Source organism: Bos indicus, chromosome 5 (assembly GCF_029378745.1).
Source record: "Bos indicus isolate NIAB-ARS_2022 breed Sahiwal x Tharparkar chromosome 5, NIAB-ARS_B.indTharparkar_mat_pri_1.0, whole genome shotgun sequence".
NCBI classification, from domain to species: Eukaryota; Metazoa; Chordata; class Mammalia; order Artiodactyla; family Bovidae; genus Bos; species Bos indicus.
Genome location: NC_091764.1, coordinates 62,116,761 through 62,689,852, shown reverse-complemented (window position 1 = coordinate 62,689,852; position 573,092 = coordinate 62,116,761). Strand labels below are relative to the sequence as shown.

The 573,092-nt window shown below is 40.9% G+C and overlaps 1 long non-coding RNA gene across 1 annotated transcript; it reads left to right on the top strand.

The window, feature by feature from the left end:
• Nucleotides 1–100,606: 100,606 nt before the first annotated feature.
• LOC139183002 (uncharacterized) lies at nucleotides 100,607–535,721 on the top strand. Its single transcript, XR_011566485.1, has 5 exons — nucleotides 100,607–100,741; nucleotides 140,091–140,181; nucleotides 288,710–288,835; nucleotides 483,692–483,815; nucleotides 535,507–535,721. It is a non-coding gene; the product is annotated as an uncharacterized lncRNA (long non-coding RNA).
• The last annotated feature ends 37,371 nt before the right edge of the window (nucleotides 535,722–573,092 follow it).

The following is a 573,092-nucleotide window of genomic DNA, read 5'->3' as shown; positions in this document are numbered from 1 at the left end:
GTCTGTTCGTATCCTTTGCCCATTTTCAATTGCGTCAGTGGTCTTTTTTCTTATCGATTTGTAGGAAGGCAAATAGTTGTCCCCAGTTTTTCATGTCTTTTGAGTTTGTTTTTGGTGCTTTTTGTTTTCTTGGGCAGAATTGAAAAAATGTATTTTAGACTTAGCTTGTCTTTTATAGCTTCTGTGTTTTACATCATGTTCATCAAGGCTTTCCCTACTTCCAGATTGGAAAATAATGCTCCTGTATTTTCATCTTGTACTTTAAGGTTTTCATTTTTTTTAATATGTAAATCTTGATCCACCTGGAGTTTATTTTGATGTGAGATTTGAGGTATTCCAAAAGAGTTCCCAGATCCAATTTCAGTGTGCGTGTGCGTGTGTGTGTGTGTATGTGTGTGTGTAGAGACTTCCCCACATCAACAAGCAATACTTGGATGCCAGCTGGGTGTCTGAGAATTCAACTCGATTCTGACACTATCTACCTGCAGATGGAACCAGATTCCACGGGTAAAGGGCTCAGGCCCATAAGGTGCAAGCCCAAGTTGTTACCTGTGCTTCTGACCAACCTATATAAATTGGACGTTCCTGTGACTCCCTCCTCAGGTTTAATTAATTTGCTAGAGTGGCTCACAGAACTCAGGAAAATCCATTTACTTACTAGATTACCAGTTTAGTATGAGGAATATTGGAGAAGGCAGTGGCACCCCACTCCAGTACTCTTGCCTGGAAAATCCCATGGATGGAGGAGCCTGGTAGGCTGCAGTCCATGGGGTCACACAGAGTCGGACATGACTGAGTGACTTAGCAGCAGCAGCAGCATAAGGAATATTAAATGATACAAATCAACAGCCAGATGAAGAGATCCGTAGAGCTAGGTATGGGGAAAGGGCCTGTAGCTTCTATGCCCTCTCCAGGGGTGCCTTTCTCCATAATCTCCAGCTGTTCATCAACCCTGAAGTTCTTTGAACCCTGGCTTTCTGTGTTTTTATGGAGGCTTCATTACATAGACACTACTGATTAGATCATTGACCATTGTTGATTGATTCAGTCTCCAGCCAGTAGCTCTTCCCTGGAGGTTGAGGGGTGGGACTGAAAGCTCCAACCCTTTAATCACATGGTTGGATCTCCTGACAACCGGCCCCCATTCTTGGATGGAATCCAGAAACCACCTTCCCTGACCCCTTTTCGAGAACTGAGGACAAGAGATCAAATATCCCAGTGCTCTTACTGCTCAGAAAATTCCAAGGGTTTGGGAAGCTGTGAGCCAGGAATTGTGGATGAAGACCAAATGTATTTGGGAAGTATACTTGAGAAAAGTATAAATCATGTATGAGAAATGTATAAATATATATGAGTATATATATATTTATATATATAAATATGAGTATATATATAAATATGAGAAATGTACAAATCATAACATCACAGGTATGAATCCAATCTAATCCTGTTTATTGAATATTCTACCTTTTTCTCAAAATGGAAACTCTGAAGTGTTCCTGGATTTTAGGGTTTCCATTTCCTAAAGGAATTGATGCTTTTGAGCTGTGGTGCTGGAGAAGACCCTTGAAAGTCCCTTCGACAGAAAGAGATCAAACCATTCAATCCTAAAGGAAATCAACCCTGAATCTTCACTGGAAAGACTCATGCTGAACCTGCCAGTACTTTGGCCACCTGATGCAAAGAGCCGACTCGTTGGAAAAGACCCTGATGCTGGGAAAGATTGAGGGCGGGAGCGGAAGGGGATGATAGAGGATGAGATGATTGGATGGCATCACTGATTCAATGGACATGAGTTTGAGTAAACTCCGGGAGATAGCGGAGGACAGGGAAGCCTGGTGTGCTGCAGTCCATGGGGTTGCAATGAGTCAGACACGGGTGAGTGACTGAACAACCACAACAATTTCCCACAACCAATACTTCTAACATTTTAGTAAATTTTAGGAAAAGGCACTTAAAGCAGTCAGGATGAAAATTTAATCTTTAACTTCATGTCTTTACACCTGTTCATTTTATAATAATGCTACTTTTGTTAAGCACTTATGTAGCAAGTATAATATACACAGAAGGTTATATAAAACATATATGCAGAGTTTAAAGAATAATGACAAAATGATACTTGCATTACCTGAGTTAAGAAATGAAACATTGCAGTGACTTGAAATTCCCTGTGTGTGTTCTTCTTTAATCATATTGTCCATCCTCCTCCTCAGCAGATAACCATTAGTCTGATTTTTTTGGGGTAATTTCCCCTTGATTTGCTTTATATGTTTACCACCTGTATGTATCGTTAGGTAATATATTGTTTAGATTTTTGACAGCTGAGTGGCAAGTGCAGTCATTGTGGCAGGGTCTCAGAAGATAAACTGAACAGATCCCCAGGTCAAGTTTGGTTTCAGCAACTGAGAGAACCCAAGTGCTCCTGGAAAGTGAGGGGTCAGGTCAAGAGTGAGTTCTGGGAACCACAGGATGTGCCACAGTTGGACCATCTGGTGGAGTTGTAAGTAGTTTAGGTAACAGACGTCTGCAGGAACATAGTCAGGTGGTGGGCATCTTCTCATACTTTCCTACCTGTATGGCCCCTCTCCTGCTCTCTAGAGCAATGGTCCCCAACCTTTTTTGGGTCTCATGACCAGTTTTGTAGGAGGGGTGGGTATGGTTTCATGATGATTTAAACACATTACATTTATTGTGCACTTTATTTCTGTTGTTAATACAGTGTAATATGTAATGAAATAATTATACAACTCATCATAATAAAGGATCAGTGGGAGCCATTGATCTGACAGGAGGTGGAGCTCAGGTGGTAATGCTAGTGATGGGGAGCGGCTGTAAATACAGATGATACTTAGCCCACCCTGCAGCCTGGTTCCTAACAGGCCACCGGCTGGTAGCAGTCCATGGCTGGGGGGTTGGGGACCCCTGCTCTGGAGGATATCAAAACTGACCCCTTCTGTAAGGTGAAGGGAATCTCCTCAGCTCATCCAAACTTCAGGCCATGGTTGGTGTGTTCATCTTCTACTGCCATGTAACAAATTCCCATAAATGTAACAGCCTGAAACAGCACACATTTATCATCTGGTGGTTTCCACAGGCAAGGAATTTAACATGTTTTAGCTGGCTCCTCTGCTCGGATATGGTAAGGCTGAAATCGAGGTGTGGATTGATTGTATCCTTATCTGGAGGCTTGGTTGGGGAAAGCTCTGTTTCCACACACCTTCAGATTGTTCAGTTCAGTTCAGTTTAGTCGCTCAGTTGTGTCCGACTCTTTGTGACCCTGTGAATCGCAGCACGCCAGGCCTCCCTGTCCATCACCAACACTCAGAGTTCATTCAAACTCATGTCCATCGAGTCGGTGATGCCATCCATCCATCTCATCCTCTGTCATCCCCTTTTCCTCCTGCCCCCAATCCCTCCCAGCATCAGATTGTTAGCAGAATTCATTTCCTTGCAGCTGTAGAACTAAAATCCCCATTGGCTTGCTGGCTGTCACTGGGGACTGCTCTCAGCTCTTAGAGGTGGCCCTCAGGTCCTTCACCAGTTGGGATTAAAGCCATGGCTTGCAGATGGAGTCCTGTGAAGCACTGCTTCCAGGGGCTTCTCCCCTGATCTTCACACCCAAAACTCTGGTTGTATAAACCTCTGATTCTCTCTATTAAAATGTTTCTATTTGTGTACCTTAGAGTTGCTTCTGTTTTCTTGCCCAAACTCTGATACAGTTGTTTTGCAAGTAATAAGGAAAGAGGGCTGTCAAGTAGACAATCAACATTGTTGGCCATGTTTCTGATATAAGCACACCACATACACCATTGAAGACTTGATTAGTTGACAGTGAGTAGGCAAATCAGATTAAAAGTGTTTTGAATGTCTCAAAATTATGTAACATCATTTAAGGTGCAGTGATCAATCCATCAGTAAAACAGGGGTAGAAGATAAGGATTATATTTTATAAGAATGAAATATCTGACCAGAATCAGCAAAAGTTTCAGAGTTTGGCTTTAGAAATAAAGTTAAGACAATGGAGTAAGAGTTTGATTAAATTCACAGCTGGAATCAGGTATATCACATTAATATTAATAGCAAAAAAGTCAGGAAAGAAAATACTTCCAAAGGGGAAAGTAGGACATTTGAAGTTTTGGGGGGAATTTCTACTTTTGAAAGAAATGGTTCTCAGTTGGTGAAAAAGTCAGTAGACCTCTCTACATAGCTGAGGAGGGTAGCCAGTCCTGCTGCTTTTGATGAATTATTTGAAGACTCATCCACTTAGAAAAAAATCTGTGTGCATTTAAAATAAATCATTAATGATAAAATTGATTGGAGCTTGTGAAAAACCAAACAAACAGGTATGGCAGTTCCTTTTGAAATATTTGTTCTGAAGTTCTGAAGGAATTGTGCCAAGTTGGGTTTTTAGTCCCGTGTAACTGAACTTACTCTAGCCAGTTTCAATAGGAACATAACTTATTAAAGTCTGATTGATAGCTCAGAGAAACTCTGAGGGGGTCAGAGTTAGACTTGGTAGCCTCACAAAGGTCAAAGTCAAAGTGAAGTCGCTCAGTCGTGTCCGACTCTTTGCGGCCCCATGGACTGCAGCCTCCCAGGCTCCTCCATCCATGGGATTTTCCAGGCAAGAGTACTGGAGTGGGTTGCCATTTTCTTTTCCAGGGGATCTTCCTGACTCAGGGATTGAACCCAGGTCTCCCAAATTGCAGGTGGACGCTTTACCCTCTAAGCCACCAGTGGTAGCCTCACAGCCAGAAACAAAAGACTACACGGAAGACTGCTTCACAGCATCAGCCACTGAAGACCCTGCTGGAGCAGCCGCACTGGGACATCTGCAGCCTTCACGCTGGCCACCTCCCCCTCTCCCAGAATAATCCTGTACACTACCTGTTGCCTCCTATTGTTCTGCAAGTTGAATTTACATATGGGTGTATCTGATCAGCAAAGCCTATGTCACACGTAGGCAAGCCTAGCTGCAAGAGAGGGCCAAGAAAGTGAGTTTCTGATTTCTGCCTTTGAGAGTGGTGCTCATAATGTGGATAAAAAGCCAAACCTGCGAAAAATGTAAAATAGATGCCTGGCTGCCCTGAAGAGGGCATATGCCAAGTGGAAAGAGGACAGACAGGGCTAAGAGCCGTGGACTTTGGAATCAGATGGACCTTAGTCCAAGTGGAGTTGCACAGCTTCCCCTAAGTTCACTCTGGGTCAGCTACTCACGGATGTTCCCTCATGTATAAAATACAGATAATAATAATGATGACATCATAATGGTGCTATTAAGGTTAAATGAAGAGAAACTTAAAGCATTTAACCTAATGCTGGTGCAGAGTGAACACTTGCTAATTGCAGGTTCATATAATTGTTGATATAAAGAAATCAAAGCTGAGAATATAAGAGTGAATCTTTAGAGAAACCTTTTGATAGTTTCTGTCCCAGGCATTGGTTTCAGTGTTTGATTCAGATCCCCCTTTCCCAGTTTATAAAAAAACAACCAATGTCCCGCTAAAGTAGAAATGCTTATTATTCTATTTTCTTATATCTCCTCCACCACTATACTGCTCACAAAATGTCAGTTATAAGTCAGCATGTGAAAGTCAAAGTGTTAGTCACTCAGCCATACCAACTGTTTGGGACCCCATGGACTTGTAGCCTGCCAGGCTCCTCTGTATGTGGAATTCTCCAGGCAAGAATACTGGAGTGGGTAGCCATTCCCTTCTCCAGGGGATCTTCCCAACCCAGGGATCAAACCCCCGTCTCCTGCACTGCAGGCAAATTCTTTATGCTCTGAGCCACCAGGGAGGCCCCATAAATTAGCATATGCCCTCTTAAAAATCAAAGTAGAAGAATAGCTCAGAGAAGGCAATGGCACCCCACTTCAGTACTCTTGTCTGGAAAATTCCATGGATGGAGGAGCTTGGTGGGCTGAAGTCCATGGGGTTGCTGAAAGTCAGACACGAATGAGCGACTTCATTTTCACTTTTCACTTTCATGCATTGGAGAAGGAAATGGCAACCCAGTCCAGTGTTCTTGCCTTTAGAATCCCAGGGATGGGGGAGCCTGGTGGGCTGCCATCTATGGGCAGCCAACTCTCAGGGGACTTCCCTGGTGGCTCAGATAGTAAAAGCATCTGCCTACAGTTTGGGAGACCTGGGTTCGATCCCTGGGTTGGGAAGATCACTTAGAGAAGGAAATGGCAACCCACTCCAGATCCCATGGATGGAGGAGCCTGGCAGGCTACAGCCCATGGGGTTGCAAAGAGTCAGACACAACTGAGCGACTTCACTTTCACTAACTCTCTTAGAGGATAGTGGGCAGAGTACATTGTTTTGGGGCCAAAGTTTGGCATGTAAATCTCTGCCATGTAGTAACTGAGTAACTGTTTTGAGCCTCAGATTTGTCATCTGTACATGGAAATGAAGTAGGGTTCTTGTGAATTAAATGAAAGGTTTAAGTGTGTTTGGTGCTTTAGTAAAGTGTCTGACATGTAATGTGCATTAGCCACACATGATGAAGCTATACACTGACAAAAGGGAAAGGTAGGAGAAATTTAAAACATTAAATTGAGACTTGGCTTTCACTGTTCTGCTTTAGCTGTTTATAAAGAATTTGTTTTGTTAATTAATTTTAGGCTGGTAACATTAGGTTTTCCCTATGTCTTAGTCAGTTTGGGCTGCTCTAACAGTATCATAGACTGGGTGGCTTATAAACAATATAGATTTAAGTCTCAGAGTTCTGGAGGCTGGGAAGTCCAAGATCAAGATTGTGGCAGATCCGGTGTATGGTGAGAACTCTCTTCCTGGTGCATAGATGGCTGTGGTCTCCCTGTGTCTTTACATGGTGGAAGGGGCAAGGGAGCTCTCTGTGGTCTTCTCTTTTTTTTTTTTTTTTTGCCGCATCATAAGACATGCAGGGTCTTGGTTAGGGTTAAGACATCTTAATTCTCCAACTGGGGGTTGAACCCATCCCCCCTGCAGTGGAAGCACAGAGTCGTAACCACTGGACCACCAGGGAAAACCCTGGGGTTTCTTTTATAAAAGCACTACCCTCATCATCTAATCACCTCCCAAAGTGTCCACCTCTTCATTCAATTACATTGGGGGTTAGGATTTAACATATGAATTCTGGGGGGAACATAAGCATTTTGTCCATAGCCCCACTGGATACTGTTGGATCTGTGGCCTGGTTTTCTATTGCTGCAGAACAAACCCTTGTAAACTTAGTGGTATAAAATAAAAATCTTATTATGCTCCCAGATTCTGTGGGTCAGGAATCCAGTGAGACTGTAGAGATCGCTTGCCTCTGCTCTACAGTGTCTGGGGCTTCAGGTGGGAAGACTTGAATAGCTAAGGATGACTCAATTGGTGAGGGGCTGGAGACTTTTTACTTACACATCTGGTACCTGACCTGGACTTAATTGAGGTTGTCACCTGGAGCATCTACACTTGGCCTCCGCATGAGACTTAGGCTTGTTGCAGCAGAATGAGTGGGTGCCAAGACAGAGCATCCAGATGGCGAACATGCATGCCAGGGCGAAGCTGTGTGGCTTTTCTTTTTTAAATTTTATTATTTATTTAATTTTTTGGTCTGTAGTGGGTCTTCCTTGCTGCGTGTGGGCTTTCTCTAGTTGCAGTGAGTGGGGGCTATTTTTCACTGAGGTGTGCGGGTTTCTCATTGCAGTGCCTTCTCCCATTGCAGAGCACAGGCTCTAGGGCGCTCGGACTTCAGTAGTTGCTGCACACAGGCTCAGTAGTTGTGGCTCCCGGGCTCTAGAATGCAGGCTCAGTAGTTGTGGCACAGGGGCTTAGTTGCTCTGTGGCATGTGGAATCTTCTCAGACCAGGGTTCAAACTATGTCCCTTGCATTGCAAGGTGGATTCTTAACCACTCGACCACCAGGGAAGCCCTGCATGGTTTTTCTGACATAGTCTCAGAAGTCACAAAACAGTCATTTTTGCCATATCCTATTGGTATAAACAAGTCACTAAGACAGTCAGTTCAGTCACTCAGTCATGTCTGATTCTTTGTGACTCCATGTACTGCAGCATGCCAGGCTTCCCTGTCCGTCACCAACTCCCGGAGCTTGCTCAAACTCATGTCCACTGAGTGGGTGATGCCATCCAACCATCTCATCCTCTGTTGTTCCCTTCTCCTCCTGCCTTCGATCTTTCTCAGCATCAGAGTCTTTTCCAATGAGTCAGTTCTTCCCATCAGGTGGCCAAAGTATTGGAGTTTCAGCTTCAGTATCAGTCCTTCCAGTGAATATTCAGGACTGATTTCCTTTAGGATGGACTGGTTTGATCTCCTGCCAGTCCAAGGGACTCTCAAGAATCTTCTTCAACACCACAGTTCAAAAGCATCAGTTCTTTAGCGCTCAGCTTTTTTTATAGTCCAACTCTCACATCCATACATGACTACTGGAAAAACCATAGTTTTGACTAGACGGACCTTTGTCAGCAAGCTTAAGGACTTTTTATCAATAAGGCTAGCCCAGAATCAAGAGGAAGGGGAATTAGTCTCCAATTCTTGATGGTGGAGTGGCTGGCTCATGTTTCAGAAGAGCTTATGGGATGGGAGATGTTATTTAGGCCTGTTTAGAAAATGGTATCTCCCAGAGATTGAGTATATTTCAATCTGGCATGAAAATTTGGTCCCTGTAAAAATGTTCCAGGTGTTATTAAACCAGAAAAGCAGATTATAAAACAGCATGTACAGTACAGTTCTATTTTTGTTTAAAATATGTAAAACTCAATATATGTGTGTGTGAATACATGTGTCTGTAGTAGGTCTCATATACCAAGGCCACAGAAATTGGGTGTGCTAGAAATATGACTTAATTATTTTCTAAAACTCAATTTTTGACTATTAGCTCCATATTCCCACCCCCAGAGTCCATCTCTGCCCATTCTGCCTGATACAGAAAATGGTTCTTAGTTGCTTCCAGATGAACCCAATTGACTTTAGTGGTTTCTCAGTCACTTCAGCTTTAAAGTTCTTTCAGATTGAGGATTGTTTCCTCTTTGTATTCCTCTTGCCAGCCCTGGAATTGATGCTAACCCTTGGGGAGTGTTAAAAGAAAAACTGAGACATGTTAAACATTTTTAAGAGTTTATTTGAGCAAAAACTGATTCGAATGGGCAGTGCCAAACAGAAAGTGGTTAGGAGTTCTCTGTGGACAGGAGCCAGGGGATAGATGTACAGAGAAGGTGCAGAAGCAAAGGAAGGAAGTTATTTGATTACAGCTTAAAGCCCAGATGGCTGTTTGTGATTGCTTGTCCATAGCGTTTTGATTTTGTAACCACGAGGCATTTACAGGCTTAGATTTTAGTTTGCTTACATTGGCCACCAGGACTTCAGAGCCACATCAGTCTAATGGCCTCTTTGTTTAATTGATTTAACAGAGTTTGTGTGAATGCCACTTTACCAGCAACAGGAAGGGGGTGCCTACTTTTTCATCTTGCCCACGACATCCTGCATCAGATGTTTCTCTGCCCACCTATCAGCCTGAAGACACTGGCTTGGCTCCACCTGGTTTCCTAATGCTGGATCTCTCTGGAGATGGGGCCTCATCTTCAACACGCACCCAAAGCAGCAAGTCTCTCATATCCTTCCACTGTAGTGATCTCTTGTCTGGGCTGAAAGATGATCTTTTCTTCTGGGCTGTTCTTTTCCTCTTTCAGCTTATTTCCAAGCACCATTCAGGCCCTGGTGAGAGTTTGGATGCTCTTGCTTGACAACCTGTGAGCCATGGAGATCCAGGGTGCCGACTGGGCTCCTTTAATACATGGACATGCCCTTCTGTCCCTTCTTCTTTCTGATTGCTGCTCCTCTGTACCTCACCAGCTTGCAGTTAACTTACACATCTTCTCTACTCTGGGTTCCCCAAATTTTAAACGTTTTTAAAAAAACTGCCACCCATTCTAAAATTCTACCTTAAAGGATTCTTACATCTTCCAGGAATGCTTTTGGTTGCAAGAAACAGAGAACCTGACTTACCGCAACTTAAATCAATAAGGCTTTATTTTTCTTAGAAGCAAGAGTTGTGCAATGACTCCATGATGTCCATGTTCCAGGGCAGCACAGTCCAACAGAAATATAGTGAGAGCTGCATATGTAATTTTAAAATTTCTAGTATTTCTAGTAGTAACATTAAAAAGAGCAAAATAAACAGGTTAAAATTGATTTTAATAATATAATTTAATACACATATCCTCAAGCTTTCATTTTACTATGCAATCAGTATAAAAATCACTAAGGAGACAGTTTTATATTTTGGGGGTGTTAATTCTTCAAAATTCACTGTGTATTTTACAATTATAGCACATGTTATGTGAACTCCTGCATTTCAATTCTTTGATAGCCTCATGTAACAAGTGGCTATTTATTGGATGGTGTACATCTTGGGCTTTTATCTTTTTGTTTGATAACCTAGCTTAGCCTGTTAGCTTGTTGCTTCATGGTTACAAACTGGCTGCTGCATGCTAGGTATCAAGTCTGCACTTAAGGAAGGAAGAAGGAGAAGATGAAGTCTATATCACAGAAGTAAAACATTTCCTAGAAATCTCTAGCAGACTTTTGCTTATATCTGATTGGCTAGTACTCTGTCACCTGTGCATGCTTTACTGCAAAGAAGTTTGGGGAAATGGCACCCAGACAGAATTGGGCTTCTGAGAATAAGAAAGAGGAGGGTGGATATCAGGGCACAGCCAGCAGAGTCTGTTGCAGGACCCAGTTGCTCCCCACCACTACACACACTCTGCGCTTGAGCCTCTTGCTTCCTCTCCTGTTGTTGTTCAGTCGCTCAGTTATGTCCAACTCTTTGCAAACCCATGGACTGCAGCATGTCAGGCTTCCCTGTCCTTCACCATCTCCTGGAACTTGTTCAAACTCATGTCCATTGAGTCGCTGATGCCATCCAACCATCTCATCCGCTGTCATCCCCTTCTCCTGCCTTCAATCTTTCCCAGTGTCAGGATCTTTACTAATGAGTCAGCTCTTCGCATCAGATGGCCGAAATATTGGAGCTTCAGCTTCAGTATCAGTCCTTCCAATGAATATTCAGGGTTGATTTCCTTTAGGATTGACTGGTTTGATCTCCTTGTAGTCCAAGGGACTCAAGAGTCTTCTCCAACACCACAATTTGAAAGCATCAATTCTTTGGCACTCCGCCTTCTTAATGGTCCATCTCTCATATGCATACATGACTACTGGAAAAACCATAGCTTTGACTAGATGGACCTTTGTTGGCAAAGTAATATCTCTGCTTTTTAATATGCTGTCTAGGTTGTTTATAGCTTTTCTTAAGGAGCAAGCATCTTTTAATTTCATGGCTGCAGTCACCATCTGCAGTGATTTTGGAGCCCAAGAAAATAAAGTCTTTCACCATTTGCATTGTTTCCCCTTTTATTTCCCATGAAGTGATGGGACTGGATGCCATGATCTTTGGTTTTTGAATTTTGAGTTTTAAACCAGCTTTTTCACACTTCTCTTTCACCTTCATCAAGAGGCTCTTTAGTTCCTCTTCACTTTCTGCCACAAGGGTGGTATCATCTGCATATATGAGGTTATTGATATTTCTTCTGGCAATCTTGATTCCAGCTTGTGCTTGATGCAGCCCAGCATTTCGAATGATGTACTTTGCATATAAGTTAAATAAGCAGGCTGACAACATACAGCCTTGAAGTACTCCTTTTCCAATTTGGAACCAATCTGTTGTTCCATGTCCGGGTCGTTGCTTCTTGACCTGCATACAGGTTTCTCAGGAGGCAGGTAAGGTGGTCTGGTATTCCCATCTCTTTAAATATTTTCCACAGTTTGTTGTGATCCACACAGTCAAAGGCTTTAGCATAGTTAGTGAAGCAGAAGTAGATGTTTTTCTGGAATTCTCTTGCTTTTTCTGTGATCAAACTGTTAAAGCCTAGCTTGGAGGATTTTGAGCATGACCTTGCTGGCATGTGAAATGAGTGCATTTGTGTGGTAGTTTGAACATTTTTTTATTTAACATTGCCCTTCTTTGGGATTAGAATGAAAACTGACCTTTTTCAGTCCTGTGGCCACTACTGAGTTTTCCAAATTTGCTAGCATATTGAGTGTAGCACTTTAATAGCATCATCTTTTAGGATTTGAAATAGCTCAGCTGGAATTCCATGACCTCCACTAGCTTTGTTCATAGTGATGCTTCCTAAGACCCACTTGACTTCACACTCCAGGATATCTGGCTCTAGGTGCGTGATCACACCATTGTGGTTATCCAGGCCATTAAGATCTTTTTTGTATAGTTCTTCTGTGTATTCTTGCTACCTCTTCTTAATATTTCTGCTTCTGTTAGGTCCATACCATTTCTGTCCTTTATTATGCCCATCTTTGCATGACATGTTCCCTTGGTATTTCTGGTTTTCTTGGAGAGATCTCTAGTCTTTCCCATTCTATTGTTTTCCTCTAGTTCTTTGTATTGTTCACTTAGGAAGGCTTTCTTATGTCTCCTTGCTATTTTTTGGAATTCTGCATTCAGATGGGCATATCTTTCCTTTTCTCCTTTGCCTTTAGCTTCCTTCTTTTTTCAGCTTTTTGTAAGCCTCCTCAGACAACCATTTTGCCTTTTTGCATTTCTTTTTCTTAGGGATCATTTTGATCACTGCCTTCTGTACAGTGTCACGAACCTCTGTCCATAGTTCTTCAGGCACTCTATCAGATCTAATCTCTTGAATCTATTTATCACTTCCACTGTATAATCATAAGGGCTTTGATTTGGGTCATACCTGAATGACCTAGTGGTTTTCCCTACTTTCTTCAATTTAAGTCTGAATTCCCCCGCCCTGCCACTGCCCATTTCCCAGCTCCAAGGTCCTTCCCCGGGTGGGGAGTGGGAGGGAGAGTGGGGGGAGTGCCCAGGAAATACTGTTCTCAGCTGTTTACATATCCTTTCCAATCCTTTGTTTTACACTGCAATGTGGCTTTGGTCTTTAAAAAAATGTGGTATGTTCTTTTTAATACCTCTCTTAAAAATCTCTAAAGTAATGGGTGCCCACCCATCTAGCTGGGGGAAGGAGCAACAAACACAGTCTTTGAAAGCAAAGCAGTTAATATTTTATATATCATCCTGCTATATATGCTTAGGAAAGAGAATGATGTACATTTGGATGATGAGAAAATCTTGTTTTTTTTCCCCTGTTCTTTAAAAATTTTTTATTAATTTTAATTGCAGTATAGTTGCTTTACAATGTATGTTAGCTTCTACTGCATGGCAAAATGAATCAGCCATACATCTACATATATCCCTTCCTCTTTGGACTTGCCTCCCATTCAGGTCACCACAGCGCATTAAGTAGAGTTCCCTGTGCTATATGGTAGGTCATCATTAGTTATCCATTTTATACATAGTACCAGTAGTGTAAATATGTCCATCCCAATCTCCCAATTCCTTCCACCCTACCTGTTTCCCCTTTGACATTCTATTTCTTTTGGTTTGTATTTCTAAGCTTTATACTCTGAAGAAGTAAAATGTACTTCTAGGATTAAAATTTCTGATCCATGTAATTCAGGTGTAGCAAATCACAATTTTAAATCAAATAATCCTAGGATGTAACTGCGGAGAAGGCAATGGCACCCCACTCCAGTACTCTTGCCTGGAAAATCCCATGGACGGAGGAGCCTGGAAGGCTGTAGTCCATGGGGTCGCACAGAGTTGGACACGACTGAAGTGACTTAGCAGCAGCAGCAGGATGCAACTGCAATTAGTGTGATACAATTGCACTGAATCAAACATTGGTATATATTGCCAATAGGATATTCAGGGTGTATATTTAAAAAGAATAGAGTTATAACTCATTTCAAAGGCTAATGAAATCACTGGAGGAAGAGTAAGTGCTGGTTTGGTTTCAGAGGCAGCCCTTGGTTTAGGTTAGCTTTTAGGTTGGTGGATTTTTAACTTGCCTGCTCCTGAGTCACTTGTAGGTGGGACGGATCCTAGATGCTTGGCCTGGGGCATTTGGTTTGCCCTCGGCTAGAAGTTTAGATCCTAGCCCAGATTACAGTTCTGGTTCAGGCCCACAGAGGCCCCGAGGAAGTGAGATGGCAGTGCTGTTTTTCTTGGCAGCCTCATGGCAATTTCTTCAGCCCAGAGCAAGTTCTTGCTGCCAGGCTGACATGATTGTCCAACATCATCTATGAGGGAGAGCTTGGCACTCCTGGACAACCCAGCACAGAGGAAAACGGAGGTTCCCTTGGAGATGCCAGGCTTCTTGAGGATAAATGAGATTTTTTAAGGAGAGCTCTGGGAAAGGAGAATGTGTGGTTTTGATTTTGTGTTTTAAACCAAGTTTTAAAACTTGGAAAGTGTAAATAAAGGGAGAGTCAGAGGAAGCTCCCAGGTTGCTGAAATCAGTACAATACCAGGATTAAGTCATGGAAGTCATCCAGAAGGGAACCTTTTAGAGAGGAAAAACAGATATGTGTTTCTTAAGTAAACTGTTGATTTAAGTGAAGTGAAAGTTGCTCAGTTGTGTCTGACTCTTTGAGACCCCATGGACTATACAGTCCATGGAATTCTCCAGGCCAGAATACTGGAATGCATAGCCTTTCCCTTCTCCAGGGGATGCTCCCAACCCAGGGATCAAACCCAGGTCTCCCGGATTGCAGGCAGATTCTTTACCAGCTGAGCCACCAGGGAAGCCCATATACATACACACACATATACATATATACATACACACATATTTACACATGAACATAAACACATGAACGTATGCATATATATGAACATATGAACACATGCACATATATACATATGAACATATATACATGAACATATGAACACACATATATGTATATCTATGTATATATACATACATATACACTTTTTTGTAGGATCTTAAGACCTATGTATCAAAACAAAACCTAAGTAGCATTTTGATTTCCAAAGGTTTATGTTCATTGATTGTTTTTAAAGTTTCAATAATGAGCAGGGTAGAAACATATTTATTATCATAAATACCATTTGCAAGAAAAATTGATTGCAAGAAATTATATTACACTAATTTCCTTACTGTTTGCTAATATTTTCCTCCATCTCAAATCCTTGAAAATGTGGAAACACAATCCAGTTTTTATTGTCTCAATAATAAAGAAATAGTGTTCTAAATAAATCTGCTGAATTTATACAGAGTTCTCAAGTTTTGATAGGACAGTATATAAAATGGTCTAAGAGTAAAATAAATCTAGTAGTTCTGCACGCGTGCATTTTTTAAATGGACAGCATTATGGAAACGTAGAATTTAGTGAGACAAGTGTCCAGTGTCATGTTTATTCTATAGGACCTAAAGGGGAAATTTCACTGAAATTCTTTGTACTGTTAACTGCAAAAGAGCCTCACTGTTTTCTAGGAGGGAACAGACTATCTTTTTTACATTGTGTTGTAGCAGTGGGGTAGCTCTTTTTTTTTAATTAAAAATTTTTTTCTATTGAGGTATAGTTGACATATATTATCATTATATTAGTTTCAGATGTATAACATAATGATTTGATATTTGAATATATTGTGAAATAATCACAATAAGTTGTTAACATCTGTTACATAGTTTAAAAAATTGTTTTCTCTTGTGATGAGACCTTTTAAGACCTACTCTTAGCAACTTTAAAATATGCAATACAGGGTCATTAACTGTAGTCACCATGATGTGCATCACATCCCTGGGACTTAATTATTTTATAACTAGAAGTACATACCTTTTGACCCCCGTCACCCAGTTCTTCCACCCTCCACCCCCTTCCTCTGACAACCACCAATCTGTTCTCTATATCTGTGAGCTTGGTTATTTGCTGCTGTTGTTTATAGATTCTCCATGTAAGAGAGTCTTCCCTTGTGGCTCAGCTGGTAAAGAATCCGTCTGCAGTGTGAGAGACCTGGGTTTGATCCCTGGGTTGGGAAGATCCCCTGGAGAAGGGAAAGGCTACCCACTCCAGTACTCTGGCCTGGAGAATTCTCAAAGAGTTGGACACAACTGAGCAACTTTCACTTTCACATAAGAAAGATCATACAGTTCTTTGTCTTTCTCTATCTGACTTATTTAACTTAACATATGCCCTAAAGGACCATCTATGTTTTTGCAAATGGCAGTTCTTTTTTTAATGGCTGAATAAAATTACATTGTATATATGTACCTACCACATCTTTTTAAAAAATTGAATATAGATGATGCAGTGGAATGAAACATTTTTTAGCTTTGCTAAAAGAGGCTATACAAAACACAACTCTCAGAGAGTAGCTATAAGTCCACCCTTTTAAAACCAGTAGGTTTTTACCCACTCAGGGGCAGGGCTGAGAGAGTATAGAAAACCATCCCCATAGTTCTGTGCAGAGTCTAGCATGTGGCTCCTGCTAGTTAGCCCTTGTGAACTGGTTCATACCTTTTAGGTCTTAAGCAACAGAAAGCTGAACTCAAACTCATCTAACATGTTAGATGTTTATTGGCTTCAGTTCAGTTCAGTTCAGTCGCTCAGTCATGTCCAACTCTTTGCAACCCCATGAATCACAGCATGCCAGGCCTCCCTGTCCATCACCAACTCCCAGAGTTCACTCAGACTCATGTCCATTGAGTCAGTGATGCCATCCAGCCATCTCATCCTCTGTCATCCCCTTCTCCTCCTGCCCCCAATCCCTCCCAGCATCAAGGTCTTTTCCAATGAGTCAACTCTTTGCATGAGGTGGCCCAAAGTATTGGAGTTTCAGCTTCAGCATCAGTCCTTCCAATGAACACCCAGGACTGATCTCCTTTAGGATGGACTGGTTGGATCTCCTTGCAGTCCAAGGGACTCTCAAGAGTCTTTTCCAACACCACAGTTCAAAAGCATCAATTCTTTGGCACTCAGCTTTCTTCACAGTCCAACTCTCACATCCATACATGACCACAGGAAAAACCATAGCCTTGACTAGACGGACCTTTGTTGGCAAAGTAATATCTCTGCTTTTCAATGGCATTGCAAAGTTGAGGTATAATGGCCTTCAGGGTTAGTTTGATCTGGGAGCTCAATTATGTCACTTGGGACTTAGTTCACTTTTCAAGTTCACCTTTCAAGTGCCAGCTTTATCCAAAGTTTTCCTGCCCGTATAGTTGCAAGATGACTGTCAATAGCTCCTGGACCTATGTACTTTTGTGTCAGAGAAAGATAGACTTTCTCCTCCAAATATCAAATAAAATGCTGGGCTTCATTCTGATTAAACCACTTTGGGTCATGTCAATAGTTGCTGTGACCAGAGAAATGCTACATGATGATAGATCACTGAGGTAAAAGGTGACTGGCTCAGGCTAATTAGGTCTGGAGCTGAAGGGGTATCAATTCCCCGTCACTAAGCATAGAGGAGAAGTAGCTCCCCAAAGGAAACTCTGAATACTTTTAGAAAGGGGAAGTTTTAGGTAGTCAGCTCAATAATTGCCCACTACACTTGCTTCTTTATCCTCTGCTAGCCACACCACATGGCATGCAGAATTTCCCTGACTGGGGATCAAACCTGTGCCCCGGGCAGTGGAAACTCAAGAGTCCTAACCACTAGACCACCAGGAAAGTCCCATAGTCGTGATTTCTTAACGCCTCTTCTTGCAGTTGGAAGTTCTTGAACTTGATTAATAATCCTTCTGCTCTGTCCCATTCCCCACCAATTCTTCTCATTCTATACCATACACAAAGTCTGTTTTTAGAAGGATGGTTTTAAAAAAAGGTGGAAGTTTCCTTGGAACTCATTTTTTCGAACCCAAAGCAGTGAGGTCATGATAAAAAGCCTCTTCTGCAGTGTTGGGATGAAGAAGGAAATGGCAACCCACTTCAGTATTCTTGCCTGGAAAATTCCATGGACAGAGAGCCTGGCAGGCTCCAGTCCATGGGGCTGCAAAACAGCTACAGCAACAGTGCTGGGAACAAGGACCAGAAGAGTAACAACATCTGAAGGTGAGAGCCACCTGTAATCATGGCATGCAGGATAGCGCCAGCAATGGCCATGGAAAGCATGTGGTCAGCATGGACAAGGTACGCAGTAAAAGCAAGTGGTGGACTTGTGCCCCTGGGTGTGCAGTCACAGGTCAAGTTTCTTGGATGGTGGGAGGTCTGGAACTTCCAGTTCTAATGTATTTCCTTGATCAAGGATGTGATGTGCTGCCTACAAAGGACTTACTGGTCCCTGTAGCTGATAGCACAAGGGAGAACTAAGGCCAGGACAGAAGACTTCACTACCTGGAAGGCAAGAGAATAAGAGAATTGAGATGTTCCCATCTAGGTGTGAGGAAGAGGATATACCGCTGAGGGCAGTGAGATTCAGTCTTTCATGAAATATTTATCGAGTTCTGACTGTATCCGAGGGGCTGTGCTGGCCTTGGAGATGTAATGATGAACTTGTGAGCTCTCCTGATTGCATGGAGAATTCAGTAATGGGAGCATGCACTAGTCAAGTTTCTTTTGGCTCTGGGGAGCAGAAGTGACCCAGGCACAAGACAGAAGGAGCAGGTTGGGGCACCTTACTGGCTAGAGTTACAGTCTTCTCTGAGAGTGCTGTTGTTGGTGTGAAGGGGTTTCTGTGTCCAGAGACTGTGGGTCTCAGTTCCAAACTCCTAGAAGGAGAATCTGATTGGTCCACCTTGAGTGAATCAACTAGGGTGCAGGGCCCAAAGTGATGAAATACAGACATGGTGGTCAGAGGCCTCCCCTGCAGTTTTCAGGGAAGGGCAGATGCTGTGAACCTGAAGGCACTCTCTGTGGACAGGGAATTAGATAAGCAACAGCAGTTACAGCTCAGTGTCAGCAGTGCTGTGCTAGGGAAAGCATAAAGTTGTGTCGGGGTGTACCAGTCAAGATTCTTTTGGAGGCAAGGTTTAGAAACCCAGCTGAAACCAACTTAGGCAAAAAGGGGAAGTTGCTCGAAGGCTCACATTGAGAAGGGTGAGGGGCAGGTGCTATCAGGGGTCTCTGGAATTAAGAACTTGAATCCTACGAGATATTTTTTCCTTAATCTCTCAACCCTGCTTCTCTCTGTGTTGTCAACTTCTTTTCCTTAGAAATAAACATTTGAAATTTGAAATATTGCCACTGGCAGCTCCTTAGTCCCATATACTTGGCCTCACCACCAGAGATTAAATCTTTTTGTCCAGTGGCAGTTACAGAAATCCTACAGAATGATCCTGATTGGCTTGACTTCAGGTATGAATCCATCCTTTAACCAATTAACTGTGTCTAGAGAGGTAGAGTAGTGTAAAAGCATATTCCACACTACAGCTTCATGGTGGTTACATGACAAACCAAAATGATTAATACTCAGTGTTTTAGGTTAATAGTCATTAAGTCATGTCTGACTCTTTTGCGACCCCATGAACTGTAGCCTGCCAGGTTCCTCCATCCATGGGATTTTCCAGGCAAGAATACTGAAGTGGATTGCTGTTTTCTCCTCCAGGGGATCTTCCTGACTCAGAGATTGAACCCATGTCTCCTGTGTCTCTTGCATTGGCAGGTGAATTCTTTACCACTGAGCAATCTGGGAAGCCCAATATCCCCTGTATGAGTTATCTACTGCATAAGTTACCTCTAAACTAGTGGTTTAAAACCACAATAAATATTTATGATTTCACATAGTTTTTGTGGTTTGAAATTTGATGTCAGCTGGAGCTGAAATCATCTGAAAGCTTGACTGAGGTTGCACAATTCAATTCCATGATAGCTCACTCCCATGGTGCTGAGTCCCTTTACAATGTGGTTCTGTCCACAGGCAGCTTGAGTGTCCTTATGACATGGTGGCTGGCTTTTCCCAGGATGAGCAATCCAAGAGGGTGCAAGGTGAAAGCCATAGTGTCTTTAATGGCTCAGCCTTAGAAGTCACACTGTCTCATTTATGCAGTATCACTTTCTGTGTATTGGTCAGCTCTACTAAATGAGGGAGGGGGCTGTACAGGGGTGTGATTCCTAGGAGGTGAGAATCAGAGGGGCCATTTTGTAGCTAACTTAGGCTAGCACTTTCCTTAAAACACCTCCTGAAGGCTTGGGATGTTAAAAGTTGTTACGTGAGGAAGGGGATTTGCTGTCAAGTCAGTTTGAGAAAGGTTATGTTAAACCAAGTTAAACAGGTGTCTTTCCTGGAGTGTTTCCATAGAGCTTTTAGTACATTGATACCTACTTCGAATTCCTGAAGAGGGGTAGAAGTCAACCACAATTTCTTTCTCATTCTCCAGCTTTTACTCCAGTGGGCCCTTCTGCCCTCCCTCACCCCTAGTTCCTTCCCTCTAAAAACATATCAGAATGCTGCCTGTCCCTTGTTAAAAAAGTGTATTTCTGGCAAAGCAATACAGTCTCATTTGGAATTGCTCATCCTCAACCCTTCAACACCTTCCTGTTCATTTGGGCAATGCATATCATGAGAACCTAGGCATGATTAAAAAGTAAGGGGACACATTTTCTTATGAGGTGAGCAGACAGTTTGAGGAAATTCTGCAGAGAGTTTTACTGAAGCTCTCTCTTGGCAGTGGCACTGGGTAGTACTGAGTCATATGGTGACAAACACTGAAGACCAGCAGTCATTCTTACTTCATTCAATTGGGTGGCTTCTTTAAGATATGTTTGTGGGTCGATCCACAAAATATGATCTTGTACGTTGAGGTTTCGCCAACAAATACTGTACCTTTCATTTTGGGACCTTCTCCACCTCCTCTTATCTAAGTGGGTTGTTTTTTGGTTGTTTCTTTTGCTTAGGTTATTTGTTATGGCAACAATCCAATTTATTTAAAGTGTCTTATCACGTTTCTGGGGCTTCCTGGTTACACCATCTTGAATTATTTAGCTCAGTGTAAACACTAAGGTAGAACGTAAGTGAAAGCTTGCACTGTATGTGGTTATGGAAATGTGGAAATGTGCTTGTTGACATGCTTCCAAGCACAGCATCTGCTCTTATGCATCTTTTATTATATTTTGCCTCAAACCCATATAACAATTGATCTCTACCACCTCATAATTTTTAATTTAAGACAGTTTTCCCTCTTATGTTTTTAATATTTGGGAGCAAAAAAGCATCTAAGTTAAAAAGAAGAATAGTTAGAAAAAATGTCTTTCCTGAGATCTTTAATTTCCTTTGTCCAATGCATAGTTTTTAGGGAGAACTGAAGTCTGTGCATTTAGAAATGTCAGGTCTTCTGAATAGTATCTCAAATGGAAAAACCAAAGTTTATTCAACCTGTGATTCACCTGGAAGTTCACATAAAGGCTGCTGAGAGTAAAATTCCTCTTTCCATCCTTCTCCAGACTGAAAATTTGGACTTCCTCTCAGTTCCTGATTACAGTGCTCTCAGGCATCCTGCCTTTCTGCACAGGATGGAATTTCACGATGTCCAGTGTTGCCTAATGGCTTCTTTTATATTTCAAATCTGCCTTAAGATCCTTTGGTCATCTCTATGGAGAGAAGACGTAATAAATCCCCACATACAACCCCACAGAGACCTGTACATGTATAGCTGTTGATTTCTGAAAATAATGAATCATGTAATAAGCTAGTGTTCATCTACCTTCTTGAAAAAGCACTTTAAACAATCTATTATTAACAATGTTTCCTGAGTTCTCAAAACCAGAGAATCAGCTCTATCTAGAGGACCCAACTCCTTGTTTTTTTCTTTTTGGCTGTGAGCAAAGCATGTGGGATCTTAGTTCCCCAACTAGAGATTGAACCCACACCCCACTGTGTGAAGTCTTAACTGCTAGACCACCAGGGAAGTCTCTAGGGGACAAATTTCTTGATTTACCAAAACGTGCATTGGTTTAAATGAAAGAAGGAATCACAACCACCTAGGCTATAAAGCTTGCTGCTTTTAAAAGTAGGGGAGATGCCCAAGGACCTCCAAATACCAAGTATATCAGTGTATCCCTGGTGTGGCAATCCACTATCAGAATGCAAGATGATTTTCGGTGGTATAAAATTTTTAAAAAACCTGTGGTCATTATTCACTTGTAGTGGGTTGAATTTGTGTCCCTCTCAAAATTCCAGAGCCTCACGAACCACACAATGTGACCTTAAATGGTTGCAGGGTCTTTGTGGATGTAATTAGTTAAGGATCTTGAGATGAAATAATGTTAGACTTACAATAGGCTTTGAATACAATGACTGGTGTTTTTATAAGAGAAAGGAGAGGGAAATTTGGACAGAGACATTAGAGGACAAGCTCATGCAAATATGTAGATAGAGATTGGAATGATGTGCGTACAAGCCAAACAACATCAGGAAGCTAGAAGAGCGGGTGTAGGGCTTCCCAGGGGGCTCAGTGGTAAAAAATCTGCCTGCAGTTCAGGAGACATGAGTTCATTCCTGGGGTTCGGAAGATCCCCTGGAGAAGGAAATGGCAACCCAATGGCAAGATCCAGTATTCTTGCCTGGAAAATTTCATGGACAGAGAAGCATGGCAGGCTGGAGTCCATGGGGTTGCAGAGTCGGACATGACTGAGCATGAGTGCAGGAGAGGTGTGTGGAATAGTTTCTCCTCCAGGAAGAACCAACCCTGTTGACCCCTTTATTTTGAACTTCTGGCCTCGTAAATAGTAAGAGAATAAATTTCTGTTGTTTTAACCCACCCAGTTTACAGTATTTTGTTATGGTAGCCCTAGGAAATGAATACATTTTAAAATTTATTATATAAAATATGCATGGTGTATAGAACTTGTTTTTTTTTTTTTAATGCTTTAAAATTTTATTTTATTTTTAAACTTTACATAATTGTATTAGTTTTGCCAAATATCAAAATGAATCCGCCACAGGTATACATGTGTTATTTCACAGTAATTATTATTTAGACAGAAATTCCCTAATTAATTTAGGTAGCAAAAAAGTGCATTGATTTAAAAAGATCAAGTAAATAATCCCATAGGAGGTAGGAAGATGTTGCAAAAGTGATGCGGGTGCCACATGAATGGAGAACCAGTTCGGGAAGCATTGCTCTTTGTAACTCATAGGCTCCTCCTTCCACCTGGAGTGGCATTATGGAAGATTTGAGTCAGCTCTTATCTCCACCCCTAATCAATGCTGTGAGTTGGATAAAATACAAATAATGGCCATGACAAGCCTATCTTCCTCAGCAGTAAAACAGGGCCAGTAATAAATATCTCACAGAACTTATGTGGGATTTATAAGTTCCTTTTCCTTCAGTCTTGAAACACTGAAAGCTTAGTTATCTGAACCCACTTTTGCTGAGTGCGGGGTGGGATCTCCTGGCAGCTGGGCTATGTACAAAAGAACGTTTTGTAATCAGTACCCTCAAATGTGAGTTGCAGGTGATAAATATACAGGGCTGAGTAATAAGAGAAGTGAGTTGTGGTAATGCAGTAGGAACTGATGCAAATAGCCCTTGATGAGTCATAGCTGAAGCCAACTATCTATTATTTCTGGGCCTCATGCATTTTTTTGAGTTATGATAGCCTTTATTTCTCTCTCTTTTCAACCCTGTCATCTTGAGTTCATAAAAGTGAGCAAAAGAATTCTAGACATAGTCTGATATATCTTAGATATAGTAAAGTGCATATTTTAGAAAGTTCAGAGAAATTTTATAAATTTGAAGTGGATCCCTGGAAATACTTAAAAATGGTTTCCTAAGCAGACTTGGTTGATATCAGCAAGGTGACCTGAAGTGTGAATAACACACTTTACATCTCTTATATCCTACATAGTCGGTAGGCACTGTGTTTAATGCTATCTTATTTAGTCAGCCCTGAAATCTCTGGGGTAGGTAATAAAATACTAAAACTCTTATTTTACACGTGAGGAAACTGAGGCATGAAGAAGTTAAATAACTTGTCCCAGATCATCAAGCAAGGCAGTCTGCTCTGAGAGAGCTTGCCCTCCTAACCCCTTTGTTATGCTCTCGAAAGTCTTAAAAAATGTAGTAATACAGGAAAGGGGAGAATGCCTTTAAATGGTGCAAGAGAAATAACTTGGTCTTTGAAGTCAGAAAGATCTTATTGCAACCCTGGCTCTGCCATTTAGCAGTTATTTGACCTCAGGCAAGCTACTTGAGCTTGATGCAACTCAGATTTTCCGTATGTAAAATGGATGCAATAATATATCCATCATAGCATTCTTATGAGGCTTAAACAAGATGTATTCAGTGCAATGTGAGATGCATGGAAAATAGCCTGCATTGTACCAAATATTTCTCCTGAGGTAACTTGCTTAATCTTTACAAACAACTCTTTGAAGTGGATGTTCTTATCACTCCTACTTTACAGATGAGAAAATTAAGATTTAAAGACATGAAATAACTTTCCGAGTGTTACCTAGTTGGCACATGGCAGAGCTGGAATTTAAACCTAGGAAGTCTGACTCCACAGCACAAGCTCTCATCTAATACTTTCACTATCTTCCTTTCCCATGGACTTGGGAGTTGGGGTTAAATACAAGCTTGAGAAGATTCTACAGGTGTAGCAACCAGTGAAAAAGCCTGTTCGTATTTAGGGCACGTTCAGGCAAAAATAGGGTCCAGTACAGATGTTATCTGTGCTGTTCAGATTGTATCTGGAGTGCTGTGTTGAAGTTTGGATGATTTTTTTTTTGGATGATATATTTTTTTAACAGGTACTAAGAAACTGGACTCGGAGGAGGAAATGACAACCCATTCCAGCATTCTTGCCTGGAGAATCCCATGGACAGAGGAGCCTGACGGATCACAGTCCATTGGGTCGCAAAGAACTGGACATGACTGAAGCATCAAGGCTGTATATTGTCACCCTGCTTATTTAACTTATATGCAGAGTACATCATGAGAAACGCTGAGCTGGAAGAAGCACAAGCTGGAATCAAGATTGCTGGGAGAAATACCAATAACTTCAGATATGTAGATGACACCACCCTTATGGCAGAAAGTGAAGAAGAACTAAAGAGCCTCTTGATGAAAGTGAAAGAGGAGAATGAAAAAGTTGGCTTAAAACTCAATATTCAGAAAACTAAGATCATGTCATCTGGTCCCATCACTTCATGGCAAATAGATGGAGAAACAGTGGAAACAGTGTCAGACTTTATTTTTTTGGGCTCCAAAATCACTGCAGATGGTGATTGCAACCATGAAATTAAAAGACGCTTACTCCTTGGAAGGAAAGTTATGACCAACCTAGATAGCATATTGAAAAGCAGAGACATTACTTTGCCAACAAAGGTCCGTCTAGTCAAGGCTATGGTTTTTCCAGTAGTCATGTATGGATGTGAGAATTGGACTGTGAAGAAAGCTGAGCGCCAAAGAATTGATGCTTTTGAACTGTGGTGTTGGAGAAGACTCTTGAGAGTCCCTTGGACTGCAAAGAGATCCAACCAGTCCATTCTAAAGGACATCAGCCCTGGGATTTCTTTGGAAGGAATGATGCTAAAGCTGAAACTCCAGACCACCTCATGTGAAGAGTTGACTCATTGGAAAAGACTGATGCTGGGAGGGATTGGGGGCAGGAGGAGAAGGGGATGACAGAGGATGAGATGGCTGGATGGCATCACTGACTTGATGGACGTGAGTCTGAGTGAACTCCGGGAGTTGGTGATGGACAGGGAGGCCTGGTGTGCTGCGATTCATGGGGTCACAAAGAGTTGGACATGACTGAGCAACTGAACTGAACTGAACCAAACTTCTAATAGCCAATACATATACCTGAATGCTAGTTACTTAAAATTAGGAACATAAGCACCAAACAGATTTTATACATATATTTGCTGATCAGAGCATCTTGTGTGTGTGTGTGTGTGTGTGTGTGTGTGTGTTGGGGGGGGGGCTTATATTCTTTTGTCAGAATGTATATAACACTGTGGTAAGCTAACTTGTCAGCTTGCAAGTAGGGTAAAATCACAGGCCTTTTACAGTTTCTGGCTTAGAATGATGGTCAAAAATTGTTATGTCATAAATTAAAAAAATATTGATAGCTCATGGACTTTCCTGGTGGCCCAGTGGTTAAGACTCTGTGCTCCCAATCCAGGGGACCTGGTCAGAGAACTAAGTCCCACATACTGCAACTAAGAGTTTGAATGCAGCAACTAAAAATACCATATGCCACAACTAAGACCTGGCTCAGCTAAATAAACGTTTAAAAAATTGATTTCTCATTGTTAACTTGATTTATTAACTTATTTTCATTAACTTTATATCTCATTATTTTATTAACTAAATTTAATCGTATGAACAATAGTTCATATATGGTTTTGAATATTTGTATCTTGTCATCTGCAAGTTGTATGCTTATATTCTTAATTAATATTAAGTTATTTTTAATTAGATGGTTGATTTTTTTAAACAATGTAAGGGTTTTAAAAATTTATTTGTAACATTAGGCAAAATTATTTAAAGTCAGTACATTATTTAAAGAATTTTACATGTGATTGCTTCTACTGTCCATCAAAGTCACTTTAGTTCCTCGAAAGCTTGAGTCAAGGTTTATCTTCAAGACAGCCCTTTTCCCACCCCCAAAGTTTTGCTTTATTTCAATCTCTAAATGATGCCATGCACTGACCCTAGGATTGAGTACAGAGTTCCAAGAGTAGCATGAAGTTTTAGTGTCATTTCCATATTCATGAATGGTGTGAACTTGGAAAAGACCTTTACCTTCTATGAAGATGTAATTAATGGAAAATTGTCTGTGAACCTCAAAGAATCATAAATAAATAATGCACATACATACTTTCATTAGTTTAACTTAAAACAGATAAGTGTAATAGCTCACAAATATTTGTATGTAGGACCAAGGTCTTTGGATGTTGAACACCATGTAATCATTCTCCAACAAATAATCTGTAATTGATCATTTTTAACTTTTAGTCTTAGTGTCTTCAAAAGGGATGATAATTTAAAAAGAAACTTGGGAAGCAACTTTAAGAAGATATCTCTTAAGAAGATATCTCTTTTAAAAATAATCTATGCTTAATCCACAGTTGTCCTGTCAGTCAGCCCATAATTCTTTTAGTTGGACTTCTTTTATCTCCACTTGAATTTGCACACACTGATAATATCAAACATTTCCCCACCTTGGATCTTTGGGACCTAATTCTTCAAGTAATTTACTTTAGGGTGACTTGTAGGGTCAGTGTAGATGGATTTGCCTGGGTTTTCAATTTCAGACACCCTCTAAACCTAATGAGTTCAAATCATATACACTTCAAAGCTATTACACCCAAGAATATTACAGACTGTGGGAATGTATAAAAATGAAATACTAGGTCTCTAATACTTTTAACGGTTCTTATAATTCTTTCCAGAGATCTAGCAAGTAGTTCTGTGAATGGAACAAAACCACACAGTTAACTCCATGAGGCATTTCCAACAATGTGAGCATGCGAGTCTATAGGAAAAACCCCATAGGATACATATCAACTCTTGGGTTGTTTTTTTACTGATCGATAGATTCTTTGTATGAATATATATGTATTTAAAATATTTGTCTGTATTTGGATAACTCAGATAAACTGTGATACATGTATATTTAAAGTAAAATAAAGTATAAAATTTTAGTATATCAATTGCAAATATATTTTGTCATAATTCACTTGCTTTTCGACTTTGTTTATATGTCTTCTGTCATACACATAATGTATGTTGAGTTTTATGTTTTGTCAAGATAGCTTTCTCTTGGGCAATTCCCTGGTAATCCAGTAGTTCAGACTCTGGCCAGGGTTCAATTGCTGGTCGGGGAACTAAGGTCCCACAAGCCTTGTGGCCAAAAAAAGATTGCTTTCTCTCCCCAAGGTATAAATATATTTTTCCATATTTTATTTTATCCTTAAAAAAATTTACATCTTAAATACATGTGGAATTTATGTTTTTTATGTATGGTGTGAGAAAGGCTTTGTGTCCTAACACCAGTTTTTTAATAATATGCCAGTACCTTTCTGATTTTTAAATGCCTCATTTATCACATACTAAGATCATTGACTGTTTTTCACAGTACCACATTATTTCAATTACTGTGACTTTATAATATACATTTTAATACCTGCTGAAGTTAGTCCTGTTTCTTGTTTTAAAAAAACCCTTGGCTTTTTTGGCTCAACTCAAACTTGAAAACTAGCATGCCAATTCTATAAAATGTGTGCTCAATCATGTCTGACTCTTTGCAACCCCAGGCTCCTCTGTCCATGGATTATCACAGCAAGAATACTGGAGTGGGTTATCATTTCCTCCTCCAGGGGATCTTTCTGACCCAGGGATCGAACCTGCGTCTCCTGTGGCTCTGGCATTAACAGGCAGATTCTTTACCTCTGAGCCACCTGGGAAGCCCAGTTCTATAAAATACCCCCAAATTGCATCACATTTTTAATTTAAATTGGGGAGCATTAATATCTGGATAATATTAAACCTTTTAATTAGGAATATCTTTTATGGCTTTCATTAAAATTATATGGTTATCTTCAATAAGTTTCATAATTTTAAGTTTTTCCTAATTCAGAAATTCATTGAAACTGAATTTGGCTTTCTTCTCTATTATGTTTTCAAATTTGTATTGTAGAAAAGCTATAGATTTTTATATGTTAATCTTGTTTCTGTGTCTCTAGAAATATTTAATTAGTCCATATAGATATTATGTGATTGCCTTGAATTTTCCTGGTATCTGTCTACCATGCCAATATTCATATTTATTTTTTTCTGCTTTTTTTGTGTTGACTAGTAACTCCAGGACAAAATTATTGACCGTAGGTATCATTATGTATTGTTCCTGACTTTTATGAAGATGTGGTTTAATTTTTTTTCAGAATGACATTTGAAAATTAGCAAAATGTTAGTAATTGTTAAAGATGAGTGATAGATACATGGAGCTCATTAATCTGTTTTCCCTATATTTGTATATGCTTGAAAACTTTTATAATAAAGAGTTAAAAGAGTTAAATAAATAAAGGAGAACAAGATGTTTTAGGTTTTTGGTAGAAACTACTTTCCAAATTAAGCAAGTATCTTTTCTCCTTATCTTATTGTAAATTTTTATTTGAATATGTTAGTCTCTCAGTCGTGTCCGACTCTTTGAGACCCCATGGACTGTAGCCCACCAGGCTCCTCCGACCATGAAATTCACCAGGCAAGAATACTGGAGTGGGTAGCCATTCCCTTCTCCAGGGGATCTTCCCGATCCAGTGATAGAACCTGGGTCTTCTGCATCGCAGGCAGATTCTTTACCATCTAAGATGGGAATAGAATTAAATGTGTCTTCAAAAAAGTTTTTGAAAGGAAAACTGTGACAGGGTCCACCCATTTGGAAAGACCAAGGAAAAAAGCAGGAGAATCTCAATATAAAAAAATTGAGAACTCATTCATCAAACACTTAAATTGGCTTCTCTCTTTTCATCAAGTGACAGTTTTCAATGAGATAAGTGTCTATGGTACTTAGCACATTGCTGAAAACACAGAAGGGACTAAATAAATGTTTCATAGTTATAAGGTTTTTGTGGGGAAGAAACATGGGATGTGGAAGCTGTATTGCATCACCTAGACTACCCTCTCCAGGACTGAAGGACATCCTCCCACCACCCCGAGCTGTTGGGATCATAGTTGGCTGACGCTCTCCAGCTGCCAGTCGTTTTCCAGGAATTACCTGTGACTGAAGAGAACCACTTTGTTCAAGCTTCCACCCTCTCCTCAGGAGCCTCTGTGTCAGCTGACTAGCCTGAGTGCAACTGTAACATCTCAGCACCCTTGTCCTACTCAGGACAGACTGGAAGGGCTCTCCCAGCTCCAGGGCTCCCTGTCAGCTGGTTGAGGCTGTAGGGTTGCCAGATAAAATAAATACAGCATGTCTAGGTAAATCTGAATTTTAGATAAACAATAAATAATTTTTAAAAATCAGTGTGTCCCACATATTGCATGGAACATATTGCTGCTAAAATTCTTTTTGCTATTTCTCTGAAATTTGAGTTTAACTGTGCACCCTGCACGTTCATTTGCTAAACCTGGCAGCCCCAAGAGACATCACAGCCTAACTTCATCTCCTATTTTCCCGCTTCTCTTCCTCATTCCCCAGCCACCTTCCTGCATGCTGACCTCTGTCACAGAGTCTGCTTCTGAGTAACGAGTCTACAATAGAAACTTAAAACACCTTTCTTTGTCCTGCCTGAATTTTACAACCAGTTGAGAGATTGGCTGCTGCTAAGTCGCTTCAGTCGTGTCCAACTCTGTGCGACCCCATAGCTGGCTCCCCCATCCCTGGGATTCTCCAGGCAAGAACACTGGAGTGGGTTGCCATTTCCTTCTCCAGTGCATGAAAGTAAAAAGTGAAAGTGAAGTCGCTCAGTCGTGTCCGACTGTTCGTGAACCCATGGCCTGCAGCTTACCAGGCTCCTCTGTCCATGGGATTTTCCAGGCAAGAGTACTGGAGTGGGGTGCCATTGCCTTCCCCTGAGAGATTGGCACATGGGTTCAAAAGATTCTCTTAGACTGATTATTGCAGAGCTGAGACTAGAGAACACAGCTGAGAGCCTAATGGGTTCACCCGTATGTCATTCCCAGTTGCATTTACTCAGAGTCTGCCACTAAGCCTATTTCTATTTCCTGTTTACCAATTAGTTAAGTCATTTCTCCTCTCTTGGGGAGGTGTGAATAAGGGGGTAGATGAGAAACCAGGATAGTTTCTCCTGCAATAGTCCCTCTCCATGAAAATATGAAGCCAGGGAAAGAGGTCTCCTACCACAGTGTTTTGTTTAAGATAAAAGCAGCCCTGTTTGAATGGTCAGTGCAAAGGAGTATAGAGGACCCTAATGCAAAACAGGTTGGGCCTGCCAAAAATATGACTTCTGTCTCCTTTACCTCCTCTGTCTCTTCTCCTTCCCTAAGTGAAGGGTTTCCTCAGGACATGCTTATTCCTTTTCTCTGTGTGATCTGCTTTGTAGAGCTTTTCTGGGCATGACCTTCAGATCAACTTTTGCCTTGGACTCTCTCCTGAGCTCCAGTTCTCTCAGTATATTGCCAGAGGTTCTGTCCTCTATATCTCAATTTTCTGAAAGTACTCTTAACTGTGGTATGTCCCTGCTTCAGGCACACTCTTTCGCTTCGGTGTGAACAAATTCTCACTCAAGCTGCCAAGCAATGAGGAGTATGTCTGAGGAGGATGTGGGAACCTGGGGAAAGAAAGCATCAAGATTTCAAGAAGATTAGGGACTGGAGTATGGGACAAGACACAACAGTCTTTGTTTTCAATTCTTAAAGTATCTATTTCTTAAGTGCTGACTGTGTGCAGGTGAGGAAGGAATCCCAAATGCCCTGTGAAGGGACCTCAGCTACAACCGTTGGTAGATTTCTACTTAAGTGCTTCACTATTACAGAGAAGGCAATGGCAAACCACTCCAGTACTCTTGCCTGGAAAATCCCATGGGCGGGGGAGCCTGGTAGGCTGCAGTCCATGGTGTCACTAAGAGTCGGACACGACTGAGCGACTTCACTTTCACGCATTGGAGAAGGAAATGGCTACCCACTCCAGTGCTCTTGCCTGGAGAATCCCAGGGACAGGGGAGCCTGGTGGGCTGCTGTCTATGGGGTCGCACAGAGTCGGACACGATTGAAGTGACTTAGCAGCAGCAGCTTCACTATTAATGGGGCTCACTTTCTTTTGACTGTGCCCAGAGGCATGTGGGATCTTAGTTCTCCAACCAGAGATGGAATCCAAGCCTCCTGCAGTGGAAGCGTGAAGTCTTAACCACTGAACCCCAGGGAAGTCCCTAATGGGACTCACATTCTGCTTGTTTTGCTTCCTTTTGACTTAACTGCTGGATTAGGTTTTCCCTCTTAACAGTTTTTGCCTCTTCATTTTCCTTATGCTTTATGGTACTTTTCAAGTTCATGACCCTTCTTAGTACCCTTCAGGGTCACCTACATTAACAGCCTTATTTTTTTGTGTGTGGTCTTCTTGGATTCCCTGAACAAATCATCTGATCAGCTGTGCTCAGGGTTTTGAGCCAGGACAGCTCATAGGTCCTTGGTCAATCTATTGTCATTTTGTTGTCATGTCTGACTCTTGTGACCTAATGGCCTGTAGCCTGCCAGGCTCCTCTGTCCATGGGATTTCCCAGGCAAGAATACTGGAGTGGGTTGCCGTTTCTGGCTAGTTCACCATATGCATCAAATGACTGGTGATTCTAATTGTTTAAGGCAGTGATTTTCAAGCTGTGCTCTTAAGAGCACTCAGAGGCTCCATAGGAGGTGAGGGGCACGCTGAGTAGATGGACTTCCTAACTTCCCTTTTTCTTCTTTCACTAAAATGATTCCAATTTTATTCGTCTTATATTTTCAGGCTCTAAGATTATATTTGAAAGATGTGTTCTGCTTGAAGCTTTTCTAAGTGTGTCTGTTCTGGTTTTAGTCACACCTTTTCCTTTTCCAGCTTTCAAACTATTTGAGAAGTAGATGCAGTAGTTAGATGGAGAGTTTTAAAATGACAACCCTATATGCAAGACAGCAAAAGAGACACAGATGTAAAGAACAGACTTTTGGACTAAATGGGTCAGGGTGAGGGTGGGATGATTTGAGAGAGTAGTATTGAAACATGTATATTACTATATGTAAAATAGATGTCCAGTACAAGTTTGATGCATGAAGCAGGGCAGTGAAAGCTGGTGCTCTGGAACAACCCAGAGGGGTAGGGTGTGGAGGGAGGTGGGAGAGGGGTTCAGGATGGGGGGACACATGTGCACCTGTGGCTGATTCATGTCGATGTATGGCAAAACCCCCATAATATTGTAAAGTATTTAGCCTCCGATTAAAATAAATGAATAAATTTAAAAAATCAGCTTTATTATGAGTAACACTCAACTGGGGATTGCAGTCTGGTTCCATGGCAACAACTAGGTATCCTAATATTGTTTCTCTAAGCCTTGACTTAGGACTGCTCATCCAAGGGGATAATGACCTTCCCTGAGAATCCCTGGCTTTTTCTTCTTTATTAATTCTTAAAGTTTCCATGCCCAGTGTGATGATTTCCCTTGGCAGAGAAGATGGTCAATTTCTCCTCTTTCTTATTTCTTGAAACCACACTCTTCATACCAACCCCAACTCCTCTGAGTATCCTCCTGTGACTGCAGGTGGGAGCTGTATCTTTTGTTACCAGAAAGCTCTAGAATGGTACAGAAGAGGAGCATGAATTAAACTATCAGCAAGGTTGGTCTGCATTCTTGGCTGAAAATAAGTCCCTATTCTATTTCTCACTTCAGTTTATGCTCAGCTGCTAGTTGATAGAGTAAATCAGAAATCAGGCAGTGAGCCCAAATGACAACATAAAATCCTTCAAGTAATATAGTATCACAAATGTAAACCCCCCCGCCCCACATTGAAAGTCCAAGAACTAAATTCTTTTCCTTTATATAAATTTAAGTGCAAAGAAATTATAGCTCTTACCGACTTACTCTGCTTAATCTCAGAAGGGTTACTCTCAAACTCTGGATAGAAACTGCCATTGGCAGCTCTGGCTTCTTCTGTTGGAATAATACCGTTTTCTGTGAGAATCATCAGCATGGTGAACTCAAGATTTTCTGCTTTGTAGAAACTTTGCCATTGGCAGCTCTGGCTTCTTCTGTTGGAATAATACTGTTTTCTGTGAGAATCATCAGCATGGTGAACTCAAGATTTTCTGCTTTGCACTTTCATCACACAAGCTGGATTTCACTTTTTTGCTATCTTTGAAATTAGCCCTAATATTTGACTCACATTGACCAATGGAATGTGAGTTGAAACAATGTGTTACTTCCTGGTGGAAAATTTATGAGCACTTTGCTTAGTCCTTCTGCCCCAGCACCTGTGGAAATTTTGGCTTGAGATGGAACATCCAGTGGATGGGATCCCTGATTTACTGTGATTAGTAGAATTCCCTAGCAATAGACATGTAGTATAGATGGAGAATCTTGACTTATACAGTATCATCCTGATTGATACACCTTCTCAGGAATACGGAGATTGAATTAAGCCAAACTACAGTCATTCAAAAGCCCCACTTTTTAAGAAGTCTAAAACCTGAATAGGTCCTATATAAATACAGTTATCAAGCAAAAAATTTAAAAAATAGTCATATCCTTTGCCTCTTGAGTAATTATTACAAGCAAGGTGACCTTCCTAGAACCCTTACCTTGGTGTGTTCCTGACCAGACTTTCAGGGGTATTTGAAGGAAGGAGAGAAACAGTGGAAACACATGATGCAAAGAGAAAGTCCTATGAATCTCAGTCTTACCAGGTATCAGTCAGTCTGTGCCAATTGCTTGGAGACCATGATGACCAAACAGAAACTCAGGAGAATCTTCCTTCAGATATCAATTATGGAATAACTATGGCATCAGGCCCTGTGTTTACTGTATCTTGGGGGAAATTCCTCAACGCATAGTGCTTCCTGTCCCAGAGAACAGCTTTTGTAAAACTTAGAAATTTGCCGAAGTGCCATGCCCCGACAATTATTTGAGATGCCCTTCTTTCCTCTTCAGCATATTCAAAGCTTCCTTACTCCCAACTGCCTTTTGAAGCCTGCTTCTCTGCCACACACACCAGCGTAAAACTAAATGTGAGCCCTGTAAGGTATTGCTTCTGATTTGTTCCCACGAGAGGCATTTCTAGTCCTTTACTACACCGGCTGTTACCATGGTCTGTTTTGTGATTGTCCGTTGGCCACCTCATGCGAAGAGTTGACTCACTGGAAAAGACTCTGATGCTGGGAGGGATTGGGGGCAGGAGGAGAAGGGGACGACAGAGGATGAGATGGCTGGATGGCATCACTGACTTGATGGACGTGAGTCTGAGTGAACTCCAGGAGTTGGTGATGGACAGGGAGGCCTGGCGTGCTGCGATTCATGAGGTTGCAAAGAGTCGGACACGACTGAGCAACTGAACTGAACTGAAACTAGGGGGTAGGCTGTTTACAGCCTGGGGGCAGAATCCAATCCTCTATGTATATATGTGTATAAATATGGACTGTAGCCTACCAGGACTCCTCTGTCCTTGGGATTTCCCAGGCAAGACTACTAGAGTGGGTTGCCATTTCCTTCTCCAGGGATTGAACTCATGTCTCCTGCATTGTCAGGTGAATTCTTTACCACTGAGCCACCAGGGAAGCCCAGACTTACATTTACATTTATATAAAACATATCACTAACTTATCACATTTATTGAAAAATATAATGATTTTTGCATTTTAAATGGTTGAAAAATCAAAAGGATAGTAGTTCGTGACATAAAAATAATATGAAACCAAGCTTGATGTCCATATGTCAAGTTTTATTGCAATACAGCTATGCCCATTCATTCCTGCATGGGGTGTGGCTTCTGCCACATCCTGAGACCTAGTTGGAGAGTGGCAACAGATTGTATAGCCTACAAAGGCTAACATACTTATTAAAGCTGGCTCTTTACAGGAAAGGTTTGCTGACTTCTAGCCTAAGTAACGGAGAAGGCAATGGCACCCCACTCCAGTACTCTTGCTTGGAAAATCCCATGGACTGAGGAGCCTGTTAGGCTGCAATCCATGGGGTCACTAAGAGTCGGACACGATTGAGCGACTTCCCTTTCACTTTTCACTTTCATGCATTGGAGAAGGAAATGGCAAACCACTCCAGTGTTCTTGCCTGGAGAATCTCAGGGACAGCAGGGCCTGGTGGGCTGCCATGGGGTCACACAGAGTCGTGCACAACTGAAGTGACTTAGCATAGCATAGCATAGCCTAAGCATATAAATTTTGCTCCGATCCCTGACTTGAAACTGTTGTTACTGTCTCTGATGTGTTCCTAGGAGCCTGGTGAAAATCAACACTTTTATAGTGGGTTCTGTCTTGGACTTCGCCTTTCTTTCTTTTTTTTTCCCTGATTTTGACTAACTTCTGAAACTTCAGAGGAATAAGCACTGCCTTCACTACAGCTTTGCCTGAAATAATGGAATATGACCTCCTGGTCCATATTCCTCCATGGTTCACATAACCTTTCCAGGAAGGCTCAGCTAAGTTTAGAAAACAAAACACAACAGAAACCTAACTTTTTTTTTCTTTCAATTTAAATTTCACAGAAGAGTTTTATATCCTGGTTCATGCTGGTTTTGGGAAGCTTGGCAATTTGGGGGTTAGAGTTGAAGGGTAAATGACCTGAAGAGTGAAAACTCAGACCTTTGATCTGGCTGGCCCTTCCTTTCTGATTTTATATGTGGTTCAGCAAAACTGTGTGAATTGTCCTGATCCAGGGTTCTGATTCTATTATAAACCAAAGATAAGTAGATATTTGGCACAGGGGCGCCAGACAAGCACTGGGAGTAATCTGCGGATGTGCAAACCTCCATCCTCACCAGAGGTCCTGTGACACGGCAGGAAGCTCACAGCAGGAGGAAGAGTTTGCTTTTCCACAATAGGACTTGAGTTCTTCCTCTGGAAAATGGCAAGCGCCACTCTTTTTTCCCTAAAGAGTCTTATGTTGCAATATCCTAAAATAAAGTCCTCTTCCAGCAAACAGAACAGATTTCCTGTCCACCTTTTGTCTCCCAGCAGGAAAGCAAGTCTAATACCTTTACAGTTCCTCAGGCCTCATCTAGTGTCCCCACTGAAAACTTAACTTCTTAATTTATCCCATTCCTTCTCTTCATAAACAGGGCTGATTCTGAAGGATCTGAGTGTCTTTTTACTTTTTCTTTTCGTATTTCTTTACTCCCGCTTCCCCCCACCAGACATCTCTTTCCCTAACATACTCTATTAGAGTTTGATCCCTGGGTGGGGAAGATCCCTAGAGGAGAGCATTCTTGCCTGGAGAATCCCATGGACAGAGGAGCCTGGCAAGCTGTGGTCAATAGGATCGCGAAGGGTTGGACAGTATTTAGCAGAATAGACTTAGCACCCATGCACAGACTACTTCAAAATCTAATTCAAAACGTTTTGTGTTCTCATATAAAAGCCTCAGTTTTAGTACTCCTTTTTGGTATTAAATATTTAAAGAGACTTGTAATGATATTTTTGTTTAACGCTGCTGAGTCTCCCAAGGACATTACCTCTCTTGACTGGTTGAATACATTGCACTGGGATAAAGATGATTTAGTTTTAAATGATGCAGTTTCCTGGAGGAATTCTAAGCGAATTTTGGACCATGATTTACAAAACAAACTGTTGTTTAGTACTTTTGATCCAGGTGTTTAAAAGGTGTTTAAAACCAACACCTTTTAAAGCAGCCACATATATTACCAGACCCATTTAAAAGCTTCTTACTCTGTGTCCTGTTCTTTGGGCTTAGTTCTTAGGTCAGAATGTCAATTACACTCTTAAAAAGTGGTTATTAATTGTCCAAGTAAAATGTTAATGATTCAGGAAAATATCTTTCCTTTTCAAGAAGACTTTCTCTTCATATTTAGAAGTAAAACACAGACAGGCTACTTCAGGGTGATAATATCCTGGAGTAAGATGAAATAATTTGACAGATAATAAAAAAATGATTCTTATTTGGAATAGGAAACTCCGAATTGGCTGATTTGGGAAGTTGAAATCCAAGGACAAAATAATAAATAGCATGTTTTGAAATGTCTTTCTATGGGGCATTTATAATGTAAACTGAGGATTGCTTAATGGTTTATTTGAATTGCCAGTGGTACAGAAAAGAGCAAATAGAGAAGAAAGAAGAAAGGAAAGTTCTTTATTACAGGTATCAGAGTAGCACACTGATTAAGAAAGAAATTAACTATGCAAACATGATTACAGTAACATCAATGGAACTTTAAATAAAAGAAAAAAAATCACTTACATTTCTGCTACTTCCAAATCAATCTGTTCTCCTTTTTTTTTTTAAGGATTCTTTTGTTCTGTTAATTAGGTGGAACATTGTTTGTTGGCCATTTCCAAACTATAAGGCAGACAGCCCAGGGATGTTTTGTTTTGCTTTAGTATTGTAATAATGCTAATCTTTGTGCAAATTTAGGAAAAACTTTTGCATTGTTTTCCTAGAATAAATCCACAGAAATAAGATTTCTGAATAAAAGGACATTACCATTTTAATAGTTCTTTATTATGTTAACTCTAAAAATTATCATATCATTTTATTTTATGCAAGTACACTGCCTCATCTGGATATTTTAATTTGAAATCAAGTTGGTATAAAATGGTGCTGTGTGCTAAGTCGCTTCAGTTGTGTTCAACTCTTTGTGATGCTGGACTGTAGTCCACCAGTCTCTTCTGTCCATGGGGTTCTCCAGGCAAAAATACTGGAGTTGCCATGCCCTCCTCCAGGGGATCTTCCCGACCCAGAGAAGGAACCTGTGTCTCTTAAGTCTCCTGCCTTGGCAGGCAGGTTCTTTACCACTAGTGCCACCTGGAAAGCCCATAAAATGGTGCTTTATTGTTATTTCAATGCTTATTTCTATCAATATTAGATGGATTGAACATTTCCCCATATTTGTATCTACTAATTATAATTTCTATTTTGGGATGCAAACTCTTTGATTATATTATATATTTATTTGTGTCCTGGGAGCCTTAATAGTGTTCTTACCAGATTTTCACAAGTGCATTTTAATGTAGGTATTAACCCTTTGCTTAATTACTCTGAATATTATTTTGTCCATTGTATTGCTTTCCAGTTTTTTTGGTTTATCATGTTTTGAATTTTGAATGATAAAATAATTGGTCCTATCTTTTGTAGTTTCTTCTGTTGCTTCAAAACTTAGAAAATTATGTTAAACTCAAGATCAAATTTCATGAGGTCCTAGTGCATAGGGGGAATTTAATGGTAGTGGGAGCTGAGTAAGGAAATCAAGACAGATAGAGCTAAAGTTATACAATTGTTAGAGTGTGCATATGAAACATTTTCCCATAGAGAAATTGTATTGTCCCTACTGAGAAGTATTAATACTATCAGCATGACTGATACCTATGATGCCCAACTGTGCAATAAGAATGAAGAAGGGAGCATATCACTTTCTGAGAAATTTAGCCTCAAGAAGGTAGCCAACTAGTTTATCCACATTCAGGATAATTTTGTTTTTTTGTTTTGGTTGCTTGAGATGAATGGCTGTAAATAGAAGTCTAACTAACAGCATAGCTTCAGGAAAGAATGAAATCTCACAATGATGCAACTGTTGCTAAATAATTTCCTGCTTGTCCCTAGAGTGGCCAGTTTCAGAAGGATCAGGGAGATCTCATCTTATACCATGTTACACCAAAGATGGAGGGGTCAAGAAATTACACTTCCTCATTGCCACATGCCTGTACTTACAATAAGCAAAGATTTTCTGGGATATCCTCAATTCAGGTACTCTGTTTTGTTAATCTACAGTGCAGCCTACTTGCCAGATCACAGGTCCCAGCTTCTGTTCAAAACAGCCGAGTCAACACAGGAATTTGGCAACAAATTCTGAGCTGTTCTCACCTCAACTCCTCTCTTCTAACCCATTTTACTTATTTTCATGGACTGAACAACACACTTTTATGTTCAATTCTCAGTCTCAGAAAGTCTAATGGTTCTTTATTATACATTGCAATAAGCCCAAACTTCTTTTTTCCATCTTTAAAGACTCTGCCCCACTTAGGTAACCTTATTATTCCTGTTTCCTGGACACTCTTTCGCTCTAGTCAAGTACCTCTGATCTCTTTTCCTTGCAGTTGACCTGTTCATTTCCACCTGTTATGCTGTTGTTTTCCTTTTGTCAATCTGTTCCAGCACCTAAAATAGAATATAATAGACTGGGTGGCTTATAAACAACAAAAATTTATTTGCAACCATTTTGGAGGCTGGTGAGTCCAAGGTCAAGGCAGATTTGGCATCTGGGGAGAGCTTGCTTCCTGATTCATACATGTCTTCACGTGGTGGAAGGACAAGGAGTATTTCTGGGGTCACTTTATAAGGGTACTAATCCCATTCTTGAGAGCTCCACCCTCATGGCCTAATTGGCTCCCAAGGGCCCCACCTCCACACTTCACACTGGGATTAGGTTTCTTTTTTTTTTTTTTTAATTTTTATTTTATTTTATTTTTTAACTTTAAAATATTGTATTGGTTTTGCCATACATCAAAATGAATCCGCCACAGGTATACATGGGATTAGGTTTCAACATATTAATTTTGTGGGGAACACAAACATTTAGTCTATAGCGCTTTCTTTGCCTAATGCTTTCCTCCTGGAATACTTTCCCTCCTTTCCTCACTTAAAACCAAACTCACTCGTCAAGCCCTAACTCAAGTCTGACATTAAACAAAGCAAAGGACAGTATAGAACTCATGCTCCTTGAGAAGTTTAGATGCCACTGCACAGATAAATCTCTGGACAGAATCGATTCATTAAACACTGCTCTAGCCTCTTAGAGATGGATTGATGTTCTCTTTATGTGTCTACTGGTCTTTTTTGACAAGTGCACATCTCTTGGGGAGAAGGCAATGGCACCCCACTCCAGTACTCTTGCCTGGAAAATCCTATGGATGGAGGAGCCTGATAGGCTGCAGTCCATGGGGTCGCTAAGAGTCGGATACGACTGAACGACTTCACTTTCACTTTTCACTTTCATGCACTGGAGAAGGAAATGGCAACCCACTCCAGTGTTCTTGCCAGGAGAATTCCAGGGACGGGGGAGCCTGGTGGGCTGCCGTCTATGGGGTCGCAGAGAGTTGGACACGACTGAAGAGACTTAGCAGCAGCAGTGGCAGCACATCTCTTGGGCAGTATTCAGGTTCTTAAAGGATACTGGAGAGGTACCCCTCCCCCACCCCCAATACTGCTTGCAAATGTGATCAGTATATTGGATGTACTGGCTTTGGATAGTTATGTAGAGTTGGGCCATAGAGCACCAAGAATTGATGCCTTTGAACTGTGGTGCTAGAGAAGACTCTGAGAGTCCCTTGGATTGCACGGAGATCAAGCCAGTCCATCCCAAATGAAATCAACCCTGAATATTCATTGGAAGGGCTGTTGTTGAAGCTGAAGCTCCAATACTTTGGCCACATGATGGGAAGAGCCAACTCATTTGAAAAGACCCTAATGCTGGGAGAGGTTGAAAGCAGGAGGAGAAGGGGATGACAGAGGATGAGATGGTTGGATGGCATCAATGGATTCAATCTACATGGGTTTGAGCAAACTCTGGAAGAGAGTGAAGGATAGGGAAGCCTGGCATTCTGCAGTCCATAGGGTAGCATTTCAGACACCACTGAGTGACTGAACAACAATAAAAACAATTGACTTTGGGTGTTATGCCAGTAGGAAACCACTTTATTTCTTCTTACCGCTGCCTTCAAATCAAACCTTTACATAAACTCCAAACTCCTGATGGTGTCTCAGGTTTTTGTTTCTCTGGATGTGGGGGATTAGAGCAATTTCAGTTATTAAAAATTCCAGCCCAATCTAAATCAAGATTTTAATCACATGTCTAATGAAAAGATTCTCCTTCCATGTGTTCGCAGAGACTTGATGTGGGAAAGGGGGAGGCAAAGTCTGCCTTTGCTTTCTTCCTCTTTCCACCTTTTGAACCTGCCTGCTAGATGCACAGTTAGGGGTGAGGAGGGGCTAGAAGTTGAGGGACATTTTTAAAAAACTTAATTAGTCTAGTCTGCAAATAACCCTCTGCATAGTCAATATGCAAATACTGACCATTTGTAAAATAAGGTGCTTGTGTTGGTTCTTTGGGGACACCCTGTTGGAGCCCTCTGACTCTGAAACATTTCTGAGAGGTACTCTCTTGCTGCTCTCTTGTGACATGTCCTCAGTCCTCCTCCAGCAGTTCATACTGGGTGACCTCTTTTTGATGGAGTGTGGTCCACTGGAGAAGGGAATGGCAAACCACTTCAGTATTCCTGCCTTGAGTACCCCCATGAACAGTATGAAAAGGCAAAAAGATAGGACACTGAAAGATGAACTCCCCAGGTTGGTAGGTGCCAAATATGCTACTTGAGATCACTGGAGAAATAACTCTAGAAAGAATGAAGAGAAGGAACCAAAGCAAAAACAATACCGAGTTGTGGATGTGACTGGTGATGGAAGCAAGGTCCAATGCTGTAAAGAGCAATATTGCATAGGAAGCTGGAATGTTAGGTCCATGAATCAAGGCAAACTGGAAGTGGTCAAACAGGAGATGGCAAGACTGAATGTCGACATTTTAAGAATCAGCGACTAAAATGGACTGGAATGGGTGAATTCAACTCAGATGACCATTATATCCACTACTGTGGGCAAGAATCCCTTAGAAGAAATGGAGTAGCTATCATAGTCAACAAAAGAGTCTGAAATGCAGTAGTTGGATGCAGTCTCAATAACGACAGAATGATCTCTGTTTGTTTCCAAGGCAAACCATTCAATATCACAGTAATCCAAGTCTATGCCCCAACCAGTAATGCTAAGAAGCTGAAGTTGAACGGTTCTATGAAGACCTACAAGACCTTCTAGAATTAACATCCAAAAAAAGATGTCCTTTTCATTACAGGGGACTGGAATGCAAAAGTAGGAAATCAAGAAACACCTGGAGTAACAGGCAAATTTGGCCTTGGAATACGGAATGAAGCAGGGCAAAGGCTAATAGAGTTTTGCCAAGAGAATGCATTGGTCATAGCAAACACCCTCTTCCAACAACACAAGAGAAGACTCTACACATGGACATCACTAGATGGTCAATACAAAAATCAGATTGCTTATATTCCTTGCAGTTAAAGATGGAGATGCTCTATATAGTCAGCAAAAACAGGACCAGGAGCTGACTGTGCTCAGATCTTGAACTTCTTATTGCCAAATTCAGACTTAAATTGAAGAAAGTAGGGAAAACCATTAGACCATTCAGGTGTGACCTAAATCAAATCCCTAATGATTACACAGTGGAAGTGAGAAATAGATTTAAGGGACTAGATCTGATAGAGTGCCTGATGAACTATGGTCAGAGGTTGATGACATTGTACAGGAGACAGGGATCAAGACCATCCCCAAGAAAAAGAAATGCAAAAAAGCAAAATGGCTGTCTGAGCAGGATTTACAAATAGCTGTGAAAAGAAGAGAAGCAAAAAGCAAAGGAGAAAAGGAAAGATATAAACATCTGAATGCAGAGTTCCAAAGAATAGCAAGGAGAGATAAGAAAGCCTTCTTCAGTGATCAGTGCAAAGAAATAGAGGAAAACAACAGAATGTGAAAGACTAGAGATCTCTTCAAGAAAATTAGAGATACCAAGCGGACATTTCATGCAAAGATGGGCTCGATAAAGGACAGAAATGGTATGGACCTAACAGAAGCAGAAGACATTAAGAAGAGGTGGCAAGAATACACAGAAGAACTGTACAAAAAAGATCTTCACGACCCAAATAATCACGATGGTGTGATCACTCACCTAGAGCCAGACATCCTGGAATGTGAAGTCAAGTGGGCCTTAGGAAGCATCACTATGAACAAAGCTAGTGGAGATGATGGAATTCCAATTGAGCTATTTCAAATCCTAAAAGATGATGCTGTGAAAGTGCTACACTTCAGTATGCCAGGAAATTTGGAAAACTCAGCAGTGGCCACAGGACTGGAAAAGATCAGTTTTCATTCCAATCCCAAAGAAGGGCAATGCCAAAGAATGCTCAAATTACCGCACAATTGCACTCATCTCACACGCTAGCAAAGTAATGCTCAAAATCCTCCAAGCCAGTCTTCAACAGTATGTGAACCATGAACTTCCAGATGTTCAATCTGGTTTTAGAAAAGGCAGAGGAACCAGCAATCAAATTGCCAACATCTGCTGGATCACTGAAAAAGCAAGAGAGTTCCAGAAAAACATCTACTTCTGCTTTGTTCACTATGCCAAAGCCTTTGACTGTGTGGATCACAATAAACTGTGGAAAATTCTGACAGAGATGGGAATACCAGATCACCTGACCTGCCTCTTGAGAAACCTGTATGCAGGTCATGAAGCAACAGTTAGAACTGGACATGGAACAACAGACTGGTTCCAAATAGGAAAAGGAATACGTCAAGGCTGTATATTGTCACCCTGCTTATTTAACTTATATGCAGAGTACATCATGAGAAATGCTGGGCTGGAAGAAGCACAAGCTGGAATCAAGATTGCTGAGAGAAATATCAATCACCTCAGATGCCGGGGTCCAGCCCCGGCTGATCCAGGGTATTCGAAGGAGAGACGGCGTAGGCGAGGATCAGGAAACAACTGCTTAATTAAACATTAATTAAGGATATAAAGAGTAATAGAATGAGGATAGCTCAGTGAGGAAATTCAGTGGAGAAACGAGGCTGAGTAGCTTGGTTTACGTGGGAGAGCAATAAAACTTCAAGACAAGAAGTTTGCACCACTTACGTAGGCCGCAGGCATCCTTCTGTTCTCCCAAAGGAGAGGAGATACTGAGGCCTCCCCGGTTGGATCTTAGAAGCCCAGGCATAATTAGCAAGCAAGGCAGGTTCCGCGCTCCAGATGGAGACTCAGCCAGAATTTGAGAGAGAGAGTGACATGGGGAGACCAAGTTTCGGTGAACAAGGCCCGCCCTTTATTTTCCAAAGTAGTTTTTATACCTTAAGTTGTGCATAGAGGATAATGGGGGAAGGGGTAGAGTCATGCAGTAAGCCAGGCTTTCTTCCTGCAAACTTATCATATGCAAAAGTTTAGGTGATTTGCATCATCCTCTGGCCCGGAGACCTGTTAACATTTTAAGAAACTTATTTTTCTCTAAAGGTGATTATTCTAAAGTCAGGCACCAGCCTCTAAAAAGCACTGGACAAAGCTGCATTCCTATAGGGCAAAGGTGAGGTGGGCTCAATCAAGAAAAGAATTAACTCAAGGGTCCAAGATTACAAACATTGAGGCTACTACTTACATTTCTATACACCCATTATATCAATCAATACACTGCCAAGGACACAGTAGGTAAGGAGTATGGAGACTCAGCAGCAAACATTGGCCCAATAAGTGAAAAACCCTTCACCAATACAATTTCTAATCAATCTTTTAACTACTCAAAAGAATCTGTGTTTAGACAGTTTAGAACATCTCCTGCCTCTCACAGTTGGGAGGCTCTGAACAATCACATGTGGCCGGAAAAACCTATTCAGGCAGGCTAGAGGATTTCCAAAGGAGTTTGTAGGTTGAAACACTGTCACACCCAGGAATTATTAACTGAAGCTGTAAGCTAACTCTTTTTTCAGAGAGAGGTAGTGGGGGACAGCCCCCCCCGCCAAAGTCAGAGGTTTAGGTGAAAGCACAAAGCAGAAAGTAGGCAGACTCTGGTTTGGGGGGTAGATGCTCGAGAATTTCCAGGGGGACTCCTGAGGCTCGATCCCGCCTTTGCGTATGCTGAGCCTCCTTCCTCATGACCTTTGCCATGGGAGGAGTTCCTCACGCTGGCTCCTGGCAGTGATAGACTTCCAGTTGAGCTCTTCCAGACCCTGAAAGATGATGCTGTGAAGGTGCTGCACTCAATATGCAATATGCACTCAATATGCAATATGCCGGCTCCCGGCACTCAGATATGCAGATGACACCACTCTTATGGCAGAAAGTGAAGAACTAAAGAGCCTCGTGATGAAAGTGAAAGAGGAGAGTGAAAAAGTTGGCTTAAAGCTCAACATTCAGAAAACTAAGATCATGGCATCGGGTCCCGTCACTTCATGGCAAATAGATGGGGAAAGAGTAGAAACAGTGGCTGACTTTATTTTTTTGGGCTCCAAAATCACTGCAGATGGTGACTGCAGCCATGAACTTAAAAGACGCTTACTCCTTGGAAGGAAAGTTATAGCCAACCTAGACAGCATATTAAAAAGCAGAGATATTACTTTGCCAACAAAGGTCCGTCTAGTCAAGGCTATGGTTTTTCCAGTGGTCATGTATGGATGTGAGAGTTGGACTGTGAAGAAAGCTGAGCACAGAAGAATTGATGCTTTTGAACTGTGGTGTTGGAGAAGACTCTTGAAAGTCCCTTTGACTGCGAGGAGATCCAAGCAGTCCATCCTAAAGGAGATCAGTCCTGGGTGTTCATTGGAAGGACTGATGCTGAAGCTGAAACTCCAATACTTCAGCCACCTGACGCGAAGAGCTGACTCATTTGAAAAGACCCTGATGATGGGAAAGATTGAAGGCAGGAGGAGAAGGGGACAACAGAGGACCAGATGGTTGTATGGCATCACGGACTCAATGGACATGAGCTTGAGTAAACTCCGGGAGTTGGTGATGGACAGGGAGGCCTGGCATGCTGCAGTCCATGGGGTCGCAAAGAATCAGACATGACTCAGTTACTGAACTGAACTGAACTGAACTGAAATTTTTCTGTTGAGGCCATCTAGACCCTGGTGGGCCGAGTTCTTGAATGGGGTCTCCTTAAGGAGGCTCTAACCTGGCTCTCCTCTGCAACATCCATTTAGCCCACAGGTTACCTGGCATGTTACCCCTCTGGATCCTAAAATTACAGTATTCTGTCTTTGGTTTCCATTACAGATAACTCCAGCCGTGCTCTCCTTCTTGGACTTTATGAGGTGAGAATCAGGCACAAGTCTCTGTGTTCCCCAGACTCCAGGGAACACGGATCAAATTCTCTGGGGTAGGCAGAAAATTGCCCCCCACTGTTGTACATGCCTTAAGCCCAGAAACCTGTTAGTATGTTACCTCACATGACAAACTAGACTTTGCAGATGTAATTGAGGTTAGGGACTTTGAGATGGAGAGGGTAATCTGGTAGATCATCCAGGTGGATCTCAGTGCATTGTACTGGTGGATGTTTCAGTGTCAGAGGTCTCCAATAGGGTGTCCCCGAAGAACCAACAAAAGTACCCTGTTTGATAAATCATCGATATTTGGATATTGACTCTGCAAAGGTGTCTTGGTGTGCCCAGTACATTATTTTAGCAACCTTACTCCCTCAGTCACAGTGCAGAGGCAGGAAAAGTCCCATTTAACATTTCTGGACAAGTTTTGTAAATCTTTGTCCCTTGTTCTGTGTTTCAGTACAGGTGCATATAAACCATCTCTAAGTATTTCCATTACTCACTAGCTGCCTGAATTCCTTTGCTGGACTTGGTCTCTTTAATAGAGACTCTGTTACTGAGTGTCCTCATGCATTTTGATAAACACATTCCTTGTGTTGGGGCCTGTACATTTTTGCTTATGTTTCTGTTCTGAAATAAATTTATGCAACCAAGTCAGCTCTTTCATGCTCTCATTCTATTTTATGTAAATTGGTAGAGACATGTCATGTCTTAGGTCTATGGCTTCCAGAACATAAATGGAACTTCAGGTTTGGATGAGTTGAAGGGAATCTAAAGATGAGATCTTTGATTTGCTTCTTTCCTACCACTCCTGAATTTTCAATCATCTCTTCTCACTGTCAAGGGGCTTCCTAGGTAGAGCACTGGTAAAGAATCCATCTGCCAAGGCAGGAGATACAAGAGATGTGGATTTGGTCCCTGGGTTGGGAAGATCTCTTGGAGAAGGGAATGGCAAGCCACTGCAGTATTCTTGCTTGGAAAATCCCATGGACAGAGGAGCCTGGTGAGCTACAGTCCATGGGGTCACAAAGAGTTGGACACAACTGAGCGACTAAGTAGTCCTCACTGTCATCCAGGATATACAAGTGTGGGATCCAGGGGTGTTGTCCTACTTCCTGTGTCAGTTTATTCCATTATGGAGATTTTTTTTTGAGCTCCTTGAAAGCAAGGGCCAAATCTTATTATCATGGCAACACCAGGCCAGCTCAGAGCCTGGAACAAAGCAGGAACTCAGCAAATGAATGAGTGAATGAACAAATATCATCAGGCCCCAAACTGGCTTCCGTAACATCTTCCTTGGGATGATTCAGAAGGATTTAAATCCCTTCTCTGCAGACTGGCCTTTAACTATATGAAGCTACTTTGTGCTAATTAATTAAGTCTTTTCATGTGATATATTTTCAATCCCCCAAAGGATATTCCTGCACACCGGTTATAACCCTTTCTACTTTAATTGTATGATAGCCTCCTAAGGAATGTTCAGTTTTCTGAAATGAATTCAGTAGGAGGGTGGGCCGGAAGTGATTGTGTAACTCTTGCAAAAGGCTGTGGTTTGAATCTTTCCAAAAGTCTTATCTCAGCAGCCCAGACGCAGGACTGTGCCAATAGTCACAGCTTCTCTGTTTACCATTGTGTAGTCTGCAGATAGCCCTGGTGAGGGCTAAGGGCTTATATGGAAGGCGTCACGGTGTGTTTTAAGTGTGACAGGATATCAAATGGAACTTTTCATTGTGTCTTGATATTTCATCTGAAGCTTCAAAGTTGAGAACAAAAATGATAAGTATCCCTAGGTTTCTGAATGGGGTGCTAGTTAGTACTAGACGTATCCATGCAGAAATTGTAAAAAGACAGCAAAAAGTTGACTGTGTATCAACTTTCCATCACACACCTCCAGCTGATGCAGGAGAAGGGGTTTGATTAAAGACTCTCTGGAGGTAGTGGACACTATTGTGGCATTTCCCTTTCTCTTCTTATGGGGAGACCTTTGAGAGAACTGGGGGCTCCAGTGGTACCCTGGGATTGGAATAGAGCAAGATGAGAGAATTCATGGAGAAATGGATATGTGTCCTGTGAAACTTAGGCATATGAATAAATAGAACCTAGGGCTTACCTCCTGCCTTATGAGTCTGGAATGTGGGAGGCTGGTCAGAACTATGACCGATCTCTAAATGAGTGAAGAAGGCTGTAGTGAGCCTGTCTGCACTGCCGGAATTTCCAGTGGTGAGGACATGCGTGTTCTAGGAATTACAAAGGAAGATAACTGACCTTGAACCAGGAGCTCTGCTGATGGTGTGAAGGGACCCAGCAATAAGCTGCCCTATGGTGTATTTCTGAGCAGGAGTTGAGCTGTTTGCAAGAAGCTCCTGGGAGAAGTGGGAGAATGCATCAGGGTTAAATGGGGCTTTCTAGCCAGGCTGTTCCCACCGGGAGCCTTTGAAAGCCCCACAAATGACCCCACTGGAGAGAGCCAACAAGTGGGCTCCTACCTCAAGACCAGGGTCTACTGTGTTGCAATAGTACCAACCATGAAAGAAACTCTCTCCTTTTCCTCTGATCCCTGTGCCCTATGCTTTGACCCTGGAGAAGCCAGAAGCAGCGGGAGGGGAAAGAGAGTGAAGGAGATGCAGGAAGGACAGGTAGTACTTCCTTCCCACGCTCTAGGTCTGCCAATCCAGGAGATGCGGGAGACCCGGGTTCAACTCCTGGGTCAGGAAGGTCCCCTGGAGGAGGAAATGGAAGTCCACTCCAGTATTTTTGCCTGGAAAATCCCACAGACAGAAGAGCCTAGTGGTCTACAGTCCATGGGGTCACAAAGAGTTGGACACAATTTAGTGACTGAACAACAATAACAAGAAGGTTGTAGTCACTGTGTCTCTGGTTGGGGTGGGGCTCCAGGTATGGTGACAGGGGACTCCGATTTGTGTATGTGATTGAAGTTTTAAACAGGACTTTTAAAATGAGTTGTGGGGTTTATTTGGCTGTAGTAAGCAGCCTGTGGGATCTTAGTTCGCAGACCTGGGATCGAACCCATGCCTCCTGCAGTGCAAGCACAGAGTCCTAGACACTGGGAATTCCCTGATGAGTTTGAATTCTTCAAAGTAGCTTTACAAATCTGTCGGGGCAGGCTTGAGATATTTCCTAGAGATGAGAAAGGGTAATTTGTCACAGCATGTTGAGAAGAAGTGATTAGAGAAAAATAAAATTATTAATATTATCTGGGGAACACCAGTGAGGTTAGCCCATTTGATAAACTAAGTGAACGAGGGATAGGTGGATAACAGACAATTCTCGGGAACTTTGGGCAAGGAAAACTGGTCAAGGTAATAACATTTTCAATGCAAATGTGGATTAGCAAGTTTCCAACTGAAAATCATGGTACTGGGCTAGAAATTCCCAGTACTTGTTCTTCAAAAAAGAACAGACAATACCTTTCAAAAACTAGAACACACATGTTTAGTGTATTGGCAGATCTTGGAGAACTTTCATTTACTGAACAGCCAGTGGAAATGGATTGAGAAACACATGTGGCCTGAGATAGAGGAAGTATTTTTGTCTAAAAATAATAAGAGGTACAAACTATGATGTATAGAATAAGCTACAATAATATGTTGTGTAACATGAGGAGTCTAGACAATATTTTATAATTATAAATGGAATATAACCTTTAAAATTGTGGATCACTATACTGTATACTTGTAATTATATAATACTGTACATCAACTATATTTCAGTTTAAAAAATTAAAAAAAATTCTCAAAGCACTTTTTATCAGTCTTCTACTATCTCTACCTGGGTTCAAAATGCAGGGTGTGACTAGAGGAGGGGCCTGGAGCATGCTTCTCCTCACTGTTCCAATGGGTATCTTTCTTTCCTCAAACTCTCACTGTCTGCAGTTTCCAGAGATGAATGGCAGGAAGCATGAAGGGATGGGGTTGGTGCGTTTCACCTTGGGGTGAGCCCTAGAAGCTAGACAGGAACTTCCCTGGTGGTCCTGTGGTTAAAACTCCGAGCTGCCAGTGCAGACGACCTGAATCAATCCTTTCTTGGTCAGGAAATGAAACCCTGCACACTGCAACTAAAAATCCCACATGCCTCAATATAGATGGAGGGTCCTATGTGCCTCAACTAAGACCTGGAGCAGCCAAATAAATGGATAAATAAATATTTTTTTAAAAAGCTAGATCACTTTGCATCTGTTCAGAAAATGAAAGAACCAACAACAGAGATGCAGTGGCACTAGATAAATTTCTGCTTGATCCTGGGAACTGGGCCAAGGAACTGTCAACAGTTTTTCCCCCAACATGGATTATAGAGTGGAATTATACTAGCGGCCAGTGATGCCAAGGAGAGAAGCAGTCCCTAACATTCAGGAATGAGTCCGGGGTGTCATTATAAGCTGGTGTGTGCTTACAGTTACATCTTGATGTGCTCTGGTTGGACGTAGGAAGTTTCACAGGACTTCAACATTAGACAAGGCCATTCCATGACCAGGATGCTTCAAAACCAACACGAGAGCACTCAGTAATCATGTCTGAACACAGACAATACAAGAACATTGTTCAAGTCACAAAATACCAAGCAGCCTCTGCCAGCTAAAATGAGTGACAGCTGCTTCCTTGCCATTCTAACTTCTGCCTTGCTCCATTCTGCCCTCCTGTGAATAAAACTTACCGAGACACCCAATTATAAAATTGCCCTTGCTTTATGACAGTGCCTAATCTGCCAAATCACCCAATCAAAGCCCAGATCCTAAAATAAGTTCTTTCTACATCCTCTCACTGAACTGCCTCGTAGTTCCCCATGGCATAATGCTCTCTAACTCAATTGGTAATACATCAGACTTGTTCAGTGTGATACTGACTGGCCTTTGGTTTGAGGACAATGGACAGAGAATGGGATAATAGGTACTTGGCAAATACCAATTAAGGGTTAATCCCTCTTCTTTCAAAGATAAGCAGGCAATAAAATGAAACATGACATGGGGTCTAGGGGAAAAACTGCTGCTGATAAAGAAAAAAGAACAGCATCCTTGGACTTGGTTGGGGGCCCTAGCTATGCATTTCTATAACTTCCAGTTTTGTACTGTTCATCACAGAATTCTGAGGAAACTAATATTTACTAGTGTGTTTGTTGCTCAGTTGTGTCTGACTCTGTGACCCCATGGACTGTAGCCTGCCAGGTTCCTCTGTCCATGGAATTCTCCAGGCAAGAATACTGGAGTGGGTAGCCATTCCCTTCTCCAGAGGATCTTCCTAACCCAGGGATCGAACTTGGGTCTACTGCATGGACGGCAGATTCTTTACCGTCTGAGCCACAAGGGAAGCCAAAATTAGTAGGAAATTGAAAATCCTAATTAAGGAGCCAAACTAATACTGTAGAAAATGGAAGTGGTAAGATTGAGAGGAAACCTGAGAGGTTTTCCTAGACCAAAGAAAAGAATAATGGGAAAGCACATAGTAGACACAAAGCAATTCAATCCAACAAGGATTTGTGTTCACTATGAAAAAACAAGAGTGATCTTCATGGGCGCAGTGCTAGTTATGCAAATTGGCTCTCTCAAAATGCATTCCGGCCCTCTACAGCATGCAGAGCCAAGTCTCACTCTTCCTAGAATTGCCTGCTGTATTATTGCTTCCCTGAGGGTACAGTGGTAAAGACTGCCTGCCTTTCAAGAGATGTAAGAGACGTGGTTCGATCCCTGGTTTGGGAAGATCCCGGGAGGAGAGCATGGCCATCCACTCCAGTATTCTCTCCTGGAGAATTCCATGGGCAGAGGACCCTTGTGGCTATAGTCCACGGGGTCACAAAGAGTCAGACACGACTGAGCAACTGAGCATGTACGCACCCGTGGGAGAGCAGCAGGCAGGGCTGTCGTGGGGCATCTAGTTTGCTGGTGCTGATTGTGGCAGAGGCAACTCTGGAGACAGCTTTTCAGTTTGGCAATCAGCTTCCTGACAGGGGCAGAGGTGGCTGAGTTCTGGAGCCAGCAGGGGTTGCAATGGCTCTTGTCTTGGCAGGCAGCCTCCTGACTCTGGACTCCCTGACTAGTGCTGGAGCAGCGGCTTTCTTGGTAGCCCAGTTCTCAGATGTGCCTCTTGGAGTCAATCATGGAAGGCCAGTCTAGAGCAGCACCAGCCTATAGAAATGTAACAACACACATATATCATTTAAACTTTTCTAGTATGTATGTGTACTCAATGTGTCTGACTCTTTGTGACCCCATGGACTGTAACCCACAGGTCCATGGGATTATCCCAGCAAGAATACTGGAGTGGGTTGCCATTTCTTGCTCCAGGGGATCCTCCTGACCCAGGGATTGAACCCATGTCTCCTGCATTGGCAGATGGATTCTTTACCACTGCACCACCTGGGAAGCCTACATTTTTCTAGTAGCTGTGGTTAAAGAAGTACAAAGAAATCAGTTCAGTTCAGTCACTCAGTCGTGTCTGACTCTTTGCGACCCCATGAATCGCAGCACGCCAGGCCTCCCTGTCCATCACCAACTCCTGGAGTTCACTCAGACTCATGTCCATCAAGTCGGTGATGCCATCCAGCCATCTCATCCCCTGTTGTCCCCTTCTCCTCCTGCCCCCAATCCCTCCCAGCATCAGAGTCTTTTCCAATGAGTCAACTCTTTGCATGAGGTGGCCAAAGTATTGCAGTTTCAGCTTTAGCATCACTCCTTCCAATGAACACCCAGGACTGATCTCCTTTAGAATGGACTAGTTGGATCTCCTTGCAGTACAAAGAAATAGGTGGCATTAATTTTAGTAATATATTTTAATACAATATATCCCCAAATACTCTTATTCCCACATATCGATATATCACTTTTTCTTGTACTGAGTAGCTATATGTGGCTCCTATATTGCACAGTGAAGGTCTAGAGCCTGTTTTTTCCTTCCTGGAAATTCAGTAGATAACTTAATACCCTGTAATGAATCTCTCTCTGCTTAAACTTGTAGGTTGTGTTTTCCACAATTAAACACTGGCTGATATAGCAGCAATAACCAGATAAGCACGAAAAGGACTCAGTCTATACCAGTAAAATTCATGAAAAGAAGCCGTACTAGACACTGGGACAAATTCTTTGAAATGCAAAGATAAAGACCCTCAGATGCATCCAGATAGTCCCCCTTGCCCCCTTGTAAATCTGTTAAAGAAAAACATACAGATTGGCCTTAGCCTTCTTTTCTGCAAAGATAAATGGCAGAAGGAAGTAGAATGATGACTATGTATTTGGGGGATAGAAGGTATGAGAATTTTATGCTCAGCCAGGTTGTTTTTCAGGTGTAAGCATAGCAGGAGGATAGATGCTTAAAGGCTTATGAAATATACCATTCATATAGCTCTCTTGAAAAAGGAAAAAGGTATTCGCTGGTATTTTCTTTTTCATATCAACCTTCTCCCTGTGACCTTGATCACATCATCTGTGATATTGCAACCTTAGGCACAGCTCAGCCTCTCCACTTGGCTGCCAGGCAAGCTGTCTATGGGCTCAGTGACTGGATCTGTGACTTTTCATTTTGTTTTTAAACAAATATAAAATTAAAAAAATTAAAATTGAGGTATAATTGACACACAACATTATGCCATTGACCCTTGAACAACTCAGGTGTTAGGGGTGCTGAAACTCCACACAATTGAAATTCTGAAAAATCTGTGTATAACTTCCAATTGGCCCTTGATATCTGAGATTCTTTCTGCATCCTCCAAGTCCTTGTACCTACGGTTCTGCACTGACAGGTTCAGCCAGATGTGGAGGGTGTAGTACTGTAGCATTTACTATTGAAAAAAAATCCATTTACAGATGGACACATGCAGTTCAAATCCATGTTTTTCAAGGGTCAACTGTATTAGTTTCAAATGTTCAATGTAATGATTTTTAAAAATAATTTTTCAAGAAATTTATTTTCTTATTTATTGGCTGTGCTGGGTCTCTGTTGCTGCAAAGGCTTTTCTCTGGTTGTGGTACACCGGCTTCTCATTGTGGTGGCTTCTCTCATTGTGGAGTACAGGCTCTAGGCATGTGGGCTTCGGTAATTGCAGCTTCTGGGCTCTAGAGCACAGGTTCAACAGTTGTGGCACGCAGGCTTAGTTGCTCTGCAGCATATGGGATCTTCCTGGACTGGGGATCAAACCTGTGTCTCCTGCATTGGCAGGCAGATTCTTTACCCTGAGTCACCAGGGAAGCCCCCAACATAATGCTTTGATATCTGTATTTGTTTAAAAATGAGCACAATGTCTAGTTAACATGGCCATGGCTGTTATTTTCTTCCATATTTTATGTATTAATAAAGGATCAGAGGAGAGGACCTCAAGATATGTATTAGTGATATCATTCTGGCAAGAAGCTTCTTAAAGATGTGGTTTAGATGACCAAAACATATCTCAAAGTGAAAGTTACAGAATTAAAGTATTACACTATCTTAGTTTTAAAGAGTTGGTGGAGACTGCACACACGCATGCCGAAGTTTATTAAAGTCTAACTGATTGACTAATTCTAGACACTTACAAAACGGAATGTGTTAGCATTCTTTAAAGTGAATATATGTAATTTGAATCCTAAAGTATCAGTTCAGTCACTCAGTCATGTCCAACTCTTTGTGACCTGTGGACTGCAGCACTTCAGGCTTCCCTGGCCATCACAAACTCCCGGAGTTTGCTCAAACACATGCCCATCGAGTAGGTGATGCCATCCAACCATCTCATCCTCTGTCCTCCCCTTCTTCTGCCTTAAATCTTTCCCAGCATCAAGGTCTTTTCAAATGAGTCAGCTCTTCGCATCAGGTGGCCAAAGTATTGGAGTTTCAGCTTCAATATCAGTCCTTGCAATGAATATTCGGGACTGATTTCCTTTAGGATGGACTAGTTGGATCTCCTTGCAGTCCAAGGGACTCTCAAGAGTCTTTTCCATCACCACAGTTCAAAAGCATCAATTCTTCGGAGCTCAGCTTTTTTAGAGTCCAACTCTCACATCCATACATGACTACTAGAAAAACCATACCTTTGACTAGATAGACCTTTGTTGGCAAAGTAATGTCTCTGCTTTTAATATGCTGTCTAGGTTTGTCATAGCTTTTCTTCCAAGGAGCAAGCATTTTTTAATTTCCTGGCTGCAGTCAGCATCTTCAGTGATTTTGGAGCCTCCCCAAAATAAAGTTTCTTACTGTTTCCATAGTTTCCCCATCTATTTGCCATGAAGTGATGGATGCCATGATCTTAGTTTTCTGAAAGTTGAGTTTTAAGCCAACTTTTTCACTCTCCTCTTTCACTTTCATCAAGAGGCTCTTTAACTCTTCCTTGCTTTCTGCCATAAGGGTGGTGTCATCTGCATATCTGAGGTTATTAATATTTCTCCTGGCAATCTTGATTCCAGCTTGTGCTTCATCCAGCCTAGCATTTTGCATGATGTAGTCTGCATATAAGCAGGGTGACAATATACAGCCTTGACATACTCCTTTCTCAATTTGGAACCAGTCTATTGTTCCATGTCTGGTTCTAACTGTTGCTTCTTGACCTGCATAAAGATTTCTCAGGAGGTGGGTCAGGTGGTCTGGTATTCCTGTCTCTTGAAGAATTTTCCACAGTTTGTTGTGATCCACATAGTCAAAGGCTTTGGCGTTGTCAATAAAGCAGAAGTAGATGTTTTTCTGGAACTCTCTGGCTTTTTCGATGATCCAGCGGATGTTGACAATTTGGTCTTTGGTTCCTCTGCCTTTTCTAAAACCAGCTTGAACATCTGGTGTTGGAAGCCACGTTAGGCATTACTGACAAAATGGAGACACAGCCCCAACCTCCTCTCCTCATCCTGAAGGCACGGTCCCAGGATAAAGGAGTTAGGTTTTGTGATTCTGACTTGTTCTTTCCTTTCTTTGGTTGGGTTGGCTGGAAAGAATGTTAAGGTTCTTGAGAGAAGCATGAGAAAGCACAAAGCCTTCTGCAGTTGTGCCCAGAAAATAATATAAAGTAACCATTGACATTTGTTCAAGGATTTTAACAAAGAATGTCCCAGGACAAGTATGTAGGCCACAGTTTGAGGCCATGGGAAGGATTGTTATCTGAGACCTGTTTGTGAGGGAAATGTTTATGGCAAAGGAAGTTTGCTGAGTTTAGGGTTTAGGAATAATTAATAATAGTTAGAAGCCTTTTTAGGAGACAGTGAGCTTAGGATACTAGGGGCAAGCAGGATTTAGAAAGATAAGAAATAAACTGAGGAATGTGGTATGCAGCCCAGACATAAGCATGAGTTACAATGTAATCACAATTAAACACTATTCTGAGAGAATCCCTGAAGCAGGAACTCTGTTTGAAGGGCAACAATGAGACAATAAATCTGGGGGAGGGGGAACTGAAAATGTCAAACCTCTGACCTAATGCTTTTGTCAAAGTATAAAAGAAGACCTGATGCTTGAAATAAACATGTGTACCTCCAGTCAGAGGCTAAGTCATTCTTCGTGGACACAGCTCATCCCTTCAGGCTGATCCCCTGGCTGCTGGAGCTGGACTCTGGCAATCTGGAAGTTCAGGGTTCACATACTGTTGAAGACTGGCTTGCTAGCGTATGAGATGATGCAATTGTGCAGTAGTTTGAACATTCTTTGGCATTGCTTTACTTTGGGATTGGAGTGAAAACTGACCTTTTCCAGTCCTGTGGCCACTGCTGAGTTTTCCAAATTTGCTGGCATATTGAGTGCAGCACTTTCACAATATCATCTTTTAGGATTTGAAACAAGCTCAACTGGAATTCTGTCACTGCACAATCTTTGTTCATAGTGATGCTTCCTAAGGACCACTTGACTTCGCATTCCAGGATGTCTGGCTCTAGGTGAGTGATCATGCCATCGTGGTTATCTGGGTCATGAAGAATCTTTTTTGTATAGTTCTGTGTATTCTTGCCACCTCTTCTTAATATCTTCTGCTTCTGTTAGGTCCATACCATTTCTGTTTTATTGTGCCCATCTTTGCATGAAATGTCCACTTGGTATCTCTAATTTTCTTGAAGAGATCTGTAGTCTTTCCCATTCTGTTGTTTTCCTCTATTTCTTTGCACTGATTGCTGAAGAAGGCTTTCTTATCTCTCCTTGCTATTCTTTGGAACTCTGCATTCAAATGGGTATATCTTTCCTTTTCTCCTTTGCCTTTCACTTCTCTTCTTTTCTCAGCTATTTGTAAGATCTCCTCAGACAACCATTTTGCCTTTTTGCATTTCTTTTTCTTGGAGATGGTCTTGAGCACTGCTTCCTGTACAATGTCACAAACCTCTGTCCATAGTTCTTCAGGCACTGTGTCTATCAGATCTGATCCCTTGAATCCATTTCTCACTTCCACTGTATAATCATAAGGAATTTGATTTATGTCATACCTGAATGGCCTAGTGGTTTTCCCTACTTTCTTCAATTGAAGTCTGAATTTGGCAATAAGAAGTTCAAGATCTGAGCCAGTCAGCTCCCGGTCTTGTTCTTGCTGACTGTATGGAGCTTCTCCATCTTTGACTGCAAAGACCATAATCAATCTGATTTCAGTGTTGACCATCTGGTGATGTCCATGTGTAGAGTCGTCTCTTGTGTTGTTAGAAGAGAGTGTTTGCTATGACCAGTGCATTCTCTTGGCAAAACTCTATTAGTCTTTGCCCTGCTTCATTCTGTACTCCAAGGCCAAATTTGCCTGTTACTCCAGGTGTTTCTTGACTTCCTACTTTTGCATTCCAGTCCTCTATAATGAAAAGGACATCTTTTTTGGGTGCTTGTTCTAGAAGGTCTTGTAGGTCTTCATAGAATTGTTCAACTTCAGCTTCTTCAGCATTACTGGTTGGGGCATAGACTTGGATTACTGTGATACTGAATGGTTTGGCTTAGAAATGAACAGAGATCATTCTGCCATTTTTGAGACTTCACCCAAGTACTGCATTTCAGACTCTTTTGTTGACTATGAGGGGGTACTCCATTTCTTATAAGGGATTCTTGCCCACAGTAGTAGATATAATAGTCATCTGAGTTAAATTCACCCATCCAGTCCATTTTAGTTCACTGATTCCTAAAATCTCGATGTTCACTCTTGCCATCTCCTGTTTGATCACTTCTAGTTTGCCTTGATTCATGGACCTAACATTCCAGGTTCCTATCCAGTTTTAGACATTACTTCCATCACCAGTCACATCCGCAACTGGTGTTATTATAATATGTGACATAACAATGGAGATGGGTGGAAGAAAATGAATGTGATAAAATTAACAAACACATTCTAAACAAAAACTCACATTCACTTAGAAATGAGAAGAAAAGAAGAAACAATTTAAATATTTCACAGTTTGAAGTAGACTTTAAAAACTACAACTACAAATGATTTAGAAAATATTGGAAATGAGTACATCATAAGGAATGAGTCCAAAATTGAGTTCAGCAAGTTAATATTCTCAAGAGAATTCTTATGAAAAAAGCAACATTCAACCTAAGAAAAACTAACTGAATCAACCTAAGGAAAGCAGTGGTAAAAATGAAATATTAAATAACTTATTAACAGAAATCTTTGATTTAGAAAACAAAAAACTGTAGAATTAATACATTAATCTAAGACCCAACACATTGAGAAACCAATATCTTTGTCAAGAAAACCTTGGGAAAATAGAGAAAGAAAGAGAAAAAATGTTTAAACTGAATGAGAAATGAGATAAACTTATAAACACAGAAGAGTTTAAACTTTTAAATAAAAAAGTTCTAAAGGAAGAATTACTGAAGTTTGTATGAATGGAATGATTTAAGGCTGGCACTTGTTTTACAATCCAGTGCTTCTCAGCTATGAGGTAAATAAGCTCTGAGGTTCTAATGTATAACATGGTGACTGTGGTTGTTAACACTGTTTTGTATAATTGAAATTTGATACGATTTTAGATCTTGAAGATTCTCATCAAGGGAAAAAAGATAAATATGTAGTAACGTGGATGTGTTAATTAACTAGATTCGGGTAAATTTTTCAAAATATGTATGTGTGTCAAATCATCATTATGTACACTTTAGATATCTTACAATTTTATTTGTTAATTATGCTTCAGTAAAGCTGAAAAAATATAGGGCTCTATTTTAAAGAGGTGGTTGAGGAATAAGTGAAAGAATATTGGCAAAAATGTTGATTACTTTTAAAGCTGGGTAATGGATATGTGGAGGTCTATTACATATTCTATTCTATTACATATTCTGTCTCATTTTATGTGTGCATAAAAATTTCTTCAATTAACAGTTGAAAAATTTAGAAGAGAATGTTATGTCTGACTCTTTGGTAATATATTTAGGAAGCTTCCTAATGAAGTAGATGGTTTTCTGAGAAAACACATTACTAAAACCAACTCACAAAGTAGAAAATCTGGAAGAAAAGTAACCTTGGAAGAAATTATAAAAGAGTCACCTCCAGAAGAGATTCTAAGATCTGATACTTTTATTCAAGAATACATTTCTTCAAAAAACACCAAATTCTTATGCTCTGTTAGTTATGTAGAAATACATGATAGCATCAAATTCATCCTATAAACTTAGCATAACCTTACCACTAGGGTCTGATAAATGAACAACAAAATTATAGAATAGATTTATGTGCAAGCGTATGGGAAATTTCTAAGTGAAATGACAAGTTAAACAGTTGCATTCACCTGATCAATCTCCACTTAATCAATTTATCAGATTAAGAAAAGTTCATCATTTTCTCTGTAAAAGATACTGATGACCACAGAATGATGAGTGCTCATGATAAGTTTTACCCTGGTAGTTCTGGCAATTTTGCTCAGATAATAATGTGTTTCCAAACCAGTTTATGTCAAGTGTACTTGTTTCTGTATTTATGCAATCTAATCAAGCATGTGTGTACACTGATGAAATATGAGTGTGGAAAAAAAGAATTGTTCCTGTGAAAGCTAAATTGAATATCAATAACCTCAGATATGCAGATGACACCACCCTTATGGCAGAAAGTGAAGAGGAACTAAAAAGCCTCTTGATGAAAGTGAAAGAGGAGAGTGAAAAAGTTGGCTTAAAGCTCAACATTCAGAAAACGAAGATCATGGCATCTGGTCCTATCACTTCATGGCAAATAGATGGGGAAACAGTAGAAACAGTGTCAGACTTTATTTTTTTGGGCTCCAAAATCACTGCAGATGGTGATTGCAGCCATGAAATGAAAAGACGCTTACTCCTTGAAAGGAAAGTTATGACCAACCTAGACAGCATATTCAAAAGCAGAGACATTACTTTGCCAACAAAGGTCCGTCTAGTCAAGGCTATGGTTTTTCCAGTGGTCATGTATGGATGTAAGAGTTGGACTGTGAAGAAGGCTGAGCACTGAAGAATTGATGCTTTTGAACTGTGGTGTTGGAGAAGACTCTTGAGAGTCCCTTGGACTGCAAGGAGATCCAACCAGTCCATTCTAAAGGAGATCAGTCCTGGGTATTCTTTGGAAGGACTGATTTTGAAGCTGAAACTCCAATACTTTGGCCACCTCATGCAAAGAGTTGACTCATTGGAAAAGACTCTGATGCTGGGAGGGATTGGGGGCAGGAGGAAAAGGGGACGACAGAGGATGAGGTGGCTGGATGGCATCACTGACTCGATGGATGTGAGTTTGAGTGAACTCTGGGAGTTGGTGATGGACAGGAAGGCCTGGTGTGCTGTGATTCATGGGATTACAAAGAGTCGGACACGAATGAGCGACTGAACTGAACTGAACTGAAGCTAAATTGAATGTATTGGGAGAACTCAACCCAAGTGAGTCACTAAAAGAAAGAGAGAGAGAGGTTGAGACAAGTGTGAAGTCTGTGGAAAATACACCCTGTTGCTCTCCTCTCTGCTCTGCTGTCTTTGCTTCCACCTTTATCCTAAAAGGACTCATCAGTGTGGTTGACAGTAGCTCCTGAGGTTATGTGCTTCACTGACCTTGTTTAGGAATAGAGGTATCTTTGTGTCAGTATTTAAAGTACTTTGATTGGACCAACTTGGGTCACAGGCCCGCCCTGTACCAATCATAGGGCATGACTTGTGCTGGTTGACTTGGTCAAGGTCTATACCCCACAGGGTTGGGGGTGGAGTCAGCTTTTCTGGAAACACTTGTGTCCCCTGATAGGCATTTGAAGGCTACCAGGAAGGGGATGAGTGTTGACACAGATGAGATAATCCACAAATGCCTTTTATATTAATGCAAATTATGTCAGGTGGCTCAGTGGTAAAGAATCTGCCAGCTTTGCAGGAGACACGGTTCACCCCTGGATTGGGAAGATCCCATGGAGAAGGAAATGGCAACCCATTCCAGTACTCTTGCATGGGAAATAGCATGGACAGAGGAGCCTGGTAGGTTACAGTCCATGGGGTTGCAAAGAGTCAGACACGACTTAACAACTGAGTATGCACACACAAATTATGTCATCAACATATCCAATTAAAAAAACACATGGTAACCATAATGGAGTAAAAGACATTCTCTATAAAAATATTTGGCAGGGAATTCCACGATGGTCCAATGGTTAGGAATCTGCTTTCCAATGCAGGGGACTCAGGTTCTGTCCCTGGTCTGGGAACTGAGATCCCATATGCTATGGGACAACTAAGCTTGTACCCTGAAACTAAGACTCAGTGTAGCCCCCCAATTTGTTTTGACAAATTAAAGAGTGAAACACTAATATCCCCTAAGAAAAATGGACAAAGTGCATAAATAGAACTGGCCAATAGTATGTAGAAGATATATAATTTCATTAGTTAATCAAAGAAATGAAAATAAAAGCTATTATGTCATACCACTTTTTGCTTAATCAGTAGACTAAGTATTATGCAAGGAGCAGGATTGTCCCAAATAGCCCTGTGTGCTTACCTGGTGTTGTAGACAGAATTGCATCCTCCACTAAGATTCAGGGCTGAAGCCGCCTCCCCACTCCGCCCCCACCGCCATGCAACTATATTTGGAGAAAGGCCTTTGAGGAGATGATTCAGGTTAAATGTGGTTATAAACTTTGGTCCCTAACAATAAGACTGGTCCTTAAAGGAAGAGGAAGAGATACCAGGAACATGTGTGCACAGAGAAAGGCCATACGAGGACACAGTGAGAAGGGAACCAAGGAAAGAGGCAACAAAATCTGCCAACACCTTGATCTTGGACTTCCAGTCTCAGAGTTGTTAGAAATACATTTCTGTTGTTTAAGCCACTCCAGACTGTGGCAGCCCTAGTGGGCAATTAAATTGCGTGGGCCAGAGGCTGACTAGGGCTCAGGGCCTTTCTCTTCCTCCAGTTGGAGGGGCAGTGCCCAAGCTCACCTTCTTGAGGAACTTGGGCTTCCTCCCCTTGTGAAGGCAGGGACTGAATTAAAATGTCCTTGGGGCTCCAGAGCCCTGGAGAAGGGAGTGACTATCCACTCCAGTATTCTTGCCTGGGAATACCATGAACAGAGGACCCTGGCAGGCTGCAGTTCATGGGGTTGCAAGAGTTGGTCGCAAAGTGAGCAACTAACACTTAGATTTTTACTTGGGGGCTTGGCAGTCTCCAGGTGCTGGACAGTTGGCATTTCAGGACAATTCCTGTAAATAGCTGGCACCCCCAAGCCAGATTGCTGTAAGGCTGACCTCTCATTCTTGTCATATAAGAAGGTATATGGCATTGGTCCAGCAGACTATGGCATGCCTCAGCATGGGCTGGAGGGGTGACTGTGAGCTCTTGTCATGCTGCCCCTGGCCTTGAAAGCTTCTTTATCCAATTAAGTTTATTCCGAATTCCATGTCATGGAATGTTGTGAAATTTCACCCAAACCCTAGTGCATTATGTAGGGAGACCCAGAAGAGAATATCTTACACAAAAGACAGATTTAAAAAAAGATATATTTTAAGAAAAGATATACTCAGTGGTGATGAGGTGCAGGTATGGACATCCTCATTTTGTCTGTTAGCCTAAAGCTATTTACAGCCCTTTGCAGAACCAATTTATGATGTGTTTAAAGAGTCTTTGGGGCTTCCCTGGTGGCTCAGATGGTAAAGAATCTGCCTATAATGCAGGAGACTGGGATTTGATCCCTGGGTTGGGAAGTTCCCCTGGAGAAGGGAATGGCAACCCACTTCAGTATTCTTGCCTGGAGAATGCTATGGACAGAGAAGTCTGGAGGGCTACAATCCATGGGATTGGAAAGAATTGAACACGACTAAGTGACTAACACACACACAAAGCGTCCTCAGGATATCAGTTTTTAAAAAAGCATGGGAATATACTTATTAATCAGTGAATTCATTTCTCTGTATCAAGATACCAAGGAAATTTAATAAAAGTATATATTGTTGAACAGAAAATTTAGCTGCAACATTAGAGTGAAAAATGTATAAAATTCAATTTTCTTCAGCTGAAGACTCTATACCTATGTTGTTATTGATAATTTTCCAGATAAGTTGATAAGTTTCCGGAGAACAACAGAAAAGCTGCCACTTCTTGATCGTGATTTCGATGGCAATCTTTAAAACACAGCTCTGTGTCGGTCACCCTGCTTTGAGGACTGAAGTTACAACCTGAACACGAACATGGGTCTGAACAGTGAGGCCATCTTGTGGTCACTTTGAAAAGTGTCCCATTTCTGACACGCAGCATTGTCTGCGTTCCTACATTGTTCCCCTTGTGCTGAGGTGTGACCTTGAAAGTGAAGCTGCTGTACGGTGGTGAGAACTTTTGGTATTTCCTGAACGAAATCTTCTGGAGGGGAGTCCAAGATTCAGCTGCCAAATTTAAATTCCAGTGTTTGTGGGCTGGTGAGTGTTGCAGAAGGATTTCATGCTATGTGGTTAGTATGTATGCACATGTCCTGACTGTCACCTGTTCACAGCTAGGCTCCTCTGTCAATCATCCTGATGAAATGGAAAGTTTCTAAAACAAAAAGGTTCTGCTGGAAGCATATAACAATGGGGTACTGTGAACAGAAGCAGGGTCAGATTGGAAGGACAGCACAGAGAGAAATACATTTCTGGATTTTCCTAGTCTTAGTCCTTTGTGAATGATTTATAAATGATATAGCCAGTTCTCAGGAAACATATTAACTCCTGTGTGAATAAAAGAGAAACAGTATTAGTACGTAAAGAACAAATGGGTCATATTTTCTAAAAATCTCTGTTTCCCTGGACGAAGCCTGACTAGAGTTGTGATAAGTAAATTCATCTTTGCTTAGCAAAGATTTGCAAATACCTGGAACATCACTTTGACGATGTTATCTCTCTGTGTTGTAAATTCACATCTTCTCCTTGACTCTACGTTATCAGTAACTGTACGTGATTTATAAATATAATCTCTTTTCAATCATCCTTAAGTGTGAGAGATGTAATTTCGCTTTCTAATTTTCAAGTTCACTTATCTTCCTATTTCTTTTCCCCACTCTGAAACAGAATGTAAAATTTCCTTCAAGATTAGAGAAACAAAATACACAAAGCAAATTTTTAGGGAAAAATATTTTCCCCTCCTTTCAGCCAGACTTTCTTGGGCTATCTTTGTGAGATGGGATATCAGATACTGCCTTGAATAGTTGTGTGAATTAGGAAACAAATGCAGATCTGTTCTTTGGCTAACTTTGACTTTGTGCAGGGAGATCAAAGGAATCCAAAGGGGAAAAAAAAAACAAAGACCAGAGAGAATTGGAATGCTCAGTGAATCTCGTTGGAAAAATATATTGCAAACTTTAGAAAGCCTGCATCGTGATATTAACAGCTGGTGCCTGTCCAGCCATTTTCAGTTTCTAAAGTGGTTTTACGTCTGTTAGCTCAGGACTGCTGTAAAGAGAAGGGCAGTCCAGGCATTGTTGTTTTCTTGTTACAAAGGAGAGCGCATACTCGAAGAGACTGAGTGCATACCATGGGGCCACTCACCTTGTTAACGTGGGAACTGGTGTTTGATCTTGGATCTGCTGACCCCAAACTTAGCTTCCTTCTGCCCCATAACAGATTCCACTGGCTTGGGTTACCCTGGAAGGTAGCCTGTGTTGACACACCTTCTGCTGGTGGGACTCGGAGCTGTAATGGTTCCTGGCTCCCCTCCAGTCCCTCACCCTGCACCCACATACTGCAAATGCTTTTTCTGTGGAAGAGCTCCAGATGGGGAAATATTTTGGAATCAGCCTGAGTTAAATACCAAACCCTATTTGTAATTTCTGCTTAGGCCTAGACACTTAAAGGATTCCAAAGGGGAACAGTCATGAGGCCACTTGGCATCCTTCTTGGGGCATTGGAGCAGGTGATGGCAAGTCAAAGGAAGTTAGAATGATCCATTCCCAGCTGAGCCCAGCTGCCAGGGCCTGAGCAGAATTGATAGTCAGATGAAAATCCAGCAGAGTTCTGAATCAGATTTCAGCAGTTCCATCTGGAGTAGGATTTTCTCATGGGTCTGGCAAGAGCCATGCTGGATTTAAAGTGAAATTAAGTTGTGGACTCTGGGGGATAACACAGGAAATTACAAATGACAGCTGCTTGTCCCAATAACCACATGTACTCAGGAGGCCCCGTCCAGGGCCCCTGCTAGTTGAGGAATGGGATGCATTAGAATCCAGTTTTGAGCCCCTGGGGGAAAGTTGTTTTAGAACAGACTGGAGATTCAGAAGGTTGGTTCTGTTTCTTCACTGGGCATGTCATCATGAATCAGGCGCACAGCTTCTCCAAGGCTCAGTTTGTTAATTCGTAAACAGGAGAGTAATAATATTTGCCTATCAGGTTTTTGTTTTTAATTTTCTGGTGGAAAACATCTTATTAGCTGTAAAGTGTTCTAGAAACGCAGGGTTTGTTATTATTATTGCCTTTACTTATGGGTTTAGGTTTCCTGTGAGAAAAGGCAATAGAGATGCATAAGACACAAGTGGAATACTGAAGAGAAGAGTAGAAACAGTGATAATATAATTAAAATCAATTTTTAAGTGTTTACAGGGATCTGGGACCATACTAAGAGCTCTAAAAATGAGGCTCCCAAAATGTAATCTGTAATCCAAGACCATTGCTTGAAATGGCACAGAGCCTATGGGATAGAGGAGGAAGTTAAGGGAGGAATGAAGTGTGGCATCAATGCAGCATGTATGATGTGTGAGGCATTTTTGAAGAAGTCATTTTTTTAAAGTCATTATCTCATTAAGTATGTCACATGAAGTATGTCATACCTCACACAAAGTATGTCCCAGTCTCATTTCAGAGAGGAGGAGTTGGAGACTCAGAGGTATTGAATACGTTGCTCAAAGCCCTGCGACCAGTGAATGATACAGCTGGGACTTTGCTTCCAAAGCACATTCTCACATGTGGACATGAGTCAATCAATAGGGTATAAACCAGGTAGTCAGCAGGACGTGTTCTCAGAAGTGGTGAGGGCTGAGAAGACAGCGGTCCTGAGAGCTGGGGTGACCAGTGTGTCCTGATTTGCCTGTGATTTTTCATCTTAGTGCTGAAAGTCCTGTGTCCCAGCCCCTCAGTCTGGGGCCTCCTCAGTCCAGGCAAACTGAGACACTTGGTCACCCCACAGCTGACAGCTAGTGGATGTGCCCTTGGTCAGTTCGGTCACTCAGTCATGTCTGACACTTTGTGACCCCGTGGACTGCAGCACGCCAGTCTTCCCTGGCCATCACCAACTCCTGGAACTTGCTCAAACTCATGTCTATCAAGTTGGTGATGCCGTCCAACCATCTCATCCTCTGTTGTCCCCTTCTCCCTCTGCCTTCAATCTTTCCCAGCATCAGGGTCTTTTCCAAAAAGTCAGTTCTTCATGTCAGGTGGCCAAAGTATTGGAGTTTCAGCTTCAGCATCAGTCCTTCCAATGAATATTCAGAACTGATTTCCTTTAGGATGGACTGGTTGGATCTCCTTGCAGTCCAAGAGACTCTCAAGAGTCTTCTCCAACACCACAGTTCAAAAGCATCAATTCTTTGGTGCTCAGCTTTCTTTATAGTCCAACTTTCATATCCAAACGTAACTACTGGAAAAACCATAGCTTTGACTAGATGGACCTTTTTTGGTAAAGTAATGTCTCTGCTTTTTAATATGCTGTCTAGGTTGGTCATAGTTTTTCTTCCAAGGAGCAAGCATCTTTTAATTTCATGGCTGCAGTCACCATCTGTAGTGATTTTGGAGCCCCTCAAAATAGTCTCTCATTGTTTCCATTGTTTCCCCATCTATTTGACATGAAGTGTTGGGACCAGATGCCATAATCTTAGTTTTTTGAATGTTGAGTTTTAAGTCAACCTTTTCACTCTCCTCTTTCACTTTCACCAAGAGGCTCTTTAGTTCTTCTTCACTTTCTACCATAAGGGTAGAGTCATCTGCATATATGAGGTTGTTAATATTTCTCCTGGCAATCTTGATTCCAGCTTGTGCTTCATCAAGTCCAACATTTCGCACGATGTACTCTGCATAATAAGTTAAATGAGCAGGGTGACAATATACAGCCTTGACATACTTCTTTCCCTATTTGAAACCAGTCTGTTGTTCGATGTCCAGTTCTAACTGTTGCTTCTTGACCTGCATACAGATTTCTTAGGAGAATTTTCCACAGTTTGTTGTGATCCGCATTGTCAAAGGCTTTGGCATTGTCAATAAAGCAGAAATAGATGTTTTTCTGGAACTCTCTTGCTTTTTCAATGATCCAGTGGATGTTGGCAATTTGATCTCTGGTTCTTCTGCCTTTTCTAAGTCCAGCCTGAACATCTAGAGGTTCACGGTTCATGTACTGTTGAAGCCTGGCTTGGAGAATTTTGAACATTTCTTTGCTAGTGTGTGAGATGAGTGAAATTGTGTGGCAGTTTGAGCATCCTTTGGCATTGCCTTTCTTTGGGATTGGAATGAAAACTGTCCTTTTGCAGTCCTGTGGCCACTGCTGAGTCTTCCAAATTTGCTGGCATATTGAGTGCAGCACTTTCACAGCATCATCTTCTAGGATTTGAAATATCTCAGCTGGAGTTCCATCCCCTCCACTAGCTTTGTTCGTAGTGATGCTTCCTAAGGCCCACTTGACTTTGCATTCCACAGTGTCTGGCTCTAGGTGACACCAATGTGGTTATCTGGGTCATGAAGATTTTTTTTTATAGTTCTTCTGTGTATTCTTGCAACCTCTGCTTAATATCTCCTGCTTCTGTAAGGTCCATACCATTTCTGTCCTTTATTGTGCCCATCTTTGCATGAAATGTTCCCTTAGTATCTCTAATTTTCTTGACGAGATCTCTAGTCTTTCCCATTCTATTGTTTTCCTCTATTTCTTTGCATTGATCACTGAGGGAGGCTTTCTTATCTCTCCATACTATTCTTTGGAACTCTGCATTCAAATGGGTATATCTTTCCTTTTCTCCTTTGCCTTTCACTTCTCTTCTTTTCTCAGCTATTTGTAAGGCCTCCTCAGACAACCAGTGCCCTTGGTGAACATAAGCAATTTCATGGACTATCGGCATCAGATGGGGGATTTCATGGATGTGATGGAACAAGACAGAAAAAAGACCACTCTGTAATTATGCCCTAACAGGGATAAAAGTAAATACCATGCAACTGCCAAAATGACCAAATGATCCCCTCTACTGCTAACAAGAAGGACTACTGTTTCTTCTTCAATGACAACTCTAGCCTTGCTTCTTTCCTCCTGATTACTAAATCAAAATTAATATAATCACAAAATTTGCCTATGTTCTGATAGCTCCCAATTCACTTCCTTGAGTCCTCCTGCAAATCAGCTAACATGGCTCCAACTCCTAGAACAATCTCTTCCTGATGTCCTCTTTCTGAGACACTTCATGGTTCCTTATGATGTCAGGTGTCCTCATAGCAGGAAGCAGCACCTACTCTATTTGACCTCAGGTGTGTTCCTGGATGGTCTTTGGCTAGGGGACATTGACAGGACTTATACAAATACAAGGGCTGTGTATCAAGAGGGGTTACCTTTCACTTGTGGTATTGTAATTCTCTGTCTCTGGGCCATCTCTATAGCTAGACTAGAAGTTTTTCAAAGCAGAAATACTTACTAAAGATGGTAACTAAAATTTATTGAGGACTTCCACTTGCCAGGCACCATGCTAGCCTCTCATTTAAGGTTCACCCACATTTTTTGAGGGCTTCTCTGGGGCCTCAGATGGTAAAGAATCTTCCTGCAATGCACGAGACCCAGGTTCAATTCCTGGGTCAGGAAGATCCCCTGGAGAAGTAAATGGCTACCCACTCCAGTATTACTGCCTGGAGAATTCCATAGACAGAGGAGCTGGCAGGCTACAGTCCATGGGGTTGCAGAGAGTCGGACACAACTAAGTAACTAACACATACACACACTTCTTGAAGCAATTCCTGTTGTAATTCTCATTTGACAGATGCTGAAGAAGAAGCTGAATGAAACTGTGGACTTTGCCCACAGTTAATAAGTGGCAGAGCAAGTATTCAGAACCATTGAGTTTGACTCTAGAGCCCTAATGGCACCACAGAACATTCAATGTTTGGGGACTAGATCAATAACCAATTCGTCTTCAGATGAGTCAGAGGTCTTGGAATGATAATAATACTAAGGTCTGCTGCCCTGAGCCATACTCTGTTTTGAACGCTTTCTGTGTGTTAACTTACTTGACCCTTACAACAACTCCATTAAGTTGGTATCTCCATTTTACAGTTAAGGAGGCTGGGCTTCTAAGAAGTATACAATACATTCATATAGAGTTTATAATGAATAAAATCTTTTCACACTTGCATTTTTAAGCCCTGTAAAGGACTCTATTTCACTAATTTAAGATGCCATTGATCATAAGATGCACCATTATTTCATGTGCCACTGGGGAAAAAAAGCTGCCAATTACAATTGCAATTTGTCAGAAGCCCCCAAATGTATCCAGTTTTTGGAGATGCTAAAATGCCAGGAAAAAGATACTTTAGAATTGATGGAATGGAGTAGGTGTTATTTACCCCCATTGTTTAGATGCAGAGCCCAGGGCTCAGAAATGAGTACATTTCTCAAGGTCATAAAAGTGGCAAAAGAGGGATTTGAGTCCAAGTCCACAAAATATTTCCTCTCTTCAGCGGTATTCCAACCATTATGGGTATCTTTGACCCCTGGGTTTAAAGGAGGGCCAGTGGTTTAAATGGAGACCTCCTAAATCTGACACAGAAGACTTTTCGGGCAAAGAAACACTTTTTGTGAAGTTCACATCACATCTTGTGGGTGGCCATGTACTGCAGGGTGAACTTTTCTTCTCTTTTTAAACATTTTGTTTGTTTATTTATGCCTGCACTGGGTCTTCATTGCGGCGCTTGGGCTCTACATTGTGGGGCTTCTCTATTGTCGAGCAAGCCCTGCTCTCTGGTTGAGAGGCACAGGGTTCTCATTGCGATGGCTTCTCTCATTGCAGAGAACAGGCTTTAGGGTGCATGGGCTTCAGTAGTTGCAGCACGTGGGCTGAGTATTTAGGGCACATGGGTTTAGTTGCCCTGCAGCATGTGGGAATCTAAGTTCCTGGACCAGGGATTGAACCCATGTCCTCTGTGTTGGTAGGTGAATTCTTAACCACTGGACCACCAAGGAAGTCCCTCTTGTTTGCTTTTTAAGTTGGCTAAGATTTGAAATTCCTGTGAGGACTTTGGCCAAAGAGATGCATGAATGAGCTCACCATGCCTAGGAGATGCTTCTCTTTTCCAAGTCCCAGGGATTCTCTGTAGAACTTTCTCTCCCTCTCTCTCTGGGCTTCCCCAGTCATGGTTTAGGTCTGAGATTGTCAACTTGCTTTAAGTTGTCTTGGATCAGGGTCTTGCAGGGAGTTGGACTCCATATTTGATGTTCTACCGTTGACAGCTTTGAAGCCTCACTTCCTCCTCTCCCTCTTGGCCCCACGTCTGGACAAGCTGATAAGAAAATCAGGGTGCCCTCTCATTTGGTGCCAGTGGAAGATGTAAAGGATGCCAGCCCCTGGCAGCATGTGTGCACCCTCTCTCTGGCCCTACCCCTCACTATACCCTGTAATCCTCCCCAGCTTCCTTTCCTTGGATTCCCAAGTCATTGTGGACCTGATTGGGAGGCCTGTCCTGATCTCCCCAGAAAAGCCTCAGTCATCTAAAATCTATTTAAAATGTTTTAACAGAGAAAAATATTAATCATTTTTTACCTAGGTGTTTTTAAAATGAAGAGAGGTCTGTGTTTAACCAAAGTCTATAGTTGCCTCTCTGCAGCAGTCTGCTAAGGCAGCTAGCAGTAAGGGCTGACTGTGTGCAGTTCAGCCATCATCCTCCATGGGTTGTGTCATGTGATGATTAAGGCAGGTGAAGGAAGACATTCCATGCTGTCAGCCCAAACAGGCAAGACTAAGAGAACCTGGAGGGTTTTTAAAGGTTCTTGTGGAGCAGATAAGAAATGGAATGGGTAAATCGGATTTAAAAAAATGAAGGAGAGAGAGAGCACTTATGAAATTGGAGGAAGAATGAAAACGGGAATCAGAAATAAAATGACTGAAGAATGAAAAACTAAAGCTAACGAATCTCTGAAAAGGCCTGGTGCATTAAGAAATGGGAGGAGAGATGAAAAAAGAATAATTGGACAAAGAGAAGACAGTAAGCAAGATAAACAATAATACAAGAAAACGATGTTCTGATCTTATATAGACTTTTAATCAAGAACCACAAGGTTGTGCCACGTGAGGGTTGAAATACATCCATTTCTGGGGGTGCGGGTTGTGGGGGTATGGACAGGATAAGCCAGTTGCTGTTTGGACACCATCCGCAAAGTAATTACAAGGTCTAACAATGCCCTTCCCAAGACTGAATCATTAATCACCATTTCCGATGATGCTGAAATCGTAATGAGAAAACCCATACCAATGTTTCCCAGGTCAATTTCAAGCTCTGTTATAAGAGGTATGGAGAGAAATCGATGGCATATTATTTTCCTGATTCCAAGTCGACATTTCAAACAGCACAGTGTGAAAATATAAAGACAGTGCCCTTTTAAAGGTCAATAGTGATTTCCATTACAATCCCTGATTTATCATTCAGCCCAGAAGATTTATTCCAGGCTGGGATGTAACAAGAGTTTGCTCTACACAGGGGAGAAGCAAAGCAGAAAAAAAATTACTTAGAAGTTTTAAGGGCCTTTTTCCCCATGTACTTTTCTCCCTTTGAGCTCAAAAGGCAGGCACCAGGCCAAGTCTTCAAACATTTATGTTTGGGGCTTTCTCTCTGTTTTGTAATAAATTTTCTCTGACCCCTCCCCAGAAGCTCTGCTCCCACTAGCCTGATAGGTCTGGGGAATATGCTGTTCAGAGTTTCTCCTTTTTGGCATCTTGAAGAAGTGTTCATGAAGAGTGTTAAGAATCTCTTTCTCACTCTACCACCTGCCTTCCTCTCTGTGGCTTTCCCCGGGGGAAGAGTACTGTTTCCAGAGAATTCCTTAGGCCCTTTCGCCATCCAGGAAAAGAATGACTTCAATATAGGGCATCTCCAGTATTTAAGAAAGGGCTGTCCTAGGTGGCTTCTTCCCTTCACCGGCAGTTCAGTAGCTGGGAGTGTTTTGGATCAGATCAGGGAGCAAACTGGCTGGGAGGCTATAGAACAAGCCATGAAATCAAAGTGGAGGGAAAATAGCTGTTGGTGTTATTTTGTAAGTTTTCCCTCTTAGTTATATTACTGTCCAGTAGTATTATGGATTCCAAAACTGATGGAAAATAAGTCAATTAACTAGGATGCCTGGGCCTCTTGGCTATTTTGTTGACTTGAGAGTGAAGATGTCTGCTATCTCTTCTAAACATCAATATTGACCTGATTGATGTAATGCATGGGGTCAAATTCAGGATCTTGGTAGAGAGCATCTGAGAGCAGGTATATTTAGAGTCTTATTGGAGATGGGAGAGGGGAGATGTCTCCATTTCTAGTGTCTTCCTCCACGGAGGGACCAGGAGCTCTGTTTGCTTACCTGCCTCTCCATTTTCTGCCTGCCTTTCCCCGCAGGAGACAGAGAGCTGCCCCTGAGCTGTGAGTGAATGAAGAAGCTGTGCCTTTGGGGTCCAAACCCTCCCACCCTGCTCTTAGGAATGAATTGTCCATGGGGAACCTGTGTTCTCTTCTGCAATTTTGTACCATAACTTCCCCCATTTTTTATTGTGGTAAAATGTACATAACATAAAATTTACTAGACGACCTGACCTGCCTCCTGAGATATCTGTATGCAGGTCACGAAGCAACAGTTAGAACTGAACACAGAACAACAGACTGGTTCCAAATCAGGAAAGGAGTACGTCAAGGCTGTATTTTGTCACCCTGCTTATTTAACTTATATGCAGAGTACATCATGAGAAATGCCGGGCTGGATAAAACATAAGCTGGAATCAAGATTGCCGGGAGGAATATCAATAGCTTCAGATATGCAGATGACACCACCCTAATGGCAGAAAGTGAAGAACTAAAGAGCCTCTTGATGAAAGTGAAAGAGGAGAATGAAAAAGATGGCTTAAAACTCAACATTCAGAAAACTAAGATCATGGCATCCGGTCCCATCACTTCATGGGAAATAGATGGAAACAGTGAGAGACTTTATTTTTTGGGCTCCAAAATCACTGCAGATAGTGATTGCAGCCATGAAATTAAAAGACACTTGCTCCTTGGAAGAAAAACTATGACCAACCTAGTTTGACCAACAGCATATTAAAAAGCAGAGACGTTACTTTACCAACAAAGGTCCATCTAGTCAAAGCTATGGTTTTTTCCAGTAGTCATGTACGGATATGAGAGTTGGGCTATAAAGAAAGGTGAGCACTGAAGAATTGATGCTTTTGAACTGTGGTGATGGAGAAGACTCTTGAGAGTCCCTTGGACTGCAAGAAGATCCAATTGTCCATCCTAAAGGAAATCAGTTCTGAATATTCATAGGAAGGACTGATGGTGAAGCTGAAACTCCAATACTTTGTCCACCTGATACAAAGAACTGACTCCTTGGAAAAGATCCTGATGCTGGGGAAAGTTTGAAGGCAGGAGGAGAAGGGGACGATAGAGGATGAGATGGTTGGATGGCATCACCAATGCGATGGACATGAATTTGAGTGGGCTCTGGGAGTTGGTGATGGACAGGGGGGCCTAGCGTTCTGCAGTCCATGGGGTCGCAGAGTCGGACATGACTGAGCAACTGAACTGAACTGAACCATCTTAACCATATCTTAAGTGTTCAGGTCAGTGATCTTAAATATATTCATGCACAACCATCACCATCATCCATCTTCAAAGCTCATTCGACTTGTAAGGCTGAAACTCTGCACCTGTTAAACAGTTACTCTTCATTTCCCCTCCTGCTTAGCCTCTGGCAACCACCATTTGACTATCTTTCTCTGTGGTTTTGATTATTCTAGGTACCTCATATAGCTAGAGGACTCGTATGGTATTTGTCATTTAAAAAAATTCCTTTTCCCCCCATCTTATTGAGAAATAGTTGACATACATCACTGTATAGGTTTAAGGCATGTAGCCTGATGGTTTGATTTACATATGTTATAAAATATTTACCACAAGAGATTCAGTTAAACATCTGTCTTCTCACATAGATACAATAAAAAGGAAAGAAAGAAAAAAAGAAAAAAAATTTTCTCCTTGTGATGAGAATTCATAGAATTGACTCTCTTAATAGGGAGGCCAGGCATGCTGCAGTCCGTGACATCACACAGAGTCGGACATGACTTAGCGACTGAAAACAACGACACTCTCTTAACTTTCCTCCATAAAATACAGCAGTGTTAGCTATAGTCATCATGTTCTATGTTACATCCCTAGTACTTACTTACTTATGAATGGGAGTTTGTACCTTTTGGCCACCTTGTTCCAACTTTCCCTCCCTCCCCCACCCTGCCTCTATTATCTACAAATCTGATCTCTTTTTCTATGTGTTTGCTTCTTAGTGTTTTGCTTTTGTTTTTTTTGGTTGTGCCACACAGCACGCGGCATGTTAGTTCCCCCACCAGGGACTGAACTCGTGACCCTTGCAGTGGAAATGTGATATCTTAACCACTGGACCACCAGGGAAGTCCTTGTGTTTTGTTTATAAATTCCACCCATGAGTGAGATCATACAGTATTTTTTTTTTTGCTCTGTCTGACTTATTTCACTCAGCACAATGCCCTCAAAGTCCATCCACATTGTTGCAAGTGGTAGGATTTCCTCATTTTTATCTCATTGTGTATAACAGTACTTGTCTTTTTGTGATGGGCTTATTTCCCTTAGCACAATGTCCTCAAGATTCAGCTGTTATAGCCTATGACATAATTTTGTAAGGGAGGCTCCCCCACCCCTAAGCAGAGCCTGCCTAGAGATTAGGAATTGACTTCGTATGATTCTGAGGTTTAGTACTGTGGGGTCACTTGCCAATTTTTTACATTTTAGCTCTATTGTTAATAAAAGCAAAATTTTGATTCTGTCAGCTCCTTTGTATTAATTCTCAACTGGCTCAGAAAGGGGAAAAGAGGGCTATTACTGGGCCCTCTTTAGGTCCCAACAAAGTTGAAATTATGACTCTCCTTAATCATCTTGAAAACTTCATAACTTGCTGAAAGAATGCAGAGATTCCATATGATAGTTTGTTCCACATTTTCTGGCTTCATTCATTTCCTGAACAAATTAAAAAAAAAAAATCTACTGTGTTTCAGGAGCTATGCCTCAGCAATGGGCAACAGAGACAAATTCCTGCCATCAAGACACTTCTTGTCCAAAAAAAATAGTAACAAAAGGAAATTGTTGTGAATTGTGTAGCCCCTCCCCTACAGAACCCACAACGAGAATCCTCAGCCTCATAAAATGCAAAAATGTCTAAGAATATTTATGTATGTACCATTTTTTATAAATAAAGCTGGTCAAACGCAAAAAAAAAAAAAACCCAGACCTGAACTCGGGAAGAAACAAAGGGCAAGAAAAAATAAAAGAGGCAGAGGGTGGCTTTAGATAGAGTGGATTTGGTTATAGGCAGAGCTCATCCTTGCAAGTTCAATCATTAATTAAAATTGCCCATGATGTTTGAATGGAGACAAAACCAGTAGTTAGGAAACTTGATATATGGTGGGAATAACTTTTAGTCTCCCTATAACTTACATATTTTTGCTAGATTTATTACATATTGTAATAAATTGTTATGCATTCATTTCTTTAGTCAACGCGTTTCCTTTATTTATTGATTGATATTTATGTATTTATATATGAATGTAGTAGGTTGTGTGGGGTCTTAGTTGCGGCATGCAGGATCTTCAATCTTCATTGCAGCATGCGAACACTTTAGTTGCAGTACGTGGGATCTAGTTCCCTCATCAGGGATTGAACCCAGGCCCTCTGCATTGGGAGCACAGAGTCCTAGTCACTGGACCACCAGGGATGTCCTCTAGTCAACGCATTTCTAATGTCAGAAAATCTGAAAGAGGCGAAGGATATATGGATGACTAAGACATTCTTCCTGCCCCAAGGGACAACATGCCTTGTTGAGAGATCCAGGGACATAAATAAGTAATTAAAATAGAGTGTGATAAGCTGGGGGAAGGTCATGAAAACACAGAGTAGGGGGTGAGCACCTCAAGATATGGAAGTTGGGGAAGTTCAGGCAGAGCGGATGTGAGCATTTTCTGAAGCTCAAAGCAATGAAAACCGTGGCTTGTGTTTTCAGGGCAGCAGGACTAAAGTGTGCTAAGGACAGAGAGTGGTTAATGCCCTGAGATTCTGAAATAACCAGAGCATTTCCAGCATACGTTAGAAACACAGGCCTGATAGCTTCACCTTTTGCTTTGAAGCTGTCTTTAAACCTTATCTTAATTATTATTCCCATTTTAAAGGTAAGCTAACCAAACAGGTGAAGTGATTTGTTCAGGTCATGGTTGGTAAGAAGCAGAGCCATATTAGAATGACTGTGAACATAAAGCAGATTTTATTGGTATTGGTTAGAATTTATGAAAAGTAAAGAGTTTAGCTTTTTAAAAGAAAGTCTATTTCCGTGATGGCTCAGAGGTCAAGAATCTTCCTGCAGTGCAGGAGATGCAGGAGATGCGAGTTTGATCCCTGGGGCAGGAAGATCCCTTGGAAGAGGATATGGCAACCCACTCCAGTATCCTTGCCTGGAAAATTCCATAGACAGAAGAGCCTGGCAATCTATAGTCCACAGGGTCACAAAGAGTAGGACACAGCCAAGCACACACACATTCCATAAAGTACACAGTCTTAATCTCCTTAATCTGCAAAATTTCTGCTTTATCCCCAGAAAAGTATATAAAATCCCACAAGAATTTAATGGTGGCTGTGGATCTCTCCATATTCTCTAATGAAATGATAATTTGGGTGGTGATGTTGGGAAAGCAATTCATTTAATTCTCAGCTAAAACATGACAGAATTTTAGCATGAAAAAGAGTGAGACTTAAAAACAAAGAAAAACAAGTCACTTTAATTAATGTTTTGTTTGGCCTGAGTGCAAACAGTTTTCTTGCTTAAGCTCTTGTTGGATAAAGTAAAAAGATATTTTTCCTTAAAATGTCCAAAGATGTGTTCAGTGAATTGGTCTTGGTAGGTATTTAAGACGATAATTACAGAAAAGGATGGGTTTAAAAGTGACTTATGCACTATCTCCACTAATTATTTTTAATAAGGAGTGACTCATGATGCAGAGTGCTATTTTTTTTCTCTTCTCGTTGCGTGTCCAAAGCAGAAGTAATGTTATGTGTGTGCTGAGGCATATCAAAGCTTGGCTGAACCTTTCTTAGCAGGTCTGGTGGTTTGAAGTTAGTTCAAAGGAAACCTCCAATCCCAAAGACTTTTAAATTTCTTCCTGTAAAATAAATTAAACACAAAAAGCCAATATGAACCCCTCTATGCCTCTGTATGTGAGGGATATAACCAAGTTGTTTCTCTCCAAAGTGTTCTTGGGAAATGTGTCTTTTCTTGTGCATAGCATACACATATGTGATAATAAAAATATGATTCAATCTTGAAAAGATGATCAAGAGTCTGGGGGCTGCTGTTGAAGGTGAGCTCTGCCAACTTCCCTGTGGCTGTCCTTGGCAGAGCCCTGGAATGCGAATGCATGAATGTGATGTGATAATTTATCCTTCACACTGAGGTTGTCTGCAGCACACATGTAAGCATGTCACTCTCTCTCCCCAATGTGGGTAAAGAAAAACATCCTTCATTTGCCCTGTAAATCCCATGGGATCTGGATCCTTCCTTCCTTTCCAGCATCTGGTACCATCTTCCTTCTTGTGTTCCTAGCTCCTCTTACCACAAAGACTTTGCCCAGCTGTTCCCTTCCTCACGGAACGTACTTTCTTACACTTTTGCATCGGATAATTCCTATTACTGTTTAGGTCTCAGCTCTCCTTCCTGCTTTAGGCAAACCTTCTCTGACGTCCTTGCATAGTTTAAACCTATTACACGCTTCTATACTACTCTGCATATTATTCGTGCACCTCTGCATGCTATTATGCTGTGATATAACAAGAAAGATATATTTGGTCTTTATCCCTAGGTCCTGATACACAACTCTTACTCCTGAAGCCCTTGGAATTTCTGTGTGATAGAACTAAAAGGGGTGTTTTTTGTTATTCATAGCAAACCTCTTTCACCCATACCTGAGGAGGTGGGGAGGCTGGTTTCCAGAAGGACCCACTGTGTGATTAGAGGTTGGAAACTTTTATCCCCACCCCTGACCTCTGTGGAGGAGAGATGATTTGAGGTAGTGTTCACTCAATGATGACCCATGATTTAATTTATTCTGTGTAGATTCACCTTTCTGAGATGGGCACCCATGAACATAGTCTGCAGAGAGTGATTAATGAAACCAGAAAGACATCCTCTTAATCTCCACCATGAACTATAAGTGTCAAGGGAACTTGCCACTTGACTCTGTGTCCTGACCCAGAATATTATTTCCCTAAAGGCAAAAGGAGTAGAGGGCGGCACAGGATGAGATGGTTGGGTGGCACCACCAACTCAACGGACATGAACTTGAGCAAACTCCAGGAGATAGTGGAGGACAGGGAAGCCTGGTGCGCTGCAGTCCAAGGGGTCTCAAAGAATTGGGCATGACTTGGCAACTGAACAACAACAGAGGCATTACATGGGAAGGCAAATAAGAGTCTGTTTGGTCAACCTGGAATCAGCACTAGGGTGGTGAGTGCTAAATGACATGTGCCTGCTTTGTGCCCTTCCACGTAAGAGAAATATTGCTCTAGGGCCCCCTTGGGTAGTGTCTACATCTGTCTCAGTGGCTCCCCTTATCCACTCTTCTGTGGTTGATCAGTCCCACTGCTGACTAACAGGTTTTGGATGTGTCAATAAATGGATGGCAAGTGTATGCTCTCCTTGCCATCAACCTCCTTCGATGTGCATGGCAGACATTACTAGTTGATCATGGCTCTCTTTTCCAGTGGGCTCAAATGAAGCCTCAAGAATCTTCTACACAGCACTCCAGGGACCACACACAGCCAGTTGACTGGAATGGGCATGTCGCATATACATGATTTCTCTCCCTAGGTCACAAATCAAGTTTGGTCAGAATACATCTTTTCTCACTATCACTTGCATATTTCATTTTCAGAGGGTAATTTCAAATTCTTGGAGAGTGTAGCCTCATGACTGCCTTTCCTGTATGCCTTCTAAATATGCCTTACAAGACATATTTAGATTTTTACAAGGACCTTCAATGTCCTCATTCACTCCTTCCTTCCACAGATAGCTATTGGGAGTTATTTAATGCCAGCCTCTGGGCCCCTCCAGGAACTGTTCTCATGAGATGTTAAAATTAGCTGGCTTAAAATCTGCAAATGGTTCTAAAGTAGACGCCTAGAAGAGTCAAGGCCTGATTCCAGTCTTTCCCTAGGGGCGTGCACCTAGTTCCCTGTAGGTATAGCTTATCCTCTGGAATACCAGTGCCCAAACCAAGACAGCTTGATTCCTTTTAGATTATAGTTTTTATTTTCTCCTTGGATTTGTGTTCCTGTGGTTCCACACTTCTTTACAAATTCATGCAAAGGTGCCTGAGCTTGATGCTTGGGATACCCTGCTTTTAATAAAGGGATGGTCATGTGTCCCTTTGTCTTCCAAAGTTAACTGTGGCAGCAAAGGCATTTAAATATTCTCCTCACACCCCAAGAATTGCCTGTTACGTTGTAATAAGAAAGAAGGCAATGATTCCACTCCAGAAGTAAAAACGCAGTGGGACAAATAAAAAGAATTGCCTTAGGAGGACGCAGATAACCTGCGACGAGGAAGAGAGCTGGGTGGAAGAGAAGGGGCCTGAGTGCCTCGTGACATCTGGGCGAGCGCGTGACTCTGCGCCCCTGCGTCTGCCAGCTCTGAGCGTGCGCCACACCTTTACAAAGTAAAGAGTCAGGAACATTTCTGCCCAGCCAGCTGCCCCTGCCTTTTGCTGGGAGCTCCCACCATTCAGCTCCTGCTTCCTGCATGCGCTCTCATTCTGAGGGGAGGCTTCTGTGCCCTGTGGCGCTTTTCTGGCCACAGGCGCCGCGGGGCTCAGACACTTGCAGCTGGGGGGCTTGTCTGCAGCGTCACTGTTTTCCTCCCTTCACTTCCTCCTAGAAAAGCTATCTCCTTGAAAGGGTGGGTGTTTAGAAGTGTCAAGGAAGAAAGTAAAAGCGAGAGGAGGGAGGAACGAAAGGACAGAAGCGGAGGCCCTAGAGCTTCACGTGGAAGGCGTGGATCACAGGTCAGACCTGGGTTCGCATTCTGACTTTGCCATTTTAAACTATGGGTTGCTAGACAAGTCTCAGCGCCTTCCTCTTTCAGATGGAGGTAATTATTCTAGTGCTCATGTAGGGCTGTTGTAAATTGGTCAAGGTAAATTAAACCCTTGGGAAAGAACCAGGGTAAGGGTGACAGTGACGACCATGGTGCTGATGCTGAAGCTTTTGCTGTTGATGATGGTGATGCTGGCGATCGTCTCTCTGGGCTTCAGCTCTCTTATCTGAGTGACTTGAATCAGGTGGCCTGTGACACCCCTTCTGAGAGTCTTCGTTTTCATGATTAAGAGAAAAGAGAAGTAATAGGCTTAATAATGAAAGATAAGCACGACTGACATTTGTAGAGCTCACGAAGTTTGCAAATAATTTTTAGATAAATTTTCATCAGAACCTCTTAGCATATCTGAATAGGGATAGCTACCCTAATTTACAGATGAAGAAACTGAAGTTCTGAAAGTCAGATGATCCATTCAAGGCTATGAGGTTAGCAAGTGGTAGAATTGAGACTCATCTTTCCAATAGAACGCTGCTGTGCATTTAGTGCTCCCTAAACTGCATTCCTTGGTGGCTCAGATGGTAAAGACTCTGCTTGCAATGCGGGAGACCCAGGTTCGATCCCTGGATCAAGAAGATCCCCTGGAGAAGGGCATGGCAATTCACTCCGGTATTCTTGCCTGGAGAATCCCGTGGACAGAGGAGCCTGGCAGGTTACAGTCCATGGGGTGGCAAAGAGTTGGATATGACTGAAGTGACTTAGCATGAAAACTGCAGTCCAGGTGGCTCAGTGGTAAAGAATCTGCCTACCAATGCAGTAGATGCAGGAGACTCCAGTTGGATCCTTGAGTTGGAAAGATCCTCTGCAGGAGCAAATGGCTACCCACTCCAGTATTCCTGCCTGGAAAACCCCATGGACAGAGGAGCCTGGTGGGCTACAGTCCCTGAGATCACAAAGAGTCAGACATGACTGAGCATGCACACAGATCACATTCACATTTGGATCACTCTGTCTCTACTCTTGCCTTTTCCTCTGCCCAGGATGCTATCCCATCAGTGTCTCCTTCCTGGTTCTGTCAGCCCCTTTTCGGTCCTTCTAGAGCCTGTACTGTGAACAAGCTTCTTTCACATCATTTATCCCCATATGATTGTTTCCTGCCTGCTCTGGGAAGCCCTTTAAGACAGAAGCTAGTTTTTATTGTCTTTGTATTCCTAGATACTATCACATCATCTGACACATAGTAGGTTCTCAATCAGTTTTCAACCAATGAATAAGTATAAGTGATTCCACTAGCCTGGCTGGGGAGAGACACACATTTGAGGCAGTATAAGCTTATTGGAAAATCGATCACTTTTACAATAGCCTACATCAATCATCATTTATTAAAAAAAATAAAACCAAAGTCTTCAGAATTTGTATTAACACCTATTGAAACCAATTAAAAATTACAATATGCTTTCTTGGAAACTTCGATTGATCGGCATTTTCAAGGTGGCCTTCTGAGCCAAAATTACATTTAAAGGGCTCCATTTGATGACTATCACTCAATTCCAGGTATACCGCAAACAGATCAACATAGAGTGATGTGTTGTGAATGATGCTTTCACTAGAGACCTTAGTTCCTTAGGGCCTGCTTTTATTTCTTTCTCATCCTAGGCTCATGGGTCATTTATTTTATCCCCCAAAGGTTCAATCTGATGGTTGTTTTAGACAACTTTGATAGGATTTTAAATGTCATGGCTCTGCGTAGGAGGAGGTGATTCAAGGTTAATGAGAGCCCAGACTGCACTGGATGTAAATCTAGCCCTTTGGATTGACAGCCATGGGTGACAGAGACCGAAGATTCCGGTGCACAGTAGATGCGGTCTGACCTTTACCTGGGGGAGAGGATGAGTTGGCTCATTCTGAGCCAGGTGGAGCGCTGCTGGTGTGAAAGTTTCAGGAAGATCAGTTTGAGAGCTGTAAGGGACCTTGAGGTGGTCTCTTATGCATATATATATGTGTGTGTGTGTGTGTGTGTGTGTTTGTGTGTGTGTGTGTATGGTGGTGGTGATTTAGTCTCTAAGTCATGTCCAACTCTTGAGACAGCATGGACTGTAACCTGTCAGGCTCCTCTGTCCATGGAATTCTCCAGGCAAGAATACTGGGGTGGGTTTCCATTTTCTTCTTTAGGGCATCTTCCTGACCCTGGGTTGGAACCCATGTCTCCTGTATTGCAGGTGGATTCTTTACTGCTGAGCCACCAGGCATTCCCATATGTGTATATGTGTGTGTGTATACAGTATATATACCTATGCATGTACTTGTTTATATACATATGTATGTACATGTGTATGTACTCATTCCTGTCCCCTTCTATGCTTAAGGCATCAGATTTGCAGAGATACATCTGCTATGTTTGTCTCCCCTGCCAAATTCATATGTTGAAGCCCTAAGCCCTCAATGTGATGGTATTTGGGGGTGGAGCCTTTGGGAGGGGATTGCATTTAGATGGGGTTGTGAAGTGGGGCCCCCATGAAGGAATAAGTACCCTTGTAAGAAGAGACACCAGAGAGCTTGCCCTCTCCTTCTCTCTTAGTCATAAAAAAACACAATGAGAAGGAGGCCTTCTGCAAACCTGGAAGCAGCCTCTCACTAGACAGAGTTGGAGTCAGACACTCTCACCAGACACTTGATCTTGGACTTCCCAGACTGCAGAACTGTGAAGAATACATGTCTGTTGTGTAAACCACCCTGTCTATGGTATTTTGCTATAGCAGCCTATGGGGCTGATGCAATACTCAAAGAAGTTTGTGAAGCTCATGAAAGTCTGTGCAAGGGACTTCCCTGGTGGTCCAGTGGTTAAGAACCTGTGCTTCTAATGCAGGGGACGTTGGGTTTGATCTCTGGGTTGGGAAATAAAAGCCCCCGTGCCATGTGGCATACCCACCCTCACCCCTGCTAATAATTTTTAGAATTATTAGAAAAAGAAAGTGTGTGTAAAATGTCAGTGTGCACATACATAACTTTTACCTAGCTCTTTCTCAAAAGAGTTTCCTCACTGGTAGTTTGTTTCTTCCCCACTACTCATTTTCTGTTGAGCAGAAGGAAGGAATTCTCATTCTACTTTCCAGCAGGATAGAGGATAGGAAGACCCGCAGTCGGGTTCACCCCTTCCCTGGAACACCTTCTGTGCTTGAGGAGTCTGATTGCCCCTCTGGAGTCTCCAGGGCCTCTCTCTCATTGGAATCTGCCTGTTGCAGAGGCAGGACTGGCTTCATAGGTGTGTACCTTGATGTAGTTACACAGGCCCTGATGCTCAGAAGGGCCTTGTGCTTGGGTTAATGTTCTGCCTTTGCCATTTTGAAATTAACAATTAAATAATCATTTATTTATTTACTTATGGCTGCACTGGGTCTTCATTGTTGACAGCTGACTTTCTCTAGTTGTGGGGAGCAGGGGGTAGAGCCATGAGGCTGTGACATTCTTGTTAATCTTCTAGAATCATCTTGATTATTCTCTGAACTCCAGAGGAGTGTGATTACTAGTTTTTTCCCATCATTCCTGATCTCCGGAAGCTTATGGGATAGTGAAGCAACCAAAATGTTAGATGCCCAATGACTATGCAGAGTGTGCTGGGGAGTAGAGGGAGGGTCTTATTTAGTGTGGGCTGCTGTTAGAAATGACCGCAGACTCAGTGACTTAAGCAACGATTCATTTTTCACAGTTCTAGAGTCTGAAAATCTCATTAGGCACCAACATGGTTAGGTTCTGGTGAGGACCCTCTTCTAGGTTTGTGGATAGCTGTCTTCTTGCTTTCTCCCCACAGCTTGCTGTCTCCTAGCGAGCACTCTGGCCTCTAAGGGCACTAATTTCATTCGTGAAGGCTCCTCATGATTTAATCATCTCCCAAAGGCCTCACCTACCCCCATCACATTAGGATCAAAGTTTTAGCATAGGAAGTTTGGAGGGATGCAAACATTCAGTCCATTGCAGGAGGGGGAGGGTACTTTGGCCTGACTGCGGGGCCAACTGTGACAACTTCATGGAGAGGGTTAGCTGAGAACTCCCTGAAGTAAGAGTAGTTTTCATCGTAGACAAAGGGGTGTGTGTGTGTGTGAGAGAGAGAGAGATTAATCTTTTAAGAAAAGAAAACTAAATGTAAATATATTGTGCACAGATATAACCTGTTCTCATGGTGGTGATAGTTTCCATTTTGGACTCATTGGTGCTATAAATGAAAATCTTAATTTAAATACTCCTTTCAGCAAAGACTCCCCTGCTCCTCCTTTCTCCTCAGCATGCATTTGTTTCTTTAAAAATCATCCTCATGTGTGAATTCATACCTGGTTTAACAAAATTTCTCCCTGGGAGTTTGTCATTGGTACCTAGTTTTCTAGATGGCCTTGATGGGATAAAGATTTGAAAAGCTTTATGTAGCTTTTGAAAGGCTCTAAGTGTAGATGCCACAGGGAGAAGTGAGGAGAGTTATATTGGAACAGTGGTCAGGGTTTGATGACCTACTCCTGAACCCCTGAAAGCACAGTATATTTTAGACCAAAGGGAAACATCCTACCTGCAATTTGCGTCAAGAAAAAGGAGAGAGTTTTATCAGGAAAGATCTCAAAAAGTCAGGTTTCATTGTGTACCTTGGCTCAAATGGTGATTGTGTGTGGTCTACCAGGACTCCAGTATAAATCCTGTTTCTGATAGTTTACAAATAAATACTCAGCACATAAGTATAGAAATCTTCATATACAAACAAAATGTGAACTCAAACCCTTAATAAACAGGCCGAGATGGAAGTAACAAGATTCCTATCTGCCACCATTAGTCTCTCTTCCCTGAGGTCCAACCACACCTTGAACACTCTACTGTCATTCCAGCTCTTTCCACATTGTGTAGTGATGGTGGGTTTAAAGCCTCTGCCCCTTTCGGGCTGTGAGCTTTCAGAGGTAACTTTGGATCCCATGTGCCTACACCGTACTCATCACATAAGAGATAAGTGGGGGAGGGAGGGAAAGAGGAAAGAAGAAAGGAAGGGAGAAAGGGAGGCATGCTTTCTGTTGAATTGATGCAGGCTTCAAAAAAACATATTTATTCTATTTTAACACAGACATGTGTTCCCTGAACAGAGCTTCTGCCATCATCCTGAGACTCTTGAGACTGAGGGGATAATTTGGTTCAAAACATTTATGAGAACTTGCCAACTGATGCTTTTGAACTGTGGTGTTGGAGAAGACTCTCGAGATTTCCTTGGACTGCAAGGAGATCCAACCAGTCCATCCTAAAGGAAATCAGTCCTGAATGTTCATTGGAAAGACTGATGCTGAAGCTGAAACTCCAATACTTTGGCCACCTGATTTGAAGAACCGACTCCTTGGAAAAGACCCTGATGCTGGGAAAGATTAAAGGCAGGAGGAGAAGGGGAGGACAGAGGATGAGATGGTTGGATGGCATCACCGACTCGACGGACATGAGTTTGAGTAAACTCTGGGAGTTGGTGATGGACAGGGAAGCCTGGTGTGCTGCAGTCCATGGGGTCACAAAGAGTCGGACATGACTGAGTGACTGAACTGAACTGAACTGAACTGCCAGGCCTTAGGAGATCCAAGGACTCCGAAGGCACTGTTGATTTTGTGCTTCCAAGTCTTGACAATTTCCATTTTGGCCACTGGGTGGCAGTGTGTCCCACAAAATGTTATTCACAGGTCTGGTGTGTGTCTCCTCCTCAAGCCTAAGGCTCAGAGATTGTAGCTCCTCACTTGGATTTGTTTAACGCACATTTTCACATTGAATTGACAGCTCGTGTTATAGCCGTGTGTGCATATATGTATTTAATTATACTGTGGAATTAAATTCAAAAGGGTGAGAATGTGGTTACGTGTGTACGTTTCCAAAGCCTGCTTCAGTTTGCAGGTTTTGCCAGGGGCTCAGGCAGGGATGATGCAACTGCAGGGGAAGCTGAGGGAAACCTCAAACCCAACAGCATGTGGCATCTGCTTGGAGCAGAGGCAACGGCAGACTTTGCATCCTGGGCCACTGATAGCCACAGCCCTGAGGTCCCTTCCTTCACCACCTGCTGCCCCAGGTTCAGATGCTCTGCCTGTATTCTTCCTCTTGCTCCCAGCTGGGTTGCCTCATGTGAGCTGGCCTGCAGGGGGCCAGCACCCTGCCCAGACCTTTTTCTTCCCATCTTCCAGCATTACCTACGTATCCCTACCCACACACAGAGCACTGCAGATTTTACTCTGTGCAATATCAAGGACTTTAAATGACATTTACTAGATAAGACTGTATTGTCTAGGGATGCCTATAATGGTGAAGTTTCAGGCACTGGGAAGGTTGATGGCAATGCTCACCATAATGGAAAGGCCTCAAGGTTATCTCCATAGGATCCCATATCTCCATAGCAAGTGGGTGTTCCATTGATGTTGAATACCTCCAGTGATGGGGAACTTACTACTTTATAAGCAGATCCTTTCCTTCCTGATAGCTTTACTTATTAAAAGCTTCTCATTTTCTTTGACCTGAAATCAAATCTGGCCTCCTGTAAGCTGCAACCAGTGGCTCTCATTTCCCTCCTGGGTATATTTAAGCAAGACTTGTGGATTTTTTAAACTTCACATTTTGAGCTGGTGGATGTAAGACAGGGTCAGAGATTCTGGATCTCTAACAAGCTCCCAGGTGATGCCAATCCTGCTTGTTCAAGGGCCATCCTGTGAATAGAAAGGGAGTAAAGGAAGAACCTTGGGCTTTGACATTATCCCTGGGTTCAAAATATGGCATTATTCTCTAGCTCTGAAGCCTTAGAAAAGTGATTCAAGTTTCAGCATGGAAAATGGGGTAATAAAGCCAAAAATGCACAATACCTAGTTCATTTATTGTGAGACTTAAATGAAACTATGAGTTTGTATCAGCTAGGAATGCTTTCAGTTGCAAGCAAAAGAAACCTAATATCGGCTTAAACGATTGGAATTAACTTTCTTGCATAACAAGAAATCTGGTGGTAAGTGGCTGCTGGCATTTGTTTAGTTGTTTAATAATGCAATCAAGAATCCAAACTCTCTGTATCTTCTTCACTTCCACCCTCAGCATATTGACTTTTCATTCTCATGCTTATTGTATGGTCACATGACGGCTGCCAGAAATCCAAGCATTATAATATGTGCCCTCAAGGAAAGATTGAAGGGGCAGTTTTGGTAATGGCCAAGTTTGACTCTTTTATTAGGAAAGTAAAACACTGTCTGGAAGCCCCTGAGCAGAGTTTTGTTGTGACTCATCGGTCAGAGCTGGGTCATGGGGCCACTCTTAGTTTTAGAGGACCCTGGCATCAAATCATTATGGTTCATTACCTTGGCCTGGGTACACTGCTACTCTGAACAAAATTGCAGTTTTGTTGGTAAGTGTCTTGGTCTAGTATGGGCTGCCATAAAAAGTACCATAGACTTGGTGGTTTAGCAACAAATATTTATTTCTTACAGTTCTGGGGGCTGAGATCCAGGAAACGAGATCTGATGACTGATGCGGGCCCACTTCTAGGTTCATAGATGGCTGTCTTTTTTTTTAAACTTTTTTTCATATGGGAGTACAGCCGATTAACAAACAATGTTGTGGTAGTTTCAGGTGGACAGCAAAACTGTCCATACATGTACATGTATCCATTCTCCCCCAAACTCGTCTCCACCCAGACCACCACTGTAATGTTGAGCAGAGTTCGTGCGCTCTTCTGTAGGTCCTTGGCCGGCTGTGCATTTTAAATAATATACATGTGTGTACGTGTCCACCCCAAACCTCCTAACGAGATGGCTGTCTTCTTGCTTTGCCCTCAGATGGCGGAAAGAAGGCAAGAGGGCTCTCTGAGGTCCCTTTTAGGACTAAAGTTATCATTTTCCCCTTCGTTTTAAAGTTGTCAACATTTTAGATCTATTTTTCATTAGAGTTCTCATGCCTCTTGTTTTCCCTTCTGTTCATATTTTTATATGACAATTTTAAGTTCATTCAGTAACCAACTTTAACATTACTTTGACTATGGATAGATTACTGAGCCAATTAGGGTACTAGGGTGCTGTTATGAAAATTGCAAGCAAATGATTAGAGAAAAGAAATACCGTGAATACCCAGATACCTATAATCTCACATAGTTATAACCTAACATTTTGCCATATTTTCTTCAGGCATAAAACAAAACAGTACTATTTACTGAAAACCCTTTAGTAACTTTCTAAGAAATAATGCATAGGAGACACATGCTCTGGACCTTGTTGATGGGAATCAGTCAATATTCTATCCTCTCTTTTGATTCATCATTTGTTTAGTATAGAATGCTAGGCTTCACATAATATCCACTCATGATTTTTAAGGACTTGCTCCACTATTTTTCATTCCCAATGTCTAGAAGTCAAGCCTGTCCTCTGTTGTTGAAAACTGTCCTTCTCTTCTCAAAGGCTCTCTAGGTCTCCTCGTTATCCCTGGCCTTCTGGAATTCCACACCACTGCAGTGTGGAACTGGGCACTCAGAAAGGTCCTTCAGGCAGACTTCTGTCCCGTAGTCCTGAGAAATGTTCTTGTTTTATGCTCTGATAGTTCCCTTTCCTTAGTTTGCTGAATTCTTGGGGTACCTGTTGGTTGCATGGCAGACTTTCTGAATGAATCTCCTTACCATTCTCATAATATTTTTGGCCCACTTTTCCTTGATTTATTTTTTGTTTTCCTTTCTATGAGGCTTCTGAGTTTGATTGTCCAGACTCTTTATTATGTTTTTAAGTTTTCTTGCATAGTTTTAATATCTAAGAACTCATTCTTGTCCTTTAAGAAATTCCCTTTCATAGTATCATGTTTTATGTATAAAATATCACTCTGAGGATACTAATTTTTGAGATTTTCTTCTGTTTCTCTGGATTTTCTGTTGTCTCTAGTTTCCTTTTTTCTGTTTTGCTTTGAGTTTGCTTTAATTTGTCTTATGGTAGAATCTTTGCTTCTATATATAGGGATCACCTGTCTATTTTTCCACATTAGAGAAGCAGACGTGAAAAAGATCAGTTGGAAGCTCTGAGTGCCTGGGCTGGGCTTGTTGATGTGGAAGACTTTATGTAGGATGATTGGAGCATAGGATAACCTTTTGATGGAATATCTTCAAAATCAAAATATGCAAACCTTTATTCTAGGACCATTTCTAACTTGGTCTTGATAGGATCTAATAGTAGGTCTTTGTAACATCAGGTTTCTGCAACATTAACTTATTCATATTTCTCAAGATACCAGACTTCCTTATGCCTCAGTTTCCTTGTTTGTAATCAGATGGAATAGGGGTAGGTGACCTCAAAGGATTCTTTCCACTCTATAGCTTTATAATATAATTCAGGACAGAGTTTAGTTAAGAGATGGAAGCATATTAGAAGGAATCAACTATGCTAAAATATAAAAATCCTTTGAAGCTGTCAGGAGATAGGTTCCTAAAAATCTAATAAAAATTTTGACTCAGTGGGGACATGACTCAATGGGAGATAATTAGAAATAAACTTAGGAAGAAGGATTCAGGAAGGGCTAATATTTAGTGGCAATGCCTTAATTAATTTTGCCCATGCCCTTGAGATGTTAAAGTCACCAGATTTTGCAGTCTACCTTATGGAGCTGAATTGCACACATAAACTGGACGTTGCTGATTGAATGGGGCCTTATAGATCCAAATAGAAGGATGGAGTATTAGATTTTAATTTATAATAACCCATCCAAGACCCTGAGTCTTAGGCCGACAGATCCCTACACAAAGGTCAACATCTTGGAGGATTTCTAAAATTAGATTCTTGTTTACTTCTAAAATGAAGCTGTGTTCCTCTCCCTGATATTGTATGAGATTAAGGGACTCTCAAAAGGTGGTAGGGAAAACATTACTTGGAGATTTCACACTTCTGTGCAGAAACTTTTACTAGGGTCTGATGTGTATGTGTGTATTAAAATTAAAATACTGAGTCTTAGTTTAAACTCTCTTTGCTTACTTAGACTGTAAATTCCTGCAAAATTGGTTCCTCTGTCCCCACGTTTTTATGTATCTCTCATAAAGTGTGAGCAGTTGGTGTTTATCACACATTTGAGTAAATGAATCTATTGACATGAAAACACGCCCTAGAAAACTGCTTCCTTTTCATCCACCTCTAACTCAGGTTGAGAATCTGTAGGTCATCATCCAGGTTAAGGCTCAGAACTGGGGCTTGTTTAAAAGTTAAAGGTACATTTAACTCTATTTGATGGAATTCCAATGTCACAAAATAACTTGAAGAGTAACAGCTCAGCCAATACTCCTTACTTCAGCAGCGTGACTTGTCTTGCAGTCACCTCAATATTACATTGCTGAGCAGAAATATAGCTAACCTGTCATAACGGTATATTTACCCAGCGCGCAGGGAAGAATGATGACGGGAGAGACATTTAGGGGAGATTTCCTGGATTTACGATATTGACTTTTGGTCTTTGTATGAGGAAGAAATTAACATCCCTTCTCTTGGAAATATGTTCTCTGTAATGAGCCTGGTTAACTTCATAAAATACTGCTTACCAAGTTAGTGTTAGCCAAGAGGGGGACTGGGTTGGATTCAGAAGAGTGCAGGCAATCACATCCTGAAATGGGGCTCTGCAGACTGCAGATAAAGAAGGAGGAGATTTAGGCTGTCTTTGGTTTTGGCAAAGCTGATGAAAGGCAAGTTTTAGTTGGGGAAAACTTGTTTAAGGAAGGATGGAGGGGAAAGAGGATTTCCATAGTAGCACAGATTTGCGGGCTAATTTTGATATTTTTATTCTGAAGAAGGCCATTCATTTCATTCATTCAACAAACATTTACCAAAGTGTAGACTCATTACTGGGCTTCCCTGGTGGCTCAGATGATAAAGAATCCATCTGCAGTGGTAGAGACCTGGGATTGACCCTTGGATCAGGAAGATTCCCTGGAGAAGGAAAAGGCAACCTGCTCCAGAATTCCTGCTTGAAGAATTCCATGGAGAGAGGAGCCTGGTGGGCTCCAGTCCTTGGGGTCACAAAGGGTTGGACACAACTGAGTGACTCACACTTCCAGACTCATTACTAAGGATGTAAGGAATTTCCTTAGGGAGCTCAGATACCAGAAGAGAAAACAGCCCAAACCAGTCTCCTAGCAATGGAAAATGGAGACTTTAACTTCTGGGGAAATTCATACCCTCCCTTGGGCATTATACAATGGGGAGTTTTGTTTTGGCAAAGCCTAATGTCTGGGTGTCATCTTTGGTTCTCTAGCACCTAGCACAGTGTCTGACCTGAACTTTGTAATCAGTCTTCCTAAAAGTATGCCTTTCATCTTTGCTCTCCTTCTCAGGGATCTACAGTGACTTCCTATGTTGTTTGCTGAACTCAAGATCAAATGCCTATGTCTGAATTTTAAGGTTTCTCGTAATCTAGTTTATCTTCCAAATATATATATATATATTCCACAAAGGAATAGGCCCCCATTGGGTCTTCTTTATTTCTGAGATTGCTCTCAGGCAGCCGGTGCCCTGATTGAATCTTTGGCTTGTTAAAATATTGGTGGATAGCTGCTGCCCCGAAGGGCACCCGTACAGGCCAGCCCCAGATCACCTATGGGACCTGCCCACTCTTCCACAACCCAGGAGCAAAAGGGTTAACGCAGGCAGGGAGTGCCAGCCTCGAACCATCTGCTTGGTGTGGTCTGAGCCCAGTTGCACAGCTGGTGAAATGCTTTTCATCCACCCTGCACAGCCCCGTGGGACGTACTCTGTACTCTTTCCACCCCTGTGTTTGCTCTTCTTCTTTGCCTCTTCAGATTCTTGCCTTTTTTAAAGACCTGACACATAATGTGCCCAAGTTCATCTATGCATTTAACAGCTATTTAGTGAGAGACTGCCATGGACACAATGGTGCAAGACAGACATTGCTAATCCCCCAGGGAGCTTTGAGTCCAGGGAGGGAGGGAGACATTTATGTAATAATCATCCAGATCAGCACAGATTGTGTGATGGGGCCACGCAGGGGGTGTGTGGTGGGGGGTTGGCATGGTGGAGCCTGTGGGAGCCTGTACCTGGGCACCTGGCTGGGCCTCTGTACCCAGGCTCTGGATCTGACCTGGTTGAAAGGGAAGGGGAAGTCAGGGACATCTTTCCTGTAGTCCTTTGGGCTGAGGTCTGAAATATAAGCGAACATTAACTAGGCATATAGGAGGTAAGGGAGTATATCACAGTAAGAGTGGATGTACAAAGGCCCCAGGGCAGGGGAAATATGGTGTGTTTGAGGAACCGATGGTAGCCGGTGTGGTGGCCTGCAAGTCCCACTTCTTCCATAGGCTCTTCTAGAACTTACCAGAATTACATCCTTATATCCTCTTGTTGATTCATTAGTGAAGAGATTGATGATTTCAACAAATATGCCTTTAGGACCTAGTGTCCACTGCGAAAGGCACTGGGAATACAGAGCCTGCTATAAGCTCAAATACCACTCTTTGACTTTTTCTTTTCTTAGTGCTCAGCCTACCTTTAAGTGTCAGTCATCGCTTGTCCTCACTTCCCTGTGTCTTGTCAGAGGCTGTGAGTTACATCCTGAAGGAATCATCTGTCCTCTTTATTAGAATATCCTCAGTCCTGCAATAGAGTCTGGCATATAGTAGATGCTCAACGTATACTTGTTGAGTCAATGCTTATGTTGAATTAAATCCTGATGAGATGTGGTTGTGACCTTATTGTGTATTGGTTTGCTATCATTTAAGTGAAGTTGTTTTGAACTAAGGGTGAATTTGTTTACTTCGAGGATAACGTCATTGAGATCAGCTATAACTCGGCTATTGAGAGGTGTTGCTTGATTTGAGCTGGAATCAAGCAGCTGATGGACAGAAGGTTGCAGGATAGAATCCATCATGATAAAACAAAGTCCTATGAAATTCCCAGAAAGAAAGTACTTCAAGAAAGTACTTGAAGAGATAATAATAATAGCAACAATAATCAAGCAGCTTAACTAAATTTTCTCAGTGCTTTCCCTGTGAATTCCTAACTTTACAATACAGAGTTCAAAGGCATTTAGCCTACCAGGTAAGCACCATATATATTTGATGTTTTGACATTTGAGAGAAGCAGAGCAGCTGGACCAAATCTCTGGCCACTTCTGGTCTCAGCTTACTGGGTCACTGCCTGAACTGTCACATACAGAGGTGACATGAAAAGCTGGTGATTTATTATTACCTCTCTTTATGGCTTATTGCCTCCATTAAAGAAAAATGGGTCCGAGATGGGCTCCTTCAAGCCGGGTGCTCAAGAGGCTAGCCTGAGCCCCAGGGAAGGGCCAGGGGTCATTCTATACCCCCGTGAGCCCAATGCAGGAAGTTCTTAGGGGAAAAACTCGTTAACCATGGAATGGAATTCTATTTGGCTCTTTCCAGGTCTGTAATAACCTCTCCAGTGACCTCACTCAGACTTACAAGTCCACTGGTTGTGTGCTGGCTGGCTTGGACCTCTCTTCTGTGTTTTAGACAAGGACTTCGAGGAAGACAAGAGCGCGCGGTTTAAGGGAAGAAATGAGCCCCAAGGAGGCTCTGCCAATTACCGCACCTGTCAGTGTTCAACAACAGATCAAATTAATTCAGAAACCCAAACAGTCTGCAGAAAACTGAACACAATTATCTAAGAAATTAAGTTATACCGTTGCCATGACCTTTAATCAATCATCCAACCGTTAATGTTAATTTTGTGATCTAAAAATCATAGTTCTATTTGCATTTTAATGGCTGCTAAATGAGTGTCATCAGGAAGAAATAATGGCAGGGTGGCCTTTTGCTACAAATTCTTGCTTCCTAATGGTGATGCAGAAAGCGAGGAAAACGGTGTTTGGAAAAGGTTTTGTTTCGCCTTCTAACAGATGTATGGAGCTGCCCTTCTCAAATGAAAAAACAAGCAATTCCCCACAAATACCACCACCTGTTGTTATAAATAAATCCAAGCTGTAAAATGGAACACACTCTTAATGGCAAAATCATTACAGGCATCCTACCCCCCTCTTGCCAACCCTTCATTATAGCCTCTTAACAACTTGTTTCTCAGTCATGTACCTTTTTAAGCTTTCGACCGGCCATCAGGCCCCATCCCTAACCAAGAGAGATGGCCTGTGGATTTGTGGCTAAAAATAAAAAGTTACCAACCTCAGGGAGAATGATCACACATCCCTTTGCACAGTTTAAGCGGCTAGAAACTGGCTACGTGCCACTCCATATTTAGGGTTCTCTTAAAATCTTAATCCAGACATCCAGTGGCGTATTTCACAGCTAATGAACCTAACCTTCAAGTAGGAGCATAAAATCCTAATTAAATCAGGACAACGTGAGGTTATTGGCAGGCTGTTTATAATTCGGCAGAGTCTTGTTTCTATGAGTAGTTATAGGAAAATTATAAAGCATTAGAACCAGAATGTTGTATCCTTTAATTACTGTCTCCAAACTCCTTTAGTCTACAGACTGTGTCACTCTGTCTATAAACATTGATTGTTTAGCAGGCCCAGGATATTATACTTACTAAAATATTGTGTTTCTCACCTGAAACTCAGCTTCTTGCCTCCAATCTCCTGGGAGAAGTTTCATATGAATTATTTCTTCTGATGAAAGAGGTCTTGAGCTTATAAATTTGGGGGAAAAGCTTTGAAAACAAAAAGGTTCAGAGATTTTCTGTGTACAGGAAATTCAAATAGGGAAAGGAAGAGAAAATATTAGAGATGAATGCTAACTTATTTTTTTCTTCCAAGGAAAGGTTGGAGGGAGGGGGAATGTTCCTGCAAAGATTGCAAAACTCCATTTCATAAAAGATTTATTAGCAATGACAGAGGGAGATTGCTGAGTGGAACCCTGATAAATGCCTTGCCTTTTTTCACTGCTTTAAAATTATGGGTTCTGTCCATAAAGTACTGATTAATTCATATTCATTCAATGACATACTCTCTTTTTCTCCCCCAAGCAAAGATTGTAAGCATTTTACTTCAACAAATAAAGAACTCTGGGTGGGATGCATACTAATTCATTTAGCTTTGGAATTCGCACTACAATTTATGCAGCTAATCACAGCAAAGCAGGAGAGATTCTTTTCTTTTCCTGTGACAAGTCCTGCCTACCTTTCAGCATTTTTTACCCCCAAAGGTATTATTAATCTCTAAACTTCAAAAAATTGAAGACTTATCTCAGACCCTTTAAAACAGAGTGGCATCATACGTAGCAACTCCCAAAGAGAGAAGTTGCTTTGCCTTTCGAAAAGATTGACTGTAGCAACTGGAGTTTTTTTTCTTGTTTAAAGAATCCAGATAAAGTAATTGGTGTCTGTTCTAAACTTCCAGAGGAAATGGGTTGGATTTTAAACACAGTATTTATTTTGGAATCCTGGGTGGTTCAGACCTAGAAAAATGGCAAAGTCTTTGGAAGGAAGAGAATAGATATTGGGCAGCAGATGAAGAGCCAGCAGTGACTGTTCACTCAGGAGTTTACCTAAAAGAGACACAGCTACTGCAACGGGAAGGTCGGGACTTCCTGCTGCAGAAGGTGGGCTGACAAAGGACTTTCATGCACTTCCTGGAAAGCCAGCCAGTATTTTTCAAATTTAATGAATTTTTAAATGATAAGTGTAATATACTCTTGAAAATACTGGAAAATGTAGGTAGACAAGTACTAACAGAAGAATTATCTCACAAGCATTGTGCTAGACATAATCCTGGATTAATGAGATTTCCATGAAAGACGGTCCCTTGAATCTGGGTGAGGGGGACTTCCCTGGTGGTCCGGTAGCTAAGATTCAACGCTCCCAGTGCAGGGGACCTGGGTTCAATCTCTCGTCAGGGAACTAGATCCCACACGCTGCAACTAAGACCTGGTACAGCCAACTAAATAAACAAATATTTTTAAAAATCTGGTTGGGGACCACCGGGCTGTGACCTCCATGAGGGCAAATTCTTGTTCACATGGCCCAGTCATTGGCACACTCGAGGCTCACAAAGGAATGAAATCATAAACAGTAAAAACAGTGTATATCCAAATTTGATTTTGGACAATTTTGATTGAGAGGCCAGGAAGTATTGGTGTGAGCAGCTGCCTAGACTTTCTAGTAATTTCCAGGTAGTTTTATTAAGGATCTAGTTTAAATAAATAGAAAATGATCAGACATCAAGTTGCAGTAGAGGGGGAGTGCGGCTTTCCATCAAAAATAAGACTGTGGAATGCTTATCTGTGCCAGCTATGGAACCAAGTTTAACCTACCCCTCTTAGAGCAACTCTCAGAAGTATGTATTTTTATCTCCATTTTATAATTTGGTTCAAAAAGAATAAAAAATTACTCAAAACCTTAGTAAGTGGCAGACCTGGGGTTCGAACTCTCCTTTGGGTAACTTCAACGCTATGCTCATAAACCACCCTGCTTTACTACCTGGAGTCTAGGTCAAAAAATGACAGGGACCACAGATAGCAGCATATCCAGGGTTTTCACATAGAGAGGTTTAGAAAATCCACCGTGGGGAGCTAAGTCCAAGGGAAGAATATGTGGGATTCCTAAGCCTTTTAATCCAGGATCTACTGAGGATGCGATTTGCCTGAGACTCAGCTTTGAAAAAGCTGGGTTCTGATCAGATTGGCAGTGAGCACTGGTAAAGCCAGGGATCAGCAGCTAGGGAGCTGGTGACCAGCACCGAGGGACAGGAAACCTAGCCATTGAGGGCTGACACATAAGATTCTGTGTTTAGCTACTGAGAAGGTTGATCTTTGCAATTGAAAACTTGAGAAGCCAAATGGGGGACTCAGCCGCTGGTAGAAACAGAATGAATCATGACTGACTCCATAAGACACCCTGTTCACAGACAGCCCATCCTATTTGTCTTATTTGGAGACAAAATTAGTACCAGTGCCTGGAATAGAGCCAAAAGGGGATCAAGTTGACTCAGTTACCAGGGTTGGACTGTGTGATTCAATGAGAGTGTAGACTATGCCATGGTGTCTGACCTTAGGAATTGTCACATATAATATGTGAGACTCAAGTTCATTTTTTACCAAAATTAATTGATACATTGGACATTTCAAGGTTTCTCCTTTAATAATAATGAGCACTAATAGTTGTTGTGCATCTAATATATGTCAAGAACAGTGCATAGCACTTTGTTTGCATCTCATTTAATCCTTATAGCAATTTTGGGTGGTAAGCATTGTTAACGTCATTGTTTTACAAATAAATGAAGGCTTGGAAGGATTAAATAATTCACGTAAGGCCACATGTCTAAGAAGTGTGGAGCAGGGTTGAATGACTGGACAAGTCATTAAAATACTGAAAAATTTCTATTCTAGTAGTAAGTAGTCATCACAAACTCTTCTGAGGTTCACACATCCCTAGTCTGCTCCATGATCAGCCAACTAAGGAGGGGTTTGTACGGTAGGGGTCTCTGGGGCCAGAATCTGCTCTCATTGGGTGGATCCTCTGCTGCATTGGATGTACATCTGTCGGAGGAGGTAGTTTTCATAGCACACATCCCACCTGGCAGGTTAGGGTTTGTAGCTTAAAAATCCTCTAAGAGAGTGTATGATCTCCCTGAACGTTCAGATGCATACGCTCTCGCTGGTGTTCCTTCATCAACACTTGCTCTAGGGAGGGGCTAATAGTATTTCCTGTCATTAACTCAACGTACTTTTCTCAGGTTTTTTTGGCTTTTCCTTTTGTAAATGTGTTGATGCTGTTAAAACCCACTTACATTTCCCACTATCGCTCACCGTGGTAATGCACTCCAAGAATGCTGAATTATTTCAGTGCAGTTTAATGAAAGGAGCTGGGATCCAAAGGTAGCTGACTTGAGTTCAAATCTTGACTCCATCAATTATTGTCTGTGTGACCTTGCACAGGCTACCAAACCTCTTTTTTCATTTGTAAAATGATGGTAATTCTATCCATCCCTCCTAGAGTCCTACCATCCATTTAAATCTTTTCACCGAAGAGAGACATGAATTAATATCGCAATGGATATAGTCTACTGCACAATGTACTTGTCTAGTCCTTGAGGGGATTGAAAAATTGGCAGACTGGGTTATTAATAGTTTTCAAGATAGAATCCACATCGAATGCCGCACTGTTCTCTGCCTCCAAAGAGCGGATGTGGGTTTTCTGTCTTATTTGTTGTGATGGGTTTGTTTACTGGAGCTCTTCTTTTAGAACTGTCTAGAACTTTTCCAATTTAAGTGATTCTGAAATGACATTTCCGCAACTAGCCTAAGACTTTGCTCTGCTCTCACTAACCTCACCTCACAGTCCCCCATGAAAGCACACCCAGGCTTCATTACATTTGCCAAGATAGGCTCAAGTAAATCCTACTGTAGATAAACAACCCGTAAAATTAACCATGGGTGAGCAGACAGTCTCTTAATGCACTCTTTAAAGGGCATGCTCTTTAAGAGGAGAAAGCAACTAGGGAATGGATTTGGAGATAATTTGTGTGTTGCAGGTGTGACCTGATAAGGCACTGAAAAGCTCAACTTTATGGCTGTAGAAAGGCAGGATGCTCATCATTGTAGCCTACATAAGGAAAGACATTTATTAGAGCAAGATAAATAACTTATTATTTATTGGGAGTAGGAATAAATAGGTACAAAAATAGTAATATGGTAAGATTTGCTGAGTACTTGTATGCATGATTTCTTTTAGTTGTTAAAGCCATCCTGTGTGATAGGTATTACTGGGCCTCTTTTACAAACAAGGAAATTAACCCCCAAAGAGTCTTACTAATTTATTGGTTTCCATAGCCAGGAGGTGGAGTAGTAGTCCTCAATGCTCAGGAGACATCTAGCAATGTCTGGAGACATTTCTGGTTGTCACAACCGAGAGAAAATGCTTCTGATGGTAGAGATGAGGGATGCTGTCAAGTATTACCAAGCACAGGACAACCCCTCACATCAAAGTTTTATAGGCACAGGATGTCAGCAGTGCTGAGGCTGAGAACCCTGAACCGAAGGGAGTGGCAGGGAACCCAGGTTTTTTTTTTTTATTCCCAATGCAACGCTTATTTTTCTACAAGTTTCTAAAGATAATAGTGCAGTAGAACTGTCATTGATCATAAGTTTCTCCAGGCCGATGTGCCTCTGGTATGGTGGTAGTTTCAGCTGATATTATTTTGATTGTTATTGACCAATCCCAAGTTAACCCCCAGCAAGGACCCTTCTGCCCAGTGTCGCTTGTGCCATAGAAGGAGACTGAATTTGGTTCAGAAGCAAAGGAAAGCTGTAATGTGATTAAGGAACAGAGAGGTGTGAGCTCATGTTGTAGAGTACATGCTCTCCCTTACAGACTGCTTTATTGGTTTTTCTTTTTTTCTGAACTACAGGGAATTCGGGATCTTAGTTCCCGGAACCTGTTCCCCCTGCAGTGAAAGCACAGAATTTTAATCACTGGTCCACCAGGGAAGTGTCTTTATGGAATTCTTGTCAGTGGGGAGTGGGCTGATTTCTCCTGGGACAGGCGCAGGGGTGTGGTAGACTGCAACACCAGCGCAGCCCCTCTGCACGCGGCCCGCCACCGCCATCTTGGATTGAATGCTGTGTGCAGGGCTTCTGCGCACGGCCCTGGAGCTGAGGCGTTGGCACAGCTGTTTGGTTCTGGGAATACTGGTCTGAAGGCCCGAGGGCAAGGCCTCTACATGCGTCAGCCTGTGAGCGTGTGAAAAAGAGACTAACCACAAAGGAGAAAAAAAGGTTAGACTCTTTTATTACCAGATTCCATTTTTTTCCAAAAACATTTGTATAGTCCAAGTCTTTATTTTCTTTATACCGGTCAGGTCATGAGTTCACAGGGAACGGGCTCCAACAGTTGAGGCTCCTTTTCACTGACTCTCACGAAGTGCGCTTCTCAGGGTGGAGCAGGCTGGCACTTAAGCTGAACCCAAGCCCCTTTCTCTTTGGCGTCCTTCTTTTTCTGATCATTTTCCTTTGCACGTTTTAGGAAGCTATCTCAGCTCTTAAGAGCACTCAATATGCTCCATAGGCACGTTCATTCTCTTGGCAAGAATCTTGCCCTTGTTTGTTTACAGTGATGCCAAAGCATGCTGGGTAACATTGTAGACTCTCCTAGTTTTGCCATGGTAACATTTGTGGGACGTTCCTTTTTGTACGTACCCAGTCCCTTGATGTCTACAATATCACCTTTCTTGTATATTCACTTGTATGTGGGCAAAGGAACAACTCCATGTTTTCTAAAAGTCCTGGAGAACACATAGTGGGTGTCCCTCCTGTTTCCCTTTGTGTTGGTAATTTTGACAAATTACTGGAAGATGGTGGTTCCAGCCGATACGGTCAGATTCCATTTTTATTTCCCAGGAATTGTTAATGGGTTTTGGTGGTGACAGTGGGTCATTGTATCCATTCTGCTGGGTTCCTGGGGAGCAGGTGGTTAAGTGTTTTGAGTCACACCGCTGGGTGTCACCTGAAGTGTGACAGTATCTAGTCTGCAGGTTGCAGAGAAAGAATCTCCTTATATGTAGCAGAGTTGAGGAGAAAAATGAACTGGGGATTTTTAAAAAAGGCTCTCTTATGGTTTACCCATATAAATAAGAATAATGCCCCATCACATGTATTTACAGCTTTATAATTTTCAGAGCACTTTTATATTCTTTTAACAAATTGAGGAGAAACTAATGCCATGTTCTGTTCTAGTTCTGAGCATACAGAGGAGACCAAATAAAAGTTTCTTGGCCTCTTGAAGCTTATGTATGAGGGGTGGGGGACACAGACCAGAGGAAACAAAAAAGTATGTAATACATTGGAGAAAGATAGGCACTGTGAAACAGTATAAAGCAGAGTTTGCATACTTGAGAATGTGGGCGTCAGGGTGTTGCCATGTCACATAATTGGGGAGGGGAGGTCCATGACTAAGGTGGGTAGTTTTGCAGAGATGTGAAGAGGGGAAGAGAGTGAATCATGTAGATATCAGGGAGAGGAGAGTTCCAGGCAGAGAGAACAGCAGGTGCTCTGGGACTGGTGTGTGCTTGACAAGTTCAAGGAATGGTAAGGAGGCTGGTATGGCTGGAGCTGAGTGAATGGTGGAGAAACAGGGAAGATGAAGTCTCAGAGATAGTAGCCCAGAGACCTTGTAAGCCACTGAAGAAGGACTTTGGGTTTGACTCTGATTGAGAATATGGAATGAAGCAGGGCAAAGGCTAATAGAGTTTTGCCAAGAGAACACACTGGTCATTGCAAACACCCTCTTCCAACAACACAAGAGACGACTCTACACATGGGCATCACCAGATGGTCAATACTGAAATCAGATTGATTATATTCTTTGCAGCCAAAGATGGAGAAGCTGTATACAGTCAGCAAAAACAAGACTGGGAGCTGACTGTGGCTCAAATCATGAACTCCTTATTGCCAAATTCAGACTTAAATTGAAGAAAGTAGGGAAAACTACTAGACCATTCAGGTACGACCTAAATCAAATCCCTAACTATTATACAGTAGGAGTGTACAGAAATAGATTCAAGGGATTAGATCTGATAGACAGAGTGCCTGAAGAACTATGGATGGAGGTTTGTGACATTGTACAGGAGGCAGGAATCAAGACCATCCCCAAGAAAAAGAAATGCAAAAAGACAAAATGGTTGTCTGAGGAGGCCTTATAAATAGCTGAGAAAAGAAGAGAAGTGAAAGGCAAAGGAGAAAAGGAAAGATATACCCATTTGAATGCAGAGTTCCAAATAATAGCAAATAGAGATAAGAAAACCTTCTTCAGTGATCAGTGCAAAGAAATAGAGGAAAACAATAGGATGGGAAAGACTAGAGATCTCTTCAAGAAAATTAGAGAGACCAAGGGAACATTTCATGCAAAGATGGGCTCAATAAAGGACAGAAATGGTATGTACCTAACAGAAGCATTCTTTTTAATAGCTGAGTAATATTCCATTGTATATATGTACCACAGCTTTCCTATCCATTTGTCTGCCGATGGTATGTACCTAACCTTAAGATATTAAGAAGAGGTGGCAAGAATACACGGAAGTATACAAAAATGATCTTCATCAACTGACAAAGAATTAATCTCAAAAATATACAAGCAGCTCCTGCAGCTCAATTCCAGAAAAATAAGCAACCCAGTCAAAAAATAGGCCAAAGAACTAACAAACATTTCTCCAAAGAAGACATACAAATGGCTAACAAACACACGAAAAGATGCTCAACATTACTTATTATCAGAGAAATGCAAATAAAAACCACAGTGAGGTACCATCTCATGCCAGTCAGAATGGCTGCTATCCAAAAGTCTACAAACAATAAATGCTGGAGAGGGTGCGGAGAAAAAGGAACCCTCTTCCATCATTGGTGGGAATGCAAACTAGTACAGCCGCTATGGAGAACAGTGTGGAGATTCCTTAAAAAGCTGGGAATAGAACTGCCATACGACCCAGCAATCCCACTGCTGGGCATACACATGGAGGAAACCAGAATTGAAAGAGACACATGTACCCTAATGTTCATCACAGCACTGTTTACAGTAGCCAGGGCACGGAAGCAACCTAGATGTCCTAGCAGATGAATGGATAGGAAAGCTCTGGTACATATATACAATGCAATATTCAGTTCAGTTCAGTTCAGTCGCTCAGTCGTGTCCGACTCTTTGCGACCCCATGAATCGCAGCACGCCAGGCCTCCCTGTCCATCACCAACTCCTGGAGTTCACCCAGACTCAGGTCCATCGAGTCAGTGATGCCATCCAGCCATCTCATCCTCTGTCGTCCCCTTCTCCTCCTGCCCCCAATCCCTCCGAACATCAGAGTCTTTTCCAATGAGTCAACTCTTCGCATGAGGTGGAATATTACTCACCTATTAAAAAGAATGCATTTGAATCAGTTCTAATGAGGTGGATGAAACTGGAGCCTATTATACACAGTGAAGTAAGTCAGAAAGAAAAACACCAATACAGTATATTAATGCCTATATATGGAATTTAGAAAGATGGTAACGATGACCCTATATGTGGGACAGCAAAATAGACACAGATGTAAAGAACAGACTGTTGGACTCTCTGGGAGAAGGCGAGGATGGGATGATTTGAGAGAGTAGCATTGAAACATGTATATTATCATATGTGAAATAGATCGCCAGTCCAGGTTTGATGCATGAGGCACGGTGCTCAGGGCTGGTGCACTGGGATGACCCTGAGAGATGGGATGGGGAGGGAGGTGGGAGGGAGGGTCAGAATGGGGAACACATGTACACCCATGGCTGATTCATGTGAATGTATGGCAAAAACCACTACAATATTGTAAAGCAATTAGCCTCCAGTTAAAATTAAAAAAATAAAATAAAAAAGTAAACTACCCCAAAGGAAAAAAAAAAAGATTTTCATGACCCAGATAATCATGATGGTATGATCACTCACCTAGAGCCAGACATCCTGGAGTGCAAAGTCAAGTGGACCTTAGGAAGCATCATTATGAACAAAGCTAGTGAAGGTGATGGAATTCTGGTTGAGCTATTTCAAATCCTAAAAGATGATGCTGTGAAAGTGCTGCAGTCAATATGCCAGCAAATTTGGAAAACTCAGTAGTGGGCACAGGACTGGAAAAGGTCAGTCTTCATTCCAATCCCAAAGAAAGGCAATGCCAAAGAATGCTCAAACCACCACACAATTGCACTCATCTCACACACTAGTAAAGCTCAAAATTCTCCAAGCCAGCCTTCAATAGTATGTGAACTGTGAACTTCCAGACATTCAAACTGTATTTAGAAAAAGCAGAGGAACCAGAGATCAAATTGCCAACATCCGTTGGATCATCAAAAAAGAAAGAGAGTTCCAGAAAAAAATCTACTTCTGCTTTATTGACTATGCCAAAGCCTTTGACTGTGTGGATCACAACAAACTCTGGAAAATTCTGAAGGAGATGGGAATACCAGACCACCTGACCTGCCTCTTGAGAAATCTGTATGCAGGTTAGGAAGCAACAGTTAGAACTGGATATGGAACAACAGATGGGTTCCAAACAGGGAAAGGAATATGTCAAGGCTGTGTATTGTCACCTTGCTTATTTAACTTATATGCAGAGTACATCATGCGAAATTCTGGGCTGGATGAAGCACAAGCTGGAATCAAGATTGCTGGAAGAAATAGCAATAACCTCAGATACGGAGATGACACCACCCTTATGGCAGAAAGTGAAAAAGAACCTCTTGATGAGCCTCTTGATGAAAGTGAAAGTGGAGAGTGAAAAAGTTGGCTCAAAGCTCAACATTCAGAAAACGAAGATCATGGCATCTGGTCCCATCATTTCATGGGAAATAGATGGGGAAACAGTGGAAACAGTGGCAGACTTTATTTTTGGGGCTTCAAAATCACTGCAAATGGTGACTGCAGCCATGAAAGTAAAAGATGCTTGCTCCTTGGAAGAAAACCTATGGCCAACTTAGACAGCATATTAAAAAACAGAGACATGACTTAGCCAATAAAGGTCCATCTAGTCAAAGCTATGATTTTTCCAGCAGTCATGTATAGATGTGAGAGTTGGACCATAAAGAAAGCTGAGCACAGAAGAATTGATGCTTTTGAACTGTGGTATTGGAGAGGACTCTTGAGAGTCCCTTGGACTGCAAGGAGATCCAACTAGCCCATCCTAAAGGAGATCAGTCCTGAGTATTCATTGGAAGGACTGATGTTGAAGGTGAAACTCCAATACTTTGGCCACCTTATGTGAAGAGCTGACTCAGTTGAAAAGACCCTGATGCTGGGAATGATTGAAGGCAGGAGGAGAAGGGGATGACAGAGGATGAGATGGTTGGATGGCATCACCGACTCAATGAACATGAGTTTGAGTAGACTCTGGGAGTTGGTGATGGACAGGGAGGCCTGGCGTGCTGCAGTCCATGAGGTCGCAAAGAGTCAGGCACAACTGAGTGACTGAACTAACTGATTGAGATGGGGAATCACTGAAGAATTCTGAGCAGAGAAGTGACATGATCAATATAATTTTAAGAGACCAGTCTGGCTACTGTGTTGAGGCTAATCTGAGGGGCCTAAAGTTTGAGGCCAGTTCTGGGGCTGTTGGAATAATCCAGAAAAGAAACAGTAGTGGTTGGTACCAGAGATGTAGCATTGGATGTGATGAAGTCAGTCTGATTCTGGGTATCTATTGAAGGTTGAGCCACAATCTATTGAAGGATTTGCATCATAAATGGTATGAGAGAAAGAGAAAAGAGGTGGCTCCAAGGATTTTGGACTGAGAAACTTCCACATTTGAAATAGGGTAGGCTTATAGCTCAGTTGGTAAAGAATCTGCCTGCAGCACAGGAGACCCAGGTTTGATTCCTGAGTTGGGAAGATTGCCAGGAGAAGGAAATGGAAAACCCACTGCAGTAGTCTTGCCTGGAGAATCCCGGACAGAGGAGCCTAGCAGGCTACTGTCCATGGCATTGCAAGAGTTGGCACGATTTAGTGACTATATCACCACCATAAGAGAAACAGGATTGAGGTGAAAAAATCAGGAGTGCTGGTTTTAACATGTTAAGTGTAAGGTGCTTATTAGAAACCTGAGTGGAGGTATAGTTATGTCGTATCAGATAACATATAACATATCCAATGTTATATCTCTCTTTAACCAAAGACCAGTGTTTAATTAACATGCCCATGGCTACAGTGTGATGAAACTGGGATGACATCACACTCTATCTGATTCTAAGACCAATGTCCTTCTACTGATGGAGAGTTCTAGATGTAAATCAGCATAGTTCAGTTCAGTTCAGTTGCTCAGTCGTGTCTGACTCTTTGCGACCCCATGAACTGCAGCACGCCAGGCCTCCCTGTCCATCACCAACTCCCGGAGTTCACTCACACTCACGTCCATCGAGTCAGTGATGCCATCCATCCATCTCATCCTCTGTCATCCCCTTCTCCTCCTGCCCCCAATCCCTCCCAGCATCAGAGTCTTTTCCAATGAGTCAACTCTTCATTTGAAGTGGCCAAAGTATTGGAGTTTCAAGACCTTTTAGAACTAACACCCCCAAAAGATATCCTTTTCATTATAGGGGACTGGAATGCAAAAGTATGAAGTCAAGAAACACCTAGAGTGACAGGCAAATTTGGCCTTGGAGTACGGAATGAAGCAGGGCAAAGGCTAATAGAGTTTTTCCAAGAGAATGCACTGGTCATAGCAAACACCCTCTTCCAACAACACAAGAGAAGACTCTGCACATGGACATCACCAGATAGTCAACACCGAAATCAGATTGATTATATTCTTTGCAGCCAAAGATGGAGAAGCTCTATACAGCCAGCAAAAACAAGACCAGGAGCTGACTGTGGCTCAGATCATGAACTCCTTATTGCCAAATTCAGACTTAAATTGAAGAAAGTAGGGAAAACCACTAGACCATTCTGGTATGACCTAAATCAAATCCCTTATGATTATACAGTGGAAGTGAGAAGTAGATTTAAGGGCCTAGATCTGATAGAGTGTCTGATGAACTATGGATGGAGATTCGTGACATTGTACAGGAGACAGGGATCAAGACCATCCCCATGGAAAAGAAATGCAAAAGAGCAAAATGGCTGTCTGGGGAGGCCTTACAAATAGCTATGAAAAGAAGAGAAGCGAAGAGCAAAGGAAAAAAGGAAAGATATAAGCATCTGAATGCAGAGTTCCAAAGAATAGCAAGGAGAGATAAAGCCTTCCTCAGTGATCAATGCAAAGAAATAGAGGAAAACAACAGAATGGGAAAGACTAGAGATCTCAAGAAAATTAGAGATACCAAGGGAACATTTCATGCAAAGATGGGCTCTATAAAGGACAGAAGTGGTATGGACCTAACAGAAACAGAAGATATTAAGAAGAGGTGGCAAGAATACACAGAAGAACTGTACAGAAAATCAGCATAAGGAAGCCTCTAATAACACCATTTCCTAAAAGCTATCTTTAAACTGTGGTTCTTTACGATCCTCCCTAAAAATCAGGGGATGGTCATATTTGGAGAGAAGCACAGAGCACATTAAAGGAAGTTGATTTCCTGGTGTGGGCCTGGGAATTATTATCAAAGCTATAAAAAGAGCAGGGCAAAGAAGCCCAAATAATTCAAATTCTGCCTACTTCAGATATCACTTATTTTAAAAAGCTTTCTTTTTCTTTATGCATCGATAGAATCAACAAAAAATGAAATCTCACTCTTTATACTTTTTTATTTTTGGCCAGTCATTTCCCCCCCTAAGTTTTTAGTATAAAAAAATTCAGACATACAGAATTGTTCGGTAAGCATCTATATATTTACCTCCTGTGCTGTGCTTAGTCACTCAGTCATATCCAACTCTTTTTGACCCCATGGACTGTAGTCCATCAGGCTCCTCTGTCCATGGGATTCTCCAGGCAAAGAATACTGAAGTGGGTTGCCATGCCCTCCTCCAAGGGATCTTCCCAACCAGGGATAGCTTCCACATTTAATATATTCCTATATTTACTTTTTCACATATCTATCCATCCATCCCTCTATGTAAACATCTTTCCATCTTTATTTTTTGATGAACTCCATGGTCAACTGTAGACTTTAGTATGCTTTACCGTTAAAGACTTCAGCATGCCTATCATGAACCAAGTTCCATATTAACCCCTGTATTTTTTACACTTGTGTGCCATTTGGTTTTCAGTGGCTCACAAACAGCATGTAGTAGAATTTTGAACTTTTAGGTCTCACTAAGAGTTCATCTTCGAAGGAGGAGCCTACGACCCCATCACATTGCCTGTACTTGTGGAATGTCAGTTCTTGCTTCTGTCTTCTTATTTTATATTTTTCTTTGTGTATGCCTCCTTGACATTACCCTGTTATGCTGTACTGTCTTTAGTCATTTATTCAAAATTTCTTTGGTCTTTTCTGTCTAGTAAATATGTTCTTTTTTTGCAACTAGTGGTTACCTTTGAATTAAAACAGATATTGAGTCTAAGTTTCTTTATTCATATAAAAAATGAAACAGCATCTGTTGCCTCCTCTGTCATAAGAGGAGATCCTTGAAGCTCCTTTGTCTTCCTCAGCTGCTAAACCATATCAAAGTTTCTGCCCAAGAAATCACAGACTCAGAGCATGTTAGGTTCTTGTTTTGCAAGAGAGGAAAATTGAAACCTGGAGGGGAAAAAGACTTTCTCCTTCTGAAAACCCCCAAGTTCTGAATGGAAGAATCAGAGACCTGGGTTGAACTTAGGACATTTACTCCACCTCTACCTTTAGCTCCGACAACACTCAAACATTTAACAGCTCCCAGACAGATGAGAAAAGACACTAGTTTTAGAAGATTAAAGAAAATGGATTTCTCAATTCATTGTAGAAGTTTAAAAGCCTTCCAGGAAATCCTTCCATGTCTATAATAAAAAATTTTAGCCTACATTCTATTAATCTTTATGTCCAAAATGGAAAAACCTTTTGCTTAATAATATCTCTTCAAATATTTGAAGGCTATTCTTAAGTCTCCCCATAGCCTCTTTTTCTCGAAAATAAATAATCCAAATTCTTTTAAAATTTTCTCATAGATCCTTCTTCCCATTCTTTTATTAATCTTTATAACTTTCCCTGAGCTTCCTTTAAATTTTCTATCTTGCTTCTAGGTTGTGAAGCAAGGAAAGGACAAGGTGCACTGATACTGTTTACTAAGTTCATACCAAACTGTGACTTCCTTGAGGGTAAGGGTTATTTCTTATTGAACTTTGTACCCCTAGATTGGGGGGTTGGCAACCCTCTTTTTCCCTAAAAAGAGACAGATAGCAATACTTTAGCCATTGCAGGCCTATCTTCTTTGAATAGCTGTTGTCTCTGAAAGGCTAATACTGGTTCTTTTGTTTGTTTTGCATTATAGAAATGTGAAAATCATTCTTAGCTCAAGGGCCATGCAAAAACAAATAGTAGGTCAGATTTGACTTGTGGGCTCTGGTTTGTTGAATCTCGCTCTAGATGCTAGCACAATGCATGACACATAGTAGGCATTCACTAAAGTTTGTTGAATAAAAGAATACATGAGTCAATGAAGATTATTTTATAATTGCTGTCTTTTATATTCTTGTTTAACATTTATCTTACATTTCTGGCTCAGTGAACTTGTCCACTAAGACCTGGAGATCTTCGTCTGCCATTCACGCTCACAGCCAGTACTTCCGCATGCTGTTTGTACTTGGGTAGTTTTGCTGTTTTTACCTTAATCTGAGATGCAGTAGAAGCCCTCTATTAACCTTCATTTGCTGGTGGCTTTGGGTCTCACCTTTAATTTAGTAAGGCCGTTTTGAACTTTTGTTTTTCCAGTGTGTTCAGCAGCTGCCCTAGTTGCAAATTACCTGTGAACTTAACAAGCAACTACAGGCAATTGACAAAACCAGAATCCCAGTCTCAGTTCAACCACTTCAGCTGAGGCCTCCAGCTCTATTTCCATTCTTATGGTTCCTACCTGCTCTAAAGGGGTTGAGAAGCTTGTTTCTACTTATTGTCCTGGAATAGATTGGAAGGAATCAGACAGGCTCATAAGAAGGCTGGCACTAATGGCAAAAGGGAAACGATGCTTCCTTTCTTTCTCCTTAGTTTTTGGATCCATAGAGAACACAAGTCACAGCCTGAGGGAGCATGAAGTTCTGTATTAGTTAGAAGAATTTCCATTCTGAACCGAATTTGGATGAAGCAGTTATGAGCAGCACAAATCCAGCATCCAGGGATGGAGCCATAGGATGCCTGGAGGCTGATCCCTGAGACAAAGTACCTTACTCCTGCCATCCCCTTTGTCCCACTCCTAGGTTCAGATGAATTGATCCCTAGCTCCACAGATGTCTTTCTGATGGAATCTCCCAACTTACCTGCCATGACCTTGTTGGGTACTTGCAACCAGGGTTCACCTCTAAACTGCTAGTGGGTTAATGAGGAGCCACGCTTCTTCAGTGCTCTGTGTCCTCCCTTGGGGCACAGATGAGTTTTTAGATTAAGCCAGATGTGAAGTCAAGGCTGATGGAAAGCATAGACAGGCAGTGCTCCTTTTCCTCCAAGCTCCTGGCCACTAAGTGGTTACAGCTTCCAATCAGAGGGAGCTGGGAAAAGCTCTTCTCCAGCTCCCTAGGGGTGATGTGTGTTGCCCATGGACCATTCTCTCCAGTTTTCTTTTTCTCTATCCTCCCTTCCTCTCTGTGTTGCTAAAATTGTTGTGATTGCTACCATTTAAAATGTCCAGAAAAGCTGCATTTATTTACAACGACTTCCTTAACCAGCCGGGAGAAGTTGCAAAATAGCTAACCCAGTGGTGGATCAATCTAACATTTCTTTCAAATGTCGATGTAAAGAAAATGATGACAATTTTAAGACTCTATTTGGTGAAAATGATCTATGCGAGATGGCGGATGGCTGAAGGTCACAAATCAGGCAGCTGCCTCTGGCTCAGTGATTCAGAAGAAGTGTGGAAGGCATTGGAAAGTGTGTTTCTGAGTTTTATGAGAGCCCAAGATTGGGAATTTATCAACATGCCTGGGATTTGCTGTAATGAGCCTCTTTACTCCTCTCATAAAACAAACCAGTGTCTGATTAGAGCTGGCTGGCCTTTCTTAGATACAGAAATTAATTCATGTTGATTTTAGGGGGAAAAGTATCACACTTGTCTGGCTTACCCGATAACAGCCTCATTTGCATGTGGGGATCATGCTTATTCCCCACCTGGTTAAAAGAATAATGTCAATGATGTTGAATTTGCATATTCTCCATCATTAGTATTTGGAGAGCTTCTTTCAAGGTGTTTTACATTCTGGGTATACATTCTCTTCTGCTATTTTTGTTAGATCTGTCATGCTGGGGCAGCAAAACCACCAAAATCTCAGTGGCTTAAAACAATGAGGGTTCATTTCATTCTTGTGCTATGTTGCTACGTGTCAGTCTTGTCCAGCATGAGCTGTGCTCCATGATGTTTTCTTTCAGGGACCCCCCACTGTTGAGAACACAGGTTCGCAAACTTTTTCTGTAAAGGGCCAGATGGTAAATATTTTCAGTTTTGTAGGCCATATGGTCTCTGTGGCAGCTACTCAACTCTGTTGTGTAGCAAGCAAACAGCCATAGACTATATGTAAAAGAATGGGCATGATTGTGTCCCAATAAAGCTTTATTTATAAAAATTGGCAGTGGGCTGGATTTGGGCTGTAGGCTATAGTTTGTCCACCCTATGGTGGAAAAGAGAAGGAAAGGTGGGGAACCTTGCGCAAATTCTTTAAGGCATAACTTTCACTCACACTTGATTGGCTACAGCAAACCACCTGGCCACATCTAAATTCATGGAGGAACAGAAAGTGTAATCCTTATCCTTGTCTAGAAAGAGAATGGGAAATATTGATGAATAGCACCAGTGATCACGAACCCCTTCTCTATTCTTTTTTAGAGAAGCCAGTGTTTCCTCAAGCTCTCAACATCTTCAAAAAGTGTCCTTTAAATGCAGTCCCACTCAGTTGCTTTGGTGAAGTTAAACAAATTTAGTAGATGATTAAGATCTGATTTTCAGGAGTCATCCTAAGCATTAAGTATGTGACTTTTTTTTTTCAAGCCCATCAAGGTTCTGTTTGAGTTCCTGCACCAATCTGAAGTGAGATTAAATTCATCCATCCAACTCATTGTCAGGTGTTTAGACTTCTGGATCCAGACAGTGATCATATCCTCAGGTCCTTGGCTTTTCTTTCTTTTCTTTTTCTTTATAGCCATGCAAGTCCAGGGCTCTCACCTTTCACTGGGACAGAACTGGGCCTGGGTACCATCTCTGCATCCCCAAAAGAGACCAGAAATCCCATATATGGGGGTCTCCAGAGCCTTTCCTGTATTTTAGCATTCATGTCCTTGTCTCTAAGCTTTGCAGATCAGAAAAGCAGGGGTCACTTCATCCAGGAGAGGGCACTGTTTGCAAAGTCTAGAAGATGCAATTCCTTCTGGTGGAGGCACAAATTAAGGATTAATGAAATCCATATTCAGATGCTGAAACTATAGCACCTATCATAAAACATAAACCAAAACACCACACTAGGAATGTACTCTATAAAAAGGTAAGAAATGCAATTTATTAACAACTTGTACATTCCAGAAGGTACAAACTGCCTTGTTAAATCAACCAAACATTTTTAGTGGCTGTTTCTCTTCTTTTCTTAAAATACAGACTCAGTCTCTTTGAACCAAAGCCTGTTCTGGTGTTAGCTGCTAGGAGGAGGTCCTTGGGATCTTGGAGGTCAAGGCTGAGAGAGAAGGGATGTCTAGGTCCTGTTGCAGAAAGAATAATTTGCCTTTTTCAGGCATCTTCTCCCCTGAGGAAAGTGAATAACATTTCCAAGAAACTTAATGCAAAATGTGGGAAGCAAATATAACTAAATACAATAGTTCCATAATGCTGAAATGCAAAATCCTGATATTTCATAATAGGGGGACATTTTGAAGAGACAACTTGGTGATTATAAACTTTTTTGTTCCACATGCTCAGTTCATTTACACCTAAGCCTCTATTTCTGTGCTGTGTTCTTAATGGAACCATCTAGGTCTTTTTTTTTTTCCCTGCAAATTTCTACTTAGCTGCTAAAGTTCCTTTTTGATTATGACTGTGACCATCAGGTTACTAAGTCCTCTCTGCCTTCATCTTCTTGTAGGTAAAATAGGTGTGATAATAGTGTCTACTTCAGGAGATGTCACTATATTCTTATTATCTTGTGTTCTTTTCTTGTTTCTTCTCACAAGTTTGAAAATTGTTTTAACCTCCTCTGTACTTTTTTTCTGTATTGCCACCATGTAACTTTCTCTGGAATCAATTTACTCTCAGGCGGTTTAGTATCAATCATAAGATACTACAGGCAACTCTCTGGTTCTCTGAGCATGGGGGGATTCATATGCCTTTACCAACTAATCTTTTTGTGATCATACAGAGCATCCAATATATTCTTTATATCTTATTAAACCTCTCCATAAGGTTTTTCCTGGAATGGTATCCTTTGCAATTTCATCCTCTTTATCTGGTTAAACCCCTGGATTAGGTTGGGTAAAAAAGGATACTGACAATATTCATAATGTTAATAGCAGCTCACATCAATTGGCTATTCTCCATGTTCCAGGCACTATGCTAAACATGCTAGGTGCCCTACGTCATTCAATGTTCATCAGACTTTTACTATGCCATATCACCACTTTGCAGATGAGGAAACTGAGGGCTAAGGAAGCCAAGCAACTTTGTGCAAGTCATACAACTAGAAAGTAGAGCCGTGGGCCTACTCACAGTATACTGACGTCAGTCCTGTGCTAGGTTATTCTAAAAAGTTTGTTTCCCCAGGGAGAGAGGGAATATCAGTTCAGTTCAGTTCAGTCGCTCAATCTTGTTGGACTCTTTGTGACCCCATGGACTGCAGCATGCCAGGCTTCCCTGTCCATCACCACTTCCTGGAGTTTACCCAAATTCATGTCCATTGAGTCGGTGATGCCTTCTAACCATCTCATTCTCTGTTGTCCCCTTCTCCTCTCACCTTCAATCTTTCCCAGCATCAGGGTCTTTTCAAATGAGTCAGCTCTTCACATCAGGTGGCCAAAGTTTGGAGTTTCAGCTTCAACATCAATCCTTCCAATGAACACTCAGGACTGATCTCCTTTAGGATGGACTGGTTGGATCTCCTTGCTGTCCAAGGGACTCTCAAGAGTCTTCTCCAACACCACAGTTCAAAAGCATCAATTCTTTGGCAGTCAGCTTTCTTTATAGTCCAACTCTCACATCCATACATAACTACTGGAAAAACCATAGCCTTGACTAGACAGACCTTTGTTGTCAAAGTAATGTCTCTGCTTTTTAATATGCTGTCTAGGTTGGTCATAACTTTCCTTCCAAGTAGTAAGCATCTTTTAATTTCATGGCTGCAGTCACCATCTGCAGTGATTTTGGAGCCCCCAGAAATAAAGTCTGCCACTGTTTCCACTGCTTCCCCATCTATTTGCCACGAAGTGATGGGACTAGATGCCATGATCTTAGTTTTCTGAATGTTGAGCTTTAAGCCAACTTTTTTACTCTCCTCTTTCACTTTCATCAAGAGGCTCTTTAGTTCTTCTTTGTTTTCTGCTGTGTCATCTGCATATCTGAGGTTATTGATATTTCTCCCATCAATCTTGATTCCAACTTGTGCTTCAGTCAACCCAGCATTTCTCATGATGTACTCTGCACATAAGTTAAATAAACAGGGTGACATTATACAGCCTGGACGTACTCCTTTTCCTATTACAAACAGACAAAGGTCACACCATATATAAAAACAGAACTCTCACCCACCATGTGCAGCAACTAGCCCAGGAAATGGATCCGTTATCAACCATAAGGAAGGAGTAAGAAGCGAAGTTACTTAGTTGTGTCCAGCTCTTTATCAACCATAACCAGCCCAGGAAACCAGCCTGCTATCAGTCAGATTTGTAGGAAGTCAGATCACTATCTCTAGCAAGTGGTCCCGGAAGCCAAACAATAGCCTTCGGAACAATTGGCCCCAAATGGCCAAACTTAATAACTGATAGCTTCCCTAATTTTTGTCACCATTTCAAACTTAGGACTAATTTGCGTGCACGTGTGCTCAGTCATTTCTGACTCTTTGTGACCCTGTGGACTATAGTCTGCCAGGCTCCTCTGTCCTTGTAATTTCTCAGGCAAGAATACTGGAAGGGGTTGCCATTTCCTTCTCCAGGGATCTTCCCAACCTAGGGGTTGAACGCGTGTCTTCTGAGTCTCCTGCATTGTCAGGCGGATTCACTGAGTCACCTGGGAAGCCCTAGTTAGTGAAAGCCAAATACACACCCATAATCAATCACATAAGATGTTCCTTTTCTGGTTAGCCTGCCTACAGCTTTCCCATGCCAACAACTTCCAATCAGGGCGTGCCTGAAGCCTTCTCTTTTTCCAATTGTAAAGCTTTCCCATGGTTCTGCCTGCCTTTGGCCAAATGTAAGTGATAGAGGTTGACTCCCTTTCTATAGCAAGCTCTGAATAAACAGGTTTGCTTGCCCTCATTTGATTGGTCTTCATTTATTTCCACGCTGGTCACCATGTTTTTTTTCTGGGTTATGCTAATTCTCTTTCATGTTCCACACCAATCTGCTTTCCATGCTGATTTAAATAGGTTCATGGGTTTTTTTTTTTTTTTTTTTTTTGAGTTGACATTGCAAATGCAGAGAATTCTGTTTCTTTGAAACTGCTCATTGTGCAGACTTAAAGTGCTGTGACTCCATCAATTGATCAATTGTATTTCAATCACTTTAGCTATTTCTGTTCCAGTTTGCTGCTGAAGTGACCAGTCCTCCAGATATCTCCAGTGCCCTTCGGTCGTTGCATAATGTCTTCATCTTTGCTGCTGGAGGGAGGATTTTTAGATGACTGACTGGCATTTTTGAAAAAGAAAACAACTTTGGTCCTTAGCATTCCAGGTCTCCCCCAGGTCTCAGAAACCTACTTTGTGACTGCTTCCTCAGTGTCCTTCTTACTCTGCCAGAAGCTGGCCCAGTGATTAGAGACAGCTCAGTTGCTGCTCATGCTGGGATTTTTCTTTCCTACTAGTTCATGTGTCTTCTAATACCACTAGATGAGAAATGAGATTGGTGTAAGTCTATGCTGGTAGCCTTTCAGCTAGAAAGTGTGGATTTAGTCCTAGATTGACTTACATGTCAGGGTACCCACTCTCCATTCTGGCTAATTCTGCTTTCATAGTATGGGCCACTTCATGAATACTTATTTTGTGTCAGGAATTGTATTAGGGACTAAGGAAAGAAAGATGTATGAGACTCTGGTCCCGAAGTAGAGAGATGCTGGAGACAATAGGAGATAGGAGATGATGCAGGGTCTTGCATCCTCAGTGTGGGATTAGCTACACCTGGGTTGGCACCAACAGCAGTGCGTCTTGGGCAGTCCTAGAACTTGTCACAGTGCAGTGAAATTAAAGGCACAGTGCCATTTATCTCATTGGACTGTGATTCCATGAGGACAGGGACTGATTACGGCACAGCTGCTGTGTTTTCAACATCTGAGCAGGTACCCGGTTCCTTGTAGGCAAGTTAAGAGTGTGAGCTATTTGGTCAAAAAGAAGCAAGTTTGAGTCTCAGCTCTCCTACATAATAATTGTGGGAATTGGGGTATGTTCCTAAGCCTTTCTAAGGTCCTGTGTTTTTATCCGCAAAATGGGGATAATAATAATGACAGCAATTCATTCTACTTCATAGATCATTTCCACATCATTGGCACATATGAAACACTCAATAAATATCTTCTGCTACAAATATGAATTCAGTGGCCTTGAAAGTCCCAGTGATATGATGATACATACTCTAGAGTGGACAGAAAGGTGGGATTGCTGAAGCACATCATGAAAGTTGGGAGTTTTTCTGGAGTGGAAGCCAAGTGGTTCCTTTGTGATGTTATGTGGCACTAGAGCCAGAGAAAACATTACATGATACTTCTAAGCAGCACATGGTAAAATAAAACATCCCGTTAATAATGGGGGTATGAAGAATATGAATTTGAGACTTAAAGACTGAAACATTTGAGAATTTCTATTTCTCATTTCAAATGTTGGTAATTACCTTTCTACAGATGCACAGCAGAATCCTGACTTATTTACTGGTGCTTCAGAAAAAGGTTTTGGTCATGGAGAGAGTTGAATAGGGGTCATTGATTAGATTCTAAGGAGGAAAAGAACTTAGCTAAATACGTTTCATAGGGGAGAAAATTAGGAGAGGCTTAAGCTTTAAATACTCCCATTTCTCATATCAGTGCTGTGAATCTTAATTTCCCCGAATGAGGACAATACCTTGTTGTGAGAATTAAAGGAGATAACAAATGTGAAAGCACCAAATACAATGCCCAATATCTCTTGAATACTAGAAATAGTTGAAAACTATTTTGCTTTTTTATTCTCCTTCTGATAGAAAAAGTAACATTTGGAAAATGTACAGTATACCAGAATAGTTATCCCAAGGTGGGAAATAACACATAAAAGTAATTGTTTTATTCAGGAATAGTGTGGCTGAGTTTGCTGATTCTCCTTTAAAATCCATTCTCCTTTTCTCCTGCTCTAACATAATCACTCCGTGATAGATGGCCCCATGGCTGCTTAGAATAATGACTTCCTGTTTCGGCCTCTTTTGTAAAGGGTGTGGCCAAGGACAATGGGTGGTGAGAGGAAGCAGGGTGTGCCATCTACCCTATGTCTTCTTAAAGAGAGACTGTGTGCTCTTTCCTTCCCTTCCTCCTCTGCTTGCTGGAATGTTGATGTTGATGGCTGTATTTGTGTGGAATAGTTATCTGGGTTCTGAGGTATGGGCCTCATTAAAGGATGGAGACTGGATCCTTTATGAATATGGAGCTACCAGCTCAGTGCTGGACTGCTGATGCTTATCAGAAAAAAAATACACTTCTGTTTTTGGGCCATGAATTGTGGCTTCCCTGGTGGCTCATGTGGTAAAGAATTTGCCTACAATGAAGGAGACTCAGGTTTGATCCCTGGGTCAGGAAGATCCTCTAGAGAAGGGAATGGCTGCCCACTCCACCATTTTTGCCTGGAGAATTCCATGGACAGAGACATTGGCAGACTACAGTCCATGGGGTCGCAAAGAGTTGGACACAAGTGAGCAACTATCACTTTCACTCGAGGCATGTGGGATCTTAGTTCCCCAACCAGGGATTGAACCCAGGCACCCTGCAGTGGAAGCATGGACTTTTTAAAAACTTTTCATTTATTATTTATCTTGGCTGCACTGGGTCTTTGCTGTTGCTCATGGGCTTTCTTTAGTTGCAGCAAGTGAAGGCTTTTCTTCATTGTGATGCACAGGCTTCTCATTGCGGTGGCGTCTCTTGTTGCGGAGCACAGGCTGTAGGGTGCACGGGCTCAGTAGTTGTGGTACTTGGGCTTAGTTGTCTGGAGGCATGTGGGATCTTCCCAGACCAGGGAACGAACCTGTCCCCTGCATTGGCAGGCAGATTCTTAACCACCGGACCTCTAGGGGAGTTCTAAATTTCAATCTTTTTAAAGCCACTGTTGTTGGGGCTTTTGGTCACTTGCAGCACAAACTAATCCTAATAATTATTTCATCATTGATATAGTCTTTGAAAGGACATAGCTTTAAAAAGGGACCTGAATATTTTAGGAGATAAAGTCAAGGCCCAAAGGGAATATGAATTCCTCATAAGAACTTATTATAAAAATGCCATCCCATCAAAATAAGGAAGGAAAACAACCAAGCCTATTGGTTTCCAATACAAAGCTGGCCAAGTTAAAGCTTTGATTTCACATTTTCACCAATGAAGAAGACATAGACAGTGTTAGCGTGCACAGGTTACTAATTTCTAAACTTCTGCGTCATTCTGGACCATGTCAGTCTTGAATTGCTAAGAATCCTGATGAGACTAATCATACTATACTAAGACCTCTCTTTAGACTAGATTTTGGGATCATTTGCAGTAGTGCAAGAATCATGCATATGTATATTTGATGTTTGTACTAAAACATGCATTTTAAAAATTAAGACTCTACTCACAGCATAATCCTATCACTTTGCATTTGCATCTTATTACTGAGAATTTAGTAATTATTAATGATTTGATAAGATTCAAAATAAATTGGTGTTAAAAACTCTCCCCTCCCCCAATCTCTGAAATAGGAATTTCCTCCTGTTTATGTGTTGTCCACACTGCATTGCTGGCTCATCTCTTAGGGAATGAGAGCACAGTGCCATTTTAACTGTAGTGCCAGATATCAGGAGGTGTTAGTCCATCTGGAGGCTGAAGTCAGTTGAAGTTACTTTGTCACATGAGTCTTCCCTTTATGTGTAGCTCTTAGCTAATCTGTGGCTTAAGGATCTCTTTTAAAAATTTCATTTATTATTAAAAATTTAAAAAAAGGCATTTTGGCATGTTAGATTTAGGTATACAACATAATGACTTGATATTTGTATGTCTCATGAAAGGATTGCCAGAGTAAGGCTAGTTAATATTCATCACCATACATAGTTACAGTTTTTTTCCGTATGATGAGAACTTTGAAGATTTACATGATTAGAAGGCAATGGCACCCCACTCCAGTACTCTTGCCTGGAAAAACCCATGGACGGAGGAGCCTCTCTGCAGTCCATGGGGTCGCTAGGAGTCAGACATGACTGAGCAACTTCACTTTCACTTTTCACTTTCATGCATTGGAGAAGAAAATGGCAACCCACTCCAGTGTTCTTGCCTGGAGAATCCCAGGGATGGGGGAGCCTGGTGGGCTGCCATCTCTGGGGTTGCATAGAGTTGGACACGACTGATGCGACTTAGCAGCAGCAGCAGCAGCTTTAATATATGCACTATACCATTATTAGCTACAGTCACCATGCTGTATATTATATCCACATGACATTTATTTTGTAACTGAGATCTGTGAACTTTTGACCCCATTAAACTCACCTCTCAGCCCCTGCCTGTGCCAACTACTGATCTGTTCCCTGTATCTATGAGCTCAGTTGTTTTAAGACTCCACATATAACATCATGTAGTGAATGATCTCTGTTTGTTTCCAAGGCAAACCATTCAATATCACGGTATTCCAAGTCTATGCCCCAACCAGTAACGCTGAAGAAGCTGAAGTTGAATGGTTCTATGAAGACCTACAAGACCTTCTAGAACTAACACCCAAAAAAGATGTCCTTTTCATTATAGGGGACTGGAATGTAAAAGTAGGAAGTCAAGAAACACCTGGAGTAACAGGCAAATTTGGCCTTGGAGTACAGAAGGAAGCAGGGCAAAGGCTAATAGAGTTTTGCCAAGAGAATGCAATGATCATAGCAAACACCCTCTTCCAACAACACAGGAGAAGACTCTATGCATGGACATCACCAGGTGGTCAACACTGAAATCAGATTGATTATATTCTTTGCAACCAAAGAAGGAGAAGCTCTATACAGTCAGCAAAAACATGACCAGGAGCTGACTGTGGCTCAGATCATGAACTCCTTATTGCCAAATTCAGACTTAAATTGAATAAAATAGGGAAAACCACTAGACCATTCTGGTATGACCTAAATCAAATCGTTTACAATTATACAGTGGAATGAGAAATAGATTTAAGGGACTAGACCTGATAGATAGAGTGCCTGATGAACTATGGATGGAGATTCATGACATTGTACAGGAGACCGGGATCAAGACCATCCCCAAGAAAAAGAAATGCAAAAAAGCAAAATGGCTGTCTGGGGAGGCTTTACAAATAGCTGTGAAAAGAAGAGAAGCGAAAAGCAAAAAAGAAAAGGAAAGATATACCCATTTGAATGCAGAGTTCCAAAGAATAGCAAGGAGAGCTAAGAAAGCCTTCTTCAGTGATCAGTGCAAAGAAATAGAGGAAAACAATAGAATGGGGAAGAATAGAGATATCTTCAAGAAAATTAGAGATACCAAAGGAATATTTCATGCAAAGATGAGCTCGATAAAGGACAGAAATGGTATGGACCTAACAGAAGCAGAAGATATTAAGAAGAGGTGGGAAGAATACACAGAAGAACTGTACAGAAAAGAGCTTCTCGACCCAGATAACCATGATGGTGTGATCACTCACCTAGAGCCAGACATCCTGGAATGTGAAGTCAAGTGGGCCTTAGGAAGCATCACTATGAGCAAAGCTAGTGGAGGTGATAGAATTCCAGTGGAGCTATTTCAAATCCTAAAAGATGATGCTGTGAAAGTGCTGCACTCAATATGTCAGCAAATTTGGAAAACTCAGCAGTGGCCACAGGACTGGAAAAGGCCAGTTTTCATTCCAATCCCAAAGAAAGGCAATGCCAAAGAATGCTCAAACTACTGCACAATTGCACTCATCTCACAAACTAGTAAAGTAATGCTCAAAATTCTCCAAGCCAGGCTTCAGCAACACGTGAACCATGAACTTCCAGATGTTCAAGCTGGTTTTGGAAAAGGCAGAGGAACCAGAGATCAAATTGCGAACATCTGCTGGATCATTGAAAAAGCAAGAGAGTTCCAGAAAAACATCTGTTTCTGCTTTATTGACTATGCCAAAGCCTTTGTCTGTGTGGATCATAATAAACTGTGGAAAATTCTGAAAAAGATGGGAATACCAGAGCACCCGACTTGCCTCTTGAGAGATCTGTATGCAGGTCAGGAAGCAACAGTTAGAACTGGACATGGAACAACAGACTGTTTGCAAATTGGGAAAGGAGTACATCAAGGCTGTATATTGTCACCCTGCTTATTTAACTTATATGCAGAGTACATCATGAGACACACTGGGCTGGATGAAGCATAAGCTGGAGTCAAGATTGCTGGGAGAAATATCAATCACCTCAGATATGCAGATGACACCACCCTTATGGCAGAAAGTGAAGGGGAACTAAAAAGCCTCTTGATGAAAGTGAAAGAGGAGAGTGAAAAGTTGACTTAAAACTCAACATTCAGAAAACTAAGATCATGGCATCCAGTCCCATCACTTCATGGCAAATAGATGGGGAAACAGTGGGAATAGTGGCTGACTTTATTTTTTTGGGCTCCAAAATCACTGCAGATGGTGACTGCAGCCATGAAATTAAAAGATGCTTACTCCTTAGAAGGAAAGTTATGACCAACCTGGATAGCATATTAAAAAGCAGAGACATTTTTTTGTCAACAAAGGTCCATCTAGTCAAGGCTATGGTTTTTCCAGTGGTCATGTATGGATGTGAGCGTTGAACTGTGAAGAAAGCTGAGTGCCGAAGAATTGATGCTTTTGAACTGTGGTGTTGGAGAAGACTCTTGAGAGTCCCTTGGACTGCAAGGAGATCCAATCAGTCCATTCTAAAGGAGATCTATCCTGGGTGTTCATTGGTAGGACTGATGTTGAAGGTGAAACTCCAATCCTTTGGCCACCTGATGTGAAGAGCTGATTCATTTGAAAAGACCCCGATGCTGGGAAAGATTGAGGGCAGGAGGAGGAGGGAAAACAGAGGATGAGACGGTTGGATGGCATCCCTGGCTTCATGGACATGAGTTTGGATGTACTCCGGGAGTTGGTGATGGACAGGGAGGCCTGGCATGCTGCAGTTCATGGGGTTGCAAAGATTCGGACACGACTGAGTGACTGAACTGAACTGAGTATTTGACTTATTTCACTTAACATAATGTCCTCAAATTTCATCCATGTTGTTGCAAAATGACCAGATTCCCTTCTTTTTTATGGTTGAATAGTATTCCATTGAATGTATCTACTATATTTTCTTTATCCTTTCATCCACCGATGGGCACATAGGTTGTTTCTGAAGCATCTCTTTTTAAGGATATTCATTGGAAGTTATTTAAGCAGTTGATGGGGTTGGCTGTGGTTCCCACTTCTCCTGTGAAGACTTTCTTTTCCTAGTACTTCAGCTAATAGTAGTTTAAAATGCCTTTCAGCAGCTGTAGTTGGTACAGCCCACCTGGCCCTCAAACAGCATTTTATCTTATAAAAGTTTACATTAAGGACTTTCTTTTGCTTTATCATAGCCAATTCAGTGTCCTTCACATAGTAGACACTTAGTAAATGCTTGTTTTTTTATTACCCAATGGCTGTGTTGGCTCAGAATGGGTATTGGGGTTGGTTAGGCTTCAGTTCAGTTCAGTCGCTCAGTCGTGTCCAACTCTTTGCGACCCCATGAATCGCAGCACGCCAGGCCTCCCTCTCCATCACCAACTCCTGGAGTTCACTCAAACTCATGTCCATTGAGTCGGTGATGCCATCCAGCCATCTCATCCTCTGTTGGCCCCTTCTCCTCCTGCCCCCAATCCCTCCCAGCATCAGAGTCTTTTCCAATGAGTCAGCTCTTCGCATGAGGTGGCCAAAGTATTGGAGTTTCAGCCTCAGCATCAGTCCTTCCAAAGAACACCCAGGACTGATCTCCTTTAGAATGGACTGATTGGATCTCCTTGCAGTCCAAGGGACTCTCAAGAGTCTTCTCCAACACCACAGTTCAAAAGCATCAATTCTTCGGCACTCAGCTTTCTTCACAGTCCAACTCTCACATCCATACATGACCACTGGAAAAACCATAGCCTTGACTAGATGGACCTTTGTTGGCAAAGTAATATCTCTGCTTTTGAATATGCTATCTAGGTTGGTCATAACTTTCCTTCCAAGGAGTAAGTGTCTTTTAATTCCATGGCTGCAGTCACCATCTGCAGTGATTTTGGAGCCCCCCAAAATAAAGTCTGACACAGTTTCCATTGTTTCCCCATCTATTTCCCTGTAGTCATATCTCAAGTATATATTGATCCTAATTTCGTAGTGAGTTTTTTGAATTTTGGACAGTTGACTTACCACAAGTGGGACATTCAAATAATCACTTACCAAGTCAATAAGGCAAATGGTTAATAACAAGTTGGTTAGTAAATGCTAGTGTTTTTTTTTGTGGGAGAGGGAGAGGGTGGGATGATTTGGGAGAATGGCATTGAAACATGTATAATATCATATGTGAAACGAGTCGCCAGTCCAGGTTCGATGCACGATACTGGATGCTTTGGGCTGGTGCACTGGGACTACCCAGAGGGATGGTATGGGGAGGGAGGATGGAGGAGGGTTCAGAATGGGGAACGCATGTGTACCTGTGGCAGATTCATTTTGATATATGGCAAAACCAATACAATATTGTAAAATTAAAAAATAAAATAAGATAAAATAAAAAGTAAAAAAAAATAAAAAATAAACCAAAGGTAACCACATTCACAATGAAGTCCTTGTTTCTACCATTTTCTATTCTATTTGGGGGGGGGGGGTTGAAATGTTATATGTATATAACCAGTAATTTTCAAATAAAACTTCTCAAATACTAAAAAAAAATGTAAATTAAAGAGGTTTAAATTAATCATACTTCTGAATACAAGGTAGACTATCATCACTGTTTCATGCAAGGCTCTTGTTTTTTTTCTGAATTTATTCCTTATTATCCTATCCCCATTCCATTCCCTATAGGCAGTAATTTTAAAATGTTTCTTATGTGTTTTCTTCTTTGTATGTGTGTTTAAAAACTGTTACAAGGGTAACACATGTATAGAACTTACTATGTGCTGGGTTCTGTTCTAAGCCCTCTACATGTTACTATTTAATTCTCACAACAGCATTACAAGTTAAAAACCTTTACTGTTCCCATTGAGTAGAAGAAAGAATTGAGGCACAGGGTAAATAACTTGCCTGAGGTCACTCAGCTACTAAGCAAAGAGGTTGGAATTTGAACCTAGGCAGTGCAGGTCTTAAATCATGCTTTTAATTATCAGCCACACCACCAGAATGTGTACTATGTTTTATGTTTATGTATTTTTAATTTATGTAAATGATATTGTATAAATGGCACCGCATAAATCTCAATTTGTTTCTTTTTTCACTCAGCACTTGGCCTTTAAGAAGAATCCATGTTGCTTTGTCCACTTATGATCTATTCTTACAGTGGCTGTACCGCAGGGTGCACATCTATCACATATTGCCTTTCCACTCTCCCAGTGATGATACTCCAATTTCCTCCCTCCACAAATTAAGACTGCAATGAACATCCTCCCTCCAGACTTATCGGAGGATCTCTTAGGGATGTAAACAGTGATTTTCCTTTATGTACTAAATGTGTGCCTCCTATGAAACAGAAGCTGGTAAATTTAGAGCCCTTTTCTTTTTTTAAAAAATAATTTATCTATTTAGGTTATTTTTGGCTGCTCTGAGTCTTTGTAGCTGTGGGCAGGCTTCCAATTGTGGTTAGCAGGGGCTACTCTTAGCTGTGGTGTACAGGCTTCTCATTGTAGTGGCCTCTCGCTGCGGAGCACTGGTTCTAGGCACATGGGCTTCAATAGTTGTAGCAAATAGGATCGGTAGTTGCAGTGAGTGTTTGGGTTGACACCTGTCTCCTCCACCAACTAGGCTGGGAGCTATAAGGACCGGGACAGCAACATGTACAAAGTGGGGTGGGAGCACAGAGAAGAGGACTTTGAAGAAAATATTAATAATTACCATGTCTACCTTGCTTTCCATGCCTACCTTGTTCAAAACACTTCCATATGTTATTTAATTTTATTCTTGTCTTCGAAAGTAGTTATCACTGTTTCCATTTAACAGAAGTAGAAACCAAGGCTCAAGTTCACTTGTCACTCAAAATCACTTGGCCAGTTATAGTGCAGAAAAGATTTGAATACCTCTCTGGCTGACTCCAAAGCCTGTGTCTATCTCAACTACACCGAAGAGTGAAGAGGAGCTGGCATTTGGTTTGGATCATTAAGGATGAGCAGGCATTTCTAGGTGGACAGAATATGCAAACATTTTTCTTGGCACCTTGACTTTCGGGCCTTTCCGAAGGACCATAATTTTTATTCATTCACTGACATCAAATATGTTTACCCAGAATTTTCTCTGGCTGGATGCTAGAAATTCAAACACTAAGAGATAAGGTCCCTGTCTTCCAGGGCTTATAATGCCATCGGACATGTTGGCTATGTACATATATGGTACCCATAATCAGATGGGTAATAATAGTAGGTTGCTAAATTACATTCCAGGAAAATGATACAGGTATCCAGTGAGTCCAGAGGAGGGAGTGATCACTAAGGGTTCTGTGGTCAGAGGCAGCACTGAGGAATAGGTGGGACTCAAATGTACATTGAAACAAAGAGGGTTTTGGGTGGGGCACTTGGATTAGGCACAGCAGTGTCATGTCTTATGCAAAAGTTGCACTTAAAAGAGGGGCATATAAGCATAAATTCATGGAAAGTTAGATTTTTACTCTTACAACTTCTTTAAATAGACAACGAAGTGTAGGCTCTTATACTGACTCTGTGGAATGCATGCACCTTCTGTCTTTAAGCTCAGCACAGTCACTTTTCCCTGCAGAGTTAGCACAGATTGCTACTTCTTTGGACCACAGAGCCTCTTCCACCCCTCAAATTTCTATAGTTGGCTTGTGTTTGGGATGGTGTTGAACAAGAATAGCATCGCTTTAACCACTTTAACCACTATCTGCAAATTGTTGAGGCAAGATGCTTATAATATTGAGAGTGAGGCAGCTGAAGGTTGGTGCATGACAAGGAGATGGTCCTTTGTCTCTGTGGCTGGCTGTTTGATATTGCTAAACTGCATCTCAATTTCAAGGCCAAGTGAGCTCAAGGACAAAGAAGTGATCCCATCTATATTTCTGATGCCCATGCTAAGTTGATACAAGTATTGGGGAGCAAGTTGAGGTACTGATGGTCAGTTTGAGGAGGAGGAATAGTCAGCAGTGGGGTGAACTCCACTCAAAAGGAGACATAATCTGTGTTATCTTGTGTGCCCTACAGTGGAATGGAGGAATGACTAGAGTGGTGGGAAGACTGTATAAGACTGAATTCTCACAAGATTACTTAGGAAAGTTAAGATGTGACATTAGTATAAAAATGGAAAGATGGGAATTCACATGGGTATGTAGGTCTGGGTTTTCTGGAAGAAGGGGATTTGAGGAGAAATATAGATAAATTTGGAAAGGGACTGGATAGTGGAGGACTGTAACGTGTGGGATATGTGAAGGTGTCCTGTTAACCATGATCTGCTCCCCCAAGGGGACTCCGCAGTTCTTCACACACTCTTGGTTGACCTGGATGCTTAAACCTGGCAGGTTAAGGAGCAAATCTTCAGAGTCATAAAGAAAATTATTTTCTTTCTCTTGTTATTATCATTATTTTTTTGTCTTGATCTGTAAATAGGAACTTCCACCTTGTGGAAGAATGGAAAACTTGGGGAGAAAGCCTCTGTCCTTTTTTCTGGTCCCTTGCTTGGCTGGGAAGAGGGTGAGTCAAAGTTCAGCCTTTCCAGACTATGAATTCTGCATGGAGACTCTGCTCTTTGGAGGGAAACCTGGGGTTCTGGTTGACAAGTCAGTTCTGTCAGAGGTCAAGACACTTCTCTAAGGCAGTCTTTTTTGGAAATAAAGTTGATCATTTCAGGTCTGCTTATCTAGGTCTAACTCCTCAGTGGATTCAGAACCCATCAGGGAAAAGATGTGATTAATTAGTGTCATCCCTTAAATTCTAACGTTCATGTCAGAGTGAAAAAAAAATCCTAATTTTGAAATTCTTTGGAATTTTTTTCTTCTTCTCCCCCGTATTCTTCAAAAACATTTACCAGATGGAGTGACCATTGTGAACTTTGCACTTAAGTTAATTGCTTTGTCTTTTCTTTTGAATAACAATTGTTGTCTCCATACACAGTGTATAGGGCCACAGATAGCCCAAATATGTATGTGGCCACAAATATAAGACATTTTCATATTCTTGTGCTCAATATAATGAGTACATGAATCCTAGGGGCTATGAAAGACCCTGCAGATCATATGAACATACACATGGGCATGTGAGTGCACATTCATGTGTTCATATACCTATCACATGCACACAGACTATCACATGTATGCACACATATACACACAAACATACCCACATCACACGCATGAACTCTGAACACACATCCACATCACATGCATGGACACATACCATACACAGCCACATACCACAAACAATGCAGACAAACATGTTCATCATATATGCAGTCCCACATCATACCTCCCACACGTATACATACAACACATGAATACATCCATGTACACACACATGCCACATGCACATACCCTGACAAAATGCACACATACCACACATGTATCATATACATACAAACTACACACACAAATATTTCCCACTCCAACATACATGCATAGACACACACACACACACATATGGAGACAGAGAGAATGAATGTCAGGGAACCTTGGGATTGTATGTTTACACATTGGTGGTATGTGTGCCCGTGCATGTATGTTAGAGTGAGAAATGTTTGTGTGAGTGAGTAGTTTGTATGTATATGGTAAATGTGTGCATTTTGTCAAGGTATGTGTGTGTGGCATGTCTCTCTCTCTCTCTCTCTCTCTCTCTATATATATATATATATATACATATTTTGTCTTAATCCTGGGGTTGATACATATGGGAGCATATATGTAGTCAAAGTATAGTCACAGCTATGGTTTTTCTAGTAGTCATGTACGGATGTGGGAGTTGGACTACAAAGAAGGCTGAACACCCAAGAGTTGATGCTTTCAAATTGTGGTGCTGGAGAAGACTCTTGAGAGTCCCATGGACAGCAAGAAGCTCAAACCAGTCAATCCTAAAGGAAATCAACCCTGAATATTCACTGGAAGGACTGATGCTGAAACTGAAGCTCTAATACTTTGGTCACCTGATGCAAAGAACCAACTTACTGGAAAAGACCCTGATGATGTGAAAGATTGAGGGCAGGAGGAGAAGGGGATGACAGAGGATGACTCAATGGATATAAGTTTGAGCAAACTCCAGGATATAGTGAAGGACAGGGAAGCCTGGCGTGCTGCAGTCCATGCGGTTGCAAAGAGTCAGACATGACTTAGCCACTGAACAACAACAACATACAAAGCGCACACACAGACACAGGCTAAACCTCTGGATTCACTCAAAAACACCCTCCCAGGCTCTGGGCAGCGTAGCCTTTGCGCTTAAGCCCTACTGTGGGCCACTCCCCCACCCCCAGGAAGCACTCCAACAAAGAAGCCCCTGCATCCGAGCCAGGCATCTTTATTTCTCTTTGCCTTTGATTAAGTCTCACAATAAAACAGCACACCAAGGGCATGATATTATAGTGTCATTAAAGTGAACATTTCACAAGGAGTGTTGTCCAAACTGATACGCTTCTAATGTTTTTATTTTCCCTGAATCTTTGAGGCCAGCCGACAGGGAAAACTGACTGTTACCAGGGCTTGAGGAGGCCAGCTTCACCTGAGAGGCAAGCTGGTCAGGTTACCCTAACCTCCTTAAGAACAGGTACGAGAGTTGAAGTGCTGGATGCGTATGCAATAAACAGGGCTCACAGGCTGAAACACAGACACCATACTTGACAGAATAACAAGGAGAAAGTTGATTTTCGAAAGTGCAGGAATACAGTTAAATTTTTTTCCTTCATAATATATCTGCTTTCTATAATGCTGGATTTCCATGGTTTTCCCTTCAGACACCCACACTTGCATTGTGCACATATGCACACACACACACACACCTGTATATTTCTACTTCACTTCTTTTTAAAGTTAAATCTGGTACATATAGTTTGTTCGAAAGGAATCCTTTACATGTGTGTATTTAGTGAATTTGGAGCTTTACAGACCCAAGTGCTTTTGCTCAAAATGGCCACAGCTCATAGATGAGACACGACTCTCCTGTTAATGTCATTAGCGAGCAGAACAGCAGCATCTACAAAGCTCAGAGCGAAGAAATGGTACCCAGGAGAACTACATGAGGCCAAATAAATGTGAGGTAATTGACTGTTTTCCTTACCACCTCCGCAGTGTGTTGGAGGCCATTTGTATGGGGCTGCCTTGTGCCAACGGGGAGGGGGCAGTCAAACAATCCTGCCACAGTTTCCATTGTTCTCAAAGGCACACCATCTGCATGAACAAAGCCCCAGGTCACACTGTTTGTCCCGAAGAAACTCCTGATAAATATTTCTTTTTAAAAAGAACCTCTTTTCTTTGATTCGCTGTAACAGAGCTTTTCCTTCTAAATATACATCCTACACATCAAAAGCCTGAGATGAGAAATTCATTGTCATTTGCAAAGAATAGTGTCTCTTTGCGACACTATTGTGTCGCGACACTATATAATAGTGTCTCTTTGTAATCTGTTGAACTGCATGTTATGAAGTCTTTTTGAGGGTTCTGATAGCAACTAGAATATTCTGCCTCTTGTGGCAAACATGTTTGAAAGCATAATCATGGGGTGTGGGCTGGGGTGACCAGGACATTCTCCCAGACTGACCAGACAGTTGCTGGGTTACACAACACCAGGAAGCTTCCTCTCATTTATCCTGTTTTAATGGAAATGAAAGTGATATCAAGTGACCAGCTGTTCCTAGGGTGGGTTCTAGAAACCTCTGTCCTTGTCATCCAGCCTGGATTTACAAACAGCTGTCTTCAGTTTGACTTTCTAAAATCAGAAGTATGGGTGGGACCATAGAAGTGACAGCATAGCATTAGATGGGGGCAGTCTCGAAACATTTGAAGTGACTAAGTATGTGTTCTTGCATGCTAAGTTGCTTCAGTTGTGTCTGACTCTTTGCGATCCCATGGACTGTATAGCCCACCAGGCTCTTCTGTCCATGGGATTCTCCAGTCAAGAACACTGGAATGGGTTGCCATGCTCTCCTCCAGGAGATCTTCCCAACCCAGGAATTGAACCCTCATCTCTTGCATCTCCTGCATTGGCAGGTGGATTCTTTACCATTGAGCCACCTGTGAAGCCCCTATTATCAATGGTCTTCCCCCCAAACTAGCACAATGCTCAGAACAATGAGGTGCTTAATAATAATGAGAGCTAACATTTATTGAGAGTTTGTCAAGATATGCCTGGCAGAGAGGGCTTTATATAATATCAACTCATTTAATGCTCACAACCCCGTGAAGTAGGTAATATGATTACCACCTCCATTTCACAGATGAAAAAACTGGGCTCTGAGCCCTTAAGTTACATGTTCAAAGTCATGCAGAAATAAATTGTAGAGTCTGGACTGTAACTATGTTATCTGACCTGTACCCTGTCCTAGCCGGTATCCTGTTTCAGTTCCTGATATATTAGAGTAGCTGAAATCTGAATCTTTTTGAATATGGAATTGGAACTGGGGATAAAACACTATTGTAAAAACCCTAACAGTATGTGATCTTGGTTTCCTGGGCAGGTGTTGAGAGTTGAACAGCAGGAATGAAGAGCCTGAAGTCTGGGAAGTTGGTGACCCTTCTTCTGATACATGTGGTAGAATTTTTAGTAAACTGTCGCCTGTGACAACCTTGGAAGCAAGACCACATGTCTCCCAAGCCCGTTCCTCCAGGGGAAGTGGTTGAAAAAGGTCAGAATAGTGAAGTGTGTTGGTTGCTTCTTGACATTTTTAGCAAACTTCTGTAAGAAAGAAATCTTGCCAGTTTGTAAGCAAAGATGAAAGGTAATTAAACTATGTGAAGGGAGGCCTTGCCTTCTCTGCCTGTGGCCTGCAGCCTAAATTGATTGAGGGTCAGATCACGTGAGGCCCTTCAGGCCTGAAACAGCCATTTGCTTCTGTACTCCAAGGAGCAGATAATAAGATGCAGCTCAGGCTCTTTGGAGGAGTCTCCATGGCTCTTGTAGCAGTTGTATATGGAAAGGTCCAGATACATTAATGCTGAGGTTTGGAAAATTATAATCATAGCTGCTACATGCCAACTCCTGGCAGAAGTGCTTTATAAACCTACTTTTTTTTTTTTTTAAACATTTATTTGGTATTTATCACATACCAGATACAGTAGTAAGCATTTAATGTGGATTGTCTCATTTAATATGAAATATCTATATTAAATGAGCATTTAATATCTCATTTAATTATCTCCTGATGACAGTTTTAAAACTAGCACTATTATGATGCCATTTTGAGGATGTGGAACCTGAAACTACAGATAATTAGGCTAGGATATTTGGACTAGAAAGAGGTGTAAATAGGAGAGGAGTCCTTCAGCCTGACCATAGGTCTGGGTTTTAACTCTACACCATAACACTGTGTAAAATCCCAAGCTGATTTATGAAATCATTGAGGTGTAATCGTGTGTTTGCCAGAAATAATGTTTGCATTTATTGTTGTCAGTCGCCCGAGGCACTGTCAGTCCTAATTATTTTGAATTAAATTCTCTGTTTGAGGTTTGTCAGACTTAACTTTATAAAACTACTTAACCTCATTCTTCATGATCACATCTGAGGTAAGTCTTCGTGAAAGTTGAAAGTTAAGTCACTCAGTCGTGTCTGACTCTTTGCGACCCCATGGACGATAGCCTACCAGGATCCTCTGTCCATGGGATTTTCTAGGCAAGAGTACTGAAGTGGATTGCCATTTCCTTCTCCAGGGGATCCTTCTGACCCAGGAATCGAACCCAGGTTTCCTGCATTGTAGGCAGATGCTTTACTGTCTGAGCCACCAGGGAAGTCCAAGGAGTGGCTTACACCAAGGAGTAAGTCTTCTTACTCCTGTTTTATTGATGAGACTGATGCTCAGTAAAGGTAAATAACCTGCCCTGGATCAGGCTGTTTTAAATGGTGGAATTGGGATTTGAACTCAGGTCAGAGTGAGCTCAAAATCTAGGCTTTTCTCCTAATGCTGGAATTGAGGTGTCCCTTCTGGTGCAAGGCTGGGGGGCTACTGGGGCCATGTTCCCATATGAAGCACTGTCTGGGTGGCTGTGGCCTGAGAGGCAGTCCTCTCGGCCCCCTTTCTTTTTTTTCAGACTTCTTTTAAACTTCTTATTTTGTATTGGGGTCTAGCCAATTAACAATGTCGTGGTAGTTTCAGGTGAACAGAGAAGGGACTCCGCCATATATATACATGTATCCGTTCTCCCCCAAAGCCCTCTCCCATCCAGGCTGGCACATAACATTGAGTAGAGTTCCATGTGCTATATAATAGGTCGTTGTTGGTTATCCATTTGGAATATAGCAATGTGTACATAATCTTCCCAAACCACCCTAACTATCCCTTCCCCCAGCAACCACAAGTTCTTTTTCTGGGAGTCTCTTTCTATTTTGTAATTAAGTTCATTTGTATCATTTCTTTTTAGAATCCACATATGAGGGATGTCATGCAGTATTTCTCCTTCTCTGTCTGACTTACTTCACTCAGTGTGACACTCTCTAGGTCTGTCCATGTTGCTTCAAATAGCATTATTTCATTCTTTTTAATAGCTGAGTGATATTCCATTGCATGTATGTACCACATATTCTTTATCCATTCCTCTGTTGATGGGCATTTAGCTTGCTTCCATGTCTTGGCTGTTGTAAACAGTGTTGTAATGAACTTTGGGGTGCATGTATCCTTTTGGTTCATGTTTTTCTCTGGATATATGTTGGGCACCCTTTCTCTAAGGGCTCTGTGGTGAGCTCTATTCTGGGCTGGGACAGTGAGCTGTTTCCACTGCCACCTGCAGAAGGTGCCAGAGCTGTGAGGTACAAACACATCGGGGCTCATTGCAGGAGAAATGTTAGAGTTGGAGAGGTGCCAGCTGGGCTGGGACAAGTGAAATGCAACAAAGGGAATCAGTCCTATTTCCATACTATCTGGTCATCAAGGTAAACGTACTTCATCATCCCTGGGCAAAGCCACACTTGTCTGCAGCCAATGTTTATGGTCAACTACGTGTCAAGTTCTGTTCTAAGCAGGCTTTGTGGATTATCTCATTGAGTCTTCACAGCACTGTGAAACTGGTACTATTGCTACACATTTTATTGACACAGAAGCTGAAGCAGAGCTAGTAATGAGGGCAGTCAGAATAGTTATCCAGGCAGTACTGCTCCCAACTGTTATGCTACAACCTCTTTATGCATTCATTGTGTGACAGAATTCCTCAGTCCCCAGTCATCAGGAGGCAATAATTGTGCATTTATGATTTTCAGGTCTTTTAATGTAATATCCTACTGAACCTCACAACAATACTACTGTTATTGACTCTCCCAAGTTGGTCCCCAACAGAAGTTCTCTTGCTGGAAGTCATCTGAGCCCATAGAATGAGACTGAGTTTGGTTCAGAAGCAAAGTAGAGTTCTACTCTTTGATTAAAAAATGGGAGAAGTGCAAGCTCAAGCTGCAGATTAACTGCTCTTTATAGGGTTCTTGTCAGCCAGGAGTGGGGTAGAGTTCTTGCTGGATGGGCGCAGGTGTGCTGCTCAGGTTCCAGACCGCAAACCTGGCACAGCGCTCCTGCACATGTCTGGCCCCTGCCATCTTGGACTGAGTGTTGTGCGCAGAGCTTCTGCGCATAGTCTGGGAGCTGAGGTGTTGGCACAGCTATTTTACACTGGAAACTCTGGTCTGTACTGCCGGGGGCAAGACCTCTGCATGTGGCAGCCTGTGAGCAAATGGACCTAGACTAAGCACAAAGGGAAAAAAAGGTTAGACTTATTACTTAGATTCTATTTTTATTTCCTAGAAAATAATAGACTTTGCCCAGTGACACTGCTGCTAAGTCACCTCAGTTGTATCCGACTCTATGCGACCCCCTAGACGGCAGCCCACCAGGCTGCCCCGTCCTTGGGATTCTCCAGGCAAGAACACTGGAGTGGGTTGCCATTTCCTTCTCCAATGCATGAAAGTGAAAAGTGAAAGTGAAGTCGCTCAGTCGTGTCCAGCTCTTATCGGCCCCATGGACTGCAGCCCACCAGGCTCCTCCGTCCATGGGATTTTCCAGGCAAGAGTACTGGAGTGGGGTGCCATTGCCTTCTCTGTGTGACACTAGCAGGTAGCTAGTGTTATAATTTCCCATTTCAGAGATGAGGAAACCTAAGTCCAGAGAGGATAAAAGAGTGTTGTTGGAATGCTACGACTGGGTTTCAAATCCACATCTTTTGGGCTTCCAGTCTACTTTAAAGCACAGCCTCTGCCTCAGATTTTCCATGCACTGATCTGTGCCTGAAAAATATTTTAGGCCATTAGTAATAGCTGAAATAATGCAAAATTTAAATATATACATTGATTCATATAGTAAGAACTCCTAATTTTAGTTTGCTGAGGCAATTTGCTGCCTCAGAATATTTACATTTATAACTCTACTTCTCTAGAAACAATAAAATAACCTCTTGATGTGGGTAATTAACGGAACCATAAAACATTCCCACAAATGGCATCTGCAGAAACAAGGTGAAATGAAGAGCTGTCGTTTGAGCCAAACCCATTTGAAACTCATTTCAAAACATTTAACCAAGGGGAGATAAGGGAGGAATGAGTGGCTGTTGGTTGCAGGATCATTTAACTAACAGCAGTGTGCTTCCAAATTAAACCTTCCATTTAGAAATGCTGAATGTGTGTATGTGTGTGGGTGCCTGCACACGTGTCTGAGCAACTCTGGTTATGTGAGCAAGTTGTATTAATTATGTGGCAGTAGTTTTTAAAACTCTTTTAAAGAAGGCAGTTTGTCTTTCCTGATCCTATGAACATTGTTCATTAGGGACTTCTGTGCTGTAAAGAATAATTATAAGTTGTGATCCTAGGTATATCTTTCAGCCTCTCTGAGCCATGGTTTCTTAACTTTTTAGAATGGATTCCTGCACATTTGTGAGGGAGATAGACAAGTACCCAGGTCAAGTATGACAGAGTACTTTTAGATGTATGCCTAGAACCCCACCAGAATGGCTAAAATGAAACAGATAATACCAAGAATTGGTGAGGATGTGGAGCAAAGGAAATTCCCATACACTGCTGGTGGGCATGTAAGTTGGTACAGTCACTAATGAAAAGATGCTTAGCATTGTAGATCATATATGCCTTCTACCACTAGGCATATACCAACAGAAATGTGCATGTATGTCCAACCAAAAGACTTGCACAAGAATGTGTGTAGTAGCACATAGCCCCCAAATGGAAATAAGACAAATATCATCTGTGATAAATTGGAATGATATATCACAGTATATTCACTTAATAGGTTACTATACAGCAATGAGAAAACATGAACTTCAACAATGTGGATAAACCTTACAAAAATAATATTGAACCAAAGAAGCCAGACACAAAAGAATATGTATTATATGAGTCTATTAATAGAAAGTCCCAAAATAGGCAAAACTAATCTCAATATTAGAAGTCAGAATAATAGTGACTATCAGAGACCTCGGTGCTAGAGGTGAGGATGGTCCCTGGAAGGGGAATGAGGGGGCTTCTGACATTTGAATAGCATTTTATTTTTTTGATCTGGGTGCTGGTTACTTAGTCGTGTTCACTTTGTGAAAGTTTATTGAGATGGAATTTTATGCTTTGTGCTCGCCTGTATGGTATGCTCTAATATATAAAAAAGGAAACATTCACAGGATACTATATGGTTACTGAAGACAGACATTTAATCCAGAACTGAGATAACCAGGGGAGGCTCCCTATAAGAGGTGGTTCTCAGTCTTTAATCTTTACCTGTGCCATATGTAATTTTTTTGGGTGTGTATGTATTTATTTATTTATTTATTTATTTATTTATTGAGATATAATTGACACACAGTGCTGTATAAATTTAAGGTACATATAGCTTTGATACTTTGCCATAAATACACAGGAATCTGTTTCAGTGTGAAACTATTTCCACTGATCTGGATTTCAGTTTTTATTTCATATGCTAGTATCACAATTTGAAAATTAGAATTGATGTTAGGTTAAACATCTAATCATCACTCTTCATTTTAAAACTTTCCTCAACTTGTTTCTTCTGTTTATTTATCTGTATGAACTTTAGATAATCTCGTGGTATATAAATCACAGAAATGATATTAGTTGGGTAAGGAACAGATACCTTGACAATAGTTTCATCATCTAGGAGCAGGGCTGGCATCTCCACTGCTCATCCCATTTAAATTACATTTTCTTCTCTACAGGATGCTTTTGATAAATCTACTTCATCCCTTGGGGCTATCTAAGACTGACCAATTGCCTCTGACTGTTGCAAAGGCAAAATATCATGGTGAAAAATGAATGAATTTTTTTATCTTTATAATCAGGAGAGATGGAAATATCAAGACAGGGGACATCTTCAGTTAAGGAGAAAAATCTTGTGAGAAGAATGTCTGGCCTAGGAATAAATCACCCATCAAGAGAACAGTGGAGTGCACTATTCTTCTGCAGACTTCCAAAGTGGAATATGAAAGAAAGATGAGAGACTTCAGAATGGGGGAAGAGGACCCCTTTCCCTGAGCCTGCATTATCTGCCTGCCTGTTTTTTCTACCTCTAGAGTTATTTAGTGATTTTTGCCCTAATATGGCTCAGTATCAATGTCTGGTCAGGATGCTCCTCAGTGAACTTAATCCATGAGACCAGATAGATTTTCAAGGGGTAAATCTACTCTGAGGATCACACTAGTGGCACAAATTGATGCAAAGAAAGTAGGGGGACTCTTGAGTCTAGTGGCTGATACCGTCTCATAAATTATAATCCTTCTTGTGTGAGGAGCACTGTAAACGATGGACAGAGCTAGTCTTTAGCCGTTATCTCATTTCACAGCAGCCCTCTGTCTCCAGCACCCTAATTCTTGGTTAATAATCCTTTGAGGTAGAGAGCAAGAGCCAGGGCAAGGCCTAGTGCATCATTCTGCAATCAGGAAAATGAACTCAGGGAGGTTAAATAACTTGATGGATTCCATTGGTAGTACTTGGCAGAGCAGAGGTTAGAACCCAGCTTTGTCAGAGTCCAAAGCCCATGCCTTTTTCTCCATATTGTAGAGCACATCGGTTTGTCTCTTATTTCAAGACTCCAGGCAGTTTTCTGCTATGAAGAACAACATAACTTAAAAGTGATCATTCTTGTTTGTGTTAGTACCAAAGGCAGCATTAAAAACCATCTGATATATAGTCATTCTAGTTTATAGTCTGAAATTAAAACTGTAAAGTAATTTCCTCTCCCAGCTTTCAGGGCAGTTTCTTGCTGTGACTAATATTAGTGGGCTTTCAATATTATCATTGAAGTAGGGAAACTTGCAAATCAAGCAGTGACTCATTGTAAGTGAGTGAGAGACGACATAATGCTGTGATGTGTCATCGTTGTCAGAGGGCTCGGGAAGTCTAGATTCCAAAATGAGTTGTTTTCCCCATAGATTGAGCTCATTTTCCCCAGGTGGTACATACTGCTTATGTCTGGAACCAGGAAGCCCAGACCCTGGGAAGTGGAAGTGGCTGTGTTGGTCTTGGTCATACCCTACTAACTTGTTCCCAAGAGCAGGGATCAGGAAACCATAGCCCTTATGCTATATATGGGCCACCCTGTTTTTATAAATAAAGTTTCACTGTTACATAAACTAGTCAAGTGTTTACTGTTGTCTATGGCTGCTTCCTCATTACAACACAGAGTTTATAGTTGCCAGAGAGACAGTATGGCAGAAAACACTGATTATCTGGCCCTTTACAGAAGAATTTGCCAACCACGCTCAAGATTCTTTGGCAAATGCAGTCATTAAAACACTTGCTTTAAAAAAGGATTCAAAGGGAAGGGATATATGTATACTTATATCTAATTCGTGTTGTACAGCAGAAACTAACACAATATCATAAGGCAATTATACTCCAATTTAAAAATAAATTAAAAATGAAAAAAAAGTGTTGGTCACATTTATATCAACTTTTGAGAAGAATTGGAGCACAAGCAAATTATCATAAAAGGGTGCATCACAGAATGCATCAGACAGATTGGTGAAAACTCAGACATTGACTACTCCAGGTTTATTTTTTCCTTATGGGCAGTATTTTTTGTTGTTTGTTGCTGTTCTTGGCAGGGCTTTCTCTCAGGATCTGTCCGGACTTAAAACTGCTCAATAAGATTCTTCTCGATATGTTTCAGAACCATTTATCATACACTTTTAAAAGGGTTATTATTGGTTTATCCTAGTTACCAGAGTCATCTACCAAAAAAGGAAATGCATATTTGCTGGTTGTAGCTTTTATGTATATGGAAGTTTCCAGAATCATTAAAAATTTCCCCCTTTTTTTCCTTACAAAGCTGAAGTGAGTGACAGAATGAGATTGGAATTTTTTAATTGATTTAGAAAGCTGATCTTGGGATGAGCTACACAGTCTTTCCAATGGGAAGCTGGCCTCTAGAGGCAGACAGCTCCCTCTAAACACAGCCGTATGGGATTCTGGAAATAGGCAGCAAGTATATCATGTTTATTTTTTCTGCTTTGTAGAAATGTGCTCATCATCAAAAAAGCCTCTGGCTGAATGCATCCAAACATTTATTGTAATGAAGAAAGAACCAATAACTAAATACAGAAATGAGAATAATGGGCCGAAAGTCCATACAAGGCTGTTGGAATTTAAATTTGAGCTCTGGCATAAGTGCCCCCTCTTCTAGGTCTGGCAGGAGGATTATCTCTCTTTCCTTGAAGGGTAATTTAGCTGTCAGCCTTTCCTTCTCACACTTCACTGTTTCTTTTCTATTCGACTTTTTAATTTCTTGCTATGAGTAAATAATCTTTTTTCTTTTAAAACACAATTCGTCTTTGTAGGGTTTAACTGTTTTGCTTTGCTTATATCTCACAGATGCTTAGTTGCTTTGATTGCTGTTTTTCCCGAGCTTAATGAACCCACTTAAGACAAATGTGGACAGTTAAAAGAGAAATCAGAACCCACGGTAAGGTACCCCCTGCCCTTTCTCACCCCATCTCATATAGCCCAATATGGAACATTTCACAAATCTGTGGAGATGAAGAGGCAGTAGAAAAAGCATTTTTGTGATGAAATACGTTCAAGATGCAAGTGACAAATGATCAGAAGAACATAGTGTGATCAGTACGGGACCCTGCCTTCACGGCTTTGTTGAAGGAACAAACTTAAAAAAAAAGCAAACCCCAAGCCTGGGCATGAGTGATGCCACTAAATAAACTGATAGCTGAAGTAATTTAAAGAGGAAGCTTGAGCCAGTGTTCAAATATGAGGGGAAGAACAGTTGCTACATTGGCAGTTGGTGAATGAGGGAAGAGGTGGGGAAGCAGTCAGAGAACTAAATTCTGCAAGCATTAGCAATTTATGAAATACCCACAGAGTATGAGTGCATAACAAATAAAAACAGACAGCTGAGTGAACTGCTGAACATCCTGTCTAGGTATGTGGGCAGAGGGCAGGAACCACCTTACAGACCCAGGCAAAGACAGCTTGCAACTTTTGCAAATTGAGGAGCTGTGGGGCTGGGTGGGGGAAAGGATAGCAACTGAGGCTGGGAGGAAATTCAGAAAGATATTTGGAATTTGTAGAGCTACCTGAGAATATGGAGGCTTGGATGCATGCCTTTTTTTTAATATATAAATTTTATTGATGTATAGTTGACTCACAATGTTACAGATGCCCAGCAAGGTGATTCAATTATACAAATACCCGTATATTGATTTTTTTTAATTTTTATTTTATTTTTTAACTTTACAATATTGTATTGGTTTTGCCATATATCAAAATGAATCCACCACAGGTATACATGTGTTCCCCATCCCGAACCCTCCTCCCTCCTCCCTCCCCATACCATCCCTCTGGGTCGTCCCAGTGCACCAGCCCAAAGCATCCAGTATCGTGCATCGAACCTGGACTGGCGACTTGTTTCATATATGATATTATACATGTTTCAATGCCATTCTCCCAAATCATCCCACCCTCTCTCTCTCCCACAGAGTCCAAAAAACTGTTCTATACATCAGTGTCTCTTTTGCTGTCTCGTATACAGGGTTATTGTTACCATCTTTCTAAATTCCATATATTAATTTTGAAATTATTTTCCATCATAGGTTATTACAAGATATTGACTATGGTTGGTTCCCTATGCTCTACAGTAAACCTTTGTTGCTTGTTTCATATCTAGTTTTTAATTAGAAATTTAGCATTCTATTCATACTAAGTCAAACAAGTGGACCCAAAATGTCATAAATTTTTTATTTAGAAAAAAATTCATAAGTTTTCCAAAATATATATGCATATTATATATATGTATACAAAAGCTTTTCTACTACACTTGATAAAGACTTGAGAGAGAACATCAAAAAAATAAAGAGATGGAGAAACTGGAGAACATAAACTAAATGAAATGGGAGCACCAAATATGAAATAGAAAAGTGAAACAAACAAGATAAAAGGAAAAGATCATTATATAGTCCAGTTGTTTTTAAACATGACTTCTCATTAGAAACATATCTGGAGCTCTGGAGATTAAAAACAATACCTGATCATTTGTATTTTTCAAAAAATTTCAAGATAATTCTGATATGCATCTGGATTTTAAAAAATGATTATAGGTTTTTCTATTAGATCTTAGTTTTGGTGATACAGAGTTCTATTATTTTTCTGTTAACCAATCATGATACAATGATATTAAGTGAGTAATAGTTACATAATCACAATAGTAAAAGATTTCACAATCAATAGCCAGACAACAAATAAAAGATAATTAAATTGCAAGGTAAGATAACTGCAAGCCGTAATGGGAACATGATTAATTTAACAATATAAAATAATTACTACAATTTGGCAGGGGGGGGTCAAGCAGAGTGATGTGGTAAGTGGCAGTGCCTATGTTTTCATCCAGCCAGCCAGTCTTATGTTTTTTGGCTGGTGCATTTAATCCATTTACATTTAAGGTAATGTAATATGTATGGTCCTATTACTGTTTTCTTAATTGTTTTGGGTTTATTTTCTGTAGGTCTTTTCTTTCTCTTATGTTTCCTGCCTGGAGAAGTTCCTTTAGCATTTGTCATAAAGCTGGTTAGGTGGTGCTGAATTCTCTTCAGTTCAATTCAGTCGCTCAGTCATGTCCGACTCTTTGCAACCCCATGGGCTGCAGCACACCAGGCTTCCCTGAACATCACCAACTGCTGGAGCTTACTCAAACTCATTTCCATCCAGTCAGAGATGCCATCCAACCATCTCATCCTCTGTCATCCCCTTCTCCTTCTGCCTTCAATCTTTCCCAGCATCAGGGTCTTTTCTAATGAGTCAGCTCTTTGTATCAGGTGGCCAAAGTATTGGAGCTTCAGCTTCAGCATCAGTCCTTTCAATGAATACCTAGGACTGATCTCCTTTAGGATGGACTGGTTGGATCTCCTTGCAGTCCAAGGGACTCTCAAGAGTCTTCTCCAACACCACAGTTCAAAAGCATCAATTCTTTGGTGCTCAGCTTTCTTTATGGTCCAACTCTCATGTCCATACATGACCACTGGAAAAACCATAGCCTTGACTAGATGGACCTTTGTTGGCAAAATAACGTCTCTGCTTTTGAATATGCTGTCTAGGTTGGTCATAACTTTCCTTCCAAGGAGTAAACGTCTTTTAATTTCATGGCTGCATCACCATCTGCAGTGATTTTGCAGCCCCAAAAAATAAAGTCAGCCACTGTTTCCCCATCTATTTGCCATGAAGTGATGGGCTGGATGCCATGATCTTAGTTTTCTGAATGTTGAGCATTAAGCCAACTTTTTCACTCTCCTCTTTCACTTCATCAATAGGCTCTTTAGTTCCTCTTCACTTTCTGCCATAAGGGTGGTGTCATCTGCATATCTGAGGTTATTGGTATTTCTCCTGGCAATCTTGATTCCAGCTTGTGCTTCTTCCAGCCCAGCGTTTCTCATGATGTACTCTGCATATAAGTTAAATAAGCAGGGTGACAATATACAACCTTGACGTACTCCTTTTCCTATTTGGAACCAGTCTGTTGTTCCATGTCCAGTTATAACTGTTGCTTCCTGACTTGCATACAGGACTATTATGTAGTCTCTATCATCTCATGGTTCTTAGATAAACTTAAATTGAGATAGATTTTAGAGGTTGTATTAATAAGTTTAACAGATCAATGATAGGACTAGAATTGGAATTCTGTCTTCACACCCTCAGAACTAGCACTAGAGGCAAAGGATATTTCATTCCTTGTGCAGTGTTCACATAATTAGCTTAAAAGTGTTAGGGGGAAGATGTAGTATGAGCTAAGAATCCTTTTCTCTTAACTAACTTGCTGCTTTCCAAGACACGCATTACCATTAGATTGATGGAAAAAATATTGCTTCTGCTCTCATGGTCCTCAGGCTCAGAAATTCACTGGAATTCAGTCTTGAGAAAGACAATGCCCCATGGTTTGTATGCCATCACATACAGGAAATAATACAATCATTAAAAAATAATCATCTTGAATTTTTGATGGCTCTCTACTTGTTTGCAATTTTATTATTCATAGGTGTTAGCTTTGCAATTACAAAACATGTTGTTGGTATTTTGGAGCAAATTCTTACATCAAATTTGGTTTGCCAATAGATGGGATGAACACGTCAAGAAAAATAGAGGGCGATGACAAGGGATAAAATCCCATTTGGTTTCTATAGCTAATAATCTTGTTCACAGCACAAGATATTTGAACACCATAATATGATTTCCACATTAAAAGCACGTTCCAGTCTATTCAAAACTTAAGTAAATAGAACAGAGGCATACAGTTCTTCTAATCCACCAATGTCACAAATTTAATGATTTTAGCAGCTTAAGGAAAACAGGGATTGTTGTAAAACTTCACATTTGAATGTGTTATTGCCTCTAACAATGATTGCTTGTCATTTATCTGACACTAAAGGTGTGAACTGCACATTACAGGAGTCAAAGGTTTTGCATAAAACAAAACAAAGCCTCTTTCGCCAAGGCTTACACACTGAGAGTGTGCAAGTGACTCATAGGAATGTGTCAAAAAACCAATGAAAGACAAGGGGATAATATCTCTAGAGCTGGCCTTGAAAAGGATGCATTTTCCATAAAGGCTAATCAGGAATGTGTATCTGTGAACTACTGAAGCTTCTCTAAGATAAAAATTGCAGAAAAATCTGGAATCTTTTTTGTCCACCAATCATTCATGGTACAAAATTGTCTCTGACATCTATTCATTTCTTCACAGTTCCTTCCAGCAGCTTGCAAAGCTTTGGAGGAAAAATGGAAAGGCACACATTTTAATCTCTAATTTACCTGTGGAAAAATTAGGCTTTCAAGCATATTTCTTTATAAGTTAGTAAAGAGTTTGTGATAAATCTTACATTCAGCACTGTAGGATTAGAACTAATAATATGTAATAAAATTTGTTCAGGATATCAAAAAAATAAAACTGTTATTTTGACTGGGTTTGATTACTAATTTGCAACAGCAGTAGAATCAGTACCCTTGATTTCTGGTACTTCTCTCTCTCTTTCTCTTTTTTGTGTATTGTTTGGCTGTACCACATATATATATGTGGTATATGAAGCAGACTTGCAGTCCCTCAGTCAGTAAATTTTTAGTAATGAGATTTAAAGCATGGGGTCTTCATTAGCTGCTTTCTATTAACACTGGTTATATTCCTATTCCTATTGGCTACTGTATTAACACTTGTGATACTAGAAATTTAGTAAATTCCTGTTTTGCAAATATGCCTGCCTTCTATGGCTGTGTGACAATGGAGGAGGACAGTCTTCATACTGAGAGTTGTCTCATACTGGCTTGTCCACTGTGCTGAAATCATTGGCCTCATGTATATTTGTTTTTCAGTTGTTATAGAAATAAAGCATGGTAACAGAAAATGCACAGATCAGAAGAATTGCAAGTCTATATCTGTTACTCACTGCAACAGAATTTAAGTTTCTTCAGTTCTCTCCTACTTAAAATGGGATGGTTAACATTTCATGAGCTGTCATTGGTTTAAATAATGAATGTAAAGCATCTTTACATTCAGCAAAGAGCCGACTCATTGGAAAAGACCCTGATTCTGGGAAAGATTGAAGGCAGGAGGAGAAGGGGATGACAGAGGATGAGATGGTTGGATGGTATCACCGACTCAATGGACATGGGTTTGAGCAAACTCCAGGAGATGTGAAGGACAGTGAAGCCTGGTGTTTTGCAGTCCATGCGGTCGTAAAGAGTCAGACATGACTGAGTGACTGAACAACAAATGCATCTTATTTAGGACTTAGTATTTAGTAGATTTTTAGTAATTGGTTTCACTTTATGTCCATTTCTGTTTGGCCTTCATATAGATACTGAAAAAGTAAAGAAGAGTTCAGAGAAGTGATGTTCTGGGTTCTCCCCTACCCCCATACAAGATTAATCTATATTTTCCAGATAGATTCCAGCTTCATTTAAAATACAGGTGTATATATGACCCAGCCATCCCACTACTGGGCATATACCCTGAGAAAAGCATATTTGAAAAAGATATATGCACCCCAATGTTCATTGTAGCACTATTTACAATAGCCAGGACATGGAAGCAACCTAAATGTCCATCAACAGATGATTGGATAAAGAAGATGTGGTCCATATATGCAATGGAATATTACTCAGCCATAAAAGGGAAGAATTTGAGTCAGATCTGGTGGCTTAGATGATGAAGAGTCTGCCTGCAGTGCAGGAGACCCAGGTTTGATCTGTGGGTCGGGAAGATTCCCTGGGAAGGAAATGGCAACCCACTCCAGTATCCTTGCCTGGAAAATTCCATGTATGGAAGAGCCTGGCAGGCTACAATCAGTCTATGGGGTTGCAAAGAGTCAGACACAACTGAGCGATGTCACTTTTTTCTTTTCTAGTGAAGTGGATGAACCTAGAGCCTGTTATATAGAGTGAAGTAAGTCAGAAAGAGAAAAATAAATAGCATATATTAACACATATATATGGAATTTAGAAAAATGGTCCTGGTGAACCTGTTTGCAGGGCAGAAATAGAGACTCAGACATAGAGAATAGACTTATGGAGACAGTGGGGAAAGGAGAAGGTGGAATGAATTGAGAAGAGTAACATTGGTGTGTATCCATCACCATGTGCAAAATGATAGCTAGTGGGAAGTTACTGTATAGCACAGGGAGCTCAGTCTGGTGCTCTGTGACAACCAAGAGGGGTGGGATGTGAGGTGGGAGGGAGGTTCAAGGGGGAAGGGACACATGCATACCTATGGCTGATTCATGTTGATGTATGGCAGAAACCAACACAACATTGTAAAGCGGTGTGTTGTTCAGTCGCTCAGTCACATCGAGTCTTTGAAACCCCATGGACTGCAGCTTGCCAGGCTTCATTGTCCTTCACTGTCTCTGGTTCAGATTCATGTTCATTGAGTTGGTAATACTATCTAACCATCTCATCTGCTAATTAAAAATAAAGCAATTATCCTTCAATTAAAAATAAATTATAAAATAAAAAACAAAATGGAGGTATATTGGAAGAAAGTTTGTGATAAAATGATAAAGAAATAATTGTTTATGTCAATTATACCTCAATAACACTGGAGAAAAAGGAAATAATTACAAGTGTGAAAAAATGGACACATATATTATTAACTAAAAAGTAAGTGCAATATGTAGTTTTGGCTGTATTGTCTGTTTTTGTGTTGGTCTGACTAATTCCACAGACCATTATGAGAATCATTTGCATTGGACAAGAACATTGGAAACCTCCTTTTCCTCTGGCTCCCAGGGAAAGTTTTCTGGTTCACTTTGAAATGTATGTATTCAGACATCACATCTCAGACTCAGCTGTTAAGAACAATGATTTCCCAACAGTTGTTCTTTTAACTTGCAGGTACTGCCCCCAGTCTTCTTCTTTCTTTTCCCTCTTGAGCCCCTCTCATGGTTGAATTAATAAACAGAAAAACAACAGAAACAAAGAGAGGAAGAGATACAATAATATAGAAAATAGTGCCCATTCCATTAAAGATGATTATTAATTGAAAACATCACAAGCTCCTGATTGCAAAGAGAATTTTTTTAATAGAACTTCAGGTTTTCTTTTTCTTTTTAGTAAAAAATTTAAGAGCATTTGGCCTGGAGATAAAGGCATAGTTTGAAACTCAAGTGTCATTGGTTGAAGCTTCCACAGCCACCTCAGCAAAATGAATATGATGCATGGGCTGCTTTGCTTCAAAAAGCACATGAGTTGAGAATACTTCCATGTTTATATGAATATATTCTACATGAATTTATACCTCTTGAATTCTGTATACATGATACTTTGGAGATAGACTTCAGAGTTTGTGTCTAAAATCATAGCAACAGCTAGAACACCAAGAAAAAACCCTGGTGCTTATTTTTCAGTGATCTTGACACACAGGATTATGAGCAGACATGAAAGCATGGGCCCAGCCATAGACCACCCTTGTCAGCCACTGAGAAACAATCTGGCGGAAGAAGTTTCATTAGTGACTTGGGAGAGTGAGATAGTCAAATTCTCAGTTGGATTGGAGGTTAATGAAAACTGAAATATGTGCCTTTAGTTTCCTTTAAAAGAAAGAAGTGGAAGTGAACATTTGCATACCCCCTACCCACATCACCAACTCAATGGACATGAATTTGAGCAAACTGCGGGAGACAGTGAAGGACAGAGAAAACTGGCATGCTGCAGTCCATGGGGTCGCAGAGTTGGACGTGACTTAGCGACTGAACAGATCACCTACATCCCACTCCCAACTTCTTCAGTCCAATGTGATGCTGTTAGTCTCCCTCCAGAAGGGAGCCCAGGAAAGCAGTGGGTGAGCTGCTGGCACATGGTTTTAAGACTAAGAACTTTAGAGCCAGAGGATCCATGTAGCCACCTGCTGGCTCTGACAAAGTTATTTAACCTGATTTTGTGCCTCAGTTTTCTCATTTCTAAAATGCCGCTTAAAAAATCCCAACTACCTCATAGGGCTCTTGTAGAGGGTTAAATAAATAAAATACATACAAAATGCTTAAGTTAGTGCCTGGGATATAGAAGTGCTATTTAAGTATTAGCATTGCTATTATTAGGAGACTGTGATGAAAGTTTTGTACTAAAAGATAATTGAGCTGAGGGGACTATTAAGGCTTTGTGCTTGAGAGTCAGTCTGATTGGACCAGCTTAGGCCACAGCACATCTCTGAATCACTCAGTTTGTATAGATCTTAGCTCAAATCATGATACCCCTCTAGCTGGGGGTGAAACTGCATTCCCTGGAACCACATGAATAATGAGCTTCAATGAAGAAGGAAGGGAGGAATGGGTGCTAGAGAACCAGTAACAGTGTCTGTAATAGGAGATCTTTGTGCCTGGCCTTAGGCAGCACTTGCTGAAGTTTTTGACTTCGTTCTGAAAGAAGAGGAAGGATCATGATGTATGGTATAGGGACTTTACTGGGACACGTTCTTGCTCAGCTCCACCAACACAAAGATACCCCTCCAGGTGAGCTCCCACCTCTGAAGTAACTGGGGGGGCAGGTGAGGGTGCTAGGAACACCTGTTTACTTGCCTCATTCCTGGTAGCCTGGGTATTTTTTTTTTGGGAATATTCTTTTAATAAATATAAAAACCCTAAAGGAATACATGGAAAAGACAGGAAACATGGGTGGAAATATCTGGGAGTAGAATTCTCAACAAAGATTCTGGAGAGGTAAGAGAAGCAGGAATGAGAGAAGTAGGACCCAGCCTGGAATCCCAGCTCCTTCATGTAGCAATGTGATCCTGGGCCAGCCACTAATGCTTTCTGAGCCTTGTTCTCTTATTTATGAGATAGGAGTAATAGCGGTATCTTCTTAATAGGATTGTTATAAAATTAAATGAGATGATGTAATAGATACCTTGTTGCACAGAATAAATGCTTAGTTAATGTTAACTATTATCATCATTGTAGTTATTATTGTTATTCTGTTGGCAGCAAACACAGTAGGGGCTTTGGGATCCAAGGCAAGGAGATGTCTTGGCCCTCTGGAGATAGGAAGTGAATCCCAGAGACATTGGGTACAGGCTTGAGATGCAGAAATTACTTTGAATTTCTTTATTTTTTCTACTGAGTTAGAATATGTTGCTTGTTTTCTATCAAGGAAACCTCCCCTGCCCCCCATTCTAGGTTGAGTAATTCCACTTGAGTAGGAATTCTTAGAAATCAATCTTAAGAAAGTGATCATAGACTTGCATAGGGATTTAGCATCAGGGATATTCCTTGCGGTATTTTGTTTGGTGGGGTCACCAAAAAGTTGAAAATCACTTAAAAAACTCCCAACAGTCCAGGACTGATTAAATTGAACAATATTTTAAGAACTACCAGTTTCGACACTTTTGGCTACAAATAGAATAATCCTTCCCTCTTCTGCTCCTTTAAAAGGGTATACAAGAATCCTCCTGTCATTTCAGGAGATGCAAGAGATGCAGGTTTGATCCCTGGGTTAGGTAGATCCGCTGGTGTAGGAAAGGCAACTTGCTCCAGTATTCTTGCCTGGAAAAATCCATGGGCAGAGGACCTGGCGGGCTACAGTCCATGGCGTTGCAAAGGGTCAGACACAACTGAGTGACTGAGCATGTGTGCATGTGCGTGCACATGTGTGTGCGCACACACACACACACACACACAAAACCCCTGAAGACATTATCTAAATAACAAGTGCAGAGGTAGGGCTGGTCCCAACTGTGTTATTTCAAGGTGTGGTTTAATTTCTCTTGATTCTTCCTCTTTAAGCTATGCTGTGTTGGCTTCACACTTAGACTGGTAGCTAGATGGCTGTACCATTTCCAGCATCCCTTCTAGGGAGAACAGCTTCCAGGGAAAGGAGAATCCCCTCTTCTTTTTTGGAAGCATCCAGCTGATCCTCCCTCTCCTGTACATGATATACACAATGAAAGGAAAAGCAGATCTAAAACTAAAGGGCAGTTTTCCTTGTCTCTTTTTCAAGAAATATTTGCCCATTCTTTTCTTCCAGATGAATTTTAGAATTAGTTTATCAATTTTCATAAAATATCTTCTTCGATTTTGGCTTGATTATTTTGGATTTACAAATTCATCTGGGGGAGGAATGGCCCTACGTGTTATTTTAATTTAGAAAACACAAAAGTGGTAGCATTATTTATAATCTTGAAAAGTGGGAAAGAGTTTCCTATCTATCAACAGGAAAAAGGATGAATAAAACATGGTATAGTTATACACTAGAATATCATATATCAGTTAAAAGGAATGAGCTGGCAACATAGGAAGCGCTTAAAGATATGATATCATGATGTGAATTACAAAAAGCACACAGTACGAAACTCTCTGTGGTTCACAAATACATGCATATGTATGTAAAAACCATAAAAAGGTGTTAGAAGGATGCATCAAATTCATGATAATGGTTGCCTCTAGGGAGCATTGAAGGAGAATGCAGAAAAGGAGACTTCAGCTGTATCTATAATGTTTTATTTTTTGCATTAAAAAAAATATTCAAAATGTAGTAGCCTCCAGGGGCAGAGAACTGGATATCTGGGCAACAGTGGATAGGAGATGCATACTCTCTTACCTTTTATATTTTGAAGCCATGTGAATGTCTTACCAACTCAGCATAAAAAAATAAATTAATAAAAAGACTCTAAAACACATGACAGTAGGCTAACAATGATATATTTGCACTGGGACTTTTATTCTCTATGTTTTTCATATGTTAAGGATTTCTTTAAAAAGAGAAAAGATAGTAACTTGCACCTAGGTGGTGGTGCTGGCGGTGGTGGTGCTGGAAGAAGTGAAGGTGGCGGCTGGTGGCAGCCGAGGAGGAGGAGGAGGTGGAGGTGTGGAGGGTTGGTGCTATGTGTCCAGTGTGATTTATGTTCTCACATGCCCTCTGCATGAACTTTGCATGTGTAATAAGCTTTCCCCTGTTGTCCCCCAATCCAGACACTTGTGTGTGAGTTTTGAAACTTGAGAAGGAGGGACATATTTTAGAAGCATGCTTTGTACTCTACCGTGTCCGTGGAGTGGTTGATTCTTTGGGATCCAGTCTCACTGGTTTCCTCTCTATATGCTGGCAACATCTCATTCTTGCTAGGATACTTAGTCCTGGGCCATATTGGACAATGATGTGAAAACCACAGTTTATTTCACTTGCTCTCTTGACTTTCCTCCCCTTTTTCTTCCAAAAAAAGATGAGGAACTCTAGGTGTATTCTCAAGAGAAGAACAGAAGCCTAGAAAAAGGACGACTTCCCTGGGGTCTAGTAGGAGACAGAAATGCCAGTAGCTTGTTGCTTTCTTGTATTTTAAAATTTACTTTATTGAAGTATAGTTGATTTACAATATGTTAATTTCTGCTGTGCAGCAAAGTGTTGAATTATACCTTTAAATAGTTCTTTTTCATATTCTTTTCTATTATGGTTTACCACAGGATACTGAATATAGTTCCCCGCAATATGCAGTAGGACCTTGCTGTTTATCCATTCTATATAAGAGTGTTCGTCTGCTAACCCCAAACTTCCAATCCATTCCCCTTCCGTCCCCCACCCCCTTGGTAACCACAAATCTCATCTCTATGCCTGAGTCTATTTCTGTTGTATAGATAAGGTCATATGTGTCATATTTTAGATTCCACATATAAGTGATATTATATTGTATTTATTTTTCTGACTAATCGATACTTCACTTAGTATGATAATGTTTATGTCCACCCATGTTTCTGCAAATGGCATTGTTTCATCTTTTTTAAAATGGCTAAGTAGTATTCCATTGTATATATTGATATGTTGTTGTTTAGTCGCTAAGTCATGTTGGACTCTCTTGTAACCCATGGACTGTAGCACACCAGGCTCCTCTGTCCATAGGATTCCCCAGACAAGAATACTGGAGTGGGTTGCCATTTCCTTCTCCAGGGGATCTTCCTGACCCAGGGATTGAACCCATGTGTCCTGTGTCTCGTGCATTGGCAGGTGGATTCTTTACCACTGTGCCACCAGGGAAGCATACTGATATATACCACATCTTTATCTATTCATCTGGCATTGATTGTTTCTGTGTCTTGTCTATGTGAATAGTGGTGCTATGAGCATAAGGGCACGAGTATCTTTATGAATTATAGTTTTGTCTGGATATATTCTCAAGAGTGGAATGCTGGGTCTTATGCAGCAACTCAGTTTTTAGGTTTTTGAGGAACCTCTGTGCTTATTTCCATAATGGCTACACCAATTTACGTTCCCACTAACAGGGTAGAAGTGTTCCCTTTTCTGCAAGCCCTCTTTAGCATTTGTTATTTGTGGACTTTTTAATGATGGCTATTCTGTGAGGTGGTACCTCATTGGAGTTTTGATTTACATTTTTCTAATAGTTCGTGATGTTGAGCATCTTTTCATGCCTGTTGGTCATCCCAACAGCTTGTTTCTTGAGGCCAAGGAGGAGAGAGTCCACTGAGGCAGCAGGTTGGTAGGAATAGTGATAAAGATGAGAAAGAGAGTCATCTTTTGGGAAAGTGGAACGAGGTATTCACTCCTGGGAGTTTTAATTAGTTCCTTTGGATATCTCTTAATATTTGAATGAGGCAAGGGTGAAGCTTAGAAACTCCTGGGCTTTGCTTCTTTAAACACAATGCAGCTCTGAGGCTGTGATGTAAGGTTTTATATCTCTTATGATAGTAATTGGTTGACTGTATAGAGCAAGAAGTGGCTTTTTTTTTGGATCTCATTACAGATGTAATTTCAGAGTTGTGCAACTCTGAGGATCCTTGTGCCTGGGTTTCAGTTGCACTTCCATATATATTCACAGTATGAGTTATAGCCTCTTCTATCTTCATCTATTCAGAGGTGGCAGTCTCTATAAAACTGTGGGGGTGAGACACGAGCAGGAAGAAACACAGATGTAGCAAGAAGCCATGTTCTTTGTCTCTACACCCTCTCCAGCATTTATTGTTTGTAGATATTTTTGATAATGGCCATTCTGACCAGTATAAGGTGATCCTGCATTGTGGTTTTGATTTGCATTTCTCCAATTATTACTGATGTTGAGCCTCTTCTCATGTGCCTCTTGGCCATCTGTATGTCTTCTTTGGAGAAATGTCTGTTTAGGTCTTCTGCTCATTTTTTGATTGAGCTTTTTTTTTTTTTTAATATTAAGCTGCATGAGCTGTTTGTATATTTTTGAGATTAATACACTGTTTGTGAGAATGTAAATTGATACAGTCACTATGGAGACCAACATGGAGGTTCATTGAAAAACTAAAAATAGAACCATGATATGACCCAACAGTCCCACTCCTGGGCATCTATCTACCCAGAGAAACTAATAATTCGAAAAGATACATGCAGCCTTGCAGCACTATTTACAATAGCCAGGACATGGAAACAACTGAAATGCCCATCAACAGAGGCAAGTATAAAGAAGATTATGGTACATATACACAATGGAATATTACTCAGCATTAAAAAGGAATAATATTGTGCCATCTGCAGAGATGTGGATGGACCCAGGGACTGTCATACAGAGTGAAGTTAAGTCAGAAAGAAAAATATTGTGTATTAGCACATATATGTGGAATCTAGAAAAATGGTAGAGATTAAACTATTTGCAAAGCAGAGATAGAGACACAGATGTGGAAAACAAACATATGAAGATCAAGTGGGGAAAGGGGAGGTGAGGTGAATTGGAATTGACATATATACACTGCACTGTGGAGCTAGTAGTAAAGAACCTGCCTGCCAATGCAGGAGACATAAGAGATGTGGGTTCAGTTCCCAGGTTGGGAAGATCCCCTGGCGCATGGCAATCCACTCCAGTATTCTTGCCTGGATAATCCCACAGACAGAGGAGCATGGTGGGCTACAGTCCATAGGGTTGCAAAGAGTTGGCCACAACTGAAGCTACTTAACACACACTTGTTCAGTCACCAAGTCGTGTCTGACTCTTTGTGACCCCATGTACTGCAGCCCGCCAGGCCTCCCTGTCCCTTACCATCTCATGGAGTTTGCCCAAGTTCACGTCCGTCCAACCATCTCATTCTCTGTTGCCCACTTCTGCTCCTGCCTTCAATTTTTCCCAGCATCAGGGTCTTTTCCAATGAGTCAGCTGTTCGCATGAGGTGGCCAAAGTATTTATACACACATGTATAAAACAGATAACTGAAAACCTCCAAAGAAAAGAAAAGCTATGTCTTTTGTGAAACAAAGAAGATTACTGGTGGACAGCGTGAGGAGGAAAGATGAAAAGGGAGAAAGTGGGTGCTACAGACTAAATGACCCTGATGCTGGGAAAGACTGAAGGCAGGAGGAGAAGGGGACGACAGAGGATGAGATGGTTGTATGGCATCACTGACACAATGGACATGAGTTTGAGTAGGCTCCAGGAGTTGCTAATGGACAGGGAAGCCTGGCGTACTGCAGTCCATGGGGTTACAAAGAGTTGGACATGACTGAGTGACTGAATTGAACTGAACAGAGTAATGTGTCCCCCCAGCCAAGTTCATATGTTGTAACCTAATGCCAAATGTGATGGTATTAAGGGAGTGGTGGTCTGATTAAGGGAGGTGAGTAGGTCATGAGGTTGGAGCCTTCATGAATGGTATTGGTGCCCTTATAAAGGAAGCCCCAGAGAACTCTTTCCCCTCCCATCATGAAAAGATAGCCATCTATGAACCAGGAAATGGGCCCTCAGCAGTCAGGCCCTAAGACCCTGCTGGGGCCTTGATCTTGCACAGCCAACCTCCATTCCTGTGAGCAATAAATTTTGAAGCCAATCAATCTATAATATTTTGTCATAGGACCCTGCACTGACTGAGACAGTGTGTCTCTCTGTTCTTTATTGTTTGTTTTGGCTCTTTTTATAGTACTAGGAAATGTGTTTTTCTGAGGTGCATTCTTTCCACCATAATTCAGATGGACGTTGCTGCCATGTTTGAAAACCACTTGAAATGATAATTGGTGTTGTTCTGCAAACACTTACTAAGAGTGACAAAACTATTTACATGTTGGGGATACTGTGCCAGAAAAATTACTGAATAAATTATATTCTTTCCCTTCCACAAAATCAGAGTTACAGAGAGCAATTTATTAACCATTTTCTTTGGCAAGGAACTTGAGAGACAATGCCCTATTTCTTTAAAATTCAAATTAATGATCTTAGACATTAAGTTTCCAAGGGAAAGACTCTTTGAAATGTCTATATAGTATCTGGGTGTTTTTGTGTTGAATTTACTTTAAGTATAACCTTTAGAATTTGATTTCAATAATGTAAAATGTATAGAGTGGGAAGGCAGTGGGGACAAACACTAAAATGTTTTTCATTAGTTTTCTTTGAACATAGATGTTCTGGTTGATTTTATATTTTCATACTTTTATTTTTTTCAAATATTTTGCAATTTGTATTATAACTTGAAAAATAAAAATAGTTGCTGTTAACAATCACTCTGTAAGCTTTTGTTTGCCATATGATTGCAAAAGTTTAAACTATTTATGAAGCAAAGAGACTGCAAATTGGAAACTCCAAAATGTTAACAATGATTCTTGTTTTTCTTTCTGAAGTAGAAAAGGATAGCTTTATTGCTTTGCCAGGCAAAGGGCTCCCACCTTGAAAAACTATGTGTCCCAACCCAGGAGAGCTTGATGAGTTTTATAACAATACTTCAAGGGTGGGGTGACAGTGGTTCTTTTTGAGATATAAATCTTTCTTTATTTTAATTATTTCATAATGAACTGAAACTACTTTCATAATAGAAAAATTTATTTTAAGAATGAATTTATTAGACTTGATCCAAAGAAATGCCAAAAGGGTCAGGCCAGCTTAGCATTTTCTCTCTCACAGTGGCATTCTAGAATCTTTTTTGAAAGGGCATGTTTTTCCCTGATATCAATCTCAGGAGGTTGAAGGACATACCCTAAACACCTCTAGCTTTCTTTAATAACTGATTTGAATGTATTATCCTCATATTTTTAGAAATTCTTCTTGAATCTTACTGTGACTCAACTTGAAGAAAAAAAAAATGCATTTGTGCCTAATTTTAATAAAAAGTCTTAAGGGAAATATGGCTGAATTAATTTCCAGTTCCTTGTTACTGGACTGCTTTTGTAGGGATACTGGTCATATGTATTTACCCTGAGGTCTAGTCTCAACTGGAATGGAGAAAGTGTCAATTTTCTTGCGGGGCCTGGAGGCTGACCACCACTGGAGGGAGCAAAGAGTGAGAATGCAGATGTTTGCTGAGAAGGGAGGTAAGTTCAGTGTTCAAAAAGCAGTGTTAGTGTCAGCTCCAAGAGAGAAATTAGAAAAGAAGAAATGTTAGAATACAGGGTTTAAACCAGGTAAACCTTGTCCCAAATTTAGTTATGCCATGTGTATAGCTTTGGGCAGGGCACTTAATTTCTTTGACCCTCTGTTTCCCCATCTTTAAAATAGTTGTGACCCAGATGTTAGCTGAGGTTATACTATTTTTTGGCCCTAAATAAGTTTGGCTTCTGGATAAAGTCCAATGCCCTCTCTTAGCAGTTAGAATTAGAGACTTGAAACTATTGGCTCAAAAAACAGAAATTATTTTTTCTTTCCCTATGAAGTCCACTGATGGACAATAAAGAGCTGGCATGCTGTCTCTAACACCTCAGATTCAGGCTGCTTCCAGGTTTTCCCTATATTCTTTGTAGGGTTCCTTGTCCTCATGGCCCCAAATGGAATCCCAGCTGTCACACCAAGCTTCAAGCAGCATAAAGGAGGAAAGGAGGAATAGGAAAATGGGGAAAAGGATGTATACTATCTATCTTTTAGGGGAGTGGCCATTACACAAGGCAGTCCCCTCCAAAAGAGGTCCTGTGATGCCAACTGGCTAAAAGAATCCTTTATTCATTCTTCCACATTGGGATAATAATCATATTCCTCTTACAGTGTGACTGTAGCATATAATTCAGGGCTGTGCACAATATCATGTAGCAGAAAATAAAGATTTTTATTAATAACTATATTCAATTCAGTTCAGTCGCTCAGTCATATCTGACTCTTTGCAACCCCATGGACTGCAGCATGCCAGGCTTCCCTGTCCATCACCAACTCCCGGAGCTTGCTCAAACTCATGTCCATTGAGTCAGTGATGCCATCCACTGTTATCCCCTTCTCCTGCCTTCAATCTTTCCCAGCATCAGGGTCTTTTTCAATGAGTTAGCTCTTCACATCAGGTGGCCAAAGGATTGGAGCTTCAGCTTCAGCATAAGTCCTTCCAATGAATATTCAGGACTGATTTCGTTTAGGATGGATTGGTTGGATCTCCTTGCAGTACAAGGGACTCTCAGGGGTCTTCTCCAACACCACAGTTCAAAAGCATCAATTCTTTGGTGCTAAGCTTTCTTTATGGTTCAACTCTTACATCCATACATGACTACTGGAAAAACCATAGCTTCGAGTAGATGGACCTTTGTTGGCAAAGTAATGCATCTGCTTTTTAATATGCTGTCTAGGTTGGTCTTGGCTTTTCTTCCAAGGAGCAAGCATCTTTTAATTTCATGGCTTCAGTCACCATCTGCAGTCATTTTGGATGTGTTAAGTCACTCAGTCATGTCCAACTCTGTGACCCCATGGACTATAGCCTGCCAGGCTCCTCTGTAAATTCTCCAGATAAGAATACTGGAGTGGGTTGCTGTTCCCATCTCCAGAAGGTCTTCCTGACCCAGGGATCAAACCTGGGTGTCCTGCGTTGCAGGCAGATTCTTTACTGTCTGAGCTACCAAGGAAGCCCCAGTGATTTTGGAGTCCAAGAGAATAAAGTCTGTCACTGTTTCCATTGTTTCCCCATCTATTTGCTATGAAGTGATGGGACTGGGTGCCGTGATCTTAGTTTTTTGAATGTTGAGTTTTAAGTCAGCTTTTTCACTCTCGTCTTTCACTTTCATCAAGAGGCTCTTTAGTTATTTTTTGCTTTCTGCCATAAAGGTGGTGTCATCTACATATCTGAGATTATTGATATTTCTCCTGGCGATTTTAATTCCATCTTGTCCTTCATCTAATCCAGCATTTTGCATGATATACTCTGCATATAAGTAAAGGGACAATATACAGCCTTGACGTACTCCTGTCCCAATTTTGAACCAGTCCTTTGTCCCATGTCCAGTTGTAACTGTTTCTTCTTGACTTGCATGCAGATTTCTCAGGAGGCAGGTAAGGTGGTCTGGTATTCCCATCTCTTTCAGAATTTTCCACAGTTTGTTGTGATCCACACAGTTAAAGGCTTTAGGGTAGTTAATGAAGCAGTAGATATTTTTCTGGAATTCTCTTGCTTTTTCTATTATCCAATGAATGTTGGCAATTTGATCTCTGGTTCCTCTGCCTTTTTAAAATCCAGCTTGTATATCTGGAATTTCTCAGTTCATGAACTGTTGAAGCCTAGCTTGGAGGATTTTGAGCATTACCTTGCTAGCATGTGAAATGAGTGCAGTTGTGTGGCAACTTGAACATTCTTTAGCATTGACCTTCTTTGGGATTGAAATGAAAACTGTCCTTTTTCAGTCTTGTGGCCACTGCTGAATTTTCCAGATTTGCTGGCATATTGAATGCAGCACCTTCACAGCATCATCTTTTAGGATTTGAAATAACTCAGCTGGAATTCCATCACTTCCACTAGCTTTGTTCATAGTAATGCTTCCTCAGGCTTCACATTCTAGGATGTCAGGCTCCAGAATGATCACACCATCATGATTATCTGGGTCATTAAGATCTTTTTTGTATAGTTCTGTGTATTTTTGCCACTTCTTCTTTATATCTTCTGCTTCTGTTAGGTCCATACTGTTTCTTTCCTTTATTGTGCCCATCTTTGCATGAAATGTTCCCTTCATATCTCTAATTTTCTTGAAGAGATCTCTATAATAATATTATATATAATAGCTACATTAGTTGCATTATTATTAAATTCACATTAGTAGATTAATACTAAACTATAACTCTCATTGTTGTAAAATTCAGAACAGGCTGGGAATAATCTCAAACTGCCATAGATGTACTCTTTTTGGGTGCTGGATGCATGACATGGGGGCCAGGCAAGCTGGCCAAATCAAATGTTCAAGTCCAAACCTGGCAAACATGGCTTTAAGTAACTCCCTATTCTTTGTCTCATTTAGTCTATTAAAGGGTTCTAAAATATCATTCATGTAGACAATTCTTTTACGGGCAATTAACAATAATTGCTTAGAAAATCAGATTTGCTGAGAGCTAAATCAGGGCTGGGAACTGAGCTAAGCAGTTTCCAAGCGCTGTCGTATTGAATTCTCACAGTCTTTGGAGAGAAGTGCAGTTAGTCAAGTCTCATAGGCGGAATGGAGGGTTAGAGAGAGGAAGTCATGTTTTCAAGGTCACACAGCTAGAAGGTCATAGAGATCAAGAGCAAATCTTCATCCCTTAACCACTCTACTATATACCCATCTTGTCATTGTCCTCATCAGGGGTCATATCTGGTTTGTGGGTCTAAGGACACCATTAAATGCCATTGTTCCCAAATATAGATTGAGTTTAACCTTGCAAGGCCCAGGTTCTCCTGAGTATTGATGTGCTGGGTGCTCCCAGGCAGGTTCTTAGTACAGACACCAAGTTTAGTCACAACTTGTACTTTTTGTTCATTTGCACCACACTGTCATTTTTGGGTGGTTCAAAAAGTCTTATGTCACTATTATTATTTACTCCAAGTACATTGTTTATTTCCAGTTGTCTATTAGGTCTAGCATATTCTATGCATTTAACACAGTTTCCCCTATTATCCCTTAAGCTACAGTTTTCAAAGAACATCTTGGAGGTGGGAACATCTTTGATGTATTTATTGGTAAAGATGATTCTTTATAATCTGTTTATTTTGAGTCTGCCTACCCGCTCATCTCCTAACCCCCAGCAAGTCACTAATCCTTTAGCTGATATCCTTTCTTTACTAAATATAAAACCAGAAAAAAAAACCCATGAAAAGATTACTAGCAAACAAACATGGTCAGATCAGATCAGATCAGATCAGTCGCTCAGTCGTGTCCGACTCTTTGAGACCCCATGTATCGCAGCACGCCAGGCTTCCCTATCCATCACCAGGTCCCGGAGTTCACTCAGACTCACGTCCATCGAGTCAGTGATGCCATCCAGCCATTTCATCCTCTGTCGTCCCCTTCTCCTCCTGCCCGCAGTCCCTCCCAGCATCAGAATCTTTTCCAATGAGTCAACTCTTCGCATGAGATGGCCAAAGTACTGGAGTTTCAGCTTTAGCGTCATTCCTTCCAAAGAAATCCCAGGGCTGATCTTCAGAATGGACTGGTTGGATCTCCTTGCAGTCCAAGGGACTCTCAAGAGTCTTCTCCAACACCACAGTTCAAAAGCATCAATTCTTCGGCACTCAGCCTTCTTCACAGTCCAACTCTCACATCCATACATGACCACAGGAAAAACCATAGCCTTGACTAGCTGGACCTTTGTTGGCAAGGTAATGTCTCTGCTTTTCAATATGCTATCTAGTTTGGTCATAACTTTCCTTCCAAGGAGTAAGCGTCTTTTAATTTCATGGCTGCATCATCATCTACAGTGATTTTGGAGCCCAGAAAACTAAAGTCTGACACTGTTTCCACTGTTTCCCCATCTATTTCCCATGAAGTGGTGGGACCGGATGCCATGATCTTAGTTTTCTGAATGTTGAGCTTTAAGCCAACTTTTTCACTCTCCACTTTCACTTTCATCAAGAGGCTTTTGAGTTCCTCTTCACTTTCTGCCATAAGGGTGGTGTCATCTGCATATCTGAGGTGATTGATATTTCTCCTGGCAATCTTGATTCCAGCTTGTGTTTCTTCCAGTCCAGCGTTTCTCATGATGTACTCTGCATATAAGTTAAATAAACAGGGTGACAATATACAGCCTTGACAAACTCCTTTTCCTATTTGGAACCAGTCTGTTGTTCCATGTCCAGTTCTAACTGTTGCTTCCTGACCTGCATACAGATTTCTCAAGAGGCAGGTTGGGTGGTCTGGTATTCCCATCTCTTTCAGAATTTTCCACAGTTTATTGTGATCCACACAGTCAAAGGCTTTGGCATAGTCAATAAAGCAGAAATAGATGCTTTTCTGGAACTCTCTTGCTCTTTTGATGATCCAACGTATGTTGGCAATTTGATCTCTGTTTCCTCTGCCTTTTCTAAAACCAGCTTGAACATCAGGAAGTTCACGGTTCACATATTGCTGAAGCCTGGCTTGGAGAATTTTGAGCATTACTTTACTAGCATGTGAATAAACATGGTATAAAACTACAAATACACATGGAAAATAGTCTATCTGCTTATAATCAAATAAACACTGCTTTGAAAATATAAAGAGGTAACTTGCCTATTATATCAGCAAAATGATTTTTAAATGATAATATCTAATACTTGTAACACTAGTGAAATTGGTATTCTTCACTCCAGTGAAAATAGCATAACCTTCTAGAAAACAGCATTTCACTGTATGTGTGCAAGCTCAGTCGCTTAAGTCATGCCTGACTCTTTGTGACCCCATGGACTGTAGCCAGCCAGGCTACTCTGTCCAGGGAATTTTTCAGGCAAGAATACTGGAGTGGGTTGCCATTTCATCCTCTGGGGAATCTTCCTGACCCATGGATAGAACCCAAGTCTCCTGCATCTCCTGCATTGGCAGGCAGATTCTTTACCACTGAGCCTATCTGGGAAGCCCCTTACTATGTACAAAGGGCCCTAAAAGTGTTCACAACTGTTGATCTAATAGTTTCATATCTAGGAATCTTTCACAAGAAATTAGTATAAAAGGGGAAATTTATATGCACTGGTATGTTACTTTCAGTATTATTTATAAAAAAAAAAACAACTAAATATCCCATTGTAAGACAATGACTAAATAAGTGTGATGTCATTAATTGTGAAATATTGAGCAGTTGTTAAATATATGCAGTTATATGCTTACAAACAAATATTATGTTAAAGAAAGGAAAAAAGTTTGTAGGAATACCATAATAATAACTCTGTGTAAAGATTAGGATAAATTGTTAAAGAAACTGACAAGAAAACATTCAGTTATACATAAAGGTTTATCACAAGTTCATTTCCATAAGATGTTCCACTGGGTGCTAAATAAAGATATTTGTGAAATATGGCTTGTCATATTTGTTGATTATGACTCATCTTTGGGCATTAGTGTCATTCCTTGGAATTGGAGGCAAAGAACTGGGACTGTCTGCACAAAAATATGGCCATGGCCTGGAAGAACCACAGTGTGATGGCAGTAAATAAGTGTGTCACAACTTGGACCCCATCCAAATTCTAGATTTTTACTGACGCCAAAAGTTGTTTATCAAGCTGGGATATTGCTTTGTGAAGGAATATAATGCTCTTGATAGACTGAAGCCTGACAACCAGGTCAGTTCAGTTCAGTTGCTCAGTTGTGTCTACTCTTTGCGACCCCATGGACTGCAGCAGGCCATGCTTCCCTGTCTATCCCAACTGCCGGAATTTACTCAAACTCATGTCCATTGAGTCGGTGATACCATCCAACCATCTCCTCTGTCGTCTCCTTCTCCTTCTGTCTTCAATCTTTCCCAGCATCAGGGTCTTTTCCAATGAGTCAGTTCTTCCCATCAGGTGGGCAGAGTATTGGAGTTTCAGCTTTAGCATCAGTCTTTCCAGTGAATATTCAGGGCTGATTTCCTTTAGGATGGACTGGTTGGATCTCCTTGCAGTCCAAGGGACTCTCAAGAGTCTTCTCCAACACCTCAAAAGCATCAATTCTTCTGCACTCAGCTTTCTTTATAGTCCAACCCTCACATCCATACATAACTACTGGAAAAATCATAGCTTTGACTAGATGGATCTTTGTCGGCAAAGTAATGTCTCTGCTTTTTAATATACTGTCTAGGTTGGTCATAGCTTTTCTTCCAAGGAGCATCTTTTATTTTCATGGCTGCAGTCACCATTTGCAGTGATTTTTGAGTCCCCCCAAAATAAAGTCTGTCACTGTTTCCATTGTTTCCCCATCTATTTGCCATGAAGTGATGGGACCAGATGCCATGATCTTAGTTTTCTGAATGTTGATTTTTAAGTCAACTTTTTCACTCTCCTCTTTCACTTTCATCAAGAGGTTCTTTTTGGAATTGGCTTAAAGTAGAGAATGCTTTCATTCCAAGTTTCACCAAATATGCACCATGTCCTTGTGTTGACAGATCTAGTTAAGCCCCCCATTTAGGTTCTTGGTTTTTACACTTCTGAATCATACCTTCTAATTCTTCTATCTCTTGAATTTTCCTGCCACTGTCTTCTTACTCCTTATTTATTTCAGAGGAAGCAGAGAGATATATGAATAACAATTTTATTGGCACACATTTGGAAGCTGCAATTAGCATAAATAAATAAATAAATAAATATATGTATGTATGTATATATATATATAGACTCATGGCCAGAGATATTTTATAAATGATTGCAGTTGATACCAGATATTTATTTTCAGTTCAAGTCTCACATTACAAACTTGTAACAAGAAACATATCTCATCTTGGAAAAGAGCTTTTGTAGAACATTAGAAAAACATATGCATTTGAGGAAAAAAGATATCGAATACACCAGAATGACAATTGAGTTATGGTTGTGAGTTTGATGTAAAATATTTTATTTTAATCATCTAAACTATACTTATGTTATTTTCTCCAGTCTAAGCATTAAAATAATTCTGGTTGATTCTGAAGAAATTAAAATACACCCTAATGTCTTCTAGCTTAAAAAAAAAAAGTATTTTTCAAAGTATGAAGGGTTTCTGTTACTGAGGACAATCCAAAATCTGCTATAGATTTTTATGTGTGTGTGTGTGCTATAGATTAAGAAACCAATTCTTAAAAGCATTTCCCCAAATTTTTTTGGAAGAAGGCAGCACCAAAAGAATGAATGGATCATTTCCAAAGGGGAAAATTTCATGAATCTGACTATTTTCTGTATGTGTGTTTCAAAAGCTATCATGCTTTCTCATAGGCTTATTTATGCATGTAATTATCTGATTTTCTTTTAAAAGAGTGTTCTGGACATGTACATACTACTATTTTAAAAATGGATAACCAAAATGACCTCCTGTAGAGCACAGGGAACTCTGCTCAATGCTCTGTGACAGCCTGGATGGGAGGGGAGTTTGGGGGAGAATGGATACATGTATATGTAAGGCAGAGTCCCTTTGCTGTACACCTGAAACAATCACAACATTGTCAATGGGCTATACACCAATACAAAATAAAAAGTAAAAAAATAGAGTGTTCCAGTTAACTATTGTTACATTGATGCAGCATAAAGTCTCAGTAGCATACAACAGTAAGCTCATGAATGAGTAGATTAGGTGGAGGTCGGCTCACGTGCACTGGTCTCAGCTGAGTGTTACCTGTCAGGCTGCAGTGGCTGGAGTGGCTTTCTTCTCACTGAAGGTCTAGGCTAGATGGGTTTAACCTGCCTCTCATCCTCCTTGGAGCCATCCAGTTCCAGTTCTTCTCGTGGCGACAGCAGAGGAACAAGATGGCCATCAGAAAAATTCATGTCTAGGCTTTGGGCTCTCCCTTCCTCTGCCAGTGAAGAAAGCAAGCCACAAAGTAGAGCCCAACATGAAGGGCAGGAAATATATCAGGCCATTGTGAGGCCTTGGCAAGGGAAGGGTGGAGAATCGGAACCCATCTTTCAGTCTACCTCAAAGAAGGAGAAAGATGAAAGACAGTGCCATGAAAATAGAAAATGATCAAATAGTACACTAGGTACCCACATCACAAAGGGTGATAATTTGAAAAGAAGCAGTCATTCTGCTGACTTTCCTTAGCCTAACTGATAGTGTTAACTCTTTGCCCATTTTTGCTCAATTTAGAAATTTAAGGCAGCAAATTACAGAGAACAGAGTGTATGTCTCATACTGAATCTTTCAGTCATTTTGACCAAAGCAGCAGAAATAAGAAGGCTTCTGAACACTGCCCCAAGTAAAACTTTTAGAAAGAAATATTGATTTCTTTTTTTCTAGTCTAAAGCAAGTCCAGCCTATGCCAGCCTCAGAGTACTTGAAGGATCTCGGTACGCCAACATAAGAATTGCAGACAATTGTCTGCTTTCAGATCAATGCTGGTGAAGGGAAGAGTTTCTGTGCCCTGTAGCTAGGGAATATGAACAAAAGGGCTTCATTGGCCTTCTCCATCACTGGATTTGACATTGATTTCCAATTTTTAAAAAAGGAACCCAAAGTTAGTTGACTCCCCATGGAGTCAAATATGAGAATTGAACAGCTGCTACCATAGCACAGACGGCAATTTTTCAGAGGGTTTAAGAAGGAAGTAGAAGACCTTTCCTCCCTGAGTGAACTGCTCATTTAGGATCTTTTCAGCAGTTTCTACTCAGTCAAGAAGCTGCTAATACTTGAATTGCTTAAAACTCCAGGTTTAACAACAACTTAAATGAAATAAAAAAGGGGATAAATATCCCCAAATGCTAAGACAGATGTACATTTAACAGATATCATAAATCTTCTTATTCTAAGAAAAGTGGATTTCAAGTTCTGGTTGTGGTGCCAGCAGACTCATTGACTTAGGGAAGTATTTTAACTTCTCTTCGCTTCATCCTTAATCTGTTTCCTTATTTGTAAAGTGAGGCAGGGTACAATGTCACCAAAGAAGCTGGCTTCCTCCTGGCAGCATGAGGCTTACCAGCAATCTGGAGCTAGTCCTCTGTTTTGCAAGTAGAGAAACTTTGAAAAGAAAAGCCCACACAAGATTACTTAAAAAACTGGAAATAGAACTGCCGTACGACCCAGCAATCCCACTGCTGGGCATACACATGAAGGAAACCAGAATTGAAAGAGACACATGTACCCCAATGTTCATCGCAGCACTGTTTACAACAGCTAGGACATGGAAGCAACCTAGATGTCCATCCGCAGATGAATGGATAAGAAAGCTGCGGTACATATACACAATGGATGAGTACAATGGCACATATACACAATACACCTCTAATGAGGTGGATGAAACTGGAGCCTATTATACAGAGCGAAATAAGTCAGAAAGAAAAACACCAATACAGTATATTAATGCATATATATGGAATTCAGAAAGATGGTAACGATGACCTTATATGCGAGACAGCAAAAGAGACACATGTAAAGAACAGACTTTTGGACTTGGTGGGAAAAGGCGAGGGTGGGATGATTTGAGTGAACAGCATTGAAACTTGTATATTATCATATGTGAAATAGATTGCCAGTCCAGGTTCAATGCATGAGACAGGGTGCTCAGGGCTGGTGCATTGGAATGACCCTGAGGGATGGGATGGGATGGGATGGGAGGGGAGTTTCAGGATGGGGAACACATGTACACCCATGGCTGATTCATGTGAATGTATGGCAAAAACCACCACAATATTGTGAAGTAATTAGCCTCCAATTAAAATTAATTAATTAAAAAAAATAAAGGCTGCACCTAAAGAAAAAAAAGCACACACATGGTTTAGTTTAGAAGGCAATCTCTGGAGTCTAGCTTGATGAAAATCCAACCCTGTCACTGGTTATATTGTGATCTTGGGCAAGTCGTGTGGACCCTCTGTGCTTCAATTTTTGCACTTGTTACGTGGGCAAAAATACTGCCTGTCTTATTGGTTGTTACATAACATTTGCAAAATGGTTAACCCAGTGGTTTGTAGTAAATAGTCAAGGACTGTTAGCATATATATGTCTTCTTTCCTAGCATTCATTCATCTTCCTTTTCTTTAAAAGTATATTAATGTTACCTGACAAGAAACAGATTTCCTAGCATCTGGAATTTGCTGTTGTATGAGAAAGGAATTTCACTGATTTCTTAAGTCTTCAGTGGATGAGTGAGGAATAATAAAAAGACTATAATGAAAAAAAAAAAAAAAGTATATTAATTTTGGGACTTCTCTGGTGGTCCAGTGGTTAAGAATCTGCCTTGCAATGCAAGGACACGGGTTCAATCCCTGGTCTGGGAACTAAGATCCCACATGCCAAGAAACAGGTGAGCCCTTATGCTACAACTAGAGAAAAGCTGTACACTGCAACAAAGACCCAGCACAGCCAAAGTTAAAAAAGAGAGTATGCTAATTTTGTTCTTGTGTCCACCCTGCCCTCCTCTGTGCAGTCGATGGAAGGGAGGAGACTAATTGACTTCAGCTTTTCAGGTGTTCCTGATTATTTGAACCCAGTAATTTTCAAATTCTTATGCCATCAGAATGACTTTGTTTAAATAGTAACATCGTACTATTTAAACTTCAGAGTAACCCAGTGAAGCAAGTATTCTTGTTATGCCCATTTTGAGGATGAAGAAATGGAGGCCCAGAGGGGGTGGTTAACTTGCCCAAAAGTAACCCAGCACTGAGAGAGTGGGATTTGAGCTCAGGGGTTTCTGGATCCTAATTCAAAGGCCAAATCATAGTGGCTTCATCACACTCTCAATGGCAGAGATCTTCCTTTCCAGTGAGTGCTTTCCAGTCTATCCACAGCGGAGTGTTAGCCTACCAGGGAAGCTAGATTAATTCCAGAGGTGGCTGACTACACATGGTGTTGAGAAAAGAGTTGTTGTTCAGTTGCTCAGTCATGTCTGACTCTTTGTGACCCCATGGACAGCAGCATACCACGCTTCCTTGTCCTTCACCATCTCTCGGAGTTTGCTCAAACTCATGCACATTAAGTTGGTGATGTCATCCAATCATGTCATCCTTTGTCATCCCCTTCTGCTCCTGCCCTTAATCTTTCCCAGCATCAGGGTCTTTTCAAATGAGTTGGCTCTTGACATCAGGTGGCCAAAGTATTGGAGCTTCAGTTTCAGCATCAGTCCTTCCAATGAATATTCAGAGTTGATTTCCTTTAGGATTGACTGGTTTGATCTCCTTGCAAGTCCAAGGGACTCTCAAGAGTCTTCTCCAACACCAGAGTTCAAAAGCATCTATTCTTCAACACTCAGCCTTCTTTATGCTCCAAATTTTACATCCATACATGACTACTGGAAAAATCATAGTTTTGACTATATGGACTTTTGTCCGCAAAGTAATGTCTCTGCTTTTTAATACACTGTCTAGGTTTGTCATAACTTTTCTTCTAAGGAGCAAGCATCTTTTAATTTCTTGGCTGAAGTCACTATCTGCAGTGATTTTGGAGCCCAAGAAAATAAAGTCTATCACTGTTTGCATTGTTCCCCCATCTATTTTCCATGAAGTGATGGGACCAGAAGCTCAAGCTGGAATCAAGATTGACAGGAGAAATATCAACAATGTCAGATATGCACATGATACCACTCTAGTGGCAGAAAGTGAAGAGGAAATAAAGAGACTCTTGATGAAAGTGAGACAGAAGATTGAAAAAGCTGGCTCAAAACAACATTCAAAAAACTAAGATCATGGCATCTGGTCCCGTCACTTCATGGCAAACAGATGGGGAAACAATGGAAACAACGAGAGACTTTATTTTCTTGGGCTCCAAAATCACTCCAGATGGTGACTACAGCCATGAAACTAAAAGATGCTTGCTCTTTGGAAGAAAAGCTATGACAAACCTAGACAGCCTCTTAAAAGGCAGATACTTCACTTTGCCTGCAAAGATCTGTATAGTCAAAGCAGTGGTTTTTCCAATAGTCCTGTACAGATGAGAGAGTTGGACCATAAGCAAGGCTGAGAGCCAAAGAATTGATGCTTTTGAACTGTGGTGCTGGAGAAGACTCTTGAGAGTCCCTTGGACTGCAAGGAGATCCCACCAGTCAATCCTTATATTCAACTTTGAATGTTCATTGGAAGGACTGATGCTGAAACTGAAGCTCCAAAACTTTGGCCACCTGATATCAAGAGCCAACTCATTGGAAAGGACTCTGATGCTAGGAAAGATTGAGGGCAGGAGCAGAAGGGGGTGACAGAGGGTGAGATGGCTGGATGGCATCACCAACTCAATGGACATGAGTTTGAGCAAACTCCAGGAGATAGGGAAGGACAGGGAAGCCTGGTGTGGTGTTGTCCATGGGGTCACAAAAATCGGACATAACTGAGCAACTGAACAACAACATTCTGCGAATAAGTTGAATAAACAGGCTGACAATATCCAGCTTTGTTGTACTCCTTTCCCAATTTTGAACCAGTCATTTGTTTCATGTAAGGTTCTAATTGCTAGTTTTAAGGCCTGTTTCATCACATACTAAGTTCCAATACATAAACCCAGGTCTGTTTCAAGGCTCTTGCTCTGTTCCAATTGTCTACTCTCTCACCTAACCCTGATGGCTCAGCGGGTAAAGAATTCACCTGCAACGCAGCAGATGCAGGAGACATAGGCGACTCGGGTTTGATTCCTGGGTTGGGAAGATCCCCTGGAGGAGGAAATGGCAACCCATTATAGTAGTCTTGCCTGGGAAATCCCATGGACAGAGGAGCCTGGTGGGCTACAGTCCAAAGGATCACAGTCAGTCAGTCATGACTGAGTGACCAAGCACAAACACAGTCACCCTGCCCTGTGATCTGACATTATTATCTCCTACAATGTGAGATATTATATTTCCCCTTTCATTTACTTCCTTCAAAATTTTCCTGGTTCTTCTTTGTCCTTACTTGTTCTACGTGAATTTTAGCATCAGCTTGATGAGGTCTATGAAGAAACTTCTAGGAAGTTTTGACTGGAATGTATTGACTTAATGGATTAATTTGGAGAGAATTGCTATCTTTAAAATAGTGAATCTTCCTTACCCATGAATTTGCTGCATTTTTCACTTCTCTTTCCAGGTTTTAAGAATTTATATCCTTCAATAAAATTTTATACAATTTCTATAATATTAATTAATATATTTTGTTAGTGTTGTGCTTACATACCTTATAAATAGAAGATATTGTTGCTACTGTGACCAATGTGATTTCTATATTTTTAAATTGGATGTTGCTGGTGTATAGAGATATTATTGATTTTGGTATATTATTTTGTATCCACCAAGCTCTTATTGCTTTTAATAGTTTTAAAATATAATCTCATGGATTTTTTTCCATGTAGACAATTATATCATCTGTGAATAATGACAGTTTTGATTCTTCCTGCCCAATCATTACGTCTTTTTTCTCCCCTGGTCTTTTTGCTTTAGCTAGGACCTTCAGGAAAATGCTGAATACAATCAGTCCTAAATGGCATCCTTATTCCTTAAAATGGAACACTTTGAACATTGCACTACTCAGCACAATATTTGTTGACATTTTTGGGGTAGATACCCTTAATCATATAAAGAAAGTTCTCTCCCAGTCCTGGTTGCTAAGAGTTTTTTCTTGAGTCAATATAATTTCATCTGTTCTTTTTCTGCATCTTTGGAGATTATCACATGGGTTGTCTCTTTTTTTCTATTAGGGTTGTTTATTACTTTTATTGATTTTCTAATACTAAATCCTCACTGCATTCTTGAAATAAGCCCTCCTTGGTCATGGGGTATTTGTTTTTAAATACTTCACTGCATTTGATTGCTAAAAAAATTATTTAAGACTTTGACATCTGTGTTCACAAGTGAGCTTGAGCTGTAATTTTCACTTTTTGTGTCATCCTCCTCCATTTTGGGCACTAAGTGTTATAGAGCTTTATATAATGAGTTGGGGAGCTTTTCCTTTCTAAATACTTGGAAACATTTACATAGGTTAGGAAATATTTGTTCTTTGCAAGTTTGATATCTATCTGTACAATCATTGTGGCCCCACTTTTTTTGGAGGAGGGGGAGAGCATAGGTTTTTAAATCACAGATTCAGCTTTAACAATCATAAGTCTGTTTAGGTTTTCCATATTTTTTTATGAGAAAGTTTGGTGATTCAAGCTTTTTTTCTTTTTAAATGCATGCCTTTCTAAGTTTCAAATTTATTGGCATCAAGTTGTTCAAGCATTCTCTTAAGATGCTTTAAATTTTTATTGTATCTGTAATTATATAGGGGCTTCCCTGGTGTCTCAGCTGTTAAAGAATCCGCCTGCAATGCGGGAGACCAGGGTTAGATCCCTGGGTTGGGGAAAATCCCATGGAGAAGGGAATGGCTACTCACTCCAGTATTCTGGCCTGGAGAATTCCATGGACTGTATAATTCATGGGGTCACAAAGAGTTGGACTCAACTTAGAAACTTTCATTTCACTTCAGTTATCAGTCAGTTCAGTTGCTCAGTCGTGTCTGACTCTTTGCCGCCCCATGGACTGCAGCACACCAGGCCTCCCTGTCCATAACCAACTCCCAAACTTGCTTAAACTCACGTCCATTGGGCCGGTGATGCCATCCAACCATCTTATCCTCTGTCGTCCCCTTCTCCTCCTGCCTTCAATCTTGCCCAGCATCAGGGTCTTTTCCAATGAGTCAGTTCTTTGCATCAGGTTGCCAAAGTATTGGAGTGTCAGCATCAGTCCTTCCAATTTCCTTTAGGATTGACTGGATCTGACCTCCTTGCAGTCCAAGGGACTCTCAAGAGTCTTCTCCAACACCACAGTTCAAAAGCACCAATTCTTCAGTGCTCAGCTTTCTCTGTGGTCCAACTCTCACATCTATACATGACCACTGGAAAAACTACAGCTTTGACTAGATGGACCTTTGTTGGCAACGTAATGCATCTGCTTTTTAATATGCTGTCTAGGTTGGTCATAGCTTTTCTTCCAAGGAGCAAGCATCTTTTAATTTCATGGCTGCAGTCACCATCTGGAGTGATTTTGGAGCCCAAGAAAATAAAGTCTCTCATTGTTTCCCCATCTATTTGCCATGAAGTGATGAGACCAGATGCAATTATATATCTTTTTTAATGTCTGAAAGTGAAAGTTGCTCAGTTGTGTCCAACTCTTTGCAACCACCTAGACTATACAGTCCATGGAGTTCTCCGGGCCAGGATACTGGAGTGGGTATCTGTTCCCTTCTCCAGGGGATCTTCCCAACCCAGGAATCAAACCAAGGTCTCCCATATTGTGGGTGGATTCTTTACCACCTTAGCCACCAGGGAAGCCCTTTTTATGTCTCAGTTTAGTCAGTTCAGTTCAGTTGCTCAGTTGTGTCTGACTCTTTGTGACCACATGGACTGCAGCACGCCAGGCCTCCCTGTCCATCACCAACTCCTGGAGTTTACTCAAACTCATGTCCATTGAGTTGGTGATGCCATCTACCCAACTCATCCTCTGTCCTCCTCTTCTCCACCCCCTCCTCCCCCACCACCCGCCTTCAGGCTTTCCTAGCATCAGGGTCTGTTCCAATGAGTCAGTTCGTCGCATCAGGTGGCCAAAGTATTGGGGTTTCAGCTTCAACACCAGTCCTTCCAATGAATATTCAGGACTGATTTCCTTTAGGATGGACTAGTTGGATGGAGTTTTTATGTCTAGTAAGGCTAATTTGTACCTTGCCAGAGGACTGGCTTATTTTCTGTCTTTGCAAAGGTTTTGGTTCTGCTGACCCTCTTTACTTATTTTTTTTTTTTCTACATGATAAATTTCTAGTTTGTGTTTCCTTTCTACTGCTCCTTCATACAGGTTTACTATTTTTCATTTTCTGATTTTTTGACTTAGATGCTAAAGTCGTAACTTTTTGATTTTTTTCTAATATATGCATTTAAGACTTCAGTTGACCCAAAGTACTGAGTATTGCTATTTGCATACATCAGTTTTGATATGTAGTACTTTTATTGCCTCAGGTTTGAATGGTGATAATTTTCTTTCTGATTTATCCCTGGTCTTGTAGATGATTTATGAGATACTTTAGGACTTCCCTGGTGGCTCAGATGGTAAAGCGTCTGCCTACAATGTGGGAGACCTGGGTTTGATCCCTGGGTCAGGAAGATCCCCTGGAGAAGGAAATGGCAACCCACTCCAGTACTCTTGCCTGGAGAATCCCATGGATGGAGGAGCCTGGTGGGCTAAAGTCCATGGGGTCCCAAAGAGTTGGACACGACTGAGCGACCTCACTTTCACTTCACTTTAGGATTTTTGAACTGTTGATTTCTAATATTTTAGTACTTTTGTCACAAAATGTGGTCTATATGCTACAGAAAGTTTTAAATTTATTGAATCTTGCTTTGTAAGCAAGTACTTAGTCAAATTTTGGTAATTCATTCATGTGGAATTGAAAATAAACTTTTTTGTTAAAATAAATTAATTTTTTTGTGTTAAATTATTCTTTAATTTTTGGTGTAGGACATGCATTACAGTGCATTTGAGAAAATTTATTAACTTTTTATACAGCAGTTAGTACAATATATTAAAATCTTTCCCTAATGATTGTGAATTTATTCATTTCTCCCTGTGAGTTTTTTGTTTTGCTTTATATATTTTGAAGCTATGTTATTATACAGATTCAGTATTATTATATATTTCAGAAAAATTATTTACTTTGTTACTACATAATAACATTTTTCATCATATGTTTTCTCCTGTGAATCTATTTTTGTCTGATTTAATATGACCATATTGATTTTATTTTTATTAGGATTTGCCCATTGTATAATTTTGCACCTCTCTTCTTTTCATCTTTTTGGTATTATGTTTAGGTGGAAGCAGTATGTAATTGGAGAGTGCACATGTTTAAAAACCAGTATAACACTGATGAGTGTATTGTATGTATGTTTTTTGTCATTACTGATGTCTCTATTTCCACCATTTTATTTTGTACTTTATGATTACAATATTTCTTTGATTTTTCATTCTCTCACTCATTTGTGTGTGTGTGTATGTGTTTGTGTATTTGCATATGTGTTTGGTTGTGTCTATTAGATTCATTGAGTGTTCTTTAGCTCTGTGTACCTTTCTATAGGACTTCCCTGGTGGCTCAGATGGTAAAGAATCTGTCTGCAATGTAGGAGTCCTGGGTTCGATCTCTGGTCAGGAAGATCCCCTGGAGAAGGGCATGGCTACTTGCTCCAGTATTCTTGCTGGGATAATTCCATGGACAGAGGAGCCTGGTGGGCTATAGTCTATGGGTCACAAAGAGTCGGACATGACTAAGTGACTAACACTTTCACTTTTTTTACTTCAGCTTTCTACATCACCTTCCACTCCACAAGTTGTACATTGTGATACCATTTTAGGTGCCATTATTCCTTTTTGCATGCATACTTGACCTAAAAAGTCTAAATTTAATCATTATTTCTGCTCTTTTCATGAAAAAAGCAGTAGCTCCTGCCTTTCATCTTATTATTGTATAGTGTTTGTGCATGCTAAATCACTTTAGTTATGTCCAACTTTCTATGACCCCATGGACTGTAACCAACCAGGCTCCTCTGTCTGTGGGATTCTCCAGGCAAGAATATTGGAGGGGTTGTCATGCTCTCCTCCAGGGAATCTTCCCGACCTGGAGATTGAACCCATGTCTCTTACGTCTCCTGTGTTGGCAGGCAGGTTCTTTACCACTAGCGCTGCCTGGGTAGCCCTGTATAGTGTTTAATTCTGCCTTTTGAAATACAAACACACAAGATTAGTGAATATTTTTGGCATCTTTTATACAGTTGATGCACCCCCAGTTTCTTTGTTTCTTTGCTCTCATTTTTCATTTCTTCATTAATTTTCTTTCTCATGAGGGACATCTTTTAGTACATTTTTCAAAGAGGGCCTCTGAATGGTAAACTCTGTGTTTGTTAATCTGAAATGTGTTTATTTTGCTTTCACTATGTTGTTCTTAAGTGATAATTAAGATACAGTAAAACAATCACATAGTTCAGTTCAATGAATTTTGGTAAATCACCACCAAAGCAAGATGTAGAACATTTCCATCCCTCCCCAAGTGGCCTCTTCCTGTCAATCCCTCCCCTCCCACCCCGTCACAGAGCCAAACCACTGTTTGGTTTTCTGTCATCATTATATTAGTTTTGTCTCTTCTAGAGCTTCATAAAAATGGAATCATGCGGTGTATACTTCTGTAATTGGCTTTGTTTGACTCATAGTGTTTTTGAGATTTATCTATATATTGTGTGTTTAGTACTTAATTATTTTTTAAATTGTGAGTAGTATCTCATTTTTTACATGAATAGGCCACCCTTTTGTTTATTCATTCTCCTGTTGATAGACAGTAGATGTTCCCATACACCAGCCCTATCCCCAGCCAGGTGTCTGTTCTGAGACCTTAAACAATCATTCAGGAATCCCAAACCCATTCTCTGACACTGTCTAATAATATCAGCTGCTCACTTCCTGGATTCTGTTTCCTCCTTTATTTTTCAAATTTCTTACCATTACTTGGGATAAAAACACAAATGCTACTGGTCATCCAGTTCTTTTAATTTCTTGCTTGATCCTTGAGTATCTCAAAATCTAAGACTTCTTGTGATGGTGCAATTGTTTTCCAAATTTTTCAGTGGTTGGTGCTTTCATACATGATAATTAGTCATGATTTTAAAAACATTTACCATGTGTAGTTTAATCAAATACTTACTTAATGAAGTACTTAATTTGGATGCTATTATTTAATTCTCATCACAATGCTATGGTTACTCCTGCTTTACAGGTAGGGACACTCAGGCTTAGTTAGATTAGCTCAGCAAGATGACACATTTGGTAAAACGGGGAGTCGGGATTTGAACTCAGGCCACCTCTATGTCTCACATTCTTAAACGTTGTTTTGCATTGCTGGACGGTAACTCTACTTTAGCCTTGTGAGGGCGCCTCCATACATTTTGTCAGGGTAGTTACCCAGGATATCCTTCCTTTTCATCCCAAGACACTAGTTACTGACAGATCGTTCTTTCTGTTTCATGATTCATGGGCTGCTGTATCTTTTCCAGGGAATGTGGCTCCCTCTCTTGGGAGAGCCTGATTTTTGGTCAAAGCTCTTCTGTTCAGAGCTCTTTTTCCTTCCCTTTCTTCTTAGGGTAACCAACTTTGCGGTAGACATGAAGGAAGTCAGAAGGGAGGAATTCAATCTCTGTTTCTGTAGGCAGGCCTAAGTGCTATTCTCTTGGCTTCTAGATGACCTTTTGGTTATTTAGTGATTATTTTCACAACAGTTGGGCATTCAGTTAGAGTGTCTTGGATTAATTAAGCAGCGGTAGTTAGCCGAGTCTTTGGCCTCAGTGGAGCAGTTGTAGCTGGTTATTTCCAAGTCACCATGATAATGACTTTACATCTCTCCGGGAATCTCACACAATTTCTTCCTTGTACTTTGGGGGTAGCAGAGCTAATTTCCTGGAGAATTTTGGTGCCGTTTTTATATGAGTAAAGGTAATAAATATGAATGAAGTAGGTAAGCCAATTAGATACTTGTAATTCAAGCTTTCCTAGTTTTTCCATGAACTCATGGACATATGAGAAAAAAGTATAATAGAAAAACAATCCAGAATATAGTGAATGGAGAAATATGTTGAGATTTGGTCTGTAGAGCAAGCGTGACATAGAAGGAAAATGCAGTTGTTGAAATAATTCAGGTCAAATCCAATACCAGAGAGAGACCAAAGAAAAAAGGGAAAATTGGTGAAGGGAGAATGGAGAAAGATAAAGGAGAAAGCATATGAAAAGCTGGTTTGACTTTCGAAAGATGAAAGGTGATGATGAAATACACTAAGATCACATGGAAAGGGTGTGGATGGGGAAGATTTATCCTAGTTTGGAGAGTCAGGACTCGGGGTGACTACTGAAGAGTTTAGATGATCTTAGAGTTTGATTTATGCCTGCAGAGAACAACTCAGAGTTTAAAGAGCTAGAAAGAATGAAAAGTCTCAGGGGGTAGAATTTGGGTCTTTTCTCCTGTCCAAACTCTTGTTCCATGAGGCAGATAAATGGAATCGTGTACAATTTCACCTTATAATACCTATTGGGAATCTTCCTTTCCGGAAGCTTGAAGAAAACCCTGTCTGTATTGAGGTTCAATCATCATGAAGTACGTAGTGGATACAGGCACATGTCCAGAAGTGGCCTACCCATTAGTGCTATGGTCTATCAGATGACAGAGTCTTATTAAAAGGAAAAGCTGTTTCTCCTCAGGAGTAGTCACCAAAAGGAGAGAGAAACACAGGGTCCCCCTGGGTTGGGAGAGGAGCCAAAGTCCCCTTGGCCACTAGGTTTGAGGAAGTGGCAGGGCGAGAAGGCAGGGTTCTCTTGATACCTTAGAAGGTGGGTTAGCCTCAAAACCTGGTCAGAGAAAAGTTACATGATTGGGCTTCACAACTCACACCCTGAAGGTTTAGGTGATCCCTTCGTTGAGGGGATTAGAATCCTGAGTGTTCAAGTCTACCTTTTAAGGAAGGGAAAGCTGCTGGGGAAGTGTATTTGTCAGGGAACTTCGAAGAAGCAGAACCATTTGGAGAAACAGAAACAATAGAAATATATATAAAAACGGACTCATGCAGTCATGGGAGTTGGAAAGTCTAAAATCTTCAGGACAGGCCAGCAGGCTGGAAATCGAGCCAGAGTTGATACTGCAGTCTTGGATCTGAAGGCAGTGTGTAGGCAGAATTCCTTCCTCTTCAGGGGACCTCAGTCTATTCCCCTGAAGGCCTTCAATTGTTTGGATGAGGACCGCCTACATTATGGAGGGCAATCTGCTTTCCTCAAGCTCTACTGATTCAAATGTTAATCTAAATAATACCCTTATAACAACATCTAGACTAGTGTGTGAGCCAACAGCTAGGCACCATGGGCCAGTAAAGTTGATGCATAAAATTAACCATCAAAGGAGCGGGGAAAGATGTTCTCTCAAATTCCTTTTCTTCTTCCTCTCTGCTCTAGTAGCTAAGCAGGATATGAAACTTTATTGGTGATGGTGGTGGCAGGTCAGGGTTATCCCAGGGGATGTTAGTGTTCAAGGCTGGGCATTGGTGGCTGCAACAAAGGAGTGAAATCAGAAACTGTAATAGTGAAACAGGAAGTCATATGGAACCCATGATGAAGGAGAGAATGTCTCCTGCACTACAGAGGAGGGGTAAAGCCAGAGCATGGGTGGGGAACAGGTAAAGACTGGGCAGAATTAGAGTTTCAGAAATAAGCTAGATCCTCTGAGGTGGTGATGTGGGCTTTGATTTTCTCCATGGTGGGCCTGCCTCCAGAGACACAGGTCTTGTGGCAGGCCAGAGGATTTTCATAGGTCTTTTTTAAAGTGTTACAATGAAAAGATTTTGGAAATATCCATGGGCAATGCATTAATTCTACTCCAGGACCTTAGCCTCCTTACTCAGCTGCAATATACTGAAACAGAATTCTGAGCCACAACAATGGGATCAACTGATTTTGTTGTTAAGTAGCTTCTAAGAGCATTTTGAAGTCTCAAAAATGCCACCGAGGAAAAGCTCTTCTAATCCCTTTCTCCCCTTTCCAACTTCCCCTCTCTGTTGGCTGCAGAAATAGATTAACATTTGTTATACCTCCATTGTAAGCAGTCGAGCAAGCAATCGGTATTTTATCTTTGGTATTTGATTGAAGGTAGAAGGCATTTTTCATTTATATTTTTGCCTGAAGGGAAAGGGGAAGCAGATAAAAAGAAGAAAAGGCATTGCTTGATGTACTTCTCCTGTATATAAAAGTTGTAATCTAATGTCGTTCTCTAGCCCTTTTCAATTCGATGAATATTCCTCCATTATCTGACAGAACATTCAGTTCAGGGAAATGGTTGCCTGATACGTAGGGGAACATTGCAGTGGTAATAAAGTTGTGTCAAAAGTCCTCTAAAATATTTATAAATTTGTCTTCGTGCTGTATTTTTTACCTTTAAAGAATATTTAGATTTATGCATTTGCTATTCTAAAATCTGCTTTGAAAAATAACTTGGATTATAAGTAAACAATTAGGAAAGACTGCTATTCATTTATTCCAGGTTAAAAATGTAGATGCAAATCTTTATTATTTCAGTACTAAAGGCAATCAATAACAAATGCATTATTCTGAAGGATGATATTAAAATAAATAGAAGTTGGTGCACAAGTAACAACTTCTAGAAAACTCATGTATATTAAATACAAATGAATATTAGATATAATATAATGTAGTAATAACAACTTGTATTTATTTAGAGCCTTAGTTTTTTTTTGCCTTTTTATGGTTTATTAATATATACAGGGAAGTGATTGACAACCTTGTTAGCCCTTGATATTACAGTACATCAGGATAATTGTTTTAATATCATTTTCACCAAGATTTGCTTGTTATTTATTGCAGAGGACCAGTGGCTTATTGTACAAACACATATTGATACCACAATAAACTACTTTACCTACTCACTAGACTTGCTGTGGAACAATTGACACTCAAGTACTGCTGATGGAAAACTGTCAGTTTCTTCATTAAAAAATTGAAGTATAGTTGATTTGAAAGATATATATTAGTTTCAGGTGTATAACATACTAATTTGATTTTTTATACATTACACTCTAGAAAAAGATCTATGCACCCCTATGTTCATGGCAGCAATCCTTACAATGGCCAAGAAATGGGAGCAACCTAAGTACACATCAACAAGTTAGTGGAGAAAGAAGATGTGGTATATGTACATGGGGGAACATTACTCAACCATAAAAATAATGGAAAATTTGCCATCTGTGACAACCTGGATGGACCTGAAGGATATTATGCCTAGTGAAATAAATCAGACAGAGAAAGACAAATTATTATATGTTTTTATTTATATGTGGAATCTAAATAACAAATGAATGAATAAAACATAAACGGACTCACAGATATGGAGAAGAAACTACTGGTTGTCAGTGGGGAGAAGATGTGGGGGAGGGACATAATAGGTGACAGGAATTAAGAGATTAAAAACTACTAGGTATAAAAGAAATAAGTTACAGGGATGTAGTTTACAGCACAGGTAATATAGCTGATATTTTACAATAACTTTGTATAAAGTCTTAGATTTTATAAGTACCTTCACCCACAATGCTCCGTTAGGGTCTTTTTTTCCAGTAGAGCAATCTTCTCACTCTTGGGTTTTCATAGATGGAGAAAACCTTCTTATGTACTCTGAAGATTAAATTTCAGATCATGGAAATGAGATGAAAAAATGAAAATCAAAGAATTGTCTGCCAAATTTTTAACAATATTCTTCTTCAGACAGTTTATTGGAGGAAGTCAGGGAAAAGTATTTTCCTTGAATGGTTTCTGTATTTCCATTTTTTGACATTAACTAGCCATGGGAGGAATTGAGAGGACATTAATTAGATCTGCCTGAGGCACATTGATCTGGAGGCTGCTATGGTGTTTGGGAAGGGAAACTTACAAGAAAATCTAGATTCCAAGGAGCTTTGCCAGTCAATGCCAAGTAGCATTTCTAAGGCAAAATTAAAGAGAAACTTCTAATGTAAAAGGAAAATTGCCACAGTTGCTGGGAGTGACTGGAAAAGTGATAACCAAATGATTACGTATTCTACCGCCCCCGTCTTAGCGTCAAAATAAGAATTTGCAGGAATTATTCAAGAAAGACACACATGTATATTAAACATGAAAACATTTTTATTTTTATAAAAACAATCAATGTTTATTATGAAAAACCAAGAAATACAAATTAATCAAAAGAAAATTTAAAAATTCCTAAACCTATTACTCAGAAATAATTTTGCTTTTTTCTTTGTATCTGTGTATTATATATATAATAAGTGAGAGCAAATAATTATTTTGAAGCTAGTGGTAGAATTTCTTTTATTGAGAGAATAATTTTTGCTTGAGGAAAGTATATAATGCTTTTGCCAGGTAAGAAAGAGGATGCCCAAGGATTGGGCTTTGATGTGCTCATCAGTATCCTATTTTTGCCTTCTAGAGACCTTAGCAGTTAGGAAGGCCATGTGACTAATTTTGACCTAATTTGACTGTAAGTAAAGTGAACTATGCATGAATAAATTGTGTGTGTGTGAGAGAGAGAGAGAGAGAGAGAGAGAGAGAGACATGTGTCATTTCTAAAATGGTAAATAGAGAGTGAGATCTCCATCTACTTTTTTTTCAGTCATGTGTTGAAGCTGATATGTGTTGTTGTTCCATCGCTAAGTCTGACTCTTTGTGATGCCATGGACTGCAGCATGTCAGGCTCCTCCATCCTACAAATCTCCTGGAGTTTGCTCAAATTCATGTCCATTGAGTCTATGATGCTATCTAACCATCTCATCCTCTGACTTCCCCTTTTGTCTTCAGTCTTTCCCAGCATCAGGGTCTTTTCCAATGAGTTGTCTCTTTGCATCAGGTGGCTAAAGTATTAGAGCTTCAGCTTTAGCATCAGTCCTTCCAATAAATATTCAGGGTTGATTTCCTTTAGGATAGAATGGTTTGATCTCCTTGCAGTTCAAGGGACTCTCAAGAGTCTCTTCCAATACCACGGTTCTAAAGCATCAATTCTTTGGCGCTCAGCCTTCTTTCTGGTCCTACTCTCACAGAGGTGCATGACTACTAGAAAAGCCATAGCTTTGACTAGACAGGCTGTTGTTGGCAAAGTGATGTTTTGCTTTTTAATATACTGTCTGAAAGTGAAAGTGAAGTCTCTCAGTCGTGTCCAACTCTTTGCAACCCCATGGACTGTAGCATACCAGGTTCCTCCATCAATGGGATTTTCCAGGCAAGAAAACTGGAGTGGGTTGCCATTTCCTTCTCCAGGAGATCTTCCCAACCCAGGGATTGAACCCGGGTCTCTCGCATTGTAGGTAGGCACTTTACCATCTGAGCCACCAGGGAAGTCCATATACTGTCTAGGTTTGTCATAACTTTCCTTCCAAGAAGCAAGTGTCTTCTAATTTCATGGCTGCAGTCACCATCTGCAGTGATTTTGGAGCCCCAAAAAAGAAAATCTGTCACTGCTTCCACTTTTTCACCTTCTATTTGCCATGAAGTGATGGAACCAGATGCGATGATCTTACTTTTTGGAATGTTGAGTTTTAAGCCAGCTTTTCCACTCTCCTCTTTCACTGTCATCAAGAGGCTCTTTAGTTCCTCTTTGCTTTCTGCCATTGCGGTGCTGTCATCTGCATATCTGAAGTTATTGATATTTTTCCCAGAAATCTTGATTCCAGCTTGAGCTTCATCCAGCCCAGTATTTCACATGATGTACTTTGCAAAGAAGTTAAATAAGCAGGGTGACAATATACAGCCTTGACATACTCCTTTCCCAGTTTTGAACCAATCCGTTGTTCCATGTCCAGTTCTAACTGTTGCTTCTTGACCAGCATACAGGTTTCTCAGGAGGCAGATAAGGTGGTTTGGTATTCCCATCTCTCTAAGTGTGGAGGTAGAAAAAAGGTATATAACGTGTTTGTGTCTATAAGCTAAAACTATAGTACTTCAAGAATAGCTGCTGAATGATATCACCCGATTTTAAAGCAAATTATCTTTTGTTTCTCTTGACTTTAGTAATGACACCATCTTGGGGGCTAGGGTAAAACTCAGCTCCTTGAAACGGGAAAGAACATAGAAGCATCAACAATTTTTATTCCAGGGCTGTATGTACCGAGTTAGCCTGGTACCTAAAGCTCTCCAAAGGTTCCCCCCTTGCTCGTGGTTCAGTCTTGTCTTCGCCCCAACCTACCGCACACTCTATATTCCACCCATACTGAGTTGTTTGAAGTTCCCCAAAACATGATTTTTCTTTTGAGTCTTGACCTTTGCAGTATGCTCTTCGCTTTGCCTAGAATCTCCTTCCTCTCTGTTTTCACTATTTGTGCTTCTTTCAACTTAGACGTAAACTTCTGTTAAAGCTCCGAGTCCTCTGAGTAAGGTAGCGTTTCCCTCCTATGCTTCTGTCATGTTTGGTGTGTGTCACACGATTTGGGCTTCCCAGCTGTCACTAGTAGATGTGGTTTTGATCCCTGGGACAGGAAGATCTCCTGGAGTTGGAAATAGCAACCTACTCCAGTATTCTTGCCTGGAAAAATTCCATGGACAGAGGAGCCTGGCGGGCTGCAGTCCACTGGGTTGCAAAACATCAAATGTGACTGAGCGTGCACACACACACACTATTAGGATTTCTTGTCTCCTTATTTGTTTCTCACACTGGACTGGGAGCTGCTGCAGGGTGAAGACCGAGCTTGGTTTTTTTCTCTAATCACTTTTGAATGACGTTTGGTGGGCTCTCGGCAAGTCTGAGTGCACATGCAATTTAAAAATAACAAATAAACATAAGAAGTCTTGTGAGTCTTTGGGTTAACCATACAAGTTCATGTCAATTAGAACACACTTTCTGAGGTGCCTGGAACTTCAGTAAGTGTCCTGAAAGATATAAAACTGAATACATTTTAGGTCTTAAGAGGTTTACTTTCCACTGAGAAGTTTATAAGCAATGATTCTGGTGCTAATCCAGTCTCCTAAACAGTTGAACAATTGCAGGAGAGGAAGTGGCAAATATTTGGAAAGTGTTTTTTTTTTTTTTTTCTTCTTTAGATTCCAGGAGCTAAATAAAGGCCACAGAAATAGCAAAAGTTCTAAATCTAAAGTTGTAGGTAAAGAGGGATCTGACCATTTAAAATATAATTATACAAGTCCAAGTAACTGACACATAGATAATTGTGTGGTTTGTCCTTGAGAAGATATCTAGGCTTTTAAATGGTCATAAAATTACAATTTAACTTTCCCAACAAAATCTGTTATCAGTTCCTGTTTCATGTTAGTTTTCTGTGTTTGCAAAATTCAATAGAATCTGTCTTAAATGTTTTCTTCCTTATTAAACAGTTTCTAAAATCCATAATTCAGTGAGGCAGTAAGTAGTTTCATTTATTTCTATACAATTAAGCTCTGCAAAGCTGACTGTGAATTCAGCAGGGCATTCTTGTGCTAGCCAGTTTTTGTTATCAGCTACACAACATGAAAGGAGATTGTTTTTCTCAGCTAATGGAAGAAACTGAAAGAGAATAAAGACCCTAAGTATTTTAAAACACTGGTTTGAATTGCAGCCTTGAGGTCTAAAGGTGAAGAACAGTGCAAGTTCTGTGATAGATGCATCAGTTACTTGTTTGTAGCAAAAGGATCTTGTTTTCCTTTTACAGTGAATGAAATTACTCAATTATTTATGTACCACTCAAAACATTTCGGTCTTAAAGAAAGTTTCTTTCCTTATCAAACTGTATTCTTCTGTTTCTTCACCTCTCACATTTTAAGTACAATAAGGACCACATTTTGAACTTTAATTTCAGACTTTCCAAAATATGTGATTAGGAAGTTCTTTTGTTTCAAGAGAGATCTGAGGATAAAAAGAGACTTTCTATTTCAGAGGGGTCCTCCAATGGCAGGATCTTCAGTGCGGCTCCTCCAAAGACAATGAGTTCGAAATGTATGATTTGATCTGAAGCAGAGATGAAACAAGTCACAGATGCAATATGATTTTCTATGCTATTTTTATGTGTTTTGACATTCTTTAATGTTAGTCTGTAAATGAATTTTGCTAACATAGGGCACTGAAAAACCTTGTACAGGTGATTTTATTTTATGTCTTAAAAAATTGTTTTCTAGAGTCCTATGACTTTTTGATCCAGAGTGCCTTTCATTTGGCAATAAGCATAAACTATAACAGTTGGAAAAGCCCAAACAAACATAGCAAAACTATTCCAGCAAAATCTACCTTTTTTCCACTTTCATGCTTTGGAAGAAGTTGATGGAGGTCAAATCCCATTAAAGTGAATGGAGATTTGAATTGTGATGATATTTGTCAAAACAGAATTTGACATATCTCTCTAACAAATCTGATATCAATGGAATTATTCTCTTTTGACTCAACTGATAGGAAATTAGTTCCAAATGCTTTTCAGCATATTGGATGTTTTTCCCTGGGCTAACTGCATTCTTCAGAAGTTTTTCTTTAATTGCCTTCAAGAATCTCATTTTCAAATTACATGCAAATTCACCTACATAAGGACCATGAGAAATATTCCAAGAAGCAGTATCAGTTAAGCTCATTTCTACAGTATAAGCTGAAACAGTGATGGTGTGGAAGAAATGACCACTATAACTTGACTTTTAATGACAATCCCATCATTATTCATATTTATTTTAGAGGAAATTATATATAATGTTTCAGTGCTTTAAGGTCTCAAATTGTTGAGAAGTGGCTTGATGTATTGGAGTTAGCTAGAGCTGGGTTCAAATTTTAGTCCTAAATGTTGGATGTGTTACCTTGGGCAACTTAATTAAACTCTCGGAACCTTTTTTTTTTCCGTTAGGAGAATGGGTATAATAATAACCGCATCACCTAATTGTCACAAAATTAACTTTGATTGCCTATGGAAAATATCCAGCCCTGTAGCTGGCACATATAGATCAATAAATACTAATTCTCCCTCTTTATCCCCTACCTCCCTCTTCCCTCTTCTGGCCCTTCTTGGTTAAACTGGAACCCTGTCTGTTTTCCAATGTATAGAATGAGAACGCTGAGAGTTAGAGGACTGTTAAAGTCTTCCCTATCCCCAGTACCTGCCTGACATAGTCTCTGAATTTTCTGATTTTAGAAATTAATTTTTGAGGGGAGAGTTAAAGCCTTAGTCCTCTGCTCACATACACAGGAAGGTTAAAATGTTAGCTGGCATGCATAATTGGAAACATTCACCATATGCCCACAGTTCCAGTTTTGTCCTTATCTGATTATTAATAACATTCCTTTTCACCCTCAAAAGTGTCCTCATTTGGCTGATACATTATGCAGTCACCCAAGTTCCATGACAAGAAGTCCATTTATTGTTCACCGCTATATCTGCAGCATTTAGCATAAAGCCAGGTATGTGGTTGACGCTCAATATATTTGTTGTATAAATGATGCTACATTTGTTTTCTTAATACTTAATGCAAAAGTATTGATTATAAAAGTAGGATATATTACTTCTTGGAAATTTGGAAACTTCTGAAAAGAAGAAAATAAAAAAATTACAAAATGATTATTAATATCACAAGATCAATTGCTTTATCACATAATTAATTTTTTCTTAAAAAACAGAGTATTTCAAGGATATTTATGGCATGGAGGGGCTGGCATGGAACATGCTCATCACAGTGTCTTCCAGGCTCAGAGCCCTGTCTAAATGCACAGGTCTAGATTGCTGTGTTTTATACTATGGGATTCTGCCCTAATGGCTGGGGCTGGCTGTATAAGGAGTGGGTTTTGATCTAAGAATAGTCAAACCAGAGACTGGCCAGACCATGAGCTGGTGCAAAAGAATGAGCAGGGCTCATTCTATTCCCTCTTTTGAAGATGTACTAGAAAATGAAATTACTGGTGATGCAGAAGGAACCTATAAAGAGAAGCTGTGAGGTAAGATAGGGCTGTGAAGGGTCCCAGCAGGCTGGAGCAGGCTTTATAAAGCAAAAGCTATGAGGGAGCAGAATCTTTGAAGCAGAGGAAAGTTATGCAGAGTGGAGGGAAAGAGACCAGTTGGTATAGAGAGGAAAATGGAGCAGGACACAGACTGTGAGGGACTCAGAGAGACAGAGAACTTCTGACTCCCAGTCTGTCTTGGTTCTCAGAAGTTTCTGTGGTTCTGGACATGTTCATGGGTATCTTTATGGCAATTCACTGTTTCTTAGGGTGGCCTGAGTGTGTTCTTTGCAATCCAATGAAATCTGTTTGGAGCAAAGCTCCCATTACAACAGTGGGGTGTAGGCTGAATGTGGGGCACCATGCAGGATCAAGGCTTTTGGTTAGATTATGAGGATGCGGGAAATCTGAGAGAACCGGACTGAAGACATTACCTCTAGACTTCTTAGGAGCTGGAAAGTTACTTGAAAGTAGCATAGTCACTTTCCCCATTTCTCTTTCCCTCTAGGATCACATGATCTCTCACCTTTGCTGTTGTCTGCATATCTTTGTTCTTTGCACACCAGCTTCCTTCAAAGGCTCCCCTGAGACTGGCTTGCACGTGACTCTAGGTAGTTGTGGCGTTGATTCTGGCCCCAGTTCTCTATGACGTTAGAGGTTTAGTGCTCAGCACTATCTAACCAGCTGCAATCAGTGTATCTTTTATTTTAAATTCTCAGGAGAGAGAATCAGATGGTTGTTACTCAGCTGCTTGATTGGCTGTGTTTGAGTCTGACGTTCATCTGAGATCCAGTTGTCTGTGGCAAAGGCATATGAGACTGCATAGCTCCCTGCCTCATCAATTGGGTCTATTGGTGTTGACTTTCTGATTATTGGGGAAGGAGCTGGGCAAACTGAGCAACATATGTGCTGCGTCTTGGTTCTGCCCTACCCTTTAACTTGGATCTTTATTCCTAATGCAAATCCACTGTTGGACTGCTCAGTGAGTTTCAGACCCCACATATCACGACTTCTAGTTTCTAGGGACACTTCCTCATTTCTGCCATTGCTTTGACTCACCTCCTTCCAGATGCTTTTTCTGTAAACCCCTGGAGCTGTCCATACTCTCAGTTCTGACAGTCTGTCTTCTTACCAATTTTGCCCCAGGAGTCAGTCCTTGAACCCACACCTCTGGTAGCCAATCTTTGCTTTGCTTAGAACTTGAAGTGCTATAAATACCTACTATGTCAGTGTGGAGAGAAGGCTGTACTCCACAGAGGTTAGAATGAAGAAATAGCTAAAAAAAATTACACAGTCTTGAATACTGACAGATTCAGCACTACTTGCCTGAGGGCGCCAATCGTGTAAATTCTTCCCACAGCAGTGTGACAATCTCTTAGCAACTCTGAGATCCTCTGGTTTCAGTTAAACAGCAACAGGGCAGCTGACCACAGGGGAACTCATTTCATCCCACACAGTGTGTTCACCAAAGCCATCTCGGCTTAGCTGTCTGTCTGAATCAGGATATCCTGATGAAGGGCGATTTGGCCCTCTTTTCAAAAGGTCTCAGTGGGAGTGACGAGAGATGTGTGGATGAACAGCCTTTGGGAATTACCCACATGACCGGTTGAGGCTCTGGGCTACACTCTGTCCACAGAGGCCCATGTCATTTGCTGTAACTGCTCCTTCCCGGTCTGGCATCTTGGTCATTCCTTCTCAGGAAGAGAGGACTTCACATCCATCACCTCTGTGAAGCCTGTGCATTTGCATTCATGCTATTTTTTTTTTTTTTTAAATCTGACATCACAGATTCTGTGGCTGTCATCCTCTCACGACTGTGTGGCCAGAACAGATTATATCTGATAAGTTGGAAGCTCCAGGGAGCCATCTCCATGAAGGAGAAAAAAATTCAGATACAAAATCAAAGGCTTCCTACTTTGTCGTTGTTGTTCGGTCACTAAGTTGTGTCCAACTCTTTGTGACCCCACGGACTGCAGCATGCCAGGCTTCCCTATCCTTTACTATCTCCTAAAGTTTGCTCAGATTCGTGTCCATTGGGTTGGTGATCTAACCATCTCACCCTCTGCTGCGTTTTTTTCCTTTTTCACATCCATCTATTTTACGTATGGTAATGTATATGTTTCAGCGCTCCTCTCTCAGTTCGTCCCACCCTCTCTTTCCCCTGCTGTGTCCAAAGTCTGTTCTCTGTGTTTCCATCTCTCTTCCTGCCCTGCAAATCAGTACCATTCTTTTTATTTCATATATATGCATTAATATATGATAATTGTATTTTGTTTTCTGACTTATTTCACTCTGTACAACAGGCTCTAGGTTCATCTACCTCAGTTCATCTGACTCAAATGTACTCCTTTTTATGGCTGAGGTCTCTGTGAGGAGTGGGATGGGGTAGGGGAGTGGGAGGGAGGTTCAAGAGGGAGGGGACATATGTATACTTACGGTTGATTCACGTTGTTGTCTGGCAGAAGCCAACACAATATTGTAAAGCAATTATCCTCCAATTAAAAATAGATTAAAAAAATCAAAGGCTTATCTTTCTCATAGTGGATGCAGGTTCTATTTTATTTAGAGAACAAAAGATAAGCACTGGAGTGGGACTAGAGGGAAAGGGGAAGGGTATGTATAGTATGTGTTTTTTTCATGGCTCTGTCCCATTTGACTACATACTTGGTCTTTAGAACAAATTGTTGGCATTTATATTTTCCCATTCCTCAAGTAGTATTAGAAAATAATCAGGAACAATAGGAATTCTATAATTCGTTTTTTTGGCTTCCAGATCTTCTTAGTAGATGGGCCACTGCATGAGAGCAAGGCAGGCACTTTCTGAAGCTGCGTAACTTTTTCAGGCAACTGAGGGGCCATTTAATAAATTAGTCCTTGGAATGATGCCCATAGAAGTAGTTGGCTGGGGTGAAATGTACCAAAATCACCCCCTGGTGACCTGAAAGGGCTATTGAGTGCTTAAAGGATTCTTAGAGAATTTCTTAAGTGAAAAACAGATATAGCTCCCCAAACATCAATTCTACAGTACGTATTGTGTAGGAGCAAGAGGCAGGCAGGATTCTCAATTACACAAGGGGGCTTCTGATCCTGGAGCACTGCAGCAAAATGATGATTCCAATGATGGGATTTGACAAGTGTTTCCTCCTACAGAATTCAGCGAAGAATGATTGGAATCACCTATGTAGTCAATCAAACGGAGACCAAATGGTCTGCAAAAGTGAGCTGGAGTCTTGGTGATTAGTGTAGATACCAATGTAAAGATGGTCTTTTAAAAAATGATACTTGCTGTAAACCACCATTTGGAGAGCTAAAGGGAAGGATTTTAATTTCTAGCTTTGTGCGAAAGGAACTGTAAAGTCATTAGCAACCTATGACAGTCATCTTTTAAGATTCCTCTATTTATTGGAGAAATCAAGTATTTTTCTAGACAAGAGACTACTAAATACCTACCATCTCTCCCTTTTGGTGGCTATAAAACCTTGATTTTATCAGCCCAGCATCATGCTTCACTGAAATATGCTAGATTTCTCATCCTACCTGGAAAATGGGAGGGGTTTATGACTGAATTCTAGCTAGTGAGATATAAGAGGAAATTATTGGATGAGTCTTCTGGTAAAACTCCTTAAAAAGGGACAGTGCCTCATCTGATGTGCTCCCTTTGTTCCTTGTCTTTTCCCTTCTTCCTACCTGGAATGAGAAAATGCTGGCTGGAATTCTAGTAGCCACTTTATGAATATGCTGCTGCTGCTGCTGCTGCTGCTGCTAAATCGCTTCAGTTGTGTCTGACTCTGTGCGACCCCATAGACGGCAGCCTACCAGGCTCCTCCATCCCTGGGATTCTCCAGGCAAGAACACTGGAGTGGGTTGCCATTTCCTTCTCCAATGCATGAAAGTGAAAAGTGAAAGTGAAGTCGAGGCAGCCTTATATTGTAACAGGAAGGAAGTCACAGATCAGAGAAGATAAAAGGCAAAGGAGAGAAAAGGTCTATGATTAGGTCATAGAGCCATTGTATCTCTCCTAATTTGTTTAAACTCAGATTTTCTGCTCAGCTCTCTGTTGCTCACAGTTGAACATATTTCCTAACTGATACAATATGCAAGACTGGAATCCCACGTCTTTTCCTCTTAAATAGAAGTTATTCTGTTCACACAACAGGAACATCAGTAGGGAATAAGAGTCTAAAACCCAGCCAACCCATCCATATGGATGGTCACCATATGGCCTTTCCTTTCTGCCAAAGCCAGTCTAGCTAACAGACACAAGGAAGAAATGGCAAGTGCAAAGTCATCCTAATGATATTCTAGAATGCATGAAATGGAGACAATCTGGGCAACCCTGAGACAACATAGAAGTATTGTTTCTGAAGTATTAAAAAGAAAAATAGTTTATAGTGCATATCAACCAGTATGAAGAGAGCAACTTCAAAGTACCATACTGGTCAACTGCTTTCATTTTTATCTGCATTATTCATCAAATCCATTGTGTAGTAGATGACTTTGGTTAATTTATGTCCATTTTTATCCTCAGTGTATGCAAGTTGTACATGTACATACTCAGAGATTGCAGGTGGATTCTTTACCAGCTGAGCTACAAGGAAAGCCCTAATAAATGATAGAATTGGGATTCAACCCAGTCTGTGTAACCAAAATACATTATTTAAGCTACTCTATTCTTTCCACAAACATTTGTAGAACACTATGTGCTAGGAATATTCCAAGCCTTAAGGATAAAAAGTAAAGAGGAATTGCAATAATTCCCTGCTCTTCTGAAGATTCTTTTCTTTTTCAAAAAAAAGTTCTAGTGGGGAATTAAAACAATAAACATGACAAGTAAATTATGTGGTATAAGTGGGGCTTCGCTAATAGGGCAGTTGGTAAAGAATCTGCCTGCAATGCAGGATTCCCTGGTTCGATTCCTGGGTTGGGAAGCTCCCCTGGAGAAGGGAAAGGCTACCCACTCCAGTATTCTGGCCTGGAGAATCCCCATGGATGGAGGAGCCTGGCGGGCTACAGTCCTTGGGGTCGCAAAGAGTCAGACATGACTGAGCGACTAAGCACATGGCAGAAACCAGCACAACATTGTAAAGCAATTATCCTCCAATTTAGAAAGAAAAGAAAAGAAAGAGGGTGGTAGAGCAGGGTAAGAGAGGGCAGCCACATAGTTGGGACAAACAGGGACAAGGTGTCAGTATTTAATACGAAGATCAGAGAAGGCTTCCCTGACAAGGCGGTGCTTGAGCAAAACTTTGAAGAAGGCGATGGTATGAGCCATGAGACTGCTAAGAGGAGAACATTCTTGGCTGAAGGAACAGCTGCTGCAAAGACCCTGGTGTGGGAGCACACTTATTGTGTTTGAAAGACAACGGGGAGGTAAGAGTAGGGACCAGGGGTGGGGAGAGCAATTGGAAATAAGGTCTGAGAGGAAATGCAAAGCCAGACATGCAGTGTTGAAGACTTTGGTTTTTGGTTTGAGGGAAATAGGGGCCATTTTAACTGAGCAGTGTGTGATCTGACTTATGTTTCAAAGGATCATCCTGGCTGCTGTGTCGAGAATAGACTGAGGTGAAAAGGCAGGGACTTCAGTTAAGAGGCTTCTATACTATGTTCTCTTGCTTCGTGAGTTTTCCAGGATATCGTCCGAAGAAAGATTTCCGCTCTTCTTGTCTTTACGTGTGTGTGTGTGTGTGTTTTAGTCACTCAGTCCTGTCCAACTCTTTGTGACCCATGGACTGTAACCAGCCAGGCTCCTCTGTCCATGGAATTCTCCAGGCAAGTACACTGGAGTGAGTTGTGATTTCTTGCTCCGGGGGATCTTCCTGGCTCAGAGATAAAATCCGGGTCTCTTGCATTGCAGGCAGATTCTTTACCATCTGAGCCACCAGGGAAGCCCCCTTGTCTTTATAATCCCTTTCAATTAAAGAGGGTAACTTAACAGGATGGTGAGAGCAGTAGGACAAAGGCCTCAGCACTGGCAAGTGGGCTATCGGTGGGTGGAATTCTAGCTGCCTCCCCCATCTTCTTTTCCCTCCTGAGGGAATGTGCAGACAGAGACAGGCACTGTTGGAATGAATGTCTTTGGAAGTCCTATAAGAGAAACGTCCTAGGACCAAAATTCTCAGAACTTCTTTTCCTCTAATTAACTTCATTAAATCAAAAAGTATTTGTGCAGTCATTGTATAGCTTAAATTAGTGGGGAAAACAGACAATAATTCTTAAGCTTCATAAATATGCAAATTACATGTGTTGGATTATGACAGAAATTATAGAAAAAATGTAGGACAAGGTTAGTGGGAGTTCCAGGGACAGGGTGGGGTTGATGGAGGTGGGGGGCAGCTTTCAGTATTAATGGAGTGGTCAGGGTAGGCATCATTGAGAAAGTATTTGGGTTTGGTGGTCAACAGGCCTTGATAATTTCATAGTATCATTGACTGGAGACAACTGGTGTGCCATCACGTTTCCTATTATGATGTACCTTCCATTGGTAAAGAAGATAAGTCAGCTGACATCAGTTCCTTCTCTCAACCTGAACAAAGAGGGCTACTGGTGCTTTGTTCTTATGTTCTTCACTGTCAGCACCTCAATCCTGTTTACTTCTTTGATCCTTGAAGGAAAATCAAGACAAGCTCCTTCTCAAAAATGTGAGCAACTGCTATTCCAGCCAGATTGATTTTCTGGGAAAACTACTGCTTCCTGGCATTTATTTATGTTGTTTCCATGTCATTGAAGGGACTCCTGAGACTGGGTTTACATTGGCTGGTTCTATATGATAGAATGGTAAAATATGATATATAGAAAATAAAAACATTCACTGATTAATTTGCTCTTCTCCCTTTCCTTTTTATTCATAAATTCCTGATAATGAAGCAATTGATCACATTGTCAAAAGTTCTTTAAATCTGGTCTTAAGATGATGGAAAAAAGGAAATCTGCAGTGTTATGGTTGATTCAGCTGTGTAATGGCTATTACTGTCTAATTAGTCATTTTTTGACTAAATGGAGTGATTTAATAATTTAGTCACAGATGTTGTGACTAAAGCATTAACTCTACATAATATTTACAATAATAGTCTAATGTAGACATCATCTGAGTCTAATTCAGAACTTTAAAAAAATTATATTTATTTATTTTTAATTGATTGATGATTGCTTTACAATATTAGTTTGATTTCTGCCATACAGCAACATGAATTAGCCATAGATGTACAGATGTCCTCTCCCTCTGGAACCTCCCTCCTACCTCCCACCCTTTGCCACCCCCTAGGTTGTTACAAAGCCCTGATTTGCGTTCTCTGAGTCCTACAGCAAATTTCCATTGGTTGTCTATTTTACACACGGTAGTATATATGTGTCCGTGCTACTCTCTCCATTCATCTCATCCTCTCCTTCCTCTTAATTCAGAACATTTGGAAGTATATCCTGTGGAACAGTTGGCCCTACTGTTAATGTCTTCAAAAAAATAAAAAGGGATTCAGTGGTCAAATAATTTTGGGAAGTGCTCTATGCTACCCTTCTTTCTTGGAGATTCTTGGTGTGTATTGGTCTTTTAATAGCTGTGAGAACTTTTCAATAAACAAACATTTTACTTTTGTTTAACTCTGTTTCTCAAACTTATTTGATTATAGAATGTCACATAACTGTCAATTAAATTCTACAGAACTACCAATTTATAGGATATGCTCTGGGAAAAGCTGATGTGGCTGATATTAAATTTCTCAGAAGAATGAACAGAATTGCTTGTTAATGTTTCTTGAGTGGGCTTGAGGGTGCCACATTTGAACTTATTTTAATTACTGATCTTTACTGTGATTATAGTAAAAAGTTTTTATATATTCTTCTAAATCCAAACATTAGGAAGCTCTCCTGGGTTCATGTTGTATGATTTTGGGTTTGGCATGTGGTGATAAAAGAGATGGGATCTCAGTGGTCAGCAAACATATAGAGCTACTTGTGTGTGCTGTGTGCTTAGTTGCTCATTCATGTCTGACTCTTTCCGAACCCATGGACTGTAGCCTGCCAGGGTCCTCTGTCCATGGGGATTCTCCAGGCAAGTACACTGGAGTCAGTTGCCATGCCCTTCTCCAGGGGATCTTCCTGACCCAGGGATCGAACCCAGGTCTCCCACATTGCAGGCAGATTCTTTACCATCTGAGTGACCAGAGAAGCCTGGCAAAGCATTATTGACATTTAAATAAATCAGGAATATGGCTTCATGTGACTTCTAATTTGTGACCTTGTTCTAATAATCACATCAAGTAACTACTGTGATAAAATTTACTTCCTTGAATAAAAGCAAAAAAGTTCAGGCTCAAATACTGACAATTTGTTCTACAGGCTGAAGATTTCTTAAATACTCTCCATAACACCAAAACATTTTTAAGACTTAAAATAAATACACTCAGCTGTCTAAAACCTCTTAAGATTTTTGAAGTACAACTCATAAGGGTGCCTGAGGTGGCATTTGATTTTGGCAGTGTTAAATTGTCAAAATTAGTTTAAACTTCAAATTTTAGCTTCCGCCTCTTAAGCATATTTTTCATCCCTTATATGAAATGCAATTGAAATGTAAGCTTCTTCTGGTGAAATGCCCATAGAAGACTTCTATGAAAAATTTGTTTCCATAAATGATCACACTCTTTAAGGCTTCCTGTTACAGTGGACATGCTCTGTGCCCTTACTCCTTGTTGAAAGTCAGAGGACAATTTAATTCTGTAGTCTTGTACCAAAATTTTTTTTCAGATTCAAGTCAATATGTTTAATTTATCTGGAATTTTCTTAAGTAAGAGTCACTTTTTCTCTTCAGTGAATAAACAGGACCAACTTTACCTTGGAAAGCAAGTAGTATATTGAAGCTGATTCCTCAATTTTATAGAAAATATTGGCATGGTCACTGTGATGTATTGTATGACTGCTTACCATATATTTTGATGCCCTTCCTGTGGTGTCATTCTTTGGGAGGATTACACAGTTTTTTTCTTGTTAAGGGAGGCTTGGTCATGTGACTTGCTCTGGCCAATAAAATAAGAATAGAGGTGATGTGAGGCACTTCTAATAGAAGCTTATGTAACCGTCTCATAGTTTGCCTTGTTTTTTTGTTTTTTCTCTCCACTATGAAGATCTATGTTGCCTCAGGGAGTTTTCCGGTCCTACAGTGAAATTGACATGGAGCAGATCCATGGCCAAGCAGCAATGGATATATAGTACAAAGAAGAAATAAACCCTTGTTTTTGTTGAGATTTTGGACATGTTTGTTATTGCTAATAACCATTATATTTTGACTTATATAAATACCTTGTTGATTGTATTCTTTATTTTAAAAAACTTGATATAAAGGCAGAGAATTCAGCTAACCTATCATCTATTGTTTAATAAACAAATAGAAGAAATTGCCAATGAGTTGATACAAAGCTAAATTTCAACATCAACAATGTAAATGGTAGAATCTTTAACCACTGTAATATATATAATAACTGCTATTTAGTTTTAAGTAATGGAGCAAATAAAAATATAGACCCCATTACAATGCTTCTGTTTAATGGACCAATTACAATGATTCTTGAATGTGAACATGATATTTAATCTAAATAATTTTCCATTCAGACCTTAATAACTGTCTTTGTGAGTTGCAATTTAGTCTCTCAAAAGCACTAAATAAAAAAGCGGTTAAGTTTTTAGCACTTGTGTTCAAGTAAAAATGATTCTTTGAGGCGACAGTGGCTAGTTAGTGCAATAAATCCTTAAAATATCATTTTATAGATGGACTTTTTCCCCTTAAATGAATGTAGACTCTGAGGTTGATTTCCAGGTTGATTCCTTTGTTATAAGGCAGCATGGAGCCTGATAATTATTTATTCATAAATTATGGTTAACATCAATTGTCTATGGATTTTTCTCCCAGGAAGAATGAAGGGATACTTGAGAAGTTTTTTAGGAGAATATAAAAGATACTATTTCTGAGGAGTTTTTAGGACTTTCAGTTCTCATGGAAAATATTTTTATTTTTAATTTGTAAAGTATGTGGAATTACGGAGATAATTTATCTACTTTGATGGGGATTTTAGAGCGCATAGAAACTCAAAGAAACAAATATTAATCTTGGGAACTGAATGTCAACATTAATTCTGCATGAACTGGGTCACAAACAGGTAACTTTTCTCAGTTCTGGATCAAAGTCATTGTCTGAATTTCTAGAAAAATGGTAGTTACTTCTAATTAAAGGAAAGAGTATTTGAAAAACACCTTTAAAGTGATTTATATTAATCTCATTTGAGAAGGATTAAATCTTATTGCTTGAAACTTTATGAAAAGAAAATCTTAATTATCTTTTTCCCACTCATAAAAACACAACTATGGCATAATCCTTTCTCTCTTGTGCTATTGGGTTAATTTCCCCCCTTCATTTTCCTGAAAAAAAAAAAAAAAGCAAGAACCTTAGAATGTTTTAGTTTTCCTCTGAACCCATCCTATCTTCCATTATTATTGTTAGTCTCTTATTTTAGCTCCACTGTGGTTTTAGATCATCCTCAAATTAGTTACTTTATTATTATTTTATACAGTCTATATTTATTTAGATATGAAAGTGAAAACCAAGTTCTATTTTTAAACCACTGTTTCTTATATTCTGTTGTAATTCTATCTTTGCTTTTTGGTCAGGTTTAGCTTTTAGTGGTTCTTTCAGTGGTGGGCAGAGTAGTCTGTAAGTAGCGAACTCCTTTATTCTTTGTATGTCTGAAAATGCCTTTATTTTATTCTCACTGTTTTGAATGTTAGTTTCACTGGGCAGATGATTCAAGGTTGACAGTTATTTTACTTAGAACACTGAGTATGTTTCTCCTTTGATTTCTGGAACCTGTTTTTGTGGATGACAAGGCCTGTTGTCAGTCTGATTGTTGTTTATTTGCAGGTAAACAGTCATTTCTTCCAGCTAGCTTTATTATCTCTATTTTAGATTCTCTAAAGTTTCACTGTGATTTGTGATTTTAAAGAAATTCTGCAAAGGGAATTTCCTGGTGGTACAGTGGTTAGGACTCCGCACTCTCACTGCAAAGGGCCCTGGTTCAGTCTCTGGTTGGGGAACTAAAACCCCACAAGCTTCATAGCATGGCCAAAAAAATTAAAAAATAAAAATTCTGCCAAGAACTCACTATGTTCTTAAAAATCTAATGACTCATGCCTTTTTTCTTTCCTGGAAACATCTTCACTATTATCCCTTTCAGTATTGCTTCTTTTCCATAACCTTTTACTTCTTTCTGAAACTGCTATAATATGTATACTAAAACTTCTTCTTCTCTCTTTTGTGTATCTTAATTTTTTTTCATATTCTGGGTGACTTAGTTCTTTGCCTTCCAGCTCACTAATTTCTTTCTCAGTTATGTCTAGTCTTTTGTTTAAGCCATCAATTGAGTATTTCAATGACTATGGTTTTCATTTCTAGAAAAATTTTTTTCCTTTCTTAATCTGTCTGTTCTTTGTAAAAGCATTTTGGTTTTGTCTTGTTGATACTTTTTTCCTTCCTTTACCTTATAGAACATTATTAACATACTTAATTTTTAAAGACTTAATTTTATTAATGTGTTTTTTGGTCGATTATTATTTTAATAATAATATTAAATAATGTGCCATTAAAAAAAAGACTTTATTTTAGATTGTTCTATTGCCTGAATTCTTCCAGCTGTAAATTCCCCCATTTATTGTGTTTGCTTTCTCTCTAAGGGCTGTGAGTGTCCATATGTTTCACAATTTTGGGTTATGAACTTATCTTCAGTTGGAGTTGTCTTTTGGGGAAGTCTTAATTGAGCTTTGAGTTGAGGAGGCACCTATATGGAGTATTTTACCCCATCTTTGCTAGGGGCCTATGTTTTTCAGTGATTCTAGACTAGTTTGTAGGTCAATTTCTTGACTACAAATTTTTACACCACTTAAATAATTTCTACGGAGAAGGCAATGGCACCCCACTCCAGTACTCTTGTCTGGAAAATTCCATGGATGGAGGAGCCTGGTAGGCTGCAGTCCATGGGGTCGTGAAGAGTCGGACATGACTGAGCGATTTCACTTTCACTTTTCAGTTTCATGCATTGGAGAAGGAAATGGCAACCCACTCCAGTGTTCTTGCCTGGAGAATCCCAGGGACATGGGAGCCTGGTGGGTTGCTGTCTATGGGGTCACATAGAGTTGGACACGACTGAAGTGACTTAGCAGCGGCAGCAGCAAATAATTTCTAAGTTCAGGTCCCACACTCAATACTATAGATAGGAAAAATATGGAATTAAGCCATAGAGTTGCTTTGATAGTCTTTGATACCAATGGGAACATGAAATTTTCTATCTGGAAGGTGATAGAACTTGTTTAGGAATCTATCAATATATTATAGTTGCATTTACAACATGCACAACAAAAATAATATTTCTTTCTTTCTTTCTTTTTTAACTAGATATCCATGTTTATTTGGAGTAGCTTGAGTACAAGTTGATAAAAATTTGACATGGTCTTTATGTTGAACTAAATTTCCTAAAGGAATCAACCCTGAGTATTCATTGGAAGGACAGATGCTGAAAGTGAAGCTCCAATACTTTGGCAACCTGATAGGAAGAGCCAACTCATTGGAAAAGACCCTGATGCTGGGAAAGATTGAAGGCAAGAAGAGAAGGGGGTGACAGAGGATGAGATGGTTGGATGGCATCACTGACTCAATGGACATGAGTCAGAGCAAACTTGGGAGATAGTGAAGGACAGGGAAGCCTAGCATGCTGAGTCCATGGCATTGCAGAGTCAGACATGAATTAGTGATTGAACAACAACAAAATAGTGAGAATAGTGTTTTTACTTATAACATGTGTTTACTTGGGAAAGATTGAGAAGTACTGACAGAGATAATGTGGAAAGAAAATGATCTTAAGCCTCCGCTTGTAGTTAAAGCTAGATATCCCGTCTGGATTTATATAAAGGCCCCTACCAGCCATAATGCCTTTTTGGAGAGGTGGTGGGAGGGAACTCTTCATAAACTTAATAATTAGAACATATGCATTTGGATTAAATTTATTATTATTATTATTTACAATATTGTCTTGGTTCTGCCATACATCAACATGCATCCACCACGGGTGTACCCGTGTCCCCAATCCTGAACCCCACTCCCACCTCCCTCCCCATACCATCCCTCTGGGTCATCCCAGTGTACCAGCCCCAAGCTTCCTGTATCCTGCATCGAACCTGGACTGGCGATTCATTTCTTATATGATATTATACATATTTTAATGCCATTCTCCCAAATCATCCCCCCCTCCCTCTTTCACAGAGTCCAAAAGACTGCTCTATACATCTGTGTCTCTTTTGCTGTCTCGCACACAGGGTTATCGTTACCATCTTTCTAAATTCCATATGCTAAAAATGTTTGAGTTTATTGCAAATTGTAACACAGTTGGCCTAATCAAGTGTGAGGCATTAGATTGCTTCACATTACAGAAAATAAGTAAATCAATTAAAATATTTAAGTCTCCAAATTTAGTTAGATATGACCCTGAGTTTTAGCCTCAGATAAAGCCAACATGAGGAGATTTAAATTGAAAACTAAAGAAGATTTTATTAACTTGGACTGAATGAGTTCTTATTATAGTCTTTCTCTGACCAGTGGTATGTCTAACTGCAAACCTTAGGGACTCCAGAGCTGAGGCAAATTAAGAGAAGAATACTGCTATTCCTGGGATGGTGTCTGGAGAATGTAAAATGATACTAGGTCCTGGAGGGCTTTGTCGTGATGGATGGCCTGAAAGTCAGGGAGATTAAAAATAAAGAAATAAAAAAAAAAATAAAGAAACCATTATAGATGGTTCAGTAATTAGCTTTAGAAGAAACCAAGTGGCCTGGCTTGAGCTTAGGAGAGAGGAGGCACAGCATTTGGTACCACATATGCCTGCCTTTTTGAAAGTAAGGAATTCATCCTAAGGATGTGTGAAGGTATCCCTCATTGATAACCTGACCAAAATGCATGGGCGGGAGATGGAGCACTAGTAACGTGCAATACCCAACCCCTTTAGGGTTTCTGTTTCCATCAGAAATATGGATAGAACAGTTTCTATTCTTTTAAAAATAAAAAGAATATATGATTAAAACAGACAAGTGGGGACAGTATCTCACTGTGGTTATATGTATGAACAAGGTTTTTGGAGGTAGACTGCTTGGTCACTTTCACTTCCTCCTGCTCTGCTACTTCCTGGAGGTGGAAGATGATAAGTTGTCTAATGTCTCTGTGCATCATTTTTCTCATCTATAAAATGGGGAAACTTGAGTTGGTATAGGAAACAGGCTTCACTAGTGTGCTGTCCTGCCCCATAGAAGTCTATGGCATTCCTATGGGAAATTATTGCTGAAAAACGGGGACTGAAAATTATAAGAGGTTCTTTGGAATGCCTCCCTCACATAAAATTAAAATCCCTTCTACGCTTATGTGAATTTTTCTGGGGAGCAGACATGAGCCATAGCTTCCTTTGAATTTTCAAAATTCAAAATTCCTCAAAGGTAAATCACCACTGCCCTAAAATTTCCACAAGGGGACAGGACAGCCCTGATTTGTGTGCTGTATCATGGAGTACAAAGCATGATGGAGCTGAAGACATAGTTTTCAGTTTAGCAAGGAGAGTGTTGGAGCACATTGAAATATAGGAGCAAGCATCAGAACAAGTTGAAGCAGAGGTGTGTTCCCTGGCATCCAGAGTCTTCCCTAAAAGATTCAAAAACACATGCCTATAAGGACTTCTATTGGGACCACATGTGAATTAACCTTTAGAAACTTCCCCTTTTGTAGGAAGTATTTGATTAAAGCCACGGTCTCCCTAATTCTTTGGGTATTTAGTGGTTATTCCAAAGAGGGAACTACTGGCATTTAGTTTCTACGTTAATTTTGCTGTAATTCTGTGTCCATGGTTAAGAATTTAATTATCTACTCCTACGTGTCCTCAACTGGAACATCTGATTCTCAACAAATTCTTAACTTTGTTGTATTACAAAGACTGGTAGTTTACTTCACAAGTGAGATGGTTATTTAGGTTAATCATTATCTCTTAGAATTTGCTATTTGTTTTTTCTTTGTTCTTTGAGAAACTCAAAATCAGTGAGGGGTAGCTGGGCTTTCCTGGTGGCTCAGCGGTAAAGAATCTGCCTGCAATGCAGGAGCCTCAGGAGAAAGGCATTCAGTCTCTGGGTGGGGAAGATCCCCTGAAGGAGGGCATGGCAATCCACTCCAGTATTCTCACCTGGAGAATCCCCATGGACAGAGGAGCCTGGCGGGCTACAGTCCATAGGATTGCAAAGAGTCAGACATGACTGAAGTGATTTAACGCACATACGCCCTCTAGGTAATATCAACATTTTCTACTCAAACTTGAAATGTCAGCTGAGATTTAGAGATTACTCAGAAAAAGAGGGTAAAGAACACTGGGCTCTTTGGCTGTATCATAGGAATTCTGATGCAGTGCAACACACATAATGCAGTCAAACATGTGTTTAAGGTGGCACAATCTGTGGTCCTAGTCAAGGTAGTTTCATACAAGTCTCCTTAGCCAGGCATGTTGTTTTCTACCTTCTGGCATAGACTCTGTACAGTTGTCACATAAGTCCTTTATATTCCTCTGCCAGATGCATGCCTATCTCTACTTCTGATTTTACTTATACTGTATTGTTTTATTTCTTGGAGTGGCTCTTCAGGTTCATCCTCAAATTCTACTCACTTTTAAAGTTTCTCCTTAGAAATTAAAGTCTCTAATATTCTGACTATTACAGTCTCTAATATTTCTCCCTTTTTACAGATGTATATTACTTCATTTGTCTCATTTTGTCTTCTTCTTTGAATTATAGGCAACTTAAGGATGTGATCAGAGAAGGCAATGGCACCCCACTCTAGGACTCTTGCCTGGAAAATCCCATGGACAGAGGAGCCTGGTAGGCTGCAGTCCATGGGGTCGGGAAGAGTCGACTGAGCGACTTCACTTTCACTTTTCACTTTCATGCATTGGAGAAGGAAATGGCAACCCACTCCAGTGTTCTTGCCTGGAGAATCCCAGGGACGGCAGAGCCTGGTGGGCTGCCGTCTGTGGGGTTGCACAGAGTTGGACACGACTGAAGCAACTTAGCAGTAGTAGTAAGGATGTGATGGTGGCAGAGATTGGCTGTTTAACAAATCCATTTCCTTCCTTTTGGTTGTATTGCCAGAATGTATTCTCAGCTTGCCTTGTAGTTAGTTATATGCAGACTGAGATCAAGCCAAAGGGATCTAGGAAGAAGTGATGGGAACTACTTCCAGGTCTGACTTATTAAAACATTGTACACTTGGTCTTCCATGCTCTTTCCATGTATGTTATCTGAATGCAGAGGATTGTAGGATTCTAGGAGAAGGTAATATGGAAGAAGAGTAGATCCCCAAAGTATTATATGGAAACATTTGAGCAACCAGAAATAGCCACACTATACTGTCAGATGGTAAGCAACTAACTTAACTAGTTTATCATATATTAAGCTACTGGTATCTTGGGATTTATCTTTTGCAGCAGCTAGTATTACACTAACAAATATAGGGGTAAATCATGTTCTATTTCTTTGTTTCCTTCACATTACCAAGAATAATGTAGAGAGGGGATCCATCACATATTTTTGCTGACTGCCTCACAAAAATATGGTAATTTACTGCCCAGTGCCTTCCATAGCCAAGAGAAGAAGGATGCTGTCTCTTTACATCTGGAGGGTGCGAAGTAGAAGGGAGACGTTAGCAGTGAGTGGCCCAGTCTGAATGTACATAGGGCGTGTAAAGCACATAGATTTGGTCTTCTTCCTTGATCAATGTCATCAAATAAACAAACAGTATGTTATTGATTATTATATTAAGTAAATATCAGTAAAGGTATTGATATTGATTATTATATTAGATAAATGTACAGAGTGGTGATGTTATTGATTTTTATATTCAACAAATATACGTATGAACAAAACTCATACTCCAACCAACCTATCTCAAAATGACTTAAGGTTTTTGAGCACGATTCTGGGACAGAGAGTTATTTTATGATGAATGTTATAGAAAATCTGAGAACTTTCCTCATCAAATTTCCATTAAAAAGAAAAGCAAGTAGGGACATATATGTGTTTGAGTATAAGCCAGACATAGAGATGGCAACATTGTTGTCAGCAACGAAGACCCATAGGAACATCAAATACCAAATGTTGGACCCAGCATCTTTAAGATATAGGGCTAATTAAAGATATCAAACTGAAAGAAAGAACACCATTGCAAAGAGCAGGAAATTTCTGATGATGTGCAAAATGTAAGTTATAATTGAAGGCCTACAGTTTTGTACTTCTGAGGTTGGATGGACTTACCTTTATTGTTTGAAATTTGGACTAGCCTGTACTTGAAGTCAAACTCCTGGGCTTGTCAGTTAGGCAAATCAAAGAAGTTCCTCGATATTTATTTTTATTTTTTTAATTAAATTTATTTATTTTAATTAGAGGCTAATTACTTTATAATCTTGTATTGGTTTTGCCATACATCAACATGAATCCGCCACGGGTGTACCCGTGTTCCCAATCCTGAACCTCCCTCCCACCTCCCTCCCCATACCATCCCTCTGGGTCATCCCAGTGCACCAGCCCCAAGCTTCCTGTATCCTGCATCGAACCTGGACTGGCAATTCGTTTCTTATATGATATTATAATATAATTTTATTTATTTATTTTTGGCTGTCCTCATCTTCATTGCTGTGTAGGTTTTTCTGCTACTTCCGAGACCGGGGCTACTCTAGCTGTGTGTGGGCTTCTCGTTGTGGTGGCTTCACTTGTGCAGCACGGGCTCTAGAGCACATGGGCTCAGTAGTTGCGGCTCTTGGGCTCTCGAGCAGAAGCTCAATAGCTGTGGCCCACGGGTTTAGTTGCTCCTCAGCATGTGGGATCTTCTAGGATCAGGAATCAAACCTGTGTCTCCTACAATGGCAGGAAAATTCTTTACCACAGAGCCACCAGGGAAGTCCCTGTTTTGAGATTTCTGAGTTGACTTTCAGCTCAGATGGTAAAGAATCTGCCTGAAATACAGGAGACCCAGGTTTGATTCCTGGGTCAGGAAGATCCTCTGGAGTAGGAAATGGCAACCCACTCCAGTATTCTTGCCTGGAGAATTCCATGGACAGAGGAGCCTGGTGGGCTACAGTCCACGGAATCGCAAAGAGTTGGACATGACTGAGTGACTAACACACACAAGTTTCTATTCTTAGCAACAGCAAGCACCCTAGCTGATGTAGAATCCCCTATACCTAATATGGGCTTCCCTGATGGCTCAGATTGTAAAGAATCTGCCTGTAATGTAGGAGACCAGGTTTGATCACTAAGTCAGGAAGATACTTTGGAGAAGGCTACCCACTGTTCTTGCTTGGAGAATCCCATGGAGGGCTACAGTCTATGGGGTTGCAAAGAGCTGGACCCAACTGAGTGTCTAACACTTTTGCTTTCACACCTAAGGTAGTCCTGGAGTATTATACTCAGTATCTGTTGACTGATATACTGAATGCATGAAAATATGAATAACTTTCACCTGCTAAGGTGTATGTTAATTAATGGTTAATCCAGTATGAAAACCCGACATTGGCTGGCACCTAATTTACGACTGGTTTCATGACCTACCTGATCTGTACTCTCGTGTCCCATACCCCACGTGCATACTGCCATCATAGCACTTACTGCGTTATGTTCAAATTTTTTGTCTGTCTTTTCCACTAGACTGAGCCTTTTGAGAACAGAAATGGAAGTTTTTACCTCTATATTCCCGGGCTGTACTGAACAGAGGCTCAGTGAATGGAGGATGGATTGTCTTCCTGTTCCAGCTGGAGTGAACCAGCCTGGGTTCCATTTCCAGCTCAGGCCTTGGCACCTGCTGTTGCCCCCACCTGGATGACTCTTACCCAGATTCTATGTGATCGACTCTTGTCATTTAGATCTCAGCTTTGGTCTCTACTGATACCCACATCTGCTGTTGCTCCATTAGCCACTGGCTTCACTTTGTCATATTGAATTTTCTTCAAAGCCTTCACTGCTTTTGAAGTTTTCTAATGTTAATATATTCATGTGTTTGCTGTTCATTTTCCACAACAATAGAGAACTCATCTGACTGGCTCATTACTATACACCAGCACCCAGAATAGTGCCTGGCACAGAGGAGGCACTCAATAGATTTTGTAGAATAGACAAGTCAGGTACACATTCCTCTTAGAAAAGATGCTTCTGAATCAGAATAAGGTGAAAGAGAAGCTTATAAATGCATCTAAAAACTTTCTGTGACTAAGGAGAGGGCCTTCAGAAAATATTAATTATCTTGCTTCTGCCTTATAAATAGTAACTAACGTCTTCAGACTCTGAAATTCTTGATTGCTTTATTGCTCATTTTATACATTTCCCTTATTAATATTTGTAACAGTAATATTTGTGAGGAAAACACATTTTTTTGGTCACTTGTATAAAGCCCTTTACCATCCCAGGAAATCCTCTGCTTGGGCTAAGGATAAAGTGACCCAAATGAGTGGCAGGTGGTGAATTAATAGTGTGATTTGCATTTTTGAGGTTGTGTGTATGTGTGTGTCTGTGTGAAGAGTTTTGTTTATATTGGTTTAGAGTTCTTTGTGCTAAAATTTGCTTATACTTAAAGAAATATAAAGCCAAGATTTCAGCCTGCTTTTGTCATGGTTGTAGCATAATCCACCATAAAAATCACAATATAATTTCATTTTCCCCTTGGTTTAATGCCACTAAAGGAATCAGCTCTAAGTCTGAGGAAACAAATCTGCTTCTTAGCATACCTGCATGCAAATAGGCTATGGAAGTGGCTTGTCCTTTTACATAATAAATTAGAGAGTTCTCTTTTTCAGTGGAATAGATGTATAGATTAATATACCAAGACGAGGCATATGGATACGTGGAATCAGTGTAAGCTTGGTTAGAGATGACAAAGAGCTTCATGCTCAAGTGCTTTGCAGCCTAATTCAATAAAACAAAATGAAAGGCAAATGCTTGAGGAGCCAAAGAGAGGATCTTTATGAAAATATTAAAACCTTCATACAGTCACACATTCTCCTTTGAGTTCGCTCCTAGCATTGCAATGTAATGAATGGGCCTCATTTGAGGGGAAAGGAGCTTTGTGATTTTTAACAGAGCAACCAAAAGGAACCATTTTGAGTGTAGAAATCTGCTCTTTGGTCTTTAACTGAAAAGTTAAACACACTGAAATAAAACTATTTTTTTTCCGTCAATTTGTAAAACTGAAGTATAATTTGAACTGAAATGGCAACAGCATGAAAAGCTATTCACGGGTCTGCAGCCATCTCTGATTCCATCAATTTGTTTTCCAGTCTTTGTTGTTATTCTGTGTCTCTCATGGATCTCCAGAGACCGTTTTCAGTTTGAGGAGAGAATATCAATAGCCCGCATGTCCTCCAGGAGGCTTCCCTGTGACAACCACAATGTTTCCACAGATCAGATCTTCTGTTTCTTTTAATGGCTGTGGTAGAACAACAAAAAATTATTCATTTTGGGAAATGTGAAAATCAACAAAGCAATAATGTCTGAGTATGGGTATAATTTTGCTCCCATTTTGTGCAGTAAGCTCAAAGGCAAAAAGTAAAAATAAATTGGTGTCTTTTGGGTGTTCCCTAAACCCATAATTGTATCACATACTTTATAAAAATGAGGCAAAGAGCTAAATAAATTGAACAGAAAACTTGTAAAGTAGAGAAGGTGCACCGTAGTGAAATAAGTACTGGACTTTCTTACTGGATCTGGATCGCTTAGTTTCTGACTGAGTCTTATCAGGTGATAGGTAGGTCATGATAGGTAGGTCATCTCTGATAAAGTCCCCCCGCATTTCTAGGGAGGATTATTTTCTATCTCACCTGCTGTACTGTGAGCATCTTGAGAGTGGACTCTGTGTTTAATGACTTTTTAATTCCCAAGGCTCACCACAATGTTTTTACATAGTAAGCACTCAAACTTTGTTGTATTAGTAATTGCAGGTGCTATCAGATACATATGTAAGTACAAATGTTCCTATTCCAATGAAGGATCAGGGGTGAAAATAGATTTATCTATTGCCATAGTAAACTGGGGCTTCCCAGGTGGTGGTAGTGGTAAAGAACTTGCCTGCCAATGCGAGAGACAGATGTGGGTTGGGAAGATCCCCTAGAGGAGGAAATGGCAACCCACTCCAGTATGCTTGCCTGGAGAATCCCATGGACAGAGGAGCCTGCCAGGCTATAGTCCATAGGGTCACAGAGTCGGACACAACTGAAGTGACTTAGCATGCACACCCACATAATAAACTGAGTTTATTTTCTGTAGAAACTGTGGTATGCAGAATGGTTCCTCCAAGATCCGTGTTCCAATCCTAGGATCCTGTGAATACGTCACATAACATGGCAAAAGGGATTTTGCAGATGTATTTAAGGTTACAGACCTTAAAATAGTTGTTCATCCTGGACTATCTGGATGGGCCCAATCTAATCACAAGAGCCCTTAAAAGCAGAGAACTTTCTTGGGCTGGAGATGCAGTGGGAGAAGCCGATGTGATTCTGAGTGTAAGAAGGACTTGATGTGCCATTTCAGGCCTTGAGATGTAGAAGGCTATGTGCACAGAATGAAGGGAGACCTCTAAGAACTGAGAGTGGTTTCTGGCTGACAGTCTATAAGAAAAACCTTGACACTACCTCCACAAGGAACTGAATTCTCCCAACCACGGGAATGTGTCTGGGAGCAGCTTCTCCTTCAGAGCCACCAGAGAAGAGCTCAGGTTAGACTATACCTTGATTACAGCCTCTGAGGCTAGTAGCAGAGAAATCAGTCTAGTCTACCCAGCCTTCCAACTTACAGAACTGTGAGATAATAAACCTGTGTTATTATGTACCATTAAATTAGTAGTAATTGTTACAGAAGCCAAAAGAAAACAAATATAGAATTAATTTACTAGCTTCAACAGATCAGATTTTGGAAACCTGTCATAAAGGTGAAATAGTCTGGGTCTGCAACAAATGATAAAAATTTCCATAGAGGGAGCCATGGAAAAGTTGTCCAGGTTGGAGTCCCTGGAATGGTGACAGCAGCTCTGGTGGGATTATAGTGTTAGCCATGGCTGCCACCTCAATCAAGTACAGTGCAGGCCAGTCCACAGGCCCCTGGGAATTTGCTAAATTTCTTCTGGAGTTGAAGCTGGGGTTGCAAGTTAGATTGGGTAGGGCAGGGTAGAGCAGGATATATTAGTGAGTTAGTCAAAGCTGGTTTAGGAATCTTTCTCTAAGAATTATGAAGATATTTCTCCCTAGTCTACTAACTTCTAGGGTTCCTCTTGAGAAATCTAATGTTGTTCTGATTTCTAATTCTTTGTACATGTTTTCCTTGTCCTCTTCAAAGTTTTTTGGAACTTCTCTTTATCGCTGATATTCTAGAATTACTTGTGTGCTGTAGAGCTGTTTTTGTTGTTCATTGTGTTGAACACACAATATGCCTTTCACTTTTTTCATTTCTGAGAAATTTTCTTGAATCATTTCCTTGGTAATTTCCCCTCCCTTTTCTCTGTTTTTTTTTTTTTTTTTGGCAAAACTCCTATTAATAAGATACTTGAATCATAGATTGATTATATATATAGTTTTCTTATGTATTTTCTAATTTCAACTTCTAATTTTTCTATTTAGGATTTTAATTTAAAAAATTCTTAAAAAAATAACATTCTGTACTTGTTCCTCTGATCAGTATTTTTTTCCTATTTCTCTGAAGACATTTTAGTTTATTTTTTATTTTTCTGAATTCCATTTTCCAATTTTCTTTGGTTCCTCTTTTCCACATTAGAGACTTTCCTCAAATATACAGTGTCCTTGGCTGTCTGTTCTTATGCATTTATAACATTCTAAGGAGTTGAATAAAAGCTTTGGGTCTTTGGTGGATCAGGCTGATGGGTGACTTGAATCTGGCAGGACCTGTAGGTCTTTTCTCTGTGGTTCTTTAAATTCTTTAAAACCTGTTTGATCATCTGTAAAATAAGGGCCCTAGTGATACTTATTTTATAGAATATAGGTTTCCCCTGCTATCCAAAAGTAGAGTGTTCTTAAGAAACATTCCATAAGCTGAAACAGTGTAAAGAGAAGAAGCAATTATCAATACCTTAGGAAAACATCTTGCTAATGAGCACACAAAATAAATGGAGATAAAGCACAGAGGCTCACAGACACAATTCAAAGCTCTGGTGGCTTGTGCTGAGATGCTGAGTGTGGTACCTGGGGAAGGAGCTTGGTGGTGCCAAACTCCCTGCCCAGAGTGCCAGATGCCTCTGTAGTGGTTCACCCCAAGCGGTTTGAGGCAGATAAACACTGTTTCTGCACTTTGTCTTTTTTTGTAAAAGTGAAAATTGTCTTTGAGTTCTTTCAGGTAGTGAAAACGATACTAATTTAGGTCTTTAATAAAATTGAAGTGGTATAAATTGAACTTTTGAAAAGTGGGGGAGACCTGGAGTTTTTGGGATTAGATGAATCAAGGCCTATGAAGTGCCTACAGTGTTTTAAACATCATGCATGTGTGCACACGTGCTTAGTTGTGTCTGATTCTTTGGACCCCATGGACTGTAGCCCTCCAGACTCCTCTGTCCGTGAGATTTCTTAGGCAAGAATATTGGAGTGGGTTGCCATTTCCTCCTCCAGGGGGTCTTACTGACCCAGGGATTGCACCCATGTCTCCTCCATATCCTGAATTGGCAGGTGGATTCTTTACAACTGAGCCATCTGGGAAGCCCTTTAAACATCATGAATGTTAACTAGCAACCCACTCCAGTATTCTTGCTTGGAGAGTTCCATGGGCGGAGGAGCCTGGCGAGCTACAATCCATGGGGTTGCAAAGAGTTGGACATGACTTAGTGCACACACACACACACACACACATAAACACACTTATTTTAACTATTGTCATCATCATCATTATTAATTCAGTATAATTCCCCCATTGTGTCTCATCCTTCCCTCCCTCTGTTGCCTTAGCATGGAGCTTCTCTGGTTCAGTGTCTAGAGTGAAAACCTTCCCACTTTTTGCCAAAATGGATGAACAATCTCTTGGCTAAGTAGATTTGGGAAGGTGACCTAAGATTTACTGGCCCTTATCCTGACTTTCTACCAGTTCTCTGGATCTTTATTTTCATCCTTCAACCATTCAGAGGTACCTGGTGTTACCAATTCCCACGCCTCTCTGCAGTTTAGAGGCAAAAGTAGGTTTTCTCGCCATTGGATTATCTGTCTGGAGTCATTCAGTTTCCAGATTTCTCTGACTTTAGTGTGACCACCACTCATCCACTCCCTGTGGTCTCCTGTCTGCTGTGGATGTCCTCTCCTGTTCTCTTTTGAGCAGTGGGTTTATACCTTTCATATAGTCAAATTGGGATTGCGGAGGAAATGAAAATTAACTTATGCATGCAACTGGCCATGCTAACTACAAGGTCATTGACCTCATTTCTTTATCTATGACATGAGAGGTTGCAGTGATACATTTTTTAGGTCTTTCCCCCAACTAAAAATCTTTGTTTCTATGTATGGTTTAGATTTAATGTAATTCCCAGCTGATCACAGCTAGATTTCCTATCACTTATCTCACTCTCAGAAGAGTAGTGATTATTTTTGCTTTTGTTGTTTTGAATCTCTTTGAGCAAGAGACCTGCAGTGTAGAAAATTATATTTTGTGTACAAATTAGAGTAAACTGAAAAACACAGGTGACTTTTATTCCCTTCTGCATCACAAAGACCTTTTCAATACACCTGATTGATTGTAAAGGGAACTCCACAAGCAGATGTGAGCGACTGGGTTTCTACTGATGGTAATTTTGGGTGCTATAAGATTTATCATGCTGTGCTATTTGGCACCCAAGTAGAAAGCCTTTAAACTTTCTACTCTTTCAAAAAAATCCTAAATGATGATACAAAAGTTTAAATTGGAAAGAAGTTTCCTTTCTATGGAGATTCACAGAGAATGTTCGGATGAGTCAACAAAATTCCTGTTTTGCTTAAGATACTTTAAAAGGTCAGATTTTTGTCACTTGCACCTAGAAGAGTCTTTGATTTATCAAGAACAACGGAGATGAAAATGGTTTGTTGTCTTTCTCTGTGGATCTACACTACATGTCCTGACACTTCGTACTTATAGCTTCGGTGTCTATTATGGTTTGCTATGGTCATTAGTGTTAATGACCAGCTCTTCTGTGTTCTAGCTTGGTATCCAGGAGAGAAACTTCCACAAGGTAATGGAATATTTCTAAGAGGGTGGCTTATATAGCATTTCAAATAAATAACAACTTCCTAGAGTTTGGTGTGATCAATTGTGTATGGTTTTTGTTTGTTTGTGTCATGGCATCAGAATATTCTGAAAAGTTCCAATTAAAACAGGAATCCTAAATAATTGGAAGGAAGACATTGTCAATTTTTATCTTTAGTATTCCCAAAAACTTTGGATTCAGAATACGATCAAAGGTCTGTAGGAAAAAGAGATTAACACACCAACATTGACAATTTTAGGTTAATCCGTGATCCAGTCTTAAAAACATTCCTTTTGATTGGAATTTGTTCCCCATTTGAAATAATTTTAATTGCATTCAGAATGGCTTTTTTTAAAATTATAGTAAGTATGATATATACTGTTGGTTGACTACCCAGCAGACACTCCTTCCTTTATCCTTTCTAATAGAACTTTGGTTTTGTTCAGGCAAGGAGTGATCATATTCTTCAAGGATTTTGGGTTCTTTTGGGATCCTGGTGTCCCAGCTCTAAGAACTGAATCCTGGTTAGTCTTGCACAGTTGTGGTTATTCCATTTCCCTTGCATTGGTTTAGGACTGAGCAGGTAATGTGGTTTTGGCTAGTGAAATGTGAGCTAAAGTCTACAGAGTGGCTTCTGGGAAGGTTATCTTTGTTCCTGATGAAGGACCCAGAGAAGGGCTTTGTTGTGTGGAATATAATGTTTGATGTGGCTACAGCCATTTTGCAGTTATAAAATGTCTTAAGGACCTAACTGAGGATGGCAGAGTAGAAATCTGAAAAGAACCTGAATATTAATATTGTTGCCAAGCTGCAAAATTGGTTAGCCCTAGGACAGCCTCATCTTTGAACTTTGTATTCTGTGAAATAATACATTTCTTTGTCACTTAAGTGATTTTGAGTGGTTCTTCAGTTATTCATAGCTGAAGTAATTCTGATACAGTAATAGGTATATACATTTAATGCTTTAACTCTTTTGACTAAAAGATTTCTTCTACATGTCCTCCAAATGTGAGAGAAGTATGGTAAAAAAAAATAAAAATAGGTTGTTTCTGCTTTCACTCGGTTGTGTCTGACTCTGTGACCTTTCGGACTGTAGCCCACTAGGCTCCTCTCTCCACGAAATTCTTCAGGCAAGAATGCTGGAGTGGGTTGCCATCTTCCTCCTCTAGGGGGTTCTTCCCAACCCAGGATCGAACCTGTGTCTCTTATGTCTCCTGCTTTGCAGGTGGATTCTTTACCCACTGAGCCATCAAGGGAGCTCCAAAAATAGATGAAAGAATTGCAAATATTAAATAATTACAGAATGTCAGTACTGAACAGGATATTAGTAAGTTATTCAAAATATTTGTTGAGATAGCTAGATACTAGATACAGCAGAGAATAAGACAGACACTATCCTTGCTCTTTTGGAACTTATGGTCTAGTGGGTCTTAGCAAGTATTGGTCTAATCTTATTACACAGAAAGGGACAAATTTTATATCTCTCAGCATTGGCATAATTCTTTTTGTCACTTAATAAAGGAGGCTCAATCCTATTAGGGAAAAGACTATAAATATGTCGTTCTTTTTGCTTTTAACATACAACAAGCTCTTTTTCTCCTCTGAGTAGCTGAAATTTTTAGCTATCCAAGGTTGGTTCTAGAGTTGAATTTGGATATAAGGGTTGGAGAGAACTGGATTTCTGTGCATAACAAAGTGAAAGGAATTTGAAATTCCTTGGGCAATTTTTGCATGCGCACACGTGTGTCTGTGTCTATGTGTGTGTGTGCACACACACAGCAGCAGCAAGATGGTCAATGACAAGGTGCTAATTGAAGTAGGTAGACCATTGTGAAATCCCCTGTGTCATGGATGTGGACCATTTCTTAAAATGTCTATTGAATTTGCTGCAATATTTCTTCTGTTTTATGTTTTGGCTGTTTTTTGGGCCACAAGGCTTAGTTGCATGATCTTAGTGGGATCTTAGTTCCATGACCAGGGACCAAACCCCTGCCCCTTGCATTGGAAGGCAAAGTCTTAACTACTGTACCACCAGCAAAGTCTTCAAAGGGACTTTTAAGATGAGGTGACTAATGTGTCATTTTACGTTATTTGCTATGTCACGCAGGAATGTAAGTCTTTGGCGGTGACCTAGAAAACTTCAGCGAAAGTTTGCTACACATCACAGGCTTTGTTCCCTTGTTGCTTGAGTAGGGAATCAGGAGAAAAAGGATTGACCTCCAGGCACAGAACAGAGAGCAAGAATTCAGCAGAGGCAGGAAATGAGGGAGATTTCAGCTGAGACAGGAAAATATATCTCACCCTCCCCATCTTCTTCTCTTTGGGAATTTTGCAACTTCTCAGAGGGCTTCAGACATAATCACTGGATATGGGATGCTCTAATTTACACCCAAGGACATCTGGATTAGAGTCGTACCCTGCTGGTGGCTGTAGGACCCATCCTATTCAATTACTGAGAATTGCTGCCCTCTGTAGACTAAGCTGCTTGAGAGTAGGGACCATATCTGCTTTATCAGTAAGGTTCATACTGAGTAGTGTGTAGCCCATAAAAGAAGTATTCAATTAATATTTGTTAAACAATTCCCTTCAAATAGGGCAGGAATATCATTTAAATGTTCACAGCATTTCCCCTCCTCGGTTTGCTGAGGAGAAGCAGCCTGCAGCCTCTCCTGCCTCCCCGCCCTTGTGTCTTGCCAGGTGGGTTCTTGGGCCAATCACTGACTGACTGTGGGAGAGGTCAGCCAGGTTTCCACTGGAATTATTGGAGTACTGCTGACAAGGGAAAAGTGTTCCCTATGGACACAGGGAAGGCAGACAGAGAAGAAATCTTGTGGGAGTCTGACTTTGAGAGATTTTGGAGAAGAGAGCTTCCAGGGGCAATGCACAGAAATGCACATACCAAATAATATATTTATGTAGATGAAAGTGACAAAAATATGGTTTAAATCAGTTTTGTTGTGTGTTATGAGTGGGATCTCTTTGGAGGAATTTTAATAGATTCCAATATAGATATAAATTGCTTCTTGGTTATTTTTGAGCTCATTTTTTTGATAGATTCCAGGCTAAGGTTGACTTCTAGGTGAGAAAAGGCCAGCTTGGCTTTATGTGGGTTGCAACTCTGTGTAGTAAACTGAGTTTCATACTTTGGTATCCTCCACGGTGACCCCAAGCACTCAGTAGGGACACCAAATATTTGTTGCACAGTATGAAAACAGTGATAGCAATGGCACCCCACTCCAGTACTCTTGCCTGGAAAATCCCATGGATGGAGGAGCCTGGTGGGCTACAGTCCATGGGGTCACTAAGAGTCGGATACGACTGAGCAACTTTCACTTTCACTTTTCACTTTCATGCATTGGAGAAGGAAATGGCAACCCACTCCAGTGTTCTTGCCTGGAGAATCCCAGGGACAGGGGAGCCTGGTGGGCTGCCATCTATGGGGTCACACAGAGACGGACACGACTGAAGTGACTTAGCAGCAGCAAGGATTATATGCCACTAAGTCTGGTAGCTTCTAAATACGTGCAGAATTAGGACTAAGGGCTAAAATGAGGGCCATTCTTATGTTTTGTTCCTTTTTTAGTAGATTGAAAGAATGATGTTATAAAAATGCATTGTGATATAGTAATACTATGTATAAAATAGAAACTAATGAGAAGCTACCGTATAGCCCAGGGAATGCTACTCAGTGCTCTATGGTGACCTAAATGGGAAGGAAATCCAAAAAAGAGGGGATATATGTATATGTAGAGCTGATTTACTTTATTGTACAGTAGAAACTAACACAACATTATAAAGCAACTATACTCCACTAGAAATTAAAACAACAACAATGGTAACTCCTCTCAAAACAATGAAATGCATTGTGAGAAAAGGACATTTCATTTAGAGACTATTCTAGAAATAGGCACGGGGGTCATTTAGACTAATCTTATTTTCCATTCAGTTAATCTGTGGCAAGCAAGTCACCACCCCCTGTTACCAACTAGATCCTCCTAAGGATCTCAAAATATCCGAATTGAATTTTTGACAAATCCCTGAGACTCACAGAAAAGTTACATCCTAGGCCCCACTCTAAGTGAAACATCTCTGTTGAAACTCAGTTAAAGCAATGGCTTTCTTCCTTCTTCAAAACACATCCCTATGGTCTCTGTTGCAGCTGAATTAACTGGGTTTAATATCAGTCCATTCTAAAGGAGATCAGTCCTGGGTGTTCTTTGGAAGGAATGATGCTAAAGCTGAAACTCCAGTACTTTGGCCACCTGATGCGAAGAGTTGACTCATTGGAAAAGACTCTGATGCTGGGAGGGATTGGGGGCAGGAGGAGAAGGGGATGACAGAGGATGAGATAGCTGGATGGCATCACCGACTCGATGGACGTGAGTTTGAGTGAACTCCGGGAGTTGGTGATGGACAGGGAGGCCTGGCGTGCTGCGATTCATGGGGTCGCAAAGAGTCGGACACGACTGAGCGACTGAACTGAACTGAATTGAATTGAATCTAAATGGAATTTTAGATAAAGTTTCATTTCTGAGAGGTTGTTTCATTCCATGGCCAGGAGAGAAGACTTCTATCTCAATCTGATGATAGGTGGGGACTTCCTGAGAGAGGCAGGGGTCCTAGAGTTTGCAGAGGTTGTAAAGTTCAGTGAGGAGTTCAGGGGCAGGGGCCTGCTGTGTTCTTACAGAGCCCCGCAGAGGCTTTCAGAGGACAGCTGCTCCATGAAGAACACAGGGTGAGCACCCCTGTGAGAGGTCCAGCCCTCTTCCTAAGCTGCCCGTTTCTACCTCTCTTACTCTCACACTGCTAGCAGTCCTACATAAAACAATGTCTGTGGCCATGTTAAAGTAGGAGGATGCAACTCTTCCTTTTTGTTCTTGGAGGGATTTTAAAAGTTCTAGGCCTAAGGCTACCCGTCAGGAAGCACACTCTCTGACATGTCTCACAAGTGCAGCTGGGAGGAGGTATTATGCCCACTGGTGACCTGACAGGAGGTGTGAGCCATTTGGAAGCTTCCAAACCCTGCTTTCCTTACAGGGCTGAGGTGCTGAGTGTCAAGCAGATGAGCTTCTTGACAGGGTGTTCATGACTCTGTCAGGTTATTCAGAGGAACAAAACCACAACAAACTGGCTGGAACCCTGTATGTCTGAGAAAAGTTCACTGCGTTTGCATCAGCCAGAGGCTGCCTGCCCACGTTTTGTCTGCCTAAAAGGGAAGAAATGTAGCATTCATGATTCCAAGGGAATGACTTAATGCTGGAGGCTGCTTGGGAGTATGAGACCCCCACACAAAAAACAAGGAACTAAAAAGTGCATGGGTATGTATGTGGAGAAGTGTTGATACTGCCTCAATGTGGAGAGGATCTGCTGAAAGGTTAATGATGTGGTTTGAGGTTGTGTCTTCAGTGTTAAGCTAGACAAAGTTCAAGGGACCCATTCATCACATACAGTCTCCAGCCCTTGCAGCCGTGGGAGTATGGGTGCCTCTGGGGTAGTAGCTTCTGGTCAGTAGCCAGGGTTTGCAGAGTGGGGAGGGGATTATTCCTATAGTGAGGTGGAAGTCGCTCAGTCGTGTCAGACTCTTTGTGACCCCATGGGCTATACAGTCTACGGAATTCTCCAGGCCAGAATACTGGAGTGGGTAGCCATTCCCTTCTCCAGGGGATCTTCCCAACCCAGGGATCAAACCCCGGTCTCCCACACTGCAGGTGGATTCTTTACTAGCTGAGCCACAAGGGGAGCCTTACTCCTGGAAGTGCCTATCATCAGAGAGTCAGAAGTCCTATGAATAGTCTGAAGTTGTTTTTTTTTTTTTTGGTTGTTGTTGTTGTTTGGTTGGTTTTGTTTTTTACAGGTGAAATCATAACTTGTTATTAAAAGACCTGAATAACAACATATGTTGTTATTGCTTTAACTTTTAAATTTTGTATTGGGGTATAGCCAATTAACAATGTTGTGATAGTTCCAGGTGGACAATGAAGGAACCAGAAACCTTTTTGAAACTCAAAAATATTGCATACACATTCACATACACACGCACATACACACTTCCCCCAGGGGCAGTGTGATTTAGTTATTTGCTTTCCTTCTCTCAAGAAGGGGAGAGAATATCATGTAGTTGGGAGAAATTAAATGGGATTATTTTAAAATGCACTCCCCTTCCCCATTCTACAGGGGACTGAGGAGGATTATGTGCAGCTTTCATGAAATGTCTCACGCTCCTCTCTGGGAAGGGAACTGTAAATGTCAAGTCTTCGGTCTCTGTGATAACAGTTCACACAGGTATGGCAGATGCAGGAAGTGGGGAGCATGGCCGGCACACACACCAGCAGCATCTGCAGTTATGGAGGCCAAGGCCCTGGCATCAGTGTAGAAAACGGAGAGGTGAAGGCAGTTAGAGATGGGGAAGGGGTGGGGGGCCTGGAGGCAGCCCAGACGTATGACCCCCATGCAGAGGGTGTGGCACAGCAGAAGCAGCAGGCTTAGCAGGCGCAGCCCCTTGATTCTCCAAGCCAAACCCCAGGTGCTTTTGAATGCACTTTCTGTTAACAGAGCAGCTCAGGCTTTGATGTGCAGGACAGCCACCTGGAAATCTTGTTAAAATGAATTGTCCAACTGGGCAGGTCAGGGGATGGGGCTTGAGATGCTATGTGAAAGTGAACTTAGCTCAGTTGTGTCCAACTCTTTGCAAGCCCACGGACTATACAGTCCATGGAATTCTCCAGACCAGAATACTGGAGTGGGTAGCCTTTCCCTTCTCCAGGGGATCTTCCCAACCCAGGGATCGAACCCAGGTCTCCCACATTGCAGGCTGATTCTTTACCAGCTGAGCCATCAGGAAAGCCCAGTACTGGAGTGAGTTGCCTTGCCATCCTCCAGGGGATCTTCCTGACCCAGGGTTCAAACCCATGTCTCCTGCAGGGCAGGCAGATTCTTTACTACTGAGCCACTGGGGCTATGTATCAGGTGATGCTGATACCTCTGGCAGGGGCACCATGCTCTGACTAGCAAAGTGTTAACAGAATCTCAGGTCACAGATGTGGTGTCAGATAGCAGAGCTTTGATAGAAGGGAGAATTATGTATGAAGATATACAAATGCATTCAACTCATATTTACCCTCATTAGTGTTAGGAGGAAATTACCCCTGCATCTTTTGGATCTGGAATGCCTTGTATAAACAACCAAAAAACTCCCACTTTTTATAGCTGATAACTTATGTGGACCTGTTCAGATCTGTATTATGATGGCTTAGCAATTCCTGAGCATGTATCAGTGGAGGGAAGGACCATGCTGAGTGGGAGGGGGAGGCGAGCTTGGCATGCATATCGGCCAAAGACCATTTGTAAAGTGCATAGTCCACAGTGCATAGTTGAGAGCTGGGTTTTGTAATGGATAGTTCTCTGGTTGAGCTAGAGAAAGGAAGTTAGCACAGGGCTCTTAAAGGTCCCTGCACTGCCTGCTCCTCCACACCCCAACCTTCTGTGCCACGCTGCTGTGCTTAGCCGCCCAGTCATGTCCTACTCTTTGCGACCCTATGGACTATAGCCCACCAGGGTCCTCTGTGCATGGGATTTTCCAGGCAAGAATACCTTCTTCTAGAGTTTCCCAAAAGGAGGGAAATCAAGTAAGTAGGAAGAAATAGAAAATGACAACAGGAGAATGAAAGTCAAGAGACTGTTTGGGTTTCTATTTTTATTTTTGGAAGGAGAGAAAAATAAACTACCTAAGATGAATCAAGGAGAAAAACATTAAAAAATAAAAGAGATGAGTGATGAAGAGAGGAAGGAAATCTCTTTGGTAGATAAAACAGATTTGCCAAATATATTACATTCATTAAGATTTTTCTCTGCTTACAACGTGTGCTTTTCAGAGGCTTTTCTTAGCATTAACGGACGCTCTGGGAGAGAAGAAAGTTGGCAGAGAGAAGCCTAGCAAATATATAAATAAGCTTTGGAGCTTTCAGAAGTTTCATTTCCCATAATAGAACGTTCTCCAGCCTGGGCAAACTTTTTCTTACTTAAACAAATGCTTTGAAAGACAAAGATTTCATATTGTCAGTGGAACATTCAGACTAATAATTGCCTCTGTTCTTTCTGCCTTGAAGTCTCAACAGCCAGCAGATTTATGATTCACTTTTGGCAATAAGCTCCTTCAAATAAATATCACTTTCCCAGGCTGCAAATTGGGTTTCTGAAATACACAGAGATCAACTCCACTAAGATTAGGAGCTAAGTTTTCTTGGTGTGTGTGTGTGTGCATAAATGACTAAAAAACACCGTGTTTGCTCCCCTCCCCCCCCCCCCCCCCCCCCACTTCCTTGGGAAAATTGATCACAAAACTTTATTTTACAAAATAGCCATTTTTAACAGTTGATTTTCTACCTGGTGAGATTCCGTAGACACGTTTGTTGGGGGAGCAGGGAGTGGAGGTAGGAAGGAGAGAGAAGACAGTTTGGCTTTTCTCTTAGGTTTGTGGACCTCAGAAATTTTATGCAATCTAAAGTTGAGGACTTAAAACCAGTTTACTTTGTAGTTGGCCCAAGATAATCCCAAAATTTTTAAAGCAAATAATAATACAAGTGAGTATAGACATGAAGAAATACATTGAGGGCCATAGACCCCAAGTTTTGGAATTGAGACTTGAAGGAGTCTCACCTAGCTGTCTGTCAGCACTGCTAACTCAGTGAATGTTACTGGATTCCTTTACTATGCCAGGCTGTAGGGGCACCAAGGAGATGAGACATGGTGTTGATACCCGCATAAATACTTCTAAACTGAAGACAAGACAGAGGAAACATAATGAGCTGTGGGAGCGCAAAGGATGCCCAACCTTAGGTGTGGGGGAGGCTGTCATGTCCCCATAGTCTTGACTCCTTGGGATATGACAATCACCTAGGTCTGGTTACACATGCACTCAGCAGGGTGGAAGGTAACCAAGCCTCTTTCAGTAGACCTGTGACACCGTTTCCTTGACCCGATCCCATGACACTGCTCCAGGCTATCTGGATTCCACTTTGTCCCTGCCCCTGTTTGAACTCTGTGTGGGGATTCCTGACTTAATGGTAATGATCCTTTATGGAGAACTTAATAGGGGCCAGGCATCATGATGCTACTTTCTTATTTGTTCTTTTCCCAACACGGGTATTATTGCCTCATTATAGATGAGGAAACTGAGGTTTACAAAATTTAACTAATTTGCCCAAGGTCACAAAAACTAATAGGAGCTGCTGCTGCTGCTAAGTCGCTTCAGTCGTGTCCGACTCTGTGCGACCCCAGAGACGGCAGGCCAACAGGCTCCCCCGTCCCTGGGATTCTCCAGGCAAGAACACTGGAGTGGGTTGTCATTTCCTTCTCCAATGCATGAAAGTGAAAAGTGAAAGTGAAGTCGCTCAGTCTGTCCGATTCTTAGCGACCCCATGGACTATAGCCTACCAGGCTCCTCCGTCCATGGGATTTTCCAGGCAAGAGTACTGGAGTGGTGTTTCATTGCCTTCTCCGAATAGGAGCTAGAACACCGATTTCAATTCAATTCTGACTACAAAGCCTATAATTTCAGCCATTACTAACAACAATAATAACAACAATAGCAGCCGTTAACATTTATTAAGCACTTAACTATGTGCTAGGCAAACAGTTCCAATTAGTATTTCATTTAAGCCTCACATGACTCTTAGGAAGGCATCAGGGTATTTGCTTGGCAAATGAGGAAATGGGCTCATCAGTGAGTAACTCTTTGAAGGCCACACAGCTGGTGAGGGATGGAGCCTCCAGCCAAGCTCAGGTAGGGTCCTGGCACCAGAGCCTGCGGCCCTAACCACTATGCCCAGTCACCTGCTTGCCAAGAGCCTGTGTTGATCTGTGCCCTTCTCTAGGTCCTGGACACAAGACTGTGGCTCTCCCGCTTGGATGTTTCAACCTGACTGCTTGCTTTGATGCCAGACCCGTCATCATGTCCACTCTTTTTGTCCAAGTATCCTTTTTGTTTATTCTCTCTTCCCTAAAGATTTACTGAGCACCTATGGGTCCTGGGCACTATCCTGGGCAATTGGGAGGGCCAGATCAGTACTCAGAAGTGCTTATTTAGAGGAATAATGGACCCTGTCCTGAAGCTAGTTAAAATCCAGTAAAGAGGCAGACCAATCAACAGACTATTCCAGTGCCAGGTAACAAGTGGTGTGATGGAGGAGAGCTCAGGTGACTTGAAGAGGAAACCAGCTCTGTGTGAGGCAAGGACACAGAAGAGGCAGTATTTACAAAGTATCTTTAAAAAGCAGGAATGCACAAGACTAAGAAGGGAGAGGAAAACAGATCTCATTTTAGGGCAATTTTTTTTTTTTTTCACCTTCTCACATAGAGTTGGGAAAGTTGATGGGTTGTTTGTACTTCAGGAATCAACCATGCATAAAAGATTGCATCATAATAAGTAATATTTGTGAAGCATCTTCAATAGGTCAAGCCAATCTCTGAATCCTTATGTGCATAATATAGTCTAATCCTCACACTCACACTATGACATAATGTTATTTTTACTCCCAGTTTCCATGTAAGATTCATGAGGGCCTAGGCAAGGAGGAAGTTTCTTTCTTTTTTTAAAATATTTATTTATTTGGCTGTGCTGGGTCTTAGTGGAAGCATGCAGGATCTTTAGTTGGAGCATATGGAATCTGTGTGTGTGTATGTGTGTGTGTTTGTGTGTGTGTATGTGTGAATGCTCAGTCATGTCCAAGACTCTCTCTGTGACCCCATCGACTGTAGCCTGCCAGGCTCCTCTGTCCATGGAGTTTTCCAGGCAAGAATACTGGAGCGGGCTGCCATTTCCTACTGCATGAGATCAGATTCCTGATCCAGGAATCGAACCTGCATCTCCTGCATTGGGAGGGGAATTCTTTACCACTTGCCCCATGTGGGAAGCTCCCTGGTTCCCTGACTAGGGATCAAACCGAGGCCCCTTGCATTAGTGATTTTCTTCAGCTCACACCTGGTGTTGGTGGTTGTAATAAGAGATTGGCATGTTCTAACACAAAGGATACTTTTTTTCCCCACGCCCCTCTCCTATGGGAGGCAGAGCATAAAGACTGTAGATGAGAAGAAAGTATATTTCTCTGTAGTGGAGACAAGTAGGGTTCCTTTCAAACATAGTCAGCTTCTTTTGTCCTACAGGTCCTAGAGGTTAAGGATTTTGAGATCATATAGCAGCAAAGATGGGCTAAATGAGTGTATACAGTTCAATGATATTAAGTACCCTCACACTGTTACCACAATTATTAAAAAATAAGTTAAAAAATGGGCTAAATCAATAAAAGCTCCATTTTCTTATAGTTCATGTGGCTGAGCCTTTGACAATGCCAAACTTTTACAATTATGAACCTTCAATGCAAGTGAAGAGTTGGATGTGATATAAAGGCACAAAGGATTAACAAAAGATTGTAAAATTCTCTGCATCTCTCCCTTTTCCAAAGCACCATGTGGAAACAGGTGCATGAGATGAGTTCTTTGATGACTATTTAAGTGCAATTTTCACCACTATATTCAGGTTTCCAATAACCATTCATGTAAGAACAGGATCTTAATTCCTAACAGATTTTGCATGTATTCAAAGACTGACTTTGAATCTAATTTATACAGGGGAAGAAATTTGGAGGAACATAGACTGTGATGCCGAATGTAAGAATATGCTTTATTTGTTAATGTTCATCCATCTGTTTAGTACTGACTATAAAATTACAATGAGATAAACAATAATAGATGAACAAAATAGGGGCTTGTATTCAATCATTCTGTCTAACATGAGATCAAATAAGCATAATTTACTTTGCAGGATGGTTGTCAGGTTAAAATGGTGTGTCTACCGTGGAAGAGCTTTGAAAAGTGTAGGTGGGCAGTTTTCTGTCTGGGTTACAGAGAGACTAAAGAATGGAAGAGAAACTGTTTTGCAATAATAAGGAATTGATTTTACAACCACTTATTTAATGGGTATCTGTTGCATACCAGTAGACTGTACTAAACTTGAAATAATGTGTTGAGCAAATGGGCATAGCTTCAATCGTACTGGAATTCAGTCCTCAAGAGAGAGGAAATTAATCCAAGGATTATAATGAAGTTTGATAATGGCTATTAGAAAAAATATCATTGCTGTGTAACAAACCACCCTAAATTTAGTGACTTAACTACAGAAATCGTTTGTCATTTCACAGGTACATTTAGGTTGGCTCACCCAGGCTAAACAAGTAGCAGATCTTTTTTTGACTCGTGCATTTGTCCATGCGTCACCTGGGGAACAGCTGATCTGGTCTGGGCTTGGTTGATGAACTTTTTCTGGGTGACTCTGTTCTATACATCCCTCATCTTCCTCTTGGGATCAGCCGGCTAGTCCAAATATGTTCTTCTCATGCTATAGCAGAATCAAAGAAGGCAAGCAGAAATATATGAGACTTCTTAAAGCGTTATGATCATAACTGGCACACTGTTACTTCTGCTTCAATCTATCAGTCAAAGAAAGTCATATGGCTGAACCCAGATTTGAGGAGTGGGAAAATAATCTCTTATTAGTGGGAGAAACTGAAATGGTGGCTCAGTCAGTAAAGAATCCACCTGCAATGCAGGAGACCTGGGTTCCATCCCTGGGTCGGGAAGATCCCTTGGAGAAGGAAATGGCAACCCATCTCACCTTTCTTGCCTGGGAAATGCCAGGGATAGAAGGGTCTGGTGGGTACAGTCCATAGAGTTGCAAGAGCTGGACACAACTTAGAGACTAAATTGTCACCACCATCCATTAGTGGGAGAAACTGAAAAGTCACAGGACAAATGGTGTGAATACACTAAGTTCAGTTTAATTCAGTTCAGTCACTCAGTCATGTCCAACTCTTTGCAACTCCATGGACTGCAGCATGCCAGGCCTCCCTGTCCATCACCAGCTCCTGGAGTTTACTCAAACTCATGTCCATTGAGTTGGTGATTCCATCCAACCATCTTATCCTCTGTCGTCCCCTTCTCCTCCTGCCTTCAATCTTTTCCAGCATCAGGGTCTTTTCCAAAGAGTTAGTTCTTTGCATCAGGTGGCCAAAGTATTGGAGTTACAGCTTCAGCATCAGTCCTTCCAATGAATATTCAGGACTGATTTCTTTTAGGATTGACTGGTTGGATCTCCTTGCAGTCCAAGAGACTCTCAAGAGTCTTTTCCAACACACAGTTCAAAAGCATCAATTCTTCGGTGCTCAGCTTTCTTTATAGTCCAACCCTCACCTCCATACATGACAACTGCAAAAACCATAGCTTTGACTAGACGGACTTTTGTTGGCAAATTAATGTCTCTGCTTTTTAATATGCTGTCTAGGTTGGTCATAACTTTTCTTCCAAGGAGTAAGTGTCTTTTAATTTCATGGCTTCAGTCACCATCTGCAGTGATTTTGGAGCCCCCAAAATAAAGTATGTCACTATTTCCACTGTTACCCCATCTATTTGCCATGAAATGATGGGACCAGATGCCATGATCGTTGTTTTCTGAATGAGTTTTAAGCCAACTTCTTCATTCTCCCCTTTCACTTTCATCAAGAGGCTCTTTAGTTCCTCTTCACTTTCTGCCATAAGGGTGGTGTCATCTGCATATCTCAGGTTATTGGTATTTCTCCTGGCAATCTTGACTCCAGCTTGTGCCTCATCTAGCCCAGTGTTTCTCATGATGTACTCTGCATAGAAGTTAAATAAACAGGGTGACAATATACAGCCTTGACGTACTCCTTTTCCTATTTGGAACCAGTCTGTTGTTCCATGTCCAGTTCTAACTGTTGCTTCATGACCTGCATACAGATTTCTCAGGAGGCAGGTCAGTGGTCTGGTATTCCTATCTCTTTAAGAATTTCCCACAGTTTATTGTGATCCACAGAGTCAGAGGCTTTGGCATACTCAATAAAGCAGAAGTAGGATGTTTTTCTGGAACTCTCTTGCTTTTTTTTGATGATCCAACATGTTGCAATTTGATCTCTGGCTCCTCTGCCTGTTCTAAATCCAGCTTGAACATCTGTAAGTTCATAGATGTTCACATACTGTTGATGCTTGGAGAATTTTGAGCATTACTTTGCTAGCGTGTGAGATGGGTGCAATTGTGCGGTAGTTTGAGCATTCTTTGGCATTACCTTTCTTTGGGATTGGAATGAAAACTGACCTTTTCCAGTCCTGTGGCCACTGCTGAGTTTTCCAAATTTGCTGGCATATTGAGTGCAGCACTTTCACAGCATCATCTTTTAGGATTTGAAATGGTTCAACTGGAATTCCATCACCTCCACTAGCTTTGTTCGTAGTAATGCTTCCTAAGGCCCACTTGACTTCACATTCCAAGCTGTCTGGCTCTAGGGAAGTGATCACACCATTGTGATCATCTGAGCTGTGAAAATCTTCATTGTATAGTTCTTCTTTGTATTCTTGCCACCTCTTCTTAATATCTTCTGCTTCTGTTAGGTCCATACCATTTCTGTCCATTATTGTACCTATCTATGCATTAAATGTTCCCTTGGTATTTCTAATTTTCGTGAAGAGAACTCTAGTCTTTCCTATTCTATTGTCTTCCTCTATTTCTTTGCATTGATCACTGAGGAATGCTTTCTTATCTCTCTTTGTTATTCTCTGGAACTCTGCATTCAAATGGGTATATCTTTCCTTTTCTCATTTTCCTTTTGCTTCTCTTCTTTTCTCAGCTATTTCTAAGGCCTCCTCAGACAACCATTTTGCCTTTTTGCATTTCTTTTTCCTGGGGATGGTCTTGATCCCTGCCTCCTGTACAGTGTCATGAACCTCCGTCCATAGTTCTTTCGGCACTCTGTCTCTCTGATCTAATCCCTTGAATCTACTTGTCACTTCACTGTATAATTGTAAGGAATTTGATTTAGGTCATACCTGAATGGTCTCATGGTTTCCCCTGCTTTCTTCAATTTAAGTCTGAATTTGGCAATAAGGAGCTCATGATCTGAGCCAGAGTCAGCTCCTGGTCTTGTTTTTGCTGACTGTATAGAGCTTTTCCATCTTTGGCTGCAAAGAATATAATCAATCTGATTTCAGTATTGACCATCTGGTGATGTCCATGTGTAGAGTCTTCTAATCAGATCAGATCAGTCGCTCAGTCATGTCCGACTCTTTGCGACCCCATGAATTGCAGCACGCCAGGCCTCCCTGTCCATCACCAACTCCCGGAGTTCACTGAGACTCATGTCCATCGAATCAATGATGCCATCCAGCCATCTCATCCTCTGTTGTCCCCTTCTCCTCCTGCCCCCAATCCCTCCCAGCATCAGAGTCTTTTCCAATGAGTCAACTCTTCGCATGAGGTGGCCAAAGTACTGGAGTTTCAGCTTTAGCATCATTCCTTCCAAAGAAATCCCAGGGCTGATCTCCTTCAGAATGGACTGGTTGGATTTCCTTGCTGTCCAAGGGACTCTCAAGAGTCTTCTCCAACACCACACGTCAAAAGCATCAATTCTTCGGTGCTCAGCCTTCTTCACAGTCCAACTCTCACATCCATACATGACCACGGGAAAAACCATAGCCTTGACTAGACGAACCTTTGTTGGCAAAGTAATGTCTCTGCTTTTGAATATGCTATCTAGGTTGGTCATAACTTTCCTTCCAAGGAGTAAGCATCTTTTAATTTCATGGCTTCAGTCACCATCTGCAGTGATTTTGGAGCCCCCAAAATAAAGTCTGACACTGTTTCCACTGTTTCCCCATCTATTTCCCATGAAGTGATGGCACCAGACGCCATGATCTTCGTTTTCTGAATGTTGAGCTTTAAGCCAACTTTTTTACTCTCCACTTTCACTTTCATCAAGAGGCTTTTGAGTTCCTCTTCACCTTCTGCTATAAGGGTGGTGTCATCTGCATATCTGAGGTTATTGATATTTCTCCCGGCAATCTTGATTCCAGCTTGTGTTTCTTCCAGTCCAGCGTTTCTCATGATGTACTCTGCATATAAGTTAAATAAACAGGGTGACAATATACAGCCTTGACGTACTCCTTTCCTATTTGGAACCAGTCTGTTGTTCCATGTCCAGTTCTAACTGTTGCTTCCTGACCTGCATACAGATTTCTCAAGAGGCAGATCAGGTGGTCTGGTATTCCCATCTCTTTCAGAATTTTCCACAGTTTATTGTGATCCACACAGTCAAAGGTAGGAAGTCAAGAAATACCTAGAGTAACAGGCAAATTTGGCCTTGGAATACAGAATGAAGCAGGGCAAAGACTAATAGAATTTTGCCAAGAAAATGCACTGGTCATAACAAACACCCTTTCCAACAACACAAGAGAAGACTCTATACATGGACATCACCAGATGGTCAACACCGAAATCAGATTGATTATATTCTTTGCAGCCAAAGATGAAGAAGCTGTATACAGTCAGCAAAAACAAGACCAGGAGCTGACTGTGGCTCAGACCATGAACTCCTTATTGCCAAATTCAGACTTAAATTGAATAAAGTAGGGAAAACCACTAGACCATTCAGGTATGACCTAAATCAGATCCCTTATGATTATACAGTGGAAGTGAGAAATAGATTTAAGGGCCTAGATCTGATAGATAGAGTGCCTGATGGACTATGGAATGAGGTTCATGACATTGTACAGGAGACAGGGATCAAGACCATCCCCATGGAAAAGAAATGCAAAAAAGCAAAATGGCTGTCTGGGGAGGCCTTACAAATAGCTGTGAAAAGAAGAGTCTTCTAATACCATGCACTAAATACACTAAAGAGTGAAGAATTGGGGAGAGTGAGGCAACCTTTCTACACAGAGCATGATACCTAATGAGACCTAAAGGATGAGTAGGATTTATTGAGATGAAAGGAAGTGGGTGGGATAGTCAGAGGAGGAAGTGTTCTAGGCAGGAGACACAAGCGGGCAGTTCTAGAGGTGTGGTGACTTGGAGAAAGTGAAAGAAGGCCAGTGTGGATGGATAGAAGAAAACAATAGATGAGCAGGGTGGGATCAGATTAGGAAGAGCCTTACCTCCATGTTAGTAATTGACTTTGTAGTTTCTCTTATGGACATTCTGAGCCATTTAGGGTTTTGATATTATTGTCACTATTGGCAGTTCATCATGAAACTTGTGGTCTAGATTTAAGGGAGAATGTCCTTGCTCCAGTTTGTAATCACATAAGCAAAAAAGTACACTTTCCTCAATATTTTGATCAGAGTTTCACATTATTTGTCCAATGTATTCCCATTCCCTCGGGCCTTCTGATTAATGTCTTTGCACAATCCCATTTTGACCTTTAGTAATTAGTGCAAATATTTTAAGTTCAGCATATTAATTCCTCTTGCAGGAAAAGCATTTTCTTTGAGAATCACCATAAATCATTAAAAAATTAATTGGCCTGTGAAAGAATAAGGCATTTTCCAGCAAATACTGGCAGTCTATCTCATTATGGGCTAAGGCTCTAGATGTTGGAAGCAGTTTCTGACCTTCTCAGACCTTTGACCCTTTCAAAGCAAAGAAATAACTTTCTTTTACTGTCATTCCTCTGGGTCTGTAATTCTTTAAAGTATTTAAGGCGATATCATGGCAGAGCTAGAAGGACCAGATTTTATTCCCTGTCTACCATTGATTGTTTGAGTGACCTCACATGATGCATTTATTCCCACTGGGCTTCACTGTTTTTGTCCATAAAGACTGGTATAAATGCTCCTTCAGAACCTTTCAGCTCTAAAATTCTCTGCTTTTTGGATTATGCTCTGAACATCATGGTAATTTCACAAATGGAGATTTGTAGTTTTCACTTCCAGAAAATGCTTGAAGTACTTTTATTATTGTACAATGTTAAGAGTTGAGAAGATTCTTAAAGATGAGGCAGAGGAAAGTCAGGAAAAGGAATTTTTTTAGCCTTTTTAAAAAATGTCTTGGCCCAATTTATTTATTTAGTTTTATTTTTTGTTTATTTTTTACTTTTTGGCCTCGTGGCATGTGGGATCTTAGTTCCCCGACCAGGAATTGAACCCACACCCCTAGCAGTGGAAGCATGGAGTGTTAACCACCGGACAGCCAGAGAAGTCCCAGGAAAAGCATACTTGTATGTATGCTTCCCAGGTGGCGCTAGTGGTAAAGAACCTCCATGCTGATGCAGGAGACTTAAGAGATGCAGATTCAGTCCCTGGGTTGGGAAAATCCTCTAGAGGAGGGCATGGCTACTTACTCCATTATTCTCGCCTGGAGAATCCCATGGAGCAAGGAGCCCGGTGGACTACAGTCCATAGGGTCACAAAGAGTCAGACACAACTGAAGTAACAGTGTGCAACCAATAAATGAATTAGTTACGAGTTAAGACATCTGCCAAGAGGTATTGGTGGGAACGGCAGTGGCTGTTGGATCACCCATGTGCCAGAGGAAGGGCAATATTATACAGCGAGCTCTGCGCCAGAATTACGTGAAGGATCTTGTGGTTTTTATTTATTTGTTTTTGTTTTACTTTTCTGTATGTATCTTTTACCTTAACTCCTGAGATTCATAACTATATAATTATACTTGAATACTTTCTGTATCCAGTGATTTTTTTTGAATAGCAAGGGAAGTACAGCAAACCTCCCCTGCCCACCCCTCCCCAACCCCCGCTGACTCCACCACCCTTAGCCAAGAGCCATCAGTGTAGAGGCCTATTGTGAGTCAAATTAAATTTCAGAATTTAAATTTGTATTGAAGCTGAACTCATTTGGTCCCCTGGACAGAGGCTGAATCAGGTAGTCTCAGCTCAGTATTTGATGTGTTTGTAATTGCTATTTACTTACCATCTCTTAGGCATAAGAATTTCCTCAGAACAGAGTGTGAAAGGGAAGCAGAGCTCACTTCTCTGTTGTCTTTCCAACATTCCCCAGCACACTGATTGGGGCATCTACAACTCAAATAGTTAGAATTTCCCAGAGCAACACAAGCACTCAATCCCAAAGATAAATCTCCAGCATTCTAAAGGTATCCTAGCACTTCAGAAGCCAAGTTCGTTATTTCCCAGGGAAGGGCTTGGCTGGTGGTGATTATAGAAATAAATCTGCACTTCATTTTTAGCCCAGTGGCCCATTACAGCTCGCTTCAGAGTCTAAGCTCCAAGAATAACGAGAGTCATTTTATGGGAATGAGAGATTATAAATCACTGACTTTGTCAGTTCAGCATTTCCCTCCAGTGTTCTTTTCTCTGCCGAGTTGTACAGACAGCTGTCCCTGAGACCACCCCTGTGAGGAGCTTCACCTGTTCTTTGTTTGCTTTTGACTGAGGCCTCAAGTTGGCTCTGGCTGCATCCCAGGGCCACCTGTTAGACTTAAATGGAGAAGTGATTGAGAAAATATTCATTTTTAATGCATACATAGCTTCAGAAGGTTTGACTCTTGTTTTCTAAGTTTTGCTCCAAACTTATTGAAACAGAATTGCATCAGAATGCAAATCTCAGGGAAACAAGGGATCACACAAAAACTGTGCTGAGTTCACAGAACTCTGACCAAAAGGAGTATGTCCAAGTGTTTATTCACAAGACCTCTTCCAAAGAGATATGTTGGACCACTCGGGATCTGCGAAATGCTCATGAAAGGGATTGGCTTATCTGGGTCTGTTGTCTCCAATATGTGAAAAGGAAAAAAAAAGAAAAATCTGTTCACATTTTATCTCCTTTTGGTGGTTGGTGGGTTCAGTTGCTAAGTTGTGTCCGACTCTTGCAACTCCATGGACTGCAGTCCCCATGGACTACAGCCTGCCAGGCTCCTCTGTCCGTGGGATTCTCCAGGCAAGAATACTGGAGTGGGTTGCCATTTCCTTCTCCAGAGGATCTTCCTGACCCAGGAACTGAACCCAGGTCTCCTGCATTGCAGGCAGATTCTTTACCGACTGAGCTATGTTCAGTTTAAAATGCTTCAGTATAGGGACTTCCGTGTTGTTCCAGTGCTTATGACTCTGCACTCCCAGTGCAGGGGCCCTGGATTCAATCCCTGGTTGGGGAACTAAGATCCTGCATGCTGCATGGCTCTGCCCCCACCAAAAAAGACACCAATTAAAAAAAAATAGCTACAATATATAAAGTCCTATATATATAGAACTTATTTATATATATGATGTGTGCTTTACATTTTTAAATACCCATAGAGTGGGTGATCCCCAGATTTGGAAGCAACTAATTAGTGCTGTGTCATCTTTTTAGTGAGAACTAGTTAACAAGATTCACTCTTAATGCATGTCCTCATTTTAGCCATCTGTTTTATTTCTGTAATCCTAAATATGATTTTACCAGCCAAACAAACCAAAAAGCTTGGAGGGATAGAAAGAAGGTGTGAGGGAGGGAGGCTGAGAGCATGGGAACAGGAGGCAGAGAGAGGTAAAGAGGTGAAGAGGTCAGGGTAGAGTCCAGGACACCTAAGTTCCCTCCCAGCCTCAAGATTTAGTGACCTCAGGTTGCATCTCCTTTCATCAGCCATCAGTAAGTGCAGGTGTGGAAGGGCTAAAATAGCTGGAAGATCATACTCCTTCAAAAGATATAGGCAGAATTAAGTGACAAACTACCATTAGCCTCTGAAAAACGGAAAGTTGGCAGTATAAAGTAAGGCGAGGATGACAATTATTAATGAATAATCACTTAATACAGGCAGATGCGAAAGTGATAAACACATCAATTAGAGACCGTTTTAAAGACAGTTCGCAGGCCTATTCATCAACCTGAACAATTCTCCCCCCTTTACCCTCCCTCCCCACTTGGGTGGGCCATGAGTTGGGGGTGGGTCAGCTGCCGAGGGCATTCTCCCCCTCGATTCACTGAAATATAAACAAAGTCAACATTTTCCATCTCAATTTATCATAGCATATCAGAGAGACATAATGAGTTGAAGTTGTTATTATTACTTTTTTGGCTTCTCTCTTCTGCTATTGATTTACATACCAAACAAATTATACTGGGTGTTGAGGGGTGAAATTAGCATTCTTCTGTGGTTACCAATAGGAGGCAGATGTTGGATCACTCATTTTAAAGATTTGACTGGTGCTGAAATGAACATGTATTAATACGGCAAGAATAGGGGATAAGTGTATTATACCATTGGGACGGCATGACAATTCATTTATCACCATTTATGAACTATGGGTGCATACACTGTCACAAATGAAGATGGATGTTTTATCTCTTGAGGTCTCCTGACACACAGAAGTAATGTGTGTGGGCATATGTGATTTTAATATATATTAACTTGCAAATAACTCTGTGATGCATGCAAGCCATTGCAAGTGACAGGAAAGAGTGCTTATTAGTCAATACAGGATTTAGATGGAAGAGACCTAGCAGGAATTAGATGCTGACTGATCAAGGCTTTTTATCAACCTGTTACCTTCATTCTTCTTTTAAAAATTTTTTCAGGGCTTTCTATTTGGATAAGGAAAAAAAATAACAAATACTTATTTTTTATTTACATTATACATTACTTATACATTATTTACTTAATGTAAAACAAGGCCTTGTGAGTGAAGAAACTTGTTTTGTGATCCTAGCCCTAGAAATGACCCGCTCTTATTGGTTTTAGTTGTTGTTCAGTCTTATTGGTTATTGGTTTTTGTTGTTTAGTCACTAAGTTATGTCCTTTTCTTTTCTAACCCCATGCACTATAGCCTGCCAGGCTGCCCTGTCCGTGGGATTTCCCAGGCAAGAGTTGCCATTTCCTTTTCCAGGGGATCTTCCCGACTCAGGGATCAAACCCGAGTCTCCTGCATTACAGATGGATTCTTTACCACTGGGCCACCAGGGAAGCCCATTATTTTTTGTAACTGTGTTCAAAGAACAAGATGATCTTGACTAAGAGGAATAGCAGAGAGAGGCTGTTCCCTTTATTCCAGTGATGCTGTCTTTGATCATTTGGACCAGTACTTACTTATAATTTGGAATTCCCACATAGAACAAAGCCGTATTGAGACAGCATTCTACAAGGAGGCTACTTCCATGCTTTTACCCATTCTGGGTCCCTGGGTGATGACTGTAATGTATAGATAAGGTCCCCTTACTTTAAATTCTCTATTGATTCCTGAAAGGGTCTTGAGCTAGGAACTTTTAGGAGAAGATCAAAGGACTAACTGAGGATGACTAAGTTACATTAAGTAATGGGAATGATTATACAGTCTAATGTGTGTGATGTTATGATAATAGAATTACTAATTAAAATATACCTGTTTATAATAAAAGGACTTCCCTGTAGCTCAATCGGTAAAGAATCTGCCTGCAGTGCAGGAGACCAGGGTTTGATCCCTGGGTTCGGAAGATCCTCTGGAGAAGGGAATGGCAATCCACTCCAGTATTCTTGCCTGGAGAATCCCATGGACAGAGAAGCCTTGTGGGCTACAGTTGGTGGGGTCGCAAAGAGTTGGATACTACTGAGCGACTAACACGCACACACACACATAATAATAATAGAATGATTAATTAAAATATACCTCTTTATAATAAAAATATCAAGCATTCACTGTGTTCTAAGTCCTCTGGTAAGCACTTGGTCCTTTTATCTCATGTAAACCACAGTTGTCCTGTGAGGAAGCTAAAATTATTATTTTCATTTTATAGATGAAGCTTTATAGAGATAAATTCACTTGGCAAGGTATTATAGCAGAGGTAAGGTTCTGACTCAGAGTGTCTCTGCCTCCAGAACAGAGATCATTCTGATGGTTACCTCTGTCTTGCTCACTAAAGGACTAGCAATAACCCTGAACTTGTGTGGCTTAGCAAACCATCCTAGGGCTGGTCTGATGGGGACTATCTTCTATTATTCCACGTGTCCATGCTGCTCAGGGGATCTCTTGCTACAGAAAATTTGTTGATCCATCCTGGTCTCATCTTTGTTTATGTGCTTTCCTGACATGTAGTCTTGGGGGGCTGGCACCAGGCTTTTTAGCTGAGGATGATTGACAGTGCTTTGTGCTGTGGTCTCTCTGAAGGACCCACAGCCAGCTCCTGAGAGCATCTTCTTTCTCTGAGTGATGTCTATGTGGGAGATTCCTGGCATCTTTGCCTAGCTGTGGCTGTCCCTACTTAGAATCTGAACTGAAAACAGACTTTACCATTATTATAAATGCCCTTCTCCCACAGAATAATCAGACTGTACTTAAGGTCATTCTTGTGTAATCACTTACACATAGTATCATGTGCTGCTGCTGCTGCTAAGTCGCGTCAGTCGTGTCCGACTCTGTGCGACCCAATAGACGGCAGCCCACCAGGCTCCCCCATCCCTGGGATTCTCCAGGCAAGAACACTGGAGTGGATTGCCATTTCCTTCTCCAATGCATGAAAGTGAAAAGTGAAAGTGAAGTCGCTCAGTTGTTTCCGACTCTTCGTGGCCCCATGGACTGCAGCCCACCAGGCTCCTCCGTCCATGGGGTTTTCCAGGCAAGAGTACTGGAGTGGGGTGCCACTGCCTTCTCCACACAATATCATGTAGATTCCCTTATATCATGACTGACTGTATGTTTCCATATTTATTAGGTAGATGTTTATATTTTTATGTTTATAAAACATAGAATGTTGTGGCTATGGAGGCTATTTTCCAAACCAAAAGGCCAGGATGTCACTTGGTCTTGTTTAAAAGTGAAACAGACTATCTGAAATTAAGACTACCCAGAAAATTCAGATTTTATGATCATACAAGAAAAGGAGCACTGGATTTGAGGATCTGTTTTCTAATCCTCGTGGCGTCACTAGCTTACTCTATGATCTTGGTTGAGTCACTTAATGTCCCTGCACTGTATATTCTCTTCTGTAAAGTGAGGATAATACATGCTTAAACTATTCCCTCCAGGTTGTGGTGGCTCAGCTGGGAAGGTGCAGTAAGTCACAAATAGATCAATGACTAAATGAGTATCTTTTCTGTGCCAAATGCTGTGGTAGATTCTGGAGATATAAAGGTAAGTAAGGTATGTTCCCATTTCCTCATCTCATGGATGTCTTCAGTTCATCTTCACAAGAAGCTTGCAGTCTTGGGCACATGAGATTATGTACCTTAGAAAAGCACATTGTGAACTCTAAAACTCTTGATCAAGGTGATCTGGGAAGAAAGAGTTCTGTGGTCCAATAAGCTTATCCTTGGAAAATTTTTGGAAATTCACAATGCAAATCTTTGGAAATTTATCCTTGGGAATTCATGATGAACATTAGCTATTAAAAGCTCTGATAAGTTACACAGCAAAGAAACCTCTTGAACTCAGTTTAACATAGTCTCTCCTAGGACTTAGGAAACACTATTTTTATCACCTGCTGACACCTGGAGTAACACCTTACTTGAGAAACTCCTTTAGTGAATAAAGAGGAGGGCATAAATATGAAGGGCATATACTACCTTGAACATAACTCTGTTATTACACTCATCCACTGGATTGTATTGCTCACATATTGTCTATGTCCTTGACTAATTCGTTAGCTTCTCAAATAGTTGTCCCTGCTGCTGCTGCTAAGTCACTTCAGTCGTGTCTGACTCTGTGCGACCCCATAGACAGCAGCCCACCAGGCTCTCCGGTCCCTGGGATTCTCCAGGCAAGAACACTGGAGTGGGTTGCCATTTCCTGCTCCAATGCATGAAAGTGAAAAGTGAAAGTGAAGTCGCTCAGTTGTGTCCGACCCTTAGCACGGACTGCAGCCTACCAGGCTCCTCCGTCCATGGGATTTTCCAGGCAAGAGTACTTGAGTGGGGTGCCATTGCCTTCTCCAATAGTGTCCCTGCCTGTACGTATTTGTACCTCCAGGACTTTGGTGGAAGGAGTGTCCCTTGACCATTAGTAGGTACTCAACAAATGTTTGTTGAGTGTATGAAATTGTACATTGACACTATGCAAATGTGAGTGATTTGCCTGAAATTGTAAGATCCCAGAATGCAAGGATTAAATTTCTCTAATCTGCTCTGTACAATGTTCAATTTAACTGATTTCTATGACCTTAATCACTTTTTTAAATTGTAAAGATAGAGGTTTAAAATTATATCTTAATTTGGAAATAGGATCGCCTTCAATGACAAAACAATTATTTTCTACATTTAAAAATTGTTTATCAAGCTCTGATATTTAAAACAAATTTACCAAAGGAGAAAAAAAGGCACTCTGCCTTTGAGAACCCCAAATGGATACAGCTAAGAAGTAATATAGATTTGCCCTGGAAATAGGAGCATAGGGTTATGAAAAGATTGTAACCAGTAGATTAAGCATTTATTGGAATGGAAGTCAGGCTAGATGAATGAGTCTTTTGGTGGCAGGGTATTTCTGATAGGGGACCATTGACATAGAAGAGAAGGGCACAGGGGCTCTATGTTGCTTGAATTCTAGTTTTAGCCAGGGAGAAAAGATAGAGGTGTTGGTACTGCTGAAACAGTTGTGAGGTAAAATGAAACAGTAAGTATAACAATTTGAGTGATAAAGGCTTTCCACACTTAGAGGCCAGCTACCAGTATGTCTCTTCCCTAGGGCTCTTGGTGGAGCCAGCAGGTAGAAATGGCAGGGCTATGTCTTCCCTCTTATGTTCCATCAGTGAGGAAATAGAGTGCAATAAACCCAGATTGAGTGAAAGAACAATTGAGCACAGTTGGAGAAGTAGAAGTTAGTCCTTAGAAAGTTTTCTTTTCACTCTTAAAAGATAGCTTTTATCCTTATATATTCAGTGTACAAATTTTAGAGAATATTGACTAATAAAAAGAATTGTTTTTATTAATTACACTACCATTAATCAGAGCATTGGGAGAAGGCAATGGCACCCCACTCCAGTACTGTTGCCTGGAAAATCCCATGGATGGAGGAGCCTGGTAGGCTGCAGTCCATGGGGTCACTAAGAGTCAGACACAACTGAGCGACTTCACTTTCACTTTCCACTTTCATGCATTGGAGAAGGAAATGGCAACCCACTCCAGTGTTCTTGCTTGGAGAATCCCATGGACGGAGAAGCCTGGTAGGCTGCAGTCCATGGGGTCGCACAGAGTTGGACACGACTGAAGCGATACAGCAATAGCAAATCAGAGCGTTGATTGCCACTTTGAGTATATTTTACTTGTAATTATTTCACCCTCTCCCAGAGTTTGCTCAAATTCATGTCTGTTGAGTTGGTGATGCCATCCAACCATCTCATCCTATTTATCTCTGAAAACATTTGCCAATATGATAAAAGTGGTATTTCCTTGTCTTAATTTGCATTCATTGATTATTATTGAGGTTGATTTTCAAGTGTTTAAAATGATTTTTATAATGTATGTTGGTCATTTATATTATTCTCAATTGATTTTGTGTCCTTCGCCCATTTTTCTATTGGAGTGTTCATCTTTTTATTGATTTGTAGGAACTATTTATATATTATCATTGTCACATTATAAGCGATTCCTTAATTCTTTAAAATCTCTTTTGTTCTTAGTTAATTGTAGTTTATTTTAATAGGAAGAGTGACTGTGTACTTCTAGGCCTTCCTCCTTCAGTTTTTCATATTGTTGACAGAAACGAGTGTCCGGCTTGCTAAGAAAGCAGCTTCAGTTGCTTGGTAGCAGCCCAAATTAGCAGAAAGCTTAGAATCTTCAGAGGTTCCCCCTGGTGATTATATGGTATGCTCTTCTGAGTCACCAAATCATTAATCTTTATCTAGGGACAGTGTTTTCAGTGTACCAAAGTCTTCCTTTGTTTATATTTTCAGACGAGGGCATGTTTCAGAGTTCAGATTATCCTTAGGAACTGACATGTTTCTTTTGGAATAAAGGCCAGGATAAATATAAATTTTTAAATATGGTGGTTTGGCTGACTCCATTCAGTGTAGACTTTTGCCAGAAGTAAGAATAATTTACTTAAGCACCAGACAGGTGCTACTGGTTCTCTCCATGTAGAAACTGTAAGAAATATTAGTCAATCCATTCCAACACTGTAATTCAAGCACCCAGTTTTCCACAGGTGCTTTGTTTTCAGAATTTTGACAGTCATAAACATTTGCCAGTGTGTTTTACTAACTTCCTTACATTTCCCCTGGCATTTTAAAGCCATTTAAATTTTTTATTGGACTATAGTTGATTTACAATATTGTGTTACTTTCTATGACATAGCAAAGTGAATCAACTATAGACAGACACTTATCCACTCTTGTCTTAGATTCTTTTCCCATATAGGTCATTACAAGGTAGAGTAGAGTTCCCTAAAGCATTTTTTTCTAAAGTATTTTTTGATGTGGACCATTTTCAAAGGCTTTATTGAATTTGTTACAGCATTGCTTCTGTTTTATGTTTGAGTGTTTTGACCTAGAGGCATGTGGGATCTTAGCTCCCTGACCAGGGATTGAACCCACACCCCTTGCATTGGAAGGCAAAGTCTTAACCACTGGACTGCCAGGGAAGTCCCTCCCTAAAGCATTTTAAAGCAAACCTCTGACCCCATTTTATTTCACCTGTAAATACTTTAGTATGTATCTCTAGGCCTTCCCACATGGCACAGTGGTAAAGAATCTGCCTGTAAAACAAAAGGCAGAGGAGACTGAGGTTTGATCCCTGGGTCAGGAAGAGCCCCTGGAGGAGGAAGTGGCAACCCACTCCAACATTCTTGCCTGGAGAATGCCATGGACAGAGGAGCCTGGTGGGCTACAGTCCATGGGGTCGCAGACACAGACTCGACTGTGCGGGCAGGCCACACGCATCTCTAACTGCTTAGAATCTTTCCAAACACCAGCTAATATTATCAAACTGAACACAAATAATAATTTTGTATCATCTATTTCTCAGTTACATTAAATTTCTTCTGATTTTGTCAAAGATGTTGCTTTACATTGATTTGTTTGATTCAGAATCCAGAAAAGGTCTACTCATTGGATGCGACTGGTATCTCTCTTAAGACTCTTTTATTATAAAGCAGCTCCCCTCCCTGCTTTCTTTCACACTATTGATTTGTGGGAGAATCTGGGTCATTTGTCTTTAAAAGGTCCCAATTTTTGGATTTTGCCTTTTTCAAAGCTACGTCCTCTCTTCCTTGTAGTTAGAACTAGAGGGTTGGTTAGACTGAGGTTCAATCAATATTCCTAGGCAAGACTGTTTCATAGGTGATAGGTGTACTTCCCATTGCATTATATTATGAGGTGCCTCAGGTCTGATTGTCCCATCTTTAATGATGTTTTGATTGATTAGTGAGTTCAGATGTTGTCAACATAGTCTCTCCATTATTAAGTTCCCCACCAACATTTCACCTAATAGTTTTGGCATTCATTGATGTATGTTGTCTAGATCCATCATTTCATTAAGAGTAGAAAAGTGCTGATTTTTAATCTTACTATTTCTTCTGCAGTTACTATCTGGAATCATTTTTAAAAGCATTTTTTAATCAGCAATTTGGTTGTATAGAAATGCAATTCATATAGGAAAGGCAAGACATATGCTTCCTTCTTTCCTATTGTTTATTAAATTTTAGTAGTGAGTTAGTGGCCTTAGCAACTCCTAATAGAGTTCAATTAGTTTTTTTTTTTCCCCAATATCATTATGAGCTCTTGGACTTTTCCATTTTTGATGTATTTCAATCCATTGTCATAATTATTCTTTTTGATGTTCAAATTGTCCCATCTTAGGCCAGACAGAGCCCCTCAGTTTGACTCTTGTATCCTTTAGACATGATTCTGTTAGTCTTTGCTATTGTGTATACACACACACACACACACATATATGTATGAAAGTGAAAGTGTTAGTTACTCAGTTGTGTCCAACTCTTTGTGACCCCAGGGACCTGCCAGGCTCCTCTGTCCATGGGATCCTTCAGGCATTTCCAGCATTGCAGGTGGATTCTTTACCATCTGAGCTAACAAGGAAACCCTATATATATAATATATATAGTATATATATAAAATATACATATATTTTAATTTTATTGAAGTATAGTTGATTTACAATGTCAAGTTCTTCTATACAGCAAAGTGACTCAGTTATACACACACACACACACACACACACACACACACATATATATATATGTTCTTTTACATATTATTTTCTATTATGGTTTATCACAGAATATTGAGTATAATTTCCCAGGCTATACAGTAGGACCTTGCTGTTTATCCATTCTGTATATAGTAGTTTGCATCTGCTAAATCCCAAACTTCCAATCTTTCCTTCCTTACTCCCCCTCCCACTTTGGAATCACAAATCTGTTCTCTGTGTCTGTGAGTTTCATGTATGTGTTCGTTTGTGTTATATTTTAGACTTCACATATAAGTGATATCATTTATCACTTTTCTCTTTCTGACTTGCTTCAGAAAGTATGATAATCTAGACAATCTAGCTAGTATGATAATCTCTAGGTCCATCCATGTTGCTACAAATGGCATTATTTCATCCTTCTTCTCTGTAATTTATTTATTTTTAATTAGCTTCCCTGGTGGCTCAGACAGTGAAGAATCTGCCTTCAATACTGTAGAGCCAGGTTTGATCTCTGGTTCAGGAAGATCCCCTGGAGAAGGGAATGGCAACCCACTCCAGTATTCTTGCCTGGAGAATTCCATTGGCAGAGGAATCTGGTGGGCTACAGTCCATGGGGTTGCAAAGAGTTGGACAAGGTTGAGCAACCAAACTTTCACTTTCAGAGAATTGCTTTACAATATTGTGTTGATTTCTGCTGTACAGCAACATGAATCAGCCGTAAGTATACATACATCTCCTCCCTCTCGCATCTCCATCCCACCCCTCTAGGTTGTCATGATTGAATAATATTCCATGGGGTATATGTAACACATCTTTATCCGTTCATCTGTTGATGAACATTTAGATTGTTTCCATGTCTTGGTTACTGTGAATAGTTCTGCTATGAACACAGGAGTGCATGCATCTTTTTGAATTATAGTTTTGTTTGGGTATATGCCCAGGAGTTGGACTGCTGGATAGCTTGTATATTTTTAGCACAGTAGCCTCACTCCACCCAGCCAACACTCCCTAAAGCAAGAATTGAAGTTCCTCTACCTCACTGAGTCTGGACTCTTTAGAAGGCACATTAAGCTTCACTATCTTTAGAATTTAATTCTTCTCAGACTCAAATGTTACACTGAAAAACAAATTCAGGTACCAAACAGGCACTCAATCAATGTGTATCATTATATTAAATTCTGTTCTGTAGAGCCACATATTTCACATGCTAATGTAAACAATGTGTGGACCCAGGATAATTTAGCTCATTTTCATGAACATCTCTAAGCCCACACATATTGTTGTATCTTTATGAAAGAGCTTAAACACACATCTATCAAGCTTAAAAATATCTTTGTACAGTTGTTTCTGTCATTTGGTTTATTAGCATTCTCCTCACAGTGCTTTGCTTATCTAAATTTTACAAGATGAAAGGTTGATGCTGAGAGAAGCCTTTGGACAGATTCGTTACCTTAGCAACCTTGCCCCAGACTTCCTTGGCCTTGACCCAGCTACAAAGTCGTTCACTGGCTAACAAGATGCTCTTAATGACAGCTGGCTAGAACTTAGGTCCAGTGATAAAAATGACTTCTAATCTGGATAGTAACCTTTGGAGGAATATTATCTTTATCAGATTTCCCAAAGAATCCAAATACTAAATGTAGTTCCACTAATAACTATATTCATAAGGCCATCATGCTTAAGTACTTCTGGGGAGGCATTAGTAACAGGAAATTATTTCAGAATAATTGCTAACCTTGCTGCAGAAAGTAGAACCTGGCTGCCCAGTGATTTTCTGTTGGTCACCATCATTAGATGCCACTGTCCTGCAATATTATAAAATTGTTTGTATAAAGGAAATATTGTCACTGCCCCATTAGTTCCAACATTCAGTCATGTTGGGGGCATCTGAATGCCTTTTGGAGGTTCAAATTACATATACAGATTTGTTAGTTAGGTGGTTTCAGTACTGAAAAAAAATTTAATTTTTACCTCAGCGAAGACCTTAGATGATCATAAGAATGCTTATATAGCTGCTAATTCTAGAAATCTGTGTATGAATAAAATTACAATTAAGTAATTACTAACTTAATTATTCACCACCTATTGAGTACTTTGAGTTTTAAGTCCATCATAACTCACAGATTTCCCGGCACGCACCCAGATGATTACAGCACTTGTTTACAGCTGATACCTCTTATGATTAGTCAGTGTCCATGCTGTGTCATTGGCAAAAATTTGAAAATGGAGTCTTTATACAATGAAACATTGGATTCAAGATTGAGCTTTATTTCTAAGACACTTATTTAGATGCTTTTGCCCTGATTCAACAAATCTTATTTTGTAACTGAACCAAAGATCCATCATTAAAAAAAAGAATCTAGAAGTGTAGGCAGACTTTCATAGTTATAGTGCAAAAAAAGGAAATGTTTTTACATATCTTTAAGAGAAATTATAGATATTATAAGCTTCTCTTCAGTATATATTAAGGAAACTATGTGCTTAGGAGACTTTGGGTGGTTTAGATTTTTATCAGTGGTGCAAGTTAGATCCTGTTATGTACTGTTCAAGTTAGATCCTGCTATGAACTGAATGTTTGTGTCCCCTCAACATTCATGGGTAGAAATGCTAACCCCAGTGTGATGGTATTAGGAGGTGGGGCCTTTGGAAGGTTGTTGGGTTTAGATGAGGTCATGAGGATGGAACCCCTGTGATAGGATTAGTGCCCTTATAGAAAAGGACAAGACACCAGAGCTTTGTCTCTCCATCAGGTGAATTTACAGTGAGAAGGGAGCCAGGAAGAGTGCCATCTGCAAGAACTGAATTTGCGGGCACCTTGAACGTGTACTTCCCAGCCTCTGGTACTGTGAGAAATAAATGTCTGTTGTTTAAGTCACCCAGTCTATGGTATTTTGTTATAGCAACCCAAGCTGACTGAGATCCAGAAATTTACATATCTTTAGTTTAGGTCAGTACCTCTCTCCATCAGAAGTCATTCCACTGCATTACTTACTTCTGGTTAAGCACACATTTGTGAAGCCCTCGCATGTGCCACTGTGCTAAGAACTTGGTTTCTGTAATGAGTCACAGGCCTTATCCTGGCAGAAAACCTAATCCAACAGAAAAGATGAGTACATGAGCATAGCAAAGATGAGTAATAACATAAAAGGTTTTATTAAGAGTTAAAACAAGAAAAAATGGAAACTACATTCTTATTTTTTACAAAACTGTCAGAGGAAATATTGTATCTTATGTTGAACAGTATCCATGGAATAAAGGCAAAAAAAATTATTTCATTAAATTTTTGTTGCTATCTAGAAGAATTGGCACATGTAACTTTTCTTAAAAGATGTGAATCATGTAATTAACTCATATTTCTCATTTTTTGAGTGTTAGGAAGCCCAGAGATAAAAACTCAAAGCTCAGTCTTGGGATAGTGAATAACTCCAGCCTAAGTGTTTATCTTCACCAATTGCAAGATCCACATGCCACCTTTGGAATTGTCCTTTGTCTTCATCGTTTTGGGGTACTGTAACAGAATACTGTAGACTGGGAGGTTTAAACAACAGACATTTATTTCTTGTAGTTCTGCAGGCTATGTGAAAGTCAGAGATCAGGGTGCCAACAGGGTCCAGTTCTTGGTGAAGATCCTTTTCCTGGTTGATAGGTGGCTGCCTTTTTGATGTATCCTCACATGGCAGGGAAAGAGAGAGAGAAAGAGAGAGAGAGAGAGAACAGTAGTCTTTTCCTCTTCTTTGTTGTCGTTTAGTTGCTAAGTTGTGTCTTACATTTTTGTGACCCCATGGACTGTAGTCCACCAGGCTCCTTTGTCCATGGGGTTTCCCAAGCAAGAACACTGGAGTGGGTTACCCTTTCCTACTCCAGTGTATCTTCCTGACCCAGGGGTAGAACCCGTGTCTCCTGCAAGACTCCTGCATTGCAGGCAGATTCTTTAGCACTGAGCCACCATCTCATTATCAGGGTTTTACCCTCATGACCTCATCTAGACCTACTGCTACTGCTACTACTAAGTCACTACAGTTGTGTCCGACTCTGCACGACCCCACCAGGCTCCCCCGTCCCTGGGATTCTCCAGGCAAGAACACTGGAGTGGGTTGCCATTTCCTTCTCCAATGCATGAAAGTGAAAAGTGAAAGCGAAGTTGCTCAGTCGTGTCTGACTCTTAGTGACCCCATGGACTGCAGCCTACCAGGCTCCTCCATCCATGGGATTTTCCAGGCAAGAGTACTGGAGTGGGGTGCCATTGCCTTCCCCCATCTAGACCTAATCACCTCATAAAGTTTCTGCCTTCTAATACTATCTAATATTATATTGTTGATGGTTACACTTTCCATATGTGAATTGGGTTGGGGGACATAAACATCCAGTCCATAAGACACTTCCTTATCCAAAAAGAGGTTCAGAAACCCATCTTTAAAACTCAGTGATTCTGCCCCTCTGGGAACCTTCCTGAGAAATTTCCCTAATTTCTTACCAGGATGCCTTCACCTTCTCTTCTTTCTTTCTACTAACCTGTCTGTATCTGCCCAAGACATTTAAAGCATTTCCCCGTATGTAGCAGCTACAACCCCTAGTCCAGTATTTAGGTGGGCAAGAAATAAGACCCTTATTTTTGTTTGTCCTTATTGTGCCCAGTCCCTATTCTGCCAGGGTGGTACAAACTCAATATCAGTCAATATATTATCACTGCCTAGCTTCCAAGGGACTTCATACAACTCCAGGTTTAGAGAGTATTTGGTCTCTAATTTTATCTGTGCATAGAACAATCCATGGAGAGGTCTGTTGTTCTGTGGGGACATGGGTCTACACCTTTGCTGTTGAGATGTACCTGGTTCTTGTCCATTTAGCTTGTGCAGGCTGGTCACTTTGTTACCTAGGAACTTGTTTTGGCCAGAATAGTTAATTGTACTTTTCCCAAGCTGTGTTAGATATGTGAATCTCTGGAGGATGTCCACAGCCCATGTGCCTGTATTTACTCTGAACCCCTTTTCTCCTTTTAGAAAGATGGGCAAGGAAGAAGGCTGCTAGAAACATCTCCTGATGTCTAGTAACTTCCTTAGGCAAGCCTTTCTTCCTTCAGGAAGCTTTCCTCGTCTCTTCAACTCAAGCTTGTTGACTTGTTTTTCATTTTCCAACAAAACTCTGCAGCATATACCATTTATTTGCTGATCAATGTTCAGTGGTTTTCCCCTAATCTCATGCCAGGAAAAGTTATTTTCCCTTAAAAAGTTTGCTAATGTGGCTATATAGCCCATTAAATGAATTAATAAATTACATGAATCATGATTTGAATGGCTATGTCCATTTTCAAACAGGGTCCTAATTCCAAAATGCTTTACAAGATTGGAAATATTAATATGACTTTTGCAAGAATTAAAAAAATAAAAATTGTCTACTCTTCTGGAGTTTTATTATAAATTTGTTTACTGGCACTGCTTAATCTTATTTGCTTTATTAGATCATTTGTTACTGCTCTATGAGATTTCAATAAACTCTTTAATAAACAGCAAAACTTGAGAGAGTTCATCATTCCCTGTTCTCTCTCCACAAACACTTGTTAACCCCATCCTGCTATCACTTTTGTGCCAAACAGATCACCTAGACATTAGTTTATGATTTGTTTTTTTCTTTATGTAGGCAATAGACATTATGTGAAGAAACCAGTTATAATGCAATTCAACACAGTGCCACTAATCAAATTACTCTTTCCAAAGACAGCAGCTGGGAATATTTACTATAGAAGTATCTGCCTTTAGGATGATTTCTAAAATCAAATTGCTGTAAACATAACCAAGAATTATAAAGACTGTCTCTGTCAAGACCCTCTTGAGGAAGGAAAAGATAATTTTCCAGAAAAGAGAATTCTAGCCCTTTCTTAAGGCTAAATTATTCTTTAACTGTGTGGATGTGATATATTCTGGTCATAAACTATACCTGCCAAATGTGTCACTGGTCAGGTTAGGTATAATTTTGTCAGCCTTAAGCATTCACAAATTCAGTTTGGGAATCCATCTTAAGGCACCCCTGTTTATTACAATAGTGCTTCCCTCATAGCTCAGTTGGTAAAGAATCCACCTGCAATGCAGGAGACCCTGGTTCAATCTCTGGGTCCGGAAGATCTCCTGGAGAAGAGAAAGGCTACCTGTTCCAGTATTCTGGCCTGGAGAATTCCACGGACTATATAGTCCATGGGGTTGCAAAGAGTTGGACGCGACCTTCACTTTCACTTTCCTTTGATTTAGAAAAAGACTGTGGCACTTGGGAACAAATACAAAGGAAAAATGGACATCTTTGATTCCTTTTTTTTTCTTCTACATTTTGTATCCAAATGATCACCAAGTCCTCCTGATTTTACCTCCTAAAATATAGGTCCCGTTGCATCTTCTGTTGTCTTACTTAAGCTGACTTTCATCTTTTACTGGGATAACAGCAATGTAGCTTCCCAACTAGTCACCCTACTTGGAGTTTGTCCCTCTCAAAGCCTGTATATCTCCTGTTCTAGGATGATGAACCTAGAACTCAATTCTGCCCATCTCATTCTCTTGCTTAGAACCTTTAAAGGCACCCCAAGTCTGAGTTCTGTAGTCTATACTACAAAGCTTTCAAAATTGTGTCCCAGCTGATCCTTCTTAGGACATATCCCTGCTGCAGACTTTGTGGCCTTGCAATTGTTCACCATCCACTCCAAGCTGGTTCTCACTTCCAGCTTTGTCTTGATGCATAAAAGCTATCAAGGTGTGATGGATGGTTGGAACCTAAAACAGAGGAATACTATTGGTCCACGACTCTAGTCTCAAGCAGCAGCATGGTGTGGACAGAGCATTGGGTTTTTGCTCTTCACTTATACCTGGCAGCTGCATTTCTTATAGCCATATGGTCTTTTCACTTTGGGCAAGTATTCTGTCTTTTCATTGATTAAAATGAACATGCAGTTTAGCTTGTGTCTGGCACAAAGTAAAAATGTGGGAAATGTTAATTTCCTTTCTTTTCCTAAAATGCCATCAAATTCTTGAGTTTAAGAGAGCAGTCAATTTTGCTTACAAGTGCTGAAGACCAGTTACAGCTGGTTTCTTTTCTGGGGCTGCCTCACATGCCTGCAATTATGACAGAACATAGAAACAAGCATCTTGAAACTCACTCCATAGAAGATGAACAATGAAGTTTTTATTGTCTATGTGTAGTATGTTGATGGATTTTCCTACTGGATTTCTCCTAGAAGTGAGGTAATGCAGACCTGGATGTGTACTTTTTGAAGGAGGGCAGTGAAAGGGAAAAAACCAGAATTGTGTGGTATCTGTTGCAAGAGGATGACAAGCATGAACGAGAAAGTATGAAAGGTATGCGTGGCGGCATTCACATATCTGACCTACTTACAAATTTTCCCTGTGGCTGGCTTTTTCAGGTCGAGAGTCTGAAAGGCTAATGAACTTGTGTCAATGGTTAAAAAACAGAAAATAAAGGGTGTCTGGCCAATGTCCTTAACTTCAAGCCAGGCATACTGATGAGAAAGTAAGAAGGAAGAGAAGCAGATGGAAGAATCAAGAGCAGATGCAAGTTATTTAAAAGTAATACAATAATTCAGCAGGAATGGAGTGGAAATTCAGCAACTTATTGGGTATGACATTTGGATAAATTAAACTGAACAGAACTAGGAAACACCAGATAGGAAAAGTAAAATGAGGGTGAAAGCTAGCAGATAAGGAAAGGAAAAGGAGTAAATGAAAAAAAGAGTTTAAGGCAAAGGCAAAGTCATTCACATTTTCCACATATGTTTAACATCCAGATTTTCATTTTTTTAAACAAAAAATTAATCATACATATTTATAAATAACCAGTCATTTAATGCCAAATAAATAAAAAATGGTCTGATTTACTGATTTTCCTCCTTGTTGCCTCTTTATGGCAAACTCACAGATATACATACACACACTTGCATACTCACACAAGGCATATTTAGGAATACACATGTATATGCGTCCAGTAATAGCCACACACGCACAGACACATGCATCACACGCATTGCTTTCAATGTTTTTGTGAGATGAAATTTTCAGATTTAGTTTAGTTCATTTCAAAGGCGATAAAAACTTTACGAAATACACATATTCCCTTTTAGCAGAGATCTGCCTTTTATTTTAATTGCTCATTTTTGATCTGTAGATTCTCCAGGGGTTATAGGGCAGTAGGGGTAGAATTATAGATGGACTAAAGAGTTAGGCAAAACTGATGGGAAGCCAGGCAGGTGAAAGATAAATCAAGCCAGAATGAGCTCCAAGAAAAGGGGACACATAAACAGCTAAATCCAAAACACAAAAATGTCTATTAAGTAGAGATAGGAACAACTATTTTTCAAAATTTCTAATACTGATTGCTGATCTTTCTGCACGAGAATCATACTGTGGCCATTCTTACTGATTTATTAAATTGATATCTTGCTTTTAGACATTAAGGAGCATGGCTTGCTTCGTCTAAATCAACATTAAGAAACTTCGAGCGGAATTGTGAATTTCACTTACTAGTGAGTTGGTTTCAAGACAGAGACTGAGTTCATTTGTCAACCTTGGCTTTGCAGGGTAATATTCTTGCTCATGCCTTCAAAGTAAATTTGACTCAGCCTATTGGACATGGAAACAAGTTTCTAAATAAAGGAAACTGTTTTCTCTGCAATTCTGTGTTCGGCAAGTCACATTTTTATTTAGATGCCTGTGTAAATGTCATTATTTTTCACCTTCAAAGATATTATACCCTGAAGGCTGAAAAAATAATCAGGTCTTCATCCAGTCTTTCTCTTTCCTTTTTGTTTCTCCCCGTCCTTTGCACCTGTCTGCCTTTACCATTGCAGCGTAGCTATGATACTTTCCCTATTCATTTCCTCACTGTTGGGTCAGGCCTCAGTGTAGAAGCCTAGACAAAAACACAGAGATGACAATAAAAGCTCCCATGGGAATAAAACAAAAGGGGGAAAACATGAAAAGAACTTGAAAATAAAAGGATACAAAAGCATGGTGTATAAAGGATGCAGGAGTTGAGAAGATGATGGACTTAAGAAAAATGTGATAATGTCATTTTTTAAAAAGTGACATGTTTTCAATAAAAGTCATAGGGAATTGGATTCAAAAGGAAAAGCAAAAAGCGGAAAGGAGAATTCTTTTTGGAAAGTTTCATCACCTAAGAGAAGGATTTTCAGGCAAACCTATTACATTTTGCCACAATTGTGTAACAAAATTTATTACCAAAGACAGTGCACCGTAAAAATAAACAATAAGGGAAAGAAAATATAGTTCCTCTTTCGCTTATGAAGTGTGAGTTTGGAACTGGCCACAAACTCAGCTTTAGAGGATGCTGTATTTGTAAAGGATGCCAACCACTTAGAGACCTGAACTTGCTGTCTATTCCACAGAACAGAGCTGTCTATCCAGAGCAGTATAAAAAATGGACATGAATCTGTTTCTATAACAGCTGTGTGGGCTATGCAAAGTGAACCCCATTCTGCATTGTTTGAACTTGGGCAGGTTTTGAATCTATGAATTAGAGATGAGGACATTTTCTCTACGTACCTGGGGTGAGCCACACTGTGCATGTGATAGAATGTGGTTAACTGTAAAGACCTAGATGTATGCAAAGCAGTGCTATGTTACAATGCACCAATGTCCACCAGGAATTCCAATTTTAGGACACTGGATAGTAAAAATGATGGTTATGAAAATCTGACAGTATTTGGTTCTGAGATGATAGCATCAGAACTGGAATGCTAAGATTTTTTGGTCATTGGATTCCATTCTCCCCCCAGATTAAGGGAACATGTATATAGTTCAAAATCCAATGTATACAAAAGGATAATTAGTGAAATATTTATCCCACCCACATACAAACACTTAATATGTCCTTTAAATATTATACATATAAAATAAAATATTCAGCAAGTGTCATGTTAATAAGTGTTTAGAATTTCTTAAGTTTTTTCTACTATATGTAATATTGCATACGGCCCCTCTCATAACATTTGTGGAGCTCAGGGAATTAATTCAAATGGAACCTCCACACAATGTGTCTAAATATTAAAAAGTTATAAATCACAAGCTATTAACTAAAATATATTCTATCCCTATTACTTTGATGAATAACATGAAATAGAAAAACATGAATAAAGTTATATTTCTTATATAACTGAAACTTGGCAAAATATAAAAACTGGAATTATTATTGCACGTGTCACAGTATTCTGGTGATACACTGATATTTGGATTGATAATAAAAATAAAAAATATGATTCATTATCTATGTACTCTATATAATTTATTTTCTTCTTTCATTTTAGCAAAATTACTTAAGATATTTTAATCAAGATTATCAATAATAATATTGGTATTGAACATGTAATTCAAAGAGTAAAAAATTTAAATATGTTTGCATAAAAGTATAAATCAATAATATAAAATATAAATCAATTAGTACAAGTATAAAACATTTATTAAAATTAATTTTTATGTCTTTGAAAAGTTTTCTTTTAAAATAACCACTGAATGCAAAGACAAAAGGAAAATTTGATGACTGAATGTCAAAAATAAAAACTTGAGTATAGATAAATTTATTGTATATTTATTTTTTGAAATTAATTAATCTCACTTAATATTTTAATTATAAATGTAATTAATCAAGTGATAATTTTGTGTTAGTAAAATATTTAAATTTAAATTTAATTTAATTTAATATAAAAGTAAAGCTTTTCAGTTCTGGTGTTCAAAGTCCATCCAGTGGCCAAGTTGTAAGGAATCTGTATCATGCCATGATTAGAAAAATTACTAGTTGTTTACATGGGGTAACGTTGCTCAACCAATTACTATTAGCAACTTCTGTGGATACCATCACAATTCAAATGTTAAACAAAACAAAGCACAGGAAGCAAGAAAATGTATGATCAGCTTCATTGTAAAAAAGAATGCAGGAATCTACCTAAATCAAATCCCTTATGATTATACAGTAGAAGTGACAAATAGAGTCAAAGGATTAGATCTGATAGAGTGCCTGAAGAACTATGGAGAGAGGTTCATAATATTGTACAGGAGGCAGTGATCAAAATTACCCCCAAGAAAAAGATGCAAAAAGGCAAAATGGTTGTCTGAGGAGGCTTTACAAATAGCTGAGAAGGGAAGCAAAAGGCAAAGGAGAAAAGGAAAGATATATCCATCTGAATGCAGTGTACCAAAGAATAACAAGGAGAGATAAGAAAGACTAGAGATCTCTTCAAGAAAATGAGATATCAAGGGAACATTTCATGCAAAGATGGGCACAAAAATGGACAGAAATGGTATGGACCTAACAGACACAGAAGATATTCAGAAGAGGTAGCAAGAATACACTGAAGGATTATTCAAAAAGATCTTAATGACCCAGATAACCATGAAGGTGTGATCACTCACAAAGAGCCAGACATCCTCGAGTCCAAATTCAAGTGGCCCTTAGGTAAAGTCACTACTAACAAAGCTAGTGGAGGTGATGGAATACCAGCTGAGCTGTTTCAAATCCTAAAAGATGATGCTTTTATCATCTTTTGAGTGAAAAGTGCTGCACTCAATATGCCAGCAAATTTGGAAAACTTGGCAGTGGCGACAGGGCTGGAAAATGTCAGTATTCATTCCAATCCCATAAGAAGAGTAATACCAAGAATGTTTAAACTACCACACAATTGCAGTCATTGCATATGCTAGCAAGGTCCTGCTCAAAATCCTCCAAGGTAGGCTTCAAGAGTATGTGAACTGAGAACTTCCAGATATTCAAGCTGGATTTAGAAAAGGAGGGAACCAGAGATCAAACTGTTGGATCACAGAAAAAGCAAGAGTATTCTAGAAAAGCTTCTGCTTCTTGACTACTGTAAAGCCTTTGACTGTGGGGATCACAACAAACTGTGGAAAATTCTTCAAGAGATGGGAATACCAGATCACCTGACCTGCCTCCTGAGAAACCTGTATGCAGGTCAAGATGCAACAGTTAGAACCGGACATGGAAGAGTTCACTGGTTCCAAATTGGGAAAGGAGTACATCAAGGATGTATATTGTCACCCTGCTTATTTAACTTCTATGCAGAGTATATCATGTGAAATGCCAGACTAGAAGTACAAGCTGGAATCAAGATTGCTGGGAGAAATATCAATAACCTCAGATATGCAGACAACACCACCCTTATGGCAGAAAGAGGAACTAAAGAGCCTCTTGATGAAGGTGAAAGAGGAGAGTAAAAAAGCTGGCTTAAAACTCAACATTCAAAAAACGAAGATCATGGCATCTGATCCCATCAGATCAGATCAGATCACTCGATCAGTCATGTCCGACTCTTTGCGACCCCATGAATCGCAGCATGCCAGGCCTCCCTGTCCATCACCAACTCCCCGAGTTCACTGAGACTCACGTCCATCGAGTCAGTGATGCCATCCAGCCATCTCATCCTCTGTTGTCCCCTTCTCCTCCTGCCCCCAATCCCTCCCAGCATCAGAGTCTTTTCCAATGAGTCAACTCTTCGCATGAGGTGGCCAAAGTACTGGAGTTTCAGCTTTAGCATCATTCCTTCCAAAGAAATCCCAGGGCTGATCTTCAGAATGGACTGGTTGGATCTCCTTGCAGTCCAAGGGACTCTCAAGAGTCTTCTCCAACACCACACTTCAAAAGCATCAATTCTTCGGCACTCAGCTTTCTTCACAGTCCAACTCTCACATCCATACATGACCACAGGAAAAACCATAGCCTTGACTAGACGAACCTTTGTTGGCAAGTAATGTCTCTGCTTTTGAATATGCTATCTAGGTTGGTCATAACTTTCCTTCCAAGGAGTAAGCGTCTTTTAATTTCATGGCTGCAGTCACCATCTGTAGTGATTTTGGAGCCCCCCAAAATAAAGTCTGACACTGTTTCCACTGTTTCCCCATCTATTTCCCATGAAGTGATGGGACCGGATGCCATGATCTTCATTTTCTGAATGTTGAGCTTTAAGCCAACTTTTTCACTCTCTACTTTCATTTTCATCAAGAGGCTTTTTAGTTCCTCTTCACTTTCTGCCATAAGGGTGGTGTCATCTGCATATCTGAGGTTATTGCTATTTCTCCTGGCAATCTTGATTCCAGCTTGTGTTTCTTCCAGTCCAGCGTTTCTCATGGTGTACTCTGCATATAAGTTAAATAAACAGGGTGACAATATACAGCCTTGATGAACTCCTTTTCCTATTTGGAACCAGTCTGTTGTTCCATGTCCAGTTCTAACTGTTGCTTCCTGACCTGCATACAAATTTCTCAAGAGGCAGATCAGGTGGTCTGGTATTCCCATCTCTTTCAGAATTTTCCACAGTTTATTGTGATCCACACAGTCAAAGGCTTTGGCATAGTCAATAAAACAGAAATAGATGTTTTTCTGGAACTCTCTTGCTTTTTCTATGATCCAGCAGATGTTAGCAATTCGATCTCTGGTTCCTCTGCCTTTTCTAAAACCAGCTTGAACATCAGGAAGTTCACGGTTCACATATTGCTGAAGCCTGGCTTGGAGAATTTTGAGCATTCCTTTACTAGCGTGTGAGATGAGTGCAATTGTGTGGTAGTTTGAGCATTCTTTGGCATTGCCTTTCTTTGCGATTGGAATGAAAACTGACCTTTTCCAGTCCTGTGGCCACTGCTGAGTTTTCCAAATTTGCTGGCATATTGAGTGCAGCACTTTCACAGCATCATCTTTCAGGATTTGGAATAGCTCAACTGGAATTCCATCACCTCCACTAGCTTTGTTCGTAGTGATGCTTTCTAAGGCCCACTTGACTTCACCTTCCAGAATGTCTGGCTCTAGGTCAGTGATCACACCATCGTGATTATCTGGGTCGTGAAGATCTTTTTTGTACAGTTCTTCTGTGTATTCTTGCCATCTCTTCTTAATATCTTTTGCTTCTGTTAGGTCCATACAATTTCTGTCCTTTATCGAGCCCATCTTTGCATGAAATGTTCCTTTGGTATTTCTGATTTTCTTGAAGAGATCCCTAGCCTTTCCCATTCTGTTGTTTTCCTCTATTTCTTTGCATTGATTGCTGAAGAAGGCTTTCTTATCTCTTCTTGCTATTCTTTGGAACTCTGCATTCAGATGTTTATATCTTTCCTTTTCTCCTTTGCTTTTCGCTTCTCTTCTTTTCACAGCTATTTGTAAGGCCTCCCCAGACAGCCATTTTGCTTTTTTTGCATTTGTTTTCCATGGGGATGGTCTTGATCCCCGTCTCCTGTACAATGTCATGAACCTCATTCCATAGTTCGTCAGGTACTCTATCTATCAGATCTAGGCCCTTAAATCTATTTCTCACTTCCACTGTATAATCATAAGGGATTTGATTTAGGTCATACCTGAATGGTCTAGTGGTTTTCCCTACTTTCTTCAATTTCAGTCTGAATTTGGCAATAAGGAGTTCATGGTCTGAGCCACAGTCAGCTCCTGGTCTTGTTTTTGCTGACTGTATAGAGCTTCTTCATCTTTGGCTGCAAAGAATATAATCAATCTGATTTCGGTGTTGACCATCTGGTGATGTCCATGTATAGAGTCTTCTCTTGTGTTGTTGGAAGAGGGTGTTTGTTATGACCATTGCATTTTCTTGGCAAAACTCTATTAGTCTTTGCCCTGCTTCATTCCATATTCTAAGGCCAAATTTGCCAGTTACTCCAGGTGTTTCTTGACTTGCTACTTTTGCATTCCAGTCCCCTATAATGAAAAGGACATCTTTTTTGGGTGTTAGTTCTAGAAGGTCTTGTAGGTCTTCATAGAACCGTTCAACTTCAGCTTCTTCAGCGTTACTGGTTGGGGTATAGACTTGGATTACTGTGATATTGAATGGTTTGCCTTGGAAATGAACAGAGATCATTCTGTCATTTTTGAGATTGCATCCAAGTACTGCATTTCGGACTCTTTTGTTGACCATGATGGCCACTCCATTTCTTCTGAGGGATTCCTGCCCGCAGATGTAATGGTCATCTGAGTTAAATTCACCCATTCCAGTCCATTTCAATTCGCTGATTCCTAGAATGTTGACATTCACTCTTGCCATCTCTTGTTTGACCACTTCCAATTTGCCTTGATTCATGGACCCGGCATTCCAGGTTCCTATGCAATATTGCTCTTTACAGCATCAGACCTTGCTTCTATCACCAGTCACATCCACAGCTGGGTATTGTTTTTGCTTTGGCTCCATCCCTTCATTCTTTCTGGAGTTATTTCTCCACTGATCTCCAGTAGAATATTGGGCACCTACTGACCTGGGGAGTTCCTCCTTCAGTATCCTATCATTTTGCCTTTTCATACTGTTCATGGGGTTCTCAAGGCAAGAATACTGAAGTGGTTTGCCATTCTCTTCTCCAGTGGACCACATTCTGTCAGATCTCTCCACCATGACCTGCCCATCTTGGGTTGCCCCACAGGCATGGCTTAGTTTCATTGAGTTAGACAAGGCTGTGGTCCTAGTGTGATTAGATCGACTAGTTTTCTGTGAGTATGGTTTCAGTGTGTTTGCCCTCCAATGCCCTCTTGCAACACCGACCGTCTTACTTGGGTTTCTCTTACCTTGGGCTTGGGGTATCTCTTCATGGCTGCTCCAGCAAAGCGCAGCCATTGCTCCTTACCTTGGACGAGGGGTAGCTACTCACCGCTGCCCTTCCTGACGTTCAACGTGAGATAGCTCCTCCAGGCCCTCCTGCACCCGTGCAGCCAGGGCTCCTTGGACGTGGGGTTGGTGCTCCCGGCCACCGCCCCTGGACTTGGGCGTGGGGTTGCTCCTCTGGGCCCGCTGCCCCTGGCCTCGGGCTTAGGGGCGTTGGGTAGCTTATCCTCCCGCCCACTGCCCCTGGCCTCGGGCTTAGGGGTATGGGGTAACCCCTCCCATCGCCGCCCCTGACCTCGGATGTGGATGCGGGGTAACCTCTCATCGCCTCCCCTGACCTCGGACACTGGGTATCTCCTCTCGGCCGCCCCCCTGACCTCAGACACGGGGTAGCTCCTATTGGCCATTCCTGTGCCGTTGCAGTCTGGTACTCTTGGCCGCTGCCCCTGACCTCAGACGTGGGGTAACTCCTCTTGGCCGCCGCCCTTTGGGCATGGGGTCCTCCTGGCTTCTGCCCCTGACCTCGGATGTGGGGTGGCTCCTCTCGCCTGCACTTTAGCGCACCCGCCGCCTGCTCTATCACTTCATGTCAAATAGATGGGAAAACAATGGAAACAGTGAGCAACAACATTTCTTGGGCTCCAAAATCACTGCAGATGGTGACGCAGCCATGGAATTAAAAGATGCTTGCTCCTTGGAAGAAAAGTTATGACAAATCTAGAGAATGAATTAAGAAGCAGAGACATTACTTTGCTGACCAAGGTCCATATAGTCAAGGCTATGGTTTTTCCAGTAGTCATGTATGGATGTGAGAGTTGGACCATAAAAAAGGCTGAATGCCGAACAATTGATGCTTTTGAACTGTGGTGTTGGAGAAGACTCTTGAGAGGCCTTTGGACTGCAGGAAGATCAAACCAATCAATCCTAAAGGAGATCAACCCTGATTATTCATTGGAAGGACAGATGCTGAAGCTGAAGCTCCAATACTTAGGCCACCTGATGCAAAGAGCTGACTCATTAAAAAACCCTGATGCTGGGAAAGACTGAAGGCAGGAGGAGAAGGGGACGACAGAGGATGAGATGGTTGGATGGCATCACTGACTCAATGGACATGAGTTTGAGCAAGCTCTGGGAGATCATCAAGGACAGGGAAGCCTGGCGTCCTGCAGTCAATGGGGTCTCGAAGAGTTGGATACAGCAACAACTGCATTCTTGCCATCTGAGAGGAACATTTAAGTTATTAGTCTTTGCCCTTAGCAAATGCTTCTGTAGCCTATACTTTTCCCATTCCCCAAGGCAGTGGTCATTTATGATGCTGGCAATGGCACAGCCCACAAATTTCTAGCATATTTGGATAGAGTCACCTTTCATTTGAAGACATAGGGCAAAAAACGTGGAGATTTTCCTTGGGAACTGAATTGTATTAAGAACGTGAACAGATGTTTAGAGGGGCAATTTGCATTATCCTGGGCTGAGTGCCAGATGCTGTGTGACAAACGTGTTCCCGTACTCTTTAATAAATCCATTGTGTGGGTGTGATAAATAGAACCTTCTCAAACCATCAAAAGTGGCCTTTTTTGCCCATGTCAAATATTTCATACTGAAGGGACTATCTCTGAATATGTTTTATTTATAGAGTCTGCAGGACGAATTCCTTGGAAATCAATTTTATCAAAGGGTATAGTAGGCATTTTAATTGTTGGCAGATATTGCCAAATTGCTCTTCTCAGTGATTGTGCAATTTGCAGTCTCATCAGAAATATAAAAAATGGCTATTTCCCACATCCTCATTATCAGAGTATTTTAGCAAACTTTAGTGATCTTTGCCAATGTTAGGTGAAAAATAATACCTAGTTGTAGTTTGCATTTCTCTTATTATGGGTCAGTTGAGCAGCTCTTCATGTATTTACATTGCTATTCATATTTTCTATCTAGTAAAAACTCTTCATACCCATTGCGCATATTTCTACTGGGTTATTCATCTTTTGCTTTTTGATTTGTAGATGCTTTTCATATTTGTTTTGTCATGAATTGCAACGTTTCCCCCAGGATTTTTCTTTCTTCTTCTTCTTCTTTTTTTTTTTTTTGCTTTGTTTTTCTGCTATTACATACAAAGATTTAAGACATTCTTATGTAGTCAAATTTATTAATAATTTATGACTGCTGGGATTTAAACAAATAATACTTTAAAGGCCTTTCCCACTTGAAAATAAAAATTAAATACTCCTCATGTCTTCTTTAAAATTTTTAAGGTTTTATTTTCACCTTTAAATCTTTGATCTATTTGGGATTTATTTTTGTGGATATTGTGAGGTGCTGCTGCTAAGTCGCTTCAGTCGTGTCCGACTCTGTGCGACCCCATAGACGGCAGCCCACCAGGCCCCGCCGTCCCTGGGATTCTCCAGGCAAGAACACTGGAGTGGGTTGCCATTTTCTTCTCCAATGCATAAAAGTGAAAAGTGAAAGTGAAGTCGCTCAGTTGTTTCTGACTCTTAGCGACCCCATGGTCTGTAGCCTACCAGGCTCCTCCATCCATGGGATTTTCCAGGCAAGAGCACTGGAGTGGGGTGCCATTGCCTTCTCTGATTGTGAGGTAAGTAGTCAATATTTTTCTCTGATGGATAGTCTGGTGTTCCAATAATATAACAGTATTTTATCTTTAAAGTAAGATTTGAACTATCCAATTTGAAATATTATCTTCAGTGTATTTAAATTTAAATATATATTTGAGTCTTTTTAAGGGGCTTCTAGACTGTTTTATCTATTTGCATATTCATATTATGGCTTGTATCATATTATTTAATTATTGTAACTTTAGTCTACATTTTATTATTTTGTAGGGCTAATCTCACATTGGGATTCCCTGGTGACTCAGTGGTAAAGAATATGTCTGCCAATGCAGGAGACGTGGGAGATCTTCCCTTTGGTTGGGAAGATCCCCTGGAGAAGGAAATGGCAGCCCACTCTGGATTCTTGCTTGGGAAATTCCATGGACAGACAAGCCTGGTCGGCTATAGTCCTTGGGATCGCAAAGAGCTGGACATGATTGAGTGACTAAACAACAACAATGACAATCTCACATTACAAATCTTTTCCACCAAACTTTTGTACTATTCTTGTTTTTTCCTTTTTCTTTTTATGGACCAGAATAAATTATTTTAGTTCCAAAAGTAATCCCTTTGGTAGACTTTGGATTTGTGCGAATTGTTAAACTAACGAAAACTTACAGCTTTAAGATGATAAAACTTTCTGCAAAAATGTGGAATGTCTTTCCATTAGTTTAAAAAAATTTTTGTGGGACTTTACTCAGTCGCTCAGTTGTGTCCAACTCTTTGTGACCCCATGGACTGCAGCATGCCAGGCCTCCATGTCCATCACCAACTCCCAGAGTTTACTCAAACTCATGTCCATTGAGTTGGTGATGCCATCCAACCATCTCATCCTCTGTCATCCCTTTCTCCTTGCTCCTTCAATGTTTCCCAGCATCAAGGTCTTTTCAAATGAGTCAGCTCTTCACATCAGGTGGCCAAAGTATTGGAGTTACAGCTTCAGCATTAGTCCTTCCAATGAATAATCAGGGTTGATTTCCTTTAGGATTGACTGGTTGGATCTCCTTGCAGTCCAAGGGACTCTCAAGAGTCTTCTCCAACAACATAGTTTAAAAGCATCAATTCTTTGGCACTCAGCTTTCTTTATAGTCCAACTCTCACATCCATACATGACTGCTGGAAAAATCATAGCCTTGACTAGATGGACCTTTGTTGGGAAAGTAATGCCTCTGCTTTTTAATACGCTGTCAAGGTTGGTCATAACTTTTCTTCCAAGGAGTAAGCGTCTTTTAATTTCATGGCTGCAGTCACCATCTGCAGTGATTTTGGAGCCCCCCAAAATAGAGTCTGTTATTGTTTTTGCATCTATTTCCCATGAAGTGATGGGACCGGATGCCATGATCTTCGTTTTCTGAATGCTGAGCTTTAAGCCACCTTTTTCACTTTCCTCTTTTACTTTCATCAAGAGGCTCTTTCTTCTTCACTTTCTGCCATAAGGGTGGTGTCATCTGCATATATAAGGTTATTGATATTTCTCCCAGCAATCTTGATTCCAACTTGTGCTTCATCCAGCCCAGCGTTTCTCATGATGTACTCTGCATATAAGTTAAATAAGCATGGTGCCAATATACAGCCTTGAGGTACTCCTTGATGTACTCCTTTTCCTATTTGGAACCAGTCTGTTGTTCCATGTTCAGTTCTAACTGTTGCTTCCTGACCTGCATGCATATTTCTCAGGAGGCAGGTCAGGTGGTCTGGTATTCCCATCTCTTTCAGAATTTTCCACAGTTTATTGTGATCCACACAGTCGAACGCTTTGGCATAGTCAGTAAAGCAGAAATAGATGTTTTCCTGGAACTCTCTTGCTTTTTCCATGATCCAGCAGATGTTGGCAATTTGATCTCTGGTTCCTCTGCTTTTCTAAAACCAGCTTGAACATCAGGAAGTTCACGGTTCACATATTGCTGAAGTCAGGCTTAGAGAATTTTGAGCATTACTTTACTAGCATGTGAGATGAGTGCAATTGTGTGGTAGTTTGAGCATTCTTTGGTGTTGCCTTTCTTTGGGATTGGAATGAAAACTGACTTTTTCCAGTCCCATGGCACTGCTGAGTTTTCCAAATTTGCTGACATATTGAGTGCAGCACTTTCGCAGTATCACCTTTTAGGATTTGAAATAGCTCCACTGGAATTCTGTCACATCCAGTAACTTTGTTCATAGTGGTGCTTCCTAAGGCCCACTTGACTTCACATTCCAGAATGTCTGGCTGTAGGTGAGTGATTACACCATCATGATTATCTGGGTCATGAAGATATTTTTTTATAGTTCTGTGTATTCTTCTGTGTATTCTTGCCATCTCTTCTTAATATCTTCTGCTTCTTTAGGTCCATACCATTTCTGTCTTTTATTGGGCCTATCTTTACATGAAATGTTCCCTTGGTATCTCTAATTTTCTTGAAGAGATCTCTAGTCTTTCCTATTCTATTGTTTTCCTCTATTTCTTTGCACTGATATTAAAGCACTTTAAAATTGTTTTGTATAGCTTCTGCACTTTTCTTGTTAAATTTATTCATATATATTTTGCATTTTTTGGTAGTCATGTAAATTAGGGCCTTTTATTTCTTCTAATTTTTACATGTATACATGAAAATTATTTCTTTCCACATATTGCTTTTTTTGAGCTAATACATTATTTAATTCTTTTTGTTACCAGTACTAAGAACTTAGTTTCTCAGTTGATTTTATTGAGTTTCTAGGCCCTCATCCCTTTTAAAAATTATGAGGCATAACACTTTTACTTTATCCTTACATGATTTTTCTCTCTTTCTTCAGGTACCAAATTTTATTAACTTCCTAGATGCTTCAGGGTAATATGAAGTGTCAGTGACATAAGTGAACTTGTTCCAGACTTTAATGGGACTCTTCTAGTATTTCCCCATTAATTGTGGTAACTTTCAGGTTGCTGCATATATTTGCCATGTTAATGAAGTCTATTCACAGTTTATCATTTTTCTTTAACTCTTAGAAATAGATATTAAATTTCATTAGATGACTTTAGTACCTTTGGAAATGGCGATGTATTTCTCTTTTTGTCCTTTAAGTAATTTTATTATTTCTTCTTAAATTTTACTTTTTATCCTTACTTTAAGTAATTTTATAAATAAATTTCCTGGCATTTAATCCTATAATTCTTTGCAATTGCAGGGTAAACTCCTCTGAATTGTGTTATTTTATTCCTTTATTATGCTTCTGTATTGTTTCCCAATATATTATGGCATTTTTTGCTTTAATATTCATAGGAAAATTTTTGTTTGAATTTAAAAAATTGTGGTATAAATATTATGCTGACTTTTCAAAGTTCTCCTTTTTCTATGATCTGGAAGAACTGTCCTCCTTTGCCATGTGTATGTCCTTTGTCTTGGGCACCATTGGAGTTTTGATTACATAGGTTGGTATTTTGGAGGTTATGTGTGTTAAAGTACTGATTTGTCTAGAATGACTCTGTAAGTCAAGTGTTTTCATATACAAAATTCTTAGCCCTCTAAAAATCCAGTGTCATATCTCAACACACCCCATCTCTGTCAGCCAAAGTGGATGACATCGTGACAAATCTCTACTTGTCCTCCAGGGTCCTGTTCAAATGATACCTTCTTCATAAAGACTTCCTGGTCCCTCCAACTTCAAAATGAGCTCTTTCTTTGAGGATTATTTTAGGTTTTTTTCACTTATTTATTTATTTATTTCCCCAGCATTATGATTTATTTATTTTATTTATTTTTTATATGATATTATACATGTTTTAATGCCATTCTCCCAAATCATGCCCCCCCTCCCTCTCCCACAGAGTCCAAAAGACTGTTCTATACATCTGTGTCTCTTTTGCTGTCTCGCATACAGGGTTATTGTTACCATCTTTCTAAATTCCATATATATACGTTAGTATACTGTATTGGTGTTTTTCTTTCTGGCTTACTTCACTCTGTATAATAGGCAACCTAGATGTCCATCAGCAGATGAATGGATAAAAAAGCTGTGGTACATATACACAATGGAGTATTGCTGCTGCTGCTACTGCTGCTGCTAAGTCGCTTCAGTCGTGTCTGACTCTGTGCGACCCCATAGACGGCAGCCCACCAGGCTCCCCCATCCCTGGTATTCTCCAGGCAAGAACACTGGACTGGGTTGCCATTTCCTTCTCCAATGCATGAAAGTGAAAAGGGAAAGTGAAGTCGCTCAGTCATGTCCGACCCTCAGTGAACCCATGGACTACAGCCTACCAGGCTCCTCCATCCATGGGATATTCCAGGCAAGAGTACTGGAGTGGGGTGCCATTGCCTTCTCTGCAATGGAGTATTACTCAGCCATTAATAGAATACATTTGAATCAGTTCTAATAAGGTGGATGAAACTGGAGCCTATTATTTATTTTTAATTAAAAAATTTTATTGGCATATAGTGGATTTACAATATTCTGTTAGTTTCAGGTGTAGACCATAGTAATTGAGATTCTTGTCTTTAAACGTTAAAAAGAAAAACCTTCTGACACACAGCAGCTTTCTGATGCATGTTATTCTACAGATTCATTAGATGTTTGTAGGCATTAGACAAAATGTTTTCACAATATTGTATTATTTAACCCTCACCACAGCCCTGTGATTTGAACAGTTATAGATAAATGAATGTTAACCTAGAGAAAGAGTCAATACTTCTTTTTTAGGTCACAGAGCTAGTAGGCTACAAACTAGGAATTCAACGTAAGTCTATCTGATTCAAAATTATTTTTTCCACCAGATCATGTTGATGAAACAGCAGATCATTTTTACAGTTATTTTGTAACTCTTCCTCTCCCATATGAGATTCCAAGACACCTCACGATCTGGTTGTGTGCTATTTCTCTTCGAAACCTCTATACCTTCTTGTACATGGGAGAAAGGGAACAAAAGCCAATCAGATTGGTAGAGATAAACAGAATGAGTATCTCAAATTTGATCCCAATAAAATTTCAAAATGAATTATAGAGATTTACTCATGCTTTTAATCTCTATTTATATTTCATTAATCCACACATTTATAAGTTCTTGGCAGAAGAGTTTTTAGAAGGATTTCTGGAGCCATAGGATATGGGGTTTGCTTTCATGGTTATCTGATTATGGAGGCTGCTGGTGGATGTTTTCTGAGGCCAGGTCATTGGCAGAATTTCCAGTGTTAATTGGCTGCAGTTTATCTCGATACTGGAAAACTGTGGGGTGCTGCTTACTCCTTACCTCCTGGGTGTCTGATTGCTTTCTGGGCAAGCCAGATCTTCATCAGAGCTTTATCTAGAAGTGATAGCTTCCTCTTTTTAAACCCTGTAGAACTCTATCTGTACCCCTCTTTTGTCATCTCTCACTTCCCACCTGGCATTACAATGATTTATGTACATAGCTAAAATCCCTTATTACTTGGTGAGCATCTTACGATCAGAGGCTATATTGCATTAATTCCCCACTGTGCTCACATGGTACTTGGCACATAGTAGGAGCTCAATGGATTTAAAAAGTGATTAAAATAGGTTCTAAATTCAGCAAATATTGCTCCCTCTATATGACTAGTGCCATTTCAGCATTTTTGCTTCTGCCCACTTTTCATGTGGGTGGTATGAGCTTAAATTGCTGAAAAGGGATGTAATTTCCCTTGTTAATATAATTACTACCATATATTATCACAGCACTAAAGTCATAACATTCTCATTTTCGGTGGCCTATACACATCACCAAAATTTTCTTTAGAGGAGAAATTTATCATGTTTGTTTTCAGTCTCAGAGTGAAATGTTGCCAAATCTGGTGAATATGTGCTCAGTCCCCTTTGAGTGACAAGTGTGTGAGTAATGGGTGGGGGGAATATTTCGCCTCTTATGGAAAAAAAGTGAGGCTCTTAACCAGATAATTTATCAACTGCTTAGATTCCTAATTCAGAGCAGGGTGGGTAGTGAGCATACGTTTCTCTATGGTTTTTTATAATTTGGGAGAATAATGAATGAGGAACTGAAAATCTGGAGAGGCAGTAGGGGAGGGAATATTTGAATCCTGCATTATAATAACTGCAGGCCCACCTGGGGCAGGTGAATGGCCTTATCAGCTGCACTCAGGGTGGACAAGGACAGAATTTTGAATTGTGTGTGAGCAGCCTGCAACAGTCATCAACAAAGTCTAATATATGTTTATTTTTGCTTTTGGGGAAAGAGATCCTGGTTCTAGGAGTCTTGTCTCAGCCTACGACTTAAAGGGACTGTACTTGAAGCAAGATAGATCTGGTCTTTGTCATGCTTGTGGGGCGGACAGAAGTGGGATACCTGTCCTGCCTGCTAGGGCTGATGCTGGAAGGGCATTGTGGTGGGGAGGTCATGTCATCTGAGGACTGCTTCAACTTCTAACCAAGGCTCCCTGAAGATAGCACCAAGGTCAGGGTCATGTTTCAGTAGTCATCAGGGCCTCATGTCAGGGAGTCTAGGAGGGTGGTCCTTGGGGGCAGAGTCAAGCTCAGGGTCCAGGGCCCAAGTATGGCTAGGATTTTTACAGATAAACCAAGAGACGGCTCCTCTGGAGAGGGAGAGTCTACAATGGAGGAGCTGAAGAACAGATTCTGAACCGGGACATTTGCCACATGGACACTAGAACTTTCAATTTCTAGTTAACTTTTAAACTTCTTGCTCAGTAACATCCATTTCCTTGTTGCTTCAACTCCAAAATGTCATTAGCCCTTTCTAGCAGTTTTCATTTGCAGTGGCTTTTTAAATTTATTTTTGGCTGCGCGGATCTTCGTTGCTGCACTCAGGCTCTCTCTAGCTGCGGAGAGCAGGGGCTGTTCTCTGTTGCGGTGTGGGCTTCTCATTGCGGTGGCTTCTCTAGGCACACGGCTTCAGTAGTTGCGGCATGCGGGCTTAGTTGCCCCACGGTGTGTGAGTCTTCCCAGGTGGTGCTAGTGGCAAAGAGCCTGCCTGCCAGTGTAGGAGACATAAGAGACGTGGGTTCGATCCCTGGGTTGGGAAGATGTCCTAAAGGAGGGAATGGCAACCAACTCCAGTATTCTTGCCTGGAGAATTCCATGGACTGAGGAGCCTGGTGGGTTACATCCCATAGGGTTGCAGAGTCAGACACAATTGAAGTAAATGACTTGGCAGGGTACTCATGTGTGGGATCTTAGTTCCCTGACCAGGGATCGAACCCGCTTGCCCTGCATTGGCAGGTGTATTTTTAACCACCTGACCACCAAGGAAGTCCTTGCTGTGGCTTTTAACCCTGCTGTATATTAGTCACTTGGATGACTCTAAAACACATGTCCAGGCCCTGCCCTTGGACATGTATTTATATATACACACATATATAAGTGTACATATGTATGCAGATGTGCACACATATGTATATCTAAATTAACACGCATATGTATGCGTGTGTGTATTTATACCCTGGAGATGTGAGTGCACAGTCAGGCTGACAACACTGACAACTCCATGACAGGAGAGGCAGGGAGTGGAGGCTTGAGCAACCCCTAGAGGCCAGCAGGAACATTACCAAACACAGAAGCACAGGCAGTAAGTTTGTGCCTTATAGCTGCTATTTACAGAATATTCTGGCCAAACACTTTCTTTGTGAACTCATCGGGTCCTCACTCGATCTCACATGAGATTTTCTTAACTCTCTTTTACAGATAAGAACACTAAGGTTCATGGTTCCTCAGAGGAACTGGACCTTGAATCTAGGTTAGAGTGCAACCATTGCTTCGTAGGTCTGTCTAATAGAGCTGTTGTAGTAATTTCAGCCTAAGTTATGAGGCATTGTAGTAATGAGATTAAGAACTAGGGGTCTGGAGTTGGACTTAAATTAAAATCCTGGCTTTGCTATATAAAGCTAGGTGATTTTAACAAGTTACTTAACTTGTCTGACCCTCCGTTTTCTTACCTGTAGAATAGGAGTATCATGGTTGTGAGGCTTAAGTTAGATACTTCTTGTAAAGCTCTTAGGATACTAGCTGGCACAGATTAAATATCCAGGGAGCATGGCCTGTTATTATTGGAACTGGCTCGGAATAGAAAATGCAGGGTGTTGAGCCCAGAAACCCAGTGATAAGGAATGGGAAAAGGTATTTCAGCAGAGGGGTGGAGTCTTGTATGAATTTTCTGTGCCAGCCTCAAGTGGTTAAGGAATGGGGAAAATGAGGACATTGCAAATAAATCAATGATGCTCTCAGGTGCTTCCTTTCTCTGTGTCTTTATACTGAAACCCTCCCCCCCATTGCTCCACTGTCTTCTACCCAGCATGCTTTCTGCTAACTGTGATCCAATGCTGAGGCTCAGTTGCAGGTGACAATGGCTTAAGAAGGTACGCATCCTAAGGTACTCACTTAACCTTTATTAAGAAACTCAATTAACCTTCAAGATCTGAAGGAATTAATCTTCAATGGTGAAATATAAGGCCCTGTGGGGGGTAATGAGGCCGGGGCTGCTCCTTTGCCACCCAAGGTGGATTGCTGCCACACCTGCTTGAGGCACCATCACCCACTAGATGGCTACCCCAAAGGCCAAAGGGGACCACCTCTACTTTGCTTCTGTGTCCCCCGTAGTCTTGTGTATGGCCCTGGGGGACACAGTGAATTCTCAAAACCCTTTTGTTGAGCAGAATTTGAAGAACATATTTAGTTGTCATCTTAATGTTCCTTCTGTCTAGGTATGTATGAATGCTTAATAAACTTTGTTGGAAGATTTTGAAAAATGTTACTACAGTAACTGATTATTTTATACACAATACAAAATTTAAAAATTTAAATCTAATTTATAAAATTGAAATACATTTAATTTTTTTCCATAAGTTCATTTATTCATTCAGCAAACATATATTGAGTGTCTACTCTGTGGCCTGTTGCTAAAGAACCTTTTTGGGTTGAGGAAATTCTTTCAAGAACCCCTGAGCTACTCTCCTTTACAATCTATGTGATTATGACCCATCTCTTCTTTAGGCAACTTTTCAGTCAAGGAAATGCCTGATCATTTGAATCATGACTCATATTCTTTAGCTTTTGACTCTTTCTCACTCATATTTAAGTGCTTTTTGAATGGGTGTTTAAACTCTATGTATCCCCAGGACTTCCCTGATGGTCCAGTGTTTAAGAATTTTGCTTGCAGTGCTGGGGATGTGGGTTTGATCCCTGGTCAGGAAAATAAGATCTCACATGCTGCAGGGTAACTAAACCTACTTGCTGCAGCTACTGAGTCTTAGTGCTCAGGAGCATGCGTGCCGCATTTAGAGAGCCTGCATGCCATAATTAGATAGTCCCTGTGCGCTGCATTGTGAGACCCCACATGACGCATCAAAGATCCCGCATGCCGCAATGAAGACCTGATGAGGCCAAATAAAGAAGTATGTAAATATGTATTCTAAAAAGGCTGCTGCTGCTGCTGCTAAGTCGCTTCAGTCGTGTCCGACTCTGTACGACCCCATGGACTGCAGCCCACCAGGCTTCTCCGTCCATGGGATTCTCCAGGCAAGAACACTGGAGTGGGTTGCCATTTCCTTCTCCATTCTAAAAAGGCAGTCAATTAAAAAAATAGAATAATCCTTCACCTCTCAGTTAGTGGTCAAGACTGATAGAGATTTCACCAAAAGACTTTGGCGTTCATCTCTCACTTTTATTACTTGAAACTTAGTCTTGTTCCAACTCTGTTGATGACTTTGAAGCTCCCATGTTGAGATTAACATCAGTTACTGCTTTGGATTCCAAGAAAGATTGTTTGCAGAAAGTCTCTGCCCATTTTAGTGTGTGTTGAGGCCAGTACCAAATTTAGAATTAAGGCAAAAACATTTAGTCATAGAATCCTCAATGATAGCAGACTTGGGAACAGTAATTTTGCATTTCTGACTGTTGTCACATGCGGAGTTTTCAGTATTGAATTGTATCCTCATTTTGGTTTATTGTTTCAATTTTGTATCTCAGATGAGTTTGACAGTTTTTGAGAAGGCAGAGACTCTGGGGACTGACTGTGTAAATGTTGAAATATGAAAGGGGGAAGGAACAATTTCATGATAACGAGAGCAGAATGAGAGTGGTGGAGCCAACTCAGGAGGGTGTGGAGGATGGGTCAGGAAGGCAGAAGAGAGAACACAAGGGAAAATGTCCAGCATAAATATAGAGGTCTCTTCTCCTGGGGTCCAGGAAGCCATGTATGAACCTCCATGATGGCCTTTCTCTAGCAACACTATTCAGTCAACATTTATCTATGGTGGTTGGGCTCTAATTGTTCTGTCCACACTACCCTGAGAAGTAGATCCCCTGGAAAGTAGCAACCCCTCTCTTAGCTATTTTCCTAATTCTTCCTTTGGATTGCTTTGTGAAGTGAGGCAGCAGGGTACCCTTTTTGTGCTAAGAATTAGTAGAGGGGATGGCAGAGGCACAGACTATGGAGCTACCCAGACTTGGGTTTGAGTCCCTCACTAGCTGTGCCACTAACTAGCTGTGTGGCTTAGGTTAAGTTACTTCCCCTCTCTTGTTCTTCAGTTCATAATCTGTAAAATGGAACAGTAATAATAATATACATCTTGTAGGGTTGTTGGTGAGGATTAGTATAGACTTATATGAAACACTTGCTCTGATGATTAATTCTGTGTGGCACAGTGGTAAAGAAGCCACCTGCCAGTGCCAGATATGGGTTCAATCCTTGGGTTAGGAAGATCCCCTGGAGGTGGAGATGGCAACCCACTCTAGTATTCTTGCCTGAGAAATCCCATGAACAGAGGAACCTGGCAGGCTGCAGTCCATGGGGTCGCAAAGAGTTGGACATGATTGAGTGACTGAGTACATATGCACAACTTGACTAAATCATAGATGCACAGGTATTTGACACAAATATTACTGGTTGTGCCTATGAGGGTGTTTCTGGATCAGATTGGCATTTGCACTGGGAAAGTAAGTAAGGGAGATGCCTTTCCCAGGTGGTTCTCTTCCAATTTGTTGAGAGCCTGAATAGAACAAGAAAGTGGAGGAAGAGGGAATTCACTCTCCTACTTTCTGACAGCTTGAGCTGGACACTGGTCTTCTCCAGGCTTTGGACTGTGACTTACACCATGGACGCTCCTGGTTCTCAGGACTCCAGGCTTGGACTGGAATTTATACCATTAGTTCTCCAGTTATCAGGCCTTTGGACTCAGACTGGAACTACACCACTTGAGTTCCTGGGTCTCCAGCTTACAGGTACCAGATCGTGGGGCGTCTCAGCCTCCATAACTGCATGAGTCAATTCTTTAAAATAAATCTTTAATTTGAGCAAATTCTGGGAGACGATGAAGGACAGAGGAGTCTGGTGTGCTGCAGTCCATACAGTCACAAAGAGCTGGACACGACTTAGCGACAGAACAACAACAACTTTCTTGGGTCTATTTCTCTGGAGCACCCACACTGGCTAATCTATATGGATGATAATTGATTGATAAACAGTAGCCAGTTTTTGGATGGGAGACATACAGAATAGAAGCAAGTTTAGTTTTCCCTGATCTGGCTCTAGTTATATTTGTATATGACTTGACAAAATTTATGGTCACTTATTTTTACATATCCTGTGCAGGCTCATTTTGAGGATAAATTGCATTCAACAAGAATTTCCTTAGTGCCTGTGGTATTATGAGCACAATGTATATAAAGATGGATTAAAAACCCAGGCTCACTGACTCTAAGCATCACAAAGATGCAAAGGAAACAGATCTGCATGTAATTGACCAATCAACCAGACCAGCAACCAGCCAACATCATGACAAGTCTCAATTGGTGGGTAAAGACAAAAGCTGACGACAGTTTGAAAATGGAGGAGAACAGCTTTGTGTGATTAGAAAAAGGTAAAGAGTAAAGTTTTACTGGGATTAAAAAGGATAGGTTATCTAGCCAGAGATGACAATTTAAGAACGGTTTTGTAGGAGCAGTGGTCAAGTAGATCGATGTGGTGGGATTGCTGAGCATGTCAGAAATGGAAGTGGAAGGTGGGATTAGAGAGACAAGTTGGGGCTGGAGTATGAAGGTAAAGATGGGTTGCAGAGGTGATGGATGCAACACTGGATGGTATCTCCAAAAGCAGAGGTCCCCAACCTCCAGGATCCAATGCCTGATGATCTGATGTGTAACTGATATAATAATAATAATAATAGAAATGAAGTGTTCAATAAGTGTAAAATGCTTGAATCATCCCCAAACCATCTCCCTCCCTGCCCCTGATCTGTGGAAAGATTGTCTTCCATGAAACTGGTCCCTGGTGCCAAAAAGGTTGGGGGTCACTGTCCAAAAGGACAGGACTGATGGAGAGAGTAGGGGGAGATTTAATTGTTCATGTTCATGACACTAGTTGTTCTTCATCTTGGCAGAAAACAGAAGTCCAATCTGAGAACGTATCAACATATAATGAAAACTCTTAAAATTATATTCTGACTATGTGCCCGGGTATCCCTGTGTTTTCTGGAGGAGATTCGGTGGAGGATGCCCTGAGGCAAGTCCCGAAAACATGGTGTCCACAAGTGCCAGCTTGGACTGCTGTAACTGCAGCCTGTCTCATGGGGACTTCAGTGTTGTGGACCAGGATGGGAGGGGAAGCTGCTGGTATTCAGTCTGACTGGGGCTCAGACATGCCTATATTAGCAGCCAGTCCAGGTTGCATGAACTGGGCCATCACAGAAATGTTAGGGGAAAGATGCAGCCCTGGAATAAGCCCACAGTTTATTCCAGGTGTGTCAGCCCTGGGACCCAGGCAGCTTGTCGAACCCTAGAGGTCTTCATGGGCGGAGAGATAGCATTTCTAATGTGGCCCTTTTCTTGACCTGGAATGATTCAGAGGAGGTTAGGATAAGCCTTTCTTTTTGGCAGACAGTCAACCGTCATCTCCTTCCCCCTCTTTAAAATGCCTGTAGAATAGGAACACTGTTATGGAAATTAGTTAGCAGCCGCTGTACACGAATGTTTAGAAAATTAATATTACTCACATTATGCAGTACGGAAGCAGAATTTTAATGAAGCACAGAAACTACAGGCACATTGACCCCTTCCCCTTATCACAGAAATCTCAGAATGCATAACTTTCTTTGAGGAAACTTCTCATTTCCACAAGGCTTCTATAGGCCTATTAGTGACAAAAATAGCACATTCACAACCCAAAGGCACAAATATTTCAGGACATAGTGTATTAAAATATGACAGTGTCAGCTAAACCATTATCTATACTTACTTCTCATTATTAATTCTTAACAATTAGCTGTTCTTTGTTGCATGGTAATGGGATTTGCCCTACTATAAAAATGCTTTGAAGTCGTTAAACATCAGATTTTGTCCATGCTGATTCTGCCAGCACTGATTGTTATTTGCACTGCAGGCTGTTGGGGATGTGGCCTGAATGGGGCAAGAGTATGGCAGCAGGTGGGATTTGGGGTGAGAGGTGGGTGAGGTGGGGAAGGAGGAAATGACTAAGGGGTTCAATTTGGAGACGCCTGTCTATAAAGCTTCTGGAACTGACCTACCAAAGTTGGTGGAAATAGCCTCAGTCAGGTCTGAGTCAGGGAGCTTTAAGTGACGGGACCAGTTGCTTTGTCTTGAGTGTGTGAGGCTCCTGGGAAGAGGTTGCAGAGGGGAATTTGGGTGAAGAAGGTAGAGGACAGTTTGGGGAGGAGCATCGAGCAGGGAGACAAAAAGAATCGGGCTTCAGGTGGCATGATGGCGTGATGAAAGGAAACAGGTAGAATCTTGTCCAGGGCAACTCTGGGAAATGCTTTGAAGGTGAGCAAATGTTTCAGCCAAGAAAGGAAGCTTGAGGAGGAAGAAAAGCAAGCTTCTCAGGGCAGAGTGTCTGTGTTTTTAGTGGTTTATAACCTCAGTTCAGTTCAGTTCAGTTGCTCAGTCGTGTCCAAATCTTTGCAACCCCATGGTCTACAGCACGCCAGGCTTCCTTGTCCATCATCAACTCCTGGAGCTTGCTCAAACTCCTGTCCATTGAGTCAGTGATGCCATCCAACCATCTTATCCTCTGTTGTCCCCTTCTCCTCCTGCCTTCAGTCTTTCCCAGCATCAGGGTCTTTTCCAACAAGTCAGTTCTTCACATCAGGTGGCCAAAGTATTGGAGTTTCAGCTTTAACATCAGTCCTTCCAATGAATATTGAGGACTGATTTCCTTTAGGATGGACTGTTGGATCTCCTTGCAGTCCAGGGGGCTCTCAAGAGTCTTCTCCAACATCACAGTTCAAAAGCATCAATTCTTTGGCACTCAGCTTTCTTTATAGTCCGACTCTCACATCCATACATAACTACCAGAAAAACCATAGCTTTGACTAGATGGACCTTTGTTCGTAAAGTAATGTCTCTGCCTCTAATATCCTGTCTAGGTTGGTCATAGCTTTTTTTCCCAAAGAGCAAGTGTATTTTAATTTATAACCTCAACCCACATGAAATATGGTATTCTCTGGTTTCAGCACATCATGAGTGCTCTTGCCAAAGAGAATCATGGTCAGCAGTACAGGGAGGAGCAGGAGTGGTGAAAAAACAAACAAACAAACAAAGACAAGAGGGACAGAAAGCAAGAGCAGTGGATCAAGGGCTAGAAATTGTACGGAGAAAGGAGTTTAGTTACTTTCTGTGGTGAAGTTTGCTTTACACAAGTGTGTTATATATAGTGTCCCATATTCATTATTCAAATGTTCTGTCATCCACCCTGGGAAGAAAATGTGTGTGCGTATGTGTGAGCAGATGTGTGATGCTGGGTGTGGATGTGGGTGGAAAGGTGCAGATCTCTCTTCTCACCACCACTACTTGTATTTACTGAGCTCTGGTACAGGCAATGGGCTGTGATCCCGAATGTGAGCTGGTCCTAAGGGCCAGTGGTACTTGTCGTCCGCAGTGTAAGCTTGAGCAACTGCAATGCTCTGCTGGAGCTGGCTTGCACCAGCTCACAAGAGCGTACAAAATGACCCCAGTTAGGTGGCTTCAGATCAGCCAGGGTAGGAGTACTTATATCTCAGGAACTGGTAAAATATTGCAAACTGGGGCCTCCCCCTTCTCTCCATCCTCATACAAATAGCTGATTGGTAAAGCAATGGCACCCCACTCCAGTACTCTTGCCTGGAAAATCCCATGGATGGAGGAGCCTGGTAGGCTGCAGTCCATGGGGTCGCTCAGAGTCGGACACGACTGAGCGACTTCACTTTCACTTTTCACTTTCATGCATTGGAGAAGGAAATGGCAACCCACTCCAGTGTTCTTGCCTGGAGAATCCCAGGGACGGGGGAGCCTGATGGGCTTCCGTCTATGGGGTCGCACAGAGTCGGACACGACTGAAGCGACTTAGCAGCAGTAGCAACAGCAAACATTTACCAGCACATCACTGGATCTCTGTCTTTCAGATGCAGAGGAAATAGGGAAGGGAAACAGCTCCCTTCAGAGAAGAGCAGGGCTGCTTACCAACTCCTTGTCCATTCTTCAGTATGAATTTCTTGGCCGAGAGCAGCAAATGTGTCGGTAGTGATGTGAGTGCTGGCATTGAGCAAACTCAGACTAGAATCACTGAAGCAGTGCCTGTGTTGCTGCTTTAGCCGAGATATTCAAGCTCTCTGAGTCTCAGGTTTCTTATCTGTAAAATAGGGATACAGCATCTACATTTCAAGGCTGTTGTCAGGTTTAGAAACAATGTCTGTATTATGATTATGTTTGTTACATATAATTTACTTTGAGATGAATTAGAAAGATGGCTTGATAGATGAGTCAAAGGATAGATGTGTAGAAAAGCAGGTAGAGCAAATATGGTAGAATTCAGGCGGTGAGTACATGGGTGCTCACTGTGACGCATTTCAACCTTTCTGTAATTTTCATACTAAAACGTGGAAACAACAACACATACCTATTAAGCAGTAGTACTAACAACAGATAATTACAATAATGGAAATGACTCATCTCCTACCACTTTCTCCCTTCCTGCCCCTGTTCCAGCTCCAGTGGCCCTGATGTTTCTGCAACATCCCAGGCCTGGCCCCCGCTGTGCCTGTTTCCTCCTGCCTAGGCAAGCTTCTTCTTCCCTGGCTTGTTCTCCACCCGCTCGGGTCTTTGCTCACTTCACTCTCTTGTCTAGCCTTCACTGCCCACATTTTTGCAATCGCACACCTCAGTAGCTGGCACTGCCTATTCCACTCCTTGGCTTTGTTTTCCTCATAGCACTTATCATAATCTATCTTACACAATATTTTTATTTCATTTATTATTTCTCCTACAAGAATGTAAACTCCATGAAAACTGAGATTTTTGTTTATTAGGTCACTGCTGAATCTCCAGTGACAAAAAGTATGCCTGGAACATGGTTCTTGTTCAGTTACTCAGTCGTGTCTGACTCTCTGCGACCCCCTGGACTGTAGCACGCCAGGCTTCCCTGTCTTTCCTTGGAGCATGGTAGATAGTCAACATATATTTTCTGAAGAAGGAAGAATGTATTATTATTATTCCGAAGACCTACATCTAAGCCCCAAATGAAGGCAGCTGTCTTAGACTGAGTTACTCCAGAAGCAGATCCTGTCATAAGGATTCAAATGCAAGTAAATTACTGGAAAGTTGGTCCCAGGTAACAGTGAGTAGGGAATGGAGAAATGAGATAGGAAAAAGAAGGTGCCAATAAAGAACATTTTGTCAGGCAGGTGACCCCTGGAACTTCACTGGGACACACTAGGAGCTAGTGCAGGAAAGGCACCCCAGAGTCATCCTGTGAGGGTGGGGTCTTTGTATACTAAACCCCAGTAATTGAGAGCTGTTCCCAGGGGTATACATTTCTTGATACTCTGGCCTCTGTGCTTGGGTAGAAGAGGCATAGGAGGCCAAAGAATCTTCTGAAGCAAAAGATATGAATGCTGCCATCAGAAATCAGACTGTGTGGAGGAAGTGACATAGCTCAGAAGGCATGGGTGGGGCACCCACAGAATCTGCTCTGTTACTCATGGAGTGAGCTCTCCAAATTAATATTGAGAGTTGTGGGATTAGCATTAACATCACTGATCCTAGAAAAGTTCTAAAAAAAATCAATAAGGGTGTTTCCTCTTTAAAACTTTCCGATTTAATTTTACCACTTAGATTCTAGATACTTTACCCATGTTTTTAAAACTCAGAATTCATTTAGTTTATTGGAGAGAAATTATTTATTGACATATTATACTAAATTTAAGAGAGTCTACTTTCTAGCAATATTCTAAGTAAAATTAATCTCACTCATAAAACAGGAGCATCTAGAACAAAATCATATTTGCAGATCCAAAAGCAAATTTGCTGACATTAAAATTTTTCCAAAATACCAAAGAATGCCACATTGGAATTAACTATCTCATAAAAAACCCTCATGTTCCACTGATTGCTGTTTATGACTACAGCTAATAGTTGGGCAAGAGGGAGAGATACAGTTCCTCAGAGTGAAAATAAAGCAAAGCACCACTCCCAGAAGCAAAGTGTGATTTGCAACTTAATATTGATAAAATCACAAGCTTGAAGGAAATTTAAAGACTTATGACCTCATCCATTATCTTACCCAGGACCACACTTCATTTTTAGGTATACAAAGTTGTTCAGTTCAGTTCAGTTGCTCAGTCATGTCCGACTCTTTGTGACCCCATGGACTGCAGCACGCTAGGCTTCCCTGTCCATCACCAACTCCCGGAGTTTATTCAAACTCATGTCCATTGAGTCGGTGATGCCATCCAACCATCTCATCCTCTGTTGTCCCCTTCTCCTCCCAACTTCAATCTTTCCCAGCATCAGGGTCTTTTCAAATGAGTCAGTTCTTTGCATGAGGTGGCCAAAGTATTAGAGTTTCAGCTTCAACATCAGTCCTTCCGATAAATATTCAGGACTGATTTCCTTTAGGATGGACTGGTTGGATCTCCGTGCAGTCCAAGGGACTCTCAAGAGTCTTCTCCAACACCACAGTTCAAAAGCATCAATTCTTTGGTGCTCAGCTTTCTTTATGGTCCAATTCTCACATCCATACATGACTATTGGAAAAACCATAGCCTTGACCAGATGGACCTTTGTTGGTAAAGTAACGTCTCTGCTTTTTAATATGCTATCTAGGTTGGTCATAACTTTTCTTCCAAGGAGTAAGCATCAACAAAGTTGAAGCATGTTTAATTTAGTAACATTTGTCTAAAATAATAGGTATTAGTAGCAGTAGTAGAAGAAATGCTCAGCAGTTGTTTTTCTGACTCTTTGTGACCCCATGGACTATAGCCCACCAGGCTCCTCTGTCCATGAATTTTTTCAGGGAAGTGAGTTGCCATTTCCTCCTCTAGGGGATCTTCCTGACCTAGGGATTAAACCCACATCTCCTGCATTGGCAGGCAGATTCTTTACCACTGAGCCATCTGGGAAGCCTAATAGGTACTATGGAAACCTAAAGAGGATGGAGCAAGAGACTGAGTGGATATGTAGCTTTTTAGGGCTTCCCAGGTGGCGCTAGTGGTACAGAACCCACTTGCCAATGCAAGAGACATAGAGATGTGGGTTTGATCCCTGGGTCAGGAAGATCCCCTGGAGGAGGGCATGGCAACCCACTCTAGTATTCTTGCCTGGAGAATCCCATGGACAGAGGTGCCTGGCAGGCCCCAGTCCATTGGGTCGCAAAGAGTTGGACACTATTAAAGTGACTTAGCATGAATGCACATAGAGTTTTAATTGGTTGGGCTCCATTCGGAGCAGCAATTGGGCAAAGTGGTTAAAATCCCCCATTTAGCAGGTGGACAGACTTGCATTCAAACCTCCTTCCCCTCCTCTCAGTCATCCAGCTGTTTATTAGAATGTAACCTTTGTGGATTGTTAACCTTCTGGTTTTTCATTTTCTTCACCTGCAGAACAGGAATTATAATACCTTACCCTCTCTTCTGCCCTTTCTGATTTCCCTAGTATTTATGTAAGGATTATATGACATAATGTATGCTAAGTGCTTAGTTTAGTGCTTATAAGAGGATAAGTGCTCAATAAAGCATTTTGTTATGAATATAATTTTATTATATTCATGCATTCATTGGTTCAGGAAATATGTATTGAGCATCTATTACGTGCCAGGTACTGTTCAAGGCTCTTGCAATATATTGGTGAGCAAAACAGACAAAGATTCTTGCTTTTTGGTGTTTATATTCTAGTGGAGAGAGGGATAGGTAGACTGTAAGCAATGATATAGCAGGTAAGTAAATTATGTGGTAAATTAGGAGATAAGTGCTATAGAGGAAAGGAAAATGGGATTAGTAGTGCCAGGGGGTGATACTTTGTTATTTTATATGTGTTGATCAAGATCCCTGGTGGCTCAGACAGTAAAGAATCTGCCTGCAGTGTAGGAGACCTGGATTCAATCCCTGGGTCAGGGAAGATCCCCTGGAGAAGGGAATGGCTACCAACTCCAGTATTCTTGCCTGGAGAATTCCATGGATGGAGGAGCCTGGTATGCTATAGTCCATGGGGTCACAAAGAGTCAGACACGACTGAGTGACTAACATTTTCAAAGTGTGCTTTTTTGAGAAACTGCTTTTTTAACAAAGATTTGAAGAAGGTAAGGGAATGAGGATGTGGGTATCTGGGGAAGAGCTTTCTGACAGAGAGAGCAACCAGTGCAAAGGCCCCAAGGACTCTGCATGATTGAGGAATAGAAAGAAGTAGAGGCTAAAGCAGAGTGGGGGGGTGGGGGTGGGGGTGGCAGATAGAAGAATGGAAGACATAGAAGTAATTGTCGGGGTGGAGGGAATGAGTTGATCAGGAAGAACCTCATTGCCATTGTGAGGACTTTGGCTTTTATGGGGAGTCAAATGGGAAGTCACTGTAAGGTTTTGCTGTTAGGAAGAGACTTGATCTGAATGACACTTGGCGAGATGACTTTCGCTGCCATGTTCATAACAGACTTTTTGGAGAGAAGATAGACGTGAGAGACCTGTTGGAGGTGACTGTGGTCATTTAAATGAGACAGTGGTGGCTTGAATCAGGATGGGTGCGCAGGAGGTTGTGAGAAGTGGTTGGATTCTGGTCATAGTCTAAAATGAGTTCAAGACAACTTCTTGATAGGTTAGATGTGGTGTTAATGGTGCAGCACAAAGAACTTATGAGGTCAGCGTATATGGTAGCTCATTCCTTTTTAGTGACTGCATCATACACCATTATGCAGGTGCGCCAATTTATTTAAGCATTCCTCTTTTAAAGGAAATTTGAAAGTGAAAGTCTCTCAGTCGTGTCCGACTCTTTGTGACCCCATGGGCTATGCAGTCCATGGAATTCTCCAGGCCAGAATACTGGAGTGGGTAGCATTTCCCTTCTCCAGGGGATCTTCCCAACCCAGGGATTGAACCCAGGTCTCCTACACTGCAGGTGGATTCTTTACCAGCTGAGTCACAAGAGACTTAGGTTTACAGTTTTGGATATGGTTGATATTACAGACAGTGCTGTAATGAACAGTCTTTTGTGCCCATGTATAAATAGTTCAGTAGACTAGAACTCTAGAAGTAGAATTGTTGAGTAGAAAGGGGTATATGGTTGAAATCTTGATGGAGTCCCACAGTGCTGGCACCAATATCCTTACCCACCAGGAGGACGTGGCTGTGAGCAGGTCTCCCCTGGAACACAATGCATATCGTGGTTCTATAGCTTTTTGACTATCCAATGTCTCTCATGTGGTAAATTATAATAGGATTATTTTGAAGATTGCTTTTGACAAAGTTGCCTGGTATGGGTCCTTTATACTTCTCTAGATTTGTTACCAGATATTAAGCATTAGCAAACTTTGGAGACATTTCTAAAATGAAGCATTTAGGTATCATTTCTTTCAGAGAGAAGGCTGATGACATGCTAATGACAAAGCTGTGAAGTGTTACAGCATTACTTAAAGGTCACCAGATGTGGGATTAAATTGTCACTGATCTATTTTTTATGCCAATGTGAAATTGATAATTCAAAGGAAGTGGGTGTCTTGATCAGTTAATGTCACAGTGTTCAATGATTATTGTATTTATTCTTTCTCCATCCAAAATTAAAATCCTGATTGGCGAGGAAGCACTTTATGAGTCCAGGGAGCTCTTCTGACATTTCATATAATCTTCCAATAAGTCAAACGGGTAGTTGTTTTGATGAAAGCTGTGGACAAAGTGCTATTAAACCAAATGCAAGGAAGACATTATTTTGTAAATAACTATGATGATTAAAGCTTTGTTTCATATCATTAAAAATGTGTTACTCAGTCCAACATTGCCTCTCCCTAGCACTGTTCAGCAGGAGATGCCTCAGTTTGAAGAAGCAAAGAGGAAGAAAAGATTTATATTTGGAGGAGTCTAAATAGAGCTCAGAAATCTGGTGAACACATCAGCGAAGGCTGAGCTACATCTGCCTGCAGGTCCTTTAACAGTGCTTTCATCTTCTTAGCCTATCATGGTGCTTCTGGAGCTTTCTTATGGAATCTGCTCTAAAGGCCGAAGATTTATGTAAATGCTTCTATCTTTGAACCAGTCAGGTCTTACTGACCAAGACCGAGTTTAGAAACTTGGTACAGTCTCATTTAGGCAACATTCGGCTTCTGCCAAGCCTCCAGCCTCTGTGGTGTCGTACTTATTGCTCATACAATTAGAGGTGCTGCCTGGGAAAGGCTCCCCACAGTAGCCACTCTCCCAAGTTCATCCATTTCCCCTTGCCTAGCACGCGGGTTCCTGCCTCATTTCAGCTTTCATTAGCCCCTGCAGCTTCTGGGTGTGAAGCCACAGCACACCTAATCTCCACCGTTCAGATGCAGAATAAAACACCCCTGTCTTCGAGCCCTCGCTCTTACCGCTGAAGTATTTAACTGGTGGACAAAAACCTTGCTTTCGTAGCTGCAGGTCAGTTCCATCAGGAAGGTATTTCTGTCTCTGAAAGGGGATGGGATCTGCTCCAAACCATCCCCTAAATACTTAGGTATAATGAATAAAGATACTTGCAGTAGCTTGTTTTGGGGTCAATTTGGACTAGTCACTGGGGTGCTTGTCTGGCAGATCTGATTGTGAAAACAGTGGCAGTCCTGGTCTGAGCCAAGTGGTTGTGTTACTGTGGCAGTCACTACTTGCCAATGATTTTTTAAAAAAAAATTTATTTATTTGTTTTTGGCAGTGCTGGGTCTTGGTTGCTGTGCTCAGGCTTTCTCTGGGTGTGGCGAGCTTGGCTACTCTTCGTGCAGGGCATGGGCTTCTCATTCTGGTGGCTTCTGTTGTTGCAGAGCGCAGGCTATAGGTGTGCAGGCTTCAGTAGTTGTGGTGCACAGGCTTAGTGCATGTGGGGTCTTCCCGGACCAGAAAGCAAACTCATGTCCCCTTCATTGGCAGGCGGTTTCTTAAGCCCTTGACCACAAGGGATGTCCCTCCAGTTGATTTAAGTCAATGCTTCAGCCATTGCATCAGACTATTATGGACTTTCTTTGTGGCTCAGATGGTAAGGAATCTACCTACAATGCAGGAGATGAGGGTTTGATCCCTGGGTTGGGACAATCCCTTGGAGAAGGGAATGGCAACCCACTCCAGTATTCTTGCCTGGAGAATTCCATGGACAGAGGAGCCTGGAAGGCTATAGTCCATAGGGTCATGAAGAGTCGGACATGACTGAGTGGCTAACACTTTCACTTTTCAGGCTATTATGAATGTCTCATGTATCATATTGGCTTAAGTGAAAACAAATTGTTTTATGTAACTGCAAATTTCAACTTCTGGCAGAGATGGCTCCAGAAGTCCACATAAGGTGTTCTGGAATCTTTTGCCCCAGCTCTAAGTCTACTTTCTACTGGTGGGATCTTCCTGCATGAAAGCAAAGTGACCATTCAGTAACTTTCAGCTGATGGCCATCCTGTGCAGAGAAGGAATCACTTCTCCGACTCATGGTCTGGGTCTACCTTCCATCCCTCTGACTTTCACAGCATGTCCACACATGGGCAACCACAGACGCTAGGATGTGAACCGTTCAGATTAGTTAGAACTCTGACCCATACCCATCTCTGAAACCAACAGGCTGAGTCAACCCCTTACATATGTTTGGAGAGAGGAGGAAAAGTGGTTTCTCAAAGATAATTGGGGCACCATTTCTAGAAACAAGGGGATGGATGCTGGGTAGGGACAAATGATAGATGTCCACTTCGGTATATAACTAAGTCAGGCCCTGGGCTCCTCAGAGCTTTAGTAACCCTTGTAGCCCAACACTGATGCTGCTGCTGCTAAGTCGCTTCAGTCGTGTCCGACTCTGTGCAACCCCATAGACGGCAGCCCACTAGGCTCCCCTGTCCCTGGGATTCTCAAGGCAAGAACACTGGAGTGGGTTGCTATTTCCTTCTCCAATGCATGAAAGTGGAAAGTGAAAGGGAAGTTGCTCAGTCGTGTCTGACTCTTAGCGACCCCATGGACTACAGCCCACCAGGCTCCCCCATCCCTGGGATTCTCCAGGCAAGAACACTGGAGTGGGTTGCCATTTCCTTCTCCAATGCATGAAAGTGAAAAGTGAAAGGGAAGTTGCTCAGTCGTGTCTGACTCTTAGCGACCCCATGGACTGCAGCCCACCAGGCTCCTCCATCCCTGGGGTTTTCCAGGCAAGAGTACTGGAGTGGGGTGCCATTGCCTTCTCCCAAAAGAAGGTTTGGCACATACTAAATACACAACAAATGGTTGACATTTTAGTGGTTTATCATCATCTGGATGCTTTTTCATATATACATATTTTATCATGTACCTTGTGCTTATGATAAAATTCTGAACATTTTTAGTGCATGGTTTGACTCCATAAACAAATTCCACAATTGCAGTTTGGTCTCCAAGAGTAGATGAACTCACTAAAATAAGAATCGGGAAGGATGGATTAGGAGACTTATGGCTTCAAGGGAAGAAAGCTTTTGGAGTTGAAGGCAGAAGCTGGAATTGAATGAAAAGGTACAAAGAGAAATATATATATTTTTTCCTATGGAAAGGTGTCGGTTGTGTAAGAAATAGTCCTGGGAGACAGAGAGTAAAATCCCACAGAGATTTTAGACCTGCCTGACTCTCTGGAAATCATTTGAGGGAGCAGGAGGAAACAAGCTTTGTAAATTAATAAATTGGGGACCTAAGACTCCTGGGACCTGCTTTCTTTCAGTTCCTTGGTTAGTGTTTTACTAACGGGCAACAGATGTTTCTGGTTGGACTGGAGTTTTGTAATTAATTCTGAAGAGCAATAACTTGATGAAGCTTAGAGGAAGAGCTTTTTTCAGGTAAGATAAACCTGGGACTGCTGCTTTTTAAACATTGGTACTCTGGGAACTTCCTTGGTGGTCCAGTGGTTAAGAACCTGCCTTCCAACGCAGGGGATGTGAGTTTAATTCCTTTTTCAGGAAACTAGGATCCCACGTGTCACAAGGCAACTAAGCCTGTGGACCACAACAAGAGAGCCTTTGCACTTCAAGGAAGATCCCCTGTGCTGCAACCAAGACCTGATGCAGCCAAATAAATAAATACTAAATCAGGTACTTTGTGTTTATTATTGGTACAGCAGATTTCTAAAAACTTTCTTGTATCAAAATCTTTTCTTCCTGTGTGTATCCAGGTCAGCAAACCAGCAGTAGCATCTGGATGCCCAGGGCTGGGGGTTAGGGTTATAGAACAGTTGGGAAATCCTTTTCTTATCATTCATCTATTCATGTCATCTTGATAAACATCTCTTCTAAGCAGAGACAGGACCATGGGGACATAAAGGAGGCTTCTAGGGCACAAAATTTAAGGAAGTGCTAATTCTCAGGGTCGTGAAAGTGTAGAGCTATGCTTGAGAATGATTACAGCCTCAGATTTTACGCCCTGGGAGCCTTCCTTGCTTCACCTTAGTACTGGCCTAGTTTTTATGGGCCAAGTTCTGTGTAAGGTGTTAAGAGATCCAAAGAAAATGGGATGTGATTTCTGATTCCAGTACATTCCCTGCCTGGGAAGTCCGTGAAAGGTGAGGACAAGTCTTGAGAAGTATTAGGTCCTCCTGAAGCTCACAGGGAAAAGATGTCAAACAGAGAAACTTGAAGTTCGGGGGTTCTGAAAGCCTCTAGATTGGAGCTGGAATTGGTAGAGAGAAGCACAAGTGTCTAAAATGGCCTTGGAACTGCTTTCTGATACTTCTCTTGGAGTTGTCCTGGCCAGTCACTGTTTTTAAAGTAAAAAATTAGATGTCATGCTCCTATTGTTATTATTAGCATTAATATTCTTGTCTAATAGAACAAATCATATCATAATAAGGGCAATATTAAGCCTATAACAATAACAGTACTGAAAAACATAGCTGATATTAGCTGAATGCCTAATTAATTCATTATCCCTTTAGTCCTTACTACAACCCTTTGAGACAGGTAGTATCATGATTTCTGTTTTGTAGAGGAACTGAAGTTCAGAGATGTCAATCATCTGCCCAATGTCAGATGGTACAGAGGGTCAACTGAGTGCATGCTTAGTCTCTCAATCCTGTCCTACTCTTTGTGACCCCATGGACTATAACCCGCCAGGCTTCTCTAAAGGTCAGGATTTAAACCAGGCTTGTCCACCACGTTCCCTCAAAGGGTCAAGGTAGGCCAGTGGTGGTGGGAGGTACACTGGCAATTTCTCCAGACTCCTAACTTTGAGTGGACTTAAAAAGAAAAACAACACATAACTTATTTAGACTATGGGCAAACCAAATTTCTTTAAAAAGTTTCTCAGCTTTCTGAGGTGACAACTGAGAAGAGAAGCACAGCCGTCTGTACCCTGCAAGCCCCCTCGTCTCTTTGCCACATCCCGCTTCTCACCCTTCCTTCTCTGCTCTGCTGCTGCACAGCAGAGTCGGGCTGGGATAGAAAATGGAGAGACAGCGGAAATTGCTGTCACTTCTGCACAGCCCTTAGGGGACAGGAGAGCAGTTATTGCCATGCTGGGCCAGCCAGCCAGGCCCCGGTTTTCTGTTCTTCTATGGTAATTAGAAAGCAGAATCTTAAGAGCCAATTTTGACTAAGAACTCTGTGTCCAATTTTCTCCTGGCCCTGATGGAGAATGGCCTGATCAATATTAAATCTAATTTACAATGATGGCCCCTGTGAAGCTGGCAAATGTTATGTCAACACACCGTAATGACTTGGGCTTCCTGAGCACACTTGTTAGCGCGGCCACATCTGCCACGACCACTCTCTTAACCGCTCCCACCTCTAAAGTCACATCTGTGATAACATCCCACAGGCTCTCCTGCCTTCTCTCCATCAACAGAGGGCCTGGGCCTGTCAATCCTCGTTGCCTCATTCCTAGCTGATGAACTCCAGAAAAGAAGGAGAACGCAATTAATTTTCCTCCCACAACTGATGAACCAAAGAAAGAAATAATTGCTGCTCAGTTTTAATAATGGCAAATTTTATGAAATTTCCATAAAGACAATTCGGAAAGGAGCACGGGGAATATTTCTCCACAGGGGGCCCAACTGGTTTGCATTGTTTCATAATGTTTATGTTATTACAATTCCACATCGTCTGCATTTACATCCCCTTGTCTCCAGGGCAAGTTCTTGCAACTAATTTGTGAGGCGCCAAATGAAAGAGCTGTAACAGAATCAAGGCTCCCATTCCAAAGGTTTTCAGTCTATCCTCATCTCAGGGGCAGCTGGGGAGTGACTGTGCTGGAGAGGGGGCTCTGAGGGTCCAGAGGACATTTCTGAAAGCCAGGAGGCCTGTTTCAGTCATGTCACCTGCCCTCCTGCCTAAAGCACATCTTGGACTTGCACTGTTCATGATAGAAAGTCAAAAGTCCTCAACTCTTATCTCTTCGGCTCCTTCAGACAGCACCCGCCTCTCCTCCACAGTCTGCTCCAGCCAGTAAACTTCCCTCTTTCTCTTACATTTGCCACACTTCCTCCAAACACAGGGACTTGACACATACTGTTACCTCTGCCTGGAAGTTTCTTCCCTTTCCTCCTTCCCAAAGAAAGACTTCCTTACCCTTCACATATCAGCTTTCCACACACACACACACACACACACACACACGAGTGTGTGTGTGTGTGTGTGTGTGTGTGTGTGTATGTTTTATTTGGTTGCACTGGGTCTTAGTTGTGGCATGTAAACTCTTGGTTGTGGCATGTGGGATCTGGTTCCCTGACCAGGGATTGAACCTGAGCCCCCTGCATTGGGAACATGGAGTCTTAGCCACTGGACCACCAAGGAAGTCCACCCTCCATGTTTATTTTCCTTAAGGCTTTCCCACCAGGTCACATCTTCCCTCTATTGGCTCTCCTGGCCACCTCTCTTTGGTCTCGCTTGCTTGCAACTTCTTGTTGGTGCGATTATGTGATCAATGCCTTCCTCTTTATTCAAATGTAGACTTTGTGAAGGGAGAGCCATGTCTGTCTTAGTTCATGAATTTATCCCCTATCAGAAGAGCACCCCATGGAAGTTATGAATGATGCTGGAAAGGAGGCTTGTTTCATCTCTGCTGAAGGAGAATCACTCTCTCTGCATTCACTATTGCTTTGGCTGCTGTAACAAAGGGAGAATGTAATAATGAACTTATTAAAATAGTGGTTCTCTCTGAGCTTAAGGTGATAGGTCTGCTCCACAAGGTCGGAGATCTGAGCTCCTTCTGTTCCTCTCCTTTATCCAACAAAGATTCATTAGGCGCCTACTATGTTCTTGGCATCGTTCCAGGCATTAAAGACGCAGCAGTAAACAAAACAAAGGAAATCTCTGTCCTTGTGGATCTGGTGTTCTAGTGTGTGTGGCCAGACAATTCAATGTGATGAAAAGTAACATGTTTAACATGCTGTATAGTGATAAGAGCTATGGGGGAAAAAATCAAGCAAAGATGGGGTTAGGGAAAGTTGAGGAAGTGGACACTGTTGAAATTTTAGAGAAGGTGGTCAGAGAATATCCCACTGCAAAGATGGTATTTGAGTAAAGACCTGGAGAGGGTGAGAGAGTGAACCACGTGGAGATCTGGGGAAAGGATGTCAGTAAGTATAAAAGCCCTGTGGAAAGGGAGTGTCTGTACAGCAAAGCAGCCAGTTTGGCTGATGGATGGGAGAGTGGTGGGAGCTAAGGCCAGATACCTTATGCATGACCAGATCACATAGAACCTTGTAGGTCATTGTAGGGACCTTGGCTTCTTGTTCTTGTAAGCGAGCAAAACTTGCCACCTCAAAATGCATCTCTTTGACATGTGGATTATTTCAGGCTAACAACAAGCCCCAAAAGGCTCAGGAAGAACCTTGGACCTTTCTCTTAATTGCCTTAAAGAGTGAAGTAAGCCATAAAGAAAAACACCAATATAGTATACTAACGCATATATATGGAATTTAGAAAGATGATAACAATAACCCTGTGTACGAGACAGCAAAAGAGACACTGATGTATAGAACAGTCTTATGGACTCTGTGGGAGAGGGAGAGGGTGGGGAGATTTGGGAGAATGGCATTGAAACATGTATAATATGTATGAAACGAGTCGCCAGTCCAGGTTCGATGCACGATACTGGATGCTTGGGGCTGGTGCACTGGGATGACCCAGAGGGAGGGTATGGGGAGGGAGGAGGGAGGAGGGAGGAGGGAGGAGGGTTCAGGATGGGGAACACAGGTATACCTGTGGCGGATTCATTTCGATATTTGGCAAAACTAATACAATATTGTAAAGTTTAAAAAAAAAATAAAATTAAAAAAAAAAAGGAATTTAGGTATACAACCTATTCTAGGAAGGGAGCTATCACCACAATGCTCTTCTTTGTATTTTTTAAACCATTAAAAAAAATTGTATACTTTACAATGTGTTAGTTTCAGGTACATAGCATAGTGATTCAATTTTATACCATGGTTTCTCCTCTACAGTGGTTTTAAACAAAGTGCTTTTGAATCTCCAAATCAAACCACAATTTGGAGCTGTGCTGTATTCTTTGAAAGTTAAGGTTGAATGAGTGAATAAACTCTGAGAGGCTGCCTTGTTTCCTAATCTTTAGAATCTCAAGATTGGAAAGAAACAAAGATTAGGCTGTCAGTTCTTAACCCTTTACATCTATCTGAGCTTGAACATCTTCAGTGATGAGGGGCTTGCCATCTTATGCAATGGTCTGTTCCATTGCCATACAGCGCAGATGATTAGAACAGTTTTTTCTTGAGTCACTTTTTGTTTCTTCCAGTAGATCCAAGTTTTCCTCAGTATAACTAATACAAAGTAAGTTTAATTAGTTTCTCCCATGATTACTTTTCTTCTAGGAAAGGGAAGAGAGGCCCATGTTATTCCATGGTGATCAGAGAGCTCCAGATGGGGAGATTTCTATGTGGGACAACAGATCCGTGCCATTAGGTCAGCTCTGAAAATGAAACCGGGCAAGTGAATGGCTTAGAATTAGATCACTCACTTGCTCTCTGTCTTTGCATGTCACCTAATAATAATAGCTAATAATTTCTACATATTATGGAATGCTAGTATGATAGAAACTGTAATCAGATATTTACATCATTTTCTTATTTAATCCTCATATAATACTAATGGTATTATTGTCTCATTTTATAGATGAAAATAAAGTTCAGAGAAATTAAATAGCCTCCTCAAGGTCCCTGTGATATTATTTTATGTTTTTGAACTCCTACACTGATCTCCCTCACTCAGTCTGCTCATGAAACAATGATAATCCTTATAACCAAGACTTCCCAGGGTAAAATGGCCAGTGTCAGTCCTGAAAATCCAATAGATCTCCAAGGGCAAACAAAGGATGATACAATAGTCATCAGCAGGAAGTAGGAGAAAGCCCCAGCCAAGGTCACTGAAGGCCGCCATGGCCATGATAGAGATAACAGTGAGTGACTCAAGAAACCAGTAGTTTGAGATGCCATGAAGATCTGGTAATAAGCCAAAGACAGAGTTCTTAAGAGGACACAAGTGCTGTAGAGATTAAAATCCCCCCTGCCACATCAGTTCAAAGCGAAAACAAGAGAAACATCAAAAATAAAAGTAAACATTGCAAAGTTCAATAAGGTCTCTTTTTTTTCTGTGCCCCAGAATACACAGGAGAGCACAGGACACCTGATGGATACTCAGCAGAGATAAGGTGCATTGACAGACTTACAGGGGCTGCAGAACAAGCAGGTGGTTGTGGGAGAATGTTGCTAAAGGAAGTGAGACAAGGTAAGAGCCCAGTTACCATTACTGGGATGTAAGGATGTATTTCTCAAGATTTGGGGGATAAGGAGAACTGGATAGGCCACAGAGTCCAATAAAGAGACTGAATTTACAGAGTGATTGAGTGGCTTCATCATAAAACATGTAGGGCTTAAGTATCCTGGGAGATAAGCATACATTTAGGTGTTGATATAGATGGCTGTGATATTACCCAGAGGAAGAATTTGATTTTAGTGTGTTCAGGATGATGTAGATTAATACACTTATTGATTTAGTAATAGCATTTTAGAAAAGAAGGAAATATTATAATCAATGTGCATGTTGATTTTTAGGCATTTCAAGAATTCAGAAATTATAAAATACAAACCAAAAGTTTAGTGAATACTATTGTAAATATAGAATTAGAATTCTAACTCAGTTATACGGTGAAAGATTAAGACCAGAATTTTCAAAAAATGTGAGGCGAGGAGAAGCCTGATTATTGAATACAGTAGGAAAAAGAAGCAGATGGCGTCAACTCTTCCTTTATTGTTGTTCAATTTATGATTCCAATTAGAGCATTCTTCTTAGGGCAGATGTGTCTGATGCTGGACAGGATGGTAGAGCCTTCTCTTGAGCATCATGGTTAATGGTCTTAGATCTTGGGTTGGGTGTCAAGATATCATCGAAACCAGATGGATGTGTCAAAGTTCAGAGGTCTAACTGAGCAGGCTAGGCCCATAGGATTCTGGACTTTCTTCAGAAATGAGGTTATCTCCTCAGCTTCACTCAGAAAACTTCAGGCTCATTGCTTGAGGTTGTTTATGGTGACAAAGTGGAGGTAATGCTTGGACAGCACCTGGATTTTCTACCTGGTGTAATGGGTGAAACTTTCCAAAAAGCTTGGGGCTTACTTAGTGGAAACCACTGACATGGATTCTCCATGTCTTAAGGTGAGAGGGAGGGAGAGCAATGTGAGAAATGCGGACGGAGATGGGAAATAAGAACAGGAGGGCATGACCATTACCGTCACTTCCATTTTAAGATAAACATCCTAAGATAAACAGTCTAATCAAATAGAAAGTATGTCAATGGAAGTACCACTTGAATGCTATCCTGTTGCTAAGGTTACTTCAGAGATAGAAAAATTTCAAGCAGATTATTGGTATGTGGCCCTGAAGACCTTAAATTACAAACAGAAAACTTAACTAGTACAATAATACTGTATTATATTTTCATTTCACACAGTTCAATTTTCTTAATATCAATAGCATAAATTTCAATTATCATAAAATTAATGTCTGAGTGGGCAAGAAACACATCTCTGCAAGAAAATGTTGTTGCAATAATTATTAATATAAGGGGAGTGGTGGTTTCAAGCTCTTCTGTGTGGCTCAAAGTTGCCTTCTTTTCAGTAATGTAAATGCTAAGCAGATTTCCTTCTTCCCTAATGAGAGAAACTTAAATCTAATTAAAATAGGGAAACTTCACTTCGTCTCATATCACAGTTGAGACACTGGGCATGTGTGAGGGGTTCCATGTAGGGGGCAGGCTGCATTTTTTTACAGTAGAGGAGTCAGAGACTTGTGTAATGAAGTTGAGGGTTTTAGTCTATTTTTAGTGTTTTGATGAACAGTCTCATCAAGTGAGTCTCTGAGTGTCTGCAGCAAAGTTGCATCCAAACCAAGATGCCAAGGTAAGAAGATATGGGATTACAGAGAGGGCACTTTGAGGTCCTGGCTTTATAATCATCACAGAAAAACAAGCAAGACAGTCAATAACAAACCAATAATCTTCTGGAAGCTTGAACTTTTTAATTAAGAGAGAGAAGTAAAGGAGCAAAAGGCACTGAGGGAAGGAGAGAGCATGGAAAGAATAGGGACTATGGGTGTGAGTGTGCAAAGAGCAGATAAATAACAATTCTTAGATTTTCCTACTTTTAAGTCAGGAGCAAAATCTATGAAATGACAAAATCTCTTTCTTGTTCTTTTGGGAGTGCAATCAGATGTCTATTTATGCTGATTAACATTATGAGTATCTTATATTTCACAAAGTCTCTAAAAGTCTTCTTTAATTCAAGGTAAGACATAAGAGACCCACAGCTATTCTTGATGAGGGTTCAAAGAAGCTGTGCACCTATTCAAAATACAATGAGGTTAGGCAGAACGCTGTGCTACAATATCAATTATCCTCACTGAATAGGATCTCTGTCCCCCTTTTGTGTGTCTTTTTGGAATAAGAATATACGTTGCCCTTATTAATCCTACAGAATTACTTTTTTCCTGCTTCTTAGGAAATCTAGCAAATGCAGACAGTTTCAGCGAGTTAACAAAGAAATCTAATTTCCACTTGAGCAGCTCTGAGGTTAGGTCAGCAGAAAAAAAAAAAAAACTGCAGTAGCTTGTGTTGATGAATATTTTATAAGCTCTACTATCTAATAAAGGATGTATTTAAAAATGGGCAGGATGCTGGTTAAGAAAATGTCTTATTATTTAATTATTATGTAGATAAAAGTTGAGTATTGGGTACGATGAAAGAATAAACCAGACCACAGATAAGTTTGATTTTGGGTCTTTAGACTTTTCATTTTATTTCACCATAGATCTTCCATCATGGCTGTAAGTGCTGACTTGTACAATCTGTGAGACCACGGGGGTGATTATAGAGCTTGACCCTTGTGGAGATTATTTAGTGGCCTCAATGGACAAGAGAAATCTTTATAAAGCTTCTGATTAGCACACCCAGTCAATGGAATTGCAAACCTTATTATTTGAGTAAGGGCCAGAAAAGTACAGGCCAGTGTAACCCCCAAATGACAGCTTGGCAGTATTTGGAGAATCTTACCACAGAGTTCAGAATTACACACATCATGATCTATAATATTAATAATGACAATGATGGTGACAACAGCAACCCTAGAAATAGCAGCAATCACTTATTGAGCACTTAATATATACCAGGCATCATGCCAAGTGCCTTACATGCATCATTTCTTCCAGCCTTCAGAATAACTCCATGAGATAGGTACTATTATCATGCTCATTTGATGCTTAAGGAAAATGAGACTTATAGATGCTTACCTACCAAGTGATTGAGTTGACTCTAAAGCCAAGAGGCTTTTTCTGGAATGAATGTGCACAATCCCACCTCTTGTCTCAAACCATAGTTTTTTGAAATGTACAGTGAAAAGATAACAAATGCTCATAAAAGAAACTGTTACACTGACTTTGCCATCAGCTACACACTCCTTAGGTCTTTAAGAGGAGCCATACCAGATCTCTCTAGCCAGTGGAATTATGGAAGGAATGTATGGTAGGAAATACCTGATGAGGTGTTAGGTGTCCTGAGTTCTAGCACTAACTCCATCCATAACAAGCTGTGTGACCTCGTCAAATCACTTCACCTCTCTCATTCTTAGTGGTTTATTCTTGAAAGTGATGATTATAATATTCGATCTCCCTCCTAATGGGTTGTGCTGAGGAACAAATGTGATAATGTACCTGAAAGCTCTTGGAAGAGCTTCAAGTGTTATGTAAATGAAAGGTGGTAATTAAAAACCTCCAGAGAAGGGCAGCCTATCTTAGTCATCAATTATCATGTTTTCTTCCTTGTCAAGAAACCTGTATTTTTCATGCTTCTTGAGGGTATAGATAGCTCTGTGCAAAATTTTTGTTTGGGGGATGTGTGAAGAAAAGGATCATTCTGACAGCTCAGAACCTATTTATGATAAGAAATAACCACATATAAATTGATGAAACCAAAGGCAGATGCATTCTAATGTGAAATTGTGAAAATTCATACCTCCATTTATTGGATTTTATATTTAGTTGTAAGAAGATGGAATGTTTAACTGTCATAACACACATAAAACCCAACTCTTTAAATAAGAAAGTGGTATAGGAATTGAATTCTTACCGAGAAAAACAGAAAAAGACTTCGGGGGAAAAATATGAAAACTATGAACACCAGAAAGTTTGGACTGTTCTCAAGCTTTGGAAACTTGGGTGTGGAGATGTATCTGAGAAGTTTGAATCCATTCTTTGCTCATGTTGTATTTTTGATGAAATTCAGTTATATTCCTGAATAGAAACCAAACCTAAACCAGGAAGGAGCATTACTTCCAAGATGGTGGAATGGCACTGTGGAACATCTCAGGCTAAAGCTTCAGGAAGATCTGGGCAGTAATTCCAAGTCTGCTGGATACAAGGTGCTGAATAACCTGTCTAAGTTTCTGTTTCTACACAACTACTGCATGTACCATCCCAATGTCCTAGGCATTATGTTACTAGACAGACCCACAATATAACCTGAGTAATGAAGACTTAGCCAATGTAGACTTCCCTGGTGGCTCAGATGGTAAAGTGTCTGTCTACAATGTGGGAGACCCGGGTTCGATCCCTGGGTTGGGAAGATCCCCTGGAGAAGGAAATGGCAATCTGTTCCAGTACTATTGCCTGGAAAATCCCATGGACAGAGGAGCCTGGTAGGCTACAGTCCATTTGTTCACAAAGGGTCGGACACAACTGAGAGACTTCACTTTCACTTTTTTTTCTTTTCTTTAGCCAATGTAGTATTCATGTCGAAGTGCCATGGAGGTTCTGAAATCTTCCTCCCTAACTTTCTGTCAGCACAGATAAATAGGGACAGGTACTAGTCTGAGCTTTATCTCCTCATGCTTTTCTTTATTTTTCTTGCCAAAAGTATTCAAGGAAAGCAAACTGGATGGTGTGGGTTCTTAAGAATTTGTAATCAGATAAAGGCAAGACAATATCTGAAAAATCAGGATTTGACAGGAAAGGAACTCCAAAATTCACCTCTTTAAATATATTGAGGCATATTGAATGAGTCTCAAATGACTGAGTCAGAGAAGGCAATGGCACCCCACTCCAGTACTCTTGCCTGGAGAATCCCATAGATGGAGGAGCCTGGTGGGCTGCAGTCCATGGGGTCGCTAGGAGTCGGACACGACTGAGTGACTTCACTTTCACTTCTCACTTTCATGCATTGGAGAAGGAAATGGCAACCCACTCCAGTGTTCTTGCCTGGAGAATCCCAGGGATGGGGGAGCCTGGTGGGCTACTGTCTATGGGGTTGCACAGAGTTGGACCCAACTGAAGTGACTCAGCAGCAGCAAATGACTGAGTAGGTTAGACTTTTCACAGATGGCAATGGCATGGCACTGAAGTTAATACGTGTGCATATCCTTAATGAGTTTCAAAGAAACCGTGTGTATCAGGTAAGTGCCAGGGAGCTTGTAACTTTTGATATACAGCTGTCCAAAACTTGCCAAAAAGTTGACTTAAATAATGTTTATGTTATTGAATAGTCTAAATTCTGTAATTTATTCTCAAATTTAAGTTAGGCCATCAGAGAGCCTTAACTTAGACCAGTTGGCCTCCTCATAACGTTTGGTTTTAGTTTTGTGGCTGTTCAGTCGCTAAATTGTGTCCAACTCTTTGCAACCCCATGGACTGCAGCATGCCAGGCTTCCCTGTCCTTCAGTATCTCCTAGAGTTTGCTCAAACTCATGTGCATTGAGTAGGTGATGCCATCCAACCATCCCATTCTCTGTTGCCCCTGCTCTTCCTGCCCTCAGTCTTTCCCAGCATCAGGGTCTTGTCTTTTTTTTTTTTGCTAGATTTTAGTTTAGTGTTATGCTGAAGACCCCAACCGTGGCCTGTTAGGAATGGGGTAACACAGTAGGAGGTGAGTGGTGGGCCAGAGAATGATGATTCATGTGCTGTTCCCCATTGCTCGCATTACTGCCTGAATCATCCTCCCTGCACCCCAGCCCATGAAAAAACTGTCTTCCACAAAACCAGTCCCTGGTGCTAAAATATAATTGGAGACTATGGCTATAGACCTCTAACAGAGAGTGTTAACAGACATGGTCCATGAAGTATACCACTATATTTGTGTTAGGGGTCCTGTCCTTCTTAGAGATAAGCCTGACTATGTTCTTGCAACTCTCAAATCTCTCTTCTGTGCTGTGAGCAGAGAGATTTTTCTAATAATTGTGTATAATCATGCTATTCTCCTACACGATAATCTTAATTGCTTCTAGACTAACTGCAGAACCAAATCCAAGTTTCTTTACAAAGCATTCAAAATCCTTCTTGAAGTGGCTTCATGTTACCTGCTTAGCCTCACTTCTTCCCTTTAGCCTCTTGAGCCCCTGCTCTGGCAATACTGAACCTTCAAACACCATTCCTTCAGCTTGCAGTGTCTTTCCCTTATTTGTCTTCTGAAATACCCATCCTTGAAGCCTCAGCTCAGCATCTTCTGTAGACTGTTGACTCCCCCAAGTTGACTTTAGAGCTTCTTTGCCTGCTTCAGTCCCAATTCAAGCAACACTTATACTGTCTTGTAATTGTGTTTTTGTTTCATTTTGTTGATCTGGATCCCCTCTACAATGTGCTTCTGAAAGGCAGGATCGGTTTCCCATTCACGACCCTAAGACACCAGTGCCCACTGCAGCATTCAAGCCATTGTTATTGCTTGTTTTCTCCTGATTACAAGCAAGCTGTCGTGTTCCCCTCTTTCTTTTCTCTCCTGGTCCTCATCTTAAAAATGGCTTATTAATAATCTTGGTCAAGGGATGGAAGCAGTTGGAAGAGCAGCTTTGACACATTCTGAACTGTTGTTTGGAAGAGAGGGTAGTCCTCTGATGGAAGTACTTGTCCAAAAATTCACCTCTGTTCTGATTTTGTGTGACATTTCCTATCATGTAGAACATGATTAGCTGCCTTTTCAAGTGCTTCTTCAGGCCAAGTCTATTAATGAGATTTTGTTTAGTCCAGTGTGAGTCAGAGCCAAGCATGTTTGCTCACAGACGCGCATTAAAAGAACAGGGTTTGACTGGTAAGTGGCAGCCCAATCTTTAGGGCTGAGGTAATTTTCCAAAGCTGATTTTCTTAGTGTTCAGCAAAGTGGAATGTAATTTTAATTTGCAAGGAGGACTTTGGCTTCCATGAAACATAACTATCAGCTTTTTCTCAAAGAATTTGTTCACATTGATGCCAGGGAGGTCGAATGGAATCGTTAGAGATACAAACAAATTTAATAAAAAGGAGGCCCTGAACAAATTAAAATTTCTGAAATTTCCTTTGACAAAAAAGTTCAGCCAGTATTCTTGTTTAATGATGTCCAAATACTCATTTAGTATGAATGTGAGAGCAGAACATCACAGGCATGTATATTTTAAGATATTACAAAGCCAATTTGAATAAAATTTTAGCTCACCAAGCAATCAAAGGCATCAAAGATGTTTATCTACTTGCTGAAGATACTTTATGTGGAGGGTTCAAATGGGCAAAACTTTTTAATTGGTTCACTTCTGTAGTGGAACACATAAAAAGTTTATGGAGGCAACAATGCAATAGGCACTGCTGCACGAGAGCTTAGCATCAACTATTTATAACTCGGCCTGCCATCCAGACATGCAGCCACGTCAGAATGAGCTATAAAAATTCACCAAGTGAGTAGCTTTTCATTAACCATTCATTTCCTTTTGTAAAATTGAGGGCCATATAACTAATTCTCTCACCTCAGTCTTCCCACACAGCGCCACCTGGGAAGCCCTATATAAAAATTACATGTAAGTAAATGTACTATCAGGGTTTCCCAGATGGCTTGGTGGTAAAGCATCTGCCTGCCAATGCAGAAGACATAGGTTTGATCCCTAATCTGGGAAGATCCCTTGGAGAAGGAAATGGTAACATACTCCAGGATTCTTGCCTGGGAAAATCCCATGGACAGAGGAACCTGGTGGGCTGTAGTCCATGGGGGTGTAAAGAGTTGGACACAACTTAGCAACTGAACAGCAACAATAAAAACACGAGTACTATTTAGGTACCCAGTGTAATAGAAAGCTGATTGATTCCAATGCAAATAAATGTACAATATAATAAACTCATGGATGATATGATTCTCTGTTCCTTGCCCTCTTTTTTCCTTCCTGCAATCCTACGGTTCCTCTGAACTGTCAGTAGGAGGGGTCACAGGGATAGAAGCCAGCACAGTATTCTCATTTCTAATGCTTCCCCAGAACGTTTATTAGTAACTGCAGAATTGGGAGGAATAGTTTAGGGAATACTCAGCCACATATACAAAGATGAGCAAGGGCGAGGTGCGAGGTCTCCTGATGATCTGTGGAACTGAGGGCTTTATTGACACTTCACAAGTGGTGTAGAACTCAGGTCCAGGAAGACATTGTTTTGCTACAGAATAACCTTGGGAACAGGAGTTTGTTGAGTTTTTTCCTACTTTTTTTTTTTTTTTTAAACAGAGAGGGAAAGCAAGGTAATGGAAAGGTTGGCATTATAAAAGTCAACAGACATTAGTATGAACTTGGGAGCAGTATTCCTTTTCACAGTGAAAAGTACCTGATGACAGCTATTGTTGTGTCTCTTTCACCTTGGAGTTTCACCTGTTTAGTGTTGAGACAAAGGTGACTTTGACCTCATGGTACAATTATCCGGAGGGCATTGGAGCTTTGCTGGAGGGAAAGGGGCAAGAGTGGGTCTCAGTACTGTGGATGAAGAATGTCACCTTCCGTATCATAGTATCATCACCTTCCATAGTAAATGGCGTTGCTTGCATCAAACAATCAGCCACTGCAGTCACCCCCTACCGTGCACCCTTAGGGGATGCAGGATGGAGGAAATCAGGATGCGGGCCCTAGATAATTATGGAGCATATCAAAGGAATGAGTTCAGTGAGCCCAGACTCACATATCTTCCCATACAGGAAAAGTGCTAAGTCCATTAACTTCAGCTGTCTAATTTTTCTTTAATTAACAGTAGTCTTTTGATGTTTGAACTACCTGGCTTTTGTTGCAAAGACTCCAATATATCCTGGTTCCTTCCTTACCTCTCAAAACGGTCCCTCAGAGCTGAGAGGCAGTATCTCCTGAACTTAATACTCCAGTACATCTGCTGGATAAAACATAATTTTCAACTTTTACGTTGTTCATTTTTTTCAGTCAACAGTGTTAAAATTAATAGAAATCAGAGTCAGTATCTCCCTTAGATAACATCAATATCCACAGACCCAACAGTCCTTATCCTATGACTCTTTTCTTCTGAGTGTAATAAGGGCTTCTAATGAGTTTATGAGGAGTCGAGATGAGGATTGATTTCTGTTACACGTCCTGCTTGGCTGCTGGGGTTTCTCAGAGAATTGCCTGCTTGTGTCCAGCACACGATGTCATGAAATGTATTGTGTTCGAGAAATGTGCTGGAGAAGTGATGCAGTGGCGATTAACAGACTCCTCCTGGTTCCTGTCCCAAACTATCTGCCGTGGATGGCAGGACTATCCTACTCTTCAAGGAGGGGCTGAGGTTCAGAGGATATTTATTGGGCATTATAGTTAGTAAAGATTATAATCATCACAACCAAAATAACTAGCATTTATTGAGCACCTACTGTATGCTGAGTCCTTTGTGGGCAAATTTTCATACAGTATTGCATCATTATATGGAATCCTTATTATCACCCAGAGAGCTCAGCATCACAAACTTCACTGTATGGAAAAGTGAGGTTCAGAGATCTTAAGTCATGCATCCAAATCACACAGTGAGTAAAGGGGAAGCAGGGATTTGTTGGGGAGGAAGACATTTTTCTCTACTTTTCTAGCTTCTTCTGGCTGGTGACAAGGGAACACAGAGAGGACCTTTTTTTTTTTTTTTTTTAAGATAGTTTACTGATTATTTAACCACTCTCTGTTTTTGAATTTCTTCTTTTTTTTTTTTTTTTAAATTAAAACGTTGTTGTAGTTTAGTCACTAAAGTGAAAGTGAAAGTTGCTTAGTCGTGTCCCACTTTTTGGGACTCCGTGGACTGTCCATGGAATTCTCCAGGCCAGAATACTGGAGTGGGTAGCCATTCCCTTCTCTAGGGGATCTTCCCAACCCAGGGATCAAACCCAGGTCTCCCGCATTGCAGGCAGATTCTTTACCAGCTGAGCCACCAGGCAAGCCCAAGAATACTGGAGTGGGTTGCCATTCCCTTCTCTAGGCGATCTTCCTGACCCAGGAATCAAATCCTCATCTTCTGCATTGGCAGGCAGATTCTTTACCACTGAGATACCATGTAGTTTTTTTTACAATGTTGTGTTAGTTTCAGGTGTATAGCAAAGTGATTCAGTTACACATGTACATATATCGATTATTTTCTAGCTTCTTTTCCCATATAGATTATTACAGAGTATTGAGTAGAGCTCCCTGAGCTATACAGTAGGTCTTTGTTGATTATCTATTTTATATATAGTAATGTGTGTATGTTTGTTCCAAACTCCTAATTTATCCCTACTCCCTACCCCTGTTTCCCCTTTGGTCACCATAAGTTTGTTTTAGGAGTCTGTGAGTCTGTTTCTGTTTAGTAAATAAGTTCATTGGTATTATTTTTTAAGATTTCATATATAAGTTATGTCATATGATATTTATCATTCTCTATCTGACTTATTTCACTTAAGATGACAATCTCTAGGTTCATCCATGTTGCTGCAAATGGCATTATTTCATTCTTTTTATGGCTGAGTAATATTCATTGTATATATCTACCACAGCTTTATCCATTGAGAGGACTTTGATCTTTAGGCCCCATTCCCTTCACCACATCTAGTTCATATTCTCTGCAGGTATTTCTGGGGATAGCTCTATTCCAGGAACAGACCTTTTATGGAGGAAGTCTCCGGGCCCAATGAAGCACATAGAAGCCAGAACTATGGCACAGGCTTTGAGAAAAGAAAGAGATTTATTAAGAGGTTGATGGCCTTAGGAGATACAGCTCAAATCAGTCTTCCCAATTCAGGGTTTAGAGCAGAAATTTAAGGGGTAAGGGATTTTCAAACTTGGAAGCTGATTGGCTAGTCTAGAATCAGTCCATAAGCTACTTGCACTGCTGGAAGCCAGATTTTCCTTACTGAAAGACTTCTTTCTTTGTAATGGAGAAGGAAATGGCAACCCATTCCAGTGTGCTTGCCTGGAAAATTGCATGGACAGAGGAACCTGACAGGCTACAGTCCATGGGGCTGCAAAGAGTTGGACACGACTGAGCGACTAACACTCTCTTTGTAAAAGGTTCTGGTGACAACATTTCTATTCTTTGAGTTCGGTATACTGGAGATTCTTGATTCTGGGGTGATCTGGGAGACAGAGGTTCATGTCTTGCACATGGGCAGTGCTGTCTTTGTAAAATAACTCAAGGTTTGGTTAAACAACAGCCTATTTAAGGAGACAAAACCAGTTTAAGCTGTTTTACATGCAGTTTCAGGTCCTGTGTCTGAATTGTTTTAGGCAGTTATGGGGAAGGTCAAAATTTCTTTCTGAGTCATTTGGGCCTTGATTGTTTTCAGCTAACAATCTGCATGCTAGGGACTAATTGGTATCACTGACTCAATGGACATGAGTTTGAGTAAACGCCAGGAGTTGGTGATGGACAGGGAGGCCTGGTGTGCTGTAGTCCATGGGGTCGCAAAGAGTTAGACACGACTGAGTGACTGAACTGAACTGAACTGAAAGAGACTAATTAGGGTGGCAAGTTTTGCTTTCCTAAGATTCAAGCCGAGCTTGTCAGCATCCTGCCTCACAGCGCCTCTTCCTTTTGTGGGGAGTCCCTGCCCATGTGCCCTTGACTCTCTTGGAGGCACCAGCGTGGAAGTTCCTTTACCTGCTGGTGGCTTCCTGCAGCTCTCTGACCTCAGGTATTCTCTAGTTGCCGAAAATGTGTTTCGTTAGGACGCTGGGTTAGCTGGAAGTCCTGAGGGGTTCATGCTCCAGGAGCAGCCCTCAACCACTGAGGTTTAGAAACCGGAAAGATTTAATGCCTTGTTTCCTTGCCCTTCAGCAATTTTGAGGTCTTAGAAAAGACAACTGCTTAGAGAGTCCCTTGTGGGATACAGTCTGGGTTGCCCACAGAGTAGTCCCTCATTAACCCACCTTTCACAGATCTTCCTTCCTCTTCTTGTTTTCCCCACTAGCTCAAGGTGTTTTCTGGGATCAGCTCCCCAATATTCCCTTCATCCAAGACCCAAATTAAGACAACGAGGTACCCCTCAGGGAGTCTTCTGTCTGCTGGTTAATGACAAAATCATGCATTATTTAGAATGAAAAATTAAGACAGATGAGAAAGAGTCACTGTCGTACACAGACAGAACACTTTTAAAACAGCTCAGATATTCCCCCTGTTCGGTGCAGTGGCTGCGTGAAAAATATTTTCCCAAGTGTTTATGCAGGTCTCTAAGCCAACAGATTTCAGAATTAGGCCTTCAAGTTGACTAATAATGTGGGAGAAGCTTAGAAGTAATAAAATAAAGTTTAAATGTGACCACGTGCCACAGAAATGCTCCCTCAAACCAGAGACTGAATTAGAAATGATATGAAGAAAAATGAGCTTGCTACATCTCATTAGGGAGGTACTGCTAGATTTGCATTTTTGTTTAATACTCAAATGCTGCCACATTATAGCTGAGTCATGACTTCAACTTCCTTTAACAATTTAAAATGAGATTGGGTAAACAGACATCTAGAATACCAGCAAGCATTAACGAGAGTCTGAAAATGGTGCTGGTGATCATAAACCTTGCCTATGGAACAGTGTGCTGTGAGCATCCAATTTCCTTTTGATTCTTTAAATTTGTCATTTTTATTAAGTAACGTAAATTTAAGTGATATTTCATTAGTTGGGATACATGGGGATATATGTAAGGAAGAAAAATTTGTTAAAAAAAGATCACAGGTAATGATACCAATGTCCTACTGATAATGAAAAAGAAATAGCTTCTTCTGTGATTCCTAGTTTCCTTTCATTATCAGAGAAGGAATATTGCCAACACTCAGCATCATATTCCAAATAGAACTTATCTTCTACTGATGGGATAATAGTTCATTTACACCCAAGATTATAATGCAGTTTAGAATCATACTTTCCCTTTCAATTTTCTTTCATCTTCCAATATCATTAGGTTCACAGTTAGTTATAAAGGAGATTTATGGTTTTAAAACATCATCTTGTTTTCTTCTTTTCTGCTAACGAGTTGTATAAAATAAGTATGATTTTCCAAATGTTCGTTCTGAGTGTCAGAACTATGCAATTTAGCAAGGAGCATCAAAGCACTATTAATGCTGCAATTTAGTGACAAAACACCTCTCAGTTTTCAAGTGCCTCTTGCTATATTTCTTCATTTCAAAGGATTTATTGTTTTATTTCCTTGGCTGTAATGGTTGGGTCCTAGCGTAACAGGCTTATTTTGATATTTTCTCCATGGTTTAGTTCAATAAGAGCTGACTCTACCTTTGAATGATGGTCAGCAAACAGGAAAACAGTGGGTGTCCTATTTTGCCTTTTCCTTCTCAGCACCTGCAATGGATCATTTCATCATTGATGACAGCGTGCGGAATCTAAATACTGACTTGGAAGAGAGTCCTTCCTCCCTTGAGGAACACTGGGAGTACCGAGCTATCCACTGTTGTTAAAAAAAATTTTTTTTCTTTTTTTCAAACAATCTCAAAACAAACCACAAAAGCCTGAACTTCTAAGATGTGAATCTCAGTAATGACATGAATTAGAAACAAGTAGTGGACACACAAGCATAACCCTTCAGGTTTAGGCAATTAAGCAGGATCCAGAGCATGGGTTGCTTTCTAATTACTGACTGAACTGGAATTTGGGTATAAATGATGGATAAACACTGCATCCTGTAGCGTGGTGGGCTACAGTCCATGGGGTTGAAAAGAGTTGGACACAACTGAGCAAGTAACACTTTCACTTTCAAATGCTGCATGCTAGAATTCCTACTTCTTCATAGTTTTCCAAGAACACTGCTCCCAGCCCTGCCAATCTCATAGGATTTTACTAGAGTGTGATCACACCGTAGGCAGAGATACAATAAAGGTGATACAGCCATTTGTAACTGGAAAATTATGTAGGGTGTCTATGGAGTAACATGTTTTCTAGGCTTATTTGAAGGTGGGACAGAGATATTAAACTGAAGCATTGGAGGTGGTGTTTCCTGCTACTTGTTTTATGGGCTTCATGCTTATGCCCCGGGGAGTTTCCTTGACCTGTAAATGTCTGTCTTAGGAAGGCCAGTATAAATCTCTCAGTCCCTACTGCAGTTTGCAGACCCCTAAATATACCTTTTATTTTCATACACCCCAAATTTATTGAAGTCATGATTCTACAAGCCAACAAAATTAGGAATTTAAGGATCTTTTCAATAAATTGGCTATGTCCAATTATTTAACTGGATATCCATTCAGATCAGATCAGATCAGTCGCTCAGTCGTGTCTGACTCTTTGCGACCCCATGAATCGCAGCATGCCAGGCCTCCCTGTCCATCACGAACTCCTGGAGTTCACTGAGACTCATGTCCATCGGGTCAGTGATGCCATCCAGCCATCTCATCCTCTGTCATCCCCTTTTCCTCCTGCCCCCAATCCCTCCCAGCATCAGGGTCTTTTCCAATGAATCAACTCTTCGAATGAGGTGGCCAAAGTACTGGAGTTTCAGCTTTAGCATCATTCCTTCCAAAGAAATCCCAGGGCTGATCTCCTTCAGAATGGACTGGTTGGATCTCCTTGCAGTCCAAGGGACTCTCAAGAGTCTTCTCCAACACCACAGTTCAAAAGCATCAATTCTTCGGTGCTCAGTCTTCTTCATAGTCCAACTCTCACGTACATACATGACCACAGGAAAAACCATAGCCTTGACTAGACGAACCTTTGTTGGCAAAGTAATGTCTCTGCTTTTGAATATACTATCTAGGTTGGTCATAACTTTCCTTCCAAGGAGTAAGCATCTTTTAATTTCATGGCTGCAGTCACCATCTGCAGTGATTTTGGAGCCCAGAAAAATAAAGTCTGACACTGTTTCCACTGTTTCCCCATCTATTTCCCATGAAGTGATGGGACTGGATGCCATGATCTTCGTTTTCTGAATGTTGAGCTTTAAGCCAACTTTTTCGCTCTCCACTTTCACCTTTATCAAGAGGCTTTTGAGTTCCTCTTCACTTTCTGCCATAAGGGTGGTGTCATCTGCATATCTGAGGTGATTGATATTTCTCCCGGCAATCTTGATTCCAGCTTGTGTTTCTTCCAGTCCAGCATTTCTCATGATGTACTCTGCATATAAGTTAAATAAACAGGGTGACAATATACAGCCTTGACAAACTCCTTTTCCTATTTGGAACCAGTCTGTTGTTCCATGTTCAGTTCTAACTGTTGCTTCCTGACCTGCATACAAATTTCTCAAGAGGCAGATCAGGTGGTCTGGTATTCCTATCTCTTGAAGAATTTTCCACAGTTTATTGTGATCCACACAGTCAAAGGCTTTGGCATAGTCAATAAAGCAGAAATAGATGTTTTTCTGGAACTCTCTTGCTTTTTCCATGATCCAGCAGATGTTGGCAATTTGATTTCTGGTTCCTCTGCCTTTTCTAAAACCAGCTTGAACATCAGGAAGTTCATGGTTCACATATTGCTGAAGCCTGGCTTGGAGAATTTTGAGCATTATTTTACTAGCGTGTGAGATGAGTGCAATTGTGCAGTAGTTTCAGCATTCTTTGGCATTGCCTTTCTTTGGGATTGGAATGAAAACTGACCTTTTCCAGTCCTGTGGCCACTGCTGAGTTTTCCAGATTTGCTGGCATATTGAGTGCAGCACTTTCACAGCATCATCTTTCAGGATTTGGAATAGCTCAACTGGAATTCAACCACCTCCACTAGCTTTGTTCGTAGTGATGCTTTCTAAGGCCCACTTGACTTCACCTTCCAGGATATCTGGCTCTAGGTCAGTGATCACACCATCGTGATTATCTGGGTCGAAAAGCTCTTTTTTGTACAGTTCTTCTGTGTATTCTTGCCATCTCTTCTTAATATCTTCTGTTTCTGTTAGGTCCATACCATTTCTGTCCTTTATCGAGCTCATCTTTGCATGAAATGTTCCTTTGGTATCTCTGATTTTCTTGAAGAGATCCCTAGTCTTTCCCATTCTGTTGTTTTCCTCAATTTCTTTGCATTGATCACTGAAAAAGGCTTTCTTATCTCTTCTTGCTATTCTTTGGAACTCTGCATTCAGATGTTTATATCTTTCCTTTTCTCCTTTGCTTTTCGCTTCTCTTCTTTTCACAGCTATTTGTAAGGCCTCCCCAGACAGCCATTTTGCTTTTTTGCATTTCTTTTCCATGGGGATGGTCTTGATCCCTGTCTCCTGTACAATGTCACGAACCTCATTCCATAGTTCATCAGGCACTCTATCTATCAGATCTAGGCCCTTAAATCTATTTCTCACTTCCACTGTATAATCATAAGGGATTTGATTTAGGCCATACCTGAATGGTCTAGTGGTTTTCCCTACTTTCTTCAATTTCAGTCTGAATTTGGCAATAAGGAGTTCATGGTCTGAGCCACAGTCAGCTCCTGGTCTTGTTTTTGCTGACTGTATAGAGCTTCTCCATCTTTGGCTGCAAAGAATATAATCAATCTGATTTCGGTGTTGACCATCTGCTGATGTCCATTTGTAGAGTCTTCTCTTGTGTTGTTGGAAGAGGGTGTTTGTTATGATCAGTGCCTTTTCTTGGCAAAACTCTATTAGCCTTTGCCCTGCTTCATTCTGTATTCCAAGGCCAAATTTGCCTGTTACTCCAGGTGTTTCTTGACTTCCTACTTTTGCATTCCAGTCCCCTATAATGAAAAGGACATCTCTTTTGGGTGTTAATTCTAAAAGGTCTTGTAGGTCTTCATAGAATCATTCAACTTCAGCTTCTTCAGTGTTACTGGTTGGGGCATAGACTTAGATTACTGTGATATTGAATGGTATGCCTTGGAAACGAACAGAGATCATTCTGTCGTTTTTGAGATTGCATCCAAGTACTGCCTTTCAGACTCTTTTGTTGACCATCATGGCCACTCCATTTGTTCTGAGGGATTCCTGCCCGCAGTGGTAGATATAATGGTCATCTGAGTTAAATTCACCCATTCCAGTCCATTTCAATTCGCTGATTCCTAAAATGTCAACATTCACTCTTGCCATCTCTTGTTTGACCACTTCCAAGTTGCCTTGATTCATGGACCTGACATTCCAGGTTCCTATGCAATATTGCTCTTTACAGCATCAGACCTTGCTTCTATCACCAGTCACATCTACAGCTGGGTATTGTTTTTGCTTTAGCTCCATCCCTTCATTCTTCCTGGAGTTATTTCTCCACTGATCTCCAGTGGCATATTGGGCACCTACTGACCTGGGGAGTTTTTCTTTCAGTATCCTATCATTTTGCCTTTTCATACTGTTGATGGGGTTCTCAAGGCAAGAATACTGAAGTGGTTTGCCATTCCCTTCTCCAGTGGACCACATTCTGTCAAATCTCTCCACCATACTTTTTAATATATATAAGATCTCAAAAGAAAATTAAAACCATCTGAAAGAAAATGTTAACAAAGAATAAACTGAGTGCTCAGACACAAATAGTTTCTTCACTTTTGATTTGTTTTTGAAATATCATTAGGCAGAAGTAATAATGTTCTCAGAACCCATGGTGGTAACTCTACCTGGCCTGGTTGTTCAGAAACAGTCTTTAGGAGAGTCAGGCATCATCCAGCTGTAGGAGGAGAGTGTTCATTCCACAAATTCACTCTTTGTGATCAGTGGAAATAGCCTCCTAACTTCTTGTCATTCTTCTACCCTTGACCTGCAAACTAATCTCAACACAGCAGCCAGACATGATCATTTAATAACATCAGGTCATGTGATGCTACTCAGTACATCCAAATGGCAGCCCATTTCATTAGAGTGAAAGCCAGGAGGCAAGTGATGAACTGCTTTGTGAGTTACTGTAGAGAAAGATTTGCCAAGTGTTTTGTGGATACTTACCACATGATCTCCAGCTTTTCAACACAAGTTAGTTATTTATTTCTCTTCTATCCAAAATCTAACTATAAATCAATGACTTACTCTAAGTTTTTGATGAAAACATTCAACTTTTATCTTATATTAGTTGGTGTAACAGTAGTTGCTATAAAAGGTAAGTTTGAAACCTCTATGGTTCAACACTGTACAAGCTTACTTTTTATTTTGACCATGCCACGCACCTTGTGGGATCTTAGCTCCCCAACCAGGGATTGAACATGGGACACAGCAGTGAAAGCCCAGAATCCTAACCACTAGGCCTCCAGGGAATTCCTAACACTTACTTCTTATTGCCAGAATCCTTTGGATCTCTTCCTGGTTGGTCAACCTTCCACATGGTCAATTAGGAACCCAGGCTCCCTCACTCTTGTGGCTCCTCCCTACTCTAGGTTCTTGGTGTCTCTCCATTCAGGTGTGAGGAAAGAAAGTTGACATATTTTGCTACAATATTTTGGCCAAAACTCACTGGTTGAAATTCAGATACTTCATTACACTTGACTACAAAGGATGTTTGAAAATGCAGTGTGTGCCCAAGAGGAAGAGGAAATAGATTTGTCAGTCAGCTAGTAGGCTCTGCCATACCTATCTGCCATTTTTTTCTATTAGTTAGTAGACCATATAGCCTATTATTATTATTTCCTGATTGTTTTGGTCTTGCTCATAAATAGCCATCATGATTGGATATTGTGATATATTCTTGGGTAGGCAGCAGAGGAGAAGGAGCAAGTCTCTAGAGTCAGAAATATCTGGGTTTACATAATAGCTGGACACTTAGCTGTGTGCCTTTGGCCAAGTTATTTAACCTTCTGATCATTAAGTACACCTGTCCAAGAAGACATAAAATGCTGGTCTCATGAGAGGGCTGAAAAGGAAACATATCAGAGAGCAAAACAGCATCAGTGAAGAGTACAGATCTTGCAGGCAGCCTGCTTGGGTTTGAATTCTGACCGTGTCCCCTAATTTGTTAGGTGATCTTGAATGAGCTTCAATTTCCTCATCTGTAAAATGGAGATCATAATATTACATACCTTATACAAGTATTGGAGGGAATTAAATGAGTTAATACATGCAAGGCATTCAGAATAGTGCATGAAACATAGAGTGTTAGCTCTCATTTGAGAGTATTTGGTGTGCCTTACAGGCTCTTGTTAAGTGGCCTTCTTTCCTGGTTATTGCTTGACATGGGTTGCTCTTTTTCAGAAACTGTTAAAGACTGAAAACCCCCAAAGATCTCCCAAAAGTGCTCTTCAGGGGTAAGATTTCAAGCACATTAGTGGGATGTCAAGGAGCTGTTTGTGTAGAGAACCTTGCCAAATGGCCACCTGCTTTGATTCCTGCAACATTGGTTCTGGGTCCTGGCGGTAATTGCTCAAGAGAATACATTGACTCAGAGCTCTTCCAGAATGATTTAAAAAAATGTGTGATGCGAAGTTAAATAGCACAGGACTCATTACCAATTTGGGTGGACAATGGCGGGGGGAGGTTATCTGGGGTGTTAGGCTCATCTAAGTAAAAGATTGCAGTCTGAAATATGTTTAAAGAGAAATATAATTAGAATAGTGGGACAACATAATGGGAAATCAATGCTATTAATGTAATTGCTAATTACTACATTAGAACATTTATCCAAATCTCTTCTCCTTAAAGCTAAAAACATGAAATTAAGTCACCACAGTAGACAATTTGTATAGAGGGACTCGGGGATTTTGGATTACTTTGGAAAATCTGCCCAGAACAATTTGTCATTGTACCAAACATCAAGCTGGATTGTCTCAGTTTCAAGAAGAGAATGTGCATGAGAGGACCCATGTATTCACTCTATTCATCTCGGTCATTTTAGGTCTCACAGGCTCTGGGCATTAAGACTTTGCTGTTTGAAATGGACTTTTTCCCTCCTTCCCTTAGAAGTGTTGGTTTATTGAAAGTGGGGTTTTTGGGTCATGTCACAAAGCTAGGATTCTGAGTGTCATGAATATCCCCTTGAGAGGGGTGAAGAGCTTGGACCAATTTGGGATTGTTTGAAGTGAGGTGGACAGTGCAGCATTTCCTGGCAGAGAGACCAGAGGTATCACTTTAAGCTGAAGGAAATGTGACAACCCAAGTAGCCTGGAGAGTGGGGTTAAAGGCCGGATGATTCTATTTGAAGTTTTTGTTGTTGTTTTGTGGCTAAGTCATGTGCAACTCTTTGCAACACCATGGACTGTAGCCTGCCAGGCTCCCCTGTACATGGGATTCTCCAGGCAAGAATACTGGAGTAAGTTGCCATTTCCTTCTCCAGGGTATCTTCTTGACCCAGAGATCGAACCTGTGTCTGCAGCATCTCCTGCATTGCAGGCAGATTTTTTTTTTTTTTTTTTTTTTACCTCTGAGCTACCAGGGAAGCCCTGGTTTATTTTGAAGTATCTGGATACAATGCAGATTCTGTCCCTTCTGTGTCAATGTGAGTTTAGGCTGGAGTCCAGGGAGTGTCCCATTTGGGGGAATGCAAGTAGTTTGGAAGTAATGTGTCAGTCTGGGGACAAAGAGCAGGAGGCTTAGAAATCTCAACTAAATGGTGGGGATGGAGCTTGTTTTCTTTTTAATTGTGGGGAAATACAAATAATGTAAAATTTGCCATTTTTAAAGCGTACAGTTCAGTGGCATTAATCATATACATAATGTTATGAAACTTTACTATTTCCAAAACTTTTCATCATTCCAAACAGAAACTCTGTAATCATTAAGCAATGATTCTCTATTCTCTCCTCCCTCTAGCCCTTGATAACCTCTAATCTAATTTCTATTTCTATGAAAGGTAGTGAAAGTGTTAGTTGCTCAGTCATGTCTGACTCTTTGTGACACCATGAACTATAGCCCGCCAGGCTCCTTTGTCTATGGAATTTTTCAGGCAAGAATACTGGAATGGGTTGCCATGCCCTCCCCCAGGGGATCTTCTCTACCCAGCAATCGAACAAGGTCTACTGCATTGTAGGTGGATTCTTTACCGTCTGAGCCACCAGGGTTAGGGTTAGGGTTAGAGTTAATGTTTGCCTAATTCCAATATTTCATATAAATGGGATCATAAAATATTTCTCCTATTGTCCTTTTTTGTGTCTGAGTTATTTCAAATAGCATAGTATTTTCAGTGTTCATCTATGTTGCAACATGTGTCAGAATCTGTTTTTTTTAGGATGAAATTATATATATATATATAATATATCTATATACATACACAATATGCCATGTGCTGTGTACTGTGCTTAGTCATCAGTCACATCCGACTCCTTGCGACCCTTTGGACTGTGGCCCACAAGATATATATTACATTATATAGCAGTTCAGTTCAGTCGCTCAGTTGTGTCTGACTCTTTGCGACCCCATGGACTGTAGCACACAAGTCCTCCCTGTCCATCACCAACTCTTGGAGCTTACTTAAACTCATGTCCATTGAGTTGGTGATGCCATCCAACCATCTCATCCTCTGTCATCCCCTTCTCCTCTTGCCTTCAATCTTTCCCAGTATTAGGGTCTTTTCCAGTGAGTAAGCTTTTCACATTAGGTGGTCAAAGTATTGGAGTTTCAGCTTCAGCATCAGTCCTTCTAATCAATATTTAGGACTGATCTCCTTTAGGATTGACTAGTTGGATCTCCTTGCTGTCCAAGGGACTCTTAAGAGTCTTCTCCAACACTACAGTTCAAAAGCATCAATTCTTCGGTGTTCAGCTTTCTTTATATTCCAACTCTCACATCCATACATGACTACTGATATGTGTGTGTGTATATATATATACACACACACACACAATAAACTGCTATTTGCTGCATTTTGTTTATCTATTCATCTATCAATGGATAGTCAAGTTGTTTCCTCATTTTGGCTACTGTGAATAATGTTGTATGAACACTGGTATGGAGCTTCCCTCATAGCTTAGTTGGTAAAGAATCTGCCTGCAATGCAGGAGACCTGGGTTCATTTCCTGGGTTGGGAAGATCCTCTGGAGAAGGAAATGGCAACCTTCTCCAGTCTTCTCACCTGGAGAATACCATGGAGAATACCATGTAGCCTGGCAGCCTACAATGCATGGGATTGCAAGAGTCCGACACGACTTAGCGACTAAACCACCACATGAACACTGGTGTACAGGTGTCTGTTTGAGTCTCTGCTTTCAATTCTTTGGAGTATATACCTAGGAGTGAAATTGCTGGGTCATATGGTAATTTGTGTGTGACTTCTTGAGGAATAGCCGAACTGTTTTCTTGGAGTTGTTCTTGACACCTGTGAATGTGGTGACAGGTTGCAGAGATGGGGATGAGGTCTGACACCAGGACATGGAGTGGAAGGGAGGAAACTGGACCCCAAGAGTGCAGCAGAAGCCCCAGGAGGCAGTCTGGCCAAGCACAGCGCTTGCGTTTCTAACACATTCTCAAGCGTGGTGTGTGGACCTGTCTTGGCTTCACCTGGGTACTGACTAGACCTGAAGCATCTCAGGGCCTGACCCAGAAGTATTTGTTTGTGCTTCTGTATCTTAAATGTGTATGGACATATTTCCTGGGCATCTTGTTAATGCGTGTATTCTGAGTGGAGTAGTCTGAGAGTCTGTAGTTCCAACATACTCTCAGGTGATGTTGGGCCTGCTGATCTGGGAACTATACCTTGAAGAATAAATGAGTGTCAATACTATCTGTGTATGGGAATCACTCGTGAACTTTTCAAACATCCCAATGCTCGAGCCCAACCACAGAGGTTCTAATGTAATTGGTTTGGGGTGGGCCCTGGCATTATTTCAGTAATGTTACTCACGAGAGGCTACCATGCAGCCAGGGTTGGAACTCTTCTGGGTTTGCACATTGTCCTATCTCTTGCACAGGTGTCCTCCTTCCCTCCTCTCTTTCCAAACTCTCCTGCTTAAAGCTGAGTCAGACTCCCAGCTGACTGACCTCTCTAACCTCTGCTTATCATTCCCATTGCCTCCAGATGGATCCTTCTCAATCTAGTGCCGAACAGACTGCACCCTTGCAAAAACCTTCAGTGACTCCCCATTGCCCGCCACGAATAAGCAAGATCATGCACCTATCCTGTAAGGCTCTTCTTGGGGTAGCTCCAACCTACTTTACCAGCCATGTTTCCCTCTTTACTGAACCCTGTATCTCAGAAAGACTAATTTCTGTCCTCTGAATAGACCATGGATTTTCCTGTCTCTTTGATTTTGCTTGGGTTGACTCTCCATCTGGTTAACCTTTTCTGCATATCTGTCAATCAAGGACCATCCCTGTTTTTTACTTCCTCTATGAAAGCCTTTATTGATCTTTGCAACTGATGTAATCCTTTTTCCTCTAGCACTTTGTTTCTTATAGCATTTTTCTTTTAAAATTTATTTTACTGGAGGATAATTGCTTTACAACATTGGGTTGTTTTCTGCCATACATCGACATAAATCAGCCATAGATATACACATGTCCCCTCCCTCTTGAACCTCCCTCCTGCCTCCATCCACCCCATCCCTCTAGGTTGTCACAGAGCACTGGGTTTGATCTCTCTGCATCATACAGCAAATTCCCACTGATTATCTATTGTACATATGGTAATATGTAAATAGTATCAATGCTAGTCTCTCAGTTTATCTCACTTTCTCCTTCCCTTGGCTTCCCTGGTGGCTCAGTGGTAAAGAATCCACCTGTTGATGCAGGAGACGAAAAGAAACTCAGGTTCAATCTTTGAGGAAGATGGATGCCCTGTAAGAGGAAATGGTAACCCACTCCAGTATTCTTGCCTGGAAAATTCCATGGACTGAGGAACCTGGTGGGCTACAGTCCATGGGGTCTCAAAGAGTTGGACGTGACTGAGTGACTGAGCACGAGCACTGCTCTCCTCACTGTGTCTGCAAGTCTGTTCTCTGTGTCTGCATCTCTATTGCTGCCCTGCAAACAGGTTCATCAGTACCATCTTTCTAGATCCCATATATATGCACTAATATACCATATTTGTTTTTCTCTTTCTAATTGTCTTATAGCCTTTTCCCCCTTGTATTTCTGGGATTTACATTCTGCTCTCATCCTTCTTATTGGACTGCAAACTCTCTGAGGGCATGTCTTATTTCTTATCTTTGATCCTCTGCTGATCCTACTCAGTGTTAGGCACATAGTAGGTGTCCACAACAATTTGTTAAATTGTATTTGATTGAGTAATTTGTCTGCATGTTGTTAATTCAGTTTTGACCTCTCTGTGGTATACTGATATTTTAATTTCTCTGCCTGACATTTAGTAAATCTAAATTTACTAAAGGGATTTTACTTCAATGCTTTCCTGAAAGCTCTAAATGTTCTTTATAAAACATGGACTATAGCTTACACAGTGTCTTCAGAAGTTTGCAGTGTTCACCGTGTACCAGTTTGTTAGCATTTTGGCTTCATTGTATCTTGAGATGGCATGGGATCTTGTAGGAAGTCGGAGGCGATGCTCATTCCACTCTCAAAGACTCATTATGTTCCCCAAACTTTGGAATGCGATGGTAATGAGCCATGATTCTAGGAAGCCTATCCAGCTCTGACTTGTGCTCACTGTTTGGGTGGGAACTTCTTTGGTAGTTAAGTGGTGATGGGACTTGGGAGGTAAGTCAATCATGTCCCCAGCAGTAGCTGGCAATCCTATAGGAACAATTATAAGGAATCCCCTCTCATTTGGCACAATGAGATGTGAACGTTTTCTAACTGGCTAATTAGCATAGTTATCATTTTTCGCCAAAATGTCAATGTGTAGGACTTAATTAGCCTGCCCTAACATTGTAGGATAACTTCTTAGTCTGTCAGCATTTTCAGATTTTGGAAGAATGCCGGGAACTATCGCCTACATACTTGCATAAACTTTTAAGACTTCTAGAAAAATTACTATGACAAACAGGTAAAGTCTCCAGGAATAACATGTTCTAAGTTAGATGGGTGGAAGAGTTGTGATCAAAGAACTATTTAATCATTGGGAAGTCTGAAAAAAAAGGCCTTTACGTCCATTGTTCTTATTTCTACATTTCATGACTGAGATGGTTCAGATGTTGCAATCTCTGTTTTAGACACCTTAGGTTTCTAGTAGCAGAACTTGATTCCATCTGGTTAAGCTGCATGAGAATTTATTGCCAAGCTGTTGGGTAATGCACAGAGTGAAGGAGACTCTAAATAGCTCAGTCATGCAATGTAGGAGACCAGAGAAGCTTCTAGGACATAGGTAGTAGGAACGAGGGGGCTGTCTCCTCAGGATTCTGCTGGGAAATTGAACATGTTTCAAATAGTTTTATAGTAAGTCTCCTACATATGAAGCTTCAAGTTTCAAACTTTCAAAGATGTGAACATTCCATCAACGTCAGACTGAGTGAAAACGCAACTTGCCCTGCATCTCCTATTGCTGATGGTCCTTCAGCTCTACCATCTCCCACCTCCTCTCCTTCCTCCAGTGAGTAACTCTTCTTGCTTCTTCACTTGAAGCCAGCCCCTGTATGCCATCTGTTGTACTGTACTACTGTACTTTTCAAGGCACTGCACTGTAGTACTGTATGATTAAAAATGTCTTTATTTTTCGTGTTTGTTTTTTATGTGTTATTTGTGTGAAAAGTATTATAAACCTGTTATAGTACAGTACTATATAGCCGATTATGTTAGTTAGGTACCTAGTCTAACTTTGTTGGACTTACCAACAAACTGGACTTACAAACATGGTCTTGGAACAGAACTTCTATGTATGTAGGGGACTTACGGTAGTTCTTTTGGATTTCCAAGGAAAGAGGTTTGGATTGGCCTGTCTTGGGTCATGGAATAGGTCTAATAGCATCCCCTCAAAATTCATGTTCACTCATAGCTTCAAAATGTGTGACCTTATTTAGAGTAAGTGTTTTTACAGATGTAATTGGGCTTCCCAGGTGGTGCTAGTGATAAAGAACCCGCCTGGCATTGCAGCATCGCAGGAGGCATAAGAGACGCAGGGTTCAATCTCTGGGTGGGGAAGATCCCCTGGAGAAAGAAATGGCAACCCACTCCAGTATTTTTGACTGGAGAATTCCATGAACAGAGGAGCCTGGTGGGCTACAGTTCATAGAGTCCCAAAGAGTTGGACATGACTGAAGCGACTTGGCACACACACACAGATGTAATTGAGGAAAGGGTGGAAATGTAGCCATACAACACATCTAACTTGGTTAGAGTGGGCCCTGCATCTGACAAGAGTGTCTTTATGAGAGTCAGAAAAGAAGGAGACACAGAGACATAGAAAAGAAGGTGATGTGAAAATGGAGGCAGAGACAGGAGTGATGTGTCTACAAGCTGAGGAACACCAACATGGGCAACAACCATCTTTAGATGGGAGGGAGACAAGGGGTGGTTGCTCCTCAGAGCCTCCAGAGAGAACCAAGCCCGCTGCAGCCGGATTGTGGACTGGGGTCCTCTGTGAGAAAATTCGTTGTCATTACTTGAGTCATCAAGTTTGTGGTGATTTGTTTCAGGAAACAAATACAGGCCATATGTCCGTTTCTGTCCAGGAGAAGTTGACCCTTTAACTGACACCCTCACTGTAACTGTGTGCAGTGGGTTAGAGGAACTTCCCAAAAGCAGATCCAGTGGTGTCATCAAAGAAAAGAACATGGATCAGGGCAGAAACTGCAGGAATGGCCATTGCATATCATACAGTCCTATTTTCCCTGAGGCCTGGGGGATAAGAATGGGAAATGTGCCGTCTGGCACCTGCCTCAAGTATAATGTAAAGCACATCCTCTGAGTTTGCAAAATTACAGCTAGGAACACTACAGGCCTTTTGAAGGAGGATTAGTGGCATTGTTGGCATTGGTGGGGGTGGGGTGGTGGTGCAGAAGATATAGCAGACAATGTATAGGACAAAACTCTCATTTTTATGGTAGGGAAGAGATGCATGTTCGCATACGATATGGGTGAGAAAGAAAACTGAAATGAATGAAAATTTACTGTTGTATTAATTAAAAGATCATTCACTGGAATCATGATCCCACCTGATTCTTGATTGGGACATTGTGACAAACGTGGGTTGATACTCAAAAAGATAAATTCTAGCCCGTGTGCAGAAAAATCACAATGGGCTGAATGGACATTGTCAATCTTGTTTGAATGACTCTGTATTCCATTCCCCTTGGAGAAGGCGATGGCACCCTACTCCAGAACTCTTGCTTGGAAAATCCCATGGACGGAGGAGCCTGGTAGGCTGCAGTCCATGGGGTCGCGAAGAGTCGGACACGACAGATCGACTTCACTTTCATTTAAGTTATTAAGTATCTGGTGGCCAAAGAGATATCTTTGCATTTCTTTCCTTTGCAATTCCAACAACAACAACAACATCGAGCTAATAGCCAAAACCATGCGGAATGTAGCATATGCAGCATTTTATTTAATCCTCAAACAGCTTGATATTGTTGATATTGCTAGCGGCTCTGATCTTATAGTGTGGAAATGAAGGTCTAGACAGGTTAGGTAACCTGCCTAAGGTCATGTAACTGGGAATGGCTGATGCTAAGATTCAAACTCCAGAGTCTTGACCTCAGACACTAAATTCTTTAACTCTTTAGCTATTATGTATATCCTCACTGTATCTATGTCATTTCATTAAAGAATTAACTACTTTTTTGGTTGTTGCTATGATCTTTTCTTTAAAAACCTATACACCTTGCTCATGGGGCATGTTCCTTGAAAACTTCCAAATGTCAGTGGAATGAGCTAGAACTTTCTTTGCACAACGAAGTGTACTGTCTGCTAAGCTAATCTCTTTCCTACTGGGAAATATGTATAATAATGAACTGGTTTAGCTAGACTGAAAATCAATCATTAAGGCCACTGATGATGCTAAAAGAAAATCAAAAGCAGTTAGCATACAAATTAAAGTGATTCCCTATAACTCTATTTGGGACAAATTTCCTGAATTCCACCAATAAATCAAGGTTGTGGAAGCTCAGTTATAAAGGAAGATAGGTTGAACAATTTTCCTGTTACAAACAAGCTATATGTAACTTTGTATCTATCAGCTAGTTATTCAGGTCTAATTTAGGAATGTGCAAGTAAACATGGCCAAATATATTTAAATACACTTGCATTCAAAATTGCCAAGTAGTGCTCTGCATTGACATAACCAAATTATTTCTGGAATCTTTAAAGTCTGTTTTCTGTAACTATGATTAGAAATTCTTTGCTGTAAGGAAAATAATTTGCAAACATTTTTGTTGCTGTTGTTCAGTTGCTAAGACGTGTCTGACTCTTTGAGACTCCAAGGACTGCAGTACACCAGGCTTCCCTTCCTTCACTGTCTCCCAGAGTTTGCTCAGACTCATGTCCATTGAATTGATGATGCCATCCAACCATTTCATCCTGTGCTGCCTCCTCCTCCTGCCCTTAATCTTTCTCAGCAACATACCCCCATTTTTTCCGTTCTTTGAGGTTAATTTTTGTTGTTTGTTAATGGAGGGCTTTTTGAATTCATGGGACCCACTGTTAGAGTGTACCCTTTCAGTGGTGTTGAGAGACTTCCTTGTTGGGGTTTTGGAGATAGATGAAGCCAGACAGATAAAGCTGCTTCCTGTGTGTTTCTCAAGAAGCTGGCGGTCTGCAGGGCCTTGGGATACTCTGTCAGGTACTGATGTAATTTGTATCAGGACTTTGGGGCTGTAAATCAATAGAGAGGAGGCTTTTCTTGACTGGCCCTACCTTCTTTCTTTTGATCCACTCCAAACCTCTCCTGTGTTGTTCCAAGAGATCTAACCAAGTGTGCTTGCATAGCTTGCATGGGATGGTTCTCTGAGTAAGGGCTAAGAGTGTGAGCTCTGGAACTTGACTTGTCTGGATTTCAGTCTTGGTTTTTTCATGTCCTGGTTTGTGAGTTTGAGCAAGTTACTTAGTTTTCTCTGTACCTAAGTTACTTCATCTATAGATGCATACAATAAAGTATCTAGCTTATAGAATTGTTTTGAAGTTTAAATGGGATATTCCAGATAGAGCCATTAACATGGATCCTGGCACATAAGGACCTCACAAAAAAATGTTATCTGTTGTTATTAACCAAACATGAGTCCTAGAGTTAGTGAACATTATTAATGTTACCTGCCTAGCATAATTCTCCTTCCTGCAAATTTATTTTTTGATTTTTCCATTGGGGAATCATAACTAGACCAAGCTTGGTCCATGTGGTTTGGGTAGATGACTTGCCCTCTCTCTTATCCTCAAGTCCAAACGTGGACTTATGATACAGATTTTTTAAATTCAAATATAGTTGATTTACAATGTTGTATTAATTACTGCTGTACAATAAAGTGATTCAGTTATACATATATCAGTTCAGTTCAACTCATTTGCTTAGTTGTGTCCGACTCTTTGCGACCCCATGAATCACAGCACGCCAGGCCTCCCTGCCCATTACCAGCTGCTGGAGTCTACCCAAACTCATGTCCATTGAGTCGGTAATGCCATCGAACCATCTCATCCTCTGTCATCCCCTTCTCCTCCCGCCCTCAATCTTTCCCAGCATCAGGGTCTTTTCAAATGAGTCAGCTCTTTGCATCAGGTGGCCAAAGTATGTACATATATAGTCTTTTCCATCATGGTTTATCATAGTATATTGAATATAGTTCTCTGTGCTGTATAGTAGGATCTTATTTTTTATCCACATGTATAAAAGCTTACATCTACTAACCCCAAACTCCCACCCATCCTTCCCCCAAACCTCCCCCTTGGCAACCACCAGTCTGTTCTCTATGTCTGTGATTCTGTTTCTGTTTCATAGATAGGTTCATATGTGTCATATTTTAGATTCCCCATATAAATGACATCATGTAGTATTTGTCTTTCTGACTGACTTCATTTAGTATAATTTTTTTTAAATTAATTAATTTATTTTACTTTACAGTATTGTATGGGTTTTGTCATACGTTGACTTGAATCTGCCATGAGTGTACATGTGTTCCCCATCCTGAACCCCCATCCCATCCCTCTGTGTCATCCCAGTGCACCAGCCCCGAGCACCCTGTATCATGCATCCAACCTGGACTGGCGATTCATTTCACATATGATATTATACATGTTTCAATGCTATTCTCCCATATCATCCCACCCTCGCCCTCTCCCACAGAGTCTGAAAGACTGTTTTATACATCTGTGTCTCTTTTGCTGTCTCACATACAGGGTTATTGTTACTATCTTTCTAAATTCCATATATATGTGCCGCTGCTGCTGCTGCTGCTAAGTTGCTATAGTCGTGTCTGACTCTGTGCGACCCCATAGATGGCAGCCCACCAGGCTCCCCCCGTCTCTGGGATTCTCCAGGCAAGAACACTGGAGTGGGTTGCCATTTCCTTCTCCAATGCATGAAAGTGAAAAGTGAGAGCGAAGTCGCTCAGTCGTGTCTGACTCTTAGCGACCCATGGACTGCAGCCTACCAGGCTCCTCCATCCATGGGATTTTCCAAGCAAGAGATATATGCGCTAGTATACTGTATTGGTGTTTTTCTTTCTGGCTTACTTTACTCTGTATAACAGGCTCCAGTTTCATCCACCTCATTAGAACTGATTCAAATGTATTCTTTTTAATGGCTGAGTAATATTCCATTGTGTATATGTACCACAGCTTTCTTATCCATTCATCTGCTGATGGACATCTAGGTTGCCTCCATGTCCTGGCTATTATGAACAGTGCTGCGATGAACATTGGGGTACATGTGTCTCTTTCAATTCTGGTTTCCTCAGTGTGTATGCCCAGCAGTGGGATTGCTGGGTCATAAGGCAGTTCTATTTCCAGGTTTGAAGGAATCTCCACACTGTTCCCCGTAGTGGCTGTACTAGTTTGCATTCCCACCAACAGTGTAAGAGGGTTCCCTTTTCTCCATACCCTCTCCAGCATTTATTGCTTGTAGACTTTTGAATAGCAGCCATTCTGACTGGTGTGAAATGGTACCTCATTGTGGTTTTGATTTGCATTTCTCTGATGAGTGATGTTGAGCATCTTTTCATCTGTTTTTTAGTCATCTGGATGTCTTCTTTGGAGAAATGTCTGTTTAGTTCTTTGGCCCACGTTTTGATGGGTCTTTTATTTTTCTGGAATTGAGCTGTAAGAGTTGCTTGTATATTTTTGAGATTAATTCTTTGTCCATTGCTTCATTTGCTATTATTTTTTCCCATTCTGAAGGCTGTCTTTTCACCTTGCTTATAGTTTCCTTTGTTGTGCAGAAGCTTTTAAGTTTAATTAGGTCCCATTTGTTTAGTTTTGCTTTTATTTCCAATATTCTGGGAGGTGGGTCATAGAGGATCCAGCTGTGGTTTATGATGGAGAATGTTTTGCCTATGTTTTCCTCTAGGAGTTTAATAGTTTCTGGTCTTATGTTTAGATCTTTAATCCATTTTGAGTTTATTTTTGTGTATGGTGTTAGAAAGTGTTCTAGTTTCATTCTTTTACAAGTGGTTGACCAGTTTTCCCAGCACCACTTGTTAAAGAGATTGTCTTTTCTTCATTGTATATTCTTGCCTCCTTTGTCAAAGATAAGATGTCCATAGGTGTGTGGATTTATCTCTGGGCTTTCTACTTTGTTCCATTGATCTATATTTCTGTCTTTGTGCCAGTACCATACTGTCTTGATGACTGTGGCTTTGTAGTAGAGCCTGAGGCAGGCAGGTTGCTTCCTCCAGTTTCATTCTTTTTTCTCAAGATTGCTTTGGCTATTCGAGGTTTTTTGTATTTCCATACAAATTGTGAAATTATTTGTTCTAGCTCTGTGAAGAATACCGTTGGTAGCTTGATAGGGATTGCATTGAATCTATAGATTGCTTTGGGTAGTATACTCATTTTCACTATATTGATTCTTCCAATCCATGAACATGGTATATTTCTCCATCTATTAGTGTCCTCTTTGATTTCTTTCACCAGGGTTTTATAGTTTTCTATATGTAGGTCTTTAGTTTCTTTAGGTAGATATATTCCTAAGTATTTTATTCTTTTCATTGCAATGGTGAATGGAATTGTTTCCTTAATTTCTCTTCCTGTTCTCTCATTGTTAGTGTATAGGAATGCAAGGGATTTCTGTGTGTTGATTTTATATCCTGAAACTTTACTATATTCATTGATTAGCTCTAGTAATTTTCTGGTGGAGTCTTTAGGGTTTTCTATGTAGAGGATCATGTCATCTGCAAACAGTGAGAGTTTTACTTCTTTTCCAATCTGGATTCCTTTTATTTCTTTTTCTGCTCTGATTGCTGTGGCCAAAATTTCCAAAACTATGCTGAATAGTAGTGGTGAGAGTGGGCATCCTTGTCTTATTCCTGACTTTAGGGGAAATGCTTTCAATTTTTCACCATTGAGGATAATGTTTGCTGAGGGTTTGTCATATATAGCTTTTATTATGTTGAGGTATGTTTCTTCTATTCCTGCTTTCTGGAGAGTTTTTATCATAAATGGGATGTTGCATTTTGTCAAAGGCTTTCTCTGCATCTATTGAGATAATCATATGGCTTTTATTTTTCAATTTGTTAATGTGGTGTATTACATTCATTGATTTGTGGATTTGAAGAATCCTTGCATCCCTGGGATAAAGCCCACTTGGTCATGATGTATGATGTTTTTAATATGTTGTTGGATTCTGTTTGCTAGAATTTTGTTAAGGATTTTTGCATCTATGTTCATCAGTGATATTGGTCTGTAGTTTTCTTTTTGTGTGGCATCTTTGTCAGGTTTTGGTATTAGGGTGATGGTGGCCTCTTAGAATGAGTTTGGAAGTTTACCTTCCTCTGCAATTTTCTGGAAGAGTTTGAGTAGGATAGGTGTTAGCTCTTCTCTAAATTTTTGGTAGAATTCAGCTGTGAAGCCGTCTGGTCCTGGGCTTTTGTTTTTTGGAAGATTTCTGATTACAGTTTCAATTTCCGTGCTTGTGATGGGTCTGTTAAGATTTTCTATTTCTTCCTGTTGCTGTTTTGGAAAGTTGTACTTTTTTAAGAATTTGTCCATTTCTTACACGTTGTCCATTTTATTTGCATATAGTTGCTGATAATAGTCTCTTTTGATCCTTTGTATTTCTGTGTTGTCTGTTGTGATCTCTCCATTTTCATTTCTAATTTTGTTGATTTGATTTTTCTGCCTTTGTTTCTTGATGAGTCTGGCTAATGGTTTGTCAGTTTTATTTATCTTCTCAAAGAACCAGCTTTTGGCTTTGTTGATTTTTGCTATAGTCTCTTTTGTTTCTTTTGCATTTATTTCTGCGCTAATTTTAAAGATTTCTTTCCTTCTACTAACCCTGGGGTTCATAATTTCTTCCTTTTCAAGTTGCTTTAGGTGTAGAGTTAGGTTATTTATTTGACTTTTTTCTTGTTTCTTGAGGTAAACCTGTATTGCTATGAACCTTCCCCTTAGTACTGCTTTTACAGTGTCCCATAGGTTTTGGGTTTTTGTGTTTTCATTTTCATTTATTTCTATGCATATTTTGATTTCTTTTTTGATTTCTTCTGTGATTTGTTGGTTATTCAGCAGCGTGTTGTTCAGCCTCCATATGTTGGGATTTTTAATAGTTTTTCTCCTGTAATTGACATCTAATCTTACTGCATTGTGGTCAGAAAAGATGCTTGGAATGGTTTCAATTTTTTTGAATTTACCAAGGCTAGATTTATGGCCCAGGATGTGATCTATCCTAAAGAAGTGTCCGTGTGTGCTTGAGAAAAAGGTGAAATTAATTGTTTTGGGGTGAAATGTCCTATAGATATCAATTAGGTCTAACTGGTCCATTGTATCATTTAAAGTTTGTGTTTCCTTGTTAATTTTCTGTTTAGTTGATCTATCCATAGGTGTGAGTTGGGTATTAAAGTCTCCCACTATTATTGTGTTATTATTAATTTCCCCTTTCATACTTGTTAGCATTTGTCTTACATATTGTGGTTCTCCTATGTTGGGTGCATATATATTTATGATTGTTATATCTTCTTTTTGGATTGATCCTTTGATCATTATGTAGTGTCCATCTTGTCTCTTTTCACAGCCTTTGTTTTAAAGTCTATTTTATCTGATATGAGTATTGCTACTCCTGTTTTCTTTTGGTCTCTATTTGCATGAAATATCCTTTTCCAGCCCTTCACTTTCAGTCTGAATGTGTCCCTTGTTTCAAGTTGGGTTTCTTGTAGACAACATATATAGGGGTCTTGTTTTTGTATCCATTCAGCCAGTCTTTGTCTTTTGGTTGGGGAATTCAACCCATTTACAATTTAAGGTAATTATTGATAAGTATGATCCCATTGCCATTTACTTTATTGTTTGGGGTTCAAGTTTATACACCCTTTCTGTGTTTCCTGTCTAGAGAAGATTATTTAGCATTTGTTGGAGAGCTGGTTTGGTGGTGCTGAATTCTCTCAGCTTTTGCTTGTCTGTAAAGCTTTTGATTTCTCCTTCATATTTGAATGAGATCCTTTCTGGGTACAGTAATCTGGGCTGTAGGTTATTTTCTTTCATCACTTTAAGTATGTCCTGCCATTCCCTCCTGGCCTAAAGAGTTTCTATTGAAAGATCAGCTGTTATCCTTCTGGGAATCCCCTTGTGTGTTATTTGTTGTTTTTCCCTTCTGCTTTTAATATTTGTTCTTTGTGTTTGATCTTTGTTAATTTGATAAATATGTGTCTCGGGGTGTTTCGCCTTGGGTTTATCCTGTTTGGGACTCTCTAGGTTTCTTGGACTTGGGTGATTATTTCCTTCCCCATTTTAGAGAAGTTTTCAACTATTATCTCCTCAAATATTTTCTCATCGTCTTTCTTTTTGTCTTCTTCTTCTGGGACTCCTATGATTTGATTGTTGGGGCATTTAACATTGTCCCAGAGGTCTCTGAGGTTGTTCTCATTTCTTTTAATTATTTTTTCTTTTTTCCTCTCTGTTTCAATTATTTCTACTATTCTATCTTCTACCTCACGTATCTTATCTTCTGCCTCTGTTATTCTACTGTTGGTTCCCTCCAGAGTGTTTTTGATCTCATTTACTGCATTATTTATTATATATTGACTCTTTTTTCTTTCTTCTAGGTCCTTGTTCAACCTTTCTTGCATCTTCTCAATCCTTGTCTCCAGGCTATTTATCTGCAACTCCCAATTTGTTTTCAAGATTTTGGATCATTTTCACTATCATTATTTGGAATTCTTTATCAGGTAGATTCCCTATCTCTTCCTCTTTTGTTTGGTTTGGTGGGCATTTATCCTGTTCCTTTGCCTGCTGGGTATTTCTCTGCCTTTTCATCTTGTTTATATTGCTGTGTTTGGGGTGGCCTTTCTGTATTTTGGCAGTTGGTGGTTCCTCTTTATTGTGGAGGTTCCTCACTGTGGGTGGGGTTGGACTGGTGGCTTGTCAAAGTTTTCTGGTTAGGGAAGCTTGTGTCGGCGTTCTGGTGGGTGGGGCTGGATTTCTTCTTTCTGAAGTGTAATGAAATGTCCAGTAATAAGTTTTGAGATGTCAATGGGTTTGGTGTGACTTTGATCAGCCTCCATATTGAGGCTCAGGGTTATGTTCCTGTGTTGCTGGAGAATTTGCATGGTATGTCTTGCTCTGGAGCTTGTTGGCCCTTGGGTGGTGCTTGGTTTCAGTGTAGGTATGGAGGCGTTTGATGAGTTCCTGTCGATTAATGTTCCCTGGAGTCAGGAGTTCTCTGATGTTCTCAGGATTTAGACTTAATCCTCCTGCTTCTGGTTTTCTGTCTTATTCTTACAGTAGCCTCAAGACTTATCCATCTATACAGCACTGATGATAAAAACATCTAGGTTAATGATGAAAAGTTTCTCCACGGTGAGGGACACCTGGAGAGGTACACAAAGTTACATGGAAAAGAGAAGAGAGAGTAGGGAGATAGAGGTGACCAGGAGGACAAGAGAGGGGGAGTCAAAAGGGGAGACAGCAAACTAGCCAGTAATCACTTCCCAGTGTGCTCTCCACTGTCTGGATCCCTCAGAGATGTTCACAGCATTACACAGAGAAAAGAAGAGGGAGGAAGGAGACAGAGGTGGCCAGAAGATAAAAGGGGAAATCAAAAGGAGAGAGACAGATCCAGCCAGTAATCAGTTCCCTAAGTGTTCTCTACAGCCCGGAACACACAAAGAGATTCACCTAGTTGGGTAGAGAAGAAAAGGGGGAGGGGGGAGATAGAGGCGACCTGGTGGAGAAAAAGGAGAGTCAAAAGAGGGGGAGAGCAATCAGGCCGATGATCTCGCTCCCAGGTAAAAATGGATACTGAAGATTGGGTTCTTAAAGGTACAAAGGTAATGCTGCTGCTGCTGCTAAGTCGCTTTAGTCGTGTCCAACTCTCTGCAACCCCATAGACGGCGGCCCACCAGGCTCCCCCGTCCCTGGGCTTCTCCAGGCAAGAACACTGGAGTGGGTTGCCATTTCCTTCTCCAATGCATGAAAGTGAAAAGTCAAAGTGAAGTCACTCAGTCGTGTCCGACTCTTCGCAGCCCCATGGACTGCAGCCTACCAGGCTCCTCCATCCATGGGATTTTCCAGGCAAGAGTACTGGAGTGGGGTGCCATCGCCTTCTCCAACAAAGGTAATAGCAAATACCAAAAAGCAAAGATTAAAAATCTTGAGTAGAGGTTAGATTCTCAAAAATACAATATTAAAAAAAAAATGAAAACAAAACAAAAAAACAACAAACAAACAAAAAATAACACAAAGTCACAGAAATTATAAAATATATATATATGAAGTTTGGTTTAAAAATAGAGTCTTTCTTTTTTTTCTTTGCAAGGTAATAGTGGGTTATAAGAATGAAAATTAAAGGAGTAATGGGGACTTAAAAATAACAACAAAAAAGTTTTTTTTAATTTAAAAAATGATAATAGTAAAAATATATCTAATACTTTCTCTGGAGCTGTTGAGGACAGTGTGGGGTCAGTTCATTTTCAGATAGTTCCTTGGTCTGGTTTGTACTTCTCACGTTCTATAAGCCCCTCCCTAATAACTTCAGATATGCAGATGACACCACCCTTATGGCAGAAAGTGAAGAGGAACTAAAAAGCCTCTTGATGAAAGTGAAAGAGGAGAGTGAAAAAGTTGGCTTAAAACTCAACTTTCAGAAAACGAAGATCATGGCATCTGGGCCCATCACTTCATGGGAAATAGATGGGGAAACAGTGGAAACAGTGTCAGACTTTACTTTTTGGGCTCCAAAATCACTGCAGATGATGACTGCAGCCATGAAATTAAAAGACACTTACTCCTTGGAAGGAAAGTTATGACCAACCTAGATAGCATATTCAAAAGCAGAGACATTACTTTGCCAACAAACATCCATCTAGTCAAGGCTATGGTTTTTCCTGTGATCATGTATGGATGTGAGAGTTGGACTGTGAAGAAAGCTGAGTGCCAAAGAATTGATGCTTTTGAACTGTGGTGTTGGAGAAGACTCTTGGGAGTCCCTTAGACTGCAAGGAGATCCAACCAGTCCATTCTGAAAGAGATCAGCCCTGGGATTTATTTGGAAGGAATGAAGCTAAAGCTGAAACTCCAGTACTTTGGCCACCTCATGCGATGAGTTGACTCATTAGAAAAGACTGATGCTGGGAGGGATTGAGGGCAGGAGGAGAAGGGGACGACAGAGGATGAGATGGCTGGATGGCATCACTGACTCGATGGAGGTGAGTCTGAGTGAACTCTGGGAGTTGGTGATGGACAGGGAGGCCTGGCATGCTGCAATTCATGGGGTCGCAAAGAGTTGGACACGACTGAGTGACTGAACTGAACTGAACTGAACTGATGTAGTCGGTGCTAACTGCAGGGTTTTAATCTATTGCACCTGTCACTTCCAAAGTGGTTCCCTCTCTTTATGTTAGCTTCTTCTGTTTGCTGGTCTCTTCAGTGTCTAATTTCCACCCTGACACAAGGGGCACAGTAGTGGTCACTTTTTTAAGGCTTGCTTGTTCAGTCATGCTTTGGTTAGGGAAGAACACTCAAACAAATATCACTGGTGTGTGTTCACAGTGATTCAGCCACACTGGGCTTGCCCCCACTCATGGCATGTGTGCTTTCCCAGTATACACTGCTCAGACTCTAGGTTGCTCTGCCGGGAACTGTCGGATGCGGGCCCTGGTTTGCATGCACTCCCCAGGTCTAAACTGCTCAGGTTCAGGTTCTCAGATACTCCACAAAGGCGCAGACTTGGTCGGCCTGCCTTTTGCGTCCATCCCAGGTCTGAGTAGCTCAGGTGAGCAGGTCCTTGGTGCATATAGTCGCCCCCAGTTGAAGGCTGTGACTTATCCCCTCCCCGGTCCCAGCCGCTTGGTTTTCTGGGTGTACAATGGGCGTGTCTTCTCCATTCTGGGAAGCTGATCTCTGGCTGCGACCCTCCTGGCAAATGTTGACCATCCAAAATCCCAAGAAGTCTTGGTTAGCAATGAAGTCTGCTTGTAGTTTGGTATAGGATATCTCTCTGGGGCCGTGATTGCCCCTTCCAGCTCTGGCTGCCCTTGCCTACCTGTCTCTGGTTGGGGGGACAGGCCAGTCCGCAGCTAGCTAGCTCTTCTCAGTCCTTTGTTCTGTGAGCATACCTGGTGGTGGTTAGGGCTTTTCGCAGGATCGCGGTATAGCTATCCCACAGTCTGGGTTGCTATCTCAAGCTAGTTCCCTCAGATTGTCCTCAGGGCATTCAGGCCTGGTCCTTATCCTAAGCAATGCCACCCGCTCCTCCCTGTCCCTCCCCCACTTGCTAGTGGGGGATGCGAGCATCTGGGCTGTTGCACCGCTGAGAGTTGCTGTTGGGCACATAATCTGTAGGTTTTAATTATTTATTTATTTTTCCTCCCAGTTATTTTGCCCTCTGAGATTCCAAGTCTCGCCACAGACCCACCCGAGAGTGTTTCCTGGTGTTTGGAAACTTCTCTTTTTAAGACTCCCTTCCCGGGATGGATCTCCATCCCTAACTCGTTTGTCACTCTTTTTATCTTTTATATTTTGTCCTACTTTCTTTCAAAGACAAGGGGCTGCTTTTCTGGGTGCCTATGTCCTCTGCCAGCATTCAGAAGTTGTTTTGTGGAATTTACTTGGTGCTCAAATGTTCTTTCGATGAATTTTGTGGGGGAGAAAGTGGTCTCCCTGTCCTATTCCTCTGCCATCTTAGAACTGCCTGCCTAGCATAATAATCTTTAGCTGCATTCATGTTGCTACAAATGGCATTATTTTGTTCTTTTTTATGGCTGAGTAGTATTCCACGGCAGGGAAGGCAATGGCACCCCACTCCAGTACTCTTGCATGGAAAATCCCATGGATGGAGGAGCCTGGTAGGCTGCAGTCCATGGGGTAGCTAAGGGTCGGGCATGACTGAGTGACTTCACTTTCACTTTTCACTCTCATGCATTGGAGAAGGAAATGGCAACCCACTCCAGTGTTCTTGCCTGGAGAATCCCAGGGACGGGGCAGCCTGGTGGGCTGCCGTCTATGGGGTCGCACAGAGTTGGACATGACTGAAGGAACTTAGTAATAGCAGTATTCCATTGTATTTATGTACTATGGCTCCTTTACTTATGATACAGATTTGGCCAATCAGCTTGTTCCATTCCCTCATGGCCACAGTGACTGGGTCAAGGATGGGCTTGAGAACCAAGTGGACCAGTGAAACTTTTCTTAGACTTTGGAAGAGTGTTCGGAAAGAGAAGCTGTTGTTGCTTGGATGCAGGATGTAAGCCTGGAGGTGCCAGGGGACAGTAGGGGGACTGGGCATATTTGAGAGAGGGGAAGCAGAACAGAGAGATGGTGTGAGAGAGAGTGAGTCTTGGAGACTGGCATCCTTGAAGTCAGACTTACCACTGGACTTTTCAAACACTGGCACCAATAAATGTTATTTTGCTTAAGCCAGTTTTATTTGACTTCCAACACTTAAAACTAGGGTGAGCATGTGTCTTCATTTTGGGACAGTCCTAGTTTATACTCCTTGTTCCAGCATAGTTATTGCTGCTACTGCTGCTAAGTCACTTCAGTTGTATCCGACTCTGTGCAAATCCCAGCATAGTTATTAATAGTATCTTATTTTACTCTTAGAAGTGTTATGATTGACAGGATAAATTATATTATAAATAAATCTTATTTAAAACCCAAAAGTCCAGGCCAATACAGCCACAGATCAGATCAGATCAGATCAGTCGCTCAGTCGTGTCCGACTCTTTGCGACCCCATGAATCGCAGCACACCAGGCCTCCCTGTCCATCACCAACTCCCGGAGTTCACTGAGACTCACGTCCATCAAGTCAGTGATGCCATCCAGCCATCGCATCCTCTGTTGTCCCCTTCTCCTCCTGCCCCCAATCCCTCCCAGCATCAGAGTCTTTTCCAGTGAGTCAACTCTTCGCATGAGGTGGCCAAAGTACTGGAGTTTCAGCTTTAGCATCATTCCTTCCAAAAAAATCCCAGGGCTGATCTCCTTCAGAATACTCTTATGAAGTTCCCAACAGCTTCTCAAATTATTCAGTGCATACTTTGTTCTGACTGGGAGAAGGCAATGGCACCCCACTCCAGTACTCTTGCCTGGCAAATCCCATGGACGGAGGAGCCTGGTGGGCTGCAGTCCATGGGGTCCCTAAGAGTCAGACACGACTGAGCAACTTCACTTTCACTTTCCACTTTCATGCATTGGAGAAGGAAATGGCAACTCACTCCAGTGTTCTTGCCTGGAGAATCCCATGGACAGAGAAGCCTAGTAGGCTGCAGTCCGTGGGGTCGCACAGAGTCGGACACGACTGAAGCGACTTGGCGGCGGGGGTGTTCTGACTGAAGACAGTTCTGGTGAATACGCTTGTCTCCATCTCTAATGTGGGTCAAGGACTCTTTGTAGATCGGTAACAGCCCCAGTGACCCTCTTATTCCACCTTTGACCTTTAGGATATGGCTACTAACTGCCTAGTATCCTTGTTCTGGTAACAACAAGCTGAACTTTTCTGGTTAAGCAGTTAGCCTCATCAGTCAACCTTTCCCTCTCTCTCTGCTTCCTCGATTACTCCCCTGTGCACCCCTCCCCCACCACACACAAACACATGCAACATTGACCTGGGTAAAGACCACCAGCTCATTCCATCACCATGGTTGCTCACTTTCCAGTTGTGCTAAAGGGGCAGCTCTGTGTTGGGAGTTGGATAGGCAGGCAAACAAGGTCATTAGGATCATTTTACAGGCCTTGAAGACACACTGGAAAAGATCTGCCTTGTAGTATGTGATGTTGGCTTCTTTGAGTCTCTTGTTTTTCCTTGTTGGTAAAACAGAACCCTGATCTTTAGTCTAAGCTTCATCCTTCCCAACTGTATAATCTTAGGCAGGTCACTCATTACCTCTCTGAGACTCCATTTGCTCCTCTGTTAAATGGAGTTGAGTGTCTTCTCTACTTATCCCACAAGGCTGTTTAATGTTGAAATAGGAGAATGCTTTCTTTGTGGTTTATAAGCTGCTATACTGATATGTGGGGAACTGCAAAGTATTGTTCAGTCGTGCTTTGACAGCTTTCCTCAATGGGGTGTCACATGAGGTCTTATTTGTTATCACTAGAGTTTAATAGTTAAGTCAGCAAGGTTCACTTATTCCATTCTGGGTTTCAAGTGTTTTATATATATATTGTGTGTATAAATATATATATATTTATACACACACACACACACACACACACATATATATATATATATATATATATATACGTACATGCATGCTCAGTCACTTAAGTCGTGTCCCACTCTTTGCTACCCTATGGACTGTAGCCTGACAGGCTCATCTGCCCTTGGGATTCTCCAGAGATATAAATATATATATAAATATAAATATAATGTAGACTTTGTGTTTTATTTGGAGGGGAAGTGGGAGACAAAGGTTACTTATATGAACAAAAATTGTTGTTTAAGCAAGATGAGTTAATAATAATATCCATTGTTAATATTTTTTGAGTGTTTATGTTTGCCAGCCTTACAGTTAAGTACTTTCTGTGCATTATATCATGTAATCCTCACAATGACATGCCTAGCCTGTATCATCAGCTTATATTTTTTTAGATGAAGAAATTAAAACAAAGAATTGATAGAATCAGAAATAAGTCCCAGGTCTGTTTTATCCTAAAGCCTTTGCTTCTAAAGCTGATGTATTTCTGCTCATTTCATATATTGGGAAGAACATTCAACCTGAAGTCAGGAGATCTGGTTTCCATTCCCCTCTCTGCCTTTAACCAGCTGACTGACCTTGGGCAAATCAGTTTACCAAACTGGCCTTTATTTTCCCTATCTGACAAACGAGTTGATGACTCCAGAAGTCCCCTGGAACCCGATGATTTTATGATTGTAGGTATTTGGGTTTAGGGTCAGGAGTTCAGTTTTTCTTTAACGTTGTAAGATCTAAATCTTCCCTTTGGTGGGGGATGTGTTTTAGCAGTTACCAAGGCTTCCAGCTGCAAATGCAGAATAAAGGAAGGGGTGGTTTGTGGGTGCGATGAAGATTTTCCTGCTGCCAGATATTTAGAAAATGGTGAAATTTGCATTGAAAGTATATTATTAGTAGTAGAAAATAATGATTAATGCCATTTCATGTTCTTTTCACAAGTCATGATAGATAATGAACAATGATAACACTATGCATGATTGCTGATCCTTATGACATTCAAAGCGGATTCAAAATTCCCATTCCACATACAGGACTCAGTTAGGGCATGATATTAAATTCAAACTTAGGGATCAGATTTAAAATTCAAATGCATATCCTCTTTGCATATCTATTTTGACACAGCATTACAAATTACTCACTGTAATATGAATTAAAGATGGACTTTTGTACAATGGGGGAAATGTTAAAAGAAATTCTATTTAAATTTAAATCCCTTTTTTCTCTTTTCAGATTTTCTCCCCCCTATTTATCCCCCAGTATATCTGCTAATTATCAAAAGTATTGCTGTTTAAACAGTAATTTGTTCATTCACATTTTATTATTTTTTGCTGGTAGCAACTGCCAAGAAACAATGTTGATATCTTGAATCACAATTAGTTCACTGTGGTGTTCCTAAATGAGAAAATTTCAAAAGTACTCTGTCCTATCTATATTTTAGTATTTACCTAATGTGCATAGTGTAGGAAGAACTGATGTCAAAAAAGGACAGAGTGGCAAATGTGCTTCTAAGTATGTTACAATATAGCCAGTGAAATGTCCAAAATGACAAATTAAATTTAATGTTCAGGTACATTGCCAATTTGGGGGTGGGGGGTGGTGAAAAGCAGCACCCTTTGCTAACCTCATAAGAATTAATCAGATTTTAATTACTCACTGTTCAACCTGGACTGTTTAGCACATTTAGGCCAAATAATCACTGGGGCATCTCAAGCCAAATGGCTGAAAATTTTCATCTTCTAAACCGTGGGTTTGGTTTTGTGTTAATCATTTTTGGACCTTCTAATTTTTTTCTTTTTGGAAATCTTATTTCTTCTATGACACTAATAATTTCCTTTGGGTTTTTCTGTCTTAACAGAGGGGAACAATTTGTTATTTTGTGTAAGTGAAAGCGATGCCAGTCTCTGTGTCAGGACCTGAAATTGTTTTCTTTGTTTTTGCAAATATCCTTCCTGTTTTCCTCTACCAGAGAAGCTCCCTGAGGTTAGGGGTGCAGTTTGTCACTACAGAGATGGAGCCTGACATTTTGGCCTCATTAACGTGGTGCTATAACAAAGCGAGTGAACCTCAAACTTAATTTAGCAAAACAACCAAGCCCATAAAAAAGGGCAGGAAAAGAAAATCAGAGGTGCTTCCAGTAAACTTTTATTATTGAACCTAAACATTTTTCTTAAAATTGCCAGAAGCTTCCTAGCTCTGCGCTGGTACTTAGGGAGCTCCACTGACAAATGCTAGCAAAGTTTCCACAGGAGATTCAGTAGATAGAAAGAAATCTTGTATTGCATTCATTTTTGCACTTCTTCAATTCCTGGAGGTCCTTGTTTAGCCTTCAATAAAATCAACCCTGGACTAATCAATGAGAAATTGCAGAGACTATGAATCCTGCAAAATCAATACATTCATATAATAATTATACAAGAACATTAGAGAAGCATGGTAATGCACAGCCAAGCCAACCCCAGGGAACACACTATTGAAATCTTTAAATCTCATCCAGATGTTATGAAGTTTTACATACTTTGCTCTGGTTTAGGATAATCCTGGCATTTAAGGGAAAGAATATTGAAAGTCTTTCCTCCAATTTATGCAAGTTTGAAAAATTAACATATAAAACTCCTTTACAGCCAAGTTATAAGTGAATAGAAAAATTTAAGTGAATTTTGAAAGAACACAGACCAGTTCATCCTGGATGCAGGGTCCTGTCATCTCTTTGAAATGCCAAGTCTATTCTCTTCCCCAATACTGTTGATATAGGCAATTTCAGTAACTACTTATGGCTGCATTCTCATGATCTGCCCCAAGATGAGGACTCCTTCCACCAGCCCAGGTCACTAATCTCGCTGCTCTTCTCAACCAAAAGCATTTGAACTGAATTGAACCACAAGATTGGAGTTCTAGTTCAACTGTACCAGTAGCCCTCTCAGTCTCCCTCAGCCTCAATTTCCTTATCTCTAAAATGTCTATAATAATGTTGATTACATAAGGCGAAGTGTTGGTTAGAGTGCTGTCCAAATGATTACATTCTGTTGTTCCTGGATAATTTCCTGATCTGGAATAACTTTATCTCTGAGTAGAAGAGTCATGGGCTTCCCAGGTGGTGCTAGTGGTAAAGAACCCACCTGCCAATGCAGGAGATATAAAGAGATGTAGATTCGATCCCTGGGTTGGGAAGATCCCTGGAGGAGGGCATGGCAACCCACTCTAGTATTCTTGCCTGGAGAATCCTCTGGACAGTGGAGACTGGTGGGCTACAGTCCATGGGGTCACAAATAGTCAGACATGACTGAAGTGACTTAGCAGGCAGGCAGGCAGAAGAGTCACAGTTGAGGTCTGTGATGTTTAATCAGTCAACTTGACTAAGCTAAAGGATGCCCAATAGCTGGTAAAATTTTATCTCTGGATGTGTTGAGAAACATTTGGATGTCTCACACTCTAATAATTTATACTTGTGTAGTAATGTATGTTTTACAAAGTGAAGCTTTGTTCTAGACCTTAAAGTACTGAGAAATGATATCAAAGGAAAAATTTTTACTATCCTGAGGTTATTCCATTATAACCATGCACAGTTTGAAAAAAAAAATCAACTTTAGGTACTAGGATAATGAAGAGAAGTTTTAAATAAAGCTGTGTCTTGGGTTAGAAGTAGGGAGAAGTCCAAAATTATAACTCAATACTATTTGTTGTTCAGTTGCTAAGCCATACCCAACTCTTTGTGACCTCATGGACTATAGCCCACCAGGCTCCTCTGTCCATGGGATTTCCCATGCAAGAATACTGGAGTGAGGCAATGGTACCCCACTCCAGTACTCTTTCCTGGAAAATCCCATGGATGGAGGAGCCTGGTGGGCTGCAGTCCATGGGGTCGCTAAGAGTTGGAGACGACTGAGCAACTTCACTTTCACTTTTCACTTGCATGCATTGGAGAAGGAAATGGCAACCCACTCCAGTGTTCTTGCCTGGAGAATCCCAGGGACCGGGAAGCCTGGTGGGCTGCCATCTATGGGGTCACGCAGAGTCGGACACGACTGAAGCGACTTAGCAGCAGCAGCAGCCATTTCCTTCTCTAGGGGATCTTCCTGAGGCAGGAGGATCAAACTCATGTCTCCCTCCTTGGCAGGTGATTCTTTACCATTGAGTCATCATTCGCCTATAAAACTTGAGCTTCCTGTATTTTTAAGTAGATGTTTTTAATCATTTGGGAAACTATAAGCCATTATTTCTTAAAAAAATTTTTTCCCTTATCCTATTTGCTCTTTCTTTTTACCTTCTGAGACTCAGCTTACATGTATGCCTAATATTGTCCCACAGGTAACTGAGTCTCTTTCATTTATTTTCCTTTAATCTCTGTCCCTCAGATTGGATAACTTCTATTGATTTGTTTTCAAATTCACTAATCCTTTCTTTTTCTGCCAGCCCCAAATTCCTCTTAAGCCCATGCAGTGAAATTTTCATTTCAGATATTTTACTTTTCAATTCTGTAAGATCTTTAGGCTTTATTATAAATAGTTTACACTTGCCTTCAAGGTTTCTCATTTTCTCGCTTACTATAACTACCTTTTTCTTTAAGTCTTGGAACATATACATTTATAATATCTGGTTTAAAGTTCTTGTCTGCTAATTTTATAATCTGGGTCATTTTGGGGTCTATTTCTGCTGACTGCATTTTTTCCTTTTGATTTTAGGTCATATTTTCCTACTCAGTCACATGTCTAGTAGGTTTTGCTTTTGTATCCGACATTAAAGATGGTACATTTTATGGAAAATAGGTCATAATATTTTCTTTTAGTAGGTGACGAGTTTTATTTTGGCAAGCAGTTAAAGTGCTGGCTAATCCTTTTGGTCCTACTAGACTCAATTTTATTCTTCATTAGGTTGAGTCTGTTTCAGTTTTGTGCTAATCATAGAGTATGGTCCTTATCCTATAGTCAGATGCTTACTCATAATGCATCACGTTTCTAGAGTTTAAACTTAGTGCCCAAGGCACTCAGCAAAATATTTCTATTCTGATTCGGCTAGCCTTGTATGATCTCTGTTATCTCCAGTCAGAGGTCTCCTTAAAATTTTCCTCTAGACTATCGCTTTAAAAATTATGACTCAACCTCTAAGCAGGCAATCTTTTCTAGGCTTCATGCACCACCTATACCTTGGCCAAGAACCTACAATGAATCCTCATCTTAGTTTTGAGCCTCAGTCTTTCTGTGTGACTTCCTCTTCCTATTACCCTGTTTAGCCAATTTCAGTCACTTTGGCCACCTGGAACTCCAATCATTGCTTCCTTTGCTCAGTGAGATTGACAATCTCCATGTTGCCTCACTTTGTATGTTTCCCGTCTCTCCTAGAAAATAGCCCTGTAGAGCCTCTCTGGCGGGCCAGTGGTTAAGACTCTGGGCTTTCAATGCAGGGGGCATGGATTTGATCCCTGGTCAGGGAATTAATATCCCACATGCCACATGGTGCAACCAAAATAAATAAGTAAGTAAATAAATAAATAAAATAGTTTAAAAAAAGAAAATAGCCCTTCCCTGTCTGCTATTCAGTGTCTTCCAACAGTTGCCTTATATATTTTGTCTAGTTTTAGCATTCTTTTAGCAAAAAGCAAATCTGGTACTAGTTATTCTATAATGACTGGAAGCAAAATTATTTATCTAGATTCTTTTGCTTTAAATTGTACATAAATTATTTTATTCTTGACAGTGGTAATACATCAAGATTTTGTCTAATATTACTGCTAGGAACATATCCAACCAAAAAATCAAAAAGTGAATTTGATTACAAAATAAATACTCAGAACAATAAAAGATGTTGATTTCACATTTAAGTTTCACCTACTGTAGAATAGGAACTACACTACTGTAGAATAGGCTGCCCTAATTTAAGAACAGAGAGAAGACAATTAGACAGCATTTATACATAGCAGGATTTTAAGGCATAATTATTAAATTAACCAACATCTCCAAGGTTTTAAATTAAAATTCCCAAATTTAAGCTATGACCTCACAAATGTGGTAACACCTTTGTGATTCTATGTAATATAAATTTATGTACTTTATTTTTAAAGTAAACATTGAATAAAGAGGAAACTCTGTGTCATCTGTCTCTCTGTCATTTGTCTATCACCTACTTCCCTCTTCCTTGTTGTTCTCTTTAACATTTACTGAGCAATTGATATATATCAAGTACTTTACATGCCAGATTGTATTTCCTCTTCACAAAAAACCCCGTGTGGTTAACTAACTTTTCCAAGATTAGTAGTAATCTTGCCTAAATCAAGGGTCAAAATCTAGACAGACAGGCCCCTTGATATTGTCACTGTAAGTACTCCAGGTAATAGGGAAGAGGTAAATGGCACCCCACTCCAGTACTCTTGCCTGGAAAATCCCAGGGACAGAGGAGCCTGGTAGGCTGCAGTCCATGGGGTCGCTGTGAGTCGGACACGACTGAGCGACTTCCCTTTCACTTTTCACTTTCGTGCTTTGGAGAAGGAAATGGCAACCCACTCCAGTGTTCTTGCCTGGAGAATCCCAGGGACGGGGCAGCCTTGGTGGGCTGCCGTCTATGGGGTCGCTCAGAGTTGGACACGACTGAAGTGACTTAGCAGCAGCAGCAGCAGCAGCAGATGCTTTTAGAAAGATGTAGTGAAATCTGAAGAAAGTTTCACAGTTTTGTACATTAGATTCTTTCTTTTTAAATTGAGGTAGGACTGGTTTAGGACATTATAGAAGTTTTATGTATGCAGTATTATACTTCGACTTCTGTATATACCCACTACAGCATAATCCCCAGCAAAAGTTCAGTTTCTGTCACCATACATTTGACCTCCTTTACCAGTTCCCCCTTCTTCCCATTCCCTCTGGTAACCACTAATCTGTTTTCTCTATCTATGTGTTTGTTTTGTTTGGTTATTTAGTTAATTAATTTATTTTTAGATTCCACATATAAGTGAAATCCTATGGTGTTTTTTTTTTTAAGTCATTTTTCAGATTGCTTTTTATTTATTTATTTTTTGCATTGGAGAAGGAAATGGCAACCCACTCCAGTGGTCTTGCCTGGAGAATCCCAGGGACAGGGGAGCCTGGTGGGCTGCCGTCTATGGAGTCTCACAGAGTCGGACATGACTGAGGCGACTTAGCAGCAGCAGCAATAATTAGTGATATTGAACATCTTTATATGTGCCTGTTGGCCATCTATATATCTTTGTCCAAATGTCTATTCAGTTCCTCTGCCCATTTTTAAATTGGTTTTTTTTTGTTGTTGTTGTTGAGTTGCATGAGTTCTTTATATATTTTGGGTATTAAATTATTTTCAGATGTATTATCTATAAAAACCTTTTCCTATTTGATAGATTGTATTTTTATTTTATTGATAATTTCCTTTTCTGTGCAGAAACTTTCATTTGATGTTATCTTATTTATTTTTGCTTTTGTTTCTTTTGCCTGTGGAGACATATCTGGAGCTACATTGCTAAGACTGATGCCAAAGGGTGTATTGCTTATGTTTTCTTCTAAGATTTTTACAGTTTCAAGTCTTACATTTAGGTCTGTAATCCATTTTGAATTATTTTTTGTATGTGGTGTAAAGTGGTGGTCAAGTTTCATTCTTTTGCATATGGCTGTTCCGTTTTCCCAACACCATATATTGAAGAGGCTGATTTTCCTCATTGTTTAGTCTTCGTTCCTTTGTTAAAAAGTAATTGACCACATATGTGTGGATTTATTTCTTGGCTCTCAATTCTCTTGCATCAATCTGTGTGTATACTAGATTATTGCTGTTTCGCTAGTGGTAAAGAACCTGCCTGCCAATGCAGGAGATGTAAGAGGTGAGGGTTTGATCCCTTGGTTGGGAAGGTCCATTGGAGGAGGGCAACCTACTCCAGTATTCTTACCTGGAGAATCCCATGGACAGAGCAGTCTGGGAGGTTACAGTCCATAGGGTCGCAGAGTCAGACATGACTGAAGAGACTTAGCGCACAGCACACACACTACCCTTGAGACAGTTGTGTTTTGTGAATCTGTTAGTAGAGGTGCCCACAAAAGAATCCATTAAATTTATTTTCATATTGTATAAAAATGACAAAATATTGTTTAAGAAGGGAAATTTGCCACATCACATTTGCTTGAAGTTATAATATTCCTTTTCCAAATATGTCTTGCCTCCTAGAAGAATTTTTCATGATTCAAAATATGGTGTAAGAACATCTGATCTTAAGAAATGTGACATATTCTTATTTCTCTTCTCTTTATTTGCTTCTTTATCTTTCCTAGTGCCACAGTCATATCATGGTTCAACTTTGTAATCTATAACATCACTCACTTCTGTACACAACAAACAATACAATACCAATATACAAAACCCATCATACAGTAACTTATTGTCCATTAAATGAGTCAATAAAGATTGGAACATTAATTTATTTAGGGAGTTTTGTGCTAGTATTTTTCTGAGTCAAAAAAGGACCAATTCATGGTTACTGGTGTGTACTGTAGAAAAATTTCCCTTACCCATGTCATAGACCCAAATGGTATACTCAAAAGAGTATTGGATTCATTTTTTAAGAAGCCTCACATTTTCAGCTTATGTTTTTCCTTTGTATTTTCAGATTGTTCACTTCCTTTTGTATTTCTAAAACTCAGTGGCAGAAAGAAAAATAATGTTAGACGATGTCAGAAAAGCAAGCTGAGGAAGTAATAAATAAAGATGAAAACAAGAGTCACAAATAAGAATAATGTAAAGATTGGAGTTGGCTTCCCAGGTGGGTCAGTGGTAAACAATATGCCTACCAATGCAGAAGACTTGGGTTCAATCCCTGGAGAAAGAAATGGAAACCCATTCCAGTATTGTTGCCTGGGAAATCCCATTGGCAGAGGAGCCTGGCAGGGCTACAGTACGTGGAGTTGCAAAAGAGTCACACATGACTTAACGACTAAACAACAGCAAAAGAGACCAGTTACTCTTATTGCTGTTTCTTATCCACACACAAAAGAGACTTCTTGAAACAATTTGCCAGTGAACTTAATAAATAATGTGAAGTATATAGAAATATGAACTGTAAACTGTATGCTATATCTTTTTTCTTACATTAGTTAATGGAACTCTCTGTTCAAAAGGAAGTTGGGATTTGAGATCATGTCAACTGTAACCCTGTTTGTTTACTCATATCTGCCTTGACTGGCTCTTGAGACCTCTGTTAATCTGCTTTCCATTGAGAGTCAAAGATGTGATCTGAAGTTGAGGCAACGTGGAAAGAACTTTGCCATTAGTGACTCTAAGAAGCAGAGGGTAGGTTTTATGCTTCCAGTTGAACCTCTTATTGGGCTGGGAGCATGTCTTCTATTGCTTTTCTTATTTTCCTACAGTTCTCAGAACTAGCCTATGTACCCATCTGGTACTTAACTAAATATCTGTCTATTGACTGATTTTCAGACCTAGAAATGTAGAATACCGTGAGATCAACTAGGGACTATGTACAACGGGAGAATCAGCTCAAAAGAGTGTTTCTCCTTGTTCAGTTTGGTGTCTTCTATTTTTTAGTAAGTTCTTTGTTTCAGAAGAAACTGTTTTAACTTCAATGTAGTCTGATATGTACTTTGAACAGATAGAAGTATGATAAAAGTAGGACTTTGGATATACAATTCTCTTAGTCACTTCCTTTTAAATAATTTTCTACATGTCCTTGGCCCATGAAGGTGTCTAAAGGCATTTAGAGGCTAGCCAAGCTCGTTTTATCGCAGGAGGTGAGATGCTTCTTAGATACATTCCTTTATAAATATGTAGATATCTCTGATAGCGAAAAGATTTTCTGTTAAAAACTAAACTGCAAATAAGTTTCTGAATTTTTCAGTCAGATTTGAATGTTCATCTAAGTATGTATTTTTAATATTCGTTTGGGGACCTTGATGTGGCAAGGAAAGGGGAACTTATTTTTCTTTCAAGAGACATTGAATTACAAAAAATGTCAATTGAGGGTAACATCATTAAAAGCCAACAGAGCATTATATTCCTTAAGTCCACAGACATTAACAAGCATGAACTTTACATAATCAGTATATAGAGAGATACAGGGGGAGGAGGGAATGAAGGTTTGGGTCCTTTCCAGTGTTTTAAATTTTTTTCCTTCCAAGAACCTTCAATAAAAAGATAAAATGAAAAAAAAAAAGAAAAAGAAAAAAAAAGATAAAATGAATGATGGTAGATCCTAGGGTCTGTTATTCCAACTTGAATTTTTCATTATAAATTAAATGTTAATATAATATTTCAGTTCAATTGCTCAGTCATATCCGACTCTTTGAGACCCCATGGACTGCAGCAAGCCAGGCTTTTGTCCATCACTGGTGATAGATATAATATTTATCACCAGTTAAATAATATAGTTTTAGTCCCCAAGTTTTCAAATATAATGGATGTTGCAAGATAATAAAACATGTTTCCACTATGAATTTGGGTTTTCTCTGGCATCATTTCTGGAACTTCTGTAGAATAATAATATTCTAGTTTGAAAAACATGGTGTTGTAACATCTTCAGTTCAGTTTTGTTGCTCAGTCGTGTCCGACTATTTGCAACCCCATGGACTGCAGCATGCCAGGCTTCTGTGTCCATCATCATCTCCCGGTGCTTGCTCAAACTCATGTCCATTGAGTTGGTGATGCCTTCTAACCATCTCATACTCTGTTATCCCCTTCTCCTCCTGCCTTTGATCCTTCCCAGCATTAGGGTCTTTTCCAGTGAGTCAGTTCTTCACATCAGGTGGCCAAAGTATTGAAGCTTCAGCATCAGTCCTTCCAATGAATATTCAGGACTGGCTTCCTTTAGGATTAACTGGTTTGATCTCCTTGCAGTCCAAGGGACTCTCAAGAGTCTTCTGCAACACCACAGTTCAAAAGCATCAATTCTTTGGTGCTCAGCTTTCTTTATGGTCCAACTCTCACATCCATACATGACCACTGGAAAAACCATAGCCTTGACTAGACAGACCTTTGTTGGCAAAGTTATGTCTCTGCTTTTTACTATGCTGCCTAGGTTTGTCATAGCTTTTCTTCCAAGGAGCAAGCCTCTTTTAATTTCATGGCACAGTCAGCATCTGCAGTGATTTTGGAGCCCAAGAAAATAAAGCCTGTCACTGTTTCCATTGTTTCCCCATCTATTTGCCTTGAAGTGATGGGATTAGATGCCATGATCTTCATTTTTTTGAATGTTAAATTTAAGTCAGCTTTTTCACTCTCCTCTTTCACTTTCATCAAGAGGCTCTTTAGTTCTTTTTCACTTTCTGCCATAAAGGTCATGTCATCTGCATATCTGAGGTTATTGATATTTCTCCCAGCAATATTGATTCCAGCTTGTGTTTCATCGAGCCTGGCATTTCCCATGATGTACTCTACATATAAATTAAATAAACAAGGTGACAATACACAGCTTTAATGTACTCCTTTCCCAATTTGGAACCAGTACGTTGTTCCATGTCTGGTTCACGTTGCTTCTTGACCTGCATACAGATTTCTCAGGAGGCAGGTAAGGTGGTCTGGTGGTCTCTTTAAGCATTATCCACAGTTTGTTTTTCTCCACAGAATCAAAGGCTTTGCATAGTCAATAAAGCAGAAGTAGATGTTTTCTTGGAACTCTCCTGCTTTTTTGGTGATCCAACGGATATTGGCAATTTGACCTCTGGTTCCTCTGCCTTTCCTAAATCCAGCTTGAACATCTGGAAGTTCTTGGTTTGTGTACTGTTGAAGCCTGGCTTGGAGAATTTTGAGCATTACTTTGCTAGTGTGTGAGATGAGTGTAATTGTGTGGTAGTTTTGAACATTCTTTGGTGTTGCCTTTCTTTGGGATTAGAATGAAAACTGACCTTTTCCAGACCTATGGCCACTGCTGAGTTTTCCACATTTGCTGGCATATCGAGTGCAGCACTTTCACAGGATCATCTTTTAGGATTTGAAACGGCTCAACTGGAATTCTATCACCTCTACCAGTTTTGTTCATAGTGATGCTTCCTAAGGCCCACTTGACTTTGCACTCCAGGATGCCTGGCTCTAGGTGAGTGATCAAACCATTGTGGCTATCTGGGTCATTAATAACTTTTTGTATAGTTCTTCTGTGTATTCTTGCCACCTCTTCTTAGTATCTTCTGCTTCTGTTAGGTCCATACCATTTCTGTCCTTTATTATGCACATCTTTGTATGAAATGTTCCCTTGGTATCTCTAATTTTCTTGAAGAGATCTCTAGTCTTCCCCATTCTATTGTTTTCCTCTAATTCTTTGCATTGATCACTGAGAAAGGCTGTCTTACCTCTCCTTGCTATTCTTTGGAACTCTGCCTTCAAATGGGCATATCTTTCCTTTTCTCCTTTGCCTTTAGCTTCTTTTCTCAGCTGTTGTAAGTCCTCCTCAGACAACCATTTTGCCTTTCTGCATTTCTTTCTCTTGGGGATGGTTTTGATTACTGCCTCCTTACAATGTTACGAACCTCCGTTCGTAGATCTTTAGGCACTCTGTTTATCTGTCTGTAACACCTTAGATAGATATTATTACAGTGAACTTTAATGATTTTTTCACATTCTCTCCTCCATTACACTCAGAGCTCCTTGTGGTCAGGGGTTAGATTTCATCTTGCTGCATATTATCAGAGGCTAGATTAAGGCACAGCAAACAGTAGCATGTAGTATTTGTTTGTTAAATGGAATTCAGTTCAGTTCAGTCGCTCAGTCATGTCCGACTCTTGGCGACCTCATGGACTGCAGTATGCCAGGCTTCCCTGTCCATCACCAACTCCTGGAGCTTACTCAAACTCATTTAAATGAGTGTATTTTATACTAGGGCTATCAGAGGCTCATCCTGGCTGTGATCATCTTTTTTGTAAAATGACTGTGGTGATAGTTACTAACAATTCATCTTATTTAGTTTATAAGATATGCTATGGTATACGTGAAAGCAGCATTGGAACTGTTGCCAGGAGAAGGTTAGTTCCCCAGTGCATGGTCTGAAACATCTGGAGAACTGTGGGGCCATGGCATAATCAAAAGAGGGTTGTCTTCTCAGCAGTTTTTATTGAAAATGATACACAAATCCCTTAGACTTTGTTTAAAATTTCAGTTCAGTTCAGTCACTCAGTCATGTCCGACTCTGTGACCCCATGAATCACAGCACGCCAGGCCTCCCTGTCCATCACCAACTCCTGGAGTTCACTCAGACTCACGTCCATCGAGTCAGTGATGCCATCCAGCCATCTCATCCTCTGTCATGTCCTTCTCCTCCTGCCCCCAATCCCTCCCAGCATCAGAGTCTTTTCCAATGAGTCAACTCTTCGCATGAGGTGGCCAAAGTACTGGAGTTTCAGCTTTAGCATTATTCCTTCCAAAGAAAGCCCAAGGCTGATCTCTTTCAGAATGGACTGGTTGGATCTCCTTGCAGTCCAAGGGACTCTCAAGAGTCTTCTTCAACACCACAGTTCAAAAGCATCAATTCTTTGGTGCTCAGTCTTCTTCACAGTCCAACTCTCACATCCATACATGACCACAGGAAAAACCATAGCCTTGACTAGACGGACCTTTGTTGGCAAAGTAATGTCTCTGCTTTTGAATACGCTATCTAGGTTGGTCATAACTTTCCTTCCAAGGAGTAAGCATCTTTTAATTTCATGGTTGTAGTCACCATCTGCAGTGATTTTGGAGCTCCCCAAAATAAAGTCTGACACTGTTTCCACTGTTTCCCCATCTATTTCCCATGAAGTGATGGGACCGGATACCATGATCTTCATTTTCTGAATGTTGAGCTTTAAGCCAAGTTTTGCACTCTCCCTTTCACTTTCATCAAGAGGCTTTTGAGTTCCTCTTCACTTTCTGCCATAAGGGTGGTGTCATCTGCATATCTGAGGTGATTGATATTTCTCCCGGCAATCTTGATTCCAGCTTGTGTTTCTTCCAGTCCAGAGTTTCTCATGATGTACTCTGCATAGAAGTTAAATAAGCAGAGTGAGAATATACAGTCTTGACGTACTCCTTTTCCTATTTGGAACCAGTCTGTTGTTCCATGTCCAGTTCTAACTGTTGCTTCCTGACCTGCATACAGATTTCTCAAGAGGCAGGTCAGGTGGTCTGGTATTTCCATCTCTTTCAGAATTTTCCACAGTCTATTGTGATCCACACAGTCCAAGGCTTTGGCATAGTCAATAAAGCAGAAATAGATGTTTTTCTGGAACTCTCTTGCTTTTTCCATGATCCAGCGGATGTTGGCAATTTGATCTCTGGTTCCTCTGCCTTTTCTAAAACTAGCTTGAACATCAGGAAGTTCACAGTTCACGTATTGCTAAAGCCTGGCTTGGAGAATTTTGAGCATTACTTTACTGGCGTGTGAGATGAGTGCAATTGTGCAGTAGTTTGAGCATTCTTTGGCATTGCCTTTCTTTCAAGGGTATGTTAATCTGTAGGGCTACCGTAATAGAGCTCCAGGGGTCAGGCAGTTTAAACAATAGAAATTTATTTCTTACAGTTCTGGAGGCTGGAGTTTCAAGACAGAAGCATTGACTTCGAAGGTTTGGTTTTTCCTCAGGCCTCTCTCCTTGACTCGAAGGGAGCTGTCTTCTCTCTGTGTCCTCACATGACCTTTCCTTTGTGTGTGCTCCCGTTCCTGGTGTCTCTTCCTTTCCTGAGAAGGACACCAGACCTTTTGGATTAGAGCATCACTCTATGACTTCATTTAACCATAATTGCTTCTTTAAAGATCCCATCTCCAAATACAGTCACACGTTGTTGTGGGGGTGGGGGTGGGGTGGGCTGGTGGCATACGGTAGTGGTAGTGGTGGTGGTTGGGGCTTCAACAAATATATTTTGAGGGGGACTCAATTCTGTATTTTTTTTCCTTTGAATTTTTACACTCATTCATAAAAATTTTAAAAAATTTATTGAAGTGTGAAAGTGAAAGTGAACTCGCTCAGTCATGTCCGACTCTTTGAGACCCTGTGGACCGTAGCCCGCCAGGCTCCTCTGTCCATGGGATTCTCCAGGCAAGAATACTGGAGAGGGTTGCCATTTCCTTCTCCAGGGGATCTTCCCGACCCAGGGATCAAACCCAGGTCTCCCGCATTGCAGGCAGACGCTTTACCCTCTGAGCCACCAGGGAAGTCCATTCAATAAGTCCCTATTATTGAAGTATAGTTGATTTATAACATTGTATCAATTTCTGCTATACAGCAAAGTGATTCATATATATATATATATATGTGTGTGTATATATATATATACTTATTCATATTCTTTTCCATTATGGTTTGTCACAGGATATTGAATATAGGTCCCCACGCTATACAGTGGAACCTTGCTATTTGCCTGTCCTCTATATACTAGTTTACATCTGCTAATCCCAAACTCCCAGTCCTTCCCTCCCCCACTCCCCTTCCCCCTTGGCAACCACAAGTCTGTTCTCTTTATGAGTCTGTCTGTTTTGTAAATCTGTTCATTGTGTCATATAAGAGATATCTACATATAAGTGATATTGTATGGTGTTTGCCTTTCTCTTTCTGACTGACTTTGCTTAGTATGATAATCTCTAAGTCCAACCATGTTGCTACAAATATTATTTCATTCTTTTTTAAACTAATATTCCATTGTACAGATGATCCACATCTTCTTTATCCATTCATCTGTTGAAGGACATTGAAGTTGTTTCCATGTCTTGGCTAGACACAATTCAGTTGATAACAAAGAATTACTAAGAGTTGCTTACAAACAAGCTATGCACTGAGTTGTTAAAGGTGATCATGTTACTTGAGAATCCTAAAGAGTCTAGTTTGCATTCTGCTAGAAAGCCTGGTGGAGAAGGCAATGGCACCCCACTCCAGTACTCTTGCCTGGAAAATCCCATGGATGGAGGAGCCTGGTAGGCTGCAGTCCATGGGTCGCTAAGAGTTGGACATGACTGAGTGACTTCACTTTCCCTTTTCACTTTCATGCATTGGAGAAGAAAATGGCAGCCCACTCCAGTGTTCTTGCCTGGAGAATCCCAGGGATGGGGGAGCCCGGTGGGCTGCCATCTATGGGGTCGCACAGAGTCGGACACGACTGAAGCAACTTAGCGGCAGCAGCAGAAAGCCTGGTAGCCATGTATCCCTGTGCAACTGTGGCATCTGTGTTTTTGCCAACATAGCTTCAAATCGCCCTTCTACTTGGTGGTACTGTCAATCACCCTGCCCTCCACTGGCTAAGGGGTAAGCATGTGACCTGAGTTATGCTGGTTGATGATATCTTCCTGAAATTTCACTCATTAGAGTAGTCAGCAAAATGCAAATGGCTACATCTTATTCTCCTCGATGGCCGCTCACTAAACAGACTGCTGCTTATCGTGGACATTGCTGTATATCATTGGCATTGCCCAGTTTCTGCTCTTGCCAAAACACATTGGCGTTTCTTTTGTTCCACTTTCAACAAACTTCCTCCTTCCCTTTGGGAAATTTTTGCTGAAGTTACTTTTTACTTTTGTTGCTTGAAATATCATCATCATCATCATCAACAACAGCAACAACAAAATCTCTAGTAGTTTCATGATGTTTATCATTATTATGAAACTCTAGTTAGTTATTTAGTTCAGTTGCTCAGTCGTGTCCGACTCTTTGCAACCCCATGAATCACAGCATGCCAGGCCTCCCTGTCCATCACCATCTCCAGGAGTGCACTCAGACTCACGTCCATCGAGTCAGTGATGCCATCCAGGCATCTCATCCTCTGTCATCCCCTTTTCCTCCTGCCCCCAATCCCTCCCAGCATCAGAGTCTTTTCCAATGAGTCAACTCTTCACATGAGGTGGCCAAAGTACTGGAGTTTCAGCTTTAGCATCATTCCTTCCAAAGAACATATTTACAAATATTTGGGTGAAATTTATGAGATTGTGGACAAGATACTTTGTTATCGGAGTGTCCCCATTGTGGTCTTGGATGAGCCATGGTATCTGGTTGCTGCTGTTATGTAAATAAATAGACTTTTTAAAGCTTTTACTTGGATTAGTCATTCTGGAAAATCCCTGTATTGTTATCATTTTAAATGTCATTTGGTTCTGCTCTGATTCCTCATTTTAGTTCTTCTTTCATGGAAATGCTAAGGATAGGAGTGTTATAAAGTCTTTTTCTCTGTCGAAGTAGGACCTGGATCATAATTCTGTGCTCCATTGTCCTAGTGGAATGATGTAGCATGTTACTATCCTTTTGAAGTTGATCCTGAAGGTATTTAAGATGGTGCACCATTTTGTATACAAATACTGACAAAGCAAGGAAAACAGAAAAATCAAATGACAGGTATAAAAACCATTTTTCTGCTTAATGAGTAATAAGTCTTTCTGGGGACAATACATAGTCAAAGCACTAGGAGAGGCTGCACAGAAAATCTTTATTTTGACTTAGGAAAAGGCATGGAGAGTGTCACAGCCCCTATGGAGGCTTTGCTTCCACAGCTGTGGAGATGGCTGCGTTCTTAGCCAGTCAGAACCAAATACCATTTGAAAAGAGACACATCCTTTGTGGCTCTGGAAGAAAGGACTGCCATAGGTGTTTGTAATGGTGGGGAATGTCAGCAAGAGCAGAGCTTCAAAGAGAATTGGAAACCACCAGTACATATTGCAAACAAAAATAGAGAAACAGAATGGTTTGGTTCTAGAAGCATGTAAGTTCTAAACTATACTTTATTATAATTAAATTTTTCCCTTCAAATTTAATTTTATATTTAAAGTAACAGAGCAATTCTGCATAAATTTCTTTATGAATGATTTTGTCAAATTCTTGAATGTGAGAAGGTAGACTGTCTATCTAGTGTTGTTATAATGGGTATATTTCTACCTGTGGTCCATAAACAATTACAGATTCCTGGGGTCGCACAGAGTCGGACACGACTGAAGCGACTTAGCAGCAGAAGCAGCAGCAAGGCTTAGTAATGGATAGAGGAGATAGCACAGACCAAAGAATCCTGTGGACAGAGGAGCCTGGCGGGCTACAGTAGTCCATGGGATCACAGAGTCAGACATGACTGAGTGATTAACACACACACAAATGGCAATAAAAGGCAAAAATTGAAATTAATTATTGTAGGATCTTTGATCCTTGGAAGGTTTCTTCCACTTAAAACAGTCCTCTAAATGCTGGATATTAGCTTTATGTCTTCTATTTTCAAATTGCAAATGGTATTTTTGGAGTAAATAGTTATTTTCCATGGAATTTTAAAGACTTTTCTCAAGTACTGAGAAAGGCTTAAATTTTAGAAATTTGCTTTTGAAGCCAGAATTCCTCAAAAAGGCCAAGAGCTTTTGAATAGGCTTTTCAACAGGCAATTTTTGTTTCTTGAGTAACTCAGGGTTACTTTATTCAATATCTTAATCTTCCTCCCCTCACCTCTACAACTGTTTTCTTTGGTGCTCTCACTGGACTCCTTACAGACCATTTCTCAAGCCTCCCTCCAATGACTTTGGCAACATTCAATAGTATGAACTAAACTACAGTCTTCTTGAAACACCTAGAGTGGTTTCCATTTTCCTGAACAAACCGTGATGGATACAGTGAGTATATGAGTATGCAGGCAGATTCTTTACTGTCTGAGCCACCAGAGATGCCCAAAGATGAGGAGCCTGGCTCTCTAAGACGGACTGGTCTTCATTTTCAGTTTTGCCTCAGACCACTGTGTTCACCTTCAATCAAATGGGGAGAAATTAAAACTATGTGTGCAAAACATTTGAGATGGGCGTGATATAGCTAACCAGAACAACATTCTTAAGTAAACCCTTGCAATTTTACATCTGTAGACACAGATAACATTAGTCTTTAGTTTCTGCCCTGCAGAATAATTGAAATTAAGTTTTGCTCTGGAGGACTCTCCAGCTTTATGCGAGAGATCAGCAGAATCCAGACATTTCCAGGCTATTTTAGCAGTTTCTCTGTTGGAATTAGGCTGGTGTGGGTCATCTGTTTATTAAAGAACAGATTGCAAGTCTGGTCAAGGTGAATCACCAGGCCTCAGTAGACAAAACTGGCTGGTAAGGTGCCCACTTCTGTCATACTGTATTCTTCCAGAAGCTGTTAGTTGGTTGAAGAGGATGACCTTAAATGGTATAAATAAGGATTATTTTCAGAGTCAAGAGTATGCTAGTAGCTACAATCTCTTGCCAAAATAAATTATTGTATTTACTTGTTTGCTTTTTCCATCCTTCATCACACAAATGTAGGCTTCCTGATAGGAGGGATCTTATATGCCTCGTGCAGTGCTCTCTCCTTAGTAAATATCCTTAGTAAATAATATGTTTCTGTCTATTCAAATCTTTCAACAACCAAATATTGAATATGCACTATGACCCAGGTCCTGGGTTAGACCCTGAGGGTATAGAAGTAAAATGACTTGACATTGTAGGATTATTGGTAGTAACAGGAGAAAAACATCATTAGGGAGGCATCTTTTCTGAAGTTGGGTTTTGAAAATTTTTAAAAAACCCCATCTTTTTATCGTGTACAATGTGTAATAACACTGTTGGAGACTGATAGGGTGCCAGATATGGCTTTTATTTTACCTGTTAAAGAAGATTTATAGAGAGCTCAGAGAGGTTCAACAGCAAAAAATTTTGATTTCAGTCTAATTGGAAAAGAGAATTTAATTTTACTGATAATTATAGGGGAATAAAGAATGTACTTATATTGAAATTAAAAAGTAAAATAGTAAGCTAGTTTAGTTTATTGTGATATTATAGTTTTTCCTTGATAATTTGCATTACATGATCATATTCATAATCTCATAGAATCCATTTAAGTTCTATGGTTTTTTATAATAAGAATATTATACTATGTAAATTGATAAATAGATCAGCTTAAAAGAAAAACAGGTTTTTTTGGTAAGTGAAAAGATTGAGCTCTTTGTCTTAGAAAGGATTTAAAAATTGGGTCACCTTATCCATTTTCTTCATATTGATGGAATACAGGTCATTGAAGTCTAGTTTTGTTTAGTTTTTCTTGCTCTATTTTTGACAAAGTGATGAAGAACCTAATTATTAACCTACTCAGCTAAAAAGATGGGGGAATTCACCTTCTCAGAAGTGAAAAAGAACCTTTTCACGTGTCTTAAAAACTTAAGGTATTAGTTGCTCAGTCGTGTCCAACTCTTTGTGACCCTATGGACTGTAGCCTGCCAGGCTCCTCTGTTCCTGGCAGGGCCCATTGAATTCTAGACTTGAAATTGATCCTCCTTAGAGCCTGGGTGGGGAAGTGTGTGTTGAGGAGAGCATACTTTATGCTTAGCTTCCCAGCCTGTGCATTGGAAGTTAAAGACCTCTGTGCTGTGCTTGACTTCTCATTTCTCAGAAAATTGCTCCTTGAGAGCAGGGATGATGTCTCTGAAGCACTCATATATTTTCTGAATGAATAAAGAAAGCTTGGCAATATTATCTGGTGTAGGAATCTTTTTCTTTCCGAGCTTGTATTTCTACCTGTCTGTGCCTAAATTTCACATGTGTGTAATTCAGTTCAGTTCAGTTGCTAAGTCATATCCGACTCTTTGCAACCCCATGGACTGCAGCATGCCAGGCTTCCCTGTCCATCACCAACTCCTGGAGCTTGCTCGAACTCATGTCCATCGAGTCAGTGATGACATCCAACCACCTTATCCTCTGTTGTCCCCTTCTCCTCCTGCCTTCAATCTTTCCCAGCATCAGGGTCTTTTCTAATGAGTCAGTTCTTTGCATCAGGTGGCCAAATTATTGGAGCTTCAGCTTTAGCATCAGTCCTTCCAATGAATATTGAGGACTGATTTCCTTTAGGATTGACTAGTTTGATCTGCTTGCAGTCCAAGGGACTCTCAAGAGTCTTCTTCAACACCACAGTTCAAAAGCATCAATTCTTCAGGTGCTCAGCTTTCTTTATAGTCCAACTTTCACATCCATACATAACTAATGGAAAAAACCATAGCTTTGACTAGATGGACCTTTATTGGCAAAGTAATGTCTCTGCTTTTTAATATGCTATCTAGGTTGATCAAATCTTTTCTTCCAAGGAGCAAGCATTTTTTAATTTCATGGCTTCAGTCATCATCTGCAGTGATTTTGGAACCCCCCAAAATAAAGTCTGTCACTGTTTCCATTGTTTCCCCTTCTATTTGCCATGAAGTGATGGGACTGGATACCATGATGTTAGTTTTTTGAATGTTGTGTGATTAGGGGAAATTTACTTAACTTCTCCCATCCTCAGTTCCTCCATTAGTAAAATGGATAGTCTCATATTACCTCCTTCATGGAATTGGAATAAATAGGATTGAATAAATGAGATAATCTGCAGGAAGAATTTAGCCTAGAACCTGGTTACATCAGGTTGATCATTATTATGAATAATGAGTGTCATTCATTATGAAAGTGCTTCTCCACATTCACAGACTTGGAGACTGACATTCAGAGAGACTACATGACTTCATCATGGCTACACAGAGCCAGAGCTAGGACTCACTTCATATGGCTGCTAGCTCAGTTTACTTTCTATTACATATATGCCAATACTTCTGGATGTGTTTTCCTCGAAATCCTAATATCGTTTCTCTTAATACAAGGGAGAGGTCCTAGAAATGTTCTGTCCCAGCACCTAAACCACAAATCTCAGAGTTCTCTATTACCCATAAGGAATAAAAATTCTTCATCAGAATGAGCTAACATTTTGACTCTGTAAACATGGTCCCTTCACTCTTACCCAGCTTCACTTCAGTGAATGCTGAATATATCTCTTAATTACTAGAAGAAAATTCCTTATTCTACTTTTTGTGCTCCCTACCTTGTCCCTGGTGAATTTCTGCATTGGCCATCTTTCTCTATGTCTCTTTAAAATTTGGCATTCCTCGGGCTTCCCTTCTTTTCTTATGATATATCCTCCCCTTGGTTGATCTAGTAGATTTTTCTAGGTTTAACTAGTTGATCATATCCAAATATACATCTCCAGGTCTGACACATTCCCTCTCTCACCCCAGGTTGGATTATTCAGCTGTCTACTTTATTATTCCTTGGATATTTGTGGCAGAAACGGCTAGATGCTTATCCCATCTTGTCCCTCTTTCTGGGCACACAGGATGACTATAATTGCTAGCCCCTCCTGCATTTACTTTGGAAATGAGCCCCAGCTTATGGATTGATGGGAATGGAAATGATATGCACCAATCCCTTATGTTCCTATCCTCCTGGCTGGAAGCTAAGTTCTCCAAGATGGCAGAGTCTCAACGTAGGAGGAGCCTGGATTCCTGAGTCACTCCTTGAAAGGGAGCTTCCTAGGAAAACTGCCCAAATTGCAATGGGCTATAGTATGAGCAAGGAATAAAAGTTTGTGAAGCCACTGAGATTTGGGGGCTATTTGTTGCCACAGTAGAGTTTGATCTTTATTCATAGTGTCCCTTAGGCACCTTGAGTTCTGCAGGTAGTCAATTTTTCATCTCAGTTGTGGCACCAGCCTCTATTCAGTTACCCAATTCATAGCCCCCTAATTTTCAACCAAATCCAATTAATAAACAAGTCCTGTGGATTTTAACTCCCATATTTTTTCTTGGAATTATGTTTTTTTTTTTTTTCTAAAAAAAACCCTTTACCCTAATTGAGGCTCTTGCTATTTCTTACCTGCTTGTTGATTTTAAATTTGAATAAATTTAAAAACAAGCCAAGAATCATCCTATTAGAATAGCTGGTCATTATTAAAAGGCATTCCCTGCAGGGAACATAAGAGAATGTGGTGACAATATAACAGTACAGTACAGTTGATGTCTGAAAATAAGTAAATTTCCACATTACTGATGAAGGAAGTGCAGACCTCCCCGGCCTTTGCTCTGTGCCAACCATACTCATATACAAAGAAAAAAAAAGACCCCGTGTGGTGCACAGATGGACAAGTGAGGCTTAATGCAATTAGCCATGGACACCTGGATACTTCCTGCCTACTGTCTTCTTCTTTATCTTTTCATCCACTCACACATGCTTTTGATAAAGGGTCATGATGCCAGCTGCTTACTGAGTGCAGATCAAAGCTGGAGCGATAGTCTGGCAGGGGTCTTCTTGCTAAGCTTAACCTTACCTGGGGGAGTCAGTTAGCTCAAAACACTTTTAATCACCTGTGATCCCTCCTTACATCTCCTACAGAGTGTGGGACTGTAGTTGACAGCTCCCACGTTCCCCTGTCTGTATAGTGATGCTCTCTTTATAAAAGCAGCTCTTGATTTTATCAACCTATAGTCTCTCTCCCATAAAAAGAAAGCCCCTCTTCACTCATGCCTCTCCTGTTTAGAGGCTCTTCCTATGCTGGCATTAAGCAGTGGTCCCGCATGTTCTAAATTTCTATGACAGCCCTCCCTCTTCCAAACTCAGAGGGATTACCTCTGAATAATGAAAAAAATTAAAATAAGTCAGTGTTTAAAAATGGGATTCTCCTTTAAATAACTGTTCAGCTTTCCGTAGTTTTGGGCTCCCTTACAGAATTAAAATATGCTTTTTGAAACCACCAGTGACAGCAAGGTACTTGGAGCAATTTTGACATCTTCTTCGTGCTGGATTTTATAGGAAAGTTGGTGATTATTAGAGAACTGTACCAAAGCAGTGGCTAGATTTGCCCTGCCCTGCTCAGGAAGGCATTTGGGGAACATCTCTGCACCTACAACTGTTTCCCATATAGGCATGAAGTCAGCCACACTAGTCATTCTTATACCAACCTTCTTCTTCTGGACCTTTTTCGTTCTCTTGTTTCCTCACTCACACCTGGGCCTTCACAAAGCACAGAGCTCCTTGTTTATAGAGCAACTTCCCACTAGTTATCTCTTTTCCACATGATAGTGTACGTATGTCAATGCTACTGTTTCATTTCATCCCTCCCTCTCCTCCCACTGTGTCCACGAGCCCATTCTCTATATTTGCTTTTTCATTCCGGCCCTGCCGATAGGTTCATCAGTACCATTTTTCTAAATTCTGTTTATACATGTTTATATAAAATGTTTGTCTTTCTCTTTCTTACTTCACTCTGTATGACCTATAGAGGTGGGATAGGGGAGTGGGAGGGAGGTTCAAGAGAGATGGGATCTATGCGTACATACAGCTGATTCACACTGTTATACAGCAGAAAGTAACGCAACATTGTAAAGCAATTATACTTCAATTAAAATAAAACTTTTTGTTAAAATAAAAAATAACCCCCTCAACCTGCAAACAAGCAAGCAAACAAAAACCCTGGACCATAACCTGGTCCCTGTTTCAAGTTCACAGTTTCATTATGTTGTCCCCTTCTTCTTTCTCCAGCTATCCCACCCACACACAACAGACAATAATGTCATCTGTACTTGCATGTGAATTACAGCTAATCTGTTGCCTTTTCTGAGTATTTACCTTTAACACACTGCTGCCAATTGTAAAATGAAAGATTTTGCTCCCATTAGAGAAATTTAAGGTGAGTTTAAGTATAAGGGTGTGTTGTTCTTGTTCAGTTGCTCAGTCATGTACGACTCTTTGTGACACCATGGACTGCAGCATGCCAGGCTTCTCTTGTCCTTAACCATCTCCTGGATCTTGCTCAAACTCATGTCCATCGAGTTGATGATGCCATCCAACCATGTTATCCTCTGTCATCCCCTTCTCCTTCTGCCTCAACCTTTCTCAGCATCAGGGTCTTTTCTAATGAGTTGACTCTTGACATCAGGTGGCCAAAGTATTGGAGCTTCAGCTTCACCATCAGTCCTTCCAGTGAATATTCAAGGTTCATTTCCTTTAGGATTGACTGGTTTGATCTCCTTGCAGTCCAAGGAATTCTCAAGAGTCTTCTCCAACACCACATTGAGGAGGTGTGAAGACATTTTAAAGAAGAATTTTTCTCTCTGAAATCCTTCCATAACTCATAACTGTGCTGGTAGACTTTCTCTATCTAGTATGAGGCTGGCTTCATTAGCATCTCATTACCTGTCATAGGGAAATAGATACTGTGGAATCTTTCATCTCCTATGAAAGTATTCCCTCTATGTAAAAAGAGCAAAGACTTAAAAATGAGGACATAAATAGTGAAGTATTTCTCTATTTTCTTCTTTTCTACAGTGCATACAGCCAGGTAATATCCTACCTCCATAGCTTTGCACATGCCATTCCCATGTCAGAAATGCTTCTCTTCCTACCTTCCCATCCTCCTTTAAGAGGTACTCCCCACATGAGGTTCTCCTTGGTTCCTCCAACTGTAGTTGCTTGTTTTCTTTGTTTATATCTTGGCTACAGCATTTGGCAAAACTATGCACTTTTGTAACTTATAGCACACTTAGGCACAAGGAAGTCTTGACTGTCTGCAGATATAATGCAATGTGTTACTTGTGTGGTTTTTACAAACTCTGAGCATTGAAGTCTTGATCTCTGTTGTCAGGTGAGATACACCCAGTTTAGAATTCCACATGGATGAAAAAATCTAAATGGTGCTCTTTATCTTAGGGATTTATGATGATAATACAATGTTGGCTGCTTTGAAACAATATGGGGTGTAAATAAGTAAAAAATAACCAAACCTTAGAACCTACACATAGTTCTAAGTAATGAGAACTATGTGCAGCAAGCAAGCGAATTGTTGGTACAGAAGGAATTATACATTATATATGGGGGGATTCTGATGTTGACCTGTTTTCTCCTCACTAAGGAACTAATAAACCACTCAGCAGTGTGGCCAACAGAAAGTTTTCTATTCTGTGCTGGATATATTTTTTTTTCTTCTTTGTATCATCTAAGTTCTACAAGCTCATGAATTCTTTCTGTGTGTCCCTTGCCATTTGATTCCACATCTGCAATAAAATATTGCTTTCATCTGTCTATCTGCTATTTGCAGAAAACACATAATACTTGATTTTTAATTTGCTCTTATTTTCTGCAAAATTACCCTACTCTTCCCTTTCTGTACTTTGTGTTTCTGCAGAGATGGGAAGTCCTCCTGCCATGTCCTTGTGTTGCAAGAGTAACTTCTTAAGTCAACTGTCCTTCAATTTAAAAAGTAATTTCTTGAATGGGAGCTGAGCTGAAACCAGATTCTCTGCTGGGACACTGACATGGTCGTGACACCACCACGTCTCATCATTCCTCAGGAATGTTGCTCCTTAGTCACTCCACACCCTACCAACCTCCTGTGGAGCCTTTCTCATGACGGTATTCATGTCCCTGCCTTATCTAGTCTACTAGATCTACTCTTGATGTCAACAGTATCTCATTCAATGTGAACCCTCCAAGGCTCCTAACTCACAAGGGGTAGGTGCTCATGAAATGTTTAATGGATTGAATTGAATTAGCTGTTACTCTAAGTGCACAAAAAGGGGTTCTGGGGCTGTGAAGAGCCTTAATTCACCTCATGGGGTTACAAGGAGATACTGTCAGACTTAGTTTATACAACCCAGCTCTCCCCAGGTAAAGTCAATGCTGATTAACGATGAGCTTCTGCATATGAGCGAAAACACATTTTTATACCTAAAGGCTGATTGGTTTCTTTTCTGCTGTATACATCAATGATCATAAAGCAAGAAGACCCCTGGGACTCTATTCTGTTTAGGCAAAGGCAGGTGTGCTGGGGAGCTTTATATTTGCACACAAACACAGAAAGCAGGGCTTATTTTTGCAATTACTTGTGAAGGCTGCCCATGTTTTCCAGCATGTAAATTAGAACTTGAAGGAAAACATCTAATTGCATTTCGTTCCAACTAATTGCCAACTCAAAATTTTAGATTAGTGTGCACACCATACTTAATTTTTTTGTTGTCATTAATAACACACTTAGCTCAGTAGAATGAAAAATAATGAGCCAAAATTAAAAAGGCTGGAGGACTGCCCCATTAAGAAAATGCTTTGGGTAGGGTGTTAAGGAAACTTCTAGGAATGTGGCAAACCCATAGCTAAAATTCCAGGCCAAGATTGCTGGGGGTTCATACTCCTCTGTTAGTTTGCTGATAAAGGTTAGATGGAGGGAAAAAAATAGAGATGGCATTTGGAGTCATTGCATGTGTTTTGCCACAAGGAGGGGCCATGGTTACAACCATGGATGTGTCCTTGACTTGTATTAAACTAGTAGCCTTTCCTGCATGAAAAGCAAAACCTACTTAAAAGAGCTTTTCAAAAATGTGCTACACATCCAGAAAGAATGGTGTGGTCTTTTGTGAGTAATATAAACATACTGTGATATCCTTATGTTATTAAATGAACATTACAAAGCATGACAGAATCACAGCCACACAAAAAAATAAGGACAAGTTACAACGTTGATGGGAAATAAAAAGGGAGAAGCTTTTTCACATGTTTGTCATGAAAAGGTAACTGGTTGCCTTAGAATTCTCCTGTTTTCTCAGCAAGAGTTATTCTCCAAAGGACACAATAAACTTTTTGTCCTTCTAAATACAGAAGTCAAAAATGTATCCTTGAAGCTCAAGTTAGGAACAACGGGTTTGCACATCTATTTACCATTGGGGGTACTTTATTCAGAGATTGTTAATTCCTACGTTTCTAAATGAAGGATCAGAAGGGAGGGTGGATGGATCTTAGAAAAACACATGAATTAAATAATATGCTCCCATCATAGCATCCCTCTGTACACACCCTCTGCCTATTCTTTGATGAGCAGTTCAATGCTGGGCACAGTGTTAGATGCAACAGCTACCCCAGAGATGACACTCAGCAATATACCGACTGTTGAGTTTCTAGACAGGTGAGGAGCAGATATTTTTAAAATAGAATTGTAAGTAAATATATACCTATAAACTATGTGAAGTGCCAAGAAGGAAAAAGAACAGGGATTGATCAAGACCCCGAATGTTGCATCTCATTGAAAGCTCAGCAAACTCTCTCTCCTTAAAAATGACATTCAAACCGAAACCTAGAAGGTGAATAGGATTTCACCAAAGCAGGGGGCATAGATATTTTCAGACAGTTGGAAGGACAGGTATGAAGGCTTGACACATGAGAGGGATGTGTAGGGCAGTGCTTAGGGTTGGGGGTGGTGACTAAGAAGAGAGTGGCTTGAAATTCAGCTGAGAAGACTGGCAGAGGCAGGACCACAGAGAGGCCTGTAGCCCATGTTTGCACTGCTCAGATACTCAATTGTGTCTGATTCTTTGCAGTTCCGTGGACTGTAGCCCTCCAGGCTCCTCAGCCCATGGAATTTTCCAGGCAAGAATACTGGAGTGGGTTGCCTCCGTGGTAAGGGATTTAGATGTGATCCTGGAAGCTACTGAAGGTTAGATGTGATAAAAACCAATTTATAGAGCTTTCCACATAGAGAAAGGATGTTGCTGTTCAGTCACTTAGTCGTGTCTGACTCCTTGTGACCCTACGGACTGCAGCATGCCAGGCATCCCTGTCTTTCGCCATCTCCCGGCAAAGAGCTGACTCATTTAAAAAGACCCTGATGCTGGGAAAGATTGAGGGCAGGTGGAGAAGGGGATGACAAAGGATGAAATGGTTGGATGGCAAAACCGACTCAATGGACATGGGTTTGGGTGGACTCCAGGAGTTGATGATGGACAGGGAGGCCTGGTGTGCTGCGGTTCATGGGGTCACAAAGAGCTGGACAGTACTGAGTGACTGAACTGAACTGAACTGAAGGTTGGTCATAGCTTTTCTTCCAAGGAGCAAGTGTCTTTTAATTTCATGGCTGCAGTCACCATCTGCAGTGATTTTGAAGCCCAAGAAAATAAAGTCTGTTACTGTTTCCATTGTTTCCCCAGAAAAAGGATGAAAGAGAAGCAAAAGTAAAAGCCAGGAGACCAGTTAGGAGGAAATTTCCATGAGGTTACCGATTTACTTGTTCATCATTTGCCTGTTGATTCTCAAATCCATTCTCCAGCCTTCTCATGAAAAAGAAAAGTCTATTTCCCAAACTCTTTGGCAAACTCCCTTTTGCATGGTTCAGCCTTTTGGGTGGTCCAGTCTATCCAAAAGAAAGTTGGAAGGAAATGACAGAGCTAGAGGAAGGGAGAATACAGGACAGTCCCTCTTGTCCCTTCTTTGTGGTGCATCCCTAGCAGTGTTAGTCATTTTGGTACCAGCTGTCCCCTGGCAGCCCCCTGGACAGACCCACTGGGCAGTCCCATTGTTTGTGGGCTCTGATTCTGCTGGATGCTGTTCTTCATGGTTCTCATTTCTAACCAGTGTCTCTCGTTCTCAGACAGTAGCGGTGCTATCTCTTCCTCAGCATGTCCAATCCCGGAGGCAATAGTAGCTCCCCACTGTAGTTGCTGATCTCTGGGTTGCCTCATCACACCCTGTTTGGCTTTTCAGCTCTTCCAAAACCTTACTAACTAGCCCCTATATTAAATTCCTTCCAATCAGAGCTGGACTTCATTTTTCTCACTGGGTTCTGGTTGATGCAATGAGCAACAATGGTAGCTTGGACCCTGGGTGACAGCAGTGTGGAAGATGACCTAACATATGGACTTGAGAAAGTTTTTGGAGTCCTCTGTGAACTGAGGGAAGGTAGTGGAGAAATGAGACAGATCTGTGAGCTTTATGTAGTTTCCCAGCACCTTGAACAGGATTCATTAATCTCTGGCTAAATTTAGCTGGTGTAGACTTGACTGTGGAAAACAAATGATTATTGAATCACCTCCTACACGGTATGGTCATGCTCTGAAGCCCTCATCTGTGGTGGTGAAGTGGTCAACAATTGGATCCAAGCTAATCCCTCCACCCACAAGCTCCCAGCTTTACATTCCAATTTCTAAGACCCAAGGTCTGGATAATTTTCCTGGGACTATGGAACAAGGTCTGACTACAGCCTATGCAAGTCTATATCCCTTAAAATAGGGAGGAGATGGTTTTCTTTTGTTAAGATATTATTTTCCCCTAATTATTTCCTAGCTTATCCTTCCTTTTTCTTAGAAGATTGATAGCCTTTCTTGTTTCTTTTGCTCTTTAAAAGCAGCCTGTTCTAATGGCTGCCATCTGTTCCTCTGACCTGCCTCCCCACCCCCTGGGGCTCTGCTCCAGCACCCCCTGACTGGAGAAGCTCTTGTCTGTGTTGACACACTCCTCCATCTCCCTTTTCCCTCTGGTCCAGTTGAACCACTGCAGGACTCAGGACTCTGTGAAGCCACAGGCGGTGTGAGTAACAAAGTGGGACAGAGCAGAGCATCAGCTACATTCCTGCTCTGGCCTTGGCAGGCTGTGCAACTCAGGGCAGTGACAAACCATGCCGCTTCTGCAGGCCTGCCTTTGGCTACTCCAGGCTGCAGAGTAAACCTTTCAGGGGTATTTGGGAGTTTTTGTTAGGACAGATTTCTGGGGCCCCAGAAGTCTAGAAATAACTACTAGGAGATTAATGTGTGTGGAATGATATAGGTGTAGGTAAATCACTGCAGATGGTGACTGCAGCCATGAAATTAAAAGATGCTTACTCCTTAGAAGGAAAGTTATGACCAACCTAGATAGCATATTCAAAAGCAGAGACATTACTTAACCAACAAAGGTTCATCTAGTCAAGGCTATGGTTTTTCCTGTGGTCATGTATGGATGTGAGAGTTGGACTGTGAAGAAAGCTGAGTGCCGAAGAATTGATGCTTTTGAACTGTGGTGTTGGAGAAGACTCTTGAGAGTCCCTTGGACTGCAAGGAGATCCAACCAGTCTATTCTGAAGGAGATCAACCCTGGGATTTCTTTGGAAGGACTGATGCTAAAGCTGAAACTCCAGTACTTTGGCCACCTCATGCGAAGAGTTGACTCATTGGAAAAGACTCTGATGCTGGGAGGATTGGGGGCAAGAGGAGAAGGGGACGACAGAGGATGAGATGGCTGGATGGCATCACTGACTCGATGGACGTGAGTCTGAGTGAACTCTGGGAGTTGGTGATGGACAGGGAGGCCTGGCGTGCTGTGATTCATGGGGTCACATAGAGTCAGACACGCTGAGCGACTGATCTGATCTGATCTGATTGTTGGAAGACAGCAGTGGTTTCAAGGCCTGTGGGTCTGCAAAAGCCCCCTCCCTTCCTCCCTCCCCTTCCTCTCTTCTTCCCTCCCTCCCTCCCTCCTCTTCCTTCCTCCCTTCCTTCCTTTCTGTATCCATTTGTCCAACAGGAATTTGCAGAACCTATCGTATGATTATTAGGAGTGTGTGTTAGATGCTCTGAAGTTCATGAGAGAAGTTAAAGACAGGCTTGATCTCAAAAGTTGGCTACAACTTAGACACCCATCTGAAAAACAAAGTAGCAACAGTAGGGTAGACATAGGATTAGAAAGCAGGAGTTCAGTATTTCATCTCAGTGGGGCCTTATATTGACTGTGGTCTTGGGCAAGTCACACAGCCTCCCAAAGTCTTTCTTCATGTATATCATGAAGAGATTGATCTGACAGATCTCAGAGTCACACCATTGTTCTGTGATTAATGGGCACAGTTAGGAGAGATCCAGAGCAATGGTTCTTGAACCCTTTGATCTCAGAATCCCTCTATGCTCTTAAAAATTTTTGAGGACCTCAAAGGGCTTTTGTTTATATGTGGGTTATATCTATAAACATTAACAATATATAACATTTAGTATAAAAATAAGGTATCTAAACATATTTATATATTAATTTCAAAATAATAAACCTATTAGAAGTAAACATAAAATTATTTCATGAAAAATAACCATACTTTTTAATCAAAGGCTCATAATCACCTGTTACTTATCCACTGAATATTGGCTTGACCAAATTTTAATCAGGCCTCTCTCATACCCCCACAGGCCCTTAAATTTTGGCTTGCCTCCAAATTTGAGCGTACACCAAAGCACTAAGGTGTGGGCCATTCCTGCCTCCCCCTTAAGAGGTCATTCTGAGAACTGGCAGGCTACAAAAAAAAAGCATTTCTTGTTGAAGTGCTGACTCCATCGACTTGTCCTCCTCTCCCACAACGTCTCTACTGGCCCTGCTAACCCCTCCCTATAGAAGAGGAGCCTTTGTCTGTCTGAGATTGAGACACTTGCTGGTCCCTCATTGCTATAGCTATAGTCTTATCTAAGCCCGGTTTTGCTTTTATTTGGCATTTTCAAAACAAACAAAATAATGAGAAAAGTGACATTGTTTTATATATTTTTTTACCAATCTCATTAATGCCTGGCTTACTGTCTGCTTCTGCAGTCTATCTGTTGTGATATGTTGCTTTGCTTGAAGTACATGGAGAAAATCTGGCCTCACCGGGCTATAGTCAGGAAAGGAGGAATTCAAAGATGCTTAAGCAGGATGTCAGACTCCCAGGAGTACGCTTTGAAAACTGCTGTAGATACTGAGAGAGGAAAGAGCTGGATGTTGAGCTGGATTCTACAGAATAGATTTTAGACTTGTAAAGACGGGGCATCCAAAGAAAGCAACAATGTGAGAAAAGCCAAGAAGGAGAATGGGAACAAGCTGTGTTTGGGAGAGAGAAGAAGAGGGAGTGGGCTTCCCTGGCAGCTCAGATGGTAAAGAATCTGCCTGCAGTGCAGGAGACCCAGATTCAATCCCTGGGTCAGGAAGATCCCCTGGAGAAGGAAATGGCAACCCACTCCAGTATACTTGCCTGGAAAATTCCATGAACAGAGGAACCTGGTGGGTTACAGTCCATAGGGTCGCAGAGTCAGACACGACTGAGTGACTAACACTTTCACCTAACCTTCACTTTCAAGAAGAGGGAGTATGGAGAGGGAAGGTCTCTCCTTCACATCAAGTTCAAGTTATGCAGGGGCTTAACTTATCCCCTATCAAGGATTTGGTATTGATCTTTTGAGTCAGATATCCACTGGAAGGTTGTAAACAGGGGAGTAACTTTATCAATATGAAGATTTAAGACAATAATCATGGTAATCCTGTTTGATGGATTGATACAAGGAGAAATGAAAGTAAGAGGACCAGATAGGGTGCTACTGCAATAGTCCAGGCATGAGGTGGGGAAGATCTGCAAAGAATGATCATGTGGGACTGTAAAAGGATGAGGGGGTGAAAGGAGCAGGGGGGAATTGATACATCTGATAGACTATGAAAGGTGAAGTGACATAAGAAGTCAAGTTAAAGCTTAAATTTTGAGCCAGGTGATAGGAAGAATGGAAGTAAAATATGTTTGACAGAGATGGGAAATTTAACAAGAATAGTTTGGGGAAAGATGATGCATGAAGTAATTTTGATATAATTTAGGATCTAAAATTCAAGATCTCCCTAAAACCTATAAAAGATCCATCGTGAGCTAGCCTGTGCTCAGCTCTGTAATTTCCTCACTTCCTTTGCCTCATATACTGTGCTACAGCCATAGGGATTGCCTTCTTTTCTTCCATTGTCAAGTTCACTGCAACCCTCTCTTATCTCTGCTGGGAACACTCTCCTATGCCCCATCCTTCTCCTCTTTACCAGCTCTCCCCAAGCCGGATACTTGTCAGGATTTAGATTTTTAGTTCAAATGTCATCTCCTCCAAGAGCGCTTCTCTCTCCCACTCCACAGGATCTTTTGACCCTGTTTTAATTTCTTTCTAGTGTTATTGTCTAAATTGATCTTGCTTTTATCATACTGTTTATTTTTCATCTCTCTCCACTAGGTTGTAGACCCCGTAAGAGCAGAGCATTTTATATATTGTTCCCTTTTTATTTTATTGTCTTAAAATTAATTTTTATTGGAGTATAGCTTGCTAACTTTTGTATTTACAGCTAGTATATAGTAAGTCCTCAATAATAATTGTAGACTATGGAAATATACAACAGACTATAGAAATTTCAGGGTTTATTCTCAGGGGTGACACCTGGCTGTGTGATTTTGGAAGTCATGTCAGAGAAATTGGACTTGTGGTATGGCTGGAGTTAGAGGATGTCTGCTCTTTCTGACCATGGGGGCAGGATAAAGTGACAGCCAGGATGCCCAAGCCCTGTGGAGTTGGTGTTCCCTGGATACTGAGATAGGAGAGTGGTCATCAAACATTGCCCACTGGGATGAAATCACAAAGATGAGATAGACAGTATGTCCATCCCATAGTCTCCTCTCACTCTGCAGAAGTTCAGTTTCAATTTTGATATTTTTGATGGTGAGGCTGCGAAAAAGCTGGCTAGTCAATATAAGTACATCTTCTGGCTCCTTACCTCACATGTCCTATTCCAGATCACCCTCCATAAATGTTTTTCTGGACCCTCTAGTTCATCTTTGGTCACCTTTTCCTATCTCAAGTTTCCTTCTTAGATTTTCTAAAGTACTCCTTGGTGAGCTAATGGTTGTCTATATGTTTGCCCCTCAGGTTAGCCAATCTAGCCTAGAGCAGATAGGAAGGATTGTCCCTTTTACAGGGAGATGTGTTCTTGCTGCTTTATTGAAGGACAAACAAAAGTTAGAGAGCAGTACTCTCTAGAAAGTGCTTCCCCAGTGACTCAGTGATAAAGAATCCACCTGCCAATGCAGGGAATGTGGGTTCGATCCCTGGGTCAAGAAGATCCCCTGGAAGAGAAAATGACAACTAACTCCAGTAATCTTGCCTGGAAAAATCCCATGCACAGAGGAGCCTGGAGTCTCAAAGAGTCTGATTCGACTGAGCACACGCTCTCTAGAAAGGAAGCCAAGTTAGAAGAAGTTGAAGTATAGAATACAATTGTATTGTATACAGTGTACTTATACTGTATAAGTATAGTATAGAAGTATAAGCAGTATGAAAGACAATTGAAATGGACTGAAAGAGCCATTATGGACCAGTTGAGAAGCTGAAATTTTACAAGCATGGGTGTTTTAAACAGATTCATTTTTCAAGCATGTATATTGCCTTTTTTTCTATTTTAACCTTTGTGATTTTCAACAGATTATCTTGTGAAGAATTGCATGACAAGAGATTTTGGTCATGGGAAACCTTTATACAAGGTTCAAGGATTTGGTGATATTCTGCGGTCAACAGGGTAGGATGCTGCCTGGGAACCTTTGCCCTTATACAATTCCTTCCCACTGAGTGTGGGTGAAAGTTGTGACTATTATGAAATATTGCTCGGGGGTTTATGTTGTATTATATGGATTACATGGACCAAGGAACCTGGTGGGCTACAGTCCATGGGGTCGCAAAAACTTGGACATGACTGAGCGACTTCACTTTCACTTTCATATGGCAAAAAGAGCTTTGCAGATGTAATCAAGGTCACTCATAAGTTAATCAATGGGGAGATTAGCAGGTGGGCCTGATCTAATTTGGGGAGCCCTTAAAAGAAAGGCCAAAAGCAGCTTGTAGGAGATGAAAAGTGTACCCCAGCTGTTAATCAGCAATAAACATGGGCCTCAGTCATGCAGCCACAAGGAACGGGATTCTGCCAACAACTACGTGAGTCTGAATGAGCTGAGGTCTAGACAGGAACCCGGCTCAGCCGACAACTTGATTTCAGCCTCAGGAGACTCTGAGCAGGAGACCCACTGAGCTAGATGTCTGGGCTTCTGAGCTACATAAATGGTGAAATAACAAATGGGTATTGTTTTAAGCTGCTAATTTTGTGGAAATTTGTTACGTAGCGATAGGAACCTAATACATATTCTAATAAACATTTGTATATTTAATTGCCTATCATAACTGAACCTTGCAACCTTCTTGAATTTCCCCATAACTATGAATCACAATGATAATACAAGAAAGCAGGCTAATGATCAAAACAATTCTGCAGCATTACCATGTGGGGACCTACGCAGGTTGTCTCTCTCTTTAAATGATACTGTTTTTAAAAAGTCATTTAAAAGTGTATGATTCGTTACTTCCTGCTCGAATTTTCCTTCTTAATATACCAGATCTTATTCATTTTCTCCAAATATTAGGCAATTTTGTTTTTAATATCTGATTACCCAATTCTTTCTCACTTTTTATTCTTTGCAACACCACCACCACCACCTTGGTCTAAGTCATGTTTTCTCTCGTCAGTACTCCTGGTCCCTCTGCTTCTTCTCTTTTTCCTCATGAGCCACACTCTATACAGTAGTCAAAGTGACATTTAAAAAATGAAATTAGATTATCAAATGATGTTATTTCCCTGTTTTAAATCATTACAGGCTGACCGTCTCTCTTACAAATGCATACATTAAAGCCCTAACTCCCCAGAATGACTGTATTTGGAGATGGGGGTCTTCGTGGGGGAATAAGGTTAAATGGGGTCAGAAGGGTAGGTTTCCATCTGGTTCTAAGGATTAGTGTCCTTGTAAGAAAGGAGATCAGAGAGCTTGTTCTCTCTCCACACACACACCACAGAAAGGCCATGTGAGCATACAATGAGAAAGTTGTGGTCTACAAGTCAGAGAGAAGGCTCTCAGCAGGAACCAAACCAACTCATTTTTGGACTTTTAGTTTCCAGAACTGGGAGAAACACATTGTTTAAACTACCCAGGCTATGATACGTTGTTATGGCCTGAGTTGACTCATATAAAGCCCTATAATGGCTTCCCGTTGCTCCCAGAATGGGACTCTTACCATGGGCCCCATCTCTGGCCTCATCAACTCCCTTTCTTATCTGCTTTGCTCACTTCAAACTGAGCATTCTTCACATCCCGCTCTTTCCCAGTCTTCTCAGAAAGTTTGGTCCTTTAGATCTTAGCTCAAATGTTAGTTCCTCAGACAGGCTGTCCCTGTAACTCTTTTTGGGTCGAATTCTGCCTCCTCCATTCTCCTCTATCACTAAAAAGGATATATTTATCTGATTGTTCACTTTCTTTCCTACTTGGTTGTAAAATTCATGATGGTACAGATATATCTCTTGCATCTCTTTTATACATGGTTGTATCTCCAGAGCCTACCTAATTGCCTGGTACCTAGTAGGTGTTCAGTGAATATTTACTGAATGAACAATGAGCTGGTATCTGAGGGGCATTGGTTTTCGTGTATTCAACACAGTCCAGGAAGCCAGAGTTCCACATCCTGGGCCCAAGTCTTCCCTTCACTTGCTGAGTGCCTCGGGAGTATATCCTTTGCTGGTAACATGTGTGCCTGTTTGCTAAAAGAGGGAAAGCATTATTAATCCAGCTTCCAGGAAGCTGACAATGAATGAAATGTCTGTTTCTTTAAGCATGCATGCTGTTTTGAAGACAATGGATGGTATGGTTTGTTTTCAAATAGTTTAGTCACTAAACCAGTAATATGTTTATGGTATAAAACCATCTTGATAACATTTACAGTGAACAGCTTCTTATTCCATAGTGATCACATTGGAAATAATTCTAACAATATAATACACAAAGATGTACGGAAGTGTTTTTCATTCATTCCAATTTCTCTTCAGCTTCCCAAAGCCAGTTTTATGGACCTGAGTAATGTTACTATCCGGAGAAGGAAATGGCAACCTACCCCAGTATTCTTGCCTAGAGAATCCTGTGGACAGGGGAGCCTGGTGGGCTGCTGTCCATGGGGTCGTACAGAGTCGGACACGACTGAAGCGACTTAGCATGCATGCATGCATTGGAGAAGGAAATGACAACCCACTCCAGTATTCTTGCCTGGAGAATCCCAGGGGCAGAGGAGCCTGGTGGAATGCTGTCTGTGGGGTCACACAGAGTTGAACAGGACTGAAGCGACTTAGCAGCAGCAGCAGCAGCAATGTTACTATCTTTAAAAAAACCTTCATTTTTATGTTCCCTAATTAATGTTTTTTAGGGCTTTTAAAAGTCCTCCCCCAAATAGCCTTTTCTTTGAAAGCACTGAAAAAACAATATACTGTGAGTATTCAGTTCAGCTCAGTCACTCAGTCGTGTCCGACTCTTTGCGACCCCATGAATTGCAGCACGCCAGGCCTCCCTGTCCATCACCAACTCCCAGAGTTCACTCAGACTCACGTCCATCGAGTCAGTGATGCCATCCAGCCGTCTCATCCTCTGTTGTCCCCTTCTCCTCCTGCCCCCAATCCCTCCCAGCATCAGAGTCTTTTCCAATGAGTCAACTCTTCGCATGAGGTGGCCAAAGTACTGGAGTTTCAGCTTCAGCATCATTCTCTCCAAAGAAATCCCAGGGCTGATCTCCTTCAGAATGGACTGGTTGGATCTCCTGCCAGTTTCTTCAATACAAGTTAGTGGGGCTGGGGTGGGGGTTAGGGGAAAAAGAAAATCCAAAATTGTTATAGGATAAGATTTCCAAATTCAGGTGCATGGGGAATCGTGTTTTAAGTATTTCACTTAAGCCACTTAAAAGTTGAGTCTGGATGCAGAAAAGATTGCTTTATTCATGGTGGTAACCCCACTAGAATAAGGAAATGCTGTAGCCATAATATGGGCTTCCTTGGTGGCTCAGACTGTAAAGAATCTGCCTGTAATACAGGAGGCCTGGATTCAATCCTTGGGTTGGGGAGTAAATCCCCGGGAGAAGCGAATGGCTACCCACTCAAGTATTCTTGCCTGGAGAATCACATGGACAGAGGAGCCTGGCAGGTTATAATCCATGGGGTCACAGAGAGAGTAGGACATGACTGAGCAACTAACACTTTCACTTTCACGGCCGTAATATATATATATATATATATATATATATATATTAGCATCATTAGCCATAATATATAGCATGTATTTTCCCTCTCTGTCATAATGAGAAGGGATATGTGGGCTTCTTCTGCATCCTCTTTTCTTTAGGAAAAGATGCATTCTATCCCCTAAACGGCAGTTGAGACCCATCTCATCTATTCCTTTCTCCTTAGAGATTTCTCCCCTACAAAGAAACAGAGGCGCATCTCCTGAGTGCTCAGCGAGGCTGAATCAGGGATTCCCCTTGAACTGTATCACAGGTAACATGGATATTCTCTCAGAAGTCTGGGGGTATATGCTGAGGATGCTGTCTCACTCAGACTTTAGAGCTCAATTCAGATTCCATCCTTTCCACAAAGTCTTTTCACTTGCATGTGTCTGCCTATGTGCTTGAAACCCAAATGCCTCCAGATGCCAAAGAGAAATATAATTTTGTGATTTGGGCAGATGAGAGACAATAGAGAGCAGTGGGCCTGTCCAGAGAGAGTACTTGACTCACATAACGATATTCAGTTATTTTCAAAATCTCAGATTGCTGTCTGGGTTTACCCCTCAGTGATGAATCATGATTTCTGTTCTTCTGTAGTTATTAGTCTTAACTCATTTCCCACTTAGTATTAATTCTGGCATTGTAAATTCTGGGAGCCTAGGCCTAAAGGGTAGTTTTCTCAGCTACACTGTAATTACTCCAAGGAAAGGAATTTTGCCTGATGTTTGTTGTGTTGACTGGGATTGGCCTGTGGAGCTGCCCCCGTACCCATCATAGTGCCCACAGCAGAGGCTTGCTGATTTTATTTTTATCAGTTGCCTAACTGACACCTGTGTGTGTGTGTGTGCATGTGTGTGCGTGTGTGTATGCTGCATTATGGCTGCCACCAGCTTGCTTCAGTGCTGTTTCCCCAAGAGTGTTCTGCTTAATGGAGGGCTGCTGCATAGAGTTCCATGGTCAAATAATTTTGGGGAAAAGCTGAATTTAACAAGGTTAAAGTTTAATACTTTCCTCTACTGCTGGATTTTTTAAATAGCCTTAAAATGTTAATGAGCACCATGCATTTTTAAAGAGGGTATGACTGAGATGCGAGGGGTGTTCTCAACTCCATTCTAAAAACTACATGTCCCAGACTCCCTTGCAATGAAAATTCTGGTTGAGAATTCATTTCTGCCAATCACCTGCATTCCTAGAAGCTTTGAGAAGTAAAAGTGAAATGCAGGCAATTTTCCTGCTGTTGTTGATGCTGGCAAGTGAGGTCAGAGGGACATTATTATTTATAGGCAGTTTTGGCCTTGTCGTGTGATAGTAGCAGCTTCCAGACTTTGGTATTGTGGGCACAGTGATGGGTTCTTGAGCTGAATAGCCTGGGGCAGCCCCTGACTTCTGTTCCTTCAGCCTTTCCAAAAATTTTGTAATCACTGGATTTCTCATGTTAAATTTCTTTTCTTCTTGAAACACTTAGAGGGGTTTCTGTCTCCTGTACTGAGTCTCAGCTGATAAAAGGGATATATATATATATATATATATATATATATATATATGTGTGTGTATGTGTGTGTGTGTGTGTGTGTGTGTGTATAGTGTGTATGTGGTGTGTTTATAAACACATACACACATCTTATTTGCTTGGAAGTGCTTTTGTTTTCATGACATAGCTCTCCAAACTATGGTCCTTTAGGAAAAATCTGGAAATTTGTCCATGGAGAGAACACTGAAATCAATATCAGATCTATGTTAGAGTCATGACTTCATTATTTACTAGGTTGGGGAGGGGACATCGCTTTTGAGCCTTGAGTTCTTCTTCCTCATTTGAAATATAAGAACAATAATTCCTGCCCTCCAGACCTCACAGGGTTGTCATGAGAATCAAATGAGATGATGAATGTGAAAGTGGTCTGGAAACTGTAAATTGTTATAGAAATGTGAAGCCTCATCATTAGTCATGCTGCCATCTATGGAAATGAGTGTTAGATTCATGATGCAGGAACATCACCCTTATAAGGGTTGCCTGCATAGTCTATGGTTGCTTGAAAACATTAGGGGTTTGATAGAGTAATCAGTTGGGAACAAAAACACCACCAGCCTTGCTGAAAAGACAATAAACCAAAGGGAACATTCCCCAGCTCCCAAGGTGGCCTCTTTAACCATGGTTGAACACAGACTTCTCTCTCTCCTCCCTGTTTCTTCCAAATTAAAGCCTTTAGGGGGAACATTCTTAGCAGAATCCTTTTACATCTTCAAAACAGACCAAAGGAAGTACAGCAAAAATATTTCCTTCATTTGATTTTCTGTTGGTGAGATGGGTCCTTTCATTAGCAGATTGAGTACAAACAGGCCCCTCAGTCTGCTTCAGTAATTTCCAAAACATGATTTACATAAATTTAACTTTGTAATCTTGTGGTTATATTACTGCAGTAAAATGACAAATAATGCGACACATGAAGCAGTTTCGTGTGTTGAGATGGTAGCTGACTGTGTACCAGCAGCTGCTCAATTGAAGGTGTCTCTCACTTCTCATCCTTTCCTTTATCAGGAATTGGATAGTCATGAATTCCCAATTCTGGTCTTTTTTAGAAATAAGAGAGAAGGATATGCCTTTGCTTCACAAACAGAGGATCTGAAGTTAGTGAGTGGCTACAAATCACCTGCTTCATTTAGGGTTCTTGGAAAAAGCTCAGCTTAATGTAAGCAGTTCAACCCAACAGGCATCTGTGTAGGACTAATGCCTGTAGGACCCTGTTAGAGTTAATGGCTAAGGTCCAGGGTTTTAGAGAAGTAGCAAGAGATTCTAGAAGCCACCAAGTTCAAAAACTTCCCTTTGTTTCCACCCATAAGCTAAAATCTTATTCAGTTATATGTCTCCCCTGTAAGAAATGGAAAATAACTCCACCTGAGTACCTCACATACAGTAGGGTAGTTAATAAATACTTATTACATGAATGAGTGAATGGAACCTTTTTTTTTAAGTTCGCAGATTTTATTTGTAAATATTTATACCACCAATGCAGAGAAGGCAATGGCACCCCACTCCAGAACTCTTGCCTGGGAAATCCCATGGGCGGAGGAGCCTGGTAGGCTGTAGTCCATGGGGTCGCTAAGAGTCGGACATGACTGAGCGACTTCCCTTTCACTTTTCACTTTCATGCATTGGAGAAAGAAATGGCAAACCCACTCCAGTGTTCTTGCCTGGAGAATCCCAGGGACGGGGGAGCCAGGTGGGCTTCCGTCTGTGGGGTCGCACAGAGTTGGACACGACTGAAGCGACTTAGCAGCAGCAGCAGCTGCATAGCACTAATGTGAGGGTAAAAAGGAACACATTTGAGTCAGTTCTAATGAGGTGGATGAGCCTAGAGCCTATTATACAGAGTGAAGTAAGGCAGAAAGAGAAAAACAAATATCGCATATTAATACATGTATATGGGATCTAGAAGGATGGTACCAATGAGTCTGTTGGCAGGGCATCAGTGGAGACACAGACACAGAGGACAGACTTGTGGGTACAGTCGGGGAAGGAGAGGGTGGGATGAAATCGGAGACTAGCATTGAAACAGTTTATAGCTTGGAAAATGGATAGCCAGTGGGAATTAGCTGTATGATGCAGGGAGCTCAGACCTGGTGTCCTGTGACAACCTAGGGGGGTGGGATTCGGTAGGAGGTGGGAGGGAAGTTGAAGTGGGAGGGGACATGTGTGTACCTATGGCTGATTCATGTCGATGTATGGCAGACACTAATACAGCATTGTAAAGCAATTATCCTCCAATTTAAACAAAAAGTGAAAAAATAATTTGAGACATTCAAATTTTTAATTAATGTCCCTTCTCCTTTCTCCTTCCCTGACCTCCCTTTCTCTTCCACATCTTTTCAGACAGGGAGTGCCTGCTGTGCAACAGGCTGTGATCAAGCCACCAGAAATGTATCGGATATGATGGTCTCTTATAGTACTCTTTTCTTTTTCTTCCACATGTCACATTTGAAATTACATGTCTGCTATTCTGAACTGAAAGCTCCATGAAGGCAGAAACCTGTTCTGTTCAGAAACCTGCTGTATCTTTCATATCTAGGGCAATGCCCTGTTCATAGTAGTTGCTCAACAAATGTTTGAATGCTTAGGTCCTCCTAGGATTGTGTGTTTCCCTTTGCTGTCTTATGACCTATTTGGCTTCCTCTGCTCCCTAGTCTGGAGAAGGCAATGGCACCCCACTCCAGTACTCTTGCCTGGAAATCCCAAGGATGGAGGAGCCTGGTGGGCTGCAGTCCATGGGGTCGCTAAGAGTCGGACACGACTGAGCAGCAGCAGCTCCCTAGTCCACCTGTCAGTTAGTCTCAAAAGGTCACCAATGACCTTCACAGCCTTTGCCAATGCTCACAAAACCACTTTGTTGCAGCTGTGCCTATTACAAGGGCCCAACAGTGAAAGCTAAGGATTCTCCAGATGTTGGAGTGGTAAAGTCCTTCATGTGTCTACATCAGATTGTACACAAGAATGTGTACATAAATGGGCGAATAGTTATGCAAGTCAGCAAAAACGAAGAACCATATATTCATGCCCTTGGTGGCTCTATACAGGGAGTAACTGCTGTGAACTGAGGTAATCAGGGAGAGCTAAGAGGAAGCTGAACTTGAACTAGGTCTTAAGAAATAGAGTTTATAAACAATCAGAGAGATGAGGCAGAGGTGAGGAGAGGCTCCTGGCATTGTTTTGAGTAGGACTTGTGGGATATAATATGGGAGAAAGGAAATCAGACTTTGAGGACATCATTTAAATGCAAGGCTGAGAATTAAATTTTAACCTGAGTTCAATAAAGAATTACTGAAATCAGGGGAAGTGAAGTGGATAAAGTGCATGCAAAGCCATGGTTTTGATAAAACCCGACAGAGTGGTTGGAAATTTTTCGGCCGTTGTATCACTCCTCCATTTCTAATTCCATACGGCTCTTCTTCCTTTAATAAACAGCCTCAACTTTCTCCCAATTTAAAAGCTGCTATCAGCAATACTTCAGATAGAAGTGTTAGAGTAATGCAGGAAGAATCTTTAAGAACCAACAAAGACTCAAAATTATTCTTCATGGCACACCAATATCACACATGCTTTTAAGAACCTGATCCAACATGATGCCATAGGGAGGGAAGCAGAAGGAAAGGGCAAGAAAGAGGACTGTGCGTATGACAATATTTGCAGACACCAATACAAGTCTCTCCTGGGAAAAGGGGAAGAGCATTTTCTGCAGGACCAGTGGCTGCTTCATGGAGGGCTCCGGGTGAGACTTAAATTGTTAAGGGAACCAGTGACTGAAACCACTCCCCCTGGTCAGGCACTGTAGTAACCACATGTAAGAATTATCTTACAACCAGAGGTCCTAGGAAGGAAGGTGGAACTAACAAACTACCGCCAACCAGAAGAATCCAGGAAAGGTCAAAAGCAGAGAAGAGACTCTAGTCCAAAAGTCCTTCCAATCTCCCAGAATCCTTCTCACTAGAATCCATCTTGGCTGAGTGATAAGCCACCAGGAAGGACTCTGAGTCCAAATGATTGGCCAGAGACAATTTGGAAACTAACCCGATTACCATAAAACCCAAGACTTCCAGCCACATGGCAGAACTGTCCTCCTGGGTCCCTTTACCTTGCTTCTCTCTTCTCCCAGGCACTTCTTCCCAATAAAGTCTTTGTCAGCCTGTGTGTCTCTTCAGACAATTCAGTCAGAGGATTAAACAAGAGCCCACTCTCAGGTCCTGGAAGGGGTCCCCTTCCCGCAATAAAATCATTCCAAAATCTCCATGCTAAGCCCAGCCCCAATCACCCACCAAATTTAATTTAAAAGCATGTATTTTCAGTCCTGCGAGGAATCACAAGTATTTGTTAATGGATTGAACTGACAGCAACGCAATAGTAGAACCCATTAACAGGATGATTTGAAGAGAAATCTTTGAGAAGGCAAGTCATGATTATTCCTGAAGTCAGTCCACTGTTTTAGCTGTGACTGATGTAACCAATCCGCATTTGAGTTGTCAGGCATCTAAATTCGCCCACTACCAGTCATTTTCTCTTGCTGCTTAATCATCAGGATTCCTGAAGTCATTTATTTCCCTGGCGGCTTCAGGGCTTTGGGGAAAGGGAGAATAACTACAGGACAATCATCTTTTTTATTTGCATATTCTAGATATTCTCTCTTTATAAAATAAAAACAATATAGCAAACAGTGAAAAAAAATAAAAAAAATAAAAACTGCTACCCACTCAACCAACCCGGAAAAACAAGCAGTCCCTAAACCCTCATCTGCATTTGACTGTTTTGCTAAGTCGCTTCAGTCATGTCCGACTCTGTGCGACCCCATAGAGGGCAGCCCACCAGGCTCCTCTGCCCATGGGATTTTCCAGGCAAGAGTACTGGAGTGGATTGCCATTGCCTTCTCCATTGCTTTTTACCCTTAGTCAGGTTCTTAAAAGAATGACTCATGTTCTCTATATGTGCTTTTCTAATTATTTACTTCTTTGTTTAAGTGAGATCTTTAATTACTTGCTTACCTAATTTTTTGTGGTTATATTCATTTCTAAAGTTCATTTGAAATCAAAATAATAATGCACATGAAGGAAAAAAAATATGGATGGGCTTATAATCCACAGGAGTCTAGCTTCTGCCCTAACCTCTGAAATGTCTCTTGTCCAAATCACTAACACAAGATGCTAACTCTGAATTTAGGGGGATGGTCTTCAGTCCTCATGTCACTTGATCTTGTATATAATACTTTTGTGCCGTCTTTTCTTTTTTTTTTTCCCCCCAAAATCCTCTCTTGTTTTGGCTGTTAGGATATCACTCACTCCTGGATTTTTGTCTCTGAGCCCTCAGTGTTCTTCTTCCTCCATATATCTGTTAGATATTGCTGTTTTCCAGGCATCTTTCTTCTTTTTTTTAATAGTCTATGCAAGCATGGGCCAGTCTAGTGGAGAGGTGTCCAGGAGCAGTTTGATATAGATGGAGGTCTGGGCTTGAAATATAAAATTTGGGGGCTATCAGCATTTTAGGTTAAAGTGAAGACACAGGATTAGGGGACATGATGTAGAGTAAGGGAAATCATATTTAGGAGATAGATGGAGAAAAATGTGGTGTGAGGGAGACTGAAATGAAGCATGCAAAGAAGTAGAAAATTAGGAGAGATTGGTGCAATGGAAATCGAGGAAAGAGTTTCCAGAAGAGAGAATGTTATAGACACATTAAATAAAGTAAGAGTACAAAAGGTTCTATTGGACTTGGATAAAGCTCATTAATGAGGGCAGTTCCTATGTGTTAGAGACAGAAATCAGGTTTTCATGATATTTGTGTGAATGGGTGCAGGGGTGAGAAAGTAGAAACAACCAGTATAGACTGCCTCTTCTAGAACTGTCGCTGTGAAGAAAGGGAGAAAAGGGGTGGAAGAAAGAAAAAATACTGTATTTAAGATGGGAGAGGCCTGCTTTATCAAGTTCTTTATGCAAAGTGAAAGGTAAAAAGCTATTAATTTTATATATCACCAAGTTTGGAAATAGTCAATAGAAACAGACAAGAAAGCACAGAGATCCATATTAAGGAAAGCAGAGTGTGTGAGATTCCAAATTTTCTTGTGTTGTGGGTTCATTTCTATTCTTTAAGTTTAATATATGTCTGGTGTTTCATTTCATTTCTTCACAGCAGTATATCATAATTTAATTTTTTCCTTGATGTAGGTATAAATGGAGATGCTAAGGTGTATTTATGCATATGGGGTCATTTCTAGGTGCATGCACTAAATATTAATATTTCAATATTCTCTTCCCAGCTCATGAGCCAAGCAAGAAATGCATTTTTCATAGCAATGAATTTTTTTTTTTTTGAAAAGCAGAGGGCTATTTGAGTGGGCTCTCTGTGCTCAGAGAAAACAGTATTGTTTTAATTATTACATTTTCTTGCAGAATAAACATTATTTAGAAAACATGAGTAGCACAGGGACTGAGTTCTATACTCTCTTTCTGTTCTACCCAGAGACATGATACCCAAATGTAACTGATCTAAAGCAACAAATACTAACTGAACCTCTGTACTGGTGGAGTTAGTTTGCTTTTGTCATTTTGTATTCCCCCTTCTCACTAGAGTCTTCTGGGTTCCTCTGGAACATCAGCCTTCTCTCCTTTAGTATCTGTAGATCAATTGGGCTGACTTTATCTCCGGATGGCATGTGAACCAAACCAAGCAAATCAGAGCAGTAAATTGCCTTGTCCCTTTGTTGTTGTTCAGTGCTAAATTGTGTCTGACTCTTTGTGACCCCATGGACTGCAGCACACCAGGCTTCCCTGTCCTTCACTGTCTCCCAGAGTGTGCCCAAACTCACGTCCGTTGAAATGATGATGCCTTCCATCCATCTTATTCTTTGTCTCCCTCTTCTCCTCCTGCCCTCAACTTTCCCAGCAAATGGGTCTTTTCCAGTGAGTTGGCACTTCGCATTAGGTGGCGGAAGTATTGGAGCTTCAGCTCCAAATATTGAAGCGTCAGTCCTTCCAATGAATATTGGGGGGCTGATTTCTTCATCTCTAATGATTAGCTTGTCCCTAATCATTAGGGACAGTGACTCCTTGTCCCTAATGAAGTAGCCCCATAGTCCAACCAGGGCCAGTTATGGGTTTGAGTAGAATTATGGAGAATAATTTTGTAACTGGGAAGAATTGAGTGTAGAGCTGCCAGTCGCCATTTTGTTCCCTCAAGAAAGTGCCAAGTTAAGGATAAATTAGCACAAATGAGAGCATAGCCAAGAGATGGGCTCCTGATGACAATACTCTTGAGTTCTTGCCTCTAGACATGCCTAAAGCCCCAGCACTGCATTTTATTCATGCAAGCCAATAAATAACCTTTGGAGTTATATTTCAGTCCCCTGCAGTTGTAAGAGCTCAGACAAAACTTCTCACCTAGGTGCCACATTTATATGTTTGACATTATGCAATCCCAAGCCTGCTGGGTAAGGATTATTAATTTCATTTTACAGTTAAAGGTCACAAAACTGGTAAATGACAGAGTCAGGATTGGAAAGTCTTACGTCTTGTGCTTGGTCCATTACACCACATCTCTTTCATGCAATGTCTGTCTTTAAGATTTTTCAAAAGAAATTTATAGTGACTAATGCTATAGCCTAACTTTAAGTTAACAGGCATACTCTCTGATTTAACACTTAATTCTGCCCTTGGTTTTAAATTTAGTTTATTACACTTCCTGTGTCCTTTATTTCTACGTCTTCATATATTCAGTTCAGTTCAGTCGCTCAGTCGTGTCCGACTCTTTGCGACCCCATGAATCGCAGCACGCCAGGCCTCCCTGTCCATTACCAACTCCCGGAGTTCACTCAGACTCACGTCCATCGAGTCAGTGATGCCATCCAGCCACCCCGTCCTCTGTCATCCCCTTCTCCTCCTGCCCCCAATCCCTCCCAGCATCAGAGTCTTTTCCAATGAGTCAACTCTTCACATGAGGTGGCCAAAGTACTGGAGTTTCAGCTTTAGCATCATTCCTTCCAAAGAAATCCCAGGGCTGATCTCCTTCAGAATGGACTGGTTGGATCTCCTTGCAGTCCAAGGGACTCTCAAGAGTCTTCTCCAACACCACAGTTCAAAAGCATCAATTCTTCGGCGCTCAGCTTTCTTCACAGTCCAACTCTCACATCCATACATGACCACAGGAAAAACCATAGCCTTGACTAGACGGACCTTAGTTGACAAAGTAATGTCTCTGCTTTTGAATATGCTATCTAGGTTGGTCATAACTTTCCTTCCAAGGAGTAAGCGTCTTTTAATTTCATGGCTGCAGTCACCATCTGCAGTGATTTTGGAGCCCAGAAAAATAAAGTCTGACACTGTTTCCACTGTTTCCCCATCTATTTCCCATGAAGTGATGGGACCAGATGCCATGATCTTCGTTTTCTGAATGTTGAGCTTTAAGCCAACTTTTTCACTCTCCACTTTCACTTTCATCAAGATGCTTTTTAGTAACTTCATATATTAGTAACTTTTTTTCCTTGACCCTTCTTAAAGTTAATATACCCATAAAACATTTATGCCTCAGTCTGACATGTATATTGTTAAATCTAAAGTATCTTATATGCAGATGATAACTCTTAGCACCTAGCACATAATAGACACTCAAGAAACATTTGTTGAATGATTGTTTGAGCAGCCATAATACCCACTAAGACAGTTTATCTATTGCTCTCATGAATGATTCTTTTGCCATTTTATTTAAGATATTCTCTCCTCCACTTGTCCCAGTATTCATACCTTTAGTTTTTCTTTGGGGAATCAAACAATGGAAGTGACCATATGTACAAAAGTCCGAGCAACTTGGTTTCAGAGAACGTAGGATCAAGATTCCTATTTGCTAGTTAATAGCAATTTGAACTGAACCAAGTGATTCACTTTTCTGAAGCTTGTAGAGGATTAAAAGAAATAATGGTTATGAAGGTTCCATTCAAATATTAGTTATTACTTACACATTGCACATCTTAAAGGGAAAGCAAGAGAAAAAGGAAAAGAATTTGCTTTCTCCCAGCAGCAAATCAAGCAGAATCAGTGTATCAGAACAGCTGAAAGTTTAAGGAAAACAGAAAGAACACAGGAAAGTTTTGGTTCAACCCTCTGGCACTTTCACATCCCCTTCACCTTGTTTATTTTTCTCCATAGCACTCAGTGCCTTCTAACATACTTCATTTGCATATATATTATGTTAATTATCTGTTTTGCCCGGCTTGAATTTAAGCTTCATGGGGCCAGGGAGTAATTGGGTACTATAAACCATTTGTCAAATGAATGAAAAATTGGAGAAATTTATGGAAAAAAAATCAGGCTTAGGAGACTACAAAGTAGGGAAAGGAGTAAGATTTGAGGGCACGGGTATTACTGAGAAGGAGACTAAGCACCACACGGAGAGACTGTTTGAAAGTATCCATGGTCTGGAGTAGGGGACATCCTTCCCATATTTATCTTCCAAATAAACATATTTTTTTTGCCCTCAACAAAGCTTATAAAAGACACATTAAAAAAACCTTTACAATTCAACATTCCTTCCAAGAAACAATGCATTCCCAGCACAAAAGGAAGGAAATCTAATCACTATACTATTCTGTGCATTAGGACACCTCAAATCTTGTGCCTCTTCTACTGGGCTCTGTCTTCCCTTCACACTGAGCACACCATGACACCGCTGTCATATCATCTCATCATTTCTTTTTAAAACCATAAGACCTGATAGAGTACAAGTTCAGCAGTTTAAATAGCTTTTTGCTGGCAAGTACACAAATACTTTAATTTCATAACAGATGCACAAGTCCGCTTTGGGAGAGGTACGTTATGGGCTCAGGAACGTCCTGAGAGTTCTTATAATCACATTTGTTCATCTGTTCCTGCGGTGTACACCTGTACAAATTTGGCACGGGCCTGGGTACAGTGCAGGAGAGTCTCAGGTTCAATGCAAACTTCTGATCTCTTTTCACTTCCCTCAGCTTTGCAGACTGTTTTCCTCTCATCTCATAAAAAGATAGGATTCTCAACATATCTGGAAGCTGCCTTTGCCCTTTGGTGAAAGTATTAAATACACACAAAGAAATCAACACGGATCAAAGAGCATAGATTTAATTTGCAAGTACTTTAAAGGAGGCAGCAAAAAGATAGATAAAGGTCTTCAGAGTTTTGTGTTAAAAAAGAACAACAGAGAGATTTCACAGACAGGGGATAATCTGAGGAGGAGGACTGTCTTGTATACATTATATTAGTCTCTTTAGGAGGATTGTATTAAGATGTTTTGACTTGCAGATCTCCCAAAACTTTAATACTGGATTTTTCTATAAAAAACATATTTTAAAATATTTCAGAGACAAGTATATGAAAGAAAGAAAATACTGAAAAATCAAAGACTATTTCAAGGCTAAAGACTATTTCTTGACTTTTCAAAATGTTTGCATGCTAAGTCATTCGGTCAGGTCTAACTCTTTGTGACCCTATGGGGACTGTAGCCTGCTAGGCTTCTCTGTCTGTGGGATTCTTCGGGCAAGAATACTGGAGTGGGTTGGCCATGCCCACTTCCACAGGATCTTCCCAACCCAGGGACTGAACCCCCATCTCTTATATCTCCTGCATTGGCAGGCTGCTTCTTTACCACTAGTGCCACCTAGCAAGTGAGTTAATTAGCAGAGAAAATGTTGAAGGATTTGAGTTTTCATTCTTATACACTGTGCTCTTCTGTTGTATGTGGGATTGCAAAGTATTGTGCTTTATAGATCTAAAACCAAGACTTCAAAGATACGTCTGATCAGACTTCAGTTTGGGCTTTTGCTGTAAAGATAAGGAATGGGGGGCCCCAGAGCAGCACTTCTTTCCCTTCATGGAAAGACAAGTGGGCAGGCCTGAGAGTACATCCCAGTGGCTCCGCTTCGGTGGTACAGAAGTGTGATTCAGCAGGCCTGGAAAGAACAAACCCTGCACGTTCCATCTCTCTTGACTGGGTCCCGAGAGATAACCTCTGAGACCTTGGAACAGGATACTTAACAGAAGTATCATTGTTTTCTTGTGGCCTTGAACCACACCGGATGGTTTATACTTGCGGTGTGATTTACGGTGGGGACCTGGGACAGTGTGCTACCCTCTGGAAGTCCTGGAGGCTGAGAAACAAAGGTCAGTCACAAGAGTGCTCCATGCCTATGTGGCTGACCCCCAATAAAGCCTTGAACAGTAAGGCTTCCCTGGTTGATGACGCTGTCTATGTGTTCTCGCACATTGTTTCTGGGAGAATTAAGTTGTCGCTGTTATTCAGCCAGTCATGTCCGACTCTTTGCGATTCCATGAGTGGAAGCACACCAGGTTTCCCTGGCCCTCACTATCTCCTGAGAGTTTGCTCAAATTCATGTCCATTGAATGTCATCCAGCCATCTCATCCTTTGTTGTCCCCTTCTCCTCTTGCCCTCAATCGTTCAGAGCATCAAGGTCTTTTGCAATGAGTCAGCTCTTCACATCAGGTGGACAAAGTTTTGGAGCTTCAGCTTCAAGTACTATCCATGTAACTCCACTGGGAAAGGATAGCTGCAAGTTTGTGCCTGGTCTCTCTGCTGATTTAAATCTGTATCCTTTCTCTGTAGTTAAACGTGACCCTGAGTATAACAGCTCTTCTGAGTTTTGTGAGTCCTAGGAATCTGTGAACCTGAGGATGTAGTGGGGAACCTTCCACAACACCCCCCTCCAGTGGAGGGGCTGTCCTTGCAGCTCGTGTTCACAACAACTCCTATAAACACCTTGCACCTACAGGTAGACTATCTGGCAACCAAACTTGGGTTGTTTTCTCCTGCTTACAAGACCTTCTCATTCTAGACCTTTTAAAAGAACAACAGGAGCTGAAAGTCTCCTTTGTGAACGTCACTGACTTACAGACCAAGCTGGCCTATCTGCAGGATGCTGAAAGATTGGGAGAGAACCACTGACTTTTACTCTTTGTTGGTCTCTTGCTATGATACTTCTCTCAGCCTCTTGAAGATAGTAGCTTTCAAAAAGTCATTCATTTGCCACCAGGACCAATGTGTGTCTCTCTTTGTGACCTAGGTATTGTGTTTCTGTAGGGAGGTGTCAATCAATATCACACTCATTAAAATCACCCTCAGAACAAATGTTGACTTTCTTCACCATTGTCTCCACAAACTTGCATTAGACCTAGACTCTGACACTGAGGAATTTAATATATCTGTCCTTCTTTTGGAGAGGAAAGATGGATATGTTAAAAACAAATAGCAAGTCTGACAAAACTTCACAAGTGACGCTAATACATAGCCAGTGATGAGAACCATCCTCTTGATCTGGGCTGATAGTTCTGAAGTGTAGCGAGCTGATAGGATTCTGCGGCGGACCCATCTAACTGGAGTTGAGAAGCTTTGAGAGGCACTGGGGAAGGTCTAGGAAGGCCATAAAGGCCAAACAAGTGTTTCTGATCTTCATATATAGTTCAGGGGGCTTTCAATGGTTTCAGGATTCTGCCCTCAACTCACATCTTTATTCCAGTTGCAAAGGCTTGCTAATTATACCACACATAATGGACACTCGTCCATGCCAGTTCTGCATTGTCTTCTCTCTCATTCAGCCTACATCTCTCTGCTCCTTCAGGAATATGACTGGCCTGACTAGACTTGGTTATTCCAAAGACTTCTTAGTCATTTTGTGCTCTCTTCACTCCAGAGTGAAAGTGAAAGTGTTAGTCACTCAGTCACGTCCTGACTCTTTGCGACTTCATGGGAATGTAGCCCACCAGGTTCCTCTGTCCATGGAATTCTCCAGGCAAGAATACTGGAATGGTTTGCCATTTCTTTCTCCAGGGGATCTTCTAAACCCAGGGGTTGAACCTGGGTCTCCTGCATTGCAGGTAGATTCTTTACTGTCTGAGCCACCAGGGAAGACCCCTCTAGAGTTAACTTGAAATTTTGCAGTAGATACACTTCTAAAGTTGGTCTGTAGAGTCAGTTTTGGTATAATAACCCTCTGCTTTTCCATACACTTTCAACATAAAATTGTACATATATTTCACTGGTAAACTTTTTAGCATCCAAATACAATCAAATCATGTTTACAAAAACAGTAACCCTTTGGAAATCATATCTAAAAGTTTTTCCTGATGAAATAATAATAATGCAAAAATAAGTCAATATAAATGCAAAACAGCTAAGGTTATTTTTTAAATTACAGTAAGTTAAAGTTTTGAAGAAAAAAATTACAGCAGTAGCTTATCTGAACAGAACTCATTGATATTAAAAAAAAGTCCCAAATGGTTTATGAAACCTGTAGGTAAAATAATTGTCCCTCTGGATGTATAGCTTTTTTTCTTCTAAAGAATTTTATAGCCATGGATGATTTTTAAAAATGAACATGGGATGTAGGCTGAGAGAAGAGACAGCACTAGAGCAAAAGCAAGACAAGGATTTAAAACATATCAGTAAATGAACAATTGGTAACCCCCTGTGATACCACATTTTCTTCTCTGCTTTATCCTCATATTTTTACACAATTAATAAGCAGAAGAGCTGAGACTCCAGCAGTTCTAGCTCTGTATTCATGGCTCTTTCCAATTTATCAACTGCCTTCAGCAGTGCTCATTAATCTTTGAAAAATTTCTTCTTTATATGGTAGACTACTAGATCTCAGTACTATTGAAGTTACTTCTAAATCAACATGACAAAAAACAGCTCATCCTTTCTCTTTGCCCCCAAACTTCCTTTTCTTTTTTGACTTGAACTAGCATTGTCATCAACGCAGATAGATGCTCATCGTACACCCTTCTTCTCACATTTGAGTCTTCTCTCTTGTCCAGTTCCTATGTACATTCATTCTTATAGATTCTGCTCTCATGATGGCTCTCAGTCTTTCTCATTCTTACTTTCTCTGCTGTTGTCACCTTGGCTCAAGTCCTTATTGTATTCATTTTTTGTTTGTGCACCTGCAGCAGTTCCTAAGTGGTTCACTAGCTTCCAGTTCCTCTCTTCTTCCCAGTCTCTCCTTTGCAGTCGAGAAGCTGTATGTCTGTTCCTTTTATACCTGGAATACCCTTCCCCTGTCTATGCTTTTTAATATTCTACTCATCCTACAAAGTCACTCCCACATAGTCTTTTTTTCTTTCTCCACTATGGTAGAGTGATTACATCATTGAAAGTGAAAGTTTCTCAGTTATGTCCTACTCTTTGCAACCCCATGGACTATACGGTCCATGGAATTCTCCAGGTCAGAATACTGGAGTGGGTAGCCTTTCCCTTCTCCAGGGGATCTTCCCAACCCAGGGATTGAATCCAGGTCTCCTGCATTGCAGGTGGATTCTTTACCAGTTGAGCCACAAGGGAAGCCCAAGAATACTGGAGTGGGTAGCCTATCCCTTCTCTGGTGGATCTTCCTGACCCAGGAATTGAACTGGGGTCTCCTGCATTTCAGGCGGATTCTTTACCAACTGAGCTATAAGGGGAGCCCGATTACATCACTGACCCTAATTAAATGACCTCCCTGTGTCTATGTCCTTCGGTCTGTTACTTGCTGATTCCTTCTCAAACTGACACTAGGCTTGTTCATGTGACATGCTTTGGCTAATTGAACAATAAAAACTTGACTTAAGCAGGGCTTTAAAAAAGCCTTCTGTCAATTTCTGCTCCCATCTCCTTTGATCCTTTCATTTTGTTCTCTGAGGACATGTACAGGCAGTTTCACTGGAAATGAGACATGTGAAACAGAGCCAAGTCATGACCCAAGTTGACCCAGCCAAGGCTACCCTGGACTGGTCATCCAGGGTATGACTGCAAATTCATGATTGAGCCAAGCTGAGATCAGCAGAATTATTCCTCTGATATGTGAGAAATTATTAATGGTTGTTGTCTTTTTTTTGTTTTTTAATTTTTTTAGTTTATCTGTTCTTTTTTTTATTTTTTAACTTTACAATATTGTATTGGTTTTGCAATATATCAACATGAATCCGCCACAGGTACACATGTGTTCCCCATCCTGAACCCTCCTCCCTTCTACCTCCTCATACCATCCCTCTGGGTCGTCCCAGTGCCCCAGCCCCAAGCATCCAGTATCGTGCATCGAACCTGGACTGGCGACTCATTCCATATATGATATTATACATATTTCAATGCCATTCTCCCAAATCATCCCACCCTCTCCTTCTCCCACAGAGTCCAAAAGACTGTTCTATACATCAGTGTCTCTTTTGCTGTCTCATATACAGGGTTATTGTTACTATCTTTCTAAATTCCATATATATGTGTTAGTATACTGTATTGGTATTTTTCTTTCTGGCTTACTTCACTCTGTATAATAGGCTCCAGTTTCATCCACCTCATTAGAACTGATTCAAGTGTATTCTTTTTAATGGCTGAGTAATACTCCATTGTGTATATGTACCACAGCTTTCTTATCCATTCATCTGCTGATGGACATCTAGGTTGCTTCCATGTCCTGGCTATTATAATGGTTGGTGTCTTGAGTTCACGTTTGGGGTGCTTTGTTATGTAGCAGTAGCTAACTGATAAATTCACTATGCCTATTTCCATTTTTTAATTAAAAAAATTTTTTTTGTTGTTTCTTTTGGTAGCACTAAGCAGCATGCAGAATCTCAGTTCCCCCATCAGGGATTGAACTTGTGCCCCCTGCAGTGGAAGTACAGAGTCTTAACCACTGGACCACCAGGGAAATCCCACCCTATTCCTCTCTCTGAAATCTTCCATAGCGCTTTATAGATATTGTTATTGTTGTTCAGTTGCTCAGTCATGTCTGACTCTTTAGGACCCCATGGACTGAAGCACGCCAGGCTTCCCTGTCCTTCACCATCTCCTGGAGCTCGCTCAAACTCATGTCCATTGAGTTGGTGATGCCATCCAATCATCTCATCCTGTCATCCCCTTCTCCTCCTGCCTTCAATCTTTCCCAGCATCAGGGTCTTTTCAAATGAGTCAGTTCGTCCCATCAGGTGGCCAAAGTATTGGAGCTTCCACTTCAGCCTCAGTCCTTCCAATGAATATTCAGGACTGATTTCCTTTAGGATGGACTGGTTTGATTTCCTTGCAGTCCAGGGACTCTCAAGAGTCTTCTCCAACACGACAGTTGAAAAGCATCAATTCTTCGGCATTCAGCCTTCTTTATGGTTCAACTCTCACATCCGTACATGACTACTGGAAAAACCAAAGCTTTGACTATATGGACCTTTGTTGGCATATATAAAATACATACTGTTATTATAGCATTTATTATGTCTGATTCTTCAGTGGATTGAGTCCTTTTAAGTCAAGAGTATTTTTTTATAACCCTATTATCTAGCACACAGTAGGTTCTCAAGAAATATTTCTTAATTTAAGTAATGTAAATATACATCAACTTACCTGTCCCTTATCTATTGCAAAACAACCGAGTCAGATGTGTTTTTATGGCCATTCAGATTTAGCAAGAGCTTATATTTCAGTCAAGTTTGCGCTTAATTGTGAAAGAAAAGTGTTTTTATTCCTTAAAGTTTTTTCCTTTCAAGTCTTATATTTGGAGATTAAGTATCTTTTGTTCAAGAGAAGGAGCAGTCACCTCAGCTCCAGCTCATGGCTTGAGATGTCTCAAGGGCAGGACATGTGCTGAAAGTTGGATTTGGGGAAGATGCCTCCAAGGGTAGGGCAAAGTGAAAGTGAAAGTGAAGTTGGGTCTGACTCTTTGTGACCCCATGGACTGTAGCCTACCAGGCTCCTCCATCCATGGGATTTTCCAGGCAAGAGTACTAGAGTGGGTTGCCATTTCCTTCTCTAGGAGATCTTCCCAACCCAGGGATTTAACCTGGGTCTCCCACATTGTAGGCAGATGCTTTACCATCTGAGACACCAGGGAAGCCCCAAGGGTAGGGCAAGAATTGGGATTTAGAGAAAAGGAGGAGGGAGATAAGAGCATGTGAGTGATTTCTACAAGTCACTTTACCACAGCCATTGGTAAAATACGTATGGCTTTTAACTGAACCTTCTTTTCCTTCTTCACAAAACCTAAGTCAGGTTTCACAGAGAAAACTCCACAGGCAACACTAGTTGTTTCTATGCAGAGAGGTAAAAATAACTATTTCTGAATTTTTTTCAGCATGTTTGTGCATATATTTGACAGTCTATCAATCTTCCTATGAAGAGATTCTAGATAATACAATTTGTTTTTCTTATTTATAAAATATTTAGGCTATAAAATATTAAAGTTATACTTGTATCTTAAATACCAGTCATTGATTTATAGATTTATTTTATGGTTATTTTGATTTTTCAGCCAATGGCAAATATGTTGTGTATATATATGAACATTATGTGCTATATATGTATATTCATATTCATATATTTATATAATACACGTATTATATATTCACTATTCATATGTATAATACATATGCTTCATATTAATATATATATAATACATGTATTATATGTTAACTAATCATTTTATAATACATATACTATGTAATCTTGGAGTCCATTGTCTTCATCTCTACCCCTTTACCCAAGCCCACTGCCTCCCTAGTAGAGGGTTGTATGTATGCAGACATTTAGTAAATTCATTTACCATATCTGAGCCAACCCCACTTCTGCCCCTTTGAGGTTTCTGGAACATTAGACATTCCTATCTTCAATCTCCTTGGTACCAGAATTGGCACAATATTTGCTACGCATTTGGACACTGACTAATGGCATCGTCTAGGGAAGGACAAGTAGCAGATTCATGAACTTCATTTCTTTTTAAGCTTTTATTGCCAAGGCTAATTGCTTATTTAAGTAAATGCATCTGACTTGAATAGCAATTGAGGATGTTTTGGGATAGTTTGAGTATTGAATTTCACATGCAGTGACCAAGACTAAGAAAATTCAGGTTAATGTCCTGAAAACTTCTAATCAATACAGAGGCCTTTCCTTATAGAAAGAAATTGGCCTTGGAAATGTACAAACATAATCAAGTACCCAGAGGGGTCAGAGAGGTAACAGAAATGAGTCAAGAGAATGGGGACTGTAGTGAATTGACTGCATTTCTGCTGTGATGTGGGGAGGCAGGTCCGAGGTGACCAGATCATCTAAGTTTTAAAACCAATCTGGGAATTTAAATTGTATTTAAATGTGAAATTTGAACTTCAGTTGCTCACAACTAATTGAAGAATATGGATTATTCTCATGGCTATTAATTTGCTTCCTTTAAGCATAAAAGAAATAATTTATGAACTTTCCAATTACTCTTTTTAAACTGTAGACATTAGCCGTGATTCCGTTTTGATTTGTGAAAGCTGTATCACAGGATGAAATGGGAAGTGACTTGGGGACACCTGAAGATATGTTTTAAGCAAGCGTCACCTATTTTTGAGCAGAAAATCTGTTTGTATGAATGTCTTTGAATATATTTGTGTCCTGTAAAAGTAGTGCTTCCAACAAAAATGTAACTTGTGTTGGAAATGGGAAAACATCACCTATTGCAAGTAGGGGCTAACCAGCTAGGGATAAAGGAATTCCCAAATCAGCAAGACCCTCCTAACATGAACAGTTAAGGCCCACATAAAACAAGGCCACAGCTCAGTGTCTTAATAGGAACTTGAAGAACTATAGCAAGGGACAACAGGGAGAATTCATATTGGACCCCAAAGAAAATACTTGGCTTAAAACTCAACATTCAAAAAATTAAGATCATATGGCATTCAGTCCCATCACTTCATGGCAAATAGAAGGGGAAAACGTGGAAGCAGTGACAGATTTTCTCTTCTTGAGCTCCAAAATCACTGCAGATGGTGACTGCAGCCAAAAAATTAGAAGACACTTGCTTCTTGGAAGGAAAGCTATGACAAACCTAGACAGCGTATTAAAAAGCAGAGACATTACTTTGCTGACAAAGGTCCATGTAGTCAAGGCTATGGTTTTTCCAGTAGTCATGTATGGATGTGAGAGCTGGACCATAAAGAAGGCTGAGGGCCAAAGAATTAATGCTTTCAGACTGTGGTGCTGGAGAAGACTCTTGAGAGTCCCTTGGACGGCAGGAGCTCATACCAGTCAATCCTAAAGGAAATCAACCCTGAATATTCATGGGAAGGACTGATACAAAGCTGAAGCTCCAGTACTTTGGCCACCTGATGCAAAGAGCCGACCCACTGGAAAAGACCCTGTTGCTGGGAAAGATTGAAGGCAAAAGGAGAAAAGGGTGGCAAAGGATGAGATGATTGGATAGCATCACCAATTCAATGGACATGAACTTGGGCAAACTCTGGGAGATAGTGAGGGACAAGGAGGCTGGCATGCTGAAGTCCATGGGGTCACAAAGAGTCGGACATGACTTAGTGACCAAACAACAACATCCTTTATGGTGGCGTGTCTACAAAGAGTTACATTCAAGGCAAGTTTTGGGGTATAAATTTACCTAGTGCTGATCTTTACCTGGCTCACACTGATACAGTTGATCAGTTGGGAAATATGATCCTGTGTCCCTGGAGTACCCCTTGTTACCCTGGCCATGCTGATCCTTCTTCAGGACCCCTCAGACCTCCTCCACCACTAGACACTGTGGGTTAATGACTGCCTATATTACAAAGTGCAGAGTCTGTTCTCTTTGCCAGTGTCCAAGCCATCTCAGTTTTAAATATCTAATTATTGCTTTGGAATACGTGAATCAGAATGCCAGGACTCCATAACCAGTAGCATGTTTCAGATATTAGAATGTTTTGTTCTTCTTGCTTTCTTTTGGTAGCCATGGACTATAGGGAAGCCTGAGACAAGTGGGAACAAACAGCTCAAGAACACAATGCATATTTTCCTAAAAGCCAGAGGTCCTTTGTTATAGTCTCAGTATATCCAATATCTGGTAGATGCCCTAAAGCATATTTCATATGTCTCATCTCTCATTTTTCTATTATTGGAAAATTTTGACTGGCTAATTTTAAATCACGGGTTTCTTTCCTCTACAAATATGCAGTCTCTGCACACATACCCAGTGGTAGCTGTGAAACAGTTGGAGAATTCCCCATATTCAGTGACCTCAGAGTCACACTTCAAGCTGTGCAGTGATCTCTTGCTAGTACAATAAAACATATAAGTTGTGACTGGCTGCAGAGTCAGGAGTGGGTATTTTAGTGTTTTAATAATCTGGGGCCATTAATTGGGGTGGTTGCTATACTTGTTTCTATTTTTGTCTCCCAGTTAGAACTGTCAAGAAAGGAATCAAGCAGATTTCTGCAGATGCTTTTGTAAAACTCTCATTTGCACAATCAAATGTCCAAGATGTGGACCACACTTTCACAGTGATACATGCCTATCACATGCTTTCCTGTAAATGACTACCCAAGAGCCTGAGCAGAGAGCAAGGATGAAGCAGGAAGTAGGAGAGCAAGTCATAAGGCCACAGAGTTTGGCTTTCACAAACAAGTCCTTTCTCTAATTGCTCCCTCCTGTCACAGCCACCACAGCAGCAGAGGCAGCCTCTGACCCCAGCTGCTCTGGTCTACTCCGGTAACGAGGAGCCACATATCAGCAAACAGAGGAGCAGGACCTTCATGGACATAAACGTCAAAATCATATACTGTAGCAGAATCCCATGAATGGAGGAGCGTGGTAGGCTGCAGTCCATGGAGTTGTAAAGAGTCAGACACGACTGACTGACTTCCCTTTCACTTTTCACTTTCATGCATTGGAGAAGGAAATGGCAACCCACTCCAGTGTTCTTTCCTGGAGAATCCCAGGGACAGCGGAGCCTGGTGGGCTGCCGTCTATGGGGTCACACAGAATCGGACATGACTGAAGCAACTTAGCAGCAGCAGCAGCAGCCTGAAGACTGTTAGGGGTGGAAGTGTGGCTCCCAAATTCATATGTTGAAATCCTAATCTTCCGTAACTGAGAATGTAACCTGATTTGGAAGTAGAGTGATTGCAGATGTCGTTAGTTAAGTAATAATGAGGTCATACTGGAGTACGGCAGGCCTTAGATCCAGTGTGATTGGTTTTCTTCTAAAAAGGGGAACTTTGGACATAGACACACCAGGGGAGTACACTGTGTAAAGACAGAGGCAGAGAATGGAGTGATGCACCCATAGGCTGAGGATCCCCAGGGACTGGAGCAAGCCACCAGAATCTAAGAGGAGGCAAGGAAAGATTCTTCCCTACAGGTTGCAGAGGCAGCATGCTGCTGCTGCTGCTGCTAAGTCACTTCAGTCGTGTCTGACTCTGTGTGACCACATAGACCGTAGCCCACCAAGCTCCCCCGTCCCTGGGATTCTCCAGGCAAGAACACTGGGGTGGGTTGCCATTTCCTTCTCCAATGCATGGAAGTGAAAAGTGAAAGGGAAATTGCTCAGTTGTGTCCGACTCTTCGCGACCCCATGGACTGCAGCCTACCAGGCTCCTCTGTCGATGGGATTTTCCAGGCAAGAGTACTGGAATGGGATGCCATCACCTTCTCCAGCAGAGGCAGCATAGCCCTGATGATACCTTGATTTCAGACTTCTAGCCTCTAGAACTGTGAGGTAATAACTTCTGTTGTTTTAAGCCACCTGCTTTGTTTCAGGATCACTGACACTGACACAAAGACCGTACCTCAACTGCTGTGGCATGAAGTTTTGGATGTAAGGATGTGTTACATCTTAAACCTACCCAAATATCTGAATTTGGGGGAATAAAATCTGTTAGCTTGTTCTGATGTAATATTTTCCTATCTGCAGAACTTACATCAGGCTTCCCTGGTGGCTCAGTGGTAAAGAATCCACCTGCCAATGAAGGAGACACAAGAGACATGAGTTTGATCCCTGGGTTAGGAGGATCCCCTGGAGGAGGAAATGGCAATCCACTCCAGTATTCTTGCCTGGGAAATCCCATGGACAGAGGAGCTTGCTGGACTACAGTCCATGGGGTTGCAAGAGAGCCAGGCATGACTTAGTGACTAGACAACAACAATAAGAACCTACATCAGAGGGTCATAAAAGTTCAGAGATTGAGAGCATTAACTCTGGGGTCATGCTTAGGCTCAATCACTTAGGGGCTGTATGATCTTGGGAATGTTACTCAGTCACTTTATGTTTCAAGTTCCTCATCTATAAAATGGGAATAATAATAGTACTCATGGAAATGGAAATAATGCTACTTCCTCATGGAAGTAGACATGATTCATAAATATCAAGTGAGGTAAAGTATTAACCTATGTTCATTCAACAAATTATCTATTGAGTCATGGTATGTGCATATTTATAGTCAAGTACAGAAAATTAAGAGTTTGATCTCTGGGTTGGGAAGATCCCCTGGAGGAGGGCATGGCAACCCACTCCAGTAGTTCTTGCTTGGAGAATTTCATGGAGAGAGGAGCCTAGTGGGTTATAGTCTATAGGATTGTAAAGAGTCAGACACAACTGAAGTGCTGAGCACACACGCATGCATGGAAAAAAAAAAAAAAAAAACAAGAAAAAAGACAAAGAAAATAATCACAAGTTCTGGCAAAGACTGAGGGAGAGACCAATAGCATCTTGAAAAAAAGTTGAAATGAGGAGGGGGGCACTTTAGATAAGAAATTCAAAGACTGCTTCTGTGAAGAAGTGAAATTTGACCTGACACGAAGTATGAACAAAAGGTGTTAGCTGGGTGAGGGACTGAGGAAAGAGATTGGACATGGAGGAGTCAGTCTGTGCAAAGACCTTGAAGTATAAAGAGCGGAGCACATTCAAAAACTGCCTGTTATAGTAAGGGGTGGACAGCTCTGATAGTTTTCTATTGCTGTCATAACAAATGGTCACAAACTTAGGCGCCTATAACAGCATCCATTTATTATCTCATAGTTTCCATGGATCAGAAGTCTAGGCACAGCTGAGTTCTTTGCTCAGGTTCTCACAGGCTGAAATCAAGCTATCAGTCAGGAAGTAGTCAGTTCTCATCTGAGGCTCAGGGGGTCTCAGTGGTGGCTGGGCAGAATTCACTTCTTTTTCACACTATCCACATGGCTCCTTCCATCTTCAAGCCAACAACAGCAGGGTAAATCCAATTCTCTGCCTTGCCTGCCTGGCTCTGCTTTTAAGGGGACATGTGATTTTATTGGACTCACCTGGATAATCTATGATACTCTATTTTAAAGTCAATTGATTAGTCTCTTAAACATATTCACTGTAACATATTCATGAGTGTGATGTCTCATCAGATTCACAGTCTCGGATTGGGGATTGGGGTGTGAAATCTTGATGGCTATAATCCTGCCTAGCACAGGTAGGATGACTACAGAGAAGAATCTTATAATGTAAGAGATAGTCATGGTGAAGATCTTGGAATTTAATTGAATGTCAATAATTATAGTAATAACTGTTATCATGTAACTACTATATATAGTATCTATTTATTAGCACTAATCACTATGCCAAACATTATAAACATAATCTCATTTGATCCTCCTAGTGGCCCTTTGAGGGAAGAATCGGACCACTATTCTCAGTTCATAGATGAGGAAACTAAGGCTCAAGCTACTTACCCAAGACTGAAAATCCCTATTTAAACCAAGATCTGTCTGGCTCTAAATTCATTAGCATTTTTATTTAAAATCCACCTATTAATACTTGCTTGTAAGACATTTTTTTAAAGGTTTCAACAGGATATTTAATGTTCTTATGGGCAGAAGCATAATTGCGTCTGACTAGACGTTTTTCTGTTTGAGTCTCTTAACCATGCCTAGAGGGAGCTTGCTAATTCCAATCATTAGGTCATAGCCTAGGACTAGAGTAGATATGGCACCTTAAGTGTGAAAGAGTTTTAAAGAATTACTGGAGCTCAAAGGGAAGGATCAAAGCTTGCACAGTTTTTGATACACTTTCCTCAATATTAGTTGGTAGAATTTTAATTTTCATGGGACCAAGAGCTTCCTAAATACTGTCTCCTGGTTTGCCTTTGGATATGCATACCTTGATTTTGGTTGAAGGGATTGAACTTCGAAAAGTTTCAAAGTAGTTGCAAGCACACATCAGTAAGGCAGTGTTTAATAACAGCACCATAGCACTCACATCCTAATCTTCTTCAAGGATATCACTAATTATTTGTGTTTTATTGACAGAATCTCAGCCATTTCTATGAATTGTTACATAGCGACTAGATAGAACTTTCTAGTCCAGACCATTGTAGAGGGGCACTTTAGTACTTGGGACTAGAGCACACGCCCTGCTCTTCCTGCATTGGCCTCCCTGTTCACCTCTTGGTCTACCCTGTCCAGGACAAAGTTCTAGGACCTGACCCCACGTTGAGTGACAGTTCACATATTAGTCCTTACTGCTCCTCAGCTCCTATACACAGTGATCTCTGTGCTGAAGGATCTTGCAGGCAGGAAATATAAAGGACTGTGGTTGTGGAGCCCACCTCCTGAGGGTACATAAATCTTTTCCACAGTCCCAGGGAAAAGATGGACTCTGTTTCTCTCTGGGAGAGCAGGTGGAAGAGTTGTAGGGGAGGAGGGAATAGGGGAACTGCGTGTCCCACTGACTGGAGCTGCCCGTGTCCTGGGAGATTGCCTGGCAGGCACACTTGCAAAAATGATCTAGTCCCAGTGCCCAGGCACCTGCTGACTCAGGGCAACTCATCATTAGTTAATATTTCAGTGCCCATTGGGTGCTGCTTTCCTGTGTTCACTGTGGCTCCAGAAATCCTTGCTTGGGGATATGCTGCTAGAACCCAGGGCTCTAGGAGAGAATAAGAAATAAGCATGCATTCACATTGCCAAAATCCATTTTTCTTTGCAGCTGCAGTACAAAAACAGATATCAACACATTTAAACCATGCGGGAGGGGAAAGAATTCTACCCAGAATGAAACTTCATTTGCCAAATTTCTTGCTAGTCTTTCCTATACAGGGGGTAGGAAACATTCCCAGAAAGAGTGCCAGAGGAAGTTACAACAAACTAAAAAAAGACAATTTGCAAGGGAGCACGATCCTCAACAAACGAAAAAGTGTAAATGGTAATATTCCAGCAAATTAGCTCCTAGAGAAGCCCTTAGGCAGAACTGTAAGCCATTATAATTAAGCATTTGGAAAATATCAGTCTTTAATTAGAGCCTCTTTTCTTGGTGAAATGCTGTTGTTTTGCTGTAACTTCAGGTGTAAACAACTAAACATACCCATTTCAAAAACCTGTTTTGTTGCAAGCCTAGAATCAGTGCTAATGTTAATTTGCTTATCATGGCCTCCTCGCCAGTTTTTTTTTTTTTTTTTCTGATCAGAGCTGAGTTTTAAGAGCAATTTTATCATTAGTTCCCCAATACAGCCATCTCTAGTCCAAGGCTGTTATAAACACTCCTGCATAAACACTCAGGAACATCCTAACCATTCAGTTCAACACCATAAACCTACCAAGTTTCCCATAATCTAATAAACACAGTTCCTCTAATATTTGATATGTATTTGTGGCGGTTGTTTTAGACAAGGAGTTTTCAAATCCATTTCCAACATAATCAAATACCTTGACAAGAGCACAGTGTTTCAGCTTTATCCCTTACCGACAGCAAATATTTTAGAAATTGGTTTGTGCCACCTGAAATGCTGATTTTAAAAAAGAATGCAACGATCATACAAGGAATGCCTAGCGCCTAACTCACCATCAGTCTTAACCCCCCACTTTTTGCATCTTTAATTCCTGACAACAGATAAACCTTTATTCCTTTGCCTATTCAGGGACGTGTGTAACTCAAAATGTTTTCCTGCCGTGATGGAGAAGATGAGGCATTATCAAGACTAACACTACAATTTAACGCTTCAGAGGAGCAGTGTATATCATTACTCCCTCTGTAGCCAAGCACACTAATTAATATTTATTGCACCTGTCAAGCCAGAAGCCACGGCCAATCCATTCGTGTGGCAGTTCAATGGGAGACTGGACACCGTATTTCTCCTTGGCAGACATGTTTGGGTCATCAGCAAAGACAGAAGCCCCTTTCCCCAGTGAGGCATCGTAAACTCTTCCCTTTCACTTGCAAAATTAAACCATTAATTCTATTCGTGTTAATTTTTATCCTTGTTGGGAATCGCTGTAAAAAAATAAGAACAGGGAGGGTGGAGAAAGGATGAGAAACAGCTGTGCATTCAGGATCAGCTGTCGAACACATTCATTAGAACACGGGCTTTTGGAACCCACGACCTTTGCTTTTTATCAGACATCCCTTAAAGGTTACAGACATGTCGGGGGGAAAGATGGTTATAAATCCTCATGAAGTTTAATCAAAAGTGGCAGGCTACCCGGCAGTAAACACGTTATTAAAACTCTTTGGATTAAAACTTTGTTCAACATTGTCAACAGAACTCCATCATCAACAGGTAGCTGGCAGCAGAATTAGTTAAGCAAGAGTGAAATAATAAATGGATTCTGATATCGTACCTACAGCAAGGAATTTGGCTCTCAGAGCAGAGAAGTTTATATCAAGGCTGTGAATCATTCTATAGTGCATCTGAGCAAACCCAGCACGGCTGTGGAACAGAGTTTACTCAAAAATTTAATTAGGAGAACATGTAAATGGTACAGAAGAAAAGTAGGGCACCAAATGCTGCTTTATTTATTTTATTTTACTTTTTTTGTTAATTCTATCAGGAGCACCTGTGTCATTAGAAACTGCACGACCCAAACTGCCAAGCTTTTGACTAATACAAGGAATACCCATGAACTTTTCACTGAAGATGATCTAGGCCATTATATTTTGTCTTTAAAAATAATTGTTCTTCCCTTGAGGATGACGATATTAATGATGATAATAACCAGCAACAATAGCAGTAATAATAAAAAGAGCCAGCATCTTCCGAACGAGTATGATGCCCCAGGCACTAAGTGCTTTGCATATGTTATCTCATTTGATTCTAGCAACCCTTTGAGGTCAGAATTATTAGTTCCATTAAACAGATGAGTAATTGAGGTGTATAGGAATATTATAGCCAGTGTCACCCACGTACCATCTGTTATACTCCATTCTCCTGACTGCTGCCTTTTCTCTAGGATGCAGGTTTCTTTGAAGGGCAATGAGGGTAACTGTGGATGAGAAGAATTCATTTATAGGACATAGCAGCCCCTCTATAACCTGCCTGCTGTGTGTCCCCTGGTTCCTGCATGGGTCATTGCTTCGCCTTGGCAGTGCTCTTCATGTCTTGATCTCTGATTTCTAACTCCTTTGTATTTTGACTGTCCCCATCTTCTCTCCAGGATCCTTGATGGCTCCCCGGTGGTCTTCACTATTACTCATTCGTGGTTAAGATCCACACTTCTCAGTTCCTAATGCAGTTCCACTGGAGCCTTCCATTCTCTTATCCCATTTCTTTCTCCCTTAGGGCCTGGCACATCCATCCAGATGCTGTCTGCAACATTGTTAATTATCCTTTCACAGTGCATTATTGCAGCACCAATAACGTTTAACCGTAAATACCTTTTGGTGTATCTGTGGGCTTACTGCTGCTACAGACTTTGAAAGTCAATTTAGTGACTTTTTTTGGGGGGGGACTAGGTGAAAGGCTGCTGCTGCTGCTGCTAAGTTGCTTCAGTCATGTCCGACTCTGTGCGACCCCACAGATGGCAGCCCACCAGGCTCCCCCGTCCCTGGGATTCTCCAGGCAAGAACACTGGAGTGGGTTGCCATTTCCTTCTCCAATGCATGAAAGTGAAAAGTGAAAGTGAAGTCGCTCAGTCGTGTCCCACTCCTAGTGACCCCATGGACTGCAGCCTACCAGGCTCCTCCATCCATGGGATTTTCTAGGCAAGAGTACTGGAGTGGGGTGCCATTGCCTTCTCTGAGGTGAATGTCAATGATGGCTTATTTGGAATTGATAGTGCCCTAGCTTGAAGACAGGTTCTAAAATTTGGGTCCAATGCTGAGAAGACCATAGCAGTTAGAATTAGGCTGAACTTTCTACTCATTGAGCTGGCCAGTCACCTAATGCTCTAACCTCAGTTTTCTCATTGTAATATGGAGATATTTATTCCCCTTTCACAGTATCTACTGACACCAGGTTGTGGTGAATGGAAGTACAGCATATATTGCAGGGTGCCAAGCAAGGAGAACAAGACAACTCATGCTCAAAAGGCCCAAATTCCGTGATGGCTTTCAGGGAAGGGATTTTAAAAGCAGTGTGAGGGAGAGGGCTACAGGATGAGTGATCAGCTCGAGCACAATTCTCAGATTGGTTGGCATCAAGGTGAAGTTTCAAGCATCATCAGCTTTCTGGTTTCAACTGGTCTGTGGTCTATGTGCTTGCAGTCAGCAGTTTTCATCTGGCAGAGGTCTGTTTCCTGTAAAAACAACTTAGGAATATGTGTCAGGCCTTTATATCTTTCAAGGAACTGAGAGTTTGATTCTGCAATGTAATGGATTTACAGAATAAACTGTTACCAGTTTTTCAGTCCAACAACTATTCTTTGTTCCTACATCTTCACATTTCCTAATCATTAACTCTTCTTAAAAAATACATATGCAAAAACATTTATTTTGCAGCATTACAACATGAGCAAAACCATTGTACTCATCACCAACTCTCAAGTCAGCCTTTTGAGATTCAAGCCCTGGAAGATGAAAGCAAAAATGTTTTACTCCAGAAGACAGAGACACAGGGGTTTATATGTGGTTTCAATCCCCCCCTTTCTTTGATACCTCTCAGTCTTGAGAGGAACAGATTCAGGAGGGGAAAGAGAATAAAGTTTTGGATCATAAACTCAGCAGAGAAACTCAGTTTTATGGGGACTCAGTTTCAACCCTAAACCTACCCAATAGGAAATTCTGGGGGTGGGTCCCAGTCATTGCATTTTAACAGGCCCTCATGTGACAGTGATGCTTTAAAGTTTGGGGATCACTGGCCTACATCCCAATGTTTCTTGTTGACCAGGGTTATGTTTTGATGGCAGCGTATCTATTTTCCCCTTCCCCATCCTATCTTCTGGATAATGATTACGGCAGCGTATCCACCATCTTCCCCCTTTTTAGGCTTGGTGTCTGGGGCAGAGAATTCAGCTGGTTGCCCTATCCAAAGTAAAATTTCAAGTGGGAAATTTTGCTCCATTTCTGGCTCACCTGTTTTTCTAATAAAAGTATCCTGCTTCCCCCCGCTGTTCTAGTGAAAATTGTAGGATCCTTTGGGTAGGAGCTAATTCTATGCTCTGTGGATTGTCTGTCTCACTTTTTACTCCTAATGATTACTCCTAATAATAATAATTACTGAAAGCTTTTCTTTGACTTGATTACTGCTTCATGCTGAAGAAAAAAAAAAAAAAAACCCTTCCAATTTTGTTTCCTTTTCTGAAGCCTGACAAATGACTATTACCATGTTAAATCATTCACCTGTGTAAGCAAAGATTTTTATTTGTGTCTCTGATGTTTATTCTTTAATATCTTTAAAAAAACATAAAAATTGTCTTAAATTCTAAACAGGGATGTTCACTTTAAACAAGTCAGTGGCTTTTTCCTTTTACTTGTTTTGCCATATTTAATTCAACCCTGCAAGACCAGCACACGCATGATTTCCTCCTCATCTCTGTTTCACTGTTGAGTGAAGTGTTTTGAATTAATTTTGTTAAATTATTAATAGCTCATGATTGGAAAACATTCCAGCATTGAAGTTTATGTTGCACCATGTGCTATGCACTAATATGGCAGATTTCATGCTCATGGATGAATATGTGGCTAGTGGTTAGGTGAAATGTCGGCTCCTTGTGAAGACAAGATTTAATAATGAAGTATATGTTTTAATTTTCATTAAATCAGAGCAATCAAATGATTATCCTTGAAATCAAATGATTAGAGTTAGTGCATGCATTGGGTCATTCATTTATTTGACAGAAATGTGCTAGGTACTCTATTAGGCAATGGGAATACAATGGAGGTAGGAGATACAAAGGAGACATCAACCTTGCCACTATGGAGCTTACAGTCTGGTGGGGAAATAAGTCATTAATCAAAGAATCCCCAGAAAATGTAAAATGACTACCCTGATAAAAGAAAGGAAAAAAGGTATGCAAGTGTGAGCATATGACAGAAAGACTGACTTAGTTTGAAAGAGGCTGCCCTGACCTAAGGCAGGAATAAGATTTCTGGTAAATAAATCATACCAGTGATTTGGGTGGGATGGTCATGGGAAAGGACACTTCAGGCAGAAGGAATGATTTGTACAAATGTCCCGTGAAAGAAGGGAGCATGGTATCTAAGGGAGGCTGAGAAACGATAGTGAGGGGTCAAGAAACAATGGGGAACCATTGAGGAGTTTAAAGCAGAGGAAGCTGTAAACAGATTTAAGTTGTAGTGAGATCACTTTGGTTGCAGTGTGGAGGATGGATGTGGGTAGATCAGTCATCAAACTGTTATTTCAGGAGTGAGCATAGAGGGGCTGGATTGGGGTGGAAGTGACAGAGATGGAGAGAATGAATGAATGTAAAGATATTAATGAGACAAAATGATGGATATGCAGAGGGGTGATTCTCAGATTCTGGTGTACTTAGGTTTACTTTTCAGTGAGCTAAGAGACTCTTGGAGGAAAACCAGGTTCACCAGGGAAGCTCATATCTCTTTTTGGGACTGTTGAATGTGGTGAGTCAAAGAAGTAACTGGATATTTGGGTCTGGAGCTCAGAGGAAAGTCCAAAATGGCATATGCACATTTGGACTTATCTGCATATATGTGGTGACATAACCACAGGCCTAGAAAGAAGATGGGGGCCTGGATTCCAACTTTAAGGGCCAACAACATTTATGCTAAGTAGAGGAGAAGACAAAGAAGGAATGGCTAGAGAGAGACGGAAATCAGGAGAGAGTAGTATCATTGAAGCTGAGAAAAGAGGGTATTTAAAAGAGCAAGAGTGGCCAACAGAGTCAAAATATATCTACAGACAAGGCCAGAAATAAGAGCTACTGGATACAGAAAATTCCACGGTTTGGTTATTTGACATTGGATCTTGGGGAAATAATGTGATAGTGAACATAACAATGGCTCCTAGAGAGTAGCGGTGATGGGTGCTGTTGAGGTTCTCCCTCTCTTCCGGAAACCATCACCATAGGGTCGTGAGCGGGAGGAAAGCAGAGAAGGACCCACTGAAGTATGACAGGTAGTAAAGTACGTGTCAAAGGAGAATTTGGAGGTAAATCTGGGTTTCAATTCTGATGCCAAACTACATGGCTTGAGTAGACTTATTTATCTCACTAAAGTTAAGTTCCTTTATCTGTAAGATGAGCATAACTACCTTATAGTATTAGAGTATTTATATAGTATTTATAGTGTTAAATATATCAGAAGCTTAGCAAGGTATTGGGTTGGCCAAAAAGTTCTCTTGGGATTTTCTGTACAAGGTTATGGAAAATGAACATTTTGGCTAACCCAATACTTGGCCTACAGTAAAGATGAATAGATAATTGTTTATTCAATAAATGAATGATGGACTTCAAACAAGGGAGTAAAGAAGAAATGTTCATTTTAGCAGAATGACTATATATATGGCTTCATCACTGGGAAGATGATCAATACAAAGGATGCCTATTTCTTTTACCTTCCAAGGGAGTTTCCAATACTATCCTTTAATGCTTCACCCTCTGCCCCAAGCAGTTTAACTTTTCAATTAAAGTCTTTAATGAGGATATAACAACCATTTGTGAAATGTGTAGATCATAAGATGATATGACATAAAAGTGATAGCAAATATGACTTGTGACAATAAAAACTATAAACCAAGCAGAATAAATGGTCTGAGCTGAATCTGACAAAAATTTAACAAAAATATCTACTTTAAGTCTAATAAACCAACTGTACAAACTTATGACAGTACAATACTTGTGACTTTTTGCAAGAGATTTAGGGTTTAAATGACTGTGAATTCTCTGTAAGGCCATGGTGAGTTAACACTGATGTAATCAACATAATTCAGTTTCTCTCTTCTTTCTGGGCATCCATCTAGACTATATTCCCCAGCTTCCTTTGTGACTGTTTTTTCACCAATGGAACATGAGGAAAAGATATGATTTTCCATAGTTTCTCTTTTCCTTTGACTTAAGGCTCACCAAGTAGGATCCTCTGAAGCCCTAGTTACCAAGCCCCAGCTCACAATGCTTGCCAGAAGACAGGCCAATAAATTGAGAGGCAAAATGTTGGGACAAGGAATAGTGAAGTTTTTCAGAAAGCCTGCAGACCGAGAAGATGGTGGACTAGTGTCCCAAAGACTATCTTACCTGAATTAAAATTCAGGGTTATTTTATACTAAACAGGGAAGGGTTGTTGCTGGTTTTTTCAAACTTCTTGGTGTAGGAATCCTTTGTTCTTGTAGCTGTTCACATAGGTCTGATCACAATAATCCTGTAAACTTCCAATAAGAGAAATATTCTCTTATTTCTGCAACTTTCTGTCTCTATATGAATGGAAAACTGTTATACCTTGAAAGGTCAGAGTCTTGAGAATGGGCTTGAGAATAGGCTGTATATTTCAGGTTCCAGGCGACATTCTTTAAAAAGGTGCAGAATCAGAATGACTGAGCACAGACCACAGAGCACAAGAATTAGAGCTAAAGATGGATAGATCCAAACCTAGAGTCATGTTTGTTCTTCTCTGTTACAGTCAGAGATGCCAAAGTCTGAGTCCATGAAAGACTCTGCAGCAGAGCCTCCCCTCTGCCCTTGCCTCCTGACCTGTGATCTCATGTCATCTGAAAAGTGAGCAAAAGAAAACCATTAAAGAATTAAGCCATGGAGATTTGGGGATTGTTACCACAATGACCATCATTATTCCTGACTAAATACAACAACTAAAAATAGAAACGAAACAATACTTTTGCCACTTCAGTTATATTAGTAGCAGTATGGCTTCTAGTTTAATGGGAAATGATATTCTGGAAGAAACTCATTCAGGAAAACACTAAATGGCCAAGTTTTTGTTTCCTGTCAGTAGAGCTGTTGATCATACCTGTAGCATGATTTTTAGTTCTTGGCTTCATGTGAGACAACATAGGCATATTGGGAGAGTTCTTGGTATACTGTAGGCACTCAATAAATATCTTTGAAATGAATAAATATTGAAATGTACACTTTCTGTGACATGACCACAAGGAGAGATGATAATCTGAATTCATACCCTATTAAGTGTGGTTATGAGACAGCCTGGAACTGAGACCCGGGACCCTTTGCTACAGTGCTTGCCCCTGGACGAAGGTCTCCTCAGGCAACAGAATACAAAGAAACAGGCTAAAAGCAACTGCGTGCATGCACAGATGCGGCAAATTAGGAACAATAAGCTACAAAAAGACCAAAAATCCAGCTGCTGCCTCTGAGGAGCTGGGAAAAAAAGACAGGGTACTGGGAACAAAAGCAAGGTCTGTTACTGATCTGGGTTCCTGGCCTCCTTAATCAATAGATACTGATTAGAGTCCTGATAAGAAATTCAGGCAAGGCTTTACTGGGGCTCCTGTTGCAGCAGAAGGGAGTCAAAACAAGTAATAGATTCCCTTCTGTGCTCACCGAGGGAGGCCAGCTGGTTCCTTATACAAGGGGAGGGTAGGGACCAGTTCAGGGGTCAGGCTGAAGGGGTGTCTTAGGTGATTTTCCCACCCCCTGTTGGTGGTGCTGCGTGCAGGGTGCGTGTTGTTCATGGAGATGTTTGTTCAGGTGTATGCACTGCAGCAAAGGGTCCTAGGTGTCAGCCTGTCTCAGTGAGAGGAGCTAGGATTGTTTAGCTGGGAGAAAAGGAGAAAGGAAAGGTATTACAAACTATTAAAAGTACTATTTTGTAGAAAAAGGATTAGATCAATTCTCTAGGAGCCCAAGAGGTGAAACTGGAATAAATAGGTTGAAGTTTGACATTTCTGTTCATTGTATGACAATGAAACATATGGAAGTCCCTCATCTGTCAAAGATGTTCAGAGGAGAAATGCTCCTTACACCATTGGAAATGTTTAAGAGTGAGTGACCATCAGTTGGGGGGGTTTTATAGAAGAAATTCAAGCATTGGATGGAATGCCAGATAAAGTGGTCTTTAAGACTCTTTCAGTTCAGTTCAGTTCAGTTCAGTCGCTCAGTCGTGTCTGACTCTTTGCGACCCCATGAATTGCAGCACGCCAGGCCTCCCTGTCCTAGTTCTATGCTTACTTGTTTCTAACTTAAACTTCATCTAGAGCTAGAGTCAACAGTGACACTGAAGACAGTCTTGTGGTGGGAAAGAAAAGTCTCTCATCTTTTCAGTCATAGTCACTATTCTACTTATTATAGAGCTGCTGCTGCTAAGTCGCTTCAGTCGTGTCTGACTCTGTGCGACCCCATAGACGGCAGCCCACCAGGCTCCCCCGTCCCTGGGATTCTCCAGGCAAGAACACTGGAGTCAGGGTTGCCATTTCCTTCTCCAATGCATGAAAATGAAAAGTGAAAGTGAAGTTGCTCAGTCGTGTCCGACTCCTAGCGACCCCATGGACTGCAGCCCACCAGGCCCCTTCGTCCATGGGATTTTCCAGGCAAGAGTACTGGAGTGGGTTGCCATTGCCTTCTCTGTATTATAGAGCAGGGATTATTAACACTTCCCAGCTGTCATCTCCAGGTTGCTGAAAGTGGCTCTGCCGATAATTTTCTGTCAAGAAAACATTATTCACAAGAGGGCTTTGTTTTATAAGTGGTCCCAAAACACTGTAGAAATTATCTGAAGCTTAGTTGATTTGAAATCTATGCCACATTAAGTTGAGTTGAACTGAGTGCCTGAAAATACGAGGAGCTCTACAGATAACAGGCACCTTGAAGAAGGTTCATTCCGAGCTGTTAGGGCAGATCTACCACTGAAGTCAGCCAAGCTCTGGAGCCCCACTTTGTGCACACCAAGGTGTGTGGGAGAACACTTACCTCATCTTGTGTGAGAATTCCTGCTCACCAAACAGGCACCAATCCTGGTTTTCTGGAGAGGGATATGGTAGAGACAAAAGAGAACACTTGTGAAATTGCCTCGAGTATTTAGAAGAAATAAAGAAAACCTTAGAAAGTCAAGCTAAGATTTAGACCAGCTATCCTTTTAAGAAGATACTTGGAGTCTGAAGGATGTGCTTGGTTCTTTCATGGGTTCTGCATCATACTTACCAGCTGAGTCTTCAAATGCAAAGTTAATGTGCTAGACCTAAAACATTTACAAATTCCCTTATAGCCATGCTAATGAATGAAAACCAGAGTTCATTACTAAAAACAATTATTTGTCTGTGAGTGAGTTGGCTGGTATTTAATAAAACCAATAAGGGATAAAATTAGGAACTTAGTGGAAATGTCCATCTGCCACAATAAAGAGATATAGAAGTGTGGGAGAAAGCACACGCTATATACTTCTCTAAGAAAAGACGTAAATGTAAAAGAAGTGACGTGCTGAAGTTTGATGGGAGTTTTCAGGAAATATTTAGGTCATTTCCATGCAGCCCCTGACATTTCAAGGAGGCTGTTAATCCCTCTGAAACTTTTAATGCTTTACTGTGCTCTGTAAGTACTTTCTGAGTAAACACTGGGAATGAATAAATTGAAGTTTAAAGCCAATTCTTCATTTTATTCGCAGTTGTCATGCATTCTATTTCAAATACCACTCTGGCAGAAAAAGCTCTAATTTGAGAGAAACACTAGATAGTCGCACCTAATATAATGAAATCAGCAGGACTTGAGGCTCTCCACAGTCTCTTCATTTGCTCTCTGGACAAAGGCTTTGCTTCCGTTTAGGGAACACATTTCCCCAGAATGTGTCAGGTTTCTCGCTGGGCATGAGAGACACAAGGGGTAGCTGACACAGAGTCCCCGCCTTGCGGGGAGCTCATCGTCTAGAGCTCATCTCTCTAAGCCACCTAGAGAGAAGGTTTATCTGGTGCCCTAATATTGGGCTTAGGTTGAATTCGAGGCTAGGTTCTCTAGGAACATTCTGTGGACACTTAGCTTTAATTAACTATTTCTTGAATCTTTCTTGAAGGCAGTATCTTGGGCTGTGAATCCTATAGAATTTCATGTAACCCTTTCAGGCACAGAAACAAAATACTTCGAGTCCAAAGGATGAGCCTTTCCATGTTCATATTGTCCAGTGGGGTGCTATGCATCTTGGGCATATTTAATTAGTTTTATGCCCACAGGCTGCTTTCTCCACACTTAAGAGCATTTGCAGCTGGTATGGATTGAATTCTGTTTCCTCAAATTTCATAGGTTGAAGTTCTAACCCTTAGTATCTTAGAATATGACTGTATTTGGAGATAAGGTGTTTACAGAGATTACAAAGGTCATAAAAGTGGGTCCTAATCCAATATGACTGGTGACCTTGTAAGAAGAGGGAGAGATACCAGGAATGCACAGGCTCAGAGGAGAGACCATGTGAGGAGACAGTGAGAAAACACGACCTGCCAGCCAAGGAGAGGTCTCATGAGAAATCAGCCCTGCCAGCCCCTTGCTCCTGGCCTTATTGCCTCCAGAACTGTAAGGAAATAAATTTATGTTGTTTAAGCCACCCAGTCCATAATATTTTGCCATGGCAGCCTGAGCTGACTTAAGATGGCAGCTGTTTTTGATACTGCTTCATTTTTGGTGAAGTTGCCAAATTAAGCAGTCATTCCCAAATTCTCCTCCAGGTTTTGCATGTGGCCGTTCTGAGTCCCAACCATTTTTTTGGGGAGGGGGGCCCTATAATCAAAATTCTTCAATGTTTTTCAAGACTTGCTATAAGATTTGAAAAATTTCAAGGCTAAAGAAGAAGAAGAAAAAAAAAATCCAGTTTTCTATTTGAACCCTGTAAACGTCAACCATAAGAAAAGGTTTGATTGTACATTACTCTCTTCCCAGGAGACAGGGATGGAGAACTTGGCTGAGATGTAATGCTGAGCCTCCACAGTGATGTTCAGGCCTCAAAATGTACCATGGAAAGTGCACCGATGGGGATAGTGGTCTAGCCCTGCCCCTCTGCAGTGGGGGCAGTCATGGGTTAATTTCTTAAAATCCTGGGCATTGGAAATGTACCTGCAGGAACTTGATAAAGACAGGTATATTCCAAGGCAGAAACACTAATAGGAGTTCAAATTAAAGAAATGACATGAAATTGCATTTCTTAAGGAGGCAAATAACACTCAGGAACATTAAATGATTTAATTATGCCTGAAAGAGCTTTTTGAGCTAAAAAGGCAGTAAAAGTGAAATGTGTTGGGATACAACTTTGAAGAAGTAGCTATAAGAAAAATCTTGAGACCAAAGTATGCAAAGTTTGTAATCACCCATAGCTGTGCTGAAGGCAAAGAGCCTCCTCCATTAACATCCATTTTGCTTTTCTTAGGGCTTCTCTGGTGGCTCAGATGGTAAAAAAACTGCCTGCAATGCAGGAGACCCGGGTTTGATCCCTGGGTGGGGAAGATCCCCTGGAGAAGGACATGGCAACTCACTCCAGTATTCTTGCCTGGAGAATTCCATGAACAGAGGAGCCTGGTGGCTACTGTCCATGGGGTCATAAAGAGTTGGACATGACTGAGCAACTTTCACTTGCTTTTCTTAGGACAAAGACCTGGGAGAACAGAACAGTAATTTTGTGTATTATTGAGGCTTAACCATTCCTAATGGAAAGAAATACTGTTAGTCTTAAGATTGTTCAGTATAATTGTTCTCAAATATATTTAGAGAACTCAAATATATCTCAAATAGTTCTCAAATGCATATTTTAACATATAACTCTAATCATTTCTTAATCTAGTTTTTTTTTAAAGGATTAGACTGTTTATATAAGAAGATTTTAAAAAATGGGTCATTATCCTTGTATGCTGGTATTATAAAAATATTTTATTCTTTTACATGCATCCTTTTATTGCCAACTTATATACAATGATCAAGTGAACATAAATCTCACATTTCATGTTGCATTTACAATTAAAGACATGCATATAACAGATGACCACTCTCAGAACCAACCCATTGTTGCTATATATGGCAGCAAATGCTTTCTGTTATTAATACCTGAAAGAATATATATGAGATATATATGAAAATTAAAGATTATATATAATATACATTAAAGAGCATATTAATATGTATGAATGGTTATATATATGTGAACTATTATATAAGTATAAAAATTAGTACTTCCATATATGCCAGTTACTATATTCTGACTTTATTTGGAAAAAGTTCATGGGCATATTGACCTCTAAAGGTTTTCCTAGTAATGAACGAGCATTATGAATGGAATCTGTGATTTAAATAGATGCTTTAGCCATGTCTACATCCTTAGGTTTCAGTTCAAAACTTTAAACAGAATACAAAATGGTCCATGTGGAGTGGGATACAAAGTCTCCCTGCCTGAAGAGTTCCTGGTGTGGTGCAAATTTTCTTTTAAAGTGCCAATTAGTGTCTGACTTGTCTTTTTGCCATGTGATGAATTAAAAATGCATGATTTGGATGCTGGAAAGCTAACCAGCTTCTGGGTAGAATCCCCTGGACACTGCCATTCTTCCAGCTGATCTTTTTGCCCTCTCTGTGTTGGCAAGTACCAACTCTCTCGCCCACCGCTTACATCTTTCCCTAACAGATGGTTCTTTTTACTAGTCAAGATCCAATCTGGTGATTTACTTTAATATGCTTTGGCCTAAAGAATACCCACGACAGACAGCTAGTGCAGCCTCCTGAAGCAAAATTTTGCAAAGAAAAAGTTAAGCAGACACATGCTATCTAGACAACGTTCCATTTTATGCACCCCATAAATCAGAATATTTGTCAACAACAATTAAAATGTAGTTTCTCTGGTAATAAACATTACCAGGGAAGAACAAATCAAGTTTCATTTGTTCTGTCAGAAACCGAAGGCGAGCGCGTCATATTATTTTGTGGATAATCTCTGAGGAGTAAACTAAGCACAATTACATTCTTGATTTTAATTAAAACTCTGGGTACCTTTCAAGATCTGTTAGGGAGATGTCCCGGGTCTGCTTAGCTGAGGTCTGCACTGCGAAGTTAATTTGACACATAACATATTTTTCATGAGGTAACTGTCGCAGGAAGCTGTTTGTCAGAGCAGCCTCTCCAGTGCCTGTGGGCCCTACAAAAAGTAATGACTTCTCCTGAAGCGGCAACTTCGCCAGGAAGTACATCTGCCTAACAGTCCCTGAAGCCCTCACAATAATGTCATTAAGCTGGAGAAATCAAAGGAAAAGGTGCCCAAAAGATGCCGTTAAAAATGTTTCAGTACTCATTGTACGCACAACAACAATAGTTTTGAGTCACGGAATAATTTCAAGTCACAGGAAAAGTGAAACCGTCCCCAACTACCTGAAGGGTAGCAGAGGCAGAGATTATGAGCTGGAAGCTGGAACCCCCCAACTCAGGGAGGACCCACATTCCTGGTTCCTGCTTCAGGAGCGGGTCAGAGTCTCCACCATCAGCTGTTTGTTTTTGTGTTGCTTGAGCAAGGGTTGGCCTCTAGTCTGCTGATTTCAATTTGGCCTAGGGTTTCTCTACATCCTAACTACAAACAAGACCAGAATTTGGCCACACTATTCGATTTACAGAGTGATATATTGTCTTGCTTTACTAGGAGGTCACAGAGTACCACATTTTGGCTAATTTCTGCAAAGTAATGAACAGAAGTGCAATGAGAGTGCTGACTGGTGTGAGCCAGCTTTGTGGGGCGGGTGTGGCTTGGACTGTCAAGGGGAGAGGTTGTGAACATGGCCCCTCATCCTGACCCCCATGTAACGCTCCTCCCCACCCATCCTAACCAGGATTTTCCCATGCTGGAGTATGAAGAGTAGGTGCTCCTCTGGGGTGGTTCTTAAAATCATAGCCAACTTGAGCTACTATTGGCCTTTGGAGACCACCTTGTCCAGCTGGTCTGTTAATTCACAGATGGTGAGGCTAAAGCAAAAAGAGGAATAACAGCCCTCATGGGTCTCTCTAGCTACACATATTTATTGCCACCTTTGCCTCTGAAGGGCACTTGATTTATATTTCCATGCTGGAGCTTTGCACATCCAAGCCAGTATTATTCTATTCCACACAAGTTTGAAAAAATTTTGAAGTGGTTGACATTGATCAAGAATGTATTCTGTGCTACATGCTAGGTGATAAGCCATTTACACAATGGTATCACTTTATTCTTATGGCACTCCTGTGAGACAAGGTATGTTAAGAATCTTACCTTATAGTCAAAGAAACTGAGGCAGAGAGATGTTCCGCAATGTGCTTAGGACCACCTCATCACCTTCCCTCCCCCCGCCTCCCCCGCCCAACATATGAGTAGATGAGCGAGGATCCAAATTCAGTTAGTCTGACTTTGGGGCCAGATCTTCTTTTCTATCCTGTTTAGGGAAGAAAGCCCTGAGCTTGGGGCTGACAGAGGCACAAGAAATGGACAGTGCTGTATCCTTCAAATAAACCCCACTTCCTTAAACTGAATTAAGTGTTTTTTTCAATAAATAGTAATGATATTTATTACTAATTTTTTTATTGAAAAAATTTGACATGTAGCATTGTGTAAATTTAAGGTATACTCTATATTACTTTGATTCATTTATATATTGTGATATGGTTGCTGATGTAGTGATGTTTATCACATTACATAGTTATAGTATAAACATTGTTGACTACACCCATTACACATTAGATTAGATCTCTACGGCTTATTTACTACTCATTATGAGTCTGTAGCCTTAAACACCATCAATCTTGGCTGCTCATTATAACCACCATTTTCTATTTGTTTTTATAGGTTTCACTCTTTAAGATTTCACATATAAGTGAAATCATATAGTACTTGTCTTTCTCTGTCTGACTTATTTCACTTAGCATAATGTACTCAAGGTCCATCCACATTGTTGTGAATGGCAGGGTATCCTTCTTCCTCATGGCTGCATAATATCTCAAGCAATAGTATTTGTAATTGGTAATAACTTAGCAGTCTGACTACAATGAATACGTTAATAAGTGCACCAAGTACTAACCATTTAGTATATACCTGATTCTAACTTCTTGATGTAAAACATCTCTAATACTCATGACAGTTTTTTTTCTGATGAAGTGAATGCTATAAACCCTGCTTTTCAGATGAGGAAATGGATATTCAGTTAGTTTAAGCAGGTTGCCCAAAGTAATGCTACTCCAAAATGGCAAAATCAGTACTGCCCAGGCCATGCTGGAGTCTGTGTTACATGCTGAATCATTGGTATGATTAAAGCTTAGAGAGGATTTGAGGGGTAGTGGGCTGGTGGCTTGGAGAAGGAAATGGCAACCCACTTCAGTGTTCTTGCCTGGAGAATCCCAGGGACGGTGGAGCCTGGTGGGCTGCCATCTATGGGGTCACACAGAGTCGGACATGACTGAAGTGACTTAGCAGCAGGGCTGGTGGCTCAGATGGTGAAGAATCTGCCTGCAATGCAGGAAACCTGGGTTCGATCCTTGGGTCAGGAAGATCCCCTGGAGAAGGGAATGGCTACCCACACCAGTATTCTTGCCTGGAAAACCCCATGGACAGAGGAGCCTGGTGGGCTACAGCCCATAGGGTTATAAAGAGTCGGACACAATTGAGTGACTAACACAAGACACAAGGGCTAGCATTGGGATATGAACAGGAAGGTTAGGACCCTGTGTTGTCACAGTTATGAGGGTAAAAGGTCCCTCTTCTCAAGAAGAATGGGGCAGCATCCTACTCTTCCTTGTACTGCCAATATGCTCCTCACATTGTTTCCAGAGAGAAGAAGCTTAGTAATCATCTGTTGAATAAAGAAGAGGAACTGAACCACAGACTGGCAGCCCAGTGCTTACTTTATCACCCCAAACCTTGGAGTTGACCTGTCACTGCTAACCTTATCTCTCACTTTGCTGCCAACATTTCAACAATAAACTTTCCCCCTAACATTCCCAAGTTTCTACAGTTTATTTATATCACTATTTATCCAAGACATTTTAAAATTGTGGTCTTCTTTTGCAAGTATAAAAAGCCCCAGTAAAGCAGACACTTATCTTCTGAGTTGGTATTGAGAAGGGAAAAGAAAATAGCTACACAAAAAACAAAGCTCAGTTAGATAAGTCCAACTCAGGTCACAAACAAAGCCCAGTTAGATCAGATCCCATTCAGGCCATAAGTATTAATCACTGCCATGCATTTTAAGTGTTTCCCCGAGTAACTTCTCTTTGGAGATATTGATCATCAAAGAACATGGTGCAGGATATCAAGATGGGCAGGTAAAAAAAAGAAAAAAAAGAGTAAATCTTAAATGTTATCTCTATACACACACACACTAATGGTAGTTACGTGAGAGAAGAGGATGGAAGTGGTAACCTTATTGTCCTAATCATTTTGCAGTGTATATGCATAGCCAATCACCATGTGATACTTTAATTTTACATATGTTATATGACAACAATATCTCAATAAAACTGAAAGAAAAGTGCCATTATAAATGTATATTTTCACCTTTTGAGAAACAGTGGGCTATTTCTTAGTATCTATATGTTTATGATGATTAAAAAGCATCAAGGGACATTCTGTACATATAACTTTGCAAATTTATGTGAGTTTAATCTATGAGACAGTTTCATACAAGGGAAAAAAGGGTGCATACATGATACTCCATATATTAACACAAAAAATTTCCTTTAACTTGCTATATTCCTCAAATTAACCAATCCTGAGTGAGTAGCAAAAGCTGCATGAGGCTAATGGAAAGAAGGTTTTACAGGACATCCTCTAAACTGGGATTCTGGAATATTCAGCAACTTCCAGCACTGTTACAATAGCCTTTATTCCTTTTGGGCAGGCCATGGATGGGAGGTGGCCGGCGGGGGAGCGGTGTGGTGCGAGTGGGGAGGTCCTTCTTTTTAACTTTGGACTTACTCCAAGATATCAAATGACTTGAAAGAGTTAATACAATTCCCCAACAGTCTCTCTCTGTTGTCATTAGGTTCAGTTTTCTCATTTCTAAATGAGCTGCTATGGTCTGAATGTCTGTGTCCTCCCCGAATTCATAATACTGAAATCTAATGGTTAATGTGATGATATTATGAGGTGGAGCCTCTGGGAGATGCTTAGATCATGAGGGTGGTGCCCTCATGAATGGGATTAGGGCCCTTATTAACGAGGCCCCACAGAGTTCCCTAGCCAGTTGCACAGTGTGAGGGCATAGTGAAAAGATAACCCTCTAGGAGGCAGGCTTTCACCAGACTCTGAATGTGCCCCTACCTTGATCTTGGACTTCTAACCTCTAGAACTGTGAGAAATACATTTCTAATGTTTGTAAGCCACCTCGTTTCTGTGATTTTTCTTTATAGCAATCCAAAAAGACAAAGACATGAGCACAACAAATTCTACTTTCCTTGCAAGAATCAAATGCAGAATTCATAATTATAGTAGCTCACTTTACTATTCTAAGATATATTTATATCTATTGATATTGATGGTTTTTATACCCATCTCCCTCTCTCTTTCTCTAATCATTTGATCCTTATAACAACCTGTGTGAGATAGAAATCAGATAAAGAAACAGATAAAGAACAGCTAAGAAACAGATAAAGTAATGCAGTTCAGTAATTGCCCAAGATCATGCACAGAGGCAGGTCTGTGAACCCCCCTGGGGTGAGCATCTCTGGAGGCTGTAAGGCTCTTTGAGGGCTGACACAGTGCTAGGCACAGTGGCACCTGCAAACATGCCTTGACTTTGAATCTGAATGTCAGGGTTTTTCTCTGCAAAGTTGGATCTGACAAATCAAGAGGTGAGTTAGAAGAGCATGTAATTAGTAGTGTATGTTGTGGATTTTTATTCTCTCACTTGGTTTATGGCTGCCTAGTGATAGTGTTGAAAACAGCTGTGGGCAGCATGTCTACCCCTGCTCAATCTCTGCTGGCATTGGCATTCCATGACTTTTTATCTGATGAAATAATGTCCTATACTGGCACATGAATACGCCCAGGGGCTTTTTTTTTTTTTTTTAAAGGATGGAGGGTTTAAGATGGAGAAAATTAGTCTGAGCTGACATGGTGTTCCAGACAGCCATTATGGATGATCTCATTGTCTTCAATACAGCACTTGGTTAGACTTGAAAAATCCCCTAGTTTCCTGCTACATGCAATTCAGGTTTGCCATTTAGCCTCTGCAATGTTAATCCATACAGCCACAGGATATCTTCAGTCACAAGAGTACAAATCTCTGGTCTAGAAGGTCAAAAACCATATCACCATCACTCTAGGTCCCTCCTCCAGCATCCCTACCCATCACTGCCAGCTCCTCGGCCCTCATCACTTCAAATCCCCTGAAGAAATGGAACATGCAGTCATTCAAAAAAATATGTATCATTGCAAAGGTCAAAGCAATAAACTCCAGTTCAACAGAATCTAAGAAGGATTACGATGCTGATCCCCCTTCCTGGTGACAAACGTCATCTTAAGAGGAGAAAAGAGCAGTGAGCCATCAATCCAGTCTAGTAGAGAGGGCAGGAGGGCTTGTGAACTTAACTATTCTGGTCCCAGGAGGACTCAAGGAAATCTGCCAAGGACATGCTGTGAACTGATACGGCAGTAGCTCTGGCAGAGTTTTTGTCTCAGTCCATTGCTAACACACAGTCTGGCAGTAGCTAATGAACCCCTTTGAAATGACTTCTTTGCATTGTGGAAAGAAGTTCACTGTGGATGGAATGCCATCTCCATTTCTGAACAGAGATGAAAATGTACCGCTGCTTAATAGTGAGTTGTAAAGGATGGAAGAACTGAAAGTTAAGCAAAGATTCTATTGACCTCTGAGGATGTGCACTGAAATTTTAAAATAATCAAGCTAACCATCCTGGCTCTTCTTAAGGGACAGGTTGATTATTCTTATCTTTTTTTGGGGGGGGGGGGCGGTAAGAAGTAGAGGAGGAAATACTTTAAATAATAACATGTATATCTGAGAGTGCCCCTTTATCCTTGGAAGAAGCAAAGTTTATTAGAAAAGAAATCATGAAAAGAATAAAAATATTACTAAACTTTCATGAAGAATTGCAAATTCATATTAAGTTTAGGGTGTGAGGCAAACCTAATATAATGTTAGGTTCATAGTGCATACAAAATGTGGGTAGAATGTGAAACTCTGAAACAAAAAAGTGTGGAGATGCTGGATTGAAGAGGAAATTCTTTGTATCTGCTAATTTTAATAGTCTGAAGCTTGAAAGAAAATTGAGGTGTGCAAGGAAGAGGTGTCAAAAGTTTTAGCAAAAAGGAGACTGTTCTAAGCAGACGGACTTATAATGCTTTGAGTGGATCAGAACTTATTATTCAGGTGCTTGCCGCTGGCAGCAGCTCCATGTGGGAACTTGTTAGATATGCAGACTCTCAGGCCTACTCATTGAACCAGAATGTGAATTTTTAACAAAATCTCTGGTGACCTGAATGCATATTCAAGTTTGAGAAGTACTGATATAGTCTAGTACTTTATACGGGTACTTTGAGTTTTTAAGTTTCTCCCCTTTTCCTCCTACCACATATGTACCAAATCCACCACACAGTAAAATTGCAAAGAGATCTAAGACCCACATTATCTGGCAAAGATTTTTCTTCAAAAGAAGGAGGTTCAAAGGCTGAAGTTATCTAGTGAAACTTTCCTTTGACCTTCACTCTAAGATTGTACCCCACGTGTTTGCAAGTCTGATCATAAATAGAAGTCACATTGTCAAAACACAGAGGCCATGCAAAGTGGCAGCAGTGGCATCCACTAACTCCGTTAATTGTACAAAAGGCTAGTTAGGCTCATTGTGACTGACAATCTATGCAGAGAGAATGTTCCTTGGGAATGTGTATCTTTCCAATTAACAAAATATAATTAAAATTTATACTATAAAATGAACTCTTAAGAATACAATTGTTTCTCTCTCTTATTTCTTCTCAAAGCAAAGTTGGGCTACATTAAAGATAAAATTCAGATATCAGATCTATATGGTTTTTCTGGGTTGGAATTTTTCTAAGTTACTGTCTCTTGTAATACGGAGTGTTTCTGAATCTTGACATTGTTATAAGCATGTGGAGAATGTGGTCTGCCTGTGGTAAATTGCAGAGGGCAAATTTTTGTTAAGAGTCTCCATTGTTTAAAGCTGTATTATTTGACATTCTCTTGCTCAGATGATAGGAAATATGATGGAATAATCCATATTACGGAGAAGGCAATGGCACCCCACTCCAGTACTCTTGCCTGGAAAATCCCATGGACGGAGGAGCCTGGTGGGCTGCAGTCCGTGGGGTCGCTAAGAGTCGGACATGACTGAGTGACTTCACTTTCACTTTCTACTTTCGTGCATTGGAGGAGGAAATGGCAACCCACTCCAGTATTCTTGCCGGGAGAATCCCAGGGATGGGGGAGCCTGGTGGGCTGCCATCTACGGGGTCGCACAGATCGGAAATGACTGAAGTGACTTAGCAGTAGCAGTCCATATTATCAACAACATGATATTCCAGTAAAGCTCTTTGTTGTTTACAGATTTACTTGCTCCTAATGTTTGTACACTTAAGAGTGTTTGCATCTCTGATTAAAAAAAAATCTGGCCCAGGCTAAAATTAAGGCAAGAAAAAGATGAATAAATGAAGAATAGAGAAAGGTGGGAAATAGGAAGGAAAGTGAACTTGTCTAGATACTTGGGATGGTTTAAAAATTCATTTATTTTTCAAATGTTTATTAAAGGTCCTTTAGTCTTGATACTCTGCTAGGCATTGAGGATACATAAAAGTAATGCATAAAAGATGCTGTCCCCACCCTTATGGAGGTAATAGCCTAGTGAGTGGTGATGGGAACCAATCAGTAAAATATGTCAATATATTGAGTTCTTGCTCTGTGTTCTGCACTTACTTTGTGGCTAGGTACTCTGGGGGAATACAAGAGAATGTGTCATAGTAAAGCCTCTTAAGAGACATTCAGATCACCTGGAACTTTTTTCATTTCTCATCTTTCCTTTTTGCTTCTCAACATCTGTTTCCTTTTTTCTAGTGACAACAACCCTTTTCTTATTTTGAGTGGCCACAATTTACCCATTGTGTGCCATATGGGCAGACTGCAAATCAAGGTTTCCTGATTTCCCTTCTAAAGCTTGGGCACAGTCTCAAACACAACCAGTTGAATGTTTTTTCCTTTGGAATTTTAATCCTGAGCAAAATTGGAAAAGAACTGAGTTACTGATTCATCCTCAGTGACGGTGGCTTGAAGAGATAGTTCTCCGGTTGCTGGACCTACATTATCAGAGCTTCCTTGGTTTCTGGCCTTTTCAAGCTAAGTCCTTTATCTGTGAGCTTCTCCATATATTTAAAATAAAATCCCTGTTGCTTAAATTAGCAGAGCCGGTTTCCATTTCTTGCCATCAAAGAAACATCAGATGAAATTAGTACTGGATATGGGGAAATGGATTATGAGTAGCAAGGAAAAGTGTGCTACAAGGATATAGTCACAGCCCTCAAGGAGAATACAGTCAATCTAGAGCTTCCCTCGTGTGTTCTGGAAGTTCCGGTTCACCAGAATTAACTCCATTATTACTAGTATTAAAACCCTGATCTTACCTTCTTACTCCCATAGGCAGTTTCTATTGGATTTCAGAGTTCAATGAACTTGAAGGAGGAAAGATCTTAATAAGATTATTGAAAAAAATAAGTAAAGGAGAGAAAGAAAAGAAGAAAAAGAGCAAGAGAGGTGAGGGAGGTTGTGGGGAAAAGAGGAGAGAATTTTGCTATGTATCTTAATGCAGCTTAATTTTTACTTTTGGTTCTGAAACTATTTTGTGAAGATTTACAGAAAAAGGCTTCCTCTGGCACAATACGTCTTGTCAGCTGTGAAGAACACTATTACAGTTGAAAAAGACCCCCCCCCCTCAATTCATAGCCCATAGCTTCTGGATGATGGCTTACCTATGAGAGATTTGAAAAATAAAATCAGTTTCAAGACTCTTTAGTCAGTAAATAACAATTCATACAGAGGGATTTCAATCACCCAAAGGCACCTGTCTTGATGACTCTATTTGTAGATAGTAAAATTATCAATGTTTATCAGGGGGTGAAATATTGGCAAGTCCATTCTGTGTCTTAGTATCTGAAAAAAAATTCTATTTTTCAAGCAAAAATATCTGACAAACAAATCACATGTAATGACATATATCAGGATCTAACTACACAATCTCTGTTTCTAGACCATTTCAATCAGCTTTGAGCAGGGAAAACTAGATGCTGATAAGAATATTAGCCAGCATTTTTAAGCAATGAGCTTGACCTCATCTCTCCAAAAATGCATAGTCCTTAGAGCACGATCAGCCAGGAACATTGCCCAAAGTTCCTGTGTTGCTTCATGTGTATGTGCCTATGTACTCTGCCCTGTTGAGAATACTCTTCTTCGCTTTGATACCTTCTCTTGATATGCTTCTTTCTCTTTCTCTTGTCTTCCATAGAAACAAAGGACCTGATGTTCCTTGTTATGTAGCTCGGTGTTTTACCTGAGGAATATCTGGCCTGAGACCCCGTGATTCTCACTTCTTTACCTACAGAAGTTATGCGTTAGGGCTCAGACCACACAAGGATGACCTCAACATGGTAACCACTAATTTCAGGTTTTCTCAGAAGGGTAGCTTTTGGTATTGTCTTCATCTGTTCAGTCTGCTGTCTGCCACAGTGCTGTAGACAAGGTGGCTTATGAACAGTAGACAATTATATCTCATGGTTCTAGAGGCTGGGAAGTCCAAGATCAAGGTGCTGGCAGATTTGGTGTCTGATGACATTCAGCTTCCTCATAGTGGGCAGTTTTTTATCTGTGTCCTCACATGGCATAAAAGTTGTATAAGTGGACCCCCATAGTTCAAGCTCATGTTGTTCAGGGGTCAACTGTATTTACTAAAACAATATGTATTACCTAATATGTAATGATAAAGCTATAAGTAGGTAGTCAGTTTAGAATTAGGCTCTGACCTTTCTCTAGTCTTCTTGGTGGTTAGCAGTTTTGCTGACAGAAGGAATTCAACGTTGACTAAACTGAAGCCTTTGCAAACACCATATTCTTACCAACTATTTATCACTGATTGGTTGACTCATTTATTAATTCATTGACTAAACATTTATTCAGCATCTAGCATATGTCAATCACAACATAGGATGCTGGAGTTTCAAGTGTAAAGATGATATGATGATTTTTCTTAAAAAATTTATAGATTATGAAGATGGAGAGCCATATGAATAAAAATTACATTACCTTATGGTCAGTGCTTCAGTAAAGGTGTATTCAACATGCTAAGGAGGAAAACAGGCTTGAGGAGTTCCGGATGTCGTGGAATAGACTTCACAAGGGAGGTGAAATTTCACCTCAGTGTTTTTCAAGTTGAGGAATCGTTTACAAGTGAATGAAGAAAAGGGCAGGTCAGATCAAAGGAGAAAGATAGTGGGTATAAAATAACTGAAAAGCAAATGCTATAACCAGTGGAGTAGGTTGACGTTACAGCTCTGAGATTATGTCTATGGGGTAAAGGCAAAAAACAAAAAACAAAAAAAAAACACAACATTTTGATGCAGTGCTCAGCACAGAAGGGTCTATTGTTACAGAGTCTGAGTGGGCAGCAAACCTTCTATCTCAGGAGAGAATAGAAGGCATTTCTCTGCAGTAGTAGCAGTTTTCAGAGTGAGAAGTAAAGAAAAGATGTATTCCCTGAAGTTCCCAAATGTGCACTGATCTGTAGAGTTATTGATACAAACAGCAACAGACCTGGCTATGGTTAGTTCAATGAACAGCACTTACCGGTGTCACCTAAGAGAGGCATCTGAAGTGGGAGAATTCAACTGATTGCAGTTAAGTTTCTGGTGCCATTGTGGACAGACCTAGTAAGTGACATACACTGTGTGTGTATGGTACACGCATTATCTACATCATATAATATAGAGAATATATTGTCTACATCATATACGGGCTCCCCTTGTGGCTCAGCTGGGAAAGAATCCGCCTGCAATGCGGGAGACCTGGGTTTGATCCCTGGGTCAGGAAGATCCCCTGGAGAAGGGAACGGCTACCCACTCTAGTATTCTGGCCTGGAGAATTCCATGGACTGTATAACACCAAGCTCCTCCGTCCATGGAATTTTCCAGGCAAGAGAACTGGAGGGGAGTGCCATTGCCTTCTCCGATAGTCCATGGATCGCAGAGTCGGACACGACTGAGTGACTTTCACTTCACTTCACTTTACATCATATAAAGCCACAGAAAGAGAGATTTGGGACTATTAGGAATTTTAGTGCCGTTGAAGGGATGGAAGTGTGAGAGAGGTATGGAAAATAATGGGTTGTATGCGATGCTTAGAAATTGAAATGCTCACTGTCTGTGAGATGTTTATATTGATTAGGATTGCATTCAGCTATTAATACAAGTAACAAACACTCAAAGCAAAGTCACTTAAATGACAAAGGATCTTAACTTTCTTTTTTTAAAAAAATATTTATTTTTAATTGGAAGATAATTGCTTTACAAAATTGTATTGACTTCTGCCATACATCAACATGAATCAGCCATGGGTATCATATGTCCCTTCCCTCTTGAAACTCCCTCCCATTTCCCACCCTGTTCCACCCCTCTAGGTTGTCATAGAGCACTAATTTGAGCTCCCTAAATCATACAGCAAATAATGAGCTTAACTTTCTAGTGGGAAGTTCAGGATTGGTTCATGCATTAATGCTGTCATTAGGGAAACACACTCCTGCCATGTTCCTGCTCTTCCATAGATGGTGCCATTCTCAGGAAGAGAAGGTGGCAAAAACAGATATAGGAAGTGCTCTCCATGGTTTCTGTCTACATCCCTGAGAGACCAGGATCTCTTAGGCACCCCTGGCAGCTACAAAGTTTAGTAAATGAATTTTTTTCCTTAATTTTTCCAACCTCTACAATAGAAGAACATAGAGAATTAGGAGGTTGGCTTGGATAACAAGTGAGCCAAAGTACAACATCAAACTCAGTTTCTCATGAAAAAAGTCTCAAATCAAATATATTGGGAAATGTTTGCTTTCTCTTGGAGACATCATACAAGGTGGGGTATCAAAGTCTCAAAGAAGTTTTGCAAAAAATAAACTTGTTTAAATGGGTTTAAACCAATGTTGAAATCAACCCTAAATATTCATTGGAAGGACTGATGCTGAAGCTGAAGCTCCAATACTTTGGCCACTTGATGCAAAGAGCTGACTCATCAGAAAAGATCCTGATGCTGGGATAGATTGAGGGCAAGAGGAGAAGGGGACAACAGAGGATGAGATGGTTGGATGGCATCACTGACTCAATGGACATGAGTTTGAGAAAACTCTGGGAGATAATGAAGGGAACGGAAGGCTGGAGTGCTGCAATCCATGGGATCACAAAGAGCTGGACACAGCTTAGTGACTGAACAACAATAACGACAAGCCAGTGTTGCCCCAAATTGTTTAACCATAGGATGTTTTCTCAATGAAATACCTTCTAAAAATGTAATCTGTGAGTCATTAAAGATTTTTATGTTGTTCAGTTGCTAAGTTGTGTTCAACTCTGTAACCCCATGAACTGTAGCATGCCAGGCTTCTGTGTCCTATCTCCTGGAGCTTGCTTAAACTCATGTCCATTGAGTTGGTGATGCCATCCAACCATCTCATCCTCTGTCGCCCTCTTCTCTTCCTGCCTTCAATCTTTCCTAGCATCAGAGTCTTTTCCAATGTCAACTCTTCCTATCAGGTGGCCAAAGTATTGGTGCTTCAGCTTCAGCATCAGACCTTCCAATGAATATTCAGGGTTGATTTTCTTTAGGACTGACTGGTTTGATCTCCTTGCAGTCCAAGGGACTCTCAAGAGTCTTCTCCAGCACTGCAATTTGAAAGCATCAATTTTTGGGGGCCCGGCTTTCTTTGTGGTCCAACTCTTACATCTATATGTGACTACTGGAAAAACCACAGCTTTAACTATATGGATCTTTGTCAGCAAGGTGATGTCTCTGCTTTTTAGTATGCTGTCTAGGTTTATCATAGCTTTTCTTCCAAGGAGCAAATGTCTTTTAATTTTATGTCTGCAGTTACTGTCCTCAGTGATTTGGAGCCCAAGAAAATAAAATATGTCACTGTTTCTACTTTTTCCCCATCTAAGTGCCATGATTTTTATGAGATTTTTATGAGAGTGACCTAAAATGCATGAAAAATGAAAATGAAAATGGTACAGAATGTTGACAGGGAGATTATTGGAAGCAACTTCAATGGTTCAAGCAAGAGGAAATTAGATTTCCTATTGCATGGCAATTGAGACCAAGAAGTGGAGAAAAATTCAAGTGATGGATCAATATTCACACTCTTTGAGATCCCATGGATTATAAAATCCATGTAATTCTCAAGGCCAGAATACTGGAGTGGGTATCCTTTCCATTCTCCAGGGGCTCTTCCCAACCCAGGGATCAAATCCAGGTCTCCTGTATTGTAGGCAAATTCTTTAGCAGCTGAGCCACAAGGGAAGCCCCAATATTCACAAGGGAAAATAAAAAGGAACTGCTGAGGATTGGAGAGCAAATAAACAATAAAAGAACTTGGTGAATCAAGAGGGACCAGAGTTTTTAATGTGAGCAACCAGGAGGATTTCAGTATCATTAAATGATATAACGACAACAACAGGAGAAGTAGGTTTTTTGAAACAAAGTAAAGTTTAATTTTGACTCTGTTGAGCTTGGGAAAACTTGTCAAATATGATTGACTTTAATAGTACTATATGGCAAGTACACTGAATCTTCTTTAAAATAATTTTACTTTTGGACTGGAGAAGTATTAATCTAATCCAGCTTTCTTCTAGGAAAGGAATATGATTAACCATTTTGATATTCATTTATCTTTCGTGTATATCTGTTTAATTGAAGGAGAGTTTATTAAGGCTATGTCATATACTTGGGGGAGAAGGCAATGGCACCCCACTCCAGTACTGTTGCCTGGAAAATCCCATGGACGGAGGAGCCTGGTAGGCTGCAGTCCATGGGGTCACTAAGAGTCAGACACGACTGAGCAACTTCACTTTCACTCTTCACTTTCATGCATTGGAGAAGGAAATGGCAACCCACTCCAGTGTTCTTGCCTGGAGAATCCCATGGATGGAGAAGCCTGGTAGGCTGCAGTCCATGGGGTCACACAGAGTCGGACATGACTGAAGCGACTTAGCAGCAGCAGCAGTAGCAGCATATACTTGGTATTGTATTAGGAGATGTACAAGAAGTTTCCAATTTATAATGGGCATAAAAAATGAACACAACACAAAGCATAAAGAGCTATGAATCAGTAAGATATAAAAGGGGATATAGAGGAAGAAAAATAGCTTCCTTGGTATTTGAGCTGAGTTTTCACAAAAAAGCAATATTTTAACAGGCTAAAGTGGGAGAAAAAGTGTACTCAGAGACCGGTTTTCCTAAATTTTTTATTCTCTTGGTAAATGTTAATGCTTAATCTTCCTAAGTGTAAGTAGTTAATATTCTTCCCTAGAATGTTAAACTCTAGTAGAATGGACATGTTATATGTTTTGTTCCCTGTTGAATCCCTACAACCTGGAAAAATGCCTGGAACATAGTTCAGTTCAGTTCAGTTCAGTTCAGTTGCTCAGTCGTATCCAACTCTTTGCGACCCCATGAACCGCAGCATGCCAGGCCTTTCTGTCCATCACCAACTCCCATAGTTTACCCAAACTCACATCCATTGAATTGATGATGCCATCTAAACATCTCATCCTCTGTTGTCCCCTTCTCCTCCTGCCTTCATCTTTCCCAACATCAGGGTCTTTTCAAATGAGTCAGCTTCAGCTCTTTGCATCAGGTGGCCAAAATACTGGAGTTTCAGCTTTAACATCAGTCCTTCCAATGAACACCCAGGACCGATTTCCCCCAGGATGGACTGGTTGGATCTCCTTGCAGTCCAAGGGACTCTCAAGAGTCTTCTCCAACACCACAGTTCAAAAGCATCAATTCTTCTGTGCTCAGCCCTCTTTGTAGTCCAACTCTCGCATCCATACTTGACCACTGAAAAAACCAAAGTCTTGACTAGATGGACCTTTGTTGGCAAAGTAATGTCTCTGCTTTTGAATATGCTATCTAGGTTGGTCATAACTTTCCTTCCAAGGAGTAAGCATCTTTTAATTTCATGACTGCAATCACCATCTGCAGTGATTTTGGAGCCCCCAAAAATAAAGTCAGCCACTGTTTCCACTGTTTCCCCATCTATTTGCCATGAAGTGATGGGACTGGATGCCATAATCTTAGTTTTCTGAATGTTGAGCTTTAAGCCAACTTTTTCACTCTTTTTCACTTTCATCAAAAGGCTCTTTAGTTCTTCTTCACTTTCTGCCATAAGGGTGGTGTCATCATCTGCATATCTGAGGTTATTGATATTTCTCCTGGCAATCTTGATTCCAGATTGTGCTTCGTCCAGCCCAGCATTTCTCATGATGTACTCTGCATATAAGTTAAATAAGCAGGGTGACAATATACAGCCTTGATGTACTCATTTTCCTATTTGGAACCAGTCTGTTGTTCTCTGTCCAGTTCTAACTGCTGCTTCCTGACCTGCATACAGGATTCTCAAGAGGCAGGTTAGATGGTCTGGTATTCCTATCTCTTTCAGGATTTTCCACAGTTTATTGTGATCCACACAGTCAAAGGCTTTGGCATAGTCAATAAAGCAGAAATAGGTATTTTTTCGGAACTCTCTTGCTTTTTTGATGACCCAGTAGATGTTGGCAATTTGATCTCTGGTTCCTCTTCCTTTTCTAAAACTAGCTTGAACATCTGGAAATTCACAGTTCACGTATTGCTGAAGCCTGGCTTGGAAAGTTTTGAGCGTTACTTTGCTAGCGTGTGAGATGAGTGCAATTGTGCGGGAGTTTGAGCATTCTTTGGCATTGCCTTTCTTTGGGATTGGAATGAAAACTGATGTTGTCTAGTCCCGTGGCCACTGCTGAGTTTTCCAAATTTGCTGACATATTAAGTGTGGCACTTTCACAGCATCATCTTTTAGGATTTGAAATGGCTCAATTGGAATTCCATCACCACCACTACCTTTGTTCATAGTGATACTTCCTAAGGCCCACTTGACTTCACATTCCAGGATGTCTGGCTCTAGGTGAGTGATCACACCATCATGATTATATGGGTCATGAAGATCTTTTTTGTATAGTTCTTCTGTGTATTCTTGCCACCTCTTCTTAATAGCTTCTGCTTCTGTTAGGTCCATACCGTTTCTGTCCTTTATTGAGCCCTTCCATGCATGAAATATTCCCTTGGTATCTCTAATTTTCTTGAAGAGATCTCTAGTCTTTCCTATTCTATTGTTTTCCTCTATTTCTTTGCATTGATTGCTGAGGAATGTTTTTTATCTCTCCTTGCTATTCTTTGGAACTCTGCATTCAAATGGGTATATCTTTCCTTTTCTCCTTTGCTTTTTGCATTTCTTTTCACAGCTATTTGTAAGGCCTCCTCAGACAGCCATTTTGCTTTTTTTCATTTCTTTTTCTTGTCTCCTGTACAATGTCACAAACCTCTGTCCCTAGTTCATCAGGCGCTCTGTCTATCAAATCTAGTCCCTTAAATATATTTCTCACTTACACTGTATAATCATAAGGAATTTAATTTAGGTCATACCTGAATGGTCTATACCCGCAAAATTTTTATTGAAAGAGTGAATGAATTAATGAACAGACATAATGCCTGCCCTTGGTCTCTTTCTGCTGCTGCTGCTGCTGCGTCACTTTAGTTGTGTCTGACTCTGTGCAACCCCCTAGATGCCAGCCCACCAGGCTCCTCTGACCCTGGGATTCTCCAGTCAAGAATACTGGAGTGGGTTGCTATTTCCTTCTTCAATGCATGCATGCATGCTAAGTTGCTTCAGTCGTGTGCAACTCTGTGTGACCCCATGGACAGCAGCCCACTAGGCTCCTCTGTCCACGGGATTCTCCAGGCAAGAATACTGGAGTGGGCTGCCATTTCCATAATGTCTTTTTGGGGGTATGTATAGGTCTCCTTTTCTCTTTAATAAAATTGAAAGAATATGCAAAATCAAAGAATACAGAGTGGGAGTTTTTACTAATCCTTGTCAACAGATTTAGAAAAATTTTAGTTTTGATTCTTCCTTTTCATTTTTACACGAAGAGTAAGGAAGTTACTATGTATGTCTCATCCTTTGCTGCATCACCAGCACCTAGCATTGGGTTTGGACCTCAAATAACTGAATGAATGAATAAATGGCTGAGTGAATGAATGCGTGACTAGAATACTAAATCAGTAAATAGAAAAGGGCCACTCTAACGTTCAGTTTAAATGCAGGGTTTGAAATCTTCCTGCTGATCAATTTAATACCCCAGTCTTTTCCCCCTAACAAAATTAAACTAGCCATGGAAAGTGATTTTTTAATTTCCAAAAGTTGGAGAACTCATCAGAACCTGTCAGAAGTACTATCTAGTAATACATGTAAATGATGTTGGTTTTCTTAAAAGAGGAGAATTGACTCAAACAAGTGGACCAAATGTCTAACTCCTTTTTATTGCTCTGTTTCTTCATTGTTACAGTATAATCCATGTACTCCTTGTACCACTCAAGAAAGAATTTACAAGGTTGTTATAATGCATGGGAAAATACAATAGAGATTGTTACTTCCCCATGCATATTTACAGCCTCAAGCTCTCAAGGTTTTGTTCTTTTTCTGTGTTGTGCTCCTTGAAAACTCCAAGTACTAGTCCTTAGTCTGGGCTGGAGACAAGAGCACTGAATATGCATGCCATGGTCATATATTCTCTACCACAAATATCCTCCAGAGAAGGCAGGGAAACAATTACTCAACTTTAATCACTGAGGCTAAGTTGTTTTTGTTGTTGTTCAAAATAAAAATAACTTTTAAAATTTTAGGTTAAATAAAATTTATACTTATTACACACATTTAGCAACACAGAAAAGCAAGATCAGTTGACTTACATCTAATCAGATCAGATCAGATCAGTCGCTCAGTCGTGTCCGACTCTGCGACCCCATGAATTGCAGTACACCAGGCCTCCCTGTCCATCACCAACTCCCGGAGTTCACTCAGACTCACCTCCATCGAGTCAGTGATGCCATCCAGCCATCTCATCCTCTGTCATCCCCTTCTCCTCCTGCCCCCAATCCCTCTCAGCATCAGAGTCTTTTCCAATGAGTCAACTCTTCACATGAGGTGGCCAAAGTACTGGAGTTTCAGCTTTAGCATCATTTCTTCCAAAGAAATCCTGGGGCTGATCTCCTTCAGAATGGAATGGTTGGATCTCCTTGCAGTCCAAGGGTCTCTCAAGAGTCTTCTCCAACACCACAGTTCAAAAACATCAATTCTTCGGCGCTCAGCTTTCTTCACAGTCCAACTCTCACATCCATACATGACCACAGGAAATCCATAGCCTACTAGATGTTTTCCTGGAACTCTCTTGCTTTTTCAATGATCCAGCAGATGTTGGCAATTTGATCTCTGGTTCCTCTTCCTTTTCTAAAGCCAGCTTGAACATCAGGAAGTTCACGGTTCACATATTGCTGAAGCCTGGCTTGGAGAATTTTGAGCATTACTTTACTAGCATGTGAGATGAGTGCAATTGTGCGGTAGTTTGAGCATTCTTTGGCATTGCCTTTCTTTGGGATTGGAATGAAAACTGACCTTTTCCAGTCCTGTGGCCACTGCTGAGTTTTCCAGATTTGCTGGCATATTGAGTGCAGCATTTACACAGCATCATCTTTCAGGATTTGAAATAGCTCAACTGGAATTCCATCACCTCCACTAGCTTTGTTCATAGTGATGCTTTCTAAGGCCCACTTGACTTCGTGTGAGAAGACCCATTTCCCCATATCTTTGCCTACACTGAGCAGTGTTAGACTTAAAGTCTTTCTCAAATGATAGATTAAATTGTTCTTGACAGAATGAGAAAGCTATCAACTGCAAAAATACTGAAAAGTATAGAATTTGGTGGTAATGTGGCTTAATGATGTAGGGTCTACGCTTCTTGGGTTTTCTAAAACAGCCTTGCCATCAACTATCTTTCATATTAGTAGCTAATATTTATTGATGTCTGGGGAACAGTGAACTATTCTTATAACATACATTTTACAAGTGAAGAAACAGACATAGAAAGATAGAGTACCTTGTCCAAAGTCTAATAGCTGGGAAACCTACTGACATTTTTCATGTTAGTGTCCTATTTTTTATTCAAAGATATGCTTAACATGCACGTTGAATAACTAACATATATTCAGAAGATGGAGAATGTGCCTTTTGTGTTGTGTATGTGTGTGTGTGTGTGTTCAGTCACCTCAGTTGTGTCTGATTCTTTAAGACCTCATGGACCATAGCCCACCAGGCTTTTCTGTCCATGGGATTTTCCCAGCAAGAACACTGGAGTGGGTTGCCATTTCCTCCTTTAGGGGATCTTCCCAACCCAGGGATTGAATTCGTATCTCCTGTGTCATCTGCAATGCAGGTGGAGTCTTTACTTCTGAGTCACTGGGGTAGTCTCTTTTGTGTGTTGGAGAAGAGAAAACATAACTATTGGGCTGGCCAAAAATTTTGTCCAGCTTTTCATAACATCTTATGAAAAAAACTGAACGACCTTTTTGGCCAACTCAATATATAATTTACTGACAGAAGAATAGCCCCAAATCACTAAGAGAGCAACAGGGAACATCAGGAGAGATGATATAGTTGAGAACATAAGTGTATAGGTGTACTGGCTTTCCATTATGTCTGTAACAGATTATCACAGGCTTGAAACAACACAAGTGATCATCTTTACTGTTCTGTTGATTATAAGTCTGATGTGGGTTTTACTGGCTAAAATCAGAATTGTGGCAGGGTTGTGTTTCCTTCTGGAGGCTCCAGGGGAGAATCCTTTGGTTGACCAACCAAATCCATGCTCTCATGGTGCTTACATTTCCTTGAAGGAGATGAAAAATAAGGGCATGAATACACCTGCAACAAAAAGCTGGGTAGTAGAAAGCATCCTGTAAAGAAGGAGAATAAGGAGAGACAATAAATAGTAATGGGGGTCAGGGGCTATGCGATGATTTTTGAGAATGGTTGGGAAAGCTGACTGTTGAGCAAAAACTTCCATGAAATGAGAGATCTGAGAGAGAAGCATTCCAGGCAGAAAGAACATCAAGTGCAAAGGTCATGATGTGAGAAAGACGCATTTTGAGAAAGAGCTATATTGTCGTGTGTCTAGGATGGAGCAAATGATACAGAGTTTGGTAAGAGAAGAGGACAGTAGAGGGGAGCAGTCAGCCCCTCCAGGGCCTTGTAGGCCATGGAGCTGATTGGGGGAGTTACAGAGGTTTTGATCAAAGTAATGATCGTGATCTGATTTGCATTTTGAATAGACCATTCTGCCTAGTGAATGGTTAAATGCCTTTAAGAGGGTACAGATGGAAGCAGGAAGGCCAGCCAAAATGCTCCTGCAATAATCTAAACAAAAGTTTATGATAACTTAGACTGGGATGGGGAGTAATGGAGCTGGCATAATATCAGACTCAGGGCATGGCTTGCTGTGGGGTCATAGTGGCGGGGACAGAGAAGTCAAGAGTGGCCTTATGTTTTCAGTTTGAGCAATGAGATGAATGCACCAATATTCTGACCTAGAGATGATAAACACTAGGAACAGATTTTGGGGAGTAATGAAATTGTAAGAAATTTTGGACATGTTGGATTTGTCTATTAGAAATCCAAGTGGTGATGTTCTGAGGACAATGGGATTCCAAGATTGGAATTTTAGGAAGAGGTAAAAAAAGCTGGGAAAAAAAAAAAAAAAAGATCCCAAAGAAGTCCCTTGCTTGTCCTTCTGCCTTGTAAGGACACAGCAAAATGATGTCTGTCTATGGAATAGAAAGCGGACTCTCAACAGACGGCCAGTACCTTGATCTTGGACTTGTCAAATTCTAGGATTGTGAGAAATAAATGTTGGTTGTTTACAGGCCACTCAGTCTATGGTATTCTGTTACAACAGACTGAGTGGATTAAGACACATGCTCACTCGCTAAAAATTCTGAAATTAGAATGCCAACAAGAGATGACACAAATTAGCAAATTAGGTTAATTTGAGGGTTTTTTTTTTTTTAAGCGTTGGATAGGGTATCAGAACCACGAGAAATATTGCAGTAATCCTGAGCTACTAGCAGAGACTTTGTTAAGACCCCCAGGTTTGAAGAGACTGGGGGAAAAGATCAATGATTGGATTTGGCCTGTAAAAACTCTACAGTCAAGGAACCAGTCAACCCCATGGACTGCAACCTACCAGGCTCCTCCATCCATGGGATTTTCCAGGCAAGAGTACTGGAGTGGGTTGCCATTGCCTTCTCTGAGGGAAATATTAGGCTTAGGCAAATAGTAAATATCTTGACCTCACTTTTCTCCCACTCCATACATATCTAGTCAAGATTCTGCCTTGGCTGACTCGTTTTCCAGCCGGAGGGTGTGGGAGTCCACTGATGGGGTATGCCTCCCTTCCTGTCCTAGGGCTTGCAGGGAGTGGGGAGTGGGCAAGAGGATTTAGAGTGCATCTGGAGGGATCAGTAAGTCAGTAAAGATCTCTGGCACAATGCCTACTGAACACCTGCTCTCGATACAAATATCTCCTGCAGGAAGAAGCCCTTTGCATCTCCCGATTCTCCCCTACCTGAAACACCTGGACTACCATCCCTGTGTAACACTGGCCTTCAGCCCTCAGTATCTTTTCTCCTCTCACCTCCATCTCTCTTTAAAATGGATTTCTTTAATTAGGCCTTGAAATGAGAACCCTTCGCTGAATGTCTCCATTCAAGTAGCTCAATAAATAAAACTGTAGGAACTTAAATGCACTTGACTCACAGCATCTCCTTCCCACCTGATGTACTCTACATTTGAATCACACTGTCTATGCATATTACTTTGAGAGTTCCTGGACCAGGTCTGGCATCATCTCAAAGCCGATATTCAGGAGTTAGTGTTCTATAGAAGGTAATGAGAAACAAATGAATCTTAAAGGTGTGCCATAAAAAGCCATTTAAAAACATTAGTTCCAAGTGCCCTTCTAAAGCCAGTTACTTAAGACAGCGTTTTTATTTATTTATTTATTTTGCCTTGTTTATTTTTTATTTTTTTTACTTTACAATAAGACAGCATTTTTAAAGGAACACTGTCATGTAGTATGGTCCAGTATAACCTATTGACTTTTAAGTTGCTTTGCCTGTGCAGTTGTTAACAATGTCCATGATAGAAAAATGCACTTAAGAAATTGTCAACGTATGCAATAGCCATGGCCTTTAAAAAATCATTTCCAGCCTTTTCTACCCAGTGCTATTGACTTGAAACAAAATGATGGTGTTCCTCTGAGTCCCCAGACTGACAAGAAACAAGCACTGCTGTCTGGCTCCAAAAGGAAATCAGAAATATTTCTAGGGCTTTTCCAGATGGAGCCCCAGTGAAAAGAACTTGGAGATTGTATTTTGATTTGAGAGAGTCCCGTGAACAGTTGTAGGGAGAGGAGGTATAGAATAGCATCTGAGAGAGACACTGTGGCAGAAATAACAAGCCGGCAGCCCTTGGAGGCTAGAGTCAGCTTTGTGGTCAGACGGGGAGTGATGCTGAGTGTGGTGCTCAAGCAGGGAAGATGTGGGCACCTCTTTTGACTTCCAGCTTTAAAGATCTGGGGGGAAAAATGGCCTTGGAAGCAGGTGGAACTGCCATTCTTGATTCTCTTTTCTAATTATATGAAGTGTGGGGAAAAAGGATATTAGAAAGAGAGACCCAGCTGTGCAGAGTGACAGTTCAAACATAATGAGGACAAAGAACAGCAAGTGCAAGAGGGAAGACGTTCTAATCTCAGGTGTCTGCACACTTCCAGCGTCATATAAAAGGGAGCAAGCAGTAATAATGGAAGAGAAATAATCACATGAATGGGTTCCCCTCTTGTAGTTTCTTCTGGTACCAAACCTTGAATCAATCACTCAGGAGAAAGTGAAGGAGAGGTGGAGTAGGCAGTTTGCTGTAGAATTTAGAGGGTGTAAAAAAAAAAAAAAAAGAATTTAGAAGGTGTAGACGAATCAAATGAGAGTTAACACCTCTTCCTTATATTATACCACATGGTAGTGAGTTTAAAGGGATTGTTTGAGAAAAGGGAGAAGTTATCTCATGGGAGAAACAAGGCAGGTAAATACTTATCTCTTTCCATTTCCTTCTCTACCTCCTGGCTCTCTTCCCTGTCTCTCTCTGCCTCTCTCCTTCACACAGTGTTAGAAATAATTCCAAAGCATGAACAGCTTGGGAGCTGCCCACAGAAATGTTTGAGGAGCTGGAATCTCGGGCATCAAAAATAATTCAGACTATTCTCTTCATGTGTCGTAGACACTGTTTGAACGACAGAACAAACTTCCTACAGAAAAGCAGATCCATTTTGTCTAGTTACTTTAGCTAAGTTTTGCTGATTACATCATGTGCTATTTTTAGTAAGACTTCAGTGTAACCATGGAAACTGCTTTTGCTGAAAACTCTCACAGTATTTCCTTCAAAATTAGCTGTAGAGAAGAAAACCTTTGCAGAAAACTAATAAGGAATAAATGAGTTAGATTCAAGGGGGGAAGAAAAACTTAGTAGGTCACAATAACATTTATATATATGTAGACACCTATTCATGTGTTTGGGGCAGAGTTGCAACCCATAGGTCTGTATTTGTATGTTAAATCACTTGAATTTCTACATTCTTTTTTGACTGGCAACAGCCTGAGCACATGACACAATGTAGTTTATTACAGTGGTAGAGCACTGCATGTAAATCTGAAGGGAAGCCTGCTCCTCAGGGAATGGGGACCGTGGTCTCCTAGCAACGAAAGATATTGGGAAGTTTCATAGGACAATCCTTTTGACCAATTGGGAACTTGCTGGGGTGCGTGTAGTAGGTGTGGAAAGAACATCTCTCCATAAATGCTTGAAAAGACTGTCCCCAAACATTGTCCTGGGGGAAGGAGGGACAGATGTTTAGTCAGGTGACTGTAGATGATAAAGTTATATAGTATAGCTTTGTGGTTCTGCTGTGTGGTAGGCAGGATAGCCACCCCCAAAAGTACCCACACTCTAATCCCTGAAACCTATAATATGTTCCATTACATGCCTAACAGGACTTTGTGGAGGTGATTAAAGTTATGGACCTTAAAACAGGGAGATTATTCTGGACTAATAGATGAGTCCATATCAATCATATGAGCCCTTAACAGCAGAGAACTTTCTTGGTTGGAGTCAGAGAGATGTAGCAGGAGAAGTCAGAAACATTCCAATCGTGAGGACTCCAGCAGTTGGTTTGAAGATGGAAAGAGTCGTGTGGAAACTGTGAGAAGAAATGAATGCTGCCAATAATTGAATGAGCCTGAAACAAGTGTAGAAACAAGAGTTTCCCCTAGAACCTTCAGATAAGAACCCAGACTGACTGACACGTGGATTTTGGCCTTGTAAAGCCCTAAACAGAGCACCCCACCAAGCCCACTGCACTTCTGACCTAGAGAAAGTGAAAATGAAGTCAGTCAGTCATGTCTGACTCTTTGTGACCCCATGGACTATAGCCTATCAGGTTCCTCCATCCATGGGATTTTCTAGGCAAGAATACTGGAGTGAGTTACCATTTCCTTCTCCAGGATATCTTCCCAACCCAGGGATTGAACCCAGGTCGCCTGCATTGTAGGCAGACGCTTTACCGTCTGAGCCACCAGGGAAGTTCAACCTAGAGAATGGTAAGACAATGAATGGATGCCATAAACTGTGGGGTTTGTAGCAATATATTACTATAGAAATAGGAAACTAGCACATATCCTAAAACTTTTATGTTGGGAATGTAGCTTGTTAGTGAATCTTCTTTTCCACTGGTGCAAAAAGGACCAACAGAGAAGTTCTTTTGGCGTCTTAAAAATCCCATTGTCATTTATCAAGTTTTGAACACTTAATATGCTTTAGCAAGCAATTAGGTTCTAGGAATATATCTTAAGGATGAAGATCTATATCAAAGTTTATAATATCTATAATATTATGCATACCAGCACAATATTGAAGACAACCTTAAATTTTGGCAATAGGGTTCTTGTTAAATTAATTATGGAGCATCTATTTGATAAAATATCATGATTCATTAAAGTTATACTGCCTAAAAATATTGGTTGATCTGGAAAAATATTCATGTTGTATAAAGTAGAAGTTAAAAGGGATAAGAATAATTTTAGAAGATGTATATGCATTAAAAAATCTGGAAGCCTGCTAAAGTGTTTAATAGTGTTTCCTTTTGGGTGGTCAGAATATGTTTTCTGTTTTTCAACACTTTCTATGATGAAAATGCATAACTTTTGTACAAAAAAATCCTAATAAATTTCATTAAAATAATAAAAATAAATAGAATAGCTTGATTTTGAGCAGGGTTCTTGGCAAGGGGAGAGTTTGAGGCTATGCAACAAACAGCTTCTTTCAAAAGATTCACCATTTTGCTGCCTAGGAAATGGGACTCTATGACTTCAGTTTCCTTCTATTTCTTAATCATTTTCACCAAGCCTGGTTTCAAAGTGCATTTGGAGTATGCTTTCTTTTGTATTGGATAGGACTTGTGCAGTTTCAAGTAACAGAAATCTTATTCAAAGCGCCTAAGGGGAAAGTCCAGGGGTAGATTCTGGCTTCAGGTAAGGCTGGATCCACGTGCTCCAATCATGTTTTTATGACTCGTCATTTCTCTCCACCTCTTGAACAATTCCTTTCTCAAGAGCAGCAGCAGGAGAGCTCTGATAATAAAGCCCAGGACTCTGGTGGTCTGGTCACAGGAACCCAGGTGATGGGTATTCTGAAAGGTCAGACTTAAAGCAGGTTTAGTCTCACCGGAGTCATATGAATGGCTTTTCTAGAGGAAATAAGGGTTCTGTTAAGCAGAGAGAGGAGATACTGTGCAGGAAAAATAAGAACTATCCACCAAATCTGTGCAGGATCCTGGCCTGGGACAACTGGACAACTCCTGGAGTCTTTACTTGGTGATGACTAGGAGTCCACTTGCTGCTTTCAGTGCAAGCATGTATTTCCAAGGGATGTTGGAATCTTTCTCATCTCCAGCCACTTTGTGGGCTCTTGCCATCTCTGTTCCATGGCCTCTGTCATTACTGTTGTGCATTACCACTTCTGAAACTGGAGGAAATTTCTTTCCACATTTGAGGAACCCCATGCAACGTCACATTAAACATGATTCATGCTGTAATAAAGGCTGAATCTTTTGGTTTCTTCCTGATTCATGATGAGTTCCTTGCCTTTCTAGCCCTGTCTGGCTTATGGCAGGATGTCAGTAAATATTTGTTGAGTGAATGCAAGTCTTTGACTTTTGAGCTTGGGGTAAATATGTATTGCTATTCTTTGTTCATGTCTTAATCTCATTGTCACTTGATCTGTACTTCCAACCTTCATATCTTCTTCACCGAGATTCCCAGGAGATTAAGCACTTCCTAAGTTCCATGAAAAACTGAATTTGTAGGTGCTTATTCAGACTGTGCTTTTCCATTCACACCTTACAACCAAGTCAACCATTAGTATGAATTGTCTAATCTTCTACAAAATGGAAAGCTTCTATTTTTCCACACTTCTTCCCTCTTCTTAATCCTCACATGCTAAACAATGGCTGTGTAATTTTGAATAAGACATTTTAAAGCCACAATAAATTCTTACCAGTTTTGAGGGGACAGGCAGAGTTGCTAGGATAGGAAGAGGAGAGGCTAAGGGATCTTTCAAATGACCTTTGGATATCTTGATTTTCTAATCTTATTTATACTTCTTTATAAAGATCGTTGGACTTCCCTGGTGGTTCAGACAGTAAAGTGTCTCCTACAATGTGGGATACCCGGGTTCAATCCCTGGGTCAGAAAGATCTGGAGAAGGAAATGGCAACCCACTGCAGTATTCTTGCCTGGAAAATTCTACGGACAGAGGAGCCTGGTAGGCTACAGTCCATGGGGTCACAAAGAGTCGGACATGACTGAGCAACTTCACTTTCACTTTATAAAGATTGTTAAATTTCTGGATATTCTTTGCTACCAGGAACTTGGGTGTGATAGGCCCCCGCATTTAAGATGGTAAACCGACTGGGTGAAATGAAGAGCTTGTTCTTGGTATACATATTGGATAATGACCTGCAGTGTTGCAGAAGCAGAGCTGGGTGACCTCTGATCTTTTCCACTTGGAAATTCTCTGTTTCTAATGCTCTGGAGGATCTTTGCACAAAATCTTCTTGGACTGGCAGCAATTGTCTTGCACTTTCTTGAATGCTCTTGAAAAATACTCTTGAGTATATTAAAAGGCTCAGAAATCAGAGGCAATGTGTACTTTCAGATTATTACCCATTTCTTGAATTCTCTTTGGAGGATACTTGCTGGATAATTACTGGAACAAATCACTGAGTGACTAGAGGACCCGCAAGGCAAAGGCTGTCCCTAGACAAAATGGCAAAGTAGGCAAAGTTGTCATTTGGTACATCTGGTTTTCCCTATGCCATCCCCACTTCCCGCTTCTGGTTCCCGCATGCTTGATGCTGTCTCCCTGCTCTCCAGGACCATCTGCTGTACACACCATTAAAACATAAGCTGATGTGCTCTGATCTCTTTCCTAGGAAACACAGATTCATGCCAGATCCCAGTCCATCAGACAACTTTCTTGTCGCCCTTTCTGAGTGACACCTCACCTGGCAAAAGTATTCATGCTATGTATGAACTAGTGTTTTCAGGCTAGCAGGGGCTCTCAGGAGAGCATGTTCACATACTGAAGTCTAATCAAAGTCTAGAAGACCTTTTCTTCACACTATTTACTTCAAGTTACATCCTATATTATTCTCTTTTACCAAAATAATCTTAAGGGAGTAACTTGTATGTGATCAGTCCATTTCCTTTTTTACTTTCATAATTTGTATGTCTCTCCTGCTATTCCACAGCTACTGGGCTCTCAAAAATTTCCATCAACCACCAAATCACCAAACTTTCTTTGTTAAGCCTGTTGACCTCCTTTATGTTTCAGTGCCTGCTCCTCCAAACTCCAGCCTCCTTTGGAACTCCACTGGTTCTTTTTCTCCTCCTCTGGTGAAATCCAGATCTCATTTACTGGCTTCTCTTTCTTTCTCTAAACCCTTAAGTCAGGAGCTTCCACAAGAATTACTTGGCCTCCTCGCTCATGCTCCCTAACCTATCCAGCTAATCACAAGATCCTCAGCCCAACATCTTCTAGATTTCCACTCTGTGGCCATTGGTTCCATTTAATCCCCTATTATGTTTCCTTTAGCTTTTATAATAGTTTCCCATCTAACTACTTCCTATGCAAGTCTATCTCACACATAACATGAATTATCCAGTCCTGATACTTCTACTATGTCTCAAATGTTTGTGGGTTTCTCCATTCCTATTCAAAGAGTTCTTGCCACATCATTTTTGGCTTTCTTTGAAGTCTTATCCTTTCACTATTATCTTTCCTTTCTCCCTCGAGTCTCCACCTTTCCGAGAAACACCATTCAAGAAAGAGCCAGGTGCACCACTCATATTCCATTCCTGAGAACATCCTCTGTATGTGTTTCCTAGGGCTCTCATAAAAAATTTTTAAAAATTTTATTTTGGCTGCACCAGGTCTTAGTTGCAGCATGTGGGGTCTTTAGTTGTGGCATGGGAATTTTATCTACAGCATATAGGGTCTAGTTTCCTGACCAGAGATTGCTGTGAGGCCCCTGCATTAGGAGTTGTGGAGTCCTAGCCATTGGATCACCAGGTAAGTCCCATTCCATAACAAATTACCATCAACTGGGTGGCAGATGACACCGCCCTTATGGCAGAAAGTGAAGAGGAACTAAAGAGCCTCTTGATGCAGAAGAGAGTGAAAAAGCTGGCTTAAAACTCAACATTCAAAAAACAAAGATCATGGCATCCAGTCCCATCACTTCATGGCAAATAAATGGGGAAACAATGGAAACAGTGAGAGACTATTTTCTTGGGCTTCAAAATCACTCAAGATGGTGACTGTAGCCATGAAATTAAAAGACACTTGCTCCTTGGAAGAAAAGCTATGACCAACCTAGACAGCATACTAAAAAGCAGAGACATTACTTTGCCGACAAAGGACTATCTGATCAAAGCTATGGTTTTCCAGTAGTCATGTATGGATGTGAGAATTGGACCTTAAAGAAGGCTGAGCACTGAAGAATTATTGCTTTTGAACTGTGGTGTTGGAGAAGACTCTTGAGAGTCCCTTGGACTGCAAGGAGATCAAACCAATCAATCCAAAGGAAATCCACCCTGAATATTCATTGAAGGGACTGATACTGAGGATGGAGGGACTGATTGGATTGATACTGAAGCTCCAATACTTTGGCAACCTGATGTGAAGAGCTGACTCATTTGAAAAGACCCCGATGCTCGGAAAGATTGAAGACAGGAGGAGAAGGGGATGACAGAGGATGAGATGGTTGGATGGCATCACTGACTCAATGGACATGAGTTTGAGTAAACTCCAGGAGTTGGTGATGGACAGGCAGGCCTGGTGTGCTACAGTCCATGGAGTCTCAAAGAGTCAGACACGACTGAGCAACTGAACTGAACTGAAGCAATCCCCATTAATATTGAAGAAAAGGCAACATTTCAGAAGAAGAATCCAGAAAAACCCTTTTGAAACACCTTATTTTTTTAATTTGTAACTTATTTTTATTCTACAATATTGAGCAGGCTTATAATTCATAGATTGCTAAGCAATAAAGGAGCTCAGTGGTCTTGCAGTCCAGCAGTAAAGATGGGTGTATGCTTTTCCTAAAGCCACACAGCTGCCCCATGAGGGTCAGGGGTGGAAAGTCCAGGTCTTCCCACTCAAAACCTAAACAGTAGTTTCTTCTATATTTTCCTGTTGAGATAGAGCCGATTTAATCTCCTTCTATAAACCTGTCCACACTCCAATTAATAGCAAGGTTTTAAGGTTTTAGTTTTAAAGAGACTTTGGATTCTCAAATGCCTTTGGCATGAATATTCTAAATTGGAAAATAACTAAGCCCAAATAACATGAAGATGTATTTCTCATATTTTTAGTGTATAAAATAGCCTGTTTGTTTTTCATCTCATCTTTTTACATTCTCCCTAATAAGCAAAAGTCAGTAGATCATGTGTTCACTGGGTCTTGTGGTCATTAGTGTGAATCACAAAGGTTGTACTCTAATTGCTTACATCCTGCATAAAGCACTCTGTCGACTGAGGTGGAAACAAGCTTCCTCAGAGACAAGATGAATCTCTAGGTCAAAAGCCCTCACCACGTTTTGTTTTGTGATTCTTAGATGTGTTGCTACCAACATGGAGATCATTAGAACCTATTCTTCTAAAATTACATACACTCATTATAACCATTTTCAGAAGGAAAAGCCAGGACCAAAAGATTTCTGCTTGATTTGTAAAATTATATATTTGGAAATCTTGCTGTGATACAAAAATTAAATCCCATTTATGTATGTATTTAGCAAATTCAAGGCTTTTATGAAAAAAGAATAAAATTAGGTTATCCAGGAAAATCTGGGAATGTGGTCACAGTGTTATGCTTTATCAGCATTACTAAAAGCTGTAGATAAATAATATATATACACATACTCAGTTCAGTTCAGTCGATCAGTCGTGTCCAACTCTATGTGACCCCATGAATCGCAGCACGCCAGGCCTCCCTGTCCATCACCAACTCCCAGAGTTCACTGAGACTCACGTCCATTGAGTCGGTGATGCCATCCAGCCATCTCATCCTCTGTCGTCCCCTTTTCCTCCTGCCCCCGATTCCTCCCAGCATCAGAGTCTTTTCCAATGAGTCAACTCTTCGCATGAGGTGGCCAAAGTATTGGAGTTTCCACTTTAGCATCATTCCTTCCAAAGAACACCCAGGGCTGATCTCCTTCAGAATGGACTGGTTGGATCTCTTTGCAGTCCAAGGGACTCTCAAGAGTCTTCTCCAACACCACAGTTCAAAAGCATCAATTCTTTGGCACTCAGCTTTCTTTACAGTCCAACTCTCACATCAATGCATGACCACTGGAAAAACCATAGCCTTGACTAGATGGACCTTTGTTGGCAAAGTAATGTCTCTGCTTTTGAATATGCTATCTAGGTTGGTCATAACTTTCCTTCCAAGGAGTAAGTGTCTTTTAATTTCATGGCTGCAGTAACCATCTGCAGTTATTTTGGAAGCCCCCAAAATAAAGTCTGACACTGTTTCCACTGTTTCCCCATCTATTTCTCATGAAGTGATGGGACCGGATGCCATGATCTTCGTTTTCTGAATGTTGAGCTTTAAGCCCACTTTTTCACTCTCCACTTTCACTTTCATCAAGAGGCTTTTGAGTTCCTCTTCACTTTCTGCCATAAGGGTGGTGTCATCTGCATATCTGAGGTTATTGATCCTAAAAATGAGAGTTAATCATAGAATTAAGTGAGATCATAGAATAATTGATGAGAAGTAGGGTTGAAAATAATACTCAGAATGCAGGCATTGGATAGTCTTTTATTATCCCTCAAAATCTTGTGATATTGAGTTATTATTAAGAATGATAATGATGATAACTAGTATTTACTAAACCAACTATATGCCTGATCTGTGCAATTGCACTAATAGAATCTGATCTCCTGCATTGGCAGGCAGATTCTTCATCACTGCACCGCCTGGGAAGCCAAACATATGGTGATATTATGTCAATTTTGATGATGACGTAAAGGTTAAGAGAGCAGGGTCTGGAGCCTAAACACCACAAATAGTAATAATAAATAATAAAAGCTTTGCCATTTACTAAGTTGAGTGACCTTGGCCTTGTTATTTAATTTTTCTGTGCCTCAGATTCCTTATTTGTAAAACTGTAAAATGTGGCTATATTAGTACTACTTTATTATTATGACCTGTGTTATAGGTTTATTTTAAGGACTGAGTAAATAGACATAAAGCTATGTATTTTGGCCAACAGGCTGAGAGGATTGGTTAAAATGTCCCTGCTATAGTGCCTGTGGGTGACTGCGTGATGCATGCTAAGTCGCTTCAGTCGTTTCTGACAGTTTGTGACCCCGTGGACCTACCAGGCTCCTCTCTCCATGCGGATTCTCCAGGCAAGAATACTGGAGTGGTATTGGTTGCCATGCCCTCCTTCAGGGGAGTCTTCCCCGACCCAGGGGCAGAACCCATGTGTCTTATGTCTCCTGCATCAGCAGGCGGGTTCTTTACCACTAGCACCACCTTAGAATGTGTGTATTCACTTTCATACCCCAATAACCAGGGGTTATTGGGAAAGATACATGAAGAGGAGACCCTTTTCTTGTCTCCATTTTTTGTTTATTTTCAGCCTCTAGAACGACTGGGTCATTTGATAACTACACATGTGAATGTGACATGAGAAGCTTGGGCAGTTATGATACTTAAGTGTCTGGCACCATGTGCATGGAACACAGTGATGGCTGAGCTGTTGCTTTGTGAGGGCAGGTGCTCTGGACCTTGCAGCTGCAGTGAGACAGCGAATGGGCTCTGGTTCTTGGCTCCAGTCTAATTGCTGCTCTTGTCCCTCCTCTTGTCTTCCCAATTCCTTCTGCTTTCCATGCATGCTGGACGGGCCTCATCGCAGAGAGCAGGAGGAGAAGCCTAGTGAGTTAGGGATCCAATGTGAGATGGAGATGCTTTGGGACTGTCTTCTTCCAGGAAAGAACTCTTCCACTTTCTCTCTTCTTTCTCTTCCCATATTTAGGATTCCAAGAAAAAGATCGGTGACTCTGCTTTGTTATGTATTCCTTTCTTAGTGCCAGGTTTCTTTCTTTCTCTCTTTGGTGATGTGTAAAATCCAGGTGAACATTGCCCTACCTTATCAAGGTTTAGTTATCAGCATAGTCATCAGGTAGAGTTGTCTGGAATTCTTTGGTGAAGCAAGTCTGTGGTGGGTCAGGCATCTCTCTCTCTCAATCCTAGCCTGCAGGGATTGTTTCCTTTTGTTCCCTTAGAGGGGACAGGAGAATAGGGGTCTGCTCTTGGGTTCTCATGTACCATGCGGTCTACATACACTGTTATTTAATTTATTGTGAAACCCTGCCAGATAGACATTATTACCCCATCTCAAAGATGTGCAAATAAAGACTTTGAGAGTCAAACTCAGAGAGCTAAAGCAGTGAAAGTGGGATTTGGTTTCCAGTGGGGCAGATTTGAAAGTCAGCATGCTTTCCAATGTGCCATTGCCATGGGGGTTACATACATTTTAACTGAGAATTTTAGCAAGAAGGAACTGAGTCTTTCAAAACAGTTTTGGATGTCAATCCGACATCTCTTTTGAGGAGTCCCTGTCCTGAAATTATGGCACAGAAGTAGTGGCTTGGTGTACCTCTGTATGTAATCTGCCCTGGTCCAGTAAAACTAGTCTTGTACTCCACGAAGGGAGAGACCCACCCCAGGAAACAGGACTGATGCATTTCATAAGAGCCACCACTTCATAGGCCTACACTCCGTAGGCAGCGACGACCTGCCACTCAAGGACATTCTCTCCAAGCAATTGACCACAGATATAAACAGGACTCTTGTTAATGAATTTGCTAATAGTTGCTTCCTGTTGATTTACCATTGGTCAAATTTCAGTCATTGTCATTACTGTCTGCATGCTTGACTGTTTGAGTGATGTGACAGAGATACTGCATGACAAGCACCATCCCTGGTACTGGGGATGGCTGTTGACTAGACACCTGCCCCATGCTCTTCTAGTCCTCATCCTCTGCCAGTGGAGAACTGCTTTGAATTCCATTGTTCATTATCCTTTCTGTGCACATAACTTCCAAACTGGCATCATCCTGTTTCATTTCCACAAATATCTCCCTGCCTACCAGGTATTTCCAGCTAGACATCTCACAGTCAGTTTAAGGCTAGAGTTTCCAAAATCACAAATTGTCTCCCTTTGGAGCAAAAATTTTCTCCCAAACAGTTCATCTGCTGGTGACTTAAAAATGTCAGTCATCCTTGTTTTGGAATCCTTTATGCACCACCTCTTTTATTTATTCCTTACTTTTCTCCCTATGTAAATTGTCTGGGACTCATTGCTTCATCCTAAGTTCCATGGCCACCACTCTGCCCTGCAGCAGCCTGGCTCTTGCTCCAGTAGATCTCCGTTCTCTTGAACTTGCAGGTTGGGTTCTATCTTCAAATTCTGGGACTCATCCCATTTCTAGACAAAGGAAAATTAAAGAACACTGGACTAATTGTTTTCCACCCCCTCAGGAGCAAGCATCTTAGTTTTAATCAAGCATTTGAACATTTAAAAATTAATTTTTATTAACCAAGTAATAAGTGAATATTCTCCTTCTAATAATTAAAACATTACCACCAAAGCAAAGTCTCCATGAACCCTCCCCACTTTGCCCCCCACTTCCCACAGTGAATTCCCAGTTTGTTTGTATCCTTCCAGGTCTTTTCCTAAGCTTTAATTACACATATGTACAAATGCTATTGTTTTCTTATTTTTTCTAATACAAATGAAAGTGAAAGTTGCTCAGTTGTGTCTGACTCTTTGCCATCCCAAGGACTATACAGTCCATGAAATTATCCAGGCCTGAATCCTGGAGTGGGTAGCCCTTCTCTTCTCCAGGGGATCTTCCCAACCCAGTGACTGAACCCAGATCTCCCACATTGCAGGCGAATTCTTTTACCAGCTGAGCCACAAGGGAAGCCCAAGAATACTGAAGTGGGTAGCCTATCCCTTCTCCAGTGGATCTTTCTGACCCAAGAACAGAACTGGAATCTCCTGCATTGCAGGCGGATTCTTTACCAACTGAGCTATGAGGGAAGCCCTAATACAAATGACCACATATAAATGCAGTATACTGTACAGACTCTGTGGTAACATTTTTTTTTAAACTCAACTTTCATTTATTCAATGAATATGTTTCAAGTGGTTGTTTGGTGAAGTAGACCCAGCTATATGATAACATTTTATCTTAATTACCTTTTTTAAAGGCCTACTCTTCAAATATGGTCACATTCTGAGGTACTGAGTTTAGAATTTCAAAATATGAATGTGTGGGTGGGGAACACAATTTAGTCTGTAGCAGAATTATGTTATTCTTTAAATTTTTTTTTTTTTTTTACTTTTAAAAGTCGAGGAATAGAGTCGAGGAATAGGTGCATATATATAGAGAACAGACTTTTGACACAGCAGAGGGGGAGATGGTGGGATGAATTGAGAGAGTAACATTGAAACAGAATTACCATATGTAAAACAGATATCTGTTGGGAAGTTGCTGTATAACGCAGGGAGCTCAACGAGGTACTCTGTGACAACCTACAAGGGTGGATTGGGGTGGAGAGTTCGGGGTGGGCAGGTGGGGAGGTTCAAAGGGATGAAACATATGCATGATTATGGTCGATTCACATTGCTGTATGGCGGAAACCAACAACACGATATTGTAAAACAATTAACCTTCAATTAAAAATATTTGAAGTATAGTTGCTATATAATATGTTATAGATGTACAATATAGTGATTTACAAATTTTAAATGTTGTAGTCCATTTATAGTTATCATAAAATATTGGGTATTTCCTCCATTTTGTATAATATATCCTTTTAGCTTATTTTATACCTAATAATTTTTACCTCTTAACCCCCATTCTGACTTACCCTCTTCCCTTGCCCCCACTGGGAACCACTAGCTTGTTCTCTATAGCTGTATCTGCTTCTTTTTTTTATAGTCATTAGTTTGTTGTATTTTTTAGATTCCACGTGTAAGAGATATCACATAGTATTTGTCTTTGTCTGACTTATTTCACTTACACTAATGCCCTCCAAGTCCCTCCATTATACCACAAATAGGAAAATTTTGTTATTTTTATAGCTGAGTAGTATTCCATTGTGTATCTATCTATCTGTCTCTACCACTTCTTCTTTATCCATTCATCTGTTGATGGACATTTAGGTTGCTCCCATGTTTTGGCAATTGTAAATAATTCTCCTATGAGCATTAGGGTGCATATATCTTTTCAAATTAGTGTTTTGTTGTTTTTGGATGTACATACAGGAGTGGAATTGCTGAGTCATAGAATAGCTCTATTTTCAGTTTTTTTAGGAAACTCCATACTGTTTTCCATAGTGACTACCAATTTGCATTGCCACCAACAGTGTAGGAGGATTCCCTTTTATCTATATCCTCGCCAACATCTGTTATGTGTGGTCTTTTTGATGATAGCCCTTCTGACAGGTGTGAGGTGATATCTCATTGTGGTTTTCATTTGCATTGGTTTAATGATTAGCAGTGTTGAGCATTTTTACATGTACTTGCTGGCCATCTGCATGTCTTCTTTGGAAAAATGTCTGTTCAGGTCTTCTGCCCATTTGAAAAATTGTATTGTTCATTCTTTTTGATATTGAATTGTATGAGCTATTTATATATGCTGAATATTAATCTCTTACCAATTATATCATTTGCAAATATTTTCTCCCATTCAGTAGATGTGTTTGCATTTTGTCACTGGTTTCCTTTACTATATTAAGAATAATTATTGGGCCATCTGTTTTTTGCCCCTTTTTCTTCTTTTACAAAATCCCATTTGTCTTTTAAGACTCAATTTGTCCTCACCTCCAGGTGCCTCTTTTCAGCCCTGGTCTGATTTGCTGCATGACTCTATCTGTGCCCATGAAATCTATGCCTGGCTTTGTGATAGCCCATACTATATTTTGGTATAATCCTTTGTTTTTTTTAACCCTTTCTCCAACCTGTCTGTGAGCTCCTTGCCATGGACTAGGTCTTTGGTGTTTTTGATCCCTACAAACATTTTCTAGTACATGATGTTTGCTCCACATGGATCTTTGCTGAAGGAATGAATGCATAATCTGGATTCATACCAGAGTCATCTCCAGGTTATGGGCAGGCCATCCCACATGGTTCCTCCAGAGGAAGTGCAAGAGAGTGTGGGAGTAGCTGATGAAAAAATGTAAGGATGAAGGACCTTTCCTAGGGAGTGGATCTCAAGCTTTCTCTCCCATTTCAACAGAATGTGCAGATATGGTAGGGCCTTGGTTCTGAGCTCTAGATATCAACTACCAAGACTTTGATGCATAAACCCCCTTTTCCATCTCTTCAAGAATGGGGAAGTGTGGGTCTGGACTCAATGCCAGACATTGTTGCTAATGAATGAGGGGGTATCATCCTCTCTTTCTGATCACAGAAGTTCTCTCTCTCTCTCTCTCTCTCTTTTTTCCCCCCTGGAAATGGCTACTTTGCATCATTGTGAAAGCTCAAAGGACCTCTATTCCTTCAAGTAGTTGGTTATAATTTAAAGATTTTCCTGGCTTGTGTTTACCTATCCCTGTAAGCATGGCTGGGAGTTTTACTTGAAAGAAGGAAAGGGAAAATAAGTAGAATTGCTTCAATGGATGACTGACTCTCCTCTGAGAAGTAGTCAGAGTGTGAAACCTGTGTGTTTTTTATTTGTTTTCTTTTAAGATGAGACCATCTCTTGCTTGTGATGATTGCCATTTCTCTAGGCTTACCCTGGAAGATTTGTGAGGTTGTTTTATTCTAGCTAACAGCTCAGTAATTGGAATTGTTCAGGGTGAAACAAGCCAATGGCAAAAGGAAGGGATTAGCCACTGAGGGATAACTGGGAATGAAGGAAAAGAAGGGATGGGAAAGTTCTTAAAAATATCACAGAGGAGGATGTTTTTAAAGAAGTGGCCCCATAGCAAAATTAAAGTGGCCATTGTAAATCATCTAGCTGTCAGCCACCAGATGCTTGAGCTCTGAATGGGTCTTGTCTTGTGTGTAGATAAATTGTTAAGTCTTGATGTCTGCTTGTATCTTTAGTACAGTACTCAATAGGCAGTCCCTAATGGTGACTGAATTATGCTCCCAAAGTTGGGTCTCAGGTTGTTAGTGAGCTTCATAAACTCAGTTTTTTTCCTACCAAAGGGCAAATCCTACTACTTAAAATGTGCACAGAGGATCCAGATTTCCTGATATCAAGCCTTGCTTCCATTGCTCAGCATGTGTGGATTCGAATGGGTCATTTTGTCTATGTCAGTTTCTGCATGGGTAAAATGGGAATATTTGTTGCAGTTCTTGCCTTATGGGATTGTTGTGGGAATGAGAGTATCTAGGAGAAGGCTGCCTGACTGGCTAATGGGGCAGCCACGTTGGGATAGTCACTGGGTCCTTCTCCCTCTATCTTGTCGCCTCTGCCTCCCTCTTTCTCAATTTGAATGGCCACTGCACACAGGATCTTTGCTTTTACAGGAGTTGTTTTCAGAACGCATCTTTCCCAGGAGACAGGGCCACTGGGAATCTTGCCATAGGTTAAACAATAGTGGGTTATCATTCCATTTATCAAAAATAGTTGGCTTGATCCTTGATAAAATCCCCGTGAGGATGCTCATGACCTTGAACCTGACCAGATATGAATTTCAACAGAGCTGGCTCTGAATGTTTCTACTGTTGCTGCTAAGTCACTTCAGTCGTGTCCAACTCTGTGCGACCCCAGAGATGGCAGCCCATCAGGCTCCCCTGTCCCTGGGATTCTCCAGGCAAGAACACTGGAGTGGGTTGCCATTTCCTTCTCCAGTGCATGAAAGTGAAAAGTGAAAGTGAAGTCGCTCAGTCGTGTCCCACTCCTAGCGACCCCATGGACTGCAGCCTACCAGGCTCCTCCGTCCATGGGATTTTCCAGGCAAGAGTACTGGAGTGGGGTGCCATTGCCTTCTCCGGAATGTTTCTGCAGCAGCAGTTAATGTAACTGAGGCATGCAATGTGTCCGCTCTCTCACTACACTGGGTGTTCATTTCTCTGCCCCAACTCCTTTCTAGGGAGCTGAATGACATCATAAAGGGGTGTTAACTAATCTCAGGACCAGACCCATTGGAAAGGAAGAAACCTGTCTACCTGGGACTGATCCCAAAATACAACCACATATTTGAAAGCATTTTTTACCACAGAAAAGTGGGCACCTTCTGAGCTCAAAGGAAAGTCTAGAATTCATGGAGGGTGGGGACTGTTTCTTCTTTTCTAACCATTTTTCTGATCTCTCATACATAAGCCCCTGCCCTTCCTCCTCTCAACCTCTTTTTTTTCTCCAAAGAAGCAGGCTAGCAATGTCTATAGAATTATTGGTCTTTGTTGTTTAAATTCACTTTCAGGAATTATTGACCCTATAGAACTTAATGACACCTTGGAATTGAGGTTCTTGGTGTAAATCCTTCATCCTTCACTGATTAACAGCCAGATGGGATTTGAAGGGGCTCCAATGTCCAAATGTTAAAATCTATACCAGACTTTCAGCTGAAAGAAAGTTACTATTCCTGCATACTAGCTTGATTTTGTAAAAACTAGAACACCACCAACACAATACAATTCAATTGCTGTCCCTTTCCTGGGGGGAAAAATTTTTTTTTAAGCCAAGAGACTGATCAACTGGTTGAAAATCAGAAATTATACAGAGTGAAGTAAGCCAGAAGGAAAAACATAAATACAGTATACTAACGCATATATATGGAATTTAGAAAGATGGTAACAATAACCTGGTGTACGAGACAGCAAAAGAGACACTGATGTATAGAACAGTCTTATGGACTCTGTGGGAGAGGGAGAGGGTGGGAAGATTTGGGAGAGTGACATTGAAACATGTAGAATATCATGTAAGAAACGAGTTGCCAGTCCAGGTTCGATGCGCGATACTAGATGCTTGGGGCTGGTGCACTGGGACGACCCAGAGGGATGGTGTGGGGAGGGAGGAGGGAGGAGGGTTCAGGATGGGGAACACATGTATGCCTGTGGTGGATTCATTTTGATATTTGGCAAAACTAATACAATTATGTAAAGTTTAAAAATAAAATAAAATAAAAAAAAAAAGAAACATGAACATCTTTCTCTCAAATATATGGTGTTTGTGGCCTGTAAAATCTGATTCCTAACAACGTCAAATTAATTAATTGTATACAGACCAGCCACAGATACTATTAGCACATTTTATTTTAACTTAATCCATGGAAAACAGGGAACAGTTTACTCCTAGGTTCTGCATAAAAAGCCATCCCTCTATTGCTAGGTTAAGAAGTGGAATTTTTATTTGAATATTTTAGTGGAGATCCCCTCCATGTTCCTCAAAAAGGAGATGAGTTTGTTTGCCTTTAGCCAGGTTGTATGAACTCAGTGTCAGGTTCCTCTAGGATTAGAAGATATTTAGAGATACAGTGGAGCAGTCCTACTGTGCGAGCCCATCGCTCTTTAGAACAAGCCCAGATGTGCTGCCGGGCCATGTGCTGCCGGCCTGGGCTGGTGCCATTATTACCCAGTCGGGGTGTCTGCCCATTTCTAATCCTTCAACGGTGAGAGACAATTCCACCATCCCACATAATATGTACCACCTGAATGGATCCCAATTTATCAGGAAAACTATAAATTGCAGAACACCAGGCTGAAACTAAAGTAATAAACCCTGTGATCTCTGTACCATACATTTTAGGCCGTTATTTAAGGTCTCCAAGGAGATCAGTGCTGTAAAAACCATTTCTCAGGAATTCTGCCAGCTATAGAAGCGCACTGCAATTGTTCGTGCTAATATATTACAACTTGTTTATTGCACTCCTAAGCAGCCACAGCACCAGTAGTGTTACCAAGGGAGGGGAAATGATGCACATACCCTCTGGATAGGCAGCCAGATTTTTGTTTCCTATGTATACATAAAAAATGATGCTTTTCTTTTTCCCATCCTCTTACGACTCTGCATCCCTCTCCCCAGAAATAGCTTGAAAGCTCAAAGGAGATTGAGGAGGGCCTCTATTAATCTTCATAACCCCTTAGAAACTCTCACCACTTTCAGTGGAAAAGCTTGTGCAAAATCTGGGGTACACGTGAACTTGAGAGCCCACGTAGATTGAGATGTTAATTTCACAGAGCATCCACGTGGCCTTGGACAAGTTATTTAACTTCTTTGGGCCTTCATTTGCTCATCTGTGTTTTTGTCTATTTTTTTCTTTTTTTGAAAAGTGAAAAGTGAAAGTCGCTCAGTTTTGTCCTACTCTTTCCAACCCCATGGACCATACAGTCCATGGTATTCTCCAGGCCAGAATACTGGAGTGGGTAGCCTTTCCCTTCTCCAGGGGATCTTCCCAACCCAGGGATCGAACCCAGGTATCCCACATTTAAGGAACAACAATGCCTCCTTGAGGATTAGATAACAGATACAAAAGCAGGAATTTAAAAAATGTTAGTTTTAAAGGTTGCCAAATTGGTTGGTGCACTGACAGAATAAAGATACCAATTTGCTACTTTTATAAAAGAGTTGACTATATTGGTAACAAGATCTTAGTATATTAACTGCAGCTATTCACCTAGTAAAGAAATCTTCAATGCAGTTTCCAGGCTGTTGATAGAAAAAAAAAAAAACCAAAAAACACAAAAAGAACCTGTATTAGTTTTCTAGGGCTGCCGTGACAAAGTACCAGAGGCTGGGTGGCTTAAACAACAGAACTTCGTTCTCTCACAGTTTTGGAGACTAGAAATTCAACATTGAAGTGTTGGCAGGCTTGGTTTTTTTCTAAGATTCCCTCCTTGGTTCGACCATCTTCTGCCTGTGTCTTCATGTGGTCTTCCCTCTGGGCATTTCTGTGTCCTAATTTTCTCTTCTTTCAAGGACACTAGTCCTATTGGATGAAAGTCTACCCTAATGACCTCACTTTGACTTAATTATCTCTTTTAAGACCCTATTTCCAAATAAAGTCACACTCTGAGGTACTGAGGTTCGGAACTCAACATACGAATTTCAGAGGCATGAAATTCAGTTAATAATACACTCCTACATTGCCAGCCCTGTTTTAGCAATGGGAGGGGTTTAGAGAGGGCCTGATTCCACTTGAGGAGGTTTTATGTAGATCTAGGTGCCATTATGTGCTCATTTTAATCTTTTAAAATATGAAATGAGTTTGGAAACTCACCCATTATATTGCTTAACACATGAAACAAATCTAGCGGGTGTACAAGTTTCAATAAAAATAGTATTATCTTATGACATCCTCTGCCTAATTGACTACCTAGTGAAGAACTTAAGAAAAAGTATCATGCCTTCCCAGTTATGGATTAGTAGTCTGATGATGTGAAATCCTTTAGGTTGCTGAGAAGTCATTTCCCAGTTAATAGAGCTGGTAGTTATCTAGTGTGCCATCATGGCTGCTTTGGCCCATGATAATGGCTGGATCACCGAGTTGGACAACTGGGCTGTGAAGAGGTTCTGAACATCAGTATAGGGACTGGCTTCTCTGCTCTGGGGACTAAGTAAGGCTGGAGAACCCAGTGGTGTCCTATCTCTGTGTGGTGAGTGGAGCAAAGCCAAGGCAGGGAGGAGCCCAGCAGCAGGGCCATGGCAACTGGTTCTGGAAGGTGTATTAGTTTTCTGTAGCTGTTGTGACAAATGTCTACAAGTTTAGTGACTTCAAACAACACACATTTATTATCTTCCACTTCTGGAAGTCAGAAATCCCAACTCCATTTCACAGGGCTGAAGTCGGGCTGTTAGTGGGTAGGCTGGTGCCTCTAGAAACTCCAGAGGAGAGTCTGTTTCTGTGCCTTTTCCAGTTCCTGTAGGCCACCTATATTCCTTAACTCATGGCTTCTTCCTCCATCTTCAAAGCCCGCAGTGTAGTGTAGTGTTTTCAGATCTCATTTTGATTCTCTGACCTTGTCTCCATTATCATATTTTCTCTCTCACCCTGACTCTCTCTTTCACTTATAAGGACCTTTGTGATCACATTGGGTCCACCTGGATAATCTAAGATAATATCATCTCAAGATCCTTAACTGAATCAATCTACACAATCCCTTTTGCCAGAAGAGGGGGCATATTCACAGGTTCTGGTGATTGGGATATGGACGTCTTACAAGGGGCCATTATTCTGCCCGTCACAGGGAAGAACCCTGGCAGATGGGCTCTAGGGCCAGGAGGCAGGAGGTTGTGAGCAGCTCCAAATTGCAAACCAAAGAATTTAAGTGGTTTGTGAGTGGGGAGATGGATGAGCATATGTGTGTGTGTCAGTGGGGGGTGGGAGGAAGTATGTGTGGGTGTATTGTAGAAAGGTAGGGTTCAGTAAGCCCATGAACTATCATTCATTCCTGTGAAAGTGTCCCTCTCTTTATATCATCATGTCTACTAGGTTAAGAACCTGTTTCAGGCCTCAAACAAAAGAAAGAGCAGCCAGATCCACAGATCTCAGTGTTCTCTAGAGCCATCCTCTCTGCTCATTGTCACAGGTTTTATTTCTTTCTTTCTTTCTTCTTCTTCTGATTTTTTTTTTTTCTGGCTACCATCTGTTGAGTACTCACCATGAGTAGATACAGTGCTACCTGCTTTTTCTCTTATTTCTCTTGTAATCCTTGCTATATTTGTTAGCATGAGGCATCCTGCCATCACAAATCACACTGGGATGACCCAGAGGGATGATATGGGGAGGGAAGTAAGAGGGGGGTTCAGGATGGGGAACACGTATACACCCGTGGCAGATGCATGTTGATGTATGGCAAAACCAATACAATATTGTAAAGTAAAAAATAATAATAATAATAAATTTTAAAAAAATGGCAGCGGTTTGACTCCAAAGAAGCTATTTCTTGTCCACCGGGCCCTCTGATGCTGGCTGGAGATCTGGTCCCAGGGCAGCTCTCTGCATGATGCTTTACTACGCAGGCCCTGTCCATGGTGCTGCTCTGCCTCCTCCAGGACCTGGGACCCTCTGCATCCAGCACCTAGCTGGGGAAATGTAAGTAGAGGGGGTTGACCTGCTCCTTAAGAAGTCCTGGCCAGAAGAGGCATGTGTCTTTTCTGCTCATGTTCTTTTGTCCAGTACATAGAATACTCAGCCACAAGGGGGACTGGGATGTGCAGCTGCCTGGCTGGGTAGTTTCCTCCCAGTAGTGACTCTGTGCAAGTTTTGGAGAGTTTTTGCTGGACAGCAGCTATCACATCCATCCTTTGAATAAGCCTATTTGGTAAGATTATTTATCGATGAACAAATCAAAACCTCACATTATTTCTAATAACGTGACCTGGTTAAGTAAGTGGCATAATCAGGGTTCCTGCACAGGCTTGTCAGAATTCTCTCTGATTGCAAATCCCGTCTTTGTAACCAGTGCCTCACACCAGCACTTGTCCTGCTGTGATGTTTACCAACTTCTTTTTTCATCTGATGGTCCTTGGAGGGGTCAGCATTCCTCTGAAACTCTGGGACCTCAAGTCTGCACACCCTGTTCTGAGAGGCAGTCTGGAATCAGCCCCTTGTTCTCCTTTCCTACCTTCTGTCTTATTCCTGTCAAACTTCCTGGCCCCTTTTGCTGTCCCCAAACTCTATGATTCAGGTATTTTCTGATCTCCTATTTCCCTCAGTCAACAACGTGGATCCATTATGGTTCATTTCTCAAACCAGTTCCAGAGATGGTGCCAGACATCTTGCCCCTAACATTGCCATCTTTAATTCCCCCCTCTCCCTCATCCATCCATTTATCCACCTCTGACATTTATCCTATGCTTACTCCATGCCAAGCACTGTGTAATCTACTTGTGTGGAATATGACCCAAGATTTGGGCTTAAAGTGCTGATGATGCCTACTTTAGAACCCAGTAATGCCAGCATTCATCCCCCTCCCTGTTTCCACTATCAGATGTTCCAGTGCATGCCCTATTCCCTCTTTCTTAGAGCATTCAGTAGTTTCCTCACTAGCCTCCTACCTTATTTATCTTTTAGTTCAATTGTTTCCATACATTGTTGTCAGGTTAATCTTTAGAAAGCAGAGTCTTGATTGTATTGATTTCCAGATCTAAAATTCCTGTAGCTCCCAATTGGACTGTAGCCCACCAGGCTCCTCTGTCAATGGGATTCTCCAGGCAAGAATGCTGGAGTGGGTTGCCATTCCTTTCTCTAGGAGATCTTCCCAGACCCAGGGACTGAATCTAGGGCCTCTGCATTGCAGGCAGATTCTTTATCATCTGAGTCACTAGGGAAGCCCTATTGACTATAAAATAAGGTCTAAATGTTCTAGTCTGTCATACAAACTTTTCCATGATCTGGCCTCTCTTGATCTTTCTAATTTTATATTCTCTTTCCCCCCTTTCATGCATCACGCACCCAAACTGATATTAAGATTCTCTCCACATTCTCCTTCTTTACCCCTCACTTGAGTACATATCTCACACATATCCCATTTATCCTGATGTTTAAAGTCTTTAGTCCTGCAGTCTCTCATATGAGAGAGTCTATTTGTGCTTTATAAATAAGTGTTGAGTGAATGACTAGGTCCTAGCCTGGTCTTTAACACATCTAAATCCCAAACATAACACTATGTATTTTTTCATGGCAATAAATTCATTGTAATGTATATTATATGTTATATATATATATATATATATATATCTATATATATATATATCTTATTATTCCTACTAGATGGTTCTCAGGGCTATACATGATTTAGCTTTAGTTACCGTGCGCCAAATCATCTTCCACCTGAGTACCAATGCCTCACACATAGTAGGTCCTCAAAAAAAAATCTGTGCATGTCTGTGTGTGCATTGAATGGTTAGGCCTTGCTAGAATGTTTTGAGGATTATAGAGTCTATTTAAGGCACACAACAGGCTTTCCTTTGGGAACATATCATGCTAAAGTAATGGCTGATAAGTGTGCAGAGCCATTTCTATAGGGGCATTTAATAAGGAATTAAAGGCATAAGCATGTAATATTAGGTTCCTGGATGAAGTGGGAGAGGTGTTTGGTGCCACGCCACCTCTAATTATTCCTCAGGGGGCCCCCAGCACAGAGGCAGCCTGTATGGCCACACTAGAAACTTTTGCATGCTGGCATTAACACTGTAAAATGAGGTGTCCCAACTACTGGTGAAGCCTGGGTTCTGGAGTGGGAGTGACTGGATAATCTATCATTTAGCATAGAGTTGGGCATAATATTGGTTGAATGAGTCAGTAAAGGTATCAGAGCTGAGGTGTGAATGAAAACTCAAGTGTGGGGCTCTTTGCAATAGTCACCTGTCTGGGTACTTCTCACCGAGGTGCAGACAGACTTAGGATGCTGAAGGATTATGAAACTTCACTGTTGCTGTGTTTAGTGAGCAGGTAGCTCTCTAACTGTGCCCTTTTGATAACCACAAGCGTTCCTATCCTCTTCATTTGGTGCCAGTCCTAGGGAGTGCAGACAGGCTGGGAGTTGTGTCTTTATTACAGACATTAGCCACCAAGGGAGCCTGCTCAGAGTTTCACATGATTTTCTGCTGAGCAGGAGGCCAGCAAAGTCACCAGGCACCACATGATTTAATTAGAGATAAGATTTCAAGCTTTGTTTGTGTTCCCAGGATTTGGTGTGATGGTACAGTGGGGACCCTGGTATCTCGGCATCCTCTGTTTAGGTAATTGGTACAGCAGGGAGGGCTTCATTGGGCCAACAGTCAGTTTTCTCCACCGAAGGTTCACAATACCCGAAACACATTTCACTGACTTTAAATGAGTCACTAGATACAATCCAGCCAAAGAAGGCACATGTCTTAGAAACTCTGCTGCTTAAATTCTTCTCTGAGACTTTGGAAAGGCAGGATTTGAAACCCAACACATGCAATCCTTATACTAGTGATGTAAAGCTAGCTCTTTTCTGTCACTCTTCTCTACAGTTTATCTCCCTTGTACATTTCAGAATGTTGTCAATCCAAACAAAAAGTATGACACAAGAATCCATCATATCACTAATCCCCTTACCATCCTGTTTCTGTCTATATTCTGATATGACCTATTCTTACTGCTGCTAGTGCTTTCTCCTTGCCCTGGGCCATCGCGTATCCAGATGATTCAGTGTTGCTCCAAATGGAGATGACAGTTCTTGGCCTATGGGTTGTCATTGATCCCTCCCTCCCTCATGGCAGATAGCACTAATTAACTGATCACAACACACTTTCTTAAAGAGCCGGGTCTTGTGTATGGAATTTTACTTAGGAGAGCCCCAGGCAGACACCACTGATCAGTGGAAGTTAGTACATGAGATAAAACCTATTTTCCCAATTAAGCAGTTTCTATTGACTTCTAGAAATGAAAAATGAGGATTTAGCTCACTGACAATATCCCTTTTCCTATTGTTTCTCCTCCAGGATATTTTAGTTTTTCTACTGATCATCTTTGTAAGTTTAAGTAAAATAGTTAATTTTCTCTTTTTTGTTCAGTTAAGTTTTAGCAGTATTTCTTGATTTCCTATGTCGTATAGACATCTCTCCAAAGAAGATGTACAGATGGCCAAGAGGCACATGAAAAGATGTTAAACATCACTAGTAGAGAAATGAAAATCAATACTATAATGAGGTATCACCTCACACTGGTCAGAATGGTCATGTACCCCAGTGTTCACTGTAGCACTATTTACAAAAAGATACGGAAGCAACTTAAATATCCAATGATGGATAAATGGGTAAAGAAAATGTGGTATATATTTATACAATGGAATATTACTTAGCCATAAAAATGAAATTGAGTCATTTGTAGAGATGCAGATGGACTTAGGGTCTGTCATACAGAATGAAGTAAGTCAGAAAGAGAAAAACAAATATCATATACTAACACATATATGTGGAATCTAGAAAAATGGTACAGACGAACCTATTTCCAGGGCAGGAATAGATATGCAGATGTATAGAATGGACACGTGGACAGTGGGGGTGAAGGGGAGGGTGGGGTGGATTGGGAGATTATGATTGACATATACACTAGCATATGTAAACTAGACAGCTAGTGGGAACCTGCTACAAAGCACAGGGAGCTCAGCTCAGTGCTATGTGATGAACTAGATGGGTGGGATGGGGGAGGTGGGAGGGAGACCTAAGAGGGAGGGGTTATGTGTATACATATAGCTGATTCACTTAATTGTACTGCAGAAACTAACACAGCATTGTAAAGTAATTATACCCCAATTTTTTTAAAAAGAGGGTAATAGGTTTCTTGAAGTTTTCTTTATCTCCCTCTCCCATCATGCTTTCCCATGAATTTTATCTTGTCATATGCTTAACATTTACATCCCTTTCTTTATATAGTATGTCCTGATCAGTCTTAATGAGACAGTCTACCCCCACCAATCTATCCCTGTTAACCTGCTTTGCTTTTCTTTAGAGCATTTTTCACCTTTAAAAATAAGTAGAGTATTTATTTTTAAATTATCTCTCCCCAACTAGAGTTTACATTTCATGAAAGGAGGGAACTTTTTTTTTTTTTTTTCAGTGCTATGAAGCATCAAGAATTCTGTTGGCATAGTAAGTGAGATGCTTAATAAGTACTTATTTAAGGAATAAATGACTTCTAATCATGCTCCATACCCCAGTTAACTCCTATTTGCAGAAACAGCCCTTTGTGCCTGAGGAAGGCATCTGACACCACCACCCCTCCACTCCTCCACCTCCCCACAATATGAAAGGACTATCTCACTTTCTGGTCCTCTAGGGCATTGAAAACTTCCACTGAAGGCATTCTCCAAACAGGATCCCATTAAAGAAATTTACTTATCATCTAGTTTTAACTTTTTAGGCATATTGGCTCCCTGAGGAAATGGAACCCAGAACAGGGACAGTTTGATGAGAAGGAGGAATAAAAAGGGAAAATTATCAGAACTTGAGTTTGTTTAAGGAGGTCAAACTTGGGGCAATTTGGGATTATGAACTCAGAATATAAACTGCGAGTTAGAAAAGGAAAGGGAACTTTACTTATTTAAGATATTTTTTCTTGGATATTTCTTCTTGGAGTGACTAACAGCTATGTGTATAGCAGCAGTGTTCTGAAAATACTGACCTGTTGAGTCAAACAGATCTGAGTTTCAGTTATTTTCTGCTGTTGGTTGTGTGACATTCGATGAGTTACTCAACTTCTCTGAAAATTAACTAGCATTATTCATAAATATGAAACCATGTTTAATAACATCTACATACTCTTTCTCAAATGCCCAAGCGTAAAATGAAAAATCTCTCGATGCCCTGGGGGAAGACAAGAAAATAAGGGCTGTATTGCCCAGTTATAAATGATGAATGTGTGTTAATCACTCAGTCATGTCCGACTCTGCAACCCCTTGGACTGTAGCCCGCCAAGCTCCTCTGTCCATGGAATGAGTTCTCAAGGCAAGAATACTGGAATGGGATGCCATTCTCTTCTCCAGAGGATCTTCCCAACCCAGGGATGGAAACCAGGTTTCTTGCATTGCAGGCAGATTCTTCACTGTCTGAGCCACCAGGGAAGCTCTTAAAAATAAATAATGAGAGGGGCTATATTTTAAGTGATGAAAGTACTTCTCTATCTTACTTGACAAGCAGTATGTATGGTGCTAGGTCATTTTCAGGTTAGTTCAGTGGCTCTGTGGCGTTAATGAGTAAAGTCAGAGTCTGTTTTGGCTGTTTTCTCAAGACCTACTATGGCTGCAGCAGCTTGAAGTATATCCTTACGTGCCAGAAAGGTTAGAGAACAGGAAAGGGTGCCAGAAAGGTTAGAGAACAGGAAAGGGTTTTCTCCTTAGGTTCTTTCTTTTAGCAGGGAAAACACTCTCTCCCATAAGTTCTCAGCAACTGTCATTTATCCTTAGCCCCAAGGCATGATGGGAAATGGTGGTGGTTTAGTTGCTAAGGCATGTCTGAGTCTTGCAACCCCATGGACTATAACCTGCTAGGCTCCTCTGTCCATGGGATTCTCCAGGCAAGAATATTGGAGTGGATTGCCATTTCCTTCTCCAGGGGATCTTCCTGACCTAAGGACTGAGCCCAGTCTTCTGCATTGCAGGCAGATTCTTTACTGACTGAGTTACAAGAGGAGCCTGATAGGAAATGAGTGTGTGGCATTTTGAGCCTCCATCATGGAAGCAGGTTCCACTCAGAGGATGCAGGGGGTAGCTCTGGTTATTGAATAGACCACTGAACAACATACCACAGGGATCAAGTGACTAAGGGAATGTGTTTGTAGCAGATATTTTCACTTGTCTTTAACACATGGTGCTACTCAAGCAACAGTCAACAACTACAGAGTATCTTAATGAAAATTCAGAGTAAACTCTTAATGCAGATTACTGAATACGAGGTACCATTTTCTACTGTGTACTAGACACTTTACCATCAACTTATTTACATTTTCCAACAATAGCTCATAAAGTAAATAGTATTATCCTTCTGTTACAGAGATCTAGCAATGTATATCGGAGAAGGCAATGGCACCCCACTCCACTACTCTTGCCTGGAAAATCCCAGGGATGGGGGAGCCTGGTAGGTTGCGGTCTATGGGGTCACAGAGTCGGACACGACTGAAGCAACTTAGCAGTAGCAGCAGCAGCAATGTATATATAGCAAGTTGTCTAAAGCCCCCTAGCTAGTAAGTAGCTATGACTGGAAGCTACATTTTTCTGAGGCCTGTGTGTGTTATACTTCTCAGCCTCCATCACATTCTTCCCTAAATGCTTACCTGCCCCAGCCAAGAGAGATGGTCTTCCTCTCAAATGCAATAAGGTGACCAGATGACTGCCTCCAACGCCTTAACAGTCATCTAAGAAGTGAGCATTCTTCAATGGTTTGAAATCTTTTGGTTATTTATATTTTTTTCCTACTGTCCTAAAACCATTTTTTTTTGAAGTACACTTAGGTATGACTCAGTGATTCTGAATAATTTTTCTTCCACTTTTAATTTTTCTCTCTGACTGCTCCATTCCTGTTTGCAGCTTTTGTGGCTGAATAAAGCCTAGGCAAGTCTTTGGATGTCAATCATTTTGAAGGGTGACTTTCTTGCATGACTTGGTAAGATCTGAAAGGAGGATAACAGGATGGGGAGGCTGTGGTGAAGCGTCTCCAGACAGCTGGCAGTCTTGAGCATCCAAATGTAATTGCTCTGTTTTATTCACCCCAGCCTGCCTGCTGTGTTCATCAGACTGCCCAGTGAACAGAGGGTAATCAGGGCTGCGATGGCCTCAGAAAGTCAGGCACGTACAACCAGTGTTAAAAATATGTAAAAGAAACATTTCTTGGAAGTGATTTGCTCTCATAGAACTCAATTTCTGGATAAGAACAAGAGGAAACAGTGCAAAACTGGGGCACTAAAATTCGTCTTTGCTGAAGAAAATGCAGGGAGAGCTGTGAACATTTAATAACTTTGGTATCTAACAGCCCATAGTAAGTGCTTGCTTAATGCATAGACAAGACAGGGAGGTTCAGAAAGCAGGCGACTCAAGGCATTTCCAATTTATTTAAGGAACTCTTTGATCTGTTTTGAAATTTAGGATTCTGCTTTTGACTTTGCTAGATAAAGTTGGAGTAGAAATGAATTATTCATATGAAATATTGCCTCAATAACACTGCATCAAATAAACATAATGAAAAGCTGCCCATGTTATATAAGGGAAGCTAAGTCACAACTCTTTTGAATTGCAAAGCTAAGCACTCGGGGCTAGACTCTTCCCCAACATTACTCTACGGTAAGAATCTGCTTAGGAGGATGTAACACTCAGATCCTTTTTATTTCCGGTCAGACATGCGTTTGCAGTTTATGGGTTTAAACTACAGTTGTCACCATGGTGTTATTAAATCTCACAGTTCTCATCCTGAATCCATCCAAGTCATTGGAGGCCTGAGAGCAATTTCTGGGACAATGTATCCTATACCACATCATCACTTTAAGTTCACCACAGAAATATGGTAAAAACCAGTATAATCTGTGCCCCGACCCCCCACATCAGTGCAGTTCAGTCACTCAGTTGTGTCCGAATCTTTGCAACCCTATGGACAACACACCAGGCTTCCTCGTCCATCACCATCTCCTGGAGCTTGCTCAAACTCATGTCCATCGAGTTGGTGCTGCCATCCAGCCATCTCATCCTCTGTCGTCCCCTTCTCCTCCCACCTTCAATCTTTCCTAGCATTTCAAGGTCTTTTCCAATGCGGGTTTCCAAATCAGGACTGATTTCTTTTAGGATCAACTGGCTGGATCTCCTTGCAGTACCCCCATTATGGAAGGACAATATTTTCAGCAATCACTGAAAGCATACCTACATCCATGCCTTGAAGGTAAAATTTTAAGGCAAATAGAACCATCAGTTATTGGTAAAGTTTCTTTTCTGACAATTCTTAGGATAATAGATTAAAAGAGAGAGAAGGATAAACCAAACCTAAACAGTGCATGTCTGGGGAATTGAGCTCTGCTGAAATTCAATAGATAACACTTGCATTCTTGCTGACAATTCAGCTTTAAAGAATGGCAGTTCAATAAAGGTACAGAAAGGTGCCCAAGTCAGCCTTGGGCAAAACGGCGAGGGAGGCAGAGTTTGTCTTCAGAGCTACCCTTGTATCCTGTCCCTCCTTTCTCCATTCTTCCTTCAAAAATATTTATAGTCATGTGCAGTGTACTAGGCACTATGCTAAGGTCTGTGATTCAAGTGCAAACAAGATGGCATGGGCTTTGCATGCTGAGAGCTGATGTTTCAGAGGGAAGAAAGGAAACAAAGTAAGTAATGAACAAACATGTGCGATGAGTACAGTTCAGTTCAGTTGCTCAGTCGTGTCCAACTCTTTGTGACCCCATGAATCACAGCACGCCAGGCCTCCCTGTCCATCACCAACTCCTGGAGTTCACTCAGACTCACGTCCATCGAGTCGGTGATGCCATCTAGCCATCTCATCCTCTGTCATCCCCTTCTCCTCCTGCCCCCAATCCCTCCCAGCATCAGAGTCTTTTCCAATGAGTCAACTCTTCGCGTGAGGCCAGGGGAATGCAAGGTGCCTTGGGAGTGCATGGCTGGGTGACCTGTATATGAGAGGATGTGCCTTGAGGAAGGGTAATGTAAGATTGGGAGCTTACATTAGCTGGGGGAGAGGGTTGTTGATGAAGATTTGGGAGAGAGTGTTTCATGCACAGGAAACAGCATGGGCAAAGGCCTGGAGGTGAGAGAGAATACAGCATGTTGTAGAAATTTAAAAGAGTTTTCTGTTCCTGGGGATAATATTTTCAAAGGGGAGATTGGAGAGAGATGAAAAGGAGGCTTCCTCTGTGGCTCAGTGGCAAAGCATCTGCCTCCCAATGCAGGAGATGCAGGAGACGTGGGTTCAATCCCTGGGTGGGAAAGATCCCCTGGAGGAGGAAATGGTAACCCACTCCAGTATTCTTGCCTGAAGAATCCCATAGACAGAGGAGCCTGGTGGCCTACAGTCCATGGAGTCGCAAAGAGTTGGAAGTGACTGAATATGCACTCAGGGCCTTATCAGAGAAGAGAGGAGTTAAGAAGAGATCAGATTATAAAGAGTTTATATTCGAGGAGACAAAGGGTTTGAACTTCATGCTCAGAGTAATTGGGAGTTATCAAGGGTTTTCAGCAGGGATGTGGCATGGTGAAATTAATATTTTGAAAAGATCACAGGTGATGGTCTAAGCAGTAATTGAAAGGGATGGAGGCAGAGAGATGATGGGAAGTCACTGCAGTCACCTGAGATGGGAGGAAGAGGGATCAAAGAGGTATTTTCAGTAGTACTTGGTGACTGATTGGGTGAAGGGTGACTGGGATACCCTCAGGAAAACTCCGTTAGAGAATGGAGAATAAATTCATTGAGAGAACTGAGCATATTTAGTCAAAAGAGGTAAAGAGGATACATGAGAGATATTTTCAAATAGTACAGCATTGCTTAAATAATGTTTTGATTAAATTCATTGTCTCCCTCTAAGTGACCAGCTAAGAGTACATCTATTAAAATTTTAGATGGCCACAGAAAATGAGCGTAGGTGTTCTCTGAACTCGTGCATTGTGAAACTGGGGAGTGTGTCCCAGTCCAAATGTTCCCCCTCCCAAACCCAGGGGTAGGAAGAGAGGTATGTGTGTATGTGTTAGTTGCTCAGTGGTGTCTGACTCTTTGCAACCCCAAAGACTGCATCCTGCCAGGCTCCTCTGTCCATGCAGTTCTCCAGGCAAGATTGGGCTTCTTTGATAGCTCAGTTGGTAAAGAATCTGCCTGCAATGCAGGAGACCGAGGTTCCATTCCTGGGTCAGGAAGATTCACTGGAGAAAGGATAGGCTACCCACTCCAGTATTCTTGGGCTTCCCTTGTGGCTCAGCTGGTAGAGAATCTGCCTGCAATGTGGAAGACCTGGGTTCAATCCCTGGGTAGGGAAGATTCCCCTGGAGAAGGGAAAGGCTACCCACTCCAGTATTCTGGCCTGGAGAATTCCACAGACTGTATAGAATACTACTACTACTACTACTAAGTCGCTTCAGTTGTGTCCGACTGTGTGCGACCCCATAGATAGCAGCCCACCAGGCTCTGCCATCCCTGGGATTATCCAGGCAAGAACACTGGAGTGGGTTGCCATTTCCTTCTCCAATGCATGAAAGTGAAAAGTGAAAGTGAAATTGCTCAGATGTGTCCGACTCTTCGCAACCCCATGGACTGCAGCCCACCAGGCTCCTCCGTCCATGGGATTTTCCAGGCAAGAGTACTGGAGTGGGGTGCCATTGCCTTCTCCACTGTATATTCTATGGGGTCGCAAAGAGTTGGACACGACTGAGCTACTTTCACTTTCACTTTCAGGCAAGATTACTGGAGAGGATTGCTGTTCTTTTCTGCAGAGGATCTTCCCGACCCAGGATTGAACCCTGTTCTCCTGCATTGCAGGCAGATTCTTTACCATTTTAGTTACAGGGAAGTCCTAGGAAGATGGGTGTGGGGAGCTGAAACAAAAGGCCACTGAGTTCCAGCTGTCTGCTGCATCTGTTGGGTACATGTGAGTGCAGAGTCAGTGTTTCTTGACCTGAGCTGCACCGTGGGGCTTCAGAGGGGAGGGATGAAGTTACAAAGAGGCAGATACCAGCAAGGCATAAGGAGGGACTTTCTGACAATTGTCTGGCAATTGTTTTAGAGAGGCAAATGCCTCATTCCTGGGTATATTCAGGTGGACTGGCCATACATCTGTCAGGCAGGGGTTTCTCTTGTTGAGGTCCACATCACATGATCTCTATTGTCCCTCATGTCCTGTGCTCAGTCATGTCTGACTCTTTGTGGCCCCCTGCACTGTAGCCCACCAGGCTCCTCTGCCCATGAGTGTTCCCAGGCAAGAATACTGGAGTGAGTTACCATTTCCTAGTGGGTCTTCCCTACCCAGGGATTGAACCCAGCTCTCCTACATTGCAGGAGGATACATTACCACTAGCGCCACCTGGGCAGTCCACTTGTCCCTTATGAACTGTCTGTAAAGAAATGATTCTAAAGAATTACATTCCCTGCCAGCCATGGGAAGCTGTCCTCACTGGTCACTGTACCATCACAAATCAGAATGAGGAACACAGGATTATTACTTCAGGAGCTTTGAGTCTCTCTGCAGAGGATCATTGTTCTGCCTTTCCAGATGTTTGCCATCTTGCAGCTGTATTAGTCTATGGTCTCTAGATATTGTCTTCATTTCTCTGAACAAAATGGGAAAGAGAATTTTCATTTTATCAAGTGAAAGCAGCCTCACTGAGTTCTTTTACTGAGATGTTTGTGTTATAATTCAATGCATGGTATCAATTTGGGGAAAATAATTAAGAAAGATCCAGAAGAAAATATTGTATCAATTCTGCCTTTAGCTTTACTACATTACAATAAAGGCACAAAGAATCAATCTGCTGTTAGAGCTCAAAGTGAACATGAGTTATATATGCTGTTTACAATTCCTTTTGAAAGCACTTAGGTGTTCTTTATAATATGAACAAATGGCTACTGAGAACTCTCCTAAAACTGTCAAATTCATTTTACTTATGTCCGAGTTTTTACCTGGATTTGCTAAGTAAATAGAAGCCCATCACCTCTTGTGTCCCCTCTCTTCTTCAGGGTTATGCTTTTAAAAGCATTTTCAATAGGACATACGTTTCATTAGTGCTTGGAAAATAAATTGGTGAGGTGACAGATTCTGCAGTTTGATGGAAGCTCAATTATAATTGTATAACATAATACAGCAAGTGCAGATGAAATCCTATTAGGGTCTGGAAATCCAATATCTCATCTCTATGACTTTTAATTGATCTTTACACATATTGTCATTGCAGTCAAATATCTGAGCTGATTCCAGTACACGTAAACAAATGTAAGCACATTAACTCTGTTAATAATTTTAACAAGTAATCTGTATTTCCCTTTAGACTGTCTCCAATTTTGCCTTGGCATAATTAAAGATATCAGCAGTGATAAGTGTAATGTGTTATTTAAAGTATGCATGTGTTGCAGTCCCGCTTTTATCATTAAGTAACATCATGATGTAATCTGTGTAGCCATCATTCAGAAATTAGACCTTCTTCTCTGAAGTGAACATGGGTGGTGGGGGCTGGGAGAAGGAGGCCCTGTGGAGTGGTGTAGAAGAGGCAGATGAAGACTAGAAAGTCTGAGTTCAAGTCTTGACTTTACCCCTCAAATACCCATGGGAGACCTTTAACCTTTCTGATCTTGTTTCGTCACCTCCCTTAACAAGGAGATGGCCCCCATTTTTTCTCTTGGTGCTATGCTAACATTCTGGGTTCTATGAGGCAGGCACTGACTCCATACTTTGCTAATAGTAGACAGTTGAACATAAAAACTCTTGTCTTTATGTTCATTTTTGCTTAAATTTCATACAGTTGGACAATGTAAGCTCAGGGGTGTCTGGGGCGGTGGTAAGGGAACATGTTTCCCTTGCTGATGGTCATATCTGCAACATCAAGCTCAGAGCCTGGAACTTGCTTAATCAATATTTGTTGAATGAGTCTTTCTACCTTCCTGCAGAGATGGATTAGGGAGACTGGCTAGGCATCCCCACTCATATCCCTTGGGTTATTATCCTTCAGTTAGATAAAAACATCATGAAGTTACCTCTGAAAGTACACCTTCATGACCTGACATGGCATAACACTGAATGCCTTCTCCTATCCTTAATGAAATGGAAGTGAATCACGACAGACCGTCGTCTCCCAGACTGTTGCCTACATTCGCTTCTTAGTCAGAGCACAGCGTGGAGATGCTTCTGTTAGTCAAGGGCAAGTGGACACTTAATTTGTCAGTTTCCAGCTTGCTCCAAGTGGGAATTAGCACGTGTTCATGACATTTGAGGATGCTCTTTGAGTATACCAAGAACATTAAAGTCTACACCATGCTGTAAACAAAAACAACTTTTAATACCAGCTATGACTAACCCCGTGCTTTTGTTCATTAGATAGAACAAACATTCTGATTTGCAATCACATATCTACAATTATCATGAAAGGCTGAGAAAAATCCTCTCTGGCAGATCTTATCTCAGCACACAGAGCAAATAAGACCCATTCCTAGATAGACAATCTCCATGCGTAGGCAATCCCAATAAAGTCTTTTCAGAGTGGTTTTTAGCAAATGGGTGACGTATTCAGGGGTTTATCTGTTTAAGTTCATAATTTTCTTGAAATTGTGTTTGCGCATATTAGCATATATTCATTTCACTGATTGTTTCTTTTGATGGGGATTCTCTGTCTGCTCCTTATTTCATCTGATTTGCTTTTGAAATGAAAAACCCTTTTCTTCTTTAGGTGTCCTTTGAAAAATAAATAGAATTTCCTGTACGTTAAAATAAATAAATAAATAAAGTTCTAATAACAACCTTAATTAAAGGCAAAACCCTCACATGAAAAATTATTAGTACACTTCCTCCTGCATTAAAAACTTCTATGGAGAAGATGGAGAGAGTATTAGGAACTCCTGAAGTGAATAAGATCAACTCCAAGGTGACAAGAACCTCTTTTGGATTAGTGACCTTTTGCTTGGTTTTTCTTGTTTGCACAAGCAGAGGCTTTTGACATATTCCCCAAGACCCTTAATTCCTGTCTGTTTGGCGTATTACCAGCAACATAAAAAAGAGAGAAAGAAGGAAGCTCTCATTTTATCTTTGAGCTGCTTAAATATTTATGTTCTAATTTGTTATTGACTTCATGTGGAGTTTTATCAAAATATAGATGGAAAAGTTTAAAGATCGCTCCTGGGAGAGCACTTAATCCATTTAAAAATAAATTTCTAATGGACAGATTTTCTGGGCTTAAAACATGAAGCTATGAAAGAAAGCAAAACCAAAGAGGCCCAGTTTATATGCTGACATTTGTAGACATGGATAAAGGAAAATCGGTAATGCAAATGCTAATCGAATATCATTATGAATGCTCATTTTTTTCATTTTTTAAAAAATATTTGATGGAAGTTTTTACTAGATTTCTATTTTAATTACTTTTCATTTGCAAAAAAATGAAAAGTAATTAAAAACACCCTAGGATAAACCCTTGGGAATGAGTCTCTGTTGCATTTTGCCTCCTGTTTGTGTCTCACTTTAAGTATACTTATGTTTTCTTAGATACTTAATATGTTAATTCTTTCAGAAATAGCTACATGCAAGGACTGGGCAATATCTATAGCAAAGGATTGAATTTCTAATGGTGAAATTTCAGAGAACAAAAGGAGAAGTCAATTTAGGCAGATCATATACACACATTCTTTCAACTCTAGCCATATGGATCTATGCTTGAAGCTGTATTCTCTATCACTGGTGCCTTTATGACATAACTAACATTATTTATCCTTCTATTCTAAGACCTTGATGACTCTTTTTGACCAAAGTTCTTACAGCAACAAGTTGAATATTACACAGAAGAGCCTTATCTAACTGAGGAGATTGTTTGAATAGCTACTTCAAAATTGTAACCTAATAAGACTTACTTTATTGGCAAAAGTGGTATATACTTTAATTGCTTATTTTTTTTAAAGGCCAGATACTACTTTGTGCTTTGGTTGCTAGAAGATTTTCTTATTTGCCTGGATCAGAATTTCCCATATTTTAGGCCTCAGATCAGGTCCAGTTCAGAGAAAATTTTTATGGGTACTCAAATATAAGTTTGAATGGAAAAATAAAAGAAGGAGGGAAGGAAAGAAGGAAGAAAGGAAAGACAGAAGGAAGGAACACAGTACATGAGTTGGCTTCTAGCTCTGAGGTTAGAGGGTAAGCACAACTTTTAGAATTCCCTCAACTCCTTCATGTGAGATTTAATGGTTATCTCCTGTTGTGAATGGAGAGGACCAGGTATTTTGAAAGCCATGAAAAACGCCTTCTCAAGCCACTTGTACAAACTGCATGTTATCTATATCTAATATCAAAATTCTGGCCTAACTTTTTTACTATTATACCAGGGCCAGCCATGTTTGCTATTCATCTTGGGCATCAGATTTGTGCAGTGGATTAGTCAGGGTTCTCCAGAGAAATGGAACTTATATTGGAAATTATCTATCTATTTTTGCTCTAATATAATACATATGCTTTTTAAATTTTTCATTTATTTATTTTATTTGGCTGTGCCAGGTCTTAGTTGTGGCAATAGGATCTTCAATCCTCATTGTGGTATGTGAGATCTTTCAGTTGGGACAGGCAAACTTTTAGTTGTAACATGTGAGTTCTAGTTCCCTGACCAGGGATTGAACCTGGGCCCCCTGCATTGGGAGCTTGGAGTCATAGCCACTGGACCACTAGGGAAATCCCACAATACATATAATTAATATAAGGATTGGGTCACACGATTCTAGAAGCCCACAGTTTGCCATCTGCAAGCTGGAGGTCTGGGCAAGCTTGTGGTGTAGTTTGAAGATCTGAGAACTGGAGAGCTGGTCATGTACATTCCAGTTCAAATCTGAAAGTCTGGGAACCAGGGCATTGAGGGCAGAAGAAGACTGATGGGCCAGCTCACATAGGTAGAAAGAGAGGGACTTCAGCCTTCTGTTTTCCTGTTCTCTTAAAGCCCTCAGTGTGGAATGATGCCTGTCCACATCAGAGAAGGATGTTTGCTTTATTCAGTACACCATGAATTCAAATGCTGATCTCTTCTGGAAGCACTCTCAAAGACACCTCCAGAAATAACATTTAATCATATATCTGTCCTGCTTAAGTTGACACATGAAATTCACTCTCACATGCAGTCACCCTGAAACTGTCTACCTGGCTGTGAAATGGGAGAGACTTGTCCAGGACCCCACACAGCTCTCTGTTGGACTTAAGAATAAATTGGACTTATGAACACACCCTTGGGATGTATCTCATTCATATATAGAGGACTTATTTGGCTTCCTTGGTGGCTCAGACAGTAAAGAATATGCATGCAATGGAGGAGACCTGGGTTCGAGCCCTGGGTCAGGAAGATCCCCTGGCAAAGAGAATGGAAACCCACTCCAGCATTCTTGTCTGGTAAATCCCATGGACACAGAAGCCTGGCAGGTCGGGCACGACTGTGAGTTGGACAGAGTCAGACACAACTTAGAGACTAACACTTTCACTTCACTTGTACTCCTAGGGTCATAAAATTCTCTCTACCAGTTACTAGTGAAGGAAGAATCAGTTGTGATGACCACATTCATCTTGTCAAATATAATTTAGAGCTTGCAAGCCAGATACAATGTGATTTTTTCAGTATCCATTCCAAACTCTTTGCCTTACCCTTTTTTTATAGAAATTGTAAAGCTAACACATTTTTAGATTGCCTTGAAACTATGGGTGGCTATGTAACACTATTTTGGCCAATGAAACACAAGCAGGAATTCTTGCTCGAGATTTGTGATAAGGCCTTTGCTTTCTTGATACAATGGACAACACCATCCACCTTTATTTTACACTCTATCTTCCTTTTCTGCCTGGAATAAATGTGATGGATAGGCTTCCCTGGTGGCTCAAACAGAAAAGAGTCTGCCTGCAATGTAGGAGACCCAGGTTTGATCCCTTGGTTGGGAAGATCCCCTGGAGAAGGAAATGGCAACCCACTCCTGTATTCTTGCCTGGAGAATTCCATGGATAGAGGAGGCTGGTGGGCTACTGTCCATGGGGTTGCAAAGACTCGGACATGACTGAGTGACTAACACACACACACACACACACACACACACACACACAGGAGCTCTAGCAGCCATAGCAAGACAAGGACAGTTAGAGACCAATATCCTTCACTTGACAAATCAACGCTGTCAATTACCTCTCAGATTTCCTGTAGAAGCCCTGACAAATGGGTTTTCTAAGGCTCAGAACCAAATGCAGTCCTTGACTGATGCAGGTAGGCATTGGGAAAATAGGGGAAAAAGGACAGGAGAGAGTCTCTGGCCCATGATTGTGTGAGCAGGGCATCTCTATAGGAGTTGGAGGCTTTAATGCAGTGTCCTCCACAGACAAGCTCAGGGCTCATTTCCTGCCTGAGAAACCTGGAGCACACGGAGCGATGAAATACATTTCTGGCTATTAACGCAGAATCAGTGGCAACTCCAGTGTTAATCCTACAGGCTGGAAATAAATTATGCTCTGTCTCCACCAGACCGAATCTCTGCTAAAACAGCATTAATACCTATTTATATTTTTCTATCAATATTTCATAAATTTGAAGAGAAACAGCTTGAAAGAATTCAGATGATTTTTTTTTTCCTCTCTGTGTGCTTTCAGAGCATCAATTATTGCTGTGGGGCACCTTCAGCCTAGCCTGAAGCTGCAGTAAATCCCCCAGTTCTAACTTTGAAGATTTTAGAAATGCTAATAGTGGAATGTGTATGAATTATTACTTTTGCTCTAGTGCAGTGATATTTTCCTGAAGAGTAAACAAAATCCTCATTCAACTCAAGAATGAATGATCATTGGAGGAGGGGCTTGGGTTGGGGGACGTGAGTGGAGAGTAACAGGGAGGGTGCGTGAATTTCTTAATAGCTTTGAACCTAGTCTCTCACCAAGTGAAGCATATAGATAGGTGAAAAAAGAGTGTTAGTATAATGTCTTTATGTGTTTTTTCTAAATATTTCACCTTTTCTGACTCCTCTGATTCTTATAAAAATATTACTTGGCAGGCAGGTTAATTACAACTACTCAGTTTTTAGATGAGGAAACCCAGCCATAAAGCTTTTTTTTCCCCCTTGATACGCTTCTCAGTGTTCTCACCACTCAGAATTGGTATTACAATGGAGATCTATTGGTCATGTCTATTACATCATTGTCCTTCAAGCTTGGTAATTAAAAAAGAAAATGACTAACTTCCCTCATTCAACTCTTGAAAACAACAAAAATAACCAAAGGATAGAAATAATTGTGAATCTTTTTATATTTGCATCCAAATTGAACCAGAAGCGGTAAAGAGGGAATGAAAAAGGGAGGAAGGAGGATCAGAACTAGCAACTATAGAATATTTGCTATTATTACAAAGAGTGCTGGGGAAAATATCAATAACCTCAGATATGCAGATGACACCACCCTTATGGCAAAAAGCAAAAGGAACGAAAGAGCCTCTTGATGAAAGTGAAAAAGGAGAGTGAAAAGGCTGGGCTCCAAAATCACTGAAGATGGTGACTGCAGCCATGAAATTAAAAGATGCTTGCTCCTTGGAAGAAAAGCTATGACAAACCTAGACAGCCTGTTAAAAAGCGGAGACATTACTTTACCGGCAAAGGTCCGTCTAGTCAAAGATATTGCTTTTCCAGTAGTCATGTTTGGATGTGAGGATTGGGCCATAAAGAAAGCTGAGCACTGAAGAATTGGTGCTTTTGAATTGTGGTGTTGAAGATTTCCTTGGACTGCAAGGAGATCAAAGCAGTCCATCCTAAAGGACATCAGTCCTGAATATTCATTGGAAGGATTGATGCTGAAGTTGAAGCTCCAATACTTTGGCTATCTGACCCGAAGAACTGATTCCTTAGAAAAGACCCTGATGCTGGGAAAGATTGAATGCAGGAGGAGAATGGGACGACAGAGGATGAGATGGTTGGATGACATCACTACCTTGATGGACATGAGTTTGAGCAAGCTCCGGGAGTTGGTGATGGACTCCGGGAGTTGGTGATGGACAGGGAAGCCTGACATGCTACAGTCCATGGGATCACAAAGAGTCAGACACGTCTGAGCAACTGAACTGAACTGAATACTTGTTATAGACTGGGAAGGTGTGGGAGGTACAATGTATTATCTCAGGGACTAGGACAAGAACTATATCTGAGGTGCCTTAGTCCCATCTTATAGGTGGAGAGATACACTCAGAGAGGTTAGTCACTTGCCAGAGGTCAAGCAGCTAGAAGAGTGATTATACTGAGGAATATGCTTTCAAAGTCTATGATCTTGATAAAGAAAATGTAGTATATACATAAATGGAATATTATTCAGTCTTAAAAAGAAGGAAATTTTGCCATTTGTTACAACACAGAAGAACCTGGATGACATTGTGCTAAAGTGAAATATACCATGCATAATTCTATTTATATAAGGTACCTAAAATAATGAAATTCATAGAAGTAGAGAATAGAAAGATGGTTGCCAAGGGTTGGGGGTGGGGGTGGGGAGTTATCATTTAATTACTGTTATATACAATAAATAAGTTCTAGAAGTCTGCTGATAACAGAGTGCCCATAGTAAATAATACTGTATTGCACACTTGTAAATTTGTTGAGTGTAGATTTCATATCAGGTGTTCTTACCCCAAACAAAAATGCACATCACTTGTGCTTTTACAGGTACTTTTTGTGTTGTATCTAAGAAGCTTTTGTTTAACCCAAGTCACAAAGATTTACTTCTATAAATCTAGCTGTTTTCTTCTGGGTGTTTCATAGTTTCGTACTCTATAAAATATTTTCATTTTTTTACTTGGAAGAGGGTCAGCCTTTTTGTTCTATTCAAACCTTTAACTGATTGGCTGAAGTCCATCACATTAGGGAGGGTAATCTGCTTTTCTCAGTCTCCTGATTTAAAGGTTTATCTCATGAAAAACACCCTTACAGAAACATCAGAATTATGCTGATCACATATCTGGGGTAACTTTTGGTCCTGTCAAGTTGACATGTAATAACTGTTAAACTCCCTCACTCTCTCCTTTCTTCCCTTCTTGCCCCATCTTTCTGGCTGTAACTGCCCAGAATAAACCTTCCATTGCACTGAGCTGGGGTGTAGTATGAGCATGTTTTAACTCAAATGCCATGGATTCTTCTTATTCTTTTCAGGATTTATTAGAGTTTTCTTCAATACATGTTTCTCCATTTGCTGAATGCTGTTAAGATAATTTCTAGAGAATTTAAAATTTTAAATTCATCAGATAAAATAGAATCCATTCTCCCTCCCTCGCTCCCTTTCTCCCTCCCTCCCTTCCTTCCTCCAACAAATGTTTATTAAGGTCTCTAGCCCTGACATTGGAGAAGGCAATGGCACCCCACTCCAGTACTCTTGCCTGGAAAATCCCATGGACTGAGGAGCCTGGTTGGTTGCAGTCCATGGGGTCAATAAGAGTCGGGTGTGACTGAGCGACTTCACTTTCACTTTTCACTTTCATGCACTGGAGAAAGAAATGGCAACCCACTCCAGTATTCTTGCCTGGAGAATCCCAGGGACAGGAGCCTAGTGGGCTGCTGTCTATGGGGTCGCACAGAGTCGGACACAACTGAAGTGACTTAGCAGCAGTCCTGAATAGACACATTAGAGGAAAGTATCTTATCCATCCATCCTTGTTTATCTAACTCTTTGGGGAAATAACTTGCAAAGATTGGAGGTGCAAGAACTCTGGATGTGGACACTGAATGCCAGTCCTTGGATTACCAATGAAAAAAGAGTGGTCTGGAAAAGAGGTTTACACTGGTAAGCATCAGACAGGGTCCTTTTTTATAATGGAATGTTAACTTCAAAAATCATCTGTCTTATGAGGGAGGTGGGAGGGGACATATGTATACCTATGACTGATTCATGTTGATGTATGGCAGAAATCATCACAATATTGTAATTATCCTCCAATTAAATATTAAATTAAAAAATAATATTCTGTGCCTTAGAGTAGTATATGGTCTAAAGCAATAATCAAGTGTCTGTACGTATTGTCTTCTGCAAAGGGTGAGTTTTTGTTATTGATCATAACTTTTAGAATATTTTGTATGCCTAGATATAGCTAAAATTTCATTTTATAGATATTATACATTGTGTGTTTTACGGTAGTGATGTATTTAGATTTTCTCTGTAAATTACTTGTGTTCCAACATCAGAAAATTGAATAATGATTTTGTAATTTTCTTTATTAAAAGTAGCTAAAACAGTTGTTTTGAAACTAATGGGAGAGGAACCATCTCCAATTCAATCATGGATTTTAATCATGGATACTTGGGTGAGATATTTTGAAATCCAGATATTAAGAATAATTATTAGTTCCTGAAACAATGGGTGTTAATTGTGTGTGTTCCTATGTGTGTGTATTTATGTTCAATTCAAGAAATAGAGATTAAATGGTTTCTATGTATGAGAATCTGTGCCAGAGCCACAAAAGTCCTCCATCAGCTTTCAGTCTACTTGGAGGGTAGGGAACATACAAATAAGATGGTAGACAGTCTAAGAAAGTCACATCATAGGTTGGAATAAATTCTGTGGAGTTTCAGAGAGGAGAGTAAATGCAATTTGTTGGAGGGCTCAGGATATGCACAAGGGAGGTGATATTGAGATTATAAATATATGTACTTTGAGTCAGAATTAATTGCTTTCATATTCTTTGCATTTTCATTACAGTATTTGTTTCATTCAGCTTTAGCATACTTCATTGTTTGTATTTGCTTATTGACTAGTTTTAAAGCTTCTTGAGGACAGGGACCTTGTCTAACCATCTAATCTCCAGGGTAGTTGCTAAACAAATATTTGTTTAATTAAATGTAGCACTACTATGAAGAGAAAATTATTCAGAAGCTCAGAGCTCTAATCTATATGGGTCAAAATACCTTTCATAAGAGGGTTTCAGATTAACATATAAATCCTATGCAGTAATTAACATGTTCATTTGAAAAGCAGTTAGGGCACAGATAAAATCTGAAGCGAGGAAAATATTTTTGAGTAGCGAAGGGGATATGGCAGGATATCCTTGTCTACAGATACATGGGAGAAAAAGGTGCTTGTAATAATTAAACAATGATTGACACACTTATTTCATACCCATCACTATACATTTAACTTCTGCTAAGGATTACCTATAGGGTCCACCTCTCTGTGCAAGGCTGTGTTACAAGATATGAGTAAATAAAGAAAACTTGGTTCGTGCCCACAAGAAGGTTTTCAAAGTGTATTGACATCAGAAATACATTATCAGTGTTGTTTCTCTTGCTTCTGCCTTCTAATTTCTCATTGGTTGATTCTCTTTATGCAGCATTGAGGAGGGCATGGAAACCCACTCCAGTATTCTTGGCTGGAGAATCCCATGGAGAAGGGAGCCTGGTGGGCTACAGTCTATGGGGTCGCAAAGAGTCAGACAAGACTGAAGCAACTTAGCACAGCACACAGAACCCAGCATCCGCTACATCCTGATTCTAAAGCTAATCTGAGTGAGGCGGAAATCTAGCCTCATTTTAACTCTTCAGAAGAGCTTGAAAATGAGTCCCACTCTTGGGATCCAGGACCCAAGACTCAGCCAAGGACCCTGGGATGTTGCTTCCTTGAGTCTTAACAGCTAGATTTGAAAGGGATACTGTTTTGTCATCACATGGATGGAATTGTAGTATTTGCTCCTCTATCTCTTTTATCTGGTCTGGCACCTTCCTTTTTCTGGGCTTCCACCTTATCTCCCATCTTCTGTCAGCCATATATTTCTGCACATTTTCTCTGGCCCTCTGGCTGCAAACATCAGCCTTCTTGGTTCCATTCAGTCTCTTTCCCTGAGGATTAGGGTATTACCCTCATATATCGCACTGTGGGCCCCACCTCTATAGGGAATGGGTAGGCCTCCCAGCACTGCCATTATTGTCCTCCTCCATTTCCTGAGAGTTCTTCAGTTCAGTTCAGTTCAGTTCAGTCGCTCAGTTGTGTCCGACTCTTTGCGGCCCCATGAATCACAGCACGCCAGGCCTCCCTGTCCATCACCAACTCCCGGAGTTCACTCAGACTCACGTCCATTGAGTCAGTGATGCCATCCAGCCATCTCATCCTCTGTCATACCCTTCTCCTCCTGCCCCCAATCCTTCCCAGCATCAGAGTCTTTTCCAATGAGTCAACTCTTCGCATGAGGTGGCCAAAGTACTGGAGTTTCAGCTTTAGCATCATTCCTTCCAAAGAAATCCCAGGGCTGATCTCCTTCAGAATGGACTGGTTGGATCTCCTTGCAGTCCAAGGGACTCTCAAGAGTCTTCTCCAACACCACAGTTCAAAAGCATCAATTCTTCTGTGCTCAGCCTTCTTCACAGTCCAACTCTCACATCCATACGTGACCACAGGAAAAACCATAGCCTTGACTAGATGGACCTTTGTTGGCAAAGTAATGTCTCTGCTTTTGAATATGCTATCTAGATTGGTCATAACTTTCCTTAAAATTTGCTACTCAAATGCCCACTGTCAGACCAGCTCACCCAGGAGTAACAGTCTCATGAATTGTGCTAAATTTTCCAGACTCCTTGGATTCCAAGTCTAGACCATCCAGCTGCCTTTCCCTGGGTCAGTCACTGCAGCTGGGCCAGATTCTGTGCCTCTTCATCACAATTCTTACCCTATCTGGTTTCTCTCCTCTTTCTTCCTGTCCCATGTTTCTGAGACCTCTTCAAACAAAGCTCAAGCCCAGACAGGTATTGCCAAATTGATCTTGTATTCAGTGATGCTCCCAGTCTCATTAAAATAGTTTTCTTAGCAAGTATGCACACATGCATTCAACTGTAAATCCATCATTTTTAAATATTAACTTTGTGTCCAAGTGTTGGTATTTCTTTTCAACCATCCATCCATCCATCCACCTATCCATCCTTCCAACAGATATTTTGCAAGAAACTATTGAAGTTAAGCTCTCTGGCTCAAATGATGATTGATAAATTAAAGCCATACAAAAACTCTGAAGATGAAACTCTGCTAGTTTCAGAGTTTCTAAGATGACAATGTGAATTCTTTAAATTTCTTACAATATAATTATGAATTATAAATTCTAGACCATGGAAAGTAACTTTGAGACTAAGCATATTTTAAGCTCAAGTAATAAAAATATGATCTTCACTCTGTTATACAGGATTTTAAAGCTAATTGTTATGTGTCAGGTATTTTACATACTTTATGGGATAGATTTTATCATTATCCACAGTTTAAGATATGAAGATAAAAAATAGAGACTCAGAGAAATTTAAGTAACTGCTCCAAAGTCAGTTTTCAGAAAGCAGTAGAGAGAGACTAAAAGTATATCTTGGTCTAAAGTCCATGTTCTTACATCTTATATCACCTCTCTAATATTTGTTGTTGTTGTTGCTCAGTTGCTAAGTTGTGTCTGACTCTTTGAGACGCCATGGACTGTGCACACCAGGCTCCTCTGTCCTTCACTATCTCCTGGAGTTTGCTCCAATTCATGTCCATTGAGTAGGTGATGCTATCCTTTGCCTTCAATCTTTCCCAGCATCAGAAAGTCTGCTCTTTTCCAAGAAGTCTGCTCTTCACATCGGGTGGCCAAAGTATCGGAGCTTCAGCTTCAGTATCTGTCCTTCCAATGAATATTCAGGGTTGATTTTGTTGAGGATTGACTGGTTTGATCTTGCTGGCTAAGGGACTCTCAAGAGTCTTCTCTAGGACCACAATTCAAAAGCATCAATTCTTTGGCACTCAGCCTTCTTTAAGGTCAACTCTCACATCCATACACGTGCTATGCTGTGCTTAGTCGCTCTGTCATGTCTAACTCTTTGCAACCCTATGGATTGTAGCCTGCCAGGCTCCTCTATCCATGGGGATTCTCTAGGCAAGAATACTGGAGTGGGTTACCATGCCCACCTCCAGGGGATCTTCCCAACCCAGGAATTGAACCGGAGTCTTCTGCATTGCATGTGGATTCTCTACCAGCTGTGCTACCAGGGAAGCCCCATACATGACTACTGGAAAAAACATAGCTTTGACTATATAAACCTTTGTCATCAAAGCGATGTCTCTGCTTTTCAATATGCTGTCTAAGTTTGTCATAGCTTTCCTTCCAAGGAGCAAGTGTCTTTTAATTTTATGGTTGCAGTCATCATCCACAGTGATTTTGGAGCCCAACAAAATAAAATCTGTCACTGCTTCTACTTTTCCCCCATCTATTTGCATGAAGTGATGGGACCTGATGCCATGATCTTAGTTTTTTTTTTTTTTTTTTAAGTTGAGTTTCAAGCCAGCTTTTCACTCTCCTCTTTCACCCTCATAAAGAGGCTCTTTAGTTTCTCTTCACTTTCTGCCATTACAGAGATATCATTTGCATGTCTGAAGTTGTTGATATTTCTCCTGGCACCCTTGATTCCAGCTTGATCCATGCAGCCCAGCATTTTGCATGATGTACTCTGCATAGAAGTTAAATAAGCAGAGTGACGATATATAGCCTTGTCATACTCCTTTCCCAATTTTGAACCAGTCTGTTGTTCCATGTCTGGTCCTAACTGTTGCTTCTTGACCTGCATACAGCTTTCTCAGGAGACAGGTAAGGTGATCTGGTATTCCACCTCTTTAAGAATTTTCCACAGTTTGCTGTGCTCCACACAAAAGTTTTAACGCAGTCAATGAAGCAGAAAAAGATGTTTTTCTGGAATTCCCTTGCTTTCTCCATGATCCACCGAATCTTGGAAATTTGACCTCTGGTTCCTCTGTCTTTTATAAACCCTACTTGTACTTCTAATATATAATGGAGATTAAAAGCAGAATTTGAATTTTTATAATATGATTCTATTAGAATATTTTATTTTTTTAAAAAAATTGGTGCTTTTTAAAATTCACCCTGATAAATCCATCCTTATAAGGTAATGTTATGTGGTCATCTCCCAACACCAACCCTGCCCCCAGTATTCATGTAGTATTTAAATAACTGGGATTGCAGCTAAAGAAAGGGATTTGACCAGTAAAAAGAAAGCACATGTCTTTACTTCTGCTCAGGAACTTTTCTTGTGGTGCAGTATCTTTGCCTTTCACTCAAATTTTAACCGGTCTGAATTTTTTACCAAATTTTATCATGCCCTTTATGCGGTCTCCTAGCCCATGGCAGACAGCATAAGGCTGATGAAGGCATGAAACTGCAAGAAATCATAGCTGCTGTATTTTGGTGAGAGGATGTGGGAAGACTATAATAGGAGGCAAAGGGACTAAGAAAACAGTATTTGAGAGATCATTTACTGTCAGACCCTAGATACACCTGCCTTAGTAAGGCATTGTTGTATGATTATTGCCTCTTTACAACCATTTTGAAGGGAACTGGTGCACAGCAATGCTCATAATGATGACTTTGGGAACCAAGTAAAAAATTAAAATATATTCCAGTTCTTTCTCTTGGCAAGCAGGAGAGTATACACTGCATATGAGTGTGTGGAAATCCAAAATGGTTTTAGGTCTTTACGGAATAAGCTTCTATTACCAGAAAAATTCATTCATTTGAAAGATGCATCCCAATGCTACTTCTTACTCTCCCTGTGACTTTGGGGAAGTTTTTGTTTCTCATAGACTGTTCCTTTCTCTTTAAAATGAGGCTTATAGTAATGATGATGAGTTGGTTGTGATGATTAGCTTAGATCAAGTGCTAGCACAACTCCTAATGTATGGTAAGTACTGAAAAAAAGAGTTTGCATTAAATTTCAGGTTCTGACCATTTACATTTTGCCCATGTTTTTACTTGGATCCTTGGGTTTAAGTTTTTTGCATTTTAGAGTTAAAGAAAATTCATCTGCAGAGGTGTGTTTATTAGGGAGCTTTTTAACAGTATCTTGAACTCCATCCCTGACTGATTTCCTTATTACTTCTTAGGATTACATAAGACTCAGTTACATTTCTCATCTCTTTTTTTTCTCTCTCACCCAGTCACTACATAGGTACCACATGGCAGCCATGATCTGGTTTGAAGAGCACCAGGCCAGTCTTTAGAGACACAGATTTTATTTTGTCTTTACCTGTAACTATGTGCATTCAGATAAGCAGCTTAACTTCTCTGGGCTTTCTCAGTCTGAGTTATTCCCTAGTATTCTTATAATCTGTTTTTATAGCATTTTCTATCAGTCTTTGGAATTATTTTAATACTTTATTTGGATAAATTTAAATATATCCATACAGTAGTGTTTGTATGGATTCTGGGGTCAGTTTGACTAGCTCCCATACTTACTAGTTCTGTGAAGGCAAACAAATTACCTAACTTCTTTGTATCTCTTTTTATTATTTATAAAATGGAGATAAATGTATCTACTCTGTAGGCTTGCTATAAGGATAAACAAATTGGTAATGTACCTGCAGCATTTGAAATCATGCCTAGTTTATAGTAAAAGCCCAAGAAGGGATATGGAGATGAATACATTTTTAAAGAGCTGGCAGTTTCTTGGGGGAGACTAAAGCATATACCAACAACAAGGAGGAGTATGATACATGTTCAATAGAGGAGAAATTGTAGAACCTGGTGGAGCATGGAGAAAGGAGCAATTAATTTCAACTGAAAGGACCAGGAAAGGTGTCATGAATTCGGTCAGCTGTGGCCTGAATATGGAGAAGGGAGCTGGATGTCAAGGGAATAATTTCTTGGTGAAAGAAACAAAAAGAATCAAGTGAAAAAACACAGCAACTATCCAATGTGCAAGTCTCTTTAGCTGCAGTGCTGATGCTGAATGAGGGTGTGAACTGGGAGATGAAATTGGGAAAATGGCCTGAGATTTGATCGCAAGAGGTTCACAAAGGGGTGCAGAGTTGATGCAGTGGGTAGCAGGAAGCACTGAAGGGTACTGAAGCGATAGGATCCCATTTGTGAGTTAGGAAAAAGACTCAGGTGATTCTGTCAAGGAGGAAATAGAGGAGAGAGAAACTGGAGTCAGGGAGGACAGTCAGGGGCCATTGGAATAGTCTAGTGAGAGACTCACATGTGTATTCAGTTGTGTCCAACTCTTTGCAACCCCATGGACTGTAGCCCCCAGGTTCTTCTGTTCATGGAATTTTCCAGGTGAGAATACTGGAAAATTCTTGTATTGGTTGGTTCCCATTTCCTGCTCCAGGGCATCTTCCTGACCCAGGGATTGAACCCAAGTCTCTTGTATCTCCTGCATTGGCAGGCAGATGAGGGTCTAAACTGAAGAACTGGTTGCAGTGGTAAAGAGAAGGGCTAGAACTGAGATCTGGAAAAATAGGTGCTGCCTTGTAGATTCTCCTTCCCGCACACTGTTCCTTTTTCTCCGTGCTATGGGGAAAATAGTCTCCATGCTATGGTGCCTCCTGTCTATCTTTCCCAGTTCTGTGCATCTCCTATGGTGATCTCACTGTACTCGTTAACCCATCTGTATACAGGTTGGAATGGCAAGTCCTCAGTGATTTAGGAAGCTGACAGCTTTTATCCCCACTTTTTTTTTTTTTTTTAAGGCAGGGGATATTTTAGAAGCAGAAGACAATGACACAGCAGATAGTTTTTGTTTAATTGAGAGGTTTCCAAATAATAACTAAGCTGAAAGCCTTCCTTTTCTTATAGGACACCACACTACTGAGAGGTGCTGTTGAGCCTCCTCATTATGTATCTGCAATGGATACTGTGTAACAGGAATTTTGTGGGGGACATTTTGTAATGCAGTGTCTGAGGCATGGACGCATTGTATTTCATCATTGCCTGGGTTTGGTAATAGCAAATGTGAAAGGGAACATCTAGATCAATAGAGTTAACTATTATAGGTGGCATCTATGCACTGCAAGGCAGATCGTCTCTCTACTTGAAAGAGTACATTTTAAGCAACTGAAGGTCACAGGGATTCTCTTTAATTAGTCATACCTGGTCTGACAAAAGGAGGTGAAATTCATGAATCTGTGTGAAATAATGAATCAGAAACCTATCAGTGAACACTGATGAAACGGGATAACAAAAGAAGATCAGAACCAGGTAGAAACAACTCTAGGCAGTTAACAACTTTAGAGTGATAACAACGCCCTGATGAGAAGAGATTGCTACTGTATGGTTCTTGGCTTCGTTGACAATTATTCTGCATTGAATGTATTATTATGTATGTATACATATAGATATATGCATAGATCTATATGTACCTTATACACATCTATGTCAATGATGTAAGATTCATTCAACAAACTTTCCTTAACACTTTCTGTGTGATAGATGCTATCTCTTCAGATAGATACTCAAATAGAGGTACTGAGGATAAAATAGTCAACAAGGACAGACCAAGTCCTGAAGAATTTATATTCTAGTAGGAGAAACAGACAATAAATATATGTTGAATCAGGAGATGATAAACTCTAAGACTAAAAATAGAGAACATGTTGGGGGAGGGCAGAGAATGAAAGGCAGAAGCAGGGTTACATTCCGTATAGTACATCTTTAGTGTGGTGATGTCTGAGCCAAGAATTGAAGAAGGCTTGCAGAGATCTGGGAAAGAAAAGTAGTCCAGCCAGAGGGGATAGGAAGAGCAAAACCCTAAGGTGAGATGTCTTGGTGTTTTTGAGGAACAGCAATGAGGCAGGGGAGTAGGAGCAGAGAGAGGGAGAGGAGCTTCAAGGAGACGAGGTCAGAGGAACAGCTAGGTCTGCCGGGCCTTTGAAGGATAGGTAAGGACTCGCATTTTATACTGAGTGAGATGAAAAGCTTCTGGAAGCACATTATTAATACTTTATGCTGACTGTATAGAGTTAATTTTATAACTTGCATCTAATTCTTCATGACCTATTTTGCATCTAAAAATTCCTAAAATAAGGCAAGCCCATATCTAGTCCTCTTTTGTCCTGTTTGCCATTTTCTCATCACCAGTGCCCCACCCAGCACTCTGCAGAGGCACACTGAATGCTGTTCCAGGTCTGCCACTGTACCTTGGACAGTTTTAGGAAAACACTCTTCTTACTCAGTTCTCCCACCAAGAAAATGGAACTACTCTCACCAAACTCACTTTATTAATGGTATAACAAGAAAAAAAGAAAACAATACCCAAACTCATGATCTGATAATATTCTTTGTCTTTACATAATTGCCATAGGGTTTTGCTTGTGGTTCAGCTGGTAAAGAATCTGCCTGCAATGTGAGAGACCTGGATTCGATCCCTGGGTTGGGAGGATCCCCTGGAGAAGGGAAAGGCTACCCGCTCCAGTATTCTGGCCTGGGGAATTCTATGGACTCTATAGTCCATGGGGTTGTAAAGAGTCGGACACGACTGAGTGACTTTCACTTTCACTTTAGCATGTAGTAGGTATGCAATAAAAACTTGTGGAATTGAATTAGAATGGTAAAAAGGGAGGGTATGTAAAATGTTCTCCATGTTCCTTTAGGGCTAAAATAATTTTATTTGCTCAGCTCAAAATATACTCTTTCTGGGGAACATCACTCTTGATACCCAAAAAGTGAATTATTCTTGTTTTCATAATGCTCCCATGATACTCTTTTATAAGAATTTATTTAACTCTTTAAGTTAGAGAATGAAATGGTTGATTCCACTTAGATTTGTACTTTTGATGATGCTACAGATAATGTATATCTAATTATTCTTTTCACAAAATTTAGCCAAGAATTTTAGCATATGCCTTCTCTTGTTAAACTTTGCAGAATGTTCCATGATACTTCTTTTGTGTGCTTTGGGTCTAGCTTTTGTGGTAACTTGTTTGCAAAAATGGTGAGGAATTATTCCTCTTCCTATAGGATGCCCTTTTGTGATGTGGCTTTGCAGCAACTCCTGTCAAGAGATGGTATCAATTTCTCTACATCCGGAACCTGGGCTTGGGGATATGATTTGCTTTGCCAGTGGAACATTAACACCTATGATGTGAGTAGAACATTTCAAAACATAGCACACAGGACCCTCCCTGGCTGCTCTTGGTAACCCTGGGACTACTACTAATTACCTGCTGGATGATGACATATGGCCAGTTACCTTTTTTTGCTACTAGCAATAGACAATCAACCACAAGACACACCAGTGAGGCTACTTTCAGCTGACACATGATTGAGCCTGACCAACAACATGTGAACTGGAGATGAACCATGTCAGCTGAGACTTAACTCACATTGCTTTTTTGGGGAGCTTTGCAAAAGTCATCTCATTAGCATAAGCCCAGTTGCAAGTGGAAAGGGGCTTGTTACGAATAACAAGACCCCATTTCACCTTTATGGCTAAGAGGTGATTTCAGGAAGAAGACTAGAGACCAAATATCGCCAAAGATGTTCCCATTGCTCTTATAGCTCAAGAAATTGCTAGGGTTTTGGGAATTGTGAGCCAGGAACCATGGATGAAGATTAAATATATATGAGAAATGTATTTTGGGCATCTGAGTGACTAATATATCTATACTGTAAACCACAATATTGCAGACTAGTCCCCCTACACCCACTTTTCTCTTTTTCTTCATTAATAAACCTCCACACTTCCTCCACTTCCCCATATGTGAGTTTTATCTGGGCACCTGACTGTCCAGCTGGAGACTAAATTTCCCAGCTTCTCTTGCAGCTAAGCTGTGATCAAACACAGCTTTTTTTTTTCTGATCTTTGACACAGATCAAAGTGTCTGTGTCAAAACAGACAAAGTTTTGACCTGTGGATTGTGAATGGGAGAAATGTGTGGTAAAAAAGCTGCTGCTTTTCATTCTCCTTTCTTTCCTTTCATTTTCCCCTCCGCATTTTCTCAGGCTGGGAAATGGAGTCACCTTAGACCCAGAGATGGAAGCCACATGTTAAGGGTGGCAGAGATAACCCACAAACTCAGATCCCAGAATGACTTTGTAAATTCGATCTCTTATTCATCCTGAACCGCTTGCCTATGACTGGTCTGTTATGTGAGAGAAAAATGCACTTCTATCTTAAGTATGCCACTGTATTTTGAGGCCTCTACCCTAACTCATACATTAATACTGCAGACATAAACACATAAACACACACTACCTCTATAGTACTTAGAACTCAGGAGTTCAATAAATGCTAAATTCTTGCATTTATTCAATAACAGTGACTGAGCTCCTATTGTGTATTAGGCAGAAAGTTGCATGGATAATTACTTTTGGGGGAGCAGTTAGGAGCTAACAAATGAGAAGAGAAAGATAGAAAAAAACTAACAAAAAAGGGAAATTAAAGGTGAAGAGTACCATAACAGACTACTCTGTCAGGGTAGTCTGACAGAGAAAATGAAAGGATTTGGATATCTCTTAAAAGTTTGCTGCAGTAGATGAAATACAAATCATGAAATGAACCATCCATTCAATGCACCTGTACAATTTCTTTCACAGAGTTTGGAGGCCTCCTTTCACTTGTGTCTGGGTCACTGACCTTGAGCTGGGGCGGGGGTAGGGGTGGCTACTGGCTTGCTGTTTTCTCACTGCAGAGTTCCAACACTAGCTTTTCAAAGGGTTTTGTGTGTCAGGTGTAGGGGTGGCAGTAGGAACGAAGGCTAGGTTTAGAGGATTACTGACAATCCCGTAATAACTTTTGAAATAGCTTTTCAGATCAATTCCCATTCATTTCCCACTTTACAGAGAAAAGAGGGCCAGAGAAGGATCAACAGTTATGAGAAAAACTAAGAGGAAAAAACTCCACTCACCACAACTGGAAATGGAAGATATCTCTTTATTCTCACATCCCATTTCCTTTCTTCAACCATCTCTGGTGGCTTGTTTGTGTTTTCCTCCTATCATCCACAATGGTTTTTATTTTATATTGAGAATATCCTGGGGAAAAGATACTAAATGAGAAATCATTGCAAAAATTCCAGAAAAAGAACATCTATAATATCTTGGGTGTTAACTAAGAGATGCTAAGCATAAAAAAGAATTCATGACAAATTAGGTAGTTCTATTTCATCCAATTGCACAAAATCTCCTGTTATGCTCATTTACAGTCATGTTATTATTTTTTTTTTAACCTTGAGTTATAACAGCCTTGATTTTTATGATAACTTGCCCAAATATGTCCTACATTTAAAAAATACCTTTCATATTCAGGTTGTAAGTATATGTTTGTGCTAAGTTGCTTCAGTTGTATCCAACTCTTTGCGACCCTATGGACTGTAGCCTGCCAGGCTCCTCTGTCCATAGGCTTCTTGAGGCAAGAGTACTGGAGTGGGTTGTGATGCCCTCCTCCAGGAGATCTCTCTGACCCAGGGATCAAACCCACGTCTCTTAAATCTTCTGCATCGTTAGGTAGGTTCTCTACCACTAGTGCTACCTGGGAAGCCCTCTAAGGTGCGTGTTTTAATACAAATCATTCGTCCTCTGTAGGCCTCAGTTTCCTTATCTGTAAAATGACTAGATTATCTCTGAAATCTCCTTTGGGCCCCCAATTCCATACTTTGAGTCCCATTTAAACATATTGATTAAAGTCTGGTGACAACTGTAGCTAAAATGACAACAGAATAATGAAGCATATTAACAGTAGTGTTAATGTAATAATCAGCTGTGTTTTGTTCCATATGGCAATTTATTTCAACAATTAAGCCAAACTCCATCTGTTTTGGCATACACAAGTTTTCAGATGGGTTCCTCCTAAACCACATCTTTGGAAATGATTTCACGTTTTTCAAATACTGCTACCATCAATAAATGACAACCATGCGGAATCTTTCTGATTAAAAAAAAATAAAAATCACTGATGCCAAAGCCCATCTTTTTGGACAAAGGGATTGTTTTGCTTATTTGACCTTACAGATGTGTTGCATGGTCTAATCGATAGACCCAGAAAAGGAAGATAAATCTCCGTTTCAGCATGTGGGGAACATGCATGGGGTGCTGGTTTCTAGAGCAAGCAAAGCCTCAACCCTGTCAGCAGTGGGTTTCTATTTTTCTGACCTGAGGGTCCTGCTGGGACAGGAGGTGCCTCAATCTATGATGGAGACAAGACAAACGGTATGTTCCACACATCTGGCTGGGGTGCCTTTCTTGGGCCTGGCTTGAGCTGCATTGACAGAATAGCAATAGGGAACATTTGTCTTTATCTTTATAACACTTGACAAGAGGCATGATTACTGCGGTAAGGGTATCAAAATAAAGAAAAAATGGGCTGTCTGAGAGCCCTGTTGTTTATCACATTCAGAAAACGCTAACCCAGACTAGCAGGATAGAAATTCCTTGTCAAATTGCTTCTAAAGATCATATTTTCCTCCCGAGATAGTATGTGAAACCCAAGGATCTCTCCTGTACTGTACTCCCCACTTCCTCTGACCCCTCCTCCATTTTTTCAAGTTGGGGACAGTCTTCTCCTGGCCCATGCTGTCCCTCCATAGCCTGGGAGTTGCCTTCACGTGGCTTATTGCATTTGCCAGTCTGACAGTATGCACGCCATTCCCTGTATGTGCAGGAAACACAGGAAAAAAAAAAAAAAAAACCTGCTAGCTGGCAGCTTATTAACAAATATTGAATGTATACAGCAAAAATTCGATTTATTTTGCAGCAAGTGTTAGGATGTCTCCAGGCAAATTAGAGCCAGAGCTGACTTTGTTCAAGCCCTTTATTTATTTTCCCGGTCCTTGTTTCCTAATTAGGCAGGCTTTCTTCTGCTTCGCAAACACCCTCTCTGCCTAAATCACTGCAGGTCTATTGAATCCCGAACACAATGGGCTTACACATTCATATTAATACCATGATAGGGAGGTATAATCCACCCTTTTGCATAAAGCCGCCAAATCACTACAAGAATGATAGCAAATGCCTTTACGACACAGTATGCATTTTCCCTGCCTGACTTGTGGGGGTCTGCATGTGCTATAGCCAACGAATTTTTCAAAGAAATTGTGAACAGTAGATGGGTCTAAGAAGTGTTTGCTTTGAAAGGCCACCTCCTTCAGTGTATGGCACCAAAGTCTCTCTCTTTTTTTTTTCCTTCCGAGTGTTCTCTTTCAGCAGGCCTTTGCAAAAGAGGGCACTTGCTCGCAATTCCTCATGAAGAGCAATTCAAGAGTTAAATCAATGGCCATGCCCAGAAGCTTGTTTGGAATTCAACATTTTGTTAACTTAGCATTCTTTCATAGGGTTTAGAGCAGTTCTCAACCTTGGCTCTCCATTAGAATCATATGAGGAGCTTTAAAAATATGTTGATGCCTAAGCCCCTTCCCAAGTCAATTGAATTAGAATGTCAGAGGGTTGAACGAAGACTTTGGCATTTCTAAGAAGGTCTCCAAATGATTCTAATAGGCAGCAAGGGTTAAAAGTCATTGGTATGTAGAGTTTTTATCATTAAAACACATCTAGAGAACTCTTGTTCATTCATTTAATGAGTATTTGAGTGACTACTATCCATTAGGAAAAGGACTGTGTGCAGTTGATTGGGTGTTCAAAGACATAAAGGGATTTCTCTGTTCTCAAGGTAGCAAGTGAGCTAACAGAGGCCCTGAGCTTTTTAACCTTTTCCATACATATTATTGTACATATCCTATTCTGTATTATAAGCATAGAGTCAGTAGGGTCCAACTATACAAGGTCCTTGCTCTCATTGATCTTGCATTCTATCAATAGTAAACACATTTTAACAGAGGTACTGATGAGGGAATTCCCTGGCAGTCCAGTGGTTAGGACTCAGTGCTGGGGCCCAGGTTCAGTCCCTGGTCTAGGAACTAGTATCCTGCAAGCTGTGCAATGCAGGCAAGAAATAAAGACGTGCTGATGAGCTCTACAGAGAAATGAATACAGAGGTACCATGATAGAGTGACTGGGACCGCGGAAGAGTTCTAGGATGCTTCTCTGAGCAGCGTATCTGAATGATGTGAAAAAATGGATCAAGTGAAGATCTTGAAGGATTGTTTCCTGGGCAGAAGGAACACCAGTGCCAAAGTCTTGAGGTAGAAGCAAATGATTTCCTGGAGCAGATAGAAGCCAAAGTTCTCAGAGGAGGTGGGAGGTCAGAGGTAAAGTCAGAGGTAGATGGGGGTAAATATTCTGCATAAAGGTAACCTTGACAGAGAGAAGAAAGCAGGCAGGAGTTGGAGATGCAGACAAATAGTTCTGAGCCTTCAGAGAGGAAGAGCTACTGCTTTTGCAGGGTCTTGGTGGTTTTAAATTGTACTTTGAAGGAGAGCACCTGAGAAGCTGGAGAGGAAGAGCATTTTAAAAAGTAGTGCGTGAGTGCTAAGTCACTTTAGTCGTGTCTGACTCTTTGCGAACCCATGCACTGTACCCTATCAGGCTCCTCTGTCCACGGGATTCTCCAGGCAAGAATACTGGAGTGGGTTGCCATGTTCTCCTCCAGGGGATCTTCTTGACCCAGGGGTTGAACACACATCTCTTAAGTATCCTGCACTGGCAGGTGGGTTCTTTACCATTAGCACCACCTGAGAAGCCCCTCTGCTGCTGCTGCTGCTGCTAAGTCTCTTTAGTCGTGTCCGACTCTGTGCGACCCCATGGACTGCAGCCCACCAGGCTCCTCCGTCTATGGGATTTTCCAGGCAAGAGTACTGGAGTGGGGTGCCATTGCCTTCTCCAGAGAAGCCACTTTATATAGTGGTATTTCTCTGTAAAGACATAATAAGCAGGACAATCTAGAGTATGAACAGAGAATAGTAGATTGTCTAGCTTGACTGAAATGAAGGATTCATGAAGCAGTAAAGGAAGCTTAGAGGTTTAGATAAAAAAAGGACTTTGTATGTTGAGAGCTTGGACTTTATCCTAAATAGAAACAGAAACCCCAATATATTTTCTGCTTATATTTTCACCCTTATCTCTGGCCAGTTCTTGCCTTGCTTCTTGTATCCCAGCAACTCCAAACTTCTTAGCACCCCAAATCCCATATAAATATACTTACAGCACCATGCCAGTTAGGCTTTTGTGATTTACATTCACTCTGTTCAGAATACTTCCCATACCCTTGGGTTCCTCCTGGTCAACTAATCAAACTGCTACTCAGACTTTGAGTTAGCCATAGTTCCTCCAAGAAGGGGTTTCTTGACCCTCCTTGGTGACTCCATAAAATGAGAGCCTTATTTCCTTAAGGACACTTACCATGCTGGGTCACTCATTCTTGAGTTGTTGTTGTTGTTCAGTCACTAAGTTGTGTCCACCTCTTTGTGACTCCATGGACTGTAGTGTGCCAGGCCTCCCTGTCTCTCACCATCCCCTGGAGTTAATCCAAGTTCATGTCCATAGAATCGGTGATGCCATTCAACCATCTCATCCTCTACTGCTTTCTTCTCCTTTTGCCTTCAATCTTTCCCAGCATCAGGTTCTTTCCCAATGAGTCAGCTGTTCACATCAGGTGGCCAAACTACTGGATCTTCAGCTTCAGCAAGGAGTATTCAGGGTTGATTTCCCTTAGGATTAACTGGGTTGATCTTGATGTCAAAGGGCCTCTCAAGAGGCTTCTCCAGCACCACAATTTGAAAACATCAATTCTTTGGTGTTCAACATTCTTTATGGTCCAACTCTCACATCTATACATGACTACTAGAAAATCCATAGCTTTGATGATATGATCCTTTGTTGGCAAAGTGATGTCTTTGCTTTTTAATATGCTGTCAAGGTTTGTCATAGCCTTCCTTCCAAGAAGCAAGCATCTTCTAATTTCATGGCTGCAGTCACCATCTGCAGTGATTTTGAAGCCTAAGAAGAGAAAATCTGTCACTGCTTCCACTTTTTCCCCTTCTATTTGCCATGAAGTGATGGGACCGGATGACATGATCTTAGTTGTTTGAATGTTGAGTTTAAGCCAGCCTTTTCACTCTCTTCTTTCACACTCATCAAGAGGCTCTTTAGGTCCTCTTTGCTTTCTGCCATTAGAGTGGTATCGTCTGCATATCTGCATTCTTGGGTGTTAGAAACCAACTGTTTGAGTGTTGGGTACTGTTCTGGGTGCTTGCTTTACACTCTAATTGATAGACAGCCAAGAAATGCTGAACATAACAAATAAGTAGATTATATAATTTGTTATAAGATAGTGAATATGATAGGAAAAAGTAGTTCAGCGTATGGGAGTGGTGCGGGAGGGCAGATTTGAAGGTCAGAGTAGGCCTAGTTGAAAAAACAAAATTTGAACAATTTGAGATTTAGATCGAACAAATTTCAATTTGCCTGAGACTGAGGTGTTTCCTGCAATGCCAGATTTCCAGTATTGAAACTACGATAGTCCTGGGCAAACGAGGATGGTTGGTTACTCTTATATATTAATATTTGTCCTATCTATTAGTTTTGCATACTTGAGAACAGGAGCTAGAGAGCTGGTGTAATGTGGCTAAGATTTTAGGCTTTAGACTTTGACTGGCTGTGTTCAAACCCTGGCTCAGCCATTCATTAGCATTGTGACCTTGGACTAGTATGATTTTTTTTTAACCTCCCTGATATTCTGCCTTTTCTTCTATGAAATGGAAGTTGTTGGTACAGAATAAACAGTTAACAAATATTGCTATTATTATTATTCATAGTGCCTAGCATTGTCTCTGGGACAGTCACTCCTCAATAGATGATTTTTGAATTAACAGATAAATAAATGATAATCCACCATGTACAAAGCACTGGGCTAAACTCTGGACATACAGCAACAGATAAGGCATGATTTCTGCCTTCAAGAAGATCACAATTCAGCAGGGGACATACATACACCAAATTTTATCATCCAACTGCTGTCTTGATCCACCATTATAGTCCTTATCCCCCTTCTATGATGTACTTTTTTGTTTTTTGTAGAACGCATGACCTTCTAATATACTACATAATGTACCATATCTATTTATGCTTTATTGACTATGCCAAAGCCTTTGACTGTGTGGATCACAATAAACTGTGGAAAATTCTTCAAGAGATGGGAATACCAGACCACCTGACCTGCCTCTTGAGAAACCTATATGCAGGTCAGGAAGCAACAGTTAGAACTGGACATGGAACAACAGACTGGTTCCAAATAGGAAAAGGAGTTCGTCAAGGCTGTATATTGTCACCCTGTTTATTTAACTTATATGCAGAGTACATCATGAGAAACACTGGGCTGGAAGAAGCACAAGCTGGAATCAAGATTGCCAGGAGAAATAGCAATAACCTCAGATATGCAGATGATACCACCCTTATGGCAGAAAGTGAAGAACTAAAAAGCCTCTTGATGAAAGTGAAAGAAGAGAGTGAAAAAGTTGGCTTAAAGCTCAACATTCAGAAAACGAAGATCATGGCATCTGGTCTCATCACTTAGTGGGAAATAGATGGGGAAAGACTGGAAACAGTGTCAAACTTTATTTTTGGGGGCTCCAAAATCACTGCAGATGGTGATTGCAGCCATGAAATTAAAAGACACTTACTCCTTGGAAGGAAAGTTATGACCAACCTAGATAGCATATTGAAAAGCAGAGACATTACTTTGCCAACAAAGTTCCGTCTAGTCAAGGCTATGGTTTTTCCTGTGGTCATGTATGGATGTGAGAGTTGGACTGTGAAGAAAGCTGAGCGCTGAAGAATTGATGCTTTTGAACAGTGGTGTTGAAGAAGACTCTTGAGAGTCCCTTGGACTGCAAGGAGATCCAACCAGTCCATTCTAAAGGAGATCAGTCCCGGGTGTTCTTTGGAAGGACTGATGCTAAAGCTGAAACTCCAACACTTTCGCCACCTCATGTGAAGAGTTGACTCATTGGAAAAGACTCTGATGCTGGGAGGGATTGGGGGCAGGAGGAAAAGGGGACGACAGAGGATGAGATGGCTGGATGGCATCACCGACTCGATGGAGGTGAGTTTGAGTAAACTCCAGGAGTTGGTGATGGACAGGGAGGCCTGGCATGCTGCAATTCATGGGGTTGCAAAGAGTCGGACATGACTGAGCGACTGAACTGAACTGAACTGAATTACAATATTCTTATATGTCACAATTATTCCCACTTAAATGCAACTTTTCTCATTTTAAAAAATTTTATTGGGATATAGTTGCATTATGATATTGTGTTAGTTTCTGCTATGCAGCCAAGTGAATCAACCATATGTACACATATATCCCTTCTGTTTTGGATTTCCTTCCCATTTAGGTCACCACAGAGCATTAAGTAGAGTTCCCTGAGCTATACAGTAGGTTCCCATTAGTTTTCATCTATTTTATACTTAGCAGTGTATACGTATTAATCCCAATCTCCCAGTTCATTCCACTCACTTCTTCCCACCTTGGTAATCACAAATTTGTTCTCTACATCTGTGTCTCTTTTTATGCTTTGCAAATAAGTTCATCTGCACCATTTTTCTAGATTCCACTGCTGCTATGTCACTTCAGTTGTGTCTGACTCTGTGCAACCTCATAGACAGCAGCCCACCAGGCTCCCCCATCCCTGGGATTCTCCAGGCAAGAACACTGGAGTGGGTTGCCATTTCCTTCTCCAAGATTCCACATAAAAATGATATTTGTTTTTCTCTTTCTGATTTATAGTCTTCTGTATGACAGTCTCTAGGTCTATCCAAAACTCTGCAGATGGTACTATTTCATTCCTTTTTATGGTTGACTACTATTTCAGGAGGTCCAACCAGTCCATCCTAAAGGAGATCAGTCCTGGGTGTTCATTGGAAGGACTGATGCTGAAGCTGAAACTCCAATACTTTGTCCACCTCATGCGAAGAGTTGACTCAATGGAAAAGACCCTGATGCTGGGAGGGATTGGGGGCAGGAGGAAAAGGGGATGACAGAGGATGAGATGGCTAGATGGCATCACCGACTCAATGCACATGAGTTTGGGTGAACTCTGGGAGTTGGTGATGGACAGGGAGGCCTGGCATGCTGCAATTCATGGGGTCGCAAAGAGTCGGACATGACCGAACGACTGAACTGAACTATTTTATCCCACTGGAATGAAACTTCTTTAAGGCAGGGGCCTGGTTTTATTCACTGAGATGTCCCAAGTTCCTGAAAGTGTACCTGGCACCAAGAAGATGCTCAATAATGTGTGATGACTTAATGAACAGAAGTTTCATTTCATGTGATGAGAGCTTTAAAGAGGTATGTACCAGGTGTGGATGATTCCTTTTGGATAGTCAGGGGAGATTCCATAGACAATGTGGAATTTGTGGTTGACCTTAAAGAATTTATAGTGTTTCTTTAGGAGAAGAAGATAGCATGGTATTTCAGGCTCTGAATCCAGCAAGAAGACTTGCCAGGAACAGGAATTTTTCAAGAGAATGCAGGGTCATGGAAGCCAGACAGAGGGATTAAGGAAGTGACATTATAGCCTTAAATGTTGCAGAGAACCCAAAGTGGTTAAAAATGGGTGAGGTTTAAGAGACATTTCAGTTTGTTGACAGAAAATGGATCAAAGGATGAAGCAGTGTGTGAAGTGACCAACCAGTATGCAGTTACTTAAGAATGTGGAGGGAGATGAGTTGGTAACTTGAGAGAGGTTGATCTTAATTTCTAGTGAAGTAAGATCACTTGAGAAGCCCACCAGGGCTTCCTTGGTGGCTCAGAGGTTAAAGTGTCTGCCTGCAATGCAGGAGACCTGGGTTCAATCCCTGGGTCAGGAAGATTCCCTGGAGAAGGAAATGGCAACCCACTCCAGTACTCTTGCCTGGAGAATCCCATGGACAGAGGGGCCTGATGGGCTACAGTCCACGGGTCGCAAAGAGTCGGACACAACTGAGCGACTTTTGGTGGTAAGATCACTTGAGCGCATAACTAGACTAAGTGGAAAGAAACAGCCAATAGAAGAGGTAAGGGTAGACACAGAAGAGGGCACAATTGATGCACTGAAGTTCTGGAAGGGATGAAATTGAGAGGACACAGAGAGGGAGAGTTGCTCATTCTTTCTCAGTGACTAGAGATAAGGAGAGAAGGCTGAGCATCTTACTACCTGTGTGAAACCCAAGTGATTCATCAGATCGTGGAAGATGGTATTGATATAGATGAGATGGGGCATGTTCAGGGTGGTATGACCTGAACAGATGATGATATATATATATATATATATATATATATATATATATAGAAACGGAGTCATTATTGTCAACTAAATTGAATTCTGTTAACTTACTTTATGTTGGATGACAGTTAAGAAATGTGGCAACTGGGAGACATTCTTCATGAGAAGTGTTAAGGAAAAAACAATTGTTTTAATTGTTAGAAAACACAGAGTGTTTTCTATATTGGAAATATAGAGCTTTCTAATTCAGAATTTACAGAGGAACTCTTTATGTTTTCAACCATTGTTAAAATGATTGCATTTTTTTACTTTCATGAGAATGATACTTTGAAGTAATATTTTGCTTTAAAAATTTTGAAGTGATTCAAAAGTTTCCTCCAAATTTTAATTCCAGTTCTCCTGAATTGCAGAGTTAGACACAGATGGTGTAAGAAATTGATATTAATGGATATGGAATTTAGGATGTCCCTGGAGAGAGTCCCCCCCCCCCCACTCCAAATCCCCCAATTCCAGTTGTAGCAAAAATATTTAGTGGACTGAGGATTTCAGTTATTTAGATTTTACTTATTTTTGACTTTTGTATTGCATCTGAAAATTAACTTCTAGAAATTAGGAAATGGAAGCTTATAATAATGAGTAACCTGGGTTTTGCAATTTAAATTTTTGCTTATAAATTTTGTATTGGGTGGGTAATCTTTATATTCTGCCATCAGCCAAAGAAGTGGGTTGTCTCTGAATATAACTATTATATTATCAGCCATAATAGTCTTTTCCTCAAGGGCAATTTCTCAAACAAATGATTTCAAAATCAATAAACACCCTGTAGCCTCCTGTTTCAGAATTTACTTATTCATGAGATGCTTATCTCTCTGTAAATTCCCAGGAAGAATTCTTATTGCTTAATCCCGCCATATTGGAATGAACACTTATCAATTCAAAATTAGTTCTTATTAAATTTTCTTGGCAACTTTGTAACCATCTCAGGGGTTTCTCCCCTAGAGAGTTTTCTTACTTTAAATCTTACATGAGTAGAAGCTCATTTTAACATCCTAAAGATCATTAAACATCAGCCTGCCCACTTGCAAGGGGTTGCATTTCAATTATTAGTTGGGGCAAAGGCCATATGCTCGTAAACAGTGCTTTTTAAGAGAGACTATTTTGCATGGCTGCATGTTTTCATTATGAGACACTCACATTCTCCATCACTGACAGGCAGTGACAAATTGAAAGCTGAAGTGGGGTAGAGGCTGGTGTAGGTATCTTCTCATTTTTCACCTTGAAGGCTGTTTCTGTTGTCCTTTGGTTTGGTCACAGGATCATTAGTAGCTTCTCTCCAAATCTAGGGATGTAATCGGATGTCTGTGGAGTTATATTACCACATACATGGCCAGGTAACCAAAGCGGGATGGACGGTCTGCTCCGACTGCCTGATCATGAGAGGATGCCCGTTCAAGATGGCGAGCGCCTCAGAAATAATGCTCTGCTGTGGGCTCATTTGAATAATCTCTCCACTCATTAAACACAGCTGCAAGGCAGGAGGCAGCAGAGTTCAAAAAGCAAGCCAAGGGAATATATTAGTAATAGAATTATAGTTTAAGCCTTTAGGCATGTTTCCCCAATATTTTTGTACTCCATTAATTACAACTAGAACACTTTTGTCACTTACTTAGAAAAAAGGTTAGAGGAGTATTTTGACTAAGAAACGTAAGTAAAATGTATATGTTTTATAAAAGTGTTAGGTAGGTTGCAATTAAATTTTAAGACAAACTCTGGAAGTTATCCAACAAGTCATTTCCTTATTGTACAATTTAAATCCCTGGTGAGCTGGGATTAGAAACTGTCAGCACAATTTAGCTTCATGAGTCACTTTACCTTCTGCACAACACGAGGGTGTCTTCACACAGTCTCTGGTGAGGATGACTCTGTGTATCTGTGTGTGTGTGTGTATGTAGGGAGCACGGGGGTGCGTATGCCTCTGGCCTGTTGGGTGATTTCTGGTCTAAAATCCCAGAATATCTCTTACACTCATTCAGAACATTACATTTATTATAGGGCTGGAAATTATTTAATGGAAGAGAGAAAATAGTGGAAATGAAATGTGGAAACAAAAACAAAGGTTTCCTCTGGAAGACTTCACTGCCACCTTTCCTCCTCCTCGCTGTTTTTGAGGTTCAGGGTTGCCTTGGGCTCTTCCGGAGTTGCAGCCTCTCAGCTCTTGTTTTCACTCTTGATCTGTCTCCACCCCTAATCTCTTCCACCACACCATGGTGCCTGGATGACTCACCAACATGACATTTGGAGATATTAGGAATTTTATGTATTTAAATTCTGAATGGTTTAACTCTGAATCCAATTCTATATACTCCCTTGGGCCCAGGATTGAATTGAATTGACTTTTATTACCCCAGGGATGCATGTCCTCTTCCAATACAAAGGCAAATGGCTTTCCCTTTGTCAGTCATAGAGTTTCTATAAGGATTTTAAGGATATACTGAACTCCAAGGGTGGACAACTCTACTCTTTCTCCTCTTCTCACACACCTGCTTCAGTTGACCAAAACTGAGGGTAGATGTAGCACAGTCTCAGGATGCAGAGAGATTCAGGGTCTCTGTTCTAACTCTCATTTCCATATTAAGCTCTTCCTAGGCATGATGCAAAATGGTGATCCTAAGAAGCTTTCTGTTTTGTTTTCCTAGGCATCTTATTCATCTAGCATTGTATGATTAAAGAGTTCCTCTAAGTGAATTTTCCTGATAAGTGAATATAGCAAAATTTTAAGAAGAGTAATCTGATAATTTGTCACTTGCTTTCAGATTGGGTCTCTGCCTCTATCTACGTGACTTTATGTGTTAAATGATAGGTAAGCAGTGAGTGTGGTACACTGAAAAATGGGCCCTCAAAATATCTCTGCATCCTAGTCCCTAGTGCCTGTGAATTTTACCTTGTTGAACTCAGAAAGGGGTCTTTATGCATGTGATTAAGTTAAGATCTTGAGACAGGTTGATATAATGGATTATTCTTTCATGCGTGTGCATGCTAAGTCCATTTAGTTGTGTCTGACTCTTTGTGACCCTATGGACTATAGCCCACCAGACTCCTCATTCCATGGGATTCTCTGGGCAAGAAAAACAGAGTGGGTTGCCATGCCCTCCTCCAGGGGATCTTCCCAACCTAAGGATTGAACCCATATCTCTTGTGTCTCTGGTTAGGCCCTAAATGCAGTAACAAGTATCCTTATATGAATGGAATACTTGACACACACTGAGAAGAAGCTAATGTAGAGCCAGAGCAGAAGGATTTCAAGATTCTGGCCTTGAAGATTGGAGTGAGATAGCCGCAGGTCAAGGAAATGCCAGCAGCAACCAGAAGGTGGAAGAGGCAAGGAATGAAATTTCCCCTAGTGCTCCTGGAGGGAGTATGGTCCTGCTGACACCTTGATTTTGCCCCAGTGATACTGATTTAGAGCTTTTGGCCCTCAGAACTATGAGATAATAAATTTCTGTTATTTTAAGCCAATAAAAATGTGTTATAGCAGAGATAGGAAACTGGGTAATGTACTCTTATTTTTCAGTTGCTAAGTTGTGTCTGACTCTTTGTGACCCCATAGACTGCAGCATGCCAGGCTTCCCTGACCTTCACCATCTTCAGAGTTTGCTCAGACTCATGTCCATTGAACTGGTGATGCCATCTAACCATCTCATCCTCTGTCATCTACTTCTCCTCCTGCCTTCAATTTTTCATCAACATCTTCATCAGCATCATCTTCAATCAACATCAGGGTCTTTTCCAGTGAGTTGACTCTTTGCATTAGGTGGCCAAACTATTGGAGTTTCAGCTTCATTGTCAGTCCTTCCAGTGGATATTCAGGGTTGATTTCCTTTAGGATTGACTGGTTTGAACTTGCATTCAGGAGTCTTCTCCAGCACCATAACATTTAAACATCGAGGCCTACCAGTCAGACAAATGAAACTCTGCAGTATTTGTTCCATTTTTGCAAGTTATCTTCTAGGCTAGTTAGAATAATATAGCTGCCTGTTTCAAATTCAGCATGCATAAACATACAATATTTAGCAAAAAGAAAATAAGTTTATTGACTTAAAGGATATAGACCAAAAGAAGAATAAAGCTGGCATGCATTGGCTCATCTCTCTCTCTCGTTTTTGGCTTAAAAATGATACTGGTTCTTACAACCTGAATGCTTTTTTTTAGGAAGGACATAGATGACATTGGATATGATGCAAATAACTCTACTTGGATGAAGATTTGACTGCTGCCACGTTCCCATCTTTAGTTGCCTGCTGTGTTCTTATAGAAGTCATGAATTGTTAACTTTGGTGTATCAGGTGGACCAGCGAGATCCAGGCCACAGCATTCCCACCCTTGAATGAAGCTCTGACCTCTCACTGATCCTCTGACTCAAAGCTCTGACCTCTCACTGACCCTCAGGGAATAAAGACATCTTTGACTGGCCCCACCAGCTCCGTTTCACTTAGGGAGATAAGTTGCAAAAAGAGAATACATCAAAACATATCTTTGGCTAGAGTAATGAAACCAGGATAATATATATCTTCTAAGCAAAAGAGTCTGAATCACTAGACTGTTAACTATATCTGAATGCCTTTACTTCTCTACCAAGAGGAAGAAATTTGGATCTTTATCTGGACAGCCTCCATAGCAAGGACAATGCTATTTTACATTTTAGTCTTCGTGGTTGGAAATCATGAACGGAACTTTAAGAAGTATTTCATATATCTCTAAACATAATTATTACATAGGCAGCCAGACCTCACTAGCTTAGAATAATAATGTGAGGGTGGAAGAGGCCATGGACAGCTGATAATTTGGTTGCAGGAAATTTTTGAAGAAGAGCACTTTGAATACATAGATATTGTCAACTAGAATACATCAGAGAAAGATATAAATGTACATTAGTCAGTGGAGTAAAGCAAGTTTGATTCATTTAAACATTCATTCACACTGGATCAAAAAGGCAAAAGTTATTTAATATGCAAGAATTTATTATGCCTCTTCAGTGGTCTAATTTAACAAATCTGGAAGCATGTTCATGAAGAAATCCTTTGTTTCAAGAGCTTTTGGTTCAATATGACTACCTAGTTTTAAACTAGGTTCCCTCACTAGAAAAGTGAAAGTGAAATTGTTAGTCACTCAGTCCTGTCTGACTCTTTGTGACCCCATGGACTGTACCCTGCCAGGCTCCTCTGTCCTTGGTCTCCTGCATTCCTGGCTGATTCTTTACTATCTGAGCCACCAGAGAAACCCTCCCTCATCAGTAAACCCCCCCAAAAGTTTTCCAGGAATGTATTATTTTGACCTTCTATAATAGATAGAATGGGCATACACCATGTTTGAAGACTACATTATCTGTCCTCTCATTTAGAACTGAGCTTATCACAAGCACCATTTTCACATACTGCCTGTTTATTCACCTCCTTTCCAACTTCATCTCAATACAATTTTTATTCTCCTTGACTCCATCAGAATTGTTCTTGGAAAGAAGAGCAGTGATGCAGTTGCTAAGCCCACTAGACTATTTTAGTCCTTATTTTATTGACTTGGAAGAACAGTGTGATCTGGTCTCTGCAGTAAGCCCAGTAACACAGCTTGCCATCTGCTTTGAGAATTTTGCTGGACTCGAGCAATTATGCTCCAAGGCCTCCATCACCCTAATCATTGATCCAAGCCTGATCCAACTACCTTGTCTTCTTAGAGGACCTCCTCTGGGCAGACCCAGTGCTGTGGATGAGAGTAAGACAGTAAGAGGGCTTCCTTGGTGGCTCAGATGGTAGAAGAATCTGTCTGCAATGCAGGAGACCTGGGTTCAATCGCTGGATTGGGAAGATCCCCTGGAGAAGGTAATGGCAACACATTCCAGTATTCTTGCCTGGAGAATTCCATGGGCAGAGGAGCCTGGCGGCTACAGTCCATGGACTTGCAAAGAGTTAGACACGACTGAGCAACTAACACTTTCACTTTTTTTCACTTCAGGTCAGTAAGAGCAAACTAAGCTCTGATCCTAGGGTAACCCATCTAAGTTCTGATCCTAAGTCAATCTCCTGGGGCACCAGGGGAATCCATGGTTCCTTTGGGCCAACTACTAGAAACATGAAATAACACTTTTATTTCATAGAACTTAGGGCACTTTTTCTCCTGCTCTCCATTTTAGCATCTTTTACAGACCATGGCATTTCAAATCACTGTTATTCTGGGCTGAAACTAACTTCTTCCCTAAAAAACTTGAGTTTCCTTCTGCTGGTCACTTGAATTCATGGTAAACCAAAACCTCTTTAAACTCCTCCCCTTGCCCCAACCCCAGTACCTCTCCAGACTTTTCCTTTGGGTAGAACCTGCTTGGTTGAATATAGCTCCACCTCCACGTTTGTTTTTCATAGTAATACCATCAGCATGGCATGGGAGAATCCCTTCCCCATGACTCTTTCAACCAGGAGTGGGATTGGTATTAATTGAAAGTCATTAAAATGGGCTCAATAAAGGACAGAAATGGTATGGACCTAACAGAAGCAGAAGATATTGAGAAGAGATGGCAATAATACACAGAAAAACTGTACAAAAAAGATCTTCACAACCCAGATAATTATTACGGTGTGATTACTCACCTACAGCCAGATATCCTCGAATGTGAAGTCAAGTCGGCCTTAGGAAGCATCACTACGAACAAAGCTAGTGGAGGTGATGGAATTCCAGTTAAGCTATTTCAAATCCTGAAACAGGATGCTGTGAAAGTGCTGAACTCAATATGCCAGCAAATTTGGAAAACTCAGCAGTGGCCACAGGACTGGAAAAGGTCAGTTTTCATTCCAATTCCAAAGAAAGGCAATGCCTAAGAATGCTCAAACTACTGCACAATTGCACTCATCTCACATGCTAGTAAAGTAATGCTCAAAATTCTCCAGGCCAGGATTCAGCAATATGTGAACCGTGAACTTCCAGATGTTCAAACTGGTTTTAGAAAAGGCAGAGGAACCAGAGATCAAATTGCCAACATACATTGGATCATCAAAAGAGCAAGAGAGTTCCAGAAAAATACCTATTTCTGCTTTATTGACTATGCCAAAGCCTTTGACTATGTGGATCACAATAAACTGTGGAAATTTCTGAAAGAGATAAGAATACCAGACCACCTGACCTGCCTCTTGAGAAATCTGTATGCAGGTCAGGAAGCAACAGTTAGAACTGGACATGGAACAACAGACTGGTTCCAAATCGGGAAAGGGGTTTGTCAAGGCTGTATATTGTCAAGGCTGCTTATTTAACTTATATGCAGAGTACATCATGAGAAACTCTGGACTGGAAGAAGCACAAGCTGGAATCAAGATTGCTGGGAGAAATAGCAATAACCTCAGATATGCAGATGATACCACCCTTATGGCACAAAATGAAGAGGAACTCAAAAGCCTCTTGATGAAAGTGAAAGTGGAGAGTGAAAAAGTTGGCTTAAAGCTCAACATTTAGAAAACGAAGATCATGGCATCCGGTCCCATCACTTCATGGGTAATAGATGGGGAAACAGTGGAAACAGTGTCAGACTTTATTTTTGGGGGCTCCAAAATCACATCAGATGGTGACTGCAGCCATGAAATTAAAAGATGCCTACTCTTTGGAAGGAAAGTTATGACCAACCTAGATAGTATATTCAAAAGCAGAGATATCACTTTGCCAACAAAGGTCCGTCTAGTCGAGGCTATGGTTTTTCCAGTGGTCATGTATGGATGTGAGGGTTGAACTGTGAAGAAAGCTGAGTGCTGAAGAATTGATGCTTTTGAACAGTGGTGTTGAAGAAGACTCTTGAGAATCCCTTGGACTGCAAGGAGATCCAACCAGCACATCGTAAAGGAGATCAGTCCTGGGTGTTCATTGGAAGGACTGATGCTAAGGCTGAGACTCCAATACTTTGGCCACCTCATGCAAAGAGTTGACTCATTGGAAAAGACCCTGATGCTGGGATGGATTGGGGGCAGGAGGAGAAGGGGACGACAGAGGATGATATGGCTAGATGGCATCACCGACTCGATGCGCATGAGTTTGGATGAATCCAGGAGCTGGTGATGGTCAGGGAGGCCTGGCGTGCTGCGATTCATGGGCTCGCAAAGAGTCGGACACGACTGAGTGACTGAACTGAACTGAAAATGTACAGTTTAGTCTTTATTGAATGGGGCTTCCTTGATAGCTCAGTTGGTAAAGAATCCACCTGCACTGCAGGAGACCCTGGTTCGATTCATGGATTGGGAAGATCCCCTGAAAAAGGGAAAGGCTACCCACTCCAATATTCTGGCCTGGAGAATTTACTGAAGTAAAGTCTTTACTAGAGTCTTTATTGAAATTGACTTTACTCCTATCTGGTCACTGGGCCATCAGGAATACACCAGTTTACACTCCCAGCCTCCTCTTTCTCCTGCTGTATCCATTTCTCCTTGTATACCAGTATATACCCTAAAAGTACTAATTTAACTCCTTTTACTTCAATGAACTAGCTTTGAAACTTCTTTTCTGCATACAGAATGTGTACAGAATCACATCTCGCATAGGTCATATCACAGGGCTGACACTTCCTACATCTTAGAATGTCCTCTTTTCTTCTTTGGCACAGTGTCCTGGTCTTTCTCTTGCTACCCTGGTCACACCAGACCCTTGATCTCCACTAGATCCCTTTGTGGTCTCATTCTCATTCTCTTCTCTAGGTCATCTTATTTCTACTCTCATAGTTACCTATACTCTCATTTTATCTACACTTTCAATTTTGATTGTTACCCCGCTGACTCTACAGTCTCTATCCCTGGTCCAATCCTTTGGTTGAACTCTAAACCCATCTACCCAGTCTCCTTCAGACATCATTCCCAGGCACCTAAGACTCAATAACTCTAAAAAGCAGCTCAGCATCTTTCCCACAAATGTGTGCCTCCTGTGTTTCTAATCTCATTCAGTGGTACCATTGTTCAGCACTCGGCCCAAGCTCCAAACCTGGTCATCATCCTTACTTCACTACTTACTTGTTTTACAGGCTAATTACTTGTCTCTAAGTCTCATTTTTTTCTCATTTATAAAACACCAAAAATAGTACCTATTTCACAGACTTGTCAGAGTTGAATGTATATATATGTGACAGTCAGCATAATGACTGATTTATAATAAGTGCTCAATTCATGTCATTTTTTATTATAATTCATTCCTTCCTTTTCAACAGCTCCATATCCAGTTGATCACCAAAGCTTCTTGTGCCTATCTCCTATTCTATTTCTATGACAAGTGTCTTTCTGATTTACCAACTTCTTACATCCCCATTGCTAGGATTTTAGTTCAAGTCAGCAGCATTCCTTAGGTAACTTATTTCAAGTGGTTTCCTCGCTTCCCATCTTGCCAGCTGTCAATCTATTTTCCACCATCCACCCAGAATCGTATATCTGATTGTATAATGCCTCTGCCTAGAAATCTTTACAACTTTCCACTGTCCTCAAAGTGCCCAAATGCTTTTATAGGGTCCCCATGGTTTGGCATCTGCTCATCTCCCCTGCCTTGTCACACTGTGCCCTGTCATTTTGAAAAACTGTGACAGGTGCCAGTCTCTTGGACTCCCTGTGAACTTAGGAGAACTTGCACCTTCTCTTGAAATCCCTTCCCTCTTGCTCTTTTCCTGATTAACTCCTCTTCACCTTTCAGATCCTGGTTCCCAAGTCTGGGTTACCAATATCTCCTTATACACTTCTTTAGCACTCAGATCACAATTTTCACTTACGCTGTGTTGAAATAGTCCATTTACCTTCCCTGGGAGTTATAAGATAGAATAGATAAAAATCCAGGACACTTAGTTAAACCTGAAATTCAGATAAACAATGAGTGATTTTTTAGCATGTGTATGTCCCAAACAGCCGATCGTTCTCCCACCAGACTGACTTCACTTGAGGGTCATCCTTGTTCCCCACACCTAGCATTTTGCCTAACCCATTGCACAGACCTTATTCACTGATGACAAAAGGAATGAACTACTTAAGAAATCTAAACATATATTCGTTATTTGTATATAATGTGCAGACTTGATCCAGAGCTGTCGTTTTGATACTGTACTCATCATAAAACACGTTCTTCTAGTCCTGTTGTCTATCTTTCATGTGTGTTTTAAGGCAAGCAAAGAGCTTAGCAATTTCTCCCCCTTCCCCCACCACAGTTCACTTTTGCATGAATGATTTGAAATGCCCATGTTTAAAATCATCACTGTGTCAGAATGAAGTTGAAATTTCAGCCACAATTTTCAGTGAAAAGCAAAACAGAAGCCAAAACATACCTTCCTCAACCCAACCGCCTTTTGCTTTTTGATCAGTTTGAAGGGCTTTGTTCTCTCTAATACAAGTGTTTTCTGTTCATGCATAGCAAAGACATAATCTAATCTCCAAGGTTTATTTGCCAAAAGAATTGCTAGATGTGGGAAGGAGCTAGGGTTTGAATTTTTATTAATTTGGGATGCACGTGCACCTGAGAATTGGTGTGCGTGTCTCTCAGAGGAGTCTTTTCAAAATAAAAGCATAACTAAGGGGAAGTTCATAGACATTTTCCAACCTGTGAACTTACGAAGTTTGGTTAGCCAAACACTCACATTGTGAAGACTATGAATGGAATAGAAGCAAACCCAGTTTCAAGGTAAATCTTCATGCTTTGAAATGCTCAATGCCTTCCTTTTAGAGAGAACAACAGATGCTTTCAGCTATTTTATAAATTTTGAGAATACCATGGGGTGTGAGCTCTCTACTCTCTCTTGTGATTGGCCAATTCCTCTCTCCTTCAGCTATGTCTATTCTGTGGTCTAGTTTAACAAACAAAATGCTGCACTGCTTTCAAAGAAGGGACAAAACATGCTACTGTATTTTCCAATACTCTAATATCAAGGCAAGTAACCACAGGGATCATGCCCTAGAATGTTCTGCAAATGAGATGAAACAATACCTTCCACATTCATTAAAAAAATCTTCTCCTGCTTCTGGTTAACAGTAAAACCAACATCTCTTATTCTTTTTGGTGGCTGTATGATTTACACAAGTCTGAAGCCAAAAAAGCATTCTACAAGAAAAGAAAGGCATACACCAACCATGTTTCCCAGGGGATCAAGCACATTAAAATCAAGAGGCATTCTCACTGTAGGATTTAATTGAACTATTTTTCAGTAGCTGGTATTTAGTTTGCTTTATTTATATTTAATGCAACTGTAAGTGGGAAGACTGTGAGTTGGGTCTCTGGGCTAATCATGCTGAAGTGTTCAGGATGAAAAGGGTGGGGCGGGGTGGGGGTGGCTTTCGATAGTGGAGTTCTGTGGTCAGGTCAGCACTGCGTTGTTGAGTTTCTGAGGTTGAGGATGGACTGTGTCAGTGTACACTTTTACAGATAAGGGAAAGAAAATTACACCTGGTGGCAACAAGAAGAGTCAAGAGTAATTTGCAGTGAGCGAGCAAAAGGAAATCCTGTAGGAGACTGAGTTTGTTTCGCCAGGAGGTGTCACTGTTGTCAACTCACATTACCGGAGGTCGGGGGGAGGTAGGCCGTGGCTGGCATCCTTCGACAGTAACAGAAGACAATTTTTTGGATCTTCCCTCTCCCTCCCTCCCTTTCTTCTTTCCTTTGATGCTGCAGTTTACATCCTTTATCTCTGTTACACGTAATGGGTGTGTTAAAACGCTATTATTGTTAATATCATCAGGAGGAACAATTCAGTGTTGGGGGAAGAATGGAGAGAAATTCATTAGTTTGGGGATCACCAATTCATTTACACTTTAGCTTTTTTCCCCCTCTTAGTTTTGACTTAATGATTTTAAACTAATGAAATTTTGATACCATAAAGTTGCGGGAACTGACTCTTTTGCATCTCTGTATTCCCACACAACTCAAAAACATTGCTTATAATTATCTGTAGTAGGTAGAATGGATGGTCTTCTCAGTTCCTGCTTTGTGCTACTATTCAGGTTTTTAAAAATGATGTTGGAAACTTCTGAGTTGTCTTTATTGTTGCTCAGGCTCTGAGATGAGGTCAGAAATTTTGAGTTGAGACTCTGGATTTATGTAATCCAGCCATGTGAACTTCATTCACAAGTTGTTCACTCCTGCCAAAGCCTCAGTTTTCTCATAGAAAGTGAGGATAATAACATTATCCTCATAAAAGTATTGGGAGGATTAAGTGACAGTGAGTGAGAGAGTGAGACGATATATGCAAAGCACAACAGAATGCATGCTGGGTAGTTACAGTTCAATAATGGTTAACTTGATTTTTAACTTTTGATACTGACATCTGGACAAGGTGATGATAGAGAGGTCATAGCAGAGTCTAAGAGTCATACTCCAAACCTCCCTAACGTCTCTGTCAGTTTTCTCTATGGAATTTGGGAAAGACCTTATGCCCTTGTTTTTTTCTCACATCATTGTCCCTGGCCCTGATCTTCATTTGGTTGCTATTTTACAAAACATGCTGATGAGGCATGAGACACTATCCTTTGTTGGAGATGGTGATTTGCTTTTCTTTCTCCTCTCTGCAGGTCCAAGTTCTTCCTTTCCTTCAAGCTCCAAATCAGTTTTTACCTTCCGTATGCAGTCTTCCTTGTCTTTCTTTGGCTGAATTCCTGTAGTACTTAGGATCTATATTCGAAAACTTGATTACCATCACTACTGTCTTTTTCCCCTTCTAGTAATAGTGTTAGTTGTGCAAACTACGTCTTTAAAGAGCCTTTCTGTTTTTTGATGGATATAAGGACATTTGTGTCTTTCCTTTACTGCCTGCAGGACCCAGATTAGTTCTGAAAATACAGGAGGGACTGAACACATTTTTTGTCACTGGTTGATTTATTGAGACTTCAGAATGTCATGGATGTTAAACCAAACACGAGCAAGTAATTTTGCAATTCTAAATAATATGAAATAATTCAATGGGGACTTGGAGTTGAGGGTGGAAAGGTAGATTTTGAGAGAAGTCAGGAGGAAAAAAAAAAGTATTTGGCTTGAACTATGATGAATGGCCAGGAGAAATATCAATAACCATCAATATGCAGATGATATAACCCTTATGGCAAAAAGCAAAGAGGAACTGAAGAGCTTCTTGATGAAAGTGAAAGAGGAGAGTGAAAAGCTGGGTTAAAACTCAACATTTAAAAAAGGAAGATCATGGCATCCAGTCATCACTTCATGGCAAACAGATGGGGAAACAATGGAAACAATGAGAGACTTTATTTTCTTGGGCTCCAAAATCACTGCAGATGGTGACTGCAGCCATGAAATTAAAAGACACTTGCTCCTTAGAAGAAAAGCTGTAACAAACCTAGACAGCATATTAAAAAGCAGAGACGTTACTTTACTGACAAAGGGCTGTCTAGTCAAAGCTATGGTTTTTCCAGTAGTCATGTATGGGTGTAAGAGTTGGACCAAAAAGAAGGCTGAGTGCCTAAGAATTGATGCTTTTGAACTGTGGTGTTGGAGATGACTCTTGAGAGTCCCTTGGACCACAAGGAGATCAAACCAGTGAATTGTAAAGGAAATCAGTCCGGAATATTCATTTGAAGGACTGATGCTGAAGCTGAAACTCCAATAGTTTGGCCAACTGATGCGAAGAACTGACTCATTGGAAAAGACACTGATGCTGGGCAAGATTGAAGGCAGGAGGAGAAGGTGACAACAGAAGATGAGATGGTTGGATGGCATCACCGACTCAATGGACATGAGTGTGAGCAGGCTCCAGGAGTTGGTGATGGACAGGGAGGCCTGGCATGCTGCAGTCCATGGGGTTGCAGAGTTGGACACGACTGAGCGACTGAACTGAACTGAACTGATGATGAATGGATAAAGGCAGCCCTGTGTGGAAGAGATGATGGGTTCTCTACAAACAATGCTAGAGTCCTAGTTTTGGGTTTTCATTCTATCACTACTGGTTGTGTAACGTGGAGAAAACCGTGTAACCTCTCTGGACCCCTGTTTCTTTGATTATAAAATGAGAAGCCTGGATTAGATGACTTCTAATGGCTCAACTGATTCTTTTTTGTTATTGTTATCACAGTGTCGCTTCTTATTATTTTGCTGACATTCAGCACTGTAAATGGCTTGATGCATAGCTTTAACACCTGCATATTTCTTTTTTAAAATTTTTAATTGGAGTATAATTGCTTTGCAATGTTGTGTTAATTTCTACTGTACAGAAAAGTGAATCGGCTTTATGCATGCATAGATCCCCTCTTTTTTGAATTTCCTTTCCATTTAGGTCACCACAGAGCACTGAGTGGAGTTCCCTTTGGTATACAGTAGGTTCTCATAAGTTATCTATTTTTATAAACTTCCCTATAGCTCAGACAGTAAAGAATCTTCCTGCAATGCAGGAGACCTGGGTTGGATCCCTGAGTCAGGAAGATCCCCTGAAGAAGTAAATGGCAATCCACTCCAGTATTCTTGCTGGAGAATCCCATGGACAGGAGGCCTGGCAGGCTACAGTCTATGGGGTCAGAAAGAGTCGTACATGACTAAGTGACTAACACACATGCATCAACAGTATATATAGTCAATCCTAATCTTCCAATGCATGCCACCACCATGCCTTTCCCCCTTGGTATCCATACATTTATTCCCTATGTCTGTGTCTCTATTTCTGCTTTGTGAAGCCCCAGCTGGTTCTAAACTGCTTTACTAAGATCAGATCAGATCAGATCAGTTGCTCAGTCGTGTCTGACTCTTTGCGACCCCATGAATCGCAGCACGCCAGGCCTCCCTGTCCATCACCAACTCGCGGAGTTCACTGAGACTCACGTCCATCGAGTCAGTGATGCCATCCAGCCATCTCATCCTCTGTCATACCCTTCTCCTCCTGCCCCCAATCCCTCCCAGCATCAGGGTTTTTTCCAATGAATCAACTCTTCGCATGAGGTGGCCAAAGTACTGGAGTTTCAGCTTTAGCCTCATTCCTTCCAAAGAAATCCCAGGGCTGATCTCCTTCAGAATGGACTGGTTGGATCTCCTTGCAGTCCAAGGGACTCTCAAGAGTCTTCTCCAACACCACAGTTCAAAAGCATCAATTCTTCTGTGCTCAGCCTTCTTCACAGTCCAACTCTCACATCCATACATGACCACAGGAAAAACCATAGCCTTGACTAGACGAACCTTTGTTGGCAAAGTAATGTCTCTGCTTTGAATATGCTATCTAGGTTCGTCATAACTTTCCTTCCAAGGAGTAAGCGTCTTTTAATTTCATGGCTGCAGTCACCATCTGCAGTGATTTTGGAGCCCAGAAAAATAAAGTCTGACACTGTTTCCACTGTTTCCCCATCTATTTCCCATGAAGTGGTGGGACCGGATGCCATGATCTTCGTTTTCTGAATGTTGAGCTTTAAGCCAACTTTTTCACTCTCCACTTTCACTTTCATCAAGAGGCTTTTTAGTTCCTCTTCACTTTCTGCCATAAGGGTGGTGTCATCTGCATATCTGAGGTTATTGATATTTCTCCTGGCAATCTTGATTCCAGCTTGTGTTTTTCCAGCCCAGCGTTTCTCATGATGTACTCTGCATAGAAGTTAAATAAACAGGGTGACAATATACAGCCTTGACGAACTCCTTTTCCTATTTGGAACCAGTCTGTTGTTCCATGTCCAGTTCTAACTGTTGCTTTCTGACCTGCATACAAATTTCTCAAGAGGCAGATCAGGTGGTCTGGTATTCCCATCTCTTTCAGAATTTTCCACAGTTTATTGTGATCCACACAGTCAAAGGCTTTGGCATAGTCAATAAAGCAGAAATAGATGTTTTTCAGGAACTCAATAATATCTTTACTAAGATAGGAGAGGAATAAGCAATTTTAGACAATATTGGGTGGACATATTCCTGGGATTCCAGAAGTTCCTTTTTCTATCCCCCAAAGTATAAAATAAGTACTGTGGGTTGAAGCACTGACCCTGCACAGTCCTTGACTCCGTGTGCCACCTATTCATTCATCTAACAAATGTTGATGGGGTCATACAATGTGGCAGGCATGAGGCCAGTGCTGGTGATGGATATATCCCTATTCCATGGGATTTACAACCTAGTGGGGAGAAAATATAGAAATGTAAAGCTACAACTGTGATGAGTTCTAGGCAGGACATGTAGATGGTAAGTGAAAGGAATCTGACTTGGACTAGAGTCTGGGATGGCTTCTGTGTGAAAATTATCCAGAGGAATGGCAGGTAGAGGAAGAGAGTACCTGTGAAGATTCCTCGGTCAGATGTAGAATGGCAAGTTTGGGAAACAGAAAGAAGAGTGTAGTTGGAACTTAGAGAACTAAAGAGGGTGATTTAGATAATCTTGAAAGGGAGGGAGTCAGATTATGGAGGACCTTGTCAAACATGGTAAGAACACTGTTGTTTAAGAATAGTCAGAACCTGTGAGTGAGAAAGTGGAGTCATCAGCTTGGTGGTAAGTGAATTTGAGTAAGGCTGGGGTGGGGGCAAGTCTAATCCATCGGGAGGAATCCAGGTGAGTGATAAAGTAATAACCCCAGCTTAGTCTAGGAAGGTAATGCTGGAAACAAAGTGATGCAGCCCTTCAGGATCTCAATTTCCTCATTGCAGAAGGAGTGAACTCAACTCTACTCTAGGATGCTTTCTGGAAATTTCTTGGTTTGGTGGAATGGACATACTTTGGGGGAGAATATGTTGCTGTGTGACCACGTGACTGGTGTGTGGGGGGAGCTTTTCCTGGACGTGGGGGTTCTCTCTGAACTTCTCAGATGAGACAAGCTTTATAATAGTGCTTCAGCTTCATTGTAGAACATTCTGGCAACTGTATTTAAAACTTTTTTACTTTGACTTGAATTATAACATAGGATGAGAGATTATTTAATATTTTTTTGACTTAAAACCTTCTCTTTTTTTTTAAGTCCATATACTAGACACAACAAAACAAATAGTTTCTTATACTAGTTTTAATTCTGGCTCCACTGGAAGAAATAATAAGAGCACTTTGGAAGCATTTTCCCCCAGGAAGCATAAATCCCATGAAAATCTCAAGAATTTTATACTGTGACTTAAGGCTTCCTAGTATAACAAGAAAAGAAACAATCTATTGTAAATTTTATAGTCTTTCCTCTGACTATAAAAATATATGCTCACCACAGAAAATTTCAGGAAATATGGACAATGGTAAAAAAGAAAATTAAGATTGCTCATAATCCTACTACCTAAAAATAAACACTATCTAACATTTTCATTTATTTATGATCCTTTCTTTCCTACCAGTATAAATCTGTGAACATATTTAAACATCTAGACACAGGCACCCTTCTGTTGTTCCTACAGGGTGGCATAATGTTTAGGGTGATGTACTTTGCAGTTAGGCTGCCATGGTTCAAATTTAGGCAAATTTAGTAATTTTCTACTTCCCTAAGCCATAGTTTTCTTACCTGTAGAATGAGCACACCCCACAGTGATGCCAGTATCAGGGACACAGAAGAACTAAATGATGTAAAGTATATAAGGTCTTTGCTATGGGTCCTGACATTGTTACTTTTATTTGCATTAATAAATATGTTATTTTTATATCATTTATCTCTATGATCTTAGATTTTCTTCTTTCTTCCTGTATTCTCAGTTATTTTCAGTTTCTCCAATGATTTGGAAAGTATACATTTTATTTTTATTTCTAGTGGTTACCTTTGAATTTTATTTTAAAACTTTGCTCAGTCTGGTGGTTTAGTAGCTAAGCCATGTCTGATTCTTGCAACCACATGGATTGTAGCCTGCCAGGCTCCTCTGTCCATGGGATTTCCCAAGCAAGATTACTGGAGTGGCTTGCCATTTCCTTCTCCAGGGGATCTTCCTGACCCAGGGATCGAACCCATGTCTCATGTAGGCAGTCTCCTGCTTTGCAGATGGATTCTTTACCAACTGAGCCATCAGGGAAGCCCTTGCTCAGGCTATGTTTCTCTAAGCATCAAAGTCAAGAATGAAATGGTACTTTTTGACCTTCTGCCATCTTGAAAGGTGTGGACTATGTTAAGGGAGAGAGAACCACTGAATGTTTGGGAGCCCCAAAATCACTGCAGATGGTGACTACAGCCATGAAATAAAATATGCTTATTCCTTGGAAGAAAAGTTATGACCAACCTAGATAGCATATTCAAAAGCAGAGACATTACTTTGCCAACAAAGGTCCATCTGGTCAAGGCTATGGTTTTTCCAGTGGTCATGTATGGATGTGAGAGTTGGACTGTGAAGAAAGCTGAACACCGAAGAATTGATGCTTTTGAACTGTGGTGTTGGAGAAGACGCTTGAGAGTCCCTTGGACTGCAAGGATATCCAACCAGTCCATTCTAAAGGAGATCAGTCCTGGGTGTTCTTTGGAAGGACTGATGCTAAGGCTGAAACTCCAGTACTTTGGCCACCTCATGTGAAGAGTTGACTCATTGGAAAAGACTCTGATGGTGGGAGGGATTGGGGGCAGGAGGAGAAGGGGACGACAGAGGATGAGATGGCTGGATGGCATCACCAACTTGATGGACGTGAGTTTGAGTGAATTCTGGGAGTTGGTGATGGACAGGTAAGCCTGGCGTGCTGTGATTCATGGGGTTGCAAAGAGTCGGACACAACTGGGTGACTGAACTGAACTGAACTGAACAGGACATCTGGTTTCCTCACTTTTCATAAGAGACAGACTGTTTTTCCCATTGTAAGATGAAACAGGCTTAGAGAGAGTAAGTAACTTTGCTATGGTTGCAGTTTTAAGGTACAGAGCTAAGGGTCCAACTCAATTCTTTTTGACTCCAAACTTTTTCCTTACTGGCTGATGTCCTCACTATCAAGTGGTCATGAATTTCTGTATGAACATTGCTGGGGACAAAGGACTTACTACTTTTGTGTCAGCCTAATCCAACTTAAGTAGCACTAAAGAGTCTTTCCTTGTACAAAACTAGAATTTTGTCCTTTCAACTGCCTTCCCTGTAGTCTGCTCCCTATCACTTGTAAGATAATACTAATGTGTTTTGAATAATCATTCAAACATTTATTGATCCTTATTATGTGCCTGGATTCAAAGCAAGCACTATGAGGTTATGAACCATGATCTTTGTTCTCAAGTAGCATTTTGGTGAAGACACATCAAAATATATAAAGCAGTTGGACAATAACAAGAACCTGTAAAAAATTAGGATAAAATATATTGAGCAAATTATCAGCTTATGAAAGATCAACAAAAAAAGGGGAAAACAGGGGGTACAATTGCCATTGAAGGTTTATCTTTGTCTCATCTCTCACTCCATCTGAAATGATATAATTATAATCAACACTTGGCGATTCAAAGTGCATTATTAGAATTAAATAGCAATGTAATAGCAAAAGAAACTTCTTCAGGGGTCCTTGGATGTTTGATGTAAATGTAAAACAGATTCCACTAAAATAATAAATGTCAAATATAAAATCCATTGTTTCCAATTACTGCCACTTCACAGATTTTAACTACCTAATTTAGCCAAAGCATGAGGTGAAAATATTTTGCACTTGAAAATGTAAATTAAAACATTTTATAATGCAGCAACAATACTGCATTATTGAGCTTGGCAGACCCCAACTCCATGTCCTATGGTCCATTACCCTGGCCCAGCGCCTTGGAGCTTATCGGAGCTGCAAGACATTCTTTGCTTCAGACTGCCTCTTTGATAAGGGTTATCACTTTGCTAGATATATAAAGCTCCTAGGTGCCAACTTGGGGCTTACGCCAGAAATTCATGACAAGGTAAGGGGCAAAACTGATGGTTTTTTTTTTTTTTTTTTTTCAGAGCCTCATTATTTTTACTGGAAAAAATTGGGATATGTTATTTCCATCAAACTTTTGCAAACTTCCTAGTGGTAAAGACACAATGCTTCTGCCTATTCAGGGTCCTTTACTGAACCAAGTGTTGGGTTCTTTAGGTGGACCAGCTCAGAGAACAGGAAGATTGGCCCATTCTCCAGGGAGTTTATTTTAAGGAAATTGTTTCAAGGTCATCTTCAAGACAGGTTAAGCTCTGGGTATCTCTCTCATGAGCTGGAGGGTCTTTGTGACACGTGGCTTCTCCCTGCACATGCTCCATTCTCCCTTAGTATTGCCCAGCTTCCTATGGTCTCTCACAGTTTCTGCTTTCTCACAATGTTCTGCACATGGCATGGACTTGCCTTGATCTTGGGGTTTACCTGGTAATACTAGCTATCACTTGCATGGCGCTATATGTCAGCTCTCATTCCAAGCACTTTCCATATTCATATACTCTGAATCCTTACAATAAACCTACAAGGCATGTTCTATGATCAACTCCATTTTACAGATGAAGACGCTGAGACAGAAAGAGGTAAAGTATCTTGCCCCAGATCACACAGGTGGGAAATAACAGAGCTGGTACATGGAGCCAGGCCATCTGGCTCCAGTGTTTACTTCCTATCGTAATCTGCCTCCTAATATTAATAGTATTCTTTCAGTTTAACTTCCATCTGGCACTGCCTTATTCTCTAAGTATTTCTAAGTTCACATTTTATTAGAGACTGGATGTTTGTGTCCTTCTCAAATTTATTTGCTGAAATTTTAGCCCCTACGGGGATGGTGTTAGGAGGTAGGGGTATTTGGGAGGTGATTATGTCACAAAGGTGAAGTTTGAATGATAGTATTCATTTCAGTTCAGTTGCTCAGTTGTGTCCGACTCTTTGCGATCCCATGAACTGCAGCACACCAGGCCTCCCTGTCCATCACCAACTCCCAGAATCCACCCAAACCCCTTCTTTAAGAATCCTTCCTTCTCCCATGTGGGGTGAGAGTGAGAAGATGGCTGCCAATATCTGCCAGAACCTTGGCCTTAGACTTCCCAGGCTCCTGAATTGTGAGGAGTAAATGTTTCGAAGTCGTCCAGGCTATGGTATTTTGTTATAACAGATCAAATGGACTAAAACAGATTCCTGAGGGAAAGAGTCTGGTTGGCCCAGTTCTTCATTCTGTGCCTAGTTTTATCTTAAAATGCTAGTTTTGGTCCAATTAGCTGTGAAGTTGAGTAAGATAATAGGATGAAACATGGTTTGAAACGCGGCTGGCTTGGATTTATTTTTTTGTCAAAGGGGTCATAGAAAGGGCAGGGTTGCCTAGATCAAGTAGTGGAAAAGTAGGTCCTGTTAACTGATCTCCTGTGTCTGCCGACACTATTTTTGACTTGTAGGATTAAAATATTTATTTGTATCCATAGGCTTGTCACTGAACCTGTTAGCTTGAATACCTGTCCAGTCTTTGAAATGTTCATCCGTATTATTGTTACCTGGTTGAGATGAAGGCATTTTGCAATCTTGAAAGCATGCTGCCTGCTGGTTTAATGTGCTCCCCACGGAGCCCAGCATAACCCACTGTGTTAGCACATCAAGCACTACCTGCTCATAGGTGATGTGTAGAGTGCGTGCTCAGTCACTCAGTTGTGTCCAACTCTTTGTGACCCCATGGACTGTAGCCCACCAGGCTCCTCTGTCTATGGGATTATTCAGGCAAGAACACTGGAGTGGGTTCCATGCCCTCCTCCAGAGGATTCTTCTGACCCAAGCATCAAACCCACATCTCCTGTCTGCTGTATTGGCAGGCAGATTCTTTATCACTGAGCTAATTGGGAGACCTGGTAAATAGAAGACAGAATAGGAATAAGAGAATGTCTCTGCCATAAGGAACTTATAGTCTCCTTGAGGAGAAAAGCTTCATGCAGTGAAACATAGAACAAAAACAATTTCTACTGATAAAAGACAAATTCCAGCAATATTTATCAACTATGAGAGTCCCTTGGACTGCAAGGAGATCCAACCAGTCCATTCTGAAGGAGATCAGCCCTGGGATTTCTTTGGAGGGAATGATGCTGAAGCTGAAACTCCAGTACTTTGGCCACCTCATGCGAAGAGTTGACTCACTGGAAAAGACTCTGATGCTGGGAGGGATTGGGGGCGGGAGAAGGGGACGACAGAGAATGAGATGGCTGGATGGCGTCACTGACTCAATGGACATGAGTCTGTGTGAACTCTGGGAGTTGGTGATGGACAGGGAGGCCTGGCGTGCTGAGATTCATGGGGTCGCAAAGAGTCGGACACTACTGAGCAGCTGAACTGACCTGAACTGATGCTGAATGTTTCTACAAATGTTACCTCAGCTGGTCTTCACAATAATTCTGAGATTTATGCTCCTTTTTTCAGATAAACGAATCATGAGATGAAGATATATCTTCTCAAAGACACAGTTTATGGTTGATATACCACAGGCATGGTCCTCAACTCCCTCATGGTGGCCTCACTTGTCACTGATGATGGCAGGCCTGCCTTGATGAATACTCACAATCTTTGGTTCCACATGGTTTACCCTCAGTCAGAATGAGTCACATGGGTTTTCTTTTTATGTAGTTGCCTCTGAGAGCCACCCAAAGATGGAACTTGTTTAGCAGAGCTTATTAAGCAGATATTTGCTATAACAAAATTCTGAAAACCTTTGTCTTGGGTCTGGTTTGTTGTATAGACAAGAACAGCAGGTGTGGGCTGGAGTTCAGTTCTGCCAGGTGGAGCTTGGAGGAGTGCTGAGGTGAGGTCTTGCTGGATACAGAGTCTACAGGAGAATGAATCAGGAGCTGTGTTCAGCTTGCTCCACCACTCTTTAACTCGGGTGCTAAAAAGGAGCTTGGATAAGTCTTGGGCTTGTATGATCCCTCCTTTCTCTGGTATTTAGCATAGTGACTAAGAATTGGACTCTGCCGTGCAAGATGGGATAAATTCTGTGATATCTAGGAACCTCATGTGTCTGACATATGCTTGATAGATGGTGTCTGTTATTGTTAGGTATTATCATTTCTTTCATTTTCCAGGTCCTACATTCTAAGGAAAGCTTTTTTTTTTTTTTTTTTTTTTAAGGAAAGTGTTTTAAAAAGGATTTTCTAAAACTGAGCTTCTTTGGGTTAATTCTTCTTTTCTTTTTCCTCTCCTTCTTTGAAAATCAGTATTTACTTCTCTGTGATCTTCTGACCAGTGAGAAGTTTGTTCTTGGGGCCAGGTGATGAAATGACACATGGAAGTAATGATGTAAAGTGCCACCAAGCAGCCTTGCACAGGGCAACCTGGAGCATGCATATGTGTGCCTCATGCGGCTATACACACACACGGTGGGCAGTGGGCCTCCTGTTTTACTAACAGTGAAACTGCCCACCTTACTCCACTCCTAAGAAATGTTTTCCTCACCCTAATTATGAGGTTTGGATGTATCCAATGGATCCCACCAACTTGGCCTCCACGGATTGGTCTAGAATGGACATGTGATCTGTGTTGGGACAATCAGAGCACTTTCCAGGCTTTTAGAACATGGGATGGTAGATATTGAGATATAAGGCTTGGTCATATTGGTGTTTTCCCTCATGTGGAGGAAGCTTATCTGACAGAATGAAACAACTGCAAAGAGAAAGAGAGATGGGAGATAAAAGAAGAGTTCCGGCTCCTTTTGGGTTCCTTGTTCCTTTTTCCCAGAAGCCAAGCAACCCCAGACTTATCCCATAGTTATGTACGTTAAAAGTCAGTTCAAATTGGGGTCTGTCACTTGCAACCTGTATTGTTGTCTATTGCTGTAAAATAAATTATTATAAAATATAGTGGCTTAAGGTAACAATATACTCTTATTATTTCTTACAGTTTCTATGAGTCAGGAATTCAGGAGCAGCTTGTCTGGGTGGTCTTGACTTGGGGTTGGTTGGTCCATCCATTGTTGGTTGAAGCTGAAGTCACCCAAAGGCTTGACTGGGGCTGAAAGTGCTTTTCCTAAGTGTCTCAGTCACATGGCAGTACATTGGTACTGGCTGTTGGGAGGAGATTCCAAGTCCTCTTCCCACAGACCACTCCGCAGTGCTGCCTGTGCTCTTATACTATGGTGAATGGCTTCCCCTAGAATAAGCAGTCAAGGGGACCATGGTGGAGGATGCAAATGTCTGCTATAACTTAGCCTTTTATGTCACTCATTGCCACTTCTTCCATATTCTGTGGTTGATAAGGGTCAGCAGTGATTTAGTATGGGAGGGGAACACACAAGGACATGGATACCAAGAGATGAAGGCTTGGGGGTTGGGTACAATTAACCAAGCGTCCTGATTGGTGCATTATGGTGACAGATATTCTACTTCAAGGCTAGATTTTATACCACTTAGGTATCCTGATCACTCAAATAATCAATATTTATTCTTAAGGTAATTGCCATTATTCATCACCTCTCATCTTTTTGGAAGTTAAATTCACATATTTCTTTTCATCACATACCTTAGATATATTTGACTCATGAATAGAGAAGTTCCCTATTTGTTTAGAGATTTTTCACTGCTTTAAGGTCCCTGCATGTGGACAGGGAGGTGTGAGATGATGATTTGAGGAAATTGGGGCTAAAGTGCCAAGCCAGTCTCCCCTAGTTCCCAAGTTCTGCCGTCTTCCTAGTTCATAGTTGATATGGTTAAAGCAAAAGGGATGGATCTGGCTTCTAGTTCTGAATTTTCTACATAAACTGTGTGACCTTGGTCACTTTATATTGATGAGTCTCTTTCCTCACGTTTAAGGAAGGGATCAACTTAAAAAAAAACCTTTTTATTTTGTATTGGGGTATAGCCAATTAACAATGCTGTGATAGTTTCAAGTGCTCAACAGAGTGACTCAGCCAGACGTATACCTATAGCCATTCTCTCCCAGATTCTCCTCCTGACCAGGCTGCCACATAACTTTGAGCAGAGTTCCCTGTGCTATACAGTAGGTTCTTACTGATTATCCATTTTAGATATTGCTGTGTTTACATATCCCTCCCAACTATCCTAACACATCCCAACTCCCTAACTATCCCTTCCCCAACCCTTACCCCTGGTAACCATAAGTTCATTCTCTAAGTCTGTGAGTCTGTTTTTATAAATAAGTTTATTTGTATCATTTCTTTATAGGTTCTTTATATAAGGGATATCATATGATATTTCTCCTTCTCTTGAAAATTGAGTTGGAGTTAATTAACTAGTTCAGGGAAGTGGATGAGAGTTTGGGGGAGTGCTCCAGGTGGAGGAAAAAGCCTTCATAAGGAATTCAAGGTAAGAAAACACACAGGATGGTCAGAAAATCATTTGCTGTGGCTGAAGCCAAGAGGCAAAGACAGAATAGTAATAACATGTAAGCTAGGGGCTTAAAGAGACAATGAGTCATAAAGCTCTTTCTAGACTCTGCCTTGGATTTCATCTTGAAGGCAATAAAGATTCCCTGAAGGATTCTCAGGCAGGAAAGAGATACAATCAGATTTGCATTGTAGATCAATGGCTCTCTCCATATTTCTCAACGAGGCTGCTATTGGCATTTTGGGTGGAACAATTCTCTGTTGTGCAGCTCATTCCAGGTGTGGTTGGCAGATTAATGCCTCCCCAAAGATGTCCATGTTCAAATTCTTAGAAACTGGGAGTATGTCATTTTACATGGCAGAGGGGGTTTTGCAAGACAGAACTTTAAAATGGGGAGGTTGTCCTGGATGACTTAGATTGGGGGTATGTGCATGCTGTGTGCTCAGTTATGTCTGACTCTGCGACCCCATGGACTGTAGCCCTCCAGGGTCTGTGGTCCATGGGATTTTCCAGGCAAGAAGACTGGAATGGGTTGCCAAGCCCTCCTCCAGGGAATCTTCCTGACCCAGGGATCAAACCAAACTCACGTCTCTTATGTCTACCTGCATAGGCAGGTGGGTTCTTTACTGCTAGCGCCACCTGGAAAGCCCCCTGAGCCGTCATAGACTTGCTTTAATCACCCTGAGCCTTCAAATAGAAGAGGAAAGCAGAAGTCAGAGAAAAACAAGGTAGAAGAAAAGGCAGGAGACACAGCTGTAAGAAAAATTCAACCTGTCATTACTTGCTTTGAAGGTGAAAGGGGTCATGAGCCAAGTGACATGGGAGACCACCTAGAAGCTGAGAACAATCCCTGCCAATAGCCAGCAAGGAAACCGGAGCCTTGGTCCTACAATCCCATGGAACTGAATTCTACCAACAATCTGTCTATGCTTGGACAGCGATTCTTCCCCCAGGATGTCAAGACCCTCCTGAAATCTCAGCTTTAGCCATTTAGACCTTTGCCAGACTTCTGCCCTACAGAACTCTGAGATAATAAATGAGTGTCATTTTAAGCTGCTAAGTTTGTGGTATTTCATTACCAGAGCAAACGGAAATGAATGTGTTGGGTATTTCAGTGTCCTTGGTTCCTGCCCCCTTAATGCTAGCATGTCCCCCCAACCCAATCATGACAAGCTCCAAACACTCCCACACATTTCCAAATGCTACCGAGGGAGGTACAACCCTGGCTGAGAACTACTGCCATGAGAATTAATAGGAAGAAGCTGGGGTCAAAGGCAGAGGAACCAGTGAGAAGGTTGTTGTGATGTTTAAGCTGAAGAATGAAATAGCCTGAAGGAACATAGTGGGAACATTCATGGGAATAGAGAAGGGGGTGAACTTGAGAGATAATTAGGAGGCAGAGGCAACAGGACTCATCAGTGGGGGCTTGATTAGCATTGGGGGTGAGCCATCTCCTTGGTCCCTGCCCTTCTCTCTACCAGCCTTCCACTCCCACCATCACAGCACATCGAAAAGCAAACAGTATTTTTGCAGAAGTGTGACTGCCCTTCCAGCGGGCAAGTGTGTGAGAGGACAGCTCTCAGAGCCGTCAGCAATTTGTACCAGGATCAGCCAAAGGAGAGAAATGACAGCAGAACTATTGCAAACCCAAAAGGCCCCTTATGGCCAAAGGCACCCAATTGGTGAGACACAGTAATTGCTTGAACAATTTGCAGCCATTCCATGTTGCAATTGACGATAGGAAATGAGGAGAGATTTTTATACCTCCCAACAGAAGCAAGTCAGGCAATCCAAATGCCTGAAATGCAATTTGAACCAGGGTGTTTGGTTAAGCCGACCAAGCTCCAGAGTACAGTTTAAAAGCATTTCACTCTTTGTTGTTCCGTCTCTCAGTCGTGTCTGTCTCTTTGCGATCCCATGGATTCAGTATGCAGGCTTCCCTGTCTGTCGCCATCTCCCAGAGCTTGCTCAAACTCATGTCCATCGAGTCAGAAATATCATCCAGCCATCGTGTCCTCCTGCCTTCAATCTTTCCCAGCATTTGGGTCTTTTCTAATGAGTTGGCTCTTTGGTCAAAGTACTGGAGCTTCAGCTTCAGCATCAGTCCTTATAATGAATATTCAGGGTTGATTTCCTTTAGAGTTGATTCTAGAGATTTTTTGGTACTTTGTCCAACAGGCCTGTGCCCTCCTCTACACTCATGTAACCAGCTGCATGCACTAGATCCCTGCTGTACAAAGTAATTAGTGTGGTCTCTGTTTTCCTCCCTGGACTTCCATGAGGCAGGGGACACACACACACAGTGTATCACAGGCTTATTTCAAACATACCTTTGTTCTCACTCCAGGTGTCTCTAGCCCCCATCCAGTTGATGCTGAGCTTCCTAGTCTAGTGACTGAGAAGGCCACCACTGCATAATTAAGCCCTAATCTAGGGAAGCTGAGCACCACAGAGCATGTAACCAGTTATCCAAGACAAATGCAAGGGTCATGGGAGCCTTTTAAAGTTGGTTCTAGGTGAGCAATAAAAATTTCCCTGGCATTTGCTTTTTTCTTATGCTCTTGAAAACAGCTGCAGTGACATGAATGAAACATCAAGTCAAAAATAATGATTCAACAAACTCATAAGTCATGATAGAGAATCTGAATTTTTTGTGCTCTTTCATGCATAGGGATTGATGAATCTCATAGGTTTTCTTGGCATCAGCACTTTGGGTGAGGTGTTCAGTGTGTAATATTAAGGCTAGTTGGCACATATGTAATTCATATGAAGGTTTTGCCTATCAAAGTGTCCTATTAAAGTTGACCACACTCTTCCATCCCCAGTGGAATTTAAATGGCTTATGGCATTGGTCCTCAACCTTTTTGGCACCACGGACTGGTTTCATGGAAGACAATTTTTCCAGGCACCAGGGGTAAGGGGGAGGGTTTGGGGATGATTCAAGGGCACTACCTTTGCTGTGCACTATGTTTCTATTTTTATTGCGTCAGCGCCACCTCAGATCATTAGGTATTATATCTTGGAGGTTGGCGACCCCCGATTATGGCATGGGTAGTTTGGCTCTGGGTCTTGTTAAGTAAGACATGTCCCCCTTCTCAGACTTTTGATCAAATTCCATTACATGGAGTCCATTCTGTTTCTTAAAGACAAAGTTGTTTCATATGGAAATCAGTATAATAATGTTAAGTTTCAGATTCAGCCCTAAAGTGGGAAAACCCAGCACTGACGATTCTGGCTGCATCTACACCTACCTTGCTTTGGAGTCATTTTTAGGTCCAAGAGACTGTCTTTTTCTTTGCTCAGGCACTGAGGAAAAGCCAAGGGCAAGAAGCGAGCATCCCTGTTCTTGGTGTCATTTCCTGACTCTGTATTAATATGTGTGATTTTATAATTACAGCTATTTACTTGATCCTGGATAGGCAAATCAGTTTGGGAGCTGAAGGGATGTTTTACGTCAAGATGCTCTAACTTTGGTTGGCTATTATCTTCTGAATATTTAGGAATGGTGACAGCCATCTCTCCATTCTTAAATATATTTCTGACTGAATTCAGAGCTTCAGTCCCAAAAAGGGAGAGAGAACGCTGCTACATAAGATGAGAAAACTAATAAAACTATAGAACTGGGATTTTTTTCTATAAAAGAAAATCCATAACTGACAAAATACCTCACTAAGTCATTTTTCCTCCCCAATGTCTTGTGCTGTGCATGTGTTTGGCACATGCACAAATTAAGTTTACAGATTTCGTAAAGCAATTCATCCTGCTCTGAGTCTAATGCCAGTAATTTTTCAAGGAAGTCAGCAGAATGTAGCCCAAGAAGGAAAACATTGGCATTATTTTTTTAAACCATTATTTTTACTCAATCTGTTACTGAACTGTGACTAAATCATTTGCTCTTCACATTTAATTTTTAATTTTGTGCTATTCTCCTCCCCACTCCTCACCAAATGAGGTTGAGTCCTAAGTCCTTGTACCCTAACATTCCAGCTGTACAATCATATAAGAGGTTTGTTTTAGTAAAAATGATTACTGGTGTCTATAATAGAATTGTAATAACTCAATACTATTTTATAAATTTTTGATTCACTCTGCAGTTTTTATTTGACAGCTTGCCAAGTTCCAGTTTTTATCTGATCATCTTTGCATCAATAATGCATGAGACTGAGATCTTCTGAAAAGAGGATACTTTTTCCTCCCCCTCTCACTGAATGCTTTGCTTTTGCAGCAAAAATATTGATTTGAATTTAATAATCTATAATCCTTTTGGTTTGATCACACTTAGCAGGAAACCCTGGAAGGAGCAACAGCCATATACTTGCTAACATGGAATCTACTGGTCCTCTCTAATAAATGGAATCATTGAGCACTTGATTCATACTATAGCTTGTTATATGTAATTAATTAAAGGTTTGAAATAGTAGAGATTTGAATGGTTCTGGGTTTCCCTATTCAGATCCTCTCAATCAAAAAATAACAATCAACAAAACCTTTGCCACAGAAAAGTGATGTTTCTGATTATAATTTTTTGTCACCTCCATCAATGCACATTTTGTCACACTCTGCTTTTAAATGATCCCAGCAGCGCTGCTGATCTTAGTCTGCTCTCGCTCCCAGCTGTTCGATTTCAAATCCATTGTGAGTAACAGGTCCCTCTTATCACCTGCTTCCAGGATTATTGTAAAAAAATCAGCATCAGGAAAAGAAACTGACGAGGAACTGAGAGGGCCCTCCAACTACTCATCTTCTTCCATGGTCTTAATTTCCATCTGTAAGAACTGCAACCAAGGGCATCTTGTAGAGTTTGGTATTCCCATCTCAAATCGATGACAAGAGTTGGTAAGTAAGAGAATCGCTAGCCCAGTGGTTGTTAAGCAATTAAATCAGAATCTCTGGGGGTACAATGTGGGCATTAATATTATTAAAAGCTTCCCAGTCATTTTTATGTGACTCAGTAGTTCTCTACCCTGAAACTTTGCCACTCTTGGTGCAGCTGGGTGCCAGTCTCATGGACTTAGTAGAATTGCAGAAATTTACCAATCAGGTTGATTCTACTGAGCCTTGTCTGCTAAATCAGAAACTGCATATCAGCAAAATCTCCCAAATGATTTGTAGACATATTAAAGTTTGAGAAACAGTGACCTAAATCACTATTATAAGAAACTTCCCCAAGTTAGCAAACCAATTACTAAACAGAATGGCAGCCTTCAGTGTTTCTAGAAGAAGCAGGAGTCAGTAGCTGTGAGTTCTTTTGTTAGGCAGTCCTGGCTTTATACCCTGGTTATCTGTTATTAGCTGTGCGCTTTGGGTCCGTCTCTATAAATATCAGTTTGCTTATCTGTGATGATACTAATGATAGTACCCACCTCCATGGTGTTATTGTGAAAATGAATCAAAATAATACGTGTAAAGTACATAAGACCATGCCAGATGCATTGTGAGCAAGCAGTATGTTTTAGTAGTTAATACTAATACTAATAATAAGGCTGTATTCTTCAGAGACCTCTTCAATTGCTAAATTGTCTAAATGTAGGTGATAATGTTCTTAAAATTTGTCTTTTTACCCTTAAAGCCAACTGAAGCTGTCACGGAAGTTGGACCTAATGTGTACCCTTGCACTTTTAGCTTACACTTGATCTCATTCATCACTTACAGGAGGGGCAACAAGAAGGTCATTGGATGCTTGAAAAAGCAGTGCAGTGGTAAGGTCAACTTGAATGCCTTTCTTGCACCTGAGCCTGGGTGACTTCAGCTTAATTTTCTCTGGGAGGCATGCCATTGTGTATAAAAGGATTCACAAAGCTGGCTTCGGTGTGAGGTGGACTCTGTTCACCTAAATTTGGCCTGATTTGGAAAGCTTACTTGGCTCTCTCCCACCAAATCCAAACAGGGATGGGAGATTTTATTAAAATGACTTGGGCCCAGCCTGCTCTGTGCTCTGAACCATTGAAGGGAGCCAAAAATGTCCCCTGGTGTCCATAGAAACATTGTTCTTATTTTTCAAAATTAATCCAGCTGAATTTGCAAGGCTGCTTCACCTCCATTCGAGCCGCCGACGGCCAGGACAAAGAACTGTTTTGATGTTCCCAGCTGGGAACCCTGCCCTCAGCAAATACAGTTGATATAAATAAATGGTCTCTTGCCTGCCTACATTCATGCCCATCTGTTTGAAGGGCATGGTGCCCAATCAAAAGTTGCCTAGACGCTCACCATGGGCACCAGAGCCAAGGAAGGACGATTCTGTGGCAGCCTGCCTAATGCTGCGAGCGCCATCCCTTCAGGGGTGGGTTCTCATCCTGGACCAGAATAGGAGCACTGGCACCGCATGTTTCCTTACTGTTGATCACACCTGTTGACAAGACAGTGCCAAACCAGAGGAAGAGGGGAAGAAAGAAAACTGCTGTGTAGGAGCATCTCTGGGCTCTCGGGGCCTGGTGTGGGCCCACTAAGACAGATTCTAATTAAGTAGAGAAAATCTCTGCCATGGATATTCTGACGGGGCCCAAGACTGGCAAGTCAGACTTTGTCTGGCTTTATTGCAGGGGCAGAGGGCAAGCTGTTCCCAGCTGGCAGCTCTTCCCTGTCTAATATAGGAAATATAATAGAACACTGGTCTTTGATGACATCAGGAGCCAAATAAACCAGGAGGAATGAATCAGGCTCAGCCCGGCCCACACTCTGCTAGCTCCCAATTTTCACCCACCCACTGGCAGCAATTGGCCTGATGAGTACCAGCCACAGGATGTAAAAACCCAGGAGCTGATTTTGTTTTGCATTGGCTGGACTTGAGGAAGAAAATGTAGCCAGTCAGTAGAAAGCATGATGTAAGGACATTTTTATGCTGATAAAAGTGAGTAAATTCCCTCTGAGGTTGTTAAGCACAATTGGAAATAAATTTACGTACTTGGTCACCAGGGGATCACAGAGGGGTCTAGGAGAGAATCCTTACAGCCAAAGTCAGGAGCTTCCTCATCCCCATGGATGTCTCCAGGACTAACAGTGGCTCTCAGCCATGGAGTTCTGCAGTGTTGGGGAGTGAGCAGTCTTTGTTGGTGAGAAGTTCACGTGTGCTGCCTCGTCCTCTGGAAGGAAAACAGGTTGAGAAACTGCTGGCTCAAAGACTCAAAGCAAGCATGCCTTGTTATACATAAAAGCACATTTGTTAGTCCAAGATCTGTATGTTGATTTTTTAATTGGCGTATAGTTGTTTTACAAAGTTGTGTTAGTTTCTGCTGTACACCAAAGTGAATCAGCTGTATGTATACTTGTATCCCCTCCCTCCACAGGGCACCAAGCTGAGCTCCCTGTGCTATACATTTCCTTCCCACTAGCTAGCTATTTTACACATGGTAGTATATACATGTCAGTCCCAATCTCCCAGTTCATCCCACCCACCCTTGCCCCATATCCACACATCTGTTCTCTACATCTGCATCTCTAATCCTGCCCTGCGAGTAGGTTCATCTGTGCTGTTTTTCTAGATTTTGCATATATGCGTTAATTACAATATTTGTTTTTCTCTTTCTGACTTACCTCTCTCTGTACGGCAGGCTCCATTTGGTGTTGATCCTAAGTTTGCACTGCCTTCTTCAAGTTTCAATATTCTATCAGTTAGATTTGTGGCTGAATCTTTGTGGTGGGCTGGACTGCAGTCCTCTGAGATGTCCAGAACCAGAGAATATACCACCTGATAGGGCAAAAGGGATTGTGATGTGTGATTAAATTAAGCATCTTGAGGTGGGGGGATTATCTTGGATTATCTGGATGGGCCTAGTGGAATCATAAGAGTCCCATCAGAGCAGGAGGCAGTGTGATGAAGGCAGATGTGTTGAAGATGGAAGAAGGGTCCAGAACCCAAGAAATGCAAGTTGCCATCAGAAGCTTAAAAAAAGCAAGGAAACCGGTGCTCTCAGACCTTCCAGAAGGAAGCAACCCTGTAGACAACTTAACTTTGGCATAGGAAGACTGATTTTTCAGTATTTAGAATAAATATACGTTGCTACAAGCCAATAAGTTTGTGGTACTTTTTGAAGCAAGAATAGGAAGCTAAGACAGTCTTTATCCTTATGGAGCTAACTGAAGGTGGCCCAAGATGAGAGGCTCCCAGGCTTTAAAAAGAAAGCTTAGAGCAACACCATCCATTGGCTGCACCAATAAACAAACTAACTGAGTTTTCTATTTTCCCCACCAGCTCACTGGCTTTTTTTCCTCCCTTAGTGAACACAAAGGATCATGGTTAAACCCAGTGTTGCTTTTGTTTTTTCTTTTGGAAATTGTGCAAGTCTAAGTTTAGAAGAAACAGGGCCAGAATACCACTCACATTGACCTTGTTCAGTTCAGTTAAGTCACTCAGTCATGTGTGACTCTTTGCCACCCCATGAATCTCAGCATGCCAGGCCTCCCTGTCCATTACCAACTCCCAGAGTTCACTCAGACTCACGTCCATCGAGTCAGTGATGCCATCCAGCCATCTCATCCTCTGTCGTCCCCTTCTCCTTCTGCCCCCCATCCCTCCCAGCATCAAAGTCTTTTCCAGTGAGTCAACCCTTCATATGAGGTGGCCAAAGAACTAGAGTTTCAGCTTTAGCATCATTCCCTCCAAAGAAATCCCAGGGCTGATCTCCTTCAGAATGGACTGGTTGGATCTCCTTGCAGTCCAAGGGACTCTCAAGGGTCTTCTCCAACACCACAATTCAAAAGCATCAATTCTTCGCACTCAGCTTTCTTCAAAGTCCAACTCTCACATCCATACATGACCACAGGAAAAACCATAGCCTTGACTAGATGGACCTTTGTTGGCAAAGTAATGTCTCTGCTTTCAATATGCTATCTAGGTTGGTCATAACTTTTCTTCCAAGTAGTAAGCATCTTTTAATTTCATGGCTGAAGTCACAATCTGCAGTGATTTTGGAGCCCCCTAAATTAACGTCTGACACTGTTTCCACTGTTTCCCCATCTATTTCCCATGAAATGATGGGACCAGATGCCATAATCTTCGTTTTCTGAATGTTGAGCTTTAAGCCAACTTTTTCACTCTCCACTTTCACTTTCATCAAGAGGCTTCTGAGTTCCTCTTCACTTTCTGCCATAAGGGTGATGTCATCTGCATATCTGAGGTTATTGATATTTCTCCAGGCAATCTTGATTCCAGCTTGTGCTTCTTCCAGCTCAGCGTTTCTCATGATGTACTCTGCATATAAGTTAAATAAGCAGGGTGACAATATACAGCCTTGATGTACTACTTTTCCTGTTTGGAACCAGTCTGTTTTTCCATGTCCAGTTCTAACTGTTGCTTCCTGACCTGCATATAGGTTTCTCAAGAGGCAGGTCAGGTGGTCTGGTATTCCCATCTCTTTCAGAAATTTCCACAGTTTATTGTGATCCACACAGTCAAAGGCTTTGGCATAGTCACTAAAGCAGAAATAGATGTTTTTTTGGAGCTCTCTTGCTTTTTTGATGATCCAGCGTATGTTGGCAATTTGATCTCTGGTTCCTCTGCCTTTTCTAAAACCAGCTTGAACGTCTGGAAGTTCATGGTTCATGTATTGCTGAAGCCTGGCTTGGAGAATTTTGAGCATTACTAGCATGTGAGATGAGTGCGATTGTGCTGTAGTTTGAACATTCTTTGGCGTTGCCTTTCTTTGGGATTGGAATGAAAACTGACCTTTTCCAGTCCTGTGGCAACTGCTGAGTTTTTCAAATTTGCTGGCATATTGAGTGCAGCACTTTCACAGCATCATCTTTCAGGATTTGAAATAGCTCAACTGGAGTTCCATCACCTCCACTAGCTTTGTTCGTAGTGATGCTTCCTAAGGCCGACTTGACTTCACATTCCAGGATGTCTGGCACTAGGTCAGTGATCACACCATCGTGATTATCTGGGACATGAAGATCTTTTTTGTACAGTTCTTCTGTGTATTCTTGCCACCTCTTCTTAATATCTTCTGCTTCTGTTAGGTCCATACCATTTCTGTCCTTTATCGAGCCCATCTTTGCATGAAATGTTCCCTTGGTATCTCTAATTTTCTTGAAAAGATCTCTAGTCTTTCCCATTCTGTTGTTTTCCTCTATTTCTTTGCATTGATCGCTGAGGAAGGCTTTCTTATCTCTTGCTATTCTTTGGAACTCTGTATTCAGATGCTTATATCTTTCCTTTCCTCCTTTGCTTTTCACTTCTCTTCTTTTCACAGCTATCTGTAAGGCCTCCCCAGATAGCCATTTTTCTTTTTTGCATTTCTTTTCCATGGGGATGGTCTTGATCCCTGTCTCCTGTACAATGTCACGAACCTCCAACCATAGTTCATCAGGCACTCTGTCTATCAGATCTAGGCCCTTAAATCTATTTCTCACTTCCACTGTATAATCATAAGGGATTTGATTTAGGTCATACCTGAATGGTCTAGTGGTTTTCCCTACTTTCTTCAATTTCAGTCTGAATTTGGCAATAAGGAATTCATGATCTGAGCCACAGTCAGCTTCTGGTCTTGTTTTTGCTGACTGTATAGAGCTTCTCCGTCTTTAGCTGCAAAGAATATAATCAATCTGATTTCGGTGTTGACCATCTGGTGATGTCCATGTATAGAGTCTTCTCTTGTGTTGTTGGAAGAGGGTGTTTGCTATAACCAGTGCATTTTCTTGGCAAAACTCTATTAGTCTTTGCCCTGCTTCATTCCATATTCCAAGGCTAAATTTGCCTGTTACTCCAGGTGTTTCTTGACTTCCTACTTTTGCATTCCAGTCCCCTATAATGAAAAGGACATCTTTTTTGAGTGTTAGTTCTAAAAGGTCTTGTAGGTCTTCATAGAACTGTTCAACTTCAGCTTCTTCAGCATTACTGGTTGGGGCATAGACTTGGATTACTGTGATATTGAATGGTTTGCCTTGGAAACGAACAGAGATCATTCTGTCCTTTTTGAGACTGCATCCAAGTGCTGCATTTCGGACTCTTTTGTTGACTGTGATGGCTATTCCATTTCTTCTGAAGGATTCCTGCCCGCAGTAGTAGATATAATGGTCATCTGAGTTAAATTCACCCATTCCAGTCCATTTTAGTTCGCTGATTCCTAGAATGTCGACATTCACTCTTACCATCTCTTGTTTGACCACTTCCAATTTGCCTTGATTCATGGACCTGACATTCCAGGTTCCTGTGCAATATTGCTGTTTACAGCATCGGACCTTGCTTCTATCACCAGTCACATCCACAATTGGGTATTGTTTTTGCTTTGGCTCCATCCCTTCATTCTTTCTGGAGTTATTTCTCCACTGATGTCCAGTAGCATATTGGGCCCCTACTGACTTGTGGAGTTCCTCCTTCAGTATCCTATCATTTTGCCTTTTCATACTGTTGATGGGGTTCTCAAGGCAAGAATACTGAAGTGGTTTGCCATTCCCTTCTCCAGTGGACTGCATTCTGTCAGACCTCTCCACCATGACCCGCCCATCTTGGGTGGCCCCACGGGCATGGCTTAGTTTCTTTTTTTATTATGTATTTATTTATTTATTTTTTGGCTTAGTTTCATTGAGTTAGACAAGGCTATGGTCCTAGTGATTAGGTTGGTTAGTTTTCTGTGATTATGTTTTCAGTGTGTCTGCCCTCTGATGCCCCCTTGCAACAGCTACCATCTTACTTGGGTAAGAGATTACCTTGGATGAGGGGTATCTCCTCACCACCGCCCCTCCTGACTTTGAATATGGAATAGCTCCTCTAGGCCCTCCTGCACCCACGCAGCCACTGCTCCTTGGACCTAAGCTATTGGTAATGCCAATTCCATCACAGGCATTCATTTCCCAAAGGCAGGGAACAGTTTTAGAGCAGCAATTCAGATTTATGTTCAGCTAATATTACTGTTGGAGAAGGCAATGGCATCCCACTCCAGTATTCTTGCCTGGAAAATCCCATGGACTAAGGAGCCTGGTAGGCTGCAGTCTGTGGGGTGCTAAGAGTCAGACACGACTGAAGTGACTTAGCAGTATTACTATATCCCTACTAAGTGCCTGGCACTCGTATAACATGTTTGACATGTGGAATATCTCCTTAAACAACACAGTGAGTAAACTGCAAATCTCCTGGACACACACATAGCATGAAATAGCCACTATTGTAAGAAGTTAATGCTTATTCTTCTCAGCAAGTATCATAACACTGTAGGGTAGCCACTGTCACTGAATGTTAGCAGCAGGTGCCCGTCTGTGTACCCATCCATCATTCCATCCCAGCAGCTGGATTGCTCATCATTTTTCTTCCTGTGGTGGCCCTGATCTGCAGAAAGCTGCTTCTGCTGCTAAGTCACTTCAGTCGTGTCTGACTCTGTGTGACCCCATAGACAGAAGCCCACCAGGCTCCCCCATCCCTGGGATTCTCCAGGAAAAATCCAGAATTTACCTGTGGTTACAGTATGCTTCAGTCAGGTTTTATATGTACACACACACACACATATATTACTCAAATAATATTCAATATACTACTTAGAGTGGGCCTCTTCTGCTTCTGTTTCCTCTAAACTATAACATAACACGCAATAAGCAATAAGTCTGCGCAATAAGTAACCATGCACTCCAGAGCGACCAGGATCATACAGAAGGAAGAAGTGATAATTTAATTGTTTTCTTTTCCTTCAAATAAACACATTGAATTTCTTTCATAAAAATTTGAGAAATTGAGACTCTGCTAGTTCTATTGTTTATCTCTGTTGAATAAAGTTAAAAGAGATCTTTTCCAAGTTGGTTGAGTTTTATCCATGTTCCCTATCAATTGGTCTGTTTCAACATGCATTTCTAGTGTTTGGCATACTAAAAAATTACCCCCATCACTTCTACATCTACTATTTGGTCCTTATTCTGCCCAAGCTTTCTTTTTAAGAATAAAAGTAAATGAAAATATTTCTCTTGGTGAAGCGTCATTTTCTTAATGCTATTTTCATTTTTTTTTTTGCTTGCAATCCAAGTTAGTGATAATTTAGTCATTTATTATGATGATAGCCTCAATATTTGAGATGCCTATCAGAGTGAAATGAAAGTGCCTCTGTAGAATTCAATAGACCAGAGAAGAAAATAATCAAAGTACTGTTTATTCATTCACTTATCAACAAACATTTATTGAACATTTAGTTGCCTTGGTATCCTCTCTTTTTTTCTGCTTTTTCATTCTCTTTCTTCCTCTCTCCTACAAAATTGACATCATATTTCAGAAACTGAAAATTCAGAGATGAATAAAATATAGCTCCCATCCTTAAGGACTTAGAGACAGTAACAATACAACACAGTGCAACTGTTCTGTTACGAAAAGGAGCAAGAGGTGCCGTGGGCATATCAGAAGGGAGAGGCCACTTGTGCCTGGGAGCATCACGGAAGGCTTCACAAAAGAGGTGACACTTTAATAGAGGTTTGAGTAGGAGTTCACCAGGAGAACAGGGTTGGGGGTGTATTAGTTTTCTATCTTTAAGTAACAAATTACCACAACCTCAGTGGCATAAACATTTACTATCTCACAGTTTTTGTGGATCAGGAGTCTGAGCATGGATTATTTGGGTTCTCTGTTCAAGGTCAGGGCTTCCTTGATGGTTTTGTGGGTAAAGAATCTGCATGCCAGTGCAGGAAACACAGGAGATGCAGGTTCAATCCCTGGGTTAGGAAGCTCCCCTGGAGGAGGACATGGCAACCCACTCGAGTGTCTTGCCTGAGAAATCCCATGGACAGTGGAGCCTGGTGGGCTACAGTCCATGGGGTGGCAAAGAGTTAGACACAACTGAGTGACTAAGCATGCACAGTTCAAGGTCACACAAGGTTCAACTCAAGATATAAGGTGGGCTGAATTTTCATTTGGAGGCTTGAATGTGGAATAATGCATTTCTAAGCTCACTTACGCTGTTGGCAGCTTTCATTTCTTCATGGCTGTATGACTGAGGACCTGAGCCTGTCCTCAGGTCCCGGAGGCTGCCCACGGGTTTATTACCATGGTCTTCTCCAACATGGCTTCTCATTTCATTAAGCCAGCAAGGAGAGTCTCTAGTCTAAGACAGAATCTTATACAGTGTAACAAAATCACAGGTCTCATGTGCACCTAAGGACAGAACCATGAACAACAAAGGTGAAGTCATGAACACCAAAGGAGGGTCTCACTGGGGTTCATGCTGGGATCCATCACATGGGATGATGAGAGCAATCAGATAGACAGATAAGATGCCATGTAGGGAATGAACAGTGGTTCCATATGGTTGTAACAGGATGGAGAAGTTAGGAAAGAGAGACTCAGACTGGGGAAGTAATAATCACTGCCAACATTTATATAATACTTACTCTGTGCCAGAGTACTTTCGTATATGTTAAATCATTAATCTGACCAAGATTATAGAGATTGTAAATGGTGAAACTGCATTTTAATTGCCTGGCTCCTGAGTCTGTGTCTTTAAACCACTAGGCAATACTGCCTCTGGGCAAGTATTGAGGTGTTCCAGGAGCATATTAGGAAGGGTCTTGTTAAGGAATTTAATTTTATTCCAGGAAGTGCTGAAGAACACAATAGGGATTTGAAAGTTGCTCAGACTGGCACACAACCAGTAGCATCGAGGAGGCACTAGAGCCAAAGAAACTGATGCAGGTGAGGGAAGATGAGTTACTGAATGAATGTGGGAGTTATGGGCATTAGAGGAAGGGGACAGATATGGGAACTTTGCAAAATGTACATGATCTGACTCAGTGATTGTGAGGGCTGGGCATACAGTGGTGGAACTGAGGAAGAGGGGTGTGTCTCAGGTAACTTCCAGGTTCCTGGCCTAGATGGTTTGGTGGGTAATGGAGTACCCACCCAATAAGCATCAGGTTACTAAGAGGCAGGGACTACACTCTTCTCTTTCGGTGTTATATCCTTGGGGCCAGCATAGGGCTCTGCCCATGGTTATGAAAACACCCTCTTATACTGTGCCTATTACAATGATATGTCAAGCACTGTTCTAAGAGCTTTGCTTGTGCTAACTTGTCTAACCCTCACAAAACCTGCATGATAGATACTATTATCATCCACGTTCTACGAAAGAGGCAAATGAGATACAGTGTGGTTAAGTAACTTGTCTGAGGTCACATAGTTTGTAAGTATCACAGCCAAGATTTGAACTCAGGCAGGCTTTCTCTGGAGTCCATGTGCTTGAGCAGCACACTGTGGTCATATCTCCTTCCCTCAACAAACAAAACCCCACACAAACAATCATATTTGTTAAATGTTATGTGACTTTATGAAAGAATGAATATTTACAATATGATGTGATAAATTTGTCAATAGCCTTAATGGCCTTTGTATAAGTCTCTGTTATCACATTTAGGGGATTGCATTCTAAGGATGTCTTGAAATACTTTCTCTCCCACTATTGTTGAGCCCCTCAAACCTAAGGACTGGGTTCTGTTCCAGACATTTCCATGGTGTCTCGTGCAGTGCACTCAATAACTGTGGAATGAATTATTTTCTTATGTATTATATGAATTATTTATAATTTCTAAATTGTACTGACTGTGTTATCTCATTTAATACTGACATCAACTAGTGACAGTATGTCCTGTTATTCTCTTTTTATAGATGTGGACATCGAGGCAGAAGAGAGTGACCAAACTGAGCCCCAAAGTTCAATCAAGAGTACTCATCATCCTTCCTCATTATAATAAATCTTGACCAGAATAATGGAGACCCTCGAGAATATAATATTCTAAGCTGAAATACTCAATATAATGGCTGTGATTCTTGCAATCCATTTTCTTTTTCTTTTTTACAAGCACATCAGGGAAATAAAACCTGAAAACATAGGCTACACTAAAAACTAAAAAGAGGAAAGTATCATGACTGGCATTAAGTAATTGATTAATTAATTAATTATGTGGCCATTACAGAGTGTAGTCTAAAGAATAAGTCTATTTATTGATGAAATAAATTAAAAACTAAAAGCCAGGGGAACAGACTGTGGCTGTCATCCTTACTTCAGCACATGCCCACCTCTGTCACTCTGACCTCTTATCCACTCACCAATTCAAAATAAATCTAGGAAAATCACCTTCATCAGCAGTGTGGCTTTCAACTAATCCACAAGCAAGGCTGACAGTCTTTGTTTTTCCCTTCAAAATTCACCACTGTTCTTTTCTTATCTATCTCAATTGTCTGATTTCTTTCCATTATTTGAAGTGTATCTTTTTTTCTGTTCTTTTCCTCTGAGATAACAGCTTCAGTTCAGTTCAGTCACTCAGTCGTGTCCGACTATTTGTGACCCCATGGACTGCAGCATGCCAGGCTTCCCTGTCCATCACCAACACCCAGAGCTCTTACTCAAACTCATGTCCATTGAGTCAGTGATGCCATCCAACCACCTCATCCTCTGTCATCCCCTTCTCCTCCCACCTTCAGTCTTTCCCAGCATCAGGGGCTTTTCTAGTGAGTCAGTTCTTCGCATCAGGTGGCCAAACTATTGGAGTTTCAACTTCAACTGGAATACTAGAAATAACAGCCTAAGAAGTAAGATAACATTTATCCTTTTCCCCTCTTTTCTCTTGTTTGCTTGTCCTATCTCTTCCATGACCTACTTTCCTCCTGTAGATGGAGATCACATTTTCTGCTTCAAGAATCAGTTCAAGAGTCCTTTTGGGGTAGACTTATTTCTAAGAAGACCTGCATGTCCCCTGCCTCTTTGTCTTCAGGCCTTATTGCAATACCCCACCCTTGCTTGAGCCTGGGCTGAACCTAGTAACTTTCCAAAGATTGGCAAGGTATTGGGATAATTAGTATGGTAAAAGTGATGGGGTATCACTCCAAGGTAGGGTCAGGAACAATTGTAAGATTCATCTTGCCAGTAGACTCTCTCTTGCCTTCTTGGCTTGATCATTTTGATGAAGCAAGTTTCCACAGTGGAGAGGTCCCTGTGGCAAGGACCTGAAGACAGCCTCCAGTTAACAGAGAGAAGTCAATGCTCTTTCCAACACTGCACACAGAAATGGATTCTGCCAACAGCCATAGTGCTTGGAAGTGGGTCTGTTCCCCAGCAGAGCTTTCAGATGAAACTGCATACTTGGACTAACACCTCGACAGCAGCCTTGTGAGAAACTATGAAACAGAGGACCCAGCTGAGCCATGCACAGGTTACTGACCCACTGATATGATGAGATAATATACATGTGCTATTTTAAGTCACTAAGTTTTGGAGTAATTTGTTACACAGCAATAGATTACAAATACATCTCCCTCCTGAGCAGCTTCCCTGCACCCTAGGCGCCTCTCCTTTGTGCAGCCATCTGTACAGCCCTATTCTTGTGCTTGGAACACAGAACTCTAATTATGTGTGCCTTTGTTTCCTGCTCTGCACCAAGCTCACTGAGGGCAGTGACCTGATTTATCTCCCAGCACAGCACCTGGCTCAACAATAATTGTGTGTTAGGTAATGAACACATATTCAACAGCCTTCTCTGCTCCCACTTCTCTCCCACTAATCACCGGCAATTGGTACCATTAGAGCAAGAGAAGATGGTTCAGCTCCAACCATCTCAGGTAACTGCTATAATTCTGCCTTTGCTCCTGCTCTCTTCAGCCCTTTGGGCAACGTATGCTGGCAAAAATGAGATGAGCAGATTTCAGACACATTCTCTTCTTTGATCTTCTCGGTCAATCCTATGAGCTAGATATTAGGATCCAGTGTATAATGAGGAAATTAATGTCTTGCACCAAGTTGCATAGCTGATAAACAGCAGAGTCAAAGTTAGTATTTGAATATATCTGATTTTTGATTCAATACAAATCTCTATTCACAGCTATGCCATGCATCCTGATCATGGACAAAGTTTCCTATTCTCTAGGATAAACGATTAAAATTAAAAAAATAACAAAACAATGTTATTTGAAAACATTTACTGAGTTCTTACTCTGTGGCAGGCACTATTCTACATCCTTTAAATGTATCTACTCATGACATTCTTACAAAAGCTATGAGGCAGATATTATTACTATTTCCATTTTACAGAGAAGAAAACTGAGACAAAGGTAGGTTAAATAACTCGCCCAAGGTCATATGCCTGGAAAGTGGGAGAGCAAGGATTCAACTCAGAGGGTCTGGGTTTAGAAATCAGCCTGGTTTTAGGGGACATGATTCATTTCAGGTGATTTTGATTTGCTCCTATAAGAGAGCAAAATGGCAGATCACTACTCACAGGTATTTGAATCCTAGTTTCCCCAGATAAAATTAATTTGGAGATTCATTTCTCCTTTGTTAATGAGCATCAATTCTTCTCTGGAGAGAGGACCCCCTCCTGTTATGGATCCCCACTGCAATGTAGGAGCTCTAATTAAGTCTCTGCAAAGTACATAAAAAATGGAAATAATGAGAATCTGGAATTCAGAAAGACATGACTCTGATAGCAACCCTGAACACAGTTTGGCCAGATTTTGTCCCTTCCTTTTAGCATCTTGTGGCTGTGAGTAATAAGAGGAGATGTAAAAATACGTTAATATTTGAAAGAAGAAAGCTTAATTGGAAGACGTTTTCAAGCAAGGGCACAGAGCATTATGTGAGCCTTCAATTCATTTGTTGAGAAGAGTTTATACATTTAATGTAATTTTTTTTCTTCAGTTGTAATTGCCAGATAAAAAGTCAATGAGTTATGTAAGACCTATGAAAAAGGGCATCTCCCAGCCTTGTCCCTTCTGCATGCCCCCACCTGAGGAAGCTACCTCTTAAAGCCTTTTCAGCTCTTTCTCTTGATATTTACCTTTGTATTTCCAAATAACTTGCTCATACTATCTCTTATTTCAGTTTGAGACATCATTCTGGAGAAGGATTTGTCACTGGCATTTTATATGTCAAGTTAGCATTTCTTTTTCAGACATTTCTGCAGGAATGAAGACAATAATGCAAAGAAGTAATAGTACCTCCACATGAAGAGTGCATACATATTTATACAAAACGCCTTGAGATTTATGGGCTTGGGAGAGGGAACAGCTGTAAGAGACGACCTAAAAGCAGTAAACAAGTAGATGGGCGAAATAGCCATCACCACTTGGGAGTAAAAAAGGCACATCAGAGCAAGCCTGAGATGCTATTTTACATGTAATAAATCAACAAAGAAAAGTTTAATAAAACATCCAGTGCTGGTATGGTTGTTATAAGTTGAAACACTCACATGCTTCTAATAGAATATTTTTGAAAGGCAACATGACAATACCTACCAAGTGCCATAAAAATGGTCATACTGTTTGACCCAGGGATCTACTCCTGGAAAGTGATCCTAAGGAAATAGTACAACAGATGCAAACACCTGTATATTACTAACAAGTTCATTGTAGTATTAACTGTGAATCAATATAACTCATTAGATGGATAATTATCTAGATGTTAAAAGTGATAAACATGACGCTATATAAAACATGAAAAATACTTATGGTGTTAACCAAACAAAGGTAAATGTGAAATAGTATATGCTCTCTGATTTTAATCCTGTATAAACGAGTGCATGGGCTTCCCAGGTGGCACCAGTGTGTGAAGAACCCACTTGCTAATGCAGGAGACTTAAGAGATGTGGGTTCAATCCCTGGCTCAGGAAGATCCCCTGGAGGAGGGCATTGCAAACCACTCCAGTATTCTTGCAGGGAGAATCCCGTGGACAGAGGAGCCTGGTGAGCTACAGTCCATAGGGTTGCGAAGAGTCAGACCTGTCTGAAGCAACTAAGCACACACACCCCCAAACAAGCGTACATGAGGCTTCCCAGGTGGCTCAGAGGTCAAGAATCTGCTGCCAGGTCAGGAGATGCAGGAGACGTGGGTTCAATCCCTGAGTCAGGAAGATCCCCTGAAGGAGGAAACGGCAACCCACTCCAGTATTCTTGCCTGAAAAATCCCATGGATGGAGGAGCCTGGCGGCCTACAGTCCATGGAATCAGGAAGAGTTAGACACAACTGAGCAACTGAGAACACACACACGCACACACACACACACACACACACACACACACACAAATAAGTGTGCATACCTACGGGACTGGCTTCAGTATGAAAGATATGGATGAACTGATTTGAAGTTTGGGTCTTTCATTTACAAGCTCGGTGTCCTGGGGCTTAAAAAAATACACATCTGAGCCTTGTTTGTTGCATCTACAGAATCAGAAAAAAATATTGACCTTGATGTAAACTTTAGAAAAATATGTAATTGGATGCTAATACAGTGTCCAGCATATTATAGTAAGGGCTCAATAGATGGTTACAAGTACTGCTAACATATACACTCAAACAAGAAGGCAATATTCAGGGATGGGGAACTATCTTACAGAGATGGAACTATGGATGATGCTTTTTCCCTTAAAAGTTTTATGTATATGGATATATAGAGATTACATATACATTATACCTAAATTTATAAAATTATATATATAAATTTACAAAATTATATATAATTATATGTAAGCTATCTAAAATTATATATATATATATGAATGTATGTTTATATATAAATGTTGTATGTATAATTCCTATATAAGCGGTTTAATTCAATGGAATCATACAGAGTGTCTTTGCCAGAAAGGAAGGCCCTTGTGCCTATAGGTGCCATGATAAAATAAGCCTGAAGAGAAAGCAAGGTTGGGAGCCTTGGTCTGTTACACCTCTGTTCTCTTTTTATTGCCTTTGGCTCTCCCAGCTCTTTGTTCTCCTGTGGGCAATTGCTGCTGGAACTGGTGCATTCCTGTTAAGTGGCATTTTAACCCCGATATTCCCACAACTCTATGCTGTTTCCTTAACTGACATTTGCATGGCAGATGGTGTAAATGGCCTAGCAAATATATATTGGGTCACTGTGAAAGAACTGCCAGATTGATGGCTGTGTTGGCTGTGTGCCTCCAAGCAGACACACGACTGGAAATTACACAGAGGCTCAATTTTTCAGACCAACTTGTGGGCTTTCTGTTCCTCCCTTGCTACAGGCGATCAGTAGAACAGGTGAAGATGGTCTGATTGGCTTCACTTTAAATAGACATTGATGTGGGCAAATGGGTTGGCACACAACGTGCTAAACTGGGAGCTGAATCTTTCTCCTTCTAATCCTGCCTGCATCAGATTTGTGGGGCTTCCCAGGTGGCGCTAGTGGGTAAAGAACCTGCCTGCCAATGCAGGAGATGCAAGAGACATAGGTTCAGTCCCTAGGTCAGGAAGATGCCCTGGAGGAGGGCATGGCAAACCACTCTAGTATTCTTGCCTGGAGAATCCCATGGACAGAGGAGCCTGGAGGGCTATAGTCTATAGGGCGGCAAAGAGTCGGACACGACTGAAGCGACTTAGCACTCAAGGATGCCAAAATCTTAACCTGTTCATTTCCAGTGTTCCATGGGATAATACTAAGCTTCTTGCAAGGAGTATCATGGAGGCTGACTTAGGAAGGCAGAATAATTATCTAAGTGGTTAAAGAAAACTTGTTTATTTGTACTTCTTAGTTCCTAACTGCTTCTGGGGAAGAATAAGCCATTGACTTGACTTCTACCTCTTCTTTGGCTTTCATCCCTGTAACACAATTATTTTCTGTGCTCGTGATCTTCCCACCTAGACTATAAGTTTCTTGAGGACAGAGACTAAATGTTATGGATGTTTGTCTTCCTGATGGCACATAGTAGGACTCTTGCCAGTGCTGTCTCTCTGTACCTAGTGAGTACTTTGTGAAACAAGTACTGTGGGCCTGGTTCGTAGTGTTGTAATAACAGGCGGTCCTGTATCTAGCAGGGCCCCACTCTGGATCTCCTGTGGCTACGTCCCTACTGTTGGGACCAAGAGTCCAAGGTTTTATTATCTCAGTACATGGTTGTGAACATGACATGATAGGTAAATACGATTCTACTTGGACTTCTCTCTTCTCTGCACCTATCAAACTACATTTTTCATATCCATGTCCCTGGAATTTCCTATCTCAATGGCCTTGAATCCAATTCCAGAATCTGCATGGGTCTCTGCCAAAGGAAGACTATGATGCCAGAGTTTGATATCCTTAGGCCTGCAGGATGGCCAAGGGGGAGCTGTTTGCAGGGGAGTGGGGAGAGGAGGGTAGAACTGCAGTTTGGAAATGTGAACCAGGAGGCACATGTACTATGAGTACATGATGGCTTATAGTGCAGGATGGAACTGGGTTGGGAAGAGAAAGTGAGTGAAGCTGGGCGAGGATGTTCCCTGGGCTGCCATGTTCAGGTGCAGCACAGGAGTTCTAAATTTGAACCTGGCCTTCAATTTTCCAGAAAGGTAGGACTACAGGACAAGGCATATGTTTGAAAATAGATAGAATGTACTTTATTTCATCTGTGTTAGCTTCACTTATAACTGTTATTCATTTGTATTCATGCTCAGTTCTGCACATTTTAAGGGCAGGTGATGCCAATGAATTCAACTTGCAAAATAATGTTGGGGTTAAAAGGTGATGTCAATTCCTATATTTTATTTACTTATTTAACCTTCCTGTGGACAGATGCATTTGAATGTAATAAGTGATAAAAAAAAAAAAAAGAATGTGAATTATGGAGTAGTTTGAAAAACAAAACAATTTTAATCATATAATTCTCCAAACTGATCAATTAAGTATTGCTAAGTTGAAGTCCTATGAGCCTCCTTTAGTAAAATGGTAATTAGCTCATTAATGTCTCTGAATGAAATGAAATAAAAGAGTTCTAAAAGCACTCAAAAATAATATTTTCTAAATGAGCCTTCATATTTTGCCCATTTTCTTTACACAGCTAATTTACTTAGGTCATTTAGTTCTCTAAAGTCAGGTGAACTTCTGCCTACTTTAAGTAAGAATGATGACCATTTCTAAAATGTGCAGGCCCCACCTGGTAAGGGTTTGTGGAATTGATTCATGTTTGTGAACATGACAGGGCAGGTAAGATTCCAGACCCAAAGTCAAGGTCCAATCTCTCCTTTGAGCTCTCACTGGGAGTGAACAATCATTAAGATAATGATCATTACACTTTATAGAAACATTTTATTGTTCTTTTTCAAATGATTAAAAAAATCCCACTATAAGCAGGAAGAAATTAGATTCAGAGGGAAAACAAGAACTTTATAGGCCATCTGCTCAGACTTTCAGATTTAAATTTTATACATAAGAGCACATTAGCTGTGGGGAAAAATGTGATCACATTTTGTAGCTGTCTGAGCAATGAAGAAATTTCCCTCGTTGGGTTTTTTGCATGGAAATAAAAGGAGCCGTTTTGCTGAAGAAAATGAAATGGCTTCGGTATGGGGGAAATTTGCTGTTCACCATTTTATATTTATGGAGTGCTGAACTTACACCGTTCTTTATAAAATATGAAGAAATGGTCCATGCCTCCAGGGTTCATGGGGGACATTAGACAAACAGTATTTGAGAGCACCTCACAAAGAGAAAACTGAGACCTTGACAGCTTGTTAGTGGCGACGAGTAACAGGATGGATGGGGTGGATTCACAGGGGACAAAGGGCCCACTTGTGGGTAGGAGAACACAGATGCATGAGCGAGAGGAGGCTGTTCTTTTGTACCCCTTCTCCAGAAGCCAGCCCCCTAACTTAAAGCCTGGTCCTGGTGGCTGTGCCTTTAGGAATCCGCTTTTTCACCTGGTGGTGGAGAATGGTAGGATGTGGCTGACAGCATGAGAGTCAAGGATCACACTGAGCTGGGGAGGATGGGTGACAGCCACGCAGCTCACATCAGCTCCTGCCTCCTGCGAGCCACAGCTGGCGGCTTTCCTAGGAATGGTCAGGACAGCAATTGATTAGGTCAGGCTGCTCCTCCTGCTGCCTCTAACCTACCTGTCTGACGCTCCGTGACAGGGGCAAGAGAGGTTGTAGCAAACACCAGGACAATTAGTGTGCACCGTTGCTTTTTCTAACTGCCTGCCTCCGTTCCTAGGCTGTAATCATCAGAGAAATCTCCATCTTCATTTGCTCGAATGAAGCCAGGCAAACAAATCCAGCCTCTTTCCCCCACTTTGTTTTGCTGTGAAAAGATGAAGGAGGCTCAATGAATGCTTAAAGTGATGGAATGAATGCTGACCCCAGCAGCTAACACTCTTTTACAGTCAGCTGTAAGAGCTGGTACCTTAAAGCAACTAGTTTAAAGAGGTATATGAACCATTTTTAAAAAAAATACTAATTAAGGAAAACCAGTTAAAAGGAAAACTGTGAACTGAGAGTCATGAAAAAACAAATTAAATTCATTTGAGTTGGTGCTATTTTAGAAAAGCTTAGATTAATCTGATGGTAACTGAATGAAAGGAGCACAGAACTCAATAGGAATGATAGCACTGAAAATCAAATTTCATTCAGCTATAAATCTTAAAAGTAAAATAACATAGCAGTTCAGGGTGAGCCTTGGTAGTCAGAGCACCTATGTTTGAATTTTAGGTCTCCTATTTTTTAACTATGTGACCCTAAATAAGTTAATAACCCTCTCTGTGTTTCCATTTCCTCATCAGATAGTATTAGAGAGCATTAAATGATCACTGCTATGTGACTGGAAAAGGAAATGGCAACCCACTCCAGTGTTCTTGCCTGGAGAATCCCAGGGATGGGGGAGCCTTGGTGGGCTGAGGTCTATGGGGTCGCACAGAGTCGGACACGACTGAAGCGACTTAGCAGCAGTAGCAGCAGCAGCTATGTGACTGCAGCCATGAAATTAAAAGACACTTGCACCTTAGAAGAAAAGCTATGAAAAATCTAGACAGCATATAAAAAAGCAGAGACATTACTTTACCAACAAAGGTCTGTATAGTCAAAGCTATATTTTTTCCAGTAGTCATGTATGGATGTGAGAGTTGGACCATAAAGAAAGCTGAGCACTGAAAAACTAATGCTTTTGAACTGTGGTGTTGAAGACTCTTGAGAGTCTCTTGAACAGCAAGGAGATCAAACCAGTCAATCGTAAAGGAAATCAGTCCTGAATATTCATTGGAAGGACTGATGCCGAAGCCCCAATACTTCAGCCACCTGATTTGAGAACTGACTCATTGGAAAAGCTGCTGATGGTGGGAAAGATTGAAGGTAGGAGGAGAAGGGGATGACAGAGGATGAGATGATTGGATGTCATCACCGACTTGATGGACTTGAGTCTGAGCAAGCTCCAGGAGTTGGTGAAGGACAGGGAAGCCTGGCGTGCTGCAGTTCATGGGGTCACAGAATCAGACACGATTGGGTGACTGAACTGAACTGAACTGAACTGAAATGAGATAATACATAAAAAGTACTTAGTGGAGTACCTGAGATATTTTGCAAGTGCTCAAAGAAATATTAGAAATATTAATCCGATGATTTTAAAAACTATGCTTTAATAACTCCTTCTAGTCTTCACTCTCCCGTCCATATACTATAAAACTGATTTATTAGAGCACCCATATCTGAAGACCTATATTGAGCTTTCCATCAAGACTTCCAGATTTACTAATAAAACACAGAACAGCAAGTTAATCTTTTTCTCTTTATAAAAAAAATTGAGTGAAAGATAGTTTAAATTTTATAGTGCTTTATAACGTCCAGAAGTTTTACACACATTATTTCATATAACCCCATAATGACCCCTTTTCCCCTGTATGCCTGTATTGCCCTCCCCCCACTGCCCTGTCCCTGCTAGCAACCACCAGACTGTCCTCTGTATCCGTGAGTTTGCTTCTTTTTTATATATATTCACTAGTTGTCTTTTTCAGATTCCACATGATATCATATAATATTTTTATTGTCTTTCTAGGTCTGCCTTATTTCACTTAGCATAATGCCCTCCAAATCCATACTTTTTGCTGCAAATGACAAAATATTGTTCTTTTTATGGCCAAGTAGTATTCCATTGTATATATGTGTGTGTATGTATATTTATATACACATATATATATAATGCATCTTCTTAATCCATTCTTGTTGATGGACATTTAGATTGCTTGTATACCTTGAAAGCTATAAATAATGCTACTATGAACATTGGGGGTGCAAAAAATAGAACATTCAGTTAAATTTAAGTTTCAGATAAATGATGAATAATTATTTAGAATAAGTATGTCATTGATATTTTATCTGGCAATCTTCCTTAAGGGTTTTTTGTTTTGTTTTTTTAATATAATGTTGCTGTTAAACCATTGTTTATCTTCTATACTTCATTTTAGAAGCTAAGCTCAAAAATGTATATTTATCTCAATTAAATTTCATTTCATAAATTTCAACTTCTTTTTCTGACTTGTCAGAAGTTTTAAATTCTTGATTTTATGAAGTCATTGTATTCACTCTGCTTCTTAACCCTGAATCTCTAGTTTGGTATTTTGGCCAGATAGGGAAGGTCCATGAAAGGAAAAGTAAAGTGCAAGATGGAGTGTAGGAAGAATGGTGGTGGCAGAGAGAAAGCCAGTTAGAAAGAATAACTCAGGATAGAAGTAGTTTTAAGGAAATTGGATAAAGAGGAAGAAACATACATTGAAAGGAAAGTTATCAGTAGTCAGAGTTCTTCATTTCATAAAACTGTTCAATTTAAGCAAAAAATAAAATAAAGATCAATTATATGAAGAGATAGAAGGCACACAGACTCTACCAGAAATTTGGATAATGGGCAGGAATCAAGAGCTGGGTAACAGGAACCAGAGCAAAGTCTGTGAAATAGAAACAGTCTGGACTCAAGGCCACTTGGGCTACTACTGGGCCAGTGAGGATGTCCACCTTGGGTCAGAGGTGAGCTCTGGCTAAGAGTATCCCACTGGCCGAGCTTAAACCCATCCTCTGGCAGCATTGCGGTGAGGGGATCTTTGGTCAAACCCTTCGGTCTCCATCAAGGAATGCTCAACATAGTTAGGAAGGGGCTTCTATTTCAGACTTCTATTTCTATTTCAAAATCACTCAAATCAAATCAGTCAATCAGCCATTCAGTAAGAAAGAAAACAAACCAATATCCCCAATGGAAAGGTTAAAAGGATAGAGTCATTTACAGATGACTCACTCTATGCTGCCTCCAGCCCAGGCCTCTTATCCATGCTGTTAATCAGTATAGTCATTGCCTACTCAGTGTCTCTAATAGTATGTGTGAGTCAAAGCAATACCAATAAAATTTCTCCAAAATCTAGCTCATGCTCTGCACCCACTCTACATCCAGCCTGTGTCTTCTCTGAGAGTAGCCCCTCTCTGTGAACATCACACCTTCCTAATATAGTATCATTCTTGACACTTCCCACTCTTCAGTCCTTTATACTAAATTTACCTCCAAGTTCTGCTGAATTTACTCATTAATCTCACTTGAATCTCTTTACTTCTCTTCATCACCTCCACCACCCTAGTCCATCCTAATCCTATCCCTTGCCTTTACTATTATTAACCACCGCATAACTTATATCTCTGGATCTATTCTGCCACTCCTGCAAACTGTTCCACACCCTGCAGCCAGAGCAATCTTTCCAAAATGCAAATTTGAACATGACACCCTATCCCCACATCTCTCAGCATGAAATATTTCAATGGCTTTCCATTATGCTTAGAAAAAGATCAAGATCTTTAGTCTACAAGGTTTTAAATGATCTGAACCCCAGGTATTTCTCTCCAAACTCTGTACCCTGGGTTTGGGGAGAGGTTGTGGGGCTGATGGTGGTGTATTACGTGGGGGGCTGGTCTCCAGTAGCGGTTTCTACAGCAACAGTGTCTCTTGGCTAAGATTCAACCTCTAAGCTTAGAATTAATTCCAGCCTTTACTGAACACCTATGGTGTGTTATAGTCTTGATTCTTGTACACACGTTTACTTAATTAGAAGCAAGTGTCTTGGCCAGAGGATGGCTCATATTTCTCTCCAGTTCACTCTGTGGTGTTTTAATTGGCTGCTTGGAAACATTCTGACAACTAGAGGACTTCACTGCTTTCTTTGCCCCTTGAAAGGTGCTCAAATACTAGTAGTCAGGAACCATCCTCTGGGCTCTGAAGGGTTCTGGAGTGTGTGACCCCTGTGAGCATTTTGAATATTTTGTTGAAAATATTTTTATTATCACTGCATAGTTTTACACTGAAAACAGTAAAAAATAAAAGCCAAGAGTCCCTTCTATTGGCATTCCTAATTTGTAGATGAAACTGGCAACTTGGAACTCTGGGTCCCTCAGCAAGGCATGGTTCCTCTTCTGGTTCCCTTCTGCCCTTGCGGAAGAATGTTTAGGGTTGCAGAGAACTTCGTGTTACCAGAACGACTACATCCAAATTCCCAACATTTATATCCTTAGCATCACAAGCTGCTTGAGACTGTCATAATCAATTCTATCATAACCTTTATCCAAAAGGGAGTGATAAATCCTGGTTTGCCTAGTATGACACCCTCTTTCACTCCTCACAATGTCCCAGTGCATGGTCACTTATTCATCCATGTTTACACCAGGTTTTCTAAAAAACTTAATATTCTCAGGCTACCACCTTCCCCATGGATTTTATTCCTCACATGTATCTGTATCTGACCACATTGCCCATTCTTTCTCAGTTTCCCAAATCAGTCCTAAGAGTTATCTGAAGCTCACAATCTCCCTTGAATCTAAAAAGCTTTTCCTGAATGTTCTCTACAGTCTCCTTTTAATTGCAATCTGATTTCTCTGAGGATAGATTCTGCTTCTTGTTTGTGTCCAAAGATAGAGGTGGTGATGGTGGCTGACCGTGCCTCACTCTTACCACCTGGGCCATCTCTTCTGGACCTTCAATGGGTCTTACTTATGACAGTGTTTAGTAATTTGTTGGTAAGTAACTTTCTCTGAGTCAGTGCAACTAGTCCTAATACCACACCTTGGCTAATCCCAGTTCTATGGTTGATCATTGGATAACCTAGAGCAAGACACGGGGTTCCAGCTTCTGCAAAGTGGGGATATGACACCTGTGTACAGCATTCCTAAAAGAATTCCCTGAGCTCCAGCCCAGTGCTTGATGTACACTACTCAACTGGGGGTCCGACTGTACACTAAGCCATCTCAGCAGCTGCTTAACACAATAGCTGTAAGAGGTAAAATAACATTAGAATTCTCCTTTCATAGGGAAAGAGAGAGAACCCACTTAAATAACATTCTCATGTTCACAGAGTCAGGCGAGAGTAGGAACTGCTTTCAAACTCAAGCAGATGAACAGCATGGCCTGTGCTCTAATAATAGTAATGCTGATAATAATAATGACAACAACAACAATAATGTGCAGAGTGTGCATTTAATAGGCATTGATGTTGTCTTTGATGATGGTGATGTTACTGTATTACCCTTCTCATGTGGCTCCATTCTCAACTTTCCACCTTTCTTGGGGCCTGTATCTTTTCCAGATCATGCTCTTTTGTTTTCATTCAACAGGCATTTCTTGAAAACTGACTCTATGCCACACAGTGTCTCAACTAAGAAAAGTAAACCAGACAGACACGGTTCCTGAATTTCTGAAATAGTTCATTGGGGAAGATGTCCATGGAACAAAAAGTGTTAGATGATGAATTAATTACAAGTATGAAAAAGCAGAAATCAAGAGAGCTGGGAAAGCTGATCCCTGGGGCTCTGATCTTGGTGGGGGTGAAGGGGACAGGAAGCGCTCTTAGGTCAGAAGAGTTCCCCTCCTCTTTCCTGTAAGCTAGCGGGGGGTGGGGGGGGGGGTGGCGGGAGGGGAGGGCTGGATGCAGGTGTTTTTCTTAGGAGATTCAGAACAGGCTATTTGAGCTTTTTTATGTTAAATTTGTTATTTATAAAAGAACAAAACAACTCATGGGTTTTAGAAATTATATGACAGGCCATTAGGAAAACTGAATGAAAATATGATAAAGTCTCTTAGTAGTTTTCTGTAAAGGAGTTTCCTTCTGCCTCAAAAACACTATCCTCCATCTATTCCCATGAAATTTCATCCAGTCTCCTCTATTGTTGCCCTGTCCTGACAGATTTGGGTTTGGGATAAACACTCCATGTTCATCTATTAGGACCTTTGCCTCTAGCTGTTCCTAAATTCTAATTTGTCCTTCAACACAGAAGCTTTATATTCTTGAGAGCTTTCTACAAACATACAACTATGCCAGTTTATCCTTCTAGATCTGTTTTAAATATTTACATTGCCTTAAAATGTTGAAATACTTAACTTGGGGATCAGTTGCTTTCCCATAAAATGTTGTAACTGTGTATTATATTTCCAACTAAAAATATAGAGGAGGATTTGTAAAATATTTAGGTTGAAGAAACCATAGCACAAACCTAATTTATAAAATGTTATAAATAATAATGAAGCAGTTTTCTCATTAGAAGCTGTTTCCTCAAATAAAGGCATACAAAGTAGTTTATTTCTGTAGTCCTTTTGAAAAAAAAAAATCAGTTCATCAGCATATCTGAAATCCATACACTGAACTGGCAGAAAATCAAAATATTAATTTATGTGGGAGAGGAAAACCCCTAAAGATTTTCATTTAAATATCTATATCTTGGACTCATTTTAGGTTCTGATTTAAAATCAGGGGTTCAATATTTCACGGCCGATTATAAGGCAGAATCCAGAGAATTAGATGAGACATTTTCTGACTCGTATTATCTCCTTGATGAACCAAAACCTTACTTTCAGATTCATTTTCCGTATGATTTCCCTGTTGGATACGTCCTGGATGCTGCGGTGAGAAGCCAGCAGGAAAACCCCAGGGAAGAGGTCAGAAACGATGCTATCAGAGACAGAAATGTCAAGGGACAAGGACTGAAAATTGGAAACAATGAGAGAGGGAGAGGGAGGGAGGGAGAGAGGGAGAGGAAAAAAAGAGGGCGCGAGACTGAGAGAGGATTTGTATGCAAGGGAGCACCATGTAAGAAATAATACATGGAGTACTGCCACCAACATGATCGTTTTGGTTCCTCTTATTTAAACCCTCTTTAAGCCTTCACTTGTAATTAATAAGAACTGCTATTTAAAAAAATTTCAGAAGGACTTCTGTTTAGTGTTGAAATATAAAAGAAAAAATATTGGCCTTTCATCATCTCCAAAAAGAAAAAGAAAAAAAAAAATCCCACACGATTTATGTACATACTTTGGAATCAAAGCCCCTTTTATGTCTCTTGGTGCTGATCATAAACAGAAGCCAAATCTGATCGCCCCAAATAATAAAACAGTGGAGAAAAAGATAATGCACCCTTACCATTTAAACACTTGGACCTCATCATTAAAAGTGGTCCAAGTAAGGGCTATGAAATTAATCCTAAGAATGTAGGACACTGAAATTTGTATAGTAGGGGCTGGTTTTCAGTATAGAAGCAACTACTGAGCCATCAGTAATAGTACACTTTTTATGGTTGTTTTCTCAAAAGAGGTGCTGGCCTATAGAGCTACCATGCTGGCCACCAACTCTCCCTAACCCATTCTCTTGGGACTAATGCTTTTTTCTATGTTTGTTTGTTTTGGTAAAAGTGGAAAAAACACAAATTATATATATCAGTGCTAGTATTCAATTGAGAAGGTTACTTAGCAGATAGTAGAGTTCTGATGAAAGTGACAACTTATCCTGAGAGGAAGAAATTAGCTGTAAATTTGGTGAAGAAGGCAGCTGAATTTTTATCCAGAAAGGCCAATTGACATATACAACCTGAAGCATAATAGCAAACATGTGATGGAGAGCCAGCTGAAACTTAATAAGTTTCCCCACTGAAGTGCATTTGGGAGGTTGTTGGGGGCGGGGGTTCAAATAGAGATAAACAGCAATCCAAGACGGGGGAAGCATCCTTAGAGGCAATCATTTTTTAAACAAAAAACATAAAGGCTTATGTATACAACTGGTATTTACATGAATTCCTCCCACTAATGCCTGGGACTTTGGAAGACACACCAAGAGATAGGAGGTAAGCAGCTGCCTGTGCAGATATTGTCAACAAAGAGGATTTGGAATTCTGATCTATTATGTAAAAGCCTATAACTGGTGACTTTTACCTGGGGATGTGGGGAAGACGGGCATCTAGCTGACCTCTAAATGCTAGTGTGTTCAGGGCTTAATCCTGAGCCTCCTTCTTCACCTGCCTTTTCTCCCCAGGTGAACCCACACAGTATGTGAATGCAATCTATGCTGATTTAATGTTTATAAAATGCCGAGAACCTTGCCTAGTTCATAGTAAACACCATAGAAGTGTCAGCTATTGTTATTTATTATAGCTAATTGCCTAGTAACTATTTCCACTTGAATGTTTGATAGGTATTTCCAAATTAAATCCAAAATGAAATTGCAGGTTTTACTGTTCCCCCAAACCAATCTACCCTGTGTTGTTTTTCCATCTCTGTAATAACAGCTTCACCCGGTGACTCAGGCCAGAAGCTTAGGAATCATTGCTGATTTCTCTTTTTCTCTTACTCTTCACATCCAATTCATCAGCAAGTCATCCTGGTCAAACCTTTGAAGTAGAAAACAATTTCATCCACCTCTTTTCATCCTTACTGCCCCTGATCTTGAACAAGCCTCCTCATCTTGCACGGAGAACCGCAGAAATTTGTCCCCTGTTCCCTTTGCTCCCAGATTCCCTTATGATCTGTTTTCTATACAGCATCCAGAAGGATATCTTTAAAACTGGAATGCAGGTCAGACTTAAGACTCACTAATGACTTACCAGTGCCTTTGGCATAAAGTTGAGTCTCCTTTTGTTTTAATCTGTTTGGGCTGCTATTACAAAAATGCCATAGGCTGGGTGTCTTAATGAATAAGTATTTATTTCTCATAGTTTTAGAGGTTGGAAGTCTAATATCAAAGTGCTGACAGATGCGGTGTCTGGTGAAAGCATGCTTCCTTGTTCAGAACTGACTTGATGTGCCCTCACATGGCAGAAAGAGTGAGGGAAGTTTTCTACATGTGGGCTCAGCTGCCCAGTCGTGTCTGACTCTTTGCAACCTCATGGACTGTAGCCCACCAGTCTCCTCTGTCCATTAGATTCTCCAGGCAAGAATTCTGGAGTTTGGTGCCATTTCCTACTCCAGGGAATCTTCCCGATTCCGGAATCGAACCTGACTCTCCTTCATCTCCCACATTGGCAGGTGGATTCTTTACCATTGAGCCACCTGGGAATCTTTGAAGAAGCTCTCTAGGGTTGTTTTATAAGAGCCCTAATCTCATTCATGAGAGCTCCACCTCATGACCTAATCACCTCCCCCAAGTCCCTCTTCCTAATACCATTGGGTTAAAGATTTCAACTTGTGAATTTGGGGGAACACAAGCATTCAGTCTATAACACCTTCCTAAGCCTTTACTGGCTGACCTCTTCTAGCACTTCCCTATATCATGCTCACTACATTCTAAGGCAACTGGACTTCTCTTTGTTCTTTTCTTTTGTTCCCCTGCATTATCTCTCCCTCCAGCTCCAGCATCTGTCCCTCACCCACACTAGGTCCCTTCTCAAAGTTTAGATGGCACCTCAAGTGTTGAAGACTTTCCCTGACCCCTTGGCTCATTCTAAACAAGCTCCCACCCTCTTTACTCCAGGGTGGTTCTGTCTTTGCATTCATCATCACCCAAATTCATCTTCTTCATCTGTGTATCTACTGGCACATTGGTAGTACCAGCTCTATGAGGGCAGAGCTGCATCTCACATGCTCAGGACAGTCCTGGAACAATAAAGTGTCTCAATGAATACAAAGGATCCGGTTCACCTGATCAATGGACAGGGGATAAAACCTCAAATCTTATTTATAAAGAGCAGTAGATGTGATATATAAAGGAATGAGAAAACTACAAGAGGAGGGGCCTGGTGATTTACTTAGGAAAAATAAATGGTGGAAGCAGTACACATAGTTTCTCTGTGCTCCTTTCTGAAGTCAAGCTCTTCACCTGCTCACTAGATTTCATTTCCTTACCTACTCAAGGACAACGTTCCAGAAATTTCTCTCCCCTCCGCTAAAATTATACCTTTTTTTTGCGCTCTGCTGGATTATTCCTATCATGCAAAACTGTGATTTTCCCCTTCTTTAAAAAATAAAAAAACAAAGAAAAATCCAAAATTCAACTTATTTCCTTGTTCTCCTAAGTTTACAGAAAAATATGTCTGGTCTTGCTGCTCCAGTCTCAGACTTCTAACTCTTTTTGGACGAGCATGTCACCAAAATTGCTGTTGTAAGGCTCACAGATGACCTCCACATAGTCTTTAGTCCTTGCCTGACGTTTCCTAATAGTGACTCTTGATCATCCCTGGTGTGATTTTCTACTTGGCTTTAATACACTTCACTGTCCTGGTTACTTCTTTTTCTATCTTCCTGACTGCTTCTTCTCAGTCCTTTTTTTCTTTTTTTTGCTGATTTCTCCTTATCTTCCTCAGTTCTAAGTGTTCAAGTGCCCTAGGACTTAGAGTTTGGGTGTTTTCTTTTTCTGTCTTCACTCACTCCCTTGGTAACTTCATAGAGCTTCACAGTTTTACATTTTATTTGCTTATGACTCCCTGATTCCTGTCTCACACCTGGACATTTTCCAAGTCTTGCTTATTCATCACTGCCACTTGGATATATAATAAACTTCTCAAAATTAAAATGTCCAAAATACAACCCTTGATTTTTTTTTTCCACTCAATTCTCCTCTACATTATTTTCTCCAGCTAAGAAAATGATGATTCTTTCTTTTTGATTCCTCAGAGGGAGAAACAAAAACTTGAAATCTTGGATCCATTCTGGACTCCTCTTTTTCTTTTCATGGTGGTGGTGGTGTGGTATTCAGTCCTTTAGTCATGTCCAATTCTTTGTGACCCCATGGACTGTGGCCCTCCAGACTCTTCTGTCCATGGGATTTCCCAGACAGGAATACTGGAGCGGGTTGCCGTTTCCTTCTCCAGGGGGCTTTCCTGACCCAGGGACTGAACCTGTCCTTTGTGGCTCCTGCACTGACAGGTAGGTTCTTTACCACTAGCACCACCTGGGGAGCCCACACATTCTGTAGACTCTAATGTACCCAGATTCTGGCACTGTCTTTCCACTACTATGCTTGTTGAAGCATCCTTTATTTGCATAGATTATTTCAATATCCTCCTAATTATTTCCCCTGTTTTCTTCCTGAACTATTACAATCTATTTTCAGCAACACAGCATAATGATCCCTTTAGAACCTGAGTCAAAGCCAGTACTCTGCTCAAACCAGTGCATACCTTCTTGCTCAGAGTAAAAGCTTAAGTTCCCATTGTGAATTATAAAGACTCATTTCCCAATAGATTGTAAGGTTCCTGGGAAGTTTGTAAAGTCCTGTGCAAGGCACCTGACACATTACAGATACTTAATAAATATTTGCTAAATAAATAAATTTTAAAGAAACTCTCCTGGAAGGGAGTCAGAGTAATACTATATGTTACTTATATCTTAAATTCACCCAGAAATTCCCAGGGAGGATCAAGTGATGTAGAACTTCTTGGTGACTGACCCTCTCCTATGTAGTCTTTTGCCCATCACCCCCCTGTCCTCATCTCCTGGTTCTCTTCCCCTCATTTATTCCACTCAACAACACTGTCCTTCTTACTTTTCACCCAACATGTCAGGCATGTTTCTGTCTTGGGGCATTGGTCCTTGCTGCTTCCTTTGCCTGGAACCCTCTACCTCAGAAATATACATGGCTATCTCTTTCCCCATCTTCAATCCTTTGCTCATGTGAACCTTTTTCCAGTAACTCCTTTCCTGACCATCCATTTAAGAATTTTAATCCTACACTTATACCAGCCTCCTCTTCCCTACAATGTACAACTTCATCCAACTGGTCACCATCTGACACTCTATTATAATTTTATACTTTAATTTGATTAAATGTAGACTCCTTGAGAGAATTCTATCTGTTCAGTTCTCTGCTAGATCTTCAACACTTTCATTAAAGCTTGGCTCTTATAGGAGACTTTCAGTAGATATGTGTTGAATGAGTGAATGAGATAAAGAGTAAATGAATTCTGATATGAAGGTCTGAAACCTCAGCTGGATAAGGAGTTAGAAAGACAGGAAACTCAGGTACTACATATGATTTTTTTTTTTTTTTTGGCATGTGAACCTAGATTATTTTTCATGGTTGTGGAGAACATGGAAGCTCAGATCATTGAACTGCTTTGATTATTATTGAAGAATGAAAACAAAGAAAAGATGTGCCAGAAAACTATGGATATAAGAAAAGTTTTTTTTATTTTTAATTTGTGGCATGTGGGATCTATTTCCCTGACCCGGGATCTAACCTGGACCCCTTGAATTGGGAGAGCAGGGTCTTACCCACTGGACCACTAGGGAAGTCCCAGAAAAGGTTTTTTAATGAAATGTTAAGCATAGATTAAGCAAACCTCAAATTGGTACACTTGCTCCTGAATCAGACTTTAGAATTGATCATTATAGTGTGTGTCTGCCTTGTAGAGGAAGTTTACCACGAAGACAAATTTTAGCATACTAAAAACAAGGTTTGTTGGCTAAATTAACTTTTTATTTGCCTTTTCAAAAACTAGAATGCCAGAGAAATCCAAGAGACAGTGTATATTTGCATTTTAGCAAGTCGCTAATGAAAAATCTCCCATTATTTTCTTGTGGATAAAATGGGGGAAATAAGCTAGACCTGACATAATTAGATGGATTAATGATTTGTTTGATGATTAAATTCATTGCTTTCAGCCTAGACAGAAATTCCACTTGAAAAGTTTTATTAGTTCTTCATGTTTCAGTAAGCATTCTCCATTCTCTCCTTTTCTCCTTGTAGTAAAAGTCAGTGGTGCCCTGTGGCTCTCTTTGTGATCCTATCAACATTTTATCAGTATTAAATTTTCAGGTGTGACTCACTTGGAAGGCATGGCAAATGTATGACTGAATCTCAATCCAATACAACCCAGATTGGCTTGGATGACATAGTGCCTGAGGTTAAAACAGGTGCCTCCACCCACCATAGATGGAGCAGACCCACCTTAGTTGTCCAGGTGAAAAACATTAGAGATTTGATTAGGTAAGATAGAGGTAGGGTTGCTACAGAAAGCAGACCTCCCAGACAGTAGTCCACTGCTGGGTGTGCTGCACACACCATTTCTTTGCCATCCACTAGGGTGTTATCCTTGCCTGCATTGGCAGAATGGCTCCATTTTATGCTAGTTTCCTAAAGCATTGGAATAAGAATGTTCAGGGAAAATTATTTTGTTTTTAAAAGTTATTTTTAATTTACTTGTGGTAAAGTTCATTTTGGCAGTGTATAGTCCTATGAGTTTTGATACATGCCTAGATTTTTGTAACCACCACTCTTGGGTTCTCTGCACAGAGAACATGGGCTTCTTTTGGAGCTTCCTGTTTGTGATTCCATTTTGGGGCTGATCCAGAGCCCAAGTCAACATATATGAGAGGCAAAACCAAACTGTAACAACACTGTTGGGTTGTGTAGGGGTCCTGAACTTCTTACTCAGTCCTCATGCTCTTAGATACTTTTCAGAGTCCTCTGGTAGTTGCTTTATACACTTTGCCCAGACTTTTCAGTTGTAATAAGTAGGAAAGAGTGTGGGGTGTGCTTACTCCATCTTAACTGGAATTGAACCTCATGGTTTCCTTTTAAACACACGGAGTGACAGGGATACTCTTCACTTCTGCTTACATCCTATTGATCAGAAATTAATTAATACCAGGGTCACACCTAGCTGCAAGGGAGGCAGGAAAAATGCATCCTGCCACTTAAGGTAATGGGAAAGCTAAAACCTTTTTTAATAGGAAGAAAGGAAGAGCAGATTTTGAAGAACACTGGCTGTCTGCCACAGGGATGATGGCAAAGACTACATTCAATATGGCTTGAAAGAATAAGATGGCTAATAAGATCTCATGCTATGTATTTATGAGTATGAAACAGTATGAAGCTTTAACTTTGTCTCCAGCCAGCTCCCCTGGGGGGAGCGTCCATGAAGCCATTTGGAGAACTTCACTGTGCTCACTATACTACCAGGTGGTGTTGGTGGGGAATTACTCGTGCCTGACTCATACCTGAGGATTTTTATAATCACCACTCTTGGTTCTCTGCCCAGAGAACATGGGCTTCTTTTTTGGAGCTTCCTTTTTGTGATTCAGGGTGGCTACAGAAAACTAGTTTGTATACCCAAAGTTTGTTGAGGTGAGGAGTGGACCATAGGTGGGCCTCACAGAAGAGAAAGAGGTAATGTAAGGTTTTCTTGAGTCCTGTTTAATCCATCTACCTGTGTAAGAAGAGTGTCCCCAGCAGCAAGAATGTGGATTCTAGAGGTTAAGGAAAGGTCTCATGTAATAATCATTGGCACAACAAGTCAAAGTAGAGATACAAGTGGTAGGGCCAAGAGATTTTCAGGAAAATGGTCTTCAGAGATGGAATTCTCAACCCAAGTGCACAAAAACACCCCCCCCCCCCACACACACACACAAAAGGATTAAATACCTACCAAGCCCAGAGAGAGAGAGCAGGTTATGATTGAAGATATTTTCTTTCATCTTATCCACTCTAACTGTGTAAAGGTCAGAAATTAGCTGACAAGTGGAGAAACAGAGAAGCCAAGTACCACCCAGCACAAGCGCAAGAAGTCACTTCCCCTTTTCTGCTGCAGGCTTCCAGCCTGAAGCTGACCCCAGCTGAGGAAGTGGAAAGGACCAAGTGCTTGACCAAGTTGATGATTTTGATTCCTGTATTGAAGTGGACATTTTCATTACTGAACCGAGTCTATGTTTGTAACTGAAAGTACCTTAGGAATGTCTGTTACTTAAGAGTAAGAAAAATCTTTTTTTTTTTTTTTTTTTTACCATCACTGATTACATTTTAATGGAAAGGTAGGAGACAATGTTGTATTTTGATAATGCCACAGATTATATAGCTTGTCAATACAGCAACTACAAACATGGAGCATTTCAGATGCAAGAGGATAAGATCTCTTATTTTCTCACATAAGAATCTTGAGAATTTGTAGGCACTGTACATTAAAAAGAATACAGAAAGACTCATTTATATCCAACTGGAATGACAGTAAAAAGATTTAGAAAAATCAAACTATGTTCCCAAATTGAAGGACCATCACAAAGAAGAAAATTAAACTTGCTCAGTAGTTAAAATGATAAACTAAGAGAAAGCTTCATAGTGTCATATATTTAATAGAAAGATTTCCTTAATTGTCTGGGTCCTGGCGCTAGTGGTAAAGAACCTGCCTGACAGTGCAAGAGGTGTAAGAGGCACAGTTTCGATCCTCGGGTGGGGACGACCCCCCTGGAGAAGGAAATGGAAACCTACTCCAGCATTCCTGCCTGGAGAACCCCACGGACAGAGGAGCCTGGTGGGCTACAGTTCATAGGGTCGCAAAGAGTCAGATATGACTGAACTGACTTAGCATTCAGCATTCATTCATTCATATTTAATGGAAAGAAGACTTCTTTAATTGCCTGGAACCCCAAGGATAAAATGGGCTGCCCTGAAAGATGGTGAACTTTCCATCATTGGAGATGTTCAAACTTCAATGCATGATGATGTTGCAAGGTTGCTGATAGAGGGAATCCAAACACTGAGAGAGTGGTTGGAGTTAATGATCTTTAAAGCCTTTTCCATCTTTGAGATTATGGGATTCTGCAAGTCTCTGTCCAACTGTGCTTATACTCTTTGGAAACTGTAATATCAAATTTCTAACACTGAGTTAAATTTTAAAATACATATATTCTCTAATGTAACAAGTATTCATTTTATCTGATCATTTCTATTTGAATCTCACAGGAAACCAGCCAACTGGAAAGAAGCTCCAGCAAGTTTTAAAAATTATGAATCCATAACTAAAAATCCTCTGACTAATGATGGTTTAGCTAAGTCCAAACAATAATCAAATTTGTGAGTTGTTCTATACCACAAAAAAGACATGTTTGAAAAAGACTGTCTCTCCTCCTCTTCCATTGCTGCTCTCTCTGTCAGTCACCTTCTCTCAGTCATCCACTGTGCTTAGTTGTTCAGTCTTGTCCTGGGGTCAACTGTTTGCGACCCCATGGACTGTAGCCTGTCAGGCTCCTCTGTCTGTGGGGATTCTCCAGGCAAAATGCTGGAGTGGGTTTCTATGCTCTCCTCCAAGGGATCTTCCCCACCCAGGGATTGAACCCAGGTCTTCCACATTGCAGTCAGATTCTTTTACCATCTGAGCCACCAGGGAAGTCCCAGTCACCCACTAGCTCTTTACAACTCAATCCACAGACAGAAAAGTAAATCTCTGTCCCATGTCCAGGCCATTGTCAGGATACATTTCTCCAGGTCACAGTGAAAGAAGCACAGTTGTTCCTGTCTAAAGACGCAGCATGGGTTCCATGTGCTAGCCTGTTTTTGTTAAGAGTTGTTTATACCATTGGCTCTTACCCTTTTTTTGGATTCCACAAGAACAGCAATTATATGATGGATGCTCAATACATAGGGAAACAATGATTGAGTCTTGTTTTTATCTCTCACTTTGGGGAAGCACTGAGAGAAAACCAGGTTGATCTCACAAAGTCACAAAGCTTTGAAGAGTGCTAGGCCTTGCTTTCACTCTCAGCTATTTACTGATCATGTAGAATATAAAGACAAAGCAAACAAGGTCCCTGCTTTCAGCCTGCCAATAATCTGATAGATAAAATATGGGGAAATAGCCATGGTAAAAGAAAAGGTATGAGTATGATAAAGTCATTGATAGAAGATTTGGCTCTCATCTTTGGAGGGACCTTGGAGATTAGTGAGTACATACCCTTCCTTTCACATGTGGGTAAACTGAGGGCTTCCTAAGTCTCCTGATGTTTTAACATTTCCATCTTCTAATTGTGGCACTCTTATGGCAGAAAGCAAAGAGGAACTAAAGAGCCTCTTGATGAATGTGAAAGAAGAGAGTGAAAAAGCTGGCTTAAAACTCAACTTTCAAAAAACTAAGATCATGACATCTGGTCCCATCACTTCATGGAAAATAGATGGGGAAACAATGGAAACAGTGACAGATTTTATTTTCTTGGCCTCCAAAATCACTACAGATGGTGACTGCAGCCATGAAATAAAAAGACGCTTTCTCCTTGGAAGAAAAGCTGTGACAAACCTAGACAGCATATTAAAAAGCAGAGACATTACTTTACTGACAAAGGGCTGTCTAGTCAAAGCTATGGTTTTTCCAGTAGTCATGTATGGATGTGAGAGTCGGACCATAAAGAAAGCTGAGCACCAAAGAATTGATGCTTTTGAACTGTGGTGTTGGAGAAGACTCTTGAGAGTCCCTTGGACTGCAAGGAGATCCAACCAGTCCATCATAAAGGAAATCAGTCCTGAATATTCATTTGAAGGACTGATGCTGAAGCTTAAGCTCAAGCTCCAGTACTTTGGACACCTGATGTGAAGAACTGACTCTTTAGAAAAGACCCTGATGTTATAAAAGATTGAAGGCAGGAGGAAAAGGGGACGACATAGGATGAGATGGTTGGATGGCATCACCGACTCGATGGACATGAGTTTGAGCAGCTCTGGGAGTAGGTAATAGACAGGTAAGCCTGGTATGCTGCAGTCCACAGGGTCGCAAAGAGTCAGACACGACTAAGTGACTGAACTGAACTGATCTCATTCCTTGAAGCTCCATCCATCATCATGACTGATACTGTTGATTGTCTTCCTAGCAGCCATTGCCTTTTCCTGGCTGACATGATTTTGTTGTTTGGGTAGCAACCTGTCTAGCCTAAGAGGTGAATCACTGTTTTAAGGCATGATCGTTCTTCCTCTATGCCAGTGATTGATGTAGGGATGAAAGTGTGACAGTGGAATTTAAGGGTAGTCAGCTGAAGGCTTATGCGTAAGCTTTCTTTCCTCATTAAAAAAAAAAGGCAAGTGAGGAGAAAAGTCTCTTTTGCTTCTTCTCACTTTGCTTCAAGAGTATATGTTGATTTCCAAGGATGTGACAAGTAGCTGGGACAGACATACTTATATTATGAAGAGAGACATTGCTACACATAGTAGATGACAGATTGGTAGAATCAAAGGGATCCAAGACCAGTCTCTGTCAAGATTTCTTGTTAGATACAATAAATGTCCTTTTGATTTAATTCTATGTGCTTTTCCCCATTTACTTGCAACCACAAACACTGCTAAATTTCATCTTCTATAACTCTTCCTTCTTTTGCTGTCTTCCCTCCTAACTCATTTTAGTGGAACCTCTGGAGCCTGGGTTCTGTTGTAAAATAATTCTGAGGCTATCACACAACTCTCTTGTCTCTGCCTAACCTGAACCCTGGCTCTCCTCAGAGGACACTGAATCTGTTGCAGCCCTTTCAGAGTGTCATGCCATTCTCCTTTTTCCAAATGTCACAGGGAACAGAGGTAAGGATGACATATCTGGGAGGCCCATTGCCTTGGCAGATCATTGCACTTCTGCTATAATGAGGAAAAAGTCTCCTCCTTTGAGGAGGCAGGAAGAAACAGATTATGACTATCCCTGATTATATTAAATAATAACTACCGTCTGGTTAAGACATCTTCTACCCCTGCATGTTGTTGCCATGTGCTACACCCTGTTGCCACCATCCAGAAACTCCTTCATATTTCTTTTCTGAAGACTTTGACAACTGGTTGATAGGTTTCCTTTTTGCTCCAAATACTAGCCTCATTGTGGTGACTTCAGCATTTTGTGTAGACATCACCTACAGTACTTGAATTTCAGGAACTGGTGTTCAGCCTCTCACGAAAATTTTTCTTTCATTATGGGTGATACTGATTTAGTGATTTTAAAATGTTAGCAAATCTTTGACACCCCTTCAGTCAAGAGGTGGGGTCTATGTCCCCTCTCTTTGAAATGAACTGGCCCAAGGACTTCCTTGTGGTTGTTTAGCTGCTAAGTTGTGTCTGACTCTGCAACCCCATGGACTGTAGCCCACTGGGCTCCTCCAACCATGGGACTTCCCAGGAAAGAATACTGGAGTGGGTTGCCATTTCCTTCTCCAGGGGATCTTCCTGACCCAGGGATTGAGCCCACATCTCCTGTATCTGAAGACCATGCAGTTTCTTCTGGTTCTCTTGGGATGTTCATTCTAGGAAGGCCAGTCTGCATATAGGAAGTCCAGTTACACAAACCATGTTGAAGAGGCCATGCATAGGTGCTCTGGCCAATACGCCCAGCTAAATGCCCAGCTGACAGATAGCATCAGTGGACAGTCTTGCTAGTAAGCCATCTTGGACAGATAGTTGCACTTTCAAATGATTCCATCTCCAGCTATTGAGTCACCACATTGCCTTTGAGTCTTTCCAAGTAAAGTCTTAAATGTCATGGAGCAGAGATAAGCCATGTCCATGTGCCTTGTCTGAATTTCAGACAGAGAAATGTGAGTATAATAAAATGTTATTTTAAGCTGGTAAGTTTTGGGATAATTTATTATGCAACAATAGCAAACAGAATCCCTGCCATTGGCTTTCAGGGGAATTACAGTATTCATAAACTCAAGACAGGACCTTCCAAAGCAGGGAGTCAGGACAGAACAGACTGGGATAGTACCTGATTACACCCAAAGATAATTTCTGGGTTTTGAACACTACCTTTGTTTATGGGTTTGATCCCTGGGTTGGGAAGATCCCTGGATAAGGGAATGGCTACCCACTCCAGTATTCTTGCCTGGAGAATCCCATGGACAGAGGAGCCTGGTAGACTACAGTCCATGGGGTTGCAAAGAGTAGGAAATGACTGAGTGACTGAACAGCAACAATAATTGTGCCTGAAGTTGTGCTTAGGTTATCAATGTGAATTTTGATATCAAATGGCTTCAAACTCCTGCTTTTCTATTTATCAGTTGTGTGATTCTGAACAAAAATACATTTCTAAATATCTTTTTCTTCATCTGTAAAATGGGAAAAGTAACAACCGTCTCATAGGATAGTTTTTAAAACTAAATAAGAAAATTCATAAAGCCATTGACAATAATGGTAGTTGTTTGATAACTACACAAGAATAATATGATTTCTAAAGGCCAGAATTGAGAGATGAAATCAGTGAAAGGAGAGTGTGAAGCTTTAGAATCTTGAGTGTTGGGCAAAGGAATTTGGAATTTGAGGGAACTCCAAGTTTTTTAATTTTAAATGAAGTTTAAAAAAAATCAACTTAATCATTTAATTATGTGTGAGGGAGTGGCTTTAGTCCTCAATATTATATGAGACTCAGTTTAATATTTATCAATTTATTTTAAAATATTTAGTTAAATATTTCAAATATAAGGCAAAGTGAGGGGGGAAAAGTATATTATTTGCCAAGGACCTTCCTTTCACTTGGATGCTAATATTTACATATTAGCCTTTGTATTTTAGAAGATGAAGTTGGTAGGGTGCTGCAGAATGAATGGAAAGGTGGAAGCTCTGAGCTAGTTGGGGTCTTTCAATTCCAGCATTACTGGTGGGTATGTGGTTGTGATTCAAGGATGGGTGGGACGCTGGATAGAAGGTTTGCTGTGAGAGATGCCAGCAAAGACAATTTGTCAGGCCTTGATTTTCCAGGGGGCCTGTGGTCAGATTCCCCTCCCCAGCCTCCAAAATCATATAATTAATCATTTTCTTCCTTTTGCTTGGGAAAAAAGAATAACAAAGTGTAACTACTAAACAGGTTACACTAAGATGTGTGAGCAATTTGTCAGAAATATCAGTTCTACATATTGCAGCAAAGGAAACATGGAATGTTTGCCAAGGTCTTGTGAGAAATCTCTGTCTAAAAACTGTGCCAGCTTGCTATATATAGTCGTTACCAAGAACAGAGCCAACTGGCCTGTTCATCCTACCTCAGAGGAGACAACAGGGCTTATGCCAGATCTTACCCCACCAAAGGCTTCCACCCCCGGGGACTAGGGATGGGGCAGGGCACCTTTCTTCCCTGGAACCACAATCTTCCAGTGTCTGTGACTGCCCCTCCCCACACAGAGAGGCAGAAAGTGTCCACGTGTCCTCCTGCACCTGAGAAAGAAGGAATCTCACCTGCAGATGCCTGGAACAAAGCTGGGCGCCATTTGCATAACACTTAATCTTTTTCCAAGTGACCTGCGGATGCCTGGAACAAAGCTGGGCGCCATTTGCATAACACTTAATCTTTTTCCAAGTGAAGGATCTGAGAAGGGCAGGAGAGATAGTGAGTGTTTTCAGAGTGTCCTGAGAACCTCTGTTTCACTGTTTTTTATTTCCAAGAAGTGACTCACTTTTAATATTGGAAAATACCTAAAAATGTAATTGATTGAATGTAAAAGAATCAAAATAGTTCAACAAGGAAGGCTGTAGCATGAAGAGGGATTGGCCCGGGGGAAAGAAACATGTGGTTTTGGATACCATGAGGACAAGCATGCAAACTGTTGTTTGGGAAAGTAATTTGTGTCCCTATGTGTACATGCATGCTCAGTCGGGTCTGACTCTGCGACCCCATGAACTGTAGCTCTCCAGGCTCCTCTGTCGATGGGATTCTCCAGGCAAGAATACTGGAGTGGGTTGCCATGCCCCCTTCCAGGGGATCTTCCTGAACCAGAGGGATGGAACCAGCATCTCCTGTGTCTCCTGCATTGGCAGGCAGATTCTTTACCATTGAGCCACCTGGGAAGACTTGTGTCCCTATGCAAGTATATAAAAGCCTTATTGTGGAAGAAAGTGCCAGAATACTGCTGTTAGGGTTGCATGTTGTCCCTGCAAAAGACATGTCCAAGTCCTAATCCGTGGTGACTGTCAACATCATCTTGTTTGGAAACAGGCTCTTTGCAGATATAATTAAGTTGAGGAGCTTGAGATGAGATTGTTGTGGATTTAGGACTGACCCTAAATCCAACACCCATGTCTCTCTCTTTTTTTTTTTTTCTAATTTTATTTTATTTTTAAACTTTACATAATTGTATTAGTTTTGCCAAATATCAAAATGAATCCGCCACAGGTATACATGTGTTCCCCATCCCGAACCCTCCTCCCTCCTCCCTCCCCATACCATCCCTCTGGGCCGTCCCAGTGCACCAGCCCCAAGCATCCAGCATCGTGCATCGAACCTGGACTGGCAACTCGTTTCCTACATGATATTTTACATGTTTCATTGCCATTCTCCCAAATCTTCCCACCCTCTCCCTCTCCCACAGAGTCCATAAGACATGTCTCTTTATAAGAGAGAAAGGGAGGCTTGAGACACAGAATGAGAGACAGTGGAGGACGCGATGTGAAGACAGAAGCAGAGATGGGAATGATGCACCTGGTAGCTGAGGAACTTTAAGGATTCCTTCCAGCCACCAGCACCTGGGGACAGACATGCAATAGACTCACCCTTAAATCCTGCAGAAGGAACCGGGGCTGACAACTAGACTTTGGACTTCTGGCTCCACGACAGTAAACATGTTTCTGTTGTTACATGCTACTCGTGCATGCTCAGTCACTTCAGTCTTGTCCGACTCTGAGAGCCTATAGACTGTAGCCTGCCAGGCTCCTCTGTCCATGGGATTCTCTAGGCAAGAGTACTGGAGTGGGTTGCCATACTCTCCTACAGGGAATCTTCCTGATGCAGGGATCAAACCTGCATCTCCTGCAGCTCCTGCTTTGCAGGCAGATTCTTTACCACTGAGCCAACAAGGAAGCCCTATGCTACTCACTTTGTCATTATTTGTTTCAGCAGACTCTGAAAACAAATACAACCACCCATAAAACACACACACACAAAGAGGAGACACAGAACTAGAAGAAAGGACCTTGGAAGGTGTTGAACTATGCTGTTCAATGTGGTACCATTAGCCAAAAGTGCCGATTCAAATGTAAGTTAATTACATTAAATGAAATTAAAATTTCAGTTCCTCGGTGGCACTAGCCACAGTTCCACTGCTCAGTTGCTCCATGTGGCTCACAGTTACACAGTGGGACAGCACAGAGGGAGAACGCGTCCATCACTCCAGAAGGTTCTACTGGACTGCACTGCTGTAGGAGCCACCAATCAAGGTTCCATCTTTAGGGGCCGGCAGTGTGCTTGGGGGTTTCATAGCAGCCTTTTTGCTCACACCTGCACCGGAAGATAGCAGTTATCCCTGGTAGTGTCACTTTTGATTATGAAGGAAAAACAGCAGTGAGGTGTAAATATAGTACAACCACCTGTCTCAGGTTTCCTCCCACGTATCATCTTCCAAAGCAACAAACACATTAAATGATTGTATTGATAGACAATTCTCTTCCAGGCCATCATCCCCCACCATGAGTTCAAAGACCATCAAACATGTTCTTATCTATAAATACTATGTGAGTCAGATCCAGGTGAATGTATTTATTCGACTCCCTTCCTTGTATATTTCCATTTCATCTTAAAATTTTAAGAGGAGTTTTTCCCCTTTATAGTGATTTACCCTCTAGTGGGCTCTGTGGCTTTTGAGAACTGCAGGAGCTCCTTGATGGGCTTAGAGAACTAGGGTAAGGTTCTTAACAGGGGAATGGTGTGATATTCACTTGATTTTCCCCAGAAGATGAATCTGGCAATGATGTTAGAATGATTTGAAGGGATAAAGACTATTGGCTGGGTGGTCTTGATGAAAATGGGAAAGAAATGATGTTCTGAATTGCAAAAGCTGCCATCACCGAGATCCACCTGTTCAGAGCTATCTTTAGCTGCATTCGGGAACAATTTATCCACATAACCTTTCTTTCCCTTACTTTTCTTGTCTCCAGGTACAGACAAGGAGGCTTTAGCAACATTAAGATGCAAAACAGCATCATAGAACTGTATGTGTGTGTGTGTGTATGAGAGAGAGAAAGAGGAGAAATAAAAAGTGATGGGAGATAAATATCCATATACCATATATATATTAATATATGGTGGCGCATATATTGTTGGTTAGAAGTAGAATGAATAATATGGCATAGCACTGATAAACTGTTACAACCTGACCTCAAACACATTATCCCCTCCACCCCAAATCCTTCCCTCTGCCTGCTCTCAGAGCCACATGTGCTGTCACAGAAATATACCAAACACACGGTGCCTCCATCTTTGTTCTTCTTCTTCACTCTGCCAAGAATGCTGTTTATTGTCCTCCCCCCTGGTTAATTTTGATCCTTTTACAAGGCAAGTATGTATGTCACTGTCTGTAGAAAGTTTTCTTCTGCTATTCTCCTCTCTTTTCAGAAGGTATTCCTGCTTCTTATGGTTTTCCCTCTTGACTGTCAAACACGTGTGTCTACCATTCAGAACTTGAGTTCATTCTGCAGTTCTTCATTGTTAATTTTTTTTATTATTTTCTTTATTGTTTATATGCAGAATCTATTCTGGCATCATCAGTGGATACTCCAGGAGGTCATGCCAAATGGACATCTGAGCTAGGTGAGGGTGGCTTGGGAGCCGAATGTGAATTTAGTGCAGGGTGTGACTCAGCCATTTTACTCCTTACTTGACATGTGCTGCTATGACTTGTTTTCATTCAGTACAGTTATCTTAGAGGTAGCATGTCATTTTACATCAAAACAAATTAGTCCCCATAAGCAACAGATGTCTTCATTCTCCTTGCCACTCCACATGCATTTGCCACACCCATCTCATCTGCCCCATCCCTGCTGCCTCTTCCCCATCTTGGTAAATGCCCCACACTCAGTTGTTCAATTCAGAAAGCTGGGGCCGTCCTTGATTTCATTCCTGTCTCTTTGTTTCTCCTCCTCCTCCTCCCATATCTCATCCATCAGCACAAACTGTCAGTTCTGTCTTAAAATCATCCCTCTCCTTCTGGCCATCTCCACAGCCACCACCCTGACAACCCGTCCGTACTTTTACGTGGACCACAGCTATAACCTTTTAATTGGCCTTCCCATATCTGTTCTCCACAGAGTGGCCAGATTGACATAGCAATAAAAATTGGAGAATTTCACTTGTCTGGTGAAACATTTTAATGGCTTCCTACTGTCCTCTGAATGAAACTGAAATTTCCAAGCGTGGCCCAGAGGCCCTGAGTTGCCTGCTTCCTGGCAATTGTTGGGCTTTTCTCCTACTTATACACCAGGGTCCCTCTTATTGACTTTCTTTCTTCATCTCAGAGCTTTGTAGACTCCTCTGACTGGAGCAATCTTCTCTCCATTCTTAAAAGTTTGAAAAGTGAAAGTGAAACTTGCTCAGTTGCGTGCTCCTCTTTCCAAACCCATGGACTGTAGCCCACCAGCCTCCTCTGTCCATGGAATTCTCCAGACAAGAATACTGGAGTGGGGAGCCATTCCCTTCTCTAGGGGATCTTCCTGACAAGGGATTGAACCTGGTCTCCTGTGTTGCAGGCAGATTCTTCACAGCTTGAGCTGCCAGGGAAGTGGGCTCAGTTTTTTATGTCACTTCCTCAAAGAAGCCATCCTTGATTCTCACTAAGTAAAATCTCCTCTTGTTATTTTTCTATAGTGTATTTTGTGTCCTACACAGCACTCAAAGAATTGGCCATGCGTTCAGTTACTAGTGTATTTGTTCAACTATTGTCTTCTCTCCCAGGAGCTACAAGCCACACAAGGGCAGAGACTGTGGCTATTGTGTTCATCTGGGCACCAGCACAGTCTTTGGAACAGAGTATTAACTCCATAGAACACATACGAATGAGCAGATAAATGAGTGAGTATTCAGACTCCTCTCACTGTTCATTTGCTATCAGATCTCTCTTATGCTTTCAGACTTATCTCTAATATCAGCTCTGCACAAAGTCTTCTCCATTCCCTTAAAATAAACTCTTACATGAAGCTCCTATGTTGTTTGTTTAAGGCTTTGATGTTGACAATCATTATGTGAAGTAGTTGAGAGAAAAGGCTTTAGAGTAAGCAGGGCTTGAGTTGTATCCTTGCCTAATGTTTCTCACCTTTGTCATCTACTTGGGCAAGTAAATTAGACTCTCTGACTTTGGATTTCATTATACTAGGGAGACTATTTCCAACCTCACTTGTATAAGATGCTTGGCCCTATGGAAGGGAACTCAATGAGGGTTGATAGCTACTATTAAATTGGCTCATAATCTTCTATGTATTAATATTTTTATGGAAATATTTTGAAAGCAAGAAATAGTGAACCCTAAACAACACGATTGAAGGCATTTGATATCTGTGGAATAGGGCAAAAGCAGCTTGATACTGGAGAATATCCTGGTTCTGGAGTCAAAAAATCTAATGTCAACCCCCGATTTACCACTTACTGGCTGCGACCATGTATAGATTTCTTATGCTCCTAAAGTCTCAGTTTCCTGGTGTGATTGGAATGATACTGTTTCAACAGGGGTGTTTGTGAGGATTAAACATAATGTATGCAAAAGCCAAGGGGCCATGTATAATCATAGCTGCATAAAATACATTTAATACTAGATTCATTTCACTCAATCAGGACAGAAACTTGGTCGAACTGAATATGATCAAAATTGACACCACTAACAATGCTTGGAGAAGGGAATGGCAATCCACTCCAGTATTCTTGCCTGGAGAATCCCATGGACAGAGGAGCCTGGCAGGCTACAATCCACAGGGTTGCAAAGACTCGGACGTGACTGAGCAACTAACACTAACTAACTAGCAATGCTATTAGAACCCCTGTAAATTTTTTCAAGCAGCCCAACTTCCCAGAACTTGACAAAAATGAATTTTCTCAGATTGATAATTAAGTATAAAAGGCCTGTAAAGTGTTTCTCCAATGCCTGCCCATTTGTTTTACGTAATGGCTTCAACCACCCATGCAGCAGTGGTGGGTTCAGGGTAAACTCTGGCTGGGACTGGCTTAACACTCAAACATGATGTCTTTGAAAGGCTCCTGATCAACCAGTAGTAGATTTGTCTTCTGGAAGACATCTGAGAGGTCTGGAGGCATATTGAACACAAAGCCTTCTTTGAAGGAGAACAATAAATATCTTATTCTAGGGGAATGGGTATTTATTCAGACATCCCTAATGTTGAATTCTTGAAAGAGATATGTATGAAATTAAAAAGAGAGAGAGAGAGAGAAACATTTAGGGGCTTCCCTGGTGGCTCTTTGGTAAAGAATCTGCCTGCCAGTGCAGGAGACATGGGTTTGATCCCTGACCCAGGAAGATCTCACATGTTGTGGAACAACTAAGCCCATGTACCACAACTACTGAGCCTGTGCTCTAGAGCCCAGGAAGCCTGTGCACCTAGAGCCCATGCTCTGCAACACGGGAAGCCACTGCAGAGAGAAGCCTGTGCAGCACAATGAGAGAGTAGCCCTTGCTCGCTGCGACTAGAGAAAAGCCAATGCAGCAATGAAGACCCAGCACAGCCAAAAAATAAATAAATTAAACTAAAAATGTTTAAAATAGTATTTCCGAATAGTCTAAAGGAGAGGAACTGGGGCCATGTAGTGGATTGAATAGTGTCCCCTCAAAAGTTTTATCTACCTGGAAACTGTCATAGACTTTATTTAGAAACAGGATCTTTGTCAATGTAATCAAATTGAGATAAGGTCATACTGAATTCAGTGGTTTCTAAATCCGATGTGACTGGTGTCCTATGAGAAGAGTGGAATTTGTACACAGATGTATAGACATAAAGGGAAGTTGGTCATGAGATGATGGAGGCAGAGATTGGAATGATGCTTCCACAAGCCAAGGAATGCCAAAGTTTGTCAACAGCCACCAGAAGCTACCTGAGAATTCTTCTCTAGGGCCTTTGGAAAGAGCATGGCCCTGCTGACACCTTGATTTTAGACTTCTATCCTTCAGGACTGTCAGAAATTTCTTTTAATTACCTGATTTGTGGTGATTTGTTAAGCAGCTCCAGGAAATTAATACAGGCTGGCATACTGATACAAGATCACGAACTCTGCCAGATACTGGTTCTGTTTAATATATCCTTAGGCAATGTCTTCAAGCCTCAGTTGTACTCTTTGAAAACGAGTATGATCTCAAAGCCAGACAAAGACAGAACAAGAAAGTAAAATTACATACCAGTTTCCATGATGAACATGGATGAAAAAAACTCCCAACAAAATACATGCAAATTTAATTCAACAGCACTTTAAAAGGATGATACACCACAATCAAGTGGGATTTATCCTTAGGATGCAAGAATGGTTCATTGGCAACAACATGGATGGAATCAAAGACCTTATGCTATTAAGTGAGAGGTCAGTCACAGAAGGACCAACACGGCATGAATCCAATTACAGGACTATCTAAAATAGTCAAATGATAGAAGCAGAAAATAAAACCATGGTTACCAGCGGATGGAGGGAGGAGAAATGAGGAGCTATTGTTCAGCAGGTATAAAGTTACAGTTTTACAAGATAAATTAAGTTCTGGAGATCAGCTGTGCAAACATTGTGCCTATAGTTAATAATATGATGTTGTACACTTAAAAATTTAATAGGATAAATCTCATGTTAATTCAGAGAAGGCAATGGCACCCCACTCCAGTACTCTTGCCTGGAAAATCCCATAGATGGAGGAGCCTGGTGGGCCGCAGTCCATAGGGTCTCTAAGAGTCGGACAAGACTCAGCGACTTCACTTTCACTTTTCACTTTCATGCATTGGAGAAGGAAATGGCAACCCACTCCAGTGTTCTTGCATGGAGAATCCCAGGGATGGGGGAGCCTCGTGGGCTGCTATCTATGGGGTTGCACAGAGTCAGACATGACTGAAGCGACTTAGCAGCAGCAGCAGCATGTTAATTGGTCATCCCACAAACACAAAAACAGAAAAAGCAAAGGGATGTGAATGAATTATATTGATTGTGGTGATAGATTGTTGGTGGATGCATATGTCCAAGAAGGCAATGGCACCCTACTCCAGTACTCTTGCTTAGAAAATCCCATGGATGGAGGAGCCTAGTAGGCTGCAGTCCATGGGGTCACCAAGAGTCGGACACGACTGAGTGACTTCACTTTCACTTTTCACTTGCATGCACTGGAGAAGGAAATGGCAACCCACTCTAGTGTTCTTACCTGGAGAATCCCAGGGATGGAGCTGCCGTCTATGGGGTTGCGCAGAGTCGGACACGACTGAAGTGACTTAGCAGTAGCAGCAGCATATGTCCAAACTCACCAAATTACACACATTAAATATGAGCAGTTTTTTTGTATATTTGATATTAATTTTATCCCAATTAGTTCAGTTTAGTTCAGTCACACAGTCATGTCCATCTCTTTGCAACCCCATGGACTACAGCACTCCAGGCTTCTTTGTCCATCACCAACTCCTGGAGTTTGCTCAAACTCATGTCCTTTGAGTCAGTGATACCATCCAACCATCTCATCCTCTGTTGTCCTCTTCTCCTCCTGCCTTCAATCTTTCCCAGCATCAGGGTCTTTATCCCAATAAAGCTACAAAAATGTTGGTGATTT